Source organism: Microcaecilia unicolor, chromosome 3 (assembly GCF_901765095.1).
Source record: "Microcaecilia unicolor chromosome 3, aMicUni1.1, whole genome shotgun sequence".
Taxonomy (NCBI): Eukaryota; Metazoa; Chordata; class Amphibia; order Gymnophiona; family Siphonopidae; genus Microcaecilia; species Microcaecilia unicolor.
The window spans coordinates 85,370,857-85,947,572 of NC_044033.1; the positions used below are offsets into that span (position 1 = coordinate 85,370,857).

Here is a 576,716-nt window from a genome sequence, read left to right on the forward strand (position 1 = left end):
GTCCTCGGAGAATACCTGGTACAGGTAAGTATCTTCACTTTCTCCGAGGACAAGCAGGCTGCTTGTTCTCACATGTGGGGTATCCCTAGCAAGCAGGCTCACTCAAAACAAAGAACATTGGTTAATTGGGCCTCACAACAGGGAGGACATAACTTAGATTAACCTGAAACCATAAACAACTAACTGAGAGTGCAGCCTGGAACAGAACAAATATGGGTCTAGGAGGGTGCAGTTAGATTCTAAACCCCAAACAGATTCTGCAGCACTGACTGCCCAAACCAACTGTCGTGTCGGGTATCCTGCTGAAGGCAGTAGTGAGTTGTAAATGTGTGGACTGATGACCACGTTGCAGCCTTGCAAATCTCTTCAATGGAGGCTGACTTTAAGTGAGCCACTGACGCAGCCATGGTTCTAACATTATGAGCCATGACATGGCCCTCTAGAGTCAGCCCAGCTTGGGCATAAGTGAAGGAAATGCAATCTGCTAGCCAATTTGAGATTGTGCGTTTTCTGATGGTGACTCCCCTCCTGTTGGGATCGAAAGAAACAACAACTGGGCGGACTGTCTGAAGGACTTTGTCCGCTCCACGTAAAAGGCCAATGCTCTTTTGCAGTCCAAGGTATGCAAACTGTTTTCGCCAGGGCGGGTATGAGGATGGGGAAAGAATGTTGGCAAGACAACTGACTGGTTCAAATGGAACTCCGACACCACCTTTGGCAGGAACTTAGGGTGCGTGCGGAGGACTACTGTGTTGTGATGAAATTTGATATAAGGTGCACAAGGCCTGAAGCTCTCTGACCCTACAAGCTGAAGTAACAGCCACCAAGAAAATGACTTTCCAGGTCAAGTACTTCAGATGGCAGGTCTTCAGTGGCTCAAAAGGAGCTTTCATCAGCTGAGTGAGAATGACGTTGAGATCCCATGACACTGGTGGAGGTTTGAAAGGGGGCTTTGACAAAAGCATACTTCTCATGAAGCGAATAACTAAAGGCTGTCCAGAGATAGGCTTACCCTCTACACGGCGATGAAAAGCACTAATCGCTCTAAGGTGAACTCTTATGGAGTTGGTCTTGAGACCAGACTCTGACAAGTGTAGAAGGTATTAAAGAAGGGTCTGTGTAGGACAAGAAAGAGGATCTAGGGCCTTGCTGTCACACCAGACAGCAAACCTCCTTCATTGTAAAAAGAGTAACACCTTTTGGTGGAATCTTTTCTGGATGCAAGCAAGACTCTGGAGACACCCTCTGAAAGACCCAAGGAGGCAAATTCTATGCGGCCAGAAGGGTGCAATCAGGATCATGGTTCCGCAGTCTTGCTTGAGTTTCAACAAAGTCTTCCCCACTAGAGGTATGGGAGGATACACATACAGAAGGCCTGTCCTCCAATGTAGGAGAAAGGCATCTGATGCTAGTCTGTCGTGGGCTTGAAGCCTGGAACAGAACTGAGGGACCTTGTGATTGATCTGAGTGGCAAAAAGATCTACCAAGGGGGTGCCCCATGCTCGGAAGATCTTGCAGACTATGCCCAAGTTCAGTGACCACTCGTGAGGTTGCATTATCCTGCTCAACCTGTCGGCCAGACTGTTGTTTACGCCTGCCAAATAAGTGGCTTGGAGAAACATGCCGTGACGGCGAGCCCAAAGCCACATCTGGATGGCTTCCTGACACAGAGGGCGAGATCCGGTGCCCCCCTGCTTGTTGGTGTAAAACATGGCAACCTGATTGTCTGTCTGTCTGAATTAAGATTATTCGGTTGGACAGCCGATCTCTGAAAGCCTTTAGAGCATTCCAGATCGCTCTTAATTCCAGGAGGTTGATCAGCAGACCTTTTTCCTGAAAGGACCAGGCTCCCTGAGTGTGGAGCCCATCTACATGAGCTCCTCACCCCAGGAGAGATGCATCCGTCATCAGCAATTTTCGTGGCTGAGGAACTTGGAATGGTCGCCCCATGGTCAAAATTGGATCGAATCATCCACCACTGAAGAGAATTCCAAAAGTCAGTGAACAGTTGGATTACATCCTCTAGATCCCCCGCAGCTTGAAACCACTGGGAAGCTAGGGTCCATTGAGCTGATCTCATATGTAGACGTGCCATGGGTGTTATATGAACTGTGGAGGCCATGTGCCCCAGAAGTCTCAACATCTGCTGAGCTGTGACCTGCTGAGACGCTCGAACCATGGACACCAGGGACAGAAGGTTGTCCGCCCTTGCCGCAGCCATTTCCCGGACAAAGGAGGTAAAGGATAGACTCTCCGGTGGAGAAAGTCTCCTTTCTGGTGAAGGGGAAGGTTCAGAGGGAATCCCATAGGACTCGTCAGAAGAAAAGTACCTGGGATCTTCCTCTTCCTCCCACATATGCTCATCTTTAGTATCTGAGGGACAAGACATCCCTCAGAGCAGTCCGAAACTGAGCCTGTCTCAATGCCGAGGAGCGACGTCCTCGATGGCGGTGCCGAGAAGTCGACGCCCGCCTGGACTGCGGTGAAGTTTCCTCCACTGACGTCGAAAGAGAGTCGACCTGAGTGGCAGGCGGCACCGAGGTCGGGGACCTCACCACAGGTGAAGGGCCGGATGCCGCTGCAGCAGACGGTATGGAAGGCGCAAGCACCTCCAACACTGAAGCAGACTGGTGCAGCAATCCTTCCAGAAGTTCTGGAAGCAGGGCCCTGATGTGCTCGTCAAGAGCCGCCGTCGGACAAGGATGCGGAGTCGGTAAAGGAGTCGGTGGCAGAATCTGTCGAGGCTCAGGAGCAGGTACAGGGCTGCCAGAAGACCGACGCATCGGCATCTCCTGAATAGAGGGGGAGCGATCCTCTCGGTGCCAATGCTTCTCAGATGCCGATTCCCTCGATGCCCCAGAGCTCCCAGCACCGTGTGTCGAAGGAGAACGATGATGGTGCTTCTTCGCCTTCACTCGAGAGCCACCGTCAGACAAGGCTGCGGGGTCGGTAAAGGAGCTGGTTGCAGAATCTGTCGAGGCTCGGGAGCAGGTACCGGGCTGCCAGAAGACCGACGCATCGGCACCTCCTGAATAGAGGGGGAGCGATCCTCTCTGTGCCAATGCTTCTCGGATGCCGATTCCCTCGATGCCCCAGAGCTCCCGGCACCGTGTGTCAAAGGCGAACGATGACGGTGCTTCTTCGCCTTCGCTCGATGCCCGTCATCGAGACTCCTCGGTACTGATGAGGATGCAGAATCCTCATGCCTCCTTGGGGCTGGGTCCGATGAAGGTTGGTCCCAGGGGACCTGCATAACAGGCCTTGAGGCAGGTGGAGACCCATTCGATGCTTCACTGCTCCCAGCGTGAATTGGTCTTTCAACAGACATTACCTCCACTCCCGACATTGATGCTTCCCTCGATGTTGCCACCGCCAACCTTGGTACCAATATCGATGCCGAAGGACCAAACCGAGCCCCAAAAGAACTTTCTCGTTGGGCTTTTCGAGACGCTTGGGTCTGTTTCTTCATATGAAGACACAGACTGCAAGCGGCTGGGCTATGGTCCTGCCCAAGGCACTGGATACACCGGGCGTGGGTATCGGTACCTGAGATGGTCCAGTTGCACTGAGTACAATGTTTGAAGCTGCTGGGTGTCTTCGATGACATGGAAGGAAAAACGGCTTCAGCGAAATCAAAACACGCGATTGTGCCCGATAAAAGAAAAAAAGGGCACAAAAATAAGGGAATAACGCAGCTGCGACAAAAAATAAAGGAAACCTGAAAGGGGACAAAACTAAAAGTACACTATGGGTAACTTGTTTGTTGTTGTTTTTTTTTAATGACAATAATAATAAAATAAATAAAAAATGAGGAGAAAAAAGCGAAAACTCGAACACTCTTTCCTGGGCCTGAGAGGAGTGCAGAAAAAAAACTACCGCACCTCAACGCGGAGAAAAGAAAACAGAGGGAAAGCGCTCACATGATGGGCGGGAAATCAGTCCGCGCATGCGCGGTGCACGCGTGCCAGAAGACTCTTGCAAAACGTTTTAAATATTTTGCTTGCAAAATGCCGATTCCTGGGCTGACACAGACGTCGACCCACATGTGAGAACAAGCAGCCTGCTTGTCCTCGGAGAAAAAGAATTTACTTAGATTACTCCCGAGACTGTAATCTCTTAACTTCATCCTATGCCTTCTCATTCCAAAGTTTTCCTTCATTTGAAAAAGACTCTCTCCCTGTACACTAATACCACAGAGATATTTAAACTTATGTGTATACTTTGTGACTCCTCCCACATTCTTCCAAACCTCCTTTCCTGAACATACATACCCTCAGGTCAAGAACAAATATGCACCTTCTTGTTACCAGATAAATGCTTATATGTAGCATATTTTTTCAAGAGGCATTTTACGCATGGAGAACACCTGAGAGGCTCCAACACACTCTTGTTTACCCTGCTCCTCCCCAATCCCATTTCTTCATATCTCTCCAGCACTCATGCACATTACCCAAATGGCACCCACACCCAAGCCCCTCCTTCAGCCAGAAAACAGCACTTTGGCCACCAATAGTGGAATCGGAGCCAAATACGTCATCTTCAAAATGAAGTGTATTTGGAGGCAGCTGATGAGCACAAAGCAGCATATCCAACTTTTAGTGTGAGGGAAAGATTTATTGTCTCCTTACTCATTAAGGGGCCCTTTTATGAAAGCTGACCAAGCCTACCATGGGCTTGCTACATGGCAATTTGGCTCTAGTTCCGATCCCCACCATGTGCCATTCCCAGTGCTAGAAAATATTTTTGTATTTTCTAGTACCAGGGCTGTGCCCGTCAGTAATCGGTGCTGCCCGGTTACCACCAGGCTCCCCCAGGGAAATGGCTGCTCAGCAAGTGTTTAACTTACTACAGGGCCATTTCTTTCCTTAAAAAAAAAAAAGCCTTTTACTGGAGGTGGTGAAAGGGGGTCCCGGCGCATGGTAAACTTGTGCACCGATGCCACCACAGGGCCGCTTTTACCACCGCTTGGTATATGGAGCCCTTATTAAATCACTATGCTCATCAAGCAGTGCTTCATTCCTCACTGTAATCACGGCATTGGTATGCCTCACATGGAAACCAAAGCATGCTGAACTTCTGCCAGCAGTGAAATATGAGAGCAGATACAGGACACACAAACTTGTGCTAACTCAACTCCTTGTCGTGTACACCCACGTTAACTACAGCAATTCTTGAAATGACAGGCTCTTTTGTAGCGGGGATTAATCATATCCAGAAAGACTGTTGAACAGTAAATAAATCTTGACATCAGTGTGTAAGAAGCAGGTGTCAAGTACAAGCTCCTGGAAGGGTGATAACAGAAGGAGAAGAGATGCCCCAAAGGTTCTAATCCTAACTAGTGATCCATAATTTAGTATGGGTTTTGTGACTGCACCTGCGAAGGCACTGTGTTTGTTTTAGTGGGCAGATCCAATTAATCCAGTTCAAGTCATATGCACGTAGTCACTCTACTGTCAGGCCAAAACTATTACACTGTGCATGCTATATACAGTGGTCTTTGGCTCCAAGCAACCTCCCGTTGCTATTTCATGATACATAAATTAATTTGTAAAAATTAAACCATGTTTTTGAAAGAGTGTCTTCTAAGTCACATTTGCTCAGCTACTATAACAATGTTTTGTTTTTTTTCAAACAGCACTGACAAGTATACACAAAGTAGGACTAGCTAAATACAAATAACATCGGAAAGATTAAATGAATATTTAATACAAGTCTTGAATGTTCCTGATAGTGAGGAGTTCACGCTCTTACATTCCATTCTCAAAACACATTTGCTGCCAAGTTGAAGAGACTGAAAAGCTAACCTAGGTGCAAGCCAAGCTGTGGTTATTTTCCTTCACTGTTCACGTGATATTAGAAAGCAAGATTCTAGTTCTAGAACATTCACTGTGGGCAGCCATTGGTGACGTGATAAAGCAAAAACTCCCCAGCTAGAGGAAGCTGCTTCTCAGTGCTGTATAGTAACTAGTTACTGCAAAGTAAAAGTTTTGTCATTTTTGTCAAGAGGCATAGGAAACATTTGTTACTTTAATATTTTCACTAATTTTTGCTACTTTTACTTAGTTACATCTGATGTTTGCAGTTAAAAGTAAAAGTGGAAGCAATACCTAAACAATGATTCCTTAGTAAACCTTAGTTTAAAATGCCATGCTAGCGGCTGCTGGTGAGGTAATGCCAACACAGCCCATGGGCTATGTCGGCATTGCCACACCAGCAGCTGCTAGTGTAGCTTTGTAAACAGGGGGGCAAACGAAACAGTAAAAACTGGAATAGGATTTTGCTAATGCAAACTTCATCACCCAAACAGTGGATCATCTCTTCTTAAATTTTGCTGTTCAGGGAATATAGCCTAAGAGAACCGTGGAGCTGTCTGTGTACTGGTTTTCAGCCAAAAAGATCAGTGATGAGTTGGGTCACTTTGAAGAAAAGATGAAGCTGACATTGAAGATGGTTGCAATCATTGGTGAATAGACACAGTAGCGTACCAAGGGCAGGGCGGTGGGAGTGGTCTGCCCCAGGTGCAGGCAGAAAGGGGGTGCACGAAGCAGTCATGCAGCTGTCAGCGCTGCGTATGCTTTGTAGCGCTATAGAAATGCTAAATAGTAGTAGTAGTAGCTGTCGGCTCCGCCGGTCCCCTGCCCCCTCTGATGTTACTTCCTGTTCTGGGGCAGGGGACCAGCAGAGCTGACAGCCACACAACTGCTTCGTGCACCCCTTGCTCCCTGTACCCAGGGTGGACTACCCCTACCGTCCTGCCCTTGGTACACTACTGTGTCTGTTCACCCCCCTTACTAGGAGGAAAGTGGTGGGGGTGATGCGCGAGGAGGGGGGTGCAATGGCAACCTGTCTTGGATGGCAACTGAGCTAGGTATGCCACTGAACAGACAAATGTCTCCATCACAATAAACTGCTGGTCATCCAATGGAAAACGTTACATTGGGGTGACTGCCCACTGTATTGATAGAGTCTTTAGAGAGGATGTTGCTTTGTCTGGCCTTAAGAAGATTAAAAGATTCACGCATATTTGACATTCTTGCTTCATTTTTTAAAGACATTCATGCAGAGTTTGTCATCAGATGAAAAATTGTTACATAAGTATTGCCATATTGGGACAGACTGAAGGTCCATCAAGCCCAGCATCCTGTTTCTAACAGTGGCCAATCCAGGTCACAAGTACCTGGCAAGATCCCAATAAAGTACAATACATTTTATGCTGCTTATTTTAGAAATAAGAAGTGGATTTTCCCCAAGTCCATTTTAATAATGGTCTATGGACTTTTCCTTTAGGAAGCCATCCAACCCTTTTTAAAAACCCCGCTAAGCTAAATGCTTTTACTATATTCTCTGGCAACGAATTCCAGAGTTTAATTACACATTGAGTGAAGAAACATTTTCTCCAATTCGTTTTAAATTTACTACTTGTAGCTTCATCGTGTGCCCACTAGTCCTATTATTTTTGGAAAGAGTAAAAAAGCAATTCAAGTCTACCCACTCGACTGCACTCAGCCATCTTTTCTCCAAGCTGAAGAGCCCTAGCCACTTCAGCCTTTCTTCATAGGGAAATCTTCCCATCCCCTTTATCATTTTCGTTGCCCTTCTCTGCACCTTTTCTAATTCTACTATATCTTTTTTGAGATGCAGTGACCAGAATTGAACACAATATTCGAGGTGTGGTTGCACCATGGAGCGATACAAAGGCATTAAAATGTCCTTAATTTTTGTTTTCCATTCCTTTTCTAATAAAACCTAACATTCAATTTGCATTCTTAGCCACTGTCGCACACTGAGCAGAGGGTTTCAAAGTATCATTAATGATGATGCCGAGATCCCTTTCCTGGTCAGTGACTCCTAACATGGAACCTTGCATTACATAGCTATAATTCGGGTTCCTTTTTCCCCACATGCATCACTTTGCACTTCCTCACATTAAACATCATCTGCCATTTAGACCAGTGGCGTACCAAGGGCGGGATGATCCGCCCCAGGTGTCAGCAGGTGTGTGTGTGTGGGGGGGGGGGGGGGGGTGCTCTGCTGGCACTGCAATCCAGCTCCATCGACAGACAGATGACCCTCCTCCTCTGCCACCTGGCACACAGCCTTAAAAAAAAAAACCTGTGAAGTGCCTCCCGTCTGGTCTGCTCTGCTGTAAAGGAAGCAAATCGCCTTGTTGCATCCAGCCCTTCCCTCACTGTGTCCCGCCCTTGTGGAAATAGGAAGTTACATCAGAGGGCAGGGCATAGTGAGGGAAGGGCTGACGAGACGAGGCGATTTGCTTTCTTTGCAGCAGAGCAGATGCAAGGCGCTTCACAGATTTTTTTTTAAAGCTGGGTGGCAGGAGAAGAGGGTCATCTGTCTGTCGACAGAGCTGGTAGGCAGGTGGGGACTAGGTCGGGGAGGGTAGCTCAGATTGGAGAAGGGGATGGGGACTGGGTCTGGGGTGGGGCTCAGATGGGAGAAGGGAACTGGGACTGGGTAGGGGACTCAGATGGGAGATGGGGACTGGGTCTGGGGGGGCTCAGATGGGAGAAGGGGACTGGGACTGGGTGCGGGGGGCTCAGATGGCAGGGGACTAAGTCTGGGGGGGGGGGGCTCAGAAGGAAGAAGGGGACCGGGACTGGGTCTAGGGGGCTCAGATGGGAGAAGGGGACTGGTTCTGGGGGTCGCTCAGATGGGAGAAGTCGACTGGGATGGGGACGGGGACTGGAGGGGGGGGGGCTCAGATGGGAGGGGACTGGTTCTGGGTGGGGTGGGCTCAGATGGGAGAAGGGGACTGGGAGGGGGGTTCAGATGGGAGAAAGGGCCTGGAGCTGGAACTGGGGTCTGAGAAGGGGGCAGGAGGGAGAATGGGGCCATGCCTGGGGCAGGAGGGAGAATGGGTCTGGGGCTGAAAAAAGGAGCCCTAATGCAAGGCATTTGGATGAAGGGGACTGGAACTGGGGGCTGAAAATGAGGGTAGATGGGATAAGGGGGCTAGTACTGGAACTGGGGGCTGAAAATGGGCAGGGGCTGAAACTGTGGGGACTGGGGGCTGAACTGGGGACAGGGAGAAGTGACTGGGGGCTGAAGCTCGGGACTGGTGGGAGAAAAGGGCTGAACTGGGGACTGGTGGGAGAAAAGGGCTGATACTGGGGGCTGAAAATGAGGGGCAGGTGGGAGATGTGGGCTGGAACTAGGAGCAAGTGGAATAATGGGGCTGGAACAGGGGGCCAAAAAGGGGCAGTGAGAGGGAGGGCAGACCCTGGATGGATAGGAGAGGGAGGACAAATGTTGGATTGAAGGGGTAGAAAGGACAGACAGTGGATGGAAGGAATGGCAGACAGAAACAGCGAAGACAGATGCTGGATGGAAGGAAGATGGTGAAAAGATGAGAAAAGCAAAAACCAGAGACAACAAACTGTAAATAAAATATATATTTTTATTTTTTTGGTTTAGGATATAGTATTGTAGATGTGTTGTTAAATGTTTATAAATAGAACATGTAAATAAGGTAATATTTATATTGGACTAATTTTAATACATTTTGACTAACTTTTGGAGAACAAAACCCCCTTCCTCAGGTCAGGATAGGGATACTGTAACAGCACTATACTGTATTAACCTGAGGAAGGAGGTTTTGGCCTTTGAAAGCAAAATGCATCATTTATTCATTTTATATACCGTTTCTTATTGCTGGTGCAAAACAGAACGGTATTATTTTACTTTCTATATTTGTTAATTTGTAAAGTGGTGATTGGTATTTGTTAGTTTTTTCAAATTTACATCTGCTGTCTTTATATTTTGCAGAGTACTAGGGGACATTTTCTGTTTCTGTGGTGTTGCATTGTATGCAGTCTGGCATCTTGGGGGTTCAGTTTAATTTTTGTCTAAATAGAAAGTTTATGATTACTTATTCTATAGTGGATTAGGGTGTATCTGTGTTTGTGAAAAAGACATGGCTTTCAGTTGGCATTGACTTTGAAGGATCGACGATCTGTACTATTCTGTCTGGTTTTGTTTTACAATAGGTGAATTGATGTTCTAGTGCTCACTGTAGTGTTTAAGATGCTTTCCTTTTTTCCCTTGTGTGACTTGTAGAAATTACTGCTTATGGTATGCTAGAATTGTTCTATAAGTCCTGAGTGTTTTGTATTCTCGGTATACCTAGTACTGGATTTTGGAGGGGGTGTTAAAAAATGACCAGCCCCGGGTGTCAACTACCCTAGGTACGCCACTGATTTAGACACCCAGTCTCCCAGTCTTGTAAGGCCCTCTTGTAATTTTTCACAATCCTCTCGTAATAACAACTTTGTCATCAGCAAATTTAATTACCTCACTAGTCACTCTCATCTCTAGATCATTTATAACTATATTAAAAAGTAGCGGACCCAGCACAGACCCCTGCGGAACCGCACTATTTACCCTTCTCCATTGAGAATACTGACCACTTAACCCTACTCTCCGTTTTCTTTTAACCAGATTTTAATCTACAATAGAGCACTACCTCCTATCCCATGATTTTCCAATTTCCTCTGGAGTCTTTCATAAGGTACTTTTGTCAAACGCCTTTTGAAAACCCAGATACACAATATCAACTGGCTCACCTTTATCCACGTTTTTTCTCCCCTTCAAAGAAATGTAACAAGTGAGGCAAGATTTCCCTTCACTAAATCCATGTTGACTTTGTCTTATATGCTCTGTAATTTTGTTCTTTATAATAGTCTTTACCATTTTGCACAGCACCAACGTCAGGCTCATTGGTCTATAATTTCCCAGATCTCTTCAGGAACCTGTTTTACAAATTGGCGTTACATTGGCCACCCTCCAATCTTCCAGTACCACGCTCGATTTTAAAATTACTTATTACTAACAATAGTTCCCGGCAGTTCATTTTTCAATTCTATCAGTACTCTGGGATGAATACCATCCGGTCCATGAGATTTGCTACTCTTCAATTTGTCAAGTTGCCCCATTACATCCTCCAGGTTTATAAAGATTTCACTCAGTTTCTCCGACTCATTAGTTTTTGAATACCAATTCTGGCACCAGTATCTCTCCCAAATCTTCCTCAGTGAAGACCGAAGCAAAGAATTCATGTAATCTCTCCGCCATGGCTTTGTCTTCACTAATTGCCCCTTTTACCCCTCGGTCATCTAGCGGTCCAATTCTTTTGCTGGCTTCTTGCTGTTAATGTACCCAAAAATTTTTTTACTATGTGCTTTTGCCTCCAACGCAATCTTTTTTTTTTCAAAGTCCCTATTTGCCTTCCTTATTAGCGCTTTGCATTTGACTTGACATTCCTTATTGTTTCTTATTATTTTCAGTTGGTTCCTTCTTCCATTTTCTGAAGGATTTTCTTTTAGCTCTAATAGCTTCCTTCACCTCACTTTTTAACCACGCCGGCTATCGTTTGGTCTTCCTTCCTCCTTTTTTAAAACAACAGAAAATAATTCCAACATTTGTGAAAGCCTTCTCTGTAACTGGGAATCATGATAATGATGATGATGAAAATGCAAGTGATGAACTAATTTAGATAATGGTAATGATGATTAACCTTTCTTTGCAATAAGGAAGTCAAGTGTTTCAGGGATTCTCTTGATCAATACCTGCAAACCCAGTCAGAAGATATCAGTATTTTCCCCCAAGTTTGTTTACAACCCCCCTCCCCCAGCAGCATTTAGTAAAATTTCATTTATGTTCTTTCCCCCCCCCCCCCCTCCCCTCTTGGGTTCCAGGAAAGGAAACTCTTGTCACCATACTCTTGAATGCCTAAACTCTACATAGGGAATCCCCAATGCCCCTCCTCTAATCTCCTAGGGTCTAGACTCGCTTTTACTTTGCTTCTGGGATCCAGGTAGAATTGCTGACTCTAATCTCTTCCTGTATGCACGAGGGGAATGGTTCTCTGTCCCATTGTTCAACCTCTCTCCTAAAACCTAAGGAAAAATATCCCTAGTCATTCCCTGCTTACTGTTTTTGTTTTCAGGGAAGAAATTCCTTGGTCCCACCCTCACCATCTTTCTCCTAGGGGCATCACTAGCCCCACAACCAGTGTCACTTAATCTCTGGGAGGGGGATGCTTAGCCCTGCCATCATTGTGCTCCCCATCCAAGTAAGCCCTCAACCTTATGATTTATGTGACAGAACCTTGCATTTGGTGAGATTCTGAGCAACTTAGAAAATTGGTAAATGGAGGCACCCAAAATGGACACAGTGGTCAAAATATTTTGGGAGTGTGCATCCCCACTCCCAAATTGAAGAACAGCCTGATAAGGAACAACATTTTGTAAATGTCCAATGGTGGTTAATATTTTTTTTTCCCTTTAATTAAGGTTTTTAAGGGTTGTAGCGCAAAGGGTTTAGGGGTGAGGATATGTGATCTGGGGCTTAATTCTGGATTTTGTAATTTGAAGTATGAGGCATTGATGCAGTGTATTCTATGTTTTTATTATTGTGAATGTTTATTACAAAGCACTGAAAAGAAACTGTCTGAGTGGAGTTATATTTTTCTTTAAGAACACACTGCAAACCACACATTAGCTATTTTATAACCCCCACTGCAACAGCTGCCACCTAGAGCCCACTTGATGTTCCTGGGGGGTGGCTAGGGGGTTCTTTATGGGCCCTCTTCTTAAAATCCTATTCAAATCTTACCAAACAAGTGTGTACCTTAGCACTTCTAACCACCACCAAAAAGGAGCCAGTTTCATAGTTCAAGGCCAGCACTATGGGCTTGCACAGTTGACAGACCTGCCAGAACAGAGGATGCTGTGGAGAAAAAGTGACAAGTCCCAGCCACCATCTAACAGCAGCACCCACTAGCCAAGCTCAGGAAGCAGAAGTACTAACTTGCAGAGGGAACAGTCCATGGGCCCTGGCTAACAGTTATTGTGAAGGCTGGACGAGACTGAAGAGAAAAATGAAGGCAAAGCCCTAGGTCTTTCTGAAATACAAAGGCACAGTACACTCAGGAAAAGTCTGGTTCTGATCAGATAGGAAACCAAAAAAAGTAGACACAGCTGTAGGCTAAAATACAAAAAAGGTACCAGACAAGGCCCAAACATCCAGGCCACTGCCACCATTTTTGACATCTGCTCACCAAAAAACAAATTCTGATCCTGTTTTTATGAACCAAAGAGTGATATAGGTCAAGTTATAGAAAACCATTTAGCTGGATGAATTGTCTGAAATCAACTTACCTCTGACCACAGAAGCACCAAGTATATTTTGTCCCGGCACTGCTGGGTTTAATACTTTCATGAACATACACTTGGGGGGGGGGGGGGGGGGGGGGGGGGGGGGAGGGAGGGGAAAAAAGATTTTTGTTGATCTCAGTTGCCTGCAGCAACAGTTCCCATGGCTATAAATCATCTCATTAACCCCCCCTTTGGTCACCAGCTGAATATAAAGCACAGGATTTCTCTTTGCGTCTTCTCTCAAAAACCACATGCAGGCTACATTCACTCAGTAGCATAACTAGGCTGGCAACTACTCCCCATCTGCTGCCAGCACATGCTGATCCTAGAATTATGTTAAACAAGAAAGATTTCTATTCGGGTCAAGTAGCCCTTAAAACTACATTAAAGGAGATGCAAACATCTAAGAACAGTTTTGCTCATTTGGGTCATAACCTGTAATCATCTTATTCCCCAAGCTGGGTGTGCCCCTCTCATTAGCAATCCCTGCTAAGTGTGTGTTTTCTAGACGCTCTCGGTTCTCTGAAATCACTTTTCATCCCAGAATTACTAAAACAGGACAGAAAAAACATAAGTTAAAGATCAGAGGGTGGATTTTTGAGCTGGGACGCTCTGCTCACAGACATCACTGCTGCAATTCTCCTGAAGTGACTGAAATGCTAAATCACTGCTGAGCAGTGCTCATCTGGTCCAGTAATAGCCCATTCAGGGGCTGTCAAAGCAGTCACAATGGCCCTTTAATGTGCAGCACTCAGTTGAAGCAGTAAATATATAACTGTTCTTTTGTTGCAGCTCTGATTAAATAATTAGACTCAAATGAACTAGAACTCAGGTTGAGGTATCAGTGAGATGAGCTTAGGACTCCAGCTCAATTGTTTCAGGAAGCAGCATATGGTTCTCTCTACATTAGGCTGTATACCTCTCTCCCCAAAATACATTATGTTGGAAAAATTGTACATTTTCAGCATACTGCAGACAGGAATGTTCCACAGACCTTCTTGCATTTCAGTTTGATTGATGCTCAAAAGAAAGTTAAAACAATACTGTATTTAGCAAGTGTGGGAATAGCAAGGCTCACATTTTGACACCTGGAGAAACACTACAGTGTATGTGTGGACAAGGTTCCAGACTAAGTGAGAGGGACTAGCATAGTGACATTTTATATTGCATCTCTATTTAAGGATCTTTCTGTTTCTAATAAAATCCACCAACAGGATGCTTCAATTAACACCCATCAGGCACATATCTCCAACTCCAGTTCCCCATCTTTTGTATGTCTTCAACTAGATGTTTCCAATTCATCTACCTGAGATGGAGGTCTGAACCCCCCCCCCCCCCCCCCCCAGTATAGATAAAGTACCATCACGCCTTTCCAATATGACACACAGTACCTGATCCTTTTCCCGAGCATCCTGCCTTTGCTGTTTTGATATTTGACAAATAGCTACTCCCTTCCTTTTCTCCTACAACTAACCTTTTAAAAGAGATTATAGCCCGATACAACCATATCTCATTTAGCAGATTCTTTGAACCATATTTCTGTGACAATGTTAAAGCCTGTCCCATGATTAGGGCCTGCGCACTTGGAACTGTACTATCCAGACTATAGCCATTGAAAAATACATGGGGAATAACTAACATGAATGCCATTGCCTTGGATGCTGTTTTCTCAGCCCCACAGACCACCACTGTGGCGCTCATGTATGGTGAGGAAGATGACAAAAAAAAGTGGGAACTGGATCAGGCTCTTCAAAAACAGACTCAGGACACCAAAGTAAGATTATAGGCGTTTATTCAAGCTGACTTGGCAGTACCATGTTTTGGCACCTGCATGCCTGCCTCAGCAGTCCTGATATATATACTTGATAATCACATCTTGTGAAATAAAACATGAGCTGAATCAGCTCATGTTTATTTCACAAGACCCATCACCAAGGGCTAATGTAAGTATACATATCAAGACTCCTGAGACAGGCACGCATGTGTCAAAACATGGTACCATGTCGAGTTAGCTTGAATTTAGGCTTACTTCAGTGTCCTGAGTCTGTTTTGGAAGAGCCTGTTCCAGTTCCCACTCGGTTTTTTTTTTTTTTTTTTTAATTCTATCCACCCCATGGGATCTCTGTGTTCTTTCCACTTTTTGTGGGGTTTTTTGCACTTGGTGAGGAATATGACGACATAGGAAGCAGGTTTCCAATTCAGTGCTGAACAATTACTAGAACTCCATTAAATAAAAATGATATTGCACACCAGTGATGGTCCATGGACTAGCAGCCGAGACAAAAGGTCTAAAATCCTGTCAACATGCACCATTTCATTCTTACTTCTTAAACACTATAGGACAATCAAGAATTTAAAGGAGAATTATATTTATTCAATTTACAAAGGTGGCGGTATTTAGTTGCCAGAAGTAGCTCCATTTATAACAAATGTACTGTACACTATAATGGTAGCTGCAGGGCTCTGCTGCAGCTTTTCCTCTGTTTATACACACTTGTTGCTCTCCCTACCTGAGCAAACAGCAATTCCAACTCTGTTCTCAACAGACTTAAAAAAATGAAATATATATGTAAGTCCAAACTATTGTGTGATGTTTTAATTATTCACAAGTGTAAACACCTCCCTCCCCCCTCCCCACCAAATCTTATGGTCAAATTAGGTCTTCCACTGTTTGGCCTTATCGTATGTACAGGCTCAGTTCACTTTTAAAAGGTTATTTTTCTTTAATGATCTACTGATCATTCAAGTAGCATGTCAAAGCATAAGAAAGCAAAATATCACAATTTACTGTATACAATATATATACATACACATAAAAAAATCTTGAGTCCGAATAAAATTAACATTTCCAGGCATTCTGCCATAGCTCAAAGGATTTAGACAAACTGAATAAACAAGAGAAAATGCACAGAAAAGGATATTTTTAGTGATTTTTTTTTGTAAATATTGCAAGAATTTATATAGTTCTGTTGCTGCCCAATAGAAGAATGGGGAACTTACTACCTTCACCTTGAAACTAAATAGGAAAATAATCTGGATTTAGCACATCGATTTTTCTTTCCATTTCTCAACTTTTCTTAACCCAACCAAGCCTGATCCATGGTATATCAGTGAACAGTAGGGGTTAATTTATTCTCCAAACACATGACTTCTATCAGATGAGATGCAACTTTATGCTGAAGAAACATTTACATTTCTTCCCTCAACATTTGATATGAGTGAGGATAAGAAAGCAGTACAGAGAGGTATAAAGACTGCAGGGAACAGGTAAGGAGAGAATAAGGGAAGGGATGAAATAAAAGGCCAGTGTGGTTAATGTTTTGGATTCTGAAATGTGCAGACTTGCTCGGGTACCCTTGAAGACTGGAACGGTTCAGGCCTACTTTTTCCTGGGGTAGAATAAGTCAATAGGTTTCTTGCCAGGAAGCCCAATGGCTCATTTCTGGTGGCCCACTTCCTGAAAAAGACACATAGAAAAGGACACACCAGTGCCTGCTATTCCTCCTCTTCACTCTCATCTCCCGGGTCTGGATCAGAATCACCATTGATTTCTTTGCTAGCGTTCATTTCCTGCTCTTCTTTATCCTCCTCCTCTTCCCAGTTGTCCTGCAAAAAGAGTTCTGAATTAATTGGTACTAAGAAATATACACAATTATATATATGGTGCTGATCTTTTTTTTTTTTTAATTTGTTTGGCAAGTGAGGTTTCAGAGGTTAGCAGATAGTCTAGGTATCAACACTATGGGAAATTTGCTCAAAGTAGGACAAGCAGGGAAACTGTTTACATGTGGAGAAGCATGAACTTTCTTCTTATAAAATGTCCCTTCTGAACTACCACAAATTTATTTGCTGCATTTGTATCCCACATTTTCCCACCTCTTTGCAGGCTCAATGTGGCTTACATTATGTCGCAATGACAACTGTCATAAGCGGTATGATAAGAAGTATTAATACAATTAAGGTACATTAGATATCAAGAAAACTAGAAATAAAGAATACATATTAGATATGCAGAATGTAAGGTAGAGTACATCGTTAAATAATAATTCATGCATTATAGAAGAAAATGTTAACAATAAACATCCAAGTTCAAAAGGAGGCAAGAAAAATTATCCAGAAAGAAATGAACAGGCAAGCCATGCGCTGACTGAACTCTCATTACTTTAAGGGATGAAGGGATAAAACCGTATAGAGCCAAAAAGCTTGGGAATCACATGTGACTTCACAATCCCTTACCTCCACAATATCTTTAGTACATTATTAAAAAAAAAAAAAACCCAACCAATCAACCAGAACAGCCTCTATAGTTACATAATATAAGTAGAGGAGAATCATTCCTTGGCATGGTAAACTAGTCTGAGTGTGGACGGAATAGTTATATTTACTACAGAGGTGAAAGACTTAGGGATGGGATTAGACCTTCCTAGATTTGGTAACACATTTATAGGGCATTGTATAAGACCATCTTAGGTTACATAGTTTTAGGTTTTTTTTGAAGTGATGCAGATGCTAGTTACTTCAAAAATGGTTTACTCTAACATTATGTGGGCCTACTACAGAACAAGAGTAGACCCAGGCAGTTCTAGACAGTACTACAAGCCCTATCATTTGACAGCTGTATGTACTCCCAACAGAAACAAGGGTAAAATTCCTATTGTTGGTATTGACTATGTGCCGTAAGGGATTCCGGCTCTCTTTATCTGGGTAATAAGTCGAGACAGTATACTTTGGTTAGGTCCAGCCAGAGAACCTTATTAAAGGTAATATCTTTGTAAATGATGTGCAGGGGACTGAGCATACCTGCAGTGGTCCTTGAATTGTGAATAGTATGCCTCTGGATGTAACAGCTGAAACTAGCATACATTTCTAAGAAAACTGTGACAGCAAAGGTCTTCCCAGCAGCTTGAAAAGCTGGTGGTATTCTGGAATTCCCTGTATTTATTTATTTGTGGCATTTATATCCCACATTGAGTGTCAGGGACTCCAGAGGTGACAGATACCAGAGTGGTTGGACAAAGTGGAGGACTCCTATTTTATTGTGATGTTTTGTTGTTTTGCTTTCACCTTTGAGATTCTTAACTGAAGTTTTTCTACACCTGTTTATTGCTTAGACAGGCTTGGCGAAGTAAATGGTATATAAATGATTTAAAATGTATTGTAGACGTGTACTCTTTCCTTTTTGACTCTGGTCTATGATTGCTGTCTCCTTTGCAGCCACAGCAAGGTCGAGGAACAGACTTGGGAATCAAATCAAGCACAGAGAACTGCTAGTGAACCAGTCTATCTCTGGATCTACTGCCACCCTGCAACAGGGAAGATATGGAAGACAGTACCTGTGCTGTCAGTATATCAATACAGAAGGATTCTACTAATGGTATAGAAGTGATTTACTGTTCTTCATATATTATATTACAGGTTGGCAGTAGATGGGATGGGCTGACAAAATATTGAAAAAGCCAAGAGATTACCAAAGAGACACACAGAGTTTGGCTTACATCTGAATCTCTCTCTATCGCCTCATCTTCAGACTCCTCATCTGATGATTCTGTAAAGAAAAACAGTAGTTAAGAACAAAAGCACAGCACAAGCTCAAAGGAGCACTGCTGATGTGCTGGGATGGGTAAAGGACATATATCTTTGCTGATGACAGCTCTTGTTCCCAGCCTGTAATATCTGGGTGTATAAAAGTCCTGCAAATATGAAGACACTTGAAACAAGAAGTAAAACATAAACAACCCCCAAATATAAACATAAAAACAATTGTGGCAGCCAAATTTCATCAAACACTACTGAAAGAAACAGGAGAAGCTGCAGAAAAAATTCCATCCTATATAAAGGAGATTCCATATCATCATGCTGATCAATCCATAGACTGGTGGGTTGTATCCATCTACCAGCAGGTGGAGATAGAGAGCAAACTTTTGCCTCCCTATATGTGGTCATGTGCTGCCGGAAACTCCTCAGTATGTTCTCTATCTCAGCAGGTGGTGGTCACACACAGCAGCAGCTCTGGCTAGGCCTCCAAGCCTAATTTTTAGGTTTTGTTGAGTGCCTGGGGTTGAGGGCTCTTCTTGAGCAAGTGCAAACCTGGTGGCGCCAGGTCCCTCCTTTTCTCCCCCCTCCCGCTGGCTCTGTTAAAAAAAAAAAAAAAAAAAAAAAAATTTTTTTGAACGTCCTTAAAAGGAGTTTATTTCGACGTTTATTTAAACGTTTATTGCAGCTACTCACTGGGACACCAGGTCGTTACAGCTCGGAGCGGAAAGCAGGTAATTTTTACCTTTTTATAGCGGGCAGGGGGTTCCCCGATTGATCTCCACGTGGCCTATGGCGTCGGAGGGCGAGGGCGCAAAGAGTCGCTCCCCGGATCGCTTGGGCGCTTCTAGAGGGGATGCGGGGGTCTTAAAGTCTGATTCGCCCTTGTTGGGTGACAGTTTCGTGACCGATGAGTGTCCTGGTCCTTCCTCCGGTGTGGCGGTTTTTCCCGCCATAAACGCCCATCCCCCGCTGCTCGCCTCCGCCATCTTGGCCGGCCACGCGGCTCGGACGGCTTCTTCTTGGGCCGCCCTTGAGGTAGGAGACATTAATGCCATGAACGCCCTTAATTTGGGCGACGGCACAAAAGCGGCTAAAATTAAGCGCCGTTCTTCCCGCGCGGCTCCTTCGCGGAGTGTCGCGCCGGACGCCATCTTGGATGCACAGCATGTCTCTCCCCCGCTCTTGCGAGCGCCGGTTGAGGGTGCGTCTAGGGCTGTAGCCCAGGCTGCGGAAGTGCACAGTCTGGGGGGTTTCTCCCCCGAGTTTGTTTTGCTGCTGCATCAGGCCTTCCTTATGCAAAACGCTGCCCCTGCTCCCTCGCCTGGTAAAGAGGTTGAGGCCCCCGGAGGTAAACGCCCTCGGGTTGATTCCCAGGCCTTGGAGGACTTTGTCTCCTCCGATGTAGATGAGGGCAGCGTATCTGAGTTCTCCCAACGGTCCTTTGCGGATTCCTTGGAGGAGACGGATCCCCGCTCGGATGGAGCGGATGACCCCTCTGCAGCGCGGCTCTTTATCTCAGAGGATTTGCCCAACCTGTTAGTGCAGGCCATGGGCATTTTGAAGATTTCCTCTCCGGAGGACGTCTCTCCCTCAGCCCGTTGGCTCTGCCATTATGCTGGGGACGAAGCGCCCGCCTAGAACCTTCCACGTGCATGATGCCATGCACACCTTAATTTCGGCTCAATGGGATGTCCCGGAAGCGAGCCTTAAAGTGGCTAGGGCTATGTCCCGCCTCTATCCTTTGCCTGGAAGTGAACGTGAGGCCTATCTGTGGCCTACCGTGGATTCTTTAATCACTGCGGTGACTAAGAAAACGGCGTTGCCGGTGGAAGGTGGCACTGCACTAAAGGACGCCCAAGACAGAAGATTGGAGGCGGCCTTAAGGTCGTCCTTTGAGGCGGCTGCTTTAAGTTTGCAGGCCTCAGTTTGCGGCTCCTATGTGGCCAGGGCGTGCCTGACTATGGTGCAGCGGGCTTCCCCCTCGGATCATTCCTTGAGGGCTGATTGGCCGGCCCTGGAATCGGGCTTATCCTATTTGGCAGACTTGCTGTATGATGTCTTGAGGGCCTCAGCTAAAGGCATGGCTCAGACAATCTCTGCGCGGCGGTGGCTTTGGCTGAAGCATTGGTCTGCTGACCACGCCTCTAAATCCCGCCTGGCTAGATTGCCTTTTAAAGGCAAGCTGCTCTTTGGGGTCGAGCTGGACAAAATCGTGACCGATCTCGGCACGTCTAAGGGCAAGAAGTTACCAGAGGTCAGGGCTCGGGCTAGTACTCGCCCCGGTACCTCCAGAGGACGGTTTCAGGAAGCCCGTCGGTACCGCCCGGGCAGGTCGGGCTCCTCTGCCCCCTCTTCCTTCAAGAGGAACTTCTCCCCCAAGCAGCATTCCTTTCGCAGAGACCGCCGTCCCGGAGGTGCTCCCTCCGGTCCTCCCCCAGGGTCTCGTACCCAATGACGGGGCCTTGGTCCACGCCCCAGTGCAGATTGGAGGACGGCTGTCCTCGTTTCTGGGCGAGTGGACCACAATAACTTCAGACGCTTGGGTGCTGGAAGTCATCAGAGACGGCTACAAGCTAGAGTTCTGCCGACCCTTAAGAGACGGGTTTGTACTCTCTCCCTGCAAGTCTCCGGTCAAAGCTGCGGCAGTGCAGCAGACCTTGGACAACCTGATCCGCCTGGGTGCGGTCGTTCCGGTGCCAGAAAATCAGATTGGCAAGGGACGTTACTCCATTTACTTTGTGGTACCAAAGAAAGGAGGTTCTGTCCGGCCTATCCTCGACCTCAAAGGGGTCAATCGGGCCTTGAAAGTGCGGCACTTTCTCATGGAGACTTGCCGCTCTGTTATAGCGGCAGTGAAGGCAGGAGAGTTCTTGGCTTCCTTGGACATCAAGGAAGCGTACCTGCATATTCCCATCTGGCCTCCTCATCAACGCTTTCTGCGTTTTGCAGTCCTGGGACGACACTTCCAGTTCAGAGCCCTCCCTTTCGGGTTGGCTACTGCTCCGCGGACCTTCTCCAAAGTAATGGTGGTCATCGCGGCCTTCCTGCGAAAGGAAGGAGTACAAGTCCATCCTTATCTGGACGACTGGTTGATCCGAGCCCCCTCTTATGCAGAGTGCGGCAAAGCTGTGGCCCGGGTAGTTGCTCTTTTGAGCTCCCTGGGATGGATCATCAACTGGGAGAAGAGCCAGCTGCGCCCGACTCAGTCCCTGGAGTATCTGGGAGTTCGATTCGACACCCAAGTGGGCAGAGTGTTCCTGCCAGACAATCGGATTGTCAAACTTCAGGCTCAGGTGGACCAGTTCCTAGTAGCCTCTCCTCTTCGGGCTTGGGACTATGTGCAGCTGTTGGGCTCTATGACGGCCACGATGGAAGTAGTGCCCTGGGCCAGGGCTCATATGAGACCACTACAACACTCTCTGCTGCAGCGCTGGACTCCGATGTCGGAGGATTATGCTGTGCGCCTTCCCTTGGACCCAGCAGTGCGCAAGGCGCTGAGCTGGTGGATGCAGACAGACAAGTTGTCTGTGGGAATGCCTCTGGTGACCCCGGAGTGGATTGACGGACGCCTCTTTGTTGGGCTGGGGAGCCCACTGCTTGGGAAGGACAGCGCAGGGGCTCTGGTCTCCTGCAGAGGCAAAGTGGTCTATCAATCTCCTGGAACTCAGAGCCATTTGGTTGGTGCTTTTGGAGTTCATCCCGGTACTGGCGTTGAAGCCAGTACGGGTCCTGTCGGACAATGCCACGGCTGTGGCCTATGTCAACCGCCAGGGAGGTACCAAGAGCGCCCCTCTAGCCAAGGAGGCCATGAATCTATGCCAGTGGGCGGAAGCGAACCTGGAACAGCTGTCAGCGGCCCACATTGCCGGAATCATGAATGTCAAGGCGGACTTTCTCAGTCGCCATACCTTGGAGCCCGGAGAGTGGCAGCTATCTGCTCAGGCGTTCTTGGACATCACGAAGCGCTGGGGCCAGCCAAGCCTAGATCTGATGGCGTCATCGGCCAATTGCCAAGTGCCGCGCTTTTTCAGCAGAGGACGGGACCCTCGATCCCTGGGAGTAGATGCTCTTCTCCAACAGTGGCCGACACAAGAGCTTCTCTATGTGTTCCCGCCCTGGCCCATGTTGGGCAGGGTGCTAGACCGGGTGGCAAAGCATCCAGGCCGGATAATCCTGGTGGGTCCGGATTGGCCCAGACGTCCCTGGTATGCGGACTTGATCAGGCTCTCAGTCGACGATCCTCTGCGGCTGCCAGTGGAGCAGGGCCTGTTACATCAGGGTCCCGTGGTGATGGAGGATCCCTCCCCCTTTGGTCTTACGGCCTGGCTATTGAGCGGCAGCGTCTGAGAAAGAAGGGCTTCTCAGACAAGGTCATCGCCACTATGCTGAGAGCGAGGAAGCGCTCTACTTCTACTGCTTACGCCAGGGTTTGGCGTATCTTTCCAGCGTGGTGTGAAGCAGGCTCACTTTCTCCCTTCACTGCTCCAATTTCTTCAGTGTTGGCGTTCCTGCAAGAAGGTCTGGAGAAAGGCCTGTCGCTCAGTTCCCTTAAAGTCCAGGTAGCGGCTCTGGCTTGCTTCAGGGGCCGCCTGAAGGGTGTTTCCCTGGCTTCGCAGCCAGATGTGGTGCGCTTTCTCAAGGGAGTTAATCACCTGCGCCCTCCTCTGCACTCAGTGGTGCCTGCGTGGAATCTCAACCTGGTGCTAAGAGCATTGCAGAAGCCGCCTTTTGAACCCTTGTCGAGGGCATCTCTGAAAGACCTGACGTTGAAAGCAGTCTTTTTGGTGGCTATCACTTCAGCCAGAAGAGTTTCCGAGCTCCAGGCACTCTCATGTCGAGAGCCTTTTCTGCAGTTCACTGAGGCAGGAGTGACTATTCGCACAGTGCCTTCCTTCCTGCCCAAGATTGTTTCTCGCTTCCATGTGAATCAGCAGCTCTGTCTCCCTTCCTTTCATAGGGAGGACTACCCAGAGGAATTCTCTGCTCTCAAATATCTGGATGTGAGACGAGTTATCATCAGATACTTGGAAGTGACCAATGATTTCCGGAAATCGGATCATCTGTTTGTCCTGTTTGCAGGTCCTCGTAAGGGTCTGCAGGCTGCTAAGCCTACAGTGGCAAGATGGGTCAAGGAAGCCATTGCAGCGGCTTATGTGGCCGCGGGGAAGGTGCCGCCTATCCAGCTGAAGGCTCACTCCACGAGAGCTCAGGCGGCCTCGATGGCAGAGGCCGGGTCCGTCTCCTTGGCAGAGATATGCAAGGCGGCAACTTGGGCTTCGGCCCATACATTCTCCAAGCATTACCGCTTGACTGTGGCTGCTCGGGCGGAGGCCCGGTTTGGAGCTTCAGTGTTGCGGTCAGGGATTTCTATGTCCCGCCCTGGGTGAGTACTGCTTCGGTACATCCCACCAGTCTATGGATTGATCAGCATGATGATATGGAAGGTAAAATTATGTATCATACCTGATAATTTTCTTTCCATTAATCATAGCTGATCAATCCATAGCCCCTCCCAGATATCTGTACTGTTTATATTCTGGTTGAATTTTAGGTTCAAGTTTAGTCTTCAGTTACTTCAGGAGGACTTCGTGTTCAAGTTTTTTCACTTGGATTCTTCAAGAGTTGAGACGAGTTTGTGTTACAGTGAGCTGCTGCATTCCTCTCCCCTCCGTTTTACGGGGCTGGATTGAGACTTAAATTCTGCCGGCACTCCCTCCCGCTTCGTGCGGCTGTAGGGCAGCTTTGTACCCCTCCCGCTTCGGCGGTGTTAGGGTCAGTCAGCTCCTCCCGTGGTTGCGGTTGCAGGATAAGCCAGACCCCCCCCCGCATCGGCGGGGTGGTGTCCCTCCCCCGCTCCGCGGGGATGAGCTGGACGGATTCCCCTCCCCCACTTGTGTGGGGATGAGCTGGGTTAATTCCCCTCCCCCGTTTCGGCGGTGGTGAGCTGGGCAGAGTGTCCCTTTGTGGGTGTAATTCTCTAAGTGCTGAGTCCTGCGGATGGAGCTTTGATATCGACATACTGAGGAGTTTCCGGCAGCACATGACCACATATAGGGAGGCAAAAGTTTGCTCTCTATCTCCACCTGCTGGTAGATGGACACAACCCACCAGTCTATGGATTGATCAGCTATGATTAATGGAAAGAAAATTATCAGGTATGATACATAATTTTACCATGTACAATATCATCATAAAATTTTGAGTGAGGTAACAAGCTTTGTGCCAAAGTTCTGTAACGCATGAAAATACTTATGCGTTATGCAAATCGGTCTGCAAAAAATGTGTACAAACATAGGAGAATGTGTGCCTATTGCTATAGAAAAGAACAGATTCTGCTAACATGCAGTGATTTTTGCATATAGACTGTACAAGAATGTCAAAGAGCATGTGTCTTAGATGTACATTATCTGGAATGTATATTCTGCACGTTAAAATATGTAATATTTCTGCAGTTGAGCACAATGTCCAGCATTTAACATCCATGGTACTTTCTCTTTAATCTTAGCTCCTTGGCCTGCTTTTTTTTTTTTTTGTATTGAGACATTCCCCTCAACAAAGTAAGAAAAAAAAAAAACCTGTGGGTTATTCATGCTTGCAGAAAAGACAACAGGCATGAAACCCTAATGCTAGCTACAGAAACAGCAGCTTTTTACTCCTCATACACTAACTAAAGCCCCTGCACCAGAAAACAGTGTGCTCAACCTTCAGGTCTCTTGTGTATTTTTTTGTATCCAGATTTAAATAGCCGATACCTTAGTTTTGTTGTGACTAGCAAGATTAACCTAGAACTTTCTAGCAGCTTCCCACCGCGAAAGCCCTGGTGCCTTCCCGCCTGATGCGCAAACATGAGTTCCTCAGTCATTTTAAAAAAAAAAAAAAAAAGCTAAAGAATACAACGCCAAGGGGAGGAAGGAGGGTATGTGAGAATAACTGGCCTGCTGTCCTTGAAGAATACCAGCTACAGGTGAGTAACTCCGAGCAGGCTGTTGTATTCTCACAGCTGGGAATCCCTACCTACCAAGCTCACCAAAAACAACAATGCTAGGACAATATGAACTTGAAATATTGAGGCTTGAAAGTCAATTAACCTGAAACTATTTACATACTAGTTGTGAAAGTGCAGTCTGGAACTAAAGAAAACTGGGCCTGAGGTGGAGTTGGATTTTAGACACCAAATTCTTCATGACTGCCTGCCTGAACTGGCTGTCACATCAGGTATCCTATTCATCAAGGCAGTAATGAGATGTGAATCTGTGGACACATGAACACATTACAGCTTTGCAAATTTCATCTATGGAAGCTGACCTCAAGAGGGCTACTGACGTAGCCATGGCTCTGACATGAGCCTCGACTTGACCCTCCAGAGTCAGCCCTGCCTGGGCATAAGTAAAGGAGATGCAATTTGCTAGCCAATTAGAAATTGTGCATTTGCCCATGGCTATACCCCATCCTGTTTGGGTCAATAGAAACAAAAAACTGGGTGGACTGTCTATGGGCTTTAGGGGCTGATGCATAAAAGTCCCCGGAAAGAACCATTCGTTATTTCCACCTCAGTAAAAGTTACTAAGGTGGAAATAGCGAATGATTTCCACAAGAAATCGCATGCAAATGATCTGCTCGTAAAAACAGCAAGCAGCTCGGTTGGTGAAAGCCCAGTGCATGTGCGTAAAGCAGCCACTCGTAAGCGTGGCTGCTATGCGCACGTCCATGCCCAGAACAGCCAAACAATTTATTCTGCCTCCCCTCCTTCAAGAAACCACCTACCCCCCCAGGACCTGTCAGATTTTGCAAATCTCACAAAAATAAATGCATAAGCCAGGTCATATTTAAGCATGAATCATTTCTCTGTTCTGTGCCTTTTCAAAATGTTCCTCGACACTTCAATATAGGAGGGCTTTCTCAGAACAGTGTGTGCTACACACGACTTTTATACACGCATACAAGCTGCATGTATGAAAGCCGTGTAGAGCTTTTTTTTTTTTTTTTTGTAAAAGTGTTTTAGGATATAAGATGATCATCCTTTCACCCCTTTCCCACTACAGGATTACCCATTGGGCAAAAAGGTTACATTAGAATACCAGCTCCGCTTCCTTTGGAGGGGAGAAGTAGGTTTGCAGACAATGGTGTAAGGAAAAAGGGTAGGTATACCTTACAAGGTTTTCCCCAAGGATGTTTTACTATCCCCTCACCACGCGCCCCCCCCCCCCACCCAACAACACAAGCCTAAGCTCTAAACAAAAACAAAACCAAAAGGAAATGCAAAACGCAAGCAAGAGATTCTTTCCAGAAACACCATGCACAAACTCAAGAGAGAAAATGAATGATGTTTCTTCACATGGCTGTCAGGCAGCAGAATCCAACTGGAAGGCTGGGGCATAGAACAGACAGTCAAAAATAATGCAGGCAGCACTACGACAGATCCTGACCTCCCGTAAAAATTTCAACATAAAAGGTAGGCGTTCCTTTCTCTGCATCACTCAGAAATGGCTGTGCATTGCTCAGAATGCACATATGAATGCAAAACAGCTCATTTAAATATATTAGCATATGATAACCGTTGTCTGTTGCCACGAACGGTAAAAAGCCCAGAGCCCCTTTGTGCATTCATTGCTGGATTCCCTGCTCGCTAAACCAGTTGAACCGGTCAAAAACTCAAGTTGCTGGCCCAGTAAGTTTAATACATCCCCCCCTTAGTCCGCTCCAGATAGAAGGCTAAGGCTCACTTGCAATCCAAAGTATACAGTACACTCGTCAGGATGGACAGGTGGTTTGGGGAAAAATATTGGTAGGGCGACTGACCAATTAAGATGGAACGCTGGTCACTACTTTAGGAAAGAACTTAGGGTGTGTGCGGAGAACTATGCTACTGTGGTGAAACATGGTGTAATGTGGATAAGCTACTAGGGCCTGAAGTTTACCGCCTCTGCGAGCTGAAGTGACCCCCACCAAAAACACAACTTTCCAGGTCAAATACTTCAAATGACAGGAATCAAGTGGCTCAAAACGAGCTTTCATCAGCTGGGTGAAGACAACGCAGATTCCATAACACAGCTGGAGGTTTGACAGGAGGTTCTGTTATTAATAACAAACCTCACATGAAGCGAACAACTACAGCTGTACAGAGATGGGCTTACCTCCTACAAGGTGATAAGCACTATCACACAGATGAACCCTTCCAGAGTGGGTTTTGAAACCACACTCAGAGAGGTGCAGAAGATGTTCATACAGTTTTTGTGTAGGGCAAGTGAGGGGATCTAAGGCCCTCCCCCTCACAACACACAGCAGTGTTTCCCCACTGACATGAGTAACACCTCTTAGTGGAGTCTTTCCTGGAAGATAGCAGGATGCAGGAGATTCCCTCGGGCAAATCTAAGGATTCAGATTCTATGCTCTCAACATCCAGCCTGTGAGGACCAGGATTGGAGGTTGGGATGCAGAAGGGTTGAGGGTTGGAAAAATATTCCAATCTTCACAGATCTTCGGAAGACAACTGCAGAAGAGGAAACCAGATCTGCCTCAGCCAGTAAGGCTTGATTAAGATCATAGCTCCCTGGTTTTGCTTCAGTTTCAGGAAAGTCTTCTCTGTGAGAGGTTTGGGATGATATGCATACAGAAGCGTCTCCCCCAGTGTAGGAGAAAGGCATCCAATCCTAGTCTGCCGTGTGACCTGAGCCTGGAATAGAATTGGGGGACTTTGCTGTTGAGGCGAATGGCAAAAAGATCTACCAAGGGGGTGCCCCACACTCAGAAGATCCTGCAGGCTACACCCATGTTGAGAGACCACTTGTGCAGTTGCAAAACCCTGCTCAGTCTGTCCGCCAGGCAGTTGACCTTTCCTGGTAGGTATGTGAAACGGAGAACCATTCTGTGAAGGAGGGCCCATTGCTTCCCGACACAAGGGGGTAGGATCCTGTCCCCCCCCCCCCCCCCCCCCGCTTGTTTATATAGAACATTGCAACCTGGTTGTCCATTTGAATGAGAATAATTTCGTTCGGCAGCCAATCTCTGAAAGCCTCTAGAGAGTTCCAAATGGCCCTCAGCAAAAGGAGGTTGATATGGAGATCTGTACTTCCATGGTGTGAAGCCCATTCACATGAGCTCCATATCCCAGGCTGGATGCATCTGTTAGCACCTTCTGAAGTGGTGAAATTTGGAATGGCAGTCCCACGGTCAAATTCATTCAAGTTGTCCACCACAGAATGGCATGAATCAACTTGGGAGGAATGTGGATGAAATCTGCTACATTTCTAGCCGCCCGAGACCACTGGGAAGCTAGAGTCCACTGGGCCTCTCTCAAATGGAGACCTGCCAAGGGAGTGACATGCACTGTTGAGGCCATGTGGCCTATAAATTTCAACATTTGCTGAGCTATGAGCAGCTTGCTGTTTCAGACTTGCGAGGTGAGTATTGATGAGGTCTCTGCTCTCAGTTGTGGAAGAAAAGCCAGAGTTTGCAACGTATCGAGCAGAGCTCCTATGTACTCCAATCGCTGGACTGGGAGAAGGTGGGACTTGGGGTAGTTTATGACAAACCCTAGGAGCTTCAACACCCAGAATAGTCAGGTGCATTGAGAGAACACAATGTTGTGTCCTTCCTGCTCCGCAGAAAACGAAGACTGAGGAGCCTACACATCAGGTGTGAAGGAACAGCGCATATGTAGTGGGAGGCTGCCAGTAAAGTTCTAAGTTAATCTTGCAAGTCAGCATCTGCATAGGGCTCTGTCAGATGATATCACCCAGCTGTGAAAATACAATGGTCTGCTTGTCCTCGGAGAAACTAAACTATGTTATGTTACTATGAGCTCTGGGAGAGCTGTTCCATCCTCACAAAGCGTAATGTCACCTATTTGTGCTTGTCGAGGGAAAAGGAATTAACATAGAAAGTCTATTTAACCTTTCAGGAAGTACCAGTAGTGTCCAAATCCATGGAAACAACCGGCATTCGATTTTTTGTATTGACTGAAAAATAATCTCACTTGTTCTAAACTGGAATCTGATGTTGGAGGATGTGGTCTAGGCCAACAGTATAGCTGAGCTTGTGAAAAAAAATCAGTATGGACAAATTTCTGGATGAGAGATCCATTAACAACTATTACCTAGGCTGACCTGGGGATTGCTACCTCTTACTGCCAGCAGCTTGGGGTGACCAAACAGGAACAGATCTCTCCACTAGGCTCCCCTGGGCATGTCTTCCAAATAATCTGGAATAGCCATGGTAAGACAGAATGCTGGCTTTGATAACCCATTGGCTTGACCTAACACGGCATCTCATGCTCTAAGGTTATCAGAGCACCCCCCCCCCCCCACATCCTTTCACAAGCCTCTCCAATAATTAACACCCCCCCACCCTAAAGCACAGAAAGGGACAGTGCTAAATTAGATCAGATGCAGCTCCTGGCCAACTGCTCCAATCCTAATTCGGTGTCAGACTGAAAGCAGTCACTGACCTATTACATGATAGTGGTGGTGGCTGAGAATCAAAGAGAAGGGGTTATTTGCTAATCCTGACCACTTAAAACAGTAAAGGAAAATCCTGGACTGCCAAAGTTAACACGTACCTTCCTCATATACAAGTTTTGCAGCTTGGTTTATATCTGTTACATCTTGAACTGCTTCAGATGCTGAAATCTGCAAAGAAACAAGTGCTGTAGTTATACACACGTGGACAACTTTCTTTAATGAAGTGCAAAATTCTTGGTATAAAGGCTGCAGATGTGGCCTAGTGAAATACAGAAACTACAGATTGAATTTTGTCTTTACAACATGTGTAAGATTTTGTTCATACTTAAAAGCCATATAAAGCCTTACTAGTCACTGACTTTATTCTCTGGATATAGAACTTGACATCTGCCACAAAAATGACCACAAGAAAACATGACTGTACAATTTTGGAAGAATTCTGTTGTAGAATAATCAGTGAGGCTGCTTGATGCTTCTTCTGTTTTCAACTGGCTCCTTCCCCATCTTTTGCAGCAGACGTTCATTTATCTGCAAAGGGAAAATTAGGTTCTTACCTTGATAATTTTCTTTCCTTTGGTCAGAGCAGATGAATCCATTAACTGATGGGTTGTGTCCGCCTACCAGCAGGTGGAGATAGAGAACACTGAAAGCACATGGTGTTCCTGACGCCCAGCCCCCTCTGCCGTCAGTATATGAAATTTCCAAGGCAGAGTGAATAAGGAAGGCAAAATAACAAACTTTCCTCACAGAGAACAAACGCCCCTGAACCGGAGCAATAACCAAACAAAGGAGGGATGTTATCAACCTCCTGCAATAAAAACAGCATGTAGTAACTCTGATAGCTTGTCTTCAAGTACTCCTGATGAGGCACAATGTCTGTATGCAACATCTGTACAAAAACTAAAGTCAGACAGGGAGGGATCATGGATTCATCTGCTGTGACTAAAGGAAAGAAAATTATCAAGGTAAGAACCTAATTTTCCCTTCCTTGTCATCAACAGCAGATGAATCCATTAACTGATGGGATGTACCAAAGCACTCCCTAAGTAGGGTGGGAACAGGCAAAATGCGCATCCTGCCACGCTGCCACATCCAGCCTGTAATGCCGTACAAAAGAGAGCTGAGAAGCCCAGGTAGCCGCACGACAGATCTCTTGAAGAGAAAAGACACCCGTTTCAGCCCACAAAGAGGACATTGCCCTCGTAGAGGGCGCTTTAAACGCTTCAGGCGGCGACCGCCCTGAAAGCAGATAAGCAGAAAAAATGAGTTCCTTAAGCCAGCGGGCTATAGTGGCCTTAGACGCCGGAAACCCCCGTCGGGGACATGCCAACAGAACAAATAAATGATCAGAATTCCTAAACTCATTTGACATCTGCAGATACTGCCACAGAGCCCTGCAGACATCCAAAAGGCGCAATTGCCCAAAAAAGTCCGGAAACTCCTCCTTACAAAAGGAAGGAAGAAAAATGGGCTGGTTCAGATGAAAAGCTGAAACCACCTTAGACAGAAAGGAAGGCACCGTACGAACAGTTACCCCGGATTCCGAGAACTGTAGAAAAGGATCCCAACAGGAAAGAGCCTGAAGCTCAGGCACTCTTCTTGTCGACGTCACTGCCACTAAAAAAAACTGTCTTGAGAGTCACATCCTTCTCAGAAGCCCGTTTAAGAGGTTCAAACGGAGATCACTGGAGCGCCTTCAACACGAGCCCCAGGTTCCATGCCGGACAGGGCAACCGCAAAGGAGGACGGAGACGAAGCGCCCCTCTGAGAAATCGGACAATATCCTGCAAAAAGTCCAGCAAAAGCGAAACTGTTGCCAGAGTCGGCGAGATAGACTTTGGAGTACACTACGCCTCAAAAGTGCGCCAGATCCGAGCATAAGTCGCAGAGGTAGATCACGTGCAAGCCTGCAAGAGCATGGCAATAACCTTATTAGAATAGCCCTTGTCTCTCAACTGCGCCCTCTCAAAAGTCAGGCCGTAAGACCAAAGCGGCAAGGATCTTCCATAGTCACCGGACCCTGAACTAAAGTTCGAAACCCGAGGCAAAGGAAGAGGCGCGTCCATCAGCATCCGCTGGAGATCCGCATACCACGGACGCCTTGGCCAATCCAGGGCGATGAAAATCACCAATCCTCGGTGCAGGCAAATCCGAAGTAGCACTCATCCTATCAAGGGCCAAGGAGGGAACACATACAGGAGGCCCGAGGGCCATGGTTGAAACAAAGGCATCCAACCCCGCCGAGCGAGGATCTCTCTTTCTGCTGAAAAAGCGATGGACTTTGGCGTTTATGCTTGATGCCATGAGGTCCAAAGTCTGGAGTCCCCCATTTGGCACAAATCTGAAGAAAAACTTCCGCCAGTTCCCATTCCGCCGGGTTGATTTGATGTCTGCTGAGGAAATCGGCTTGTACGTTGCTCTGACCGGCTATGAGAGCCACGGACAGCAGTTCTAGGTGGCACTTGGCCCAGTCGCAGATCTGAGATACCTCTGCAGCCAGGGCCCTGCACTGAGTGCCACCCTGACGATTGATGTAGGCCACTGCTGTCGTGTTGTCCGACAGAACTCGGACAGGAAGACCCTTCAGCGTCCTGTGAAAGGCCAGAAGAGCCTGGAATATCGCTCTCAGTTCCAAGTAATTGATGGACCATCCCGCTTCCACGGTGGACCACAGACCTTGAGCATAGCGTCCCCGGCAATGAGCTCCCCAGCCCGAAAGGCTGGCATCCGTTATCACCAGACACCAAAACGGAAGAGCCAGTGACACCCCCTGCCACAGCATGCTGTCGGAAAGCCATCAATTCATACTGCGCTGGGCCGCAGGAAGCCACCTTAGTCTGCGTTGGTATTCCTGGGAAATCGGAGACCATTGCTGAAGCAGAGTAAGCTGCAGCGGCCCCATGTGAGCTCTCGCCCAGGGAACCACCTCTATGGGGGCCGTCATCGATTCCAGGAGCTGAACAAAGTCCCAAGCAGGCAGCCACAGAGGAACTCCGGGAGGAAGGGGAATGGGGTAAGGCAGGGACAGGGAAAACCAAGTATGCCTTTAAAGTGGGCACCACCAGCCACAACACCCCCCCTGCTATACTGGCAAAGCACAGGAGCCACCCCAGGCAGAAATCCAGGAGCTGAGAAAGCAACGTTCACACCTGCTGGGAGACAGAGATATACTGAAGGCAAAGGGGGGTGGGCATCCAGGAACACCATGTGCTTTCAGTGTTCTCTATCTCCACCTGCTGGTAGGCGGATACAACCCATCAGTTAATGGATTTATCTGCTGTTGATGACAAGGAAACAGGCATTGCCATGGAAAATGGCAAAAAAGCTTCTCCACCCTGCCCTTAATGAACCAACTCTGAGAGTAAGTCAATTTCCAACCTTTGCAGGCTTTGGCCTCTTTTCTCATACTGCCAATGGTCCCAATCTGTGGAGTGACTTGATGTCAACATACACCCACTGACAAATGGACAGAGACCGATTTCTCATAGCAAATAGTAGGACCTTTTGCTCACTACCAACCCAAGCCAGATCTGAATGGTACAAGATTATGGAGGAGAGATCTATTATAAAAATTCTAGCTTTCCAAAGCACCTCATAATCTGAACTATTAAGAGTTAATATGAAGCACCGATCCCTGTCCTTTCCTCACCTGTGTGATCAGCAGGTATAGTTTCCCATGTAGACGGGAGAGTTTCTGCAAGGACTTCACACGACTTTCCATTAACTGGTACAATGTCCCCAGTTGTGGAGCCAAGTCTGGTAGCTGCAAAGGGCAGAAACACATGTGAACTGTTAACTGGGAGCTGTGCTGTCCTCTCAATTCCTGTTTTGTTTTCTTATCTGTTTGGACCTCTGAACATTCACATTTTTCTATTGCTTTTTAGTGTAGCAGGTTCAGTTACCATGCTCTGAAAAAGGGAACCAGCACAGTCATGTCATGCAATTAGAAGTAAAATCAATGCACGATCTGAAAGGTTGTCTTTGAACATGCAAAACCACAACACAGTGCATGAAATGTAGACTAGGGGTGGGGGAGGTGGGACTTGGCTAGGTGGGATGATAAAGAGGAGTTTAAAAAAGAAAAAAACCCCCACTGAAACAGAGAAAAATAAAGGAACATAAAGACCAAAAAGCCTATCCATTCTACCCATCCATGCCATCTACTCTCCCTTAGAGATCTTATGAGCTTGTCCCAAGGTTGTTAGAATTCAGATAGTTTTTTTTGTCTCAACCACTTCCACCAGAAGGCAATTCATTACATTACAGTTAAGACTTCTAGGCCACGCATACCATAAAATAGTTCAGCATGGCTAACAACAGAAATAAGGGAGGACATACTCCCAAGCTCACATAAATACAAAACAGAACTTACAAAATCTATATTTTTAAAATTTTAAAAACAGCCAAGTTTTTAGCAGTTTACGAAAGGTCCTATAATTGAATTCACAACAAATAAATGCTGGAAGTTCCACCATTTTTCAGCCCAATATGTAAACCCTAGCCAAAATTAGTCTTCTAATGAACCCCAAAACAGAAGGAAATTGAAGTGAGAAGAAAGGTCTTTAAGCGTATAAATAATTTTTCTCCAACAGCTTAATCAGAAGTAGCATATATAGAGAGGCGCAACCATGTAAAATTAAAAAGATAAAACACAATTTTAAGACAGCTAAAGCTTCCATTGGCAGCCAGTGTAGTTTGCAGAATAATGGACTGGCGTTCTCATATTTAGAGGTTCTACATATCAGCCAGGCAGCTGTATTTTGCATGTCTGAAGATGACAACGAATGGCAGTACTGCAACCCATGTAAATGATGTTGCAGTAGTCCAAGTGTGACATTATCATTGTTTGAACTATTTGATGAATTCCCCACCCTTTCTGTGAAGCTTTTCCTCAGGTTACTGTTTTATCCTATGTCCCCTGATTCTAGAGCTTAGAGACTCACCTTTTGTGCCACGTAGGTATTTAAACGTTTCTATCATAACTCCCCTCTCCTGTCTTTCTTCTAAAGTACACTTTACTTTTCTCAGTCCCAGCTATTATTTCTCTCACCACTCCATCTTCACTCTTCAGTTTTCTCACAAACAATTTCTAAACAATTTAACTCTTGCCTCAGTAGTGCTAATTGTCCAACAATGATTTATGGCAATTAAAACAGCACTAAATTCTTCATAGGCTTCAATTCATTTTCTAAACTTCTTTAAGATACTTATCTTAAGTATGCCCCCAGTCCGTACATACTTAAGATAAGTACCTTAAAGAAGTTTAGAAAATGAATTGAAGCCTATGAAGAATTTAGTGCTGTTTTAATTGCCATAAATCATTGCTGGACAATTAGCACTACTGAGGCAAGAGTTAAATTGTTTAGAAATTGTTTGTGAGAAAACTGAAGAGTGAAGATGGAGTGATGAGAGAAATAATTGCTGGGACTGAGAAAAGTAGTGTGATTGGAGATTAAGGTTCCAGTAAAGGATTGATATGTAACACTGCCTGCATTCAGTAGAGTACAGGTTTCTTCTAAAGTATACATATTGAGATCTTTTAAGTCTGTCCACATATGCTTTATGATGAAGACCACCAACCATTTTAGTAGCCACCATCTGAACAGACTCCATTCTGTTTATATCTTTTTGAAGCTGCAGTCTGCAGAATTGTACATAAATGATCTCGGCAAAACAGCAAAAGTAGAGGCTGACAAATGCGCAAACCAATAGGGAGATAATAAATGATCTCACCAGAGATCTATACAGAGGCATTATTATTTCCTTTTTCCTTCTGGTCATTCCTCTCCCTATACACTCACGCATCCTTCTAGCTTTCGCCGTCACCTTTTTTTTTTACTTGATTGGCCACCTTAAGATCATCAAATACAACACTCCTGCTACTCTTGTGCACAACAGTACAGTTCCCTCAGGTTTTAGCAGTACAAATGCATGACCCTGCATTTTTTAAACATTAAATCTTAGCTACCAAATTCTGAACCATTCTTCAAACTTTGATAGGTTCTTCCTCGTATTATTCATCTCAGCAAGGATGTCTACTTCTAATGCAGATTTTGGAACCATCCGCAAAAAGCCCAACCTTAACCAAACAGCCCTTCAGCTATATTTATTTATTACATTTGCACCCCGCGCTTTCCCACACATGGCAGGCTCAATGCGGCTTACATAGTAACAATATAAAGAATTACAAAGTCGTAAAAAGAGTAAGCAATTAGTAGTAAACGCAATATTAATGGGGTTAACGGAAAAGTAAATTGAACATAGGAAGAGTTGGGTGCGGAAGGAAATGAGCGTTGGGAGGTAGGCATAGAAGGAGAGGAATGGATATGTGGTAGCAATAAGGATAAAGGGAAACATGGTCAAGAATGCTTACAATGTATTGCTTACAAGAATGCTAAAAAGAACCGGCTCAAGAATTGAACATGCGGAAGACCACTGGTATCATCCCTTTCCTCAGAGTGAGCTCCATTTACCATGACCCTTTGTTGCTTTTCACTCAACCAGCTCCTAACCCAGTCAGTCACTTCAGGGCCCATACTGAAGTCATCTAAGTGAAAGCGCACCAACTGCTTTGCTAAAATCTAATACACTACACATCACATCTAGCACTCTCCCCTTGATCTCTCTGGTCACCCAGTCAAAGAAATTAATCAGATTTGTCTGAAAAGACCTGCCTCTAGTGAAACCATGATGCCTCAGTTCCTGTAATCCACTCGATTCCAAAAACCTCACTTTTCCCTTTTGCTAAATTGCAACTGCATGGGCGGCACTAAAGATAAGTGTTTGTCAAATGTGATGTGATTGATGTGTTTCGTTGATTAAAGTTATGAGGAGGTATTTTTAGCCTATGAAGATTCCATCCCGGTTTAACAGACACAAGTATGTACTGAAATGGGAATACAGAGGCTTTTTTCCTCCTCACATAAGATGAATAGCAACTGTTAAATTATTGAGCCACTTTGGTTGGTAAAATTAGTTTACTCTCTCAACATTTAGGTTACCAGGGAGGAGGACCTGAAGTTAAGATGCAATACTGTTCTTCAGCCTGCATAAACAATGGAGAATTCTCCAACCTGACTCGTCTCCCTAAAGATAACTCCTGAATGAGAGAAAACGGGCCTGCCTTTTCGAATAGGAGGCTATGAGAATCAGTGTTCCCGATTCTGCTTGAATTTTAGAAGGGAGTGTGTTATGAGCAGAATTGAAGGATATGTATACAGAAGACCCTTCTCCCCAATCTGAAAGGATCTCATGGAAAGCTAGCCTATCAATAGAAGAATTTTTCTATTCTGAGAAGATAAAGAGATTTATCACAGATATGCTCCACTCATGAAAGATTGTCTTTGCTACCTACTAGTCCAGACACCACTTGTGAGGTTGAAGGACACTGCTCTATTTGTCTTCCAGGTATGTGGCTCAGAGTCACTCCATGCAAGAAGGTCCAATTTCACATCCCGACAGTCTCAGCACAGGAGATAATAATGTCCTGTTGATGTAACAGTTACCTGCTTGTCTGTGTAGACCAGGAATATTTTGTTAGCCAATCTATCTCAGAAAGCCATTAGAATGTTCCATACCACAATTAGCTCCAATAAATTTATCTGATGAAGTTTCTACTGAGCAGATTAAAAGACCCTGAGGCTATTTATTCAGGCCCTATGGAGCCCAGTGCTGACATTTGTATAATTGTATTTTCTGTTTATCTATTGTTCTTGCTGTTTCTTTTTCTTTTTTAAATGTAAACACTTTTAAATGAATTCTGTGTCTAACAATGGTATAAAAATTTGATAAACCTAACCATCTACATGGGCTCCCCAGTCCTGTATAGATTCATGGTTTAGAAGTTTTTTTTTTTAAATTTGTAAAAGCAGTTTATTGAAAATCAGAGCACCAAGAAAAATACAACACAATACAACTGAAATACACCAGACCCCTGATATCCCAAAAAAAGTGAACAGTCAGGCTTCAATGTTTTAACAATAGGCGTAGAATTAGAAAAATCCTCATCCCCCAATCAATCATAGTTTAAGTTATACAAATGCCCTTTTAAGATGTTTGATTAGATTTTTAACATTAAAATAAAAACATTAAGGAATCTTTCACATGCTCATCTTCCAATGTGGTATATATCATTGAGTGTAAAAAATGCAACGAAGGCTGCTAAGTTGGAGAAACAAGTCAGATGCTAAAGATTTAATTTACATAGACATCATATAAAAAATGCTAGTAGCAATCAGGATGTCACCTCGTGGGGCAGCATTTTACAAAACCAGAACACTAACAGTGATTTCATGGTAAGAATCCTGAAAGGGAACTTTCAAACAATACAGGAACATAAGACCTTTGAAGTCAGAATGATTAAATATTTTGAAACCCACTAGACAGGACTTAAAAGATCTGGGTTTTCTAGCCCATTATAAACCTTAAAATTGTACTGCTTTGTCACCCTATCTCCATGCATATCTCCCTGTCCCTCATCCACTCTACTCTTCCCGTCACTCACCTATCCACCCCCATCCTGTTAGACTGTCACTGAAATACTTTGATGTTTCACTTATATATACCGTCATCTATCAGCATTTGCTTATTTCCAATCTGACATAGGGCAACCTTTGAAAGCTAATCAAGAAATGTATTAAGTTATGTCCAATAAAAAAGGTATCATCTTATTTTCTTTTCCATGTTTTATTTCTATTGATTACCTTCAAGGCTTTTTTTGAGGGGTACTAAGTACCGGCACCTTTTTCCTTTGTCTGCTAAAATTAACCCATGGTCTCCAAGTTTTAATGAAAGAGCTCAGGCCCTACACACCAATTCTGCCTTGTCATAGATTCTGTGACTGGTTGCAAGGGGCCTGGCTATTGTGGGGTGGGTCCCTCAATGATCACCCCACCCCTGAAGGGTGGGCTTGCATTTGAGTACCCGCACCTTTTTCATTAGAAAAAACACACTGATTACCTTTAAAAGTGGAATAACACGGTTACCACACTTCTCTACTCAGGATGGAAGATACTGCATACAGCCACATGAAAAAGCAAATGAACAAACTTATGGAAGAAACAAAAGTGAACATCTTTACTTTCTGACAATCTGCAACAAGAATGACATCATTCCTAAAAGACTGAGGATCAAAAATCCTTTGGCAACTACTTACAATTCTGACTATGCAGAGAATCTCTGCAAACGCACTAATCAGAAACTGAGAAATGAACTTATACATCAATTCTACAAGAAGAAAATGATAAAAACCCAAAGGGATGAAATCATGAGGAACATGGAGGAACTACATCCGCACCGTATGAGCTAACTTAAGGAGGACCTGAAGAACATCCAAGGAGAAAAACAATACATCGCTATCCACAAAAAAAAAAAAAAAGAAATAAAGCTGTCTTCTCTCCTGCAGAATCACAGAGAGAAAAACAGCTTATCGTGGAGCAGAAACAGCACTGCAGAACTAACATTCCCAGACAACTTGGATACACTTTCCAATCCATCTGAGGTATGTGAAAATCAGAGCCCAAACAAAGAAATCAGGGAATTCTGCAAAGACCCTGCAGACAAACCACTGACCACACTATTGGAGAGAGATCAAATGGGGATAATAAACCTATCGAACCATCAATTATCACAGCATGAAGTCTCTGTACTCTCCAAAGGACTTTCATTTTGCCCATCCAGCAAGCTGGATGAAATTCAATTATATTTAGACCTGGAAGAATTCTTTAGAAAACTGGGCCTGAAGGCATATTTTCACAACAGACCAAAATACAGTTTTAAACAAAAGAACACTTATTTCACCCCACAGGATGGACAAAACAACAAGCTGGACAACTACACAGAAAGCTTCAGACATAGGGTAAAATCACAACTTTCCAGCAAACAAAAGAAAATTCTGTACAATCTTACTCCACCAGAAAGAGCGGCCATAACAACTCTACAAACGAACCAACGCAATATCATCAAACCCACAGACAAAGGAGACTCAGTGGTAATTATGGACACACAAAAATACATTGAAGAAGGGCACAGACAGCTCTCAGACAATACATACTACAGGAAACTGAGGATCCCACACAGGATTATACAAAGCAGCTGAAAGACCTTATCAGAACATTTCCTAAACAAGTACAGCCACATCTGAAGAAACTCATACCAAACCAGCCTTCTGTGGGCACATTCTACATGCTACCCAAAATCCACAAACCTAGAAACCCTGGCAGACCAATCATATTGGGTATTGGCACACTCATGGAGGAAATATCTGGAAGAGGGGATTCTGAAACCTCTTGTGCACAAAACAAACAGCTTCATACAAGACACCACAGACTTTCTGAATAAATTGAAAAATATCAAGCAATTACCACCAAGTACCCTTCTAGTCACGATGGATGTAGAATCACTATATGGCAACATTTCCCATGCGGATGGCATAGCTGCACGTGAGAAGCTCCTAAAAACATCCACACTGGACAATCAATACTCACCAGAAACTATTACAAAATTAATCAAATTTATTTTAACTCAACTATTTCCGCTTTAATAATGATATCTATCTACAAATAATGGGCACTGCGATGGGCACCAGGACAGCACCCCAATATGCTAACCTCTTTATGGCTGAGCTGGAAGAGACATTTCTGAATACATACCAGACCAAACCCCTAAACTACTACCGGTACATCGCTGACATTTTTATGACTGAGGGGGAAGAAACAAACAATTTTACAATTCCTTCAATACATACCATCCTACAATCAGATTCAAAATTGATTACTCCCCAGAAAAAGTCAATTTTTTGGACACCACAGTCTCAATCAGCGATGGCTATATACAAACAACCATATACAAGAGACCCACAGACAAATGCAGCTACCTCCACAACTCCAGCTTCCACTCTTCACATACAAAAAGATCCATTGTTTACAGCCAAGCCACTAGATACCACCGTATCTGCTCTGACCCAGGGGACAGAGACAGACAGACACCTTGAAATCCTGAATGCATCCTTCGAACAGAAAGGCTACAACCCCAAAATAATCTCCAAGAATACTGCCTCCTCCCTCAAAATACCCAGGGAAAATCTGCTACAGTACAAAGAAAGAAAAAGCCACAGACAGAATCCCCCTTATAGTGACATACAACCCAGAGCTGGAAAAAGTAAGAAAAATCATAAAAGATCTACAGCCTCTACTCCAGGAGGATGAACGAGATATTCCCACCCCCACCAGTGCTGGGACAGCCACCCAACTTAAAACACAAGCTAATTAGAAATAAGCTCTCAACACAGACTCAAAAAGAAGAGAATGGCACACATCCTTGAAATATACCCAGCTGCAAACTATGCCAAAACATTTCACAGGACCCCACGGTCATTCACAAAGGAAACATATTCAACATTAAGGAATCTTTTATGTGCTCATCTTCCAATGTGGCATTTATCATTGAGTGTAAAAAATGCAACGAAGGCTGCTACATTGGAGAAACAAGTCAGATGCTAAAGAAGAGATTTAATTTACATAGACACTATATGAAAAATGCTAGTAGCAATCAGGATGTCACCTCGTGGGGCAGCATTTTACAAAACCAGAACACTGTACCAGTGATTTCATGGTAAGAATCCTGAAAGGGAACTTTCAAACAATACAGGAACGTAAGACCTTTGAAGTCAGAATGATTAAATATTTTGACACCCACCAGAAAGGACTTAAATATCTGGGTTTTCTAGCCCATTATAAACCAGTCAGCTGATATTTTTCTCTTTCCACTGGCTGTATGTAATCACTTTCACCAAAAACATAGTTGTGTTGGGTTGTTGGAACCATTATACATACACAGTCAAGACAGATCACAGAACTGGATTTCAACAAAGTATCTCGTGGAACTTCTGTGGCTTCAGTGTCCTCTCTTGGGCTCATCACTCCTTTGTCTACTTAAGAGGCTCATTCTCTGTTTTTGATCATGAGAACATCTGCACCAGATCAAAAGGGGGTACCTTTTACCACTCAATTATCTATCCACTAAGAGAGAGCGTATGAGAGGTCTGCCAATCCAGACTATGTCTGCAACCTTTGGATGGCTTCAATCCCTGAGATCCATTGGGTCTGTCATTTTGAGACTTGCCAAGAGTTAAGTGTACTGTTGAGGCTATGTGGCCTAACAACCTCAAAGTGACCCATACCAGTCTGCCAATGCAATAGAATCTCCTGAACCATGGGCACCAGAATATTGGTATTTTCCTATGTGAGAAATGATTTTGCAAGAGTTGTGTCTAGCAGATCTCCTAGAATTCCAATTGAGGAGATAGGCTTGTGATATTTGGTAGTTTGTGGATGACATTGTGCACAGATCTCTGATCTCTTCTATGGAGGTTGATCTCCAGTGGGCTAATGACACAGTCATAGCTCTTACATTATGAGCTGCAACATAACTCTCCAGAGACAGCCCCACCCGAGTATAAGTGAAGGAAATGCAGTCAGCTAACCAACTGGAAAGAGTGCGTATGCTGATAGCAGACCACTGACCTTTTTGGGTCAAAAGAAACAAAAAGCTGGGCAGACTTCCTATGGGCTTCAGGCTGCTCCAGATAGAAGGCCAAGGCACTCTTGCAGTCCAAAGTATGCACTATCCTGTTATGTTTATGGGTATGTGGTTTAGAAAAAAAATGTTGAAAGGACTATTGACAAGTTAAGATGGAATTCTGACATAACATTAAGAACAAGCTTCAAATGGGTGCACAGAACCACTCTATTAAACTTTGTGTAAGGTGAACAAGCTACCAGGGCCTGGAGCTCATTAATCTTGAGCACCGATGTAACCACCACTAAAAATAAGAGCTTCCAGGTCAGGTACTTCAAGTGGTGGGCATCTAGTGGCACGAAAGGTGGGTAAAACTAAGACACCACTAAGGTCTCATATCACAGCAGGAAGCTTGATGAAAGATGAATAAAGTGAACTAAAAGTTGTACAGAGATGTTTATCTTCTACCTAGTAAGCTCCAATTGCACCATGGTGTACCCTTACACAGATGGTCCTGAGATCTGCCTCTGGTAATTGTAGAAGGTATATAAGCAGTTTCTGGGTTTGGAAAGTAAAGGGATCTACAGTCTTGCCCTTACACCAAATGACAAACTTCCTCTATTTAAAATTTTATGCCCTCTTAGTGGAACCCTTCCTGGCAGCTATCAAGACTTATGATACACTGTCAGGCAAGGACAAGGAAGATTATGTCAACCTCTCAACACCCAAGCAGTAAGGGCTAGTGACTAAGTTGGGATGCAACAGGGTGCCCTGATCTTGAGTGATCAGTGTTGGAAAACATTGCAGTCTCATAGGACTTCAGATGGAAATGTCCAGAAGTGGGAATCAAATCTGTATCAGCCAATAATGGGCTATGAGAATCATGGTTCCCCTGTCTTTATTGAGCTACAGAAAGGTCTTCGCCACGAAGGGTACAGAAGACTCTCCCCCCCCCCCCCAATTATGAAGGAAAACATCAAAGGCTAGCTTGCCATGTGTTCCATAGCCAGAAGCAAAAATAAGGAACCCTCTTGTTAGAGCGAAAGATCTATCAAGGGGGTGTACCACTCCAAAAAATCCAGTGAACACCCTCATTGTCCAGTGTCCACTTACCGGGCCAGAGGCCTCAACTCAGTGTCTGCCAGGGTACTGTTCTTGTCTGCCAATACATGCCTCTTGAATCATTCTGTGAGAAATGGCCCATTTACAAATTCTGACAGTTTCGAAACACAGGAAGTACAAGCCTGTTCCTCCATGCTTGCTAATATAAATTCATGGCCATCTAGTTGTCTGAACTAGAATGACTTGTTGGCGAACCTATCCATTTATTTTGTGAACCCCTTAGTTCTGCTCTCAGCAGTAGCAGTACAGTAAATATGAATAAAGAATGCAAGCCTTTAGAGAGTATTCTGTATTTCTCTTAGCTCTAGGAAGTTTATCTAATGACTTTCTTGAGCAGACCTGACAACCTGAGCATGAAGCCTCTAAATAAGCTCCCAGCTCATTTTGGATGTATCCATTATGGTCACTTGGACTGGAGGATTTGGAAGGGGATTCCATCATTAACCAGGACAGCGAGACCCATAGAGGACTGGTGAGAGATGGCATCTTAAAGACTCCACATGAACAGAGTCCACTGGATAGAAAGGGTTCATTGAGCTTGCCTCAAAAGAAGGCATGCCATTAGAGTTACATGACCTGTCGATGCCATGTGGCTTAACATCCTCAACAACTTGACCAGCTGATACTTGCTGACACTCCTTTCCTCCACAATGGAAATTAAGTTGGTTATTCTTTGCAGCAGAATAAAGGCAGTTGCTTCAGTCAAGTTGTGGTGAAAACAGGGAATTCTCATGCTTTGTGATTTGTAATGCTGCCCTATACAAACAAAAAAAGCAACACTGGGCCTTCAAGACTGAGATAACAGCAGTCCTTTATTGCCAGGTGACCTGACATGGGCCATGCTTCGGCGTAAAACGCCGCCTGCCTCAGGGTCAGGGTTTGGTTCTGCAGTATGCAAATTGTATAGGTCCAATGTCTCAAAGAATAAAAGGGTTCTTCATAAGTGAGCGTGTCTGTAAAAAAATTACAGCCGCGATGTGAAGATTAAGCTCCTTTAAAAGCCTTCTCGTTTACATAAGTAGCTGATAAATGCTGCCTTATGACACTTTTCTTCCCTTCAGTGTATTTCCCTTGATTGGCCAGCATGTCTGTTTTCATAGTAGCTTACCTTCCCCAAAGAAAAGAGGAAAGCCCCCGAGGAGAAAAGTAACCTGCAGTGTCGTTGGCCAAACATTCTCAGTGCTAATGCTCTGTGCCCCAATTGGCCCTGAAGTCAAAGACCTAGCCCAGAATGTGCTAGCACTCCCCAGTCTTAGTTGGGAGTGTGGAGGGAGTAGACCTCTGCATTAAGACACTGTTCAATTCGTATGAGCAGTTTCCTTCCCTGATCTCCCCAGGTAGTAAAAAGCTGTTTGTCGGTTTAAAACTTTTACCATTCACTGTTCTACTTTTTTGATAATAAACTCATTAGTTTGTTAGCTCTGTTGTCCTGGACTAAGTACTTAAGTATTGCCATACTGGGACAAACCGAAGGTCCATCAAGCCCAGCATCCTATTTCCAACAGTGGCCAATCCATAGAGACACAGAAACATGATGGCAGATAAAGGCCATATGACCCATCCAGTCTGCCCATTCTCTGTAACCCCTAATTCTTCACTAGTACCTGGCAAGATCTCAAAAAAAGTAGAATACATTTTATGCTGCTTATCCTAGAAATAAACAGAGGATTTTCCCCAAGTCCATTTTAATAATGGTCTATGAACTTTTCCTTTAGGAAGCCATCCAAACCCCTTTTAAACCCTAAGCTAACTGCTTTTACTACATTCTCTGGCAACAAATTCCAGAGTTTAATTACATGTGGCAGTTTGTGTTCTCGGTCTGTGTTTTCTTGGAACTGCGAGGCCCCAGGACTGCAGCTCCCAGTGTCCCTAGAAACCACTGGGGAATAACTTGCAGGTGGGAGACTCGCCAGAGGCAAGCGGGACCCAATGGTGGGTATGCCATAGTAGGTGCATATGCGCAGGTGCAGGCGAGCGTGGGCAGTACTGGATAAAACCCTCCAGGAGGCCACAGGGTTAACCTCAGATGGGCACTAGGAGTAGCACTCTGCCGTTATGTGACAAGCCTAGGAAGGCTCCTATGAATTCCAATTTATGAGCAGGCTCTAGATGTGTTTTGGGATAATTTATAACAAACCCTAGTAAATCTAGCATCCAAATGGTTGCACAGATCTTTCAGCTTCTTCCTGAGTTGTGCACTTGACCAGCCAATGGTCCACACAGGGAATCAGATGCACCACTGCGATGACTATCAACCATTGTGAATACTTGAGGCTCCGATATGAGACCAAACAGACCAAACAGCAGAACAGAGTACTGCTAATAGTGTTTTCCTATGATGAATCACAATTACCTCCTGTGGCTTGAACGTGTATGAGTGTGTTAAGCATCCTTTAAATGCAGAGATCATAGACAGTTCTCTTCTTGAAGAAGTTGTAACAGAAAACAAAGAGACCATCCTGAACTTTTGTTTGGCAAAATATTTGTTCAGGGCCCTGTGCACTAGGATTGAGTGGAATACTCCTGTCTTTGTGATCAAAAAATACTTGGAATAAAATCCATGTCCTCTTTCCTGTAGTAGAATGGGTTTGCCCACACTGGCCTAGCTTAATCTAGATGCTCTCTATGGACAATCTGAAAATCAATCCAATAACTGAACACAGTATTTGAGAATCCACCTGTTTGAGGTTATAGTGGCAAAAGCAAATAGCAAATAATCCACCTGTTTGAGGTTACAGTGGCAGAAACAAATAGCAGACCAAAACACAGAACATCCATCACCAAGATTTATTCACCACAACATAAATAAAATACTAAAAGCCCGGATATACATTTCCATTTTTATAGTCTAATTCATCTCTTTGGAATTTTTCATTTTAGATCCCTTTCAAATTGACCTAGGTTTTAATTCTAATCTTTGTGTAACAAATCAAAACATGGGGTGGATATGATAGAGGTCTACAAAATACTGAATAGTGTAGAACAGGTAAACGTAAATCAACTTTCTACTCTTTCAAAAAGTACAAAGTCTAGTGGACACTTAAGTTACATAGTACTACTTTTAAAACTATGACTGAAATATTTTCACTAAACAGATACAGTTGAGCTCTGGAGCTCATTGCCAGAGGATGTGGCATCAGCAGTTAGTGTACCTAGGTTTTAAAAAAAGGTTTGGACAAGTTCCTGAAGGAAAAGTCCATAGTCTATTGAGATAGACACGGGGAAAGCCACTGCTTGACCCTGGGATCAGTAGCATGAATCTTGCTAACATTTGGGATTCTGTCAGGTACTAGTGACTTGAACTAGCCACTGTTAGAAGCAGGATACTAGGCTAGATGGACATTGGTCTGACCCAGTATGGCTATTCTTATGTTTTTATCTATTAGAAAGCTAAATTTCCTGTCAAGTTATTCTTTCACCTTTTCTTCTTCCTTTTTGCAAGTTTGTATCGGTAAAAATTATCAAATCAAGAGAACATAAAGAATAGCTTCCTACTGTTTCATAAAAACATTGTTTGCAAACATTGTCCTCTAGGTATTTTATACCTACAATAATTAAGCAATGTGGATCCACATAGTTCCATTGAAATCATACGTTTACTCAGTTTAATAGCCACTGCCCTCTCTTTTAAAGAAGGTTCTTCTGGCAAAAGATTGTTGAGTCGATCATCATTAAATTATCATGAAAGCTCAGAATGTCCATCCAAGGGGAGAAGGACATCATGCTTAATAGTGAAGATCCCAAAAGGCAAAGCGGCAAGCGATCTGCAAGATCCAATATAGAAAAAACAAACAGCATACCAAGTATATAACTCGAATGGAACTACATGGATCCACACGGCTTGATAATTGCTGTTACAAAAGAATACCTACAGGATTATGTATTACAAAGCCATCCACAATGTCTACAGATGTTTTTATGAAACAGTGGGAACATATTCTTAATATTCTCTTGATTTGATGATTTTATCGATACAAATGTGCACAAAGGAAGACGGGGTGAAGGAGGAACTGGACGTGGAATTTAGCTTTCTCAAAGATAATGACGGCATTTTGATTTGTTACACGAAGGATAAGAAAATCCTAGAATAGTTTAAAAGGAATCTAAAATTGAATAAATATGAAAACTTCCAAAGAGATGAATTAGACTATATACATGGAAACATATGGGCTTTTAAAATTTAATTTATGTTGTGGTGTGATTGTTTTTGCCATCCTGAATCTTGCAGATCGCTTGCCTTCTTGTTATAGTGCGCCACCTGTTTGCAAATAAATAAAAAAAATATAAAATTAGCTTCCCTCCTACAGGTAGGACATCCAGAACGAATACGAGAACCAATGCTATATTCATGTTGAGCAGTCAAAACCCCATCCCTGGGTTTGGCTGCCAGCAGGCTGATACTTCTGAGGCCTCTGAACTGGAGGAGAGAGAACCTTGTCTCAATTTGGAGAAGCGGGTGGGTGGAGAATACCTATGCCTAAGAGTAATAAGATCTCTATTGTAGAGAATGACACGGGGACAAACTTTGTCCCCATCCCTGCCCTGTCCCCGCAGGTTCTGTCCCCATCCCCACAAGCTCTGTCCTCATCTGCAGAAACCTCAAACACTTATGATTTTATATTTAAATCTTTTTATTAAAGTATAAAAAGGAACAATATGCTGTGCAACTGTTTGTAAATTACAAATAGAAAACAATAATAACAGCGAGCAGTTATAATAACCCTTCCCCCCACCACCACCCTCTACCCTTCCAACCCCAACAAAAGCTGATTTCTACTACCCCAAGGAATCCTAATCCATCCTGTTAAAATGTCCATGGGCACAAAATACAATCCATTCTGTATACCCTAGAGGGGAAAATACGCCCTATGAAGCGCTGTTATGATTTTTCATCTGTGGATGAATAATAAGTCATCAACAATCTCAGTATTCAGTCTAACTCTCCTGTCTTCCACAGTCCTTCCTGCAATCAAAGGTAAAATTATGTATAATCATACCTGATAATTTTCTTTCCATTAATCATAGCTGATCAATCCATAGACTGGTGGGTTGTGTCCATCTACCAGCAGGTGGAGATAGAGAGCAAACTTTTGCCTCCCTATATGTGGTCATGTGCTGCCGGAAACTCCTCAGTATGTCGATATCAAAGCTCCATCCGCAGGACTCAGCACTTAGAGAATTACACCCACGAAGGGACACTCTGCCCAGCTCACCACCGCCGAAACGGGGGAGGGGAATTAACCCAGCTCATCCCCACACAAGTGGGGGAGGGGAATCCGTCCAGCTCATCCCCGCGGAGCGGGGGAGGGACACCACACCCGCCGATGCGGGGGGATCTGGCTTATCCTGCAACCGCAACCGCGGGAGGAGCTGACTGACCCTAACACCGCCGCAGCGGGAGGGGTACAAAGCTGCCCTACAGCCGCACGAAGCGGGAGGGAGTGCCGGCAGAATTTTAAGTCTCAATCCAGCCCCGTAAAACGGAGGGGAGAGGAATGCAGCAGCTCACTGTAACACAAACTCGTCTTAACTCTTGAAGAATCCAAGTGAAAAAACTTGAACACGAAGTCTTTCTGAAGTAACTGAAGACTAAACTTGAACCTGAAATGCAACCAGAATAAAAACAGTACAGATATCTGGGAGGGGCTATGGATTGATCAGCTATGATTAATGGAAAGAAAATTATCAGGTATGATTATACATAATTTTACCTTCCATATCATCAAGCTGATCAATCCATAGACTGGTGGGATGTACCGAAGCAGTACTCACCCAGGGCGGGACATTGAAATCCCTGACCTCAACACTGAAGCTCCAAACCGGGCCTCCGCCCGTGCAGCCACAGTCAAACGGTAATGCTTGGAGAATGTATGAGCCGAAGCCCAAGTTGCCGCCTTGCATATCTCTTCCAAGGAGACGGATCCGGCCTCTGCCATCGAGGCCGCCTGAGCTCTCGTGGAGTGAGCCTTCAGCTGGATAGGCGGCACCTTCCCCGCGGCCACATAAGCCGCTGCAATGGCTTCCTTGACCCATCTTGCCACTGTAGGCTTAGCAGCTTGCAGACCCTTACGAGGACCTGCAAACAGGACAAACAGATGATCCGATTTCCGGAAATCATTGGTCACTTCCAAGTATCTGATGATGACTCATCTCACATCCAGATATTTAAGAGCAGAGTACTCCTCTGGGTAGTCCTCCCTACGAAAGGAAGGGAGACAGAGCTGCTGATTCACATGGAAGCGAGAAACAATCTTGGGCAGGAAGGAAGGCACTGTGCGAATAGTCACTCCTGCCTCAGTGAACTGCAGAAAAGGCTCTCGACATGAGAGCGCCTGGAGCTCAGAAAATCTTCTGGCTGAAGTGATAGCCACCAAAAAGACTGCTTTCAACGTCAGGTCTTTCAGAGATGCCCTCGACAAGGGTTCAAAAGGCGGCTTCTGCAATGCTCTTAGCACCAGGTTGAGATTCCACGCAGGCACCACTGAGTGCAGAGGAGGGCGCAGGTGATTAACTCCCTTGAGAAAGCGCACCACATCTGGCTGCGAAGCCAGGGAAGCACCCTTCAGGCGGCCCCTGAAGCAAGCCAGAGCCGCTACCTGGACTTTAAGGGAACTGAGCGACAGGCCTTTCTCCAGACCTTCTTGCAGGAACGCCAACACTGAAGAAATTGGAGCAGTGAAGGGAGAAAGTGAGCCTGCTTCACACCACGCTGCAAAGATACGCCAAACCCTGGCGTAAGCAGTAGAAGTAGAGCGCTTCCTCGCTCTCAGCATAGTGGCGATGACCTTGTCTGAGAAGCCCTTCTTCCTCAGACGCTGCCGCTCAATAGCCAGGCCGTAAGACCAAAGGGGGAGGGATCCTCCATCACCACGGGACCCTGATGTAACAGGCCCTGCTCCACTGGCAGCCGCAGAGGATCGTCGACTGAGAGCCTGATCAAGTCCGCATACCAGGGACGCCTGGGCCAATCCGGACTCACCAGGATTACCCTGCCGGGATGCTTTGCCACCCGGTCTAGCACCCTGCCCAACATGGGCCAGGGCGGGAACACATAGAGAAGCTCTTGTGTCGGCCACTGTTGGAGAAGAGCATCTACTCCCAGGGATCGAGGGTCCCGTCCTCTGCTGAAAAAGCGCGGCACTTGGCAATTGGCCGATGACGCCATCAGATCTAGGCTCGGCTGGCCCCAGCGCTTCGTGATGTCCAAGAACGCCTGAGCAGATAGCTGCCACTCTCCGGGCTCCAAGGTATGGCGACTGAGAAAGTCCGCCTTGACATTCATGACTCCGGCAATGTGGGCCGCTGAAAGCTGCTCCAGGTTCGCTTCCGCCCACTGGCAAAGATTCATAGCCTCCTTGGCTAGAGGGGCGCTCTTGGTACCTCCCTGGCGGTTGACATAGGCCACAGCCGTGGCATTGTCCGACAGGACCCGTACAGGCTTCAACACCAGTACCGGGATGAACTCCAAAAGCGCCAACCGAATGGCTCTGAGTTCCAGGAGGTTGATAGACCACTTTGCCTCTGCAGGAGACCAGAGCCCCTGCGCTGTCCTTCCCAAGCAGTGGGCTCCCCAGCCCGACAACGAGGCGTCCGTCGTGACGACAATCCACTCTGGGGTCACCAGAGGCATTCCCGCAGACAACTTGTCTGTCTGCATCCACCAGCTCAGCGCCTTGCGCACTGCTGGGTCCAAGGGAAGGCGCACAGCATAATCCTCCGACATCGGAGTCCAGCGCTGCAGCAAAGAGTGTTGAAGTGGTCTCATATGAGCCCTGGCCCAGGGCACAACTTCCATCGTGGCCGTCATAGAGCCCAACAGCTGCACATAGTCCCAAGCCCGAAGGGGAGAGGCTACTAGGAACTGGTCCACCTGAGCCTGAAGTTTGACAATCCGATTGTCTGGCAGGAAAACTCTGCCCACTTGGGTGTCGAATCGAACTCCCAGGTACTCCAGGGACTGAGTCGGGCGCAGCTGGCTCTTCTCCCAGTTGATGATCCATCCCAGGGAGCTCAAAAGAGCAACTACCCGGTCCACAGCTTTGCCGCACTCTGCATAAGAGGGGGCTCGGATCAACCAGTCGTCCAGATAAGGATGGACTTGTACCCCTTCCTTTCGTAGGAAGGCCGCGATGACCACCATTACTTTGGAAAAGGTCCGCGGAGCAGTAGCCAACCCGAAAGGGAGGGCTCTGAACTGGAAGTGTCATCCCAGGACTGCAAAACGCAGAAAGCGTTGATGAGGAGGCCAGATGGGAATATGCAGGTACGCTTCCTTGATGTCCAAGGATGCCAGGAACTCTCCTGCCTTCACTGCCGCTATAACAGAGCGGAGAGTCTCCATGCGAAAGTGCCGCACTTTCAAGGCCCGATTGACCCCTTTGAGGTCGAGGATAGGCCGGACAGAACCTCCTTTCTTTGGTACCACAAAGTAAATGGAGTAATGTCCCTTGCCAAGCTGACTTTCTGGCACCGGAACGACCGCGCCCAGGCGGATCAGATTGTCCAAGGTCTGCTGCACTGCCACAGCTTTGACCGGAGACTTGCAGGGAGAGAGTACAAACCTGTCTTTTAAGGGTCGGCAGAACTCTAGTTTGTAGCCGTCTCTGATGACTTCCAGCACCCACGCGTCTGAAGTTATTGTGGTCCACTCGCCCAGAAACGAGGACAGCCGTCCTCCAATCTGCACTGGGGCGTGGACCAAGACCCCGTCATTGGGTACGAGACCCTGGGGGAGGACCGGAGGGAGCACCTCCGGGACGGCGGTCTCTGCGAAAGGAATGCTGCTTGGGGGAGAAATTCCTCTTGAAGGAAGAGGGGGCAGAGGAACCCGACTTGCCCGGGCGGTACCGACGGGCTTCCTGCAACCGTCCTCTGGAGGTACCGGGACGAGAACTAGCCCGAGCCCTGACCTCTGGTAATTTCTTGCCCTTAGACGTGCCGAGATCGGTCACGATTTTGTCCAACTCGACCCCAAAGAGCAGCTTGCCTTTAAAAGGCAACCTAGCCAGGCAGGATTTAGAGGCGTGGTCAGCAGACCAATGTTTCAGCCAAAGCCACCGCCGCGCAGAGATTGTCTGAGCCATGCCTTTCGCTGAGGCCCTCAAGACATCATACAGCAAGTCTGCCAAATAGGCTAAGCCCGATTCCAGGGCCGGCCAATCAGCCCTCAAGGAATGATCCGAGGGGGAAGCCCGCTGCACCATAGTCAGGCACGCCCTGGCCACATAGGAGCCGCAAACTGAGGCCTGCAAACTTAAAGCAGCCGCCTCAAAGGACGACCTTAAGGCCGCCTCCAATCTTCTGTCTTGGGCGTCCTTTAGGGCCGTGCCACCTTCCACCGGCAACGCCGTTTTCTTAGTCACCGCAGTGATTAAAGAATCCACGGTAGGCCACAGATAGGCCTCACGCTCACTCACAGCCAAAGGATAGAGGCGGGACATAGCCCTAGCCACTTTAAGGCTCGCTTCTGGGACATCCCATTGAGCCGAAATTAGGGTGTGCATGGCATCATGCACGTGGAAGGTTCTAGGCGGGCGCTTCGTCCCCAGCATAATGGCAGAGCCAACAGGGGCTGAGGGAGAGACGTCCTCCGGAGAGGAAATCTTCAAAGTGTCCATGGCCTGTAACAACAGGTTGGGCAAATCCCCTGGGCTAAAAAGCCGCGCTGCAGAGGGGTCATCCGCTCCATCCGAGCGGGGATCCGTCTCCTCCAAGGAATCCGCAAAGGACCGTTGGGAGATCTCAGACACGCTGCCCTCATCTACATCGGAGGAGACAAATTCCTCCAAGGCCTGGGAATCAACCCGAGGGCGTTTACCTCTGGGAACCTCAACCTCTTTACCAGACGAGGGAGCAGGGGCAGCGTTTTGCATGAGGAAAGCCTGATGCAGCAGCAAAACAAACTCGGGGGAGAAACCCCCCAGACTGTGCACTTCCGCAGCCTGGGCAACAGCCCTAGACGCACCCTCAACCGGCGCTCGCAAGAGCGGGGGAGAGACATGCTGCGCATCCAAAATGGTGTCCGGCGCGACACTCCGCAAAGGAGCCGCGCGGGAAGAACGGCGCTTAACTTTAGCCGCTTTTGTGCCGTCGCCCAAATTAAGGGCGTTCATTGCATTAATGTCTCCAACCTCAAGGGCGGCCCACGAAGAAGCCGTCCGAGCCGCGTGGCCGGCCAAGATGGCGGAGGCGAGGAGCGGGGGATGGGCGTTTATGGCGGGAAAAACCGCCACGCCGGAGGAAGGACCGGGACATTCATCGGTCACGAAACTGTCACCCAACAAGGGCGAATCAGGCTGTAAGACCCCCGCATCCCCTCTAGAAGCGCTCAAGCGATCCGGGAAGCGACCCTTTGCGCCCTCGCCCTCCGACGCCATATGCCACGAGGAGAAGAATCGGGGAACCCCCTGCCCGCTATAAAAAGGTAAAAATTACCTGCTGTCCGCTCCGAGCTGTAACGAACTGGTGTCCCAGTGAGTAGCTGCAATGAACTTTTAAATAAACGTCGAAATAAACGCCTTTAAGGACGTTTAAAATTTTTTTTTTTTTTTTTTTAACGGAGCCAGCGGGAGGGGGGAGAAAAGGAGGGACCTGGCACCACCAGGTTTGCACTTGCTCAAAAGAGCCCTCAACCCCAGGCACTCAACAAAACCTAAAAATTAGGCTTGGAGGCCTAGCCAGAGCTGCTGCTGTGTGTGACCACCACCTGCTGAGATAGAGAACATACTGAGGAGTTTCCGGCAGCACATGACCACATATAGGGAGGCAAAAGTTTGCTCTCTATCTCCACCTGCTGGTAGATGGACACAACCCACCAGTCTATGGATTGATCAGCTTGATGATATGGAAGATGTCTTTTTAGATGATGTGCTGGTAAGCAGGATGTACAGGATCCCTCATGCAAATTTTGCTAGTCGTGGCCAGCATGTTTGCTTGTTTTTCCAAAAAATCAAAATATCATTGTCTGCATCACTCAAACATAAATAAAAGTCCAAGTCATCAACAGGCTTCAATGCAGAAAGTGACACAGAGACAAAGTTTGTCCCCATGGGCTCTGTCCCCATCCCTGCCCCATCCCAGTGGAATCTGTCCCCACCCCATCCCCATGTTATTCTCTACTCTATTGCTCTCCACTCTGATATCACCTAGAAGAGGAGGTTGGATAAGAATTAGGCCTTGAGAGAGTTTTAAGGGTGTCATTACACCCTTGGGGCCCTTTTACTAAGGTACGGCAAAAAATGGCCTTCACTGATGTAGGCGCGTGTATTGGACGTGTGCACGTCCATTTTTCATCACACTTGAAAAAAGATCCAGTCGGCTCCTCAGAAAAGATTAGACTAAGGAAGTTCCGCATGGCAGTAGGAGGCAGAACTGGCGTGCGAACTCAGTAAGCCTACCCAAACGCTTATGGAAAAATGTTGCTGGGCTCCTGCTGGTGACATAACCCATGCATGAGAATTCGCAGTTCTGCCTGTCCTCAGAGAACCTTAAGTTTCCTCCCTACAGAAAGGTTCTACAGCACAGATACTAGAACCCTTGTTTAAGTTTGAGATGGCAGCAAAAATAGTAGTAAAAACCTTGTCTCTGGTTTTGGCCAAGATGCAGTATGGGGCTTTTGGGTGATCTATTTGGGACAAGAATAAGACTCTTGCTGAGTTATTCTAGAACAGAGTATACCTTTGCCCCCCCCCCCCCCCCCACTCACACACTTCCTAGAATAGGTGGTGGCTGTTTCAAAGGTGGTTCAACTGCCCGACATGCATGTTTCGCTCTATACCGAGCTGTATCAAGGGCTGTCCCCTATAATAAAAACCAAATACATTAGTTTACTCTCCCTACATTTAGAGAACCCTCCCTCCTAAGTTCTCAAAACCTGGGTAATTTAAAAAAAACAATTTTTAATATAAATCTCTTACCTATAGTCTCCCTCAGTGCCAGCTCTACTATATTTTAACGGGTTTCCCCTTTTCAAGATGGCGCCAGCGTTCTACTCTCATCCTTAAATGCTTTGTCTCTGACATCATAGATCCTCCCCTAGACTCTCATAGGACACTTAGAGCTGAAATTTAACCAATCAGCAATGCCCATTCTAGCTCAGCATTTAAGCTGGCCGTTGTTACTGTATTTAAAGAAAAAAAAATAAGATTGTTCTCGATAATTTAATAGTTTTTTTTACTGAACCTCCCTCCTCCCCTGGACCTACATGTTCCAGGATTCTCCAACTTATCTCATCACCAGCATGATTGTATTCCAGCCAATGGGCTACTAAAGGTGCCTGCATATTCTGAGTAATAATCCTGGATTTATGTTCTGTTAATCGAACTTTTATTGATCTAGCACTCCTCCCTATATACATCAGTCCACAAGGACAGACTATACTATAAACCACATTACTTGAATCACAAGAAACTCTCTCTCTCAATCTAATAATTCTATCTCTACCTGGAACTTGCCAGGTGGGACCCTTAATTCCTACTCTACACCACTGACAGTGGCCACAATCCACTTGTTCCCCTCCTCCTTCTATTCGATTAGAATAAAGAAATTTTTTTCTTTGACAACCATTCCCCCACTGTTTTTCCTCTAGTATATGCAATTCGAGGAGGCTCTGGGAAGCATGGAAATAGCTGTAAAATATGCCAATGAGTTTTGATAATCTGTGTCAACTTCTGACTCATTGCAGTAAATGGGATAACACAAGTTAATTTTTCATGAACATGCCTTTCTAATAGACGATGTAGGATATCCTCGGGCTTGAAATCGTTCTCCATGAATTCACTAGTTGGTTGAACACATTGGACTCTAATATTTCGTTTACTATGTCAGCTAATAGGATGTCAATTGAATTTCTGGATTTACAAAAATGGAACTGGATTATCTACATCACTATATCGCAAACCATCAAGTCGAAACACACTTTTACAGTTTAATAGCCATCACCCTTATTTAAAATACAATCTCCCTGTTAGTCAATTTTTAAGGGTAAGAAGGGTATGCTCCACTCTTCAAGAGTTTAAAGATCAATCGATGGAGCTGAAAGAACGATTTCAAGCCCGAGGATATCCTACATCGTCTATTAGAAAGGCATACCTGCGGGCTCGTTATGCCCAACGGCCCTTATTATTAAAAGAAAAGGAATCTGATGAGGATGTTCATGAAAAATTAACTTGTGTTATCCCATTTACTGCAATGAGTCAGAAGTTGACACAGATTATCAAAACTCATTGGCATATTTTACAGCTATTTCCATGCTTCCCAGAGCCTCCTCGAATTGCATATACTAGAGGAAAAACAGTGGGGGAATGGTTGTCAAAGAAAAAATTTCTTTATTCTAATCGAATAGAAGGAGGAGGGGAACAAGTGGATTGTGGCCACTGTCAGTGGTGTAGAGTAGGAATTAAGGGTCCCACCTGGCAAGTTCCAGGTAGAGATAGAATTATTAGATTGAGAGAGAGAGTTTCTTGTGATTCAAGTAATGTGGTTTATAGTATAGTCTGTCCTTGTGGACTGATGTATATAGGGAGGAGTGCTAGATCAATAAAAGTTTGATTAACAGAACATAAATCCAGGATTATTACTCAGAATATGCAGGCACCTTTAGTAGCCCATTGGCTGGAATACAATCATACTGGTGATGAGATAAGTTGGAGAATCCTGCAACATGTAGGTCCAGGGGAGGAGGGAGGCTCAGTAAAAAAAACTATTAAATTATCGAGAACAATCTTATTTTTTTTCTTTAAATACAGTAACACCGGCCAGCTTAAATGCTGAGCTAGAATGGGCATTGCTGATCGGTTAAATTTCAGCTCTAAGTGTCCTATGAGAGTCTAGGGGAGGATCTATGATGTCAGAGACAAAGCATTTAAGGATGACAGTAGAACGCTGGCGCCATCTTGAAAAGGGGAAACCCGTTAAAATATAGTAGAGCTGGTGCTGAGGGAGACTATAGGTAAGAGATTTATATTAAAAATTGTTTTTTTAAATTACCCAGGTTTTGAGAACTTAGGAGGGAGGGTTCACTAAATGTAGGGAGAGTAAACTAATGTATTTGGTTTTTATTATAGGGGACAGCCCTTGATACAGCTCGGTATAGAGCGAAACATGCATGTCGGGCAGTTGAACCCCATGGTCTGATTGAACAAATAAAAGATAAGTAATTTATTTGATAAATAAGTTAAAAAGTTTCAAGAGATTAAAAATTGTAAATTGGGTGAACCAATGAAGAAGTGGGTGCTAGTTGCATTGCCAGATCTACATCTATGGCAGTGAGCACCACTGAGGTCACTACATATATATAAAAACAATATATAAAAAAATATATATAGAAATTATATGAAAATTGCTATATATGTTAGATATATGTTCATGTATAAGAAGATTTGAAAATGGTTTTGAAATGAAGACTCTATTTGAAATGAATCATAGCTGGATCCTATCTAATTGAAACAGTTGTTAACCTATATAGGACTGGCGTTGATACTTTGAAAGATAGCCATTATCTGGTTCAAAGGTGGGTCAGAGCAGAGACTTGAGAGTTTTACAGTACTTGTATAAGAAAAACTGCTTCATAAACCTAATGTTCAAAGAGATTCTCTCCACAGCATGGCACATCAGTGCATGTCCTGCGTATTGTAATGGAGCTATGAAACCTGAAGCCATGAGTATGTGTGGGCTCTAAAACCCATATGCAGCAGCTCTGAATGCCACCTCAAAAACAAACTTTGTCCTACTCTTAGTGCTTTCCATACACCTTCCTTTTGTCCACTAGCTACCAGATTTGAGCAGACTTGCCTTTAAGAAGAGAGTCTGCAACTCCTTATCTTATGCAGACTGCTGCGTGTACACTAGCCACTAAAGAGCTGTTAAGAAGCTACGTGGAAGAGCATAACACTGAAAAGTTTTCTCCTCAAGAGGATCCAAAGTCTAACCATCTCTCCTTGAGTGAACAGAAAAGACCAAGCTGAAATTTTTGTTTCTTCAGATCAGTTTTGGTTACAGCAGAATAGCATGGGCATTACTGTTTAAATTTGGCAGCCTTTTTGGACTCTATACATGGAGTTTGCTTTCTTGTTAACAGAGTGACCAGAAAGTGTGTCTCCCATAGTCTCATCTGCATGTACTTAAGGCTTTGTGAGCAGGCACAATCAGATCTACCTTTTGAGGATCAGGTGTCAAGGAATTCAGTCTTGGATGCCCCCTCCACCTTAAATGGAACGGCACGAGTTACTTCCCTTATAAAATCAGTGAGAGATCCTTGGGGTGGGAAGGGTGGAGGAGAGAAAGACTTGTATAAAATAGAAGGATCTACGTGTAAGCCAGGGCCCTCTTCTTCAGAGAACTCTAGAAGTGTCCTGATATGCTCAGATTCATATCAAGAACAAAACTCCAATGATTAATGTCTTAGTCTGTGCCTGACTACATATCAATGCCTCAGTGAGACCACTGGATTGCTGTCATCAAGGCTGCAGTGTACACCTGTGCCTCAGGGAAGTTTCAACCCCGATGCACTGAAGATGGACAATGGTGCTGCTGACCAACTTGGAGGTAAGGGTTTCCAGAATTTTATATGCCAATGTCAAGGCATCGCATTGACCAAAGATTTGACCAAGATTCTCCTCAATTCTCTTGCTGAGCTCCTCCTTGAAGGCTGCCAATGGTGAAGAGGAACGGCTACATCCCCTTATGTAGTTGAAGAATGTTGGATGGCCTGATACCAAGTCCTTGGAGGTTGACAGAACACATCAAAAATTAAAAATGAGTACACCTTTGCCCAGGGATGCTCTAAGGATGCAGTGGCTGCCAGTATCTTGATACACATCAATGCTTTTGGGCCTCTGCTTTGGCAGTGTTGAACAGGACAAATCCTTTTCTTTGGGCAAGAACTGGTCAATGCCTTACCCAGTGGCCTCTAATCGATGTTTAGCGAGATCAATGCCCTTTTGATACTGATGCATTCCCAGCATCCAGTGCAGCTCCCAGAACTCTTGGGACCAAGGCTTATGATGCCAAAAGAATGGACTCGTTTGATGAAAATCTATTATTGCTCTTCAAAGCCATGATTCTCAATCTTCTGTGAACATAAATGGCACCGAGAGTTTTTGTGATCGGACCTATGGAAACGCAAGCACAAGATGTGGATATCCATGCCAGATAAGGTCTTGCTGCACCACCCAAACGTTTATAGGCCACTAAGGCCTTTTGTGGGATGTCACCAAGACAGCTGCTATGACATCAAATGTCTATTTTTTTTATTTATTTATTAACAGGCCTTGCTGTGTCAAGTACCAAAAAATGGGACACCAGTAGGCAAACTTACTAAAATATAACTTTAAAATACACAGTTTTCTCACTGCAATTGGTCTGCTGCACTCCTCCCCCATCACAAAACACCTAGCACCCGCCTAGGATTATCCTGCAGCCACCTGGAGGTCTGTCCAGCTTCCCCTGCACTTGGGCTCGTGATCTATACTAACACCCTCCACCCACCGACTGGGTCCCGTTTGCCTCTGGGCAGTCCTACTCTCAGGTTATTCCCCAACGATTTCTAGGACACTGGGGCCACACTCTAGGTGTCCCACAGCTCCCAGAAAGCACCCACAGCCCCAAAAACACAAACCAGGATTCTTAGTCCAGATAGAGTAAAAACTAAAAAAGGTTAACTGCCACAGAATTTGAACAGTGAGCAGAAAAAGGTGACATTTTTTATTTATTTATTTATTGCATTTGTATCCCACATTATCCCACCTCTTTGCAGGCTCAATGTGGCTTACAATATATCATGGATATTGGAAATGAGAGGAGAATTGACATTTAGTGTTACAGAAGTATTTTGGTTGCATGGTAATGGAATAAATGGTAGTGAAATGACAATGACATAAGGCATTCTTAACATTACTAAATATATGTGGGGATTTCACATGTTTTGTGACAACAACAGGTAACTGAATATGGATCTATTATAAAACTATCTAATCATTTGTTTACTACCTGGGTAGTACTGGGGTGTTCTGGAACTGTAGCTGCGCACAGGTTACAAAATATAACTGCTCACAGGACCTCACTAAAGAGATCTCTCTACACTCCCTAGCTCAGACTGGGGAAAATCCAGTACCTTCAGGCTAGATTTGAAATCTAGGGCCAATCAGAGCCCAGGGCATCAATTTTGAAAGTAGCTGCCCAATGGTACTGCAGGTTGCCTTTCCTAAAGTCTTTCTGCAACAGCTTTAAAACTCAAAACAAAACAAGCACCATCTGCTGGGCCAATTAGGAGAAATACACTTCATGAAATAATTAATATAATTTTCAGGCTTGGAAACCCACTGTTTTGTCACTCCCTCCCCCCCCCCCCCCCCCAAAAAAAAAAAAAAGCAAAGTTACCTGCAGCATGTCTTTTCTGAGGACAGCAGACCAAGTATTCTAACATGTGGGTGATGTCATCTGATGGAGCCCAGTACAGATGCTGCATAGCATGTATTAAAGAAAGTTCTAGCAGTGTCCCATAGCACATGCACAGGTGCCTTCCTGCCCAACGTGCAAATATGGGTCCATCAGACAAATGATATAGCTGGAGATGACAACTCCTAGGGGAGGTGGGAGGACATGCGAGAATACTTGGCCTCCCAAAGTCAAACTAAGCATGGGTTTGGCTCCAACATCATCCTCTCGCTGGTAGAACATGAAAACGCATACCAGTGGGCAAGCAGGGTTGCTCAAATACCACTAAACCTTCCACCCCACCACAAAGGGTAACAGAACTGGCCCATTCTTGAAATTTTAAGAAAAATCAAACTGCGGCACAAAAACCAAAAAGAGGTGATAACTCACCTTTTAAAATCAAAATGTACTCCTCATCGTAATAGTGGAGTGAGTAGCTTACTGGCACCTAGCAGTCCCCCCCCCTCCCCCAATTTGGAGGCAGTATTAAACCACTCAAGGGGGCCCCTCAAAGTTTTGGCTTTATAAGATTAAGCATTTTTGCAACCCTTTCATAAACTGTAATGCTCACATGCCCTGTCACACTAGTGCTTGAGAGACAAAGAGGGGCATAATCGAACGTCGCCGGCGATCTATATTGGCGGCGGCGCTACAGCTGGCTGGAACCATATTATCGAAAAAGATGGCCGGCCATCTTTTTCTTTTCGATAATACGGTTTAGCCTGGCCAAATGCCAGAGTTCACTGGGTTTGAGATGGCCAGTTTTGTTTTACAGCGATAATGGAAAAAAATGCTGGCGATCTCCAACCCGGTGACATCCAAGGCATTTGGTCGTGGGAGGAGCCAGCATTTGTAGTGCACTGGTTCCCCTCACATGCCAGGACACCAACCGGACACCCTAGGGAGCACTTCTAAAAATTTTTAAAATATATACAAATACCTCCCAGGTGCATAGCTCCCTTACCTTGGGTGCTGAGCCCCCCCCCAAAACCCACAACTGTACACCACTACCATAGTCCTTATGGGTGAAGGGGGGCACCTACATGTGGGTACAGTGGGTTTTGGGGGGGGGTTTGGAGGGCGTGAGTCCACCTGCCTGAAGTCCACTGCAACCAACATAAACTGTTCTAGGGACCTGCATACTGCTGTCAGGGAGCTGGGTATAACATTTGAGGCCTGCATAAAAGGTTTTTAGTTTTATTGTTTTAGTGTGGGAGGGGGTTGGTGACCACTGGGGGAGTACGGGGAGGTCATCCCCCATTCCCTCCGGTGGTCATCTGGTCAGTTCGGGCACCTTTTTGAGGCTTGGTCATGAAAATAAAAGGACCAAGTAAACCCGGCAAAATACTGATTAACGCTGCTTTTTTCTTCCATTATCCGCAAAAGCCAGCCATCTGGTAGCCACGCCCATGCCCCGCCTTCGCTTCAACGCCGACACGCCCCCTTTAACTTTCACCGGCTTGGCGACGGGAAAGCGGTGATGGTGTCAAACAAGCAGCTTTCGATTATACTGATTTCGCCGCTTTTGCGAGATCGCCGGCCATCTCCCGATTTATGTCGGAAGATCGCCGGCAATCACTTTCGAAAATAAGCCTGTGACACCGTAACACTAGCCTAGAACAGCAGAGGGTTTACTTTATACACAGAGAACTAGTATTTTGCTGCTGCTCAGTGGTGAACATTTATCTATGAAACCCAGAAATGGTGACATTCAGAATAGGTACTCACAGTGGAAAGGTAGGACGCATGCAGGATGAAAACTGCTTTTAACCACCGGACCATTAACAAAGCGCTAGGAGGAAAAATAGAAATTAATAAGATTATTACTGTAGGCAAAGCTGTCTTCAAAGTTGCAATTTTTAAAGATCACTTGAAATCGATTTTTCATATTTTATCCTTAACCCCCTTTTTGCCCCTAGTTTTAAATTTTAACATACAGCAGCACTGCACACACACAGTTCAGCCAGCAGTGAAGACAATCAATGTTCTTCCATTTGTGCTCCAATTTTACTTAAAAGTTTCTCAAAATCCCTGCTTGAGAAGTCCTTTCAAGAATGCAACCAAAACCCTATATAGATATCATACAAGCAGTATGGTAGGGATGGTGCACACCTGAAATTTGCTAACTGGTCTGATTTTCCAGATATTCACTTAGTCCAAGAGTCCTGTTAACTTGCAAGTCTCAGTTATGATAAAAAAAAACATTATCTAAATCTTGAGGGCCAAAAGCAGTGCACTTGACACACACAGTTACATATTTGTAACAAAAAATGCTCATGGAATTCTGTCCAACTCCTCTGCATGTAAATGCATGTGCACGTGTGTGTTGGGGGGGGGGGGGGATATGTGTATCACTGCATGCTGGTGTGTGTGTATATGCTTGGATGTGCATGTACATGTTTGTATGCCTGTGTACTGTGTGTCTGATCAGGAAATGAGATGAGAGATGAAGGTAGTTAGGTGCAATTTTCTAATTATGTTACACTGAATCAGTGTATGGATACCGCAGCTGTTGGAACTGCTTCTTGCATAGCATTTTATTAATTACTAATAAAAAAATGCCCGTTTCTGTAAGAAATGAAATGGGCGGTAGCAAGGTTTTGCTGTCCAGCGACCCTCCTTTCCCCCGCCCCCCCCCCCTGCAGCGACCCATGGCCAGCGACCCTGCTGTCCCGCTACCCCCCTCCAGCCACCCTGCTCTCCCCCTGCGGTCACCCATGTCCTGCAATCCTCCTTTCCCCCTGCCCCCTTGCAGGCACCTATGTGTAGCGGCGAGGCTCCTCTCCCCCTGCCCCGTTGCAGCCACCTATGTGCAGCGGCAATCCTCATCTACTACTACTACTATTTAACATTTCTAGAGCGCTACAAAGTGTACGCAGCGCTGTGCAAACACAGAAGAAAGACAGTCCCTGCTCAAAGAGCTTACAATCTAAATAGACAAAAAGTAAAGCATTTAATATTTAAGCAGTCAAGCACAAGAGAACAGTCACAGAAGGACTGAAGATGTTGAAAGGTGGTCAGTGTGATTAGGTGTAACTCTGGTTGGAGTAGTGGGAGAAGGTGATAGAAGAATAGAAATGGATGAGGTAAAAGTAATGAGTGGGTTGATAGGGAGGTTATATAAGACATGTCACTCTAGGGGTGGGTGGGTAGAGGGGTAGGGCGGGCGGGGCTAAGTCTAAAGCAGGAGAAGGTATTCTCTGCAGCCTATCTGTGAGATGGAAAATGCTCTCTGAAGCTGCTGCTGCTATAAGTTAGTTTTCTCTCCCTGAAAGAGATCCAAGCCACACCCACAAAGTTCAAACTGTCAACCCTCCTTTCCCCTGCCCCCCCCCCCCGCAGCCACCCATGCCAGCGACCCTGCTCTTGCCTTGCCCCCCCCCCCCCCCAGCAGACACCCATGCTTAGCGACCCTGCTGTCTCACCTGCCCCTCCATCCAGTGCGGTTGTTTTTTTAGGAAATGTTCGTGGCAGGCAGGAAAGATCCACGTTCTTGCCTGGCCGCGGCTGTCGCTCCGTGATGCCGGTTGCCTGTTGAAAATGGCTGCAGAGGGGCAGGGGGAGATCGCGATTCGTCGAGTGTCATTGCACCGCCCTCGACGTCATCACGTTGTGACGTGAGGGCGGGGCAGACACTCATGGGGAAACCGGATATCTAGACCGCTTCAAACTTCTGGCTGAGGCTTCATTAGAACGTTGGAGGTGCCTTTTATATTTATTATTTTTACTAGGGCACTTTGCCAGAGATAATTTTAGGGGGGGGGGGGGGGGGGTTGGGGTTGGCAGGTGGTAGTTTTTGAGTGTGGGGCGGTTTTCAGGGTACTATGGCAAATGAGACATTTTGGGCTGTGGGGTCAGTTTGGTGGGGTAGTTTGAGAGTTTAGTAGAGTAGGAATTTCCACTTTGCAAGTTAACTGGCTCTGTTTTCGAACTACTACATTTCATTCTAAGTTTTTCTACGCTGAAGCTTCAACTCCTTTTCCCAATCAAACTTACTATTTATAAGTACAATTTTAAAAAATAATTTGATTAGGTTAAGACCTGGGAGCTTTTAACATCTTTTTTTTTCCTGTGCTTACATCAAAAGAAGATGGCATGTGGGAACTTGCTCATTTTATTTTGTGGAATGAAGTGCGATAATAAATAATGAGGGAAGGGCTTCCTTCATGCGGCCAAACTTTGTCCCCGTATCATTCTTTACTTCTGTTCCTGGGATGGAAAGAATAAGTAGTGCACCAAGGCCAGCAGTTCAATCACACAACAGGGTGACATCTTGATGATGCCCAGTCAGACACCTTTAAGCACTCAGATTCTTTAATTCCACTGAGCATGCTGAGTTTGTATGTAGTCCGTCATTAAACTTATGAGCTCAACTCCAAAAGAAATGGTGTGTGTGTGAATGCAACTAGTGAATTGCTGTCCTTAGGGAAAACTGTAAATGTAGTATTAACAGCACCAGAATCATGGAATAGCTTTTTCAAGGTAAATGGCTCACAGGACACAAAATATGAACACTTGTCCTGTCAAAAAGTCTATAAACATCCCAGTAAAGTGAGTTTGGATAGAAGATGACAAGGGAAATTAAAAAAAACAAAACCAAAACAAAAAAAAAAGTCAAGAACAGTCAGGTTGTGGCCGAGAAGACTGGAGCTCATACTTTTGTTTTAAGCCCTACTAAAACCTGTGTGACCAGTACTAAAAAGTTCCTGTTTGCCCCTGTGGCAATTCAGCGCCTCTGATGAGAGTTAATCCTGCATGAGGAATAGGTCTTGAGTCAAGGCAAGCAGTGATGATCACCATGAATAATAAAATGAACCTAGTAGGGCCGCATCTCAATTAAAATTTTAATTGCGCGATTAAGGTATGTTATTTTCCCCCACTGGCAGTTTCCTTGTGATGCCAGGCAAACCACTTAAACTCTTCATTGTCCGGAGTCACAAGGAGCTATAGTGGGGAAAAAAATTTAAATACACCTTTAATCATGCAATTAATCATGATTACAAATTTTAGTCAAAATGCAGCCCTAAATAAATTAAAGAATAAAGTAATGAAAAGTAATACAAAATATAAACTGAAAAATTACAAATTAAAGAATCTAAAACAGCATGCAGGAAAGCTATAAACAGCCTTATTGTTTTCACAGGCTACTTCAGAAATGCAGCCCCAAAATCTAGTACAGTCTCTCATCTGGGCAGGTTATTTTCTTTTCTCCATCAGGAATCAGTTGATGCCAAGATGTATCTCTGCAGCAATTCTAATTTTCAGTAACCATTTATACTTCACTATTATATGGCTTTTAATTCTTTCCAACACAAAAGGAGCTGGGAAGAATTATACACAAAGGGGGTTGAGAATGTGTCTGTTAGTCTGGCTGGGAGCAAAATAACTCTGAACATTTAACAGAATGGGATGAAATTTAGCACAAAAGAAAAACAAGTAAAAAAAGTTTGAAAATGGGCCAAATCAACCATCATTTACTGATGCACGAACTGCTGGGGGATGATCCAGAACTTGACTTTATGACCCCTGAAAAGGTATGGGACTTTCTCTTAAACCTGTTTACCTGGTAAGATACCACTTGAAGTCTCACAAGAGTGGCTAAACACCTTTGGAAGACCACTGAGGATACCCCCAGGAGTTTCTGTGGCTTTGACTTGCCCAAATACTTAACCAACTTCTCCAGATCCTTACCAAACAATATGCAAACCTTAGAAGCAGCCATCCGCTGACCGGCAGCACAGCCACAACCATCTTCTTGCCATGGTGACCAGCACCACCACTACTGCTATCACTCTGATCAAGTCACAGAATGCATCATCTACAAAGGCAGCATCTGACCAAGTAAATAGTCTGGGGTTTCTGGGAGTTGCTATACCCAGTACAAGGCTTATATACTCTTACCTCCCCACACAGACTGAACACCCAGAGCAGAGATAGAAAAGGCCTGTTTCAAAAGTGCTCTATCTTTTTGGGTGTGTTGGTCCTTAAGGGCTATGCTGGCCTCTAATGGGAATAGAGTCCAACAAATCACCACCACCAGAGATCTACTCTAGGAAACCAAAATAAGCCAAGTCCTCAAGTGGAACTTGCACAGAACCTTTCCCCTCTCAAGACTGTCCAGAGTCCACCATTCTGCCAGAAACACGTACCAGATAAGCCTGAAGACTGGAGAACGGCGGAGGTGGTACCTCTTCACAAATGTGGTGATAGGGAAGAAGCTGGAAACTACAGGCCGGTAAGCCTCACTTCGGTTATTGGAAAAGTAATGGAAGCCATGCTGAAGGAAAGGATAGTGAATTTCCTAGAAGCCAACAAGCTGCAAGATCCGAGACAACATGGTTTTACCAGAGGGAAATCGTGCCAAACGAATCTCATTGAATTCTTTGATTGGGTAACTGGAGAACTGAATCATCTACGTGCTATAGACGTAATCTACTTAGATTTTAGCAAAGCTTTGGACACGGTTCCTCACAGGAGGCTCTTAAATAAACTAGATGGGCTGAAGATAGGTCCCGAAGTGGTGAACTGGATTAGGAACTGGTTGACGGACAGACGACAGAGGGTGGTGGTAAATGGAGTTCACTCGGAGGAGGGAAAGGTGAGTAGCGGAGTGCCTCAGGGATCGGTGCTGGGGCCGATTCTGTTCAATATATTTGTGAGTGACATTGCCGAAGGGTTAGAAGGTAAAGTTTGCCTATTTGTGGATGATACTAAGATTTGCAACAGAGTGGACACCCGGGAGGGAGTGGAAAGCATGAAAAGGGATCTGAGGAAGCTAGAAGAATGGTCTAAGGTTTGGCAATTAAAATTCAATGCGAAGAAATGCAAAGTGATGCATTTAGGGAGTAGAAACCCACGAGAGACGTATGTGCTAGGCGGGGAGAGTCTGATAGGTACTGAGGGGGAGAGGGATCTTGGGGTGATAGTATCCGAGGATCTGAAAGCGACGAAACAGTGTGACAAGGCGGTGGCCGTAGCGAGAAGGTTGCTAGGCTGTATAGAGAGAGGTGTGATCAGCAGAAGAAAGGAAGTGTTGATGCCCCTGTACAAGTCCTTGGTGAGGCCCCACCTGGAGTATTGTGTTCAGTTTTGGAGGCCGTACCTTGCGAAGGATGTTAAAAAAATGGAAGCGGTGCAAAGAAAAGCTACGAGAATGGTATGGTATTTGCGTTCCAAGACGTATGAGCAGAGACTTGCTGACCTGAACATGTATACCCTGGAGGAAAGGAGAAACAGGGGTGATATGATACAAACGTTCAAATACTTGAAAGGTGTTAATCCGCAGAAAAATCTTTTCCGGAGATGGGAAGGCGGTAGAACGAGAGGACATGAAATGAGATTGAAGGGGGGCAGACTCAAAAAAAGATGTCAGGAAGTATTTCTTCACGGAGAGGGTGGTGGATGCTTGGAATGCCCTCCCGCGGGAGGTGGTGGAGATGAAAACGGTAACGGAATTCAAACATGCTTGGGATGTGCATAAAGGAATCCTGTGCAGCAGGAATGGATCCTCAGAAGCTCAGCCGAAATTGGGTGGCGGAGCAGGTGGGGGAAGAGAGGCAGGTGGTTGGGAGGCGAGGATAGTGGAGGGCAGACTTATAAGGTCCGTGCCAGAGCCGGTGATGGGAGGCGGGACTGGTGGTTGGGAGGTGGGAAATACTGCTGGGCAGACTTGTACAGTCTGTGCCCTGAAAAAGGCAAGTACAAATCAAGGTAAGGTATACACATGAGTTTATCTTGTTGGGCAGACTGGATGGACCATGCAGATTTTTTTCTGCCGTCATCTACTATGTTACTATGTAGATAAGCCTGATGAATGAGGAAAACTTTTGCGGGTCTCCTAAGGCACTCCAAGAAAGGGCCCCTAACCAAATTCTCTGCCTCTGTCGGGTGGGGTGGGGGGTGGGGGGGGGGGGAGGAAATAACCTGGGCAACAGGGAAAGACAATTCTTCCCACCAGAAAAGAAGAAGAAATCACTGAACACTTTTTCCACCACAGAGGATCACATTCAATCCTCTGGTCCTGTCCAATAGGATGCTTAGCTTATTTTCCTCATCCTCAAGCCAATCCAGTGGGGAAGCTAGGAACAAGACTACTCTGGCCAATTGTGTGTCCCCCTTTGGGGAGCCTGGGCTACTTCAAAGAGCAGAAATTGCCAGCCCTTCCTCTTCCAGGCTTTAGTATGGCACGGAAGTTCTGGTGTATCAGCAAAACAAATTCCGTGGAGATCTTCACAGGATATGAAGCAGCAGCCAAGGGCTCCTTGAGGCAACTCCTAGGACCCTTCCCCTTCAAAAAAACAAAAAAGCTTAGAGATTTAATTGAAGACATTTACGGAATAGTTATGAAAAGGAAAATACTATTTGATTTCAATATGCCAGATGTAGATTGAGGCACCCTTGTTGAGGGGCTGTCTAGAACTAGGACGATCCTGAATTCTCTATGGGGAGAACTGTTCCAGCAATTGGTAATGAAACCCATGCAGGATGGGGGGCCATACTGGCCCTAGAGTTTTCAAATATGGAGAGTTTCTCACTGATGCTTTTAATAACTGACCCCTTCTGGGACCTGCCTGGGTGGCAGTACTTGGATGTGCAATACAGGGTCTCTTATTTTTTCTATAATTTATTGTAGTTCCACTCCTTTCCCCCTCCATTTTAATATATTGTAAACTGCTCTGAAAGCTCCTTGATAGAGCAATATATCAAGATTTAAAAAACAACAACAAAAAAAACCTAAAAATAAACTTTATAGTGGGTGGTCATCAGATGGTGTGGTTCAATATTATTATGAAAATCTATTTATTGAAATATTCGTACGTACAACTGTCCAGGAAAACCCCACACAGTAGAATAGTCCCTAACCCTCCCCATTAAACAAAAACCCTCATACAACAGACAGCAGTGAGGGCCTTACTCTTCACACCTTGAATGGCAAGCAAAGATGCAGTTAATCCCATACCCATCCTGTATCCCCCCCCCCCCCCCCTCAAGAGCTGGTAGGTAAGTAATACCGTAAACCTCATTGCGCAACAGTGAAATGGATTCAGCACTTGGCTACATGCCCTGGGTGATACCTGTAGATAAGCACCACAGACTTAAGAAACACTGTTGCAGTTTTGGTGACAAATGGGCTCCAAAGGATTCCCAGAGCATCAAGGTATGAAGTTTATTTCTCCAATACCAAACAGAGGGTGGAGAGTCCAACAGTGATTAAGAATGAATTTCTTCCCCAAAATGTATGGCTTAAGAACAAATAGTTTAGCCCCTCTACTCCCCAGACCCATCATCCCAATGGAGCCAAAAAGAGCCCCCACGAGGGGACCTCTTAGGGGAAAACCCAATACTAAAGATAGATATTGAAAAAGGGCTCTTCAGAACTGTGCAATTTGAGGGCACTGCCAGATACCATGTAAGAAGGAATTCCCCCCCTTGCATTTCAGACAACTGGGGGTGGCTGCACAGCCTGCTAAGTAAGCTCTGCTTTCAGAGAAATAAGCTCTATAAATAGTACGGTAATGACACTCTTGTAGCTCTGCTCTATGAACGAGTCTAGGAATCGCACCAAGAACAGCCACCATATTTACTGAGTGAAGAGGTCTACCAAGATCCCTTTCCCACATACCCAGTACCTTGCGGTAATCTCATGGCGGAAGATGTGTCACCAATTGTCCATAAAACCAATAAACCGAAGCCTGCCCCAATGCATCTCCTTCCAGAAATTCTCTGAACTGAACACCAAAGTCACGTGGACAGCCTATCCGAGGGACGTGAGTGAATATAGTGTGATAGCTGTAAAATAAGCAAAGTAATCTGCTCCAGCAGTACCGTAGCGCAATTGTAAATTGGGGAAGTGAGAAATTTTCTTGAGGAAATGCCCCAACAGTAATATACCTTTCGTGCTCTGTCTGAAAGCTGCTGTTTCCATTCCCGGTTAAAAAGCTGCATTACCAACTATGGGAAGCAAAATACTGCTGGATACCTCTTGACCCCAATGCAGGAGCAACTCTCTCCACAAGGCCCAGAGGAAGGCAGTTAAGGTGCTAGGGCTGAAGCAGGGATCTTTCCAGCAAAATATCTATAAATAAATCAGAGTCCAAAATCCAGTCTCGTAAATGCCACAGAAGACACGATTGGTTGTAATGCCTCATATATCTGAGACCCCCAATTCCGCTCCCCCCCCCCCCCCAAACAAAAACTGGTCAATTGCCGACACAGAGATCAGAGGTCCTTACATAAAAAGTGAAGCAGCAGAGATTGTAATGCACAGAGTCAGAATGGAAAGAGCACACCCGTCAACAACTCTAGCACCTCTCAGATCCTGCCTAGCCAACCTGTGTTTTCACATCTCCTCACCGCCAACACGCTCTGTTGCTCCAGCAGAGCAAGAGCTACACAGCCCTTAGCACACTTGGGAGCCACTACAGTAAAAGCAGCACACCATCTACACACCAACCATGTGGCAGCTGCCATGAAAACTGTCCATGTTGTTCCCTATACTAAACTTCAGTACCACCATGGATTTCCCCACGCTGGTCCTAGTACTAGTATGGCCCCTCTTGTCACTGCCGATCACCATTACATCACTCTTAGCTTTCTTGGCCACTGGGCACAGGCATCCACACCTTCCTCTGGGTTCCCTTGCCATCACTGCTCCCTCCTGAAGGGCCACATACCTAGGAGAAAGCAGGCCTAAGGAAAATAAAACTCTGCCCCCCCCCCCCCATTTGAAATGGACCTAGATTCCTTTAGGTATTCCCCAGGGACAAGGCAGAGGATTCAGGAACTGCTCTCGCCTGCCTGGACTCAATTGAGTGACCAGCAGTCACATCTAGCACAATCCAGAAGAATGCTGAATGGTATGCCCATCTAACATCTGTTGGAGAAAAGAAAATGCTGTTGATCATGTGGCTACATGGTGCCCTATATAGGGCAGTGCTCAAAAGCCTTTGGGCTTCTGTTTCTTTCTTGGTAAAGGTGCAAAAGCCATCCATTCTGGACTGGTTTGGTGGCTAAGGAAAGCAGGATGAGAAATATTGGCTAGATGTGGGCTGCACAGGGCTCTTACATGTCACACTGAAGCCAGTGGTTCTCTGTCTCCATCTGTTGGTAGGAGTGTGCAAACGCACCTGGATTGGTCTACAGCAGGAGTTCTCAACCCAGTGCTCGGGTCACACCAAGCCAGTCGGGTTTTCAGGATACTCACAATGAATATGCCTGAGAGACATCTGCATACAGTGGAGACAGTACATGCACATTTTTTTTCATGCATATTCATTGTGGATATCTAAAAAACAGACTGGCTTGGTGTGTCCTCAGGAATGGGTTGAGAATCCTTGGTCTAGAAGATACTAAGGAAAGTTCTTGCTGTCAGATCTTCGAATGCATGTAAATCTTTTCTGTCATTTACAAGGGTTTTTCAAGAGTTAAAGTGGAAATTTTCAGTAAGGGGACAACAGCATTAAATTAAACTACATAAGCAACACAACTTAAAAGTTTTTCTTTTTAGGTTTCAAATCTGGAACTGCCTGTCTTCTGGGGAAGCATAGGGATTAAAGGAGAGAAGGTGCACTGTTCAGCAATTGTCTGTACAGGTTTCAAATGCCACCTGTCATGAAACAGAGGTCTTCCTGAAAATTGCCAAGAGCTGGTTATTAGACAATAGTTTACTCATAGTATGTACATCATCATTCAGCATTCACACACAGGAACAGTTTACTTTTGCAGAACATAAAAGTATAAACATCAGCATAACAGCTTTCCATGCAGTATGGCATAGTTAATGACCTAGTTAATTAGGAGAAGAGCCCAAGGCAATAACAGACAGTAGATATAAAACACTTAACATACTGAAGAAGTACTAATCTTACCTGAATGGGTGTCCCTGCAACCTCATGGTAAGCTGTAAATAAAAGCATAACTTTAAAATAAAGAAATAAACACACAACATAGTAGGTAAGACAGCAGAAAATCCTGATCCCGTTACTCACCCTGTTTTCACTGTATATGCATTAAACAATTCCCTTTATACAAACCTAAGAATAATCATGTAAACTTACCTACTCTTACTGTTCCTAGTACTACAGTTTACATAGCATAGATCTTAAAAACAAATTCAACTGTTAATATGGTATCTTCCTTTTGGTTTGCCTGCTGTTATCCTAGCAGGGAAACATAAGAAGAATCGAAGAGAACAAAAACTTACAGAAAGCAATAATTCTGTAAAGCAAAGTTACTCACTGTAGTAGCTGTTCTCGGAGGACAACAGGATACATTCAAATGTATGGTAAAGTAATCTGACGAAGTCCCATAAAGGAATATCCTCAGCTTCTTTTCCAGAAGCTTTTGGGAGTTCTACCATGCATCTACACGACCAAGTCAGTCTATTAAGAAAGCTAATACAATACAACTCCTGGGGGAGGGAAAACAGGACATGTGAATGTGTGTCCTGTTGTCCTTGGAGAACACCTGCTACAAGTTGCTTCTTTTTCTCCAAAGACAAGCAGGACAGCATATTAACACGTTTGGGAATCCAGTTTGAAAATAGAAAGGGGAAAATGAATGAGGCCTGCAAAAAACCAAGGCCTATAACCAACTATATACACGTACATATATTTAACTAACTACATTTTTTAAAATTAACTAGCCTGGAACAGAAACAAAATTGGGCCTGGGGGGAGGAGTTGGATTCTAGACCCTGAATAAATTCTGTAGTTCTGATTGACCAAACTGGCTGTTGTTTTGGGAATCTTGCTCCAAACAGTAGAGAGATGTGAACATGTGGACAGATGACTATGTTGCAAATCTCCTGAATGGGGGTTCATCTCAAGTGGGCTATCGACGCAGCCATGGCTCACCTCAAGTGGGCTATCGATGCAGCCATGGCATGACCCTCTAGAGTTGCCCAATGTAGGCATAAAGTAAAAGGAAATACAGTCTACCATCTAATTGGATAGAGTGTGCATTTGCCGATGGCTGTCAGCAACCAGTTAGGGTCAAAAGCAGGGTGGACTTATGGGTTTTAGTCCACTCAAGATAGAAGGCCAAGGTTCTCTTGCAGTCCAAGGTGTGCAGTGCACTTTCGTTGGGATGGGCATGCGGTCTGGGGAAAAATGTTGTCAGGACAATTGACTGGTTAAGATGGAAGTTGGACATGATCTTGAAAAGGAACTCGGGATATGTGCACAGAACTACTCTATTATGATGAAATTTTGTGTAAGGTGGGTCAGCTACCAGAGCCTGGAGCTCACTTACTCTCTGGGCTGACGTGACCACCACCAAGAATACCTTCCAGGTCAAAAACTTCAGATGACAGGAAATCAAGTAGCTCAAATGGAGCCTTAATTAGCTGGGTGAGAATGTCATTGAGATCCCATTATGCTGTAGAAGGTTTGACAGGGGGCTTGAGTAAGAGCAAACCTCTTATGATTCAAATAACTGCAGGTTGTACAGAGATTGGCCTACCTTTCACATGGTGCTGGTAAGCGCCAATTGCTCTGAGGTGAACCCTAACCGAATGATAGAGGTTGAAAAGCAGACCGGTCTACACAGATCTTTGGAGGGAAATCTGTCTTGACCAATAGGGGGCCATGAGATCACGGGTCCCCTTGCCCTGCTCAAGTTTCAGCAAAATCTACGTTATAAGAGAGCAGAAGACTTGTTCCCCAATGAAGGAGAAAGGCATCTGAGACTAGTCTGTTGTATGATCCCAGTCTGGAACAGTACAGAGGGATCTCGAGATGAGCAGCAAAGATCTACCATGGGAGTGTCCCACTCTCAGAATATCTACCAGGCTACGTCCATGCTGAGGGACCACTCATGAGGTTGCATCACTCTGCTCAGCCTGTCTGCCAGGCTTTGGAATTTTCCAGCTAAGTATGTGGCTCTGAGCAACATCCCATTCCAGAAGGCCCAAGCCCACAAACCTAGCATATCCTGACACAGGAGGTACAAGTCTGTGCCACCCTGCTGTTAATGTAGTACACTGCAACCTGGTTGTCTATTTGAATGAGAACAATTTTGTGCATCAGCCAATCTCTGAAAGCCTTTACAGTGTTCCATACTGCTCAAAGTTCCAGGTTTATATGTAACTAACCTTGCATGTGAAGCCCATCTACATGAGCTCTCCATCCCAGGTTGAATGTTTGTGTGAAGGGGAAATTTGGAATGGAAATCTGGCAGGATCACAGGGACAGAGGGGATGCCCACTTCCTAATGAAGACTTACTTGATTACCTTGTGGAGAGGAGCCATCAGTGCCTCCTTAGGAGGGGAGGTGCAGTCCAGGATCTCTAGCATCTTGGCCCTGGGCTATTCCTCCACTTCTACGGGGAATGGAATGGCCTCAGCCATTTCCTACAAAGGAAGTAAATAAGAAGCTCTCAGGTGTAGAGAGCCTCCTCTCAGGAGAAGGGGAGGGCTCAGAAGGGACCCCATGGACTCATCTGAGGAAAAGTACCTGGACTCTTCCGATTCCCATGAGTGCTCCTCTTCGGTACCGGACAGGACTTCCTTCAAGGATGTCCGACACCGGGCCCGCCTCAACATCGAAGACCCATGTCCTCGAGAATGGTATCAAGAGCTATCTCGACTGGTGAATATTTGTCTACTGAAGTCGACAGGGTACTGGTCTGGGTGGCAGAAGACACCGGGGCCACAAGCGGGGTTGGCGTCGGAGGCCGCATCATGGGCTAAGGGCCAGATGGGGCCGCAGCGGAAAGCATGGCAGGCACAAGCACCCCTGATGCATAATGCTGCATGAGGCCTTCTAGAAGCTCAGGGAGCAAGGTCCGGATGCGCTCATTGAGAGTCGCCGTCAAGAAAGGCTGTGGAGTGGTTGGAGCTCAGGTTGCAGAATTGTTGGGGCCAGTGTGGTAGCAGGACTCGGCTGCTAGGAGATGCATGCATTGGCACCTCATGGATGGAGGGGGAGTTGTCCTCCCGGCATCAATGCTTTTCATGTGCCGAATCCCTCGGCGCCCCAGAGCTCCCAGCACTGTCGATGGAGATTGGCGATGGTGCTTCTTGGCCTTCGCCAGATACATGTCACCCATGCTCCTTGGTGCCAACAAGGACGACAATGAATCCTCACATCGCCTCAGGGACAGGTCCGATGGACGGTCCCAAGGGGCCTGCATAGTAGGAGGCCTCGAGACAGGTGGAGACCCACTTGCCTCACTGCTCCCAGTGTCACAGGGTCTCATAAGTAGCCATCTTTACCGTGATGTCCGATGCTGGTGCAGCACTCAATGTCAATGCAGACACCACCGACCTTGATGCCGAAGAACCGGATCTGGACCCAAAAATCTTTTCGCTTTGAGCCTCTCGGGAAATTTGGGTCCTTTTCTTCATACGAAGACAAAGGACACAATTGGCAGGGCTAGGGTCGGGCCCGAGGCACTGTAGACACAAAGAATGGGTGTCTTTTCCCTGAGATGGTCTGGTTGCACCAGGTACAGTGTTTAGAGCCACAGGGAGTGTTCGATGACATGGAAGGAAAAATGGCTTCAGCGAAATTAAAAAGTTGTGATGGTGCCTAAAAAGGGGAAAGAAGGCACAAAAAGGAGACCTGACCCGAGCAGGCCTAAAACCGGCCCACACTGAAAAATAACTAAAACGTGGGCAAAATTGCTAGGGACTGTAAAGGACTTTTTTAAAAAACAAATTATCAAATAAAGAAAAAAAGGAAGAAAAAGAGTATGAAAAACCATTGAAAAGGCACAAAAATAGTTCTCTCCTGGACGTGTGAGGAACAAGCAAAAAAAAAAAGCTGTCGCCCCTCATGTGGAGAAAATGAAACTGAAAGGTGTGGTTGTGCTGCAGACGGAAAGGCACTCGCGCATGCGCATTGGAACGCTGCTCGCGCTCCAGAAAGCTCTCATTAATCTTGCTGGTATTTTGCTGGCCCCGCCGACGTGGGATGCCTCTACCCATGTGTGAGAATGGTAAGCCTGCTTGTCTTCGGAGAAAAGTATCACCCCAATTGGAGCACTCATGACTAAGAGGGCCATGGAGCCAAGAAAAAATAAAGGAAACTTGTTAAGTGTCGAAAACAAATATAAGGAAAACTACAAAGGGCAGAGAACTGGTTAGTAGTAGTAGTAGTTCTGTGCAGCACTTACAAAAGAAAAGGAGACAAGTGCGAAATAAAACTGCCACAGGTGCAAGTCGCAATTGGAGTGGCTCTGAGGAGTCTTCTTAGCTCCACAGAAAAGATAGGACTGGCTGGTCCCACATGGTCACAACGGACAGGAAGACATGCTCAGTTGAACTCCCAAAAGCTTCTGGAAAAGAAGCTGGGGTTGCTCCTGAACTGAGTTCCATCAGATGACTTCACCCATACTTTGTCCTCAGAGAACATTTTTTCCCATTTCTGATATATAATTTTATCTCCCCCACCCCCCATTTAGTGCTTGGCCCAAGACTGCTACTTTTTTCTCTTACCCTATTTGACTGTGTTCAATTTACACGTACTGTGTGTTCTGTTCAGATACAGTCTTCAAAATACTCAGGACACCAGCTCCCTCCCGATAGAGGTATTTCCATACTAAAACAAGGTCATTGTCAGAGCTTATTTGGTTCCAGCTGCAGGAATTTCTGCGCTTCCACAAACTATTCTAGCTTTGATAAAAACTTTGTTTTAAATTTAAAAAACAAAACTGTGCTCTATTCTTCATATTCTTCTGTGTAAACCGACACTTTTGTATTATCTGCTGGCACGAACACTACTCCCATTTTGTTATACACTATGTATTTAAAAAAAAAAAAAAAAGGCTCGAATAAAGTAGAAAAAAATCTCAACTTTCACACACTTGTATTAATTTCAATTATACTATTTGAATAGTTGGTTTACTAAATTATGTGAAAGTGGTTTAACAGCATACATCATCCTCTTCATAAGTTTAATTTAAAAACTTGTATTCCACCTTTCCATTCAAAACAAGATGTAAAAAGCAGATCATAATATGCATAACAATAAAAAGAGCGTAAAAATCCAGAACACACCAAAAATCAGACCAAAATATAACAAAAGAACCTTAAGAAAAACCACTGCACTTGCAAAAAGCTGAGAGGTCGATGTTCAGCCCATGGCAGTAAGCGTCTTGTCAGCAGTTCACAGCCATGGGCTGTATTAACCCTGGATATTCAATGCCAGGGCATGTCTGGCCTCCGGGCAATGAATATCTTGGTTAGTGCATGTGTGGTTAAGCTTGGCAGATAGGACAGTTTTCCAGCTGTTCTAACTTTATCTGCTCACTTAATCAGTAAGACTGAAAATTACTGCTAACTGGTTAAGTGCTGGCTCTGCCCATGCTCTGCTGTCCCGTCTGCTCCTAACCTAGCTAGTTAATACTTTGTCAGTCACAGGGGATAATCAGCGGCACAATCCAGTTAACTTCTACTGAATATTTGGGAATGGCCAGCTCAGTGGGGTTTAACTGGGCTGAAGGCGCTGCTTCCTAGTAAAAAACCCTTTTGAATATTTACCCACTTAAGTTGTTACAAAATCCTCATCTTGTCTCAGTCCAGGAGAACCCCTTCTCTGTTTCTGTATATTGAAATAAACTTGCTTTTATGCAATACGTAGGATTTGTACAAAGCATCTTCTCCAAAGATACATAAAAGAGTAAATTACGTACATCTGGTTGTATAACAGCATTAATTCAGGCTTGTTAATATGCTAAAGCCATCTCATGATGCACCAGGGCATGTCTGCTGCCATGTCAGGCTACATACTCCATGCCAGCCCTGACAAACCACTTAAAAGTAATCTGGGGTGCTTCCTGGTGCTCCCTTTTCCCTTCTCTTAAAAAGTTATATACAGGTGCACACTGAAACATACTCAAGTGTGCCACAGCTCCAGATCCACTTAGCTTGCGAGTTTGGAAAACACCTTCTCTTTTCTCCTAGCATGCAGCTTCTCAGTTTCCTCAAAATTAAGATGATTTTTTTGTGCCGTTTTTAAAGAATTGTGTTGGGGGGGGGGGGGGAGGGGCTGGGTATGGGGGAATTAACAAGCAGACAGTATCCAAAGTATCTTATAAAAAAAACAATTTAGAATCTTTACATCTTCATATTCTTGATAAAAACAAAGTGACTGTTCTGTGAAATAAGGCTTTAGCACATTACCCAAATCCTCATTAGAAAGGAAATTTAATCCAAATGAAAATCAATTTATTTATTTGTTGCATTTGTATCCCACATTTTCCCACCTCTTTGCAGGCTCAATGTGGCTTACATTATGCCGCAATGACAATTGTCATAAGCGGTATGATAAGAACAAAGAATTGTTACAATTAAGGTACATTAGATATCAAGAAAACTAGAAATAAAGAAATAACATATTAGATATGCAGAATGTAAAGTAGAGTACATCGTTCAATAATAATTCATGCATTATAGAAGAAAATGCTAACAATAAACATCCAAGTTCAAAAGGAGGCAAGAAAAATTATCCAGAAAGAAATGAACAGGCAAGCCAATCTAACAGGTCTAGTTGAGACGCCTCATACCTCATGCAGCAGGGGGATGACCGCGTATACAGGCAGACAGGCCACAGTATTCTTTATTAATTTCTCCTTCCTGGTGTTAAACACTTTCTGTAACGAGAGAGAAAAAGAGTGCAAACAATCATTTGTTACACATTCCCGGGGGGGGGGGGGGGGGGGGGGGGGGGAACAAATGTGGAGTGTGACACTTTTAGGAAACAAACTTTTCCAAACATTATATATGGGACATTTGAGTGTTACTAATTGGGCTAGTCAAGCATCACATGCAAGGCAGCTTCCCTGCATACAAATCTTTACTCATATTTACTATATCACTACAGCTGAGAACAGAACTAAGCGGTTCACGACTAAATATAGATAGAAAAGAACTACATTTCACAGAGGAGTGTTTGCAGTATACCTTGCACAGATAACAAAAAATATTTCTCTCAATCCACCTCTGAGATTTTAATACATCCATTTCCACTTGTGCATACATTATTTCCTTTGAACTGTAACAAAGCAATAGAATATTAAAGAACTGCTGCTGTCTCAGTAGAGTTATTCTAATGTAAGACAAATCTCTTAGTTCATTCTGCCCCCCCCCCCCTTTTTTTTTTTTTTTTTTAATAAAAAGAAGCTCTGCATTATTCCTGCTCCTGTGGGCTACCAGTGTAATTAGAAATGACCTATTGGGCCCTACAATACAACTATCTTGTTGGGTGGGGGGGGGGAGAGAACTCTTCATTTATAACCTCTTCCTATCTCTCATTTAGCTAATCACTTCAGTGACAGTCCTCAGGAATGGGCCACAGACTACAGCTGTGCCAACACAGAATAGATGAAATCCCCAACTGTGAAACAGGTCTGGATCAATGAACCTTTAGGGCATCTGTTTTCTCCGAGTACAGAGCTAGCAGGAGATAGTCGAAAGCCATTGCTAATAGAGGGAAAAGTTACTAGTACCTGGCAAACACCATGTGTCAACCCTTGAGTAACTGAAGTGAGAAGCTTATTGGTCCAAGACAATCGTAACCACAACATAAAATTCAGCATCAAAGCAGGTGAATTTCTATATAGCTTCAATATGGACAGCAAGACTTATTAAGAGTAATTTATCCTAAGTAGCTTCACATGATGACCTTGCTGTAATCATCAGTTTCCTCAAAATTATTCCCTTCAACTTCTAAGCAGCTTGTAAATCCAAGGAAGAAAAAAAAAACACAATTTGAAGTGCTTGTATACAAATGCTAGAAGCCTAAAAAATAAGATGGGATAATTAGAGTACATAGCACTAAATGACGAGGTAGATATAATAGGCATCTCAGAGACTTGGTGGAAAGAGAACAATCAACGGGACACTGTGTTAACAGGGTGCAATTTGTATTGCAATGATAGGATCAAATTGGAGGGGGTGGGGGTTGTGTTATAAGTTAAAGAGGGAATTGAGTCAAATAAAATAAACATTCCACATGAATCAGATAAGCATGGAATAATTATGGAGAGAAATTCCATGTGTGAGGGGAAGGAGTATTCTTGTAGGGCTGGACTACCGTCTGCTGGGACAGAACGAACAGATGGATGAAGAAATGTTTACAGAGATTAGGAAAGCTTGCAAACTGGTCAACGCTATAATAATGGGTGATTTCAATTACATCAATATTGGCTGGATAATTGTTACATCAGTGAGTGCCAGGGAGATAAAACTTTATAGATGTAATAAACAACTGCTTCTTGGAGCAATTGGTCCAGGAACAGACGAGAGAGGGGAGCCATTTTGAATATGGTGCTTGGTGGCGTGCAGGGCATAGTGCGAGAGATGGCGGTTCTCCATGAAAAAATACTTCCTGACATTTTTCTTGAGTCTGCCCCCCTTCAATCTCATTTCATGTCCTCTAGTTCTACCACCTTCCCATCTATGGAAAAGGTTTGTTTGCGGATTAATACCTTTCAAATATTTGAACATCTGTATCATATCACCCGTTTCTCCTTTCCTCCAGGGTGTACACGTTCAGGTCAGCAAGTCTCTCCTCGTACGTCTTGTAACGCAAATCCCATACCATTTTTGTAGCTTTTCTTTGCACCGCTTCAATTCTTTTTACATCCTTAGCAAGATACGGCCTCCAAAACTGAACACAATACTCCAGGTGGGGCCTCAGCAACGACTTATACAGGGGCATCAACACCTCCTTTCTTCTGCTGGTCACACCTCTCTCTGTACGGCCTAGCAACCTTCTAGCTACGGCCACCGCCTTGTCACACTGTTTCGTCGCCTTTAGATCTGAATCAACACGATCTTATCTAAATCTGCACTACCCAAGCTGCAAAGGACCTAAATACAAAACAACTTACGCATATAGTTTTTCCTACATAAGCACACAGCTGTGGAACGCACTACCAAAAGCCTTGAAAACGACGTACGACCACCTAAAGTTCCAGAAATCACTAAAAACCAACCTGTTTAAAAAGGCATACCCTACTGATCCAACTTAAATGCCTAATCTCTGCAACACAACCAAACTAAAGCATGTAATGGACATTAACACAACTCTTCCGTTATCCGATTCCCTAATGTGGCTGTGCCACATGAAGTACATAAGTACCACCATTCTGGGAAAAGACCAAGGGTCCATCAAGCCCAGCATCCTGTCTCCGACAGTGGCCAATCCAGGCTTCAAGAACCCGGCAACCGCCCCCCCCTCCCCGGCCAAAAAAAAAAAAATTTAATAATGTTCAATGGACTTTTCCCTCAGGAATCTGTCCAAACCCCCTTTAAATTCCATAAGGCCAGCTGCTGTCACTAAATTCTCTGGCAACGAGTTCCAGAGTCTAACTACATGCTGAAGAAAGAAAAACTTGATCTTACCACAACATCACCCTTTATTTGTTCACACCGGAGCCTGCAAAGGCCTCTCTGGTACTATGTAAGCCACATCGAGCCTACAAATAGGTGGGAAAATGTGGGATACAAATGTAACAAATGAATAAATAAATCCCAGCCCTTCTTCCCCTGGTGGAACGGGTTCGACCGCACTGGCCTTTACAAGGGCGGAGAGTGCAAGTACCTGCTTGTGCCGGGAGCTGTAAGAATGAGCTCCCAGTGGGCAATTTGGAGGTTTGGATTTCAGATTGAGGGTGTATCCTAACCAGACTATTTGAAGAACCCACCGGTCGGAGGTTATAAGGGAAAGGGAAAAGGAAATGGGACGATATACCGCCTGAGGTTTTTGCAACTACATTCAAAGCGGTTTACATATATTCAGGTACTTATTTTGTACCAGGGGCAATGGAGGGTTAAGTAACTTGCCTAGAGTCACAAGGAGCTGCAGTGGGAATCAAACTCGGTTCCCCAGGATCAAAGTCCACTACACTAACCACTAGGCTACTCCTCCACCTTTGGTGAAAAAATATTAACCTCTCTCCAATCGGTAAGTCGTCCAGTATGGACACTTTTATTGAGGCTATGCTTAACTGGAGCCAGCCAAAAGTTTGTCCCTTGCTTTTGCTGGGGAGCAGTATGGGCCTTAGACGCACGCTGTTGACGAGAACGAGTGCACTGGGGCTGCGCCTGGGCAGGCTGCCGAGAAGCAGAAGTGTACCTACGCCTATGAAAAGAATAGGGAGCACTCCTCTTCCCCCCCAAAATACCTCCTAGATGAGGAGGCAGTAGCAGAAGGCGCCCGGTGGGAGAGAGAATCCATAGCATCATTATGCTTCTTGATCTGATCAACAAGGTCCTCTACGTTTTCACCAAAAAGATTGTTCCCCCCAGCAAGGAACATCCGCCACTCGCTGCTGGACCGAATGATCCAGGTCAGAGACACGCAGCCATGAGAGTCTGCGCATCACTATACCCTTAGCAGCAATCCTGGATGTTGCATCAAAAGTGTCAAACGTACCCCTGGCCAGGAACTTTTGACACGCCTTCTGCTGCCTGACCACTTGGCGAAAAGGCTTGGCCAGCTCCGTAGGGAGTGCATCAACTAAGCTCGACAGTTGCCGTATCGAGTCCCGCAAGTGTACGTTTGTGAAGAGCTGGTAAGACTGAATTTTGGCAGCAAGCATAGCAGCCTGATATGTCTTCCTCCCAAAAGAATCAAGAGTTCTAGCTTCTCTGACTGGGGGCGCCAAAGCAAAGTCTCTAGTACTCCTGGCTCTCTTGAGGGCGGAGTCCACCACCATGGAATTGTGGAGTAACTGGGACCTCATCAATCCAGGTTCATTGTGGATCCGATACTGGAATTCAGCTTTCTTCGGGATCACAGGGCTAGACAGAGGGGCCGACCAGTTTCGCATAAGGACTTCCTTCAGTACCTTATGCAGAGGAACTGTCACAGCCTCTTTGGGTGGAGAAGAATAATCCAGGACCTCAAGCATTTCAGCCCTGGGCTCATCCTCAACCACCACAGGGAAGGGAATAGCTGTAGCCATTTCCCAGACAAAAGAGGAAAAGGACAGACTCTCCGGTGGAGATAGTCTCCTTTCTGGCGGAGGGGAAGGATCAGAGGGAATCCCAAAGGACTCATCAGAAAAAAAGTACCTGGGATCTTCCTCAGACTCCCACGAGTGCTCCTGCTCAGTATTGGATAAAGCCTGTGTTAAGGTGCTTCGACACTGAACCTGCCTTGATGCCGAGGAACGATGTCCTCTATGGTGATGTCAAGAGGCCAACGCCCGGTCCGACTGCGGCGAAGCTCCCTCCACAGACATCGAAGGGGAGTCGACCTGGGTGGCAGCCGACGCCGCAGGCGGTACTGCAGTCAGGGACCTCACCGTAGGTGAGGGCCAGACACCTCTGTAGCAGATGGTGCAGAAGGCGCAAGCACCCCCGACACTGAAGCTGACTGGCGCAGCAATCCTTCCAGAAGTTCTGGAAACAAGGCCTGGATGCGCTCGAGAGCCACCATCGGAGAAGGCTGCGGGGTCGATGGAACAGGCGGTGTCAGAATCTGTGGAGGCTCAGGAGCAGGCACTGAGCTGCTAGGAGACAGATGCATCGGCACCTCCTGTATCGAGGGGGAGCAATCCTCTCGGCGCCAAAGTTTCTTGGGTGCCGACTCTCTCGACGACCCGGAGCTCCCGTTACCATGTGTCAAAGGAGAATGATGACGATGCTTCTTCGCCTTCGCTCGACGCCCGTCATCGAGACTCCTCGGTACCGATGAGGAAGTGGAATCCTCATGTCTCCTGGGGTCCGGGTCCAACGAAGGTCGGTCCCGGGAGGCCTGCATAACAGGAGGCCTTGAGGCAGGTGGAGACCCACTTGACGCCTCACTGCTCCCAGTGCGAGTTGGTCTCTCAGCAGCCATTACCTCTCTTCCAGACGTTGATGCCTCTTTCGATGTTGACGCTGCCAACCTCAGTACCGATGTTGAAGGACCGGACCAAGCCCCAAAAAGCTTCTCTTGTTGGGCTTCACGAGACACTTGGGTCCGTTTCTTCATACGAACACACAGACTACAAGCGGATGGGCTATGGTCGGGCTCAAGGTACTGGATACACCAGGCGTGGTATCGGTACCTGAGATGGTCCGGTTGTACCGAGTACAACATTTGAAGCCGCTGGGTGTCTTTGATGACATGGAAGGGAAAATGGCTTCGGCGAAATCAAAAGATGCGATTGTCCCTGTTAAAGAAAAGGGGCACAAAAAAAAATGAGGGAATAACCCAACCGTGTCGAAAAAACAAAGGAAACTTTTAAAAAGGTACAAAACTAAAAATACACTATGAGAGCTCTTTTTTTTTTTTTTTTTTTTTTTTAAAGATAAAGAAAAAAATAGGAGAAAATAGCGATTACTCGTGAAGACTCTTCCCTAGGCCTGAGAGGAGCACAGAAAAAAATCCTACCACACCTCAATGTGGAGAATAGAAAACCGAGGAGGCACGCTCACGCGACGGGCGGGAAGTCGTCTGCGCATGCGCGTTGTACACACGCCAGAAGACTCTGGCAAAACTTTGTTTTTATTTTGCTTGCAAAATGCTGATTCCTGGGCAGACGCGGATGTCGACCCACATGTGAGAACAAGCAGCCTGCCTACTTGTCTCCAGAGAAACATTATTACAATAAAAAAATTGTGTGTTTAAGACTCCATTTTGCATCGCTGCAAGACCAACAAAGATCATATTGATAAAGGCTACATTTGAAGGATTTATTCTGTATCCAGTGTGATCTGCGTTGGAGAGAAAATAAGGATTGAGTATAATTGAGGAAGAAAGGGAAGGTCTTGGGCAACACAACTAAAAAGGGACCATTGTTTTTCAGACAAAGATTTGCCTGTATCATTTTTCCAAGCTTTTTGGGAAGACATAATTTTTAGATTGGAAGAATTTATAAAATAAGGATGCAGGATGTTTATGGGACGGATGGGCATTTAAAAAGGATTCAACTAAGAGATCAGAGGATAAATTCTTTAGTTAAACCTAATCTTTTCAAAGCCCGATGAAAACACCACCAATTAAAAAATTGTGACTGGCAAACAAATTTCAATCTAATTTAGAGGACTTTAAATCTCAGTTTGTCGTTATTGAGATATTAACCAATAAGAAGACTTATTCCATATTGGTATACATCATGAAATGTTTCAGATTTTGAGGTATGTTTCAAGATGATTGTATCTATGATGGCAACAATTACTAAATAATAACCAAATATTTAATTAGAACTACTATGATAAACCCTATCCCAATTTGATTGATCCATGAGATAATTCCAAAACCAACTAGGGAGGGTAGTATTAGTCGTTGAATTGGGTAAAAGGTCATTGTAGGAAGAACAAAAATATTTGGAGCCTTGATTAAGAATAAAGGAGTTGTGATAATGAATAACGTTTGGAAAACTGGCTTCCCCAGCATCCTTAGGAAGTTTTACAGTTCTAGTATCTATACAAGGAATTTTTTTTTAATTCCACAGAAATTGTAGTAATAACGTCAATATTTTTATAGCAATGCTTAGGAAATCTAAGGGATAGCATACCCGTAAGCTTATTTTAGGGGCTAGGCTAATAAACAATGGGGACTAACTAGAAATTATATTTACATTTTTGTCTATAGTTTGTTACTGAACGGCCAAAATGAATACCCAAATATTTGATAAAAAGAAGTTCAAATTTTAAAGGGAAAAATTAACAAATCTTGTGGATTGACTGATTCAAGGAGAGGGAGGCATTCAGTTTTCTCCCAGTTCACTTTGTATCCAGAAATAGAAGAAAATGAATTGAGATAATGTATGTGGAATGGAGCCAATATCAGTATACAGTAGGTGGTCATCTGAGATTGACAATAGTTTAATTTCATTGTGACCAAATTTGAATCTGGAATATCTGTGAGAGTTGACATATTGCAAGGCTGAACAATAAGGGTGAAAGGGAACATCCTCATCTTCTCTCCCTGGAAACAGACAGCATCGGAAAGAATATGATTGACAGAATTTCTTGCTTTAGGGTGAAGATATAAAATTTTAACCATATTAATGAACTGCTGAGCAAAATTAAACCAATACAGCACTCTGAATAGATACTGCCATTCAACCCAATCAAATGCTTTCTCTGCATCCAGGAAAAAGAGCAAACAATGACCGTTTGCTTGTGTCAGTGAAAGAATATTGCTGAGTAACTCTAGAGTTATCTGTAGTAGCTCTATTTTGCATACAATCATTCTGGTCAGGATGAATAAGTGAAGGCAGAATTGTAAATATCAAAGCAATAATCAACATATATTTTACTGTCTAAATTAATTAGAGAGATAGGTCTATAATTAGCCACTTTAGTAGTATCCTTAGCAGGTTTCGGTAGAAGTACTATTTCAGAATCAACTAAGGTATCAAAAATACTTTGATCTTGTATATTATTATAGAAAGTTTGTAACAGGATGAGAAACTAAGGCAAAAGTCTCACAAAATTCTGCAGAAAAATCATCCATACCAGAAACTCTATTTAAAGGAAATGATTTTATGGCAGAAATAATTTGAGATTGTGTTAATTGAGGAGTCAAGAATTTTGATTTCTCTGTTAGGGTTGGATGATCCAAAGTGGATAAAAAATTGCCAATATCTGAATCAGAGGCATTTACCTCTGAAGAGTGTATAAAGATTTGTAAAAAATTTTGAAAAAGATGTGCAATATCAATCTTTAATAAAAATCTTACCATTGGAATCTTTCAAAGAGGATACTCTCTGCTTAGTATGTTTATCTTTTAAATATTAGGTTAGTAAGCTACCTGCTTTATTTTGCCCTGCATAGAATCTCACTCCTATTGTAGTTATTTGTTCTAAACTAACTAGTCACCAGTGTTATATTTTCTCTCTAGACTGCACAAGGTTGAAAAAAAGTATAATTAGAAGGCGAGGCATATTGATGTTCTAAATTTCTTTTTTATTTCTGTATCTAGAGCATCTAAAGAAGCAAATTTCCGTTTATGCCATTTAATACAGTAAACTTATGTGCCCCTAATATAGAAGCCTTGAAGGCATCCCACCAAATAGCTATGCTCCACCTCCCCCACTCATCAAAATGGTCACTGTCTTGATCTCATCTTCTCCTCCAACTGTTCACCCTCTAGTTTCCTTGCCTCCGATCTTCCCCTCTCTGATCACCATCTTATAACTTTCACACTTAAATCTCCTCCCTCCCAGTCCCGTCCTATCCTATCTAATTTATCTAGGAATCTTCACGACATTGACCCTTCATCTCTATCCTCCCATGTTTCAAACCTCCTCTCTACTGTGGCACCATCCACGTCTGTCAACGAGGCTGTTTCTTCTTACAACAATACTCTATCCTCTGGCCTTAGACACTCTTGCACCTTTGATGACCCGCCCTGTAAGGCGTACAAAACCCCAACCTTGGCTGACTTCTAATATCCGCTACCTACGTTCCTGTACCCGCTCCGCCGAACGCCTCTGGCGGAAATCTCGGGCCCTTGCTGATTTCTTACACTTTAAGTTCATGCTGACCTCCTTCCAATCTGCTCTCTTACGTGCCAAACAGGATTATTATATCCAACTGACCAACTCTCTTGGCTCTAATCCTCGACTTCTCTCACCACATTGAACTCTCTCCTCAAGGTGCCCCCTCCCCCAACTCCCCCTTCATTATCTCCTCAGACCCTTGCTGAATTCTTTCACAACAAGGTTCAAAAGATAAACCTTGCTTTCTCTACCTCACCAGCTCTCCCTCCACTAGTCCGTTCCCCTCTCTCTCCTTCCCCTCATTCCCTTTCCTCCTTTCCTGAAGTTACTATTGAGGAAACTACACTTCTCCTTTCTTCCTCAAAATGTACCACCTGTTCCTCTGATCCCATTCCCACCCACCTTCTTAATGCCATCTCTCCTACTCTTATTCCTTTTATCTGTCACATTCTCAACCTCTCACTTTCCACTGCGACTGTCCCTGCTTCCTTTAAACATGCTGTGGTCACACCTCTCCTTAAGAAGCCTTCACTTGACCCTACTTGTCCCTCTAATTACCGACCCATCTCCCTCCTTCCTTTTCTCTCCAAATTACTTGAGCGTGCTGTTCACCGCCGCTGCCTTGATTTTCTCTCCTCACATGCTATTCTTGACCCATTACAATCTGGTTTTCGCCCTCTCCACTCAACTGAAACTGCGCTTACTAAAGTCTCCAATGACCTATTACTGGCTAAATCCAGAGGTCAATATTCCATCCTCATTCTTCTTGATCTTTCCGCTGCTTTTGACACTGTCGATCACAGCATACTTCTCGATACCCTGTCCTCACTTGGATTCCAGGGCTCTGTCCTTTCCTGGTTCTCTTCCTACCTCTCCCTCCGCACCTTTAGTGTTCACTCTGGTGGATCCTCTTCTACTTCTATCCCTCTGCCTGTCGGTGTACCTCAGGGTTCTGTTCTTGGTCCCCTCCTCTTTTCTATCTACACTTCTTCCCTTGGTTCATTAATCTCATCCCATGGCTTTTCCTACCACCTCTATGCTGATGACTCCCAAATCTACCTTTCTACCCCTGATATCTCACCTTGCATCCAAACCAAAGTTTCAGCGTGCTTGTCTGACATTGCTGCCTGGATGTCTCAACGCCACCTGAAATTAAATATGACCAAAACCGAGCTTCTCATTTTCCCCCCCAAACCCACCTCCCCGCTCCCCCCGTTTTCTATTTCTGTTGATGGCTCTCTCATTCTCCCTGTCTCCTCAGCTCGAAACCTTGGGGTCATCTTTGACTCTTCTCTCTCCTTCTCTGCTCATATCCAGCAGACCGCCAAGACCTGTCGTTTCTTTCTTTACAACATCCGTAAAATCCGCCCCTTTCTTTCCGAGCACTCTACCAAAACCCTCATCCACACCCTTGTCACCTCTCGTTTAGACTACTGCAATCTGCTTCTTGCTGGCCTCCCACTTAGTCACCTCTCCCCTCTCCAGTCGGTTCAAAACTCTGCTGCCCGTCTCATCTTCCGCCAGGGTCGCTTTACTCATACTACCCCTCTCCTCAAGACCCTTCACTGGCTCCCTATCCGTTTTCGCATCCTGTTCAAACTTCTTCTACTAACCTATAAATGTATTCACTATGCTGCTCCCCAGTATCTCTCCACACTCGTCCTTCCCTACACCCCTTCCCGTGCACTCCGCTCCATGGATAAATCCTTCTTATCTGTTCCCTTCTCCACTACTGCCAACTCCAGACTTTGCGCCTTCTATCTCGCTGCACCCTACGCCTGGAATAAACTTCCTGAGCCCCTACGTCTTGCCCCATCCTTGGCCACCTTTAAATCTAGACTGAAAACCCACCTCTTTAACATTGCTTTTGACTCGTAACCACTTGTAACCACTCGCCTCCACCTACCCTCCTCTCTTCCTTCCCGTTCACATTAATTGATTTGATTTGCTTACTTTATTTATTTTTTGTCTATTAGATTGTAAGCTCTTTGAGCAGGGACTGTCTTTCTTCTATGTTTGTACAGCGCTGCGTATGCCTTGTAGCGCTATAGAAATGCTAAATAGTAGTAGTAGTAGTAGTAGAATGCAATATTCTTGGATTGCAGTTAAGTCTTCACTAATCAAAAATAAGATTAAACCTACAATGGAATTCAGATTTATGGGACGGGAAAACTATTTTCACCTGGATTGATGCATGGTCCAATATAGTAATAGAATGAATTTTAGTGTCTAATACATTGGGAGTTAAAGTACTACAAATTAGAAAAAAGTCAATACTTGAATGGGCATTGCATGGAGAAGAATAGAAGGAAAATTCAAATTCAGTCAGATGAAGTAATCTCCAGATGTGAACAAGCTGTATTTATTCAACGATAGTAGAAACAAACTTCCTGCTTTTTGAATTAGGGGCAAAACTTTTAGATTTCCTATTAATGGTTGAGTTCAGGACTAAATTGAAAATCACTATGCCATACAATAGGTATAGCAGAAAATGAAAATAGGTGGTTAGCTATATTTTGAAAAAAGAAGGATCATCTGTTCGGGGAATAAATATTTCAAAATACTAATGAGGTGTGATCAATAAATATCAATTATCCTCTCCTCCCCCACTTTTAATTTCCTCTAAAATTCCAGATTCAATTCCATCCTCTGTAACTCTGTCGACTTTAGGATAAGTACAACTTATTATATGTTTGAAATTGTCTATTACTATAATTTTCCAAGTGTTATGCTTGGTGTTTTATATTTTAAATTGCATAAAAAATAACAATTAGAAATCTTTTAAAGCCTGTTCAAATAACTATGCTTTACTATGGTTATGAAAACAGCGGAGATCTTCAAATCAACTGGCATGATATTCCACAGCCTGGGCCCACACAAGAAAAGGCCCTCTGAGTTGTCTCCATCACTCTAACACTTGAATTCGCCTGTAAAAAATGTGGTGTACACAGTTTTGATTACATAGCAATAAATATGATGGAACCACACACTTTAAAATTTTGATTATTAAAAATGTACTCAAACTAAATTATTTTAGCTACAGACAACCAATGTAATGTCTATAAAACTAGTAAGGTACTCATGACAGTGCTAGATACTAAGCAGGCTGCAATATTTTGCACCAATTGTGAACATCTCCCTAACATTACAATAATCCAAGCACAAGCTGAAAAATAGAATTTAATCAAATCCAGACAAATAAGGATGCAGATTCCTCGTTTTCCATAGGTCTTCTGATAGCGATTGTATGAGCATACTGTCTGCATAATAACTGCAGCACATAGCACGAGACTAGTGCTTTGAAATAAGTACTCTGCTACAACTAATTCCTTTGTTGACTGATAAAAATGTCCCCAATACATTTCATATAGTGTTAGAACATTCAGAAGAGCCTGCACTAATTTGTGAACACTCACGTTCAAGATGTCCTTATCACTGCTCTCCAGCCCCTGCACCAAAAGCATGGCAAAGCTGTCCGTCTGGGGTAGGCCACCTTTCCTCACTTCTTTCAAGGAGTCAATATCCATTGCCCCCAGCCGCTCCTCGATGCTGATCTGCAGGAAACTAGCAGTATTAGTCTGGTTTTTGCAAAACTGCACTATCACAAACAGTGGTATACTAAATAGAGTCTAAAGATGCACCATGAGCAATGCTAAACAGATAGGATGCTAGGAAAACTAAAAAGATAGATATTTTGTTAAGAGTGAATTCCTTTCCTCAAGCATGCTAGACCGGTACAAACCAGCAGGATATTTGCTTTATTGATACAGCTTTTCCCATATTCTATACTTGTACATATTCCAGTTTCTTATTTTTCAGGTTCTGCATTAGCTCTTTCTTCATACTGAAATCTCTCTCATACTTAGAGCATGTAAAATGTGTGTCTTTTATACATGTTTCCTGTTGTCCTTGTAGTTCTCCCTTTTGACTGAAGGTTTTTCCACAGTCTGTACATTTAGATAGTCTCTCTTCAGTGTCGGATCCCTCTTGTAATGACTCTGCTAGGAGGTCAGATATGGGTTCACTATCCTGACATTTCTGGTGGGCTACACACAGGTAGGTAGGGCAAGTACTTCTCCCAGTCTCTGTCTCCTGGAACGTTAACATTTACTTTAATGTCCCATTAAATCTCTCCACCAACCCATTAGTTTCAAGGTGATATGGGGTGGTACGTACAGATTTCACACCACAGTGTGCCCACAGATTCTGGATCAACTCAGACATAAACTGTGCCCCTTGGTCTGAGAGCATTTCTCGTGGATATCCTACCCAGGAAAATATTTCTAGCAGGGCAGTGGCAATTTTCTCTGCTTCTACTGAGCATAGGGACACCGCTTCAGGATATCTGGTAGCAAAGTCCACCACTGTCAATATATATCCTTTCCCAGTCCGACCAGGGACAGCTAGAGGCCCCACTATATCCACAGCTACTCTCTCAAAGGGCTCACTGATCATAGGTAAATGTTTCAGGGGAGCTCGGGGGAATCTTGGGTCTTGCCCACTCTTCAGCACACATCACAGGTTCAACAATAATCAGCTATGGCTCGAGATACTCCCAACCAATAGAAGTTCTTGGCCAACCTAGTGCGTGTGTGTGTCACCCCCTGATGTCCTGTTAGTAGAATGACGTGTGCAATCTGTAGAAGTTGTTCTCCATGTGCTTTAGGCACTATAAGCTGTTTGCCTGCTGTCCAGGGCCTATTAGGATCAACACGATCGGTCTCTGTAAAACAAGCCCCCTATCCATAGGATACGATCTTTACAAGTCTCACAGAATGGCTGACCAGCCCTCTGCCTCAGGGCTACCAGGTCAGGGTCAGAGCGCTGTGCTTTCTGAAAAGCATGTTTATGTACATAAGTATTGCTATACTGGGACAGACCAATGGTCCATCAAGCCCAGCATCCTGTTTCCAACAGTGGCCAATCCAGGTCACAAATACCTTACAAGATCCCAAAAAAACTACAAAACATCTTATGCTGCTTATCCCAGAAATAAGCAGTAGATTTTCCCCAAGTCCATTTTAATAATGGTCTATGGACTTTTCCTATAGGAAGCCGTCCAAACCTTTTTTAAACCCCACAAACTAACCACCTTTACCACATTCTCTGGCAATGAATTCCAGAGTTTAATTACACATTGAGTGAAGAAACATTTTCTCCGATTCATTTTAAATTTACTACTTTGTAACTTCATTGAATGCCTCCTAGTCCTAGTATTTTTGGAAAGAGTAAACATATGCTTCACGTCTACCCTTTCCACTCCACTCATTATTTTATAGACTTCTCTCATATCTCCCCTCAGCCGTCTTTTCTCCAAGTTGAAGAGCCCTAGCCGCTTTAGCCTTTCCTATCCATATATCTGGAAGGGTCTCTGCTGGTGACTGACAAATCAGGGTCAACAGTCTAATCAATAGGTGTGTGTTAAGTCAGGTTGCGGCTCCTCCTGCTGCTGGGTCAGCTGGTTCCACCTGGACTGGCTCAGAATCTGGAACTGGAGAAATGATCTCTGCTGCTTCTGTTTGTTGGGCAGCCCGGGCCTGACTATGGGTCACCATGGCGGAAATGCTGACCAGAGGATGACACAGGGACCCGCAGTAACTGTGGAGATGGGGCCAGAGCTCACAGGGACAAACTTTGTCCCTGTGTCATTTTCTACTTTGAAGCCTGTTAATGAACTGGACTGCTATTTATGTTTGAGTGATGCAGACAACGATATTTAGATTTTTTGGAAAAGCAAGCAAACACACTGGCCACAACTAGCAAAATTTACATGGGGGATCCTGTACATCCTGCTACCAGAACATCTTCTAAGAAGACATCTTCCATTGCAGGAAGGACTGTGGAAGACAGGAGAGCTAGACTGAATCCTAAGATTGCTGATAACTTCTTATAGGAGGAATTGTCCTAATGTGGATTAAAAACTGGTTGAAGGATAGGAAACAGAGTGGGGTTAAATGGGCAGTATTCACAATGGAGAAGGGTAGTTAGTGGGGTTCCTCATGGGTCTGTGCTAGGACCGCTGCTTTTAATATATTTAAATGATTTAGAGATGGGAGTAACTAGCGAGGTAATTAAATTTGCTGATGACACAAAGTTATTCAAAGTCGTTAACTCGCGACAGGATTACAGAAGGACCTTATGAGACTGGGTAGCTAAATGGCAGATGACGTTTAATGTGAGCAAGTGCAAGGTGATGCATGTGGGAAAAAAGAACCCAATTGATAGCTACATCATGCAAGGTTCCACGTTAGGAGTTACGGACCAAGAAAGGGATCTGGGTGTCATCGTCGATAATACACTGATACCTTCTGCTCAGTGTGCTGCTGTGGCTAGGAAAGCGAATAGAATGTTGGGTATTATTAGGAAAGGTATGGAAAACAGGTGTGAGGATGTTATAATGCCGTTGTATTGCTCCATGGTGCGACCGCACCTTGAGTATTGTGTTCAATTCTGGTCGCTGCATCTCAAGAAAGATATAGTTGATTTGGAAAAGGTGCAGCGAAGGGCGACTAAAAAGATAGAGGGGATGGGACGACTTCCCTATGAAGAAAGACTAAGGAGGCTAGGGCTTTTCAGCTTGGAGAACAGACGGCTGAGGGAAATAATGAGTGGAGTGGAACAGGTGGATGTGAAGCGTCTGTTCACGCTTTCCAAAAATACTAGGACTAGGGGGCATGCAATGAAACTATAGTGTAGTAAACTTAAAACAAATCGGAGAAAATCTTTCTTCACCCAACGCATAATTAAACTCTGGAATTCGTTGCCGGAGAACGTGGTGAAGGCGGTTAGCTTAGCAGAGTTTTTAAAAGGGGTTAGACGGTTTCCTAAAGGACAAGTCCATAAACAACTACTAAATGGACTTGGGAAAAATCCACAATGCCAGGAATAACATGTATAGAATGTTTGTACGTTTGGGAAGCTTGCCAGGTGCTCTTGGCCTGGATTGGCCACTGTCGTGGACAGGATGCTGGGCTCGATGGACCCTTGGTCTTTTCCCAGTGTGGCATTATGTACTTATTCATCCACAAATTAAAAAATCTTAGTGCTTCATAGGGCATATTTCTTCCCTCTAGGGCATAGAGAATGGGTTGTATTTTGTACCCCTGGACATTTGAACAGGGTGGATTAGGATTCCTTGGGGTAGCAGAAATCAGCTAGTGTTGGGCTGGAAGGGTAGAGGGTGGTAGTGAGGAGGGTTATTATAGCTGCTTGCTGTTATTGTTTTCCATTTGTAACTTATACACAATAGTTGCACAGCATATAATGTTCCTTTTTATACTTTAATAAGAAGATTTAAATATAAAATCATAATTGTTCGAGGCTTCTGCAGATGAGGACAGAACCCACGGGGATGGGGATGGGACAAACTTTGTCCCCGTGCCATTCTCTAACATTGCTGACTCCCCTATGAAGGGTAATGTTCACTGGACCCATGTCAGTCCCACACAGCATCGATACCGGTATGTTTTTCATTATTCCTACTTCTCTGTATCCAGGCTTGGTACCTCAATCCAGGATTACTCGAGCAACGGGCACAGTCTCTCTGGATCCACTGGCTAACACTAACCTCTGCAATGAGCCCTGGAAGAATAGCATCTTCTGGCACTAGCTCTGGTTGTAACAAAGTCATGCTAGAGTCAGTGTCCACAAGCCCAGCTACCTGGGTCTGATTCAGTTATTGAGGTGCTGTAGTATTGTGGAAACCCATCTGCTTCCTTGCTTGGATGAATGACCAATAACCTTTTGTGCTGTGGTAACTGTGTGGGCCTCCTTCGTGGGACTGGAGCCATGGAAAGCTTGGGATTATGTGGGCAATCTGCTTTGAAATGTCCAGTACACCTACACTGATAAGGCCGCTCATGCCTAAAGTCTTTAGGCTTTTAGGGAACACTGTAGAGTTTGCTGACAGGTCTCTGAGGTTGCAGGAATATTTGGCTTAGGACCCTGGCTGCCCTTAAATCCCAGCTGCTGCTGCTAAGGACAGCTTGTCTTTGACATCTTTATGGCTAACTGTCCCTGGTTGGCAGTCAACTCAGCTGCCTTCTCTGGAGTACAGGGCTGGTGATCTTGAACATGTTCCCTCACCTCTGGACGACAACGCTGAAGAAACTGCTCCAGGACCATCCAAAAACACCGTAAAGCCCCGAGTACTAGGTTTAACCACCAGGAAGGACAAAGCGGGAGGGGTCTTCCATGCGAACTGGACCATGAAGGAAGGGATCCGGAGTCACTGGCAGATGCAATGGCTGACCCTCAAGCAATCGACATACCACGGCCGCCAGGCCCAATCCAGAACCACCAACACAACTGGCCCTCGGTGAAGACTGATCTGATACAAGACTCTGCTTATCAAGGGCCAAGGTGGAAACACGTGAAGAACCACCAACTCCAGCCACGGCTGAAGCAGGGCGTCTAAGGCTGTGGACCTTGGCTGTCTTTTTCGGCTGAGGAACTTGGGAACCTTGGCATTCCCCCGCGTAGCCATGAGGTCGATCACTGGCATCCCCCAATGTTGACAGATTAGGAGGAACGCTTCCGAGGACAGCTCCCACTCCACCTTGTCCAGAAGATTCCAACTGAGAAAATCTGCCTGGGAGTTGCTCTGTCCCGCAATATGCGCTGTTGACGGGCAAAGAACATTGAGTCTCTGCCTAATCCTGAAGACAGAGAGCCTCCATCGCCAGAGCAACTGTGGGTGTCTGTTGATATAGACCACTGCCATGGTGTTGTCCGACAAGACTTGAACCACCTTGCCCTCCATCAGATCCTGAAAACAAAGTGTTTACCACTGCTCTAAATTCCAAATGATTGATGGGCCAAACCCCCTCAAGCGGAGTCCAACTCCCCTGTGCAACTCGATTGAGACAATGAGCTCCCCCCCACCCTGAGAGACTGGCATCTGTAACCAAGACTGCCAAAAGAGGAGTGGCCAATGACATGCCCCTCCGCAAATTGTGAGGAAGGAGCCACCACGCAAAGATGCTCCTGGCACTGAGAGAACAGGGAAGATGGCGCCAATGGCACAGATAGTCCAGAGAAGTGGGTTAACATCTGCTCAACACGGAGAGTTGTAGGGGGCGCATGTGCGCCCTTGCCCACAGAACAACCTCCAGGGAGGCCACCATGGAACCCAGAACCTGAATATAATCCCAGACACGGGGACTGGTCATCTGAAGTGCGCACCTACGACATCAACTTGATTTGCCATCTGGCAGGAACACCTTCCCCTGCCTCATGTCGAAGTGCATTCCCAGATATTCCAAGGTCTCTGAGTCGACTGAAAGTGACTCTTGGCTCTGCTGATCACCCAAGCCCAAAGATTGTAGGAGGGCAATGACACAGTCGGTGGCCACGCAACTCTCCTGTACTGACATCACCCGGATCAACCAGTTGTCGAGGTAGGGATGCACCTGAATCCTCTTGTTTTGCAGAAAGGCCGCCAACACAATGACCTTGGAGAAGGTGCGTGGAGCGGTGGCCAGGCCAACGGGGAAGCACCAAACTGGAAGTGACAACCCAGGACTGCAAACTGAAGGAATCTCTGATGAGGTTGACAAATGCTGATATGCAAGTATGCCTCCCGAAGACAACGGGTTACAGGACCTGAGGCAACATGGCTTTACCAAAGGAAAATCCTGAACGAATCTCATTGACTTCTTTGACTGGGTGACAAAAGAAATGGATGAAGGCCGTGCGCTAGATGTAATCTACCTGGATTTCAGCAAAGCCTTTGATACGGTCCCCCACAGAAGACTCATGAATAAGCTGAAAGGGCTGAACTTAGGACCGAAAGTGGTGAACTGGATAGAAAACTGGTTGACCAACAGGTGGCAGAGGGTGGTGGTAAATGGAATCCACTCAGAGGAAAGGATGGTGAGCAGTGAGGTTCCTCAGGGGTTGGTGCTGGAGCCCATTTTGTTTAATATATTTGAGATATTGCTGAAGGGTTGGAAGGAAAGGTTTGCCTTTTTGCGGATGACACGAAGATAGCCAATAGAGCGGATACCCTGGAGGGAGTAGAAACGATGAGAAGGGATCTCCGAACGTTAGAAGAATGGTCGAGGGTCTGGCAGTTAAAATTTAATATATATGTAGATCAATGTCAAGAAGTGCAGAATGATGTACTTGGGGTGTAGAGGAGGGGAGAGATTAGTAAGCTCGACTCAGGAGAAAGACCTTGGGTGTTGATGTCAGAGGATATGATGGTGAAGAAACAATGTGACAAGGCGAAAGCCGTGGCCAGAAGGATGCTAGGCTGCATAGAGAGGGGTATAACCAGCAGAAGAAAGGAGATGTAGATGCCCCTCTACAAGTCATCAGTGAGGCCCCACTTGGAGTATGGTGTTCAGTTTTGGAGGCCATATCTTGCTAAAGATGTTAAAAGACTGGAAGTAGTGCAAAGAATAGCTACAAAAATGGTATGGGATTTGCGTTGCAAACCGTATGAGGAGAGACTTGCTGACCTGAACATGTATACCTTGGAGGAAAGGCGAAACAGGGGTGACACGATACAGACGTTCAAATATTTGAAAGGTATTAATCCGCAAAATAACCTTTTTGGAGACGGGAAGGTGGTAGAACTAGAGGACATGAATTGAGGTTGAAGGGGGGCAGACTCAGGAGTAATGTCAGGAAGTATTTTTTCACGGACAGGGTGGTAGATACGTGGAATGCCCTCCCATGGGAGGTGGTGGAGATGAAAATGATAATGGAATTCAAACATACGTGGTATAAACACAAAGGAATCATGTTTAGAAGGAATGGATCTACAGAATCTTAGCGGAGATTGGGTGGCGACACTGGTATTTGGAGAATAAAACCGGTGAAGGGCGGACTTCTACGGTCTGTGCCCTGATCGTGACTGAATAGATATGGAGGGGTTGGAGTGTACATTTTAAGGGGCTTCAACATCAGCTTCAGAATTTTTAGTACAGGAACAATGCTGGGCAGACTTTTACGGTCTGTGCCCCAAGAAAGGCAGGGACAAATCAAACTCTGGTATAAAGTATTACATACCATGTAAAATGAGTTTATCTTGTTGGGCAGAGTGGGTGGACCGTTCAGGTCTTTCTCTGCCGTCATTTACTATGTTATAAAATACTGGCAACTAATACAGTATTTTCAATGCAGGAGTTATATATGCTGGCTCAGTTACACCAAGAATTTATCGTACCACTGCATTTTCAATCACATGTAGGCTTTAAGTTGCTGTAGCTCTTCTGTAACATGTGTTCAGATGTTTTTGCCACAGTACTCTAGCCCAGCCTTCACCCAGTGGCTCATTTTTTCTATAGCAGGGCTAATATATGCTATCTTATTCTGAATTTAAGAAACCTGTCTTTGGGAAACCAAGAAAACAAATTTTATTTGTTAAATGATAAAGCAGCCATCATACCTACCATTTAGTGCTAAATTTGTTTGCAACTTCATTTGCCAACTAGAAAGCAACTAAAACTTGCTGTCCAAAAATAGTTGATTTATCACAACGAGAGGTCATTTTACAAAGCTGCAGTAAACACTAATGAGTGCTTAATGCAGCAAAAAAGGCCTTACCACAGGGCAAGCTCAGGCATTGCGTGGTAATTTTGTGATCGCTGTGTCCTGGGGGCTGAATGGAGGGCAAAGAGTGGGAGTGCTCTGCACCCACTGGTTAGAACAACTACACTGCTGTGTACTAACCAACTAGCACGTGATTAGCATATGAGCCATTAATGGTCATGCGCTAATGGGAAAATTAGTACGTGGCCATTAATAATAATAAAAAAAAAAAGCAGATATTTTACCCATGTGGCAAAAATGGCCTTAGAGTGCAGGAATGACCCATGTAAGGATGTGCTAAGTCCACTTTTACTGCAGTTTGGTAAAAAGGCCTCATATTTATAAGACCTATTTTTCATTTTACCTTCTGTTCCCCACATGACCTATCCCATTTCTTGCTTTTCTTATATTGTTTTGTGGAGCAAAGACCCCACTTCTTGCAGCTTAAACCAATAAAAGCTTTCCTGTTATTTTACACACTACCTGTTAACCTACCTTTGAGAACTTAAATCTTATCTTTGGTTCTCCCCAACACTTCTCTCTGTAAACTCTAAGACAGATGCACATTCAACTGGTTTGGTTTTTAGACTATCCCTATTTTTTTTTTTACTACATTTGTACCCCGTGCTTTCCCACTCATGGCAGGCTCAATGCGGCTTACATATTATATATAGGTACTTATTTGTACCTGGGGCAATGGAGGGTTAAGTGACTTGTCCAGAGTCACAAGGAGCTGCCTTGTGCCTGCAGTGGGAATCGAACCCAGTTCCCCAGGACCAAAGTCCACCACTAGGCCACTCCTATTAAGCATTTGCTTATACTGAGGACCTGTTGTATGCAAATCTGGATCATTTTCTTGTTTATTCCTTCTCTGTGAAATTCATTTCCAAGAGAAACCTCTCTCACTAAAGATTACACTATATTTAATTCTTGGCTAATTCCATAAAACTTTTAATTGTTCCATTTTAATAAACTGCTAGTGTTATGATTTTTAATTTTCATGTTGGTTATTTTAAAGAGATTTAATGAGGCCTACTTTATAAGCTAAAATATTGTAGGTTGAGTTTTATGGTCTTATGACCAATTGAGACCCTGTTATGTTTATGTTGGCAATTGTTTACATTTACTGTACTATGCCTTGAGTGTCTTGTGGAAACCTGTGTAAGAAATTCAAGCTATTTCGCAGGATACCCTGAAAATAAGACCAGGGGAACTGTTCTAGTGTATTTGCATTCTATGAACACAGATGATACTCATTTCTGATTACTCAAATTACAGTATCTAATTCCATAAACTATAGTACCCTAAATCTTTCACTGGCCATTACCTCCTTATCTCCGGGCTTCCTCTTGCCTTCGGATGATGGTGTTCCAGATGAACCAGATTTCACAGCTGCACTGTGACCAGGAATTCCAGGTACTAACACTTTGACTTCAGAATTCACCACTGGCGTTTTAACCTAACATTAAAAAAAAAGAAAGAAAGAAAAAAAAAAAAGAAGTATATAAAGCTTTAGATTTCCCTCTCAGAATACTGCCTTTAATGAGTTCTGTAAAGCAGCCTGGTTCCATAACTTACAGCCAAACAGCATCAATGACTACTGGCTAGGCCTGAAAGAGGGGAGCATGCATATATTTTTGCATAGAGTATTTCAACTCCGCAGCCCCTGGGGTCAAAGGGCTTGATGCTTTGCCATATTAAAAAAAAAATCCTGGCTAGTATAAAGAAAAATTAATTAAACTAGTCCTCAAAGCAGGTCAGACACCAGGGCTTGGCACTTAGGGCTTGCAGACCGAGCACATAGGCAGCAGTGTCAGGGCTGTGGAAACATGTTGCCTCTTGGTTGGCACTAGCAGTGTCAATATTTGGCACCAGCCAAGAAGGGGCGTAATTGGCCTGTGACATCCAGACAGAGACAATGACCTTAGCATTCCAGTGAACCATCAACTGCTATTGTTAACTAAAAATCTTTTCAAAATGGCTCCCTATGTACTTCCACTCAATTCTACAGCACAAATGCATTCATTGTGCAGCTCCTCACTGCCTCTCCTCTCTTCCTCCACTCCTCTCTCATGGATGCTACACATATGGCATAGATGGGAGTGATCTGCCCTTTTCCACTGTGAATGCCTGGCTCTACACTTTCCATGCTGCTGCAACTTGTACTTGGAACACTTTTAGATCAGTATTAGCCAACACGGCTTTTTTTTCCCTTAATGCTGATTGTAATGGTTAAAAATAAATCTACATATTCAGCGCCAGTATCCAGGCAGCAGCTGATGCTGAATATCAAATTCTCACTATCTGAATAGCAGCAATATTCAGATACTGAATATTGACCCACTTGAGTTTGTGGAGCCCACTCCTCCTCTGGTCTTGTTCAAATCCAGTCTAAAACCCCATCTTTTAGAGGCAGCTTTTACATATTAACCACACACACAAAATCCTTGACAAGGAAGCCAGTGAGTGACTAACTTCAGCTAGGACTTCTTCCTTCTCCTCTGGGATCCAAAGGCAACTCAGGCAAAGTCCTCCCCTGTAAGCTCAGTCACTGGTACAGTGTTCTGGTTTTGTAAAGTGCTGCCCCACAGGCGTGACATCTTTATTGGTACTGTACCAGTGACTTCATGGTAAGAATCTTAAAAGGGAAGTTTAAAACAATACAGGAACGCAAGACCTCTGAAATCAGAATGATTAAATATTTTGACACCCACCAGACAGGACTTAAAGATTTGGGTTTTCTAGCCCATTATAAACCATAAAACTGTACTGCTTTGAAAATTGTACTGCTTTGTCACCCTCCTGTCTCCATGCATATCTCCCTGTCCCTTTTCCTGTCTCTCACCTATCCACCCCCATCCTGGTAGACTGTCACTGGAATGCTTTGATGTTTCACTTATATATAATGTCATCTACCAACATTTGCTTATTTCCGATCTGACGAAGGGCAACCTTCGAAAGCAAGTCAAGAAATGTATTAAGTTATGTCCAATAAAAAAAAGGTATCATCTTATTTTCTTTTCCATGTTTTATTTCTATTGATGATTACCTTTAAAAGTGGACTAACATGGCTACCACACCTCTCTACAGTTTCCCTAAAAGAGGTGCTAGCCATCCTGATGCACCAAATCCACCAGAATCTTCAGCTAAGGATCTGGCAAATGCCACTATCCACTCTAGCCACCTAAAATTTAAGTCTACAAGACGCTGGGGCAGGATCAGGCACAGCTGCCCACTCTGTGGTCTCTGATACAGCAAAGTTCAAAACTTCCACATCTCACTTTAATGTGCTCCAGGTGAAGACTAGAAGATCCTTGATTCAATAGGAAGGAAAAAAAGTATACCAGAATACAATGCTCTTGAAAATTAGTGTGAACCAACTACAGATTCTACATTGACGTTCCCTGCTTCAACAGCTCATGATGGGTCTTCTCACCTTTGCGCTGCTCTGCAAGGGGCTACATATCTCATTCAGTCCATGTACAATGCCTATGATATATCATTAAAACGGCTGCTACAGACATAAGTCCTTGCTGCTCAGCATGGCTCAGGGCCTCTATCCTCCTTGAGGACTTGCAGATGCTCCCTGCAATCACAATTTCTAATCTCTTTGGACACAGACTCACAAATCAATGACAACTGGTCAACTTTATGAGAACTGTCGGCACAACCAACCAACTAATCAAGACTAATCCCAAACTACCTTAATCCAGCTACTGAATGTCCCTATCACAAGTTCTACTCAAGATGATTTCAAACTTATTCAAGATTTATGTCACAATGACTGTCTGCTCAAGCCTCATAAGAGGAAGCAGCCAGCAACTACATCTGTAGCTACCCTCAAGTCCACCTCCACTTTCTGACACTTGGCAGGAGGGGGGAGAAACGTGTCTCCAATTCAGAAACCTGGCACGCAAATCACCACCGATAGATGGGTCCTTAAGCATCATCAGCCACTGCCCTCCCATCTGTGGACCTCAAAAATCCCCCCACCATCGTGTGCCTATCTTTGCAATCAAGATCAATGTGCTAATACCCAATAAAGCAGAGAAACAGGTGCCCCTTTTCTAGGAGGTATGCCACTCCAGATTCTTCCTAATTCCAATTCTTATCTTTGACAGCTTCGAATTTGTAACTGTTTTGTATCTTCCCAATTCAAACTCTTGACACAAGCATTAATCTTAAGACAACTAGATTCCCTCTGTATGTGGGCTGTAATTCTTTTCTATTGAGAAAATTGCAGACATTGCAGAATACAGCTGCCAGATTGGTTAACTCTGTAGGAAAATACAGGTATGTAACCCCTCTTTTGATTAAAGCTCACTGGTTGCCAGTTTTTGCCAGGATCACGTTTAAACTCTGTACAATGTTATTCAACATACTTCATGGCTTAGCACCATATTACATGTACTCTCATTAACTGTTCTATTATGGAAATACTTTTAAAATTACAAGATCCTCTTGTATTGCATTTTACTTGCTCTAAAGGAATTCACTATCTGAATTTTTTAAATCATTTTTTCGGCATTTGTCAGTTAGTTTTTGGAACTGTATCCCAAGAAATCTTAGATATCTGTCGGATTACCTGAATTTTAGGAAGCACTTGAAAACTTGGCTTTTTTCGAAACTACTTGAATTAGCTTTCTAATCTGCAGCGAGCTGCCCAAGTTTTCACAGAATATAAGCATTTATGTCATGTCAATGTCTTCCTCAAAAGGGAGTAATTCTGAATGAATTCTCATGCCATAATACTTTCCACTCCTCTTGCCACAATCAGTGCTCTTGTCCTCAATGAAGCCTATACTCATATTCCCATCTATCCAGATCTCTGGAAGTTCCTGCTGTTCACATTTCTCATTCAACACTATTATTATTAAGTGCACCCTTTTAGCCCCTCATCGGTGCTTAGGGTTTTCACAAAGTGCCTAGTGGTTAGAGGCATGCACCTAAGTATGTCACACTTCATCTTCCCCTATCTTGACGGCTGGCTGGTCTTGGCAACTGCCAAAAAGGCTAAGTTGTCATCACTCTGCAGGCTACTATAAAAACTATTACAAAGTTCAATTATGCCTCATCAACTGAGAAAGTCCTGCTCCCTATTCACAGTCCATCCTGTTCATCAGAACTCAGCTAGACACAATCAGTAAAAGGCATATCTATCATTGGACAGATGTCAAAAATTGTCTATTTTTTAAAATCTACCTCTGCTCTGGGCATCATTCATCTGCCTGTGTTCGCTATGTTCTGGGCCACATGGCAGCTGCCATCCATGACATTCCCCACACAAGATTACACATGCGCCTTTTATAGTAGTTATCTCAAGCACTTCACCAACCTCTACTAAAGAAAACTCCTTCTGCCTTCAAGCATTCCCTTCAATGGTGGTGTCTGCCAGATAATTTGACCGTGGAATACCCCTTTCAACAGCCACAACTAATCTTCATGACCAATGCTTCCCCATTCAGATGGGGGGGGGGGGGGGGGGGGGGGGGGGAAGGTGTATTTCTTACACCTGCAAACTTGGTGTGTGATCCCTTCAAGAGTGCAGCCTCCACATCAACTCCCTTGAGTTCAGGGTAATAATCTATACTTTATGAATTTTTGCACCCTAATTTTGGAAGAAAAGCCACCCAAATTCACATGGACAATCAGGTGGCCCACGTTGTACATCAACAAACAAAGAGGTTCATTGAATCTACCCCTATGCCAGGAGGCAAATTCCATCTGATACCTCACATCTTCCATCCCAGAGGTCATACAGTTGAATACAACCTGCTCAGAGGCAATTTGGATCTTCATGAGTGGCCCCTAGACTCCATCATGGTATTTGCAGTATTTCAAATGCTAGAGGCAATCAGAATTCAACCTTGTCACTACCCAACACAATGTAGTGTCCAGCCTTCTGCTCTATACATCCTGACCCCTGCAGTGTGGCTTGTAACACCTCTGCAACCACATGGAGTCAAGGTCTTCTCTATGTTCTTCCCCCCCCCCCCCCCCCCCCCCCCCCCCCCCAATTATCTCCTGGGTCCTTCCAAAGATTTGGCAGGATGGAGCACAAGTTACCCTGATTTCCCAATGTTGACATAGACAAGTCTGGTTCCCATGCCTTTGCTCCATGCACATCAACTATCTCCTAATGCAGCTACAGAGCAGTCTTCTGCACCCCCAACATTCCTGTCTACCTCTAACAGCTTGGAGGCTGAGTGGAGCTGCTGGATGGCCTCCTTTTACAAGTTGAAGTTCTTTCAGCCACGCAGCCATCCACTAGGAGACACCAGTTTAAATGGACTGTTCTCCCACTGGGCCACATCACACATTTAAAAAAAACAAACAAAAAAAAAAAAAACCCAATTTGCTTGCCTTTTACTGCAGATACTATCATTCCTACTTCAGCTATCAGACAGGGTTTAAAATGTCATCTGTTCACCTTAATCTTTTTGCAATTACAGCTTATTACAAGTGAGTCATGGGGAAAACACTCCCCTTGTCATGTCTCATCCAAGTTCGTCATCTGTCTCTATCAATCAGCCCCTCACCAGCCTGGCACCTCAATATTGTCCTCACTCGATTAATGAAAGAGTCCTTTGAACCCATGGACCTTTCTCCTCTCAAGTGCATTACTTGGAAGACCATTTTTCTGATCGTCACATCTGCAAGGCAAAGTCAGTGAACTTCAAGTCTTGGTGTAACATCCATATGCCCAGTTCTACTCCCCCCCCCCCCCCCCCAAAAAAAAAAAGTCACCCTCTGCACCCATTATTGAAGGTTGTCTTAAGTTTCACCTCAGTCTATTGTGCTCCCACCCTCCTTTCCACCCCCCCCCCACCCCCATGTATATTCAGCCAAAGAGACTACACAAGTTGGACTGTAGATATGTTACCCTCTACTATCTGTGTCACACGGTACACCTTAGGAAATCCTCTCAGCTGTCTGTCGCCTTCAATACCAACAACCCAGCCTTCATGCTAGAAAGCGTACCATTTCTACCTGGGTGTCTGAATGCATAAATCCTGCCACAAGCAGCTTACCAACTAGCTCTCAAGTACAAGCTCGTTGTCTACATTGCAGAGATTTGCAGATCAGCCACTTAGTTTTCAGTCCACATCAGGAACTCCCCTTCCTCCATGGACACCAAATTCAACCATACTCTGCAATCTTTGCTTATTGATACTCCATTCCTTAAAGGAAGGAACTGATCATCTGAGAAAAAAAAAATCCCTGACACCCTTAGCTTAGGACTCACCAGGAAGTGTGCTTGCATATCCCCCGTCTGTCTGTGGAGAAAATGGAATTGCTTACCTCTAATAGAGGATCTCTATAAGCAGGGGAATGAAGAAGCCACACTCTCCCACCTCTTACCCCCCAAAATCACACGTTACATCAGCTGGGTAGACTGAAGGGAGAGGGGTATACTGCCCATTATAAGAATACCCGCTCATGCTCAGGACAAGTCTAGAGGCTTCTCTTGGGCTTGGGGGAGAGCTCTGGCTTGCTGGATGTCTGAGAATGTCAGTAAAAGAGTGGCTGCATCCTCCTGCTGTCTATTGGGAACTTCTATTACAGATAGGCAACTCTGCTACCACCACCACTGGTTCAAAATTTCCAGAAATTCCTCAAACATGTATGACTGGTATGAATTCAAAGTCTTTGAAAGGGGAAAAACTCCGTGAACTCCTGAATTTAGTATTAACTGGTGAAAGAGCTCCTGTTTTAGGAAAATTGCTGTCCATACTTTGTGCTGCACGTGTGCTATGAAAGATTTTAATCAATGGAAACACAGATTAAAATGACTTAATTATGATTAATGAATAGCCCCTCAGTGACTGAATTCAATCCTTCAAAGGCTCTGGTTCAGTCTTACTTCAGTTCAAAAATTATTAGAGACGTGCATGGTCACAAAGTCCATATGAGAAATAGTTCTGAAGGCATAAGAACATTTTCCTATATATCTTCATTTACACATACATTTAAATTGACGTGTCAATTTTAAGAAATGGTCATTGTGCTTCTTTAGGTAGGCAGGAAAAAAACAATCACGGAGGAAAAGGAGCAATTGTAAAACAAATCAAAACTAAAATACATGTGTGCAATGGAAGGGGAGTATGTATATATTAGATTTACTTTATGAAGTAAATTATTATAGGTTGCACACAAAGGTTGTATTTACTACTAATTTCATTGTTTTGCACCTTTGTTGCATTTTTTTTCTGTTCAAACTTCAATAAGTAGCTTGCTGTACATCTCCTTCAGTACATCATGAATGAGAAATTTATAAACATACGTACAAAAATATTCAAATCATCCCAAATCTGGCTCCTAAATCTTAAGAAATTTTTTCCAGGCCTGTATTAAGCATCTATCATAGCCCCTGAAACAGGCCTTTTGGATTTTCATTTCTTTCTTCAGAATAGCTAGCTTTTCAAACCTCCTTAGGCTGACCCAAGCCACGAGAAGCAAAGGGTTTGACTCCCAGTAGAGTTCTTCCACTCCCCCCCTCCCCAGTCTCAACCTCTCCTTGAAGGAGAGGCAGAAAGAAGAACAAGTGGCTGTGCAACAGCGACACTATGCCCCAGATGCAGGACCCATGACTGCAGGTTTCTGGAAGAAGCACTGGGGGTGTTGCGTCTCCTGCTTGAGGTCTATCACTATATTAACCAAACAAATAAGTCAGGAGACAGAATCACAGGGCAAAAAACAAAACAGGATAGTTAGAAATGAAACCTTCTGCTGATAAGATTCCAGCCCTCAATTCAAATGAGCTGACTGCTGAACAAGAGAAAACTAGTCATGTCCACTACTATCTACAGAAAAGAACAACAGGGTGCTGCTATGATGATTTATCCTTATAAATATGAGTCAGAGGCACATAAGATTGAAGAGACAGAGCTCAGGAAAACAGCCTCAGAAGTATGCAAATCAAACAAAAGGAGTGGCCATAAGCCAAATCATAAAATAATTTAATATTTACAAAAGCAATAAAAGGATCAAATTGCAGCCAGAGGTCAAGAAAGAAAGCAAGATAACTGTGGTCTTTACCTTTAATACTGGTGTTTGCATTTTCAAGGTCAAATTTTTCTGAATGTCCCTTATTAAACATACATGGGGCTCAGTGGTCTTCAATGACTAATTAAAAGCATAAAAAGATAAAAGAAAAATAATTATTTGCAAGTAAGCCTTTAGCCAATGATACACATTTTAAACCCTTCAGTTCTGGCTTTTATACGGGATACTATTCTTTTAATGCATTGAAATTGGTTTTAAGAATTGACAACTCAATGGAAATTCACAATATGCTTTTCGATATTTACAGGTAGACAGACATCCTAAGCATAGAGAGAAAGCTGTGGTTGTCACTGGGCACGCTCAGACCTAGACAAGGGAAATGAACCTCTTCATCAGCTTTAGGAATGGAAATCATGTAGTGCTATCATTGCTGTTTCCTGTATCACTGCAAAATGCATATTCTGCTCCCCTTAACACTTGTTTAATGAGCAGGTGAAACATTCGATGCAAAGCCACTGTGATTATCCATGTCACCAAGCTTCCATGTATTTGCATACAGCAGCAGCAGACTAGGTAAGCCTTGGACCACAGTCAATAACAAGGTTCATCTTATGATCATCTCTTACACTGACAAAAAGAGTGAAGGGGGGAAAAAAAGGCTTCCTGAACTTTAGGCATGATTACTTGTCCAGATTCAGAATGTTCTATGTTTCATCTTTTTGGGGATGAGGGGAGGTATGAACTTCTCCTTGTCTAACTCTCTTTGACTATTTCTACTGTTACACAACTCTCGTTTTAGCACACAAATCTAATTTTATATCAGCTTACAGAAGTATACAGCAACAGGTCAGAAATGCACTACATGGAAGTTAATACTGAAGGTATTTCAACATGTTTATATTATAGGTCAGTAAAAGTGGGTCATTACACAGAGATCAATGCCACCTACCACTGGCTCAATGACAGGCTGCAGTGTGCTTCCATACACAAGCAGTAGGGTCTGCCTGTCAGAGCAAAAAGCAGCTGCCAGAATAGGGACAGGTGTAGGCACAGAACTGTCATCTTTTCCAGATGTTGCAATTTGGACAATACTCGTTGAAGTGATGGGTTTTTTACAATGCCTGCAAGAGAAGCGACAATATTAGAATGCAAAGGGGGAATTGGGGTATAATATCACACGGTATGTTCAGTAACCATTAAACAGAATGTCACAAACTTTGTAAAATAAGAGTGTAGAAGGCTCAAATTCATTCATTTAAGAAACATCCAACTCATGTTTTTCTATAACACACAAGGATTCTCTTTTCTTCTGAGCAAGGTTCACGTCAACAATTACTATGCAGAGCTCCTCTGCTGTTGCACCAACCAGGATCCTCAAAACATGCAACCATAGAAACATTACAATTCTTCATTTGCAGCATTACTCTCTCCTTTGTGCAGCCCAGCCAACATGTTCTTATTGATGTATTTCACTAATGTAAAATTATTTGAGCTATTACTGAGAAAGCTGTAAAAGTAAATAAAGTAGGTGATAAGCATTAAACAATCTTCCAGCTGAGAATAATTGCAGCTGACAACCAAGCTGGACAAGGGGCGCCACAGGGGGCGCAATCAACGGGACTAATCTTTAACCTTTCATCTAAAGATCTATCCCCAGCCCAACTAGAGGTTCTACAATACGGTTTATTGTTTGTACCATTTTCCAACTATGACAGTTTCTCCAACCATCAGCATTTGTACAGGTTCTTCAGGAAATTACGCCTTTGTGCTTATTTTGGAAATGAGACAACAATGGTGGAATCCACCAATGATTCCTTATTTTCACAGAAATACCATAGCCCACCCACATGGATGCCACCCGGCCCCCCAGATCCAGAACTAGTTCTGCAGGACATGGAGGAATTGGAACAACAGTGTCCTTACACACGCCCGAATATGTCCAGGGCACAAAGGGAAGCCTTAAGGGATTTACAAAGTGACAAGTCCATTATCATATTAAAAGCTGACAAGGGAGGAGGCACAGTTGTACAAGACACGGAAAGATATAAAATTGAAGCGTCCCATCAATTGAGGGATGCCAACTTTTACCAGTTATTGGATGCAGACCCTACGTCTCAGTTCCAAGAGGAGATCAAAACTTTTTTGAAGTTAGCGAATACTGCGGGCACTATTTCCACAAAGGATTTTCAATATTTGTATATGGTGCATCCTAAGACACCGCAGATTAGATTTGTTCCGAAAATACACAAATCATTACGTGATCCTCCTGGACGACCTATAGTAGAGAGCATCGGATCCATCAATGAGCCATTATCGCAGTTTTTAGATTTCCGTTTGCAACCTCATGCTCTTTTTATCCCCTCCTACGTCAGAGACTCGACTCATTTTATAACTATGCTCAATGATCTCCCTAATACAAATGAATCTATGACATTGGTTACGATGGACGTACGGTCACTGTATACAGTGATCCCCCAACAGCAAGCCCTGCAATTAATAAATGAACATTTATTAGCGGGTGAATTATCCGATGATAAAGTGTCTCTGTTGAATAAAATAGCACATCAGGTGGTACTAAAGAACTATTTCCAGTTTGAACAAATTTTTTTCCTTCAGATTTGTGGGGTCGCTATGGGGGCTACGGTAGCCCCCACTATAGCATGTTTGTACATGGCTGAGTTTGAGGAGAAGTTTGTGTACACGCCAACACAAATGAGGAATGTCATGATGTGGAAACGATACATAGATGACGTGTTTATGGTGTGGAAGGGCAACAATGAGGACCTGTCACAATTTCTGCAAGAAATGAATTCTAGTGATCTGAATATTTCTTTTGAAAGTAAGAGGTCTACTCATAATATAAGCTTCTTGGATATCAACATCAGCATACAACAGGGGAAAATTTATACCCAAGCATATAGGAAACCCACAGATACTAACGCCATGTTGCACTACAACAGCTTCCATCCTAGGTCTCAAAAGGATGGCATACCCGCGGGACAGTTTTTACGTCTACAGCGGATATACCAAACCAAAGATTCGTATGACACATGCAGCTGAACTATACCAAAGAATGAGAAGTAGGGATTATCCCAAAAAAGTGCTTAAAAAAGCATCAAAGCGGGTACGAAAAGGCACAGAGACTGGTTACTACATCCCCATAGAAACACAAGGGAAACTGATCGGATGGTGTGTGTGCTGCCATTTTTCCCTCTAACTAAACATATTAAGGGGATTGTAAGGAAACACTGGCCGATTTTAAAATTAAATGACATGACCACTGATGTATGCTTTGCCTATAAAAGAGCGACCAATATAGGCGAAGCATTAACACATAGATACACGGAGGATCAGGCAATTGTTGTAATGGGTCATGACAGATGTTCCAGATGTGTTTACTGTCATTACGCATGGAAGACGGCCAGTGTCAAACACCCAGTCACGGGGAAAGATTTTGTTCTCAGGCACAACACCAATTGTGAATCATCTCGCATGATATATGGGATCCAATGACCGTGTTCTAAGTGGTATATTGGCCAGACTAGGAATTGAATCAAAGATCGAATAGCTGAACATCTGTGCAATCTACGAAATCATAAGAAAGATGCCCCGTTAGTATCTCACTGGGCGGAAATGCATCATGCTGATACAGATTTGAAATTTGTTGTGCTGACCCAAATTTCTGCAAATGTGACAGGAGACATAACATCCATTTTAATCCGCAAGGAACAGCGCTTTATCTACTATTGGCAGACAGTAAAACCTCGTGGCCTGAACAAAGAAATCGATTGGGCGGTATGAACACTTGAAAGCTCATAAGGCAAACGTCAACACACAGACAGTGTGCATGCCCCGGTGTCTTTTTGACGAGTGGTGGAAGCTGAGAAGTCTCACCGCAGATCAGCTATTACATTGTAATGTTTAAAACAAATCTAGTAGAAAGACTGAATAATATGGTACATATACTTTGATCAATATCTGAATGATGATAGCTTGTGTGACTGTGTTTCACGGATTGTTTTTATCCATTGCAGATAAAATAATGTTCCCCTGAGGACGCTACTATAGCGAAACACGCCAGCGTGTTGGGAACCAATAATAAATAACACCTTGGAAGCTGGATTCTAATCCCAACTTTAGGGAGTAGCATAGGCTACCATCATAATTTTAGTCATCATTACGGATGGGGATCCCCACAGAATGCCTAATACAGCAGTGACCCCCTGCACTCCGGAATAAGCTAAGTACAACCTGAATTCAAGTTCATTTTTTTCACCTACAAAAGGAAAAGTTTTTGTATATTATGGTGAAGTGGTAGGGAGGAAGGAGTGCAGTGATGTGTTAAGGGTGTCAGCAGTAGTATACTGCATAAGAGTTCTGTGAACACGACCCCTCCTACTGAGCACTGTTAGCAATAAAAAAAGAAAAAAAAAAAACATTTGACACTTGCACTGTTTAAGTATTGTAAGAGGTTTCTTTGTATAACTTTTAAAATTTAATGCCAAGAAGTTTAGAGTGATGCACTTGGGGTACAGAAACCCAAAATAGAGATACCGAATAGGAGGGGAGAGATTAGTAAGCTCGACTCAGAAGGTGAAGAAACAATGCGACAAGGTGACGGCTGTGGCCAGAAGGATGCTAGGCTGCGTAGAGAGGGGCATAAGCAGCAGAAGAAAGGTGTTGATGCCCTTCTACAAGCTGTTGGTGAGGCCCCACTTGGAGTATTGTGTTCAGTTTTGGAGGCCGTATCTTGCTAAAGATGTAAAAAGACTGGAAGCAGTGCAAAGAAAAACTACGAAAATGGTATGGGATTTGCGTTGCAAACTGTACGAGGAGAGACTTGCTGACCTGAACATGTATACCTTGAAAGGTATTAATCTGCAAATGAACCTTTTCCGGAGACAGGAAGGCAGTAGAACTAGAGGATATAAATTGAGGTTGAAGGGGGCAGACCCACTAATGTCAGGAAGTATTTTTTCACGGAGAGGGTGGTAGATATGTGGAATGCCCTCCCGCGGGAGGTGGTGGAGATGAAAACGGTAATGGAATTCAAACATGCGTGGGATAAACACAAAGGAATCCTGTTTAAAAGGAATGGTTCCATGGAATCTTAGCGGAGATTGGGTGGTGAAGCCGGTAATTGGGAAACAAAACGGAAAATGGGCAGACTTCTACAGTCTACGCCCTGATCATGACTGACTAGATAGGGATGGACTCAAGTGTAAATTTTAAGGGGCTTCGATGTTAGCTTCAGAACTTAGTACAAGAACAGTACTGGGCAGACTTCTAACTGTCTGTGCCCTGAGAAAGGCAAGGACAAATCAAACTCTGGTATACATATAAAGTATTACATACCATGTAAAATGAGTTTATCTTGTGGGGCAGCCTGGATGGACCGTACAGGTCTTTATTACATTTGTATCTCACATTTTCCTACCTATCTGCAGGTTCAATGTGGCTTACATAATACCATAAAGGCATTCGCCAACTCCGGTAGAGAAAATTACAAAATGATGTTGTGATCGAATAAGGTTCATGTATTACAGATACATTAGAGAATCGTAGAGAGGAAGAGTTAGGTAGTGAACATTACGAGCTTTGGTTTCATTGTATTGCAGGGTTCAGGCATTTATGAAGGATCAGTAGGGTATGCCTTTTTGAACAGGTTGGTTTTTAGGAATTTCCAGAAGTTTAGGTGGTCATGTGTTTTCACGGCTTTTGGTAGCGCGTTCCACAGTTGTGTGCTTATGTAGGAGAAGATGGATGCATAAGTTGATTTGCATTTGAGTCCTTTGCAGTTTGGGTAGTGGAGATTTAGGTATGTTTGAGTTGATCAGATTGTGTTTCTGGTTGGTAGGTCTATGAGGTCGGTCATGTATCCCGGAGCTTCACCATAGATAATTTTATGAACCAGGGTGCAGATTTTAAAAATAAGTACTATGATTTTCTTTGATTAGGAGCTAGTGAAATTTTTCACGGAGGGGTTTTGTGCTTTCGAATCGCGTTTTTCCAAATATGAGTCTGGCTGCTGTGTTTTGAACGGTCTGAAGTTTCTTTATGATTTGCTCTTTGCATCCCGCATAGATTTCGTTGCAGTAGTCTACATGGCTTAGTACCATTGATTGTATCAAGTTACGAAATGTTTCCCTCGGGAAGAATGGTGTCACGCGATTAAGTTTTCACATTGAGTGGAACACTTTCTTAGTTGTCGATTTCACTTGGCTCTCAAGTGTAAGGTTTCGGTCGATTGTAACGCCAAGAATTTTCAGGCTATCTGAGATAGGGAGGGTGTAGTCCAGGGTGTTTATATGTGTGGGTGTGTACATATTGTATTGGGATGAGAGGATTAGACTGTGTTTTTTCAGTATTGAGTTTTAGTTGAAATGCATTTGCCCATGAGTCCATGATGTTCAAGCTGAGTTTGATTTCGTTGGTGATTTCTGTCAGGTCATGTTTATAAGGAATATATATTGTGACATTGTCTGATTAGACGAATGGATTAAGACCTTGGTTGGATAAGGACTTGGCTAGTGGGGTCATCATTAGGTTGAAAAGGTTCGGTGATAATGGTGATCCTTGAGGTACTCCGCAGTCTGCTTTCCACGTTGATGATATATTTGAATTTGATTTCACTTGGTATGTTCTAGTGGTTAGGAAACCCTTGATCCAACTAAGTATGTTTCCACCAATCCCGAAGTAATCTAGGCGTCTTAGTAGTATATTATGGTTTACCATGTCGAATGCACTAGACATGTCGAATTGGAGAAGTATGCTTTCACCTGTTGCTATTTCCTGCTTGAATTTAGCTAAAAGAGTAATTAGTACTGTTTCAGTGCTTTGGAGGGGGCAAAATCCTGATTGTGATTCATGTAATATTGAGAATTTGTTTATGTAATCAGTAAGTTGTTTGGTTACCATGCTTTCCATCAGTTTGACTGCCAATGGGATAGATGCTACTGGGCGGTAATTAATTAGTGAGGTCATTTGTTTTTTTTTATATCTTTTGGTATTGAGGTAAGTAGGACGTTGCCTTTTTCCTTAGGGAAGAGACCTTGTTGGAGCATGTAGTTTAGGTGTGAAGTGAGGTCTGTTATGAAGCGGTCGGGGCAGGATTTTATAAGGTAACTGGGACAGGTATCCAATTTGCAGTGAGTGTCGGAGAACTTATAAATCGCCTGGGTAACTGTTTCGGCAGAGAGGAGAGCGAAGTTAGACCAGGTTCGGTCTGCTGGGTATTCTCCAAAGGTTGGGTCCAAACCACTGATGAAGTTTTTGATATCTGTATTGTCCTGAGTTAGTGTGTTGCGTAGTTTAGTAATTTTTTCATTGAAGTATTTAGCAAGTTTGTCTGCAGATGGGGTATTTGTATTGGTTGTGGTGACTAAGGTGGTGTCAAGTAGTTTGTTTATGAGTTGGTATAGTTTCTTCATATCTTTGTAATCTGAACCTATTTTACTTTTATAGTAGGACCTTTTGGTTTATCTTATTGCGTATTTGTATTTTCTTTGTGTTTGTTTCCATGCGTTGAGTGTGTGTTCATCTTTTATTTTTTCTATGCTCGTTTGAGTTTCCTGGATTGTGTTTTTAGTTTTTTCAGTTCGTCGTTGAACCATGGTATCGAGTTAGGTCATTTACTATGTTACTATATCAATCCAGGAAGAAGCGAGGCCATCCCCCTCCCCCCCTCCAAGCCTTTAACTGAAAACAGTCACCTAAACAAAAATAATGCAGCCCAACATTATAGAATATTTTCTATACCAATTACCCCTTTAGCCCACAAGTATGAATTGCAAAATATGAATAAAAACGTTGTATCCCCATTAGAAAAAAGTAGTTTTTAAAGTGCAGACTGTCCAGCTCTTTGTATCACTAGCTCCTGACCAGTCTGCTCAAACTTTCACTTAGACGAAACATTCACTTGGCGGTTCTCTCTCTAGCCTCAAAACTTCACGGTCACTTATCGGAGTGTAGCTTAAAGAAAGAGCAGCATAGGTATGTGTGTCCAGAGTCATCGCTGTGGGACCCCCGTCACACTTGTTGCCGAAGCTTGACGTTGCAGCCGGCGGCTATTATTAGAGATCCTCTGCCACCGGGGATGGCCTGGAACCTTATGAAACGCAGATGTTTCCTTTCCATCAGCCTGATTCTGTGCCAGACCTGGCTGAATTACAGCGGCCTCTTCCTTATTATGGACCCTATGCAGCTGCCCCTCACGAGTGAAAATCAGTGCAAAAGGAAACTGCCACCGATAGGGTATTCCTACCCTCCGCAACTGCTCAGTGAGAAAGCGGAGTTCCCCACGTCACTTCAAGTTGGAGGAAGCTAAATCCTGATACAGTGATAAATGGTGTACGTATCAGATAACATTGTCTTTACCTCTAGCAGCCTTAAGAACAGCTTCCTTTACTTTAAAACTTTGGAAGCACGCCACTATATCTCTGGCTGAATTATTGCACACTTTCCCTAGTGACCGGTGAGCTCTCACTATTTCAATCTGCTCCGCCAGGACTTCTCTTCCTCCCTCCGATAGTAGAGAACTGGCCACCCGTTGCACCACCAACTCACAATTTAAGTATTCAGGAGTTTCTGGTAAACCCTGAATTCAAATACTGCATCTCCGGGACCTGTTCTCCAAGTCCTCTAATTTGTATGCCAATTCCATACTTTGTTTGTAGCTCTCCCAGTCTCTTATCCACATGTGCCAATGTCCCAGAGTGCTCCTCCAGGCGCTGATCTGTTTCTTCTATGTGCCTATCGAGTTCAGCTTTGTCTCTGCATAGGTCAGCCCCCAGAGTGGAGATCTCGGCTTGAACCACTTTGAGATCCGATTTAATTTCTTGCGCCATTCACAAATAGTTTGTTGCCCCCGGATCCACTCGCTGTAGTTCAGCAGAGTTGCTTGGGGGTTCCTTGTGGTTGTCTGCCTGTCGTGCGTCTGCCATCTTGGCCGATCCTGACCGCAGAGCCTGCACTGCCACCAAGTAAGAAAACTGGTCTAGATTTACTCCCCGCTGTTTAAGAGCCATCAAAAATGGTATTGAATACTCTGGGAGTCTGCCCCAATCACTAGCAGTAGTGGGAAGCGTCTAGTGGGCTAATTATCACCAATATAGCTTAGAGGGTGGAAAGTGTTCAGATTAAGCAGCCATCTTGGGCAGTTTGCCAGTGCATCTTTAAGGATAGGGTGCAATGGTACCGAGACCTCTTCTTTTGGAGAAAAGACATAGTCCAGGATAGTTAACATTTCTGCCCTAGGCTCTTCCTCAGTCTCTAACAAATAGGAGAGTCTAAGCCATCTCCCCAATAAAATCAGTGAAAGAGCTTTACGTCTATCGAGGTAGGGAATGATCAGAGTATATCCCATAAAACTCCTCAGAGTGGTTTGTAGCTGCATCTGCACCAGCTCCTTCCTAAGAATGGCTTAGAACTGCTCATTGAAGAAAGGCACTGGCAAAGGCTGGGAGACAGGCAGCCTGAGAAAGCATCGGTGTCAAACCAGAAACGAGGATGTGGCTGCTCGGAGACTTGCATACTGGCACCTCTTCCAAAGAGGGGGAGTGCTCCTCCCAGTGCCTACGTCCCGGTTCTCCTGGCACTATGCATCAATGAGCACTGATGCTTGTGCTTCTTGGATATCCCTAGATGCTCACCATCATGGTCCTTCGGTGCCAATGAGGATGTCATCGAACCTGTACGTCTCTGACTGGTCCTGGAGCCTGCTCTCAGAGCCCGACGTTGAGAGAGGCAGAGACCTTCTTGATGCCGGTGCACTCCCAGTGGATGTTGAAATAGAAGCCATTGAGATTGATGCTTCTGGTGCCAATAACAGATTTACCGGTCTTTGAGGAGTCAAAAGGTTTCTCCTGTTGGACCTGTTGCGCCCTGTGTCCTCAACTGCATTTTTAAAACAGAGAAAAAGAAACAATTAGGCTCATGGTCAGGCCCAAGGCACCCAATGCACCAAGAGTGTGGACCAGTCACAGAAATCACCCGAATACATTAGGTGAAGCTCTTGAAGCCACTGAGAGTCTTCTGGGACCGAGAAAAGAATCGTAGCAAAATTAAAAACTCTTCAATGGTCATCCGAAAAGAGGCAGTAGTCAAATTGAGGTTGGTGCTCCGGCCCAACCAGGTCACAAAAATAAACAAAAGAGCCAAAAAAACTAACGAAAATAAAGGAACAGAAAAAATAACTGCACAGGAAAGCATGGCAAAAAAGAGTGGAACACGCACTGAGAAAACACACAAAATGTCCTACTTGCTCCATGAAAAAAATTAGACTGAAGGACCCACACTCACTTGGGCGGAAAGGCACCAGCGTAGGAGTGGTGGCACTCTGCTAGAAAGTTCTAAGTGTTATCGCTAGTCAGCGTCCACACCAGGCTCCATCGGATGATGTCACACCTATGTGTGAGAATACAACGGTTTGCTTGTCCTGAGAACATTACAGGTGTCTTGGTGTTCTATAAACATCCCGTTAAGAATACCACCCTCCTCCTTCCCTTCCACTAATTGTCTCAACATCAGGGCTTCCAAGTAACTGTTGCCTTTTTCTGTTACCCTCCAAATACATTCTTGCCCGCTATACCACTATAAACTGAAGAAAATCAGCACTACAAGCATTTTCAATACCTGTGGGCTGGTTGTGCTCATCCCATATTCTGTGGGATTAGCACATCTGGCCTGTTAATTTTGCTTGTAGGACTGGAATTCTACAATTAGAAAGGAGAAAATGTCCATGCACCACAGGGTACATGTTTCAGTTTGGCCAATCCCTCTACTATTCTATCCTCCTATAGCATTTCCACAGGATACTGGGCTAGATGGACCATTGGTCTGACCCAGTATGGCTACTCTTACGTACTTTAATCATGCCCTTCAAACAGATCTGTAGTTTCATACTACGTTTGCTCCCAATCTTCGAGGAATGCACAGTCACCTGCTCCGAGACTACTAAACACTGCATGCTGCTGCTCAAATGACATTATCCTGTAGCTTTCAAGTATAAACTACAGACTTGTTTTAAAATTCCAACTTACCCGTTCAAAATGGATTCAAATATATGCAGCTGTCCATCTCTGCACACTACGGCTAGCTTCACAGGCTGTGAGAAAATACACAAGACATGGTCACTGGGCCTACAGAAAAACAATCCTCAGATTTAAAAAAAATAAAAATAAAAATTAAGCACCATGGCCCACATGCTTCTGAAAAAGTTGCAGTGGCCCCAAGTACGATGTACAGGTTCAGCTCTAGAAATGTTAAATAGTAGTAGTAGTAGTAGGTACATACTCTCTGTTCCTTGAGCACCTCAAGCAACTATCAACCTCTGCCTTCCCTTGAATGATTTTTTTTTTTTAATCAATGCTATTACATGCAACCTGAACAGCAATCCCACTTCTGTCTCCCTCCCAATGGTAGGGGAGAAGGACAGCAGTACCCTAGCTAATACTGCCAGCAAGGAAGGCAGGAAGAAAGACACAACCTTACCAGGTTGGTAACTCCACCTTCTTTGAACCAGCTCATCTTATTTCACCCCACCCCATTTTTTTAAGCCAAAGCAAACTAGGGGACTTGTTTACTAAGGTGTGCTAGCATTTTTAGCACACACTAAAAATTAGCACGTGCTAATGCTAGACACCCATATATGGGTATATCTAGTGTTAGCACACACTAATTTTTAGCATACACAAACGCTAGCGTGTCTACATTGCTGCTAAATAAACAGGGCCCTAGGTGTCAGCACTCCTCAGGGAAGAGACCCCAGTACCTGAACCAAGTACCTCAGACTAGACTGTACAGGTATAACCTCTACCATCTGCTGGTGACAAATACTGGGTGGATGTGGGCTGTACAGGCCGATGATTTGAAGTAAACACGAGTGCAAGAGGTTATTAACGCCATACTAATGCCTGCATTTGCTTCGACTCCATGATCAGAGCCCATGAGTGTGTGAAACAATGCACTTGAGGGCTCTGAACACAACTAGCATGCAAATGCATGCTGAACAGGACTCTTACTGCAAGTAGCATGCATTTGTATGCTAAACATATTCCTCCCCAATGTGGCAAACCCTATGCCCGCTTAGAACTGGCGTTAGGGTTTGCAGACCATTGGGGAGGAATGGTGAGCCCTGTCCAGAATGCATTTGCATGCTAGCAGGTCCCCCATTCCCCCAATAGAACCCCTCCCCCCCCACCCAAAGCCAGCGACACAGGGGGGCTGGAGGTCCAGTAGACCTCCAGTTCCCCCCCCCCCGATAGAAGTTCACAAGGGGGCTGGAAATCCCCCTCGCACCCCTCCCCCCCCCAAAAAAAATCCCTGGTGGCCCAGTGGGCCGCAAACCAAGCCCTCCCGCAACGTGGTGATCTAGTGGCCCTCTTTCCCCCTCCCTTATATGATGTGAAGCCACACCCAGCACATCCCAGGGTGCACTGGGCAGAGCTAGGCACTGCCATTTTCAAGGCAAAGCTGGAAAAGGAGGGAGTGTACAATTACCTCCTCCAACGAAGGTACGGGGGGGGGGGGGGGGGGAGCAGGGAAGAGGGTCACTAGACCAGCAGGTTGGGGGAGGGGTTGGTTTGCAGCACACTGGGCCACCAGGGCTTTTTGTGTGTGTGTGTGTGGGGGGGGGGGGGGGGTGCAAGGGGCTGAAGATCCACCATATCTCCAGCCCTCCATGAATTTATATCTGGGGGGGAGGGGGGGGAGGGGGGACTGGAGGTCCACCAGACCTCCAGCCACCGTGTCGCTGGCTTAGGGTGGGGGTTCGATGGGGGGCACTAGGCCACCAGGGCCTTGCTGTTTGGGGTCTGATGGTCCCATGGAACTCCAGCCACTGTGTTTTAACAGGTCAGGCTTTGACAGCCTGGATCTGTCAAACAAGCGCGGGAGACTTCAGGCACAAGCCTCCCGAACTTTACCCTATGATCAGAGATAATAGCATGCATAAATTTGCATGCTATTATCTCTGATCATAGGGGCGGTAAAGCCCCGTGTTGTTCAAGCACTAATTTTAGAGCGTGTTTGGAACAGCACAGGGCTTTCGATCATCTGAGCATTATTTAGGAATAATGTATTCAAGCCAGTGTTGATCTGCTGGCAGGAAAGAGTAAATCCATGCACTTTGGCTAAGCTGGAAGAACTCACATAAGAAAAAGTTAGCAGATAATATTTATTTTCTCCTTTGGTCAGTTTTGAAGGAAGCTATTGTTTCGATACATACATGTGTATATGCTTTTTAGTTTTTATTTATGTCCTTCCTGGTGATATCCTATTTATGTTCATCCCTTGCTCACAAGCATTTTTATATGCTGTGCCAATATTCATATATTTGTTTAATATATTGTTTTTGTTTCTATTTAGTTACCTACCTACATTATATTTTACTATATACTTTTTATATACAAGAAAATTTGATTAGATGTATTTGTCTCCTAATGGCTAATTATAGCACTGTTCTTGAAATATGAATGATACCCCCTCCCCCTTCCTTTTTTGTAATGTACAGAACTGCTAATGTAACACTTTGTGATATCACAGCAGCACTGTGGTGGTAAAGACTTATGTTAAAGCAAACACAGGAAAGTGCGTTTAAAAAGGCCACCGCAATATTTTGAAGATGTTAATTTATTTCTGTACACTGCTTTTTCTTGTTTGAGGTTAAGCAGTATAGCAAGTTAAAAAACTAACTTATTCACAGTGCAAGGCAGCATCAAGGAGTAAGCTACACTATGGAAAGTAAATTTATTGCAGAGACCAACTGAATAGAATCTGAAAATACAACAGTATAGGTCTGACATTTTGTGAAAAATAGTTATCAGTGGCAGTTTTAACGGATGCCATAATTGGTAGCCATCTTGTTTTGGTTTAATGATAATTTTTTAGAGACTTTTTTTAGGGGGTTTTTTTTTAAATGAACGATGAAACAGCATAATTATATACAAACAGACCTGCTGTTTCTTCGTTCATTTAAAAAAAAAAAAAACTTAACTGCAGAGCATATGCTCCTGAATGCTGTGCTCAAGACGTTAGTAATTGTAAAGATAACAATGAATTTCATTTGTAATGAAGAATATACAGTGGGGGAAATAAGTATTTGATCCCTTGCTGATTTTGTAAGTTTGCCCACTGACAAAGACATGAGCAGCCCATAATTGAAGGGTAGGTTATTGGTAACAGTGAGAGATAGCACATCACAAATTAAATCCGGAAAATCACATTGTGGAAAGTATATGAATTTATTTGCATTCTGCAGAGGGAAATAAGTATTTAATCCCTCTGGCAAACAAGACCTAATACTTGGTGGCAAAACCCTTGTTGGCAAGCACAGCGGTCAGACGTCTTCTGTAGTTGATGATGAGGTTTGCACACATGTCAGGAGGAATTTTGGTCCACTCCTCTTTGCAGATCATCTCTAAATCATTAAGAGTTCTGGGCTGTCGCTTGGCAACTCGCAGCTTCAGCTCCCTCCATAAGTTTTCAATGGGATTAAGGTCTGGTGACTGGCTAGGCCACTCCATGACCCTAATGTGCTTCTTCCTGAGCCACTCCTTTGTTGCCTTGGCTGTATGTTTTGGGTCATTGTCGTGCTGGAAGACCCAGCCACGACCCATTTTTAAGGCCCTGGCGGAAGGAAGGAGGTTGTCACTCAGAATTGTACGGTACATGGCCCCATCCATTCTCCCATTGATGCGGTGAAGTAGTCCTGTGCCCTTAGCAGAGAAACACCCCCAAAACATAACATTTCCACCTCCATGCTTGACAGTGGGGACGGTGTTCTTTGGGTCATAGGCAGCATTTCTCTTCCTCCAAACACGGCGAGTTGAGTTCATGCCAAAGAGCTCAATTTTTGTCTCATCTGACCACAGCACCTTCTCCCAATCACTCTCGGCATCATCCAGGTGTTCACTGGCAAACTTCAGACGGGCCGTCACATGTGCCTTCCGGAGCAGGGGGACCTTGCGGGCACTGCAGGATTGCAATCCGTTATGTCGTAATGTGTTACCAATGGTTTTCGTGGTGACAGTGGTCCCAGCTGCCTTGAGATCATTGACAAGTTCCCCCCTTGTAGTTGTAGGCTGATTTCTAACCTTCCTCATGATCAAGGATACCCCACGAGGTGAGATTTTGCGTGGAGCCCCAGATCTTTGTCGATTGACAGTCATTTTGTACTTCTTCCATTTTCTTACTATGGCACCAACAGTTGTCTCCTTCTCGCCCAGCGTCTTACTGATGGTTTTGTAGCCCATTCCAGCCTTGTGCAGGTGTATGATCTTGTCCCTGACATCCTTAGACAGCTCCTTGCTCTTGGCCATTTTGTAGAGGTTAGAGTCTGACTGATTCACTGAATCTGTGGACAGGTGTCTTTCATACAGGTGACCATTGCTGACAGCTGTCTGTCATGCAGGTAACGAGTTGATTTGGAGCATCTACCTGGTCTGTAGGGGCCAGATCTCTTACTGGTTGGTGGGGGATCAAATACTTATTTCCCTCTGCAGAATGCAAATAAATTCATATACTTTCCACAATGTGATTTTCCGGATTTAATTTGTGATGTGCTATCTCTCACTGTTACCAATAACCTACCCTTCAATTATGGGCTGCTCATGTCTTTGTCAGTGGGTAAACTTACAAAATCAGCAAGGGATCAAATACTTATTTCCCCCACTGTACATATATAGATAATGAACTGGCTATATGAGTTAAATTAATTACACTGCTACACTTTTCTTCTTATAACTTTTATAATGCTTTCCAGTGGTTCTGCAGCTATCTACAATTGGTGGGAAATTATGAGGTAACTTTTTAAAAACCTGTTGGCTCTCTACAAACACCCTTGCTTATTGACTATTTTATTGACAGATTGTGATTGCTGGATTACTACAGAAGGTTGTATGTATTTCTGTTATAAATAAGGTACAATTAATCTGAATATATATTTTAATATATGAGATAATGCTGTGGACTAATAATCCAAAACAAGTTAAATTTTATAGATCTCTATGACAACCTTGTATACTTTTTACCCTCCATGCAGGCACAAACCAAAACATGGTAAGGTCGAATTTCATGGATCTTAATTTTGATCAACTGTGTTTCGAAAATCTATAAAAGTTTTGCCAAATTTGTAAAAGCATTGATCCCCATTTTGGATTACTGTTTTTTCTCTCCCCTCCCCCCCCCATTACTACAGTATCTATAATCTTATTAATAAAACCCATAAAGAAGAGTGGAGTGCAGAGTTGGCCATCAATCAGAAAGTCATTGCAGTACTGCTTAACCAAATATATTTGAAGGAAAAGTGAGAGAAGGCATAGATTCAGGTCCATACCCTGGGCCTGCAGACTTCTTCCACAGGACTACTGCAAAGACATACCACAGAGAACACTAGGTCTACACCTCGTGCATCTTGATAGGATCCTCAATCTACATGCTTGCTAGCTCATGGTAGCCAAATCAAGATACACTTTTAAGCACTTTCTGCAGGTTATTTGAACTATTGAGAAAACCGTCTTCCACTGATAAAACTGAAAATAGTAAGATGATGCTCCTTTACAGTCCAATGTACACAAGACTGATTCTCCCTTGAAACACCCTGCTTTTTAGAAAGAATAAGATTTATGGAAATACTAAACTACCTTGCACAGAAACTTCAGGAGTGTTCTTACAACTCTGTTACAGAATAACTCAAGACAAAAAGCATGATATTAGTGCTTGCAAATCACTTGCACTATGAGGCTGTGGTAATCACCACAAGGAACGGATCTTTCCAGGCAAGGAACGTCAGGCATGCTGATCGGATGAGTTCAAAGGGCGATCTCATAACCTGAGAGAACCAGATTCAGATTCCAAGGAGCTAGAGTGTGCGCCAGTGTCCTTTTATGAACCTCAAGCTAGATCTCCAGCAAAAAATCCACAAAGAGCATTACATTGAACAGGTTGTCTCCTATATGAGCATCACAGCCAACCCCATTGTGAATGTCCTATATCAGGCCACACTTTCTGTTCCAGCAGCCACATTCTACAGACTGTATCAGATGTCTCATAAGATGAGCACACTAGCTGTTTCCCAGCAGTAACCACATCTCATGTACCAGGAATTTAATCAGTCTTCTGTGAGAGCAGTGCTCTACTGGGTTGGTATACTATAATTTGCACACCAAACACTGTGTTGATAGATATTCTTGCCCACTGTGTCTAAGATATTTTGGTCCTTACCAGGTTAGGTGCTGGAATAGGTCCAGGAGGTTTGACACTTCAGAGCCGATTCCACCACCAACTGGTGGGGAAGCTGAATCCTTGCAAAACAAGGGTAACACTGAATCATATACTTTCTGTCTAGATTTCTGGATGCTGGGAGAAAGGATACCGGGTTCTACCATATTCGGGTCTCCAGCTCCCAAAAGAAGTCTCTAGATGGTGACTGCCCCAGTCTCACAGGGGGTCTTCAAAGTTTAAGAGCCCAAACACAATGGTCCTTGTGACCTATCAGAAGAAAGAGGCCAACTCTGGATGAACATTTAGCAATCAATGTTTCTGGGGACGGACGTGGGTAACAACTCCCACCCATGTGCAGTGATGGATCCAATAGCTGGCCTGTAGACAACTCCACAACTGATGATTACAACTGAAGCAGAGAAGTAGTGAGTAGGCCTTACTGACAGGGAAGAAAAGCTCATGTACTGAACCATGACCTATCCAGCTTTATTTTTATTTATGGCCTGTCCACCTTGAAGACATTTCTTTGCTTGGAATATGCCTCCAGGTAGCAAAAACCATGGGCACTAGGATGACCTCTTCCCTCCTGGGCCCTGGAAGACCACACAACCTGGAAGGATAGTGCCTTGTATCAAGTTTGTTCAAGGACCAGGTGCACTGGCTCCTCTGGGTGCTCGAGGAACACATCTCAGAAAGATTGTTCATGAATTTCAATACTTGACAGTCCCAGGGAGACAAAGATGTCCAACTTCTGCACCAAGATACAGCACAATGGGATCTACATCCTTCTTTTGTACCATTATGGAATACTTAGAAGTCCATGCTGGTGATTTCAGCTCATAACAATGGGTCTGGACCTCGGAGTCCTGGACTCATGGTGAGACAATTCCAAGGGCTTCTGCATAGCTTCTCATTAATTTAGCACTCTGGACTGCCATGGTGTCTCCATATGAAAACAAGGGATGTGTAGACACCTATTGACACCTTGAGATTTTGGATTCTATATATTTGAAAAACAGGTTGGTGGCTCTGAGTAAGAGATTTTTTTTTTTAAGTTTAAGACAACTGCATGCGATTAGTCTTCATTACAGAAAGAAGACTTTAGAACTTTAGCACAGGCCACTTTCTACCCCAATTAGATTATTTTACCTCTTTATGTTCTCAGATTAGTTGTAAATTGAAAGCATGTCTAGATCTATTACAGAATATTTTTTATTTGTTACATTTATATCCCACATTTTCCCACTGTTTGTATGCTCAATGTGGCTTACATAGTATTGGAGAGGCGTTACAGACTCCGGTGTAAACAAATACAAAGCGATGTTGTGGTAAGACAAAGTTCATGTGGCCCAGCCACATTAGGGAATCGTACAACGGAAAAGTTGTGTTATGTCCATTACTTTCTTTAGTTTTGTTGCAGAAGTCAAGTATTTATGTTGGATCGGTTGGGTATGCCTTTTTAAACAGGTTAGTTTTTAGTGTTTTGCGGAAGTTTAGGTGGTCGTTCGTAGTTTTCAAGGCTTTTGGTAATGCATTCCACAGTTGTGTGCTTATGTAGGAAAAACTGGACACGTAAGTTGATTTGTATTTGAGTCCTTTGCAGCTTGGGTAGTGCGGATTTAGGTACGTTTGTGATGATTCAGATGTGTTTCTAGTTGGTAGGTCAATCAAGTGTGTCATGTATCCCGGAGCATCACCATAGATAATTTTGTGAACCAGAGTGCAGATTTTGAAAGCAATGTGTTCTTTTGATTGGGAGCCAGTGTAGTTTTTCGCGAAGGGGTTTTGCACTTTCAAATCATGTTTTTCCGAAGATAAGCCTAGCTGCCGTGTTTTGAGCAGTCTGGAGTTTCTTTAAGGTTTGTTCTTTGCATCCCGCATAAATTCCATTGCAGTAGTCTACATGGCTTAGTACCATTGACTTTATCAGGTTGCAAAATGTTCCCCTCGGGAAGAATTGTTTCACGTGTTTGAGTTTCCACATTGAGTGGAGCATTTTCTTTGTTGTGGATGTCACTTGGCTCTCTAGTGTTAAGTTGCGGTCCATTCTAACGCCGAGGATTTTCAAGCTGTCTGAGATAGGGAGGGTGTAATCTGGGGTGTTGATAATTGTGGGGTTATCCGCGCTGTGTAGGGATGAGAAGATAAGACAGTGTGCTTTTTCTTTGTTTAGTTTTAGTTGAAATGCATTTGCCCAAGAGTCCATGATGTTCAAGCTGATCTTGATTTCGTTGGTGATTTCTGTCAGTTTAGATTTGTAAGGAATGAATATTGTGACATCATCTGCATAGATGAAAAGGTTAAGGCCTTGGCTAGTGGGGTCATCATTAGGTTGAAGAGGATCAGTGATAGCGGTGATCCTTGTGGTACTCCCCAGTCTGCTTTCCACGGTGATGATATGTTTGAGTTTGATTTTACTTGATATGTTCTAGTGGTTAGGAAACCCTTGAGCCAGCTAAGTATGTTTCCACCAATCCCGAACTTATCTAGTAGTCTTGTTAATATATTACGGTTTACCATGTCGAATGCACTAGACATGTCGAATTGGAGGAGGAAGATGTTTTTGCTTATTGCTATTTCCTGCTTGAATTTGGCTAGGAGAGTGAGTAGTACTGTTTCCGTGCTGTGGAGGGGGCGAAAACCTGACTGTGATTCGTGCAATATTGAGAATTTGTTTATATAATCTGTAAGTTGTTTGGCTACCATACTTTCCATCAGTTTGACTGGAATGGATGCTACTGGACGGTAGTTAGAGATTTCATTTGTTTTTTCTTGGTGTCTTTTGGTATCGGAGTGAGTAGGATATTGCAATTTTCCTTAGGGAAGAGACCTTGCTGAAGCATGTAGTTTAGGTGGGATGTGAGGTCTGCTATGAAGCGGTCAGGGGCGGATTTCATTAGGTAGTTGGGACAGGTATCTAGTTTACAATGAGTGTTGGAGAACCTGCTGAGCGCCTGTGCAACTGCATCGACGGTAAAAGGGCAAATTTTAACCAGGTTTGGTCAGCCGGGTATTCTACAGTGGTTGGGTCCAACTCATTAAGGAAGATTTTGATGTCAGTGTTGTCCTGAGGTAGCGAGTTGCATAGGTTTGCAATTTTTTCCATTGAAATACTTAGCAAGTTTGTCTGCAGATGGGATGTCTGTATTTGATGTAGTGAAGTTGGTGTCTAGGAGTTTGTTCACAAGTTGGTATAATTTCTTCGTGTCTTTGTAATCTGTCCCTATTTTAGTTTTATAGTATGATCTTTTGGTCTGTCTTATTAATTTGTATTTCCTTTTTTGATTGTTTCCATGTGTTGAGTGTGTGTTCGTCTTTTGTTTTTCTCCACGCTCGTTCGAGTTTCCTGGATTGTGTTTTTAGCTTTTTCAGTTCATCATTGAACCATGGTATCGAGTTATGCTTACGTGAAGTTCTTGTTTGTAAGGGTGCTATTTCATCTAGTATGCATTTGCATCTTTTATCCCATTCCACGAGGTAATATATGGAATCTGTTTGTGCTGTCCATTCATTGTTGTATATCTGTTGCCAGAATGTTTGTGTCTACTTGACCTCTTGGTGCTGTAGGATGTGTGTTCTTGTATTTGGTGTAATCCCTTCTTCCACCAGTGTAGGGATAAGTTTAATTTGTAGTGATCGGACCAGGGTGTTTCTGTCCACTTAATATCTGTTATTATTAGGTTCTGGTCTGTTGAAAGTTTTTGTGAGATAAGATCAAGTGTGTGCCCTTTGACGTGGGTTGCTTGCATTTGTGGCCATTTGAGATCCCATAGGTGGAGGAATTCCTTACATTCTCGTGCATTGACTGAGTTTGGGTCTTCTGGGTGAAGGTTGATATCTCCTAATACTAGTACATTGGAGTTGGTTACACATGTGTTTGAAATGAAGTCCATGAAGTTAGTCTGGCCTTCATTCCAATTACCTGGAGGTCTGTAAAACAAGACACAATTCAAGTGATCGCGTAGGGTTTTGTTGTGGATTCTGAATGAGGCAATTTCAAGTTGAGGTGTCATGGACTCTGCAGTGGTTTCGGTAGTAAAGTGGGATCAACAGATTAGTGATACACCTCCGCCTCTCTTTTCCTTCCTGGTCAGATTGATATGGTGGCCAGATATATTTGTGGTCTGGGTTGATTCCATAGGTGCCGACTCCGTGGGTGCTCGAGCACCCCCAATATTTTAACCCGGCTTCGGAAGTTCTGGTTCCAACCCCAGCCAGCCCGACCTGCCCTCTTCTCTCTCCTCGCCTTCCTGCCGCCCAGAATTTAAAACTCATCTTACCTCGGGTCCCGGCAGCAGTGAAAGGCGAGCAGGCTCGGCTTCAGTCTTCCCGCCTTTCACTGCTGCCAGGACCGAGGTAAGAGGAGTTTTAAATTCTGGGCGGCAGGAAGGTGAGGACTGTTGTGGGAGAAGAGGTCAGGCTGGGGTTGGGACGAACTCGGAGAGAGGGGGCTGAAAGGGGGCAGGTGGTGTTTGGGGTGAGTTACTGGACATGGAGGGGAGGGGAGCGAGGAGAAATTGCTGGATATGGAAGAGGGCAGGGGAGAGATGAGACCTGTTAGACATGGATGGAGGGAGGGGAGAGAGGAGAATTCACTGGATATGGATGAGAGGGGAGGGTAGGGGAGAGAGGAGAATTGCTGGATATGAATGGGGGGGAATGCACCACATGTAAAAAAAAAAACAAAAAATTTTTCAGCACCCCCAATCATTTTGAAAAGTTGTCTCGATAGCATTTCACCTGTATTGAGGGAGTTACATTGGTTACCTATTGCACAGCATATTAGATTTAAAATATATTTGATTTTTAAAGCAATATTTGGATTGAATGCAGAAGGGTTGGTGAATTTATTGGAGTTTTCCTCTTCCATACAAAATCTCTGTTATTACCAGACATTAGCATTAGGTTATCCAATTCGAAAAGTTAGATTTAAAATCTATTCTTGAAAAATCATTTCCTTTTCAGGGGGCATGTCAATGGAACATGTTACCTATGTTCCTGAGAATACAACCTTCCTATAGACATTTAAAAGAAGATGCTCAAGACCTTTCTTTTTGAAGATTAAGACTAAGGTTGTATAGAGTTTTTTTGGGTTTTGTAACTTCTCTTTAATTATGAGAATTTTCTCTTTTGTGAACCACTGAATTCATTTCAGGAACAACGGTCAGTATACAAGAACTCGATAAAGAATGAAGATATTAGCTACTTTGCTAAAACCAGAAGGAAAATATGAAAATGTCCCTATATAATAGGACCAAAAACTAGTGGCTAATACACATACTCACTCAAAAAGTAAAAATTACAAACTGAGTGAAACCCCAAAAACTGATATGAGAAGACAACTTCAGTGGCTGCTCAGTGGCATAAATGCAAAAAAGCCAGAGAGCCTTACTTCAGACATCACCAGTCCAAAAAACTCCACTTAACTGTCCATACAAAAATAATTAAAGAAAAAACAATCTAAAAAATGATGAGATTATCTTTTGCAAAAATCAAAATCTGCAGAAGCACACTTCTCTTATACATGGAAGCTCAATTCTGTCTCTATGGAACTATTCATTTCCCAAAACCGTTTCATCAGGAGAGACTTCCACATGGCACAAGTGCAGAACCTCGGTAGCCAGTAGTGCTTGATGTGGGCTGCTGGCTACCAAGGTTCTGCACTTGTGCTATGTGGAAGTCTCTCCTGATGAAACGGTTTTGAGAAATGGATAGTTCCGTAGAGACAGAAACTGAGCTTCCATCCATAAGATAATTGTGCTTCTGCAGATTTTGAATGATTGATTTTCCAAAAGATAATCTGATAAATAATTGAAGAAAAAAAAAATCTAAAACATTTTGTATGGACAATGGTTAAAAAGAGTTTTTTGCACTGGTGATGTGTCTGATGTAAAGGCTCTATGTTTTTTTTTTTTTTTTTTTAGCCACTGAAGTCTTTTTCTCCTCATATCACTTTAAGTGGGGTGGAAGATTCTCGTTTCATTCACAGTTTGTGATTTCTATATAATATGAAACACAAATGGCTACTTCCTGTACTTTTGACTATTTATTTTTTAATAAAATAAACATTCCACGTGAAACAGATAGCAGAATGGAATCATTATGGACAGAAATTCCGTGTGTGAAGAGAAGGAGTATTCTTGTAGGGCTGTACTACCGTCTGCTGGGACAGAATGGACAGATGAAGAAATGTTTACAGAGATTAGGAAAGCTGGCAAGTTGGGCAACGCTATAATAATCGGTGATTTCAATTATCCTGAAACTGACTGAATAAATGTTACATCAGGAAGTGCCAGGGAGATAAAATTTCTAGATGTAATAAATGACTGCTTCTTGGAGCAACTGGTCCAAGAACAGAAGAGAGGGGGAGCCATTTTGGATCTGGTCCTTGGTAGCATACACATGGCATAGTGTGAGATGTGGTGGTGTTGGGTCCCCTGGGAAACAATGATCACCGCATGATCAAGTCTGCGCTATCTAGGATGAACCCACAAAGGAAATCTACTGCAGCTGCACCTAATTTTCAAAAGGGCAACTATAATAAAATGAGGAAAATGGTTAAAAAGAAACTAAAAGGATTGGCTGCTAAGGTTAGGACACTAAGAAGTGTATTTTCAAAGGACTTAGACTTACAAAGTTGCATAGTAACCTATGGAACTTTGCAAGTCTAAGTGCTTTGAAAATGAGCCCCTAATCAGGCAAGGACGTTATTCAAAAATACCATCTTGGAAGCCCAGATCAGATGCATTCCACATATTTGCAAAGGTGGAAAGAAGAGAAAACAGCTAGCATGGTTAAAAGGTGAAGTAAAAGAATATTACAGCCAAAAGAAGAATAGAAAAAGGACCCAAATGAAGAAAATAAGAAGCAACGTAAGCAATGCCAAGTAAGATGCAAAGCATTAATAAAGAAGGCTAAAATAGAATATGAAGAGACACTTGCTGCAGAAGCTAAAACTCACAACAACTTTTTTAGGTACATCAAAAGCAGAAAGCCTCCGAAGGAATCTGTTGGACCGTTAGATCACGAAGGAGCAAAGAGGGAACTCAGGGCAGACAAGGCCACTGTGCGTTTCAGAAATCAGGCTGGAGGTCCCATGCCTCGCTTCCGACGACATCTCACCCTACCTCATACACCTAATCCCTGCAGCACTCACTTCCCTCCTCACACACAATCACACACATTATCCCTTCTGAGACTGAAGACTTGCTTATCCAGCAAATATCTTTTATTCAGTAAACTTACTCACCACACACTTACACAAAATTAAATACAGAAATTCTTAGTACAGAACAAAGGAAACAGCTGCAGCAAATACAACACAGTTACAGAAACATGCAACCAGAAATACCTAGGCATATAAGCTGACATCACTCAGAGCGCATGCATTCAAAGGCTAACGGGAGGAGGGTGGAGACAGGACCTCCATGCAGGTCTCAAAGAAAACTCCCCCCCCCCCCCCACCCAAAAGTCTGTGAATACCTTTTTTTTATGCCTCTAAATCTGGCACTTGCTACAGTATCTAACACATCTGTTTTCTTGAACTTTGTTCATCTACCTGTGGGAGGCCTCGTGAGTAACTTGTTTTACAACCTACATACATCACATGTGTCACAGCAATCATTTTCCTTTGGTTCAATAAGGATCTGACAGACCTGGGCCAGCAACCTTGGGCCCAGGTGAGCTACCAACACCTGAACCCGAGACCATGAGGCACACACCATAGCAAAGAAACTGAATGAATTCTTTGCATCTGTCTTTAAGGAAGATGATGTAAGAGATCTGCCTGTACTGGAAATGGGGGTGTCGATGCGGAGGAACTGAAAGAAATCTTGGTGAACCTGGAAGATGTATTGAGCCAAATTGACGAATTAAAGAGTAGTAAATCACCTGGACCAGATGGCATACATCCAAGGGTACTCAAAGACTCAAGCATGAAATTGTTGATCTACTGTTAGTAATATGTAACCAGTCACTAAAAATTGTCCGTAGTACCTGAAGATTAGAGGGTGGCCAATATGATGCCAATTTTTAAAAAGGGTTCCAGGGGTGAGCCAGGAAATTACAGACTGGTAAGCCTGACGTTGGTGCTGGCCAAAATAGTGAAAACTATTATAAAGAATAAAATTACAGAACACCATAGACAAAACATGGTTTAATGGGACAGAGTCAGCATGGGTTCAGCCAAGGGAAGTCTTGTCTCACCAATTTGCTTTGTTTCTTTGAAGGTGTGAATAAAGGTGAGCCGGTTGATGTACTATATCCAGATTTTCAGAAAGCTCTTGATAAAGTTCCTCATGAGAGACTCCTGAGAAAATTAAAGAGTCATGGGATAGGAGGCTAGGTTCTGGGGTGGATTGGTTACTGGACAGAAAACAGAGGGTAGGGTTAAATGGTCATTTCTCTCAATGGAGGAGAATGAACAGTGGAGTGCCACATGGATCTGTACTGGGACCGGTACTATTTAACATTTATAAATGATATGGAAATCAGAACGAGTGAGGATTAAATTCGCAGATGACACAAAACTATTCAAGGTTGTTAAAACACATGTGGACTCTGAAATATCGCAGGAAGACTGGGCATACAAACGGCAGATGAAGTTTAATGTGGACAAATGCAACGTGATGTACATTGGAAAGAATAATCCAAATTATAGTCACCTGATGCTAGGGTCCACCTTGAGGATCAGTGCTCAAGAAAAAGATTTGGGTGTTGTTGTAGATAATACGCTGAAATTTTCTGTTCAGTGTGCGGTGGTGGCCACAAAAGCAAACAGGATGCTGGGAGTTATTAGGAAAGGGATAGTGAATAAGACCGAAAATACTATAATGCCTCTGTATTGCTCCATGGTGCGACCTCACCTTGAGTACTGCATTCAGTTCTGGTTGCCATATCTCAAAAAATATATATGTACAGCAGAATTAGAAGAGGTTCAAAGAAGAGCAACCAAAATGGTAAAAGGGAATGGAACTCCTCTCCTCTTGTATGACGAAAGGCTAAAGACGGTAGGGCTCTTCAGCTTGGAAAAGAAACGGATGAGGGGAGATATGACTGAGGTCTACAAAACCCTGAGTGGTGTAGAACGAATAGAAGTACATCAATTTTTTACTCATTTCAAAACTACAAAGACTAGGGGACACTCAAGGAAGTTACATGGAAGTACTACAAATAGGTGGTAATATTTTTTCACTCAACAAATAGTTAAGCTCTGGAACTCTTTGTCAGAGGATGTAGTAACAGCGGTTAGTGTATCTGGGTTGAAAAAAAAAAGTTTGAACAAGTTCCAACTGCTTGCTCTGGGATTGGTAGCATGGAATGTTGCTACAATTTAGATTTCTGCCAGAAACTTGTGACCTGGCTTGGCCACTGCTGGAAACAGGATACTGGGCTAGATGGACCATTGGTCTGAGCCAGTATGGCTACTCTTCTGTTCTTGCTGGATGCTTCTTACTGCTTGTGTTGTTTGATAGGGGTAGCAACCTTCTCATGATTCACTGGGTCCTTTCTTTTTGTAGATGGTTCATAACAGTTCACTGCTATTGTTATTTATTGCAGGATTAGAGTGCTGCTATCAAACATATAAATTGCGAGTGACCGTACTCACCCGCAAATGCGCAGTAAAGACTTCCCTCTCTGTCCCACCCCCGCGTCAATACGTGATGACGGGGGCGGGACAGAGAGGGAAACTGCACGAAGGGGAGGGAGGGAACTGCCAAGGTCGCTACCGCTCCCCCCCCCCCGAGGTTGCCGCCACCGCTCCCCCCACCCAAAGTTGCTGCCGCCGCCCCCCCTCTACCCGGGCCTCTCTTCGCTATTGAACTTACAGCGTCGAAAACGCAGCAGGCAGATCAGCTGAGCTCCCGTCGGCCTCCCTTCCCTGCCTGTGTTCCGCCCTCGCCGACGTTACGTCACACGAGGGCGGGACACAGGCAGAGAAGGAAGGCCGACGGGAGCTCAGCTGATCTGCCTGCTGCGTTTTCGACGCTGTAAGTTCAATAGCGAAGAGAGGCCCGAGTAGAGGGGGGGGCGGCGGCAGCAACTCTGGGTGGGGGGAGCGGTGGCGGCAACCTTGGAGGGGGGGAGGGCAGGAGAAATGCTGGACATGGGAGGTCAGAAGGAGGGGGCCTTCGAGCTGGCTGGAAGGGACGGAGGGGGGCCCTTGGAACTAGGAGGGAGGGCAGGGAAGGAGGGCAGGGGGCCTTGCAGTAGCGAGGGGAGGGGGCCTTAGAAAACCCCCATACCAATACTCGCCCGTTTTAACGGGCTTAACGGCTAGTATTAGCATATATTTGAAGGGAACCTGATCACTTCATGATTCTCTCACCATTGTTGTGGGCAGTGATTACTTTGGAGGGTGGGGGTAGGGGGGGCGTGTTCAAAGATGTGTGTGTTGGGGGGGGGGGGGGGGGGATTTTATGCTTTTTGATATCTGCTTGGGGATTTATTGGTCAGTGTCAAATTATCTTTCCTTTATCTAAGATCCTGTCATGACTGTCATAACAACACTCTGTAAGCCACATTGAGCCTGCAAATAGGTGGGATAATGTGGGGTACAAATGCAATAAATAATAAATAATAATAATAATCTGAATCGTTCCTGTGTTTGGGTGGTATCTTTAATGTGAGGGGGCTCAATACACCATATAAACGGAGCCTTTTGGGCAAAGATTTCTAGGTTGCATCTCAACATTGTGTTCCTTCAGGAAACCCATTTTAAAGGAAAGGGAGAGCACTCTTGCGATTTAAGAATTACACAGAGACCAAGCAAAGCTAGTTAGTGGACAGGGCTAAGAAATGTGGAGTTACAATATTACTGTATGATGAAAAGTTTGGGCTGCAAGAGGTGGTGGAACAGGGGAATGGAAGAACTCATCTTACTGGATACTATTTTGGAGCAATCAGTTACGTTGGTGAATGTGTATGCTGAGTCTCAGAATCATTACTGGCGCATATGATATCCTGCAGGAGAAAGTTCAGTGGAGGTTACTTACTGGGGGGGGAGATTTTAACTTTGTTCAATCTAGACTTTGGGATGGCTTGCCATCTTGAGGGCATTTGCATTGCCCGAAGGCACCCAAAGCCTATTCTTGTATACTGAGGGATTCTGAGTTGGTGGATTTGTGGCACTCTAGATACCCTAACGATGTGAGGCTAGACTGGCCTTTAGGTGATGCAATGTAGGTACAGGAGTTAGAGGGAAGGGGCAATGAGACACCGACATGATCCGATTATGGGCCAGTATGGTGTCTGTCTCTCATGCGTCTGGTGGGGCCAGTGATTGGTATCTCGCTGTGCTTTACACTCAGTCTGCTGAGCATTACTTGGGTGAAGGAGCCATACAGGATGTGGAGCGCAGCCAGGAAGCCCAATTCCGATCCAGTGGGTCGGGGTCCAACACAGTGAGAGCTGGGAGCTAAAGACTGGGCCATACAAGCAGCCTAGCCCATAGGTGGCCCTCAAGAAAACCAATCATGCCTGCTTTAGAGGTAAACGTCCGGGGGGGGGGGGGGGAGAGAGAAATTGGGTAAAGGCTGGGGAGGCTAAAAAAAAAAAAATGAATTAAAAAAAAAAAAAAAAGATACAAAATGAAAAAAAAAAAAAAAAACTGGAATGGGTTACAATATCCCCCCCCCCCCCCCCAAAAAAAAATCACTTTGTGCTGCATTTTTTTTTTCAGTTTAGTATTACATTTTGTTTTAAACTTTCCCCTTCTTTTATCAAGCCATGCTGCAATGCCAACACGGCCCAAAGTGAATTGACTTTGTCAGTATTACCACAACGGCAGCTGCTAGTGTGGCTTGATAAAATGGAGCCTCTATTTTTTTACTGGCAAAATGCATGACTTTTTGATTGCGCGATTAAACTTTAATGCACATTTAAAAATTCTGGCTAACTTAGCCAATAAGGTTGGCAACCTGGTTGCCTGGGATGATACATTATGACCAGGCAGGGTTTGTACTGGGGTGGCAGACCATGAATAATCTAACATATAAACGGTGAGTGACCGACTCGCTCACAAATGCGCAGTAGAGACTTCCCTCTCTGTCCCGCCCCCGCATCAATACGTGATGATGGGGGCGGGACAGAGAGGGAAACTGCCCAAAGCCGCTGAGGTCACTACCTCTCCCCCCCCCCCCCCCCCCGCGGTCGCCGCTACCGCTCCCCCCACCCGGTGTCACTGCCGCCAGTCCTCCACCCGGCCCAGGCCCTCTCTCCGCTACTGAACTTACATCCATTCGCAGGAACGCAGCACGCACATCAGCTGAGTGAGCTGCCGTCCGCCTTCCTTCCCTGCCTGTGTCCCGCCCTCGCTGACGTTACGTCACACGAGGGCGGGACACAGGCACAGAAGGAAGGCCGACGGCAGCTCAGCTGATCTGCCCTGCTGCGTTCCGGCGAATTGATGTAAGTTCAGTAGCGGAGAGGGCCTGGGCTGGGTGGAGGGCTGGCGGCGGCAACTCAGGGGGTGGGGGAACGGTAGCGGCGACCTCGCGGGGGGGGGGGGGGGGGTGGCAGTGTCGACCTCCGAAAACCCCAATACCAGCCCGTTTTAACGGGCTCAACGGCTAGTGTAAAACATATTCTACACTTAGTATGGCAGTGAAAGAGCAAAAGATACCCATTATGCTGCTTGCAATCAATGCTGAAAAAGCATTTGACCAGGTGCACTGGCCTTTCAGGTTTGCCACCCTGCGTAAATTTGGGGTTGGTGAAGGTTTTTGTCCCTGACAACTTTATACACTAACCCGTTGATCTGTATTAAAATTAATGGGGGTTATACCTCTATCTTTTCACTGGGCAGGGGTACTTGCCAGGGCATCCCTCATCGCCCTTATCTGCCTTGGTGATGGAGCCTTTGTATTAGAAATATTTCTGATACTAGGGGATAGCTACTGGGCTTGCTGCTCACAAGATATCTGTTTGCAGATGATGTTATATTGTCCTTTACTAGTCCTCTCACCACTCTGCCCGTTTTGATTCAGGAAATGAGACGGTATGGGAGGGTCTCTGGTTTTAAGGCCAATATGGACAACACAGAGGGTCTCTGGTTTCAAGGCCAATTTGGACAACACAGAGGCTTTGAATCTATCATTGGACGAGGGGTTGGTGGAGCGTCTTAAGACATCCTTCCCATTTAAATGGGTTTTGTGGAACTTGAAATATGTGGAGGTGATAGTTACATCAGATGTAGATCACTTGTTTATGGCTAATTACTTCCCCTTATTCCATAAAATAAAAGCGGACTTGTGGGAATGGAATTGAAGGCTGTACTCCTGGATGGGTAGGGTACCTACCCTTAAAATGAATGTTCTACTGAGATTACTGCACCTATTTCAATCTCTCCCTATTCCTATCAAGTCTTCAGTGCTGGGTGAGTGGGTGCAGAGATTATTAATGCAATTTGTATGGAGCATGCCCTGACCTAGGGTGACTCAAGCTAGTCTTATAAAGCATGAAGAGTTAGGTGGGTTAGGTGCCCAGATCTAAAGGCTTACTATATGGCAGCATTTATGGGACTGCAAGCCGTCTGCCCAAATTGAACAGTTTTATGTAAGTAAAATACTTTTACATGGCCTCCCTTGGGGTTCATGGCAATCTACCTGGTGTGCTAGTATCCCTAATCCTATGGTAGAACACATTCTCCAGATATGGCAGCAGCATTTGTTAGGGGTGTGGGGCAAGCACTGGAGGTCCTGGTTTCACCAATCTCCCTCATAATAGGAGGAGACGTTCCTATCCTTGATCCTTCTGTTAGGGGGTGGGAGGAGAAGGGGGATTAGATATGTAGGTCATTTATTAAAGGAGGGGTGGATAAAAGATTTTTGTTCATTACAGCAGAACTATAGGCTTACTACTATAGGCTTACTAGCAAGGACTTCTATCTACTCATGAAAATTAAGCACTGCTTATCTATGGGGTTATATAGGGAGGTGCTGGCAAGGGCCAGACATCCTTTGAAAGTACTATGGCCACGGCGCCGACATCCGGTTTGTATAAGATTGTTTGTAGATATAAAAGTTTAGTAAATGACCTTATATGTTGGGATGGGAGAGTGTTTTGTGAGTGGCAGGAGGTTGTCAGAGCCACTCAAGTCTTTTTTTGCTCTCTTAAAAGAAAATGGTCTTAAACATTTGCTCTGCTTGTATACTATACCAGTGTTTCCCAAGTCAGTCCTGGAGTACCCCCTTGGCAGTCAGGTTTTCAGGATATCCACAATGAATATGAACTTGATTCGCATACAATGCCTCCATTATATGTAAATCTCTTTCGTGCATATTCATTGTGGATATCCTGAAAACCTGATTGCCAAGGGGGTACTCCAGGACTGACTTAGGAAACACCGTACTACACCACAGTTGTTGTTTCATATGGGTTTAAAAGCAGACCAGCTATGCTGGAAACAGTGTGGTCAGGTGGAGTCTCTCTGGGTTCAGGATTTTTGGTTCTATGTCCAGCATGAATATTTCAGTATGTCAGGATTGGCTGTAGCTTTTGTTCCACAACTGTGTTTATTGAATATTTTACCTAAGGAGGTGGACAGAGATTTTGAGTTACATCTATTTTTGAAGTGCTGCATCTCTGCAGCCCATTCAGATATCTCTGCTACATGGAAGGATACTACATTGTTACCCACCACTAGATGGCACCAAAGACTGCATTATGTTTTGTTGATGGAAGGTCTGACAGGTCTTCCTGGATCGGAGATGAAAGCGGGACCCTGACTGGCTGAAAATACAATCATATTTAAGTAAAGTGTCAATTTAGCTTAAGCTGGACTGGGTGGGGGTGGGGGGTGGCTTGTAAATTTCTTTTGTATGGTATTATGTTGCTTATGGTGTTAAAACGTTTCTTCAATAAAACTTGGTAGTGACCAAAAAAAAAAAAAAAAAACTATAGAGGGGAACCTACTAATAACATTAAAATATTAACAACAGAAACCTAAACATTAGCATAGACTGGCACATAACAAGCAATCTTGGAGGACTTTAGATTATATATTCCCACTCCACTAGCAACTTATTTAAGAAATCACCAATAACAAAATGTAGGCAGCAATCCAGCATCGAGACAGAGGCTATCCAGTCTTTTGCACTGTGTCCTATGCTTATCTCTCAATTGGTGAGAAAGTCATGTGTGTGTACTCGGTGCAAAGAGCTCTTAGCACTCAGGGAACGGGTCCAATTCCTGGAGCCTAGAATAGCAAATAGCAGACTTGGAAGAGCTAAGGCAGACAGAGAGATTTATAGAGAAGTTCCCACCTCCAGTCTTGCAACCTCTGTGCTGCCATGGAGAAGAATGGTCTCCTGAAGGGACAGCATCACTATGGAGAGGCAGAAGTGATCCTGTACCCAGGATCTGCTCTCCAGGGGATAAAAAAAATCCTCTCATAGAGAGAACGTGTCTAGAGGGGCTTCTGCCCAAGGGCGAGTATGACCGTTTTAGTTGAACATTTGATCATTAAGCATGTAGATAGCCTGGTGGCTGGTAGGCATGAGGATCGCTTGGTCACTTGCCTGCCTGGTGCGAAAATGACAGACCTCACACAGCAAAAGAATCAACTGGGCCGCTAGATGACTGAGGAATAAAAGGGGCACCAAGGAAAGATAAGACCAAAGTGGAGAAATTAAATAAATTGTGAAAACCAAAGCAAAGAATCTATTTAATTTCTCCACTGTGGAAGAAATACCAGTGCCAGAAATGGTATTCAATGCTGATGAGTCAGAGAAACAAACAAATCTCTGTAAACCTGGAAAATGTAATGTGGTAATTTGATAAATTGCAGAGTAGCTAATTGCCTGGATCCGAAGGTATACATCCTAGAGTACTGATCGAATTGAAATATGAACCTGCAGAGCTATTGTTAGTAACATGTAAATTTAACAAAAAATAGTAGGCGGATCTATACTAGAAAACATGAAAAAATTATTTGTTTTTTAAGAGGAAAAGGCCTCGAGAAGCCCCCATCTATAATAATGCTGTTAGGGGCTGGACTTCATCATCATTGGCCCAAAAAACCTCTTAACATTCCTCATTTTTACACTTTTATCTCACTAACAAATTCAAGATTCAAAAAAACCGGATTGTACTTATCTTCATCCGGTATGGTATCATGCGGATTATCTCAACACAGCGGCCACAACCAACGGTCGCCCCCGTTTCGTGGACCTGCTTCAGGGTCTATGGTCCGTGTGTTACCTCCGCTTCAATACTGTATAGATCCCCCTACTATTTTTTGTTAGGTTCTATATTTTGGAAGAGGGAGACTACCTCCAGTTGAGATCTATAGTTTGTTAGTAACATGTAAATTAACTTTAAAATTAAGCATGGCACGGAAAGATTGGAGGGTAGCCAATTTAACACCTATTTTTAAAAAGGGTTCCAGAGGTGATCTGGGAAATTATAGACCGGTGAGCCTGACACTGGTACCAGGCAAAATGGTAGAGACTACTATAAAGAACAACATTACAGAGCTTATACACAAGCATAGATTAATAAGACAAAGCCAACATGAATTTAGCCAAGGGAAATTCTGCCTCATCAATCTACTACATTTCTTTGAAGAGGGTGAATAAGCATATAGATAAAGGTGAGCCGGTCCATATCCTATATCTGGATTTTCAAAAGGCATTTCACTAAAGTATCACATGAAAGACTCTTGCGGAAATTGGAAAGTTATGGGATCGGAGGTAATGTCCTACTGTGGATTAAAAAGTGGTTAAAAGATAGAAAACACGGTAGGGATAAATGGTCAGTATTCTCAATGGAGAAGGGTAGATAGTGGGGTTCACCACGGGTCTGTGCTGGGACTGCTGCTTTTTAATATATTTATAAATGATCTAGAAATGGGAATAACTAGTGAGGTAATTAAATTTGCTGATGACACAAAGTTGTTAAATTGCAATAGAACTGTGAAAAATGGCAAGAGGACCTTACGAGACTGGGCATCCAAATGGCAGAGGAACCCAAATTATAGCTATGTAATGCAAGGTTCCACATTAGGAGTCACTGACCAGGAAAGGGACCTAGGCGTTATACTTTGAAACCCTCTGCTCAGTGTGCAGCAGCATCTAAGAAAGCAAATATGTTAGGCATTATTAGGAAAGGAATGAAAAACAAAAATGAGAATGTTACAATGCTTTTGCAACGCTTCATGGTGCGACCACACCTCAAATACTCTGTGCAACTGTGGTCACCGCATCTCAAAAAAGATAGTTTACGATTTCCAAAAAATACTAGAGGACTAGGGGGTACACAATAAAGCTTCTAAGTAGAACATTTAAAACAAACCGGAAATATTTCTTCACTCAATGTGTAAATTAAACTAGAATTTGATGCCTTAAAACAGCTTAGCAGGGTTTAAAAAAAAAAAGTTTAGATAATTTCCTAAAAGTACATAAGCCATTATTAAGATGGACTCAAGTAAATCCACTGTTCATTTCTAGGATAAGTAGCATAATATCTGTTTTACTGTTCTGGGACCTTGCCAGGTATTTGTGACCTGGATTGGCCACTGTTGTAAACAGGATACTGAGCTTGATGGACCTTTGGTCTGTCCCAGTATGGCAACACTCATGTTCTTAAGAGTTCTTGTTTCCATGCACAGAGAGGCTACACTGTATGCCCTGATGCCCAGGACCCAAGAACTGTACACAGTTATGGGGGTGTCTGTGCCTGAAATAGTGCTATCGCATCAAGTACACTTCTTAAAGCCACTCGCACCCTTGTTGACATGCAAAGAAAAGGTAGAGGACATCATCCACATGTGAGAATATTATGCCTGCTTGTCTCTGGAGAAAATACTGCACCACCCTACACAGTATCTCATTGAATTCTTTGACTAGGTGACTGGAGAAATGAATCATGGACGTGCTATAGACGTAATCTACTTAGATTTCAGCAAAGCTTTTGACATGGTTCCCCACAGAAGGCTATTGAATAAACTTGACAGGCTGAAGATAGGACCCGACGTGGTGAACTGGATTAGGAACTGGTTGACGGACAGACACCAGAGGGTGGTGGTTAATGGAATTCGCTCGGATGAGGGAAAGGTGAGTAGTGGAGTGCCTCAGGGATGGGTGCTGGGGCCGATTCTGTTCAAAATAATTTGTGAGTGACATTGCCGAAGGGTTAGAAAGTAAAGTTTGCCTTTTTGCGGATGATACTAAGATTTGTAAGAGTGGACACCCAGGAGGGAGTGGAAAACATGAAAAAGGATCTGCAGAAGCAGCTAGAAGAATGGTCTAAGGTTTGGCAATTAAATTTCAATGCGAAGAAATGCAAAGTGATGCACTTAGGGAGCAGAAATCCACGGGAGACGTATGTGTTAGGCGGTGAGAGTCTGATATGTACAGACGGGGAGAGAGATTTGGGGTGATAGTATCTGAGGATCTGAAGGTGACGAAACAGTGTGACAAGGCGGTGGCCGCAGCTAGAAGGTTGCTAGGCTGTATAGAGAGAGATGTGACCAGCAGAAGAAAGGAGGTTTTAAATCCCCTGTATAAGTCATTGGTGAGGCCTCACCTGGAGTATTGTGTTCAGTTTTGGAGGTCGTATCTTGCTAAGGATGTAAAAAGAATTGAAAGCGGTGCAAAGAAAAGCTACAAGAATGGCATTGGATTTGCGTTACAAGACGTATGAGGAGAGATTTGCTGACCTGAACATGTATACCCTGGAGAAGGGGTGATATGATACAAACGTTCAAATATTTGAACGGTATTAATCTGCAAACGAACCTTTTCCGTAGATGCGAAGGCAGTAGAACTAGAGGACATGAAATGAGGTTGAAGGGGGGCAGACTCAAAAAAAATGTCAGGAAGTATTTTTTCACGGAGAGAGTGGTGGATACTTGGAATACCCTCCCGCGGGAGGTGGTGGAGATGAAAACGGTAACGGAATTCAAAAATGCGTGGGATAAACATAAAGGAATCCTGTTCAGAAGGAATAGATCCTCAGAAGCTTAGCGGAGATTGGGTGGCAGAGCCGGTGGTGGGAGGCGGGGCTAGTGCTGGGCAGACTTCTACGGTCTGTGCCCTGAAAATGGCAGATACAAATCAAGGTCAGGTATACACATAACGTAGCACACATGAGTTTATCTTGTTGGGCAGACTGGATGGACTGTGCAGGTCTTTCACTGCTGTCATCTACTATGTAGTAGTGACCAATGCCCAAAGGAATAAAAGCAGCACACAACCCATTACAAATATGCCCAAACACACTTAGCTCTAGTCAGCTGCCCTAATACTCCAACTATTGGCTTCCTCAGGGATACTAACTCGGAACTCAGATCACATGCATAAAGCATATGGTGTCTCTCTTGTTTACCGTACCAAGTTGAAATCAGGCATATCAGTTTCAACCAAGCCTGTGCTGAAAGACTAAGTTGGTATGCACAAAACTGAGATGGGTACTAGACCCATATGTGGTGAGCCTTTTGATATGAGGAGTACCATAATGAGATATTCCAATTCAGTACAGACCACATTAATCTAGCTATCCAAAGAACAGACAGAAACTGCATAGTCAAGCAGCACTGAGAAGGCAGATAGCAAGCTTAGAGATCTAATGATCAACCTCCAGTAGCATGTGTTTACTGTAATAGGGCCTATTAACTAATAACATACTAATGTGCACACAGAACCTTGTTTGAAAATAAACAAAAGGTCGTTAAACCTAAAAGACTTCTTATAGCAAATGATCAAACAGGTAGTACTGCCTGAGTGAAAATGGTATTAGTATGTAATGAGTAGGTTTGTGACCTGGGGTATCCACTATGCCCCACCACCACAATCATTTCTCATCAGGAAAATTCATGAACAGTTTGAATCTTACCTCCTCCTTGTTTTCAGACACTGCCAGGTCCACATGAACTGGTGCCTCTGTGAGCGTGAAGGTAATCACCGCACTCTTCTCTTTCCTCTCTGATCTCACCTGCCTGCAGAAATGATTGCATACCATGACACAGTAAGATAACCACCATCTCTTTCACACAAGCAGTGATCAACATAAAGCCAGCTTTCACTGCATGGTTTCTATTTTTCAAGCTGCAAAACCTATGCATGGAGCAATTAGATCTTATTTGCTAATTTTCTTTCCACGAGTCCCACCAGACCAATCCAGGGTCAACCAGCAGATACAGATAGAGAACCAAGCCCTACGAGTTCTGCCCTATAAGGGTATTATGCAGCCTGAACTCCTTAGTATTTCAAACGACTAAACAATGGACTCCATGTGTTCTTCCTTTCACTTGACTTGTATTTTTGTGTTTTTAAATATAAACGTATGGTTCCCAAAAAATACAACTTCTAAACGTGAACAGAAACTTAAACATTAGTTTCCAAAATTGAATAGCAAGAGAACAGTTATCACAGCACTATCAGAGCAGATACTGTAATAAAAGGGAATCTGGATAGGTCTGGTAGGATTCAAGGAAAATTAGCAGGCAAGACTTAAATTTCTCCTTCCTTAGCATTTTCACCAGACCAATCCAGAACCTGTGGGATGCAGCAAAGTATTCCTTAAGATGGTTGGGATTTTGCAACCCCTGCCCAAAGGGCTTTGGTCACAAATGTGGCATCAGCTCATCCCCCCCCCCCCCCCCCCCCTCAAAACACTGAGCTTATAGCACCTTGTAAAATTATTATAAGAACGATAACCATGTTGCTGCTCCAGAAATATTGACTGGCACATTGTACAACTTTGCCCAAGAGACTGTTGTGCCCAGGTGGAATATGCTCTCAAACCCTTAGGAGGCTGTTTATGCTTCAGAATATAAGTTGACAATCATCTCTTTGAGCCACTAAGCAGTAGGGACCTTTAAAGACTGCCTGTCTCTTCCTGATACTTACAAAGAAAAACTGTCCAACTTCTTCCAAATTGGTCTAGGACTGGATGAATACTCCTATAATTAAGAACTGCAAGCTCTTAAATTCTTCCCCACGTTCATCCTTCCAAAAAGGAGGAAGCACAAGGATTCACATGAAAGGAAGATAACTTTTGGAAGAAAGGACAGAATTGTACTGATTAAAACTCCAGCTTCCATGAAATGGGAAAGGGATACCTGAACGATAGTGATTGCAATTCCAAGATTCTCCATACTGAAGAAATGGCCAACAAAAATATAGTCTTGCAGGTCAGATCCTGCCACCCAATGACCTGAGTACCAAAATTCGGACTCCAATCAGGACAGGATGTACAATTGGGGGGGGGGGGGGTCATAATTGCATTACTCCGCTCAGGAAGCAGACCACGTTGGGATGGGCTGCCAACACACACTAGGATTGCTTCCTGAACCTTTAAGGAACTCAGTATAAAACTTCCTGATGGAATGCCAGGATATGTGCGATTGATGAAGCAAAGGGAGAAATTATCTTGACTTTATACCATGCCCCAAACACTCTCCAGACTCTAGCTTACACCACTGAGGGAAGCGGCTTTCTGGCTTGAAGCAGCATGGCAATTACTTCTTCAAAGTATTCCCACCAAGTCAGATTAACTGCTTAAGAACCAAGTTATAAGAAAGAAAGAAAATAAATTTTCCATGGTTACTAAATCCTGAAGCAGAAGCCTGGGGAAATAGCAGTGGCCAGTCAATCTTAAGACTAATTAGATCCAATTGCTATTAGAATCACCCAGCAACAACCCAGCTTTGGTAACAAAGGAAAACATTCAGCAGCTGCTTTTGCAGCCATGGTTGCAACAGTGTGTCCAGGCCTTCGGATCCGTGCTCCTTCTACTTATGAAGAAAGTGGTAAACTTTGGCATTGGTCCTTGTCACCATGAAGACTTGTCCGAAAATATACCAACTGACTTGTAATGCACAAGGGCATGGAAGAACTGCAGTGCTTTCTGCGCTGCCCTCAACTCCAGAAAGTTGATGAACTAGCTCTCTGGCAGTGGGTACCCCACATTATCATGGTGCCATCTGTGAAGCTTCCAGACTCAAACCTCTTAGAATAGATAAATGAAGTCACCACTTCATTCTATTTTTCACATGTGACATCCAGGGTGGATGGCACTTGTAACTCTACGACTGCGCCAACCAGTAATTGAGGAGATACCTCTACAATGGCTACATATGATCTCGAGCCCAAGGGACCAGATCTATGGTCAATTCCATTAACCCCAGCACCCGCTTATAGTCCCGAAGTTTGAGAAAGCTCCTTGGTACAGCAGAAGCTGATCTGAGACTGCAGCATCAAAACCAAGTCAGAAAGGGGTGGGGGGCACACAAAACCATTATACCCTTGTTTTGGTGTCTAATCTCACACCCAAATATTTGATGGACTGAGAAGGAATTAGTTTGGTCTTGATAACATTTACCACCCAACCCAAGGACTGAAGAAGATGCAGAACTCAGTCACTTTTTTGCTCTCCTGTAATGTAGTGGGTCAAATTAGCCAGTCATCCAAACAGGGGGTGAACCCTGATGCCCTGACAATGAAGGGAAGGCTGGCACCACAACCATCACCTTGGAGAATGTCCTTGGAGCAGTCGCCAGATCAAAGGGCATTGGCCGAGACTTTAAATGCTGCACCAGAACCACAAACAAGAATTTTTGATGCAGTGATCAAATCGTAATATAAAGATAAAGACATTCCTCCTTGAGGCCCAATGTTGTTAAGAACTCCTCCCAGCTGCTAATACTAATCTCAGAGTTTCCATTCTGGAATGTACTACATTTTACCTTGAGGTGTAGGATTGGATGACACATGCATTATTCCTTGGGCACTATGAAGTAGATAGAATATCTCCTCTCTACTCGGACCAGGCTCTGGATCTGCCACATTAGCGCCAGCTTTTGCAGTGAAACCTTCATGGCTGAAACTTTGATGGGGTGCAACATGGCAAAACTACAATGAAATCTGCATAAGGATGGGAAAATTCCAGCTCATAACTTGGTTACATCCAAAAGCCATCAGTCACATGTGATAGATCCATTCCTTGTAAAACAAAAAACATGACATACATCCACCTCAGAAATTCCCAAAGAATGGACTCTTAGAAGATCAAACACAACAATATGCATCCACCTCAGAACTTCCAAAGAATGGACTCTTAGACCATCACTGGGGAAACCCAAGAGGAGCCTGAGGCTCAGTCCTTGGTTACTGCCTTTTCTGGTCACTCTGAAAGAGAATCCAGAATGACTGGAAACCTAAACCTTGAAAGTAAATCAGAGTGCCTCTCAAACCTTCACATATAACTGTCATGAACTCCTCTCTGGAAGATAACCCTGGGTTATCACCTTCTCTCACCCAGAGATCACCTTCCTCAAAAGGTTCTCCCAAGGACACAAACCTCAACCCAAGCAACCCCCCCTCCTTTATGGTCAGAGATTATTGCTGATGCCACCTGACTCTTAATTGTCAAGCACCTCCAAGCATTTGTGCTTTGAAACCTGGTTGTCCATAATAGCTGAGGAGGTCAAGGGATGAACTTCCATACTCAGGCTCCCAAGAACACTAACAAAAATGCTTTGAGCCGAAGCAACACAATTTCCAGTGAAAAGGGAATCATTGCTCCCAGGGATGCACCAGAGCCATCAGTATACGTCCAGGCTCCCCTCAGAGCCCTCATCCTTTGCTTGAAGACTACATCTCATCCCCTGGGGCCTTGTACCTGCTGCTACCATTCCAGCACTTTGAAACAAACACAGCTAGCAGTGTAAGCTCTCTCTGGTTATCGCTTTATGTGAGTGCCCCAACTCATATGACAGACTCCCTCTGTAATTCACAGTAGATGGATGGATACCATGGTAAGAAGCACACTGCCCTGAAGCACTCTGGTGGCTGCTGCATCAGGAGCAGTTCCTGCATGCTCTGCCAGGGACCCCATCTCACTGCCTAGCCCAACTCATCCACATACGAGAAGACAAACTTTCACCACAGTCCCACTGAAAAACGCTGCTCCCAATGCTGCAATGTTTGAGCTCCTTCGAGGCTGGCCATTAGCAGAGAGATGCCCTTCTTCCACAGTCTTGGCCTTCCCACCTCACCTGTGACAGCCCAATTTTGTGGGTGAATGAGACCTGCACTGGTTTTTCTTGTTATGTCTTACCATTTCTATTGTTTTTTTAAAGTGTTTTCCTTGGATCCTAACAGTAAGGTTTAATTCCTCTATTTCTCCTCCCCCACCTTTTTTTTTTTTAGTTGTTACATAAAACTAAAATTAGAGGATTTACTTTTACATTGTGGAAAACTTGTATTACTGCAGCAATTTGTATATTGTATTTAGATATTGCATAGCCTGTCCTGACTGCTGCTTTTCTTTTGTTAAGCTTAATAGAAGTCCTCTTGTTAAATTAAAATATGTACCAACCCAGGAGAAAGGGGGGAAATGGCTGGGGGAGGGGGAATTTTACTTTTCTGAGAAATCCCCCCCATTCCCCCTACAATCCCCTCCTTTTTTTTTTATGGTCTCCTTCAGTACACCCTCTTCTTAACTGGGATCCAGTTCTCCAACTGGCCAGAACTGCCCTCACACACCATTCCATAAGCTGCGCAGTCCACCTATCAGCATGTGGAGGAGCTCAGGCTGCATGGTGCCTTTACAGGCTACAGCTCACAGGACTTTGTTCTTTGTCTCCAGGTACAACCCACAGATTCTGGTCTACTGAGAACGCTAAGGAAGACAGAACTAGTAATCAATATACATATGGATCGTATGGATGATTCAGCCCTTTGACATTCTGGGCAAAGCACCTGATGATTCTACAGGTAGTATTAGAGCTGATGCAGCCATTTCAAAAGGAAAAATTATCCAAAAAACCAACACCCCCAAACTAGGACCCTGACACTGGAAAAACAGCCAAGTATGTTAAAAACGGTTGTCTTAAGAATATTAAAGTAAGATAACATCCGAGTTGTGTGTTCAGTATGGTGAAATTTGGTCTTACCTGCTAAATTTCCAATCCTTGAGTCCTGCTAAACCAGTCTAGACCAGTGGGTTATGCTCCCCAACCACCAGATGGAGGCAGAGAATGCAGACTTTCAGTGATGTCACAGCCACCCTATAAAGACTGGTGCAGATCCGAAAGCTCCAGTATGTCCACAACAAAGCAGCAAATAAAATGTCCCAATTAGAGGCAGAAAACAAAGATATAGAACATTCAATAACATACAACTGATCAGGAATGGACCCAAAAATCACAGACCATTTTGACTCTTGGGGGGGGGGGGGGGGGGGGGGGGGGGGGGGGAGGGGAGGGACCTGCCATAGGAGCCTGGACTGGTTTAGCAGGACTTGAGGAAAGGAAATTAGCAGGCAAGATCAAATTTCACCCTCCTTATCCTCCTGCAACACAAGTCCAGAACGAACGGAATATACCAAAGCTTCAATGCAGTGTGAAGAGGCCTTCATCAAAACTGCTCTGCCAAATGTGCAGACCCCCACCCCCCAAGACTAGTTAGCCAACCAATAATTCTCACAAAAAAAGAGGCATGCAAAAAAAGAGGCCGTTGCCTCCTTACTCCACTACTGCTTCAGCCCAGGAAAAAGCCTAAGCCCTAGGGAAATGTGCTCGGAGACCAGCAGGAATCTGCTTCTTGCACAATAAAAAGCAGAGCCATTCAATCTTGCGTGGTACAGAGGCCTTTGAAGCAGCCTGTCCTCATTGCAGACAGTGGAGTAGCAGCCTAATGCTTAGTTCAGTTGGCTGAGAACCAAGGGAACTGGGTTCAATTCCCACTGCAGCTTATTGTGACCCTGGGCAAGTCGCTTAACCTTCCATTGACGCAGGTACAGAAAAGATTGTGAGCCAAGCAAGGAGAGAGAAAGTACCTATATATAATATGTAAAGGATAAAGTACATATAAATAATATGTAAACCACTTTAGTTGTACCACAGAAAGGCAGTACATAAAAACATAAGAGTAGCCATACTACGTCAGACCAATGGTCCATCTAGCCCAATATCCTGTTTTCCAAATAGTGGCAAAGGCAGGTCACAAGTACCTGGCAGAAAACCAAATCATGGCAACACTACATACCAGAAAGCTCATACTACATACTTTCCATGTATATCAAATACTGACCCTGACCCCTTGTAGAACACAGACAAATGATCCAACTTCTGAAAAGAGCTGGTCACTTTCAAGTTCTTGATCACCTTCCGAACATCCAGAGCACGGAGAACCCAATACCTCACAAATCTCTTGATTGGCATGGAATGGAGCAGTTCTCTTAGGCAAAGCTTGCTAGACCAATCCAAAACTCCAAAATACGCCTCACCATGCAAATGGCTACCAGGACGACCACCTTTAGAGAGAGATCTTTCAGAGGAGCCTTTCCTAACAGTTCAAATGGAGGCCTCGACAACGCCTAGGTCCCACTGATGAACCTACAGTCACATGAGAACATGAAGCTGTTTTAACTCCTTTCAAAAATTTACCACATTGGGATGTGGTGCCAGGGCAGACCCTCCATCAGTGCCTCAATAACATGCTAGAGCCACTACCAAGGGACTGAGCAACAGGCCATACTCAAACCTCTCCTGAAAAAAGGCCAGCACTGAAATCACCTCCGCCCGCACAGTATCACTGACTCTCACTTACACCAGCCTCAAGGGGGGTGGGAGAACCCAGACAATTCATACACCCTCAAATAAGCCAGAGATGTGGAAGCTCTGCAAGCCCACAGAAGAGAGTGGACACTACTGTTGAATAGCTCTTGCAGGTTAGATGGCATCTTTTAAGCGCATGGCTGTAAGCCAGAAGGGTTCTGGATCCTCAATCACAATGGGCCCATGCAAGAAAAGGGCCAGATCCTCTGGGAGCCACACAGGATCTCTCACTAGGAAGCTGACCAGATTTAAGGACACTGAGGCCAATCTGGAGCCATTAAGGTCACCAGAAAGGGTTGGGTCATTATTCTGCATAGAACCTGACCTATAAAGAGCCATCGGGGAACACATACAGTAGCTGGGCCCTGCACCATATCTGAAGTAGCACGACAGTATCTTGAATCCCTTGCGCTTTCCTTCCGATAAAGAATCCTGCGGCCTTGGGGTTGTGATTCAATGCCATGAGGTCGAACACCTGCCTGATTCCATTGATCCACCAGCAGCCATCTGATCTCCCTGGATCTAGGGTGCTGTGGCTCAGCGATGTGAGCTGCCTAGATGGCCAGCAAGTACTGCTGCTACTCCAGTGGGCAGAAAGGCATCTCCTCTGCCACCGCCACTTTTCTGGCTCCCTGTTGCTTGCTGTCATACACCACGGTGGGTAGCACTATCCAACAAGACTCATACTGCTGTCCCCTCCAGCATGTTCTGGAATACTACCAGAGCCAGGCGAATTGCCCTGGCTTTCAAGCAATTGATGGACCAGTTGGCTTCCCAGAAGAGACAACTAACACTGTCCCAAATGCTCCTGACAATGGGTACCTCCTCCAACCAGAGAGGGTGAAGTCGTCACCGTCACCCACACTGGGGACTCCAAGAATTGTTCATGGAGATTCTCCCAGTGGCCCCACCATTGGAGAGAAGATAACATCTGTCCCTAAAGTGGAAGGTGAGTTTAGGCATGGACTCTGATGCTCTCTTTATGAACAGAGACCAACGGAACCACCATGGCCCCTTGGAGAAGATCCTGGGTGCTGTCGCTAGCCAAAGGGTCAACAGCACACAAAACTGCTAAAACCTCTTATGCTCTAGGAACACTAAAATAAGCAAGTAAGCCTCTGTCAAGTCCAGTGACACAAGGAACTCACCCTGACAGACAGCAGCTCTCACTGACCATAACGTATCTGGAACTCAAATGCTGAATTTACGCCTTTAAGGTCGGGGATACAACAAAATGCACCTCTCTTCTTGGGCTCTTCAAAGTAAACAAAGTACTAGCCCTTGCCATACTCTTCTGGTGGTACCTTGACCATGGTCCTGAGTCGAAGTCAGATGATCCAAGGTGGTAACTATGGCCTGTGTATAATTACACCTGCCTCTTGGTCAAAGAACCACCATGAAGAAAGACAATGGTTCTGCAAATTCCAAATTCCATAACGCACCTACTCTGTACCACCTCCTGAACCCAAAATGTCTGATGTAATGCAAGTCCCACTCTGAAGCAAAACAATGGAGCCAGTCACTACCACAGCCATTTGGAATGAGCCTACTGTCCCTCATGGGACTTCCGGCATCCAAGTGACAGAGACCTCCTGAACAGCCAGAAGAAAACCTGGAGGAAGAAGAGCCCCATCTCCTTGGGCAGGAATGTCTCCAATCCTTAGTGCAGGACCTGGACTCTGTCAACCTCCAAAGCATCTTAAAACGATCTTCCAGTAACCTGAAGTTTTGGATCATCCAAGTCTTTTACCAACTTCTCCAGATCCTCTCCAAAGAGCAGACAACCCCTAAAGGGAAGCTTATTGAGCCTTAACTTGGAGGCCAAGTCCACCAACCAATTCCAGAGTCACAGCACTCATCACACCACCACTGCAGAGGCAACCGAATGGGAACCAACCTGCTCCAAATCATAAAGGGCACTGGCTAGTAAGGTCATCTCCGATTCTAACCTTGCTGACTGGGGGCCGGGCATTTCTGGATCCAGCAGTGGAAAGCCCTGGCTGCATAGCCCCACAAATAGCAACCTGCATCCCTAGCACTGCAGCAGTGAACATCTCCTTAAGGTAAATCCTCCAAGTGCATGTCCTGGACATTCTTGAGGGCCAATTCCCCCTTCTACCGAGATCATGGTCTTCCTAGTAACTGCAGTCACCAGCGAGTTCACCCTGGGAGTGACAGAACAGCTGGTCCAAGTCCTCATTTGGCAGATGGTAAAACCTACCGTAAACCTTGGAGCTTTCTCAAGATCACCTCCGGAGACTCCCATTCCTCCAACATAATCCATCACAGGGCCTTGTGGAGCACAAAGGACCTATTCAGTCACTATGATCCCTCCATAATGTGGTTTCCCTCTAACATGTCCTCAATAAGAGCCTTGGGTATCCTCAAGGAGAATGTGACCTAGGAAATGATGAAAGACCCAACGTGCGGCTCATCCTCCTCAAATAGGGAATGCTTCCTCTTCTTCTGAGGCGTCCTCTGCTAGTCTCAAGATCCCTCTTGTCGTCCTCAAGTGCCCACCAGGCCTTCTGCAGACTGGTGGCATTACACAGCCCTCCAGCCAGCCCAAGAGGCCCTCCCATCCATGCGGTAACTTTTTGCCCCATCGGAGCATGGTTCCTGAGCCTGGAGGAAGCAATGACCTTGTACAAGCAGCTGGCCAGCTCCATGACCAGTTGCTACTGCTGGCTGAGCTGGTGCTGCAGAGGTAGTCACTGGTCTGGACCCCCTCAGCACCCCCAACCTTGGAGGGGCAGACCTCTCCTAAATCTAGGATGCCTTTTGCCCCTTTACTAATTCACAGCATGCCAACAACCTCCTCACACTACAGAGACCTGCAGCCAAAATGGCTATTCTGTCATTAGGAACCTGGCACCATTACCAGGCTGTTGGAGCAGTGGGCTCCAGAGGAACTGCCATACAAGTGGTAGGGGTCTCTTCTACCTGCCTCACCAAATTGCTGTTAAAGGTGGAGCAGGAAGAGCTCTGCGCCCAACTGCAGCTTCCAATTTTTTTTTTTTTTGGTTTGCCAATCAAATTCAAGGGCCAACAACCTAACCACTAGCAACAGGGGAGAGGGACACAATCCTACAGGGTACCCCCACAACTGGATCTTATGGGCTCTGTGGAGACCCAGCCCAAGCAATTGTTGAAGGTTCACAGTCCTGAGATAACCCTGGGATTTCATGATTCCCAACCCCCCAACCACTAACACCAGCAACCGCTCAACAGAGAAGATGGCCTGCAGGCTGACCCCAGGAGCAGGGTCCTCCCAACTTCTCAGCCCACTGAGCCCAGGCCTGAGGGAGCCTTCTTAAATCCTGCAGCTGCACCAATCCAGACCTGAACCACCTGTTAGAGGCTGATAAAAACTGGACCTTGCCAAGAGGCAACTCAGCTTGTGGCTGGGTAGCTGCTAGGTGTAGGGGCATATGCACAAGAGCTGGCAGGGCCTGAGCGATACTCAGCAGGACCCCTCAAAATTTGTATGGTGTTAACACTTAGTAGGAAGTAGTGGTAGCATTTTGTGACACTCTCCTGAAGCCAGTAAACTTACTAGTTAAAACTTTAACTATTTAGTACTTACATCCATATTCTAGGACAAAATTTTGCTTATGCTCTCACTCCATGTCAGTGGTTCCCAAACTTGATCCTGGAGGCATCCCAGCCAGTCAGGGTTTCAGGATATCCACAATGAATATTAACAAGATAGATTTGCATGAGGTTGAGGCAGTGCATGCAAATCTCTCTCATGAATATTCACTGTGGATATCCTGAAAACCTGACTGTCTGGGATGCCTCAAGGACCAGGTTTGGGAACCACTGCCCTATATATTAAACACACCCAATAATACCTTTTTAAAATTCTGCTGTATAAGCCTACCCTGAGCCCAGCTGTTATTTTCTTTTTAAAATGTACAAGACAGGGGTGGGTGGAAATTTCCAAGACAAAAACACTGTGAAACGGCAGCACATGCCAAAAAAACAAACAAAAAAAAAACAAAGAAAACCCCTCTGGATAAGCAGACTGGATAGGCCATATGGTCTTTATCTGCCTTCATTTTTCTATGCTTTTCCGTTTCTTCCTTACAGATTTCAACTGCCAATTAGAAGAGAATAAAGTGTATGCATAAGGAAGTCAAGCACATTTATAGAAAACAAGGATTCAGATCTCATGGGTACATTATTTGGTTCGTATAAGAATCCCAAAACAAAGGTTGTGCAAGTATGTATAGTAAAAAACTCATTCTGGTACAGGATTTAGTGATATTTCATATTTTATGCAATATAAGGATGAGGAAGGGATGTCAACGCACCATACGCTGAGTAATCGGTCATGCAGAGCTCCAGACAGGAAGTAGAGGCCTGTGATGCCATCAAAGGGTTGGCTTTCGCTGGAAGGTCTCTCTGTGATGAACATGAGTGATGATACTGCTGTCGAATGGCCTGTGAATTGCTGTAGAAACAAATGGGCAAGTCAGTCATCTAGGGTTAAACCCTGTCCCGAGGCATAGACAAAAATCTTAGCAGGGATCAAAAGAGGCAATGAAACCTGATAAAACACAAAAATTAGAGCAGTGAAGATTTAAAAAAAAAAAAAAAAACACACACCACCACCCAGGGCCAAATATACAGCATCTATCAGAACAGAAGGATATTAGCACTAAACTTCAAACCAATTGTTTATGGTGCTTCATGTCTTTTGGATAGATGTTAAGCTTCAGCTGAAGCCACCCCTGGTCACCCTTAAGTTGGAGCCTGCATCACAGCAAATGGAGTAAGACAAATACTATGCCAAAATATGTGACTGTCAAATTTATGTCAAAGTAAACCAAAGCTGTGCAATTAAGAAGCCATTTTTGGTGACCATAGGTCTCCACAATGTACCTGTGCAAGGCCAGCAGAATAAAAAAAGGAAGGGACCAACTAGCAAACAACCAATGGAAGGGAAAAATAGAATTTAACAGTTGAAAGTATGTGGTTGAGGTACTTTTCTCATCCACATCTGAGAAACATCAAGGAAATTGGCTGGGATTAAGATATAAATGGTGAAATGTAGTCATACCTGCCATTTCCTGCTAGACCAGTCCAGATAAGTGGGTTTAGTTACCCTTACCAGCAGATGGAAGTAGAGAGAGATACTGAACTATTTTAGTGACATCACTGGTATAACGGCTGGTGCAACCTGGAATTCTCTAGTCTGCAATTGCAGAAAACAGAAAAAGGTCTACCTTGCCACACCACAAAGGGAGCGAACAGACAACATGGGAAATTCCTCACACCATGGACTTCCAAGACATGTCCTGGACTGGTCTAACAGGATTCAAGGAAAGGAAATTAACAGGTATGACTAAATTTAACCTCCCTTTTCATCTCTGCTGGACCAGTCTAGACAAGTGGGATGTACCCAAGCAATACTCCACTAGGCAGAGGAAGACAAGGCCCCCTGAATTATCCCTCTTCCAAAGACCGACTTGCCTCTAGCGAAATCAAACTTGTAGTGCTTCACAAAGGAATGACCAAGTGGCTACCCTGCAAATGTCTTCAGAGTGACTACTTTAGCCTCTGTCCAGGAAGTCACTTGCACGCAAGTGGAGTGAAACTTAAAAGGCCCTTGATACTTTCTTCCCATAAATAATATACTCCACCACAATGGCAGCCTTGACCCAACACGATATACATGTAGAAGTCACAAAACCCTGAAACAGAACAATCTATACAAAAGACAGAAAGTTGGTTATTTCTAAACAGATTTCAAGCTGAATCCGATGAGCTCTGGCTAGGAGACGCCATCAATGCCACCACTGGATTCACACAAAATGAACGGTCTGAAGCAAGACTGCCTCCTTTGAAATGACCGAGTACAGATCCCTACATGACAAAGTTTGATGTTTCGAATTATGACTCATCTTATGCTGTATATATTAGAAACCATGCCATTTTTCTTTACTGCACAACTCGACACCAGCCACTTCCAGAGTTGTTATGGACTGGACACTCCTGACTACAGAAAATAGTAATGCATTCACTCACAAGACCCATGGGATTATCAGAACCTTTCTTCCTAGAACCAATGATGTTGTGATAGCAGAATGTATTGGGATAAAGAAGATAAGTCATTTCGGATAACCTGAGTATCACCACCTGCTGAGATCACATTCCTAAATCACAGTGTAAAATACCAGCAGTTAATGCTGTCACAGGCAATGCTTCAGTATCTATGTCTTTTCTTTTTTATTAAAGGACACTGCCCATATGCCTGCGACAGACTTTATGCCCTACTGCACAACTACATTGAACTGTTTGCTGTCATACATCAAAAGCAATATAAATGCTGTTCCTGCACAAATTAACAAAAATAGCGGAGGGTCTAATGGGCAAGCTCAGACACAGCCAAGGAAATGTATGTCTTCACTGAAGTGTCAGTGAAATGAAACCACAATAAAAGGCATCATCACAGCAATAGCCCATAATAACCCATCCACTTTTATGGTTCATAGCATGTGGTTTGCAGTCAGCTATGACAGCTCTACGGCTAAGCATCCAGGAAAAGACTTACTCTGTAGACTTCTTTCGTCTCCAAGTCCCACAGTTTGATGGTCCGACCAGCAGACAGCAGCATCCTTCCATCAGGGCTGATACACAGACAACTAACAGCACCATTATCACCTTTCCATTTACTGAGTGAAGAGAAAACAAAGTTCAAAAAAGGAATGACAGTACACTGAGAATTGCTGCTTTACTATTGTAGAACAGAGCGACAGGATGCAAATAGCGAAATAAACAATAATGCTGACACCAGATTCCAATGCTGGAACAGTGCCTGGTTAGGAATCTGAGGGATACAGAAATAGGAAACTGGGGACTACTTACTTAAGCGAGAGCAAGTGGGACCCTACAATAATTCTACTGGTACCAAAAAGAAAACCAAACAGCACACATAATTGGGCAATAAATCATCATGTTACACTAAATACTGATAAGACCAAAATGTTATTATAAAGGTATTTTATCACCAACTCTCTTAAATAAATAATGATCCTGCGCTGAAGAATGTTTCTTTTCCAAATGAAACAGAGGTGAAGGTGTTAGAAATTTTAATACAGACCCCACATTGTCTTTTGAGGCTCACAATTCATCAAGAAAATTTTCTCAAAATTGAAACTCTATAGGAGCCGCAAATATTTTTGATCATTTTAGTTTAGTTGTTCATGCTCTTATAAATCAGCAAACTGATTACAGTAATCTGCTTTCAAGTCAGAAAGATAGCTGCAGATTCTGCAAAACATCTCGCTAGAATATGGGACAGAGCATCTCCTTTATTAAGGATACTAGGCTAGATTGGCCATTGGTCTGACCCAGTATGGCTACTCTTATGTAATGTTGATAGTTATTACGTGTGACTCAATTTTTTTCCAGTACATCTGGACTTTGAATATGCATTCATCCCATACTTCTATGAAAAAGTGTGTCTTCATTTTGTTATAAGGATTTATATTTATTGTTTTAGCTTTATGTAAAGACCTCTAAAACAGGCTCATTGCCCAAACATGGGCCATGCCAGGTCCTTCAATAAAACTCTTCCTTCAATTTAAGGCTCCACTTATCAGTCCCATTCTTGGCCCACTGCACTCTTGCTTCTACAGTGTTTGGTTTGTGTTGCTGATTCTCTATTTGTCTGGTACATTTTATTTATATACACCTTATGGTACAGGTGTAAGGTTTCAAAGAAACCCTTAATTACTAAACAGAGTAAAATTTACACAAAATTTCCTTCTTTCATACATGAATTGAACTTTTAACAATTAATTTGGTCTATATTTAATATGGACTGTAGCTGAATCCATGGTTGGTCTTATTTGTATGTTGCTCATGCTCTGTCACTGTTTTGAATTGTCCAATGACTAGAAAAGCAACATAAAAATGTTACAATAACCAAGTCCAACCCCTTCAATCTAAAATGCCCAATCCTTGGCACCGCCCCCCTCCCCCCCCCCCCCCCCCCCCCCCCGCCCAAGAGAATGGGATAAAAATTATATAAAACCCACATCAGGCCTTGTTCATCACAGAGCTGAAGCACAGCCCAATTTATGTTCCCCACCAAGAACTATGTGGAGTGGCCTAAAAACCATGGGAATCGAGTTCAATTCCCACATTAGCTCCTTGTGACTTTGGGCAAGCCACTTAACCCTCTATTGCCCTAAGTACAAAATAAGTACCTGTATAAAACATGTAAACTGCTTTGACTGTAACCACAGAAAGATAGTTCATTAAAACCTATCCCCTTTTCTCCCTTCCCCCTGGGGTTCTAGACATCCAACTACCCTGAATTCCACACCAGAATTCTAGAAGTCGTAATTTCCAAAACAGATGATGCAAAGGCAAAGTAGTTGATGCCCTGAACACTAACAGGCTGCAGCCATCTAGATACAAGGAAGGTGAGGATGGGAGAGAAAGGAGAGGCTAACTTAGAAGGCCAGTCTAGATAAGAAAGCTTTCTTAACAAGGACAATATCCCTTGCAAATCCCCTTTTCCAGAACTTACTAGAAATTATATTCCATATTCTATAAGGGAAAGGGAATGGGGCTTAATATATCGCCTTTCTGTGGTTTTTGTAACTACATTCAAAGCAGTTTACATAGTATATACAGGTACTTATTCGTACCTGGGGCAATGGAGGATTAAGTGACTTGCCCAGAGTCACAAGGAGCTGCAGTGGGAATCGAACCCAGTTCCCCAGGATCAGAGTCCGCTGCACTAACCACTAGGCTACTCCTCCACTAAGGATATCTTTATATATTTCTATATATCTTAGATTTGTTGAAACATAACTTTCACCAGCAAAACACATCTTAATACATTCAAATACATTTACATTAAAAATCAGCGGCGTAAAGAAAATTTGATCCAACATAAACCTAAGACTACTGGATCCAAATGTTATTTCAACCGAGGGTAGCTCAGTAGTGCAACTATCTAAATCAAGGATTGCCAATTCTGTCCTTGTGACCCCACTGTCTTGATTGGGTTTTCAGGATATCCACAATGAATATGAATGAGAGAAATTTGTGTATACCATCTCTCCCACATATTTATCTCACATATACATCAAGTGTGGATACCCTAAACAAGACAGGTTCAGGAACCATTTCAAGTGCTAAGATGATGGGGTTAATGAATTCTAGCATCATAAAATATTTCATAAACTGCTGGTGTGTAGAGTAGGGGCTATCCCAACCCAGTAAGTTGTCTCAGCACTCTCCAAAACTAACCTTTTCAGTCAGAGGTGGCCTGCTCAGACAGCCAAGAGAAAGGTGTCTTCACTACTTTTCAGAAGTAAGCGAAACCTATATGGTTATCATCATAGCAAGCCACCTACAGCCAAACAATCCCAGGTCTAAGCCACCAATATCTACACATAGCAAATGCTACTAAAACTGCAGAGGGTAGGCAGAGAACACCCAGGTAAAGCACCACCATAAGAAATTCCTCTCTACTGTGTTGTACATTATGAATCAGATTTTTTGACCCAATACAGCTCTTAGGTTTAGTTTGTGTAAAGAAGAATTGACAATTCAGATTTGAACCCCCACTGTAAGGGCTGGAAGGATTGTCTGTACCGGAATCAGTGAAGTTTGCTGATTTAGCCTTCATTTAGTAATTTCCCTGTTTCCTGACTCCATTTCGATTCCCACTTCAGGCACAGGCAGCTCCTTGTGACTCTGGGCAAGTCACTTAACCCTCCATTGCCCCATGTAAGCCGCATTGAGCCTGCCATGAGTGGGAAAGTGCGGGGTACAAAAAAAATTATAGAGAAATGTATGATTATATGAGATATTTCCTATTATGTTTTGTTCCTTAAATTTATTTTCTTTACCTATGTTGCAGATAAGTTCTTTCTGTGATTATCTCAAATGTTTATGTTTAAATCATTTTTATTGATGAAAAATATTCAAGAAATACAACTGTGACATTGAAACAACACAACATGAAATCATCAATCAATTTGTAATGTCCCCTTGCCCTCCTTCCCCCCCCCCTTTTCTTTACTAATCCCTCCCCCCCTTTTACGGGACTCATTATCTCTCAACCCAGTCTTTACTACAGTACACATGTCTTTAAAGTCATACGTTCAACAGATGGCTTCGTGCTCTTGGCGTGAGCGTCATCCAGAAGGGACTCCAGCACTGTTGAAATTTCTTCCCATCTTTCGATTCCATGTCAAACAGTCCCGCACGTTCCAGGCGCATCATTAGTAACATGCGTGTCCGCCATTGTTGCAGCGTGGGAGCCTTGTGCGAAATCCACTCTGTTAATATGATCTGCTTGGAAGTGATGGTCGCCTTAGCCACAAATTCTACAAATCCCTTGGGGCTAGGCTTTAATAGCCTGGGGTGTCCAAATAATAATCCAGCATCATAGATCCACTTTGTATTCCAAAGCTTAGACACAGAAAACAAGATGGATTTCCAAAATTTCCCCACGTCCACGCAGGTCCAAAACATGTGTCCCAGTGTTGCTCCAGCCTCTCCACATTTTGGGCATTCGCCCCATGAGGACATTCCCATGTGAAAAGCTCTTCTAGGAGCCACATGGATTCGCATTGCAAACTTATACTGTATCTCCCAATGGCTCGCTGCCGCACTGACACGTCTAATAGACAAAACATGCGCTTTTAGTTGTGCGGCTGAAATGTTAATATGAAGTTCACTGCTCCATTGTGTTGCTAATCTAATATAGTCTGGCTCCTCTATCGTGTCTCTTATATGTCTGTGATGGAACGTGAGTGGAACTTCCTGCTGGGCCATCAGGGAAAATGCTGATGACAATTCCTCTTGCACATCCTCTGCCAATGGTTCCCATCCCAAGGAGTCTGTGTAATGTTTAAGCTGCATATAATGAAATTTGTCCGTGCCTGGAAGGCCAAACTCAGTTTGTAAATCCACAAATGGTTTAATCTTACCTTCCGGGTCCAACACATGCTGCAGATATATCAGTCCCTTGCGCCTCCACTTTCGGAATGTTGGGTACAGCATCCCAGGTACAAACTGTGCATTCCCACAGATGGTCTGTAATGGTGTTATTTTTGCTGAAAACTTATGTAGGCGGCACACCCAAGACCAGGTCGCCTTTGCCGCTGGCATTATCATTGAGCATTTCAGGATGTCTGGAACGAGTCCCCCACCTGCATGTAGATAACTTGTAAAGTGCAACTCCGGCATCATCCGGAGTTCCAGTTTGGTGTTGGAGAAGTCTTCTGTCTCCCTAAACCAGTCATTGATGTGACGCATTCCACATGCCACCGTCAAATATCTCACACTTAATAGACCCAGCCCACCATATTCCACTGGGATTGTCAGAGTTGACATTGGGAGTCGCGCCTTTTTGCCCAGCCATAGGAATGATTGCAAAAGTCTACTTAACTTTTTCTCATCCTTTCTTGTCAAATATAATGGTATTGTTTGGAACACATACAACCATTTTGGCACAATGCACATGTTATATAAGGCTATCCGTCCCAAGAGTGTGACAGGTAGTGCTTTCCACATATTCAATCTTTCTGCAGTCGTTTAATATTTTCATTATACATGGTGGTTAGGTCTGCTGGGAGCCAGATTCCTAGGTATTTAATTGGTCCTTTAGTCCAGGTTAACTGTTGGGGGCCCCTGTGCTGTTTCGAGTCTGACTCTGTCACTGGAAGAACATAAGACTTGGTGTGATTTAACTTAAACCCTGAAAAACCTCCAAATCTCTCCACCCTTTCTAATACTCCTGTTAGGGAGTTGTTGGGATCTGTTATAGTCAGGAGTAGGTCGTCTGCATAAGTGAACACTTTCAAATGATGGTCTTCCACCCTCACCCCCTTCACCTCCTGCGCCCGCCTTAAATTTTCTAACAGTGGCTCCACTGCCAGCACAAATAATAGAGGTGGTAGTGGGCAGCCCTGCCTTGTGCCCCTTTGAATTGAAAATTCCTTTTCTCGCCTTCCATTTACAATTACACTGGCTGTGGGGTCTTTGTATAGTACTTCCACTGCCTTTAGGAACCATCCTGATATTCCTACCGCTGCCAGCACCTGAAATAAGTAGTCCCAATGCACTAAGTCAAACGCCTTTTCAGCATCAAGGCTTAACACCCACATATGTATGTTTTTTAGTGTACATGTCGCCATTGCAAGCATTAGCTTTCGAACATTATGGACCGCTCTCCTTTTCTTTATAAACCCAACCTGTTCTGGTCCTATTAGGTCTGGCAAGCACAGTGCCAATCGCTCAGCCAATATCTTGGATAAAAGCTTTATCTCTACATTCAGTAAAGATATTGGTCTGTATGACCCTGGTCTCTCCGGGGACTTGCCTACTTTCGGAATTAACGTTATAAGGGCTGTGTTAGCGTATAGCGGTAATTTACCTTCTTCCACTACCTCCTCGAAATAACTGAGCAGATTCACTAAAGCTCCGGGGGGTAGCAGCCTATAATATTCCCCGGAAAATCCATCAGGGCCGGGGGCTGACCGCATTTTCAGTGCTCTCACTACCTTTTGCAATTCTCCCATTGTCACTGGCGCGTTCAACTGTTCTAAGTGATTTTTGTGCAATTGTGGTAACTGTGTCTCTTGCAGATATTTAGCCAATGCCTCCCCTCTTGGCCCTCCTTGTCTTTTATATAGTGTAGCAAAATACGTGGTAAAAATTTGACCTATTTGGTGATGATCATTGGTCAATCTACCATTTTTGTCTCTGAGAGTGGGCACTGTTCTAGGCCCTCCCCAGTTCTTTATTACTCTTGCCAGCAAGCGTCCCGCCCGATTTCCGAACCTATGCAATTTATATTTATAGAATAACGCCGACCTCAGTTCTAATTCATGTAATAAAGTATTTAGAGCGATCTGCACTGCTTTCAAATTTTCTAGGTTGACCTTCGTTGGCCTGCGTGTGTACGTGCTTTGTGCTTTTTTTAGTCTCAATTCTAGCAGCAGTATCCCGGCCGCTCTACATTTATTGCGCTTACTGCAAATCGCAATAATGTCCCCTCTTAGGACTGCTTTGGAGGCCGACCAGAATAAAGCGGGTTGCTCCTGGGCATGTCTGTTATTATTTTGGCTATACTCTGCCCACTTATGGGTGAGATATTTTTGAAATTTTGAGTCTGTAAATAAATATGCTGGAAATCTCCATCCTCTTCCCTTTCCTATGTCCCCTTGCAATTCCAGGTCCATCCACACTGGCGAATGGTCTGATATTGCTTCTGGGCCTATATCAGTTGCTATCACCTGTGAAAACATTGCTCTATCAATTAATATGTAATCCAACCTGGATTGCGTTCCATGGGCCCTTGATCTGTGTGTGAATTCACGTTCTGTCGGGTGTAGGGCTCTCCAGGTGTCTATTAAATTAAGCTCTCTAACAAATAATGTCATTTCTCTGGCCCTGTTCCCTGAGTAATGGGGTGAGAGATTATTGGAACAATCCAGATCTGGGTTATGTACTAAGTTGAAATCTCCTACCACTACCAACCTTTGTTTACCCTTAACATTACATTTACCCACTAAAGATCTGAAGAACTCTGGATTGTAAATATTAGGGCCATAAAGTACTACCAAAATGATTTCTAGTCCTGGCATCCATACCTTCACTATAATATATCTTCCCTCCTTCCCCATAGCTACTTTTGTTGCTTTATAGACCAGCCCTTTTCGGAAAAGGATTGCTATCCCTCCTTTTTTCCCTTTTGCTGGAACGGAATGAATTTCTCCCACCCATAGTCTTTTTAGCTTGTCATGTTCAGTATCTGATAAATGTGTCTCCTGTAGACATGCTATGTCTGATTTGTGCCTCTTCAAGGCTGTAAGAATTTTCGCTCTTTTTATTGGGGAGTTTACCCCCCCCACGTTCCATGTTGTTATTCTGACAGGCATCTTCCTCTTGAACTTCCCGTCATCAACAACTCAACTTCCCATAACCTAGTCATCTCTTTTCCAAAAATCTTGTGGTCATCTGTCTGCTGTAAACTAGAAGTGATTGTGTGTATATTATTGTCTGCCGTTGCTCCTAATGTGTCCCGTGTCTTCAATAATTGTACCCCTTGTGTTTTAACTTCTTCAGATTCCCCCATCCCCCCTTCCTGCCCGCCAAACCCACCCGTATCTCTTCTCCCAAAACCCAATTATACCCTATCTCCATCTTTTGGTGCCCCAAAAGATCAAGTAGTGAGACCTTCGAGCACATGGGACCCCCGCCCTTGTACATGACTTGACCCTTGTAAAATGTTCGATTTTGTTTATAACTGCCCTGTCCACAGCGTTATCTTTTTCATACTTCTTCAATCAGGCCCGCTTCCAGTACTGCTGTCTTTGCGTCTGCCACTGCTTTAAACATTTGCCACTGTCCTTGTATTAAGATTCGTAAGGTGGCCGGAAATTGCAACGTAAACTTTACACCTTTCAGGGCTAATGCTGAGCAAAGTGGGTGAAATTGCTTCCTCTGCGACTGTACTTCAGCTGAGAAATCTTGAAATATTAACACTTTATGTCCTTCATGAGTTAGGGTGTCTCTGCGTGTTCTGAAACCTTGCATGATTTCCATCTTGTGGCGATAGTTGAATATCTTGGCCATTACCACTCTCGGCCGTGTCTTGCCCTCAAGTTTGCGGCCTACTCGGTGTGCTCTTTCTATTACCAGCGGGCCTGTGGCGTCTGAAATTGCCAGTTCTTTACTCAGCCAGTTTTCAAGCCACGGTGTTAAATTCCGCTCCGGAATATTTTCAGAAAGTCCTACCACCTGGATGTTGTTCCTGCGTGAGCGATTTTCGAGATCTTCTAGCTTTTCATGGTAGCCTTTTAGTTGCTGTGTTAAGGCAGCTATGTCCGGGCCATAGCCTCTCCCCTCGTCCTCTAAGGCCGACATGCGTGCCTCGAGATCTCCCACTCTTGTCCCTATGCCATCCATTCGCGTGGCCAGGCTCTCCAACTTTTGCTCCATCGTTGCCCACTTCGGCTCCCACGCTTTTGTGACCGCCATGGTAAGTTGTGTGAGCTGCATCTCTGTGAACTCTCCGGGCAATTTACCAGGTTCGTCCGCCATTTTGGATTCCGGGTCGTTCGTCTTGGTTTTCTCTTTTTTCCCGGATCGCTGTGCCATCGCTCCAGTCGATTTTCGCAAATATTTGTCCATAAACTACGGCAGTCTCGACTGTAGGGTCTGCGTCAATATTTTCATTAAATCACTGCACTTTTAGGTCAATTTCGGGCAGGAGTCTCAGAGCTTCAGCAACACGCTGCTGTTCAGCTCATGTCCTCACGTGGTCTCCTTATCTCAAATGTTTAATATAACCCAGTAGAGTAGATCAGAAGGAAATTTTTTTAAAGATTAAAAATATCCTTTAAATAAAAACCCAAAAAAGAAATCATAGCTAGCAGAATTCAAGTGATTTAATAACTACCATAAAAAGCATTTGATTAAAAAGTAGGATCTGTATGTATAAACAAACGGATCACCACCCACTCAACACATCTCGAACAAATCAAACAAACCTCAAGCTGCATATTCAAGGACAAAAATTACAGCCCCTTTTGGAATGCAAACCTCTAGGAAATGCAACAGTGCTAGACATTCTGTAGGTACTTCTGATCTATAAAACCTTGAAAGTTTACATGCATCACCTCTGATGAGTATTGCTCTTGGGGAATGCTACACAAAATATTTTTAAAATTTTACAAAATTCCACAGTTTGTAATGTTTTTGCAAAGAGTTTATCTCCATAAGACCTGACGTTCCCTTCTGCTTAAGAAGATAAGAATAGCCATACTGGATCAGATCAATGGTCCATCTAGCCCTGTATCCTGCTTCCAAAAGTGGCTAATCCAGATCATAAGTACCTGGCAGAAACTCAAGTAGCAGCAACATTCCGTGCTACCAATCCCAGAGCAAGCAGTGGCTTCCCCCATGTCTACCCCTCCTATGCTCCAGCCTCCCAATTCCAGAGCTTACTCCAACTGCAATTCTCTCTCCAGACCCTGTCCCCCAAACAGCACCCACTCTTCCCCCACAACCAGACAATACTCCCCCCTCCCCCAAAACAGAGCGACTAGGGACAGCTTCTGACCCAGTTAGGGTATTACACCATCAGGGTTTCTAAGGTAGGCCTGAGGAGGGCCTAAAGGTGGTGGGAAGGAGTTGGTGGTTTTGGCTGAGGGAGGGGGCAATTTGCAGGCCGGTTTTGGCGCCAAAGCAGACATTAAAATTTGGTTGGCATCTTATGTTACTGTTAATATGGAAAAATTAGTTCTTACCTGATTTTTTTTTTCCATTAGTACCAGATGACAAGACGGGAAAATTAGGTTCTTACCTTGGTAATTTTCTTTCCTTTAGTCACAGCAGATGAATCCATTACGAATGGGTTGTGTCCACCTACCAGCAGGGGGAGATAGAGAACACTGAAAACCATAGTGCCCCCTGGACGGCTAGCTCCATCTGCCTCTCAGTATTTTGAAGCTTCCAAAGCAGTGTTAAACCGCAAAGTAGCATAACATGAACTTTCCTCACAGCGAACGAATGCCCCAGAACAGGAGCAATAACACAAAGGAGCGACAAACTCAACCTCCTGTAGTAGAAAAGAAATCCTGAAGACTGTTTTTCAACTTCTCCCAATGAGGAAACATGTCTGCAGGAAAAACTGAACACAAAACAGAGTCAATCAGGGAGGGATCATGGATTCATCTGCTGTGACTAAAGGAAAGAAAATTACCAAGGTAAGAACCTAATTTTCCCTTCCTTGTCATCAGCAGCAGATGAATCCATTACGAATGGGATGTATCAAAGCAATCCCTAGATAGGGCGGGAACAAGCCACACCACGCGCAAGCACTTGTGCTCCAAAAAGCGCGTCCCTCCTGGCAGCCACATCCAGCCTGTAATGACAGGCAAAAGAGAGCTTAGAAACCCAAGTAGCTGCACTACATATCTCTTGAAGAGAGAATGCTCCCGTCTCAGCCCAAGAGGAGGAAATCGCTCTTGTGGAATGTGCCTTAAAGGCGTTAGGCGGAGGCCGGCCAGATAGCAGATAAGCAGAAAAAATGGCTTCCTTAAGCCAATGGCTATAGTGGCTTTAGACGCTGGAGACCCTCTGCGACGACCTGACAATACAAAAAGGTGAACAGAGGTGCTGAAAGCATTTGACATCTGCAGATACTGCAACAAAGCCCTGTGCACATACAGAAGGTGCAACTGCCCCAAAGATTCCGGAAACTCCTCCCTAGAAAAGGAGGGCAGAAAAATAGGCTGGTTTAGGTGAAACCGCCTTAGGCAGGAAGGAAGGCACAGTACGTACCGTAACTCCGGACTCCGTCTCAACAGGACAGCGCCTGGAGCTCAGACACCCGTCTTGCCGATGTAATGGCCACCAAAAAGACTGTCTTTAGAGTCACATCCTTCTCCGAAGCTCGCCTCAGCGGCTCGAAGGGCAAACACTGAAGAGCCTTTAATACTAGCCCCAGGTTCCAAGCCGGACAAGGGGCCCGCACGGGAGGCCAGAGCCGAAGTACCCCTCTAAGAAACCATGCAATGTCCTGATGCGCAGCCAGGGAGAAACCCGAGACCTTCCCCCGAAAACATGCCAACGCTGCCACTTGAACACGCAGAGAATTATAGGCCAAGCTTTTTTGTACCCCATCCTGCAAAAAGTATCGGCGAGGCAGAAGCCCGCATGGGTGTGATCGCTTTAGAAGCGCACCAAGCCTCAAACTGGCGCCAGATCCGAGCATAGGCCACGGACGTGGAACACTTGCGGGCCTGCAAAAGAGTGGAGATGACCTTGTTAGAATAGCACTTGTCTCTCAATTGCACCCTCTCAATAGCCATGCCATAAGACCAAAGCGGCATGGATCCTCCATGGTCACCGGGCCCTGCGTCAACAGGTTCGGTACCAGAGGCAAGGGAAGGGGAACCTCCACCAGCATCCGCCGGAGGTCTGCATACCACGGCCGCCTGGGCCAATCCGGGGCAATGAGGACCACCACTCCTTGAAGCAGCCGAATTTGTAGGAGTCGCCGCCCTATAAAGGGCCAAGGAGGGAACACATACAGGAGGCCAGGGTTGAGCCAAGGCATCCAACCCCACCGAGCGAGGATCTCTCCGTCTGCTGAAAAAGGACGGGACTTTGGCATTTGTGGTTGAGGCCATAAGATCCACTACGGGCGTTCCCCATTTGGCATATACAGTGGGGGAAATAAGTATTTGATCCCTTGCTGATTTTGTAAGTTTGCCCACTGACAAAGACATGAGCAGCCCATAATTGAAGGGTAGGTTATTGGTAACAGTGAGAGATAGCACATCACAAATTAAATCCGGAAAATCACATTGTGGAAAGTATATGAATTTATTTGCATTCTGCAGAGGGAAATAAGTATTTGATCCCTCTGGCAAACAAGACCTAATACTTGGTGGCAAAACCCTTGTTGGCAAGCACAGCGGTCAGACGTCTTCTGTAGTTGATGATGAGGTTTGCACACATGTCAGGAGGAATTTTGGTCCACTCCTCTTTGCAGATCATCTCTAAATCATTAATTCTGGGCTGTCGCTTGGCAACTCGCAGCTTCAGCTCCCTCCATAAGTTTTCAATGGGATTAAGGTCTGGTGACTGGCTAGGCCACTCCATGACCCTAATGTGCTTCTTCCTGAGCCACTCCTTTGTTGCCTTGGCTGTATGTTTTGGGTCATTGTCGTGCTGGAAGACCCAGCCACGACCCATTTTTAAGGCCCTGGCGGAGGGAAGGAGGTTGTCACTCAGAATTGTACGGTACATGGCCCCATCCATTCTCCCATTGATGCGGTGAAGTAGTCCTGTGCCCTTAGCAGAGAAACACCCCCAAAACATAACATTTCCACCTCCATGCTTGACAGTGGGGACGGTGTTCTTTGGGTCATAGGCAGCATTTCTCTTCCTCCAAACACTGCGAGTTGAGTTCATGCCAAAGAGCTCAATTTTTGTCTCATCTGACCACAGCACCTTCTCCCAATCACTCTCGGCATCATCCAGGTGTTCACTGGCAAACTTCAGACGGGCCGTCACATGTGCCTTCCGGAGCAGGGGGACCTTGCGGGCACTGCAGGATTGCAATCCGTTATGTCGTAATGTGTTACCAATGGTTTTCGTGGTGACAGTGATCCCAGCTGCCTTGAGATCATTGACAAGTTCCCCCCTTGTAGTTGTAGGCTGATTTCTAACCTTCCTCATGATCAAGGATACCCCACGAGGTGAGATTTTGCGTGGAGCCCCAGATCTTTGTCGATTGACAGTCATTTTGTACTTCTTCCATTTTCTTACTATGGCACCAACAGTTGTCTCCTTCTCGCCCAGCGTCTTACTGATGGTTTTGTAGCCCATTCCAGCCTTGTGCAGGTGTATGATCTTGTCCCTGACATCCTTAGACAGCTCCTTGCTCTTGGCCATTTTGTAGAGGTTAGAGTCTGACTGATTCACTGAGTCTGTGGACAGGTGTCTTTCATACAGGTGACCATTGCCGACAGCTGTCTGTCATGCAGGTAACGAGTTGATTTGGAGCATCTACCTGGTCTGTAGGGGCCAGATCTCTTACTGGTTGGTGGGGGATCAAATACTTATTTCCCTCTGCAGAATGCAAATAAATTCATATACTTTCCACAATGTGATTTTCCGGATTTAATTTGTGATGTGCTATCTCTCACTGTTACCAATAACCTACCCTTCAATTATGGGCTGCTCATGTCTTTGTCAGTGGGCAAACTTACAAAATCAGCAAGGGATCAAATACTTATTTCCCCCACTGTATCTGAAGGAACACTTCGTCTGCCAGTTCCCACTCGGCAGGGTCGATTTGATACCTGCTTAGAAAATCGGCTTGCAAGTTGCTCTGACCTGCTATGTGAGCTGCTGACAGAAGCTGCAGATGTAGCTCGGCCCAGTGGCATATCTGAGCGGCCTCGGCGGCTAGTGCTTGGCACTGAGTGCCGCCCTGACGATTTATGTAGGCCACTGCTGTCGTGTTGTCCGACAGAACTCTGACAGCCAGTCCCTCCAGAGTCTTGTGAAAGGCCAGAAAAGCCTGGAATATCGCTCTCAGTTCCAAGCGATTGATGGACCACCCAGTTTCCTCGGGTGTCCACAGACCCTGGGCATAGCTTCCCTGGCAATGTGCTCCCCAGCCCTTCAGCCTGGCATCCGTTACCACCAGGCACCAATCGGGAAGCGCTAGCGGCATTCTTCACCGCAGCATGCTGAGAGCCACCACTCCATACTGAGCCGGGTCGCAGGGAGCCACGTGAGTCTGCGTTGATAATCCTGGGACATAGGAGACCATCGTTCAAGCAGGGCAATCTGCAGAGGTCTCATGTGCGCTCTCGCCCAAGGCACCACTTGCAAGGTGGCCGTCATCGACCCTAACAGCTGGACAAAGTCCCAAGCTCGCAGGCGAGGCATCCGCGGGAGCAGACAGACCTGATTCTGAAGCTTGCACCGCCTTTGGTCGGGTAGAAAGACAAACCCCGAGGCCGTGTCGAACCAGACCCCCGAATATTCTAGAGATTGAGAGGGGGTCAGGTGACCTTTGGGTATATCGACGACCCAGCCCAGAGATTGCAGTACTGAAACCACTCTGGCTGTTACTTGACGACTCTCTTCTGCAGAGACCGCTCTGATGAGCCAGTCGTAGAGGTATGGGTGAACCTGGATACCATCTAGCCTGAGAAAGGCAGCTACTACCACCATTACCTTGGAAAAGGTTCGGGGAGCTGTGGCGAGGCCAAAAGGCAAGGCCCGAAACTGGAAATGATTTCCCAAGACCGCAAACCGGAGGTGCGGGGGCCATACAGGAATGTGCAAGTAAGCTTCTTTCAGGTCCAGAGACGTGAGGAACTCTCCTGGCTGAACCGCCGCAATGACGGAGCGCAGGGTTTCCATGTAAAAATGCTGCACTCTTAGTGACTCATCGACTTTCTTTAATTCAAGAATGGGCCGATAAGACCCGCCTTTTCGCGGCACCACAAAATAAATGGAGTAACGACCACAGCCGTGTTCGGCGGGAGGCACAGGGATCACCGCTCCAAGGTGCAACAAGACTTGTAAGGTCTCCTCTACCGCCGCCCGTTTGACGGCAGTGCTGCATCGGGACTCCACAAACACGTCTCTCACCAGGGCACCGAATTCCAATCGGTAACCTTCTCTGATCAGGTCCAGGACCCACTCATCTGAGGTAATCTTGGTCCACTCCTCGAGAAAGAGGGAAAGGTGTCCTCCTACAGCTGTAGCGGAGTAGTGGACCGGCGTCCCATCATTGTGGAGGATGGCCCTGAACTCCTGGCCTTGAGCCTGCCGCTGCGGAGTGTTTGTCCAAGCGAAAGGAGTTCCTCTGCTGAAAACGGGCACGTTGAGTAAACCCAGCAGAGCGCCCCGGGCGATAACTTCGAGCTTCATGGAAGCGAGGTCTGGAGGAGGAGGGAACCACCTGACCCTTGAAAGAAGGCTGCGGCCTATCCTCAGGTAACCTCTGGGGTTTAGCATCCCCCAGGTCCTTAACAGTCTTCTCCAACTCCTCTCCAAATAACAGAAGGCCCCGAAAGGGCAACTTCACCAGCCTTTGCTTAGAGACCATGTCAGCCGCCCAATGCCGTAGCCATAGAAGGAGGCGGGCGGACACCGCCACAGACATCTGTTTAGCTGAAGCTCTGACCATATCAGAGGGCGTCAGCTAAAAATGAGAAGGCAGACTCCATTCGCGGTGCAACCTCAGCGAGGGACTCCGCACCATCCACGGGCTGTTCCACTGCCTGTTGTAACCAAGAGAGGCAGGCTCAAGCAGCGCAAGAACTGCAAACAGATGCCCTTAGGGCTAGGCCCGAAATCTCAAAGGACCGTTTTAGCGCTGATTTCAGGCGCCGATCCTGAATGTCTTTCAGGGCGACCCCTCCCTCTACTGGGAGGGTGGTCTTTTTTGTCACCGCCGTGACTAAGGCATCCACTTTAGGCATCCCAAAACGGGCCAAGTGCTCCTCACTCAGAGGGTAAAGATGCCCCATCGCCCTGGCCACTTTCAAGGACCCCTCAGGGTCAGCCCACTGAGTAGAAATAAGCTCTTGGATGGAGTCATGCAAAGGAAAGGCTCAAGCAGGCTTCTTAGTACTCGCCATCCTCGGATTACCAGAGGAGGCCTCGCCTTTAACAGGATCATCAATACAGAGGGCCTGTAAGGCATCAGAGATAAGTGCTGGCAGCCCATCGTGGTGGAAAATCCGAACCGCAGTGGGATCATCCAGATCCAGTGGCAAACCGGCACCTTGCTCTGGCTCCTCAGACCATGAAGGCCTGCCAGATCCCTCAGAGTCCCCACAAAAGACGACCGGGGGGGGGGGGGGGGGGGGGGGGGTGGGGGGGTGCGCGCCACTCTCCGACAAGGAAATTACCCGTCTATGCGTAGCGTGCATCCAACGCTCATGGGAATCCACATCTGACATCAGCCCCGGGCCATCATCACTCGGAGAGGTACCAGGTAGTAACGCAGTGTCAGACACCTGTGGCAGAGCTCTTTCAGCATGAAGGCTTTATGTAAAATAAGCACAAACTCGGGGGAGAAAAACTCACCCTGACCTCCCGTCTCCAAATTAGGAGCCAAGGGGAATGGAGCTCCAGTGGTAGCCTCGGCCCGAGGCGCCCCTCTGCTCTCAGACTCCTCCGCAACCGCGAGGGTCGAGCCATGAGGCGCTTCCAAGATGGCACCTGTTGCCAGCTCCATCGAGCGGGAAGAATCATCGCTCGCCATGTTCGTACTGGCTCTACCATCTAAACAGCACATTTTACAGAGCCCCGCTGATCTGCGTTTGCCACAATGGGAACAGCGCTTAACTCCCTCAGCAGCCATCGCCGAAAAACAGCAGAATAAAATTCAAAATGGTGGCTTCGCGCCAAAATCACCCCGATCGGAACGCTGTCCACGGGTCCTCCTCGGAGGAGCTGAGTACCGCTCTTACCTCAAAGGACTGAGTCCACGAGCTCCAGTCATGCTGCACAGTCAGGAAAAGCCTCAGAAATAGCAGCGCTTTCAGAGCGCGATTTTTTTCCTCACAGCGTTTAGTGAGGAAATCTGGAGGCAAACAGCTACAGAGATACTCCGGAGGCAGAAGAGGGTAGGAAAGGCAGGGAAAGGGCGAACCTATATGCCTGCATCCACACAGGGGGAAGGGTAAGGGCGAACCTATGTGCCTTTAAAGTGGGCTCCACTTAGCCACAACACCCCTGCTACAACTGGCAAAAGCACAGGAGCCACCCCAGGCAGAATCTTCAAGGATCTGAACAAGCTGCGTCCAACCCTGCTGGGAGATAGAGAAATACTGAGAGGCAAATGGAGCTAGCCGTCCTAGAGGCACTATGGTTTTCAATGTTCTCTATCTCCCCCTGCTGGTAGGTGGACACAACCCATTCGTAATGGATTCATCTGCTGCTGATGACAAGGAATGAGGCAATTACAATTAAAAGCAGTGTATCATACTGATGCTAGGGAGAACTTGGGGGGGGGGGGGGGGAGGAATCCGGTCACCCAAGTGTGACAACCCCGAGGCTGACAGAGACCCACCATGGGCCTCAGCCTTTACAAACAGGCAAAGAGACCCAGGATGCACAGAATAAGGAGAAAAAACAGTTGAGTACAAAAACTCTGTCAAAGTATTAGCTATGCAATATGGAGAAAGAGAAATAGGAAGCAGAAAAGAAGGAGCGTAAAGAGCTCACCACCTTCCACCTGCTGGAGACTGAGAATACTGGATCCGTCTCTAGTTGGCAGGGACTCTTATTGGCTCTCCCTAGAGTCAGAGTTCTCAGTCGCCACCTGCTGGAAGGGATGCACAACCCATCAGTCACATTCAGGGCCGGTCCAGAGGGACCCTAAAGGAGTGACTGGTAGAGCAAAAACCAAAGCCAGGCAGTCATGATTAATATTCTCTCTCAAAGTAAAAAGGTTTTTTTTTTTTTTTTTTGGGGGGGGGGGGGGGGGGGGGAACACCTACACACAGCTTTCATAGATGGACATTATTGCTTGTATAAAAGTCATGTGTAGCTGTGAAACACTGTGGAGGCGCATCCGTAGCACATGCTCATCATGTTCTATGATTGAGTGTATTACACATGCACTGCTTAGCAGCTGACTGTACTACGCATGCACCGGCACTTTCCCTACAGAGCAGCTTTTTGAAATTGCATGCAGCTCATTTGAATGCAATTTCATTCCAGCTTCACTTGTTTTTTTAGAACTTGGTAACCTTTTCCGGGGATTGACAAGCCCACATTTAATTGTAGTCCAAACAGAATTTAAGCCTCTCCTCAAAACCCAATTTCCTAAATGGTTGATATTGCGGGGTCTGCAATTAGTAATGACAGCTTTTCTTTTCTCTTTTTTTTTTTTTTTTTTTTTTTTTTTAACTGTTTGAATGATTCTCTCTGGTGTGTTTGAACTCTGTCCTATTACATAGTAACATTCTTCCTTTTTTTTCTTTTATATGGAGTGGAGGAGTGGCCTAGTGGTTAGGGTGGTGGACTTTGGTCCTGGGGAACTGAGTTCGATTCCCACCTCAGACAGAGGCAGCTCCTTGTGACTCTGGGCAAGTCACTTAACCCTCCACTGCCCCATGTAAGCCGCACTGAGCCTGCCATGAGTGGGAAAGCGCGGGGTACAAATATAACAAAAAAAAAAACCTATGCGTTTTATTGGAAACCATACGTAAGTTCATATACCTAACAGTTCAAATCTTGGGAGTGCTGTGCAGTGGCATACCAGATATTGGGGGGGGGGGGGGGGGGGGGGGCACTCTAGCTATAGCAGTTATGATCAGATCATGGCAAAACCAAAACACACAAATAAATGCATCAGAGCAGGGAGACAAGTAATTGGTCGAGCCATGTGCTACATAATGAAAAAGACAAAAATGGAAAAAAAACCAAGGAAATGAATGCAACCTACCACATGACGAGTACAGATCTTAAAGGATGCACACTAGCAACCTTTGGTGCTCTAAAACCTTGAAATGGTTATGTAATAGTGATGAAGAGGTGGCACAAGAAAACACTGCCTCAGGCCCACACTTTTATATATTTTTGACAAACTGCCTCACGGGGTTTTAGTACATCCCATAGCCTCAATGCAAAAGAGCCATCCGTATGTTTCCAGATCACTCACCACTTCACTTTGTATGTCTGTGAGTTCCATTCTACTATGTGCTTGTCCTCTGAACAACTATATAAGCAGCTGTTGTCCCGATGCCACCGTATACAGTTCACCTTACTGTCATGGCCACCAGTCTGTAGGAGAAAGATCGTAAACAAAGAACTGGTTACCTTATAAGCCAACAGCCATCCAAAGGGCTACCACATGGCTCATGGGTACTATAGGGTATGACAGGAGGAAAGTCTGACCTTTATTTTTGTCAACCTAAAAAACTGATAAGGCTAAAATTAAGGTAGGAAGAGTTCAGAAAATACCATAAAAAATATTGGTTTATAAGCAATTTCAACCAAATAAAAGGGTTCACTGCATAAAGCGAAGGTACTTACCTTGTAGCAGGTGTTCTCCAAGGACAACAGGTGTAGGTCCGGAATTTACAAAAGTCCGAGAACTTTGTGTAGCACGAGACACACTCCACTGAGCATGCACAAATGACTTCCTGCTCGCCGCAAGAATGCGGTCTCCTCAGTTTAATACTAGCAAAAATAAAGTAAAAAAACAACAAAGAAAACTCCTCCAAGGGGAGGTGGAAGGGATTGTGAGAATATAAAAAGCCTGCTGTCCTCGGAGAACACCTGCTACACCTTTGCTTTCTCCGATGGCAAGCAGGCTTATCTATTCTAACAAGTGGGAGAATCCCTAGCATCCAGGCTGGCCAAAAACACACTGGTCAATTGGGCCTTGCAACAGCGAGGACATAACTCAGATTAAGCTGAAACTATATACAAGCTGAATGAGTGCGCAGACCGGAACAGAAGAAAACGGGCCCAGGAGGGTGGCACTGGATTCTAGACCCCAAACAGATTCTGTAACACTGTCTGCGCGAACTAACTGTAGCACTGGGTATCATGCTCAAGGCAGTAGTGAGATATGAATGTGTGGACTGAAGACCACATCACAGCTTTGCAGATTTCTTCATCAGAGGCTGACTTCAAGTGGGCTACCGACGTAACCATGGCTCTAACATTGTGAGCCGTGACATGACCTTCTAGGGCCAGCCCAGCCTGGGCATGTGAAAGAAATGCAATCTGCCAGCCAATTAGAAATGGGTGCGTTTCCTAATTGCGAACCCCCATCCTGTTGGGATCAAAAGAAACAAAAAGTTGGGTGGACTTTCTGTGGGGCCTGGTCCACTCCATGTAGTAGGCCAATTATCTCTTGCAATCCAAGGTTTGCAAGCTGCTTTCGCCAGGATGGGCATAAGGTCGGGGGAAAAATATTGGCGAGACAATCAACACCACCTTCAGCAGGAACTTAGGGCGAATGTAAAGGACTGCTCTGTTGTGATGAAACTTGGTATAAGGTGCATCCACCACTAAGGCCTGAAGCTCACTGACTCTACGAGCTGAAGTGTCCAGTATTTCAGATAGCAGGAACTCTGTGGCTAAAAAGAAGCTTTCATCAGCTGGATGAGAACAACGTTGAGATCACATGACACTGGTGGAGGTTTGACAAAAGCAAACCTCTCATGAAGCGAACTAAAGGATGTCCAGAGATGGGCTTAACTTCTACACGCCGATGAAAAGCACCAATTGCAAGTTGGTTTTGAGACCAGACTGATAGAGGTAGAAGGTATTCAAGCAGGGTCTGTGTAGGGCAAGCAAGGGGATCTAGGGCCCTGCTCTCACAGCAGACGGCAAACCACCTCCATTTGAAAAAATAGCACCTCTTAGTGGAGTCTTTCTTGGAAGCCAGCAATACCCAGCAGACACCCTGTGAAAGACCCAAGGAAGTGAATACTAGGCTCTCAACATCCAAGCTCTGAGAGCCAGAGACTGGAGGTTGAGATGTAGATGAGGCCCCTCGTTCTGAGTAATGAGGGTCAGAAAACACTCCAATCTCCATGGTTCTTTGAAGGATAACTGCAGAAGAAGAGCTGGTGGTTGGGAGGCGGGGCTAGTGCTGGGCAGACTTATACGGTCTGTGCTGGGGCTGGTGGTTGGGAGGCGGGACTAGTGCTGGGCAGACTTATACGGTCTGTGCCAGAGCTGGTGGTGGGAGGCAGGGATAGTGCTGGGCAGACTTATAGGGGCTGTGCCAGAGCCGGTGGTGGGAGGCAGGGATAGTGCTGGGCAGACTTATAGGGGCTGTGCCAGAGCCGGTGGTGGGAGGCAGGGATAGTGCTGGGCAGACTTATAGGGGCTGTGCACTGAAGAGGACAGTACAAATAAAAAAGTAGCACATATGAATTTATCTTCTTGGGCAGACTGGATGGACTGTGCAGGTCTTTTTCTGACGTCATCTACTACGTTTACTATGTAACTAGATCTGCTGCAGCCAGTATGGCACAACCAGAATCATGGTCCCATAGTCTTGATTGAGTTTCAACAAAATTTTCTCCACTAGAGGTATGGGAGGATACGCATACAGAAGACCCGTCTCTCAATTGAGGAAGGCATCTGACGCTAGTCTGTCATGGGTCTGAAGCCTGGAACAGAACTGAGGGACCTCGTGGTAGACCGGAGTGGCAAACACACGAAAGAGAGGTCCAAATCTCCCGTGAAATCAGAACAAAACACAAAAAATGGCGGAAGATAAACCAAGACAGACCAAAAAACAAGGGAGTAAGAGCGCCAGAAAAGTTTAATGGGACCCTACACGGTCCGTGTTTCAGCCAACAGGCCTTCCTCAGGGGTCCTGAATCTGACGTTTACAGGTACACCTCCAAGATATTCATGAAACAAAAACCAAAATACTTCACTGCCTCTCCTCTCGCACCTGAGTGGCAAAAAGATCCACCAAGGGGATGCCCCATGCTCGCAAGATCTTGCAGGCTACGCCCATATTGAGGGACCACTCGTGTGGCTGCATTATCCTGCTCAGTCTGTCGGCCAGGGTATTGTTTTTGCTGCCAGATAAGTGGCTCGAAGAACATGCCATGCTGGGAAGTACAATACCACATGGCCTCCTGACACAGAGGGCGTGATCCGGTGCCCCTCTGCTTGTTGATGTAATACATTGCAACCTGATTGTCTGTTTGAATGAGAATAATTTGATGAGATAGCTGATCCCTGAAAGCCTTTAGAACATTCCAGATTGCCAGGAGCTCCAAGAGATTGATCTGAAGATTTGTTTTCTGGGTGGACCAAACACCTTGGGTGTGAAGCCCATCTACACGCACATCCCACCCCAGGAGAGATGCATCCATCATCAGCACTTTTTGTGGCTGAGACATTTGGAACAGAATCCCCCCCCCCCCCCTTGCTGTTTACCAAACAGCTCAATAGGACCAAATGAATGGCAAAAAAAAACATCGGGAACCATGAAATACAAGAATGCCCTGCTAAGACCAGACGCTTTCAAAAAACAGACCGCGGACTACAGAAAAAGACCAACAAACACTAAGGGAAGAAGCACGGTACTGGCCCAAGTTAGACCCCTGCCACCGAAAAAACGGATAAAGGGACCTTCCACGAGAGAAGAGACTGAAGTTGCGAGAAGCAACAGTTGACAAACACCCTCAAAGAACACCGTGGCCAAAAAGAGAACTAGACAGGTGCTTTAGCCAACTAAGCCATGGTGATGGCCACCTATCAACAAGCTCAAACGGGGAGTGCTGAAGCACCTGAAGGACCAGAAAAAGAACTCAGTCCAGAAGGAGCAGCTAACGAAGACTCCTGCAAATAGCCCTGAAAGCAAGCCAGGACCCCCACTGGACCTACAGCACTAGCTCCATCAATTTCCCTCCTGCCAAAAAGTGGCCCAGAGAGAACACGACAGCAACCCAAAACCTCACAGCATGCCAGACTTAGAAACATAATCTGGCAGACGCCGATGAGAAAGAGCGCTTCCTGGCCCAAAGCAGGGAAGCCACCGCTGAAAGCGAATAACCTTTCTTCCTCAGCCGAGCCCTCTCCAGGGCCAGGCCGCAGAACCAAAGGAAACAGGGGAGGGAACCCCCATGGCCACTAGGCCCCGACAGAAAGACCTCGACACTGAGGGAATCACAATGGCTCCCCAACCAGGAGCCTCATGAGATCTGCATACCATGGAAGCCATGGCCAGGCTGGAGACCAGGATCCCTGCTCAAAAGGTCTGCCACTCTCCCCCACAGCCGGTCTAAAATTGGCATGGGGGAAGGCATACTGAGGTCTCTCGCTCACACAACCGTCGCAGGGCGAATAGATCCCTAGAGTCCTATGCCCGGCAGTGGCTGAAGCACCGAGGAACCTAGACATAGGACTAGGCCACCAGCTGAAAACAGCTCGAACAACCACTCCCTCTGCTGGAAACCAGAGCATACCAACTGAGCAGGTCTGTCTCCATACTGAGGGACCCCGCAAACCAGTCGAAGGCACAACCAGTCTCACTGCCCCGTCCATTAACAAGCTGGACTCCGATTTTCGGAGTCCAAGATGGCCGCCGATTAGGACGGACGCGTTTTTTCGTCTCTCCTTTTCCTGAAAAAAAATATCGTTGTTATGCCTAAGAGGAGGGGAAGGGCTGCGGCGACTGCCTCCCAGCAGCCGAGAAATGTACCTTCTCTTGGTTCTATCGAACCATTTTTGCAGAGAGCCGCAGGCATGGTCGTTCCGTCAATGGGTGGCCCGCTTGTTCGCACACTAGCTGGAGAAAGTGAAGCGAACACAGGGCTGGAAGTTTCGTTGAGCCCAGACGGCAGAGAACCGCCTCCTCAGCCAATTGGAAGCAGTTCTCCGATGAGTGCGCACTCAGACGCGAAGACCGGAGGGTCAGGTAGCGGAGAGGAACGGGAGGCTATTCTATCCTCGATGGAAGGTTTGGGAAGTTTGTTAACTCCCACCTTAACTGCTTCCATACAGAGAAGAACCACTGAGGAGACCGTAGGAACAAATGGGAATGTAAGTCCGATACACACTGAGACAGAAGATATATTTCCTTTCAAAAAACCTACTGAAGTAACTTTAGACAATCTTTGGCATCTAATTGTGGAACTTGGTAGGGCTTTATGCCCTCAGACAAAAAAAATGTCAGAAGAAATTGTTTTATTGGATGGGAAATTGAAGGAAGTAGAAATTAAACTTAATACTGTGGCCTCACAAACTGAAAATTTTGAGAAAGAATTACAATATATACAATCTGTGCAAACAACAATTGTTAAAGATTTGGTAAACCAAAGGAGGAAATCGGAGTTTCTTGAAAACAATCTTAAAAATAATAATTTACGTTTTATAAACTTTCCTGCTCAGCCTCTGATTTCCCCACGGGAAATGTTAAGAAATTACTTCAGAGAGGTCTTGGAAATTGGTGAAGATCAACTCCCTCCTATTTCCCAGGTTTTTTATATCCCGGGTAAAAAAGATGAACAACTTCCAAGTAATCAGGCAATAGATGTATCTGCATTGTTAGAAAGATCAGATAATGAAATAATTACAGCTTCAACTTTACTTGCTACTGTGGCGTTGACCTCTGACAAATCATGGATATTAAAGAAATTTTTCCTAAAGAAAGAAAAAACCTTTAGAGGGTTACAAACACGGATTTTCCCGGATTTGTCGAGAGATACGCAGAAGCGTAGGCAAAAGTTTTTGCAGTTGAAACAAGAGACTCTCCAATTAGGAGCAACGTTTTATTTAAAATATCCTTGCAAATGTTTGGTTAATTATCAGAATGTCAAATATGTGTATTTTGACCCTTCCCATTTAAGTTCCTTTTTAACATCTAAGAAAGCTCTGTAAATGAATATATACCTTGTCTGGAATGCTGATGTCTTAGTTTTGGTAACAATTTACTTGAAATGTTTAATTTCTTTTCCTTATATCTCCAGTATTTTGAATACTTGGACTCCCTATTTGTGGACTTTAAAGCATCTAAAAAGGAGATGTTTTCTCTTTTTTTTTTTTTTTCTGAAGAAAATTGTGTTATTTTCCTTTGTAAATTAGTACTCTTTGGATGCTTTTTTCCTTCTCAAGTGGTATTGGCTTGTGATTATTGAAATACTAATAAATATAAATTTAAAAAAAAAAAAAAAAAAAAACAAGCTGGACTCCCCCGCCAGCAGACTGCTAGGAGTCCCCCCCTGCAAGGTGAAGAAAGGCAACCGCCGCAGGCAAGACCGAAAGGCCCAAATGGAGGCATTCCCAACAGTGGGGCAAAGGCCTCCAGAGCTTGGCTCACTCACGCAGCTCCAGAGGATTGAGGGCCAATGGCCTCCTTGGAGACCAAGAACCCTGCACCAAGGAACCCCAGCAAAGGGCACTCTCCGAGAAGCTGGTATCCATAGACACCACCTCCCAAAACAGGCTTGAGGAGGACCTTCCCAGGGTCAACAACTGGGGAAGCAGCAACCCCCTCATGCACTGAGAGCAAAAGAGCCAGATGCCGCCGCCCTCTGAAACATAAGACCAGCGGCTGAGCAGGGCTCCCTAAAGCGGCCGCATGAGAGAAGAAGGAATCCCTTCATTGGCCGCTGCTACACATCGAAAGACCTGCTCGAAATACCAGGCCTGTGGCTGGTGACAAAGCAAGAGCGAGAAACTTGGAAGCTAACTTAAAGTGCTGTCCCTCTGATGAAACACTCAAGCTTATTAGGAATAAAAGTTGGCACGCTGGCGCCATCTTGCTCCTGTTGAAATTAAACACCCAAATCAGACAAAAACCTGGGGGGTGAACCAGCGCTGAAGGGGTCTCTACTCAGGCTAGGCAAGAAGAGCCCCGGGAGTCATCCAGGTACAGGAGAACACAAAAACCTATGTCTCCACAGAAAGACCGCCACTATGAGCATGACCTCAAAAAGAGTCCTCGGATGCGAAGGAACCAACTGGCAGGGTCCACAACAGGAATGAACTGCCAAGACAGCCGGTAGCGGGAAAGAGAAGTATGCCTCCCTGAGATCGAGAGCGGAGAGAAACTCTCTCCCAAAAGGAGGCGATCAGAGACCTCAGGGCCGCCATCCGAAAATGGACACCTGTGGATCCCTTGAGATCCAGAATGGGTCTTCCTGGGAACCCCAAAAAGAATGGAGTAACGACCCAAACAGTGCTAGGCAGGAAGGACAGGAACAATGGCCCAAAAGGATAGCAGCACCTCCACTGCTCTTCTGCTCTGAGCAGAGGCCCCCTCTGACAAGGAGACTGCAAGAAGAGAGGGGCTACCAGAGGGAAGAATGCCAAACGCCAGCACCCTGAAAGTCCAGCACCTAAGCTGAGGAGAAGGTAGTCTACACATCCCGAAATGCCCGAAAGCGGCTCCATGTCTGCCCAGATGGGCCAGCAAGCCAAGCCACCCAAGGATGGCCAGGAGACAGCAGCCACTCACCCCAAGTGCCCTGCTGGTTCCTGGTTCCCCGTCCCCCGGAAGGGAGAATGCCAGGCTTGAAACTGAGCCCTCTGGCCAAGTTTCTGAGGACCAGGCCTACCCTTAGTGCTGATACGAAACCGGGCACTTGCCGAGTCCACAGGGCGGTCCAAGAACGAGGAACGTCCCCTGGCAAACGCTGGAGCCCAACTCACCGAGCTCCTGAACCAAATCGCTGAGGGTGTACCCAAAGAGAAAGGTGCCCCAAAGTGGAAACCTGACCACGCAGGCCTTGGAGGTGGCAACCACCACCTATGGCCGCAGGCAGGACAGCTTGTGGTGAATGCTAAAGACATACCCTAGGCCGAAGCCCGAACAATGTCAGACACAGCGTCCACCAGACAGGCAAAACGTGACTCCAACCAGGCAGCCCAGGCACTGCCCCAGGAAAGACTGCTGCTGCCACTGCAAACAGGCCGCAGCCCTCGACCCAAGACAGCCCGCAGCGGGAAAGACAAAGGGCTACCAACAGAAGCCTGCAACTCCTAATGCAAACACCTCCAAGATGGGCTACAAGGTCTGATTCAGCTTCCCATCTAGCAGATTCCACGCGGCAATGCTGCCAGCAACCAGGAAGGGAAAGTTCAATGTAGGGAACAGAGCTTCTTCTCCCTGCACTAGAGAAAAGAAGTGGGCCATGGTTCTCCCAACCTGAAGGCCTGAGTCAAGTGCACTGTACATTGTGGTAAACAGGCCCCGAATGACCATTACATGGGGAACACCTTGGACAAGCCCCTGAGTTCCTACGCAAGGCTAGCCGCCCGACTCTCCTCCAGAGAACCCCAAGGGTTTCACTATGGGAAGCATTGCTAGCGCCACCGAAAACAGGGAGCTGAACTCCCCCCCGCTGAAACAGACCGAGCACCCGAGGGTCATCCCCTCCCCCAGAGGGAGCACACCCTCCACCAAGGGCTCTGACAGAAGAGACCCCATAGAGCAGCCCAACTGCAGCAAAAAAAAAAAAAAAAAAAACTCCACGTGTTATCCGCTGCGAACTCCTGAGAGCTGGCAGGGAAAACCCTGTCCCCTCGCCCCCAGGAGATGCTAGGGCCGCTGGAGAAGGGACTACTTGCACCAACCCAAAGTCTGGCAGAGCAAGAGAACAAGCACAGAAGGGTAGGCTCTGACTCAGGGCCCCCTCCCCCCCAGAAGAGATCTCCACTGCTACAGCTGTCTGCACAGACCCTCGTGCCGGCAGAGAAAATGGCTGCCATCCCCGCCTCCCTCTAAGGCTACGTGCCGAGACGCTGCACTGGGGACCAGAGCTGCAAGAAACGCATTGCTGCAACTGAAGGCGCTCTGTGTGCGTGAGCCCCGACTCAGCCCCTCCAACTCATGAACCGGCCTGCACACCGTGCAGCAGCCCAGGAAGGAACCCCGCCCGCTGGAAGACGGGCAGCTCCTCGAACTCCCAGCGGGGGCTGCCATGAATGAAGATTGTTGCAGCATGGGAAAGCATGTGGCGCACCGCGCTACACACTCGCTTGTCTTTCGTGCACTTTTTTTTTTTTTAACTGGAGTGCAGCACAAAATCAATCATAAAGCTCTTTTTTTTTTTTGAGCACAGACACAAATCGCTCCCAAGGACATCCTGAGGCCTAAAGCACAGCAGAGAACACACTACCGTGGGTCCATGTTCCCAGGGGCCACAGCTACTACTACTACTATTTAACATTTCTATAGCGCTACAAGGCATACGCAGCGCTGCACAAACATAGAAGAAAGACAGTCCCTGCTCAAAGAGCTTACAATCTAATAGACAAAAAATAAATAAAGTAAGCAAATCAAATCAATTAATGTGAACGGGAAGGAAGAGAGGAGGGTAGGTGGAGGCGAGTGGTTACAAGTGGTTACGAGTCAAAAGCAATGTTAAAGAGGTGGGCTTTCAGTCTAGATTTAAAGGTGGCCAAGGATGGGGCAAGACGTAGGGGCTCAGGAAGTTTATTCCAGGCGTAGGGTGCAGCGAGACAGAAGGCGCGAAGTCTGGAGTTGGCAGTAGTGGAGAAGGGAACAGATAAGAAGGATTATCCATGGAGCGGAGTGCACGGGAAGGGGTGTAGGGAAGGACGAGTGTGGAGAGATACTGGGGAGCAGCAGAGTGAATACATTTATAGGTTAGTAGAAGAAGTTTGAACAGGATGCGAAAACGGATAGGGAGCCAGTGAAGGGTCTTGAGGAGAGGGGTAGTATGAGTAAAGCGACCCTGGCGGAAGATGAGATGGGCAGCAGAGTTTTGAACCGACTGGAGAGGGGAGAGGTGACTAAGTGGGAGGCCAGCAAGAAGCAGATTGCAGTAGTCTAAACGAGAGGTGACAAGGGTGTGGATGAGGGTTTTGGTAGAGTGCTCGGAAAGAAAGGGGCGGATTTTACGGATGTTGTAAAGAAAGAAACGACAGGTCTTGGCGGTCTGCTGGATATGAGCAGAGAAGGAGAGAGAAGAGTCAAAGATGACCCCAAGGTTTCGAGCTGAGGAGACAGGGAGAATGAGAGAGCCATCAACAGAAATAGAAAACGGGGGGAGCGGGGAGGTGGGTTTGGGGGGGAAAATGAGAAGCTCGGTTTTGGTCATATTTAATTTCAGGTGGCGTTGAGACATCCAGGCAGCAATGTCAGACAAGCACGCTGAAACTTTGGTTTGGATGCGAGGTGAGATATCAGGGGTAGAAAGGTAGATTTGGGAGTCATCAGCAAAGAGATGGTAGGAAAAGCCATGAGATGAGATTAATGAACCAAGGGAAGAAGTGTAGATAGAAAAGAGGAGGGGACCAAGAACAGAACCCTGAGGTACACCGACAGGCAGAGGGATAGAAGTAGAAGAGGATCCACCAGAGTGAACACTAAAGGTGCGGAGGGAGAGGTAGGAAGAGAACCAGGAAAGGACAGAGCCCTGGAATCCAAGTGAGGACAGAGTATCGAGAAGTATGCTGTGATCGACAGTGTCAAAAGCAGCGGAAAGATCAAGAAGAATGAGGATGGAATATTGACCTCTGGATTTAGCCAGTAATAGGTCATTGGAGACTTTAGTAAGCACCACCGGCCTGCCAAACTCACTGCGCTGCCTGCACTGTTCATTATCTCCTGAAGCAGACTAGTTGCTGAGCAGGCTCCCATAAGAATGCAGAACACTCCAGGGGGGAAAGCACAACAGGGACCCAGCACCACCAGGTATATCTGCCCACTATGCTCAACCGGGAACCAGTTGACCAACTGGACCAGAAGCAAGGCCTCAGAACCAGAGACAGAGGAAGTATGTCCATCCACCTGCTTGGAGATAGAAGATACTGAGGAACTGAGCTGCTAGCAGGGAGCTATATAGTGGTGCTCAGTTCTGTATTCTCTATCGCCACCTGCTGGTCGATGGACATAACTACCACTTGTCCTGGAATAGTGGGAATGAAACAAATCGGAGAAAATATTTTTTCATTCAATGTGCAATTAAACTATGGAATTTGTTGCCAGAGAATCTAGTAAAACCAGTTAGCTTAGCGGGGTTTAAAAAAGGTTTGGATAGCTTCCTAAATGAAAAGTCCACAAGCCACTGCTTATTTCTAGGATAAGCAGCATAATGTATTGTTCTGGGATCTTGCAAAGTACTTGTGACCTGGCTTGGTCACTGTTGGAAACAGGATGCTGGGCTTCATGGACCTTAAGTAGTGCCATATTGGCACAGACCCAATGCAACAAACAAATAAATAAATAATACAGAAAAAAAACAGATGAGGGATAAAATAGAAGTATACTGAATACATGTTTCACAGGAAACATTAAAAGAGTTTAAAACTTCATATGCCCAAGAATATTGCCTAGCACTGCTATTTTTTAATTAAATGTGATGCCGAGAAAGAAAAAGAATGAAAAAGAAACTCATGCGCATCTCAATGACCGTGCTGTGATGTCACCGACATAGATAATCAAGATTCTACTGTATATAAGTAAAACTGTTAGAGAACACAGTGCTTACCAGTTTGCTCTGTAATTCCCCTTTTACTATGCTGTATAATAAAATGCTGCCAACTGTCGTACCGATGGCCAACAGATCACACTGGTCAATTGAATCCACAGGCTCCGATTTCCTCTTCTTTCTCTGGGGACCCTCCTAAGAGAGAATACAAACATCTGGTAAATATATAACTAACACCACTAAGCAAGACATAGTAAGATGCCTTTGTCTGTTGTGCTACTGAGGTCCTGAAGCCCTAAACAGGCCAATGTGTTGAGGAGCACACGATGTCAAGTCTCCTGGGGGAAAGAAGCAGCAGAAAAGCAAGTTGGCAGGATCTGGCTGGAATGAAAGATAAAGAAAATAGTGAGGTGAATCCAAGGAGGATAACAATGAAGTCTTTATTGGGGTTTTCCTAAAATACGACCCCAATAAAGACTTCATTGTTATCCTCCTTGGGTCATATTTTAGGAAACCCCCAATAAAAGACATCATTGTTATCCTCCTTGGGTCGTATTTTAGGAAACCCCAATAAAGACATCGTTATCCTCCTTGGGTCGTATTTTAGGAACCCCCAAAAAAAGACATCGTTATCCTCCTTGGATTCACCTCACTATTTTCTTTGTACATCTCACCGTTTCGTGAGGCTCGTTCCTCCTTTTTGTTCTTTCATTTGGAATGTAAGATAAATCAGTTACATGAAATTGTTGACTGCTACTTTGGGACAGTCCTGCAGGGGTGGTCATAGCCCCTGCCTCAAATGGTACAATTACCTGATAATTTTCTTTCAACACAGCAGATGAATCCAGGAACTAGTGGGTTAAGTCCACCTACCAGCAGGTGGAGATAGAGATAAACAAACTAAAAGCAGTGATGCCAGCCAGCCAGCTCCTTCCTCAGTTAGTATGTCATTCGTAAGCACTTGCCAAGGCCAAAAATATGAAACCAACAACAACCAGAAACCATCCTCACTATGAAAAACAGAGAACCAAATAAGAACTTCGAAATAAGATCCAGAAATCGGAATCCTTTCCACGTTCCCATATCTGTCTGAACACTGCAAAAGAGAACCCGGAAGGAAAAAATAGCCACACTGTGCGGAAAATGAAAAAACCGTCGGCTGAACTAGGGAGGGATCCTGGATTCATCTGCTGCGTTAAAGAAAATTATCAGGTAAGACATAATTTTACCTTCCTTGTCACTTGCAGCAGATGAATCCCGCAACTAGTGGGATGTACCAAAGCATTCCTTAAGTAGGGTGGGAAGCTGACGCTCCCCGCACCAACACTCCCGCCCCAAAACTCGCATCCTACCGAGCAGACATGTCTAGACTTTAAGGTAAAATTATGTATCATACCTGATAATTTTCTTTCCATTAATCATAGCTGATCAATCCATAGACTGGTGGGTTGTGTCCATCTACCAGCAGGTGGAGATAGAGAGCAATCCTTTTGCCTCCCTATATGTGGTCATGTGCTGCCGGAAACTCCTCAGTATGTCGATATCAAAGCTCCATCCGCAGGACTCAGCACTTAGAGAATACACCCACAAAGGGACACTCGGCCAAGCTCACCACCGCCGAAACAGGGGAGGGGAATTAACCCAGCTCATCCCCACACAAGTGGGGGAGGGGAATCCATCCAGCTCATCCCCGCGGAGCGGGGGAGGGACACCACACCCGCCGATGCGGGGGGATCTGGCTTATCCTGCAACCACAACAGGAGCTGACTGACCCTACCACCACCGAAGCGGGAGGGGTACAAAGCTGCCCTACAGCCGCACGAAGCGGAAGGGAGCGCCGGCAGAATTTAGGTCTCAATCCAGCCCCGTAAAACGGAGGGGAGAGGAATGCAGCAGCTCACTGTAACACAAAATCGTCTCAACTCCTGAAGAATCCAATTGAAAAAACTTGAACACGAAGTCCTCCTGAACAGGAACTGAAGACTAAACTTGAACCTGAAATGCAACCAGAATAAAAATAGTACAGATATCTGGGCGGGGCTATGGATTGATCAGCTATGATTAATGGAAAGAAAATTATCAGGTATGATACATAATTTTACCTTCCATATCATCATGCTGATCAATCCATAGACTGGTGGGATGTACTGAAGCAGTACTCACCCAGGGCGGGACATAGAAATCCCTAACCGCAACACTGAAGCTCCAAACCGGGCCTCCGCCCGAGCAGCCAGAGTCAAGCAGTAATGCCTGGAGAAGGTATGAGCCGATACCCAAGTTGCCGCCTTGCAAATCTCTTCCAAGGAAACGGACCCGGCCTCCGCCATCGAGGCCGCCTGAGCTCTAGTGGAGTGAGCCTTCAGCCGGATAGGCGGCACCTTCCCCGCGGCCACATAAGCCACTGCAATGGCTTCCTTGACCCATCTTGCCACTGTAGGTTTAGCAGCCTGCAGACCCTTACGAGGACCTGCAAACAGGACAAACAGATGATCCGACTTCCGGAAATCATTGGTCACTTCCAAGTATCTGATGATGACTCGTCTCACATCTAGATATTTGAGAGCAGAGTACTCCTCTGGGTAGTCCTCCCTACGAAAGGATGGGAGACAGAGCTGCTGATTCACATGGAAGCGAGAAACAATCTTGGGCAGGAAGGAAGGCACTGTGCGAATAGACACTCCTGCCTCAGTGAACTGCAGAAAGGGCTCTCGACATGATAGCGCCTGGAGCTCGGAAACTCTTCTGGCTGAAGTGATAGCCACCAAAAAGACTGCTTTCAACGTCAGGTCTTTCACAGATGCCCTCAACAAGGGTTCAAAAGGCGGCTTCTGCAAGGCTCTTAGCACCAGATTGAGATTCCACGCAGGTACCACTGAGTGCAGAGGAGGGCGCAGGTGATTAACTCCCTTGAGAAAGCGCACCACATCTGGCTGCGAAGCCAGGGAAGCACCCTTCAGGCGGCCCCTGAAGCAAGCCAGAGCCGCTACCTGGACTTTAAGGGAACTGAGCGACAGGTCTTTCTCCAGACCTTCTTGCAGGAACGCCAACACTGAAGAAATTGGATCAGTGAAGGGAGAAAGTGAGCCTGCTTCACACCATGATGCAAAGGTACGCCAAACCCTGGCATAAGCAGAAGTAGAGCGCTTCCTCGCTCTCAGCATAGTGGCGATGACCTTGTCTGAGAAGCCTTTCTTCCTCAGACGCTGCCGCTCAATAGCCAGGCCGTAAGACCAAAGAGGGAGGGATGCTCCATCACCCCGGGACCCTGATGCAACAGGCCCTGCTCCGCTGGCAGTCGCAGAGGTCCGTCCACTGAGAGCCTGATCAAGTCCGCATACCAGGGACGTCTGGGCCAGTCCGGACCCACCAGGATTACCCGGCCCGGATGCTTTGACACCCAGTCTAGCACCCTGTCCAACATGGGCCAGGGCGGGAACACATATAGAAGCTCCTGTGTCGGCCACTGTTGGAGAAGAGCATCTACTCCCAGAGATCGAGGGTCCCGTCCTCTGCTGAAAAAGCGCGGCACTTGGCAATTGGCCGATGACGCCATCAGATCTAGGCTCGGCTGGCCCCAGCGCTTCGTGATGTCCAAGAACGCCTGAGCCGATAGCTGCCACTCTCCGGGATCCAAGGTATGGAGACTGAGAAAGTCCGCCTGGACATTCATGACTCCAGCAATATGGGCCGCCGACAGCTGTTCCAAGTTCGCTTCCGCCCACTGGCATAGATTCATGGCCTCCTTGGCTAGAGGGGCGCTCTTGGTACCTCCCTGGCGATTGACATAGGCCACAGCCGTGGCATTGTCCGACAGGACCCGTACTGGCTTCAACACCAGTACCGGGAGAAACTCCAAAAGCGCCAACCGAATGGCTCTGAGTTCCAGGAGGTTGATAGACCACTTTGCCTCTGCAGGAGACCAAAGCCCCTGCGCTGTCCTTCCCAAGCAATGGGCTCCCCAGCCCGTCAAAGAGGCGTCCGTCGTGACGACAACCCACTCTGGGGTCAAAAGAGGCATCCCTGCAGACAACTTGTTTGTCCTCAGCCACCAGCTCAGCGCCTTGCGCACCGCTAGGTCCAAGGGAAGGCGCACAGCGTAATTGTCCCAGTGAGCAGCTGCAATAAACTTTGAAATAAACGCCCTTAAAGACGTCCAAAACGTTTTTGGGTTTTTTTTTAATGGAGCCAGCGGGAGGGGGGAGAAAAGGAGGGACCTGGCACCACCAGGTTTGCACTTGCTCAAGAAGAGCCCTCAACCCCAGGTACTCAACAAAACCTAAAAATTAGGCTTGGAGACCTAGCCAGAGCTGCTGCTGTGTGTGACCACCACCTGCTGAGATAGAGAACATACTGAGGAGTATGTGGCAGCACATGACCACATATAGGGAGGCAAAAGGATTGCTCTCTATCTCTACCTGCTGGTAGATGGACACAACCCACCAGTCTATGGATTGATCAGCATGATGATATGGAATGCCTTGCAAAAGTATGACGGGATGCCCAAGTAGCCGCCCGACAAATCTCTTCCAGAGATAAGGCCGATGCCTCCGCCCAATAAGCAGCCTCTGCCCGAGTAGAATGCGCCTTCAGGGCCACTGGAGACGCCCGCCCCTGTAGCAGATATGCCGCTCCAATGGCTTCCCTAATCCAGCAAGTAATGGAAACCTTAGAAGTCGCTTCACCTCTTTTCGATCCCGACAAGAGCACAAAGAGATGATCTGAGCATCGAAACTTGTTAGAGATCTGAAAGTACCGAAACAAGGCTCTCCGCACGTCCAGGAAACGTAGCGAGGCAAACTCCCCCGGATAATCCTCTCTTCCTAAAGACGCCTGATTGACATGGAAAGCCGAAACCACTTTAGGTAGAAACAACAGTACTGTCCGGATCGACACCCCTGCTTCAGAAAACTGCAAAAAAAGGATCTCTGGAAGACAAAGCCTGAATTTCAGACATCCTCCTAGCCGAAGCAATGGCCACCAAAACCACTGTCTTCAGTGTTAGATCCTTCTCAGAAACCTTATTCAACGGCTCAAACGGTGGGGCCTGGAGGGCTCGCAGTACCACATTCAAATGCCACACCAGGCACGGCTGCCGCAGAGGAGGCCAAAGCCGAAGAGCCCCGCGTAGGATCGGACCACATCAGAGTGAGCTGCTAAAGAGGAACCGCCCAGTTTGCCCCTAAAACAAACTAGCGCTGCCACCTGCACTCGAAGGGAATTATATGCCAATCCCTTTTGAAGACCATCCTGAAGGAACTCCAGAATAACCGGAATGTCCGCCCGAAAAGGCAATTCAGCACGCAAAGCACACCATGCTGAGAAAGCTTTCCACACTCGTGCGTACGCTGCTGAAGTAGACTGCTTCTGTGCCCGCAAAAGAGTGGCAATGACTGGCCCTGAAAATCCCTTCTTCCTCAGCTGCCACCTCTCAATAGCCAGGCCGTAAGACCAAAGCGGGAGGGATTTTCCATCTGAACTGGCCCTTCAAAATACCTTTTGGGAAGTATGAACTCCCACTAAAATCACAGGTCAGGAATCTTGGGATACTGCTAGATTCACTCACTCTGATCCTACAAATTCAAACAACTTTCAAAAATTGTCTCTATCACCTACAGCAGCCACAAAATCTCTCTCCAAATATTGAAAAGATGAGTCCAACTACCGTGGTCCATGCCATGATAATATCACAACTAGACTACTGCAATGCCCTGTACACTAGCCAAACTAAAATCAGCTCCAACTAATTCAGAATGCTGCAACGTGACATCACACCCTTCCTGCAAAAACTACACTGGCTACAATCACCTTAAAGAACTAAATTAAAAAAGCCTATGTTGATTTTCAAGATCCTCAGACAAAACGGGCCAGAGTACCTAAAGGACAGCAGCAGTCTACTGGCACAGATTGATGAATGCAAGCTCCTGTATGAATAATTTTGATCAGTGGTTTTTAAATTCAGTTCTCAGGGACCGCCTGGCGGTTTTTCAGGATATCCACAATGAATACCCTGAAAACCTAAATGGCCAGGTGGTTCCTGAGGATAGGGTTGAAAACCACTGGTTTAAATGACCAAAGAAAGCAAGAAATCCTCTCAACTTTCAACAAAATTGGGGATCATGACGCCCAGAATCTCCATTTGTGAAGAATAGAGACAAAATTAGATATCAAACGTCATCAACGTCGAAATGAAAATGGGAAACCAAGAAGCTTAAGCTGGTTGTTTAGGGTTAAGTGAACACATTTTCATTATTCATTGTTATATGTGTTTATTATTTTATGTTTAGACTCCTGATGCAGACCAGACTAGTCAAAACACGGGCTGTGATAACAGTGATCATAATGTGATCAGTTTTAATATCAACCTTGAAGTAACTATACACAGGAAGTCAAATACGTTAGCGTTTAACTTTAAAAAAGGAGACTATGATAAAATGAGAAGAATGGTGGGGGGAAAAAAAAAAAAAAAAAAACTTAGGGGGACAACTGAAAGGGTAAAAACTGTACAACAGACATGGACATTGTTCAAAAATACCATCCTGGAGGCCCAGGCCAAAGATATTCCACTAATTAGAAAAGAAAGACAGAACTCCAAAAGACAGCTGGCCTGGTTGAAAAGAGAGGTGAAGGAAGTTATTAGGGCTAAAAGAAATTTCAGAAAATGGAAGGAACTGTCTGAAAATAACAAGCAGCAGCATAAAGAGTGTCAAAGCAAATGCAAGGCGCAGATAAAGAAGGCCAAGAGAGATTACGAAAAAAAGATAGCATTACAGGCAAAAAAAAACATAGTAAAAATTCTTTTTGGTATATTAAAAGCAGGAAGCCGGCAAAAGAATCGGTTGGGCCGCTGGATGACCGAGGGGTAAAAGGGGCGATCAAGGAAGACAAAGACGTAGCGGAGAGATTGAATGAATTCTTTGCTTCGGTCTTCACTGAGGAAGATTTGGGTGGGATACCGGTATCGGAAATGATATTTCAAGCGGACGAGTCGGAGAAACTTACTGACTTCACGGTAAACCTGGAGGACGTAATGGGGCAGTTCAGCAAACTGAAGAGTAGCATATCTCCTGGACCGGATGGTATTCATCCTAGAGTGCTGATAGAACTGAAAAATGAGCTTGCGGAGCTACTACTAGTGATATGCAATTTATCCTTAAAATCGAGCGTGGTACCGGAAGATTGGAGGGTGGCCAATGTAACGGCCATTTTTAAAAAAGGTTCAAGGGGAGATCCGGGAAATTTATAGACCGGTGAGTCTGACGTCGGTGCCGGGGAAAATGGTAGAGGCTATTATTAAAAAGGTTCCAGGGGAGATCCGGGAAATTATAGACCGGTAAGTCTGACGTCGGTGCCGGGGAAAATGGTAGAGGCTATTATCAAAAACAAAATTACAGAGCACATCCGAGAACATGGATTACTGAGACCGAGTCAGCACGGCTTTTGTGTGGGGAAATCTTGCCTGACCAATTTACTTCAATTCTTTGAAGGAGTAAACAAGCATGTGGACTAAGAGGAGCCGGTTGATATTGTATATCTGGATTTTCAAAAGGTGTTTGACAAGGTACCTCATGAAAGGCTACAGAGGAAATGGAAGGGTCATGGGATAGGAGGAAAAGTCCTATTGTGGATTAAAAACTGGTTGAAGGATAGGAAAGAGTGGGGTTAAATGGGCAGTATTCACAATGGAGAAGCGTAGTTAGTGGGGTTCCTCAAGGGTCTGTGCTAGGACCGCTGCTTTTTAATATATTTATAAATGATTTAGAGATGGGAGTAACTAGCGAGGTAATTAAATTTGCTGATGACACAAAGTTATTCAAAGTCGTTAACTCGAGACAGGATTGTGAAAAATTACAGAAGGACCTTACGAGACTGGGAGACTGGGCAGCTAGATGGCAGATGACGTTTAATGTGAGCAAGTGCAAGGTGATGCATGTGGGAAAAAAGAACCCGAATTATAGCTACGTCACGCAAGGTTCCACGTTAGGAGTTACAGACCAAGAAAGGGATCTGGGTGTCGTCGTCGATAATACACTGAAACCTTCTGCTCAGTGTGCTGCTGCGGCTCGGAAAGCAAATAGAATGTTGGGTATTATTAGGAAAGGTATGGAAAGCAGGTGTGAGGATGTTATAATGCCGTTATATCGCTCCATGGTGTGACCGCACCTTGAGTATTGTGTTCAATTCTGGTCGCCGCATCTCAAGAAAGATATAGTGGAATTGGAAAAGGTGCAGCGAAGGGCGACTAAAATGATAGCGGGGATGGGACAACTTCCCTATGAAGAAAGACTAAGGAGGCTAGGGCTTTTCAGCTTGGAGAAGAGACGGCTGAGGGGAGATATGATAGAGGTATATAAAATAATGAGTGGAGTGGAACAGGTGGATGTGAAGCGCCTGTTCACGCTTTCCAGAAACACTAGGACTAGGGGGCATGCAATGAAACTACAGTGTAGTAAATTTAAAACAAATCAGAGAAATTTTTCTTCACCCAACGCGTAATTAAACTCTGGAATTCGTTGCCGGAAAACGTGGTGAAGGCGGTTAGCTCGGCAGAGTTTAAAAAGGGGTTAGACGGTTTCCTAAAGGACAAGTCCATAAACCGCTACTAAATGGACTTGGGAAAAATCAACAATTCCAGGAATAACATGTATACAATGTTTGTACATTTGGGAAGCCTGCCAGGTGCCCTTGGCCTGGATTGGCCGCTGTCGTGGACAGGATGCTGAGCTCGATGAACCCTTGGTCTTTTCCCAGTGTGGCATTACTTATGTACTTATAATAAACATAAGCTAGAACATCAATGGCAGCTGCTTATGAAATATTTCATGCTTTGAAGAAAGGAAAACAGTCATTGAGCCCCAAAACTCTCACGTATTCTGGACCTGTTCCACTAAAGGCAGCAAAGGTGAAAGACGTCCAGAGTTTAACTAAGAAATACATTCCTGAAGCTCAAAAGACTTTTACCATCAAATTGTAGCTAAAGACAGTTCAGCAGATGAAATGGGAGAGGTACTTTTTTTCCTTAGGAAAAGTATTGCATAATTAAAAATTAATATTTAGACGATAAATGTGAAGACTACTGACTATAGTAGTCATTATTTTTGTTATTTTGACAGTGGGTTGATGGCATTTAACAAAATTAATAAAAACCTGTGAATTAATGGTAAAAAAAACCCCTAAATGTAGTTCACCTTGTTGGGCAGACTGGACGGACTGTACAGGTCTTTATCTGACATCATTTATTATACTACTATGGGGCTCATTTTCAAAGCACTTAGACTTACAAAGTTCCACAGATTACTATGCAAGTCTAAGTGCTTTGAAAATACACCTCTCTGTAAAATACAAGAACTGTTATTGTGAGAAATCAGATTTCTGTGCAATGCCCTTCTGAAACACATGCAGTGCTCCAGAACTCATTTTTCCTACACCACACATTTGCTGGGAGTCATGTGATACTCTTTTATGATGAATGACACAAACGAAAACCCAATTTAAGCCTCTAAGGGGCCAATATGGGTGCTGTGGTAAAAATTACTGAGTCGATAAAAGACTAACCCCCTATATGTAGTGGTCTAAGGAAGAATAGAAAATATGATGTATAACTGATTTATGGAAAAGAATTTTTTATTTGAATATTACTATCTCTGTTTTTCTTAATACAAGATGTATATCCTTGTAAATTGTTAAATAAATAAAATAATAAAAAAACAGCAACCAATATACAGAGGGGAATCACAGGCAAATGAGATGCGCAGATGTCCCTTCATGCATCGGTTGCTGTTTGCAATTCTAAGCTGTCAAACATATGACAGCTTGGTTGCCGAGCCTCCCTACTACTAAACATTTCTAGAGCGCTGCTAGGGTTACGCAGCGCTGTACAGTTTAACAAAGAAGGACAGTCCCTGCTCAAAGGTGCTTACAATCTCCCCTTGCCCCCCCCCCCCCCAAAATACTTTTAAATATAAATCTAGTAAAAAAGGCCCGTTTCTGAAACAAATGAAACGGGCCATGAATGTGTTGTAAGTGATTTTTATTATAATTGTGTTGTGTTGGTAATGAATATTTGAAATTTTTGTTTTTTGTGCAGTTTCATTTTTTAATTTTTGTTTTTTTTTGTAGTGTTGGTTGTTTTGTTTTTCTATTTGTAGGATGTAGTATAAGGAAGTTACAAAGCAGTTTGTGTTAAATATTTTTTTCCCATTGTCCCGCATCAGTGTATGTTTTTTTTTTTTTTTGGGGTGGGGGGGGGGTGCTGTGGGTGTGATTGAGAGAGATAGATGTTGAATGTCCTTGTTAGAGTTTGTGTATTAAGGAGGGGTGGGATTGTGTGAGTGAGAGAGAGATGCTGTCTCTCCATGGCAGAGTGTGTGTATGTATTTTGTGTGTGTGTGGGGGGGGGGGGGGGGGGGGGGGTGTGGGTGTGAGTGAGAGACAGATCTAGATTCACTGTGGCAGTTTGTGTATGTTGTTGTGGGGGTGGTTGGGGGTAGTGTGTGTGTGTCTGAGTGAGAGAGAGAGAGATGTTGGTTTTCCGTTGTAGTTTGTGTATTAATGGGGGTGGTAGGGGAGTGTGTGTGTGTGTGAGTGAGAGAGAGATGCTGTTTCTCCATAGCACAGTTTCTGTATGATGCTTTGGGGAGGGGGGGGGGTGGTTGAAGGAATTTATGTCTGTGTGTGTTAGACAGAAACATGCTGTTTTTCCTTTGGAGAGTTTTTGTATGATGTGAGTGGGTGGTGGTGGTAGGGGTGGAGGTTGACAGAGTTTGTGTGTGATGTTAGGAGGGGGGGAAGAGTGTAGCAGCATCTGTGTGGCAGAGTCTGGGCACTCACCTGGATAAACTTTTCGTCTGCTGAAAGAATTCAGTTTGGTTTTCAGCACCACACCGTTCTTCCTTTTTGCTGTAAAAAGCAATGGTTGACTATCGCCTGTCAGTGTGTGAAATGACAGCTGGTGCTGTGCGCGAGCGGCGAAACACAGTGAGCGTAGTTGATGCGCAGGCGCGCTTGCTGTGGGCACGCGAGTTGTTTGGCGCGAGAGACAGGGTATGTGCTGTGCAGGCGCGCTTGTTGTGGGCACGCAAGTCGAGTTGTGCTTTTTTTTTTTTAAGCCACACACTTGTTGTGTGCACGCGAGCAGCACGATTCTTTCATGCCGATTTACCCGCCCTCGACGTCATCACGTTTTGACGCGAGGGCGGAGCATAAAGAGATGGAGCCTGAGCTTCGAATGTTACAAACCCTTCACTGAAACCACGGAGTCAGAACGTTGAGGGTGCTTTTTATTACATAGGATAAGCAGTAATAGTAAATGTTCCTTGGTAGTCCTGGGGACCCCAACTAACCCCCACATGCAGAATCACCCTGGTGGTTCAGTGGACTGGACCCAGCTTCCCATCCGCACTCCTCCCTAACTAAGATCCGCTGACCCACTGTACCTGAATAAGTTGGAGACAGGAGGGCAAGAGCAACACCTCTTCCCTTAGACCTGCCCAGAACAAAATGGAGGCACCCATCCCTGCCCATTGCATTCTGGGATGAAACTGGGCAGGGCTAAGCACCATATAAGGAGCATATCTCCTTAAATGGTGTTTAGTTCACTAGACAGGGGCTGGGTGCTGCCATTTTGTTCTAGGCAGGCTGCCCTCTTGCCTCTAACTTATTCAGGTACAGGGGGTCAAGGGATCAGAGGTTGCTAGACCACCTGGGTGATTTTACATTTGGGGGGGGGGGAAACTGCGTCCACTGGGGTAGAAAAGATTCTAGGGAAATCCCAGGTTGGAGTTTATGTAGTGTTTGGGAGGGAAGTGGCCTAGTGGTTAGGGTGGTGGACTTTGGTCCTGGGGAACTGAGTTCGATTCCCACTTCAGGCGCCTTGTGATTCTGAGCAAGTCACTTAACCCTCCATTGCCCCATGTAAGCCGCATTGAGCCTGCCATGAGTGGGAAAGCGCGGGGTACAAATGTAACCAAAAAAAAAAAAGTCGCAGACAGAGGAGAGATAGAGAGCAAAAGCAAGGTAGCCTTTGCAGCTACCTGCTCATGCTTCGCTCCTGTCAGCTCCAGAGCAGCTGCAAGAGGTAGCTGCTCTGGAATGCTCATTAGAATACATTTGCATGGGGTTCTCGGTGGCAGCTAAGAGTACTTATTAAAGCCACAGAAAACCCCTTTGTGCACAACTTCCTAAATTAATATTTGCTTAGTCTAAAGCACTAAGCTTACCATGCTGGGTACGTTTGCATCGAGCTCGCAGAGTACGCCTTAAATGACACATATCACAAAACAGTACATTTCTGGCCTAACTTGAACTTGCTTTATTGCGTCCAGAAAGCAGCTACGATATAACGCCAAGTAACGCCAAGGAGTTTCAACGATCCCACAGCATCGTAGTAAACTATTTCATTAACACAAAAAGGAACAGAAATTATTTAAAGGTTTAGCGAAGTACTTTAAAAAAACCCATAGACCATATGATACACAACGTATCTTGAGAAACAGCAGTGCCTGATCTGAAACTACAGAGATGCAAACTGTCCAGATTAGAAACATTAATTCTAGAGTCCCCTGCTCTCTGCCCGATTGTAGCGCGTCCACACAGCCCTGTTTCAGATCGGCAAATCTTTCCTGCCCTAAACTTTTCGGGGGGGGGGGGGGGGGGGGGGGAGGGTTAAAGAGAAATAACACGTGAGACCGTACAGATGTTCTATAGAAACCTAGTGCCCTGAGTTCCATCTCCTTAAGTTCCGACCATGATTAACTTTTCTGCAAACCATACAGTAGAAGAGATGAGAGGAAAGAACGAGGAGTAGAGAGAGCGAAGCATAAAGCGATAGGATATCGAATTCTCTCTCTCGTACCGAGGGCACCATGTGCGTTTCTGGCCCAGACAGGCCCAAAGCGGCCCCGCTGAACTCAGCCCTGAAGGGAGAAGAGGAGGTAGAGCGACGAAAAACTGAATGAGAAAGAAAAGAGTGCCAGCGGGAAGCCACCTTCACCAGCGCCCGCGATTAGGCCCATACAAATCCCACCACCACCTTACCTTGACTGGCCTGCCCGCCACCCAGGCAAGGCAGGTGCAGGTAGCACTGAGGTGCGCCGAGGGCACATACTCATGCCGGAGGTGACCACTCTGCGTATCCCAAGTCCGCACGTGGCCGTCTGGGGAGCAGAGCGCTAGGGAGGCTCCAGACTGCGGGGAGAAGGCGCACGGGGGAGGAAGGGGGTCGCTCTCACTGCCTCCGCCAGCCGCCATTTGCTTCTCGCGCAGCCACGTGTTTGGGGAGGGGAGCGGCGCATGCGCGCCACTGCCCGAGGCCGGCGGCAGGGCAGTAGGTTGGTTTTTTTTTTTTTTTTCTCAGCAGAGAGACGCGTTGCGGGCCTTGCGGCTAGGATAGGAACGAGCTATCCTCCTCCTCACAGGAAATAGGGTCAGGGATGTGTTTAAATTCAACCCCCTCCCCTCGGGGTACGTAACGTTTCTGCGAGGGTCTCGAAGTTGATTTTGTGCATACTTTGCTAAGCTTTTAAAATACAGAAAATTAATTTTCACGAAAGTTTATGTAAATTGCAGCTAAGAGGCCACTGTGTCTGAATAAAGGTGGAAAATAAACGAAGACTCATAGCATGGGTTTTTTTTTTAGCGGATGTGTGTATTGGGTCGTCGCAGTTGGATGACGTTTTTTTCTCGACTTCTCCAGGGGCATTCCTACTGTTTGCCTGCCTCTTCCGGAAAGAGGAGAAATGGTGTAATTTCGTTGTATTTGTGCTACAGCAGTGGGCAAATGTGTCGTTTGCGATAGATAAGACAGGTGGTTTATATCAGGGTTTGGATCTAAAATCTACATAAGGTCCTTAATCGCTACTCTGACCACTGGAAAACCAGACACCATGATACAGATCTGTACCGGGTTGCGTTTACCAACACTTTTCGGAGTTCCAAATCCTTGTATGTCAATCAGGTTATTGGGAAGGAAAAAGCGCGCTTGCCTGCAGTTAAGCCATTCTTTGACGGTGACTAGCAAAGTGTTGGTGGAATCGGCTCCCAGTGGTCCGCGAGATACTGGAAACGATGACAAATTTGGTGAAAGGTTTGAGGCAGATTCTTCTGTGGACGTGAGAGAGCAAACAGCTTGTTATGGGAGCCTGAGCAGCAGGAGAAAGCGAGTTTGGGAAAGGTCCCTGTCACCTTTGGAGAGGATGAGTCAACTAATTCCTGCTGAATTTATCTCTTCGGAGGTTACGGATTTAGGGCTTGCATACCAAGAAGATAGTACAAAAAACATTCAGAAACCAGTCCTGGCTGAAGGAAGTGAAATTGGTTCTCGTCGGTTAAAAGAGCATTTGAAGACAAAAAATAGGACAGTGTCTGAAGACACGCCACTTGCTCCATATCGGGAAGCAAACCTTCCTTTCAAAGTAGGAGAGTTGTACTTAGCCGAGTTTCGTAGAAAGTACTACTTGGAATTTAAAAAGATGAGCATCCTAACAGGTAAAGGCAAATTAAACAGCAAGTGGGGAGATGTCAGTCATAACACGATAATAGGCAAGCTTCCTGGGCAGATGTTCAGAACGTCTTTAGGATATGAACTCCTTTTGAGAAGGCCATCTCTGGAAGAGTTTGTGTTAATGATGAAAAGAGGACCTGTTATTTCATTTCCGAAGGTAAGCGAGCAGTTTGATCAAGGATACTATTCGTAAGTCACTGTTGCAACACTATGATTATCATTGGGAGACTTGCAGGATTGGTTCTTTTTAAAATGTATTTTAAATTTATTATTTTTTGTTCACACTTCTTTGTAATTAGCAGTTGAAGGAATTACATTCAAGTACAATATATAATTAGTTTTGGTTTTTTTTTGTTCCCTAAGGTCTTACAATTTGTACCCAAGTCAATGGAAAATGGTCTACCCAAGATCACAAGGAGTTAACAGCAGGATGTGGGGTGGAGGACTGGCCTAGTGGTTAGAGCACTGGTCTTGACATTCAGAGGTGGCCGGTTCAAATCCCACTGCTGCTGCTCCTTGTGATCTTAGGCAAGTCACTTAACCCTCCATTGCCACAGGTGTAAATTTAGATTGTGAGCCTTCCTGGGAGACAAAGAAATATCCAATGTAACTCACCTTGAGCTACTACTGAAAAAGGTGTGAGCAAAATCCAAATAAATAAAAGTAAAGCATTAACATACCCATAATGAACTTCTGGCTAATAAGCAGGGGTGGACGGAGGGTAGTCTGGACCCCGTCCACTGCCCAACACCACTCCCCTCTGCTGCAGCTGACGCCCCCGCTGCCCCGGTCCTACCTGACTGGTCCTGGTAGTCTGGTGGCCTCGGGGGGCATAATCTGCTGCGCTGACACTATTTTCCTACCTACCTGCTGGTGCCATCGTGTTTTCAAAATGGTGGCTGAGACTTCCACAAGGAGTCTCAGCCACCATTTTAAAAATATGGCAGTGCCAGGTGGGGGGGGAATAGCAGCGGGCCAGGCAGGAGAGAACATGTTCCCCCCCCCCCCCCCCCCCCCCCAGCTGAGGCCACTAGATCAGCAGCGCGCTGGGCATCCAGTCTTTCGGGCAGAGTCTTTGGGCCCTCAGGCACTGGCCAGGTGCCCGAATGGTCAGCCCGCCCCTGCTAATAAGATATTTTCCCCTTACTAGTACCCTGTCCTTGCTTAAAGATATTTTTCCTTACTGTCTGCTATCTTTCCTTGGAAAAGGTTGCTGCATAAAGGAATGCTTTGCTTAAGTGCAGAGGTTGTACTGAAGACCTCCCTTGTCCAGGGGTTTCTAAATATGACCAGTTTTCACTTTTTGGGATATCTACAATTAATATGCTTGAGAGAAACTTATTTTCCTCATGGTCTATGCCAGACCAACCTAGACAATTGGATTATATCACCCTGCCAGTAGATGGAGCCAGAGAAAAACAGCTCAGAGCTGATTTCGCGCATTGTAGGAGGTTGGTGCTGCTTTCAACGCCTTCAATATTTCTCTGGCTACTACTACTTGACATTTCTAAAGCGCTACTAGGGTTACGCAGCGCTGTACATCAGATAGTGCATGGCTGTGGCCTGGGGCAGCAACTATGAGTAGGCTGCGCCTATATATGGTTGCCAACGGGATCCAGATTTGCCTGACAAGGTTGATCGAGTCCTTGGTTTACCTCCATTGCATGAAGGGACTTGTCTTGCTTTTCTTAGGGAATGCAATGGAGATATCAGAACTACAAGTCCCTGCATTCAATGAGATAAATTCAGGACTGGATCTACCCTGTCGGGTGAATCTGGATCCAGTTGGCAACCTTACTCCATAAAGGCTCTAGAGGACAGTGGTTCCCAAACTTGATCCTGGAGGCACCACAGCCAGTCAGGTTTTTGGGATATCCACCCTTCACTGAAACACAGATGTGTGTGGGTGTGGAGAGGGTTATGGAAGATCATGGGGAGGGAGGTGCATTTAGCAGGATCGTGAGTCTGGCTCTTCTTTACCACTCTCTGCCCCTAGAATGGAATCTGGCCTGGCCTATGTGGCGGATGTGCTGTATGGCTTGGTGAGGGTGTCCGCTAAGTAGATGGCATTGGCGGTGACTTCCAGACGTCTGCTGTAGCTCCGCCATTGGTCAGCGGATATGGCATCCAAGCAACGCCTCTCTAAGTTGCACTTTCGCGGGAAGTTACTGTTCAGTGGGGTACTGAAGAAGATAGTGAAGGATTTGAGGGGTTCCAAATCTTTAGCGTCTGTCGGAGGATAAGCCCAAACCCACTGAAGGGCAAACTCTTTGAGGCTTCGTTTTCATGAGGCTCAGCGGTATCGGCCTGGTCGGTGTTCAACCGCTTTTCAGCATCCTGGGTTTCAAACCATTCGTCGTTGCCCTCTCTCTTTCCCTCCCTTCCAGCCACCCACCTGCAATATGGTGAAGCTGACTCCGTGGCTTAAGTGAAGGGGTTTTTTTTTCTTCATGTTCGTCGCTCTGTCACCATCTCTGTCGGCCCCGCCCTCGTGCCTCTGATAGGTCTGCCGCCCTCAACGTCAAAACGTGATGATGTCGAGGGCGACAGACCTATCAGAGGCGCGGGGGGGGGGGCGACAGAGATGGTGACAGAGCGACGAACCTAACGATCATAATGAACCCTTCACTTGAAGCCTCGGAGTCAGCTTCAGAACGTTGAAGGTGCCTTTTATTATAGTAGAGATTTTTCATGTCTTCCACACACCTTTGTTTTTATTTTTTGGCCCAATTGTTTCATTCTCTTTGAGGTTTCCATCAGAACTGGCTTCTGATGAGTTTCAAGGTCATAAAAATGCCTTCATTTACAGCATTCCTCTGTTTTATATCTTATTTTAACTCAGTTAATTGATTGCAGCTAGAGGGCAATGATGGGTCTTAAGTCTGATCACTGAGTTACTGTCATGCAGTGATTGGGACTTTTCCCACCCAGGAGCTGTGAACTTTACCTTGAGAATATCTCCAGCTTAGGCTGATCTGGGAATCAAACCCATGGTTAACACATGGTAAATCTGAGAGACTGGGAGTCTCTCCAACATACCCTGACATAAGATGAGGTTCATTCCTGTTATGATGTAGGAAAACTCACCCATTTGGAGAAGTTATCTGAGTATAGCACATAGCATTGCTACTGCTATCCCTCTTTTTATAAGCCTTGCCGTACTGGGACAGACCAAAGGTTCATCAAGCCCCGTTTCCAACAGTGGCCAATCCAGATCACAAGTAAGATCCTTAGAGTAAAACAGATTTTATGCTGTTTATCCTAGAAATAAGCACTGGATTTTTCCAAATCTTTCTTGATAATGGCTTATGGATTTGTCTTTTAGGGAATTAGCCAAACCTTTTTAAACCCTGCTAAGCTAACTACTTTTACCACATTCTCTAGCAATGAATTTCTGAATTCTTTTACACTTAGAGTGAAGAAATATTTTTCCGAGGACAAGCAGGACAGATTGTATCTTTATATCTGGGTGATGGCAACCTGATGGAGCCTGGTGCGGACACCACCCAGCACATTATTTAATATGTTTTTGGTAGAGAGGGAAACTTTAAGACACTGATTTGTGCATAAAGATTTTTATAATGATCTCTTTAATCCTTAGGATATGAAAGCAATGTTGATGATGATGGACATTAGCCCAGGAAATGTGGTACTAGAAGCTGGTTCTGGGTCTGGTGGAATGAGTTTGTTTTTATCAAGAGCAGGTAAGCTTCTATTCATACTTGAAATTTGTTAAATGTTGTACCACTCGATAGAGAAATAAGCTTGGCGCTCATTTTCACACATAGTACCATATGTAACTTTGTAAGTCTGTGCTTTGACAATGAGCCTCTTTATTTGTTTATCTATTGGCAAAGCTGCTGTACTGCATATGGTAATTTATGATACCCACCTTGCATAAATTACATGTTTCATAGTTTGATTTTACATTCTTTTAAAGGAAGTCATACATTATATACTTCAAAATATTTTAGAAGTACACAGGACAACTATTTAAATCCACCAACTTTTAGCTAAGACTTGTACTGAGATTTTGATACAATTAATGGATCAATAAAAAATAACTACCCCCCCTGTATACAAAGCCATGTGGCAATGGGCTTTGCTGGCATTAGCGCATCGGCAACAACTAGCTTGGCTTTGTAAACAGGGGAGTTAGTGTGTGAGCATTTCTGTTCTGAAAGGTGTCTTGCTCAGATGGCCCATGTACGAACATAAAAAGTGCTATGTTACAGCAGACTGATGGGAAGCCTGACTCACACAGTGCTAACTTGAGTCACTTAAAAGTGCACATTGGCAAAACTGAAGTTCATCTGGCTAAGGACCAGACTGCCAAAAAGTTGCCCAAACATTTTTTTTTTAATACAGCAACACTGGATTCAAAGGATGAATGAATAACTGTTCCACAGCACTCATGATTTTATAAGAACATAAGAATAGCCATACTGGGTCAGACCAATGGTCCATCCAGCCCAGTATCTTATTTCCAGCAGTGGCCAATCCAGGTCATGAATACCTGGCAGAAACCCAAACAGTGGCAACATTCCATGCAAACAGTGGCTTCCCCTTGTCTATTTCAATAGCATACTATGGACTTTTCCTCCAGGAACTTGTCCAAACCTTTTTTTAAACCCAGATTCGCTAACCTCTGTTAACACATCCTCTGGCAACAAGTTTCAAAGCTTAACTATTGAGTGAAAGAATGTCTCTTATTTGTTTTTAAAAGTATTTCCATGTAACTTCCTTGAGTGTCCCCTAGTCAGTGGCGTACCTAGGGTAGTTGACACCCGGGGCCGGTCATTTTTTAACACCCCCCTCCAAAATCCAGTACCAGGCATACCGAGAATACTAAACACTCAGGACCTATAGAGCAATTCTACCATACCATAAGCAGTCATTTCTACGAGTCACAGAAGGAAAAATAAAGCTTCCTTGTCATCAAGCAGATGAAGCTATTACGTATGGGTTGTGTCCATCAACCAGCAGGAGGAGATAGAGAGCACTCAACTTTTCTCAGTGCCTCATGGCCAGCTAGCTCTACTGCCTCTTCAGTATTCTCTATCTCCCCGTGCAGGGTGGCTGCAGCTTCTTCGAGCTCCATCAAAATTTGCCTGGGGGTGGCTCCTGGCTTGCCAGTTGTTAGCCGGGGTGTTAGAGGCTATAGCAGCTTCACTTTCAAGGCACATAGGTCAGCCCTTTCCTTGCCTTACCCATACCCCCGTGGATGTGGACATATTAGCTTGCTTTTCCCTGTCCTTTCCCACTGAGTGGATGCAGGCACATTGGTTCGCCTTTCCCTGCCTTTCCCACTTATCTGAGCCTCCGGAGTGTTTTTATTTACCACTTTTGCCTCTGCTTTCCTTGCAGCGTTTAAAAAATAAATAATTAATTAAAGTCACATCACGCTTTAGCGCAGCGATCTTGGAAAAGAAGTTTTTTTCTTGAGATTCTTCTGCAGGACCGGAGCTGTGATACTCGGTCCAGTGAGGTAAGAGTGTTTTCTGACTTCTCCGGGGTGGGCCCGCGATCGGGATGTTTTTGGCACGAACAGCCATTTTTGAATTTTACCGCCGTTTTCGGCGATGGCTGCGGAGACTGTAAAGCGCTGTTCTAAATGTGGCAAGCGCAAATCAGCAGCGGGGCTCTGTAATTCGTGCTGTACAGACGGTAGAGCCGGCCTGAGCATGGCGAGTGGCGATCTTTCGCGCTCTGAGCTGGCAGCAGACGCCATTTTGGATTTTCCACATGGCGCGGCCTCCGTTGCGACGGAGCGCCCTGAATGCGGGGGGGGGGGGGGGGGGGGGGGGTGGTCCTCTGAGTGAGGCTAATAATAGAGCTGATAGCCCTGGGCAGGACCCGGGCGGTCGGGGAGCGATTTTCTCCCCTGATTTTGTTTTAATGATGGATAGGGCATACATGCTTAAAAGAGCTCTTCCACAGGGATCTTTGGACCCTCTGCCTGCCCCCCCCCCCCCCCCCCCCCCCCCCCGGTGGATCCTGGCCTTTTGGAGTTGGCTTTGCCTGTTCCTTATCCTCCTGATAAATGCAGAAGGGCTAATTCCCCTTCTGAGTGTGGCGCACCTCCCCTCCCGTGGTCGGGCTATGAGGATTCTGAGGGGTCTGGCAGAACTTCTTGGGCTGAGGAGCCAGAGTCGGGTGCAGAATTGCCACAGGAGTTTGATGATCCGTCTGCGGTGAGGATTTTCCACCACGAGGAGCTGCCAGCACTTATTTCAGATGCCTTACAAGCCCTCTCGATTGAAGATCCTGGGAGTGGCACAGCCTCCTTGGTTAATCCAAGGATGGCTAGTACCAGAAAGCCTGCTCAAGCCTTTCCTTTGCATGACTCCATCCAAGAGCTTATTTCGGCTCAATGGGCTGACCCCGAGGGACCTTTGAAGGTTGCAAGGGCTATGGGGCAATTATACCCTCTGAGTGAGGAACATTTGGCTCGCTTTGCAATGCCTAAAGTGGATGCCCTGGTCACAGCTGTGACAAAGAGAACTACCCTCCCTGTTGAAGGAGGTGTTGCCCTGAAGGATATTCAAGACCGCAGGCTTGATTCAGCTCTGAAGCGGTCCTTTGATTTGGCAGGTCTCACTGTTCGGGCGTCTGCATGCAGTTGTTATGCTGCTAGAGCCTGCCTGGCTTGGTGGAACAGCCCGGTGATGGAGCGGAAACCTTATCTGAAGTGGCTCCGCGGATGGATTCGACCTTGTCCTTTTTGGCTGACGCCCTTTATGATATGGTCAGAGCTTCGGCTAAGCAAATGGCTGTAGCAGTGGCGGCTCGCCGCACTCTTTGGCTACGACATTGGGTGGCGGACATGGCCTCTAAGCAAAGGTTGGTGAAGTTGCCCTTTCAAGGCCTTCTCCTGTTTGGTGAGGAGCTGGAAAACATTGTTAAAGGCCTGGGGGATTCCAAACCTCAGCGCTTGCCTGAAGATAGGCCGAAGCCTTCCTGTAAGGGTCAGGCGGTCCGCTCCTCTTACAGACCTCGCTTCCGTGAAGCTAGAAGGTACCACCCGGGGCGTGCTGCTGGGTTCACTTCGATTGCCCGCTTTCAGCAGAGAAACTCCTTTCGCTCGGACAAATGTTCCGCAGCTGCCGGTTCAACGCCTGGAGTTCAGGGATGACCCTCTCAATGATGGTGCGCTGCCCCTCTCCTCATTTCCGGTCATCGGAGGAAGACTTTCCCTCTTTTTCGAGGAGTGGGCCAAAATCTCGGCAGATCAGTGGGTCTTGGACCTGATCAGAGACGGATACTGAATAGAATTCGATGCCCCAGTGAGAGACATGTTTGTGGAGTCTCGATGCGGTTCTGCCGCCAAACGGGCGGCGGTACAGGAGACTTTGCACAGTCTGTGCCAGATAGGGGCTATGACCCCGGTGCCTCCCGCCGAACAAGGTCTAGGCCGCTACTACATTTACTTTGTGGTGCCATGAAAAGGCGGGTCTTTTCGCCCGATCCTGGACTTAAAAGAGCTAAACAAGTCCTTAAGAGTGCGGCATTTTCACATGGAAACCCTGCGCTCCGTCATTGCGGCGGTACAGCCAGGAGAGTTTCTCACGTCTCTGGACCTGAAAGAAGCTTACTTGCACATACCAATTTGGCCCCCGCACCAGAAGTTTCTGCGGTTTGCGGTGTTGGGAAAACATTTTCAGTTTCGGGCCTTGCCTTTTGGCCTCGCCACAGCTCCCCGAACCTTCTCCAAGGTAATGGTGGTAGTAGCTGCCTTTCTCAGGCGAGAGGGTATCCGGGTTCACCCATACCTAGACGACTGGCTCATCAGAGCAGACTCAGAAAAAGAGAGTCATCTAGCTACAGCCAGAGTGGTTTCAGTCCTTCAGTCTCTGGGCTGGGTCATCAATATGGCCAAACGTTACCTGACCCCCTCGCAATCTCTAGAATATTTAGGGGCCAGGTTCGACACAGCCTCGGGCTATGTGTTTCTTCCCGAGCAAAGGTGGTGCAAGCTTCAGAATCAGGTCAGTCTGCTCCTGAGGATGCCCCGCCCGCGAGCTTGGGACATTGTCCAGCTGTTGGGATCGATGACGGCCATCTTGGAAGTGGTGCCATGGGCGAGAGCGCACCTGAGACCTCTACAGTATTCTCTACTTCAACGATGGTCTCCAGTATCTCAGGATTATCAGTGCAGACTTTCTTGGCTCCCTGCGGTCCGCCTCAGTATGGAGTGGTGGCTCTCGGACAGCATGTTGCGGCGGGGAATGCCGCTGGCGCTCCCCGATTGGTGCCTGGTGGTGACAGATGCCAGCCTGAAGGGCTGGGGCGCACATTGCCAGGGGAAGCCTGCCCAGGGTCTGTGGACGCCCGACGAGTCGGAGTGGTCTATCAACTGCCTGGAGTTGAAAGCGGTGTTTCTGGTTCTTCTGGCCTTTCAAGTGACCCTGGAAGGATTGGCTGTCCAAGTGATGTCGGACAACACAACAGCAGTGGCCTACATTAATCGACAAGGCGAAACTCAGTGCAGAGCTCTAGCCGCGCAGGCCGAACAAATTTGCCACTGGGCCGAGCTGCATCTACAGTTCCTGTCAGCAGCTCACATTGCAGGTCAGAGCAACGTGCAACCCGACTATCTAAGCAGGCATCAGATCGATCCAGCGGAGTGGGAACTAGCTGACGATGTATTCCTGCAGATATGTGCCAAATGGGGCAAGACAGTGATGGATCTTATGGCAACCAGTTCCAATGCCAAAGTCCCGTGCTTCTTCAGCAGACGGAGGGATCCACGCTCTGCCGGGTTGGATGCCTTGGCTCAACCCTGGCCCCTGGGCTTGCTGTATGTCTTCCCTCCGTGGCCCTTGATAGGGCGAGTGCTCCTGCGGATTCGGCTGCATCCAGGAGAAGTGGTGCTCATCGCCCCGGATTGGCCCAGGAGGCCTTGGTATGCGGACCTCCGACAGATGCTGTTGGAGGCTCCCTTTCCGTTACCTGTGGTTCCCCACCTGTTGTCACAGGGTCCGGTGGCCATGGAGGACGCCTGCCGCTTTGGTCTTATGGCATGGCGATTGAGACGGCGCAATTGAGAGATAAAGGCTACTCAAATAAGGTAATTTCCATTCTCCTGCAGGCCCGTAAGCGCTCCACTTCCATGGCTTATGCCAGGATTTGGCGCCAGTTTGAAGTCTGGTGTGTTTCAAGAGCGCTTTCTCCGTTGCGGGCTCCTGTCTCGCCGATTCTGGACTTTTTCCAGGATGGTGTACTCAAAGGCTTGGCCTATAATTCCCTGCGGGTGCAAGTGGCAGCATTGGCCTCCCTGCGTGGCAAGGTTGAAGGCGTGTCCTTAGCTGCTCATCCAGATGTGGCATGGTTTCTTAGAGGGGTGCTTCGGCTCCGTCCTCCCATGTGGGCACCTTGTCCAGCTTGGAACCTGGAGCTAGTATTGAAGGCCCTTCAGGGGGCTCCCTTTGAACTGCTTCAGAGAAAGATTTGACACTGAAGGCCGTCTTTTTAGTGGCCATTACCTCGGCGAGACGGGTGTCAGAGCTCCAGGCGCTGTCCTGTAGAGACCCTTTTCTGCAATTCTCAGAGTCAGGGGTCACGGTTCGGACCGTGCCTTCCTTCATGCCTAAGGTAGTTTCAGCGTTTCACCTAAACCAGCCTGTTTTTCTTCCACCTTTGTTGAGGAGGAGTTTCCAGATTCATTTGGGCAGTTGCACCTTTTGGATGTGCGCAGGACTCTGTTGCAGTATCTGCGAATTACAAATGCTTTCAGGACCTCTGATCATCTTTTTGTGCTGTTTGCAGGTTGTTCCCACCCTATTTAGGGATTGCTTTGTTACATCCCATACGTAATGGCTTCATCTGCTTGATGACAAGGAAGGGAAAATTAGGTTCTTACTATGATAATTTTCTTTCCTTTAGTCATAGCAGATGAAGCCATGAGCCCTCCCTGTATGATTGTCTGTATTACAGTGATTCTGATTTTAGGTGCTGTTCTTGTTTCCTGAAGTTATATTCCTTCCTTGGGGAGTCGGAAAACAGTCTTCAGGATTCTTGTTACAGTTATAGGAGGATGAGTTCATTCTCTCCAGTCCATGTTTTGGGAGGATGAGTTTATTCCCTCCAGGAGGATGCAAGTATTCCCTCCGTTTATACAAAGTGGAGGACGAGTTTATTCCCTCCAGGAGAATGAGTTCATTCCCTCCTTTTTTGAGTTTATGCCCTTGTTAAGGGGCCATCGTTCGCTGTGAGGAAAGTTCATGTTATTCCCATTGCGGTTTGCCATACTGCTTTGGAAGCTTCAAATACTGAAGAGGCAGTGGAGCTAGCTGGCTATGAGGCACTGTGAAAAGTTGAGTGCTCTCTATCTCCCCCTGCTGGTTGATGGACACAACCCATACGTAATGGCTTCATCTGCTATGACTAAAGGAAAGAAAATTATCATGGTAAGAACCTAATTTTCCCTTCCTTTTTACTTGATCTGGAACATTCTTTGTGAGGTTGGCAATAATTCTTACTGTATATATAAACTGTGAATTCTTGCTTGAATTATTTTCTTGTATGTATTCTCTGTGCCTGAACTGAATAAATACATTAAGAGGGTCTTTTACTAAGCTGCGGTAAGGCCAATGCGGGCTTACCACTCCCTAAGCCGGAAGTACTGCCAGGCTACCGCAGCAGCCCAGTGGTAGTTCCCACCCCCAGCGCGTACCATTTACCGCCAGGTTAGTTCGGGAGCCCTTACCACCATTAGAGAATGACAGGGGGATGGGGACAGAGCCCATGGGGACTGGGCCAACCTTTGTCCCCTTTTCATTTTCTTCTTTGAAGCTTGTTAATGAACTAGACTGTTTTTGTTTGAGTGATGCAGACAATGATATTTTGATTTTTTGGAAAAACAAACAGCTAGCAAAATTTGCTTGGGGGATCCTGTACATCCTGCTACCCGTACATCTTCTAAGAAGACATCTATTTCAGGCAACCCTCGGGGAGGAATGCTGGCTTCGGCCTAACCCCTGGTAAGCCTTTCCTTGGCTGAGAGGTGCCCAGCTGTACCACCGGCTGCCTTTCAGGAGCTGTGGAGGACTTGCAGCTCATCTGCATATCCTTTACAGCCTTCTCCGGGGTGGCTCCCAGGTCCACTCCGATCCACTCAGGGCCTCCGCACGTGGGACATTTTCTCTTTACATTTATTTTTCTCCCAGTTACTGCTTATGGCTCCAGTACATTTTTTCTTCTTGGTACTGTCCCTTCCTAATCTGTTTCTCCATCTGAAACCACTGTACACTGCAGGAACACATTGTCCACCCTCTGTATTCATCATCTCACCATCTCTTTTTTTCCTCTTCCTTTTTCTCAGCTCTCAACCTTCAACATTTCCTTCCTGCCATTCATCCATCTCCTTTCTGTCTGAGTATATCTCGCCTTTGTCGCTGTCGTCATACCTCTCCTACTCTTCTCCGCACTCTCTTGCTCCTTCTTCTGCTCTCCGCTGGGGACATTAACCCCAATCCTGGTCCTCCACATCAGCTCTCATCCTATTTGTGCAGGTCACACCGTGATATCTCCAATCTAATTTCTGTTCCTCTCCTCCCCCCCCAGACTTCCCTGCCTTTCTCTTGCGCTCTGTGGAATGCCCGCTATGTCTGTAACAAACTTTCCTACATCCATGACCTCGTTATCTCTCGTACTCTCCATCTGCTTGCCCTAACTGAAACTTGGCTTTACCCTGAAGACTCTGCTTCACTCGCAGCCCTATGCCATGGAGGTTATCTTTTCTCCCATACTCCTCGCCCGGTTGGCCGCGGAGGTGGTGTCAGGCTACTACATTCACCCTCTTGTAGATTTCAACCTCTTCTTCCACCTCAGTCTCACTATTTTTCTTCCTTCGAAGTCCACTCCATCTGTCTATTTGCTCCTCTGCCTCTCCGAGTAGCAGTCATTTATCGACCCCCTGATAAGTCCCTTTCTTCCTTTCTCACTGACTTTGATGCTTGGCTTTCCTTGTTTCTTGAACCTTCATCTCCTTCCCTCATTCTTGGGGATTTTAATATTCATGCTAATGATCCCTCTGACTCTTATGCTTCGCAGTTTCTTGCTTTAACATCCTCTTTCAATCTTCAACTGTGCTCCACTGCCCCCACTCGCCAGAATGGCCACTGTCTTGATCTTATCCTCTTCTCAAACTTCTCACTCTCCAGTTTCTGTGCCTCAACTCTTTCCCCCTCTGACCATCATCTGATAACTTTCACACTTAAACACCCTCCTCCTCAGTCCCGTCCAATCTTAACCAATATATTTAGGAATTTTCAGGCTATTGACCCTTCTACTCTGTCCTCCAGTGTTTCAAATCTCTTCTCTACCACTGTTATCCAAGTCTGTCAATGAGGCTGTCTCTTCCTATAATACTATTCTCTTCTCTGCTCTGGATACTCTCGCTCCTCCCATTCCCTGTTCTGTAAAACGTACCAAGCCCCAGCCTTGGCTAACCTCTAGAATCCGCTACCTACGTTCCTGTGCCCGCTCTGCCGAACGCCTTTGGCTGAAATCCCGTGCCCATGCTGACTTCATACATTTCAAATTCTTGCTGACCTCCTTCCAGTCTGCTCTTTTACTTGCCAAACAGGACTATTATATCCAGTTGACAAATTCTCGTGGCTCAAACCCTCGACGTCCCTTTGCCACACTGAACTCTCTCCTCAAAGTGCCTTCACATCCAACTCCCCCTTCACTTTCCCCCAGACTCTGGCTGAGTACTTTCATGATAAGGTTCACAAGATTAAACTTGAATTCTCAACCAGGTCACCTCTACCTCTCCTTCCCTTAGTCCATTCTCTCAACCCTCCAACCCATGCCTCCTTTTCTGAAATCACTGAAGAGGAAACTACACATCTTATTTCCTCCTCGAAACTAGCTACCTGTTCCTCTGATCCTATTCCCACCCATCTACTTAACACTACCTCTCCTACTGTCATCCCTTTTATCTGTCATATCCTCAATCTTTCACTTTCCACTGCGACTGTTCCTGATGCCTTCAAATATGCCGTAGTCACACCACTCCTTAAAAAAACCTTCATTAGACCCTACCTGTCCTTCCAACTATCACCCTAACTCCCTCCTCCCTTTCCTATCCAAGATACTTGAAAGTGCTGTTCACTGCCATTGCCTTGACTTTCTTTGATCTCGAGCTATTCTTGATCCACTTCAATCTGGCTTTTGCCCCCTTCATTCAACTGAAACAGCGCTTGCTAAAGTCTCCAATGATCTGTTCCTGTCCAGATCCAAAAGTCTCTATCCTCATCCTTCTCGATCTTTTTGCTGCTTTTGACACTGTTGATCACAGCCTACTCCTTGATACGCTGTCCTCACTTAGATTTCAGGGCTCTGTTTTTTCCTGGTTTTCTTCTTATCTCTCCCAGTGTACCTTTAGTGTATACTGTAGTGGATCCTATTCTACTTCTATCCCACTGTCAGTTGGTGTACCTCAGGGATCTGTCCTGGGACCTCTTCTTTTCTCCATCTATACTTCTTCCCTTGGTACTCTGATCTCATCCCATGGTTTTCAGTATCATCTTTACGCTGATGACTCCCAGATCTACCTCTTCACACCAGAAAGCCGAAATCCAGGCCAAAGTATCAGCCTGCCTGTCTGACATTGCTGCCTGGATGTCTCAGCGCCATCTGAAACTAAACATGACCAAGACTGAGCTTATCTTTCCCCCAAAACCAACCTCTCCTCCTTCCCCATTCACTATTTCTGTGGATAACACTCTCATCCTTCCTGTCTCATCAGCTCATAACCTTGGGGTCATCTTCGACTCCTCCCTCTCCTTCTCTGCACATATTCAGCAGACTGCTAAAACCTGTCGTTTCTTTCTCTATAATATCAGCAAAATTCGCCCTTTCCTTTCTGAGCACACTACCAGAACCCTCATCCACACTCTCATCACCTCTCGCTTAGACTATTGCAACTTGCTTATCACAGATCTCCCACTTATCCATCTTTCTCCTCTTCAATCTGTTCAGAATTCTGCTGCACGACTAATATTCCACCAGTGTCGTTATGCTCATATTAGCCCTCTCCTCAAGTCACTTCACTGGCTTCCTATCCATTTCTGCATACAGTTCAAACTTCTCTTATTGACCTATAAGTGCATTCACTCTGCAGCTCCTCAGTACCTCTCCACTCATCTCTCCCTACATTCCTCCCCGGGAACTCCATTTACTGGGTAAATCTCTCTTATCTGCACCCTTCTCCGCCACTGCTAACTCCAGACTCCGTTCCTTTTATCTTGCTGCACCATATGCCTGGAATAGACTTCCTGAGCCACCACGTCAAACTCCATCTCTGGCCGTCTTCAAATCTAAGCTAAAAGCCCACCTTTTTGATGCTGCTTTTAACTCCGAACCCTTATTTTATCATCCTCGCTTTAATATTCCCTTATCTCTTGTTTGTCTGTCCTAATTAGATTGTAAGCCCTGTCGAGCAGGGACTGTCTCTTCATGTTCAAGTGTACAGCGCTGCGTATGTCTAGTAGCATTATGGAAATGATAAATAGTAGTAAGTAGTAGACGTAGTAAGGACTGTGGAAGACAGGAGATCTAGACTGAATCCTGAGATTGTTGATGACTTCTTTTTTTTTTTTTTTTTTTTGTTAAACTTTTTATTAATATTCCAACAATATATTACACTCTTAACCATTATTCCTATACATAGCTCATCTGCAACATTCAATCTTTGTTAACATTCTTTTATTTTTCCCCCCTTTCCTCCCCCCTCCCCTCCCCCCATTAGCTCACCTAATCTTAACCATTCTTCCGCATTGGGTTTATATTTTCCCTTTCGCCTATCAGTCATTTTCTCCATTCCCATCAAGAAGTACAATTTATTTTCCCAATCCCGTCTCGTGGGGCTTGTTCTTTGTTTCCATTTCAGTGCTATTGTTGTTTTGGCTGCTGCTAGGCACATACGCTTTATTCGAGTTTGCCATGCCTTCCCTCCCTTATTCCCGTAGCCCAACAAACACCATTTGGGATCACAAGTGAACTGAATCCCTATTGCTTGGGTAATTAATCCTGTAATCATTTCCCAAAACTCTTGTATAATGGGGCATGTCCACCACATGTGATAGTATGTTCCTTTCCCTTCTTCACAGCGCCAGCATTTATCTGATGCATTAGGGAACATTGCTTTTAATCTGTCAGGTGTATAATACCAGCGACTCATTACTTTATAAGCGTTTTCCTTCACCAGTACACAGATAGATGCTTTTTTTTTACCTCTATACACATTTTCTTCCATTCTCCCCCAGTGAATTCTTGTTCAAGATCCTGTTCCCAAACTTTCATATAGGGTAATTTTTCAAAGGTAGTGCCCCTAATACGTTCGTATAATTTAGAGATCCCTTTTCCTCCACCATAAAGGGACCCCCATAGGTTTTCAAACTTTTCATTATCTATCCAGTTGCCCTTATTCCATTTTGCTGTCACCATATAATTTCTAACTTGAAGATATGCATAGATTTCTGTCTCAGGAAGATCATATTCCTCACTAATCTCTTCAAAGTTTTTAATTTTGCCCTCTCTTGTAAACTCACGAAACCTAATCAAACCTTTATCATACCATGAGGCAATTATCTTGTTTTCCTGCCCCCCAGGAAACCCCGGTTCTTGTGTGAGCCAAGCGTATGTGGATCTATTATGTGGTCCCCTGAGTTTCCTTTTGAGCTTACCCCATAATATTAACAAATGTGAAACGAAGGGATTCAATGTTAGTGTTTTATACGTATGTTCAGGGATAGACCCCCAGAGCAGTGCATCCAGCCTACCTTCCTGTACAAATATCTGTTCTAACTGGGTAATCGGAGAAAGGTCAACTCTGCTCCAGACCTCAATTTGTCGCAGTTGGGCTGCCCAGTAATACCAAGTAATATTAGGGATTCCTCTGCCCCTAGTTCTACTGCTCTCCACATTATTTTCCGTGATAATCTGGCTGGATGTCCTGCCCATATGAACTCCCCAATTTCCGTCTGTAGTTTCTGTAATTCCCCTTTAGGGACAGCTATTGGCAGTGTTTGAAATAAGAGGAAGGATATTCATCTTGACCACCGCTATACGACCCCACCATGACAAAAATCCTCCCTTCCACTTTTGCAGGTCTCTTCGAATAGCTGCTATGAGCGGTGTATAATTCAATAAGTATAATGTGTTTAGATCCCGGGGTACATTTATGCCCAAATAGCGAAAATTTCTGCCTGTCCAGCGAAAACCATGTCTCTTCCCAAGTTGTTCTATTTCCTGATCAGTGGCAGTTATTCCCATGAGTTCAGATTTATCAAAGTTTACACGAAAACCTGACAGTGACCCAAAAAGATTTAATTCCTTTATTAGCACCGGCAGTGTCGTATGTGGTTTGCCAATGTAGAACAGCAAATCATCCGCAAATAAAGCTATTTTATGCTCTTTTCCTCCCATTCGGACCCCCTGCGCTTCCTTCAATGTTCTTATTCGTTGGGCCAGTGGTTCAATGGATATTGCAAATAACAGTGGGGATAGGGGGCATCCCTGTCTGGTCCCCCTTTGTATGTTCACTAGATCTGACCACCCCCCATTCACTTTAATCCTTGCCTTTGGTTGGTCATATAGCTTTTTCACCCAGCCTACAAAAGTGTTGCCAAATCCCATTCCTAACATTACCTCCCATAAGTAATTCCATTCGACCCTATCAAACGCCTTTTCGGCGTCTATTGTTAATAAAGTCATAGAATCTCCCCTCTTTTGTGCCCCCCAGATTAAGTTAAGGGTCCTTCTAATGTTGTCTGCCACTTGCCTATGTTTAATGAAGCCAGATTGGTCCTCGTGTATGAGAGATGGTAATATCCCACTCAGCCGATTTGCCATTATTTTGGCCAGGATTTTAACATCTACATTCAGCAGGGATATCGGTCTAAACTACCCACATAAAGTCGGATCTCTCCCAGGTTTTAACAAAACCGATATCCCTGCCTCCTGCATGCTGGTCGGGAATCCCTTCCCCTCAAAGCTAGCATTCCCCAGCCTCACTAAGAGGGGTCCCAGTTCCTGTTGGAAGATTTTATAATATTTAGCAGTATATCCATCTAGCCCTGGTGATTTCCCACCCTTTAGGCCTCTGATAACTCCCAACACTTCCTCCAATGTTATTGCTGCTTCCATCTCATCTCTCTGTTGTACCGACATCTTTTGCAATCCAAGTCCCTGTATATAATCCCTGATGCTTTCTACCGATTCTGTTGATTCTCTTTTATATAGCTTTTTATAAAAGTCCATAAATTGTGTCCTAATTTCCTCATCTTGATGGTAAATCACATCTTTTGGGCCCTTAATTTTAGTGATCGTATTCTTAACTCTTCTATCATGCAAACCCCTAGCTAAGATTTTCCCAGCTTTATTGCTGAACTCGAAAAATTTCTGCTGCATTAATTGTCTATGGAATTCCATGGTTTTCATCTGAATCATATGCAGTTCCGCTCTCCATTTTTTAAGTTCTACTAATTGTTGGGGTTTCCCCTCTCTTTGATGTATAGCTTCCGTTCTCGCTAGTTGTCTCCGTATTTCTACCTCCCTCTCTGCTCTCTGTTTCTTCTTGTAAGCCCCCTTTTTTATTAAGACCCCCCTCGCTACTGCTTTTAAAGCATCCCACATAGTCCCATCTGTTACCTCCCCCGTATCATTTAGTTCTAAGTACTCTTTAATAGTGTTCCTAATTTCTTGGCAATCCAATTCTCCATCTAATAAAGTTTCATTGAGTCTCCAGATTTGTCCTGATCTTTGCTTATTCAACCCATCTAATGTGACCCAAACTGCTGCATGATCAGAGGCATGTATACTCTCTATCTCTGCCTCCTTTATATCTCCCCATATGTTCCGGCTACCCCAAATTGCATCTATTCTGGCGTATGTGTCCTGTACATGGGCATAGTGTGTATACTGGCGCTGTCCCAGATGCTGTAAACGCCATATGTCTATTACGTCTAATTCGCGCATCAGTCTGAGAAATTGGCGCCCATTATACCCCTCTCCCCCATCCGTCTTATCGGAGTGATCCATGATCCCCGCCGCATGGTTGAAGTCTCCCCCCAGCATTACCACTCCTTCTACAAAGGGAATCAGTTCTGCCCGAGTGGTATCAAAGTATCTCCCTTGACCCTTGTTTGGTGCATACATGTTTATTAAAGTGACATTGCGATTGTTGACCTTCCCCCTGACTGCAAGGCAGCGACCTTCTCTATCCTTATACACAGCCTCTTTAACAAACTGCAAATGTTCTTTCACATAAATCACTAAGCCTCCCGTCTTATTTCCCCTAGTATCAGCCAATGCATACCCCTCCCCCAGCCCTTTGTTCATAATAAGTGCTTCATCTTTCTTCTTAATGTGGGTTTCCTGCAACATTATTATATCACAGTTCAATCTGCGCAGTTCTCTGAAAATTATACTTCTCTTACCCGGATTGTTTAACCCATTTACATTCCATGACCCAATACGTATTCCTCTAATACTCAGTCCTCCCCCGTTCCCTCCACCTCCCCCCCCCCCCAATCTCCCCATCAACTGGCATCCACTCTTTCGTGCCAGTATTTCCCTTAAGGAAGCACGTCATCTTCTGAGCTTGACCGCCCAGTCCCTTAATCAAATATGCATTCCCTCCCTTATTTATGTTGCTTTACCTCTTCCCTTCTATTTAAAACACATATATGCATTCACCCCAACATCACATATATAACTTTTCAACTTGTTTCATCTTCACTCCCACTTACTACAGTGGAAACTCGTTCAAAGTCCCTGTTCAGTCCTTATCAGCTTCAGGTGGCATCATCTTTCTCCACTGTATCTCTTGCATTTCGTGCTGGAGGACGATTCCTCCTCCCTACAGCCATCTGCCAACCCGTCTGATCTTTTCTCCCTGGGCTGCCTTGGGATTGCTGCATGTTTTCTTCCTCTCTGGGTACATCTGTACATCCCATCTCCTTTAAGACTTTCCACGCTCCTTGTGGTGATTGAAGACGCCGAGTAGTACTCCCCAGCGATACTTGCAGCCCAAACGGAAACAGCCAACGATAGCGTAATCCAGATTTTTGTAAGTAGCTTGTAATGTCCTTAAAGTTTCTTCTGCGCTGTAGCGTTTGTCTAGCCAGATCCTGATAAATCCGGATCTTAGCCGTGTTCCATGTTATCTTCCCCAGTTCTCTCGCTTTTCTCCAAATTTTTTCTTTAACTGGAAACCTAAGAAAACAGGCTACTATATCTCTTGGCAAACCTTTCCGTGGTGCACCTAGGCTTCTGTGCGCCCTTTCCAGTTCCACAGGCGCATTCTCTCGGCCCTCTCCCGCATTGGAGTCCTGATTAAGTAGAGAAGCACAGATTTCTTGAACCACTTTCTCGGCATCTTTATACTGGTCCTCTTCCGGAATGCCTCTGAATCTCAAGTTGCACCTTCTAGTGCGATTTTCAAGATCTTCCAGCCTGTCTTCCATATCCACTCTTGTTTGCTGTTCATTTTTTATGGAGCCCCGGAGGTCCCGCACTTCCAGCGATATGGCCTCCGTTTTTTCCTCCGTTTCCGCCAGCCTGTTTCCGATTTCTTTGATTTCTTCGCGCAATTCCGCTACCGCCGTTTGAATGCTTCGTCTTGTTGTCACCATTTCAGTTTTTAATTCTGTAAACCATCTGGCAAAATCGTTCTTACTAATTTCTGCCTCGCTCTCAAACTGCTCTTCCAGGTCCTGGTCCGATTCGCTTTCCGCGTTCGCCATCTTGGCCCCTCGAGAACGAAGTCCGGTTCCTTTTGTAGCGCTCGGTGACTCGGACGTGAACTTGAATTTTGCCAGCTTTTTCTTTGCTGCCATGAGTTTAGCTTTAGTTTTTTAATATTAGGAGTGATTTTTTCGCTTTTTTGCACGAGGAATGCTTCGTTTTTGCCCTAAAGACGACGGAGCTTACAGATCAAGCAGCCATCTCTTCCGATGACGTCGCTTCCTCCCCTGTTGATGACTTCTTATTCATCCATAGATTAAAAAAATCATAACAGTGCTTCATAGGGCATATTTCTCCCCTCTAGGGCATACAGAATGGGTTATATTGTGTACCCCTGGACATTGTAACAGGGTGGATTAGGATTCCTTGGGGTAGTAGAAATCAATTATTGTTGGGGTTGGAAGGGTAGAAGGTGGTGGTGAGAAGGGTTATTATAGCTGCTCCCTGTTGTTGTTGTTTTCTATTTGTAATTTATACTCAACAGTTGCACAGCATATTCCTTTTTATACTTTAATAGAAAGATTTAAATATAAAATCATAATTGTTTGAGGCTTCTGCAGATGAGGACAGAGCCCATGGGGACAGGGCAGGGACGGAGACAGAACCTGGGGGGATGGGCTGGGGATGGAGACAGAACCCACAATCATTCTCTAACCACCACCTCAGTGGTGGTGGTAAGTGCTCTCTCCCCCCCCCCCCCCTCCCCGAAATGGCGGTGCAGCTTTTTACCCACTGTGGTAAAAGGGGGCCTCAGCACGCATCAAAAATATGCACTAACTCCAGCGCAGTCCCCCTTTTGCCACAGCTTAGTAAAAGGACCCCTAAATAAATAATATGGCTAATATGGTACATTTTGTTGTCGTAGTTGGGTGTCAAGGTCATGTTTTGAGTTTTGAAGTGAGGAACGATCATCATCTTATTGCTAAGAAAAATTATGAGCGCTGGCGCACTGCCTGGAAAGTAACACATGAGGAAGAGTGGCCAGATAATGTGAATTTCATCAATAAAGACATTGTAACAGCAGCTGAAGATACCAGATCCATAACATTTGATGCTGTAAGTCTTATTTTTTAAATTAAAATATTTTGTTTTCCTTATTCTTTGCAGTATTAACATCAAAATATAATTATCTGCCACTACAAATCAAAATTCAAGAGGTCACATATCTACTATAATAAAACGCACCTCCAACGTTCTGAAGCTGACTCCGTGGCTTCAGGGTTCGTAAGGATGTCACATCTCTCTCTGCTCCGCCCTCGCGTAAAAACGTGATGACGCGGGCAGAACAGTGAGAGTGAAGGGATGTCACATGCAAAAGCTGACCAACCAGAGGTGGGAGGGTGGACGCACAGCGGCAAATCGATCTAGCATTCAGTGGACCTGCACACTGAGCTGTGCACGGCAGCGGAGAGATTTGGCCGGTATCGTTAGGGGCAGGGGACACAGGAGCTTTGCTTAGTGGCTGGAAGGGGGGGGGGGGCAGAGGAGAGAAGAGCATTGGTGGGTGGCTGGAAGGGGGGGCAAGGGAAAATGGAGAATCACTGGGTGGCTGGAGGGGGGCCAGAGGAAACAATAAAATCACTGGGTGGCTGGAGGGGGGGCAGGGCAGAGAGGACAATCGCTAGCTGGCTGGAGGAGGGGGCAGGGGACAGAGGCCAATCGCTGGGTGGCTGGAGGGGGGGCAGGGGAGAGACGACAATCGGGTGGCTGGAGGGGGAGCAGGGGACAGAGGAGACTCGCTTGGTGGCGGGGGGGGGGCAGGGGAGAGAAGAGCATCCCTGGGTGGATTTGGGGGGGGGGGGACAAGGAAAAACAATAATCGCTGGGTGGCTGCAGGGGGAGCGGAGAGAGGAGCATCGCAGGGTGGCTGGAGGGTGGCAGGGAAGAGAGGACAATCGCTGGGTGGCTGGAAGGGGGGGCAGGGGACAGAGCAGAATCGCTGGGTGGCTGCAGGGGGGGCAGGGGAGAGAGGAGAATTGCTGGATGGCTGGAGGGGGGGGGCGGGGAGAGAGGGGAATCACTGGGTGGCTGGAGCCCCCCTCCAGCCACCCAGTGATTCCCCTCTCTCCCCGCAAGGGACAGAGGAGAGTCACTGGGTGACGGGAGGGGAGTTCCAGCCAAAATGCTGAGTCCACTCCGAGTTCCAGTTTCAGCCAAGTTGCTGAGTCCGGATCGAGTTGCAGTTCCGACCAAGATGCTGAGTACAAGCCGAGTTCCAATTCCAGCCGAGATGCTGAGTCCGGATCGCGTTGCAGTTCCGGCCGAGATGCTGAGTCCGGATCGAGTTGCAGTTACCCATGGAGACCTGAATTCCCCGTGGAGGTCGGGGGTGGGGGGGGCCTTGAGGGGGGAGGTATTGTCACGATGGTGACTGTTTCCTTGTCTGTGCTCGCCTCGCCCTCTGGTGGCCAGAATCGGTGGCTGCTATGAACTGTCACCCGTTCCAGACTTCAGCCCAGTCCGGTTCGGATCTTCCGGGCTGCCAGACTTGCTTCTCTTGTGTGCCTGAACAGCACCCGTAGCTGCCTTGTGATTCCTGCAGCTGAAGTTCAGCAGCTGATGGGCTTCATTAATCACCTGGAAACTTCTGTGTTTGGCTTTGCATCGTCTAAGGTCCCTGGTTTGTTGGTCCTCTAGATTGTAAGCTCCTTTGAGCAGGGACCGTCATTCTTTGTTTATTGTACAGCGCTGCGTAACCCTAGTAGCGCTCTATAAATGTCAAATAGTAGTAATAGTAGTAGTAGTGCTTTGTTGCACTTCTGCCTAGTCTGGTTTCTTGTTTGAGTTTCTTGTCCGGTTCTAGTTAGTCTGTGTGTAGTCTAGCTTAGGTGTATTGCTTATTTTCTAGTCTAGTTTCTGTTTGCCTGTGTCTCTTGCTTAGTGGCTGCTGTGCAGCTTTCAGTTCCTGTCCTTTAGCTTGTCCATTTCCTGCCTTGTGTAGTATTGTCTGTCTGTGAGTCCTAGCCCAGTTTCCTGCCTTGCTGCCCATATATGTTCCTTTCCCCTCTGACCCTTAGTCCCTGTTCAACCTAGTTGGTATCCAGTTCCTGCCCTGTCCGGTAAGTCCTGCCAGCCGCCTGCACCCAGGGGCTCGACTCCTGTGGAAGGGCGGTCAAGTGCAGGTGAAGTCTAGCTGTTTCTGTCAGAGTTCTGCCTTGTCTCTGGTGTGGGGTGGTTTTGCCTGCCATTCCCCGGCAGTGGTCCAAGGGCTCACGAACCTAGTTTCTGCCTTGAAAACCTAACACTTAAAACACACTGTTTCTTCACAGAGGAGAACTGTGAGAGGCTGGAAGGTTGGGAATCCCAGTGGCAGATGAAATTTAATTTGGGCAGGTACAAAGTGATGCACATTGGGAAGAATAATCCAAATTATAGCTACATGATGCTAAGTTTCATGTTAGGCGTCACCACCAAGGAAAAGGATTTAGGGGTCACTGTGGCTAATACATTGAAATCTTCTGCTTGGTGTGCAGCCAACAAAGCAAACAATGTTAGGAATTATTAGTAAAGGAATAGAGAATAAAACGGAGAAAATAATGCCTCTGTATCGCTCCATGGTGAGACTACATCTTGAGTTGTGTGCAATTCTAGTCACCACATCACAGAAATGATGATATGGAACTGGAAAAGGTACAAGAAGGGTGACCAAAATGATTAAGGGGATGGAATGACTTTCATATGTGAGGAAAGGCTAAAGAAGTTAGACCTCTTCAGCTTGGAGAAGAGATGGATGAGTGATGATATTGAGCTCTATAAAATCCTGAATTGAGTGGAACGGGTAAATGTGAATCAATTGTTCTCCGAGGACAAGCAGGCTGCTTGTCCTCATGAGTGGGTCGACGTCTGCGTCGGCCCAGGAAGTGGCAAATTATATCAAAACTTTGCCAGAGTCTTCTGGCGCGCACGATTTCCTGCCTGTCGCGAGAGTCTTTGTCATACTTTTTCTTTATTTTTCCGTTATTTTCCTTTTTTTTTTTTTTTAACTCCCGTAGTTTTTTAATTTTTGGTCACCTTTTTAAGTTTTCTTTGTTTTTTGACACGGCCGGCCTTAGGCAGCGCAGTTGGGTTCTTCCCTTTCTTTTGTGCCCTTTTTTCTTTTAGTAGGCACAATCGTGTCTTTTTTTTTGTTTTTTTTTTTTTTGTTACATTTGTACCCCGCGCTTTCCCACTCATGGCAGGCTCAATGCGGCTTACATGGGGCAATGGAGGCTTAAGTGACTTGCCCAGAGTCACAAGGAGCTTCCTGTGCCTGAAGTGGGAATCGAACTTAGTTCCCCAGGACCAAAGTCCACCACCCTAACCACTAGGCCACTCCTCTTTTGATTTTGCCGAAGCCGTTTTTCCTTGTCATCAAGGACACCCAACGGCTTCAAAAGTTGTACTCGGTGCAACCGGACCATCTCAGGTACCAATACCCACGCCTTGGCCCTGACCATAGCCCAGCTGCTTGTAGTCTGTGCCTTCGCATTTTCAGTACTGTGTGCTACCATTTGGTCTCGCCTCTGCGCCCAGGATGTTCACAAAATGCCTGGCAGTTGTGGCGGCGTCTCTACGCAGGCTGGGAGTGCATGTGTTCCCTTATCTCGACGATTAGTAAAGAACACCTCGGAGGCAGGAGCTCTACAGTCCATGCAGATAACTATTCAACTCCTGCAGCTACTAGGGTTTGTGATAAATTATCCAAAGTCCCATCTTCTTCCAGTACAAAGACTCGAATTTATAGGAGCTCTGCTAGACTCCCAGACTGCTCATGCCTACCTTCCCGAGACGAGGACAGATAATCTTCTGTCCCTTGTTTCCTGGGTACGAGCATCTCAGCAGATCACAGCTCGGCAGATGTTGAGATTGCTTGGCCACATGGCCTCCACAATTCATGTGACTCCCATGGCCCGTCTTCACATGCTATCAGCTCAATGGACCCTAGCTTCCCAGTGGCTTCAAGCTGCGGGGAATCTAGAGGACGTGATCCAACTGTCCACGAGTTTTCTCACCTCCCTACATTGGTGGACAATTCGCTCCAATTTGATCCTGGGACGTCCCTTTCAAATTCCTCAGCCGCAAAAAGTGCTGACGATGGATGCGTCTCTCCTGGGGTGGGGAGCTCATGTCTATGGGCTTCACACTCAAGGAACTTGGTCCCTCCAGGAAACAGGTTTTCAGATCAATCTCCTGGAGTTGCTAGCAGTCTGGAACGTGCTAAAGGCTTTCAGAGATTGACTGTCTCATCAAATTATTCAAATTCAGACAGACAATCAGGTTGCTATGTACTACATCAACAAGCAGGGGGGCACCGGATCTCGCCCCCTGTGTCAGGAAGCCATCAGGATGTGGCTTTGGGCTCATCAGCACAGCATGTTTCTCCAAGCTACGTATCTGGCAGGCATAAACAACAGTCTGGCCGACAGGTTGAGCAGGATAATGCAGCCTCACGAGTGGTCTCTCAACTTGAGAGTAGTACGCAAGATCTTTCAAGCGTGGGGCAGGGCCGTGCCTAGGGTCTCTGGGCCCCCCCCCCCCCCCCCCCGTGAAAATGATCGCTCACCACTTGCCACACTGACAGGAATTGTCAGCAATATTCTTAGAAACAAATTGCTATACATTGCAAAATAAGATAGCAGATGTAAATTCTCAAAGTGGACATATTCCAAACACTAAAATGAAAATAAAATGATTTTTTTTCTACCTTTGTTGTCTGGTGACTTTCTTTTTCTGATCATGCTGGCCCAGTATCTGATTCTGCTGCTATCTGTCCTCTTAACTCCGTTTCCAGGGCTTCCTTTCCATTTATTTCTTTCTTTTCCTCCTTTCTTCTTCTTTTCTGGTCCTCAGCTTCTGCCTATTTTCTTCATCCATGTGCAGTTTTTCTCCTCTCTTCCTTTTCCCTCATTTCATCTCCTTCATCTCTCTTCCCTCCCTTCTATGTCCAGCAATTTTTCCTCTCTCCCTGAGCCCTGCCCTCCCAATCCATGCCCATCCATGCTCCTCTGTCCCCTGCCCCCTCCATTCATCCCTTTCCAGCAATTCCCCTCTCTCCCTGAGCCCTGCCCTCCCAATCCATGCCCATCCATGCTTCTCTGTCCCCTGCCCCCTCCATTCATCCCTTTCCAGCAATTCACCTCTCTCCCTGAGCCCTGCCCTCCCAATCCATGCCCATCCATGCTCCTCTGTCACCTGCCCCCTCCATTCATCCCTATCCAGCAATTCCCCTCTCTCCCTGAGCCCTGCCCTGCAATCCATATCCATCCATGCCCATCTGTCCCCTCCATTCATCCCTATCCAGCAATTCCCCTCTCCCTGCCCTCCCAATCCATGCTCATCCATGCTCCTCTGTCCACTGCCCCCTCCATTCATCCCTATCCAGCAATTCCCCTCTCTCCCTGAGCCCTGCCCTGCAATCCATATCCATCCATGCCCATCTGTCCCCTCCATTCATCCCTATCCAGCAATTCCCCTCTCTCCCTGAGCCCTGCCCTCCCAATCCATGCCCATCCATGCTCCTCTGTCCCCTGCCCCCTCCATTCATCCCTTTCCAGCAATTCCCCTCTCTCCCTGAGCCCTGCCCTCCCAATCCATGCTCCTCTGTCCCCTGCCCCCTCCATTCATCCTTTTCCAGCAATTCCCCTCTCTCCCTGAGCCCTGCCCTCCCAATCCATGCCCATCCATGCTCCTCTGTCCCCTGCCCCCTCCATTCATCCCTTTCCAGCAATTCCCTGAGCCCTGCCCTCCCAATCCATGCCCATCCATGCTTCTCTGTCCCCTGCCCCCTCCATTCATCCTTTTCCAGCAATTCCCCTCTCTCCCTGAGCCCTGCCCCCTCCATTCATCCCTATCCAGCAATTCCCCTCTCTCCCTGAGCCCTGCCCTGCAATCCATATCCATCCATGCCCATCTGTCCCCTCCATTCATCCCTATCCAGCAATTCCCCTCTCCCTGCCCTCCCAATCCATGCTCATCCATGTTCCTGCCCCCTCCATTCATCCTTTAACCAGCAATTCCCCTCTCTCCCTTCCATGACCCCCCCCCCCCTCGCATCCAAGCTCCTCTCTCTCCCATGTCCCAGCCTGGCCCGCCCTCTTCTCTCCCCCCCCCCCCCCTTCGCATCCATGCCCCCCCCTTCGCATCCTTGCTGTCGTTTCTCCCCTGCCCTCCCGCTCCCATTGTTCAACTGCCCACCCTCTTCTCTTCCCCCAACATCCCTTTTCTTTTTTTTTTTTTCTTTTTAAATTTACCTCTGTGGCGGCGGTTCCGGCAGCGCAGCGTCAGGGAAAGAGGCGGCGCTCCCGACTTTGCTGAAACTCAAGCGGGATCGTGGAACCATGATTCTGATCACGCCCTTCTGGCCGCGTCAGACCTGGTTCCCTCTTCTTCTGGAGTTGTCCTCCGAAGAACCGTGGAGATTGGCGTGTTTTCCAACTCTCATCATTCAGAACGAGGGGGCGCTTCTGCATCCCAGCCTCCAGTCCCTGGCTCTCACGGCCTGGATGTTGAGAGCGTAGACTTCGCCTCCTTGGGTCTTTCTGAGGGTGTCTCCCGAGTCTTGCTTGCTTCTAGAAAAGATTCCACGAAGAGGTGTTATTCTTTCAAATGGAAGAGGTTTGCCGTCTGGTGTGACAGCAAGACCGTAGATCGTTTTTCTTGTCCTACACAAATCCTGCTTGAATACCTTCTGCACTTGTCCGAGTCTGGTCTCAAGACCAACTCTGTAAGGGTTCACCTTAGCGCAATTAGTGCTTTTCATTATCGTGTAGAGGGTAAGCCTATCTCGGGACAGCCTTTAGTTGTTCGCTTCATGAGAGGTTTGCTTTTGTCAAAGCCCCCTATCAAGCCTCCTACTGTGTCATGGGATCTCAAAGTCGTTCTCACCCAGCTGATGAAACCTCCTTTTGAGCCACTGAATTCCTGCCATCTGAAGTACTTGACTTGGAAGGTCATTTTCTTGGTGGCAGTCACTTCAGCTCGTAGAGTCAGCTTCAAGCCTTGGTAGCTCATGCTCCTTATACTAAATTTCATCATAACAGAGTAGTCCTTCGCACTCACCCTAAGTTCTTGCCAAAGGTGGTGTCGGAGTTCCATCTGGACCAGTCAATTGTCTTGCCAACATTTTTTCCCTGTCCTCATACCCGCCCTGCTGAACGTCAGTTGCACACATTGGACTGCAAGCGAGCATTGGCCTTCTATCTGAAGCGGACATGCCCATTCAGACAGTCCGCCCAAATGTTTGTTTCTTTTGATCCCAACAGAAGGGGATTGTCTTTCGGGAAACACACCATCTCCAATTGGCTAGCAGATTGCATTTCCTTCACTTACGCCCAAGCTGGGCTGACTCTTGAGGGTCATGTCACGGCTCATAGTGTTAGAACCAAGGCAGCGTCAGTGGCCCACTTGAAGTCAGCCACTATTGAAGAGATTTGCAAGGCTGCGACGTGGTCATCTGTCCACACAGTCACATCTCATTACTGCCTACAGCAGGATACCTGACGCGACAGTTGGTTCGGGCAGTCGGTGCTGCAGAATCTGTTTGGGGTTTAGAATCCAACTCCACCCCCCTAGGCCCAGTTTTATTCTGTTCCAGGCTGCACTCTCAGTTAGTTGGTTCTATTTAGGTCAATCTCAGTTATGTCCTCACCGTTGCAAGGTCCAATTAACCTCTGTTTTTTGTTTTGAGTGAGCCTGGATGCTAGGGATACCCCAATTGTGAGAACAAGCAGCCTGCTTGTCCTCGGAGAAAGCGAAGTTACTTACCTGTAACAGGTATTCTCCGAGGACAGCAGGCTGATTGTTCTTACAAACCCGCCCTCCTCCCCTTTGGAGTTGTGTCTTCCCTTGTCTTTTGCTTTCTACTGGACTGAGGATCACGCTCGCGCTACGGGCAGGAAGATGGTCGTGCATGTGCACGTGAGGGCTAGCAAATTTTGTTGCTAGGAAGATTTTCCGATCTGGGGCTGCCGTCAGACGTCACCCCAGTCGTGAGAACAATCAGCCTACTGTCCTCGGAGAATACCTGCTACAGGTAAGTAACTTCGCTTTCTCTCTCCCGCCGGGTATCTTCTGCCACACCCTCCTCATCTAGGAGGTCTATTGGAGGGAAGAGGAGTGCTCCCTATTCCTATGCTAGGTGTAGGTACACTCCTCGGCAGCCTGCACAGGCTCGACCCCAGCGCGCTCGGTCTCGTCAATAGCATGCGCCTAAGGCCCCTGTTGCTCCCCAGCAAAAGCAAGGGACGGGCTTTTTACTGGCTCCAGTTAAGCATAGCCACAGAAAAAGTGTCCATACTGGACGACTTGCCGGTTGGGGGTGGTTAATGTTTTTTCACCAAAGGTGGCCTCTCATAACCTCCGACCGGTGGGTTCTTCAATTTGTCTGGTTAGGATACACCCTCAATCTGGAATCCAAACTTCCAAATTGCCCACCGGGAGCTCAGTCCTACAGCTCCCAGCACAAACAGGTACTTGCAGAGGTACTGTCCGCCCTTCTGAAGGCCTATGCAGTCGAAATTCGTCCCACCAGGAGAAGAAGGGCTGGGATTCTATTCCAGGTACTTCCTTGTGCAAAAGAAAACAGGGGTGATGCGTCCCATCCTAGATCTAAGGGCCCTGAACAAATTTCCAGTCCAAGAAAAGATCAGGATGGTTTCCCTGGGCACCTTTCTTCCTATGATTCAGGAGCATGATTGGCTATGCTCTCTGGATTTAAAGGATGCTTACACACACACACCTCGATACTTCCAGCTTACAGGAAGTATCTTCGATTTCGGCTGGGAGCAGCATTTTCAGTACTGTGTACTGGCTTTTGCCTTGGTGTCTGCGCCCAGAGTGTTCACAAAGTGTTTCGGTAGTCGCAGCATCGCTACGCAGACTGGGAGTGCATGTGTTTCCTTATCTCGACGATTGGCTGGTGAAGAGCACCTCGAAGGAAGGTGCTCTGGAGTCCATGCGAATGACTATTCAGGTGCTGGAGCTACTGGGGTTCGTAGTAAATTATCTCAAGTCCCATCTCACCCCAGTCCAAAATTTGGAATTCATTGGAGCTCTGCTGAACACTCGGAATGCTCAAGGTTATCTCCGCGAGGCAAGGGCGGACAACCTTCTGTCCCTGGTGTCTGTAGTTCAAGCTTCTCAGCAGATCACGGCTTGGCAGATGTTGAAACTTCTGGGGTATATGGCCTCTACAGTACGTGTAACGCCTATGGAACGTCTACATATGAGTTCAGCTCAATGGACCCTAGCTTCCCAGTGGTATCAGCCTGCGGGGGATCTAGAGGATGTGATCCAACTGTCCACCAATTTTCAGAATTCTCTTCAGTGGTGGACGATTCAATTCAGTTTGACCATGGGACAACCATTCCAAATTTCTCAGCTACAAAAAGTGCTGATTACGGATGCATCCCTCCTGGGGTGGGGAGCTCATGTAGATGGGCTTCACACTCAGGGAGCCTGGTCCTTTCAGGAAAAAGGTCTACAGGAGGCATATTTTCAAAGCACTTATCCTTCCAAAGTTCCATAGGTTTCTGGAATGCTCTAAAGGCTTTCGGAGATCGGCTATCCAATCAAATCATCTTGATTCAAACAGACAATCAGGTTGCCATGTATTACACCAACAAGCAGGGGGGCACCGGATCTCGCCCTTTGTGTCAGGAAGCCGTCCAGATGTGGCTTTGGGCTCGCCGTCACAGCATGTTTCTCCAAGCCACTTATCTGGCAGGTGTAAACAACAGTCTGGCCGTCAGGCTGAGCAGGATAATGCAACCACACGAGTGGTCACTGAACATGGGCATAGCCCGCAAGATCTTCTGAGCGTGGGGCACCCCCTCGGTGGATCGTTTTGCCACTCAGGTCGATCACAAGGTCCCTCATTTCTGTTCCAGGCTTCAGGCCCACGACAGACTAGCGTCAGATGCCTTTCTCACACATTGGGGAATAGGCCTTCTGTATGTGTATCCTCCCATACCTGTAGTAGGGAAGACTTTGCTGAAACTCAAGCAAGACCGTGGACCCATGATACTGATTGTTTCCCTTTGGCCTCTCCAGATTTTGTTCCCTCGTCTTCTGGAGTTGTCCTCCGAAGAACCGTGGAAATTGGAGTGTTTTCCGACCCTCATCACTCAGAACAAGGGGTCGCTTTTGCATCCCAACCTCCAGTCTCTGGCTCTCATTGCCTGGATGTTGAGAGCATAAAATTTGCCTCTTTGGGTCTTTCAGAGGGTGTTTCCCGAGTCTTGCTTGCTTCCTGGAAAGATTCCACAAAGAGGTGTTATTCTTTCAAATGGAGGAGGTTTGCCGTCTGGTGTGACAGCAAGGCCCTAGATCCTCTTTCTTGTCCTACAGAGACCCTGCTTGAATACCTTCTACACTTGTCAGAGTCTGGTCTCAAGACCAACTCTGTAAGGGTTCACCTCAGTGCAATTAGTGCTTATCATCGGCGTGTAGAGGGTAAGCCTATCTCTGAACAGCCTTTAGTTGTTCACTTTATGTGAGGTTTCCTTTTGTCAAACCCCCTTTCAAACCTCCACCAGTGTCATGGCATCTCAACTTCGTTCTCACCCATCTGTTGAAAGCTCCTTTTGAGCCACTGAATTCCTACCATCTGAAGTACTTGACCTGGAAGGTCGTTTTCTTGGTGGCTGTTACTTCAGCTCGTAGGGTCAGTGAGCTTCAGGCCTTGGTAGTGCATGCACCTTATATCAAGTTTCATCATAACAGAGTAGTCCTCCGCACGCACCATAAGTTCCTGCCTAAGGTGGTATCGGAGTTCCATCTGAACCAGTCAATTGTCTTGCCAACATTTTGTCCCATTCCTCATACCCACCCTGACGAAAGCAGTTTGCACACCTTGGACTGCAAGAGAGCATTGGCTTTTTACGTGGAGCGGACAAAGCCCTTCAGAGAGTCTGCCCAGTTGTTTGTTTCTTTTGATCCCAACAGGAGGGGAGTCGCCATCGGAAAGCGCACAATCTCAAATTGGCTAGCAGATTGCATTTCCATCACTTATGCCCAAGCTGGAATGTTAGAGCCATGGCTGCGTCAGTGGCTCACTTAAAGTCAGCCTCCATTGAAGAGATTTGGTCCACACATTCATATCTCACTACTGCTTTCAGCAGGATACCCAACGCAACAGTCGGTTTGGGCAGTCAGTGCTGCAGAATCTGTTTGGGGTTTAGAATCCAACTCCACCCCCCCCCCCCCCCCCCCCCCAGGCCCGTTTTATTCTGTTCCAGGCTGCACTCTCAGCTAGCTGTATATAGCTTCAGGTTAACCTATGTTATGTCCTCGCTGTTGCGAGGCCCAGTTGACCTCTGTTTTTTGTTTTGAGTGAGCCTGGATGCTAGGGATACCCCAATCGTGAGAACAAGCAGCCTGCTTGTCCTTGGAGAAAGCAAAGACACTTACCTGTAGCAGGTATTCTCCGAGGACAGCAGGCTGATTGATTGTTCTCACAATCCCATCCACCTCCCCTGTGGAGTTGTTTTTTCTTGTTTGTTTATATGCTTTTTGATTTAACTGAAGGGGCACGCTCGCGCGACAGGCGGGAAGTCGTGTGCGCGCTGCACGCGCGACAGAAGACTGGGCGGACGTCAACCCACTTGAGAGAACAATCAGCCTGCTGTCCTCAGAGAATACCTGCTACAGATAAGTATCTTCGCTTTTTCTCTTTCAAAAAGTGGAATGACTAGGGCAGTGTTTCCCAAGTCCAGTCCTGGAGTACCCCTTGCCAGTCAAATTTTCAGGATATCCACAATGAATATATATGAACTTGATTTGCATACACTGCCTCGATTTATATGCTATTCTTTCATGCATATTCATTGTGGATATTCTGAAAACCTGCCTGGCAAAGGGTTCTCCAGGACCAGACTTGGGAAGCACTGGACAAGGGGACAATCCATAAAGTTATTAATAGCACATTTAAAACAGGTGAAACATTTTTTCACTTAACGTATATAGTTAAGCTCTGGAACTCATTGCCTTTAGGTTTTGAGCCTTCCTGGGACAGAGAAATATCCAGTATGCCTGACTGTGACTGGAGTGGGGGAGTGGCCTAATGGTTTGAGCACCAGTCTTGAAATCCAGAGGTGGCCAGTTCAAATCCCACTGCTGCTCCTTGTGATCTTGGGCAAGTCATTTAACCCTCCATTGCCTCAGGTACAAACTTAGATTGTGAGCCCTCCTGGGACAGAGAAATATTCCAGTGTACCTGAGTGTAACTCACCTTGAGCTACTACTGAAAAAGTTGTGAGCAAAATCCAAATAAAATAAATAAATTGCCAGAGCAAGTGGTAAGGGCAGTTAATGTAGCTGTGTTTAAAACACTTCCTGATGGGAAAATTCCATAAACAGATTCCTGATGGAAAAGCCCATAAACCATTATTACATTAGATCTGGGGAAAGCAACTGCATATCCATGAGGTTAAGTAGCATGGAATCTTGCAACTTTTTGGGACTCTGCAAGTACTTATGATCTGGACTGGCTGTTATTGGAAACAGGATACTGGACTAGGTGGACTCTTGGTCTGACACTTTATGGAAATTCTTGTATATTCTTACGCTAGCCAGATATTGCCAATATTTAGCACTGATAAGCTGGATAACTATCTGGGTAAGTTAGGACTGTATTGTGGCAACAAAAAGGAAGCCATTGCTGAAGAAAACTCACATGATATTCCACACACAGTTTGAAAAGAAACCATAGAGATCACTGCATACATTAGGGAGAATGTTTTGTGGTCTGAGACAAAAGGGATGCATTTTGGTTTTAGTGCTAAATGATTTATGAGATTTGAAATGGAGCATATCACTAACACCATTCCTACAGAAAAACATGGTTATACTGCGGGCATGTTTTGGAGTTGGGAAATGAAGGCTTAAGCAGATAACCCGAATATAACTGTTTTACCATCCTACCTTACCTGGATATTTATCTGGGTACTGGCACTGTATATCAGCTATGCAGATAACTTCCAGCTCTGTCACCAGACCAGTCCTGCACTACCAGGATAGTGCCAGCATGGACAGAGAAGATCTTCAGTGACATTACACTGGGTATGGTCCCAGTGAGCAATACCAATTGAATAATACAACAGAATATTGGTTCTCTTAAATCCCCCCTCCCCTTTTTTTTTTTTTTTTGCAAAAATCAAACAATCCAAAATGAATCATAACTAACAGGTACATTAAATTGTTACCTAACTAGTTGACTTTTATAAATGAGATCACTGATAGTGTTGCTAACAAATAGTGCACCATTGTAACTAGTTACAATAGTGCACCTAATATACAAACCCCAATTTCTCTTGATTTCCTAAACAAGAGGCCTTTTTTGTTATAGCATCTCATCTACCAAAGAGTCCGCCCCACAGAATTCCTATTACTTTTTATCCCTCCCAAATCCCTTTACCAGCCCCCCTCCCAAAATATGGTTTGTGAAATATTTTCAGAGGATGTTCCTTAAGAATAAAAAAAAAAGTAGAGCAATACACTCTCCATATAAATATTAACACTTCTAGATGCAACTGATTGAAAAATTAGCTCTGCGTTCTTGGGGCTAATCAATGACTATTAGGTTTCCCAAATTAGAAGAAAACATATTTTGTTGTTTGAGAGTAAGAATTACTCATATAGCAAGATAAGGTGTTTCGCCCTCAGAAAAGGCATTTCTTGCTGAAACATCCTAGATGTCAAAAAGACATCCTATAAAGCTGTTTGCCTGCTGAGAGACACTGGATGAATTTTTAACCAAAGCTTTTTTGACATCTTTTGAGAACTGAAATGGATGTTTTGAAGTCCAGTACAGCACAGATTCCATAATAGTGTTGTTCATACAGACTATGCACTTTGGCTGGAATTTTACCCTGACTGACCTTAAATTTGATTCTACATTCCTTAAAGCTACTTAGATAAGATTTTTTTTGTTGTTGTGGGTTTTTAAAAAATTTAAAACTATATTGTTTATACATTTTTTTAACATAAAATGGTGACTTAGTCATTTTTCACTTTTCCGTAGTAGGAAGGTAGATAATTATATTTATCTGAACTGTAATGTTTTAGTGGCTAACTTGAATGTTCTGGATTACAAGAAGCATAATATATTGATACCTTCTAAATTTTCAAATAAGCTTTTTCTGTTATAAAAATTAAAATGTGTTATTTGATATGCTGTCTTATTTTTAATTCCTAAGGGGTCCTTTTTCTAATTTGCGGTAAGCACTAGTGCATGTTTATTGCAGCTAAAACTCTTTACTGTGGGGCGCACTCAGGCATCCAGTGGTGCTTTTATGATCGGCATTTTTTGCCTCTGGGGGCAGGTCTAGGGGTAGAGAGTGGGCATGCTCTATGCTCTACACAGCAATGTAGCTGCGCAAACCAATTAGCGCTTGAGCCATATCCACCTACAAAATTAGGTGGCAGTAGTAGCTCAAGTGCTAATGGGAAAATTAGTGCATGGCCATTTTACCCCTGCAGTAAAATGACCTTAGTGCACAGAAATGGCCTGTATAAAGACGCGCTAAGGCCACTTTTTACTGCAGTTTGGTAAAACGGCCCCAAACTGAGGTTCCCTTTTTTGCGGTGTGTTTTATTGTACTAAGAATAAATTGGGCAGACTAGGTAATCATATAATATGAGATGTATAAGGGTTCTGTGTATTGGCCAAGATCATACACAAAGCAAGACCTATACATCAGTCTTTTTACTGGGCCTATCCTGCTACAGCAAAAATCTTTAGAGTGTACCTACAGTTTTCTACTTTATTTGGGTCTGTACATGTGTTTCTTTTATTTTGTGCATATAGAGTTTGAGCAGTAAATGTCTTTTCTTTAGGTAACACTGGATATGCTTCACCCACAAGTTGCATTGCCTGTTGTGTTTCCATGCCTTAAACAGGGTGGTGTTTGTACTGTCTACCTTGTAAAGTAAGTACCAATTTGTTCCTGAAATCAGAAGGCCAAATAGAGTAAAATGCAGCTAGATTTTTAATGTTCTCATTGTTTGACTTTTATAAGTGAGATCACTGATAGTGTTGCTAACAAATAGTACCTTTTTATGCAATACATATGCAGTGCCTTATAAGTTATCACAACCTTGTACATTTTCTACATCTCATTAAATAAGTTTTTGGGGTTTTTTAACCGATCTATACAGCATACTCCACACTTTCAATATGAAAGAACAAATTTTCAAAAAGTTTTAAAGAAACTCAGACGTCTTGATTACATAAGTCTTCCAAACGGTCATAGCAAATCCAGATTAGATCCAGGTACCGCGATATTCAATGCTAATAAGCTGGAGAACTATCTGCAAACCCAAATTGGATCTATTTCCAAAATTTGTTTTAACAAGGCCCATCATATGTTAAATAGAGCCCACCTGTGCCCAGTCACAGTTCTTGAGCTGATTCAAATACTCCTGGATGAAAATTCAAGCTGTTTCTGTTGTATGAGGTGACATAGTAAATGATCTATATATATAAAACTCACCCTCAACGTTCTGAAGACAGTAACGTCAGTGAAGCCAAGCCCTGACTTCCCTCAAAAAGGTTCGAAGGTTCGTGGTGGTGAAGCCACCAAAATCGCTCCGAGCCCCGCCCTCGAGAGCGGAGCAATGGCAGAACAACGAAGGGGTTGGCAGGGAGGGAGGGAGGCGGGGGGTGGGAAATCGCTACGGGCCCTGCCCTCGCGTCAAACCTCATGACGTTGAGGGCGGAGCAATGCCACAACAACAAAGGGGTTGGCAAGGGGGGAGTGTTGCCGACGAAAACCTTGCTAGCGCCCGTTTCATTTGCTCAGAAACGGGCCTCTTTTACTAGTAGCAAATAAAGACCCTCGTGGGCCATCCAGTCTGCTCAACAAGGCAGTGCATTTGAAGCAAAGATATAAACATGCCAAACTGCCAAAGATCTCTAGGATGAAGTTTATTTAAAGAATATATAGATTGCAGAACAAAGACCTAATTGGTGTACATTCAAAAAAGTTCATAAAATAAATACAAATAATAACACTTAAAATTTCTTAGACATCCCTAAAAACCAATGCAACCAAATGCCCAGTATCAAATATTAATTTAGTCAAGACTCATCATATGCTCGTGCACTCAGTTATGTTTTCAGTTACTTACAGAAAACCCAGTGCTTTTTTTGAGGGGGTACTTGGGGGTACTGAGTACCGGCACCTTTTCCATTGTCTGCTAAAATTGACCCAGGAACCCCCAAATATTAATGAAAGAGCTCAGGCTCTACACACCAATTCTGCCTTGTCATAGATTCATGACTGGTTGCAGGGGGCCTGGCTATTGTGGGGTGGGTCCCACAGCGATCACCCCACCACTGAAGGGTGACCTAGCATTTGAGTACCGGCACCTTTTTTGCTAGAAAAATGAACTGAGAAAACCACATGAATAGGCTCCATACACAATGCAGCTGGAAGTTTATTACAATGCAAGAGCCAGCCACTGAAAAGGTCCAAAAGGGGGAAGCCATAGGAAAATGTGCATGGATTTGAATATTCTTTGAGATACTTTCATGCCCACTATTATTCCCTACTGTCAGGCTCATTGTAAAGTGGAAACAATTTAGTACTACCTAGATACCTCCTTGATCAGGCTGACCCTCCCAAGCCAGTTGCCATGGGTTAAGTGACTGTGAGTCCTAAGGTACTTAAAAAAAAAAAAAAACTACGGTGGACTCTCGTTATTTCAAGATTACGCCATATTTCAAGGAAGGGGGGAGCAAAAAGGAAGCCATTGTGAAGAAAAGCCACATGATATGCCACATTCAGGGCCTCTTTATTAAGCCACACTAGTGGTTCCTGCGCAGCAATGCCGATGGAGCATTACCACACCGGGAGCTGCTAGTGCGGCTTGATAAAAAAGGTTCTCGATTTGCAAAGAAACCCACATTGGGATGGTGGTTTCGTGGTCTGATGAAACAAAAGTAGAACACTTTGTTCTTGGTGCTAAGTGATTTATGAGATATGAAATGCAGCATATCAGCCTGCTAACACCATCCCTACAGAAAAACATGATTATACTATAGGGCTGTTTTGGAGTGTGGAGATGAAGACTTATGCAGAGCCAGGGAATGATGTATGGTGCCAAGTGAAAGAAATGCAGTCTGCCAGCCAACTGGCTAAAGTGCAAATACCGATGGCTACCCCTTTCTTGTTTGGGTCAAAAGAAACACAAAACTGGGTGGGCTGTCTATGGGCTTTAGTTCACTCCAAATAGAAGGCTACGGTTTGCTTATAGTCCAAAATATGCAATGTTCTTTCACTAGAATGGGAATGAGGTTTTGATGGAACTCTGACACTACCTTAGAATGGAACTTCTAAGACTAAGAGGACTACTCTGTTATGATGAAACTTAGGGTAAGGTGGATCAGCTTCAGGGCCTGCAGTTCACCGACTCCACAAACTGACTTAACAGAAAACAAGACATTCCCGGTCAGGTACTTCAGATGGCAGAAGTAAAGAGACTCAACAGGAGCTTTCATCAGCTGGGTGAGGATGACACTGAGGTCCAATAACACTGTTGGAGGTTTTGACAGGGGATTTTGTCATCAACAAACCTCTCATGAACAACTGGAGGCTGTACAGAGATGGGCTTACTTTCTACACAGTAATCATAAGCATTAATCACACTAGGACAGTGATGGCGAACCTATGGCACGCGTGCCAGAGAGGGCACGCAGAGCCCTCTCCCTTGGCACGCGCGCCGTAGCCATCACTGGTCCGCCCACTCTCTCTCCCAGTTTGGCCTTCCTCCCGCCCTCCCTCCAACCCAACGAGTAACAGGCCGCCCGCCCGTCCTCCCTCCCAGGACCAGGAACCCCCCCTCCTCCTAAAATTTAAAGAGCGTACCTCCTCGGTGTCGGGGTTAAGGCGGCAGGAAGGCCGAAGGCGCGTCGAGCAAAGCACACGCGCTTCGCTGCCGCTACCGACGCACACCGCCTTAACTGTGACTCCGAGGAGGTACGCTTTTTAAATTTTAGGAGGAGGGGGGTTCCTGGTGCTGGGAGGGAGGGAGGGCGGCGTGTTGCTCGTTGGGTTGGAGGGAGGCCGACCTGGTGCTGTCTGTGTGCTGCTGGGTGGGAGGGAGGCCTGCTGCTGCTGCTGCGTGCTGGGAGGGAGGGAGGGAGACCTGATGGTGGGTGCTGGTTGGGAAGGACGCCTGATGGTGGGTGCTGGGTGGGAGGGAAGCCTGATGGTGAGTGCTGGGCGGGAGGGAAGCCTGATGGTGGGTGCTGGGCGGAAGGGAGGCCTGATGGTGGGTGCTGGGTGGGAGGGAGGCCTGCCTGATGGTGGGTGCTGGGTGGGAGGGAAGCCTGATGGTGGGTGCTGGGTGGGAGGGAGGCCTGGTGCTGGGTGCTGCCAGGTGCTGGGAGGGAGGGCAGGGGGGAGAGGAGGGTGGCTGGACATTTGTGGCTGGAGGGGAGAGGAGGGTTGCTGGACATGGATGGAGGGCAAGAAATGAAGAAGAAAGGAGAAAAGTAAAGAAATCAATGGAAAGGAAGCCCTGGAAACAGAGTTAAGAGAACAGATAGAGAGCAGCAGAATCAGCGACTAGAACCAATATGGATAGAAAAACAAAATCACCAGACAAAGGTAGGAAAAATCATTTTATTTTCATTTTAGTGTTTGGAATATGTCGAATTGGAGAATTTACATCTGCTGTCTTATTTTGCACTGGGTATACTGGAGCTGTAACAGCTTACAGAAATGATTTATAATGGAAGAAAATCATATTTTTTTTCTCCTATACTAGTATAATATTTTCAATGATGTCTGTTTATATGCGCCATGGCTGGTGTAAGGGGTGTGGCTATCATAGGGGTGGAGTCATATGTGGTGACCCCGCCCATAATGAGTACCGGCACTTTGCGATAAATAAATCGATTTTGGGTTGCTGTTTGGGCACTCGGTCTCTAAAAGGTTCGCCATCACTGCACTAGGAGTTGGGTTTTAGACCAGACTCTGAGATGTAGAAGGTATTCAAGCAGGTTTTGTGTAGGGCAAAAGAGGATCTATGGCCATGCCCTCACACCGGACAGCAAACCTCATCCATTTCAAGGAATAACACCTTTTAGTGGAATCTTTCCTGGAATCCAACAGAATCCTGGAGATACCCTTGAGCAATCGAAGGAAAGCAAATTCTATGCTCTCAACAGGTTGGGATTCAGAAGAGACCCCTCGGTCTGCGTGATGAGGGTTGGAAGACAATCCAATCTCCACGGTTCTTGAGAGGACAGCTCCAGAAGAAGAGGGAACCAGATCTGCCTCGCCCAATGAGAAGCAATGAGGATCATGGTTCTCCGGTACTGCTTGAGTTTTAGGAGAGTTTTTCAATCAGAGGTATGGAAAGATGCATAAGTTTTTTTTTGTTTTGTTTTGTTTTTTTGTTTCCAAGTTGATTTAGCTTTTGCTATACCACTCATCATAAAGGAAATATCTGAGCGGTTTACAATCTTAATGAAAGAGGAGTAGTGAGACAGGAAGAAGGAAAAAGAAAGGTTTAAAGGAAGAGGGCAAGCAGTAAAGGAGGGAAGGAAAATGGAACTACAATAATGAAAGGAAAGGTGGGATGGCAGAGATGGACAGATGAGGGTTAGCGACGCAACTAATGTTGCCAGTAGGCTCACATAGAGGACAGTCTCAAAGTTATATAGAAGCAGTGGTTTTAAGAAAAGGCATCTTCACAAGCAAATTTCTTAAGGTTGGATTTAAATTTACTTGGGGAGGTCTGTGACCTAAGCTTGAAGGGCAAACATTCTACAGACACAATAGAATGGTGCATAGTGTTATATCTGATTTGTTGAAAAGAGGGAATGACTAGAAGATGCTATTGGTATGTGCAAAGAATCTGCAGTGGAGAATGGGGTGTCAAATAACGTGCCAGAAAGAGGGGAGAGCCGGTACTCCATTATCTTAAATACCAAAAGGAGTGACATAAGTTGTTCTGTGTGGAATCGGCAGCTGGTGGGTAGCCCTTAGAAGTGTAACATGAAATTTTTTTTGCTCCTGTAATTAGTTTAATGGAGGTTTACTGAAGTAGTTGAATGCGGCGTATTTATTATTATTTTTTTATTTTGCTCACACCTTTTTCAGTAGTAGCTCAAGGTGAGTTACATTCAGATACACTTGGGTATTTCTCTGTCCCAGGAGGGCTCACAATCTAAGTCTGTACCTGAGGCAATGGAGGGTTAAGTGACTTGCCCAAGATCACAAGGAGCAGCAGTGGGATTTGAACTTGCCACCTCTGGATGTCAAGACTGGTGCTGTAGGAGGAAGTGACATCACTGTCCGGGATGGAAGCATAGTTGTGCGGCTCCGCAGGGCCTTTTGAAAATTAAAGCAATTCCCGAGACATTGCTAAGTCTGCCGGGGTTGGAACTGTTGGGGGAGAGGTCCCAGAGTCATGCCGCTGAAAAAGAGCTTGGAAAGATTTCGATAGTCGGCGGAACAGAGCGAGAAACAGAAGCCGGATCCAACGGGGCCAGGGTCAAATGTAAAAAAGATGGTGCTGATTCCCTCTGACTCAGAGGAGGAACATTGTAATGAAGGCACAGAGGGTGCTGAAGAGATAACTAAGTCAGGTGTGATGGGCTGGTTCCAGGATTTGAAAGCGGACCTAGCGCAGATTCACAAGGATGTACAAAATACATTGAAAGATATTAGAGCTGAAATCAGAGAATTAGGCACCCGAATAAGTGAGGTGGAGGATGGGATCGGGACTCTTAAAAATGAAATAAGAACGCTTCACAAAACTGTGACTACGGATACTATGGAAATACTATAGCTGAAAGAGCAGTTAAAAGATCTGAAAAACAGGTCTCAACGATGCAACTTGAAATTTAAAGGAATTCCGGAAGTGGATATTTTCAGTAACTGTGAGGCAGTAATCCAAGAGTTTTGCTCGTATTTGTTAAATCCAGCTGGTGAGGAACAGCAGGCAGAGCTCTAAATTCAGAGAGCGCATCGAGCAATGGGCCCCCAACAAGATTCCACCCCGAGGGACATTGTGGTATGTTTTGCAGACTATCCCACCAAGGAGCGGATCCTAGCTAAAGCAAGGCAACAGAAGGAAATTCTGTGGGAAAAATTGTAAGATTGGGGTGTACCAAGACGTGGCATTGCCTACTTTCCAAAAACGCAGATCTTTTCGAGAGGTCACGGAGTTCATGAGGTCCAAGGGGATTCGGTATAGGTGGCTATTTCCGTTTGCAGTGTGGCTTACTGTGGACGGGAAATCGCGTAAAGTGAAGACCCTGGATGAAGCACAGACAGCAGTACAGTCCCTGGGGTGTATTGGGATTCCTGAACAGACAAAGCAAATGGTGTCATCTATGGGACCCAGAACAGATTTGGCATGGCAGCAAGTGGTGAACCGAGGGAAGAAATCATACAAACATGTCTTTTGAGGAGTGTCCACTATTAAGGATTATTTGAAGGTCTTATTGAACATTGAGGACACTGTGTAGACAAGATGGTACCAGAGGGTTGCTTTTGCATGTGGGTTTGGCGTAGGTTGGGGAAGGGGTGGGGGGCTATGGGGGGAGTTTTGGAGGACAGAAAATCTTTTGATGTTATGGGGAAGAGTTGAGGGGATGTTAATCATTCTGGGACATTATTGGAAATCTATATAAGAATCTGGTAATGGGGATGGGATGTTTGGATGAATGCATGGATGGAGAGGAGGGGGGATGTGTGTGTGGAGAGGGAGTAATGGAGGGATATCTCGGGAATTGGGCTGGGGGGGGGGGTTCAAGCCTCCGGGAGAGTGAGTTTATTCCTCTGGGAATGGCTGATCTGACAGGGAACAGATCAGCAGAAGGGAAGGGGTAGGTAGGGGTGGGGTTTGGGGCAGAGGAGGGGACAAGGTCAACAAAAAGGGGCTAATAAGGGGACTACTTTTGGGAGTAATCTAGGGCGGATGTCGGGGGGGCAAGGGGAGGGAAGGGGGAATCACTGTTGGTAGGGACTTGGAATGTAAGTGGGCTTAATAATCAGGGGAAACGCAGTTTGATATTTAAGGAGCTGAACAGATTGCAGTGGGATGTGATATTCTTGCACGAAGCGCATTTGAGACCGCGGGATGCCCATATGTTACGTTGTAGACCTTTTTTGGGAAGTGGTGGTTCATCAGGGGATAGGAGTTAAACGGACTGAGGGAGTTGCTATCCTAATTAGGCAAAGTTGTGGGTTCATTATACAGCAGGATTTTCGGGATTCAAGTGGAAGATGTGTAGCCCTTTGAGGGGCATTGCAGGACAAGGAACTCACATTGATTAATTTATATGCCCCGAATGTGGGTCAAAGGAGATTTGGGGAGATTCAAGGATTCGTCAGGGGACAGGTGGTGGTGGGTGGCAATTTTAATGTCACCCCTGATGCATGACTAGATCATTCCACTGGGGGGTGGGCAGTATAGTGGTCCCAGTCACAAAGCACTATTGCATTTTTTACGGGCCTTAAGAGGTGGTAGATTGCTGGAGATTTCTACATGGAGTGCAACGTAATTATACTTTTTACTCACATGCTGCCCAAACCTATACTCGTATAGATGGGTTATGGGTCCACCGAAATGGATGGCACATGGTGGAGGAAGCTAACATTGGGAACATACAAATCTCAGATCATGCTCCAGTGTGGTTTAGACTTAGCGGAATGGGACAGATTAAGCGACGGGGTTGTTGGAGACTTAATGAATCACTGCTGGGGGAAGAGATTAAGCTTAATATACAGGAATTTTGTCAATTTAATGACAAAGGAGAAGTAACTGATGGTGTACTATGGGACGCTTTGAAAGCAGTGGTGAGGAGGACCCTGATCAAGTGGGAGGGCACGAAAGAAAAGGGAAAGAGGGCAACATTAGACTAGGAGAGGTGCAGGGGGTGATAAAAAAGGCTGTCAAATGGTAAGGCTCCTGGGTTGTATGGGTACACGGGAAGGTTTTATAAGTGCTTTGTGGGGGAGCTGGTGGGACCTGCTGGTAAGGGTGGGTAATGGAGTTCTGGCTGGTAATGGGTTACCACTGTCTATGTCTGAGGCTGGTGTGACGGTCCTGCCTAAACCTGGGAAAGATCCCACTGTGTGTGGATCATATAGACCTATTTCTGTTGTGAATGTTGACGCAAAGATTTTGGCTAAGGTCTTAGCTAACAGACTGGATAGGGTACTGCCGAAGTTGATTCATATAGACCAATCTGGGTTTATCTCAAGGCGGCAGGTAGGAGATAACATTAGGCATACTCTTCATTTGATTTGGGAAGCGCAGTGTTCCTTACCCGGAACAGCCTTGTTGGCCATTGACGCAGAAAAGGCTTTCGACCGAGTTAGTTGGACATTAGGTGATGCATCGCATGGGCCTTGGAGATAATTTTGGTACTTGACTGGCGGCACTGTATGCGGCTCCAAAAGCTTGCCTTAACATTAATGGCGGGTACACACCTTTCTTCCCAATTGGCAGAGGGACTAGGCAGGGATGCCCCCTATCACTCCTTTTATTTGCACTGTATATCGAGCCTTTAGCAGAACTGATACGTCAACATCCAGATATAAGGGGCATTACGGTTAAGGGGGTGGAACATCGCATCGTTCTTTTTGCGGATGATGTGCTGCTTTATGTTAAAGATCCCAAACAGACATTACCCATGGTGATGGAGATTCTTCGGGAATTCGAGAGGTATGCCGGCCTAAGGGTCAATATGGATAAAAGTGAATTGTTGGGGATTTCTTTATCCCAAATGGAGGAAGGTAGATTGAAAGCAGCGTTTGCTTTTAAATGGGCCTCAAATAGCATTCGCTTTTTGGGAATCCAGATCCCCAAGGATCTGGGTAGAGTTTACTGTCTAAATTACGATAAGATAGCGGCGACCCACCCCGGGTGTCAGCCGCCCTTGCTACGGCACTGCTCAGTGGTCACCTATCCCTCATACCTCTGTCCTAAGCAGGTTCATTGCACATTTCAAATTTTTTTGTCCCCACTATTCCTGGCAAGGATCATATTCTTACCCCCACCTTCTCAGAGTCCCAGACACTATTCATGTCTAGAACTCAGACTGAAATATAATAGCAGTTCCACATCCAGAAAAGCCCTATGAGCTTCTCTACCACCTGCATGCACAAAGCTCAGAAATCAGTTGTTCCACAGCCCCTAGAGCCACATTTGCATGTTGTGCTTCCTGCCCTCAGATTGAAAATCCCAACGATCACATGCTGAGCAGGAAATCAGTGAACCCAAAGGCATGCATTCATATCAACTCACTGTTGATATCCGCAAACGAACCTTTTCCGGAGATGGGAAGGCGGTAGAACAAGAGAGGACATGAAATGAGATTGAAGGGGCACAGACTCAAGAAAAATGTCAGGAAGTATTTTTTCACAGAGAGAGTAGTGGATGCTTGGAATGCCCTCCCGCGGGAGGTGGTGGAAATGAAAACGGTAACGGAATTCAAACATGCGTGGGATAAACATAAAGGAATCCTGTTCAGAAGGAATGGATCCTAAGGAGCTTAGCCGAGATTGGGTGGCACAGCCGGTGGCAGGAGGCGGGGATGGTGCTGGGCAGACTTATACGGTCTGTGCCAGAGCCGGTGGTTGGAGGCGGGACTGGTGGTGGGGAGGCGGGGATAGTGCTGAGCAGACTTATACGGTCTGTGCCAGAACCAGTGGTGGGAGGCGGGGGCTGGTGGTTGGGAGGCGGGGATAGTGCTGGGCAGACTTATATGGTCTGTGCCCTGAAAAGGACAGGTACAAATCAAGGTAAGATATACTCAAAAAGTAGCACATATGAGTTTATCTTGTTGGGCAGACTGGATGGACCGTGCAGGTCTTTTTCTGCCGTCATCTACTATGTTACTATGTCAAATTCAGGTGGAGTTATCCCGATCGAAGGCTTTCCTGGTGGGGACGTATGGCAGTAGGGAAGATGAATGTGTTACCTAGGTTTTTATTTCAATCACTGCCGGTAGCGGTTCCGCGATGGATACTTAAACAATTGCATACCCCTTATCACAGTTCATTTGGGGAGGCCTGGCTGGAAGGGTTTTGTGGGGGGCTCCTGAACTGAGTGGGAGAGCAGTGCCTAATATTGAATGGTACTATCTGGCTGTTCAAATTCGGATGATCGTGGATTGGGCGAGGGGGAAAAATAAGCCTGCTAGTCAGGTGGAGCAATTTTATCGCCCTCATCGCTCATTGAGCTCTTGTTTGTGGACTACTGAAGGAGTGGGAGTAGTATTGGCTGGGATACAGAATCCATTTGTAAGGCCATCTGATGGGGTTGTGGGTAGAAGTACGGAAGAGATGGGGGCAGGTGGACCGGATGTCCTCACTTGCGGCTGGGAGGGAGAATGCTACATATATACGGTGGGAACAATTAGGATTATCGTGTTTTCGGGATGTTATGCAAGGGGGACGGGTAAAGAACTTTGAAATTTTGTGCTCCATGTATGCTCTTCCTGAGGGAGACTTTTTCTCTTACAGTACTTACAAATTCAGCAGTATGGAAAGCTTGGAAAATTTATGGGTCCTGTTGCGGAGAGTGCCTAGGATCCCATCCCCTAATATATATAATAGATATATAAGGGGATGGGATCCTAAGCCATTTAGTTTCTAAGGGGCTTGGGAAACAGATTTAAACTGCAGATTTTCTGGCCAAGAATGGGAAACAATTTGTGGAAAGGTTCAAAAAGCTTCAGTGTGTGTATTGGTGCAGGAAAATGCTTATAAGGTCCTTACCCGATGGTATTATACACCTGATCAGCTGAAGCAGATGTACCCTAGTACATCTGACGTTTGTTGGAGGTGTAGGTCTCAAACGGGTACATTCCTACATATATGGTGGTCCTGCCCCCAGATAGTCCCGTTCTGGCAGGAAGTTATGAAAACATTAGTAATTATGTTGGGAACATCTTTAGTATGTAGTCCCTTAGTTTGCTTCTTGGGTTTGCATAATGAAAGGGACTCTTGGGAAAAGGGTAAACTGATGCGTTGGAGGCTGGCAGCAGCTAAGTGTCTTATAGTGCTGCATTGGAAGAACATGGATCCCCCCATTCTTGGAGAATGGAAGTGCACGCTGGGACAGTTGATACAGATGGAACACCTTACAGCATATCGCAGGGAAAGGCTTTTACGACACAAAAGGGAGTGGGATAGATTTCAACAATGTTTAGCTCATATTTGATAAGGAGGGGAAGTAAAGAGTTGAAACATAATCTCTGATGGGGTGAGAGGGGGATTTGTGTGGGGGGAGGGGGAGACTGTCCTGAAGAAACCACGGCACATTTTCATGATGTAGTGGAGCATGGAGTGGATGGGGGGGTGGGGGAGAGGGATAATAATAACACAAAAGTTTGTTTGGTTGTACATGAATATGTTTTGAGGAACAATGATAGCAAGATTAAGGCTGGGGAGAATGTTCAGGTGGTATGTACTTCATGGTGTTGTAACTTAAATAACATTTACCCCTGCAAGTGTAGCAGTGGGAAACTTATGTTTATTTTGTGTATGTTGGAAGTTAAAAGTACAATAAAAATTTAAAGAGAAAAAAAAAAGACTGGTGCTCTAACCACTAGGCTAATCCTCCACTCCTTCTACGTTAGAGCCTTGTTTAATGAATATGCATTTCTAGATTGCCTATCCATACTAACTGTTAATCTTTACTGTCCTTTCCAAGTTTCTGCCTCTTGCAGTGGGAGGTCATTCCATGCATCCACTACCTTTTCCCTAAAGAAGCATTTCTTTATATTACAGCTGAGTCTCTCTCCACCTTCATCCTATGCCCCCTCATTCCAGAGCTTTGTTTTGGTTGGAAGAGGCCTGCCTCCTGTGTGTTTATGCCATGGTTGTATTTAAGTAACTCTATCATAAATCCCACCTTCCTTCCAAAGTATAGAGATTTGAGCTCTTTAAGTCTGTTCCCATATGCTTTATGACGAAGACCACTGATGATTTTAGTTCAAACATTCTGCACTGACTCCACCCTGTTTATATGTTTTTTAAGCTGTAGTCTCTTGAATTGTATACAGTACTCTAAATTAGGTTTCATACAGAGGCACTATCATTTCCATTTTTCCTGCTGGCTATTCCTCTCCTGGTGCATCCAGAAATCCTTCTACTCTATTGCAGATTTTGGTATCATCCGCAAAGAGGCAAACCTTACCAGACAGTTCTTCCGCAATATCACTTACAAAAATGTTAAAAAGAACTAGATTAAGAACTGATCCCTGAGGCTTACTACTATAGCCCTCTTCCTTTGAGTGAACTCCATTTGCCACTACCCTTTGTCACTTCTACTCAGTTTATAAATTGAGTGTTGTAGGTTAGAAACTATGTGGAGACACAGAAATCTAAGTATATCACTTCTAGTGCTCTCCTTCAATTCAACTTTCTGATTACCCAGTCAAAGAAATTTAATCAGATTTGTCTGTCAAGACCTAACTCTATTAAAAACCATGCTACGTTAGATCCTGCAATCCATTGGATTCCAGAAACTGCACTATTCTCTGTTCTAAAAGTTTCCATTAATTTACTTGCCATAGAGACAAACTAACCAACCTGTAGTTCCCAACCTCTTTCACTGTTTTGGAGAGGGACCACATTCTTCCTTCTCATGTCCTCTGGAACCACAGAACTACCCTATGTTCCTTAAGTACCCTTAGATTTGTCCTTCTGGCCCCATCTGTCTACCTTTGGTTCAGCTTGCTTCTCACAAACACAATATTCTGAAAATTATTCAAAGCCTGTCTCATTTTATTCGTATTTGTTTGTTTTCTGTGTCCCATTCCTGGCCCTTTATCTATGTAAACAGAACAGAAATATTAAGCAGTGCTGCATTATTTTCATCACCTTCTACATACCGTAATTTTCTTTCAGTCTTGAGTGTCGCAGTGCCACTTTTGCACTTCCTCCTATCACTAACATATCTAACTACACACTTTACTGTATTGGCTCTTTGCTTTCCTGATTACCAGTTTCTCTTAGGTAACAATATCAAGAAAAGCTGTCTTCATCTTTCTGCAGTCTTTTGTAGTTTATGAAAGCTAAACTTTTTTTTTTCTTACCTTTTCAGCTTCTTTTGAGAACCAAAGCAGCCTCCTTTTCCTCTTACTTTTAGTTGTGTAGAAGACTAGTGAAGCAAACTTCTGCTTTAATGCATTTCAAACTATATATTTTAGCCAGCAGAATGTGAAAAATGTATGTGTGAAGACTTTTACAAGGCACTTTATATGTAATTAGATTCTCTTTTGATTATCCTTTATTTCTTTACATTTTTGAGATGCTTATGAAAAGGGCTCCATGCAGCATACAATAAGAGGCATATATCAGTAAATTCAAATATAAAAAAAGCTTTAAAAGTATGGAGTAATATTTTAAAGCAAAATCATAAGGTGAGTTAATAGTCCCCTTATCTAACTGGTTAAGACTGCAAGAATTGGGAAATCTATATTAAAACAGGAAATATAGTGGTTGAGCAGACAGTACCCTTCTTCCTGCTCCTAACCAGCATTCGTAGTAGTAGTTAGAAAATGCACACTAAAAAGGCCAATGTTCAAAGATATTTAAACAAAATAGGAAAAATGCACAAGTTTAAATGCAAAATTAAAAATGAGTATATAATCAGTTTATGTGAAAAGGCCAGTATGTTTTTCTGCAAAGGCCAATGCTTTTCTGAGCATGGGGTAACTCTCTAATGGAGCAGTATTAGCTGCAAAGCTGAAATACTCGGATACCCAATCATTTTTAAAGGAACTTTACCACACATTTTGAGAAGTGGGAATGAAATAATTTATACTTGTGTCTTCGGGAGGAAGCACTGCTGGTTTAAATTGAGGCTTAGTCTAGATTCTGGAATGCAGGATTACCATATTTACACCAAAATAGGAAATATGCATGTGCTTCAGTAGAGTCACCTGAAGTAGAAACTTGTTTGTATTTGTTCACTTGTGTTTCTTTTAAAGTATCACCCAGGTCGTTGATTTGTTGGAAGGAATACGTAGCTGCCAGGTTTCTCTGTTTTGTGAAAACATTATTGAGGTTATTCACACAGACTGGTTGGTGCTTCCATCTAAACAGAAAGATGGCAGCTTTTCCAAAAGAATGGCACCGCCTCAAAGTGAAGAGGTGTATAACCAACAACAAACCATAGAGCATGAACAAGAAGGTAAGGAACGTCCTAAGTGAATGAATTTCACATTGTCAAGAGTGATTTTCTACCCTCCCCCCCCCCCCCCCCCCCCCCAAAAGAAAGTCTCAGAGCAAGGGGTGATAGGGATAAGGAGTAGCCTAGTGGTTAGTGCAGTGGACTTTGATCCTGGGGAACTGAATTCGATTCCCACTGCAGCTCCTTGTGAATCTGGGCAAGTCACTTAACCCTCCATTGCCCCTGGTACAAAATAAGTGCCTGAATATATGTAAACCGCTTTGAATGTAGTTGCAAAAACCTCTGGTATATCAATCCCATTTCCCTTTCTCTACACCCCTCCCCTTTACTGGTGTGGACCTGTCTTCCTCCCCACCCAGTGAAATCTCTCTTGCCCATCTTTACTAGTCATTTTTTTCTTCTTCCAAACCTATCCAACCACCCTCTTTAAGAGTTGCCATATTGGGTCAGTGAAGGTCCATCAAGCCCAGCATCCTGTTTCCAACAGTGACTAATCCAGGTTACAAGTACCTGGCAAAATCCCAAAAGAGTACAATACATTTTATTCTGCTTATCCTAGAAATAAGCAGTGGATTTTTCCCCAAGTCCATCTTAATAATGCTTTATGGACTTTTCTTTTAGGAAGCTAGCCAAACCTTTTTTAATCCCCGCTAAGCTAACTGCTTTTACCACATTCTTTTGCTGCGAATTTCAGAGTTTAATTACAAGTTAAGTGAAGAAATATTTTCTCTGATTTGTTTTACATTTACTACTTTGTAACTTCATTGCATGCCCCCTAGTCCTAGTATTTTTGGAAAGAGTAAATAAGCGATTCACATCTACCCGTTCCACTCCACTCATTATTTTATAGACCTCTATCATATCTCCCCTCAGCCATCTTTTCCCCAAGCTGAAGAGCCCTATCTGTTATAGTCTTTCCTTATAGAGAACTCATCCTATCCCACTTATCATTTTTGTTTTCTGTACCTTTTCTGTACCTTTTCTATTTCCAATATATCTGAGATGCGGTGACCAGAATTTTATACAGTATTTGAAGTGCGGTCACACCATTCCCTTTCCTAATAATACCTAACATTGTTTCCTTTCTTAGCCGCTGCTGCCGCACACTAAGCAAAGAGTTTCAACAATAACGCTTAGATCCCTTTCCTGATCGGCTACTCCTAATGTGGAACCTTGCATCACTCTTTCCCACATGCATCACTTTGCACTTGCTCACATTAAACATCAAATGCCATTTCGATGCCTAGTCTCCCAGTCTCATAAGGTCCTCTTGTAGTTTTTCACAATCCTCTTGCAATTTAACAACTTTGAATAACTTTGTGTTATCAACAAATTTAATTACCTCACTAGTTACTCCCATCTGTAGATCATTTAGAAATATGTTAAAAAGCAGCAGTCCCAGCACAGACCCCTGTGGAACCTCACTTTCTACCTTGCTCCATTGAGAATGCTGACCATTTAACCCTACTCTCTGTTTTCTATCTTTTAACCAGTTTTAAATCCACAATAGAACACTACCTCCTATCCCATGACTCTCCAATTTCCTCTGGAATCTTTCATGAGGTACTTTGTCAAGTGCCTTTTGAAAGTCCAGATACACAATATCAACCAGCTCACCTTTATCCACATGTTTGTGCATACCTTCAAAGAAATGTAGTAGATTGGTGAGGCAAGATTTCCCTTCACTAAATCCATGTCGGCTTTGTCTCATTAATCCATGCTTATGAATATGCTGTGTAATTTTGTTCTTTTATAATAGTCTTCTCCATTTTGCCTGGCACTGACGTTGGGCTCACTGGTCTGTAATTTCCCGGATCATCTCTAGAACCTGTTTTAAAAATCGGCATTAACATTGGCCACCCTCCAATCTTCCGGTACCATACTTGATTTTAAAGATAAATTACATATTACTAACAATAGTTCTGCAAGTTCATTTTTCAATTCTATCAGTATTCAGGGATGAACACCATCCGGTAAAAGTGATTCTGGTCACCGCATCTGAAAAAAGATATAGTGGAATTAGAAAAAGTGCAGAGAAGGGTGACAAAAATTATAAAGGGGATGGGAAGACTTCCCCATGAGGAAAGGCTGAAGCGCCTAGGGCTCTTCAGCTTGGAGAAAAGACAGCTGAGGGGAGATATGATAGAGGTCTATAAAATAATGAGTGGAGTGGAATAGGTAAACGTGAATCGTTTGTTTACTCTTTCCAAAAATATTAGGACTAGGGAGCATGCGATGAAGCTACAAAGTAGTAAATTTAATATGAATCAGAGAAAATGTTTCTTCACTCAACGTGTAATTAAACTCTGGAATTCGTTTCCAGAGAATGTGGTAAAGGCGGTTAACTTAGTGGGGTTTAAAAAAGGTGTGGGCGGCTTCCTACAGGAAAAGTCCATAGACCATTATTAAATTGACTTGGGGAAAATCTACTGCTTATTTCTGGGATAAGCAGCATAAAGTATATTGAACTTTTTCGGGATATTGCCAGGTATTTGTGACCTGGATTGGCCACTGTTGGAAACAGGATGCTGGGCTTGATGGACCTTTGGTTTGTCTGTGTGGCAATATTTATGATTTGCTACTGTTCAATTTGTCAAATAGCGAAGTAATCTCCAAGGACAGCAGGGCTTATAGTCTCACAAGTGGGTGACACTGATCTGCGTTGTGCAGTGTGGTACGTATGATTAGCATAAGTAGAGTTTTGTGGAGCGCGAGACACGCTCCACAGCTCATATGTGAATGCCTTCCCGCCCACCGCAAGAGTGCAGTCTCCTCAGTTTTATACTACTGCAAAAAAGAAAAAAAGAAGACAACTCCAAGGGGAGGTGGAAGGGCTTGTGAGAATATAAGCCCTGCTGCCCTTGGAGATTACCTGCTACAGCTAAATAATTTCACCGTCTCCGAGGACAAGCAGGGCATTCATTCTTACAAGTGAGAAATCTCTAGCAGTGCTGGGCAGACTTATACGGTCTGTGCCAGAGCCGGTGGTGGGAGGCGGGACTGGAGGTTGGGAGGCGGGGATAGTGCTGGGCAGACTTATACGGTCTGTGCCAGAGCCGGTGGTTGGGAGGTGGGGCTGGTGGTTGGGAGGCGGGGATAGTGCTGGGCAGACTTATACGGTCTGTGCCCTGAAGAGCACAGGTACAAATCAAAGTAGGGTATACACAAAAAGTAGCACACATGAGTTGTCTTGTTGGGCAGACTGGATGAACCGTGCAGGTCTTTTTTCTGCCGTCATCTACTATGTTACTATATAGGATCACCAAAAAAAACCAGATATTGGTTAATGAGTGCAGCCTGAAACAAAATACAATGGGCCTAGGAGGGTAGAGTTGGATTCTAGACCCCAAACATATTCTGCAACACTGTGTGCCCGAACAGACTGTCACATCAGGTATCCTGCTGATGGCAGTAATGTGATATGAATGTGTGGACTGAAGACCACATTGCAGCCTTGCAATTTTTTTCAGTGGAGGCTGACCTCAAGTGGGCTACCGATGCAGCCATGGCTCAGACATTGTGAGCCGTGACATGACCCTCTAGTGCCAGCCCAGCCTAAGCATAAGTGAAGGAAATGCAGTCTGCCAGCCAATTAAAGATTATGTTTCCCAATGGTGACCCCCATCTTGTTGGGATCAAAAGAAATAAAAAGTTGGACGGACTGTCTGTGGGGCCTAGTCTGTTCCATGTAGTAGGCCAATGCTCCCTTGCAATCCAAGGTGTGTAAGGTTCTTTCTCCGAGGACAAGCAGGCTGCTTGTTCTCACGACTGGGTTGACGACCACGGCAGCCCCCACCAACCGGAAAAAAAACTTTGCGGGCGGTCCCGCACGCAGGGCACGCCCACCGCGCATGCGCGGCCGTCTTCCCGCCCATGCGCGACCGTTCCCACTCAGTTTTTTTCTGTTTCGCATTGTGTATTTTTTCTATCGAATTCAAAAAAAAAAAGAAAGCGTGTCCTCGTCATTCTTGCGGTCGTTTCTTTTTCAGTTGTGCTTTTCACCGCCACCATCGACGACTTTGACTTCGCCGACGCGATTTTTCCGTCAATGTCCTCGAAGGTCCCGAGCGGATTCAAAAAGTGTGGTCGGTGCGGCCGGCAGATCTCGCAGACCGATACTCACGCTTGGTGCCTCCAGTGCCTTGGGCCGGAGCATAATTCCAAGAGGTGCACCTTGTGTCTCGGCTTGAGGAAGCGGACACAGGTGGCGAGGCAAGTTCTTCGGGACCGTCTTTTCGGAACTTGCGCCGGCCCGTCGACTTCGACGGCATCGGTGTCGACGGCCGGGTCTTCGGTTCCGGTACCGATGTTGACGAAATCGGCGCCGACCCTGACACCGACCCAGGAGTACAGGTACCGTTGGCCCGCCGGCCTGCCGGTGACGGCGGGGGTGAGCGGCCGCACAGGCAGTCGGCCCCGGCCACTCCCTCTACCCAGGGCCATCGGGACCGAACCCTGTCGGATCTGATTCCTCGAGGCCGGGGGGTTCTACCTCTTCTTCGTCTCTTCCGCCGAGCGCCAATGACGGGCATCGAAAGAAAGCAAAGAAACACCGTCATCGGTCGCCCACGGCGCACGGGACTGCCAGCTCCGGTACCTCGAGGGATGACTCAACGCCCAGGAAGCGGCAGTGCCGAGAGGAGCGTTCCCCCTCGGTTGAAGAAGTGTCGCTGCATCAGTCCGTGGGTACTTAGGTACCGTCTCCTGGACCCGAGCGGCTTCCGGCACCGACACCCACACCGGCCCCCTTCCTTTCCCGACAGCGGGCCTCGACGAGTGCCTCCGAGCCATCCTTCCTGGGATCCTGGAAGGGCTGATGCGCCAGGCTCTGCCGGCACCGGGGGTGCTTGCGCCCCTGGCGCCGTTGATGGAGGCGCCGGTGTGCTCTGGCCTGATGCCGAGGCCTCCGATGCCGCTTGCGGCACCGGTGTCGATCGCCACGCAGGTGGAGTCCCCGTCGACGTTGATGGAGGGAGCTTTGTCCCCGCCGGTGCGGGAGTCCACCGCTCAACGCCATCATCGAGGACATGGTTCCTCGCAGTCGAGACGGGCCCGGTTGAGGTCTGAGCTGAAAGAGCTCATGTTCGACACAGAGGGGGGAGGAGGAGGACCCCAGATATTTCTCCTCAGAGGAGTCTGTGGGCCTTCCCTCCGACCCCACTCTTTCACCGGAGAGGAAACTCTCGCCCCCTGAGAGCCTCTCCTTTGCCTCCTTTGTCAGGGATATGTCTATTTGCATTCCCTTTCCCGTGGTCACTGTGGATGAGCCGAGGGCGGAGATACTCAAAGTCCTCGACTATCCATCACCACCTAGAGTCTTCCACGGTGCCGTTGCACAATGTCCTTAAGGAGACACTGCTTCGGAACTGGCTGAAGCCACTATCTAATCCCACCATCCCCAAGAAAGCGGAGTCCCAATACCGGATCCACTCAGACCCAGAGTTGATGCGGCCTCAATTGCCTCATGACTCGGCGGTCGTGGACTCTGCTCTCAAGAGAGCACGGAGTTCGAGGGATACCACCTCGGCGCCCCCTGGGCGGGAGTCTCGCACTCTGGACTCGTTTGGGAGGAAGGCCTACCAATCGTCCATGCTCGTGACCCGCATCCAGTTATACCAGCTCTACACGAGCATTCACATGCGGAACAATGTGAGGCAACTGGCGGACCTGGTCGACAAGCTCCCCCCGGAGCAGTCCAGGCTTTTCAGGAGGTGGTCAGGCAGCTGCAGAAAGTTCCTGTCCAGGGGTATCTATGACACCTGTGATGTGGCATCTCGAGCTGCGGCCCAAGGTATAGTGATGCGCAGACTCTCATGGCTGCGTGCCTCTGACATGGACAACCGCACCCAGCAGCGACTGGCGGATGTCCCTTGCCAGGGGGATAACATTTTTGGCGAGAAGGTCGAGCAGTTGGTGGACCAACTACACCAGCGGTAAACCGCTCTCGACAAGCTCTCCCACCGGGAGCCTTCAGCATCCACCTCTGCAGGTGGACGTTTTTCCCGGGCCCGGCAGGCTGCACCCTACGCCTACAGCAAGCATAGGTACACCCAGCCGGCCCGAAGGCCTCAGGCACAGGGACAGTCCCAGCGCGCTCGTTCACATCAACAGCGTGCGCCTAAGCAGCCCCCTGCGCCTCCACAGCAAAAGCAGGGGACGGGCTTTTGACTGGATCCATGGGAACATAGCCGCCATCAAAGTGTCCGTGCCGGACGACCTGCCGGTCGGTGGGAGGTTGAAAGTTTTTCACCAAAGGTGGCCTCTTATAGCCTCCGACCAGTGGGTTCTCCAAATAGTGCGGTGCGGATACACCCTGAATTTGATCTCCACTCCACCAAATTGCCCACCGGGAGCCCAATCCTTCAGCTCCCATCACAAGCAGGTACTTGCAGAGGAACTCTCCACCCTTCTCAGCGCCAATGCGGTCGAGCCCGTGCCACCCGGGCAGGAAGGGCAGGGATTCTATTCCAGGTACTTCCTTGTGGAAAAGAAAACAGGGGGGATGCGCCCCATCCTAGACCTGAGAGGCCTGAACAAATATCTGGTCAAAGAGAAGTTCAGGATGCTTTCCTTGGGCACCCTTCTGCCAATGATTCAGAAAGACGATTGGCTATGTTCCCTGGATTTAAAGGACGCTTACACTCACATCCCGATACTGCCAGCTCACAGACAGTATCTCCGATTCCGTCTGGGGACACGGCACTGTCAGTATTGTGTGCTGCCCTTTGGGCTCGCCTCTGCACCACGGGTGTTCACGAAGTGTCTCCTGGTGGTTGCGGCATATCTACGCAAGCTGGGGGTGCACGTGTTCCCGTACCTCGTCGATTGGCTGGTCAAGAGCACCTCAGAGGCAGGAGCTCTTCGGTCCATGCAGTGCACTATTCACCTTCTGGAGCTGCTGGGGTTTGTGATAAATTACCCGAAGTCCCATCTCCAGCCAGTCCAATCTCTGGAATTCATAGGAGCTCTGCTTAATTCTCAGACGGCTCAGGCCTTTCTCCCCGAAGCAGGGGCGCAGAATCTCCTGTCCCTCGCTTCCCAGACCAGAGCGTCTCAGCAGGTCACAGCTCGGCAGATGTTGAGACTCCTGGGTCATGTGGCCTCCACAGTTCATGTGACTCCCATGGCTCGCCTTCACATGAGATCTGCTCAATGGACCCTAGCTTCCCAGTGGTGCCAAGCTACCGGGAATCTAGAAGATGTCATCCGCCTGTCTGCCATTTGCCGCAATTCGCTGCACTGGTGGACCATTCGGACCAATTTGACCCTGGGACGTCCATTCCAAATTCCGCAGCCCACGAAGGTGCTGACGACGGATGCATCTCGCCTGGGGTGGGGAGCTCATGTCGATGGGCTCCACACCCAGGGACTGTGGTCCCTCCAGGAACAAGATCTTCAGATCAACCTCCTGGAGCTCCGAGCGGTCTGGAACGCACTGAAGGCTTTCAGAGATCGGCTGTCCTACCAAATCATCCAAATTCGGACAGACAATCAGGGTGCAATGTATTATATCAACAAGCATGGGGGCACCGGATCTCGCCCCCTGTGTCAGAAAGCCGTCGGGATGTGGAGTTGGGCTTGCCAGTTCGGCATGCTTCTCCAAGCCACATACCTGGCAGGCGTAAACAACAGTCTGGCCAACAGGCTGAGCAGAGTCATGCAACCGCACGAGTGGTCGCTCCATTCCAGAGTGGTACGCAAGATCTTCCGAGAGTGGGGCACCCCCTCGGTAGACCTTTTCGCCTCTCAGACCAACCACAAGCTGCCTCTGTTCTGTTCCAGACTACAGGCGCACGGCAGACTGGCGTCGGATGCCTTTCTCCTTCATTGGGGGACCGGCCTCCTGTATGCTTATCCTCCTATACCTTTGGTGGGGAAGACCTTGCTGAAGCTCAAGCAAGACCACGGCACCATGATTCTGATAGCGCCTTTTTGGCCCCGTCAGATCTGGTTCCCTCTACCTCTGGAGTTGTCCTCCGAAGAACCGTGGAGATTGGAGTGTTTTCCGACTTTCATTTCGCAGAACGACGGAGCACTTCTGCACCCCAACCTTCAGTCGCTGGCTCTCACGGCCTGGATGTTGAGGGCGTAGATTTTGCTTCGCTGGGTTTGTCTGAGGGCGTCTCCCACGTCTTGCTTGCCTCTAGAAAGGATTCCACTAAAAAGAGTTACTTTTTCAAGTGAAGAAGGTTTGTCGTTTGGTGTGAGAGCAAGGCCCTAGAACCTCGTTCTTGTCCTGCACAGAACCTGCTTGAATACCTTCTGCACTTATCAGAGTCTGGTCTCAAGACCAACAGTAAGGAATCAGCTTAGTGCGATTAGTGCTTACCATTATCGTGTAGAGGGTAAAGCCATCTCTGGAGAGCCTTTAGTCGTTCGATTCATGAGAGGCTTGCTTTTGTCAAGGCCCCCTGTCAAGCCTCCTGCAGTGTCATGGGATCTCAACGTCGTCCTCACCCAGCTGTTGAAACCTCCTTTTGAGCCACTGAATTCATGCCATCTGAAGTACTTGACCTGGAAGGTCATTTTCTTGGTGGCAGTTACTTCAGCTCGTAGAGTCAGTGAGCTGCAGGCCCTGGTAGCTCATGCTCCTTATACCAAATTTCATCACAACAGAGTTGTACTCCGCACTTTACCCTAAGTTCCTGCCAAAGGTGGTGTCGGAGTTCCATCTTAACCAGTCAATTGTCTTGCCAACATTCTTTCCCAGACCGCATACCCACCCTGCTGAACGTCAGTTGCACACATTGGACTGCTTGCTCCAGTCAATCCGCTCCAGCGTGTTCAAGCTTGTTCCAGTCCTCCTGATCCCAGTTTGTTCCAGTTCGCCTGACCCAGCTTCCCCCGCTTGTTCCAGTCCATCGGCTCCAGCGTGTTCCAGCCTGCCTGTTCCAGTTCATCGGCTCCAGCGTGTTCCAGCCCGCCTGATCCAGCCAGCGTGTTCCAGCTCGTTCCAGTTCTCCTGAGCCCAGCTTGTTCCAGCCCGCCTGATCCCTCCAGTCTATCGGCTCCAGTGTGATCCAGTCCGCCTGATTCAGCTTCTTCCGTCTTGCCCCAGTCCACCAGATCCAACTAGTTCCAGCCGCCGATCCAGCCTTCCCCCTGCTGTCCATCAACTCCAGTGTGTTCCAGCCTGCCTGACCCAGCCTCTCCTTGCTTACTCCGATTCTTCTGCTCCAGCGTGTTCCAGCTCGTTCCAGTCTTCCTGATCCCAGCTTGTCCGTCTGCTCATCCTGACTCAGTTCATCTGTTCCTGCTCGTTCCAGCCTGCCCATCTGTTCCTACCTATTCCGGCTTGTTCCTGCTTGCCTCAGCTTGTTCCGGCTTGCTCCAATCCATCTGCCTGTTAACAAATCGAGTAACCTGCCTGCCTGCTTCCGAGCCTCTCAGCCATTGACTTACCTATCTGCCTGCTTGCCTCAGCTTGTTCCGGCTTGCTCCAATCCATCTGCCTGTTAACAAATCGAGTAACCTGCCTGCCTGCTTCCGAGCCTCTCAGCCATTGACTTACCTATCTGCCTGCTTGCCTCAGCTTGTTCCGGCTTGCTCCAATCCATCTGCCTGTTAACAAATCGAGTAACCTGCCTGCCTGCTTCCGAGCCTCTCAGCCATTGACTTACCTATCTGCCTGCTAGCCTATCAGCCATTGACTTACCTAATCGCCAACCCAAAACCTAGCGTCAAGCCCTATCTATCTGCTTAACATCTCATTCATTACATAGGCACCCATTAACACCTGTTAACTGCTTAACACCTCATTCACTATACAGTCACCTGTTACACCTCAGTCACCACCTATGGCCCCTGTCCATGTTCTCTTCCTTGCCCTGTCCCTTCCTAATCTTCTTTCCCCCCACTCCCACTGTCTACCATTAGAACTACCTGCTGCCCTCCCACCCTGCCCGCCACCGCAATACCCTATTCACCTCCATCCCTCACCTCACCATCCCTCTTGTCCCCCTCCTCCTTCCTAGCTCTCAATTTTCGGCACTTCCTTCCTGCCATTAACCCATCCCCTTTCCTCCTAAGTACACCCCGTCTTCGTCGCCTCCGTCGCCCGACCTCCCCCACCCTCCTCCACACTCTCTTGCTCCTCCTCCTGCTATCCGCGGGAGACATTAACCCTAATCCAGGTCCCCCTCACCTGTCCCCGTCCTATCCCTGCGAACGATCCCAGGACGTCTCCAATCTCGTCTCTATTCCCCTCCTTCCCCCCTCCTCCCTCCCCTTCTCATGCGCTTTGTGGAATGCCCACTCAGTCTGCAACAAACTGCCTCTCACCCACGATCTCTTTATCTCTCGCTCCCTTCAACTGCTCGCCCTAACCGAAACCTGGATCTCCCCGGAAGACTCTGCCTCAGTTGCAGCCCTCTGCCATGGGGGCTATCTCTTCTCCCAAATGCCCCGCCCAGTTGGCCGCGGCGGAGGTGTTGGGCTACTACTCTCACCCTCCTGTAGTTTCCAACCCCTCCACCTTCCGCAGTCTCACTGCTTCTCATCCTTTGAAGCCCATTCCATCCGGCTATTCTACCCATTACCACTCAGAGTGGCAGTCATTTACCGCCCCCCTGATAAATCCTTCCCTTCCTTCCTTACCGACTTTGATGCTTGGCTCTCTGTCTTTCTTGACCCCTCATCTCCGTCCCTCATTCTCGGAGACTTTAACGTACATGCTGATGACCTATCCGACCCCAATGCCTCTAAGTTCCTCACCCTAACATCCTCCTTCAACCTCCAGCTGTGCTCCACCACCCCTACTCACCGTGACGGCCATTGTCTTGACCTCGTCCTCTCCTCCTCTGGCTCACCCTCCAATTTCCACGTCTCAGCTCTTCCTCTCTCCGACCATCACCTGATCACATTCACACTTCTTCACCCCCCCCCCTTCACCCCGTCCAACTTTAACCACCACCTCCAGGAACCTCCAGGCTATTGACCCCTCCACCTTATCATCTACTATCTCTAATCTCCTCCCCTCCATCACATCCTCCGCAACTGTCGACAAAGCGGTCTCCGCTTACAATACCGCTCTCTCCTCTGCGTTGGATACCCTCGCACCATCAATCTCCCGTCCCACAAAATGCACCAATCCCCAGCCCTGGCTGACTCCTTGCATCCGTTACCTTCGCTCCTGCACCCGATCCGCTGAGCGCCTCTGGAGGAAATCTCGTACCCTTTCAGACTTCCTCCACTACAAATTCATGCTATCCTCCCTCCACTCCTCCCTATTCCGTGCAAAACAGGACTATTACACCCAATTGACCAATTCTCTCAGCTCCAACCCTCGTCGTCTCTTCACCACCCTTAACTCCCTCCTAAAAGTGCCCCCCGCTCCTACTCCCCCTTCTCTCTCTCCTCAATCACTGGCCGACTATTTCCGCGACAAAGTGCAAAAGATCAACCTTGAGTTCACGACCAAGCCACCACCTCCTCTTCACCCTCTAACCCTCTCCCCCATCCAACCTACCCAGGTCTCTTTCTCCTCCTTCCCTGAGATCACTGAGGATGAAACTTCCCGCCTTCTTTCCTCCTCGAAATGCACCACCTGTTCCTCTGATCCCATCCCCACCAACCTACTCAACACCATCTCCCATACCGTCACCCCCGCCATCTGTCGCATCCTCAACCTCTCTCTCTCCACTGCAACTGTCCCCGACACCTTCAAGCACGCCGTTGTCACACCTCTCCTCAAAAAACCTTCACTTGACCCTACCTGCCCCTCCAACTACCGCCCCATTTCTCTTTTACCCTTCCTTTCCAAAATACTTGAGCAAGCCGTTCATAGCCGCTGCCTTGATTTTCTCTCCTCTCACGCCATCCTCGATCCACTTCAATCCGGTTTTCGCCCTCTGCACTCGACTGAAACGGCACTCTCTAAAGTTTGCAATGACCTGCTCCTGGCCAAATCCAGAGGTCACTACTCCATCCTCATCCTCCTCGATCTTTCCGCCGCGTTTGACACTGTCAGTCATGACTGACTTCTTGCCACACTGTCCTCTTTTGGGTTCCAAGGCCCTGTCCTCTCCTGGTTCTCCTCTTATCTCTCCCACCGCACCTTCAGGGTACACTCCCATGGATCTTCCTCCACTCCCATCCCACTATCTGTTGGAGTTCCCCAGGGTTCTGTCCTTGGACCCCTTCTCTTCTCAATCTACACCTCTTCCCTGGGCTCGCTGATCTCGTCTCATGGTTTTCAGTATCATCTTTATGCTGATGACACCCAGCTATACCTCTCCACACCTGACATCACTGCGGAGACTCAGACCAAGGTATCGGCCTGTTTATCCGACATTGCGGCATGGATGTCCAACCGCCACCTGAAGCTGAACATGTCCAAGACCGAGCTCCTTGTCTTTCCTCCTAAACCCACTTCTCCTCTTCCTCTACTCTCTATCTCTGTTGATAACACCCTCATCCTCCCCGTCCAATTTGCCCGCAACCTCGGTGTCACCTTCGACTCCTCCCTCTCCTTCTCTGCGCATATCCAACAGACTGCCAAGACCTGTCACTTCTTCCTCCTCAATATCAGCAAAATTCGCCCTTTCCTCTCTGAGCATACCACCAGAACTCTCGTCCATGCTCTCATTGCCTCTCGCCTCGATTACTGCAACTTACTCCTCACCGGCCTCCCACTCGGCCATCTATCCCCTCTTCAATCCGTTCAGAACGCTGCTGCTCGTCTTATATTCCGCCAAAACCGATATACTCATACCACCCCTCTCCTTAAATCACTTCATTGGCTTCCGATCAGATATCGCATACAATTCAAGCTCCTCCTCCTTACCTACAAATGCACTCAGTCTGCGGCTCCTCACTACCTCTCCACCCTCATCTCCCCCTATTTTCCCGCCCGCAACCTCCGCTCACAGGACAAAGCCCTTCTCTCAGTACCCTTCTCCACTACTGCCAACTCCAGGCTCCGCTCATTCTGCCTTGCCTCACCCTATGCCTGGAATAATCTTCCTTTACCCATACGCCATGCCCCCTCCCTACCCATCTTCAAATCTCTGCTTAAAACTCACCTCTTCAATGCTGCCTTCGGCGCCTAACCGCTCGAGAAATATAAAATACCCCAATCTATCCACCCTATCAGATTAACTGTTCACTCGTCCTCTAGAATGTTCACTTGTCTTTAGTTTGTTCTCTTGTCTTTTAGATTGTAAGCTCTTTGAGCAGGGACTGTCCTTCTATGTTTGAATTGTACAGCGCTGCGTAACCCTAGTAGCGCTTTAGAAATGATTGTTGTTGTTGTTGACTGCAAGCGAGCGTTGGCCTTCTATCTGGAGCGGACACAGCCCCACAGACAGTCCGCCCATTGTTTATTTCCTTCGACCCCAATAGGAAGGGGGTCGCTGTCGGGAAATGCACCATCTCCAATTGGCTAGCAGATTGCATTTCCTTCACTTACGCCCAGGCTGGGCTGGCTCTTGAGGGTCATGTCAAGGCTCATTGTGTTAGAGCCATGGCAGCGTCAGTGGCCCACTTGAAGTCAGCCACTATTGAAGAGATTTGCAAGGCTGCGACGTGGTCATCTGTCCACACATTCACATCACATTACTGCCTCCAGCAGGATACCCGCCGCGACAGTCGGTTCGGGCAGTCGGTGCTGCAGAATCTGTTTGGGGTTTGAATCCAACTCCACCCTCCAGTACCCGATTTATTCTGTTCAGGCTGCACTCTCAGTTATTTGTTCTTCGTAGGTCAATTTCTGTTATGCCCTCGCCGTTGCGAGGTTCAATTGACCTGGGTTATTGTTTTGAGTGAGCCTGAGAGCTAGGGATACCCCAGTCGTGAGAACAAGCAGCCTGCTTATCCTCGGAGAAAGCGAATGATACATACCTGTAGCAGGTGTTCTCCGAGGACAGCAGGCTGATTGTTCTCACCTACCCTCCCTCCTCCCCTTTGGAGTTGCGTTTTACTCATTCCTTTGCTTGTCATTCAACTGAGCGGGAACGTTCGCGCACGGGCGGGAAGACGGCCGCGCATGCGCGGTGGGCGTGCCCTGCGTGCGGGACCGCCCCCGAAGTTTTTTTTCCGGTTGGTGGGGGCTGCCGTGGACGTCAACCCAGTCGTGAGAACAATCAGCCTGCTGTCCTCGGAGAACACCTGCTACAGGTATGTATCATTCGCTTTCGCCAGGATGGGCATGAGGTCAGGGAAAGAATGTTGGCAAGACAATTGACTGGTTCAGATGGAACTCTGACACCATTTTCGGCAGGAACTTAGTGTGTTTGTGGAGGACTACTCTGTTGTGTTGAAACTTAGTATAAGGTGCATCCACCACGAAGGCCTGAAGCTCACTGACTGTACGAGCTGAAGTAACAGCCACCATGAAAATGACCTTCCTAGTCAAGTACTTCAGATGGCTGGAATTGTGGCTCAAAAGGAGCTTTCATCAGCTGGGTGAGAACTGCGTTGAGATCCCATGACACGGATGGAGGTTTAACAGGGGGCTTTGACAAAAGCAAACCTCTGAAGAAGCGAACAACTAGAGGCTGTCCAGAGATGGGTTTACCCTCTACACGTTGATGATAAGCACTGACTGCACTAAGGTGAACCTTACAAAGTTGGTCTTTAGATCAGACTCTGATAGGTGTAGAAGGTATTCGAGCAGGGTCTGTGTAAGGCAAGCAAGGGGATATAGGGCCTGGCTCTCGCACCAGACGGCAAACCTCCATTTGAAAGACTAGCACCTCTTAGTGGAGTCTTTCCTGGAAGCCAGCAAGACCCCGGAGACACCCTTCAAAAGCCATGAAGAAGCGAATTCTAGGCTCTCAACATCCAAGAGCCAGAGATTTGAGGTTGGGATGTAAAAAAGACTCCTCATTCTGTGTGATGAGGGTCAGAAAACACTCCAATCTCCATGGTTCTTTGGAGGATAACTCCAGACGTAGAGGGACCCATATCTTTCATGGCCTGTACGGAGCAATCAGAATCATGGTTCTGCAGTCTTGCTTGAGTTTCTACAAAGTTTTCCCCACTAGAGGTATGGGAGGATATGCATACAGAAGACCTAACCTCCAATTGAGAAGGAAGGCATCTGACGCTAGTCTATTGTAGACCTGAAGCCTGGAACAGAACTGAGGGACCTTGTGGTTGATCTGAGTGGCAAAGAGATCCACCGAGGGGGTGCCCCATGCTCATAAGATCTCATAAGATCTTGCAGGCAATGCCCATATTGAGAGACCACTCGTATGGTTGTATTATCCTGCTCAATTGTTTTTACCCGCCAGATAAGTGGCTCAAAGGACCATGCCATGTTGGCGAGCCCATGCCACATCCGGTCAACCTCCTGACACAGATCCGGTGCCCCCCTGCTTGTTGGTGTAATACTTTGCAACCTGATTGTCTGCCTGGATGAGCACAGTTTGATGAGATAACCGATCTCTGAAAACCTTTAGTGCATTCCAGATCGCCTGGAGCTCCAGGAGATTGATCTGAAGATTCCTTTTCTGGGTGGAACAAACACATTGGGTGTGAATCCAATTTACATGCGCTCTCCATCCCAGGAGAGTGCATCCATCATCGGCACCTTTTGTGGCTTTGGAATTTGGAATGGAAGTCCCAGAGTCAAATTAGAGCGTACAAGCTACAGGGACACTTGGATGACATCTTCCAGGCTCCCCGTGGCCCGACACCACTGAGAAGCCAGGGTCCATTGAGTTGGCCCAACAATCTCAACATCTGCTGAGTTGTCACCTGCTGAGAGGCTTGAAGCCTAGAAGTGAGTGCAACAAGAGTGTCCACTCTAATCTCCAGAAGGTAGGCTCAAACCGTCTGTGTATCCAGCAGGGCTCCTACGTATTCCAATCGCTGGACAGGGCGAAGATGGGACGTAGGATAGTTTAAAATGGACCCTAGTAGCTCGAGCACCCGAATAGTCATCCGCATGGACTCCTACCATCCGAAGATGTGCTTTTTACCAGCCAATTGTCAAAATTTGGGAACACGTGGACTCCCAGTCTGCGCAGCGATACTGCAACTACCGCTAGACATTTGGTGAAGACCTGGCAGCTGGCTCAAGACCAAAAAGTAACACACAGTACTGAAAGTGTTGTATTCTCTGTCGAAATTGGAGATACTTCCAGTGAGCTGGAAGTATCGAGATGTGAGTATAAGCATCCTTTAAGTTCAGAGAGCATAGCTAATCTTTTTCTGAATCATTGGGAGAAGGGTTCCCAGGGAAACCATCCTGAACTTTTCTCAGACTAGGAATTTGTTCAGGCCCCTTAGGCCTACGATGGGATGCATCCCCCCACCCCCCATGTTTGCACAAGGAAGTACCTGGAATAGAATCCCCCACCCTTCCTCCCTCGATGGAACGGGCTTGACTGCGTGGGCCTTCAGAAGGGCTGAGAGTTCCTCTGCAAGTACCTGTCTGTGCTGAGAGCTGAATGAATGAATGGACTCTTGGTGGGCAATTTGGAGGTTTAGATTCCAACTGAGTGTGTATCTGAGATGGACTATTTGAAGAACCCACCAGTCGGACATTATAAGGGGCCATCTTTCTTGAAAAATGTCAGTCTCCACCTGACAGGAAAGTCATCCAGTACGGAGACTTGTACTGTGTGTCTATGCTCTGCTGGAGCCAGTCAAAAGCTCGTCACTTGCTTTGCCTGGGGAGCAGCAGGGGGTTTTGGCGCATGCTGTTGGTGTAAATTAGCATCCTGGGGTTGAGTCTGAGTAGGCTGGCAAGTCGAAGGGTTATACTTACGCCTCTGATGGTAATAGGGGATTCCTCCTTGTCTTGCCAAAAGTCCTCCTAGCTGAGGAGGCAGATGCAGCTCCTGGAGGGAGAACATAAGAGTAGCCATACTGGGTCAGACCAGTGTCCATCTAGCCTAGTATACTGTTTTCCAAACAGTGGCCATGCAAGGTCACAAGTACCTGGCACAAACCCAAATCGTGGTAACACTCCATACTACAAATCCCAGAGCAGTTGCTTCCCATGACTACCTCAATTTCAGACTATGGACTTTTCTTCCAGGAATAAGTATTGCCATGCAACTTCCTTGAGTGTCCCCTAGTCGTTGTACTTTTGGAACAAGTAAAAAAATTGATTTACTTCTACTACACCACTCAGGATTTTGTAGACCTCAATCATATCTCCCCTTATCTGTCTCTTTTCCAAGCTGAAGAGCCCTAACCTCTTTAGCCTTTCCTCATATGAGAGGAGTTCCATCCCCTTTGTCATTTTGGTCGCTCTTCTTTGAACCTTTTCTAATACCGCCATATCTTTTTTGAGATACAGCAACCAAAACTGAACACAATACTCAAAGGTGCGGACTCACCATGGAGCAATATAAGGGCATTCACTATCCTTTTCCTAATAATTCCTAGCATCCTATTTGCTTTTTTGGCCACTACCACACACTGAGCAGACAATTTCAGCGTATTATCTACAATGACACCTAGATCTTTTTCTTGAGCACAGACCCCCAAGTTGGACCGTAGCCTCAGGTAACTGTGATTCAGATTATTCTTTCCAATGTGCATCACCTTGCATTTGTCAGCATTAAATTTCATCTGCCATTTGGATGCCCAGTTTTCCAATTTCCTAAGGTCTTCCTGCAATATTTCACAGTCCACATGTGTTTTAACAACCTTGAATAGTTTTGTATCATCTTCAAATTTGATCACCTCACTTGTTCTGATTTTCATATCATTTATAAATATGTCAAATAGTACTGGTCCCAGTACAGATCCCTGCGACACTCCACTGTTCACCCTCCTCCATTGAGAGAAATGACCATTTAACCCTACCCTCTGTTTTCTGTCAATAGCTAATTCCTAATCCACCCCAGAACCTTGCCTCCTATTCCATGACTCTTTAATTTTCTCATGAGTCTCTCATGAGGAACTTTATCAAAAGCTTACTGAAAATTTAGATAAACTACATCAACTGGCTCACCTTTATCCACATGTTTATTCACGCCTTCAAAGAAATGAAGCAAATTGGTGAGGCAAGACTTCCCATGGCTGAACCCATGCTGACTCTGTCCCATTACACCATGTTTGTCTATGTGTTCTGTAATTTTATTCTTTATAGTAATTTCCACTACTTAGCCCGGCATCGACGTCAGGCTTACTGGTTTATAATTTCCCAGATCACCCCTAGAACCCTTTTTAAAAATCAGCGTTACGTTGGCCACCCTCTATTCTTTTGGTACTACTGACAATTTTAACGACAGAAGAAATGGTATCAGCATGTTTTTTGATTGGGTCTACGACCTCTTCAACCTTCTCTCCAAAAAGGTTATCCTCCCCAGCATGGGGCTTCCGCCAACTTCAGCTGAATGGAATGTTCCTAGTCAGAAACATGCAGCCATGAGAGTCTGCGCGTTGCTACACTCTGGGTAGAGATCCTGGGATGCCACATCAAAAGTGTCATGAGTGCCCCTGACCAAGAACTTTTGACACGCCTTCTGCTGCTTGACCAACTTGCAAAGTGACTCAGCTGTTTTGTTTATATGGCGATGGCGATCTAATCTTTTAATTACCCCAGATTAAGGTTCTGTGGAACTGAAACGCCAGGTTTTTGTAGCAGTGGGCGTCAGGAGGTTCAACTATTTTCAGCGCTGTGACTTTCTACGTCAGTTAAGTGCTGGGGTCGCTGTTGGTAGAAGTTGTTTTTAAGAAAGTATAATACAAGCTCTTTTGTATAAAATAATAGTTTAGCATCAGGCCGGTGATTAAGAAACTTTAAAAGTGTTGCAGATCTGGAATGGCTGTGCGTCATAACAGATCTCATACCCAGTGTAACAATTTTTTGATGCTTCTGTCCTAGTCCTAGTGGTCTATGTATAAATATTAAAAACACAAGACAATAAAAATAATTTCTTTGTGGGGTGCAAATGTAGCAATCAGTGAAGGAATATGTGTGATATTTAGTTTTGGCTGCCCAGTTGCATCCTTGTTCTGTTTATAAACCTAATTAGTAGCAACATTCCATGCTATCAATCCCAGGGCAAGCAGTGGCTCCCCCCCCCCTCCCCCCCCGTGTCCATCCATTGTACTACCTCAACACAAAAAAATAAAAATAATTTCTTTTTGTGGTGCAAATGTAGCAGTCAAAAAATGTGTGATATTTAGTCTTGGCTGCCCAGTTGCAATACTTCCTTGTTCTGTTTAGAAACCTAATTAGTAGCAACATTCCATGCTACCAATTCCAGGGCAAGCAGTGGCTTCCCCCATGTCCATCCATTGTACTACCCCACTTCCCAATTCATGATCACTGATCTTGTGGGCGTCAAGTCCCTTGGTCTGTCCTATTTTCTATAAAGCTTTGTGGGTAAGTTCTTAAAAAAAAATGAAGATGCATACCTGTAGCAGGTATTCTCCGAGGACAGCAGGCTCATTCTGGAGAGTTCTTTTTGTTTTCAAAGTTCCAGTCTCCTGGGCCGTCGCGGACGACGACCCATACGTGAGAATGTTGAGCCTGCTTGTCCTTGGAGAATATTTATTACCTTGATACACCTCTTGACACAAAACAAGGAAATTTTATTAATAAGGTCACTCCTACAGAGAGGTCACCCACCTGCTTTTTAGCTAATAAAAATAAAAAAAATAACCAGCATCTCAACAGTCATTTTATATACATTGGGAAAAATAAAGATATTCTGATAAGTCCCCAATTTATCTGGCTCGGAGGGTTAGGTCTATACAACAGACTTGGAATATAAGTGTTAGATCTCAAATAAGAAAGGCTAGCTGCTCCTTTGGAATAAGAGGACAGCTGAGAAAAAAATGAAAGGATTTTGGTAGATCTTTTTCTCTTTTTGTTCTTCCAACAAGTACAAAAGGTCAAACAACTAAAATATGACTTAGAAACATTTGGTTATCAAAGATGTTGACCCTGTTATAGCTTCTGTCTCCATCCAGATAGCATGATTAAAGGCAAAGGACTGGTTCTATATGCAAGATGCCTTCAGGTTCAATCCATTGAAACAAGTGGAGGAACTGAGAAGCATCTGTAACAGTGAGAAATGCATTAATGAAATAGTTCCTGAGGTGTCAAGAATCTCCACCAAAAGGAAAGATACAACTGTACTGAAATGGGACACATCACCTGACTCTATAAAATCAGCGTTCCAACTCTGCCTTCCCTTGAACTAAAGGACCAATATGCAGCCTTTGAAGTGGATCAAGTGAAAACATTTAGGAGCAGGAGAAACAGGAGCTCAAACCCCCCCAAAATTGTTGGGTCAGTGACTACTAGGAAGCAAAGGGTAATAGTGACTGATGACTGCCTTTTGAGAGGTCCATCTGCCAACCTGACATGATGCTCCAGGGATGTGCCATCTGCCTGGTGCCAAGATCTGAGATGTTACAGATAATATCCAGTGACGACATGGCTCTGGAGAGGGTGAAGCAGATAGTTGTGCAGATGGTGTTTTCGTTGATCCTCCTTGTTGAGTGCAAAGGCCAAGGAAGAGAGAGGCACACATCTCAGGTGAATGCATGGCTATTCAAATGGTATTGTCAAGTGTTTTTTTGACTGGACCATGGGATGATTTTCCAAGGATTACTGAGAAGAGATAGTGACCTATTAAAGAAGGGGTGCAATATCTTCCATAACAAGAAGAAGAAGAAAAAAAAGGGCTTTAAATTAGGGTCATGGATAGGTGAATAAAGCCCCCAGGTAAGTGAAACCATTAAATGCCTCTATAGAAATGGGGGGAAAAGAACAACTTCTGGAAAGCTGTGTATACTAATGCCCACAGTATGGAAATAAGTTTCTGAATCTAAAGGCTGTGATGAAAGATGCTGACTTGAATATAGTGGCAGCCATGGAGATATGGTTCACAGTGAACCATGACTGGGATATAATTACACTGAGCTGAAATCTATTCAGGAAGGAGTGCTGTATATGAAAGCAATAAAATTGCAGGGATTATGAGGTGGTAATGTAGAAAAAGGGAATGATTATTTGCTGTTCTCCTTGGACTTGTCTGCCACATTTGATTTGGTGGATCATTGCATCCTATTAAACAAGTTACAAGAAATAGGAATAACTGCCATGGCATGGCAATAGTTCAGATCTTATCTTTCAGATAGGACCTATAGGGTATTCTGGCACAACACTACTTCCAACTTTTTTTTTCAGTTTTTGTGGTGTACCAAAAGGTTCCCTACTGACACCTACCTATTCATGGCTCTAATAGCTACATTAATACAAACCTTAGAGCTAACTCCTTTTATTTAACATAGATGATAAAACAGATTTTAGCAACTCTCCATTCATGTAACTCATAAGAACTGTTAGCTCTTAATTTAAAACTGTGCACAGTTTCTCAATGGTTAAAGGAAAAACATGCAGTTGAAGTTGACCAAAACTAAAGTGCTACTGTTTTCTAAGAGCAGCAAACAGATTTTATGTAGATAATACAAAAATCCCTATTAGTGAGACCACAAAAATAATGGGGGTTCTTATTGATTCTGATCTAAATTTTTGTCCACATATCCCATCAGGGATTAATTTATTTTTTCAAATTTTGCCAAATCAACTCTGTGCACAATTTGTTGGACACCAAGGCACTTCAAATTCTTCTTCATTCTTTAGTCATTACACACTTCGATTTATTGTAGTGCCATTGTTCAAGGGTCTACATTCAATAGAAATTAGACACAGTTAATGCAAAATGTTGCTATAAAACTTATTCAAGGCCCAAAGAAGTTTTATCATGTAACACTACAGAAGCAGAACATTGGCTGCCCATTGAACCATGTATGATTTACAAAATACTACTACTTGTACATGAAATCTATCATTCGGCCTGGCCATATTGTTTTTATTTGCTACCTAATCCCACATTCCCCTTCACGTAGTCTTCGGTTGTTCCATCATTTTGTCATGCATTCTTGGCTACCTTCTGAAATTCAGGGCCCCTTTTACAAAGTGGCGGTAAGCCCAATATGGGCTTACCACTTGCTAAAAAGGAAGTACCGCAGCAGCCCAGCAGTACTTCCCACCCCCAACGCTGTCATATCTGGCGCTACAAAAATATATTACCCGGCTGTAATCGGGCAATGCCACGCACTGTCCTGTTACAGCTGGAGCCCTTACTGCAGTCTCAGTGGGTGGTGGTAAGGCCCCCCCCCCCCCTCCCCGAAATGGCCGTGCAGCAAGTGCTTCATTTGCAGCACGTCCATTTCTTTAAATAAAAAAAAAAAAAGATGACCTACCTTTTACCAGCTGCAGTAAAAGGGGACCTTGTTAAAAAAAACATACCAATGTCAGTGCAGGCCCCCTTTTGTCGCAGTTTGGTAAAAGGGGCCCTCAGTGTTTAGTGTCACTGATCCAACTTTGTGTAATAGTCTTGCACAGTACTTACATCAAGAACAGTCTTTCAGAAATTTAAGTTCATCTAAAGACTTGCCTCTTCCAGAGGGTATTTGAATGAACATATCCTTCTCTGTTTCGTTGCCAACGCTATGGTAGAGTGTGGCAGTGAGCTAAGAACATAGCAAGGTTATAATCTTTCTTCTCTGCTTTTTTATTTTGTTCTTATTTTCTTTTTATATAGTCTTATTGTACACCACCTTGATGATTTGTCTTATAAGGTGGTCCATCAAATAAACTGAAACTTGATATAGAGATCTCGTTCACAGGCAGAAGAATTTTTTTCTGTTCCAGGGTCTTTACTTCAGTAAGTCTCAGGCACTGCTGTGAGTGCAACTTTTGCACCCTTGATAGCAAATCTTTTTTATGAATGATTTTGAATCAATGTGGTTATCTTCTTCACCTTTTTATATTGTAAGCTCCTTTGAGCAGGGACCGTCCTTCCTTGTTAATTTGTACAGCGCTGCGTAACCCTAGTAGCACTCTAGAAATGTTAAGTAGTAGTTTTTGCCCTATATTTACAATGGCATCAGTATATAGACCAGTGGCGTAGCCAGAAGGCAATTTTTGGGTGGGCCAACAGGTTGGATGGATGGGTACTAGAGAAACACCTGCCACCTGATATGCCCTGCCCACGCCCCTCTCCTACCCCACTCCCAATAACTTCAATGGGAGTAGCAGTGCTGGCCTCAGTGGCTGCAGGCCACATTGAGAGCTAGGGGAAATATAAGAGGGTGCGCTCTTCATCCAACACTAAGCCAAGGTCCACCAACACATATGCTTCCCCCAAATATGCCCTAAATATTACAGTGGGGCCCTAAAATATCAATACATCAAGAAAACTGAACAAGCCAAAGTACTATAGAATACTACATAGAAAATTGATGCTAACAGAATACTTTAGTCACACACACACACAACACAAACGCCAAATACAGAATCAGTGACCACAAACCATAAACAAATTAAATCAAAATCCAAGAGGCCAAACCTTGCATTTAGCACAGCACAGAGAAATAGAATGCATTTTCTCCTATACTGTGCAAAATATGATAGCACATGCAAGGTACAGTGTTAGGGGAGGTACAACTAGGGCAACTGCGTTTGGCCCCCTAGCCAGAGAGAACCCCAGGCCAGTTGGAAGCTGAAGAAGGTGCAGCCTGTTAGTAAGCTTTGGGGTCCCCTCCTAAATATCTACCTTCGGCCCCAGCCATATCTAACACCAGCTGTGGCAGGATGTACATTTCAAATCTGACATTCTAGTCACAAAATAGAAAAATAAAATTATTTTTTTCTACCTTTTGTTGTCTGCTCATTTTATTTTTCCAAGTCATGTTGGTCCCAGGCTCTGGTTTCTATATCCTTCTGTCTTCTCTTAGACATGAGACTTTGGTGAGTGAGTTATTTGATATTTCTACTCTCTCTCTCTCCATGTCCACTATCCATCTTCTTCCATCTCTGTACTTCTGTCTTCCTCCATGTTCAGTATCTCCCTTTCTCTTTGTCCCTATATTTCTCTGTCCAGCTTCTCCCCTCTCTTTGTCCCCAGTGCCATTATATCTCTACCCTCTCTGACCGTACTAATACTACTACTATTTAGCATTTCTATAGCGCTACAAGGCGTACGCAGCGCTGCACAAACATAGAAGAAAGACAGTCCCTGCTCAAAGAGCTTACAATCTAATAGACAAAAAATAAATAAAGTAATCAAATCAATTAATGTGAACGGGAAGGAAAAGAGGAGAGTAGGTGGAGGCGAGTGGTTACAAGTGGTTACGAGTCAAAAGCAATGTTAAAGAGGTGGCCTTTCAGTCTAGATTTAAAGGTGGCCAAGGATGGGGCAAGACGTAGGGGCTCAGGAAGTTTATTCCAGGTGTAGGTGCAGCGAGACAGAAGGCGCGAAGTCTGGAGTTGGCAGTAGTGGAGAAGGGAACAGATAAGAAGGATTTATCCATGGAGCGGAGTGCACGGGAAGGGGTGTAGGGAAGGACGAGTGTGGAGAGATACTGGGGAGCAGCAGAGTGAGTACATTTATAGGTTAGTAGAAGAAGTTTGAACAGGATGCGAAAACGGATAGGGAGCCAGTGAAGGGTCTTGAGGAGAGGGGTAGTATGAGTAAAGCGACCCTGGCGGAAGATGAGACAGGCAGCAGAGTTTTGAACCGACTGGAGATGGGAGAGGTGACTAAGTGGGAGGCCAGCAAGAAGCAGATTGCAGTAGTCTAAATGAGAGGTGACAAGGGTGTGGATGAGGGTTTTGGTAGAGTGCTCGGAAAGAAAGGGGCGGATTTTACGGATGTTGTAAAGAAAGAAACGACAGGTCTTGGCAATCTGCTGGATATGAGCAGAGAAGGAGAGAGAAGAGTCAAAGATGACCCCAAGGTTTCGAGCTGAGGAGACAGGGAGAATGAGAGAGCCATCAACTGAAATAGAAAACGGGGGGAGCGGGGAGGTGGGTTTGGGGGGTGGGGGGGGAAATGAGAAGCTCGGTTTTGGTCATATTTAATTTCAGGTGGCGTTGAGACATCCAGACAGCAATGTCAGACAAGCACGCTGAAACTTTGGTTTGTATGCAAGGTGAGATATCAGGGGAAGAAAGGTAGATTTGGGAATCATCAGCATAGAGATGGTAGGAAAAGCCATGGGATGAGATTAATGAACCAAGGGAAGAAGTGTAGATAGAAAAGAGGAGGGGATCAAGAACAGAACCCTGAGGTACGCAGACAGGCAGAGGGATAGAAGTAGAAGAGGATCCACCAGAGTGAACACTAAAGGTGCGGAGGGAGAGGTAGGAAGAGAACCAGGAAAGGACAGAGCCCTGGAATCCAAGTGAGGACAGGGTATCGAGAAGTATGCTGTGATCGACAGTGTCAAAAGCAGCGGAAAGATCAAGAAGAATGAGGATGGAATATTGACCTCTGGATTTAGCCAGTAATAGGTCATTGGAGACTTTAGTAAGCGCACTTTCGGTTGAGTGGAGAGGACCGTACCCCATCCAGCTTCCCTTCCCTCTCCAGTATCTGGTTTGGTTGCTTGATTGCCTGGCCGCCCACCCACCCCACCCTCCCTCATGCAGTAGGTTTAGTATTTGTTCCCTTTTCCTTCATCTCCTTGGTCTGGTATCTGTTTCCCTTCCCTCCCTCCTTGTGCTGTACCAGCAGTTCTCCTCCCCCCTCTTCCTCCTATGTCCAGCAGCTCTCTCCCTTCCATCCAGATCCCCTCCTACTCTTCCTCCCACATTCAGCAGTATTCTCTCCAGCCCCTTCCTCTTCCTCACACATCCAGCAGCTCTCTCCCTTCCACCCAGATCCCCTCCTCCAGCAGCTCTCTCCCTTCCATTCAGTCCCCTCCTCTTCCTCCCATGTCCAGCAGCTTTTCTCCCATTCCTCCAGTCCCTTCTTCCTCTTCCTCCCTTGTCCAGCAGCTCTCCAGCCCCTTCTTCTTCTCCCTCCCATGTCCAGTAGCTCTCTCCCTTCCATCCAGATCCCCTCCTCCTTTTCCTCCCACCTCCAGCAACTCTCTCCCTTCCATTCAGATCCCCTCCCTCCTCTTCCACATCAAGTAGCTCTCTCCCTTCCCTCCAATCCCCTTCCTCCCACAAGTCCGACTCAGGCAAAACTATCCCTTCCCTCCATCCCCCCCCCCCCCCCCAAAGGTCCAGCACTTACTTTAGTTCTGCCCTCCCGCCCATCCAACATCCTTCGCTCGCTGTCGCTGCCTTTTCTCCCACGGCTCCAGGTACGGCTGTCCGGAAGGCAGTGTTCAGCACTGCCTGCGTGCATGCCTGCCCTGAAATAATTCTTCTCCCCAGGCGCCGCTGCATCGGTCCCTGCATTCTCTTTTTTTGCCTGTCACGCAGAGCTGCCATTCATACAGGCAGCTCCGCTCCCCTTTGCCGTGTCCATCCGACCCTCTCTGATGCACTTCCTGTTTATGTAGGGCCAGATGGAGGTGGCAAGGGGGAGTGGAGCTGCCTGTGTGAATAGCAGTGCTGCGCGACGGTTGAAAAAGAGAATGCAGGGACTGATGCAACGGAGCCTGGGAAGAAGAATTATTTCAGGGCAGGCAGGCAAGACAGCGGCCGAAAGATGTTGGATGGGTGGGCCTGTAGGGAAAGTGGCTGGGCCTGGGCCTGTCCAGACCTGCCCGTGGCTACGTCCCTGATGTAGACAACATATTTCTTTCGTTGTCAGGCTCGGTGCCAAAATGGCAAGCACTCTTGCAGTGGTTAAATTCATGTAATTCTCGCATCCAGTTTGACATGCATTTTGATTTTTATCATATTACCATTCTGGGTGTTGGTATCATCATTTGTAATCAGGTTTTTGTTATCTCTGTTTTTTCAAAACCTATTGATTGCAATACTCTTCACTACACGAGTTCTCATCTGTGGCATTTAAAGAATGGTTTACCCTTAAAATCTGTCTGCTCTTTATTTAAAGACAGGCTTCTTCCCACAGTGGTACACTGATCCTTGGTAGTCTAGTGCCATCCTGTATTCCCTTCCTCCCGGCCCTGACGTGGGGCATACATGGCTATAAAATAGACTCCCCCCACACACACCCTTCTAAGGGAACTTAAAGCCATAGTGGGTCCATTGGACCCTACCTGTCCTTCCAATTATCGCCCCATCTCCCACCTCCCTTTCCTATCCAAGATACTTGAATGTGCTGTTCATTGCCGTTGCCTTGACTTTCTTTCATCTGAAGCTATTCTTGATCCACTTCAATCTGGCTTTCGCCTCCTTCATTCAACTGAAACAGCACTTGCTAAAGTCTCCAATGATCTGTTCTTGGCCAGATCCAAAGGTCTCTATTCTATCCTCATCCTTCTCAATCTATCTGCTGCTTTTGACGCTGTTGATCACAGCCTACTCCTTGATACGCTGTCCTCACTTGGATTTCAGGGCTCTGTTCTTTCCTGGTTTTCTTCTTATCTTTCCCAGCGTACCTTTAGTGTATACTCCTCTACTTCTGTCCCACTGTCAGTTGGTGTACCTCAGGGATCTGTCCTGGGATCTCTTCTTTTCTCTATCTATACTTCTTCCCTTGGTACTCTGATCTCATCCCATGGTTTTCAGTATCATCTTTACGCTGATGACTCCCAGATCTACCTCTCCACACCAGAAATCTCAGCTGAAATCCAGGCCAAAGTATCAGCCTGCCTGTCTGACATTGCTGCCTGGATGTCTCAGCGCCATCTGAAACTAAACATGACCAAGACTGAGCTTCTTATCTTTCCCCCTCAACCAACCTCTCCTCCTCCCCCATTCTCTATTTCTGTGGATAACACTCTCATCCTTCCTGTCTCATCAGCTCGTAACCTTAGGGTCATCTTTGACTCCTCCCTCTCCTTCTCTGCACATATTCAGCAGACTGCTAAAACCTGTTGTTTCTTTCTCTGTAATATCACCAAAATTCGCCCTTTCCTTTCTGAGCACACTATCAGAACCCTCATCCACACTCTTATCACCTCTCGCTTAGACTATTGCAACTTGCTTCTCACAGGTCTCCCACTTAGCCATCTCTCTCCTCTTCAATCTGTTCAAAATTCTGCTGCATGACTAATATTCCGTTAGTGTTGTTATGCTCATATTAGCCCTCTCCTCAAGTCACTTCACTGGCTTCCTATCCGTTTCCGCATACAGTTCAAACTCCTCTTATTGACTTATAAGTGCATTCGCTCTACAGCTCCTCAGTACCTCTCCACTCTCCCTACATTCCTCCCCGGGAACTCCGTTCACTGGACAAATCTCTCTTATCTGCACCCTTCTCCTCCACTGCTAACTCCAGACTCTGTTCCTTTTATTTTGCTGCACCATATGCCTGGAATAGACTTCCTGAGCCGGTACGTCAAGCTCCATCTCTGGCCGTCTTCAAATCTAAGCTAAAAGCCCACCTTTTTTATGCTACTTTTAACTCCTAACCCTTATTCACTTGTTCAGAACCCTTATTTTATCATCCTCACTTCAATATTCCCTTTTCTCTTGTTTGTCTGTCCTAATTAGATTGTAAGCGCTGTCGAGCAGGGACTGTCTCTTCATGTTCAAGTGTACAACGCTGCGTACGTCTAGTAGCGCTTTAGAAATGATAAGTAGTAGTAGTAGTCCAGCAAATCTTGAGCTGTAGGAGAGTTCTGTCCCTGCAACATCAGATGATGCTTTTGTGCCTGATGCGATACAGCTTGTTGTTCAAATGGTTAAGTGGCATTGGTTTGCAAATGGAATTTGTGGCTGTTTTGTATATTAGACTCTCTACCCCTATGTAAATGAGGTTACAGAAGTAATGATTATGTACAGGCTTGTGTAACAGAAAAAAAAATTACCTCCACTTGTGTTAAAAGTATGAACCTGAACAATAATTATGAAAATTTAATGAAATCCATAATATATGCATATATATTTTTGCTTTTATTTCAGATCAAACACACCTGGATAAAATAAAAGCATTCGGTTCAGTGCCATACGTTGCCAGACCATACTCAAACCAAAATGGTCACACAGGTGCGGAAAGTAGCAAAACCAAATCAACAATTCTGTTACCAGTATGCATGTTACCTGTGTCATACCATTATATGCAGACACCGTTAACTTTGATACATAGCGTTTTTTTTATTGAACTGTTTATTACAATAATTTTGCTAAACTGAGTACAGTGTTCTTTTTTTTTTTTTTTTTTTAATTTGCTCTCATTCTCCTTTTTGTTTCCAACAGCTTTTCTTGTCAAGCTGAGAAAGTTCAAACCAGCAAACATCCATCCTGAGCCAGAAGCCAGTGATTTCTCACAAGGCAATGACATAGCATAATAGATTTGATTTTCTAATGCAGATTTGTATAATTTTTTTTTCCATCTGTATTGTATTTCTATGATTTCTTATTTTAAGAAATTTTCATAGTATGTACAGTTTGTCCAAGAAGTAGAAAGTCTTTTTTGTAACAAAATAAACTGAACAGCTTCTGCACAGCTAAATACCCTGCATGTTTTTTTTTGTTGTTGTTGGAGACAGTCTTTTGAATTCTATTTCTTTCTGTCACTTTCAAGCATGTAGCAACATTTTAATAATACAGAATTGGTCCTTTGGAGTATGTTTCATTCTTCATTGCCTGTAAACCATTCCATGGATTTGTCTTGAGATATGTAGCAGCTTTTCCTTCCGCTGCATGATGGACTATAAGAATCTTATAAAATGTAAAAAAAAAAGAAGAAAACTTTAGTAGCACTATAGAAATGATTAGTAGTAGCTGTAATTTGTGTTCTTTATGTGAAACAGGAGCAGGCTCCATAAATTAACAAGTAGCAAAGCTAGGACTCTCCATTAATGAATAAACACTATGTATAAACCCTCTAGTCAATATTCAGCCAGCATTGTTTTTAAACGTTGTCTGTCGCCAGCTAGATTAGCCCCAAATATACAGTACCGGGCAGTGTGCAGGCCCTGGCAGATCTGGGGCTAATTTTCCTGATGCTGGCTGCCAGGGCTTATGCGAGTCCTGGCTTATTCAGCCAGGACCCGTATATCTTTTTTTTTTTTCCCCCTTAAAAAAAAACAAACCCTCCTTCTCTCCCTCCAGCCAGTCTAAGTAGGCACCCCCCCCCCCCCACCAGGTTAGAAAAAATGAACAATTGTGTGGTCAGTTGCAACAACAGACTTGGCCGTTTTAGACCTGATATTCAGATGGTCCAGCCAATGTCTAAAGTTAAGCACCAGCACTTAACTTTTTTCATATGATCACGTGACACCATGGCGGAGAGCAGACGCATCTGAAGAGCTCTCCGACCTCGATCCTCCCTCCCAGAATCAACGGGCAAATAACAGATTTAAAAACCCAACAAAACGTACCGGTACACAGGCGAGACCTTCACAAGCGGCTACTGGACGGCTGGAGCAGGGAATGGCAGCGAAAACCGCCCAAAAAGAAAAGCTGCGGCAAAAACAAGCGGAAACCAAAATGGCGTCTTCACCCGGCGTGTCAGGCACCACTCTCTCTCCAACGTGGGTGGTGGAGATAACGGCAGAGATGTCTGCTGTTATGGAGGAGCTCCTAGAAAGACGATTCACACCCATCGATGTGAATTTGGAGAATCTGCATGCACGCATGGACGATTTGACGAGAGTGTGTGTGCCTGGCAGACCCGAACGGGGGTGGTGGAAGACAAGCTGCAGGAGATAGAGGCCGAGCAAAAAAAACAAATTGAGGCCCTCGAACAAAAGCTGGAAGAGTTGGAATCGCTCCAGACGCAATAATTTGCGTCTGGTGGGGCTTCCGGAGGCCATGGGAGGCAAGGATTTAATTGAGGAGCTGGAACATTGGCTCACAGCCAAAGTGGACTTCCCTGCGCGCCTAGGACCCCTGAGAGTGGAGAGAGCCCACCGGCTTGGTCCTCGCACAGAGAACAGAAATAAACCCCGGGTGCTCATCATGAAAATCTTAAATTTTAACCACAAGCAATGTATTTTACAAGCCTCCAGGAAGGACAATGTATTGCTTTATGAGCAAAAAAGAATCTTGTGTTTCCAGGATTACTCGGCTGGGGTAGCGGGGAGAAGACGGGCTTTCTCCCCGATATGTACCGCATTGTTCAATCGGAAGATTAGATTCAATTTGCTATATCCAGCCCAATTGAAGATCACACACAAGGGAACAGCATATATGTTTGACGGAGTTGAGGAGGCAAAAAACTTTGTGGACAAGATCGAGGCAGATGGAATGGGAAGCACCGGGAACGGTAGCCTGAATTGAGTTGAAGGAGAGACTGAGACAACGCTGGCTTGCTGGATCAGAGGGAGTTTTCTTTTTCTTTCTCATGGCCGTACGGATTACAGTTGTTAAAGTTGTGCCTGGCCTGGCTGGGGCGTTTGCGCAGTTAACAGCTGAGGCGTATCATAAGCCCTTAGCGGGTTCGGGATGTTAGAGGCTACGATAGTTTGTTTAGAGTAGCCAAGGAGGATTTAATAATCTGAGATACCTGCAGGCTATAAACAGCATGGACTAGCCCAGGCAAGGTTGGACAACCCTGAAATCTAGATGCGGCAAGCCGGATGGAGGAACACCCATGCCTGGAGACCGGGACTGAATAGAGCAAAGCAGCAGGAAGCTTCTCCAAACCAGAGACAGGTTAATTGTATATAAGTTTTACTGTGTAACCTTTTGAGGGAAGGAACATGGATAGCTGGGTAGAGTGGATGTGTTAGAGGGGTACACAATGTTTGGTGGAGATTGTTGGGAGGGATGGGTGAATGGAAAGAAGGACACTAGGGGTTGGAAGCCACTGGCTGCAGTAACACAGTAGGCACGGGAGGCGGGAAAAGTGATCCGTTCCCATGCGGGGGAACACCAAACAGGGGAGTGGGGGCGGGAGGGGAGGGGCAGAGCATGGGAAGGGAGGGAGGACGTGGGGAAAGGAGGGTGAAGGGAAGGGACAAAGTGGATCATGATCAATCAGCGAGCTGGGGAGGGGAAAGCCATCTGGGACAGAGTCAGGAGGGATATTTAAGATGGTCTTGGGGGGGGGGGGGGCGCAGGCTGGGGTGCCACCCTGAGAAAAGAACACGATTTAAGAGAAACACAACAGCAAATAGGTTTGCCTGTAGATTATGGTTAGACTCGTCACTTGGAATGTGGGTGGGATCCATTCACCAATAAAAAGAACAAAAATCTTACAAAACCTTCACAGAAACAAAGTAGATATTGCCCTATTGCAAGAAAAGCATCTTAGTCAGGAGGAACATGCAAAACTTAAAACCTGGTGGGTGGAGGAATGCGTCTCTGTGGGAGCACAAGGGAAAAAAGGAGGGGTGGCAGTGTTAATCCGTACGGGACTGCCTGCAGTGGCACACCCCCTTGAGGCAAACACCAAAGGTCGATATGTACTAGTGGAACTGGAAATTATGGGCCGGAAAATATTAATATGCAATGTGTACGCCCCCAACCATTATGACAAGCAATTCTACAACCACCTGTTACAGCGACTGCTTTCTTATCAGGGGGAGCAGGTGCTGGTGAGGGGAGATTTTAACACGGTGTGGGATGCTTCGGTGGACAGTACACAGGGCAAGAGAAGTGACTCGGTAGCATCCAATAAAGGTCTGAAAAGACTAGGACAACTGTTAGAACTCATAGATGCGTGGAGGGTGTTACATCCTACTGACAGAGATTATACCCATCATGCACGAGCACATGCCTCCCAAGCCCGGATAGATTACATACTCATACCAGAAAATATGCTTGAAAAGGTAACGGACACACGTATAGGGCCTTATACGATTTCGGACCATGCCTGGGTGTGTCTCGAATGGGGAGAACGGAAACCCCAGGGGAACTCTTGGCAGTTCCCGTTAGAGCTAGTGGGAGATGAGAAATTCAAAGCCAAATTAAAAGAACAATGGGAGGATTACACAACATTGAATCAAACACATGCAGAGAACCCCCTTTTATTTTGGGAAGCGGCGAAGGCAGTACTGCGTGGTGAAATAATTAGTTACTATCATCATTTCAGGGCAGCCCGTAACAGGGAAATAATAAGGTTAAGTAAATTAATATGTAAGGCCCACCAGACTTATGGTAGGACACACGCTGAAAACCACCGCAATAATCTTCTAGAACTTCAGACTACATTAAACATGTTACACCAACGGGCTATGAAATCTCAAACCTATTATGAATTTCAACTACACAGATTTGGGAACAAGGCGGGACGCTTGTTAGGATGACTAGCTGCCCCGAGAGGGAACAAGAGACAGGTCTTGCAGGTGAGGGGAGAACAAGGGAGAATGGAGCATAAAACGGAGAAGATATGTGAGGCCTTTGCCAAATATTATAGTACCCTATATGCAAAACCAAAGGAACGGGGACTGCAGGACTCTATATTTAGATAATCTAGAATTACCAGCCCTTAACCAACGGGACAAAGATAAACTAAACTTACCAATTACGGTAGAGGAGGTAACACTGGGTATTAAACAAGGGAAGTCACTAAAGGCACCCGGCCCAGATGGGTTACGTATAGAATTTTACAAGTTAATAGGTGACCACATTGCCCCGACGTTAACTAACTATTTTAACAAAATAATAGACGTGGAACAACCTCCGGAGGGTCTGTCCCTTGCACGAATATTGGTGCTACCAAAACCAGGCAGGGACCCACAAAATGTGGAATCCTACCGTCCAATCTCCCTGTTGAATGTGGAAATTAAGCTACTCGTGAAAATAATGGCCAACCGCATGAAAAAGGTCCTACCAAAATTAATACATGAAGCCCAAACCAGATTTGTAGAAGGTAGGGTAATAGCCAAGAACTTACGGAAAATCATAGGGGCCTTAGGAGGAAATATAAGGGCACACCAGCCCTTCTGATTAGTTTTGACGCCGAAAAGGCGTTCGATAAAGTGCATTGGCCATTTCTATTCTCCACGTTGGAAAGGTACGGATTTGGTGGTCGATTTATATCGGCTGTGCGGGCTCTTTACTACGAGCCTAAAGCGAGGATAAGAGTCAATGGGATGGAGTCAGTGGAATTCCCAATATATAGGGGAACACGACAGGGTTGCCCCTTGTCGCCATTATTGTTCGTCTTGTCACTCGACCCACTGATCCGGGATATCATAGCCAGCCAGACGATACAGGGCATACACATGGGTAAGGCCGAATTTAAAATAGCAGCTTTCGCCGACGATCTTTTGGTATTGATCACGGACCCCCAGAAATCGTTTTCGGTGTTAATGGAGACCCTAAAAGAATATGGGGACTACGCAGGGTTAAGCCTGAATCTACTAAGTCGGTGGCCTTAGCCTCCTCAGAGGAAGTGAGAAATTCATGGGACCAGGATTTCCCTTTGAGTTGGGCAGAGGGATCATTTAAGTATTTGGGAATCCACTGGACTATGGACCTAGAGAAGCTGCATGACTTAAATATTAATGTCTTAGAGGGAACAAGACGTCGGATAAATAGCTAGAAGGGCCTGCCATTATCTCTGAACAGTGGGATAAATTTAATCCGTATGGTGATATTCCCGAAGTGGTTATATCTACTGCAGATGCTGCCCCTGCGCCTAAATAATAGATTTAACACACAAACAGAATTCTCAGCAGGTTTTGCTGGGCAAAAAAGAAACCTCAAATACAGGCCAAAATAATGAAGGGAGGATGGAATACAGGGGGGCCTGGGAATGCCGGATTTAGCCATATATAATCAAGCATGTCTACTTAGACATATAGGAGATTGGGTAAGCCAATCCAACGCATTTACGCTATGAGAACTGGAACGGGAATATTTTACCCCATATGACATCATCACACTGTTACATTTAGATAAAGGACAAATCCCGGCACCATTCAAACACTGTCACTGGTTGCAGCCTATGCGCAAGGCATGGGAGTTACTAATTAGGACTCCGGGGGGCACGCCAGGAACATCAGAACTCCTAAAGATTAGAGGGAACCTGAGTTTTGAACCTGGACAAACAAACCAGGCCTTTTATAGGTGGGAGACTCAGGGAATCACAAAGGTGGAACATTTGCTCAGTAGAGAGGGGGACATTATCAAATTCAAGGATTTACAAAATAAGATAGGGAACGCATGGGGGACTATTTTCCATATGTGCAAGTCAAACATTACATTTTGAGTCTTAACCAAACGACACTACGATCGAAAATTGGTGCTCAGATACAAACCTTTTTTCAGGACCTGGAGGTGGTAGGAATGACAGTGTCCACTATAAAACGTGCACTAGAGAAAAGAGGCCCCACCAAAGACAGGATACATTAAACACAAGTGGGAACAAGACTCGAAGGGGCATGTGGGGAACTGGGATGTCGGGGGCAACGTTGAGACGCATTCCGAAGCTCACCACAGACGGAGAGGCTCAGAGAGAGCGGATATAGAGTGACAATGCGAGCCTATATCTCAGGGCAACAATGGGGACATATGAATCCTACTAGGGATGCGAAATGTGCTAAATGTGACAATGTAGCTCCCACATTATTTCATGCCTTTTGGGCTTGCCCGAGCATTCGTGCCTTCTGGAGGCAAATTCAACACTTCCTGATTAAAACGGTACAGGGATTGGCAGGGGGGACGTGGGACCATTATGTGCTGGACACACAATCTGCGTTTAACTCAGGCGAAAGAACCTAGGCTATGGTGCCGTAAGGTCTGCCTGATAGCTCGTAAGACCATATTACAAAAATGGATATCTCAGGATCCACCTGCATATTGGCATTGGCGGAACCAAATACATGAAATGGCAACCTGGGAAGCTAGAGAGGCGAGAGGCAACCCAAAACGGAAAAAAAATCTTCATGCAAATATGGGGTCAATATATACAAGGGCTGAGCCCACGAGGAAAAGGTTTATTGCTCAACCATTTGTGATTCGTTTTCAGATAACCTGATTTATAAGTGAGTTCTGTTCCAGATGGGGCTTGGGGGGAGAAAATATGGAAAACCTGTTGATGTTAGACTTTACATAGCTTACACCAATGTACGTTGGAAGAATTGATGTAATGTATTGGAAGTTTAATGGTTGTATATCTTTGGTTGTATATCTTTGGTTGATCCATCAATAAAAAATGTTGAAACATAACTTTTTTCATATAGTCAGTGGGACTATTTCAATATATATCATCCTGCACTACAATCTCAGAACTCTTACAATACAGAATCCTGTTAACCCTTCTGTGTATATAATACCAGTATTGGTTTAGGGGCCCTTTTACTAAGTCGCGTAAGCGCCTACGTGCTCCCAACGCGCAGCAATTCCAAGTTACTGCCTGGCTACTGCATGGCCTGTGCGGTAATTTCATTTTTTATGCGCACCGGAAAATATTTTTATTTTCTGGCATGCGGGTGGTAATAGGCATTTTATGCGCATAGACCATTACTGCCTACTTCCCAATTAGCGCGTGAGACCTTACCACTAGGTCAGTGGCTGGTGGTAATAAGGTCTCAGACCCAAAATGGATGCGTGGCAATTTTCATTTTGCCGCACATCAATTTTCCGCAAAAGTTTTTAAAAAAAGGCATTTTTTACAGGGCCCTGAAAAATGGTTGTGTGCGCCCAAAACATGCATCTACACTACCGCAGGCCATTTTTCAGCATGCCTTAGTAAAAGGGCCCCTTAGTAATCTATATACATTTTGAGATGTATATATAGGGGCCCTTTTACTAAGTCACGTAGTGCCCACGCACACCCAATGTGCGTCAATTTGCGATTAATTCCCTGCTACCACGTGGTCCGGGCAGTAATTTCACTTTTGACGTATGTCTCCTATGTGCGCCAGAAAATACTTTTTATTTTCTGGCACATGGTGCTAATGGGCGGTGAAAGGCATTCTACGCATGTAGACCTTTGCTGCTCAGTTAACACATGAGACCTTACCACTAAGTCAATGGGTGACAGTAAGGTCTCAGACCCAAAATAGACATGCGCCAATTTTCATTTTGACACACATCCATTTTCGGTCAAAATTAAAAAAAAAACATTTTTACAGGTGCGCTGAAAAATGATTCTGCGCGCTTTCAAAACACATGCCTACGCTACCGCAGGCCATTTATCAGCGCACCCCAAAATTTGTTCTAAATTTTTTATTTGAGGGAAAAGACCTCAGCTCTCACGGCTCCCAAATATGGAACGTGTGGCAGAACCTCACATCAATGCCACCATCATTGGTCTAAAAACCCTCCTTTCACTTATTAATTATACACTACCAATTTAAAGTTATAATGTAAATATATAAATTTTCAAAATTCTAAAATGGTCTATATTTGAATTTTATCAATAGCACATGATTATTCATAGTAGCATTTCACTTAGGCAAAAAATTTATCTTGAAGCTGGTTTAAACTCTTGGGCTCAATGGAGCCGTCCATTTCACCGATCTCGGCTTCGTCAGGAGCCTACGTCTCAGTGCCTTGTTACGGAGACAAAAAAAGCTGACTCGTAAAATAATGTGGTATGGTTAATTCGCTAATTGCCTAAAAATAAAACACAGAGTTACAATTTAATACAGTTCCTGGAAAACAACTCTCTAGCCTTTACCGAAAAATGAGAAATAATACAGAAATTGGTAATTACTAAATTCACATAGAATATTAATGTGTGTCAAATTAATTGACTACGGTAAGAAAAAGAAATACATCTTCGTCCAAAATAACAGGTAATTAGGATCCAAAAATCAGGGGGAAAAATGTTTAAGATTAGTGCAACCCATAAGTCTCTCACCAGCCTATCACTACAGTGTGCAAATGGGACTTATACAGTGACTAGCCGTTGAGCCCGTTAAAACGGGCTAGTATGGGGTTTTGGTAAGGCCCCCTCCCCCCCCCCCCCCCCCCCCCCCCCCCCCCGGAGTCGCCACCACCACCCCTGCACCCGGCCCGGGCCTCTCTTCGGTATTGAACTTACATCGGCGAAACGTAGGCAGCACGCAGATCAGCTGAGCTCCCGTCGGCCTTCCTTCTCTGCCTGTGTCCCGCCCTCGTGTGACGTAATGTTGGAGAGGGCGGGACACAGGCAGGGAAGAAAGGGCAACGGGAGCTCAGCTGTTCTGCGTTCTACGTTTCGCCAATGTAAGTTCAATACCGAAGAGAGTGCTCGGGTGGGGGGGGGGGCAGCGGTGGCGGCGACCTCGCGGGGAAGCAGTAGCGATGTTGGCAGCTTCGTGCACTTTCCCTCTCTGTCCCGCCCCCGTCATCACGTATTGATGCGGGGGCGGGACAGAGAGGGAAGTCTCTACTGCGCATTTGCGAGTGAGTACAGTCACTCGCCATTTATATGTTTGATATTTATCTCTTCTTTAGCCACAAGAAGTTCCTCTAGTTGCTTAGGATCAAAAAATTGAAACTGTTTACCTTGAAATAATACAAAACAAACATGGGAACTTAAGTACAAAATTAGCGCCCAAGGCCAAAATCCTTGGTCAAAAGGCCAAAAAGGCCTTACGCCTTTTCTGTGTTTCTCTAGAAAGATCAGGAAATATTCTAACTTTATATCCCAGAAACTGTGTGTCCAAATGTCTTAATGTGGAGTGGCCTAGTGGTTAGGGTGGTGGACTCTGGTCCTGGGGAACTGAGTTTGATTCCCACTTCAGGCACAGGCAAATCACTTAACCCTCCATTGCCCCCTGTAAGCCGCATTGAGCCTGCCATGGGTGGGAAAGCGCAGGGCACAAATGTAATAAAAATAAAATAAATGAAAGTCTCATTACAGCATTGCGATCCATCTCCAAAGAAAAGATACCACCATAGTAGTTCTCTGCATAATCACTTCCAGTGAAGACTCCAAAAAGGATGTTAGGTTCATACCATTCTCCAACTTGATTTTGAGAATTCTCACCAACAGATTTTTTTGGCATCAGTAAATACTGAGCTCGAGTTATTGGAGGCAGTGAGTCACCTGACATCCCCAAAATTTCAATTAAATATTTCTTAACCATATCTATAGGCGTAATTAAAGGTGACCTACGAAAATTGGTTAGTCTCAAATTAAGCCTCCTAACTTGATTTTCCAAATATTCCAATGAACGATGAGTAAAATTCTTATCCTTGAGACTATTCCCAATGATTCCAAAGTCTGAATTTTTGATTCTATAAGTTTTACTTTAGTGGACTATTGAGCAGTCTCCTGTGCTTGAAGAAGGGCAGCTTCGGAGAAAACCTTTATATCGTTAGTATTTTTAAAAGTCAAGGATTGTAAAGAAGAATGCATATCAAATGTTAGGGCCCAAAGTAACTACAATGTCACAACGGCAGGTTTATTAAAAGCCCCTGAAAGTATACCAGGAGAAGGCATATTGAAAATCTGGTGTAGAGTACTCACTGTTTGATGAGGTAAAATTTGTGCTGCATTTTGAAATTCTTCTTAATCAGATACCAAATTCTCCATTGCTATGGGTAAGTTTCCTCCCTGCTCACCCGGTACCTCATTCTGAAAAGATCCGAGGGCAGGACTTCCCATGGTTGTGGGGGAGCCGCTCACACAACAAGGCTCAAAGAAGCCCTGTCAACACTGCTGGCTGATGCCGATCCGGTAGTGCTGATAGGAGGACCCCTTCATGGGTCCAGCTGTCAATCCAAATCTTTCCAGGGTCGTCTGTATCAGAGCCTGGGTCCCGGTGGGGGTCGAGGGAAACTCCCGCACCTTCCCTCTCCTTTTCCCCATGATCAAGGGAACAAAGAGCTGCTACGGAGAACGATACAAGGTAGGATTTGGGAGCAGCTGTTGCAATGTTTCTTTACGGCGCCATCTTGGATCCCTCTTTTTCTTTTGGATAAGTTTTATCTGCAGATGCATGACACAGTGATGGGGGCAGCAGTGACACCAGATATAGCCAATTTATATGTTGCTCATTTTGAGGCTACTCTTTTTACAAGATCACTCCTACAAGTCTAATGTCATCTTTTACAAACATTATATGAATGACATTTTTCTACTGTCCCGTCCTATCCTATCTAATTTATCTAGGAATCTTCACGACATTGACCCTTCATCTCTATCCTCCCATGTTTCAAACCTCCTCTCTACTGTGGCACCATCCACGTCTGTCAACGAGGCTGTTTCTTCTTACAACAATACTCTATCCTCTGCCTTAGACACTCTTGCACCTTTGATGACCCGCCCTGTAAGGCGTACAAAACCCCAACCTTGGCTGACTTCTAATATCCGCTACCTACGTTCCTGTACCCGCTCCGCCGAACGCCTCTGGCGGAAATCTCGGGCCCTTGCTGATTTCTTACACTTTAAGTTCATGCTGACCTCCTTCCAATCTGCTCTTTTACGTGCCAAACAGGATTATTATATCCAACTGACCAACTCTCTTGGCTCTAATCCTCGACTTCTCTTCACCACATTGAACTCTCTCCTCAAGGTGCCCCCTCCCCCAACTCCCCCTTCATTATCTCCTCAGACCCTTGCTGAATTCTTTCACAACAAGGTTCAAAAGATAAACCTTGCTTTCTCTACCTCACCAGCTCTCCCTCCACTAGTCCGTTCCCCTCTCTCTCCTTCCCCTCATTCCCTTTCCTCCTTTCCTGAAGTTACTATTGAGGAAACTACACTTCTCCTTTCTTCCTCAAAATGTACCACCTGTTCCTCTGATCCCATTCCCACCCACCTTCTTAATGCCATCTCTCCTACTCTTATTCCTTTTATCTGTCACATTCTCAACCTCTCACTTTCCACTGCGACTGTCCCTGCTTCCTTTAAACATGCTGTGGTCACACCTCTCCTTAAGAAGCCTTCACTTGACCCTACTTGTCCCTCTAATTACCGACCCATCTCCCTCCTTCCTTTTCTCTCCAAATTACTTGAGCGTGCTGTTCACCGCCGCTGCCTTGATTTTCTCTCCTCACATGCTATTCTTGACCCATTACAATCTGGTTTTCGCCCTCTCCACTCAACTGAAACTGCGCTTACTAAAGTCTCCAATGACCTATTACTGGCTAAATCCAGAGGTCAATATTCCATCCTCATTCTTCTTGATCTTTCCGCTGCTTTTGACACTGTCGATCACAGCATACTTCTCGATACCCTGTCCTCACTTGGATTCCAGGGCTCTGTCCTTTCCTGGTTCTCTTCCTACCTCTCCCTCCGCACCTTTAGTGTTCACTCTGGTGGATCCTCTTCTACTTCTATCCCTCTGCCTGTCGGTGTACCTCAGGGTTCTGTTCTTGGTCCCCTCCTCTTTTCTATCTACACTTCTTCCCTTGGTTCATTAATCTCATCCCATGGCTTTTCCTACCACCTCTATGCTGATGACTCCCAAATCTACCCCTGATATCTCACCTTGCATCCAAACCAAAGTTTCAGCGTGCTTGTCTGACATTGCTGCCTGGATGTCTCAACGCCACCTGAAATTAAATATGACCAAAACCGAGCTTCTCATTTCCCCCCCCACCCCCCAAACCCACCTCCCCGCTCCCCCCGTTTTCTATTTCTGTTGATGGCTCTCTCATTCTCCCTGTCTCCTCAGCTCGAAACCTTGGGGTCATCTTTGACTCTTCTCTCTCCTTCTCTGCTCATATCCAGCAGACCGCCAAGACCTGTCGTTTCTTTCTTTACAACATCCGTAAAATCCGCCCCTTTCTTTCCGAGCACTCTACCAAAACCCTCATCCACACCCTTGTCACCTCTCGTTTAGACTACTGCAATCTGCTTCTTGCTGGCCTCCCACTTAGTCACCTCTCCCCTCTCCAGTCGGTTCAAAACTCTGCTACCCGTCTCATCTTCCGCCAGGGTCGCTTTACTCATACTACCCCTCTCCTCAAGACCCTTCACTGGCTCCCTGTCCATTTTCTCATCCTGTTCAAACTTCTTCTACTAACCTATAAATGTATTCACTCTGCTGCTCCCCAGTATCTCTCCACACTCGTCCTTCCCTACACCCCTTCCCGTGCACTCCGCTCCATGGATAAATCCTTCTTATCTGTTCCCTTCTCCACTACTGCCAACTCCAGACTTCGCGCCTTCTATCTCGCTGCACCCTACGCCTGGAATAAACTTCCTGAGCCCCTACGTCTTGCCCCATCCTTGGCCACCTTTAAATCTAGACTGAAAACCCACCTCTTTAACATTGCTTTTGACTCGTAACCACTTGTAACCACTCGCCTCCACCTACCCTCCTCTCTTCCTTCCCGTTCACATTAATTGATTTGATTTGCTTACTTTATTTATTTTTTGTCTATTAGATTGTAAGCTCTTTGAGCAGGGACTGTCTTTCTTCTATGTTTGTACAGCGCTGCGTATGCCTTGTAGCGCTATAGAAATGCTAAATAGTAGTAGTAGTAGTACTAGAAGAATTTTTTTCTTAGCTGAAACAGAGAGATCCAAACCAGACAATCAAGATGTAGTATGACATACATAAAATCAATTTTGTGGATTTACTTATTCAGAAGGGCGAGTGTAGTTTCAGTACTTCCTTGTCCTGCAAGCCTACAGAGACAAATGCTTTCCTGTATTATTCCAGTTTCCACAACCCATCTCTAAAGCATCATTTACTGTTTTGTCAGTTTCTATGGTTGAAGATGATCTGCTTGGATTTTGAAAACCAATCAGCAATTATAAAGAAGAGATTCTCTCAGAAAGGGATATCCACCAGGCTGCATCAGAGAAGGGTATGAAAAAGCAAGCACTAAATTAAAGAGTGACCTTCTCACCAGAGTAAGAAGCCCCCAAATGTTGTATACACAATACACACTCAGGTACTCATATATAGCAGGGCAGATACTGTGATGTTTGTGAGCCCTTGGCCCAGAGGTGGATCACAAGAACACAAGAGAGGGGAAAGAACAAAAGCAGCCTAGCTGCACATCCTAACACTAGCTAAAGCAAAGTAAAAACATACAGCGTTCAATAATGGCATATAGGAGGACAGTCTAGCTGAACTGGAAAAGCAAACACAAGGAGCTAAGTAAAGGCCCACCCAAGCGGGACAATGGAAAGCAAAGGGCACTTAGTTGGAAGCAGTAAGACCTCTGGCAGTCATTCTGTCAGGACTCTCATGTAAGCTGCGGGACCTCCATGGCAAGTTCTCTTGGAAGCAGGAGAGGAACAGCAGCCAAGCAAAAGAAATAATAGTCTCTAGTAGACCCGCACTGCGAGTAGGGAACTTGAGCGGACCCCTCCGCTCACTGGAAGCAAAGAATGGCACAAAACCAAACAGACACTGAGGCGCCTGAGCTGAATGCTCCCAGGGCAAGCAAGGTTTAAGCAAGCAATGCCTGAGCCAATGCTCCCAGGGCAAAAGGACACACACAGGCACAGCGCAGCAAACAGGAACCAAGAACAGCCCATGCAGATCCCTCCACGCTCCGAGCACAGCCACCTCGTCCAGAGATACTTTGAGATGTAGCCATGGCCCCAGCACCTCCAGCACTCCACATCGTCCCAGCACACACAGTCCAAAACTCAGCACAGAACCAACTCACTGCAACCAGCGACCAAGGACTCACTACGGACATTTGGAATCTCAGCTGAAGTACAAGAAGCTCTCAAGCTGCAGCAAAGCTTCAGGCCACGGCCCCACAGGGAGATGACAGTTGGAACTAGCAGAGCTCAGGCAGGCCTGAGCTCAATCAGGAATTATTGCCAACACTGAGTGCACGCAGAGGCCCGTTTAAGAAGGGCTCAGCATTGATGGCATCACCGGCTTGAACTCTACAACTCTACAGTGACCCCACAGGTCACTGACTAGAACTGCAGGTAAATTTAAAGGGTCTAGATGAAGCAGGGCACTGATGAGCAAGGCACGGACGACGACCGTGACAGAGGGCCATGATTTTTAAGGACAAAAATTTAGTAATAGCATACTCCAGAGGCAGAAACTTGAAAGAAAGGATTGTCCCATCAGCCCTACCATATCTAGTCTCTGACCCTTTTCCAGACATATACTTAGGTCACGGACGGTGTGGAAAATGTAGCGTCTGTCCACATGCACTTGAGATTACAACTTTTACTCATCTGCAATTAGATAAAGTCTACACCTTGAAACATTCCTACGTCAGACAGCACAAGTTATTTATATTATCATGTGTTCATGTAAACTTCTGTACAGAGGTGTGATACCCCAAACAAGGGTTGCGGGTCGGCCGGTGAAATAACACAGCCGGACAAAGGGGATAAAAACAAAACAAGTGTTTATTTAACAGAATCCTAAGGCCCGTTACGTCACAGGCCCAGGAACATAAGGTGAAAGAACCTCTGTGGTTCAGTAACAATCTTCAGCGGGCTCTGGCTGGCAGGCCCAAAACAACAGTCTGTAGCTGCTGGGTATGACATGCCCCAAATACAGCCTCTTAAGTTCTCAGTTCTTTTTCTGAGTCCTCAAAGCAAGGCTTGAAAGTCTCAATCAAGAAGCAAAAGTGGCTTACCTCAACCAGGTCACAATAATTAAACACCTGTTGCAGTGGCATATACTGGGGATTCAATTCTTCCTTCCTTGGGCCTCTCTAACCTCAGCCTGGCCCTGTCCTTTATACTTCCTGGTTCAGACTCCATCCTTCCCAGCTCACTTCCTCCTGGGGCAGGACTAGTGTTCTTAAGGTGGATCAGGCTATCTGAGGAACTATTCTTAAGGGTGAGGGGTAGTGTTCTATAAACCCCCTCACAGTAGGCAAAACAAAAAGGGCCATCAAAACCTATATAACTGAACATAGGAGCTGCATCAGTAGCCATTTGTGCGGCAGTTGGCGGGCTTGGTGGACAAGCTGCCTCCTGAGCAAGCCAAGCCATTTCAGGAGGTGGTCAGGTAGCTGAAGGCGTGCAGAAAATTCCTGGCCAGAGGGGTATATGATACCTTTGATGTTGCGTCCAGGACCGCTGCTCAAGGTGTGGTGATGCGCAGACTCTCATGGCTGCGTGCCTCCGACCTGGAGAATAGAATCCAGCAGCGGATTGCGGACTCCCCTTGCCGAGCGGACAACATTTTTGGAGAGAAAGTCGAACAGGTGGTAGAACAGCTCCACCAGCGGGATACCGCTTTCGACAAGTTCTCCCGCCGGCAGCCTTCAGCATCTACCTCCTCAGGTAGACGTTTTTATGGGGGAAGGAAGACTGTTCCCTACTCTTCTGGCAAGCGTAGGTACAATCCTCCTTCTCGACAGCCTGCGGCCCAGGCTAAGCCCCAGCGCGCTCGCTCTCGTCAGCAGCGTGCACCTCAGCAAAAGCAGGGGGCGAGCTTTTGACTGGCTCCAGCAGAGCATAGCCGACATCAATGTGTCAGTGCCGGGCGATTTGCCGGTCGGGGGGAGGTTGAAAGTTTTTCACCAAAGGTGGCCTCTTGTAACCTCCGATCAGTGGGTTCTTCAAATAGTCCGGCAAGGATACACCCTCAATTTGGCCTCAAAACCTCCAAATTGCCCACCGGGAGCTCAATCCTACAGCTTCCAGCACAAGCAGGTACTTGCAGAGGAACTCTCCGCCCTTCTCAGCGCCAATGCGGTCGAGCCCGTGCCATCCGGGCAAGAAGGGCTGGGATTCTATTCCAGGTACTTCCTTGTGGAAAAGAAAACAGGGGGGATGCGTCCCATCCTAGACCTAAGGGCCCTGAACAAATATCTGGTCAAGGAAAAGTTCAGGATGCTTTCCCTGGGCACCCTTCTTCCCATGATTCAGGAAAACGATTGGCTATGCTCTCTGGACTTGAAGGACGCCTACACGCACATCCCGATACTGCCAGCTCACAGGCAGTATCTGCGATTTCAGCTGGGCACACGTCACTTCCAGTACTGTGTGCTACCCTTTGGGCTCGCCTCTGCGCCCAGAGTGTTCACGAAGTGCCTGGCTGTAGTAGCAGCGGCGCTTCGCAGGCTGGGAGTGCACGTGTTCCCCTATCTCGACGATTGGCTGGTGAAGAACACATCCGAGGCAGGAGCTCTACAGTCCATGCAGATGACTATTCGCCTCCTGGAGCTACTGGGGTTTGTGATAAATTATCCAAAGTCCCACCTTCTCCCAGTGCAAAGACTCGAATTCATAGGAGCTCTGCTGGATTCTCGGACGGCTCGTGCCTATCTCCCAGAGACGAGAGCCAACAACTTGTTGTCCCTCGTCTCTCGGGTGCGAGCGTCCCAGCAGATCACAGCTCGGCAGATGTTGAGATTGCTGGGCCACATGGCCTCCACAGTTCATGTGACTCCCATGGCCCGCCTTCACATGCGATCTGCTCAATGGACCCTAGCTTCCCAGTGGTTTCAAGCTGCTGGGGATCTAGAAGACGTGATCCACCTGTCCACGAGTTTTCTCAAATCCCTGTGTTGGTGGATGATTTGGTTCCAATTTGACTCTGGGACGCCCTTTCCAAATTCGTCAGCCGCAAAAAGTGCTGACTACGGATGCGTCTCTCCTAGGGTGGGGAGCTCATGTCGATGGGCTTCACACCCAGGGAAGCTGGTCACTCCAGGAACGCGATCTGCAGATCAATCTCCTGGAGTTACGAGCGGTCTGGAACGCTCTGAAGGCTTTCAGAGATCGGCTGTCCCACCAAATTATCCAAATTCAGACAGACAACCAGGTTGCCATGTATTACATCAACAAGCAGGGGGGCACCGGATCTCGCCCTCTGTGTCAGGAAGCCGTCAGCATGTGGCTCTGGGCTCGCCGTTACGGCATGTGGCTCCAAGCCACATATCTGGCAGGCGTAAACAACAGTCTGGCCGACAGGTTGAGCAGGATTATGCAACCTCACGAGTGGTCGCTCAACTCCAGAGTAGTACGCCAGATCTTCCAGGTGTGGGGCACCCCCTTGGTAGATCTCTTTGCATCTCGAGCCAACCACAAGATCCCTCAGTTCTGTTCCAGACTTCAGGCCCACGGCAGACTGGCATCGGATGCCTTCCTACTAGATTGTGGGGAAGGCCTGCTGTATGCTTATCCTCCCATACCTCTGGTGGGGAAGACTTTGTTGAAACTCAAGCAAGACCGAGGCACCATGATTCTGATTGCTCCGTTTTGGCCGCGTCAGATCTGGTTCCCTCTTCTTCTGGAGTTGTCCTCCGAAGAACCGTGGAGATTGGAGTGTTTTCCGATCCTCATCACACAGGACGAAGGGGCGCTTCTGCATCCCAACCTCCGGTCTCTGGCGCTCACGGCCTGGATGTTGAGAGCGTAGACTGCCTCTTTGGGTCTATCAGAGGGTGTCTCCCGTATCTTGCTTGCTTCCAGGAAAGATTCCACTAAGAGGAGTTACTTCTTTTTATGGAGGAGGTTTGCCATCTGGTGTGACAGCAAGGCTAGATCCTCGCTCTTGTCCTACACAGACCCTGCTTGACTACCTTCTGCAGTTGTCTGAGTCTGGTCTCAAGACCAACTCTGTAAGGGTTCACCTTAGCGCAATCAGTGCATACCATTACCGTGTGGAAGGTAAGCCGATCTCAGGACAGCCTTTAGTTGTTCACTTCATGAGAGGTTTGCTTTTGTCAAAGCCCCCTGTCAAACCTCCTACAGTGTCATGGGATCTCAATGTCGTTCTCACCCAGCTGATGAAACCTCCTTTTGAGCCACTGAACTCCTGCCATCTGAAGTACTTGACCTGGAAGGTCATTTTCTTGGTGGCAGTTACTTCAGCTCGTAGAGTCAGTGAGCTTCAGGCCCTGGTAGCCCAGGCCCCTTACACCAAATTTCATCATAACAGAGTAGTCCTCCACACTCACCCTAAGTTCTTGCAGAAGGTAGTGTCGGAGTTCCATCTGAACCAGTCAATTGTCTTGCCAACATTTTTTCCCCGTCCTCATTCCTGCCCTGCTGAACGTCAGCTGCACACATTGGACTGTAAAAGAGCATTGGCCTTCTATCTGGAACGGACACAGCCCAACAGACAGTCCGCCCAATTGTTTGTTTCTTTTGATCCCAACAGGAGGGGAGTAGCTGTGGGGAAACGCACCATATCCAATTGGCTAGCAGATTGCATTTCCTTCACTTACGCCCAGGCTGGGCTGGCTCTTGAGGGTCATGTCACGGCTCACAATGTCAGAGCCATGGCTGCGTCAGTGGCCCACTTGAAGTCAGCCACTATTGAAGAGATCTGCAAAGCTGCGACGTGGTCATCTGTCCACACATTCACATCTCATTACTGCCTGCAGCAGGATACCCGACGCGACAGTCGGTTCGGGCAGTCAGTGCTTCAGAATCTGTTCGGGGTTTAGAATCCAACTCCACCCCCCTAGGCCCATGTTTTATTCTGTTCCAGGCTACACTCTCTGTTAGTTGGATAAGTTTTTAGGTCAATCTCAGTTATGTCCTCGCCGTTGCAAGGCCCAATTGACCATGTTTGTTGTTTTGAGTGAGCCTGGGGGCTAGGGATACCCCATCAGTGAGAACAGGCAGCCTGCTTGTCCTCGGAGAAAGCGAATGCTACATACCTGTAGAAGGTATTCTCCGAGGACAGCAGGCTGATTGTTCTCACAAACCCGCCCGCCTCCCCTTTGGAGTTGTGTCTTCCCCTGTCTTTGTCTTGCTACATATGGGACTGACGAACACGAGCCGCGCATGGGCGAGCGAGGACTAGCAAAGGCCTTTGCTAGTGAAGTTTCCGATTGGAGGGGCTGCCTTGGACGCCACCCATCAGTGAGAACAATCAGCCTGCTGTCCTCGGAGAATACCTTCTACAGGTATGTAGCATTCGCTTTATGTGCCGAAGGCGACATTGAAAAGGTGAGCTTTGAGTAAGGATTTGAAGATGGTGCTATGCAATAGAGATCTTTTTAACATTCATTCCCAGGATGGAAGTCAGTTTGTCATTCCCCACACCTGTGTTGCTTCCCTTTGGACTTTCGTAGATATTTTGTCCTGTTTGGTTTTCTTAGTTTATAGGGTGCCAACAGCCTTGTTGTTTTTCTTATATGTTATGCTGTTTCACACATTGAATTTTGGTTTCTGTGCTAATTTTCCTTTCATCATATAGTCAGCAATCAACACCTCCACTGATGAAACAAATGTTTTTTTGTGTGATGTCCTATGGCTTAGAGTAGAGGAATTGCCTAATGGTTAGAGCACTAGGCAGAGAACCAAGGAAGTCAGGACTAAAATCCATTTATGCTTCTTGAAATATCAGGCCAGTCACTTAACCTTCTATTGCCTCACATACAGGGGCATAATCGAGCGGGGCGCCCAAGTTTTCCTGAGGACGTCCTCACAGGACGTCCCGGGGAAGGGGTGGGGAAACCCGTATTATTGAAACAAGATAGGTGTCCATCTTTTGTTTTGATAATACAGTCGGGGACGCCCAAATCTCAACATTTAGGTCGACCTTAGAGATGGTCATCCTTAGAGATGGTTGTCCCCAGTTTTCGGCGATAATGGAAACCGAGGACACTGATCTCAGAAACTACCAAATGCAAGCCCTTTGGTCATGGGAGGAGCCAGCATTCGTAGTGCACTGGTCCCCCTCACATGCCAGGACACCAGCCGGGCACCCTGGGGGCACTGCAGTGGACTTCAGAAATTGCTCCTAGGTGCATAGCTCCCTTACCTTGGGTGCAGAGCCCCCCCCAACCCAAAAAAAAACTGTACAACACTACCATAGCCCTAAGGGGTGAAGGGGGGCACCTACATGTGGGTACAATGGGTTTCTGGTGGGTTGTGAAGGGCTCACATTTACCACCACAAGTGTAACAGGTGGGGGGGGGGGGGGGGGGATGGGCCTGGGTCCGCCTGCCTGAAGTGCACTGCATCCACTAAAACTGCTCCAGGGACCTGCATACTGCTGTCAGGGAGCTGGGTATGACATTTGAGGCTGGCATAGAGGCAGGCAAAAAATATTTTTAAAGTTTTTTTAGGGTGGGAGGGGGTTAGTGACCACTGTGGAGGAGTAAGGGGAGGTCATCCCCGATTCCCTGCGGTGGTCATTTGGTCAGTTCGGGCACCTTTTTGAGGCTTGGTCGCAAGAAAAAATGGACCAAGTAAAGTCGGCCAGGTGCTCATCAGGGACGCCCTTCTTTTTTTCATTATCAGCCGAGGACGCCCATGTGTTAAGCACACCCCAGTCCCGCCTTCGCTATGCTTCCAACACACCCCTGGGAACTTTGGTCATCCCCGTGACGGAAAGCAGTTGGGGACGCCCAAAATCGGCTTTTGATTATGCCGATTTGGACGACCCTGGGAGAAGTACGCCCATCTCCCGATTTGTGTCGAAAGATGGGCGCCCTTCTCTTTCGAAAATAAGCCTGATAGAGACTTACGATTGTAAGTCTTCTGGGGACAGGAAAATACCTACTGCACCTGAAGGTAAACCCACCTTGAGCTACTGCTGAAAAAGGAATGAGATAAATTTGAAATCCCTTCCGTCTTTCCCTTTGCTGCACCTGCAACTCACAAACTAGAACTGTCTGCTTATAACCCTAGTAGCGCTCTAGAAATGTTAAGTAGTATATGCTCAGTGCCAAGGAAGGAAGAAAGAAAATTGCTGCTATTGTGACAACCTTTGCTGTCCAAAGGAGCAATGCAGAGTGTAAATCTCAAAGGGGCTTCATTCTACACCTTGGCTATCATCATACAGTCTGGGATGCAGGCTATATAAGATGCAAAACAGAAGATAGTCACATTTTTTTATATCTGGGAAAACATGACTTTATTCATGTTTTCCCCAGAGATGGTCAAATGTCTTTTACTAAAACCATACCTGGTGAATAGCAGTAAAATTGAGGAGGATCAACCAGCATCTTTTCACCAGTTGAAGATTTGAACGATTCCGGAAAAGCATGCTGCTCTTTTATCTTCAGAGTGGTGCTGGATGAAGAGGAGGAAGATGGGGACAGACCCAGCCCTACAAACCTCCCTTTTTTGCCACACAGCACACAGTCTGCAGGTGTGGCAGCTGGCCCACGAGGAAGCTGCACTTCTTCTCTACTGTAATTTCTTACAGCCCCGCTGTGATGCGTGGAACGTTCTCGCTGCCAGACATAATGAGTTGGAGCTATGGCCATTACCTATACCAACAAATAATATTTGATGAAATCAGGTCAAAATCGAAAACGAGAAATACAAATCTTGCAAACATAGGTTTCCTTAGCGTCTGCAACAGTCACAGGACTAGTGGGTTATGCCCATCTACCAGCAGGTTGAGATGTAAGACTCAGAGTCAGAATTGAGATATGCCATAAGACAGTGAGGGGCCCTTTTACTAAGGTGCGTATAAATGTGTGTCAAATTAGAACTACCGCCCGGTCCCAAGCGGTAATTCTAATTTTGACGCACGGCAGAAAATAATTTCTATTTTCTACCGTGTGGCGCTAACCAGGCGGTAATCGGCAGTGTACGTGCACTGACGATTACCGCCTGGTTAATGCATGAGACCTTACTGCTAAGTCACTGGGTGGCAGTAAGGTCTCAGGCCGAAAATTGATGCGCGCTAGTTTTTATTTTGCCACACGTCCATTTTCAGTCACCAAAAAAGGCCTTTTTTGCAGGTGTGCTGAAAAATGGACCTGCTCGTGTCCAATACACACGCCTAAACCAGCTGCCAATGCGCCAATACATGGAGCACCTTAGTAAGTGGGCCCCTGAGTATCTCTCCTTATTCATAAGAACATTGAAATGTAAGCATTGCCATACTGGGACATCCTGCTTCCAACAGTTGCCAATTCAGGTCACAAGTACCTGGCACGATCCCAAGAGAGTAAAATCTGATTTTATGCTGCTTATCCCAGCCTTGTAGAGCTATAGAAATGCTAAATAGTAGTAGTAGTAGTAGTAGAATAAGCAGTGGATTTCCAAGTCCATCTTAATAATTGCTTATGGACTTTTCTTTTAGAAACTTGTGCAAACTATTTTTAAACCCTGCTAAGTTAACTGCTTTTACCACATTCTCTGGTAATGAATTCCAGAGTTTAATTACACGTCGAGTGAAGAAATATTTTCTACGATTTATTACCTGGTAGCTTCATTGTGTGCCACCTAGTACTTGCACTTTTGGAAAGAGTAAATAAGTGATTCACATCTGCCCCATTCCACGCCACTGTTGCACCCTCCTACCTGGAAGTGCATGGTGAGCGTTGTGGGGGGGATGTCCGGCGGCGGATGGAGGCGCAGACTCTGTGTCCCTGTGGGTGTCGTGGCGTCTTCGTGGCACTGGAGGAAGGCTCCGTCCCTGCGCGTCTTGGCATGTCGGTTTGTTTGTGACGGCAGCGTGCTTCCTTTTCTTTCGGCTCCGCGGCTTCCTTGGAGCTTCGGCAACTGCATGTCTGCCTTGCTAATTTCTGACCACGCTGCCTGCCTGGCCAACTTCTGACCATGCTGCCTACCTAGCTGTCTTTGGTCCTCGTGACCTGCTTGTATCACCCTCAGCTGACCTTTGTCTACGTTTTTGTGGCCTGCCCCTGTCTAGTACCACCTGCCCCCAGACACCGACTTTTCCTGGCTGTGGACTAGTCCCGCTGGCTGCCCAAACCTGGGGGTTCAACCTCCGGGGAATGGTTGTGATGAAGAACCCAGGAGTTTGTTGGCTGTCTTTAGTTCTTTGGACTAGGACCTTGAGCTCACCTTCAGCTCTCTGGGCAGACCAGTACAGCCACTCAGTATTTTCAGACCTCTATCATATCTCCCCTTAACCTTCTCTTCTCCAAGCTGAAGAGCCCTAGCCTCTTTAACCTTTCCCATCCCCTTTATCATTTTCATTGCCCTTCTCTGTACCTTTTCTAATTTCGCTATATCTTTTTTGAGATGCAGTGACCAAAATTGCCTACAGTATTTGAGATGCGGTCACACCAAGGAGTAATACAAAGGCATTATAATATTATCAGTTTTCATCTACATTTCTTTCTTAATTCCTAACATTCTATTTGCTTTCTTAGCCACTGTTGCATACTGAGCAGAGGGTTTCAAAGTATCAGCAACAATGACACCTAAATCCTTTTCCTGGGCACTGACTCCTAATGTGAAACCTTGAATCACCTAGCTATAGTTTGGGATACTCTTCACTACATGCATCACTTTGCACTTGCTCACATTAAATGTCATCTGCCATTTGGATACCCAGTCTCATAAGGTCCTCTTGCAATTTACACAGTCCTCTTGCAATATAACAACTTTGAATAACTTTGTGTCATTGGCACATTTAAATCACCTAATTTGTTATTCCCATTTCCAGATCATTTATAAATATGTTAAAAAGCAGCAGGCCTAGCACAGACCCCTGGGGACCCCCACAATTTACCCTTCTCCACTGAGAGAATATTGACCATTTAACCCTGCTGCCTCTGTTCCCATGACTTTCTAGTTTCCTCGGGAGTAGTTCATGAGATACTTTATCAAATGCCTGCTGACGTATAGAAAGTCAACCAGCTCGCCTTTATCCACGTTATTCATCCCTTCAAAGAAATGTAGCAGATTGGTGAGGCAAAACTTCCCTTGGCTAAATCCATATTAGCTTTGTCCCATTAATCCAAGCCTATGTATTTGCTCAGTAATTTTGTTGTTTGTTTGTTTATTTATTTTGCTGCATTTGTATCCCACATTTTCCCACCTATTTGCAGGCTCAATGTGGCTTACATTATTAATAGTCTCTACCATTTTGCCTGGCACCGACATCAGGCTCACCAGTCTATAGTTTCCCAAGTCATTTCTGGAACCCTATTTAAAAATTGGCATTATACTGACCACCCTCCAATGTTCCAGTACCATGCTTGATTTTAAAGATAAAATATATAGTAATAATAGCTCTGCAAGTTCATTTTTAGTTCTATCAGTACTCTGGGATGTATACCATCTGGTCCAGGTGATTGGCTACTCTTTGGTTTGTCAAATTGCCCTATTACATCTTCCAGATTCACAGAAATTTGTTTGTTTCCTCTGACTCATCATCATTAAATACCATTTCTGGCATGGGTATTTGCTCACATCTTTTTCAGTGAAGACTGAAGCAAAGAATTCATTTAGTTTCTCCACTATGGCCTTCTCCCCCTCTGAGTACCCCTTTTACCCCTTCATCATCTAGTGGTCCTACTGATTTTTTTTTTTTTTTACCAGCTTCTTAGTATCATGGCTGTGGCCGTGCCCAGTGTCCAGACTCACCTTCCTTGTCATCTATACCAGACCAGTCCAGTCCAGACTAATGGGTTATGTCCATCTACCAGCGGAAGGAGACAGAGAAAATAGTTCCACGTAAACCGCCCATTAAGGGTATCGTGCAGCCTGGAATGTTCAGTATTTTTTCTGTCTCCTAGCGGATGGTGGACGGATCATGCAGCTGCTCTGGATTGCTGGCTGGTAGCTCCTGTTCCAGATTCTTCTGGTGACAGTGGAGCCAGGGGTGTGCTGGTAGCCGTGTTGGGGCTAGTTTTAGATGATACTCAGTGGTCCTGAGTTCCTCATCTGCCAGCTAGGGTGATATCCAGTGACCCTGGTTCTCTCCCCTCCCCTTCCTCCCCTGGCTGTCTTTCTAGCAGGGTGATGGTGATGGTTAATTGTGGCATGGCGTAACTTGTCTCCCCTGTGGGGTTCTTCTCTTCTGTGGTGGTAGGTATATCTGAATTTCTGCCTCTGAGGTAAGCCTTTATTTATTCCTGTCACTAGTGAAGAAGGTTGTTTATAAAAGAAAAAAAAGAAACTTTGTTTTTTCCCTCCTTTTCTGCCTCTGAGGTAAACCTTTTTTAATTCCTGTCTCTAGTGAAGAAGGTTGTTTAAAAAAAAAAAAAAAAAAAAGAAGAAGAAACTTTGTTCCTTCTTTCTCTTGCCTGTTACCGGATTTATTTTCCCACCTTTGGCAATGTACTCTAGGGGGCCGCTTGTGAAGTTTCTTTGAATTTCACTGGCCGGCGTCTGATTCTGATCTTGGACTCTGAGCTGGTACCAGTTGCTTTGATTTTTGTTTGTGGGACACGGCTCGTGCCTGGATACGAAACTCAGTTGTTTTTCTCCTCTTCACGGTCCTAGACGGCAGCTGGAACTTGTACCTTTGCGGTTCGGAGGTCTTAGTCTGCTATTTCCAAAGTGGGGGAAGTCTCTCGCTGGCTCTGTTTGGCTGCAGGCTCGGTCTTTTAAGTCCAGGGCTATTTTTTCATTCCTGTCAGCCTTACACGGCTGTTGGTCCGGTCTCTGCTGCTTCTGGCATCTTGCTTGAGACACCCCTGCTATTTGATTCTTGTTTTGGCAGCAGTTTTTCCTCCCTTCCTTAGGGAGGTTCTGGTTCTTTCGTCCCCGTGGATCCCTCCTGTCTGCTCTGGTTTGTCTGCAGGGTACTTTCTTTCTGGTGGAGGTCCAAGTTGCCCTTGGTGTGCAACTATTAGATCAAATCCCTCTTCTGAGTACCCTCGGGAGCGCCATTCTTGCCAGTCTTTTGCTTGGACTCAGTTCATTGTCTCTTTACGGGAATGTGCCTTTTTAGGACTAGCTTGCCACAGCTCTTCTTTGCTTCCCTTGCTTTTGGGCGGGAGGTTTAGCCTGGCACAGGCGGATTTTGCCTTTTCTAGTTTCAGGCGCCTCTCTCCTGGCACATTTGGCACTCCTTCCTTTTTCTGTAAGGGACGCAGTTCTTTCCTACTGAGTTGATCTATTGCTGTGCATCTGGATTATAACCTCTTAGCTCTGCGTTTTTCTCTACTTTTCTGCAGGGAAGTGGCTCTGTTCTAGGTCTGGAGTTTGACTCTCCCTTAACTGGTTTTTCCTCAGTTTGGTGTTAGTGGCCAGTTTCTTTCTGTCCCTTGAACACAGTTCAGTCTTTGACTGTGGAGTATATTTTCATCTTTGCCTGTTGGGCACTGTTTCACCCTGTTGGTCAACTCCAGCTTTTTTCTGTGGGTTGGATACAGTAACTTTTCAGCAGTTGTGGCATACCGCAGTTTAGACTGCTAGACAAGGCTGTCTTGTCTCCTGTTAGCCACCATTCCTGTGGCACCTTTTCTTGCCGTAGCCTCTTGGTGGCTGGCGAGAAGCTTCTCCATTGCTGGAGTTTGAATTAGTCTCTGCTCCTTTTGTGGCTACTTGGCACCTTGGGGGTCTTTTCTCCACAGTGTGGCTCTTGACTCTTTCTTTTTGTCTCCTTTTGTTCTCTTGGCTCTGTTCTTTCATCCGTAAGTCCAGAGCGAGCTGGTTGAGGAGTACTCTTTCTACGGTTGTACCCTGGTATGCTGCTGCCCTTTTCTTCATGGTTCTCCTGGAGAGACTAGCGCGCCAGTTAATTGGTTCTCGCGACTCTGGAGTCTCTTCTTGTTCTGTGGAGTTTGATTCTCTCACTAGGCGAGGGTCTGGGTGGTTCCTGGACCTTGCTTCCTTTCTTCTATGAGGTGTGGCGCACTGTTTGGTGTTGCGTACTCCTAGTACTTGTTAGGGTCGCTTCATCCGACCATACTGGACTCAAGACAGGGGTACATAATTTTTCTTTTGCTCAGGACGTTTGTTTTACGTCCTATGGCTTCAGTTCCTTTTCTAGTGTCTAACTCTGTTCCATTTTGGTAGCCTGGTGATTTGGATATTCAAATCCTTTTCTGCTGATCAGTTTTTTGCTGTGTGTATAGCTTTGTTGATTTTTCAACCTTCTGCATTCTTCTTTTCTCCCCCCCCCCCCCCCCCCCCCACCCCGCCCTCTTTGGGAAACTGCTTTGCTACATCCCATTAGTCTGGACTGGTCTGGTATAGATGACAAGGAAAGAAAAATTATGTTATCTGATAATTTTCTTTCCTTTAATCATACCAGACCAGTCCAGATGCCCTCCCTGACTAAAGTCTGTCAAAGTGTTATTTCCTTTAGGTATCCCTGGTTGTTCCACAACACTTCAATACGCTGAGATGTCCTACAGCACTGCCTACTTCATCTTCTCTATTCAATTTCCTGCCACTTGTTGTTGTGCCAGCTCTTATGACTCCTGTTACTTGGCATCACGGAGTTCTTTCCCTGGATTCAGGGGTAGATTTCTATGTGCTTGAGCAAGCGCAGTATGGACCATTCCCTCCTGCTTACTTTACTGTGAGGGGACGTTGCAGTTGCCTTTGGCCAAGCAGGAACAGTGAGGTTCTGCATATTGGTTCCAAGAGTTTGCCTGTTTGGTATTAACTGTGTGTTCTTCTAGACTTCAGAGCACCATTGCTTGGCTATTCAAAATACTGAACGTTCCAGGCTGCACGATACCCTTAAGGAGCGGTTTACTTGGAACTATTTTCTCTGTCTCCTTACGCTGGTAGATGGACATAACCCATTAGTCTGGACTGGTCTGGTATGATTAAAGGAAAGAAAATTATCAGGTAAGAACATAATTTTTCTTTTTTTCCAGTAATCTGGCTCTGTGGGTTCTCCGGACTGTCTTTTTCCTGCATGGCTGCTTCTGCTGCCTGTTTCCCTGTCATCCAAACCTCATTCCTAGTCGTGACATCATCATCAAAGACCTTTATAATGCACCTTGGAACTTTCATGCTTTGCCTTTACAAGAAGTCTCTTAACCTTGTCTTTGTGTTCCATGTTTGGATCCAATTCCTGCTTGGCTTTATTCCTGACTAGCTTTGTTCCTGTGAACATAGTCCCTGAATGTTTGTTTCTGTGTGTCTTGTTTCTGAAACCATGTACTTGAAAACTTTGCTTCTGTACACCTTGTTCCTGAAGCTTTACTCCTGTGTAGTCTTGTTCCTGCCTACCTGTTTTTCTATGAGTCTTGTACCTGAAAGTCTGGGTTCTGTAAACCTTGTTCTTGAAGCTTTACTCCTGTTCTTGCCTAACTGTGTTTCTAAGAGTCTTGTACCTGAAAGCCTTGTTTCTGAACCCTGTTCCAGTAAGCCTTGCTCTTGCATGGAAGCCTTATTCCTATAAGCCTTGATTCCTGCCTGGCTTTGTTCCTATGAGTCTTGTCCCTGAATCCTTGTTCCTGTAAGCCTGGCTCTTGCTATAGCCAAACCCTGCTTCTGTTACAGTTTGACTCTGCTTCTGGCTCCTGCTTTAGTCTAGCCCTGCTCTTGACTCTTGCTACAGTTCAACCCTGTTCCTGCTTTCTGCTTTTGCCAAACCCTTTCCCTGCTTTCTGCTACAGTCAAGCTCCATTCCTGGTTTCTGCTACGGCCAAGTCTGTTCCTGATTCCTGTTCCTGCCAAGCCACATCTGTTCCTGATTCCTGATCCTGCCAAGCCACGTCTGTTCCTGATTCCTGATCCTGCCAAGACAAGCCCTGTTCTTGGTTCCTGTCTTTGCCAAGCCAAGTCTGGCTTCTGCCTTGTCTATAGTCTTACTTCTGTTTGTTCCTGTTGCCTAGCTCCTGTCCTGCTTTGTTTGCCAAGTTTTGTGAATTGTCATGTTTTGCTCTTTTTTGTATCTGGATCCAGTTCTTACCCTGCCTTGCCACGTCTGAACCCAGTTCTGGCCTTGTTCCTTTGTCTTGCCATGTTCCTGTCTAGGTTCAGTTCTAGCCCTTTGCCTTGCCTTCTTGCCTTGTCTGGATCCAGCTTCTGTCTTGCTTGTCTGCTTTGTCCAGTTGTGCCTAGCCTTGCCTTACATACATATAGTAACATAGTAGATGACGGCAGAAAAAGACCTGCACGGTCCATCCAGTCTGCCCAACAAGATAAACTCATATGTGCTACTTTATGTGTATACCCTACTTTGATTTGTACCTGTCCTCTTCAGGGCACAGACCGTATAAGTCTTGTCTCATCTCATCCAGTCCAAGTCCAGTCCAATCCTTCTCTTGCTTTTTCTGGACACCATCAGGTGTGGATGTTGTTCAAATATACCATCCTACAAGTTTTTTTAAATTATTCAATTAAACTCATTGAAGACGAATATTACAAGTGGTTGTATTTATTGAAGTGGATGTAATGATTGAACACAAGAGCCTCCTGATGCAGGCCATATAGGCTGAAACACAGCTGTGTCGAGTCTTGTTCATCATTCAATAAACAATTATTTTTATCTGGAGAGTCGTCCACTTTTTGAGTCATCTTCGCTGTTTTGTCTTACAAGACTCTCCTGGACAGCAGATTCAAGGTCGGAAACTCTAAGCCAGGATAACTGGGGCATTGCTACTGCTAAAGCAGAGGTACTTGAGGAGACATCAAAGAACTGCCTCGCAAGATATTTATAACAGTCTAGAACTTTTCTGTGAAGTTTTGGAATTCCTCTTGTTTGTCAGAGGGAAGGAATTCTGAAAAGGATAGAGAATTTTGTATTAGAGGTTTTAAGTCAATGGTGGAATAAAGTTGATATTCCAAAATGCAATTGGGTTAGCATTGATGCTTGAAAAGATTTTTCTGCCAAAAGAGTCTAATATTCTCGCTTCTCTGCCTGGAGGAACAGAAGCATGAAATCTGGCACTGTGAGTGTGTTTTAAAGTGGACTCTACCAGTAAAGAATGATGTGGTAGTTGTGTTTTCTCAAACCCTGCATATTTCTGTATTCTATACATTGTGTCAATTTTCTTTGGGGCAATCTGAACTGTCAAAGGGGATTCCCAATTTTTTAGTAAGTACTTTTAATAACGGAATGGAGGGGAACTATAATACCCTCTCTTGGTGCAGAGTCATAATCTAGAACTTCATAAAGTTCTGAACGAGATTCTTCCTCTGTTTCTAGTTTAAAAGGTAGGTTTACCTTGAGCCATCTCACAGACAAAACCTGGAAAAGATACACTTTCTGGGGGAGACTTACACCTCTAAGGTGGTGGAGAAGGATCAAATGGAAATACCACAGAACTCCTCATCTGAGAGGTCATGATCTGCCTCCCAGGAGAGGTGAGTCTGACTCTTCAAAATACTGCTCATGAGAAATATGGGGAAGAGATTGTTGACCACAAAAGCTTTTCATCGAGTTGTGTCAAGGCATATGAGTTTCTGAAGTTGGAGAAAGCTCTTCCGCTGATGACAACCCATACGTCAGTCATCAGCAGGCTGCCTCCAAAAGTCAACATGGAGCTGGTGTGTGGGACCCCTCCTGAGACTACCTCTCCAATGTATCCATGGGCTGGGTTGAGACTGGCACAAGCACCTTGTAAGCCTGTATAGACTGTGATTGCAGTAGCCTTGAAAGCTCTTCTTTGAGCATAGCCCAGATTTCCTCATGAAGGGTAGGTGTTGGTACCAGCTCAGAAAGCAGTGTGGACACAGCCTGAGAGATAGCCTGTGCAGGTGTAAGAGATATGGAAGACATTGAAGACTCTCAATGTAATAAGAGCTGGAGAGGAGGAAGGCAGCCACAACAGCATGGATGCTTCCCGTGCATTGAGGACATCGATGTAGAGGTGGTATGGGCCGAGTATCTGGAGGGAGTCCCTTGATGCACACAGCATCAATGACAAGGACGTAGAGTCCTGAAGTGATCGTGGCATCGAGTCCAATGTAGCGCTCTCTCGATGTTGCATGGGTGCATCCAATGTTGATTCAGGTTCTGCTTTGAGTACCAAGTCTCCTGCCATGCTTGATGCAGATGTCGATGGAGAACCAGAACGTTTTTCACACAGGAGTCTTCAGGCTTTAAGGGACCTCGTCTGCATATACTGGTAGAGGTTACAGTGAATGTCTCGGTTGTCTGTATCTAGGCACTGAACACACCAATTATGGGATTTTGCCTGAAATAAATAGTCCTATTGCATTGAGTACACTTCTTAAAGACACTCAGCACCCTCGATAACATGGAGGGAAAAATGGCCAACACAAGGTCAAAAGGCTCTATGGCCCAGGGAGCTCGAATAATTCCATTCCTGAAAAAGGTTGATGCTTCCTGCGTAGGAACAAGGGCTCAAGAATCCCCTCAGGCCAAAAACTGAAAATATTTTTTAAAATGCATAAAAAATGAGTAAACTAGATAAATTATGACAGGAAAAAAAGAGAATATGAAGAAAATATATCCCGAAAAGGAAAGGCACCGAGATCAAAAGCACAACGTTTCTGCTCTGTGGAAAGGAACCCGCACGTGTGCGGTGGGGGCACTGTCTCAAAGATTTAAAGTGGCACTGAACTTGGCCGTGTCGACACCAGGGTCCACGGATCACGTCACCCATATGTCAGAATATGATGCCTGCTTGTCCTCAGAGAATGTTTTTTTCTTTTTGGTATGTGTAGCTTACTTGGTTCTCTGTTACCTTGGAATAGCGGAAGATGTATTCTTTTTCAAGTATCTTTCTTCTTTGTCATGGATTTGATATACAACCTTTCTGTAGTTACAACCAAAACAGTTTACATATACTATATGCAAGAATTTTTTCTGTCCCTAGTGGGCTCACAATCTAAGTTTGTACCTGGGGCAAAAGTGACTTGCTCAGGGTCACAAGGAGATGCATTAGGCTACTCCTCAACTCCTCTCTAAGATCCCTTCTGACCTTAAGCTTGAAATAGGAAACTACTCTGCTTACAAATGGGCTTATCAATATGTAATCTCCTGGTAAATTGGGTTTGGAAATTTCCTCAGGAGATTATTAGACTGCTGTATAACTCTCCAAATTCACTGGGGGGAAGGAGAACAGCACAGTGTGTGGGATTGGAGCCAAGCCCAGAGGGAGGTTTAAGAAAAGAAGAGTGACAATGGGTGTCACAGTTGGAAGGGAGGTTCTGGAAGCCAAGTTTAGGCTCCTAGGTAGAAAGCTGAACTCCAGATCCTCCAGAGTAGCATTTTCAGAAATGCTCCCCATTCCATGCACAGGACCCAAGAGAGAGGCAGAGTTCTTAAAACATTCTGGGGAAGGGGGGAGCCTAATCCAAAAGGATGGGATCCACCTTAACCGAGATGGAACAAGGCTGATTGTGCTAACATTTAAAAAGGAAATAGAGCAGCTTTTAAACTAAAATGAGGGGGGGGGGGGGGGGGGAGAGAAGCCGACAGTCACCCAAGGAGTGCATGGTTCGGTGTGGAGTATCCTTGAAGAATACTATTGAAACAGTATCTATAGGGAATCCCAAGAGAGAGGTTTCAATAATGGTGAAAAAAAGTCAGGAGTATTCAATGGGGGAACAGAATAAAGGATGCAAATTATCCCCTTCAACTTCAAAGCAGCTTGTAGATGCAAGGAAAAAATAAATTGAAGTGTCTATATACAAATGCTAGAAGCCTTAAAAATAAGATAGGAGAATTGGAGTGTATAGCACTAAATGAAGAGGTATATATAATATGCATTTAAGAAACCCAGTAGAAGGAGGACAATCAATGGGACACTGTGGTAGCAGGGTACAAATTATATCGCAATGATAGAGTGGATCAAATTGGAAGGGGGATTGCGCTATATGTTAAAGAGAGAATTGAGTGAAACAAAATAAACATTCTACATGAATCACATAGCAGTATAGAATCCTTATGGATAGAAAATCCAAGTGTGAAGGGAAGGAGTATACTGGTAGGGCTGTACTACCATCTGCCAGGACAGAATGAACAGGCAGATGAAAATAAGTTTACAGAAATAAGGAAAGCTGGCAAACTGGGCATTATTATAATGAGTGATTTCAATTATCCTAATATTGACTGGATAAATGTTACATCAGGCAGTGCTAGAGAGGTAAAATTTATAGATGTAATAAATGACTGCTTCTTGGAGCAATTGGTTTAGGAACCAATGAAAGGGGGAGCTATTTTGGATCTAATTGTTAGAGGAATGCGGGGCATAGTACGAGAGGTAACGGTGTTGGATCCACTGGGAAACAGTGATCATAGCATGATCAACTTTGAATTGATATCTGGAGTGAAGTCACTAAACAAATCTACCGTAGCAGCTTTTAATTTTCGAAAGGGTGACCATGACAAAACGAGGAAAATGGTTAAAAAGAAGCTGAAAGGGTAGGCCACAAAGGTTAGGGATGGGCATTGTTTAAAAATACCACCAGATGTATTCCATGTATTAACAAAGGGGGAAAAATAAAGACAGTCAGCATGATTAAAAGGTGATATGAAAGAGGCTATTAGAGCCATGTGTTTTTTTAAGGTCAATTTATCCCTCCCAATATGGTGGTCCACCCACCAATACTTAGGAAGAGATAAATCACCCAAGGCTGCATCTCTCTAGGAATTTGATTACATACCTTATCTCTTACCAAGTATTTGTACAATTAGCAGATCAGTGATATCTCACTGGGAGTACAGAACATTGCTATACAAAAGTACTGCTATATCTGAGACTCCAAAGAATATATAAGGAATCAAATACTTTTATTTATTATTCTTCAGACATATGTACAATCAATTACTTATGGGAGCACAGTACCACAGCTACACATAGGTGTTCTCTGGGTCTGAGTCTCTAATGTTTTATTTAGGGTCTTTTTCACCCTCACCCCAAATTACCAGCTAAAGCCAATTTGCAGATATAAAAGACTCAAGACTACATATGAGAAAGCAATAGGATTACTTGCCAATGCAGATACAATTGATTGGTTTCTCATGGGAGAGCAGCCCTGCTTGCACAAAGGTACTGGCTGTGACTGTCTCTCCATTGAAGAAGGAAGTATGTCCATTCAAGATACAGATAATATGACAGTAAGCACACCTTATTGGATCTATGTTAATGTCATAGTTAACACTGACTGGCTATGGTAATGAGTTGATTAGTATTTACTGGAAAAGCTAATAATAGACTAGTTGTTCCTGGAAGACTAAGTCATCTTCCTGAGGAGTTATCTTGTTCTGTTTTTCACTAACACATCTGTGACCACCATGTTGCTAAACGATGTTACTCTGTTTTTCCACTTACGCCCGTTCCTCATTCTGCTGCATGAGTTCTGCAGTCACACTGAAGTTCAGATTAGAGTCATGGGCCTGTAAGATTTTCTCTCATTTTAGATCCTGAACCAAAGTCTCAGGCTCTTGGCTATGATGATAATATTCAGCCAAAAGAACATCCTTCAAAAAATGGAAAAAGGATCCAAATGAAGAAAATAAGAAGCAACATAAGCACTGTGAAGCCAGATGCAAAGCATTGATAAAGAAGGCTAAAAGAGAATACAAAGAGAAGCTTGCTGTGGAGACGAAAACTCACAGTACCACCTTTTTCAGATATATCAGAAGCAGGTAGCCTGTGAGGGAATCTGTGGGACCATTAGATCAGGAAGGAGAAAAAGGGCACTCAGGGAGGACATAAGTATTGCCATACTTGGAAAGACCAAAGGTCCAGCAAGCCTAGCATCCTGTTTCCAACAGTGGCCAATCCAGGTCACAAATACCTGGCAAGGTCCCAAAAAAAGTACAAAACATTTTGTACTGCTTATCCCAGAAATAGTGGATTTTCCCCAAGTCAATTTAATAATGGTCTATGGACTTTTCCTTTAGGAAGCCGTCCAAACCTTTTTTAAACTCCACTAAGCTCACCGCCTTTACCACATTCTCTGGCAACGAATTCCAGAGTTTAATTACATGTTGAGTGAAGAAACATTTTCTCCAATTCGTTTTAAATTTACTACATTGTAGCTTCATCGCATGCCCCCTAGTCCTAGTATTTTTGGAAAGCGTAAACAGACGCTTCACATCTACCTGTTCAACTCCACTCATTATTTTATAGACCTCTATCATATCTCCTCTCAGGCAGGCGCCTTTTCTCCAAGCTGAAGAGCCCTAGCCGCTTTAGCCTTTCCTCATAGGGAAGTCGTCCCATACCCTTTATCATTTTCATCGCCCTTCTCTGTCCCTTCTCTAATTCCGCTATCCAGCTTATTTTTGAAGGAGATCGCCGGACATCTTCCGACACAAATTGGGACATGGCCAGCGATCTCCTAAAGCCGGCCAAATCGGTATAATCGAAAGCCGATTTTGGCCGGCGCCAACTGCTTTCTGTCACAGAGCCGGCCAAACTTAAAGGGGGTGTTTCGGTAGGGTAGCGAAGGCGGGACAGGGGCGTGCTTTGAGATGGCCAGCTTCGCCCGATAATGGAAAAAAGAAATCCGGCCTTGACGAGCATTTCGCCGGCTTCACTTGGTCCCTTTTTTTTTCAGGACCAAGCTTCAAAAAGGTGCTCCAAATCACCAAATGACCACCAAAGGGAATTGGGGATGACCTCTTCTTACTCCCCCAGTGGTCACCAACCCCCTCCCACCCAAAAAAAAATTTTTTAATGTTTTTTTTGCCAGCCTCTATGCCAGCCTGAGATGTCATACCCAGCTCCCTGACAGCAGTATGCAGGTCCCTGGAGCAGTATTTAGTGGGTGCAGTGCACTTCAGGCAGGTGGACCCAGGCCCACCCCCCCCCCCCCCCGTTACACTCGTGGTGGTAAATGTTAAGCCCTCCAAAACACCCCAAAACCCACTGTACCCACATGTAGGTGCCCCCCTTCACCCCTAAGGGCTATGGTAATGGTGTACAATTGTGGGGAGTGGGTTTTCGGGGGATTTGGGGGGCTCAGCACCCAAGGTAAGGGATGTATGCATCTGGGAGCAATTTGTGAAGTCCAATGCAGTGCCCCGGCATGTGAGGGGGACCAGTGCACTACAAATGCTGGCCCCTCCCATGACCAAACACCTTGGATTTGGCCGGGTTTGAGATCGCCAGCCTCGGTTTCCATTATCGGCAAAAACCAATGCCAGCTATCTCTGACATTTGGTTGGCCCCAACCGTATTACCGAAACGAAAGATGGCCTGCCATCTTTTCGATTATAAAGTTCGGGACTGCTCTTTGTGGCGCCAGCCAAATAGATGGTCGGCCATCTATTTGGCCGGTGCTGTTCGATTATGCTCCTCCACATCTTTTTTTGAGATGCAGCGAACAGAATTGAACACAATATTCGAGCTGCGGTCGCACCATGGAGCGATACAAAGACATTATAACATCCTCATTTTGTTTTCCATTCCTTTCATAATAATACCTAACATTCTATTTGCTTTCTTAGCTGCAGCAGCAGCACACTGAGCAGAAGGTTTCAATGTATTATCAACGATGACACCTAGATAACTTTCTTGGTCTGTGACTCCTAACGTGGAACCTTGCATGACGTAGCTATAATTCGGGTTCCTCTTTCCCACATGCCTCACTTTGCACTTGCTCACATTAAACGTCATCTGCCATTTAGACTCCCAGTCTCATAAGGTCCTCTTGTAATTTTTCACAATCCTCCCGCGATTTAACGACTTTGAATAACTTTGTGTCATCAGCAAATTTAATTACGTCACTAGTTACTCCCATCTCTAGGTCATTTATGTTAAAAAGCAGGAGTCCCAGCAAAGACCCCCGGGCAACCCATCTAACTACCCTTCTCCATTGAGAATACTGACCATTTAACCCTACTCGCTGTTGTCTTTTAACCAGTTTTTAATCCACAATACAACACTACCTCCTATCCCATGACTCTCCAATTTCTCTAGAGTCTTTCATGAGGTACTTTGTCAAACGCCTTCTGAAAATCCAGATACACAATATCAACCTGCTCACCTTTATCCACATGTTTGTTCACCCCTTCAAAGATCTGTAGTAGATTGGTAGTAGAAGACAAGATTTCCCTTCACTAAATCCATGTTGACAAGCAGGGGCATAATCAAAAGGGGCGCCCAAGTTTTCCTGAGGACGTCCTCGCAGGACATTCCGGCGAAGGGGCAGGGAAACCCTTATTATCAAAACAAGATGGGCATTCATCTTTTGTTTTGATAATATAGTCGGGGACGCCCAAATCGCAAAATTTAGGTCAACCTTAGAGATGGTCATGCTCTATTTTCACCGATAATGGAAACCGAGGATGCCCATCTCAGAAGTGACCAAATCCAAGCCATTTGGTCGTGGGAGGAGCCAGCATTCGTAGTGCACTGGTCCCCCTGACATGCCAGGACACCAACCGGGCACCCTAGGGGGCACTGCAGTGGACTTCAGAAATTGTTCCCAGGTGCATAGTTCCCTTACCATGGGTGTTGAGCCCCCCAAAACCCACTCCCCACAACTGTACAACACTACCATAGCCCTAAGGGGTGAAGGGGGGCACCTACATGTGGGTACAGTGGGTTTCTGGTGGGTTTTGAAGGGTTCACATTTACCACCACAAGTGTAACAGCTGGGAGGGGGGGGGGGATGGGCCTAGGTCTGCCTGCCTGAAGTGCACGGCACCCACTAAAACTGCTCCAGGGACCGACCTACTGCTGTCAGGGAGCTGGGTATGACATTTGAGGCTGGCAAAAAATATTTTCAAAGTTTTAAGGTGGGAGGGGGTTAGTGACCACCGGGGGAGTAAGTGGAGGTCATCCCCGATTCCCTCCGGTGGTCATCTGGTCAGTTCGGGCACCTTTTTGAGGCTTGGTCGTAAGAAAAAATGGACCAAGTAAAGTCGGCAAAGTGCTCGTCAGGGACGCCCTTCTTTTTTCCATTAACGGTCAAGGACAAATGTGTTAGGCACGCCCCAGTCCCACCTTCGCTACGCTTCCGACACGCCCCCCCCCCCCCCCCCCCCGTGAACTTTGGTCATCCCCGTGACTGAAAGCAGTTGAAGGCGCCCAAAATCGGCTTTCGATTATGCCGATTTGGGCGACCCTGGGAGAAGGACACCCATCTTTCGATTTGTGTCAAAAGATGGGCGCCCTTCTTTCGAAAATAAGCCTGTTTGTCTCATTAATCCATGCTTTTGAATATGCTCTGTAATTTTGTTATTTACAATAGTCTCTACCATTTGCCCGGCACCAATGTCAAACTCACTGGTCTATAATTTCCCAGATCTCCTCTGGAACATTTAAAAAAAATCGGCGTTACATTGGCCACCCTCCAATCTTCCGGTATCACGCTCGATTTTAAGGATAAATTACATATTACTAACAATAGCTCTGCAAGTTCATTTTTCAATTCTATCAGTACTCTGGGATGAATACCATCTGGTCCAGGAGATCTGCTACTCTTCAGTATGTAGAACTGCCCCATTACATCCTCCAGGTTTACAGAGAATTCATTAAGTTTCTCTGACTCGTTAGCTTCGAATACCGTTTCTGGCACCGGTATCCCACCCAAATCTTCTTCAGTGAAGACCAAAGCAAAGAATTCATTTAATCTCTCTGCTATGGCTTTGTCTTCCCTGATCGCCCCTTTTACTCCTCGGTCATCTAGCGGTCCAACCGATTCTTTGCCTCCAACGCAATCTTTTTTTCAAAGTCCCTGTTAGCCTTCCTTATCAACGCTTTGCATTTGAGTTGACATTCTTTATGGTGTTTCTTATTATTTTCAGTCAGTTCCTTTTTCCATTTCCTGAAGGATTTTCTTTTAGCTCTAATAGCTTCCTTCACCTCACTTTTTAACCATGCTGGCTATCGTTTGGTCATCCGTCCTCCTTTTTTAATACGCAGAATATATTTGGCATGGGCTTCCAGGATGGTGTTTTTGAACAGCATCCATGCCTGTTGTAAAATTTTGACCCTCGCAGCCGCTCCTCTAAGTTTTTTTTTTCCACTGTTCTTCTCATTTTATCATAGTCTCCTTTTTTAAAGTTAAACGCTAACGTATTTGATTTCCTATGTATACTTAAAAGCTAATATCAAATCCGATCATATTATGATCACTGTTATCAAGCGGCCCCATCACCATTACCTCCCGCACCAGACCATGCGTTCCACTAAGGACTACGTCTAGAATTTTTCCTTCTCTCGTCGGCTCCTGTACCAGCTGCTTCATAAAGCAGAACTTGATGTCATCAAGGAATTTTACCTCCTTAACGTGCCTCGATGTTACATTTACCCAGTCAATATTGGGGTAATTGAAATCACTAAAATATCTAATTAATTCTACTCTGCTACACACGAGTATTAGAAGTGTGCAATTGCTAGCATATATGAAAATGTGGAGAAAAAAAGACTTCAGAAATCCTAACGAGTGCTTTTAATGTGGAAAACCACCTTTTAATTTTCTAGCACTCTAGTTCTTCAATCACCAGTCTTCACAAAAAAAACTCCACTCTTCTTCTTCATATAATACATGCCTAAACACCTTTTCACAATACTCGATGTTGAAGGCTCTCAATCATAGTAAACAAACGGTGAATCAAATGTAACTTAACTGAAATGTTCTTCAAGCTGTCAATGCTGCGTTCGCATATAATGTTCCCAAAGCCCAACAGGAGACCCTGTTTCGCCAATCCTAGGCTGTTTCAAGGGCCAGAACTTTCATAAAGACAGATATTTCTTATCTTCCAATTTCACCGCATTCAACTGCCTCCCGTCGGCGTCCTGAAAACAAGTCCTACTTCCTTCCTCTATATATACGTCATTTCTTACAACCCATTAAATCAACCTCAACAACTTTATTGACAGGGGTCTGTTTCACAAAAAAGCTTTCCATTCAATCGATATATTCAATCCCTTAGGTATGACTGTCTGCAGTGTGTATATCCATCGCTGTTCCCGTTGTCTTAACTTTTTCTTAATATCACCTCTGCGTTCCGAGACTTGCATTTGCTCTAGAACTACACATTGCAACTCATCAAAATCATGTTGTTTCAAAAGGCTATGAGAAACCAAAGGTTCATATGTCTTTTTGGCTTGTATACAATGTCTGTGTTCAATTAGTCGCGTTTTTAACATTCTAGAAGTTTGGCCAACGTAATACAAATTACAGGGGCATTTCAATAGATAGATCACGTTCTTCGACTGACAATCGGTTACAAACTTTAAATGATATAGCTTGCCTGTATGTGTATCAATAAATTTATCCACTTCCTGCATAATATGGCACACCGAACATTGTCCGCATGCCTTATGTTGTCCTGTTCTAGTAGTCATATTGTTATGACGGTTCCAAGTATCAGCAACACATAATAAATCATTCAAATTGCTCTGTCTTTGATAAGCAAACAAAATTCTTAAATCACGGAACCAAGGATAAATTTGTAACATAGGCAAGTGTTTTTTAATGATCTTCATCATTCTGTTTGTGTGTATATTATATTTGGTTACAAAAGTCACAACTTCCTGTTGTTCTACTGTATTTCTAGTAGGATTAAGCAACCATTCTCTATGATTATGATAAGCGCGTTTTTTTGATCTGGATATCAAAGTTGCAGGGTAACCTCTGTCTTGAAACTTCTGTTGTAAATGAGACGTCTGTTGCATAAAGTTTTCATTAGTGGAACAAATTTTACGATAACGTAAAAATTGTGCAAAGGGAATATTAGTTTTGCAATGAGAAGGGTGCATACTATGAAAATGTAATGTGGTATTCCGATCAGTGGGTTTAACAAACACAGACGTTTCCAATTTCCTTTGTACCAAGTTCACCTGTACATCCAAAAATGCTATAGAATCTTCACTGTGGGTGTATTCAAATTTGATCGTCTCATGGCACCCATTCAAAAAAGTAACAAAATCTTTTAATTCCCTGGACGTGCCACTCCACAGAACAAAAATGTCGTCTATGTACCTCCACCAACTTTTCAACAGATGGTTCCATCTAGATTTGTACACCCATCGACATTCAAAATATTCCATGAATAAATTCGCTATGGTAGGTGAGCACGCTGCTCCCATTGATACACCAGTTTTTTGAATATAATATTTTTTATTGCACGTAAAGTAATTTTCTGTTAATGTAATCCTGATCAAATTCAATATAAAGTTGGTCGGAACAAGATGTGGCCGTTCTCTTTTATTCAAATAATGTTCCAAAACCTCGAATGCTTCATTTTGAGGAATCGAGGTATAAAGAGAGCAAACATCCAGCGTGACCAGCAGTGTATTGTCATAAATTTCAGCTCTCCTTGTCTCCAAAAGTTGTAAAAAATGGGAACTATCTTTCACATATGAAACGATTGTAGATACAAAGGGTTGCAAAATTTTATCTATATACTGTGCTGGGCGTTCTAACAATGAACCCCTAGCTGAAACAATAGGACGCCCTGGTGGTTTAAAAGAATTTTTATGAATTTTAGGCAAAGTGTAAAATACTGGAATTTGAAAATCCCTAAAGTCCAAAAACTTAAATTCTTTCTTGGTAAGAAATCCTAGGCTCCTACCTTCCAACAACAAAACTTGAAGAATGGCTTGTATCCGATTAGAAGGATCCACCATTACTTCCTCATAAGTTGTCGTATCAGACAATTGATGATGTATCTCAGCCATATAATCAATAGTATCCTGTACCACCACCGCTCCACCTTTGTCAGCTTTACGGATGACAATGGTGGTATCTTTTTTCAAATCCTGTAAGGCAATTCGTTCTCTACTAGTTAAATTTAGTCCCCTTTTAGGTAACACAGCCTCCTCTCTCTCTAAATCTAACAAAATACATTTCTTAAAGGTAGCTAAACCCGCGTCTAAAGCCCCCGAAGGGGTCCACTTAGAAGTTTCACTAACAATTGATCTGTCTATTGTCTGTTCTTGATCTGACAAAGAAAAAAACAATTTTAAATTCAACTTACGAATGAACTTTTCCAAGTCCATGCGTATTTGAAAAGCATCATGAAAATTAGTCGGGACGAATGTGAGTCCTCTACTCAAAACACTCATCTCATCCCTATTTAATACTTTGGTAGACAAATTTACCACTGCTGGCCATGCCGTTGTGATCTCGTTTGCGGCCGCTGACTCTGGCCTCTGTGTCCTCTTCCTCGAGCCCGCCAACCTTCGGGGGCTTTAGATGCGGGTTTAGCTACCTTTAAGAAATGTATTTTGTTAGATTTAGAGAGAGAGGAGGCTGTGTTACCTAAAAGGGGACTAAATTTAACTAGTAGAGAACGAATTGCCTTACAGGATTTGAAAAAAGATACCACCATTGTCATCCGTAAAGCTGACAAAGGTGGAGCGGTGGTGGTACAGAATACTATTGATTATATGGCTGAGATACATCATCAATTGTCTGATACGACAACTTATGAGGAAGTAATGGTGGATCCTTCTAATCGGATACAAGCCATTCTTCAAGATTTGTTGTTGGAAGGTAGGAGCCTAGGATTTCTTACCAAGAAAGAATTTAAGTTTTTGGACTTTAGGGATTTTCAAATTCCAGTATTTTACACTTTGCCTAAAATTCATAAAAATTCTTTTAAACCACCAGGGCGTCCTATTGTTTCAGCTAGGGGTTCATTGTTAGAACGCCCAGCACAGTATATAGATAAAATTTTGCAACCCTTTGTATCTACAATCGTTTCATATGTGAAAGATAGTTCCCATTTTTTACAACTTTTGGAGACAAGGAGAGCTGAAATTTATGACAATACACTGCTGGTCACGCTGGATGTTTGCTCTCTTTATACCTCGATTCCTCAAAATGAAGCATTCGAGGTTTTGGAACATTATTTGAATAAAAGAGAACGGCCACATCTTGTTCCGACCAACTTTATATTGAATTTGATCAGGATTACATTAACAGAAAATTACTTTACGTGCAATAAAAAATATTATATTCAAAAATCTGGTGTATCAATGGGAGCAGCGTGCTCACCTACCATAGCGAATTTATTCATGGAATATTTTGAATGTCGATGGGTGTACAAATCTAGATGGAACCATCTGTTGAAAAGTTGGTGGAGGTACATAGACGACATTTTTGTTCTGTGGAGTGGCACGTCCAGGGAATTAAAAGATTTTGTTACTTTTTTGAATGGGTGCCATGAGACGATCAAATTTGAATACACCCACAGTGAAGATTCTATAGCATTTTTGGATGTACAGGTGAACTTGGTACAAAGGAAATTGGAAACGTCTGTGTTTGTTAAACCCACTGATCGGAATACCACATTACATTTTCATAGTATGCACCCTTCTCATTGCAAAACTAATATTCCCTTTGCACAATTTTTACGTTATCGTAAAATTTGTTCCACTAATGAAAAATTTATGCAACAGACGTCTCATTTACAACAGAAGTTTCAAGACAGAGGTTACCCTGCAACTTTGATATCCAGATCAAAAAAACGCGCTTATCATAATCATAGAGAATGGTTGCTTAATCCTACTAGAAATACAGTAGAACAACAGGAAGTTGTGACTTTTGTAACCAAATATAATATACACACAAACAGAATGATGAAGATCATTAAAAAAACACTTGCCTATGTTACAAATTTATCCTTGGTTCCGTGATTTAAGAATTTTGTTTGCTTATCAAAGACAGAGCAATTTGAATGATTTATTATGTGTTGCTGATACTTGGAACCGTCATAACAATATGACTACTAGAACAGGACAACATAAGGCATGCGGACAATGTTCGGTGTGCCATATTATGCAGGAAGTGGATAAATTTATTGATACACATACAGGCAAGCTATATCATTTAAAGTTTGTAACCGATTGTCAGTCGAAGAACGTGATCTATCTATTGAAATGCCCCTGTAATTTGTATTACGTTGGCCAAACTTCTAGAATGTTAAAAACGCGACTAATTGAACACAGACATTGTATACAAGCCAAAAAGACATATGAACCTTTGGTTTCTCATAGCCTTTTGAAACAACATGATTTTGATGAGTTGCAATGTGTAGTTCTAGAGCAAATGCAAGTCTCGGAACGCAGAGGTGATATTAAGAAAAAGTTAAGACAACGGGAACAGCGATGGATATACACACTGCAGACAGTCATACCTAAGGGATTGAATATATCGATTGAATGGAAAGCTTTTTTGTGAAACAGACCCCTGTCAATAAAGTTGTTGAGGTTGATTTAATGGGTTGTAAGAAATGACGTATATATAGAGGAAGGAAGTAGGACTTGTTTTCAGGACGCCGACGGGAGGCAGTTGAATGCGGTGAAATTGGAAGATAAGAAATATCTGTCTTTATGAAAGTTCTGGCCCTTGAAACAGCCTAGGATTGGCGAAACAGGGTCTCCTGTTGGGCTTTGGGAACATTATATGCGAACGCAGCATTGACAGCTTGAAGAACATTTCAGTTAAGTTACATTTGATTCACCGTTTGTTTACTATGATTGAGAGCCTTCAACATCGAGTATTGTGAAAAGGTGTTTAGGCATGTATTATATGAAGAAGAAGAGTGGAGTTTTTTTTGTGAAGACTGGTGATTGAAGAACTAGAGTGCTAGAAAATTAAAAGGTGGTTTTCCACATTAAAAGCACTCGTTAGGATTTCTGAAGTCTTTTTTTCTCCACATTTTCATATATGCTAGCAATTGCACACTTCCAATACTCGTGTGTAGCAGAGTAGAATTAATTAGATATTTTAGTGATTATTATTCTACTATCCCTTTGGAAATTATCAGTGGTAATTGAAATCACCCATTATTATTGTGGTGCCCAGTTTGTTTGCGTCCCTAATTTCCTTTAACATTTTTGCATCCGTCTGTTCTTCCTGGCCAGGCAGATGGTAGTACACTCCTATCAATATCCTTTTCCCCTTTACACATGGAATTTCAATCCACAGTGATTCCAAGAAGTGTTTTGTTTCCTGCAGAATTTTCAATCTATTTGATTCAAGGCTCTTGTTAATATACAATGCTACCCCTCCACCAATTCAATCCACCCTATCACTACGATATAATTTGTACCCCGGTATGACAGTGTCCCACTGGTTATCTTCCTTCCACCAGGTCTCAGAGATGCCTTTTATAGCTAATTTTTCATTTAGTTCAATATATTCTAACTCTCCTATCATATTTCTTAGGCTCCTGGCATTCGCATATAGACATTTCAAACTAGGTTTGTTGTTCCTATTTATACCATGCTCAGTACTTGACAGTATTAATTTGCAATCTTTTGTCTGATTTTTATTTTTATTTAAGGACACTTGATCTACTATGGTCTCTTTTGCAACCTCACTATCAGGATACCCTGTCTTCCCTGTTTTGGAGATATCTTTGAAAACAGGGAAGATAGGGTATCCTGATACAAGGCCATAGTGGAGAGATTGAATTAATTAATTATTTGCTTTGGTCTTTACAGAAGAAGATGTAAGAGATCTACCTATACTGGAAATATTTTTCAGGTGTGACGATGCGAAGGAACGGAAAGAAATCTCAGTGAACTTGGAAGCTGCGTTGAGCCAAATTCACAAGTTAAAGAGTGATAATTCACCTGGACTGGATGATATACAACCCAGGGTATTGAAAGATCTTAAGCATGAGATTGCTGATCCGCTGATAGTGATCTGTAACTTGTCATTAAAATCATCCAGCACCTGAAGACTGAAGGGTGGCCAACATGACAACGATTTTTAAAAAGGGTTCCAGGGGTGACCCAGGAAATTACAGACCGTTAAACATGACTTCAGGGCCGGGCAAAATAGTGGAAACTATTATAAAGAATAAAATTACAGAACACATAGACAAACATGGTTTAATGGGAAAGAGTCAGCATGGATTCAGGAAAGGGAGGGCGTGACTCACCAATTTCCTTCATTTCTTTGAAGGCATAAATAAACATGTGGAGAAAGGTGAGCCGGTTGATGATGTGTATCTAGATTTTCAAAAAGCTTTAGACAAAGTATCTCATGAGAAACTCCTGAGAAAATTTTTAAAAGTCATGGGATAGGAGGCAATGTACTTCTATGGATTAGGAATTGGTTATTGGTCTGAAAGCAGAGGGTAGGGTTAAATGGCCATTTTTCTCAATGGAAGAGGGTGAATAGTGGGGTGCCACTGGGATCTGTGTTATTTAACATATTTATAAATGATCTGGAAATCAGAACGAGTGAGGTGATTAAATTTGCAGATGACAAAAAACTATTCAAAGTTGTCAAAACGCATGCGGATTGTGAAAAATTACAGGAAGACCTTAGGAAACTGGAAGACTGGGCATCCAAATGACAGATGAAATTTAATGTAGACAAATTCAAAGTGAAGCATAAATCACAGTTATTTGATGCTAGGGTCCAGCACCCAAGAAAAATATATAGGTGTCATTGTAGACAATATGCTGAAATTTTCTGCCCAGTGTGTGGTGGCGGTGGCCAAAAAAGCAAACAGGATGCTAGGAAGTATTAGGAGAGGCATTCAAAATATGACCATAAATATTATAATGCCTCTGTATTGCTCAATAGTGCAACTTCATATTGAGTACTGCATTCAATTCTGGTTGCCATACCTCAAAAAAGATATAACGGAATTAGAAAAGGTTCAAAGAAGAACGACCAAAATGATAGCGGGGATTGAACTGCTCTCATATGAGGAAAGGTGAAAGAGCTTAGGGCTCTTCAGCTTGGAAAATAGAAGGCTGAGGGGGGATAAGATTGAGGTCTACAAAATCCTAAGTAGTGTGGAGTGGGTAAAGGTAAATCAATTTTCCACTCATTCAAAAAGTACAAAATCCAAGGGACACTCAATGAAATGGCATGGAAATAGTTTTAAAACAAATAGGAGGAACTCTTTTTTCAGTCAAAGAATAGTTAAGTTCTGAAACTCATTACCGGAGGATGTGGTAATGGTTAGCATATCTGGGTTTAAAAAAGGTTTGGACAAATTCCTGCTATTGAGATGGACATGGGGGAAGCCACTGCTTGCCCTGAGATTGGTAACATGTAATGGTGCTACTAACTGGGTTTCTGCCAAGTACTTGTGACCTGGATTGGCCACTTCTGGAAGCAGGATACTGGGCTAGATGGACCATTGGTCTGACCCAGTATGTCTATTTTTATATTCTTATGATAGAATTAGTGAGCACGTGGTCTTTGGTTGCCTTCACCTCCGCCTGGATTCGTGAGGAGAAGAGGTGTCCTGGACAAGTCCAATAACCTAAGGTTGAATATAGAGGAAATTTTGCCAACAAAAGCATTAAGTATGAGGAGTTCTCCGGGTGGGTAGAAAGGGTTAACCCAGCCCGGGAGCACAACAGGAAACAGCCCGTTTAGTACCATAGGTAGCAGCTTATGGAAATAAAATTCTGCTCTCTCCCATTTTGAAAGTTATAGAACCACTTCAGTGCCACATCACTATCCCCAGCTCCTCCAAATGGGCAGACAACAACAGGAGTCAAGATTTACAAATAAAGCACTGCTCAAGTGCACCTGCAGGAGATCAGAATTATTAAAAACTATTCACCAACCTGTGCTGCAAGTGCTGCAGTAAAGAAGAAGCCAAGCTGCTGAGTCCGCACTTACTCCCATGAGGCCTGGTCTGCTAATACCCAAACTTCCTTCTGCCATGGCACACCCATGAAGAAGAAGGAAGTTATGTCAGAAGGTGGGCAGGGCGGGCCACGGAAGAGAGAAGTTCCAGCGTTAGCAGATCAGGCTTGCTCAGGTCTGTAAATGTGTTCTGCAGACTCAATTTCTCCTTGACTCCTTATAGAATTGCACCACTGTTAGGGGGTGGGGTGGGGGATGTCCCGTTCCCGGAAAGCATGGAGGGGAGAGAGGGATACCGGCACGTTACTTGGGAGTACTGGGCCCCCCCACTGTCATGGGCCTTTGGGCACTGCCAAGTTGCCTGAATGGTCAGCCACCCCGCTGATATTTTTGTTTTGATTCCTATAAATTTTAACTTTGTAGAATCTACAGCTACTATAAATAGATGTGTCAGGAAAATAAATTGGTCTTCATCTCATTTTCTTAAACTTAATAGTGATAAAATGAAAATTCTGTAGTTTAATTCAAATTTGAAGGATATCGTTAACTGTATTTTAAATGAGGAGGGAACACCGCTGAGATAGAAAATACCACAAGGGTTTTAGGAGTGTTATTTGATTCATTGAGTATGGAACCAAAAATCTGTTTTTGGACTTAGCAAAATGTCCTTTCGAAAAATAGGAACAAATCTATCATACAATCACTGATTCTCGCTCAGCTTCACTATTCCAATGATTTGTATGTCGATATTTCAGCAAAATTGGTACACAGAATCCAGATGATTCAGAAAACTGCTGCTGCTTGACTAATTTTTAAGAAAATTGGATCATATGACTCCATTATTAATACATCTTCATTGGTAGATAATGCTTGTGTGCTGTTTAAGATATATTTATAAAGTTTTGGAAGGTTACCCATCTGAGGAAACTTATGCTTCAATCAAAATTTTAGGATCTACTAATTCTCATTTTAATGTAAAGGTTCTCTTCTGTTTTTCCTTTCAGTTAAAAGTTTGAGACTGAAATTACAACCATGAATGTCTGGTTTATTATCAAGCTGTGTACTGCCACCAAGTATTAAGTCTATGGTTTTCTATCTCTCTTTCCAGAAGGATTGTAAGGAAGGAGCTGAGGGGTTTTTTTTTCGTTCTTATATGATTAACTTTTCTTTCATTGGTCTTTGAGCTCTATTTCTGTACAAGTTTGATGATTGATTTGTAAATTTAAAATTGCATAAATTAAAAATAAAAATACCAGGAAAAAACAATTCTGCAGAAGGACAGGACTTAAATGCAATTGGAATATCAAAGATTTGGTGAATTGAGGGAGAGCACCAGAATAGTGCATTTGTTATACTCAATGAAAAAAATGGCAACTGGCTAGGTCCCGCATGACAACATCATGACAGCACATTCATAGTAAAACACTCTACAAATCTTTGCGTACAAAAGCTGGAGAGCGGTTTCTGCAAAAAGGGCTCCATAGGATAACATCACCCACACGTGAAATGATGAAAACCTGCTTCTCCTCAGAAGAGAGTAATTACTGTAAGGACCTTCTGTTGAGCTGTTGGTATTTATTGATTATATTATAATCAATGTTGGAAATATTGCATAAAAAGAAAATTAAACAAAATTTTGTTTTAACACTTCGAACTGCCACTTGATATTTTAAAAAAAAAGACAAATGATAGAGTGCTGCAAATAAATGTGAATGAACATATTGCCTTTAATGCCCACAAACTATTTCTTTTTATACTGCTTATTTGAATATATTAACCTGTAATACCTCACACAATTTATACCACAAAGATCAACCAATGTGAATATACATAACTCCTCCACACATAGTTAGAACTGTCTTATAATATCTGCTTGTTATACAACTATCATGTCTTATCATTATCATGTTGCCAAAGATTCTTCTGTAACACTAAATGCCTAATTTCTATTATATTTCGACTATTCATTGTGTATTGTAAGCCACATTGAGCCTGCAAAGAGGTGGGAAAATGTGGGATACAAATGCAATAAATAATAATTATATATATATATATATACACACACACACACACACATACATATAAATAGATATACATATATGTGAAACAGTAGAAACATCCTTACCTCTTCACAGCAGCGTCTACTGACAACAGCCCTATAGTCAATTCTGGACCACAGTTGGTCCCTCATCTTTAGAAAACTGGGAAATAGTTTTCTCCAGGTTTTCCCTAAAGCCCAGGGAAAAATTTCATACTTGGACTCTTCTTCATCTTCTTCTACTGTATTTGCCAGGTATCTGCAGCAGTAGTATAAAAGCATGGGGGATAAGTTCTATTAGTATAAATGTTATTATCAGTCAGACTTAAACTAAAGAAGTACAAAATATTTTATCTTTAGCCCTCTCCCAAATGGTTTATCACAACATATCACCAAATTTAGAGGCCCTTTTACAAACTGCAGTAAAAAGTGGACTTAGTGAGCCCATACACAGGTCTTTCCCACACGCTAAGGCCATTTTTACTGCAGCAGTAAAATGACTGCATTTCCTATTTTTTGTATTAATAGCCAAGAGCTAATTTTATCAAAGAAGGTGTGGAAACACAAGTAACCACAAATTTTAAAAAATGTCCCATTTCAAACAAAAGAGAATATATCTGAAAACAGTAAAACAGCTGTTTAGGGTCCAAGGGGTCCTTTTATTAAGCTGCGGGAAAAAGGGCCCTGCGGTAGCGGCGGGGGCCATTTTTACCGCAGTGGGTAAAAATCCCCCCCCCCTAAAAAAATGGCCATATAGCAACATAACTCTTAACACGTGGCCATGAGGAGGGGAACACTTACTGCCACCTACTGAGGTGACAGAAAGGGCTCCTGTGGTAATCCAGTGGTAACCAAGCAGCATGAAGTCGGGTTAGCGCTGCGCTATAAAGCGAATGCTACATACCTGTAGAAGGTATTCTCCGAGGACAGCAGGCTGATTGTTCTCACTGATGGGTGACGTCCACGGCAGCCCCTCCAATCGGAAACTTCACTAGCAAAGGCCTTTGCTAGTCCTCGCGCGCCCATGCGCACCGCGCATGCGTGGCCGTCTTCCCACCCGAACCGGCTCGTGTTCGTCAGTCCCATATGTAGCAAAACAAAGCAAGGGAAGACACAACTCGAAAGGGGAGGCGGGCGGGTTTGTGAGAACAATCAGCCTGCTGTCCTCGGAGAATACCTTCTACAGGTATGTAGCATTCGCTTTCTCCGAGGACAAGCAGGCTGCTTGTTCTCACTGATGGGGTATCCCTAGCCCCCAGGCTCACTCAAAACAACAACCATGGTCAATTGGGCCTCGCAACGGCGAGGACATAACTGAGATTGACCAAAAAAATTTACCAACTAACTGAGAGTGCAGCCTGGAACAGAACAAACATGGGCCTAGGGGGGTGGAGTTGGATTCTAAACCCCGAACACATTCTGAAGCACTGACTGCCCGAACCGACTGTCGCGTCGGGTATCCTGCTGCAGGCAGTAATGAGATGTGAATGTGTGGACAGATGACCACGTCGCAGCTTTGCAAATCTCTTCAATAGTGGCTGACTTCAAGTGGGCTACCGACACTGCCATGGCTCTAACATTATGAGCCGTGACATGACCCTCAAGAGCCAGCCCAGCCTGGGCGTAAGTGAAGGAAATGCAATCTGCTAGCCAATTGGATATGGTGCATTTTCCTACAGCCACTCCCCTCCTGTTGGGATCAAAAGAAACAAACAATTGGGCGGACTGTCTGTTGGGCTGTGTCCGCTCCAGATAGAAGGCCAATGCTCTCTTGCAGTCCAATGTGTGCAGCTGACGTTCAGCAGGGCAGGAATGAGGACGGGGAAAGAATGTTGGCAATACAATTGACTGGTTCAGATGGAACTCCGACACAACCTTTGGCAAGAACTTAGGGTGAGTGCGGAGGACTACTCTGTTATGATGAAATTTGGTGTAAGGAGCCTGGGCTACCAGGGCCTGAAGCTCACTGACTCTACGAGCTGAAGTAACTGCCACCAAGAAAATGACCTTCCAGGTTAAGTACTTCAGATGGCAGGAATTCAGTGGCTCAAAAGGAGGTTTCATCAGCTGGGTGAGAACGACATTGAGATCCCATGACACTGTAGGAGGCTTGACTGGGGGCTTTGACAAAAGCAAACCTCTCATGAAGCGAACAACTAAAGGCTGTCCTGAGATCGGCTTACCTTCCACACGGTAATGGTATGCACTGATTGCACTAAGGTGAACCCTTACAGAGTTGGTCTTGAGACCAGACTCAGACAGGTGCAGAAGGTATTCAAGCAGGGTCTGTGTAGGACAAGAGCGAGGATCTAGGGCCTTGCTGTCACACCAGACGGCAAACCTCCTCCATAGAAAGAAGTAACTCCTCTTAGTGGAATCTTTCCTGGAAGTAAGCAAGATGCGGGAGACACCCTCTGACAGACCCAAAGAGGCAAAGTCTACGCTCTCAACATCCAGGCCGTGAGAGCCAGGGACCGGAGGTTGGGATGCAGAAGCGCCCATTCGTCCTGTGTGATGAGGGTCGGAAAACACTCTAATCTCCACGGTTCTTCGGAGGACAACTCCAGAAGAAGAGGGAACCAGATCTGACGCGGCCAAAAAGGAGCAATCAGAATCATGGTGCCTCGGTCTTGCTTGAGTTTCAACAAAGTCTTCCCCACCAGAGGTATGGGAGGATAAGCATACAGCAGACCCTCCCCCCAGTCCAGGAGGAAGGCATCCGATGCCAGTCTGCCGTGGGCCTGAAGCCTGGAACAGAACTGAGGGACTTTGTGGTTGGCTCGAGATGCGAAGAGATCCACCAAGGGGGTGCCCCACACCTGGAAGATCTGTCACACTACACGGGAATTGAGCGACCACTGTCGGCCAGACTGTTGTTTACGCCTGCCAGATATGTGGCTTGGAGCACCATGCCGTGACGGCGAGCCCAGAGCCACATGCTGACGGCTTCCTGACACAGGGGGCGAGATCCGGTGCCCCCCTGCTTGTTGACATAGTACATGGCAACCTGGTTGTCTGTCTGAATTTGGATAATTTGGTGGGACAGCCGATCTCTGAAAGCCTTCAGAGCGTTCCAGATCGCTCGTAACTCCAGAAGATTAATCTGCAGATCGCGTTCCTGGAGGGACCAGCTTCCTTGGGTGTGAAGCCCATCAACATGAGCTCCCCATCCCAGGAGAGACGCATCCGTGGTCAGCACTTTTTGTGGCTGAGGAATTTGGAAAGGACGTCCCAGAGTCAAATTGGACCAAAGCATCCACCAATACAGGGATTTGAGAAAACTCGTGGACAGGTGGATCACGTCTTCTAGATCCCCAGCAGCCTGAAACCACTGGGAAGCTAGGGTCCATTGAGCAGATCTCATGTGAAGGCGGGCCATGGGAGTCAAATGAACTGTGGAGGCCATGTGGCCCAGCAATCTCAACATCTGCCGAGCTGTGATCTGCTGTGACGCTCGCACCCGCGAGACGAGGGACAACAAGTTGTTGGCTCTCGCCTCTGGGAGATAGGCGCGAGCCGTCCGAGAATCCAGCAGAGCTCCTATGAATTCGAGTTTCTGCACTGGGAGAAAATGGGACTTTGGGTAATTTATCACAAACCCCAGTAGCTCCAGGAGGCGAATAGTCATCTGCATGGACTGCAGGGCTCCTTCCTCGGATGTGTTCTTCACCAGCCAATTGTCGAGATATGGGAACACGTGCACCCCCAGCCTGCGAAGTGCCGCTGCTACTACAGCCAAGCACCATGTGAACACCCTGGGCGCAGAGGCGAGCCCAAAGGGTAGCACACAGTACTGGAAGTGACTTGTGCCCAGCTGAAATCGCAGATACTCTCTGTGAGTTGGCAGTATCGGGATATGTGTTTAGGCATCCTTCAAGTCCAGAGAGCATAGCCAATCGTTTTCCTGAATCATGGGAAGAAGGGTGCCCAGGGAAAGCATCCTGAACTTTTCTTTGACCAGATATTTGTTCAGGGCCCTTAGGTCTAGGATGGGACGCATCCCCCCTGTTTTCTTTTCCACAAGGAAGTACCTGGAATAGAATCCCAGCCCTTCCTGCCCGGATGGCACGGGCTCGACCGCATTGGCGCTGAGAAGGGCGGAGAGTTCCTCTGCAAGTACCTGCTTGTGCTGGAAGCTGTAAGACTGAGCTCCCGGTGGACAATTTGGAGGTTTTGAGGCCAAATTGAGGGCGTATCCTTGCCGGACAATTTGAAGAACCCACTGGTCGGAGGTTATGAGAGGCCACCTTTGGTGAAAAGCTTTCAACCTCCCTCCGACTGGCAGGTCGCCCGGCACTGACACTTGGATGTCGGCTATGCTCTGCTGGAGCCAGTCAAAAGCTCGTCCCTTGCTTTTGCTGGGGAGCCGAGGGGCCTTGCTGAGGCGCACGCTGCTGACGAGAGCGAGCGCGCTGGGGCTTAGCCTGGGCCGCAGGCTGTCGAGAAGGAGGATTGTACCTACTCTTACCAGAAGAGTAGGGAACAGTCTTCCTTCCCCAAAAAAATCTTCTACCTGTAGAGGTAGAGGCTGAAGGCTGCCGGCGGGAGAACTTGTCGAATGCGGTGTCCCGCTGGTGGAGCTGCTCTACCACCTGTTCAACTTTCTCTCCAAAAATATTATCCGCACGGCAAGGCGAGTCCGCAATCCGCTGCTGGATTCTATTCTCCAGGTCGGAGGCACGCAGCCATGAGAGTCTGCGCATCACCACACCTTGAGCAGCGGCCCTGGACGCAACATCAAAGGTGTCATACACCCCTCTGGCCAGGAATTTTCTGCACGCCATCAGCTGCCTGACCACCTCCTGAAAAGGCTTGGCTTGCTCAGGGGGGAGCGCATCCACCAAGCCCGCCAACTGCCGCACATTGTTCCGCATGTGTATGCTCGTGTAGAGCTGGTAGGACTGAATTTTGGCCACGAGCATAGAAGAATGGTAGGCCTTCCTCCCAAAGGAGTCCAAGGTTCTAGAGTCCTTGCCCGGGGGCGCCAAAGCATGCTCCCTAGAACTCTTGGCCTTCTTTAGGGCCAAATCCACAACTCCAGAGTCGTGAGGCAACTGAGTGCGCATCAGCTCTGGATCCCCATGGATCCGGTACTGGGACTCAATCTTCTTGGGAATGTGGGGGTTAGTTAATGGCTTGGTCCAGTTCGCCAGCAATGTCTTTTTTAGGACATGATGCATGGGTACTGTGGACGCTTCCTTAGGTGGAGAAGGATAGTCCAGGAGCTCAAACATTTCAGCCCTGGGCTCGTCCTCCACAACCACCGGGAAGGGGATGGCCGTAGACATCTCCCGGGAGGAGAAAGCTGTCTTTCAGGAGAGGGAGTGGGATCAGAAGGAAGACCCTCAGACTCCTCGTCAGAGAAATATCTGATGTCTTCCTCTTCTTCCCACGAGGCCTCACCCTCGGTGTCAGACACAAGTTCACGGACCTGTGTCTGCAACCGTGCCCGGCTCGACTCCGTGGAACCCCGGCCACGGTGGGAGCGTCGAGAGGTAGACTCCCTCGCCCGCACCGGCAAAGCTCCCTCCGCCGACGTAGTCGGGGAGCCTTCCCGGGAGGTGACCGCAGTCGGTACCACACGCGGCACCGACGCCGGAGACCTCACCCCGGGCGATGGGCCAGCCGGCGCCACGCTCGACGGTACCAGTGGCGCAAGCACCCCCGGTACCGAAGGGGTAGGGCGCAACAGCTCTCCCAGAATCTCTGGGAGAACGGCCCGGAGGCTCTCGTTCAGAGCGGCTGCAGAAAAAGGCATGGAGGTCGATGCAGGCGTCGATGTCAGAGTCTGTTCCGGGCGTGGAGGCTGTTCCGGGCTGTCCAGAGTGGAGCGCATCGACACCTCTTGGACAGAGGGTGAGCGGTCCTCTCGGTGCCGATGCCTGCTGGGTGCCGACTCCCTCGGCGACCCAGAGCTCTCGGTGCCGACACGGAAAGGGGACCGGTGTCGATGCTTCTTTGACTTTTTGGAGCGAAGCACGTCACCGGCGCTTCCCGGCACCGACGAGGAGGACGTAGAATCCAACCGTCTCTTCCTCGGGGCCGAGACCGAAGAGGGTCGGTCTCGGGGGGGCTGTACCGCAGGAGCCCTCAGGGTAGGGGGAGACCCACCCGAAGGCTCACCGCCACCAGCAGGGGAATGGACAGCCCTCACCTGCACTCCAGACGAAGCACCACCATCCGACGACATCAGCAGACGAGGTCCCGGTACCACCGACGTCGGTACAGTCGTCCGATGTCTCAGCGCCGATGCAGAGGGTCGATGCCTCGATACACTCGATGCACTGGCGGCCGAGGATGAAGATTTGGACGCTGAAGATGTCGATGCACTCGATACCCCCGGTGCCGATGCCGACGAAGAGCCCGAGAACAAAATGTTCCACTGGGCTAACCTCGCTACCTGAGTCCGCTTTTGTAAAAGGGAACACAGACTACAGGCCTGAGGGCGGTGCCCAGCCCCCAGACACTGAAGACACGACGCGTGCCTATCAGTGAGCGAGATTACCCGGGCGCACTGGGTGCACTTCTTGAAGCCACTGGAAGGCTTCGATGTCATGGGCGGAAAAATCACGCCGGCGAGATCAAAACTCGAAATGACGAAAATTGGCACCACAAAAATAGGGAGAAGGAAATTTCGAGCGAGGCCTAAGTAAGGCCTACCCCGACGACGAAAGAAAACTTACTGGGGCGAAAAGCTCGAAATACGGGAAGGGAAAAACCAAAAAGGGTCTTCCCGAAACACTTTCTCAACTTTTTCAGAAGAAACGAGTCGAAAACGACACGCGAGGTCAACTTTCCGGGGCATGAACGGCGAAACACGACCGTACCGAGCGCGGACAAAAGAAGACTGACGAACACGAGCCGGTTTGGGCGGGAAGACGGCCGCGCATGCGCGGTGCGCATGGGCGTGCGAGGACTAGCAAAGGCCTTTGCTAGTGAAGTTTCCGATTGGAGGGGTTGCCGTGGACGTCACCCATCAGTGAGAACAAGCAGCCTGCTTGTCCTCGGAGAAAAAAGATTTTCCTGGTGTATGCTCAAGCCAGAACTACCCCCGGCAGCTGCGTTGGGCCAGCGGTAGTTCTGATTTATTGTGCGGTAATCCCAACGCTTTGTAAAAGGGCCCCCAAATGAGCACAAAGGAAAAGCCTCAAACAGCTCCAAGTCTAATCGACTTCTAGAGCTATGTTGATCAAAATGATCTGCTCTTCGTCATTGGCAAAAAGCTTCCATTTAATGTAATGTCCAAACGAATAATACCCAAAAAGTGTGCAACAATTTTAACATATGTTCAAATCAAGCGCACTTATCTTACAGGATTTCTTGCAAGTTAGCTTCTCAACTCCCTCAGGACCAATGGTGGCCAACATTTTGCATAGCTGCTTCAGGGTCCACACAATACTGGGGTTCTCTTAACAGCACTAGAACATCAAGATGCTCTTGCATGGTCATGCTCATTTGGACCCTAAACAACTGTTTTCAGATATATTTTTGTAGGCGTTAAGGGTTCATGTGCTAATGTAGCTGCGCTAACTGATTAATGCAGACACGCCCCCTCTGGAGCAAAATAACAATACATTTTTTTGCATGCAGTTTATGTGCACATATACCAAAATTACCATGGGATACCTCGGCACGCCCCACAGTAAGCTCTTTGATGATGCAATAAGTATGCATTAGTGCTTACCACTACTTTATTTATTTTATTTATTTATTTATCTACACCATTTCTATCCCACATTTTCCAATTAGCGTTGTTTCAATGTAGCTTACGTGGAACTAAGAAATACAATAAGACAGGGGATCTGAATTACATAGAATCGAAGTGGCTTGAAGAGGGATGGGGGAGAAGTGAGGCAGGAGGAAATATGAAGGACAGGGGAAGGGCGGCAGGGTGGGGAGGTGGATCTATTAGTGGAAGCTAATGCATGGTTGTGATCATGCAAGGGATGAAGGGGACGTTGCTGAGTAACAGTGATGACTATTCATAGTTTTTGGAGAAGTGGGTCTTGTCATTTACGAAAGATCAGGTAAGTATCTAGGCTCCTCAATGCTTTAGGAAGTGCATTCCAGCTCTTAGTGTAGGTAGGTGAAACCTGATGAGTAAACTGTCTTGTATCATAAACCCTGGCAGTTGGGAAAGTGGAGTGTGAGATAGTTTCGTATTTCCGTGTGTATTAGGTTCGACATGTATTCTGGAGCCGGACCGAAAATTATTCTATATGCTAGTGTACAGAACTTGAAAGTTGTCTTTGACTGCACAGGTGTCAGACTTGTGAGTTCTTGTACCACGTAGAGCGCTGCTGAGCCCGGTACTCGGACCAGGTTCTGCTTGGCGGCTGGACAACCCCGGGTTTCACCTGCACTGACCGCCGTTCCCCAGAAGTTGAGCCCCTAGGTGCGGGCGGCCTGCAGGACTTATGAGACAGAGCTGGAAGCGGGGTGGTGGATGTATTGGCCAGGCAGGCAGCAGGTCAAGAGAGTAATCCAGGTACAGGCGGAAGTCAGTAGGAAGGCGGCAGGCAAGAGAGTAATCCAGGCACAGGCAAAGTCAGTAGGCAGGCAGAAGAGAAATCCAGGTACAGGCGAAAGTCAGTAGGCAGGCAAAAGAGTAATCCAGGCACAGGCAAAGTGAGTAGGCAGGTGCCAGGCAGAAGAGTAATCCAGGTACAGGCGAAAGTCAGTAGGCAAGCAGCAGGCAAGACAGTAATTCAGGTACAGGCAGAGTCAGTAACGAGGGACAAGTAGATAAGAAGCAGACTACAGAGTTAGTAACACCTACCAAAGTAGAAGCCGAAGCATGGAGTCCAGGGAGAGCTCAGCTGAGAAAGTGCTGGCGTCTGACATCAGAAGGGAGGAGCACAGCCATAGGACAAGAGCAGGGGAAGGAGGAACCAGAAGACCAATAGGAGAGAAGCAAGGGAAGCCAGGCAGAGGAAGAGCAGACCCAGGTGGGTGGAAGCAAAGCAATCAAGGAGCCTGCAACCACCGCTCTCTGAACAAACCCAGAGAGGACTACACACACATGGCTCAGCCAGTGCCAGTCAAGTGTGTGTGTCGACGGGACCCGGCACAGCCTGAGGACACCGCTTGCGTTGAGGTGGGGCACATGACAACAGGGAGCCTGTGCAAGGCTTGCAGCAGTGGGCTGGCTCTTTCAAAGCAAGATTTTCAATGATCAGTTGGGCGGCAGTGTTTTGTGCTATTTGAAGTTTTTTTTTTTTTTTAAATAATTGAATCTTTACAGTCAGCATAGATGCCATTACAGTAGTCAATGTGTGCAACGGTTTGGGTTTGTACAAGCATTCAGAAGACATCTCTTGGAAAGTAACTTCTGACGCGCCTCAGTTTCCACAGCGTATGGAATATTTTGGTCATGTTATTTTTTTGTTTGTGCATCGAAGAACAGGTTTTGGTCTAGTATGATTCGTAGGATTTCAGGTTGTCTGCTATTGGGTAGGTGGTCCTGTCAAGAGTAATGCTGCAGAAAGCTTTCTTGCAGTAACTTGATGTGAGCACTAAGAATTGAGTCTTGCCTCTGTTGAATTTGAATGCTGTGGTCCAGGATTCCAAGATATTCAGTCCTTGAGTTATTAAGGTGTTTATTTCTGACATGTCTCTTCCCCGTGGAATATGGCAACATCCTACTCACCCCAATGCCAAAAGACACCAAGAAAAGCACAAAAGATCTTACCAACTACCGTCCAGTTGCATATATCCCACTGGTAGTAAAAATGATGTAGAGTTTTGTGACTAAACAGCTTACGGAATACCTGAACAAGTTCTCAATATTACATAACTCACAATCAGGATTCCGCTCCCACCATAGTATCGAAACTGTCCTAGTCACCCTTCTGGCCAAATTCAAGCAGGAAATAGCCACAGGTAAAAGTATACTTCTCCTCCAGTTCGACATGTTGAGTGCATTCAACATGGTATAGTGAGCCCTTGGGCCTCTGTCGATATCCGGCAGCAGCAGCAGGCGAACCACCCTCAAGCAGGGAGCAAGACTGAACACCGACAGACTGGTATAAGCAGGACTGGAGTAGCCGGATTGGAACTGAAGCGGTAGGTGAACAAGCTGGAATACCCGGACTTCACCTGCGCTTGACCGCCGTTCCCTAGGGGTTGAGCCCCTAGGTGCGGGCAGCTGGCAGGACTTATAGGATAGAGCAGGAACACAAGTAATCCTGGAACAGACAGACTAGAACATCAGGATTCACACACAGGATACAAGCAAGCTTGACTGAGACAGGGTAGGACTCAGGATTCTCACACAGGACACAAGCAAGCTGAATGAGATAGGGTTAGGACTGAGGATTCTCACACAGGAGACAAGCAAGCTTGACTGAGACAGGGTAGGACTGAGAATTTACACACAGGATACAGGATTCTAAACAAGCTGACTGAAACAGGGTAAAGACTCAGGATACACACACAGGATACAGGGTTCTAAATAAACTAGACTGTACAGACAAATAACAGAGCACGACAGAAGGCTGCACACAAGGCAGCCACAAGCAGAGACACTGGAACAAGCCAAGGAAAGGAGAAGCTAAGGATAGGCAGCCACAAACAAGGCAGAAGGCTGCACTCAAATCAGCCACAAGCAGAGACACTGGAATAAGCAACAAACACACTCAGACAAAAACTCATCAGAAGACCTCGTTGCAAAGGCCAAGCTAAAGGGCTTCCAGGTGCCTAATAAAGGCAATCACTGATGAAGTCGCAGGTCAGGGTGCTGCTTAGTTACAAACCACTTAAGCAAGTCTGGCAGACTGGAAGATCCGGACCGGACTAGAATGACTTCTGGAACAGAAGGAAGGCAGTCCATAGCAGCCACCGGACCTGGCCACCGGGGGGGCTAGGTGAGCATAGGCATGGACATAGTCACAATCGTGACAGTACCTCCCCCTCAAGGCTCCCCCAGTCTCCCCAGGAGATCTGGGCTTCCATGGATAACTGTGGTGAAACTTACTGATGGGCTTCAAAACATGAACATGGATTGCTGGACTAGAACTTGAACAGGAATCAGGAACTGAACCAGGACTAGGACCCGGACTGGAGTCAGGACTGGCACTCGGACTGGAACCAGGACTGACATCAGGACTGGAACCAGGACTGGCATCAGGACTTGAACTCAGACTGGAATCAGGGGACGAACCGGTGAACAAGTTGGAATACACAGGACTGGAATGACCAGACTTCACCTGCGCTTGACCGCTGTTCCCTAGGGGTTGAGCCCCTAGGTGCGGGCAGCCGGCAGGACTTATAGGATACAGCAGGAACACAAGTAATCCTGGAACAGACAGACTAGAACAACAGGATTCAGGATTCATACACAGGATACAAGCAAGCTAGACAGAGACAGGGTTAGGACTCAGGATTCTCACACAGGAGACAAGCAAGCTTGACTGAGACAGGGTTAGGACTCAGGATTCTCACACAGGATACAGGATTCTAAACAAGCTGACTGAAACAGGGTAAAGACTCAGGCTACACACACAGGATACAGGGTTCTAAATAAGCCAGACTGTACAAACAAATAACAGAACAAGACAGAAGGCTGCACACAAGGCAGCCACAAGCAGAGACACTGGAAGAAGCCAAGGAAAGGGGACGCTAAGGATAGGCAGCCACAAACAAGGCAGAAGGCTGCACTCAAATCAGCCACAAACAGAGACACTGGAATAAGCAACAAACACACACAGACAAAAACTCATCTGAAGACCTCGTTGCAAAGGCCAAGCTAAAGGGCTTCCTGGTGCCTAATAAAGGCAATCACTGATGAAGTCACAGGTAAGGGTGCTGTTTAGTTACAAACGACCCAAGCAAGTCTGGCAGACTGGAAGATCCGGACCGGACTAGAATGACTTCTGGAACAGAAGGAAGGCAGTCCATAGCAGCCACCGGGCCTGGCCACTGGGGGTCGAGGTGAGCACAGGCATGGACATAGTCACAATCGTGACAATTATATATCTGTTTTCTTCTAATTTATTTTATATTTTCTGTACTTTAATTGCAATAATATTCTGTACTTCTCATTCCGGAAATGGCGATCGCCATTATGGTATATTGTAAGCCACATTGAGCCTGCAAAGAAGTGGGAAAATGTGGGATACAAATGCAGAAAATAAATAAAATAAATAAATAACAACTTACGCATCTGGTTTCTCCTACATAAGCGCACAACTATGGAATGGACTCCCAAAAGTTGTGAAAACAATCTATAACAACCTGAACTTCAGAAAATCACTAAAAACCAACCTATTCAAAAAGGCCTACCCCAACGATCTTACATAAACTCCTTCACCCAGCAACACAGCATGACCAATGATCGTACAGTGAAACCTCGGTTTTCGTTGACTTCGGTTATTGTCGGTTTCGGTTTTCGTAGATTTTTTTCAGTGAAAAATTTGTCTCGGATTTCATTGGTTGCCTTGGTTTTCGCTGATAATTTTGCAAAAACAAAGGGCGACCCACGCGTTCTCCTGCTCATTGTGACGTTGTTTCTCGTTGTGTGAGCATCACCCCGCGCGTCTAACGCAACGCACGCAAGATAAAATCACATTACTACTACTACTACTATTTAGCATTTCTATAGCGCTACAAGGCGTACGCAGCGCTGCACAAACATAGAAGAAAGACAGTCCCTGCTCAAAGAGCTTACAATCTAATAGACAAAAAATAAATAAAGTAAGCAAATCAAATCAATTAATGTGAACGGGAAGGAAGAGAGGAGGGTAGGTGGAGGCGAGTGGTTACAAGTGGTTACGAGTCAAAAGCAATGTTAAAGAAGTGGGCTTTCAGTCTAGATTTAAAGGTGGCCAAGGATGGGGCAAGACGTAGGGGCTCAGGAAGTTTATTCCAGGCGTAGGGTGCAGCGAGACAGAAGGCGCAAAGTCTGGAGTTGGCAGTAGTGGAGAAGGGAACAGATAAGAAGGATTTATCCATGGAGCGGAGTGCACGGGAAGGGGTGTAGGGAAGGACGAGTGTGGAGAGATACTGGGGAGCAGCAGAGTGAGTACATTTATAGGTTAGTAGAAGAAGTTTGAACAGGATGCGAAAACGGATAGGGAGCCAGTGAAGGGTCTTGAGGAGAGGGGTAGTATGAGTAAAGCGACCCTGGCGGAAGACGAGACGGGCAGCAGAGTTTTGAACCGACTGGAGAGGGGAGAGGTGACTAAGTGGGAGGCCAGCAAGAAGCAGATTGCAGTAGTCTAAACGAGAGGTGACAAGGGTGTGGATAAGGGTTTTGGTAGAGTGCTCGGAAAGAAAGGGGCAGATTTTACGGAAGTTGAAAAGAAAGAAACGACAGGTCTTGGCAATCTGCTGGATATGAGCAGAGAAGGAGAGAGAAGAGTCAAAGATGACCCCAAGGTTTCGAGCTGAGGAGACAGGGAGAATGAGAGAGCCATCAACAGAAATAGAAAACGGGGGGAGCAGGGAGGTGGGTTTGGGGGGGGAAATGAGAAGCTCGGTTTTGGTCATATTTAATTTCAGGTGGCATTGAGACATCCAGACAGCAATGTCAGACAAGCACGCTAAAACATTGGTTTGGATGCAAGGTGAGATATCAGGGGTAGAAAGGTAGATTTGGGAGTCATCAGCATAGAGATGGTAGGAAAAGCCATGGGATGAGATTAATGAACCAAGGGAAGAAGTGTAGATAGAAAAGAGGAGGGGACCAAGAACAGAACCCTGAGGTACGCCGACAGGCAGAGGGATAGAAGTAGAAGAGGATCCACCAGAGTGAACACTAAAGCTGCGGAGGGAGAGGTAGGAAGAGAACCAGGAAAGGACAGAGCCCTGGAATCCAAGTGAGGACAGGGTATCGAGAAGTATGCTGTGATCGACAGTGTCAAAAGCAGCAGAAAGATCAAGAATGAGGATGGAATATTGACCTCTGGATTTAGCCAGTAATAGGTCATTGGAGACGTTAGTAAGCGCAGTTTAAGTTGAGTGGAGACGGCGAAAACCAGATTGTAGTGGGTCAAGAATAGCATGTGAGGAGAGAAAATCAAGGCAGCGGCGGTGAACAGCACGCTCAAGTAATTTGGAGAGAAAAGGAAGGAGGGAGATGGGTCGGTAATTAGAGGGACAAGTAGGGTCGAGTGAAGGCTTCTTAAGGAGAGGTGTGACCACAGCATGTTTAAAGGCAGCAGGGACAGTCGCAGTGGAAAGTGAGAGGTTGAGAATGTGACAGATAAAAGGAATAAGAGCAGGAGAGATGGCATTAAGAAGGTGGGTGGGAATGGGATCAGAGGAACAGATGGTACATTTTGAGGAAGAAAGGAGAAGTGTAGTTTCCTCAATAGTAACTTCAGGAAAGGAGGAAAGGGAATGAGGGGAAGGAGAGAGAGGGGAACGGACTAGTGGAGGGAGAGGTGGTGAGGTAGAGAAAGCAAGGTTTATCTTTTGAACCTTGTTGTGAAAGAATTCAGCAAGGGTCTGAGGAGATAATGAAGGGGGAGTTGGGGGAGGGGGCACCTTGAGGAGAGAGTTCAATGTGGTGAAGAGAAGTCGAGGATTAGAGCCAAGAGAGTTGGTCAGTTGGATATAATAATCCTGTTTGGCACGTAAAAGAGCAGATTGGAAGGAGGTCAGCATGAGCTTAAAGTGTAAGAAATCAGCAAGGGCCCGAGATTTCCGCCAGAGGCGTTCAGCGGAGCGGGTGCAGGAACGTAGGTAGCGGATATTAGAAGTTAGCCAAGGTCGGGGTTTTGTACGCCTTACAGGGCGGGTCATCAAAAGGGCAAGAGTGTCTAAGGCAGAGGATAGAGTATTGTTGTAAGAATTAACAGCCTCGTTGACAGACGTGGATGGTGCCACAGTAGAGAGGAGGTTTGAAACATGGGAGGATAGAGATGAAGGGTCAATATCGTGAAGATTCCTAGATAAATTAGATAAGATAGGACGGGACTGGGAGGGAGGAGATTTAAGTGTGAAAGTTATAAGATGGTGATCAGAGGAGGGAAGATCAGAGGCAAGGAAACTAGAGGGTGAACAGTTGGAGGAGAAGATGAGATGAGATCAAGTGCTCAAATCTCATTTTCCCTGTTAAGTGTTTCCCTTGCTAATAAGTTAACCCTTTCCTTTTAGCTCCATCATGGGACTATATTTATTCTCTATAAAATGTGTTTTTGGTATGTATTTTGGAGTGTCTAGAACGAGTTAATTGGATTTACATTGATTCTTATGGAAATAATTGCCTCGGTTTTCGTCTCTTTCGGTTTTCATTGATTGTTTTCGGACGGATTATCAACGAAAACCGAGGTATCACTGTACTGGACAACATACAATCTTCATCCCTCCTGACCCTTCACAACAACCTCATTCGATCACTATACAACCTTGTATTTGTTCTCAACCGACTTCGCGAATGCCTTGACGGTACTGTGTAAGCCACATTGAGCCTGCAAATAGGTGGGAAAATGTGGGGTACAAATATAACAAATAAAATAAATTGGATGTATATGGATACAACACCTACAGAAGGTGACCTCTCCATGAGAGAAACAAAAGCCAAGCAAACAAACAAACAGTGGATCCAAAAAACTCCTCTCTCAGATGGTGTTCTTGGACAAGGTCTTTTATTCAAATCAATTAAACCGACCCGACACGAGTTGTGTTTCGGCCTTAACGGCCTGCGTCAGGGGTCTATAAGTAAATACAACGAAGTAAGCAAAAAAAAACATGTGTATATAAGAAATGCATATATAGTGCTAATAGGGCAGAGTGTTCAACCTTTGTGAGATTGTGAAAAGCTTTATGTTTACTATTTTCAAGACGTTCAATGTCTGCAAGGACACATTTGTAGAATGTAAATACAACCGGGTCGGGAGGACCAGGAGGAATCCATTTGGATTTATCTTTCACTACTGAGACATCACTGTTTTTAGCTGTTTCGCCTGAGAAGAACTTCTTAATCAATAATCTACTATAATAAAATGCACCTCCAACGTTCTGAAGCTGACTCCGTGGCTTCAGTGAAGGGTTCGTTACATCGTAACATTCAGTGAAGGGTTCATAATATTGTAACATTCGTAAGTCTGGACTAAAGTCCAAACAAAAAAAACAGCACCACGGGCCTTTAAAAATGGAACACAGTTCTTTAAAGTGAAAGTGCCTTGGTGCTTTGTAGCTTTTACTACATGAGACGTGGGGTAAGGAATAATATATTGTAGAGGAATATATTCGAGTTATTCCCCAAGTTTTCCACGTCATCACTGTGACCCCTGACGCAGGTGCTAGTCACCGAAACACGGCCCGTTGGTTGGTTTTTAGTGATTTCCGGAAGTTTAAGTGGTCGTACGTCGTTTTCAAGGCTTTTGGTAATGCGTTCCACAGTTGTGTGCTTATGTATGAAAAACTAGATGCGCAAGTTGTTTTGTATTTAAGTCCTTTGCAGCTTGGGTAGTGCAGATTTAGATAAGATCGTGTTGATTCAGATGTATTTCTAACCGGTAAGTCGATCAAGTCTGTCATATAACTCGGGGCTTCTCCTTAGATGATTTTGTGAACCAGGTTGCAGATTTTGAAGGCGATGCGTTCTTTGGGAGCCAGTGTAGTTTTTCGCGGAGGGGTTTTGTGCTTTCAAATCGCGTTTTACCAAATATAAGCCTAGCTGCCGTGTTTTGAGCGGTCTGAAGTTTCTTTAAGGTTTACATCCCGCATAAATTCCTCTGATCCCATTCCCACCCACCTTCTTTTTTTTTTTTTTTTTTTTTTTTTTCTTTTTTATTTATAAATTTCAAATTTTACAAGCATCAAACTTGATATAAGAAAAATGATTTTAGAGGTTACAAATTTTCCAAGCAAAATTATTTTCAATATAATTATCCTCTACTCAAATCAAGATAAGTCCACACTTATGGGAGTTCAAAATGAAAGAAAAAAGTTGAAGCAATAAGAGAAAAAAAAAAAAATTAAAAAAATAAAGAAGAGAGTGGAAAAACAACTCTAACCGTTATTACAATACTATTGAACAATAATACTAGTGGGAGCATTAGTTCCAACTATCCTTCTAGATGTTATAAAGTTCTCAAGTTGAATAGGATCAAAAAACGTAAATTTTTCGTTTTGGTAGGTGACTAAACATTTGCAAGGGAATTTAAGGAAAAACGATGCCCCCAAAGTAAGCACTTCTCCTTTCTTCTGTAGAAATTTCTTCCGACGTAATTGTGTTTCTCTTGAAACATCTGGAAAGATGCTGATCTTTAAACCTTTGAAAAGTTTTGCTGAATTCTTATAAAATAATCTTAGTATCCAAGCTTTATCCGGAGATAAAACTACCGTTATTATCAATGTAGCAGGCAATACTTGTTCAGTGTCAGAAAGTTCTAGTAAGGCGGATACGTCCAAAGGTTGATTTTCTATTTGTTGTAAATTTCTAGATGGAATATAATAAACCTGTGCCAAAGGAGGAATATCTTCTTCTTTTATTTGGAGGATTTCTTTAAAATATAATTTTAACATCTCTTTAGGAGCCATAGTATTTAAGAAAGGAAAATTTAAAAAACGAAGATTATTACTTCTAGAAAAATTTTCCATTATTTCTGCCTTTCTTCTTAGATTACTTAAGTCCTTAATGACTACATTTTGCACTTCCTGTAGAGATTGAATATCTTTGGCTTGTTGTCCCACTTGTAAATTTAAGGATTGAACTTTCTCTTCCAGTTTTTCAACATCCTGTTTAACCGTTTGTATTTGAGGCACTAAAGCTTTACCTAAGTCCATGATAAGTTTCCAAAGGGATTCAAGAGTCACTTCAGGGGGTTTAACTTGTGTTGAATCAAATGTAAAGACTCCTACCTCCATCTGTACGTTTTCCACTCGACTTGAGAAAATACCCTCCTCCATCGATGTTCCGTTCGGCCCAGCTTTCTCCTGATCTTTAATCGTCCCCAGCGCTCTTGCTTCTACATCTCCTTCCGGAGTTCGAGTCGATAGCGCCGCCAAAAAAGGAGATTGCTCGCGAAGCATAGGAGGAGGAGGAGGTGTTCGTGCGTCCGGGCTCAGTGAGACTTCCAGCTCATGTATTCCCGTCTCGCCTCCAACTGCTGCGGGGGATATCAGCGAGCCGCCCGTCGGCGTGCTAGCGGTTTGAGCCCGCAGTAGGAACGAGTCTATTGTATTGCTTCGAGTCGGGGTCCCAAGTCGCTGGGGGGCGATAGCCGCGGCTTTCCCCCTTCTTTTCGGCATAGTGAGGAAATATTTAAGGAGAAACCGAAGTTTTTCCAGAATTCAAAAGGTAAGTTCCTCAGGAGCTACAAGAGTATGTCTTTCCCTCTCGGCAGCCATTTTGAACTCGCCCACCCACCTTCTTAATGCCATCTCTCCTGCTCTTATTCCTTTTATCTGTCACATTCTCAACCTCTCACTTTCCACTGCGACTGTCCCTGCTGCCTTTAAACATGCTGTGGTCACACCTCTCCTTAAGAAGCCTTCACTCGACCCTACTTGTCCCTCTAATTACCAACCCATCTCCCTCCTTCCTTTTCTCTCCAAATTACTTGAGCGTGCTGTTCACCGCCGCTGCCTTGATTTTCTCTCCTCACATGCTATTCTTGACCCACTACAATCTGGTTTTCGCCCTCTCCACTCAACTGAAACTGCGCTTACTAAAGTCTCCAATGACCTATTACTGGCTAAATCCAGAGGTCAATATTCCATCCTCATTCTTGATCTTTCTGCTGCTTTTGACACTGTCGATCACAGCATACTTCTCGATACCCTGTCCTCACTTGGATTCCAGGGCTCTGTCCTTTCCTGGTTCTCTTCCTACCTCTCCCTCCGCACCTTTAGTGTTCACTCTGGTGGATCCTCTTCTACTTCTATCCCTCTGCCTGTCGGCGTACCTCAGGGTTCTGTTCTTGGTCCCCTCCTCTTTTCTATCTACACTTCTTCCCTTGGTTCATTAATCTCATCCCATGGCTTTTCCTACCATCTCTATGCTGATGACTCCCAAATCTACCTTTCTACCCCTGATATCTCACCTTGCATCCAAACCAAAGTTTCAGCGTGCTTGTCTGACATTGCTGTCTGGATGTCTCAACGCCACCTGAAATTAAATATGACCAAAACCGAGCTTCTCATTTTCCCCCCCAAACCCACCTCCCCTCTCCCCCCGTTTTCTATTTCTGTTGATGGCTCTCTCATTCTCCCTGTCTCCTCAGCTCGAAACCTTGGGGTCATCTTTGACTCTTCTCTCTCCTTCTCTGCTCATATCCAGCAGATTGCCAAGACCTGTCGTTTCTTTCTTTTCAACATCTGTAAAATCCGCCCCTTTCTTTCCGAGCACTCTACCAAAACCCTTATCCACACCCTTGTCACCTCTCGTTTAGACTACTGCAATCTGCTTCTTGCTGGCCTCCCACTTAGTCACCTCTCCCCTCTCCAGTCGGTTCAAAACTCTGCTGCCTGTCTCATCTTCCGCCAGGGTCGCTTTACTCATACTACCCCTCTCCTCAAGACCCTTCACTGGCTCCCTATCCGTTTTCGCATCCTGTTCAAACTTCTTCTACTAACCTATAAATGTACTCACTCTGCTGCTCCCCAGTATCTCTCCACACTCGTCCTTCCCTACACCCCTTCCCGTGCACTCCGCTCCATGGATAAATCCTTCTTATCTGTTCCCTTCTCCACTACTGCCAACTCCAGACTTTGCGCCTTCTGTCTCGCTGCACCCTACGCCTGGAATAAACTTCCTGAGCCCCTACGTCTTGCCCCATCCTTGGCCACCTTTAAATCTAGACTGAAAGCCCACCTCTTTAACATTGCTTTTGACTCATAACCACTCGCCTCCACCTACCCTCCTCTCTTCCTTCCCGTTCACATTAATTGATTTGATTTGCTTACTTTATTTATTTTTTGTCTATTAGATTGTAAGCTCTTTGAGCAGGGACTGTCTTTCTTCTATGTTTGTGCAGCGCTGCGTACGCCTTGTAGCGCTATAGAAATGCTAAATAGTAGTAATAAATTCCATTGCAGTAATCTAAGTAGCTTAGTACCATTGATTGTATCAGGTTGCGAAATGTTTCCCTTGGGAAGAATTGCTTCACGCGTTTGGAGTTTCCACAATGAGTGGAACATTTTCTTTGTTGTGGATGTCACTTGGCTCTCTAGTGTTAAGTTACGGTCCATTGTAACGCCGAGGATTTTCAAGCTGTCTGAGATAGGAAGGGTGTGATCTGGGGTGTTGATACTTCTGGGATGTCCGCGCTGTGTTGGGATGAGAGGATGAGACAATGAGTGTTTTCTTTATTGAGTTTTAGTTGGAATGCATTTGCCCATGAATCCATGATGTTCAGGCCGAGCTTGATTTCATTGGTGATTTCTTTCAGTTTGGTTTTGTAAGGAATGTATATTGTGACATCGTCTGCATATATGAAAGGGTTAAGGCCATGGTTGGATAAGGACTTCGCAAGTGGGGTCATCATTAAGTTGAATAGGATCGGTGATAGCGGTGATCCTTGCGGTACTCCACAGTCTGCTTTCCACGGTGATCCAGTTAAGTATGTTTCCACCAATCCCGAACTTATCTAATAATCTTATTTATATATTATGGTTTACCATGTCGAATGCACTAGACATGTCGAATTGGAGGAGAAGGATGTTTTTGCCTGTTGCTATTTCCTGCTTGAATTTGGCTAGAAGAGTGAGTAATACTGTTTCCGTGCTGTGGAGGGGGCGAAAGCCTGACTGTGATTCATGTAATATTGAGAATTTGTTTATGTAATCTGTAAGTTGTTTGGTTACCATGCTTTCCATCAGTTTGACCACCAATGGGATAGATGCTACTGGACGGTAGTTCGTTTGTTTTTTTCTTGGTATGTTTTGGTATTGGGGTGAGTAGGATACTGCCATTTTCCTTAGGGAAGAGGCCTTGCTGAAGCATGTAATTTAGGTGGGATGTGAGGTCTGCTATGAAGCGGTCGGGGCGGATTTCATTAGGTAGCTGAGACAGGTATCTAGTTTACAGTGAGTGTTGGAAAACCTACTTATCGCCTGGGTAACTGTTTCGACGGTAAGGAGGGCAAAGTTTAACCAGGTCTGATCTGCTGGGTATTCTCCAATGGTTGGGTCCAATTCATTAAGGAAGTTTTCAATGTTGGTGTTGTTCTGAGGTAGCGTGTTGTGTAGGTTTACAATTTTTTCATTGAAGTACTTCGCAAGTTTGTCTGCAGATGGGATGTCTGTATTCGTGGTAGTGACCAAGTTGGTGTCTAGGAGTTTGTTCACAAGTTGGTATAATTTCTTCATGTCTTTGTAATCTGTCCCTATTTTGTTTTTATAGTATGATCTTTTGGCCTGTCTTACTGCGCATTTCTATTTTCTTTGTATTTGTTTCCATATGTTGAGTGTATGTTCATCTTTTGTTTTATTCCATGCTCGTTCAAGTTTCCTGGTTTGTGTTTTAAACTTTTTCAGTTCATCGTTGAACCATGGTGTCGAGTTATGCTTGCTTGGGGTTCTTGTTCGTAAGGGCGCAATTTCATCTAGTATGCTTTTGCATCTTTTGTCTCATTCTATGAGGTAGTATATGGAGTCTGTTTGTGTTGCCCATTCGTTATTGTATATTAGTTGCCAGAATGTTTTCGTGTCTACTTGACCTCTTGTGCTGTACGATGTGTGTTCTAGTATTCGTTGTATACCCTTCTTCCGCCAATGTAGGGATAAGTTTAGTTTGTAGTGGTCGGTCCAGGGTGTCTCTCTCCATTTCGTATTTGTTATGGTAAAATTATGTCTTACCTGATAATTTTCTTTCCTTTAACGCAGCAGATGAATCCAGGAACTGGTGGGTTAAGTCCACCTACCAGCAGGTGGAGATAGAGATAAACAAACTAAAGGCAGTGATGTCAGACGGCCAGCCCCTTCCTCAGTTAGTATGTCATTCGTAAGCATTTACCAAGGCCAAAAATATGAAACCAATAACAATAAGAAACCATCCTCACTATCAAAAACAGAGAACCAAATAAGAACTTTGAAATAACTGCAACTTGACCCCAAAATCTGAATCCTTTCCGTGTTCCCATATTTGTCTGAACTCTGCCCTCAACGTCTCCATGCAGAAGTGACGAACCCACAAAAACTGGTTTACCTTTCTGAGATCGAGAATAGGTCAAAAAGCTCCTCCTTTCTTTGGAGCCACAAAGAAGATGGAGTACCGACCTGTACGCCTCTCGAGAGGAGGAACAGGCACGATAGCCCCTATCCTTAGCAGGTCTCGCAAACACTGCAGAACCGCTGTCCTTTTGTTCCGCGATAAACAGCGGGATTGCAGAAAAATGTCTGTGATGGGCGAGAAGAATTCTAGCTTGTAGCCTTCTCGCACTACATCAAGGACCCACTGGTCCGAAGTAATTCTGGCCCACTCTGGAAGAAATAGAGAAAGCCGACCACTGATCTGCTCTCTTCCCGAGTGGGTCTGCGCCCCATCATTGGGAGGATCGAGTTGGAGCTCCCTGACAAGAGGGGGGTACAGCCTGACGCTTCTCGTTGTGAAAGGAAGAATGCTGCCCAAAACGAGAATGCTGGAAGGCTGCATTGGACCATCCTGGGCGATACCGTTGCGACTCCCTGAATCATGCCCTTGAAGGTCCCTGCCTGGGCGAAGACTTGGATCTATCCTCCGGGAGACATTGAGATTTGGAATCCCCCAAATCTTCAACAATTTTTTCTAGGTCTTCCCCAAAAAGCAATTTCCCTCAGAAAGGCAACTTAATAAGCCGCTGCTTAGAGGCCATATCAGCGGCCCAATGATGGAGCCACAGCAGACAGAGGAAATGGCCAAAGCCATGAGCTTGGCCGAAGCTCGGACCAAATCATACAAGGCATCCGCCAAGTACGCAAGCCCAATATCCATTAGAGACAATTGAGGAGTGTCCGACATATCAGACTCCGAAACCGAATCCATGACAGCTTGTAGCCAACTGAGACAAGCTCTAGCCGCATAAGAACTACAAACCAAAGCTTGAAGTGTCAAAGCGGCCACCTCAAAAGCACGTTTTAAAGAGGCCTCTAGTTGTCTGTCTTGCATATCCTTGAGTGCCACACCACCTTCCACTGGAAGAGTAGTCTTCCTAGTGACCGCCGTCTCCAGGGCATCCACCCTAAGTAGCACAAACTTCTCTAAACGGTCTGCTGAAACCGGATACATCCAGGCAATAGCCCTGGCCACTTTCAGCCCCCCATCCGGATCCGCCCACTGGGCCAAAATCAACTCTTCAATAGCTTCATGCACCGGAAAGGCCTTAGAAGGTCGTCTGGTACTAGCCATCTTGGGGTTGACCGCCTGAGAAGCCGCCACCTCAGGATCTTCTATATTCAGGGCTTCCAGCACCTGAGAGATAAAGGAGGATAATTCCTCCTTATGGAAAATCCTCACGGCGGAAGAGTCCTCTGGTTGGTCAGTGAGGACAACATCCTCCACATCCTCTATCACCGTCTGCTCCGAAAACGTCACCATGGAGGGGGCTGCAGGCGACTATACACAGGACCCCTCCTCAGACCCCAAAGAAAGCCTAGGCTTTTTAAGGCAGGATAAATCCTCTGGGGAAAAACCCAGAATCTCTTGGCTACCCCCAGACCCCCTGAGAGGATCAATGGCCAAAGCTGCTGCAGCAGCGTGAGGGGGGGGGGGGGAGAGTAAGGCCCTCTTCAACAAAAAGGCCTGATGGAGGAGTAAAATTAACTCTGGCAAAAACCCCTCCCCCGCACCGGAGGAGGCTGCAGCCAAGCCCCCTGCACCACAGGCCACTGTGCCTAACGACCCCCCCCCCCCCCCCCGACTCCCCTACCAGCGGAGAAGAAGCTTTTCCCAAAACCGCCACCGGAGCCAGCTCTGCGATCGATCGCAAACTGGCGCGAGAATTGCTAGGCTCCGGGCGGGAAATCACGCTCTCGGGGGGGGGGGGGGCAGTGCTTCGTCGAGTCCCACAAAATCAGCGCACCCCGCGCTGCAAAGTCCCGCCGCAGAACGCCGTTTCCCACATCAGGAACAGCGTTTTACCGCCTCAGCAGTCATCACCCGCCCAAGAAACAGGAGCCCTGCAGGACTTACCCCGGACCGGGAAAGCGCAGGAACTGACAGCTGAGCCGAAGAAGAAAACTCTCCGACTCCACTTCGAGGCAGGCTCAGACAAGCAGGCAACAGAAAACAGGACTCAGACAGCAGTAACCCAACCTGCTGTCAGCAAAAGTACACTTCCTTGCTCTGTTTCTCTCTCTCTCTCTCTTTTTTTTTTTTAAATAAATTCTATGGTTCTGTTTTGTTTTGTTTTTTTGTACGTGAGGAGGCAGAAAACCAAACAGGGAAGGAAAGGAACAGCAACAGCCTGTTCAGAGGGAATTTGAGGTGCAGCAGGGACCCAGCAGCTAAGTATGCTGCCAAAGGGGACACCACCAGTCCGCCACCCCCGGCTCAAACTGGCCACTGGCCCAGGAGCACCCTCAGAAGCCTTGGATCCAGGAGCTGGAGAAAAAGCCATCCACCACCTGCTGGAGATAGAGACATACTAACTGAGGAAGGGGCTGGCCGTCTGGCATCACTGCCTTTTGTTTATTTCTATCGCCACCTGCTGGCAGGCGGACTTAACCCACCAGTTCCTGGATTCATCTGCTGCAAGTGACAAGGAATGTTAGGTTCTGGTCTGTTGAGAATCTGTGTGAGATGAGATCAAGTGTGTGCCCTTTGACGTGGGTTGCTTGCATTTGTGGCCATTTGATTTAGCATAAATGGAGAAATTCCTTACATTCTTGTGCGTTTTTAGAGTTTGGGTCTTCTAAGTGAAGGTTGATGTCTCCTAGTACTAGTGTATTGGAGTTGGTTACACATGTGTTTGAAATGAAGTCCATGAAGTTGGTCCGGCCTTCGTTCCAATTACCTGGAGGTCTGTAAAACAAGACACAATTCAAATGATTGCGTAGGGTTTTGTTGTGGATTATTTGTGACATTTATATATACTTGTAGCAAGTATTCTCTGAGGACAGCAGGCTTTATATTCTCAAAAGTGGGTGATGCCAACCCGCTTTGTGACACGCTCCACCTCGCATGAGCAAGTGCCTTCCCATTCGACAAGAGAATGCGGTCTCCTCAGTTTTATACTACAGCAAAAAAGTAAAAATAATAAAGGAGACAACTCCAAGGGGAGGTGTGAGAGATCATGAAAATATAAATTTCCGAGGACAAGTAGGCTTATGTATTCTCACAAGTGGGGAATCCCTAGCATCCAGGCTCACCAAAAAACAACAAACATTAGTCAACTGGACCTCACAACTGCGAGGAAATAACACAGATTAACCTGAAACTATATGCAATCTAAATGAGTGCAGGAACAGAATAAAATGAGTCTAGGAGGGTACAGTTGGATTCTAGATCCCAAAACAGATTCTGCAACACTATCTGCCCGAACCGACTGATGCATCGGGTATCCTGCTCAAGGCAGTAGTGTGAGGTGAATGTGTGGACTGAAGATCACATCGCAGCCTTGTAAATTTCTTCAATAGAGGCTGACCTCAAGTGGGCCACCGATGCAGTCATGGCTCTGACATTGTGAGCCGTGACATGACCCTCTGGGGCTAGCCCAGCCTGGGCATACAGTGGGGGAAATAAGTATTTGATCCCTTGCTGATTTTGTAAGTTTGCCCACTGACAAAGACATGAGCAGCCCATAATTGAAGGGTAGGTTATTGGTAACAGTGAGAGATAGCACATAACAAATTAAATCCGGAAAATCACATTGTGGAAAGTATATGAATTTATTTGCATTCTGCAGAGGGAAATAAGTATTTAATCCCTCTGGCAAACAAGACCTAATACTTGGTGGCAAAACCCTTGTTGGCAAGCACAGCGGTCAGACGTCTTCTGTAGTTGATGATGAGGTTTGCACACATGTCAGGAGGAATTTTGGTCCACTCCTCTTTGCAGATCATCTCTAAATCATTAAGAGTTCTGGGCTGTCGCTTGGCAACTCGCAGCTTCAGCTCCCTCCATAAGTTTTCAATGGGATTAAGGTCTGGTGACTGGCTAGGCCACTCCATGACCCTAATGTGCTTCTTCCTGAGCCACTCCTTTGTTGCCTTGGCTGTATGTTTTGGGTCATTGTCGTGCTGGAAGACCCAGCCACGACCCATTTTTAAGGCCCTGGCGGAGGGAAGGAGGTTGTCACTCAGAATTGTACGGTACATGGCCCCATCCATTCTCCCATTGATGCGGTGAAGTAGTCCTGTGCCCTTAGCAGAGAAACACCCCCAAAACATAACATTTCCACCTCCATGCTTGACAGTGGGGACGGTGTTCTTTGGGTCATAGGCAGCATTTCTCTTCCTCCAAACACGGCGAGTTGAGTTCATGCCAAAGAGCTCAATTTTTGTCTCATCTGACCACAGCACCTTCTCCCAATCACTCTCGGCATCATCCAGGTGTTCACTGGCAAACTTCAGACGGGCCGTCACATGTGCCTTCCGGAGCAGGGGGACCTTGCGGGCACTGCAGGATTGCAATCCGTTATGTCGTAATGTGTTACCAATGGTTTTCGTGGTGACAGTGGTCCCAGCTGCCTTGAGATCATTGACACGTTCCCCCCTTGTAGTTGTAGGCTGATTTCTAACCTTCCTCATGATCAAGGATACCCCACGAGGTGAGATTTTGCGTGGAGCCCCAGATCTTTGTCGATTGACAGTCATTTTGTACTTCTTCCATTTTCTTACTATGGCACCAACAGTTGTCTCCTTCTCGCCCAGCGTCTTACTGATGGTTTTGTAGCCCATTCCAGCCTTGTGCAGGTGTATGATCTTGTCCCTGACATCCTTAGACAGCTCCTTGCTCTTGGCCATTTTGTAGAGGTTAGAGTCTGACTGATTCACTGAGTCTGTGGACAGGTGTCTTTCATACAGGTGACCATTGCCGACAGCTGTCTGTCATGCAGGTAACGAGTTGATTTGGAGCATCTACCTGGTCTGTAGGGGCCAGATCTCTTACTGGTTGGTGGGGGATCAAATACTTATTTCCCTCTGCAGAATGCAAATAAATTCATATACTTTCCACAATGTGATTTTCCGGATTTAATTTGTGATGTGCTATCTCTCACTGTTACCAATAACCTACCCTTCAATTATGGGCTGCTCATGTCTTTGTCAATGGGCAAACTTACAAAATCAGCAAGGGATCAAATACTTATTTCCCCCACTGTAAGTGAAAGAAATGCAACCTGCCAGCAAATTAGAAATGGTACATTTCCTGATGCAACCCACATCCTGTTGGGATTAAAAGAAATAAAAAGTTGGGCAGACAATATGTAGGGCCTGGTCCACTCCATGTAGTAGGCAAGATACTTTACCCAGGGTGGACATGAGGTCAGGGAAAGAATGTTGGAAAGATAATCAACTGGTTCAGATTTATTTATTTATTTATTTGTGGCATGTATATCCCACATTATCCCAAACAAGTTTGAGTTCAATGTGGCTTACAATAAACAATATAGGATATGTAACAAAGAATAATGCAGAAGAAAGTAACTTGTTGTAAGAATCCAATTTTACAATACAATATCATAAACATACTGGGATAGCTATGGGTGTTTAACATTTAGAAAATCTATTATGAATAAAAAATTGTACATGAAGCAAAGAGAAAGTTAATGGTAAATAGAGTAATAACCAATTCAGGTAATAATTAATTGTTTGAGATATGGTTGTTCTTTGTGAAGGTTTGAATAGGAACGACTTGAGGATTTTGCGGAATCTAGTATACTCCTGTATATTTCTTATTTTGGGAGGTAAGGAGTTCCACCATTTGGTTCCTAGGTAAGTGAAGTCTGCAGAGTGGACAGTTTTGTAGACTACTTTTTTGCAATTTGGGAGGTGTAGTCTGAGACCATTTCTTGCCTCATATTTAGTGTTTCTTTGAGATAAGTTTATTAATGGTACCATATATTCTCGAGCTGTGCCATTTAGTATTTGAAAGATAAAGGTACATAACTGAAGGTAATTCTCACTTTGATGGGAAGCCAGTGTAATTTGATTAATAAAGGGGAGACACTTTCAAAACGAGAAATTTTATATATGAACCTGGCTGCAGTGTTTTGATCTGTTTGCATTTTTTCAAAAGGTACTCCTTACAGCCAGCATATTTGGCACTACAATAATCAAATTGGGATAATGTTAATGATTGTACCAATAGTCTGAATGTTTCTGATGAGAAATAGGGTCTGATCCTTTTAAATTTCCAAAGAGACCTAAAAGAATTTATGATTACTGAGGAAACTTGAGTATCAAATGTTAAATGTTTGTCTATAATTATATCTAGAATTTTCAGATTATTGTCAATGGGGAATGAAGTGTTGTCAATTGTGAAACTATTGTAGTCGTTTTGGTCAAATAGGTTGGTAATGACCATGAATTTAGTTTTTTCTTTATTTAGCTTTAGTTTGGATTCTGAGGCCCAAATTTCCATCAGATTTAAGCCAAGTTTTGCCTTTTGTAAGATGTCTTTAATGTTCTTTTTGAAGGTTATGTATATGGTAACACTGTCAGCATATATGAATGTTTTGAATCCTGCTGTTTCTAGTCTGTTGCCTAGTGGTGACATCATTACATTAAACAGAATGGGCGATAATGGAGAACCCTGAGGGACGCCACAGTCTGGTGACCAAGGAGAGGATAAAGGTTCCTTTCATTTTCACTTTGTAAGATCTTGATTTCAGGAATCTTTGAAACCATTTGTGGATTGTGCTACATATACCAAAGTTGTCTAGTATGTTTAATAGGATATTATGATCTACTACATCGAATACGCTAGACATATCGAACTGCTTTATTAAGATCTTAGACCCTATGCTAATTTCTTTTCTGAGATTTCATACTAGGGTAGTAAGGACAGTCTTGGTGCTATAGCATGGTCTGAAACCTGATTGCGATTTGTGTAGTAGGGAGAAATGTGAAAGATAGTCCATAGTTTGTGCTGCTACTATTCCTTCCATCACCTTTATCATCAAAGTAATGGAGGCTACTGGTCTGTAGTTTGTTACATCAGTTATGTTGATTGAATTGTTTTTTGGTATTGGTGTTAGGATAAAGCGAAGATACTAACTTGTAGCAGGTATTCTCCGAGGACAGCAGGCTGATTGTTCTCACAAGTGGGTCGACGTCCGCGTTGGCCCAGGAAGCAGCAAACGTTTTCCAGCAAAAATATAAAACTTTGCCAGAGTCTTCTGGCGCGCAAGCACCGCGCATACGCAGACGACTTCCCGCCCATCGTGAGCATGTCTCCTCAGTTAAATCAAAAAGCAAATAAATAAATAAGAAAACAACTCCAAAGGTGAGGTGGGCGGGATTGTGAGAACAAACAGCCTGCTGTCCTCAGAGAATACCTGCTACAGGTTAGTATCTTCGCTTTCTCCGAGGACAAGCAGGCTGCTTGTTCTCACAAGTGGGGTATCCCTAGCATCCAGGCTCACTCAAAACAATAAACACTGGTCAATTGGGCCTCGCAACAGCGAGGACATAACATAGGTTAACCTGAAACTATATACAGCTAGCTGAGAGTGCAGCCTGGAACAGAATAAAACGGGCCTAGGGGGGTGGAGTTGGATTTTAAACTCCAAACAGATTCTGCAGCACTGACTGCCCAAACCAACTGTCGCGTTGGGTATCCTGCTGAAGGCAGAAGAGAAGTGAATGTGTGGACTGATGACCACGTTGCAGCCTTGCAAATCTCTTCAATGGAGGCTGACTTTAAGTGAACCACTGACTCAGCCATGGCTCTAACACTATGAGCCGTGACATGACCCTCAAGAGTCAGCCCAGCTTGGGCATAAGTGAAGGAAATGCAGTCTGCTAGCCAATTGGAGATTGTGCGTTTTCCGATGGCAACTTCCCTCCTGTTGGGATCGAAAGAAACAAACAACTGGGCGACTGTCTGAAGGGCTTTGTCTGACCACGTAAAAGGCCAATGCTCTCTTACAGTCCAAGGTGTGCAAACTGCCTTCGCCAGGGTGGGTATGAGGACAGGGGAAAATGTGGGCAAGAAAATTGACTGGTTCAGATGGAACTCCAACACCACTTTAGGAAGGAACTTAGGGTGCGTGCAGAGCATTACTCTGTTATGATGAAACTTAGTATAAGGTGCATGCACCACTAAGGCCTGAAGCTCGCTGACCCTATGAGCTGAAGTAACAGCCACCAAGAAAATGACCTTCCAGGTCAAGTACTTCAGATGGCAGGAATTCAGTGGCTCAAAAGGAGCTTTCATCAGATGGGTGAGAACGACGTTCAGATCCCATGACACTGGTAGAGGTTTGACAGGGGGCTTTGACAAAAGCAAACCTCTCATAAAGCGAACTAAAGGCTGTCCAGAAATAGGCTTACCCTCTACACGCTGATAAGCACTAATTGCACTGAGGTGAACCCTTACAGAATCGGTCTTAAGACCAGACTCTAACATGTGTAGAAGGTATTCAAGCAGGGTCTGTGTAGGACAAGAAAGAGGATAGGGCCTTGCTGTCACACCAGACAGCAAACCTCCTCCATTTGAAAGAGTAACACCTCTTTGTGGAATCTTTCCTGGAAGCAAGCAAGACTCGGGAGACGCCCTCTGAAAGACCCAAGGAGGCGAATTCTATGCTCTCAACATTCAGGCCGTGTGAGCCAGAGACTGGAGGTTGGGATGCAGAAGCGACCCCTTGTTGTGAGTGATGAGGGTCAGAGAACACTCCAATCTCCACGGTTCTTCAGAGGACAACTCCAGAAGAAGAGGGAACCAAATCTGACAAGGCCAAAAGGGAGCAATCAGAATCATGGTTGTACGATCTTGCTTGAGTTTCAGCAAAGTCTTCCCTACTAGAGGTATGGGAGGATACGCATACAGAAGACTGTTCCCCAATGGAAGATGGCCGACAGGTAAGGAGCTCTGCTAACGAGCTCCAGAGGTCTTGAACAAATCGACCTACCTGGGCCATCCTCGAACGGAATGAAACAGTCCGGAACGGAGACAAACTGAAACAGATTGAAGCTGATCCGAATAAGCCCCAGAGATCCAAACACAACAGGGAGGCATCGGAAAGCAAGTCTGCAACCCACATGGACCAGCTTTCTCTGGCTGGGGTACTCCAGCTTGGCTTGGGACTTTGCACTTTCTCCAGGATTTGCAGCAGCGGCTGCTTCTCTCTGATGTTCGTCTCCTGTGCAGGCTATAATTGGAGCCATCAGAGGTGATCTGCGACGGCGTCGTTGGTCTCCGGCGCGGGTGGACGGTCCGGGTCGACTGTGGCTGCCTGTCGCCTGCCTGCCGCGTGGCTGCGGCCTGCCCCCACTGTCGCCCGGCTGCTCAGGGCTCCCGCGGTCTCTCTGCCTCGGCCCGTGCAGTCTGGGGGAGCCCGGAGTGCTTGGGCTCCCTGCGCGGAGGGGTCGGGCGGGCCGTAGTTTGCTGCACTGGTCGACCGTGGTCCTGTGCACTGCCGCCGCACTTCCCGGCCGGAACGGCCTGGGTGCGAATTGCAGTTGTGGACCACGGGACCGAGATGCCTACAGTGGCTTCGCAGCGCTGACAGGACAGTCCACCAGCCCCGGCCCATTCCAGCATCTGCAGTAGCTTCGGGGCACCGACAGGGAGAGTCCACCAGCACCAGCCCGTTCCAGCCCGCCGATCCAGCGTCCTGTGCGTCGGGCCAACCGGGGCTGGGACAGAGACCGTGGGAGACAGAGTCCATCGGCCCCACCCTGTCCCAGTCTGCAGGCCCAGCTCTTCCCTGCCTGCCTGCTCTGATCCATCTGCTCCATCTGCCTGGTCCAGCTCGCTCCACTCTGCTGACCCAGCTTTTCCCTGCCTGCTCTGATCCATCTACCTGTTCCAGCCCATCTGCTGGATCCGGTCCATCTGCTCAGCTTGCTCCAGGACACCTGACCCAGTTTCTCCCTACTGTTCCATCCAGTCCGCATGATCCAGCTTCTTCCTGCTTGTTCGTCTGCCTGCTCCAGCCTCCCTGCTTATTACAGCCATCTGCTCCAGCTTGGTCCAGCCCGCCTGATCCAGCTCGTCCAGCTTGTTCCACTCCATCTGATCCAGCTTCTCCCTGCTCATTCCAGTCCATCTGCACCAGCCTGTTCCAGTCCGTCGGATCCAGTTTCTTCCTGCTTGTTCCAGCCACCTGCTCCAGCTGTTCCAGCCCGCCTAATCCAGCTTGCTCCAGTCCGCCTGATCCAACTTCTCCCTGCTCGTTCCAGCTTCTCCAGCTGTTCCAGCCCGCCTAATCCAGCTTGCTCCAGCCCGCCTGATCCAGCTTCTCCCTGCTCATTCAAGTCCATCTGCTCCAGCCTCCGTCTGATCCAGCTTCTTCCTGCTTGTTCCAGCCATCTGCTCCTGCTGTTCCAGCCCGCCTAATCCTGCTTGCTCCAGTCAGCCTGATCCAGCTTCTCCAGCTTCCCCTTGCTCGTTCCAGTCCATTTGCACCAGCTTGCTCCAGCCCACCTGATCCAGCTTCTCCTGCTCGTTCCAGTCCATCTGCACCAGCTTGTTCCAGCCCACCTGATCAGCTTCTCCCTGCCTGCTCCAGCTGTTCCAGCCCGTTTGATCCAACTTGTCCCAGCCCGCCTGATCCAGCTAGTTCCAGCTTGTCCAACTTGCCTGCTCACTCACTCCCTACCTCTCTCACTACCTATGGCCCCCATTCACATTCTATTCCTCGCCCTATCCCTCCCCAATCTCTTCCCCCTCCCTCCGCTGTCTACCACACGAACTCACTACCCATCCCCCCGTCCTGCTCACTACTGCAATACCCTACCTACCCCTATCCCCCACCACCTCACCATCCCTACTGTCCTCCTCCTCCTTCCTAGCTCTCAACCTCCAACACCTCCTTCCTGCCATGAACCCTTCCCCATTCCTCCTCAGCGCATCCCGCCTTCGTCGCCTTCGTTGCCCTACTTCCCCCACCCTTCTCCGCTCTCTCCTGCTCCTTCTCCTGCTATCCGCGGGAGACATCAATCCCAACCCAGGTCCACCACACATGTCCTCGTCCTCGTCTCATCTGTGCAAACATTCCCGCGATATCTCCAATCTCATCTCCATTCCCCTCCTCCCCCTTCCTCCCTCCCCTTCTCGTGTGCCCTGTGGAATGCCCACTCAATCTGCAACAAACTTACCTTCACCCATGATCTCTTCATCTCCCATTTCCTCCATCTGCTCGCCCTAACCAAAACCTGGCTCACCCCCGACGACTCTGCCTCAGTCACAGCCCTTTGCCACAGACGCTACCTTTTCTCCCATTCGCCCCGCCCAGCTAGCCGCGGTGGCGGCGTTGGCCTACTACTTTCACCTTCTTGCAGTTTTCAACCCCTCCTCCTACCACAGTCTCACTGCTTCTCATCCTTTGAAGTCCATTCCATCCGTCTATTCTATCCGCTGCCACTCCAAGTTGCAGTCATCTACCGCCCCCCTAATAAGTCCCTCCCTTCCTTCCTTACTGACTTCGATGCCTGGCTCTCCGTTTTTCTTGAGCCCGCATCCCCATCCCTCATTCTTGGTGACTTCAACATACACACTGATAACCCATCCGACTCATACGCTTCTCAATTCCTCACCCTAACCTCCTCCTTCAACCTCCAACTGAGCTCCACCTCCCCTACTCACAAATCTGGTCACTGTCTTGATCTCGTCCTCTCTTCTACCTGCTCGCCCTCCAATCTCTGCGTCTCTGCTCTTCCCATTTCTGACCATCACCTGATCACATTCACACTTCATCATCCTCCCCCTCAGTCCTGCCCAACACTAACCACTACCTCCAGGAATCTCCAGGCTGTTGACCCCCCCCCCCCCACCTTATCCGCTAGTATCTCTGATCTCCTCCCGTCCATCACGTCCTCCGAGTCTGTCGACAAGGCTGTTTCCAATTACAATGCCACTCTCTCCTCCGCCCTAGACACCCTTGCACCGTCCGTTTCCCATCCCACAAGGCACACTAATCCCCAGCCCTGGCTTAACCCTTGCACCCGTTACCTTCGCTCCTGCTCCCGATCGGCTGAACGCCTATGGAGGAAATCTCGCACCCATACTGACTTCATTCACTACAAATTTATGCTATCCTCCTTCCAGTCCTCCCTATTCCTTGCCAAACAGGACTACTACACCCCATTGACTAATTCCCTCAGCTCTAACCCTCGTCGTCTCTTCGCCACCCTCAACTCCCTCCTCAAAGTGCCCTCCACTCCCACCCCCCCTCACTCTCTCCTCAATCACTGGCTGACTACTTCCGCGACAAGGTCCAGAAGATCAACCTCGAATTCACCACTAAACCCTCTCCTCCTCTTCATCCTATCACCCACTCCCTCAACCAACCAACCCAGGCCTCCTTCTCCTCTTTTCCTGATATCACCAAACAGGAAACCGCCCATCTTCTCTCCTCCTCGAAATGCACCACCTGTTCCTCAGACCCCATCCCCACCAACTTACTTATCACCATCTCTCCTACTATCACCCCCCCCCCCATATGTCATATCCTCAACCTCTCTCTCTCCACCGCAACTGTCCCTGACACCTTCAAGCATGCTGTAGTCACACCTCTCCTCAAAAAACTTTCACTTGACCCTACCTGTCCCTCCAACTACCGCCCCATCTCCCTCCTACCCTTCCTCTCCAAAATACTTGAACAGCCGTTGCATTGATTTTCTTGCCTCTCATGCCATCCTCGATCCGCTTCAATCTGGCTTTCGCCCACTACACTCGACAGAAATGGCATTATCCAAAGTCTGTAGTGACCTGTTCCTCGCCAAATCCAAAGGTCATTACTCCATCCTCATTCTCATAAGTACATAAGTAATGCCATACTGGGAAAAGACCAAGGGTCCATCGAGCCCAGCATCTTGTCCACAACAGCGGCCAATCCAGGCCAAGGGCACCTGGCAAGCTTCCCAAACGTACAAACATTCTATACATGTTATTCCTGGGATTTTGGATTTTTCCAAGTCCGTTTAGTAGCGGTTTATGGACTTGTCCTTTAGGAAACCGCCCAACCCCTTTTTAAACTCTGCTAAGCTAACTGCCTTCACCACATTTTCCGGCAATGAATTCCAGAGTTTAATTACACGCTGGGTGAGGAAAGATTTTCTCCGATTTGTTTTAAATTTACTACACTGTAGTTTAATCGCATGCCCCCTAGTCCTAGTATTTTTGGAAAGCGTGAACAGACGCTTCACATCCACCTGTTCCACTCCACTCATTATTTTATATACCTCTATCATGTCTCCCCTCAGCCGTCTCTTCTCCAAGCTGATTAGCCCTAGCCTCCTTAGTCTTTCTTCATAGGGAAGTCGTCCCATCCCCGCTATCATTTTAGTCACCCTTTGCTGCACCTTTTCCAATTCTACTATATCTTTCTTGAGATGCGGCGACCAGAATTGAACACAATACTCAAGGTGCGGTCGCACCATGGAGCGATACAACGGCATTATAACATCCTCACACTTGTTTTCCATACCTTTCCTAATAATACCCAACATTCTATTCGCTTTCCTAGCCGCAGCAGCACACTGAGCAGAAGGTTTCAGCGTGTTATCGACGACGACACCCAGATCCCTTTCTTGGTCCGTAACTCCTAACGTGGAACCTTGCATGACGTAGCTATAATTCGGGTTCTTTTTTCCCACATGCATCACCTTGCAATTGCTCCTCGACCTATCCGCCGCTTTTGACACTGTCAATCACAACTTACTTCTTGACACACTGTCCTCTTTTGGGTTCCAGGGCTCTGTCCTCTCCTGGTTCTCCTCTTATCTCTCCCATCGTACCTTCAGAGTACACTCTCATGGTTCTTCCTCCACCCCTATCCCGCTCTCTGTTGGAGTCCCTCAGGGTTCTGTCCTTGGACCCCTTCTTTTCTCTATCTACACCTCTTCCCTGGGCTCCCTGATCTCGTCTCATGGCTTCCACTATCATCTTTATGCTGACGACACCCAGCTTTATCTCTCCACACCTGACATCACTGCGGAAACCCAGGCCAAAGTATCGGCCTGCTTATCCGACATTGCTGCCTGGATGTCCAACCGCCACCTGAAACTGAACATGGCCAAGACCGAACTTCTTGTCTTCCCACCCAAACCCACTTCTCCTCTACCTCCACTCTATATCTCGGTTGATAACACCCTCATCGTCCCCGTCTCATCTGCCCGCAACCTCGGTGTCGTCTTCGACTCCACCCTCTCCTTCTCTGCTCATATCCAGCAGATAGCCAAGACCTGTCGCTTCTTCCTCTATAACATTAGCAAAATCCGCCCTTTCCTCTCTGAGCACACCACCCAAACTCTCATCCACTCTCTCGTTACCTCTCGCCTTGACTACTGCAACCTACTCCTCACTGGTCTCCCACTTAGCCACCTAACCCCCTTCAGTCCATTCAGAACTCTGCTGCACGTCTTATCTTCCGCCTGAACCAATACACTCATATCACCCCTCTCCTCAAGTCACTTCATTGGCTTCCGATCAGGTACCGCATTCAATTCAAGCTTCTGCTACTAACCTACAAATGTACTCGATCTGCAGCCCCTCCTTACCTCTCAACCCTCATCTCCCCTTACGTTCCTACCCGTAACCTCCGCTCTCAAGACAAATCCCTCCTTTCAGTACCCTTCTCCACCACCGCCAACTCTAGGTTCCGCCCTTTCTGCCTCGCCTCACCCTACGCGTGGAACAAACTCCCCGAGCCCATACGCCAGGCCCCCTCCCTGCCCATCTTCAAATCACTGCTTAAAGCCCACCTCTTCAATGTCGCCTTCGGCACCTAACCACTACACCTCTACCCAGGAAATCTAGACTGCCCCAACTTGACAATTCGTTCTTTAGATTGTAAGCTCCTTTGAGCACGGACCGTCCTTCTTTGTTTAATTTGTACAGCACTGCATAACCCTAGTAGCGCTCTAGAAATGTTAAGTAGTAGTAATGTAGGAGAAAGGCATCTGACGCTAGTCTGTCATGGGCCTGAAGCCTGGAACAAAACTGAGGGACCTTGTGATTGATCCGAGTGGCAAAACGATCCACCAAAGTGGGGGGCCCACACTCAGAAGATCTTGCAGACTATGCCCATGTTCAGAGACCACTCGTGAGGTTGCATTATGCTGCTCAGCCTGTCGGCCAGACCGTTGTTTACACCTGCCAGATAAGTGGCTTGGAGAAACATGCTGTGACGGCGAGCTCAAAGCCACATCTGGACGACTTCCTGACACAGAGGGTGAGATCCGGTGCCCCCCTGCTTGTTGGTGTAATACATGGCAACATGATTGTCTGTCTGAATTAAGATTACTCAGTTGGACAGCCAATCTTTGAAAGCCTTTAGAGCATTCCAGATCACTCTTAATTCCAGGAGGTTGATCTGCAGACTTTTTTCCTGAAAGGACCAGGCTCCCTGAGTGAGGATCCCATCTACATGAGCTCCCCACCCCAGGAGAAATGCATCAGTCGTCAGCACTTTTCGTGGCTGAGGAGTTTGGAATGGTCGCCCCATGGTCAAATTGGATCGAATCGTCCACCACTGAAGAGAATTCCAAAAGTCTGTGGACAGTTGGATTACATCCTCTAGATCCCCCGCAGCTTGAAACCACTGGGAAGCTAAGGTCCACTGAGCTGATCTCATATATCTACGTGCCATGGGCGTTACATGAACTGTGGAGGCCATGTGCCCCAGAAGTCTCAACATTTGCCGAGCCGTGACCTGCTGAGACGCTCGAATCATGGACACCAGGGATAGAAGGTTGTCTGCCCTTGCCTCAGGGAGATAAGCTCGAGCTGTCTGAGTGTTCAGCAGAGCTCCAATGAATTCCAATTTTTGGACTGGGGTGAGATGGGACTTGGGATAATTTATGATGAAACCCAGTATCTCCAACACCTGAACAGTCATTCACATGGACTCCAGAGCACCTTCCTTCGAGGTGCTCTTCACCAGCCAATCGTCGAGATAAGGAAACACATGCACTTCCAGTCTGCGTAGCAACACTGCAACTACAGCTAGGCATTCTGTGAACACTCTGGGCGCAGACGCCAGGCCAAAGGGCAGTACACGGTACTGAAAGTGCTGTGTTCCCAGCCGAAATCGAAGATACTTCTGTGAGCTGGAAGTATCGAGATGTGTGTGTAAGCATCCTTTACGTCCAGAGAGCATAGCCAATCATTCTCCTGAATCATGGGAAGAAGGGTGCCTAGGGAAACCATCCTGAACTTTTCTCGGATAAGAAATTTGATCTGGGCCCTTAGGTCTAGGATGGGATGCATCCCCACTGTTTTCTTTTGCACAAGGAAGTACCTGGAATAGAATCCCAGCCCTTCTTCCCCTGGTGAAACGGGTTTGACCGCTTGGGCTTTTAGAAGGGCGGAGAGTTCATCTGCAAGTACCTGCTTGTGCTGGGAGCTGTAGGACTGAGCTCCCGGAGGGCAATTTGGCGGCTTGGATTCCAGATTGAGGGTGTATCCTAACTGGACTATTTGAAGAACCCACCGGTCGGAGGTTATAAGAGGCCACCTTAGGTCAAAAAGCATTAACCTCCCCCCAACCAGCAAGTCGTCCGGTACGGACACGTTTACTGAGGCTATGCTGAACTGGAGCCAGTCAAAAGCCCATCCCTTGCTTTTGCTGGGGAGCAACAGGGGCCTTAGACGAACACTGTTGACGAGAACGAGCACGCTGGGACTGAGCCTGGGCAGGCTGCCGAGAAGCAGGAGTGTACCTACGCCTAGCATAGGAATAGGGAGCACTCCTCTTCCCTCCAAAAATCCTCCTAGATGAGGAGGTAGTAGCAGAAGACGCCCGGTGGGAGAGAGAATCCATAGCATCATTGTGCTTCTTGATCTGGTCAACTAGATCCTCTACTTTCTCACCAAAGAGGTTATCCCCCCAGCAAAGAACATCTGCCATCCGCTGCTGGACCAAATGATCCAGGTCAGAGACACGCAGCCCTGAGAGTCTGCGCATCACTATACCTTGGGCAGCTATCCTGGTGCTACATCAAAAGTGTCGAGCGTACCCCTAGCCAGGAATTTTCGACATGCCTTCTGCTACCTGACCACCTGGCGAAAAGGCTTGGCCTGTTCCGGAGGGAGTGCATCAACCAAGCTGGACAGTTGCCTCACCGAGTTCCGCAAGTGGATGCTCGTGAAGAGCTGATAAGATTGAATTTTGGCGGCGAGCATAGCAGCCTGATACGTTTTCCTCCCAAAAGAATCAAGAGTCCTAGCTTCTCTGCCTGGGGGCACCGAGGCATAGTCTCTAGTACTCTTGGCTCTCTTGATGGCAGAATCCACCACCATGGAATTGTGGGGTAACTGAGACCTCATCAATTCAGGTTCACCGTGGATCCGATACTGGGATTCAGTTTTCTTTGGGATCACGGGGCCAGAGAGAGGGAACGACCAGTTCCACATAAGGACTTCCTGCAGTACCTTATGTAAAGGAGCTGTCACAGCTTCTCTAGGTGGAGAAGAATAATCCAGGACCTCGAGCATCTCAGCGCTGGGCTCATCCTCAACCTCCATAGGGAAAGGAATAGCCGTAGCCATTTCCCGGACAAAAGATGTAATGGACAGACTCTCTGGTGGAGATAGTCTCCTTTCTGGTGGAGGGGAAGGTTCAGAGGGAATCCCAAAGGACTCGTCAGAAGAAAAGTACCTGGGGTCTTCCTCCGACTCCCATGAACGCTCCTCTTCAGTATCGGATAAGACGTCCCTCAGGGTACTCCAAGACTGAGCCTGCCTCGACGCCAAGGAACGACGTCCTTGATGGCGATGTCGAGAAGTCGACGCCCGTATAGACTGCAGTGAAGCTTCCTCCACCGACGTCGAAGGGGAGTCAACCTGGGTTGCAGATGACGTTGATGCCGCAGGCGGCACTGAGGCCGGGGACCTCACCGCAGGAGAAGGGCCAGACGCCGCTGCAGCCGGCAGCATGGAAGGCACAAGCACCCCCAACACCGAAGCAGACTGGCGCAGCAATCCCTCCAGAAGCTCTGGAAGCAGGGCCCGGATGCATTCGTTGAGAGCCGCCATCTGAGAAGGCTGCGGGTTGGTGGAGTAGCCGGCAGAATCTGTCGAGGCTTGGAAGGAGGTATCGGGCTGCCAAGAGATTCACACATCGGCACCTCCTGTAAAGAGGGTGAGCGGTCCTCTCAACGCCGACGCTTCTCGGGTGCCGACTCTCTCGAGGCCCCAGAGTTCCTGGCACCGTGTGTAGAAGGAGAACGATGACAGTGCTTCTTAGCCTGCGTTCGATGCCCGTCATCGAGACCCCTCGGTACTGATGAGGAGGACGTGGAATCCTCACGTCTCCTTGGGGCTGGGGCCGACGAAGGTCGATCCCGGGGGGCCTGCATAACAGGAGGCCTCGAGGCAGGTGGAGACCCAGTCGACGCCTCACTGCTTCCAGCATGAGTTGGTCTCGGGGCAGCCATTACCTCTCCTTCTGACGTTGATGCTCCTTTCGATGCCACCACCTCCGACCTCGGTACTGAGCTCCAAAAAGCTTTTCTCACTGGGCTTCTCGAGATGCTTGAGTCCGTTTCTTCATACAAAGACACAAACTATAAGCGGCTGAGCTATGGTCGGGCCTAAGGCATTGGATATACCAAGCATGGGTATTGGTATCTGAGATGGTCCAGTTGCACCCAGTACAACGTTTGAAGCCGCTGGGTGTCCTCGATGACATGGAAGGAAAAACAGCTTTGGCGAAATCTAACGATGCAATTGTGTCAAAAAAGTGAAGGGCACAAAAAGGGGGAAAAACGACCGCGCGGCGTCAAAAAGAAAGTAAACTTATAAATAGGCCAAAAAACACTAAAGGAAACTACGGGAGTAAAAAAAAAATTTTTAAAGAAAGGGAAAAAAGTAGTCAGACTCTTGTTCCTGTGCCAAAAAAACGAGAGCAGAAAAAAATGCTGTCACCTCGTCCGGACAAAAAAGAACTGAGGAGACACGCTCGCGATGGGCGGGAAGTCGTCCGCTCGTGCGCCAGAAGACTCTGGCAAAGTTTTATTTTTTTGCTGGAAAAATTTTGCCACTTCCTGGGCCAAAGCGGACGTCGACCCACTTGTGAGAACAAGCAGCCTGCTTGTCCTCGGAGAATAGAACCTTTATTATCAGGGAAAGTGCCGTAGAATAGTAGGAAGGAGATATGCTGCTGAAGCAGATTGATGAATATATTAGGAGCTTCCTTCATAAGGTAACTAGGACAAGGATATAGTATGCATTGAGTCTGAATATTTTAGGAGGTAATTTTTTACTGTGTCATGTGTTGGTTGTTGGAAGGAAGACCAGAGTCTGTTGGTGGCTATTCCTGTATGTGTGTCTGTTTTTCATAAATATCTGATGGAACTCCAACACCACTTTCAGAAGGAACTAAGGGTGCATGCGGAGGACTACTCTGTTATGATGAAACTTAGTATAAGATGCATCCACCTCTAAGGCCTGAAGCTCACTGACTCTATGAGCTGAAGTAACAGCCACCAAGAAAATGACCTTCCAGGTTAAGTACTTCAGATGGCAGTAATTCAGTGGCTCAAAAGGAGTTTTCATCAGCTGGGTGAGGAGGACATTGAAATGCTATGACACTGGTGGAAGTTTGACAGGGGGTTTTGACAAAAGCAAACCTCTCATGAATCGAGCAGCTAGAAGCTGTCCAGAGATAGGCTTACCTTCTACACGTTGATGATAAACACTGAATGCACTAAGGTGAACCCTTGTGGAGTTGGTCTTGAGACCAGACTTGGATAGGTGTAAAAGGTATTCAAAGCAGGGTCTGTATAGGGCAAGCAAGGAGATCTAGGGATTGCTCTCACACCAGACAGCAAACCTCCTTGATTTGAAAGAACAGCACCTCTTAGTGGAATCTTTCCTGGAAGCCAGCAAGACCCCAGACACACCCTCCGAAGGACCCAAGGAAGCAAATTCCAGGCTCTCCAAGCTGTGAGAACCAGAGACTGGAGGTTGAGATGTAGAAGAGACCCCTCGTACTGCGTGAAGAGGGTCAGAAAACACTCCAATCGCCACAGTTCATCTGATAACTCCAGAAGTAGAGGAAAACATATCTGCCTCAGCCAGTACAGAGCGATCAGAATCATGGTTCCTCAGTCTTGCTTGAGTTTCAACAAAGTTTCCTTTGTTGGGAGGATACGCATATAGAAAACCTGTCCTCCAATTGAGGAGGAAGGCATCTGACATTAGTCTGTCATGGGTCTGAAGCCTGGAACAGAACTGAGGGACCTTGTGGTTGATCTGAGTAGCAAAAAGATCCACTGAAGGAGTGCCCCATGCTCGGAAGATCTTGTGGACAATGCCCATATTGAGAGACCACTCATGTGGTTGCATTATCCTGCTCAGTCTGTTGGTCAGGGTATTGCTTTTGCCCGCCGGATAAGTGGCTTAAAGGAACATGCCATGGTGGTGAGCCCAATGCTACATCCGGACGGCCTCCTGAGGGTTTGATCTGGTGCCCCCCTGCTTGTTGGTGTACTACATTGCAAACTGATTGTCTGTTTAGATGAGCACTATTTGATGAATAACCAATCTCTGAAAGCCTTTAGAGCATTCCAGATCACCCAGAACTCCAGGAGATTGATCTGAAGATTTGTTTACTAAGTGGAACAAACACCTTGGGTGTGAAGCCCATCTACATGAGCTTCCCCCCCCCCCCCCCCATCCCAGGAGAGATGCATCTGTCGTCAGCACCTTTTGTGGCTGAGGAATTTGGAACGGAAATCCCAGAGTCAAATTGGATCAAATGGTTCCCAGTGGACCATTGGGGGTCCACTAGGGAAACTTGGAAGACATTTTGCAGACTCCCTGTGCCTTGATACCAATGAGAAGCCAGGGCCCATTGAGCTGATCTCATGTGAAGACATGTCATGGGTGTAACATACACTGTGGAACCCATGTGGCCCAACAACCTCAACATCTGCCGAGCTGTGACCTGCTGTGAGGCTTGAACCCTAGAAGCAAGTGCGACAACAGTGTCCGCTCTTGTCTCTGGAAGATAGGCTCGAACCTTCTGTGTATTGAGCAGGGCTCCTATGAACTCTTTGGACAGGGTGAAGATGGGACTTAGGGTAGTTTAAAACGAAGCCTAGTAGCTTGAGCACCCAAATAGTCATCCACAGGGACTCCTGAGCACCGTCCGAAGATGTGCTCTTTACCAGCTAATCGTTGAGATATGAGAACACACGGACTCCTAGCCTGTGTAGCAAAGCTGAAATTACCGCTAGACATTTGGTGAAGACCCTGGGAGCTGTGACGTGAGGCCAAAAGGTAACACGCAGTACTGAAAGTGATGTGTTCCCAGCCGAAATCGAAGACACTTCTGGTGGCCTGGAAGTATCAGGATGTGAGTGTATGTATCCTTTAAGTCCAGACATAATAGCCAACCGTTTTCCTGAATCATGGGGACAAGGGTTCCCAGGGGGAACCATTCTGAACTTTTCTCAGACTAGGAATTTGTTCAGAGCCTGAGGTGTAGGATGGGACTCATTCCCCATGTTTTCTTTTGCACAAGGAAGTATCTGGAAAAGAATCCCTGCCCTTCCTCCCCTGGTGGAATGGGCTTGACCGCAGGGGCCTTCAGAAGGGCTGAGAGTTCCTCTGCAAGTACCTGCCTGTGCTGAGAGATGAACGAATGAGCTCTTGGTGGGCAATTTGGAGGTTTTAGATACCAATTGAGTGCGTATCCGAGACAAACTATTTGAAGAATTTACCAGTCGGAGGTTATAAGGGGCCACCTTTTGTGGAAAAACTTCAGCTTCCGCCCGATCAGCAAGTGGTCCGAGATGGACACTTTTACTGCAGCTCTGCTCTGCTGGAGCCAGTCAAAACTCGTCCCTTGCTTTGCCTGGGGAGCAGCAGGGGTCTTTGAAGTACACTGTTGACATGAATGAGCACGCTGGGGTTGATCCTGAGCAGGCTGGCAATCCGTAAGGTTGTACCTACGCCTCTGATAGTAACAGGTACTCCCCCCCTTAGTTTGCCAAAAATCCTCCTAGCTGAGAAGGTAGATGCAGAAGGTGCCCAGCAGGAGAGAGAAGAGATTGTATCAGTATGTTTTTTTATTTGGTCTGCGACCTCTTCAAACTTCTCTCCAAAAAGGTTATCCCCCCCTGCATGAGGCATCCGCCAACCTCTGCTCAACAGAATGTTCCAAGACAGAAACACAAAGCCATGAGAGTCTGCTCATTGCTATACTCTGAGCAGAGATCCTGGATGCCACATCAAAAGTGTTGTAAGTGCCCCAGCCAAGAACTTTTGACATGCCTTCTGCTGCTTGACCAACTGGCAAAGTGTCTTGGACTGCTCCAGAGGGAGCGTCTCAGCCAGGTCTGACAACTTGCGCACTGAGTTTTGCAAGTAGACGCTCATGAAGAGCTGGTAGGATTGTATTAAGGAGATGAGAACTGAAGCCTGGAACATCTTTCTCCCAAAAGAATGCAGGGTTCTAGCTTCTTTACCTGGGAGCGCTGAGGCATAGTCCCTGGAACTCCTGGCTCTTTTGAGAGCGGATTCCACCACCATGGAATTGTGAGGAAACTGAGGCTTATCAACACCAGGCGGTACTGTGGATCCTGGAGTACCTCATGGAGGGGGAATGTCACAGCCTCCCTAGGAGATGTGTAGTCCAGAACCTCAAGATCTTGGTACTGAGCTCATCCTTCACTTTCCAAAGGGAATGGAATGGCATCAGCCATTTCCTTGAAAAAAGAAAGGATTGAGAGGCTCTCCAGAGGAGATTTTCTCCTTTCAGGTGGAGAGGAGGGTTCAGAGGGAATTCCATAGGACTCATCCAAGGAATAGTACCTTGGATCCTCTTCTGAATCCCATGAGTGCTCCTCTTCGGTGTCAGACAGTACCTCCTGGTAGGAGTGTCTAGAAAAAACCTGCCTCAACTTGGAGGCGCCCTGTCCTCAAGAATGGCGTTGAGAATTTGGTTCCTGCCTCGACTCCAGCGAAGCTTCCTCCACTGGTGTTGAGGGAATGCCGGTTTGCGTGGCAGTTGACTGTTGGAGGCCACACTTCAGGCTGAGGGCCAAGCAGGGCCACAATGTGAGGCAGGGTAGGCGCAAGCACCCCCAATGCCAATGCACATCATTGCAGAAGCTATTCAGCAGCTCTGGAAGCAAGGCCTGGATGCGCTCATTGAGGGCAGACACCAGGAAAGGCTGGGGTGCTGGCTCAAGAGCAGGCTGCAGAACCGCTAAAGTTAATGCAGGAGCTGGGTCTTGGCTGCTGGGAGATTGACACATCAGCTAGGAGAAGTGGTCCTCCTAGCACCAACGCTTCTCGGATGCCAAACTTCGATGCCCCAGGAGCTCCCAGCACCATGCATCAAGGACAATCAATGGAAATGCTTCTTGGCCTTCCCCTGAAACTTGTCATCGAGTCTCCTCGGTGCCGAGGACAACGTTGAATCCACATGTTACCTCGGGGTCAGGTCTAACAATGGACAGTCCCATTGGCCCTTCACAGCAGGAGACCTTGAGGCAGATGGAGACCCACTTGATGCTTCACTGCTCCCAGTGTCTAAAGATCTAGCAGCAGCCATGCTTATCAATGCTCCCAATGCCAGTGTGATGCTTGACGTCAATGCCAACGTCGAGGAACTGGACTTGGATCCAAAAATCCTCTCTTGTTGAGCATCTCTGGAAAACTGGGTCCTCTCCTTCATACAAAGGCATTGAACACAGTTAATTGGGCTATGGTTGGGCCCAAGACAGTGAAGACACCAGGAATGGATGTCTTTTCCAGAGACTGTCCGATTGCATCAGGTACAGCGCTTAAAGCCACTGGGAACCTTCGTGGACATGGAAGGAAAAACTTCCTCAGCTAAATTAAATGAAGTGATGGTGCCTGAAAAAGGGACAAGGTATGGCAAAAATGAAAGGAAAAATCCTGACCGAAGTCAAGGCCTAAAAGTGGCTGAATGATGACAAAAAAGAAAGGAAACATAAAACCAGACAAAAACTAGAAACTAAAGGAAAATATTTAAAAAGTGGGTCCCACAACCGGCAACACAATAAAGGATGAAATATCTCGCCAAAAGGCACAAAAAGCTCTTTTCAACCGAGCGAACATGAGGAAGCGGTAAAAAAAACACACCCTCTCACAGCGGTAGAAAAAAAAACTGTGGCAGGTGGGAAGGCACTCGCACATGCACGTTGGAACATGTTTCATGCTTCACAAACCTCTGCTTATGCTTTTCATGAGTCCTGGACTGGGCAACGTGGGTCGGCGTCACCCACTTGTGAGAATACATAAGCCTGCTTGTCCTTGGAGAAAAGTCAGCTTTCCTCCTACTGGTAGGTCATCTGGTACGGCTACTTCTACTGCTGCTATGCTCTCCTGGAACCAAAAGCTAGTCCCTTGCTTCAACTGGAATGCTGACAGACCTCTGAGCTCCTGGCGCCTCGGATGGGAACGAGAGTGCTCGGCCGACTGGGAAGGATGAGGAGGAGGAAGGCCCCTATGCCTTTGAGAGTAGTAGGATCTCCTCTGTCTAGCTCCCAAATACCTCTTGGAAGAGGAGGTTGCTGCAGGAGCAGGCTTAAAAAGTGACTTGATGGTATCAGTTCTCTTTTTGATGAAGTCAGTGACCTCCTCCAACTTGTCACCAAAAAGGTTATTGCCTCAACAAGGACATCCACCAGGCTCTCCTGAACCGCCCATTCCAGGTCAGAAGCACACAGTAGAGAATTGCACAGGGACAGAAATCTAACCCGTCCCTGACCATCCCTGTGGGGAATCTAACCCGTCCGTGCAGCAAGTAATCTCCTTCAGCCCAGTCTCGGCCTGCCCAGCCTTGCCGCAGTCACTTTGACCTCCCCAAGAAAGCCAGATTCTACAAGCAGTAAAAATTCTAGTAAAAGTAACATAACAGAGTACATAAGAAAATGAATTAAGACAGCAGATGTACAGATTAGCAGGACCCAAAGCAGTCCAAAACAAGTAAAGTCAGAACCAACACAGTTTATACTTAATTGTTCAACCACCCTTAGGAATCACCTTTGAGTTTAAAAAGCAAAACCATGTGCATGTAAGGACTGGAAAGTACATTAAAGCAAAGTTTAAAGCAAGGTAAAATTATGTATCATACCTGATAATTTTCTTTCCATTAATCATAGCTGATCAATCCATAGACTGGTGGGTTGTGTCCATCTACCAGCAGGTGGAGATAGAGAGCAATCCTTTTGCCTCCCTATATGTGGTCATGTGCTGCCGGAATCTCCTCAGTATGTCGATATCCAAGCTCCATCCGCAGGACTCAGCACTTAGAGAATTACACCCACAAAGGGACACTCTGCCCAGCTCACCACCGCCGAAAAGGGGGAGGGGAATTAACCCAGCTCATCCCCACACAAGTGGGGGAGGGGAATCCGTCCAGCTCATCCCCGCGGAGCGGGGGAGGGACACCACCCCGCCGATGCGGGGGGATCTGGCTTATCCTGCAACCGCAACCGCGGGAGGAGCTGACTGACCCTAACACCGCCGAAGCGGGAGGGGTACAAAGCTGCCCTACAGCCGCACGAAGCGGGAGGGAGCGCCAGCAGAATTTATGTCTCAATCCAGCTCCGTAAAACGGAGGGGAGAGGAATGCAGCAGCTCACTGTAACACAAATTCGTCTCAACTCTTGAAGAATCCATTGAAAAACTTGAACACGAAGTCCTCCTGAACAGGAACTGAAGACTAAACTTGAACCTGAAATGCAACCAGAATATAAACAATACAGATATCTGGGAGGGACTATGGATTGATCAGCTATGATTAATGGAAAGAAAATTATCAGGTATGATACATAATTTTACCTTCCATATCATCATGCTGATCAATCCATAGACTGGTGGGATGTACCGAAGCAGTACTCACCCAGGGCGGGACATTGAAATCCCTGACCGCAACACTGAAGCTCCAAACCGGGCCTCCGCCCGAGCAGCCACAGACAAGCGGTAATGCCTGGAGAAGGTATGGGCCGATGCCCAAGTTGCCGCCTTGCAAATCTCTTCCAAGGAGACGGACCCGGCCTCTGCCAATGAGGCCGCCTGAGCTCTAGTGGAGTGAGCCTTCAGCTGGATAGGCGGCACCTTCCCCGCGGCCACATAAGCCGCTGCAATGGCTTCCTTGACCCATCTTGCCACTGTAGGCTTAGAAGCCTGCAGACCCTTACGAGGACCTGCAAACAGGACAAACAGATGATCCAATTTCCGGAAATCATTGGTCACTTCCAAGTATCTGATGATGACTCGTCTCACATCCAGATATTTGAGAGCAGAGTATTCCTCTGGGTAGTCCTCCCTACGAAAGGAAGGGAGACAGAGCTGCTGATTCACATGGAAGCGAGAAACAATCTTGGGCAGGAAGGAAGGCACTGTGCGAATAGTCACTCCTGCCTCAGTGAACTGCAGAAAAGGCTCTCGACATGAGAGTGCCTGGAGCTCGGAAACTCTTCTGGCTGAAGTGATAGCCACCAAAAAGACTGCTTTCAACGTCAGGTCTTTCAGAGATGCCCTAGACAAGGGTTCAAAAGGCGGCTTCTGCAAGGCTCTTAGCACCAGGTTGAGATTCCACGCAGGCACCACTGAGTGCAGAGGAGGGCGCAGGTGATTAACTCCCTTGAGAAAGCGCACCACATCTGGCTGCGAAGCCAGGGAAGCACCCTTCAGGCGGCCCCTGAAGCAAGCCAGAGCCGCTACCTGGACTTTAAGGGAACTGAGCGACAGGCCTTTCTCCAGACCTTCTTGCAGGAATGCCAACACTGAAGAAATTGGAGCAGTGAAGGGAGAAAGTGAGCCTGCTTCACACCACGCTGCAAAGGTACGCCAAACCCTGGCGTAAGCAGTAGAAGTAGAGCGCTTCCTCGTTCTCAGCATAGTGGCGATGACCTTGTCTGAGAAGCCCTTCTTTCTCAGACGCTGCCGCTCAATAGCCAGGCCGTAAGACCAAAGGGGGAGGGATCCTCCATCACCACGGGACCCTGATGTAACAGGCCCTGTTCCACTGGCAGCCGCAGAGGATCGTCGACTGAGAGCCTGATCAAGTCCGCATACCAGGGACGTCTGGGCCAGTCCGGACCCACCAGGATTATCCGGCCTGGATGCTTTGCCACCCGGTCTAGCACCCTGCCCAACATGGGCCAGGGCGGGAACACATAGAGAAGCTCCTGTGTCGGCCACTGTTGGAGAAGAGCATCTACTCCCAGGGATCGAGGGTCCCGTCCTCTGCTGAAAAAGCGCGGCACTTGGCAATTGGCCGATGACGCCATCAGATCTAGGCTCGGCTGGCCCCAGCACTTCGTGATGTCCAAGAACGCCTGAGCAGATAGCTGCCACTCTCCGGGCTCCAAAGTATGGCGACTGAGAAAGTCCGCCTTGACATTCATGACTCCGGCAATGTGGGCCGCTGACAGCTGTTCCAGGTTCGCTTCCGCCCACTGGCATAGATTCATGGCCTCCTTGGCTAGAGGGGCGCTCTTGGTACCTCCCTGGCGGTTGACATAGGCCACAGCCGTGGCATTGTCCGACAGGACCCGTACTGGCTTCAACGCCAGTACCGGGATGAACTCCAAAAGCGCCAACCGAATGGCTCTGAGTTCCAGGAGGTTGATAGACCACTTTGCCTCTGCAGGAGACCAGAGCCCCTGCGCTGTCCTTCCCAAGCAGTGGGCTCCCCAGCCCGACAAAGAGGCGTCCGTCGTGACGACAATCCACTCCGGGGTCACCAGAGGCATTCCTGCAGACAACTTGTCTGTCTGCATCCACCAGCTCAGCGCCTTGCGCACTGCCGGGACCAAGGGAAGGCGCACAGCATAATCCTCCGACATCGGAGTCCAGCGCTGCAGCAGAGAGAGTTGTAGTGGTCTCATATGTGCCCTGGCCCAGGGCACTACTTCCATCGTGGCCGTCATAGAGCCCAACAGCTGCACATAGTCCCAAGCCCGAAGAGGAGAGGCTACTAGGAACTGGTCCACCTGAGCCTGAAGTTTGACAATCCGATTGTCTGGCAGGAACACTCTGCCCACTTGGGTGTCGAATCGAACTCCCAGATACTCCAGGGACTGAGTCGGGCGAAGCTGGCTCTTCTCCCAGTTGATGATCCACCCCAGGGAGCTCAAAAGAGCAATCACCCGGTCCACAGCTTTGCCGCACTCTGCATAAGAGGGGGCTCGGATCAACCAGTCGTCCAGATAAGGATGGACTTGTACTCCTTCCTTTCGCAGGAAGGCCGCGATGACCACCATTACTTTGGAGAAGGTCCGCGGAGCAGTAGCCAACCCGAAAGGGAGGGCTCTGAACTGGAAGTGTCGGCCCAGGACTGCAAAACGCAGAAAGCTTTGATGAGGAGGCCAGATGGGAATATGGAAGTACGCTTCCTTGATGTCCAAGGAAGCCAAGAACTCTCCTGCCTTCACTGCCGCTATAACAGAGCGGAGAGTCTCCATGCGAAAGTGCCGCACTTTCAAGGCCCGATTGACCCCTTTGAGGTAGAGGATAGGCCGGACAGAACCTCCTTTCTTTGGTACCACAAAGTAAATGGAGTAACGTCCCTTGCCAATCTGATTTTCTGGCACCGGAACGACCGCACCCAGGCATATCAGGTTGTCCAAGGTCTGCTGCACTGCCACAGCTTTGACCGGAGACTTGCAGGGAGAGAGTACAAACCCGTCTCTTAAGGGTCGGCAGAACTCTAACTTGTAGCCGTCTCTGATGACTTCCAGCACCCAAGCGTCTGAAGTTACTCTGGTCCACTCGCCCAGAAACGAGGACAGGCGTCCTCCAATCTGCACTGGGCCATGGACCAGGACCCCGTCATTGGGTACGAGACCCTGGGGGAGGACCGGAGGGCGTACCTCTGGGACGGCGGTCTCTGCGAAAGGAATGCTGCTTGGGGGAGAAGTTCCTTTTGAAGGAAGAGGGGGCAGAGGAGCCTGACTTGCCCGGGCGGTACCAACGGGCTTCCTGAAACCGTCCTCTGGAGATACCGGGGCGAGCACTGGCCCAAGCCCTGACCTCTGGTAACCTCTTGCCCTTAGACGTGCCGAGATCGGTCACGATTTTGTCCAGCTCGACCCCAAAGAGCAGCTTGCCTTTAAAAGGCAACTTAGCCAGGCGGGACTTAGAGGCGTGGTCCGCAGACCAATGTTTCAGCCAAAGCCAGCGCCGCACAGAGACTGTCTGAGCCATGCCTTTAACCGAGGCTCTCAAGACATCATACAGTAAGTCTGCCAAATAAGCCAAGCCCGATTCCAGGGCCGGCCAGTCAGCCCTCAAGGAAGGATCCGAGGGGGAAGCCCGCTGCACCATCGTCAGGCACGCCCTGGCCACATAGGAGCCGCAAACTGAGGCCTGCAAACTTAAGGCAGCCGCCTCGAAGGACGACCTTAAAGCCGCTTCCAATCTTCTGTCTTGGGCGTCCTTTAGTGCCGTGCCACCTTCCACCGGCAACGCCATTTTCTTAGTCACCGCAGTGATTAAAGAATCCACGGTAGGCCAAATAAAGGCCTCACGCTCACTTTCAGGCAAAGGATAGAGGCGGGACATAGCCCTAGCCACTTTGAGGCTCGCTTCCAGGACATCCCATTGAGCCGAAATTAAGGTGTGCATGGCATCATGCACGTGGAAGGTTCTAGGCGGGCGCTTCGTCCCCAGCATAATGGCAGAGCCAACAGGGGCTGAGGGAGAGACGTCCTCTGGCGAGGAAATCTTCAAAATGCTCATGGCCTGCAGTAACAGGTTGGGCAAATCCTCTGAGCGAAAGATCCGTGCTGCAGAGGGGTCATCCGCTCCATCCGAGCGGGAATCCGTCTCCTCCAAGGAATCCCCAAAGGACCGTTGGGAGAACTCAGATACGCTGCCCTCATCTACATCAGAGGAAACAGCGTCCTCTAAGGCCTGGGAATCCACCCGAGGGCGTTTACTTCCGGGGGCCTCAACCCCGTTATCGGACAAGGGAGAAGGGGCAGCGTTTTGCATAAGGAAGGCCTGATGCAGCAGCAAAATAAACTCGGGGGAGAAACCCCCCAGACTGTGAATTTCAGCAGCCTGGGCCACAGCCCTAGACGCACTCTCAACCGGCGCTCGCAAGAGCGGGGGAGCAACATGCTGCGCATCCAAGATGGCGTCCGGTGCGACACTCCGTGAAGGAGCCGCGCAGGAAGAACGGCGCTTAACTTTAGCCGCTTTTTTGCCGTCGCCCAAATCAAGGGCGGCCATGGCATGAACGTCTCCCAGCTCAAGGGCGGCCCAAGAAGAAGCCGTCCGAGCAGAGTGGCCGGCCAAGATGGCGGAGGCGAGCAGCGGGGGATGGGCGTTTATGGCGGGAAAAACCGCCGCGCCGGAGGAAGACCTGGGACACTGACCGGCCTCCAAACTGACACCCAACAAGGGTGAATCAGACTTTAAAACCCCCGCATCCCCGCTAGAAGCACACACGCGGTCCGGGGAGCGATTCTTCGCGCCCTCGCCCTCCGACGCCATAGGCCACGTGAAGATCAATCGGGGAACCCCCTGCCCGCTATAAAAAGGTAAAAATTACCTGCTTCTCGCTCCGAGCTGTAACGACCTGGTGTCCCAGTGAGTAGCTGCAATAAACGTTTAAATAAACGTCGAAATAAACGCCCTTAAGGACGTCCAAAATTTTTTTTTTTTTTTTTTTTTTTTTAACGGAGCCAGTGGGAGGGGGGAGAAAAGGAGGGACCTGGCGCCACCAGGTTTGCACTTGCTCAAGAAGAGCCCTCAACCCCAGGCACTCAACAAAACCTAAAAATTAGGCTTGGAGGCCTAGCCAGAGCTGCTGCTGTGTGTGACCACCACCTGCTGAGATAGAGAACATACTGAGGAGTTTCCGGTAGCACATGACCACATATAGGGAGGCAAAAGGATTGCTCTCTATCTCCACCTGCTGGTAGATGGACACAACCCACCAGTCTATGGATTGATCAGCATGATGATATGGAAATGCCCTTAATATGCAGTACTTGGTAGCAATAATGAAAGTGATAGAATATTCACATAGCAAGCTGCCTGAGGCAACAGATTTATTTTCCACTAAGCATAATTAACTTTGTATAAACTTGGCGGCTAATACTGTGCTGAACTGAACAATGTTGGCACATTTAGACTGACATTGGCAGAACTTCTGCACAAAGGAAACCCTTCCCTCATTATTCAATACCTCTCTGTGAAATAGTAGTAATAAAAAAGGCAAGTGCATTTTGATAATATACCACTGCAATCCACAAAACAAAAGGAGCAAATTCCCACATGCTATCTTTTTCTTTTAAAATAGGCACAGGAAAAAAAAAAGATTTTAAATGCTCCCAGGTTTCAACCTACTTCATGTTTAATGTGGGATATAAACATAATAAATAAGTACATAAATAGACAGATAGAAAGTCTGAATGTTGAGAACCTGATTCTCATAACATGATATCTGTTTTAATGGCCCATTACCAGGACAGAAAAAAAATCTCTGGACAAATGTAACAGTGCCAGAGTGTCCTTTAAACAGCTCCTCCAAATGACACACTGATTATAATTTATAAACAAAATACTACTCTACCTATGAAAAATTATTCCGTTATTATACTTCCTCTGTGTACATCCGTATGCTACACAAGTCAGTATGTTTGAAAATATAAGTGAAATTAAGTAAAAATGCTACCAACAATAAAGAACAACGTGAATGCAGAAGCTCATAGGTTTTTGCTTTGTTTTGAGTGTATGGCGATGACGGCTGCACAAGGAATGGGAAACAGAGACTACCCTGTCCAATGCCCTCTCTCCCATCCACCTCTCTTCCAGCCCTGGATGTCCTCCCCCTGCATACCTCACATCACCCTGGTGATCCCCACGCTTTCCTGCCCGCTGCCGCTGATCCTCTTGCCACGGCCGCTTGTTTAAAATGGCTGCCAAGAGTTCAAGTGGCAAAAGGATCAGTGGTGGTGGGCAGGAAAGCGTGGGGACTTTTCCTGTCCTGAACCATGCCACTAGACCACCAGGGTGATGCAAGGTATGTGTGGGGAGGTCATCCAGGGCTGGAAGAGAGATGAATGGGAGGGTGGGAGTTGAAAACAGAGTTGTATGTTTCCCCTTCATTCCTCCGCTCCGCGAGAACCCCATAGGACCTGGGTCCATCCCCATGGGATCCCCTTGGACCTTGGTCCATCCTCATGGGATCCCCACAGTCCTGTAGGGGATCCCTGTGGGATTCCCGCTATCCCCGTTCCCGTGCAGCTCACTAGCATACAGCCAGGTGAGTCGGCACATTCTGTTTCCCATAATGGAGTCCTGAATGACATGTCAAAAACATCATAGGCTGCCTATGCCAAGTGCTTTTGATACTCCCCCTGCTTTGCTACTAGCTGGCAAAGTTGTGCAGCTTTCTCAGATAGTAGTGTCTGCAAACTCCACCACACTGTTCACCATGGATTTCAAAAGTGGGTGCTCATATAGAACTGGTAAGAATGTATGCAGGACATGATCATAGCATTCTGGAAAAACTTCTCTCCTATAAGATTTTAAAGTCCTTGCATTCCTGCCTGGGAGCACAGATTATCAGAAGAGTGAGTTTTTGGCCCTTTTGGGGCCCTTTTTAACAAGCTGCAGGAAAAGGTCCCTGCGCTGGCGGGGGGGGGGGGGGGGCGTTTTTCCCACACGCCAGGGCCCTTTTTACCGCAGCGGGTAAAAAAGCCCCCAGCACACATGGACAGGCAGTAAAAGAACTCTTACCGCATTGCCATATGATGAGGAGCCCTTACCACCACCCACTGAGGTGGCGATAAGGGCTTCCGCACTAACCTGGCAATAAACAGGCAGCGCACGGCGATGCCTGATAACAGCCGGGTTACTGCTATACAAGCCATTTCCGGGGGTATTCTTTTTTCCCCTGGAAATGGTGCGCGCTCAGGGCAGGACAATCGCCAGAGGCCACGTTGGGCCAACGGTAATCCAGAAAGAGCAAACAGTAAGCCCATGTTGGGCTTACCGCCGCTATGTAAAAAGGGCCGCTTTGAAAGCTCCTTCCCTGGGTTGTCAGCAGCAAATGCTAAGTGCTGTTTATTGAGTTAAGATGTGTACTTAAACTACATCAATGATATCAACCTAAGGAGTTGTTGGATTGGTATGAAATGAGGAATTACACATTCAGCCACAGAGGTTTTCCATGTTATTGATAACTTCACATAAAAGAAAAAAGAATAAAAAAAATAAGAAGATTATATTGATTAAGAGTGGATTATAGGAGGCTTTTGACCAATGATATGATCGGAGTCCAATATGAGCTGGCATTAAGTATTCATGCTTGCCGCCTAGCGAGGACATTTGAGTTCTTTTCCTCCTTCCCATTAGAAGGGTAAAAAGGATACTGTTTGGTCATTAAGGGCAGAGGCACAATCATGAAGTTGATTTTCAGCTTATTATTGTGTCATCGACATTAGGGTTTACTAAAAAGAGTCTGCATATTGATATTGAAGTCATATCTGAAGATCCATATTATCAAAATGATATGTGAGTTATGTACAATGCTGGGAATAATTTTGGGCATAAAATAGATTGAGACATCCTAAAGGAATATCACACACTGTTAAGCTTTCTAGGTTCTACTGTAGACCTAACTGCAACACGTTTAGCATTATGTAGTATTCTCCAAGTATGCTTGAACATTGAGGCTAATACATTTTCCCACAATTACAAATGTGCTCTATATGCAGCAAAAGTAAAACATGAAAACGCATGCTTAGATGGGGACAGCTTAAGACCACTGAGAACACTGCCTTCCTCTAGCCTTCAAAACATTTCAGAAACAGTTTTTGAAGAGAGGAAATTAATTTTTTTTCAGTATGATTTGTCCTCCATAACAGTACAGAAAATTAAAAAAAAATTGCTGCTTTTACAATAACATTTTTTTTCAGTTTTACACATTATGCAAATTTGCAACATGTCAGACAAAACTGCCAATTATATATACATGAGATTTTTCCAACAACAGCATAAAAGCTTAATTAAAGTATACTTACAGTGCAACAAAGAAATTAATTCTGGTGTGCTCACTTACACTGAATCCCGCTCTCTTGAAGTAAACAAATGTCATTGCCAAAAGATACTGTTAAAAAAAAGGAGGTAATGTAAATAATTTACTGTGATATTAGAACAGACATCGTATATTCTATGAAGCTGATTTCCAGTAAGACTGAGGCATCTATGTTTCAACAGTTTTTATTGATGTCAAGTCAAGAAGTACAAAACTATCTCGGCATAGCAATATAAGTACAATGATGCAACATCCATAATAACAGTACCACAAATATACCTTACTGCTTACAATCATCAAACTTTTAACGTTTTATCCTCTCATCGCTTCTCGTACTATATTTTATATTTAGTTTCAGTAACTTTTCTTTGCTGAGTCCACAGTTACAATAGTACCTTAAAGATTCGAGATTTGGAGTCCTTTAATGGGCTAGCATGTGTCTACAGCATTGAACTGCTGTCTCCAATCGTTTATTTTTGAGTTCTTTAATGCATTTTTCTTACATGTACTGCCGTGTTCCAGATGCAATGACCACCCTGTTTATTGTTTTCTTTGTGTCATTACTATATTTTAAAAAAAAAAATAGGTAAAGATTATCTATAGCATTGACATTCATAGATCAAGGGTCACATTTAAGGCCGATGAAGGGCTCAGATTGTTCCCTACTTATACTTTCATTTTAGTACTCCTTTTGGCATCCCATCGGACTCTCTCCCCCCCCCCCCCCCCCCCCCCCCCCATTCCCCTCAAGTATTACCTCCCTTCCCCTCCCTTCCATTCATTCTACATTCATCCCAACTCATTCAGTACCTGGCTTCTAACTTTTGGAGCTATAACATTCAAATATGCGTTCCATATTTTAATAAAGTGTTGCCTCCGCTTTGGCGTATATCTAGCACCTTTTGCCTCCCAGAGCATGAGCGCGTGTAGTTTGTTCCTCCAATACCAGTATGAGGGCGGTACGTCCATCAGCCAATGATTCAATATACATTTTTTCCCCAAAATGCAGGATTTACTTAAAAATATCTTTTCTTCCCTCGTCCCTGATGCCCACACCAATGATGAACTAAACATTATCTGTTCAAATGTGAATTGCACCCTAAATCCCAATGTCCCCGAAACAAACCGAGCGAGAGCCATCCAGAACCTCCAAACAGGTCGACATTGCCACATCCCATGTGCCAAGGAGGGCGTGTCCTTTCCGCATTTTAGGCATCTATCTGCTCCCGCCACTCCTGCATGCCATGCTTGCTTGCCCGAGAAGTATGCCCTGTGTATTGATCGAAAGTGGCACTCCTGCAACTCCGCACTATGTACTACCCCTGTTAACCCTTTAAGCGCAGCCTCCACCTTCCCTTCTGCTATTGTGCTCCCCACCTCCTGCTCCCATCTCCTCACTACTTCACCTATATTCCTTTTGGGTTTGAATTGTCCCAACGCTTTATGAAACCAAGATATGGAGGTTTGTCCTACTGCATCCCCTCTCAGGAAGTCCCGAATTTTCCCCCCAAACTCCATTGTGAGTGCAGATCGAGGCATTCCCCTATGATAATGTGCTAACTGTAAATATGCCAGCCTGGTCATCGGACCTCCGGCACACCTTCTTTCAAAGTCTTCATAAGATAGCAATGAACCATCTGCTTGGAGAAAATTCTCCAACAGTGTTACCCCCTGTCTCTCCAGGTCTCTAAAAACTCGGTTTTCTCTTCCCGCTGGGAACTCTACATTGCCAGTAATGGTCAGTAGCACACTAGTCTCCGGATCCTGTCCCCAATTGCCCAGCAGTGCCCTCCAGACTTGTCTCAGAGGTCTCAGTAACACACTATTTTTCACCAGTGTCGGCAGCCCCTTTCTCCCCATATGTAATAAACAGTTCAGGGACCATGGCTTAAAATATGCGCGTTCCCACTGCATGTCGGTATATGTAGACGTGCCCAGGATCCAGTCTTTCACATGCCTTATCAAACACGCCTGATTATAATCCTTCATGTCAGGCATGCCCAATCCGCCTCCAACTTGTGTCCCATATACATGTTGCCACCTCATTTTTGATTTTTTCCCCCCCCAGCAAAATCGTACCACGTGTCTCTGCAAAGTCTTCAGATCTTTAACCAACAGTTTAATTGGCAGAATCTGTAGTACATATAGCCATTTGGGGAAAATAATCATCCTATACAAGTGTATCCTGCCCATCAATGACAGCGGTAACGACATCCATTTTTCCAATTGTGTCTTGGTTTCTCTAATCAAACTTGGGACATTGGTTTTATATAATTGTGTTGGCTCCATTGGCATGTTGATACCTAAATACTTGAATGTCGTGTTCGCTTGTCGTATCTTTGTTTGATTCCATACCTCTTGTCCTAGTCCCTCATGTGCTAGGGCCTCTGATTTTCCTAGATTCAATTTGAACCCCGAGAAGTCTCCATATTCCTGAAGGCTCTCCATCAATCTTTCCAGTGACCTCCGGGGCTCAGTAATCAACACCAGTAAGTCATCTGCAAAGGCTGCAGTTTTGAATTCCTGATCTTGTATTCTTATTCCCTTGATTTCTACATTGTTTCCTATTTCTCGCAGTAGTGGATCCAGAGTCAACACGAATAGAAGTGGCGACAGTGGGCAGCCCTGCCTTGTTCCCCTACTTATATTGAACCATTCTGAGCACAGCCCATTCACATTGACTCTCGCACTGGGATCCTTATATAGCATCTCTATTGCCTGCACAAAGAACCCCTTTATGCCATAAGCCTTTAATGTCGCAAACATGAAGCCCCAGTCCACTCTGTCAAAGGCCTTTTCGGCATCAAAGCTGATTAACATGGCCTGCTTGTCCTCTTTCTTTACTCTCTCCAATGCCCCAATTATCCTTCTCAGGTTTTTAACTACTTTCCTGCCTTTCACAAAGCCCACTTGTGACTCCTCCAGCAAGTCCGGCAAAAACCGAGCCAGTCGATTGGCCAATATCTTTGCTATGAATTTTGTCTCTGCGTTCAGTAGGGATATAGGTCTGTATGACTCTGGAAGATGTGCCTGCTTGCCCGGTTTTAAAATGACTGTTATATGAGCTCGATTTAAGTGGTTGGGCATTTGTCTACGTGCAATCACCAAGTTAAAAACCTCTGAAATTATCTGCCCAATTTCCGGTCTTAGTATTTTATAAAACTCATTACAGAGCCCATCAGGGCCTGGCGCTTTACCAAGTGGGCTTTGCTTTAATACCCAATCTACTTCATCCTCTGTTATTGCGGCGTTCAAAACCTTTAGGTCATCAGCTTGCACCTTTGGCACATCCACACTCCCAAGATATATTGCACTAGGTTTCACTATTTCAGCTTGTGGCTTATATAACTCTTCGTAAAAGTGCTTAAAGATCTCTGCTATTTCATTGTCTTTATGTTTCAGTTCTTTTTGCCTGTTTACCAATGAGATCACTTTCCTGGAGCCCACCTGTTTATTTATTAAGTTCGCCAAGAATTTCCCTCCCTTATTAGCAAATTTATATAGTTGATATTTATAATACACTGCCGATTTCTGGACCTGTTGTTGCAGTAACTCATTAAGGGCTTGCTGTGCCTCTAATAACCGAGCCCGCAATTCTATCGTCTGACTATGGCCATATTGTCTTCGCAATGATACTACCTTCCGTTCCCATCCTAGCACCTCCCGTTTCCGTACCTTCTTCTGGAAACTGTTATAGGCTATTGTTTCCCCTCGGAGAACCGCTTTGGCGGCCTCCCAGAAGAGGACTGGGTCTTCCCTATGTACTTCATTCTCCTTCTGATATTGTGCCCACCTATGCAATAGTTGGGATTGAAATTTATTATCTCTATACAGGTAAGTAGGAAATCGCCATGAGAAGGTTCCCCGTGACTCCCGCTCCAGTCTCAAGCCTACTGAGACCCAAGCATGGTCGGAAACCACTATTGGTCCAATCCTCGCCCCCCTAACTTGTGTTAACAGTTCCCGCGCGATCATTATATAGTCAATGCGTGATAGCGTGGAATGGGCCCTGGACAAGTGTGTGTAATCTCGTTCTAACGGGTTTAAGGTTCTCCAGACATCCACCAACTCCAGGGCTTCCTCCAGCATCCCCAGACCCCTCTGATTCCTAGATAGCTCTCGCCTGGTCGGATTAGATCTGTCCAATTGCGGATCTCGTACCTCATTGAAATCTCCCCCCATTATGATAGGTCCCTCACCCATATCCTGCATTCTACGCATAAGTTGTTTATAGAATGGTTTTTCAAAGTTATTAGGTGCATATATGTTACATAGCAATAAAGGTTGTCTCTCTATTTCTAAGGCCACCAGGACATACCGCCCTCTCTCGTCCTTAATTAGTTTCTTAACTTTCACATGCAATCCCTTGCGTATCAAGATTATCACCCCACCCTTCCCATCTACTGCTGGGGCCTCCATGATTTCACCCACCCACCATCGCTTCAGCTTTTCATGTTCTTCTCGTGTTAAGTGTGTTTCCTGTAAGAAGGCTATTGTTGTTTTCTGGTCGTTTAAAACTTTTAGGATTTTTTGTCTTTTTATTGGGGAGTGTATGCCCCCAACATTCCACGTTATAACTTTTATTTCTGACACCTCTCAGGAGTATTTTGACCTTCCAACTTCTGTTTCCAACTTTTAATCACCCGAGAGATGTCCCAGCCTCCACCTCCCGAGTTTCCCTTCCAACATTCCTTCTCTCTCTCTCCATATCTGCCGTTCTTCACTTGTTCCCAACATTCATACATCTCATTCATCCACATTCGTCCCAGCCTTCTGTCCCCCTCTTGTCCATTTTCCTTATAGCTTTCCGACCCTCCCTCCCCCTCTCCCCCACCCCCCCCCCCTCCTTTCCAACCCTTTTAACATACTTTACCCCAAACATGCCCTGAGGCATCGCGACTTCCGTGTCCCCAGGCATAGGACACTCTCTTGTTGTGCTAAGGGCTCCAGCCCCTTGAGTGCCTTATCGCATATTCAGATTTTTCATTAACTGGTAACTTACATAATTTTCAACTTCAAACCAGCACCAACATGTGCATTATCCATCTTGCAACCTTCTTTAGTCTTCTATTAGAGTAAGCTCAAACTAGTCCCGTTTGGCTCTGCTGGATCTAATTCTTTCAGCCATTATTTCCTCCTTGTTCTCCGTTCTCTACTCTTAGCAACTTGTCAACATATTCTTCAGCCTCCCGCACTTTATCAAAGTATATCACTTGTCCATTGTTTATCACCTTCAACCGTGCTGGGTAAAGGAGGCTAAACCGATATTTATGTCCAAACAACTTAGTACAGATGGGCCCAAATTCTCTGCGCGCTGTAGAGACCTTCATTGAATAGTCCTGAAAACATAACACTTTCTTGCCTTGATACTGCAACTGTTTCCCAGCTCTTAGGCTTTGCAGGATCTCTGCTTTATGTGCATAATTCAAAATCTTTAGGATTGCTATCCGTGGTCTATCAGCATTTTCTCTCCGAGCACCCAATCTGTGCGCTCTCTCAATTTTAAAATTACCCACGAGGTCTTGTTTCTCCAGCGCTTCTGGTATCCATTTTTCAAGGAACGTGCTGAGATTTCGTTCGGGCACACTTTCCGGAAGTCCAACCAATCTCAAGTTGTTTCGCCTCGAGCGATTTTCCAAATCCTCCAGCCGCGCTTCTACTTCTTCCAGTCTGCTAATTATTTTCGGCCGCTCCTCCACCACCTTCCGGATCTCATCCTCCGCTTGTCCTAGCCGCTGTTGCGCCTCGTGGAGCTCCGTGACCAACGTGGCCTGCCTCTCTTCCATCCCGTCCAATTTGTCCAGGATCTGTTGCAGCTTCTGCCCTACCGTTTGCTCCACTGCCGCCTTCACTTCTTCCGTGATTTCGGCGGCCCACAGTGAGCTGGGCGAGGGTGAGTCAGGGGCTCCTGTCTCCGCCATTTTGTTATCTCCTGGGCGCGCTCGTTCTTTGGGCTCTTTCCGTCCCGTTTTCGCCGCCATTGCCGCTGTTATCGGGCAGACTTCTGTGCTGGGTGTTTTTATTTCTATATTTACTCGCCTTGTTGCGATTAAGGAAGCTGTTTGCGAGTGCAAGATAATTGGTGTCCCGGAGCAGCTTCACCTTCCGCCTCGCTACTCCATTCCCCAACCGGAAGTCAAGACTGAGGCATCTAATAGGAAGTTATGCAGTCATATCCCATGGGAGAAAATTCACCCACTTTGTTGTATGTAAAAAATATATTATTGTACAAAAGATTGGCAACCTCAAAGGCATTCCTGAGATCCAGGGGAAGATTTAGCTACCTAGTACTGACTTTCAGCATTAGCCAGCTAAATTTAGCCACCTACCACCAAGTGGTAGCATCACATCTAAGTTTAGACACCTAACTATATACACACTAGAGAATTATGTGCTGAAAATTTGTAAAATATGATTGTATGTCTGTGTATGTGATGAAATGTGCAGGAAGTTATTGGTTCCTCCCGTAAAAACGCTCTCACACAGAGTCACATTAAACCCTGCAGTACAGAACAGAAAGGGCATGACTCAGTCAAGGCAGAATAGAGAGGGTGTGAGCCAGATAAAAACTGTGAGCATAGGCAGACCAAGAGCAGTCCTCCAGCACTTGACTTCACCTCAGATGTGCAAGCAGCAAAATCTTAATCCAGGAAGTTCAAGTTTTATCTTGGGACCTTGTGAAATCCTAATCATGGAGGCCAGGCAAAGGAGTAGGGCACACTGTGTGGCCCTGTCAGGGCAGGGGTTCAAGAAGATTATAATTACATTCCAAAATACGTATTCCTAAGTTTATCATGCATGTGAAGGAAACAGGATTTAATAATCTTTTGAATACAAATGAAGTTTTGTTTTACTTTTGCCTCTCTTTAGTAGCTGTCTCTGTTAAGACTCTGCACCCACTACACCATATGTAGCAGCAGCAAGTTCTGCACTTCCCAGTTTCCAGAACGCAAAATCCATTAACCTCAAAGGCTTGGGGCCTCACTACAGCATAGATAGTTGGGCTAAAGGGAGTAGCCTTACCCAAGAGAGGAAACAGAAGATGTGTAGTCAGAGAGGAACAGGCAGGGCATTTTGGTGTTGTTGTTGGCTTCAGTGCACTAGTGAGGAGAGTTCTACTGCCTAATCATGGAGAAGCTGTTCCAGGTCATAGTAGAGGTCCAGCAACAGCAGTTCATGCAAGGCACATTATGAGCAGCATTGGCAGCAGCAGATACAAGCTTTGCAGAAATTGTTTGAGCTGCAACAGAGCTTTCTAGCCCATATATCCCAGATGCTGCACAAACCAGCGTCCCATGTGAACCTACCCATTCCTGTATTGCTTAAAATTATCCCTGAAGATGACTCAGATTATTTCTTTGTAAACTTTGAGATAACTGCTTGCATGGCCAGCTGGATAGAGGCAATGTAGACTACCTATTTAGGAAACCTGTTAACCAGCAGCAGCCAAGCCACATTCCAAGATGCCAACCCTGATGACCAAGCCACATATGCGAAAGTTAAGGCTTCTATCTTGCAGTGCGCCCAGGAAGCAACAGTTCAAAAGGGGCCATCTGTGCAAAATAGAATCCCCAAATATTTCTACCAAATTAAAGAAATTGCCTTGATATGGTTGCAGTCAGAAGGGAAGACAGGAGTAGAGATAGCCAAGGTCATTCTCCTCAAACAGTTCATGGAGGGTTTGACCCTGTCCATGAGGTAAATGATATGCCAATATCCCAAACTGACAACAAGAGAATACTTTGGAGATTACAGAAGTTGTCCACCAAGCTCAACCTCCTGAAACCTACTGGGAAATCAGGTGGCCAAGATTGTGCATGAAAACTTAAAGAGAAGTAACTAACCTTTGAGTCCAGGGAGACAGGAGGGGGAAACAGAGGACTTAGGGCAACCTCACTAGGGATCCAGCAGCCAATATTGGTCCAGGGCAAGGAACTGGATCTAATCTCTTATTTAAAGTGTGGGGGGGAAAAAAGAGATGTTTTGCCAGAGACTTCTCCTGAGGGGGCGAGGATGCAATGGATTGAATCTAGTAAGTCCATATTCCTGTAATTTCATGGAGGCTTCCCTTCCAGGGGTATGGAACTTTGTGCTTCAAGTTGAGGTGGATGGGCTTCTAGACATTGGTGGATTCTGGAAGCGTGAAAACTCTTATTCAGAAGGGCATAATAACCAGGCTTCAACTGAATTATGAGAAAATAGTGACTATCTTGTATGCATGGAGACAAGAGGCAATATCTGACTACGCATATCTCGATCAAAACCCCGGTGCAGCAACCTCAGTTGGAATTTTACCTCAACTTCCCTATCTGGTTGTCCTGGGTCACGATTATCCAGGAATCAAAGCCATCTGGACACACCTAACTGTTGCACCAGAAAAGTTGAAGGAGACCTTCTCCTGGATGACCCAGACCTATACATAGAGGACTCCAAAATGCTACATCCCGACAGCAACATTGGTGAGAGAAGTTACATTATACCCAGGATCAAGCAGTAGATGGAGATTCTGATGCAGAGGTGACCACTCTGGATACCCTACATTTTACTCAGTTTACCTGAGTGGAGTTTCAAAACAGCCTGAATGGAAGCTGAGTCCCTTAGAGAAGCCCAAGTAGTATTTTGGCAACAGCTATGAGAATATACATTCCAGGAACCAGATGCCTCACGCCACATACTGAATGAGTGAGTGACTACACGTGTAGAGTAACTACATGAAGTGTGTTGAGTGGAGAAGAGGGTGTGGTGTATTTGTAAGTGTGAGACTGCACACGTAGTGGATGATAGCAATGTATCACAATGAGTAACTGCTAGGTGCAATGAATGGGTGGTGTGGATTTCATCAGTTTGAATGGATTGGGAAAGGGTTACCATATAGGACCATGTGCATAAGTAAATGGCTTTTGGAAATTTCCCTCATTATATAACAACTGTGACCTCACTCTCAAAAGTTTTAGACTTGCCCTACTTTACCCAATTCAAGTACTTCAGGCAACCTTAAACTAAAACTGGGATTAAGATACACAATTTTAAAACTAACCCCGTCACTCTATTTAAAAAAAAACAGAGGAGGAAATTACTCTTTTTTTAAAACTATCTCAGAGATGTAAATGAGATGAACAATAAAAATTAACATTTATTATTTCACCAAAATGGGTTGTTGCAGAAATAACAGAAAAATTCAGAAATTTTCAATTTGAAAGCATTAAATCAGATAAGTATACTTATATATCAAATAAAAGTAATCTAATACATTTCTATTAAATTAATTTTATAGCATGAATTTGATACTATGAGGGGCATTTTCGACTGGGGACGCCCATCTCTAAGGGTGCCCATCTCCGAGGACGGCGCCGCGAAGGGGTGGGGCCAACCGTATTTTCGAACGAGATGGCTGGCCATCTTTCGTTTCGATAATACGGATGGGGCTGGCCAAATGTCAGAGATGGCCAGGTTTGAGATGGCCGGCCTCGGTTTTCGTCGATAATGGAAACCGAGGCCGGCCATCTCAAACCCGGCCAAACCCAAGGCATTTGGTCGTGGGAGGAGCCAGAATTTGTAGTGCACTGGTCCCCCTGACATGCCAGGACACCAACCGGGCACCCTAAGGGGCACTTTCTAAAAATTAAAATAGCTCCCAGGTGCATAGCTCCCTTACCTTGGGTGCTGAACCCCCCCAAATCCCACTCCCCACAACTCTACACCATTACCATAGCCCTTATAGGTGAAGGGGGGCACCTACATGTGGGTACAGTGGGTTTTGGAGGGCTCCCATTTACCACAAGTGTAACAGGTAGGGGGGATGGGCCTGGGTCCACCTGCCTGAAGTGCACTGCACCCACTAAAAACTGCTCTAGGGACCTGCATGCTGCTGTCATGGAGCTGGGTATGACATTTGAGGCTGGCATAGAGGCTGGCAAAAAAAGTTTGTTTTTTTGGGTGGGAGGGGTTTGGTGACCACTGGGGGAGTAAGGGGAGGTCATCCCTGATTCCCTCCGGTGATCATCTGGTCAGTTGGGGCACCTTTTCGAGGCTTGGTCGTGAAAAAAAAGGGACCAAGTAAAGTCGGCCAAATGCTCGTCAGGGCCGGCTTTCTTTTTTCCATTATCGTCCGAAGCCGGCCATCTCTTAAGCACGCCCCTGTCCCGCTTTTTGTACCCTGCCGACACGCCCCCTTGAAGTTTGGCCGGCTCCGCAACGGACTGCAGTTGAGGCCAGCCAAAATCGGCTTTCGATTATGCCGATTTCGCTGGCCTTGAGAGATGGCCGGCCATATCCCGATTTGTGTCGGAAGATGACCGGCCTTCTCTTTCGAAAATAAGCTGGTTTGTGTCATTTTTATTTCAGGTAATCAATGTTATCCTTCAGTCAAAACAGTTAAGTATATATTTTCTTCCCCAATTCCCTTTTTTTCTTCCGGTTTATTACTTCACAAGTTTTTGTTATTTTTCTTCTTCTTATATTATTTTAAAGTTTGTATGATATAGAACTTAGCAGAAGCCTTCCTGCTTTCTTGGTTTCATCTTCCTTCTTGGTCTTTCTTTTCGTTGGGTACCTGTTTCTTAGTCTGACAGTCACGAGCTGCGATTCAGCTCCAGAAACCTAGTACTCTATCTAAAAGAGCTCAAATGAGAACAACTTATTCCCTATTACTCAGGCAAAGAATTAATTTTAATCTTTTACCATTTCTTATACTAGCTACCCCACCCCCCCCCCCCCCCCAAAAAAAAAAAAAAATCTATAATTCAGAATCTCTAAACTAGCCCACCCTCATTTAATGTCCCAGGGAAAACTTTCAGTCTCAAAATTAGCACTCTTGTTAAACAAATTTACTGAACCAGTTTTTAAAATATAAATTTGCCAGATATATTTTTAATTAAACTTCTGGCATTAGATCAGAAGTTTTCAACACTCTCTGAGAATTAGACAGTACAAAATTGTTATATGCTCAAATTTAATTACTTCCAAAAGTAATTATATTTCCTTTTAGGAGAATTATTCTTTATTTCTCACAGTAAACTCCTGTGTTATTAACTGTGTTTACTGTCAATATAAAAGCTCCTCCGTCAACTTGTTTCTCCTTGAGGTGTGTCATCAAATTTTACTACCACACCAGTTTGAGATATATTTTTTCTTTATATACTAAAGTTTACTATAACCGAGTTACTTCAATTCAATAAACTTTTCAAACTCAGTTTAGTTCTTCAATACAATTTCACAACCACTCAGCCCAGATTCAAAAATAAACCGCGAGGCGCTTAGAGTTAACTATTTCAGCTCAAAGCACATACACACCTCTCTTTGTTTCTAAATACAATTCTCTTTATTTTAAACAAATTTTTTAAACTTTTTAGTCGGACACCTTCAACACAGGTCCTTCCAGCAGCTACTCACCACCCCAACTGTCAACTATCAACAGTTTAGAATCTTACCATGTCACTCCCGGTCTCGAGCTCAAACCCACGAGCCCCTGCACCAACATATCTCCAAACAACCCAAAAATGCACCTTTATACCACACAGGCAAAAACGCCCATTTTGGAACAAATGAAACGGGCCCTAGGAAGGCTGTCATCTAAGCGGGTTTTTTGTCTATCTCCCCTGCCCTCCCCTCCATGTCGAGCGATTCTCCCCTCCCCTCCCCTCCCTGTCCAGCGATTCTCCCCTCCCCTCCTCTGCCCTCCCATCCCATCTCATCCACGTCCAGCGATCCTCCCCTCCCCTCTACTCCATACCTGAGGTCGCAGCTGCAGCAGGCTCGGCTTGCGTCGCCTCCAGCCTTCCCTCTCAGTGTCCCGCCCTCCTCTGATGTCAATTTATCTTTCCGCGAGGGCGGGACATTGAGAGGGAAGGGAACGCTAGAGGTGAGCTGACGTAAGCTCATTAGCATACGGTTACAAACCCAGCCAGCCATTCAGGGATGCAGATTGACCAATTATTATATAGAGAGATTAGTCATTTTTCAAACATACATTTTTTAAAACAGCATTAAATAATATTTTTCATACCTTCTTTTTCATCTGTATCAACTATTTTCCTTTTTTTTCCTTCAGCACACGCCCGCTGCACAGCTCTGCCAAGAGCCAGCATCTGGCTTGTGCTCTCTTCTCTCCCCTCGGCTCTCCTTCAGGCACATGTGAAGCGCTGACAGGATGTCAGGACAGCTCACCGGAACACTTCTTCACCTTGCTCCAGCCACAAGCCATCTCTCCTTAGTTAATTGAGCTAGCTCCTTTCAGGCCAGGAATCCCTGCCTCCATGCGCATGCGCGGCCATCTGACGTCATCAAGTGATGTCAGATGCCCACGCAGCCTGCACAGGGCATTCCCGGGCTTTCCCCACTGCTTCTGATTTCGCAACGCCACTCCACTAAAAAAAAACCTGATCCACAGCATCTTCACACAAGCGCCGGCTGCAAGCACTGGACCCCACCAACGGGCTCCCAAAACATCCCACGCCGATGCCGCTGAACGCTGACACAGCCAGCACCAAACTCCCCAAGGCTTTCCCACCACTACTGCAGTCCGCTCTGCTACCTTATCACCACCGATGCCACTGTCTCAGCCTGGCCTCCCCCCCCCCCCCCCCCTGGCTCAACCAGCACTCCACCGCCGCTACCGGGTAAGCTTTTAATTTTAATTTGAACCCCTTAGGGTTACATAAGAATAGCCATATTGGGTCAGATCAATGGTCCATCTAGCACAGTATCTGTTTCCAACAGTGGCCAAGCCAGGACACAATACGTGGCAGAAACCCAAATAATAGCAACATTCCATGCTACCAATCCCAGGGCAAGCAGTGGCTTCCCCATGTCTGTCTCAATAGCAGACTACGATCTTTTCCTCCAGGAATTTGTCCAAACCTTTTTTTAAACCCAGATAAGCTAACCGCTGTTACCACTTCATTCGGCAACGAGTTCCAGAGCTTTCCTCCTATTTGTTTAAAAGTATTCCCATGTAACTTCATCGAGTGTCCCCTAGTATTTGTACTTTTTGAAGGAGAGAAAAATCAATTCACTTCTACTCATTGTACACCATTCAGGATTTTGTAGATCTCAATCATATCTCCCCTCAACTGTCTCTTTTCCAAGCTGAAGAGCCCAAAACTCTTTAGCCTTTCCTCATATGAGAGTTGTTCCATCCCCTCCAGAGTGGAGGAGTAGCCTAGTGGTTAGTGCAGTGGACTTTGATCCTGGGAACTGGGTTCAATTCCCAGTGCAGCTCCTTGTGAATCTGGGACAGTCACTTAACCCACCGTTGCCCCAGGTACATATAAGTACCTGTATATACTATGTAAACCACTTTGAATGTAGTTGCAAAAACCACAGAAAGGCAGTATATCACGTCCATTTCCCTTTATCATTTTGGTAGCTCTTCTTTGAACCTTTTCTAATTCTGCTATATCATTTTTGAGATATGGTGGCCAGAACGGAATGCAATACTCAAGGTGAGGTCACACCATGGAGCTATACAGAAGCATTAATTATTCTCAGTCTTTTTTACCATCCCTTTCCTAATAATTCCTAGCATCCTGTTTGCTTTTTTTGGCCACTGCCACTCACTGGGCAGAAGATTTCAGCGTACTGGATACAATGACACCTAGATCTTTTCCTTGGGTGCTTATTTCTAAGGTGTACCCTATGATTCAGATTATTTGTCCCAATATGCATACTTTTGCATTTGTCCACATTAAGTTTCATCTGTCATCTGGATGCCCAGTCTTAGTACATAAGTATTTGCCATACTGGGACAGACCGAAAGTCCATCAAGCCCAGCATCCTGTTTACAACAGTGGCCAATCCAGGTCACAAGTAACTGGCAAGATCCCAAAACAGTACAATACATTTTATGCTGCTTAATAAGCAGTGGATTTTCCCCATTTTAATAATGGCTTATGGACTTCTCTTTTAGGAAGCTATCCAAACCTTTTTTTTTTATAATCAAATTCCAGCTTGTAACTTTCTCGGACAATGTCTAAGACCCACTGGACGGACATGATTTTGGTCCACTCTTCGTTGAAGCGAGTCAGCCGACTGCCTATGCTGGGCACCAAAGAGCAGACCAGTGCCCCATCATTGGTTCATGCGCCCGCCTATTCCCTGTCTAGGCATAGGCCCAGCGGGCCACTTGTCACCTCGAAAGGAAGAGCGCTGTTAAAAGCATGGATGCTGGAAGGAACCAGCCGCCCTACAAGGCCTGTATTGGCGAGCTTCCCAAAGGCAAGGTCTAACAGGTATGCCTCTCGACAAAGACTTAGGCTGATCTTCGGGAAGCCTCTGAGTCTTACAGTCACCCAAGTCTTTAACAATTTTCTCTAGGTCTTCCCCAAAGAGAAGCTTACCACAAAAAGGCAGATGCGTAAGACACTGCTTGGAAGCCATGTCTGCAGCCCAATGATGAAGCCACAATGCCATCTGTTTGGCTGAGGCCCGCACCAAGTCACAGAGGGAGACCGCCAAATAAGCAAGCCCTGTCTTCATCTGGGAAAAAGAGCCCCCAAAACCAGATCCTGAATCCAGGCTCTGCTCGAGGGCCTGCTGAAACCAGTTAAGACAAGCCCTGGCAGCATAAGAGCTGCAGATAGAGGCCTGGAGGGCTAGTGCCGAAACTTCAAAAGTGCACTTGACAGACGCCTCCAGGTGCCGATCCTGCATATCCTTGAGAGCCACCCCTTCCTCCACAGGGAGAGTGGCCTTTTTAGTCACTGCAGTGACCAAGGCATCCACCTTAGGAAGAAGGAATTTGTCCCCATACTCTGTAGTCACAGGATACAGGGAACACATCGCTTTGGCCACTTTCAAGCCTCCATTGGGGTCGTCCCACTGGGCTGAAATGAACTCCTGAATGGCCTCATGCACAGGAAAAGACTTATAGGGTGCTGGCCATCTTGGGGTTGACAGCAGCAGCCACTTGTGCCTCCGGGTCAGCAATGTTTAAGGCCTCCAGAGAGCTGGAGATGAGTGAAGGAAGATGTGTACCGCAGAAGGGTCGTCAGACTCCTTCTGCACCAGCTCTCCCTCAGCCTGCTGTCCACGCAGGAAGGGCACAAGGACTTCCCCAAAAACGTGGGTAGCTATTGCGCTACCAAGGTGGGCCCGAATGGCCCCACCTTAGAAACGGCACCCACATGTCTTAGTTTCAAAACCGGATCCTCCATAGGCCCCTGGGCCAACAAGGCCAAATGTGGCAATGAAGCCCCCTGGAGGAAGAGGAATATCCAAGAAGAGTTGCTGGGGCAAGGCCCTCTTAAGAAGGTATGCTTGATGCAAAATCTGGAGAGAAAAACTCCCGAGCTAGCTGATTGGGAAGAGGAACATAGATGCTTCCAGTCAAAGCATCTGAGTACACCGCAATACAGATTCCTACTGCCATCGCCGAGCACACCTCCAAGCCCAAAAGAAAATAGGAGGGGACTCACCGGACAGCTGGTGCTTCCAAACAGCTGCGGCTCTTTCAGATGCAACAGCCTGCAGCCTACCGGCCATCAGGCTGAAAGGCACAGCACAACAAGCATAGGGAATCCCTGCACCGTCCAGCAATCTAGAAATGGGGGGAAGGCCGACAGTCGCTCAAAAGAGCATGGTTCGGGATAAGGTATCTTTCAAAGATATCACCATAACAGGGAAGATAGAGTATCCTGATAGTGAGGTTGCAAAAGAGATTGTAGTAGATCGGGTATCTTTAAATAACAATAAAAATCAGACAAAAGATTGCCAATTAATACTGTCAAGTACTAAGCATGATGTACTAGGAACAACAAACATAGTTTGAAATGTCTATATGCGAATGCCAGGAGCCTAAGAAATAAGATGGGGGAGTTAGAATATATTGCACTAAGTGAAAAATTAGATATAATAGGCATCTCTGAGACCTGGTGGAAGGAGGATAACCAGTGGGACACTGTCATACCGGGGTACAAATTATATCGTAGTGATAGGGTGAATCGGATTGGTGGAGGGGTAGCATTGTATATTAACGAGAGCCTTGAATCAAATAGATTGAAAATTCTGCAGGAAGCAAAACACTCCTTGGAATCACTGTGGATTGAAATTCCATGTGCAAAGGGGAAAAGGATAGTGATAGGAGTGTACTACCGTCCGCCTGGCCAGGACGAACAGACGGATGCGGAAATGTTAAAGGAAATCAGGGACGCAAACAAACTGGGCAACACAATAATAATGGGGGATTTCAATTACCCGCATATAGACTGGGGTAATGTAACATCTGTACACGCAAGGGACATAAGATTTCTTGATGAAATCAAGGACAGCTTCATGGAACAGCTAGTTCAGGAGCCGACAAGAGAAGGAAAAATACTAGACTTAGTCCTTAGTGGTGCTCATGATCTAGTACAGGGGGTAACGATACGAGGGCCGCTTGATAACAGTGATCATAATATGATCGGTTTTGATATTGGCATTGAAGGAAGTGAAACTAGGAAATCAAGTACGCTAGCGTTTAACTATAGAAAAGGTGATTACGACAAAATGAGAAAAATGGTGAAAAAAAGACTGAAAGGAGCAGCTCGCAGAGTAAAAAACTTGCATCAGGCGTGGATGCTGTTTAAAAACACCATCCTGGAGGTTCAGGACAAATATATTCCACGTATTAGAAAAAAGGGAAAAAAGACTAAACGTCAGCCGGCGTGGCTAAACAGTAAGATAAAGGAAATCATTAGAGCCAAAAAACAATCCTTCAGAAAGTGGAGAAGAGAACCAACTGAAAGTAACAGGATAGATCATAAGGAATGCCAAGCCAAATGCAAAGCGGAGATAAGGAGGGCAAAAAAGGACTTTGAGAAGAAATTAGCGTTGGAAGCAAAAATACATAGTAAAAACTTTTTTAGATACATTAAAAGCAGGAAACCGGCCAAAGAGTCGGTTGGGCCGCTGGACGAAAATGGTGTTAAAGGGGCGATCAAGGAGGACAAAGCCGTAGCGGAGAAATTAAATGAATTCTTTGCTTCGGTCTTCACCGAGGAGGATTTGGGGGGGACACCGGTGCCGGAAAGAATATTTGAAGCGGGGGAGTCGGAGAAACTAAACAAATTCTCTGTAACCTTGGAGGATGTAATGGGTCAGTTCAGCAAGCTGAAGAGTAGTAAATCACCGGGACCTGATGGTATTCATCCCAGAGTATTAATAGAACTAAAAAATGAACTTGCGGAGCTACTGTTAGAAATATGCAATCTGTCCCTAAAATCGAGTGTAATACCGGAAGACTGGAGGGTAGCCAATGTTACTCCGATTTTTAAGAAAGGTTCCAGAGGAGATCCGGGAAATTATAGACCGGTGAGTCTGACGTCGGTGCCGGGCAAGATGGTGGAGGCTATTATTAAGAATAAAATTGCAGAGCATATACAAAAACATGGACTGATGAGACAAAGTCAGCACGGATTTAGTGAAGGGAAGTCTTGCCTCACCAATCTAATGCATTTTTTTTGAGGGGGTAAGCAAACATGTGGACAATGGGGAGCCGGTTGATATTGTATATCTGGATTTTCAGAAGGCGTTTGACAAAGTGCCGCACGAAAGACTCCTGAAGAAATTGCAGAGTCATGGAATCGGAGGTAGGGTATTATTATGGATTAAGAACTGGTTGAAAGATAGGAAGCAGAGAGTAGGATTGCGTGGCCAGTATTCTCAGTGGAGGAGGGTAGTTAGTGGGGTCCCGCAGGGGTCTGTGCTGGGTCCGTTGCTTTTTAATGTATTTATAAATGACCTAGAGATGGGAATAACTAGTGAGGTAATTAAATTCGCCGATGACACAAAATTATTCAGGGTCGTCAAGTCGCAGGAGGAATGTGAACGATTACAGGAGGACCTTGCGAGACTGGGAGAATGGGCGTGCAAGTGGCAGATGAAGTTCAATGTTGACAAGTGCAAAGTGATGCATGTGGGTAAGAGGAACCCGAATTATAGCTACGTCTTGCAAGGTTCCGCGTTAGGAGTTACGGATCAAGAAAGGGATCTGGGTGTCGTCGTCGATGATACGCTGAAACCTTCTGCTCAGTGTGCTGCTGCAGCTAGGAAAGCGAATAGAATGTTGGGTGTTATTAAGAAGGGTATGGAGTCCAGGTGTGCGGATGTTATAATGCCGTTGTATCGCTCCATGGTGCGACCGCACCTGGAGTATTGTGTTCAGTACTGGTCTCCGTATCTCAAAAAAGATATAGTAGAATTGGAAAAGGTACAGCGAAGGGCGACGAAAATGATAGTGGGGATGGGACGACTTTCCTATGAAGAGAGGCTGAGAAGGCTAGGGCTTTTCAGCTTGGAGAAGAGACGGCTGAGGGGAGATATGATAGAAGTGTATAAAATAATGAGTGGAATGGATCGGGTGGATGTGAAGCGACTGTTCACGCTATCCAAAAATACTAGGACTAGAGGGCATGAGTTGAAGCTACAGTGTGGTAAATTTAAAACGAATCGGAGAAAATTTTTCTTCACCCAACGTGTAATTAGACTCTGGAATTCATTGCCGGAGAACGTGGTACGGGCGGTTAGCTTGACGGAGTTTAAAAAGGGGTTAGATAGATTCCTAAAGGACAAGTCCATAGACCGCTATTAAATGGACTGGAAAAATTCCTCATTTTTAGGTATAACTTGTCTGGAATGTTTTTACGTTTGGGGAGCGTGCCAGGTGCCCTTGACCTGGATTGGCCACTGTCGGTGACAGGATGCTGGGCTAGATGGACCTTTGGTCTTTCCCAGTATGGCACTACTTATGTACTTATGTACTTATAATCTCTCGCTTTGATTTTTTTTTTTAAATAGACAGAGAAGGCAAAAGAGCTCTAAAAACTGTACTCTCATTTTTTTTTTTTTTTGTAATGATGAGGAAGGCTAGAGCTCAAGACGACTGGAAGGCAAGGGGACAAGGTGAAGCAGGGACCCAGAAGACTGAGTATGCCCCTAAAGTTGGCACCACCAGCCAGACACCCCCACACTCAAATGGCCCACCAGGCCCAGGAGAAGCCCCAACAGAAGAATCCAGGAGCTCCTGAAGAGTCATCTACCACCTGCAGGAGATAGAGATATACTGAATGAAAAGGAGTTGGCCGTCTGGTATCACTGCCTTCAATTCGTTATCTCTATCTTCACCTGCTGGTAGATGGACAGAACCCACCAGCTGCAGAGGCTAAGAAAGGTTTTTTTTTTTTTTTTTTAAATGTCACTTTTACTGTGAGTGTCTGAGCCAAAGGAGACACTTAGTATTGAGCTGCGGATTACTGCCACAATTTTAATTCATGCTTGCTAATTTTGTAGTAGAGACATGCACTGTGCTGTCTCTACTGCAATGCTTTCTGCTTCAGACCTTGAGTGAGATCATCAGCAGCAGGCAACAGTGTAAGACCATAAATGTGTGTGTGTGTGTGTGTGTATGTGTCTATATATATGAAGAGCACAGTGTATGTATGTATATATCTATGTCTTTCTCAGGTGGGATAGATGTTATGTAAATTGAGTATCCCTTTAAATGTTTGGGTTGGTACAAGTGTACTTGTATGAACATTGAGGATAATTTTATAAAGGATTTTCTGTGTGTAAAGCCTGGGGTGTTACTGCTAGGGGACTTCTGTATAACTGCACAACAAGGAATTTGCATGGAATTCCCCACCTGTGCAGAATTCAGCACAAGTGTAGAGAAAATATTCTATTAATATAGGGTTAATCATTCTTACAATTTCTAAGTAAATGTAGATTCTAAAAAGAGGTACATTCAGCTCTGACCTTGTGCATTACAAGTAAAACTGAATGTTCTTAGATATGCTTTTGGCCGGCTACCTTACTAACAGTCTAGAACTGTAACATGTTAAAATGTATTTGTGATGACAGACACACAGACACTGTGGAACTGCACGTAGGCATTTTAGGAGAAAGGTTTATAAGAGCAGAGGGGGGATTTTTGAGTCAGACAACTTCCTGACTGATGTTGGATTTTTGTCTCCTTGCAAGAGAAATAAAGCTGTTTAAGTTTAAGCCTGTTTGATCTCTTGGGATTCATGAGTATATTAATTAAATTTTCTTGACAGCTTGGTCCTTTGAGCCGGAAACCAATAACTTTTTCCAAGTGTCAGGATCGGAGCTGTTGTGCACACGGATTTTGATTAAATCCCTACTTAAAGTCCCCCGGGGGCAATCCCGTAAAAAGGGGCTGGTTCTTCTGACACTTGGAAGGGTGACGGTTTTCTTTTCTGTGCATCACGAATCTCATGGGACCAACTTAGGTAATGTGTCTTGTTTCTACATAAGTACATAAGCACTGCCACGCTGGGAAAAGACCAAAGGTCCATCAAGCCCAGCACTCTGTCTCCGACAGCGGCCAATCCAGGCCCCAAGAACCTGGCAAAAACCCAGAATTTATTTATTTATTTTATTTATTGCATTTGTATCCCACATTATCCCACCTCTTTGCAGGCTCAATTTAATAACGATCAATGGACTTTTCCTTCAGGAATCTGTCCAGACCCCCTTTAAACTCAGCAAGGCCAGCTGCCGTCACTACCTTCTCCGGCAATGAGTTCCAGAGTCTAACCACACGCTGAGTAAAGAAAAATTTTCTCCAATTTGTTTTAAACCTACCACATTCTAATTTCATCTTGTGTCCCCTAGTTCTATTATTGTTAGAAAGCGTAAACGCTTCACATCTGTCCGCTCTACCCCACTCATTATTTTGTAGACCTCTATCATATCACCCCTCAGCCACCTTTTCTCCAGGCTAAAGAGTCCTAGCCATCTTAACCTCTTCTCATAAGGTAGTCGTCCCATCCCTTTTATCATTTTCGTCGCCCTTCTCTGCACCTTCTCCAATTCCTTTATATCTTTTTTGAGATGAGGCGACCAGAACTGAACACAATACTCCAGGTGTGGTCGCACCATGGAGCGATATAACGGCATTATAACATCCTCATGCTTGTTTTCCATCCCTTTTCTAATAATACTCAACATTCTGTTCACTTTCTTAGCCGCCGCAGCACATTGAGCGGAAGATTTCAACGTTCTATCCACGATGACTCCCAGATCCCTTTCTCGGTCCGTAACTCCTAAAGCGGAACCTTGCATGACATAGCCGTAATTCAGGTTCCTCCTTCCCACGTGCATCACTTTGCACTTGTCAACGTTGAACTTCATCTGCCATTTGGACGCCCAATCCCCCAGTCTCACGAGGTCCTCTTGTAATCTTTCACACTCCTCCCGCGACGAGACGACCCTGGATAACTTTGTGTCATCTGCGAATTTAATTACCTCATTAGTTACTCCCATCTCAAGGTCATTTATAAATATGTTAAAAAGCAGCGGTCCCAGCACAGACCCCTGAGGGACCCCACTAACTACCCTTCTCCATCGAGAATACTGACCATTCAACCCTACTCTCTGCTTCCTGTCTTTTAACCAGCTCTTAATCCATAATAATACACTGCCTCTGATCCCATGACTCTCCAGTTTCCTTTGGAGTCTTTCATGAGGCACTATGTCAAACGCCTTCTGAAAATCTAGATATACAATATCCACCGGCTCCCCTTTGTCCACATGCTTGTTCACCCCCTCGAAAAAATGCAGTAGATTTGTGAGGCAAGACTTCCCTTCACTAAATCCGTGCTGACTTTGTCTCAGCAGCCCATGCTTTTGTACGTGCTCCGTAATTTTATTCTTAATAATAGCCTCCACCATTTTTCCCATCACCGACGTCAGACTCACCGGTCTATAATTTCCCGGATCTCCTCTGGAACCCTTTTTAAAAATCGGCGTTACATTGGCCACCCTCCAATCTTCCGGTACCACACCTGATTTTAGGGATAAATTGCATATTACTAACAGCAGCTCCACAAGTTCATTTTTCAGCTCTATTAATACTCTGGGATGAATACCATCCGGACCCGGCGATTTACTACTTTTTAGTTTGCAGAATTGCCCCATTACATCCTCCAAGTTTACAGAGAAATCATTTAGTCTTTCCAACTCGTCCGCTTCAAATACCTTTTCCGGCACCGGTATCCCTCCTAAATCCTCCTCGGTGAAGACCGAAGCAAAGAATTCATTTAAGGGATAGCGCTGGGCAGACTTATACGGTCTGTGCCAGAGCCGGTGGTGGGAGGCGGGGATAGTGCTGGGCAGACTTATACGGTCTATGCCAGAGCCGGTGGTTGGGAGGCGGGGCTAGTGCTGGGCAGACTTATACGGTCTGTGCCCTGAAGAGCACAGGTACAAATCAAAGTAGGGTATACACAAAAGTAGCACACATGAGTTGTCTTGTTGGGCAGACTGGATGGACCATGCAGGTCTTTTTCTGCCGTCATCTACTATGTTACTATGCTACAGCTTTGTCTTCCCTGATCGCCCCTTTAACACCACCGTCGTCCAGTGGCCCTACCGATTCTTTAGCCGGCTTTCTGCTTTTAATATACCTAAAAAAATTTTTGCTATGTGTTTTCACTTCTATCGCTAACTTTTTTCAGAGTCCTCCTTAGCCCTCCTTATCTCCTTTTTGCATTTGGCTTGACATTCCTTATGCTTTATCTTATTGTCTTTTAAATTAGTGTGTCATTTAAATTAGTAACTGAGATTTGGAGCGAAGACTCTTTTTTTTCAATCTGGGATTGATTTCTATAGTATATATATAAAAAAAGAAGTCCAAGGTTTGGAACCCACTCTCAGAGGAGTGTGGACTCTTTTTTTTTTGGTCTGGGACAGCTATAGTTAAAGAAGTCTGTGATCTGGGATCCGCTCAGAGACCATAGCCTGTGTGAGAAGGCTACTGAAATAACGAACTCCATGCGCACGTTAAAAGAGTGATATAACCATGGGAAATTTATGTTGTAAGATAGGTTGCTGTTCATGTCTGTATTGCTGCTTTGCGAGGTCCCCAAAGCAAGGGATCCTTTGTGAAGACCCTAAGTTTATAAATAAACGTAATCCAGATACTGTGTTGTATTTAAATAAATGGAAAAAGAAGTTTGGATTTGATGGTAAATGTTGCATCATGTTAGAAGTTACTCTAACATATAGGAAACTATGAGATCAGTAACCCTAAGAAGCCCAATAATAGCAAACAATGCATTGTACTTGAGAGTTTTTGATCATTTTAAATTTTGTTTTTTACTGGGAATACTAGAGGATTCTCTTCTAATGAATATTTTTATGGAGAGTAAGCAGAACTGAATTATTACTAAGCTTAAATACTTCACATTCCACAATTAGAGTTTCTTTTTCTTTAGGAAAAAACTTTCCTAAAAGATATTTCTTGCCTGATCTAATCTTTGTAAATTGCCTTGTTTTAAGTTATGTGACAGAAACTTTATTTTGTTTAAGAGCACTAACTTTTACGAGATTCCTGAACTTTATTGTACAAAGATATTTTTTCCTCCCTTTGAACTAAAGTCTGGTTCAAAGCTTACCATTAATTCTTTTGAATTCTCTGTGGTATGTTTCTTCACTAGATAAATTCCTGACAGGCTCATGCCAGCATTATTTTTCTTACTTTTCAAGGCTACAGACCAATGTTCCCAAAGTCTGCCTTTAAAAAAAAATAATAATCTTTACAGTTTATGCAAGTTGTGAACTTTCCTGTGTAATACTGTGGCTGGATGCACAGTTGTAAAATTTGATGATGCAAAAATTAATTCCTTTATCCTCTGAAACTATCATAGTAAAGAATGCAGGTGGTGGCATAATAAAGGACCCATTGTCTACATTAATAGAAGTTTTTGAGCCTGAATTGCCATACAATCAACCGAAAGGGGTTAAAGGCTTACAGAATTGAGGAAGGCCCATATGTGACACAGGATCTGGACTCTAATTTAACCCTATAGTGGGTGCCTGGTCGAAGTTGATATCATGGACCACAGTGGCGCTGCCCACAGTACACCTGAAAGAGTTTACATATTGCAAACGTTTACACTCTTGTATTTCTGATGGCATGCTAATTTTTGTAATGCTGTTTTCTTATTTCCAGCTGGTTGCATTCCTCCTTAATAAACAAAAAGGGACCATATTATCTACTGTAGCTTGACTGTGAGGGTTCTAACAAAACAGGATTTCACAGTCCTGCTGGACTGTTGCCCTATGCAACTGATGTTACCTTTAAATTTAGTTACAAGAAATGTATATATATATATGTGTGTTCTGTACCCCAGGTAACTGAGATTTCGGAGAGATATCTCCCAGGAACAGTGTATCTAGATGAGCTTTTAGATTGTGCCTTGCCTGAAATTGTTGTGTGCAGCTCTAGAAAAAAGGAAAGTGCCTTTTTAGGAAACTGCCCTAATCTTCTTTGTTAATTAGTTTTCTTAGGACAAGTACTTAGGACTTTAATATGTTTTTGTATATCTGAAATGTGCCTATCTCATGATTTTAAGCAGATGCTCACACCTGGTTATTCAAAAAAGGTGAAATCTACCATGATAAAGATTTACATTTATGTTTTGCATTGTAGGGAGTCTAATTGTGAAGCAGATGGATGACAATTCCCATTCATTTTGGGTAATTCTATGTCAAAGGTTACAGAGATGCTTACTATGTGAAAGCTAACAGAGATGATTACATTGTAAAAGTTGTTAGCTGTTAATGTGCCAGTTGGATGCACTGTTTAACAGTACATATTGTGAAAAGTCACATGGCACAATATCTAGAAAGTACACTGTACATTGATTAGAGGGTCTGAATACGTGAATATATATGTGGACGTATGTGGAAGTGTTTGAACAGGGAAATGTATATGCATTATGATATACTCTTTTGCGAAAGGCTAGAACAACAATTGATTTTAACTTTAACCAGAATTGCATAAAGTATAAACCTGAGAACAGCATTGAGCTGATGCCATTTTGTTCAAGAACAGGCCAGACATTAAATAGATTGTTTCACTTGTTGGAAACTGACCTTTATGACCTCAGGCTTATAATCAACTATGAAGTCCTCATTGCTCTGCTATGCTTACTTGATTTATTGTTTTCACTCTAAGTTGGCACCTTTCAGAAGCATGATGTTACCTCCTATATGACACCCTAATTACAAATTTACAGGTATCAGCCTGACCAGCTGGTGTAAAGGAAGAATTTCACCCAATCTATGCGGGACCGTGTGGTGTCCTGGCAGTGATATCTACAGCTGTATCACTGAAAGGAGACTTTCATTGGACTTATTTGTGTAATTTCCATTTACTGGATGAACTGTTAAATTCTACTCCAGCATTTAAATTGTTGGTCTGGTTGCAGGAGTGTTGCTTTTTTGTATAATCTTATCTTAAATTATGTTGCATTTTGAATGATAATGATATCTTTCTGCTTGTTAGGGGTAATATGTTAATTCCTTTAGTCAGTTCATCAACCTTACTAAAGCAACTGATTGTTTCCTGTTTCATAATGTTTCTGTTCACATAATAAGGTATGTACTGTTTTATTTTAACTATTAATGGTCTGTTTATAGAAAAAAATTATATTACCACATAATTTAAAAAATGCTGTTACCAGAAAATGCTTTTGTTTCTAATCTTATCCTTCCATTATTGGACGCTGTAAAATATTATGTTGCAATAGTGAGCCATGGGCTAAGCCATGTCTCAACAGGAGGGATGGTAACAGAATATTCACAGCATACGGGTTTTCACAATACTCTAGCATACGGGTTTTCACAATACACTAGCATACGGGTTTTCAAAATACTCTAAAATTTTCTGTTCACAATGTATGCTTTGTGCTAAGCACAATTTTCAGAGAAGACTCAGACCTCGGGTGGGCACCTTCCCTCATCCAAAGTACCCATTTCAGTACTTATGTATGGATTTTATTGAATTGAATAAATGTGAAAACAAGAAATATTGTTTAACTAGTAAAAAAAAGACCCGTTTCTGACACAAATGAAACGGGCGCTAGCAAGGTTTTCCTCGGAGTGTGTATGTTTGAGAGAGAGTGTGTGTGAGAGTGACTGTGTGAGAGAGAGAGAGTGAATGTGCGAGTGTGTGTGTGTGACAGAGAGTGAGACTGAGTGCGAGTGTGTGTGAGAGAATGAGAGTGTGTGCCATGGGCCCTCCCCTCCCTCCCTCCGAGTTCCAGGGTCGTCCGTCCCCTCCCTCCCTCCCTCCGAGCTCCAGGGTCATCCCCTCCCTCCCTCTCTCCAAGTTACAGGTTCATTCCCTCCCTCCCTCTGAGTTCCAGGGTTGTCCCCCCTCCCTCCGAGATCCACGGTCATCCCCCCTCCCTCCGAGTTCCAGGGGACCGAGTTTCAGGTTTCCCCCTCACTCCCTCCCTCCGAGTTTCAGGGTCCCCCTCCCTCCGAGTTTCAGGGTCCCCCCTCCCTCCAAGTTTCAGGGTCCCCCTCCCTCCCTCCCTCCCAGTTCCAGGATCCCCCTTCTCTCCCAGTTCCAGGGTCGTCATCCCTCCCTCCCTCCCTCCCTTCCAGTTCCAGCACTCCTCTCCTTCCAAATTTTAGAAGTCATCTTCACTTACCCAGTCAGGATTAAAAGGCATGCAGGCTCGACCCTTCTCTCTCTCAGCTCTGGTCCCGCCCTCATTTCCTGTTTCCGCAAGGGCGGGACCAGAGCTGAGAGAGAGAGAAGGGTCGAGCCTGCATGCCTTTTACCGCTGCTGCCGGCCGCCATAAACCCGACTTCGTAAGTGAAGATGACTTTTAAAATTTGGAGATAGGGTGCCTGGAACTGGAAGGGAGGGAGGGAGGACAACGACACCCTCATGCGTGTGACGTCGCATTCCATTGCCTGGCAACTCTGCAGCGTTCCCTTCCAGTGATTGGTCTTTGCTGTTTGTGATGAACACGGAAGTACGTGATGTCAATTCAGGAGATGGATACAGCAGGAGCACGAATGCTTCAAGGCTTCACTTTCACGGAGTCAGCTTCAGAACATTGGAGGTGCTTTTTATTATATAGGATTACTCCAACATTTGTGAAAGAACTGCTATAACATTTTAAACCTCTCATGTCTGTTTTGAGTTGGGATCCTGGTCCTGATGATAACACTGCCTGGAGTCCTTAGATCCGAGACAACATGGTTTTACCAAAGGGAAATCGTGCCAAACGAATCTCATTGAGTTCTTTGATTGGGTAACAGGAGAACTGAATCAGGGACGAGCTATGGACGTAATCTACTTAGATTTCAGCAAAGCTTTTGACACGGTTCCCCACAGGAGGCTCTTAAATAAACTGGATGGGCTGAAGATAGGACCCGAAGTGGTGAACTGGATTAGGAACTGGTTGACGGACAGAAGCCAGAGGGTGGTGGCGAATGGAATTCGCTCGGAGGAGGGAAAGGTGAGTAGTGGTGTGCCTCAAGGATCGGTGCTGGGACCGATTCTGTTCAATATATTTGTGAGTGACATTGCCGAAGGGTTAGAAGATAAAGTTTGCCTATTTGCGGATGATACTAAGATCTGTAAAAGAGTGGACACCCGGGAGGGAGTGGAAAACATGAAAAAGGATCTGAGGAAGCTAGAAGAATGGTCTGTTTGGCAATTAAAATTCAATGCAAAGAAATGCAAAGTGATGCACTTAGGGAATAGAAATCCTCGGGAGACGTATGTGTTAGGCGGGGAGAATCTGATAGATACTATCACCTCAAGATCCCTCTCCCCGTTCGTACCTGAGGATCTGAAGGCGACGAAACAGTGTGACAATGTCAGGAAGTATTTTTTCATGGAGAGAGTAGTGGATGCTTGGAATGCCCTCCCGCAGGAGGTGGTGGAAATGAAAACGGTAACAGAATTCATACACGCGTGGGATAAACATAAAGGAATCCTGTTCAGAAGGAATGGATCCTAAGGAGCGTAGCTGAGATTGGGTGGCAGAGCCGGTGGAGGGAGGCGGGGATAGTGCTGAGCAGACTTATATGGTCTGTGCCAGAGCCGGTGGTGGGAGGCGGGGCTGGTGGTTGGGAGGCAGGGATAGTGCTGGGGCAGACTTACACAGTCTGTGCCCTGAAAAGGACAGGTACAAATCAAGGTAAGGTATACACAAAAAGTAGCACATATGAGTTTATCTTGTTGGGCAGACTGGATGGACCATGCAGGTCTTTTTCTGCCGTCATTTACTATGTTACTATCAGGTTTCGTATATTGTGTGAACCTTTACTTGACAGTTGGACCACAGGCCCCGGGACTCTTACTTTAGAAACAATCGACCTCTATGGGATTGGTCTACTTAAACTCGAACAGGGAAGCATACCATTACCTAGACCTAACACTGGAGAATTGGTACACTTTTGGCTGATCTCATATAAGATACTAGATAGAGATTAGCACCCTTGATTCTTCTATAGGCAAAGAGAAGATAGTTTTGAGCTGTTTGAAATTGTTCACACACAAACCCACTGGGGGGCCATCCCTTTACCGCTTCCATTCTGACTGTTTTTCATTCAGAGACACCAAAGAAGGCTACATATCTATGTCTGCTGTTTCCTCCATTTGTGAGACCGTTTTGACACTTAAATAGTTCTAGCTTTGCATCTTGGATACATCATTTGTAATCTCAGTATTTGGTCTTCAATTTCACTCTTTGAGGCAACCTACCCTTGGAATATCTGGTTTATACCAGAGGCAATGGAATGTAAAAATGACTTGCCCAAGTTCCTTAGTTCTCAACCACTGATCTAACTAGTAGGCCACTCCACTTGAGACATATGCTTGCACAGTCCCAATGCCCACTCTCAGCCTGTTACTACTGCCACACTCAGAACTGGGCCCTAAAATGTTTCCCTATGCTACTTCTAGAGAGGTGACATGTAGGGGAAAAACAATGAATGAATCCTGAAGGGGGTTGGGGGAGGGATGCAGGGAAAAAGTGAAGAGTGAATGAGACTCTAGAACAGGGTTTCTCAAATGGTGTGCCACAAGACAGCCAGAAGTGTACCACTAAAGTTTTTAATTTTAACAAACGGCTGAAATGAGAAATATTAGGCCAAGCAAAATTCATCCTGCCACATTGCTTGAGCGTGCCATCCAGCCGGCCAGCACCTGTTCTACTAAGAGAGTCAAGACTCACAGAACAACCCTCGACATGTGCGAGTCATTTGGGTTTCAGCCCGGTCATATGATCCTGTTACACGTACGCCAGGTTCCCTCAATTGTGTGGCACAATGGAGCCAGGCATGCTCAGCTGCAGGCCAAGATTAAGCACCAAAAGATTATAAACCTCTAGATCAGGAGGTCTGGGGTCGGTCCTACACTAGTACAGCTGCACTGTTAAGTTTAGCTATTCCATCTTCAGTAATTTGACTTGAATTTTTATTAATATTATTACCATTCGCTCTTTCACAATGGATACATATCTGGTTACCAAAGAAATGTTTTCATCCTCCGATACAAGTGTGAAAGAACCCAATACAAAGAAGGTTAAGATAATCAACAGACAGCATAGCGATAATTATCAGCATTTCAGATTCTTGTGGACAGGCGATCTTTCATGCACAGTGCCGTTATACCTTGTACATGGTGAGACATTTTCAAATGGGTCCATTGTACCAAGTAAATTAAAAAGACATCTCAATAGTAAACATTCATCATTGTCACACAAAGATGTCCAGTTTTTCGTATATTTGCAAGACCAGAACATAACAAGTGCAGCTTATGGCTGGTGTAAAAAATGTTTCTGAGAATGCACTAGAAGCCAGCTGCCTCGTCGCTGAGCTTGTTGCAAAGGCGAAGCAACCCCACACAATAGCCAAAAATCTGATAATGCCGGGCTGTCAAGAAATAGTCAGACGTGTGCTAGAAGAAGCTGCTGCTAAAAAAAATTGTGAAATTGTCTGTCTGACAGTACGATCGGTCATTGAATTCAAGATGTCAGGTCCAACTTTGGGTAAAATTGTTAGCATGTGCAGGTTTTGCATTACAACTCAATGAATCTACAGGTATAAGAGGGAAGGCTCCACCTTTGATATATGTCAGATATGTCAACGAACAATTGCATTGATGAACATTTTCTGTTTTGCAGGGAAATTACTGGTCATACACCAGGGGAAGAGGTTTTTAAAATGACTACAAAATGTTTTGAGGAAGAAAGTCTGCAATGGAAAACCTGCTATTTGCACTGATGGAGCAGCTGCCATGACTGGTAAAGCGAAGGAATTTCTGGCCAAAGTGAAACAGCAAAATCCTGATGTAAAAGCTACTCATTGTTTTCTGCATCAGGAGGCCCTAGTTGCTAAAACTTTACCACTGGAAGTCAAATCAGTGCTTGATTTGGTGTAAAAATGGTCAACTTTAATAAGTCCCATTCACTGACATCACGACTGTTTGAAGCAGTGTGTGAAGAAATGGAAGCTGCTCATATAAATCTGTTGCTGCATACAGAAGTATGTTGGTTGAGTCTTGGCAAAGTTTTACATGTGTATGAACTTAGAAAACAGGTAAACTTATTTTTGGCTTCTGAGGGCTGTGATTTTGAAAATTTTATCAGCAATGATATGTGGTGGGCAAAACTTGAATATCTGGCAGATATTTTCCAACATCTTAAATGATTTAAATACAAAGATGCAGGGCAAAAATGAATCTCTGCTGTTTAATACAGACAAGCTTCGTGGCTTCCAGATGAAGTTAGCACTGTGGTGAGAAAAGGTTGCACAGGGAATGTTAGAAATGTTCCCCCTTGCAGCGACTGATCAGGCAGTCAGGAATTGATCATGAACACTGGTCAACATCTGGAGGATCTTGATGGAAGGTTTGCTGCTTACTTTCCTGACATTGATATTGCACAATATGATTAGATGAGGAACCCATTCAACCAGTCTGCTGTAGCAGTTTCCACTGAACTGGACCTAACTGCCCAAGAACAGTTGACTGAGCTAAGTATGGATCGCACATTATTGCTCAAATGCAACGAACTAGACTTTGACAAATTTTGGCTTACCGTTAACCAGTGGTGTTCCTAGGGGGGAGCGGTGGGTGCCGCTGGGGGGCTGCCATGTGCCTGTCGGCTCCGCTCGTTCCGTGCTCCCTCTGCCCCGGAACAGGTTACTTCCTGTTCCGGGGCAGAGGGAGCATGGAACGAGCGAAGCCGACAGGCGCGCGGCATCCCCCCCCCCCCAGCAGGTAAAAATGCACCTGGGGGGTCCTTTCGCCGGGGGGAGTGACCTTTCACCGGGGGGGGGGGCGCATCGGCGATCCACCCCGAGTGTCAGCCACCCTAGGAATGCCACTGCCGTTAACAAAGAATATCCAGACATTGCTAGACATGCTGTTTCAATTCTGTTGCCATTTGCTACCATTTACTTATACAAGGCAGGCTTTTCTAGCCTCACTCAAATTAAGACCAAATTCAGATCTGAACTTCAGTCAGTGGAACACAATTTAATTATTATTTGTTACATTTGTATCCCACATTTTCCCACCTTTTTGTAGGCTCAATGTGGCTTACATATAACCATTAGCGGTGTTAGCCGATTCCGGTCTGAACAAATACATAGTATGAATGAATACAAACTGATATTGTGGTAGAATGAGGTACATGTATGGAAAGGGGGAAGAAGAGTCCGGTAATGACTGTTACGGTCTTTGGTTGCATTTTGTTGCAAGTGTCCAGGTATTCTTATGTTGGGTCGGTGGGGTATGCTCTTCTGAACAGGTCTGTCTTTAGTGCTCTCTGAAAATTTAGGTGGTCGGGCATAGTTTTTTCTGCTTTTGGTAATGCGTTCCATAATTGTGCACTTAGGTAGGAAAAGCTAGATGCATAGGTGAATTTGTATTTGAGTCCTTTGCTGCTTGGGTAGTGGAGGTTTAGGTATGAGCGTGCAGATTTTGTGGTGTTTCTGGTTGGCTGGTCGATAAGGTGTGTCATGTATCCTGGTGCCTCACCATAGATATAATTTTATGGACAGTTGTGTAGATTTTGAAAGTGATACGTTCTTTGATTGATAGCGAATGCAGTTTTTCTCGGAGTGGTTTGGCGTTGTCAAAACGTGTTTTTCCAAATACAAGCTTGGCTGCTGTGTTTTGGGCAGTCTGAAGTTTCTTTATGATTGATCCTTGCATCTCGCATAGATTCCATTACAGTAATCTGCGTGGCTTAGTACCATTGACTGTACCATATGTTTGTCCAATATTCCCCCAGAAATAAAGAAGATCTGTGCCTCCAAGTAGGGTCACATTTCACATTGAAAACAATACACTCTGAAATAACATTTAGAACTTCTCTAAAATATTTTCATTTTTGCCTTGTCTTACTATAAAAATATAATTATATTGTAATAGAATTTGACTATAGTCAATCTACATAATGTAAACTCTAAAATGCTTTAATTATTTACAGTTAATTATATGAGTGAAGCATTAATAACACAGGTGTGCTGTGACAGAAATGTGCATTTCCAAGTGCGCCGCAGTCTTAAAATGTTTGAGAATCACTGTTCTAGAATGTAATTTGTTTACAAAAGACAGAATAGCAAATATGCATCAAATATAATAATCAAATCAGATAAATAGAGATCTATGGCAAGGGCCCACAAATGTATATTTGCCTAGGGCCCAGTACAGTATTAATCCAGCATGGGACTTTGCCCAGGTTGCTTTAATTGGCAGTTTGTACTCCTACAACTATTGTAACATCCTTTATTTGGAATTGCTAAAGAAGTTATGCCTCTTTTACAATTAATCCAAAATCTAGCTGCATGCAATTTGAGGCAGGTGGAGACTTGGGCATATGTCTCTCCAGTGCTGGTGGATTTGTAATGGCTTCCCATGCACATGAGAATTTGTTTCAAGGTGTTAACATTGGCATTTAAGGTTTTGCATAGATAGGCCTGAAACATTTTCTCAACAAATTAGGTTGGTATTTTCCAGCTAGGAATTTCTGATCCATTAGCGAGAGGATCTTGATGGTTCTCAATTCTGAAGTGGCCCAGTCAGTGAAGGCCCGGGTATTTTTTTTCTATTGTGGAAAAGGCTTCTGTTGGGATTGCACAAATGTTCACATTTGTTTAGTTTTACAACACAATCAAACATCAATTTGTTTAGTGGGAGATATCAAAATAGGGGTTGTACAGTTGAGATGGACTGTGGGATGAGTTTTGGATTTCTATGGTTTTTGTACTTTTAAGTAGTAGTAGTAGTAGTAATAGAAGTAGTAGTAGTAGTTTGGGGTTTTGGTTGAAGATGGGGTTAAGTTATTGTTTTGTTTGTCTTATGGCTGTTAACTTGTAACTCATATATGAACACAACAAAAACCCAAATAAATAAAATCTAGTCTTTGAAATCTGTTGACATTGACATCTAATGGTTTCATATATTATCACACTTTGTTTCCCTTTATTATTCTTTCTAAACAAGCAGCATGTTTTGGTATCACACCATTTAAACCACACCCTTCTCTCTCCACCAAGTCAGACACAGAGACAACACAGCTACACACACACGTGTGCATACAGAGGGTTGGAAAACTCCATGAGCCATGCTCCACATGCTTTCCCTGCTTATTTATTCTTTCCAACGTTCTGTTCAGTTGGAGAGAATAGAAAAGAGGAATTTTGACCAGTGGTGAAAATGTTGCCTATATAAACCTCAAGGAACACACCAACAGAAAACTTGAACCCTGCAGATAAATTTCACTTTATATACTGTTATTGCCCTTACCAGGGATGAGTTTGAAGTATCAACTTTAGTTGGACAGTTCCTTCATTATTAATTTTTGCTTTTGTTCACAATACTACAGTGAAGTTACCTTATCTGCAATTTTACAACAGCAATCCATCCACAAGAAATCTTGAATTAAGTCATCATCTGCAACAAGAGACAGCTATGACATCTCCATAAAACACTGCTGTTTATTTTTAGAGCTTCTACTCAGTTAAGGTTTTTCCCTATTTCCATATATTTTAAGTACTGTCACTGAATATAATTGTTAGCGTTGTATAGTGCATAGATGCTTCTTTGACAAGACAGTTAAAGTAAACTTTTAAGACCTCTTACTAAAGATTAGGAAATCAAACTGACTAATCAATCTTGATTAGTATACCGAGTCTAATTAAATACACTTTTTAATTTTTTTTCACTTTATTAAGGGCCTCTTACCAAACTGTGCTAGCGATTCCTGGCATGGCAATGCCAAAAAAGCCCATTCACTAGCTAGCGCAGTTTAGTAAAAGGGGCCAAGTGTGGCATCAACATTTTAAAAAATTAACAAAACATTTACCCCCTAATTCAATAATATTAGTGGCTAAATGTAAGCATCATTTGTGTGCTAAGATTATAGATTAAGTGAAGTTACTCACCTTTAGTAGATGTTCTCCAAGGACAGCAGGACATATATTCTTACATCTGGAGGGCATTATCCGATGGAGCCCCAGTAGGGACTCTACTCAGTGTTCTGTGACTTTAAGAAGCTTTTGGCAGCATCCCACCATATATGTGTGCATGCCTTCCTGCCCAGTGTGAGCGCACAGGACCATCAGTATGGTAAAATAGTTTAGAGAATTCAACTCCCAAGAGAACATAAGAATACATGTCCTGCTGTCCTCAGAGAACACCTGCAACAGGTGAGTAACTTTGCTTTCTCTGAGGACAAATAGGACATTGGTTCTTATAGGTAGGAATCCCTAGATACCAGGCTCACTGAAAACAACCACAAAGGACAACAGTGACCTGCAACAGCAAGTACAACTAGAACCAATCAACTTGAACTATATAAAACCTGTTGTGAAGGTGCAGCCTGGAACAGAATAAAATGGGCCTAGGAGGGTGGAGTTGGATTCTAGACATTGAAGAAAGACTTCCTACAGCAATGGACTGACATTCCAAGGAACATCTGTGTTTTCTCTCTCTGGTGTGAAATCTACAGAGTGTGATTTACATTGACAATGGCATGTGGTAATCTTGACTGACCATCTTGTAAGGCACCAGCAATACCAACTCTGATAAGGAGGACCATCACCATGGCCAGGGGCCTTATATCACCTGCACCAGCATTCCTGTGCCTAGCTAATGACATCACCATCTGGTAAGCTCAGTGTTCTTAGTGCACCAAAGATTCACCATCCACTGTCCATAAGCACATTTAGTGCTAGCAGCCTTTGTCTGCCCAGCTCATCCAATCAGCCCTCAGTGCTTATAAAGGAACTGAACTACGAATATGTGCCGTATTGAGTAAGAAACAGTTCTGGGAAGCATCTTAGCTTCAGCTAAGATAGTTCCAGAGAACAGCTGTATGCATTCCAGCTTCATTGTTGATAGCCTTCCACAACGAACACAGACTGAAGACACAGTGGAGCAGGCAGCCTATCTACATGGCCTTGCCCAGGGGCACAATGGGAAATTTCTGCTTGGAGTCTGAGAGGGAAAGGAGAGACCTGCCACACAGAAGGAGCCAAAGGACTTTTCCAGGCAGCCTACAAGGTGAAGTCAGTTATCCTTCCTATTGTCGGGGTGAGATATAAAGCATTGCCATGGTCCAAGTGAGTCAGAACATTTTGCCATGTGATCTTTGGTTAGCACTGGTAGTTATGTGTCAGGAATAATTATTAGTTGTGCTGATATTCTTACCTTACTGTGTTACCTTAGCTTTACAGCTAAGTTTTCCTTATTGTTTTTTGCCATACTAATATATCTATCCTTCTATATTATATATATATTTTTATGTTACCAATAAATTGTAATATATTTCCAAAGTGTGGCATTCTTCTCTCATATCCCCTGCAAAACCTTTGTAAGAACACTTTTCTTTGTTTTGGGACCACTTTATGACAAAATCATACTCCAAACTGAGAAAACAAGTCAAAAGCTCTAACCAGAATAATTAGCTAGCTTATTCACCCTACAAAACCTCTCACATGAAGCGCATAACAAGAGGCTGTAGAGAGGCGGGCTTACCTCCTGTACTGTGATGGTAAGCATTGACTGCAATGAAGGAATCACTTCTAATCAGCTTGCAAGAGCATTGTGGAGCGCGAGTCACGCTCAACTGTGCATGTGTGAGTGCCTTTCCTCCCGCCTCGAGAGTGTGGTTCCCACTATAGCATATGAAGACAAAAACAGGAGACAACTCCAAGAGGAGGTGGGAGGGCTGTGAGAATATAAGGCCTGCTGTCCTCAGAGAATACCTGCTAAAGGTATCTTTGTTTTCTCCGAGAACAAGCAGGCCCATTATTCTCACATGTGGGGAATCACTAGCAACTAGGCTCACCAAAAACAATAACCACAGAGCAATTGGGCCTCATAATGGCAAGAACAAAACAAAGATCAACCTGAAACTATAAACAAACTGAGTATGAGTGCAGCCTGGAACAAAACAAAATGGGTCTAGGAGGATGGAGTTGGATTCTAGACCCCAAACAGATTCTGCAGTACTTTCTGTACAAACCGACTATCGTGTCGGGTAATCTGCTCAAGGCAGTAGTGAGATGCAAATGTGTGGACTGAAGACCATGTTGCAGCCTTGCCAATTTCTTCAATGGAGGCTGACCACAAGTGGGCTACCAACACAGCCATAGTGCTGATATTGTGAGCCTTGACATGACCCTCCAGGGTCAGCCCAGCCAGGGCATAAGTGAAAGAAATGCAATCTGCCAGCTAATTAGAGATTGTGGGTTTCCCAATGGCGACCTTCATCGGGTTGGGATCAAAAGAAACAAAAAGTTGGGTGGACTGTCTGTGGGGCGCCAATGCTCACTTGCAGCCCAAGGTGTGCAAGGCGTTCTCACCAGGATGGGCATGAGGTCAGGGAAAGAATGTCGGCAAGACAATCGACTGGTTCAGATGGAATTCCGACACACTTTAGGAAGGAACTTAGGGCGAGTGCAGAGGATTACTCTATTGTGATGAACCTAGTATAAGGTGCATCCACTACTAAGGCCTGAAGCTCACTGACCATACGAGCTGAAGTAACAACCACCAAGAAAATGACCTTCCAGGTCAAGTACTTCAGATGACAGGAATCCAGTGGCTTGAAAGGAGCTCTCATCAGCTGGGTGAGAATGATGTTGAGGTCCAATGACACAGGTGGAGGTTTGAAAGGAGGCTTTGATAAAAGAGAGGCTGTCCAAAGATGGGCTTACCCTCTACACAGTGATAAGCCCTTACGGAGTTGTCTTAAGGCCAGACTCGGAAAAATGTAGAAGTATTCAAGCAGGGTTTATGTAGGGCAGGAAATGGGATCTAGGGCCCTGTCCTCACACCAGATAACAAACCTCTTCAATTTAAAAGAATAACACCTCTTAGTGAAATCTTTCCTGGAAGCCAGCAAGACCCAGGAGACATCCTCTGGAAAAGAAAAGGAAGCAAATTCTAGGCTCTCAACATCCAGGCCATGAAGGCCAGAGACTGGAGGTTGGGATACAAAGATATCCCTCATTCTGCATGATGAGAGTCGGAAAACACTCCAATCTCCACGGTTCTTCGGAGGATAACTCCAGAAGAAGAGGGAACCAGATCTGCCAGGACCAGAAAGGAGCAGTCAGAATCATGGTCCCGGGATCTTGCATGAGTTCCAGCAAAGTCTTCCCCATGAGAGGTATGGGAGGGTACACATATAGAAGACCTATCCCCCAATGCAAGAGGATGGCATCTGATGCTAGTCTATCATGGGCTTGTAGTCTGGAACAGAACTGAGGGACTTTGTAATTGATCCAAGTGGCAAAGAGATCCACCGAGGGGTACCCCATGCTCAGAATATTTCTCGGTCAACGCCCATGTTGAGAGACCACTCGTGTGTTGCATGACCCTGCTCAGTCTGTCGCCCAGGCTGTTGGCTTTGCTCGCCAGATAGGTGGTGCAAAGGAGCATACCATGCTTGAAAGCCCAACACCACATCCGAATGGCCTCCAGACATAGAGGGCAAAATCCAGTGCCCCCCTGCTTGTTGGTGTAATACATCGCAACCTGACTGAGTACAATTTGGTGAGACAGTTGATCTCTGAAAGCCATTCCAAAAAGCCCGAAGCTCCAGGAGATTGATCCAGAGATCTGTTTCCTGGGCGGACCAAGCACCCAGGTGAGACACATCCGTCATCAGCACTTACTACAGCTAAACAATTTGGAATGGAAGTCCCAGAATAAAATTGAATCGAATGGTCCACCACAACATGGAAAAAGCAAGTTCTGGGACATTCTGATGACATCCTCCAGATCTCTCATGGCTTGGTACCACTGAGAAGCTAAGGTCCATTGGGCAGTTCTCATGTGAAGATATATTATGGGTGTCATTTAAACTGGATGCCATGTAGCCCAATAATTTCAACATCTGCTGAGCCTTGACCTGCTGAGAGGTACAAACCGGAGAAGCCAGTGTGACTAGAGCGTCTGCTCTCGGCCCCAGGAGGAAGTCTCAAACCTTCTGCGCATCGAGCAGAGCTCCAGTGAATTCCAATTGCAGGACAAGGTGCAGATGGGACTTGGGGTAGTTTAAAATGAACCCTAGTAGCTTGAACACCCAAATAGTCCTCTGCATGGACTCCCAAGCACCATCTTTCAACGTGTTCTTCACCAACCAATTGTACAAATAAGGGAACACATGGACTCCCAGTCTGCATAGTGATGCTGCGACTACCGCTAGACATTTGGTAAAAATTCTGGAAGCTGACGTGAGACCAAAAGGCAACACAGTACTGGAAGTGCTGTGTTCCCAGCAGAAATCGCAGATATTTCCTGTGAGCTGGAAGTATCGAGATGTGGGTGTAAGCATTCTTCAAGTCCAGGGAGCATAGTCAATCGATCTAAATCATGGGGAGAAGGGTGCCCAGGGAAACCATGCTGAACTATTCTTTGACCAGGAATTTGTTCATAGACCTAAGGTCTAGGATGGGATGCATCCCCCCGTCTTTTGCACAAGGAAGTACCTGGAACAGAATCCCTGCCTTTCCTCCCCTGGTGGAACGGGCTCTACCACATGGGTTTTCAGAAGGGCTGAGAGTTCCTCTACAAGTACTTGCTCATGCTGAGCACTGAAGTGATGAGCTCTCGATGGGCAATTTGATGGTCTTTGTCATCAATACAGGGCATAACCGAGATGGCCTATTTGAAGAACCCCCCCCCCCCCCCCAAGTCAGAGGTTACAAGGGGGCTACCTTTCATGGAAAAACTTCAGCCTCCCCCCGACCAGCAATTCGTCTGGTACAGTCACCATTACTTCGGCCATGCTCTGCTAGAGCCAGTCAAAAGTTTGCCCCTTGCTTCAACTGGGGAGCTACTTGGGCCTTAGGCGCACACTGTTGACATAAATGAGCGCACTGGGATTGAGCCTGTTGAGGTGGTTGAGAAGAGGCAGTGTACCTACATCTCTGCGAGTACTTGGCACCACTCCTGGACTTGCCAAAAGACCTCCTATAGGAGGAGGCAGATGCAGAAGACACCCGACAGAAGATAGAATGGATGGTATCAGTATGTTTCTTGATTTGTTCTTCCTCCTCCACCTTCTCTCCAAAAAGGTAATCCCCCAATCACATGGCATCCACCAACCTCTGCTGAACCACTGGTTTCAAGTCAGAGACATGCAGTCATGAGAGTCTGTGAATCGTTATACTCTTGGCAGAGATCCTGGAAGACACATCAAAAGTGTCATAGGCACCCCTGGCCAAGAACTTACAACATGCCTTCTGCTGCTTGGTCAACTGGCAAAATGATTTGGTCTGCTCCAGAGAGAGAATGTCTGCCAAATATAGCTGGTAAGATTGAATACAGAAGATGAGCATAGAGGCCTGAAACATCTTACACCCAAAAGAGTCCAAGGTTCTAGTTTCCCTGCCCAGGGGTGCCGAAGCATAGTCTCTAGAACTCTTAGCCCTTTTGAGAGCAGATTCAACCATCGTGGAATGATGAGGCAGCTGAGGTTTATCAAACCCATGGGTACTCTGAATCCAGTACTAGGACAGACAGAGGGGACTCCAAATTCCACCCAGATGCGCTAATCAATGGTCAACAACATCCAGTACTAGGACAGACAGAGGGGACTCCAAATTCCACCCAGATGCGCTAATCAATGGTCAACAACATAGCAGGCTGGGGCGTCAGCTCAGTCTGCAGAACTGCTGAAGTTGAGATAGCAGGCTGGTCCTGGCTGCATGGAGACCCATTGAACAGTACCTCTTGTATTGAGAGGGGAGTGGTCCTCCTGGCGCCGACACTTCTTGAGTGCCGACTCCCTCAGCACCTCGGAGCTCCTGGTGTGTCGAGGCGGATTGATGCCGATGCTTCTTGGCCACCACCCGATGCTGGTCATCCAGGCTCCTCAGTGCCGACGAGCATGACGCTGAATCCTCCTAGTGCCTTGGGGTTGGATCCGATGCAGGTCGGTCCTGGGGGCTCTACACAACAGTCAGCGCCAAGGCAGGTGGAGTCCCACTCAATGCACAACTGCTCCCAGTGTCTACATGTCTAGCAGCCAGGGGCGTAGACAGACACCCAATTTTGGGTGGGCCTGGGCCCAAGATGGGTGGGCAGAAGAACTCCGCCTTGTCCCACAGGTGATTTGGTCTCTCCCTCTCTCACCTGCATACCATATGGTCTCTCAAGCATTCCCCCCACCCCCGCATACCTTTTAAATAGCAGATTTTCACCAGCAGCGAGCAGCAACTAATACAAACTACTCATGTTGGCCCCACAGCATGTATCAGTTGCTGCTCGCTGCAGGTGAAGATCTGCTATTTACAAGGTATGCAGCAAAGAGAGTTGTTGGCAGTTTTCAGCTGGTGGGGCTTGAGAATCCCTGCCAGCCTCATCATAGGTGTGCTGCTACTGGGTGGGCCTGAGCACAAAGTGGGTGCGCCTGGGCCCCTCCAAGCCCACCCTTGGCTACGCCACTGCTAGCAGCCATACAGACTGATGCCCCCGATGCCGAGGATTCAGACCGGGTTCCACAAATCCTCTTGCATTGAGCCTCTCTGGCCAACATAGTCCTTTTCTTCATGCAGAGACACAGTACACAGTTGTCAGGGCTATGATCAGGCCTCAAACACTGAAGACATCAAGAATGGGTGTCTTTACCAGAGATGGTCCCACTGCACAGGGAACAGTGCTTAAAGCTACTGGTAACCTTCGTGGACATGTAATCAAACAACTAGAGAGTGCTGAAGAAGGGAAAAAGCACCAGAGGAAACAAAGGGAGAACCCAATTGAAGTCGAGGCCTAAATGCAGCCTAAAGATGAGGAAAAAGAAAGGAAACTCAAAAACGGGAAAAATATCTAAAAAAAAAATAAGGTAAGGGAAAAGAAAGAAACCGAACATGGAAACCAGAAAAAAACACAGTGGAAAAGAGACGCTGAAAAGCACTCAAAAGCTTTTTCCAAACCAGGCCTGTGAGAAGCAGAGAAAAATGGCGTCCACTCCCCAGCAGGGTAAAAAAGAACTACTTGAACCATGCACTCGTAGTAGGCGGGAAAGCACTTGTGTGGGCACAGTGGAGGATGGCTCACACTCCACAAAGCTCTTACAAGCTGATTAGAAGTTCTAGACTGGCCAATACAGCTTGCGTTACCCACATGTGGGAATAATGGGCCTGCTTGTCCTCAGAGAAAAAGAGGTCCATGGATAAAAGCATAAATAATACATCAACCCATACCAATTACTACAACAAGATGGAATTTAATAGGAATGCATCTGTGAAGAAACAGTGTGTTTTAAGCCTGTAAAATGTATTGGATTTTTTCCTGCATTATTTTCTGAAGTGTATTTCTATTTGGCTAGCAGATTGTGCATGTTTACACTTAAAGCTGTTACAGAGGGCAGACTTCTCTTTCTTTTAGTTGGCACACATATAATAGGAAGTGCCTGTAGTGATGTAACCAGTTTTTATTTTAAACTTGACTGTTCTGGGCTCTGATTAGCCTCGAGTTTGAAATTACTCAACAGCTGTTGCTGGTTGTTGTTTCAGTTTCAGCCTGAGAGAGAGAGAGAGAGAGAGAGAGAGAGATCTTTGCTGAAGCCCTGTAAAAAAAAACAGTTATATTTGATAACTGATGAACAGCCATATATGTCTTGATCTCCCCAGGTACTTTCTAGGAAGTATGCAAATGTTTAGTTAGTTTTCTAATTGATCCATTTTTTCAGTTACTTGTTACTTTTTTAAAGATTCAATTATTAATAAAGTATCCTGTTCTTTTTATCACCATATCTACTCTGTCTTCATTCCTTGTGATTGCTGTAATACTTAAGTGAGAATGCCATCAATACCTGGTGCTTTGTTCTTTGATAAAGTTTTTGGTGCTTCTTTGACTTCTTTCATCACCAGTGGTTCATGGAAATACTTTTAAAACAAATAGGAGGAAATATTTTTTCACTCAACAAATAGTTAAGCTCTGGAACTCATTGCTGGAGGATGTGGTAACAGCAGTTAGCGTATCTGGGTTTAAAAACATTTAGACAAGTTCCTGGAGGAAAAGTCCATAGTCTGCTATTGAGACAGACAAGGGGAAGCAACTGCTTGCCCTGGGAATTGTAGCATGAAATGTTGCCATTATTTTGGTTTCTGCCAGGTACTTGTGGCCTGGCTTGGCCACTGTTGGAAACAGGATACTGGGCTAGATGGACCACTGGTCTGACCCAGTACGGCTACTTATGTTCAGTGGAAGACTGATGCAATCTTCCAACAAAGGGCAGAGCAGATACTGCACTTTCAGCAGCATAAGTTGCACCACTGGGGGGGTGGGGGGAGAAACTGAGAAACTATTGGCACTTTATATACGTAGGACCACCAGATAGTGGAGCAGTTTGTCCTATTTATAAGAATCTTTATAGCAAACGTGATCTAGACATGGGGCGGTGGCTCAATTTTTCAGAGGACTTAACCCGTCGCAACTTTGATAGTCAGCTTTTTGATCTCAACAGCCCATTGACTAAAGATGAGACTTCTTTTAGTATCAAGCAGTTGCAGCTAAGTGTCTGGTCCTTATTTATTTATTTGTTTTTTGTGTTACATTTGTACCCCGCGCTTTCCCACTCATGGCAGGCTCAATGCGGCTTACATGGGGCAATGGAGGGTTAAGTGACTTGCCCAGAGTCACAAGAAACTGCCTGTGCCTGAAGTGGGAATTGAACTCAGTTCCTCAGTTCCCCAGGACCAAAGTCCACCACCCTAACCACTAGGCCACTCCTCCACTCCACTTATGGTTTTGGGCCCAAATACCACTGCATCCTCCAAGACCTTGAGGCAACCTCTTTGGGCGATATGTATAATACGTTAGCAGTTGATCCGTTTCAAGTTCATGATAATGTAGTCCATGTGGTCTTGCTCCCAAAACCAAAGGAAGGATTTGGAACAGGTGGGCTCATACAGACCCATCTCTCTTTTGAACCAGAATATTAAAATTCTGGCAGTCACGTTGGCGAGGCACCTCAATGCGTATCTGTCTCTTCTCATTCACCCCGATCAAATGGGTTTTGTGACTGGGCACTATGCGCCTATGAGGCTCCTGAAAGTATTGACTGCGATTCATGATCACAGAAGCTGGGGTGGTACCTCAGCAAATCTAGGGTTAGGCTTTTGACAGTATATCCTGGGAATACGTTTTTTGCGCTTTAGAGCAAAATGGTTGACTGGGATGTTTTGGGGGTGGGCTCACGCCTTGTACATGCGACGTCTGGTGAACGGGAGTCTCTCAGCTCCGTTCTCCTTAAGAGAGATACCCGACAGGGATGTCCCCTTTCTCCCCTTTTGTTTTTATTAGCCATTGAACCCCTAACTATTAGGCTCCGGTCTGATGATTCTATCTGGAGTATCCAGGTGGGGGGGTGGAGTGCAGAGTCAGCCTCTTCGCTGATGACATTCTGTTGTACCTTGAACAAGCACCGAAGTACCTTGAGCCCGCCCTCCACATTGTTTGGGACTTTGATCGAAAATCTGGGTTACACATCAATTGCAACGTCAGAGATGCTGGCACTGGCTGGGGGCCTAAGTGTACCATGGTATCAGGACCTCACCATACCTCCTACCCTCTCAGCCCATGTGGTATCTGGGTATATTTAAGCACCAGCCCGGCAACTCTATATTATGCTAATGTGCAGCATAACTTGGATGTCATCCTTATGTACAAAATGGCAAGACCTCCCCCTTCCTCTAATCGGTCGGGTGACTTTGGTAAAAATGGTCATGGTGGTGAAGCTTCTATACCCTTTACAGACCATGCCAATTTGGTTGAAATGTAAAGATGAAGTGAAATTTCACTTAACTATCTCAAAATTTATCTGGAGGGCGAAGGCATCATGGATTGGCATGGTTAAACTAATTTTGGACAGGTCCCAGGGAGGGGTCCACATGCCAGACATCAAATTGTACACTGTAGCTGCTTTGATGCGATGGCTGAATGAATTCTCATGGGTATGGCCAAATACTTTTCTCAGGGTTGGGTGATGGGGTGGAGCTCTTCTTTTGTATTTCTCAATCTAGTCCATCGGTGGGGGGGGGGGGGCTTACATCCTCTAGCACAGCATAAACACCGCTTCTTGACCCTTTTGCACATGGTGTAGAGGTGTTGGCAGAGGAGACAGGGTAGAAGTGCGGGGGGCCTTCCCATTCCTGTTACTAGCTGGCAATCCAGGTTTCCTAGCAGGTAGGGGGAACACTATCTTTTCAGAATGGACATCCAGGGATTGTGCCTCTTTGGCAGACCTCCTGGAACGGGTTTGGGGAACCTTTCCCTCATTCTCTTAACTGCAATTCAAATTGGATCTGCCCCATAAATATTTTTTCTCTTACCTTCAAGTGGGGCATTACTGGGATACATTGTCCAAATCATACAAAGGAGAGCTGGACTTTGGGAAGTTGGACAAACTTTTTTACAAAACGCCTACCTCATTCAAAAGGTTATCCCTCTGGTATAGAGCCTTGAAGAACACCCTCTGTCTTGATAGCATTACAGTCCTTAGAAATATTTGGTGTCAGGAGTTGGGATATAGGTACACGGAGCAGCATTTTGGGGATCTTTTTGTTACTCTGTCCAATTTTACCAAATTGGTGAACTTGCAGGAGGTACAATATACGATCTTACACACAGCCTACATATCTAGGGCGTACGGGGCAAACTATGGTATGTGGGAGGATGGGATGTGCATTAAGTGTAAACATTTCGCTGGGTCCTTAGTACACTCCATTTTGGAATGCAATTCTTTAGGTATCTGGCAAACAGTGTTACTGTAGTTAGCCCAGATAGTTTAGACCTCTCCTGAGAGGGACAATGGCACTCTCCTTCTATGCTCTCAGGACAGCCTGACCTCACAGGATTTATCGTCCCACACAGATGATTTCTATACAATACCCTCATACTTCTCAAAAATTTGTCATATTGGGTCTCTGAAGATCCATCGCCCTGGCAACAATGGTTGGCCAGTATAAGGGGCCTAGCCTTTTTTGAAATTCAACCGTACTAGCACCTGTTTCACATTGACAAGCGCTGCTGCGTTGCCTTGTGGCATAACTTTCTGGAACTGTTTCTCACAGGTGGGCCATAGGAGAGGGGATAGGGAAGGGTGGGGTAGGAATGTATAGGATTTAGTGTGAACAGATTCTTCGTGGGTGCAGTATGTGTGTTGGGGTGTGTATTGTGGTTGTTTGTATGATTGCTTGCAGGGTCAAAAAGGACAAAAGCCTCAATAGCCAAGTGTGGGATGCAATGTTTTCTTTGATTCATAGTCATTTCTTTAGCTTTGTTGGGAAGGAAAAAGTTTACTGTGACTGCTGTTTTCTATGAACTTACTGTGGAAATTTGAATAATTGATGTTATTGTTGTTCATACTGACCACTGCATTAAAATAAAGTTTTTTTAAAAACCTTCATATAATCCCAGGCCTGTGGTGCCCTCCTTGTCACAAAAGAATAAATCTAGCCCTGAAGCTTGACCATTCTTTTTTTGAGCAGGCAATCCTTTCCTTTTAGGTAACAAAACATACTCCTACATATTTTATGAACTGAGTGGGTTCCAGCTTGCTTTTCAGTGCAGTGCTGCCCTGGACCAGCACTATAGATTTCTTTGTGGCTACTGTGACCAAAGAGTCCACTGCGGAAAGTTTAAGCTTCTCCAGCTCCTCCGAAAGGAGAGGAGAGAATCTAGCCATAGCTCTAGCTACTTTAAGGCTGGAATCTGGAGTGTTCCATTGCACAGATATTAACTCATACATAGCATCATGTATGTAAAACATTTTGGGAGACTTCTTGGTACCTGACATAATAGGATCGGAGACAGAAGAGGAGGCTTGAGCCACCGAACAGAAAATATGGAGAATGTCCAAGGCCTTAGTGATTAAGGTGATAAGCTCTTTCTTATGGAGGAGACAAGCCACAGAGTGATCATCCCCCTCCTTAGAAGGAAGCTCACCCTCCTCTAAACCATGTTCCTCACCAAGGGGACCCAAAGGCAGAAAATACATGTAAGTGCTTGTTTTCAGCAATTTAAGATGATGTTAAAAAACACAGCTCTTTGTCCAAGCCTTTCTCAGCACTTTGATGCTTATGTATGTTGATGGAAGGTAAATAGTTTATGTTATTTTAATATGCATGTTTTTATGGAAACCACTTAGAGGTGTTTAAAATAAATCAAACAGGAGGAAAACCAGAATGGCATCCTATTCAGAAGGGGGTACCTTCCAGGTTCTCAGGGAACTGACAAGGAGCAATAGAAACTGGGTCTCAGGAAGTCTGAGCCCTGTCCAATAAATAGGCCCTGTGCAGCAATGAAAAATTCTGAGGAAAAAAGGGAGAGGCAACCGACTGCATCCTCCCTGATGGTGAGGGGCCCTCCCCAAAGGGTCATCCCACAGCAAATCGGCCCTTAGAAAAGGCTGAGAAGCCTTAGGCAATCACACTGGAATTGGCGGGTCAGACAGACGCTGCTCAGTAACGATCGCCATTCCCAGGTTTTCAACCAAGCGCTGACTATAGTAGCTCCATGGCAATTCCCTCAACATGGTCTGAAACCAGCAACGAAAAGTTCTGCCTGCAATGGAGGGGGGGGGGGGGGGGGGGGGGAGAAGTGGAAGGGAGCAAGTCACACATTACCTAGATGCTGTCTCTCGCTGCACAGTATAAGCAGCATTTTACAACGTTGCTGGTGCAGCAATTGAGAAACACAGCAGTACTCACTGACAGCTGATAAGTGCCTGCAAAGGCTTTTCTATATGCCAACAAGATAGACCAGAGATTATACCCCAAAGAGCCCATCCAGGGATGGAGCTTGACGTAATGGCTCAGGAAATCTATTCCAGGCATAAGGTGTGGCGAGATAAAAGGAACGGAGTCTGGAGTTAGCGATGGAGGAGAAGGGTGCAATTAGAAGATATTTGCCTAGTGAAAGGAGTTCCTGGGAAGGAGTGTAGGGAGAGATGAGGGTGGAGAGATAGTGAGGGGCTGCAGAGTGAATGCACTTATAGGTCAATAAGAGGAGCTTGAATTGTATATGGAAACGGATAGGGAGCCAGTGAAGTGACTTCAGAAGAGGGCCGATATGGGCATAGCGACTTTGGCAAAATATTAATCGTGCAACAGAATTTTGAACAGATTGAAGAGGAGAGAGATGGCTGAATGGAAGACCGGTGAGAAGCAAGTTGCAGTAGTCCAAGCGAGAGGTGATGAGAGTGTGGATGAGGATTCTGGTAGTGTGCTCAGAAAGGAAAGGGCGAATTTTGGCGATATTATAGAGGAAGAAATGACAGGTTTTAGCAATCTGTTCAATATGTGCAGAGAAGGAGAGGGAGGAGTCGAAGATGACCCCAAGGTTACGAGCAGATGAGACAGGAAGAATGAGCGTATTGTCGACAGAAATAGAGAGTGGGGAAAGGTAGAGGTTGGTTTAGGTGGGAAGATAAGGAGCTCAGTTTTGGACATATTGAGCTTCAGGTGGCAGTCAGACATTCAGGCAGCAATGTCAGAGAGGCAGGCAGATATCTTGGCCTGGATTTCAGGCGAGATTTCTGGTGCTGAGAGGTAGATCTGGGAGTCATCAGCGTAAAGGTGATATTGAAAACCGTGGGAAGAGATTAGAGCACCAAGGGAGGAAGTATAGATGGAGAAAAGGAGAGGTCCTAGGACGGATCCTTGAGGTACACCCACTGAGAGCCGGATAGAGGAAGAGGAGGATCCACTAGAGTATACACTAAAAGTACACTGAGAGAGATAAGAAGAAAACCAGGAAAGAACAGAGTTCTGAAATCCAAGTGAGGAAAGCGTGCCAAGGAGTAGGCTGTGATCAACAGTGTCAAAAGCAGCAGAAAGATCGAGAAGGATGAGGATAGAATAGAGCCCTTTGGATTTAGCCAGGAATAGATCATTGGAGACTTTAGCAAGTGCTGTTTCAGTTGAATGAAGGGGGCGAAAGCCAGATTGGAGTGGATCAAGAATAGCTTGAGAAGAAAGAAAGTCGAGGCAGCGACGGTAGACAGCACGTTCTAGTATCTTGGATAAGAAAGGAAGGAGGGAGATGGGGCGATAGTTGGAAGGAGAGGTGGAATCTAGAGAAGGTTTTTTTTGAGGAGTGGGGTGACTACGGCATGTTTGAAGGCATCAGGGACAGTCGCAGTGGAAAGTGACAGATTGAGGATATGACAGATGAAAGGGGTGACAGCAGGAGAGATAGTGTTTAGTAGATGAGTGGGGATGGGGTTGGTGGAGCAGGTGGTTAGTTTTGAGGATGAAAGAAGAAGTAAAGTTTCTTCTTCAGTGATTTCGGAAAAGAAAGAAAAGGAGGCAGGGGTAAGAGGGTTGAGAGAGTGGACTAAGGGAAGAAGGGGTGGAGGAGAGCTGGTTGTGAATTCAAGTTTAATCTTGTGAACCTTATCGTGAAAGTAATCAGCCAACGTTTGGGGAGAAAGTGAAGGGGGAGATGGAGGAGAAGGCACTTTGAGGAGAGAGTTTAGGGTGGCAAAGAGACGTCGAGGGTTTGAGCCAATAGAGTTAGTCAATTGGATATAATAATCCTGTTTGGCAAGTTGGAGAACAGATTGAAAGGAGGTCAGCAAGAATTTGAAGTGTATGAAGTCAGCATGGGCACGAGATTTAAGCTAGAGGCATTCAGCAGATCGGGCACAAGAGCATAGATAGAGGATAGCAGGGGTCAACCAAGGCTGGGGTTTGGTACGTTTTACAGGACGAGACACGGGAGGAGCGAGAGTGTCCAGAGCAGATGACAGAATAGTATTATAGGAAGAGACAGCCTCATTGACGGACTTGGTTGATATAGCAATAGAGAAAAGATTTGAGATACTGGAGGACAGGGTAGAAGGGTTAATAGCCTGTAGATTCCTAAATGTGTTGGTTAGAATAGGACAGGACTGAGGAGGAGGGTGTTTAAGTGTGAAAGTTAAAAGATGATGGTCAGATAGGGGAAGAGTTGAGGCAAGGAAATTGGAGGGTGAGCAGCTGGAGAAGAGTACAAGATCAAGGCAGTGGCCATTCTGGTGAGTAGGGGTGGTGGAGCACAGTTGAAGATTGAAGGAGGATGTTAAGGCAAGAAATTGAGAAGCATAAGAGTTAGAGGGGTCATTAACATGAAAGTTAAAATCCCCAAGAATGAGGGAAGGAGATAAAGGTTCAAGAAAGAAGGAGAGCCAGGCATCAAAGTCAGTGAGAAAGGAAGAGGGGATTTAGCAGTGGGTCAATAGATGACTGCTACCCGGAGAGGTAGAGGAGCGAATAGACGGATCGAGTGGACTTCGAAGGAAGAAAAGCAGTGAGACTGAGGTGGAAGAATGGGTTGAAATATACAGGAGGGTGAGAGTAGTAGCCCAACACCGCGGCCAACTGAGCGAGGAGTATGGGAGAAGAAATAACCTCCATGACATAGGGCCGCAACAGAAGCAGAGTCTTCAGCGTAAATCCAGGTTTCAGTTAGGGCAAGCAGATGAAGGGTACGAGAGATAAAGAGGTCATGGATGTAGGAGAGTTTGTTGCAGACAGAGCAGGCGTTCCGTAGAGCACAAGAGAAGGGCAAAGAAGAAGGGGTGGAGAGGAATAGAAATAAGATTGGAGGTATCACGGTAAGGCCTGCACAAATAGGATGAGGGCTGATGTGGGGGACCAGGATTGGGATTAATGTCACCAGCAGAGAGCAGGAGAAGGAGTAAAGGGAGTACGGAGGAGAGTAGGAGAAGTATGACGACAGCGACGAAGGCGAGATGTATTCAGGTAAAAAGGCGAGGGGTGAATGGAAGGAAGGAAGTGTTGAAGGTTGAGAGCTGTGAAGAAGGGTGTGGAAAAAAGAGATGGTGAAGAGAGGGATAAAGAGATGATGAATACAGAGGGAAGACAATGTGTTCCTGTGGTGGGAAGTGGTTTCATAAGGAGAAATAGATTGGGAAGGGATAGTGCCAAGAAGAGCAGATGTACAGGAGCAATAAGAATAACAGATTTTGGTACAGAAATGCTCAGAATAAGCTGAAGGGGGAGGAGGTTCAGAAAGGCTCAGAGCAATTAAGAGGGGGATGGTATAGGCATTAGAGGTAATAGCCAATAATACAAGATAATACAATTCAGGGTAATGCATATGCAGTAGTAGAATAGCCAGTAATAGTAGTCAGTTAGACAGCTAGACAGCTAACAGTCACAACACACAGTTGAGGCAGCTAAGGCTGAAGGCTGGAACAAAGGAGTAGAGATTGCAGGATTGGAGTTAAAGCTGCAGGCTGGAGCAGAGGACGCAGGCTGGGGCAGAGGATGCAGGCTAGAGTAGATGATGCAGGCTGGGGCAGAGGATGCAGGCAGGAACAGATGACGCAGGCTAGAGCAGATGACGTAGGCAGGAGCAGAGGATGCAGGCAGGACAGATGACGCAGGCAGGAACAGATGACGCAGGTTAGAGCAGATGACACAGACTAGGGCAGAGGGTGCAGGCAGGAACAAATGATGCAGGCCGGAGCAGAGGATGCAGGCCGGAGCAGACGATGCAGAGGTTGGAGCAGATGACGCAGGCAGGAACAGATTACCCCGTCATCGGCCCTGGAAAGAACTGTGGAGTCGCAGAACTACCGAACTATTGATACAAAGAACCACCAAATATGGCCTAGGAGATCAAACCAAAAACACAAGGAAATCCAGAAACTGTGCCATATCATCCCTCAAGAAAAACCTAGAGGAATCTGTCTCACAAGAAGACTCATAGCTCATCGAGACTGCCGATCTCGCCACTCTGACAGAGGAGAACAGACACACAGGAGCCTCCCTGACTGACCAGTGCCGAGTTCCCGAAGATGAGGCGCCACTCAATGTCGCAAGTGAATCACAACCGCCATCCCAGCCTAGCCAAGGTAAGAGACTGGCAGCAGAGAGAAAAATTAGCTCCAGAAGATTCCCACTGTCAATCGAGAAGCCGAGCAATCAAGATGGGAAGCATAACAGAGTAAGGAAGACTATGTGAGGGCTAGACAGAACTCCTTCCATCTCGACAACCGCTCAGTAGCAATAGAGCTGTTGGAGGGAAAACAGCAGAGATCCCAGGAGCAAAGACATCAGACTCCCACCTCCTGGAAAATAACTGATACAGGAAGCCAACCGGCCTCCACAGAAAAGGAAAAAAAAAAACAGCTGACTACTCTGCAAATCCAACAAGAGGAAATATGCAGAAATACCTTAACATCTTATGTTGGGGAGTTCCCAACTCATTAGGAAGCCACCAGGAAACTTGTAAGAGTGAAAAAAAAACAAAGACAAATGATCAAGAAAGAATAGCTGCCAAAAACGTGTCTGACTGAGGGGATAAGAAGAGTAGGAAGTTAGTCCCGGTGCACCATTCCCACGCTGTAGGTTCTCAGCTAGACAGGGTTAAACAGAGCAGAGGAAGAATGTAAAAGAAATGCTGAATATAGCAACCCCTGGTGAGGCTAAGTCACGTGAGATACTATAACCACCATAGGAGATAGTAAGGGTTGCAGGCAGCATGCAGAGAAAGGCGCTGTCAAGTCTTTGAATAATTTAGAGTTCCAGGATCTCAGAGAGGAAGAACAACTAGAAGGCAACTAGCTGCTTCAAATGGTGAAAGCAATAAGGTCACCAAGGAGAAATTAGATCACCCAGGCTGATTGTTCTCACGACTGGGTGACGTCCGCGGCAGCCTCCACCAACTGGAAGAAGCTTCGCGGGCAGTCCGCACGCAGGGCACGCCCACCGCGCATGCACAGCCGTCTTCCCGCCCGTGCGCGACCGTTCCCGCCAGTTGAATGACAAGCAAAAATGATGAAAACGCAACTCCAAAGGGGAGGAGGGAGGGTAGGTGAGAACAATCAGCCTGCTGTCCTCGGAGAACACCTGCTACAGGTATGTATCATTCACTTTCTCCGAGGACAAGCAGGCTGCTTGTTCTCACGACTGGGGTATCCCTAGCTCTCAGGCTCACTCAAAACAAGAACCCAGGTCAATTGAACCTCGCAACGGCGAGGATACAACAGAAAATTGACCTACGAAGAACAACTAACTGAGTGCGCAGCCTGACCAGAATAAATGCGGGTCCTGGAGGGTGGAGTTGGATTTACACCCCAAACAGATTCTGCAGCACCGACTGCCCGAACCGACTGTCGCGTCAGGTATCCTGCTGGAGGCAGTAATGTGATGTGAATGTGTGGACCGATGACCACGTCGCAGCCTTGCAAATCTCTTCAATAGTGGCTGACTTCAAGTGGGCCACTGACGCTGCCATGGCTCTAACACTATGAGCCGTGACATGACCCTCAAGAGCCAGTCCAGCCTGGGCGTAAGTGAAGGAAATGCAATCTGCTAGCCAATTGGAGATGGTGCGTTTCCCGACAGCGACCCCTAGCCTGTTAGGGTCGAAAGAAACAAACAATTGGGCGGACTGTCTGTGGGGCTGTGTCCGCTCCAAGTAGAAGGCCAATGCTCTCTTGCAGTCCAATGTGTGCAACTGACGTTCAGCAGGGCGGGTATGCGGCCTGGGGAAGAATGTTGGCAAGACAATTGACTGGTTAAGATGGAACTCTGATACCACCTTCGGCAGGAACTTTGGGTGGGTGCGGAGCACTACTCTGTTGTGTTGAAATTTGGTATATGGGGCATGAGCTACCAGGGCTTGAAGCTCACTGACCCTACGAGCTGAAGTAACTGCCACCAAGAAAATGACCTTCCAGGTCAAGTACTTCAGATGGCAGGTATTCAGTGGCTCAAAAGGAGGTTTCATCAGCTGGGTGAGGACGACGTTGAGATCCCATGACACTGCAGGAGGCTTGATAGGGGGCTTTGACAGAAGCAAGCCTCTCATGAATCGAACGACTACAGGCTCTCCAGAGATGGCTTTACCTTCCACACGATAATGGTAAGCACTAATCGCACTAAGGTGATTCCTTACTGAGTTGGTCTTGAGGCCAGACTCTGATAAGTGCAGAAGGTATTCAAGCAGGTTCTGTGCAGGGCAAGAACGAGGTTCTAGGGCCTTGCTCTCACACCAAACGACAAACCTCCTCCACTTGAAAAGGTAACTCTTTTTAGTGGAATCCTTCCTAGAGGCAAGCAAGACACGGGAGACACCCTCCGACAGACCCAACGCAGCGAAGTCTACGCCCTCAACATCCAGGCCGTGAGAGCCAGAGACTGAAGGTTGGGGTGCAGAAGCGCTCCGTCGTTCTGCGAAATGAGAGTCGGAAAACACTCCAATCTCCACGGTTCTTCGGAGGACAACTCCAGAAGAAGAGGGAACCAGATCTGACGGGGCCAAAAGGGCGCTATCAGAATCATGGTGCCCCGGTCTTGCTTGAGCTTCAATAAGGTCTTCCCCACCAAAGGTATGGGAGGATAAGCATACAGGAGGCAGGTCCCCCAATGGAGGAGAAAGGCATCCGACGCTAGCCTGCCGTGTGCCTGAAGTCTGGAACAGAACAGAGGCAGCTTGTGGTTGGTCTGAGAGGCGAAAAGGTCCACCGAGGGGGTGCCCCACTCTCGGAAGATCTTGCGTACCACTCTGGAATGAAGCGACCACTCGTACGGTTGCATGACTCTGCTCAGTCTGTCGGCCAGACTGTTGTTTACACCTGCCAGGTATGTGGCTTGGAGGAGCATGCCGGACTGACAAGCCCAACGCCACATCCCGACGGCTTCCTGACACAAGGGGCGAGATCCGGTGCCCCCCTGCTTGTTGGTGTAATACATTGCAACCTGATTGTCTGTCCGAATTTGGATAATCTGGCAGGACAGCCAATCTCTGAAAGCCTTCAGTGTGTTCCAGATCGCTCGGAGCTCCAGGAGGTTGATCTGCAGATCCTTTTCCTGGAGGGACCACAGACCCTGGGTGTGAAGCCCATCGACATGAGCTCCCCACCCCAGGCGAGATGCATCCGTCGTCAGCACTTTTGTGGGCTGTGGAATTTGGAATGGACGTCCCAGGGTCAAATTGGTCCGAATGGTCCACCAGAGCAGTGAAGTGCGGCAACTGGTGGAGAGGCGGATGACATCTTCTAGATTCCCGGTGGCTTGGAACCACTGGGAAGCTAGGGTCCATTGAGCAGATCTCATGTGAAGACGAGCCATGGGAGTCACATGGACTGTGGAGGCCATATGACCCAGAAGTCTCAACATCTGCCGAGCTGTGACCTGCTGAGACGCTCTGGTCTGCGAAGCCAGGGACAGGAGGTTGTTGGCCCTCGCTTCGGGAAGGAAGGCCTGAGCCGTCTGGGTATTCAGCAGAGCTCCTATGAATTCCAGAGGCTGGGTTGGCTGGAGATGGGACTTTGGGTAATTTATCACAAACCCCAGTAGCTCCAGGAGTTGGATAGTGCACTGCATGGACCGGAGGGCTCCTGCCTCCGAAGTGTTCTTGACCAGCCAATCGTCGAGATATGGGAACACGTGCACTCCCAGCTTGCGTAGATACGCCGCTACCACCACGAGGCACTTTGTAAACACTCGTGGGGCAGAGGCGAGCCCAAAGGGCAGCACACAATACTGAAAGTGCCGTGCGCCCAGGCGGAATCTGAGATACTGTCTGTGGGCTGGCAGTATCGGGATGTGAGTGTATGCGTCCTTTAAATCCAGGGAACATAGCCAATCGTTTTTCTGAATCATTGGCAAAAGGGTGCCCAAGGAAAGCATCCTGAACTTCTCTTTGACCAGGAATTTGTTCAGGCCTCTCAGGTCTAGGATGGGACGCATCGCCCCTGTTTTCTTTTCCACAAGGAAGTACCTGGAATAGAATCCCTGCCCTTCCTGCCCGGGTGGTACGGGCTCGACCGCATTGGCGCTGAGAAGGGCGGAGAGTTCCTCTGCAAGTACCTGCTTGTGATGGGAGCTGAAGGATTGAGCTCCCGGAGGACAATTTGGTGGCAGGGAGGCCAAATTCAGGGCATATCCGCACCGCACTATTTGGAGAACCCACTGGTCGGAGGTTATGAGAGGCCACCTTTGGTGAAAAAATTTTGACCTCCCTCCGACCGGCAGATCGTCCGGTACGGACACTTTGAGGGCGGCTATGTTCCCGTGGATCCAGTCAAAAGCCCGTCCCCGGCTTTTGCTGTAGAGGCGCAGGGGGCTGCTTAGGCGCACGCTGTTGACGAGAACGAGCGCGCTGGGGCTGTCCCTGTGCCTGACGAGGCCTTCGGGCCGGCTGGGTTTACCTACGCTTGGCAAAAGAATAGGGCACAGCCTGCCGGGCCCGGGAAAAACGTCCACCTGCTGAGGTGGATGCTGAAGGCGCCCGGTGGGAGAGCTTGTCGAGGGCGGTTTCCCGCTGATGCAGTTGGTCCACCAGCTACTCGACCTTCTCACCAAAGATATTATCCCCCCGGCAAGGGACGTCGGCCAGTCTCTGCTGGGTGCGGTTGTCCAGGTCAGAGGCACGCAGCCATGAGAGCCTGCGCATCACTATACCTTGGGCCGCAGCACGAGATGCCACGTCACAGGTGTCATAGATACTCCTGGACAGGAACTTTCTACACGCCTTCAGCTGCCTGACCACCTCCTGAAAAGGCCTGAACTGCTCCGGCGGGAGCTTATCAACCAGGTCCGCCAGTTGCTTCACATTGTTCCGCATGTGGATGCTCGTGTAGAGCTGGAAAGATTGGATGCGGGTCACGAGCATGGAAGATTGGTAGGCCTTCCTCCCAAACGAGTCCAGAGTGCGAGACTCCCGCCCCGGGGGCGCCGAGGCGGTATCCCTCGAACTCCGTGCCCTCTTGAGAGCAGAATCCACGACCGCCGAGTCATGAGGCAATTGGGGCCGCATTAACTCTGGGTCCGAGTGAATTCTGTACTGGGACTCTGCTTTCTTGGGGATGGTGGGATTAGATAACGGTCGCATCCAGTTCCGAAGCAGTGTCTCCTTAAGGACATTATGCAACGGCACCGTGGAGGACTCTCTAGGTGGTGATGGATAGTCGAGGACCTCGAGCATCTCAGCCCTCGGCTCATCCACAGAGACCACGGGGAAGGGAATGCAAATAGACATGTCCCTGACAAAGGAGGCAAAGGAGAGGCTCTCAGGAGGTGAGAGCTTCCTCTCCGGTGAAGGCGTAGGGTCAGAGGGGAGGCCCACAGACTCCTCTGAGGAGAAATATCTGGGGTCCTCCTCTTCCCCCCACGAAGCCTCTTCCTCGGTATCGGACATAAGCTCATGTAGCTGAGTCCTTAACCGGGCCCGGCTCGACGTCGAGGCACCGAGGCCTCGGTGTCGTCGAGCGGTGGACTCCCGCGCCGGCGGGGACGAAGCTCCCTCCATCGACGTCGACGGGGACTCCAGCTGTGTGGCGGTCGAGACCGGCGCCGCAAGCGGCGGCGGTGTCGAAGGCCTCGGCACCGGGCTAGAGCTCGCCGGCGCCACAGTCAACGACGCCAAGGGCGCAAGCACCCCCGGCGCCGGCACAGCCTGGCGCATCAGCCCTTCCAGGATCCCCAGAAGGATGGCTCGGAGGCACTCGTCCAGGCCCGCTGTCGGGAAAGACGGGGGGGCCGGTAGAGGCGTCGGTGCCGGAAGCTGCTCGGGTCCAGGAGACTGCACCGAAGTGCTGGGACCCTGACGTGTCGGTACCTCCACTACCGAGGGGGACCTTTCCTCTCGACGTGGACGCTTCGGCGTCGACTCCTCTCCGGCACCGAGGGCCGGGCGCACCGATGGGGACCGATGACGGTGCTTCTTCTGTTTTTTGCGGTGCCCGTCATCGGTGCCAGGTGGAACGGAGGAGGAGGAGGTCGATCCCCCTCGGTCTCGAGGGGCCGGGTCGGACAGGGTTCGGTCCCGAGGGCCATGAGCAGAGGGAGTGACCGGGGCCGATTGCCCACGTGGCCTCTCACCCCTACCGTCACCGGAGGACCGGCGGGCCGACGGGACCTGTACTCCTGGGGTCGATGCCATCGGTGCCGATTTCGCGGACATTGATACCGGTACCGAAGAACCGGCCGTCGATACCGATGCCGTCGAGGTCGACGTCGAGGGGCCTGGCGCAAGTTCCAAAAAGACGGTCCCGAAGAACTTGCCTCGCAACCTGAGTCCGTTTCCGGAGACCAAGACACAAAGAACACGACTTGATATTGTGCTCCGGCCCGAGGCACTGGAGGCACCAAGCGTGGGTGTTGATCTGCGAGATAGGCCGGCCGCACCGACCACACTTCTTAAATCCACTCGGGACCTTCGAGGACATCGACGGAAAAATCGCGTCGGCGAAGTTAAAGTCGTCGATGGTGGCGGTAAATCACACCTCGAAAAATAAATCGCCCCCGCGACGCCCCCGCTAGAAAACGAGGGAAAATTCAGCGCGTTCTCTTTTTTTTTTTTTTTTTTTAAAGAAAAAGAAAAAAGGTTTGAAGCGCACGGCAACAAGAAACATAAAATTAGCGAATTCGCGGACAACGCGACGGTTTTCCGGGGCTGACTAAGAGAGAGCGGCAACGCACGACTCTCTCCAGTGCGGAAAAGAAAAGACTGGCGGGAACGGTCACGCACGGGCGGGAAGACGGCCGCGCATGCGCGGTGGGCGTGCCCTGCATGCGGACCGCCCGCGAAGCTTCTTCCGGTTGGTGGGGGCTGCCGCGGACGTCACCCAGTCGTGAGAACAAGCAGCCTGCTTGTCCTCGGAGAAAAGATAATAAACAAGTGAAATAAACTGAATCAAAATCCACTAATGGCAATATACACAAGCTGTGATAGCTAGCAAACTTGTGCCAACACCTCTAAAAGGATACTGATACACAAAGTATGGAGAGAAACAAAGTGGAAACCATAAGCCCACAAAAAAATGCTTTGGCTCAAAATGACAGTTATAAATTCCCTGCAAACGGCTGAGGAAAGACCACTGATACACGAGTATGTAGAGAAACAAACTGTAAACTATGATCTCAGTAGGATCATTTGGATAGAAATCTGTCAATGCAAAATATACATAACATCAAGTAACAAACATTACAGAAATTCTTCAATGTCTGGAATACTGAAGGAGAAAAAAAACATGGTTCCCCAAGGCTAAATGAACGTCCCCCTACAATAGACCCACAGAAACAGAAAAATATGAGAAACTGATATGCTGTCACAGTCTCCGGTGGACATACATTGTACCTTTTCATTTTCTATAGTACTACTACTACTACTACTTAACATTTCTAGAGCGCTACTAGGGTTACGCAGCGCTGTACAATTTAACAAAGAAAGACAGTCCCTGCTCAAAGAGCTTACAATCTAATAGACAAGTGAACGGTCGGTCCGATAGGGGCAGTCTGGATTCACTGAACGGTAAGGGTTAGGTGCCGAACGCAGCATTGAAGAGGTGGGCTTTAAGCAAAGACTTGAAGACGGGCAGGGAGGGGGCTTGGCGTAAGGGTTCAGGAAGGTTGTTCCAAGCATAAGGTGAGGCGAGGCAGAATGAGCGGAGCCTGGAGTTGGCGGTGGTGGAGAAGGGTACTGAGAGGAGGGATTTATCCTGTGAACGGAGGTTACGGGTGGGAACGTAAGGGGAGATGAGGGTAGAAAGATAGTGAGGGGCAGCAGACTGAGTGCATTTGTAGGTAAGAAGGAGAAGCTTGAATTGAATGCGGTATCTGATCGGAAGCCAGTGAAGTGACCTGAGGAGAGGGGTGATATGAGTATATCGGTTCTGGCGGAATATGAGACGTGCAGCAGAGTTCTGAACAGACTGAAGGGGGGTAGATGGCTAAGTGGGAGGCCGGTGAGGAGTAAGTTGCAGTAGTCCAGGCGAGAGGTAATGAGAGCGTGGACGAGAGTTCGGGTGGTGTGTTCAGAGAGGAAAGGGCGAATTTTGCTGATGTTAAAGAGGAAGAAGCGACAGGTCTTGGCTATCTGCTGGATATTCGCAGAGAAGGAGAGAGAGGAGTCAAAGATGACTCCGAGGTTGCGGGCAGATGAGATGGGGAGGATGAGGGTGTTATCAACTGAGATAGAAAGTGGAGGAAGAGGAGAAGTGGGTTTTGGTGGAAAGACGATAAGCTCGGTCTTGGACATGTTCAGTTTCAGGTGGCGGTTGATGAGATGAGATCAGGGAGCCCAGGGAAGAGGTGTAGATTGAGAAGAGAAGGGGTCAAGGACCGATCCCTGGGGAACACCAACAGATAAGGGGATGGGGGTGGAGGAAGATCCATGAGAGTGAACTTTGAAGATGCGGTGGGAGAGATAGGAGGAGAACCAGGAGAGGACAGAGCCCTGGAACCCAAATGAGGACAGTGTGGCAAGAAGTAAGTTGTGATTGACAGTGTCAAAAGCGGCGGATAGATCCAGGAGGATGAGGATGGAGTAGTGGCCTCTGGATTTGGCAAGGAACAGGTCATTACAGACTTTAGAGAGTGCTGTTTCTGTCGAGTGAAGAGGGCGAAAACCGGATTGAAGCGGATCGAGGACGTAAAACTCTTTTTTTTTTTTTTTAAAGAATGTGACAGAATACGAGAATCATCCCCAAACCATCCATGGGCAACAGGGAACATAACAGTTCAACAGATAGTGCTTCGCTATCTAACTCAGAGAGGAGAGGAGATGAGCTCCTAATGTAGCAGACCAGAAAAAGTAAGGAGATCTTCCAACAGTAAGGCTTTTCCAAGAGAGAACACCATAATATATAATAGTGGGAGCTGAACCCACAAAGACAGGTGTCCAAACAGTTGCTCTAACTAAAAGAGCACAACTCACTAGTCATATCAAACCAGTCAGACAGCCTTCCGGGACCCTCCCTCCCTTCCCCCCCCCCCCCCCCCCCCCCCCCGCATGAGCAAGGCTAGAAGCATGTGCTGAACCACCAGGCAGTACCAGTGCAGCTACTGACCACAAACCTGAAAGGCATGAGCAAATAGCAGAACAGATGGCTGAAAGGTAACACAGTCCCAGAGATTATCAGGGCTGGCACACGTCTACAACCCTAGAATACCAGAGAACACAACACAGCAGATAAAATGATAAAACAGACTGTAAAAACAGACCCTCAATAAATAAATAAGGGTGTAAATTCCAGGAGAATACAAGAGGGAAAGAAAACTGAACATGTAGAGAAACATTATATAGAGACCAGAGACATACTATATAACTTGTGTCTGCATTAGTCAGCTTTCGGCAGGAAAACGAGACATCATCAATAAGTAAATTGTACTAGTAAAAAAACAATACGTTATATCCTTGCAGCTTTCCAATTATAGAAAAAAAATATTAGATATTGTCTGTGCACCATAAACTATAGAGAAGTACAGTTTCCGTGCCCCATTTAGATGCCAGAGAAAATAGTATATTGTGTCCTTACAACCCCCAGAATCTAGAGAAATTAATTATTTTATCCTGCATTATACAGAATCTGGTCATCAGAAAAGAATCCTTACCAGAGATAGTTTTATTTGCACTCACAGTATCAGACTTTGCCAGCTTCGATGCAAAGAAAGGGAAACCACAGGACAGAGTACCAGAGCCTCCCACACCAAACACAAAACATGGCAGTCTGCACTCTAGATTGCTTCACTATAAAGCAGCTGAAAGAAAGAAATTTAGAGAGAGAGTCTGCCCCCCACACACTCAAACCTCTCATTCTGCAAAGGCTGTTCGTCCTTCAAATTAACAGTGGGAAAGGCAGAGAAAATCTTTCCGCCTACTACTACTACTACTATTTAGCATTTCTATAGCGCTACAAGGCGTACGCAGCGCTGCACAAACATAGAAGAACGACAGTCCCTGCTCAAAGAGCTCGTAGCAATACCGAAGAGGCTGCCGGAACAAAAGCAGACCGCTGTCAGAAAGGTCTGCACCACTCCTCCACAACTACAAACAAAATGGTGGAGTTTCCTGCCGAAAACCCGTGCAGTGTAGAAAGTCGCTGACACCATACTGAAAACTGGCACCGCTTCGCTAAACCAAGAAGTTCTCATACCTCCACTTTTTTGTTTTTTTTAAATGGAACTCCGCGGTTCCTTTTTTTTTTTTTTTTAACTGAACATCTGTCCAGAGCAACCAACTGGAGCTTGAACCCAACCCTGAACAGAGGAAGAGGAACTATAACACACTCCCAAGCCAAAGACCCTGCAGGGAGACAGCCATGACAGCAGGCTAAAGCTATTGCACCTGCCTGCTTTTTGTTTTACATCAAAGTGGCTTTTTTCCGCGGCTCTGCAAACTCCCTTCCCGCGAAGGGGTTTAGGCCAGCAACGGACCACAGTCCACCCTGAGCCCTCAGGCATACAGGGAAAACTCAGGGATAGGAGGGGGGAGGGACCAGGCCACCAGAGTGTAGCACCCCTGAGGCATTAGAGAACCCCTGCAGGCCTCAGCCTCTGCCAGCAGATAACCAAAACAGCGCACAGATGTGTATGAGAAAAGAAAACTTCAAACTTATTAGACTGAGAAAGAAATAGGTACATTTACCTGAGCTAAAGGAAATTAGAAAACATACCACTTTATTTCTCATTCCGGAAATGAACTCTCTATACTTGACTGCTTAATTTACTCTGTCACTTATGAACTTTAATGCAATACCACTTTGCATTTCTCATTCTGGAAATGGCGATCGCCATTACGGCATAATGTAAGCTACATTGAGCCCGCAAATAGGTGGGAAAATGTGGGATACAAACGCAACAAATAAATAATAGACATTTTGAGACCAAGGGGCTCACCACATCTACCACTTGCTGGAGACTGAGAATACTGAGGTTTACAAGGGGCTGAGCACGGCTCTTATTGGCTGCCTCAAAATCAGTCTTCTCAGTCTCCACCTGCTGGTAGGCGTCCACAACCCATCAGTCATTCTGGGCCGGGCCGGAGGGACGCTAAGGAAACATGGTTTAATGGGACAGAGTCAGAATGGGTTCGGCCAAGGGAAGTCTTGACTCACCAATTTGCTTCATTTCTTTGAAGGCATGAATAAGCATGTGGATAAAGGTGAGCTGGGTGTAGTGTATCAATCTAAATTTTCAGAAAGCTTTATACAAAGTTCCTCATGAGAGACTCCTGAGAAGATTAGAGTCATGTAGATGCCCATAATATTCCTATGGGTGTCTACACGGTTAGCACACGCTAATTTTTAGCATGCTCTAAAAAGCGAAGATACTTACCTGTAGCAGGTATTCTCCAAGAACAGCAGGCTAATCATTCTCACAAGTAGGCTGAATCAGTCTCACAAGTGGGTCGACTATCCACGTCGGACCGGGAATCGGCATAATAGCCAGCAAAAAATTTCTCCAGACTTCTGGTGCGCGTGGCGCGACCCACCACATATGCGGGGGAGTCCCTTCCCACCCGCCTCGCAACCGTGCTCCTTAGTTTAATCCAACAGCATAAGAAAAAAGAAAGAGAAAAACAACTCCAAGGGGATGTGGGCGGGATTGTGAGAATGATCAGCCTGTTGTCCTCGGAAAATACCTGCTACAGGTAAGTATCTTCGTTTTCTCCGAGGACAAGCAGGCTGAATCGTTCTCACAAGTGGAGTATCCCTAGCATCCAGGCTCACCCAAAACAACAAATATTGGTCAATTGGGCCTCGCAATGGCGAGGACATAACATAGATTAACATGAAACTATATACAAACTAGCTAAGACTGCAGCCTGGAACAGAACAAAAAAGGGCCTAGGAGGGTGGAGTTGGATTCTAGACCCCAAACATATTCTGCAACACTGACTGCCTAAACTGACTGATGCATCAGGTATCCTGCTCAAGGCAGTAGTGAGATGTGAATGTGTTGACTGAAGACCACGTCACAGCTTTGCAAATCTCTTCAATGGAGGCTGACTAAGTGGGCAACTGACGCAGCCATGGCTCTGACATTGTGAGCAGTGACATGACTTTCTAAAGTCAGCCCAGCTTAGGCATAAGTGAAGGAAATGCAATCTGCTAGCCAATTGGAAATGGTGTGTTTTTACCGAATGCAACTCCCCTCCTGTTGGGACTGTCCGAAGGGCTTTGTCCGCTCAAATGCTCTCTTCCAGTCCAAGGTGTGCAAGCAGCTTTCGCCAGAGTGGGCATGAGGACAGGGAAAAAAAAGTTGGCAAGACAATCAACTGGTTCAGATGGAATTCCAACACCACCTTCGTCAGGAACATAGGGTGCGTGCGGAGGACTACATGGTGTGTGCATCCATTACTAGAGCCTGAAGCTCACTGACTGTGCGAGCTGAAGTAACAGCCACCAAGAAAATGACCTTCCAGGTCAAATAGTTCAGATGGCAGGAATTCAGTGGCTCAAAAGGAACTTTCATCAGCTGGGTGAGAACGACACTGAGATCCCATGAAACCTCTCATGAAGTGAACAACTAAAGGCTGTCGAGAGACGGGCTTACCTTCTACATTTGATGGTAAGCACTAATTGCACTAAGGTGAACTGTTACGGAGTTGGTCTTTAGACCAGACTCTGATAAGGTATTCAAGCAGGGTCTGTGTAAGACAAGAAAGGGGATCTATGGCCTTGCTGTCGCACCAGATGGCAAACCTCCTCCATTTAAAAAAGTAACACCTCTTAGTGGAATCTTTCCTGTAAGCCAGCAAGACTCGGGCGACACCCTCCGAAAGACCCAAGGAAGCCAATTCTAGGCTCTCAACATTCAGGCTGTGACAGTCAGAGACTGGAGGCTGGGATGTAGAAGTGACCCTTTGTTCTGAGTGATGAAGGCTGGAAAATACTCCAATCTGCATTGTTCTTTGGAGGACAATTCCAGAAGAGGGAACCAAATCTGCCGTGGCCAGTAGGCTGTGATCAGAATCATGGTTCCGCAGTCTTTCCTGCTAGAGGTATCGGAGTATACGCATACAGAAGGCCTGTTCCCCAATGAAGGAGAAAGGCATCTGATGCTAGTCTTTCGTGGGCCTGAAGCCTGGAACAGAACTGAGGCACCATGTGATTGAGTGGCAAAAAGATTCACCGAGGGGATGCCCCATACTCGGAAGATCTTGCAGGCTACACCCATATTCAGAGACCACTCATGTGGTTGCATTTTCCTGCTCAGTCTGTCAGCCAGGCCGTTGTTTACACCTACCAGATAAGTGACTTGTAAAAACATGTCCTGACAGCATGCCCAGAGCCACACCTGGATGGCTTCCTGACACAGAGGACGAGATCTGGTGCCCCCCTGCTTGTTGATGTAATACATCGCAACCTGATTGTCTGTTTGAATTAGGATAATTTGGTTTGACAGTCGATATCTGAAAGCCTTTAGAGCGTTCCAGATCGCACGGAGCTCCAGGCGATTGACCTGAAGACCCGTTTCCCGGAGGGACCAGGCTCCTTCAGTGTGAAGCCCATCCACATGAGCCCCCCACCCCAGGATTGATACATCCGTCGTCACCACTTTTTGTGACTGAGGTATTTGGAATGGTAGTCCCAAGGTCAGATTGGACTGAATTGTCCACCACTGAAGAGAGTGTACAAGCTCAGGGGACACTCGGATGACATCCTGCAGACCTCCTATGGCTTGATACTACTGTGAAGCCAAGGTGTAACATACACTGTGGAAGCCATGTGGCCCAACAATCTGAACATCTGCTGAGATGAGACCTGCTGTGACGTTCAAAACTTGGACACGAGGAACAGAAGATTGTCTGCAAGCATCTCCAGAAGATAGGCTCGAACAGTCTTGTGTGTCAAGCAGGGCTCCTATGAACTCTAATTGTTGAACAGTTTGGAGATGGGACCTGAGGTAGTTTATTACGAACCCTAGCAGCTCCAGCACCTAAATAGTCTTCCACATGAACTCCCGAGCACCTACCTCCGAGGTGCTCTTTACCAGCCAATCGTCAAGATAAGGGAACACAGTCTACGTAGCAATGCTGCAACTACCACTAGACATTTGGTAAACACCCTGGGAGCTGAGGCAAGGCCAAAAGGCAACAAGCAGTACTGAAAGCGATGTGCTTGCAGCCGAAACTGAAGATACTTCCTATGAGCTGGAAGTATCGGGACGTGTGTATACGCATCCTTCAAGTCCAGAGAGCTTAGCCAATCGTTCTCCTGAACCATGGGAAAAAAGGTGCCCAGGGAAACCATCCTGAACTTTTCTTCAACTAGAAATCTGTTCAGGGCCCTTAGGTCTAGGATGGGACACATCCCCCCCTGTCTTTTTCTGCACAAGGACATACCTGGAATAGAATTCCTGCCCCTCTTCCCCTGGTGGAACAGGTTCGACCGCATGGGCCTTTAGAACGGCAGAGAGTTCCTCTACAAGTACCTGCTTGGGCTGAGAGCTGAATGAATGAGCTCTCGGTGGGCAATTTGGAGGTTTGGATATCAAATTGAGGGTAATCAATAGAAATAAAACAAAATAAAACATGGAAAAGAAAATAAGATGATACCTTTTTTATTGGACATAACTTAAAACATTTCTTGTATTAAGTTATGTCCAATAAAAAAGGTATCATCTTATTTTCTTTTCCATGTTTTATTTTGTTTTATTTCTATTGATTACCTTTAAAAGTGGACTAACACGGCTACCACACCTCTCTACTCAAATTGAGGGTGTATCCTAACCAGACTATTTGAAGAGGTCGGAGGTTATGAGAGGCCACCTTTGGTGAAAAAATGTTAACCTCCCCCCAACCAGTAAGTAGTCCGGCACAGACACTTTTATAGTGGCTATGCTCTGCTGGAGCCAGTCAAAAGCCCATCCCTTGCTTTTGCTAGGGAGCAGCAGGGGCCTTGGGCTCACGCTGTTGATGAGAACAAGCATGCTGGGGTGGAGCCTGAGCAGGCTGACGAGCCGCAGGACCGTACCTACGCCTAGCATAGGAATAAGAAGCACTCCGTGACCCACCAAAATATCTCCTAGATGAGGAGGTGGTTGCAGAAGGCGCCTGGCAGAAGAGAGAAGACATAGCATCAGTGTGCTTTTTGATCTGATCTACAAGCTCCTCAACCTTCTCTCCGAAAAGATTATCCCCCCCAGCAAGGGGCATCCACCATCCTCTGTTGGACCAAATGGTCCAGGTCAGAAACATGAAGACATGAGAGTCTGCGCATCGCTATACCTTGGGCAGAGATTCTGGATGCCACGTGAAAAGTTTCATAAGTGCCCCTGATCAAAAATTTGCAACACGCCTTCTGCCGTTTGATCAACTGGCGAAAAGGCTCAGCCTGCTCTGGAGGGAGTGCATCAACCAAGTCAGACAGCTTCCTCACCAAGTTCTGCAAGTAGACACTCATGAAGAGCTGGTATGACTGAATACAGGCTATTAGAATAGCGGCCTGATACATCTTCCTCCCAAAAGAGTCCAAGATCCTAGCTTCTTTGCCTGGGGGAGCCGAGGCATAGTCTCTAGTACTCTTGGCTCTCTTGATAGCGGTATCCACCACCATGGAGTTGTGGGGTAACTGAGATGTCACCAAACTAGGTTCCCCGTGGATCCGATATTGGGTATCTATCTTCTTGGAGACCACAGGGACAAACAGAGAGAACGCCCAGTTCCGCACAAGGACTGCCTTGAGTACCTCGTGCAGAGGAGCTGTCACTGCCTCCTTAGGTGGAGAGGTGTAGTCCAGAACCTCAAGCATCTTAGCCCTGGGTTCATCCTCCACTTCTACGGGGAATGGGATGGCCTCAGCCATCTCCCGTACAAAACAGGTTGTTTAATATAGAGCTGTCTGGTTTTTACAGAGATCACTCACTACTAAGCTGAAAAATAACTTTTAATTGTATCTCTGCCTCTCTTCACCAACTAGTGTACTAATAGCTATTATTTACTGGAAAGGAGGAAAATACCTCAAAAGTCCTTGCTCAGCGGCAAGCATTATAACTTAATGCCGGCTCATTATGGACTGGGATCATATCATTGGTCAAAATACTTCCTTTATTCCTAACCATATACTTTTTCTTAATTTTTAAAATTTTTTGTTTGTTATTAGTTACTCTGACTTTGCTTTGATATCAATGTCTTCAATTTCTATAACATAGTAACATAGTAGATGATGGCAGAAAAAGACCTGCACGATTCATCCAGTCTGCCCAACAAGATAAACTCATATGTGCCACTTACTTTGATTTGTACCTGTCTTTTTCAGGGCACAGACTGTATAAGTCTGCCCAGCACTATCCCCGCCTCCCAACCACCAGCCCTGCCTCCCACCACCGGCTCTGGCACAAACCGTATAAGTCTGCCCAGCACTTTACCCGCCTCCCACCACCGGCTTTGCCACCCAATCTCGGCTAAGCTCCTGAGGATCCATTCCTTCTGAACAGGATTCCTTTATGTTTATCCCACGCATGTTTGAATTCCGTTACCATTTTCATCTCCACCACATCCTGCGGGAGGGCATTCAAAGCATCCACCACTCTCTCCGTGAAAAAATATTTCCTGACATTTTTCTTGAGTCTGCCCCCCTTCAATCTCATTTCATGTCCTCTCGTTCTACCACCTTCGCCTCTCTGGAAAAGGTTCGTTTGCGGATTAATACCTTTCAAATATTTGAACGTCTGCATCATATCACCCCTGTTTCTCCTTTCCTCCAGGGTATACATGTTCAGGTCAGCAAGTCTCTCCTCATACGTCTTGTACTGCAAATCCCATACCATTCTCGTAGCTTTTCTTTGCACTGCTTCAATTCTTTTTACATCCTTAGCAAGATACGGCCTCCAAAACTGAACACAATACTCCAGGTGGGGCCTCACCAACGACTTATACAGGGGCATCAACACCCCCTTTCGTCTGCTGGTCACACCTCTCTCTATACTGCCTAACAACCTTCTAGCTACGGCCACCACCTTGTCACACTGTTTCATCGCCTTCAAATCCTCAGATACCATCACCCCAAGATCTCTCTCCCCATCCTTACCTATCAGACTCTCACCGCCTAACACATATGTCTCCCGTGGATTTCTATTCCGTAAGTGCATCACTTTGCATTTCTTCGCATTGAATTTTAATTGCCAAACCTTAGACCATTCTTCTAGCTTCCTCAGATCCTTTTTCATGTTTTCCACTCCTTCCCGGGTGTCCACTCTGTTGCAAATCTTAGTATCATCCGCAAATAGGCAAACTTTACCTTCTAACCCTTCGGCGATGTCAATCACAAATATATTGAACAGAATCGGCCCCAGCACCGATCCCTGAGGCACTCCACTACTCACCTTTCCCTCCTCCAAGCGAATTCCATTAACCACCACCTTCTGGCGTCTGTCCGTCAACCAGTTCCTAATCCAGTTCACCACTTCGGGTCCTATCTTCAGCCCATCCAGTTTATTTAAAAGCCTCCTGTGGGGAACCGTGTCAAAAGCTTTGCTGAAATCTAAGTAGATTACGTCTATAGCTCGTCCCCGATTCAATTCTCCTGTCACCCAATCAAAGAATTCAATGAGATTCGTTTGGCACAATTTCCCTTTGGTAAAACCATGTTGTCTCGGATCTTGCAACTTATTGGCTTCCAGGAAATTCACTATCCTTTCCTTCAGCATCGCTTCCATTACTTTTCCAATAACCGAAGTGAGGCTTACCGGCCCTGTAGTTTCCAGCTTCTTCCCTATCACCACTTTTGTGAAGAGGGACCACATCCACTATTCTCCAATCTGTCGGAACCTCGCCCGTCTGCAAGGATTTATTAAACAAATCTTTAAGAGGACCCGCCAGAACCTCTCTGAGCTCCCTCAATATCCTGGGGTGGATCCTGTCCGGTCCCATGGCTTTGTCCACCTTTAGCTTTTCAAGTTGTTCATACACATTCTCTTCCGTGAACGGTGCTCTATCCACTCCATTCTCATTTGTACTTTTTCCAGTCCATCATGGTCCTTCTCCAGGATTTTCTTCTGTGAAAACAGAACAAAAGTATCTATTTAGCAAATTTGCTTATAAATATAAAATTTGCTATAAATTTGCTATAAATATATATATCTTAACTTGACTTCTTTAAATACACATCTTAGCATAAATCAATAACCAGCACTTAGCTTGAAGTTCATGCACCTAACAGGGCTCTCTGTTTCACTCTCTCATGGAGCTTCTTCAGGGGACCAAGCGCTCAATGCAGCCTGTAAGAGACGTGTCATCAAGTCAATGAAATTGATGTCACCGAGCAAAGGCACAAGTAAAACACCGGCAGAGTATGAACTCACTAAGCTCATGAATACGCCACTCTTCCAAAATGGCATTTACCGGCTGTGTGACGCTGACCTTACCTCCGGAACTGGAACTGGGTCCTTTTAAATATATGCAGTTTATTACATTTGCATAAACGTTCTTTATAATCTGTTTTCTACTCCTATCTAAATAAACTTAGATATCTTAGAAAAAAGCCATCCATTCGATGTGGGAATTTAAACCCATGGTTCTAGGGATTTCAACACATGGATCCATCGCTGTTCACTTCTCACTAATATCTTAATGTGGTCTCCTCTCCTCTTGTTACACCAGACGTGATCAATTGCGAAACATTTAAAGGATTCGAAGCCATGGTTGTATTCAACACAATGAGCCACCAGAGGTGCCCCTTTTCTCTGTTTTTTAACACAGTAGCGATGTTCTATCATTCTCTGATGTAAATTTCTCGAGGTTTTCCCAACATATATTTTTGGATATGTACATTATAAGTTAAAGCATAACACTGACTGTCAAACAGTGTTTATAGTATACATCTTGAAAAGTTTACCGTTGATCAGATTGATGAATTCTTCTGTTTCTTCTGTCATAGTACACGTTCTGCAGTGTCCATACTTTTTATGACCCATGGGAACTTTCAAACCTTCTTGTGATGTTGCCGATGGTAAATCTGCGGGGCTAAGTATCTCTTTTAAATTGCGTGTTACTTGATCAAAAAATACCTCATGTGACTGCATTATAGCCCAATTTTTCTAGATAATTTTCATTAAAAGATCACTTCCACTAGAAAATTGAGCTATGTGTTCATCTTTTCTTGATCTTCTGTATTTCAGTTGGTGCCTTTTGATAATAACAATTCCCTCCTGTATGACTGACTATACTCCTTGGATAGCCTCTTTGTTCTAGATTCTTTGAGAAGCGTTTGGCGTTTCTCTTAAAATCTGCTTCCTTATTACATATTCGTCTAAACCGTAGAAATTGAGAGAATGGTAAACTATTCTTTAGTTTGACCAGGTGGCAACTTCGATATTGGAGAAAGGTATTTCTGTCAGTATTTTTCTTGTATATTGTAGTGGTAAATCTATTTTCCTCCAACTGTATTTTAATATCCAAAAAATGTGTAACTGTCTCTGAGAAAGAGTTCATGAATTTTATGTTTGGGTGGAATAAGTTGAGCCATTCAACAAACCCCTGAAGGTCATCTATACATCCTGTCCATATCATGAAGACATCGTCGATAAATCGTTTCCATTGGGCAATCTTCGTTTTAAAAGGGGAATTGTCCACACATATTTTCTCAAACCTTATCATGAAAAAGTTAGCGATGGAGGGGGCGAATGTAGCCCCCATTGCTATCCCTGAAATCTGTAAGAATAGGTCTTCTTGGAATAAAGCAATTTTAATAAGTTCCAACATAAAATCTGAAGGAATTCTATGGGGATGCTAACATAATTGAACTGTCTCCGATACTACTTCGAGAGCTTCCTTTTATGGAATAGATGTGTATAAAGCCACAATGTCTAACGTTACCAAAATTGGTTTCTAACAAGCTAAATGATTATGCTTTTCCAAGATGTTAAAAAAATATGTGCTGTCCCTTATATAAGAGGGACTAACATCCACAAACGGTCTCAGAATAACGTCAACAAAGGAAGATAAAGCCTCTAATGCCGAACCTCTTGAAGAAATGATTGACTGACCTGGAAGGGAATCCAGTCGTTTGTGTATTTTGGGCAAAGCATAAAAGATTGGAATTGTAGGGTGTTCCACATTTAGATATTTAAATTCTCTCTTAGTCAGGAAGCCATTTTCCAATCCGGTTTTGTTTTTTAATATTTTTGATTTCAACATGGCTGGAGAGTCTCCCGATAGCTTCCTATAAGTGGATCTATCATCTAGCTGTCTTGTTATCTCATTGATATAAGCTACTCGATTTTGCACCACTACCGCCCCCCCCCCCCCCCCACTTTGTCGGCTTTTTTAATAACTAAACCCTTTCTTCTTCATAGATCGAATAATGCCTTTCTCTCTTCTTTTGATAAGTTGTCATGAAACCGCCAACGTTCTGGGTGGAATTGCTCTTCAACATCACGTAGCACCAGTGTTCTGAATGCTTGTAATATAGGAAACAATGGGGTGGGGGGTGTCCAGGTGGATTTTGGTCCAATGATAGAGGAGTCCTTATTATCTTTCACATTTGAGAAAAAAACTCTCAAATGAAGTGATCTTAAAAATATTTCTCAATCTATTCTGAATTGAAACAAATCAAAATTGGTAGCTGGGACAAATGATAAGCCCCTTGATAGTAATTTGATTTCTGACGACGATAAGTCGTGGGATGATAAATTAATCACCATTGTTGTTATCTCCTCTGTTGCCTGGTTTGTGGACATAGGGGATTCTCCTTCCCAGTTCCCCCTCTGATGTTCCTTTCTTTATGTCTCCCTTGGTTGGATCTAGAGAGTTGCACGAGGACAGAAATCTTACACGTCCCCGCCCATCCCCACTGGAACCTTACCCATCCCCATCCATCCCCACTTAAAATCTTACCCATCCCCACAAGAATTTACCCCGTCCCCACCTGTCCCCATAAGAATTTAACCTGTCCCCACATGAATTTAATGGTATATTTAAAAAAATTCCGGTCAGCTCTCTCAGTCTCTCTCTGGGTTCGAGCCTCAGCACTGCTGGCAAGGAAGGAACAGAAGTTAGAATCTTACATGTATGCAACACTCTGGTGCATACATGTAAGATTTGTCTCTTATTCACTGGCACTGTGTGCTCAGAGGTCACCATATGCACACACCAGCAGGTCAGGTGACATCTGATGCTTGTGCCTGTGTCAGAGCTGAGGTCTGCGCATCAGCCCGGGAGCAGAGAGAATTAATAGTAGCATAGTAAGTGACAGCAGATAAAAACCTGAAGGGTCCAGTCTGCCCAATAGTCACACTCCTTATCAACTCATAATTAAATCAACAATAAACGTGATATTATATACTTGATTATGGTCTTTCTTTGGCGTTTCTGGGACATAGACCATAGAAGTCCACCTGGCCCTATCCTTATGTTCCAACTGCTAGAGTTGTCGTCGAAGACCACTCCAGCCTATTTGTCTTCTCATTTGCGGGAAACAGGTCGTAAAAGTCTGTCCAGCACTGTGCTCATGTTCCAGCCACTAAAGCTACTGTCTAAGCCCTTTCCAGACCATCCTAAACCAGATTGCCATATATGAGACACAGACCAAACAAGTCTGCCTTGTATCGGCCCTAGTTCATCACAGCCAAAGTCACCATCTAAGCATCACTCGACACATCCACACACATGCAGTAATTTAAGTTTAGGTTTTTTTTATAACTTTCATTTTCTAATTAGACATCCTCTGTGTTCATCCTATGCCTTTTTGAATTCCGTTAGCATTTGTGTCTCTACCACCTCCTTAATGGAGACTTTCCGCATCTGTGCTGTTGAAGCAAGGAGGAGGAGGAGACGGCACTCAAAGAACTTTGTACTCGGTAAGTGAGAGGCTGATGCAAGTGCAGCATACACTTCCACGGGAAGCCCGCAGGAATTGTTTCCATCCCCATGGGAACCCTGCAGGAACGGCTTTCCATCCCCACGGGAACCCGGCAGAACTGCTTCCATCCCTGCAGGAACCCTGTGGGTTCCGCAGGATTCCCGCGAACCCCATTCCCATGCAAGTCTCTAGTTGGATCCTAAAAAACGATCTGATGATTTGCCGCTGCTACTAGAACTTGAAGTGGAATCCTTAAAACCCATTTGTTTTTCCAGCTTTGTTGATTTTTCTTCAGTGTCTCTCCACATCCAGGGGTAAACTCTATTGTCCAAATAATCCTTATTGTCCCTGGAGATTTTCTTAATCTTCACCCTCTTAATTGTTTCTTTAAATTTTTCCATTGTCTCCTTAAATTTAGTATGTTCAAATTCTAGAGAGGCAATCTTCTCCTTAATGTTTTTTAAATCCTCATCTAGATCAGAGCCGACATTCAAGATGGTTGCCTAGAGCGAACGGATGAAAGAAGCGTTCTCAGCGAGTTAGTCCTAGCCCTTCGCAATGCCTAAGCGAAGGGGCAAATCGGCCGGCACGGTGTCTTCTGGCCGACAAGCAGTCCCGGTGACCGGACCTATGGACCTATTCGTTCAGAACCAGCAAGGAAATGGGTCTGTGAGTGGCACGCTGGCATTGGTTAGAGCAGTTGGAGGCCTAGAACCAGCGCCGGTGCTTGAGACAACATTAAGTCCAGACCAGAGGACGCCACCCCCGCAGCCGCAGCGTGCGAGCACCCCTCTGATGGCATCTACCACGGAAAAGTTGGTTAGACTCGAGGCATGGGAACAGCTTGGGGTGAGCTCGGAGAGACCCACAATGGTGGAAGTTGGAGCCACTGCGAAACAAACAACTATACTGACGGGGCAACTCTTGGCTACGGGAAGTGAGATAAGTACTTCTTTAAAAACTAGTTTACATATGCAAATGTTTGCTTCATTAGAAACACCATCTGAAGTAACTCTCGAATCACTGTGGGCCTTGATTGCCTCTTTCAGGAAGGCTTTATGCCCCCAAATAAATCAACTAGAGTTAAAAGTTCAAACTTTAACTGAAGATACGACAAAATTGAAGAATGACGTAAAGTTATTAGATGAGAAAATGCAGAACTTTGATCAAAAAGAAAAACAAGTACAAGATATTCAAGAAACAACGGTTAAAGATTTGACGAACCTGCGCAGGAAAATTGAAGTGATAGAAAATAATCAGAGAAGTAACAATTTAAGATTCATTAATTTTCCAAGAACTAAAACAATGTCTCCTAAAGAAATGCTATTAAAATATATGAAAGATATACTTCAAGTTCCTGATGATGCAGTTCCTCCGTTTCTACAAGTATATTACTTGCCAGTGAAAGCACCAGGCGAGCATGAATCTTCAGATTCCCCTTTAGCTATGACAGCACTACTAGAGTCTTCAGATTCTGAAAAAGTTTTTTCTTCTACTTTGATTGCCACGGTGGTGCTGGCACCTGATAAAGGATGGATAATGCGACTTTTCTTTAAAAATAGAAACAAAGACTTTTACGGATTAAAAATAAGAATATTTCCGGACGTGACAAAAGAAAAAGAGACCCAAAAAAGAAGACGTCAATTTCTTTTAAGTAGACCTGGAGTACAACAGTTGGGTGCTTCTTTCTTTTTGCATTACCCATGCAAATGCATAGTTAGACTACAATCCACTAAGTATGTTTTCTTCGAACCTAAGCACCTCACTGAATTTTTACTATCTAAGAGAATTGAAAGAGAGACTCAAGCGGCCTGAAAAGGAATATTTCTTGCAGCTTCACATTTTTTCGCTTTGTTTTTCCTTTAATTATGACGTTAATTGTGCTTTAAACCTCCAAATTTGTAAATCTTGAATGGAACTTGTGGACTTTAGTGGTTTAAATATAAATAGGGGATTAAATCTGTTTGTTTTGTATTCACCCCCCTGTTGTGCTATTACATTTTCTTTAAATGGATCTGTATTTAACTACTTTCTGTACAAGCGTGTTTGCTTGGATTGTAACTTTAAAAATCATAAATAAATAACTAAAAAAAATCCTCATCTAGCGCTAATTTGTCTTGTTCAAGTTTCTCAGTGCTTCTTTCAATAATTAATAGCATTAGGTCCAAAGAGCATTTATTTAGTATCATATTCCATTTAGTGATGAAATCCGAATCATTCTGAAAGATCTGAGATTTATAAATTCTCATCCCACGTGGTATACAACTTATTCCCTTATCTATGATCTAGCAGGGCAAACAGTTAGCCTGTGTCTTCTTGGCCTTTTCAGGGCCAAGTTAAGAGGCAGGCTATAAAATTTAACATGTGTCTGTTTTCAAACAAGCTCTGGACATAATGTAAGGAAACTCTATCAGTGAAGGACAAATATGAGTAGTAAATATTCAGGGTGATTTGAGGTTACAAAGGGCAAATGATGAATAATGGAAAAATACCAAAGAAGCAGAGGTATGTTAAGGTGACCTTAGAGGTCAGGGTTGAAGAATACCAGATAAGAGAAAAAATACTAAAGACATTAAGAGAATAGACATAGAGAAGCTTCAGTAATCTGACAAGCTTGTTTAGTAGCAGATCAGATCTGAAAGCTTCCAGGGAAACACACAAAGAAGAGTTATTTTATTTTGCTTATGCTGAAATTTAGATTTATATAAATAAGAATTCAATTTTCTATAACACTGGGATAAAAGAATTTTATTGTAATCATTTATTTACTCTAATAAATTTTAACATTACTATAAAAGAAGAAAAGATATACTCTGGAGTGTTTTTCCTTTGCCGGAAGGGCTTTCTGACCCCTCCGAAGTGTTCAGTTCCCCTCAGAGGTAAGGGGGTGCTTTACAAGATGAATGAGAGGCTCTCAGGTGGAGACAGCCATCTCTCAGGTGGAGGGGAAGGTTCAGAAGGGATCCCATAGGACTCATGGGAGGAAAAATACCTGGGATTCTCTCCTCTGACTCCCACAAGCATTCCTCTACGGTATCAGACAGCACTTCCCTCAGGGATGTCAGAGAAGGGGCCCACCTCGACATCATGGACCCATGGCCTTAAGAACGGCGTTGAGGAGTTGGCTCCTGCCTTGACTCCGGCGAAGCTTCCTCCACTGATGTCGAAGGAGAACAGACCTGGGTAGCAATCGACATCAGAGCCACTAGCAACGCTGGTGCCGGAGGGCGCACTGCAGGCTGAAGGCTATACGGGGCTTCAGCAGAAGGCATGGCAGGCGCAAGCACTCCCAATGTTGATCAATGCAGTAAGCCCTCCAAAAGCTCTGGGAGCAAGGCCCGGATACAATCATCAAGAACCGCCATCGGTAAAGGCTGTGGGGCCAGCTGGAGATCAGGTTGCAGGAAGCACCTGAGGTGCGAGAGCAGGATCTCGGCTGTGGGAGACGCACGCATCGGCACCTCTTTAATGGAGGAGGAGTGATCCTCCCGGTGTCGATGCTTCTCGGGGGACGGATCCCTCGGCGCCCCGCAGCTCCCGGCACTGTGCATCGAAGGAGATCGGTGTCGGTGCTTCTTGGCCTTCGCCCGATGCACCTCACCCAAGCTCCTCGGTGCTGACGAGGACGATGTTGAATCCTCCCATCACCTTGGGGTCGGGTCCGAGCCTGCACAGCAGGCGGCCTCGAGATAGGTGGAGACCCACTCGACACCTCACTGCTCCCAGGGTCTCTGGACCTTGCAGCAGCCATCCCTACCTCGATTCCCAATATCGCCGACCTCAATGCCGATGTTAACTTCAAAGGACTGGACCAAGCTCAAAAAAGGTTCTCTCTCTGAGCCTCTCGGGAAATTTGTGTCCTTTTCTTCATACGAAGACAGAGGACACAATTTGCTGGGCTATGCTCGGGCCCAAGGCACTGAAAACACCAAGAATGTGTATCAGTATCTGAGATGGTCCGCCTGTACCGAGTACAACATTTGAAGCCACTGGAAGTCTTCAATGACAAGGAAGGGAAGGGAAGATGGCTTTGGCTAAATTAAAAGACTTGATTATGTCTAAGAAAAACATAAAAGCACAAAAATGGGAAACCCCGACCGAGCAAGCCTAAATGCGGCCCATAGCGAAAAGAAAAGAAAACTTAGACACGGGGCCAAATGAAACTAAAAGGAATAAAAGGGGGGGAGGGGTTGTTTTGTTTTTTAAATAATGAAACAATAACTGAAAAAGAAAACCGAAGGCACAAAATAAGGCTCTTTTCCGGGGCTCTTTTCATGTGGAGAAAAAATAACTGAAGAGCGCGATCGCGCAGCGGGCAGGAAGGCACTAGAGAAATTTTTGTCATCATGCTGATTCCCGGGCTGACGCATATCATCGACCCGCTTGTGAGAACGATTCAGCCTGCTTGGCCTCTGAGAAAAAAAGATATGTTTTTCTGTTTTGAAAATAGCTATATTTCCCACTTGAATTTTGGATGTTTTTAGCAAAACGTCCAAAGTTGGACTTAGATGTCATATTGAAAATGCCCCTCCACGTCACTGTTAAGGTTCACATTGCCTCAGATTCTTTATTACAACAGCAACTTTTGTATGTACATTGTTTTTTTTTGTCTTTTAGTACCAATAGTCATTAACAGTAATTATTCAAGCTCCTTTAAGTTCATGTATTTATTTGTATATAATTTGAACTTTTAAAATTTTGATCTGTATTTGTTTATATATGTGTTGTTCTCTTTTTAATTTGATTTGAATTTTGGATTATGTTTGACAGTCATATGCCCCCAATGCAGCCTATCCTTAGGCGAAATGTGGCCATGTTGAGCACTATTTTATTTCATCTGTTCTGAATTCTGCTTGGGGTTTTTGCTCTGTACTGTGTCAGCACTTTCAGATCAATGCCTCTCATGTTTCTGTAACTTGGGAAAGTTTCCATTTTTCTTCTAAGAAAATCTATGCTGGTGCAATCAGGAAGGCATCATCCACTTGTATGGCTGATTCATCCTGTTTATCAACTAAGAAATATTAACACAACACAAGCAATGGAAGATAAGAAAATATGAGACTTTCACAATCATGCAAAAATAAATTTTCAGTACATTGAGCAAATAGAACATGAATAACCAATATAATGAACAGTTATTAACATACCAAATAATTTAAAGAAAGCAGTCATTTCTTGACGTTGAATAATGAGGCACGGGCCTCTAGCACGTTTTGACTTGTTATTGTTAGCATTTCTTTCAGAAGTTTGTTGATTCTCTTTAAAAATAGTCCGCTTCAGCTGAATTGCTTTCTTTGGCTGATGTGATCTAGATGCACTTGACTTTACATGAATAGTAACCGTGGGAGGTGTCTGACAGCAGATCTGATTGTGTCTCATATTTTGAGAAATGAAAATTCCTCCTGTTAAAAAAAAAAGATTTAAAACATATGCAGTAAATCTTAAAATCAGTTATATGCAAAAGCTTAGGCACCCCTGTGTTTCAATGAATCCTTAACTAACAAAAAGCTGACAGCCTCTACATCTTTCTGCAATTTTTAATGCATAGTTACAATTTATTGCTTAACAGATTTTTAATGTAATAGTGAATCATCTAGAAGTATGTACAAACTTATATCTGATGTATTCACTATTTTCATTATTTACAAAGCTGCTAATAAAGCCCCCCAAATTTAAAGGGCAATTCTATAAATGAGCATCTACGGTTATGTACACCTTCCATGCGTAAGTGCCAACTGCCACTTGCATGCATTAGTGCAATACATGCTGTTCTATGTTACCACATTAAGAGGCATATTTTCAACATGCTTAGACTTACAAAGTTACATAGAGAGGAATTTTCGATATGACGTCTAAGTCTGACTTTGAATGTTTTGCACAAAACGTCCAAAATCCAAATAGGAAAAAAAGTCTTTTTTTTTCTTTTTCCGAAAATACTGTTTTAAACAAGGTTTTGTACTTTGGACGTTTCTTTTTGGCCCACTTTCAAAAAAATAAATAAATAAACCCAGAATAAGTGTAAAACATAGAGATTGGTGCTAAGGCTCCTTGATAACAGTTATCATAATATGCATAATTTGCTTGGGGGTGGTGGTTCCCGTCCCAATGGCAGAGCATGGTCTAGGTCGTCGTTCCATCTATTTCGTGGTACCAAAGAAAGGCAGTTCCTTTTGTCCCGTTCTCGATCTCAAGGGAGTAAACAAAGCTCTGCGAGTGCGTCATTTTTGCATGGAAACTCTTCGTGCAGTCATAGCCATGATTCAGCCTGGGGAGTTTCACGGAGAGAGTGTTGGATGCTTGGAATGCTCTCCCGCGGGGGGAGGTGGAGAGGAAAATGGTAACGGAATTCAAACATGCGTGGGATAAACATAAAGGAATCCTGTTCCGAGGGAATGGATCCTCAGAAGCTTAGCTGAGATTAGGTGGCAGAGCCGGTGGTGGGAGGCGGGGCTGGTGGTTGGGAGGCGAGGATATTGCTGGGCAGACTTGTACAGTCTGTGCCCTGAAAATGACAGATACAAATCAAGGTAAGGTATACACAAAAAGTAGCATATATGAGTTTATCTTGTTGGGCAGACTGGATGGACCGTGCAGGTCTTTTTCTGCCGTCATCTACTATGTTACTATGTTACTATGATCAAATTTGATATTGGCTTTGGAGTAAGTACACACAGGAAATCCAATACGTTAACATTTAACTTTCAAAAAGAAGACTATGATAAAATGAGAAGAACAGTGAAAAAAATAAAACTTAGAGAAGCAGCTGCAAAGGTCAAAAATTTATACCAGGCATGGATGCTATTCAAAAATATCATCCTGGAAACCCAGGCCAAATATATTCCATGTATTAAAAAAAGGAAGAAGGAAGACCAAACGACAGCTGGCCTGGTTAAAAAATTAAGTGAAGGCAGCTATTACAGCTAAAAGAAAATCCTTCAGAAAATGGAAGAAGGATCCAACTGAAAATAATGAGTAACAGCATAAGGAATGGCAAGTCAAATGCAAAGCGGAGATAAGGAAGGCAAAGAGGGACTTTGAAAAAAAGATTGCATCAGAGGCAAAAACTCATAGTAAAAATTTTTTTTTACATATATTAAAAGAAAGAAGCTAGCAAAAGAATCAGTTGGACTGATAGATGACCGAGGGGTAAAGGGGGTACTAAGGGAAGACAAAGCCATAGCGTTGTCAGAATTGTGAGTTCTTGTATCAAGTAGAGCGCTGCTGAGCCCAGTACTCGGGCCAGGTTCTGCTTGGCGGCTGGACAACCCCGGGTTTCACCTGCACTGACCGCCGTTCCCCAGAGGTTGAGCCCCTAGGTACAGGCGACCTGCAGGACTTATGGGACGGAGCTAGAAGCGGGGTGATGAATGTATCGGCCAGGAAGGCAGCAGGTCAAGAGAGTAATCCAGGTACAAGTGGCAATCAGGCAGGCGGCAGGCAAGAGAGTAATCCAGGTAAAGGCAAGTCAGTAGGCAGGCGGCAGGCAAGAGAGTAATCCAGGTACAGGCGGCAGGCACAGAGGTAATCCAGGTACAGGCAGTAGATAAGCAGCAGACTACAGAGTTGGAAACACCTACCAAAGTAGAAGCTGAAGCATGGAGTCCAGGGAGAGCTCAGCTGATAAAGTGCTGGTGTCTGACATCAGCAGGGAGAAGGGGCACAGCCATAGGACAAGAGCAGGGGAACGAGGAACCGGAAGACCAATATGAGAGAGGCAAGGGAAGCCAGGCAGAGGAAGAGCAGACCCAGGTGGGTGGAAGCAAAGTAATTAAGGATCCTGTAACCATCGCTCTCTGAACAAACCCAGAGAGAACTACACACACATGGTTCAGGTAGTGCCAGTCAAGTGTGCGTGTCGACGGGACCCCGCGCAGCCATGAGTTTGCCAGACAAACCCAACCTGTCTGAGTTGGCACAGATTCTTCAGCAGCAACAGGCCCAGCTAAACCGTCTGTCCGGAGTTCTACAGGAGGTGTGTTCCAAGATGTCAACCCTTCAATCCCAACAGCAGCCTCCTGCTGAGTCATCCGAATCCGTTTTACCTACTCCAGGGTTGCAGCTTCCTGAGCCTCCCCGGTTCAACGGCACCCCTTCTGCTTGCCGAGGGTTCCTCAACCAATGTCTTATTTTGTTTGAAATGCAACCAGCAGCCTTTTCTATGGATAGACTCAATATAACCTATATCATCTCTCTACTCTTTGGATCCGCCTTGGCTTGGGCCTCTCCTCTCTGGTAGCAATGGGACCCTTTACTCACTGATCTTGGAGAATTTCTTCGCCGCTTCCAGTTAGTTTTCGACGTGCTGGGACGGCCCTCCTCTGCAGCCGCAGAACTTCTACAAGTTCAACAAGGCAATTGTTCTGTTGGTGCTTATGCCGTTTGCTTTCGAACCCTAGCTTCAGAGGTAAGATGGAACCAAGAGGCCCTTACAGCCATTTTCTGGCAAGGACTCAATGACCGGATCAAAGATGAACTGGCCAGCTGGGAACTTCCGAATGGTTTGGATGCTCTGATCACCCTCTGCGTTCGTATCGACGTACGGTTTCAAGAAAGGTCACTGGAACGCTCTGCTCAGCGCCACTCTCAGAGACCATTTTACCCAGATGCCGCGCCCTTCTACCAAAGGTGCGGCAGGCTCTACTTCTGGAGTCCCTGAAGAGCCAATGGTTATCGGACGGCATCGTCTCTCTGAGAAGGAGAGGGCTCTCCATCGGGACAATCTACTTTGCCTCTACTGTGGGCAGGTCGGCCACTTCCTAAGACATTGTCCGAATAAACCTGGAAATGCCATGACCCAGGGTCACTGAAAGGGGTGGTCCTTGGTCGTTTTTCACCTCTTCCTGATAATCTTGTCTCCATCCCAATTTCCCTGCGCTGGAAGGAACTCAGTATTAACACTGTGGCTTTGATTGATTCAGGAGCAGGAGGAAATTTTATTGACGCCAGTCTCCTGAACCAACTAGGAGCTCCTCCAATTCTTTGCAAACCTACGCTACAAGTGACCTCCATTCAAGGTTTAACTCTTCCCTACTTCATCACTCACGTTGCCCAGCCCTTGCAGATGCAAGTTGGAATTTTGCATAAGGAGGAAATTCAATTTCTGGTGCTTCCCCGGGCCATTCATCCCATTATCCCTAAACTTCAGGAAATTACTGAAGATCACCCTGTTTAAGAAGACCTACCTTCATGATTCAACTTAATTTACCTCTTCCTGTTACAGCAAATTCCATAGACCCTTACCTTTATTATTCACTCTTATTATCACTGTTGTTCTTTGATACCTATACATTTACTATTTTTAATTATTTATTTATTTTACAGTGCTTATATCCCACAATTTCCCACCACTGGCAGGCTCAATGTGGCTTACAACATTTGAATAACAAATAGACAGGGTACAATAAATGGAAAGGGGTAAGCAGGGCAGAGAGGTAAGGATAAAGAAATGGGTCAGTCCATAATGGCAGCGTCCTGAGGTTAGTGAGGCTGGACAGGATCTTTGGGGTATGCTTGCTCAAATAAGCAGGTCTTTAGCGACTTCCTAAAAGTCAGATGATCCTGAACCATTTTCACTGATTTTGGTAGGGCATTCCACAAGTGAGTACTGACATAGGCAAAGGTGGAAGCATACATGGTCTTATACTTCAACCTAGAACACGCAGGGTAATGGAGGGAGGGTTAAGTAAGAACGGGCAGTCCTGAGTGAGTTCCTTGGTGGTAGGTAGACAAGGGTGTCCATGTACGCAGGGGCTGCTCCATAGAGAATCTTGTGGACTAGGGCACAGATTTTAAAAGTTATACACTCTTGCACAGGAAGCCAATGTAATTTCTCACAAAGTGGACTGGAACTGGTGAACTTTGACACTCCATAGATGAGTCGGGCTGCTATGTTTTGGACGGTTTGCAGGTTCTTTAAGAGTACGCCAGTGCACCCTGCATAGATGCCATTGCAGTAATCTAGTCAGCTCAAGACTATGGATCTGACTAGATTGCAAAAAACTCTCCTTGGGAAATATGGTTTCACTCACTTTAGCTTCCAGAGAGAGGAGAATGCTTTCTTGGTGGTAGAGATGGTATGATCCAGCAGCGTTAAGTTCCGATCTACTATAACACCTAGTATGCGAAGGCTGTCAGAGATGGGCAAGGTAAAGCCTGGCACGGATAAGTTGGTGGGCCTGAACTTATTAAAGGGAGAGGCAAGAATAAGGCAATGAGTTTTTTCGGTGTTAAGTTTTAACTTGAAGGCGTTGGCCCATGCAAGCATGGTATTTATTCCAAGGCTAATGTCATCAGCAATCTCTGCGAAGCTCGTACAAAATGGGATGTAAATGGTGACATCGTCTGCATACATAAATGGGTGAAGGCCAAGTTTTGAAAGGGCTGCAGCCAGGGGAATCAGCATTACATTGAAAAGAGTAGGAGAGAGTGGCGAGCCTTGGGGTACTCCACAAATCTAGTGCCACGGAGAGGATAACTGCGAGCCAGACTTCACCTGGTAGGTCCTGGTGGTTAAGAAGCTGGCTAGCCAGGCTAGGACACTCCCACCGACACCAAAGTAATCGAGGAGTCTCAGCAGGATTGCGTGGTCTACCATGTCAAAAGCACTTGATAAGTCAAATTGCAGTAATAGAATGCTTCTCCCTAGTGCTATTTCTTGCTTGAAGCTTGTTAGGAGCGTAACAAGCACTGTTTCTGTGCTGTGAAGGGTACGAAAGCCAGATTGCGATTCATGGAATATGGAGAACCCGTCCAGATACTCAGTGAGCTGTTTGTTCACCATGCTCTCCATAAGTTTTACAAACAGTAGTATTGATGCAATGGGGCGATAGTTAGCTAGATCCGCACTATCTTTTTTGGCATCTTTTGGGACTGGGGTGAGTAGTATATTTCCATGGGTGTCAAGGAAGAATCCGTTACCTAGCATGAAGTTCAGGTGCTGTGTTAGATCGGCTATGAAGCAGGTGGGAGCACTTTTAAGTAGATAGTTTGGGCAGGCATCCAGGTAGCAGAACTTACTGGAAAATCTGCGGATCTCCTTTGCGACGGAATTGACAGTAAGTGTGGAAAAGTGTAAAAATGTTCTATCTATTGGGCATCCTTCTGGATCCGAAGTTAGGTTATCTATGAACTGTTCTATTCCTGAACAGCGTTGTGTTAGTGATCTCCAGAGATAAAGTATTTTATCTGTAAAGAATGTGGCAAGCTGATCTGCAGATGGGATGGTGGTTGATGGGGAGGTGAGTGCTGTGGAATCTAGTAGTTTGTTGACGAAGTAAAGTGCTCTGATGTCCTTGTAGTCAGGCCCTGTTGTTTTAGCTTTTCTGATTGCATATTTATATTCGCGCTGAGATTTCCTCCAGGCAAAAAGGCTAAGGTCATCTTTCCGCTTTCTCCAAGCTCTTTCACGCCTCCTTGAAATGACTTTGAGCTCTTTGAGGTCCTCGGAAAACCATGGCAGTACTCTTTGCCACCTAGACGTGCGCGTTTGAATTGGTGCCATAACGTCCAATACACCCCTACAGGTTTCATCCCAACGTGCGCGTTTGAATTGGTGCCATAACGTCCAATACACCCCTACAGGTTTCATCCCAGCGTTGGAAGAACTCTTTCGAATCAGTGTGCTCAGACCAATCTGTATTGTAAATTAATGGCCAAAATTCCTCGGGGTTTATCTTTCCCCTTGTTTGGTAGGTCTGCGGAGCCCGGATCGGCATTGTGCCTTTCACAAGCCAGGAAAGGTGGCAGTTTAACCTGAAATGATCAGACCAAGGAACAGCTGACCAATTAATTCCAGTCAACTGCATGTTGAGGGGATCACCTGACTTATGTGAGAATAGGTCTAGTGTATGTCCCTTTATGTGGGTTACTTGTTGAGTCCAACATGTAAAGTCCCAGGAGTGGAGGAAGTCCAGCCAGTCACGGGTGTCTTGGGATAAGTAGTCGTCTAGGTGCAGATTGACGTCACCTAAAATAAGGATGTTAGGACTGGACAGGCACATGCTGGAGATGAAGTCCGTGAAGGTGTGCTGAACTTCTTTCCAGCTGCCTGGTGGTCTATAGAACAGGATGCAGGTGAGTTGACCATACAATGCTTTATCCAGAATTCGGAAAGAAGCCATCTCCAGATTTGGTGAGTTGGACTTAGCGATTTGTTCTACAATTAAATTAGCACGGTAGATGAGAACAATTCCTCCACCTCGTTTTCCTTTCCGCACCCAGTGGGAGATGTTGTATCCTGGGGGGCATACATCCAGCAGAATCGGATCTATTACATCATGAAACCAGGTCTCTGGTAAGGAAAAGAATATCAAGGTCATCAGATGTGATCCAGTCTGCGATTAGTTCAGTTTTATTAACAACTGATCTTGCATTCGCATAGCCAATATGGATATTCTGATAGGAGGCACCAAGGCTGCAAGACAGTGGAATTTTTCTCAGCTGGCGCCCCTGAGGTTGACGTGCAGTAGATGGGCGGCAAGTATTGTAGTTGTTGAGTCAAGAAGAGGGATGTCGAGGTAGCCTTTTACTAGCATGTATGATAGGGATAAAAGAGGAATCTACTGATGAAGCTAGAGGTGTGAAAGAGATGAGAGAGAGAAGAAAGGACATTAAGTAGAAATTGGATAGGTACATGATGAGAGCGACGTGGGACCTAAGATATGAGCAGGTAGAAAGGAGCAGTTATGGTTAGTGAACCCGATGCAGTGCAGAAGTCTGCTGCGCTGGGAAGCTGCTGATTTCAGAGGTGTGGACTAAAAATATCTAATATAATAATTTGCTCCGTGAACGTTCGAAAGTGTCTACCTGGGATCGTAACCACCTCCTGACGTCAGTGGCCCACAGTAGAACCCAGTTTCAAACGTTCACGGAGCAAATCACAAGACCGGCAAAATAGAAGAGCGGGAAGAGATGTTCATCAGCAGAGACGCTGCTCACTAGGAGCACATTCGCTGAACACAACACTGACAGCTGAAACAAGAAGAGCGGGAGCCGCGATAAGAAGACACTGACAGCTGAAGGCAAGCGTTAACAATGAAGAATGGCAGCCACTGAAAACGAAACTGACAGCTGAATGGTAGGGCAGCGGTAAAAACAAAGACCCACAGCCGCTTGCCACTGAGAGCAGAACGGTAGTGGCAAAAAAAGGTAACCCAGCAAAAAAAAACAAAAACACACACACACACACACACACACTGAGGATGAGGAACCGGACGGGAAAAGGGGGAATTGACATGGAAGGGAGTGCCCACACACTCTCTATGGATGCTGGGATGGGGACAGAGGAAGAGAAAAATGGAAAACAAGATTGGGAATTGGGGGAACAGCAGTTATTGATTGGGAGGATGGAGATGGGGACTTGGACATTGGGTGAAGAGGCTGAGCAGGTACTGGATGATCCACTAAGGATTGAGGGACCTTAAAGTGGGAAAGGGGAAACAATGTCTCACACACATACACACACACACTGTCTCTCAGACACACTCTCTCTTTCTCTCTCTGACACAGGTTATCAATAGAAATCAAACAAAATAAAACATGGAAAAGAAAATAAGATGATACCTTTTTTATTGGACATAACTTAATACATTTCTTGATTAGCTTTCGAAGGTTGCCCTTCTTCGTCAGATCGGAAATAAGCAACACAAACACTCTTTTTCTGTCTCACCCACACCCACACACACACTCTGTCAGACACTCTCTCTCTCTCTGACACAGAAACACTCTCTTTCTCTCTCTGACACACAAACACTCTCTTTTTCTGTCTCACCCACACACACACACACACTTAGGGTAATGGCTCTGTAAAAACCACAATTGCAAGTATATCATCATTATTCTAGTGCCCGTTTCATTCCTGTAAGAAACAGGCCTTTTAGTAATAAATAAATTGAAGCAGGGTGATAACTCTGAGCTGAACTTTGCTGTTGCTAAAGAGTGCCTGAGCTGCAGCGCTGTCAGACGAAAGGGATTTGCTGAAGTTGCAGTGAAGGGTATAGCTAGTCAAATCAGCTGCCGGAGGAGGAGCCTGCCTGCAGATGGCAGAGTGCAGCAGTAGAATCAGTTATGGAGCGCCCTTGCAGCTTGGCTGATTGCAGTATTTCCACTTTAAGAGGCGAGGCTCCAGGGAGGACGTCCCAATGAGGGTGGGAGTGTCCAGACAGTTGATCTTGCCCAAGAAACAGCTCCTCCACCACGCTATGTTATTTTACTGAACTATATTACATTGTTATGTTATTTAACTGAACTGTAGTTTGCCCTATGGTCTTGTAAGCCACATTGAGCCTACTATTGGTGTGAAAATGTGGAGTATAAATGTGTTAAATAATTATTTTGGGCCTGGTTACGACTACACGCACCAAGTATCAACTGGACTACGGGTGATATTGGCAGTTGGGGTTCTCAATGTTTCGCCACATGTCTCACGCCGGTGGTGCCTTCCCCGAGGACTATTGCGGCCTCCCCAGGGGTCTTGAGCCCGGGTGATGCTTCTCTCCCCAAGGAATCTCGTGATTTCCAAGACATCTTTAATTCTCAGGAGGCAGACTCTCTTCCTCCTTATCGCCCTTTTGACTGCCCCATTGAGCTACTCCCAGGCAAAATGCCTCCTCAGGGCCGGCTCTACACCGTTTCTTGGGAGGAATCTAATACCATGCGGGAATATATTCAAGAAAACCTCCGTAAGGGCTTCATCAGACCCTCTTCATCCCCGGCGGGGGCAGGGTTCTTTTTTGTTTCCAAGAAGGATGGCTCATTGCAACCCTGCATTGACTACCGAGGTCTGAACGAAATAACCATCAAGAATCGGTACCTGCTTCCCCTCATTCCAGAACTTTGACTGTCTGCAAGGGGCATCTATCTTCACCAAGTTAGATCTCCGAGGGGCATACAAACTAGTCCGAATTCGCCATGGGGATAAATGGAAGACGCTTTTAATACCTATGAGAGACATTTTGAGTATTTAGTTATGCCGTTTGGCCTTTGCAACGCACTTGCGGTGTTTCAGGAATTCATCAATTTTATTTTCCAAGATCTTCAGTACTCCTCGGTCATAGTTTACTTGGTTGACATCCTGGTTTTCTCTACTTCTGTTAAGGACCATGTCCATCATGTGTGTACGGTCCTGCAGCGCCTCCGGAGCCAACGCCTATTCGCCAAGCTGGAGAAGTGCTCGTTTCATCAACGGTCTATCCCATTCTTGGGATATATCGTCTCCTCGAATGGCCTCCAAATGGACCCCACTAAACTTCGAGCCATCCGAGATTGGCCCTTGCCCCAGGGTCTCCGGGCCTTGCAATGATTTTTGGGCTTTGCTAACTACTACCGGCAGTTCATCCATCGATATTCCATCATCACTGCCCCTCTCACCGTGTTGACCAGGAAGGGGGCAGATGTGAACAACTGGACACCGGAAGCCCTAGATGCCTTCACCACCCTTAAATAAGCTTTTCTGTCCGCCCCAGTACTCCAAAGTCCTGATGTTAAAAGTCCGTTCGTTATGGAGGTTGATGCCTCTTCCCTCAGGGCAGGGGCTCTTCTTTCTCAAACCTCAGAGTCTGGCAAATGTCACCCCTGTTTTTTCTTCTCTAAAAAATTTTCTCTGGCCGAACAAAATTGGGAACTGTTGGCCCTTAAATTGGCTTTTCAAGAATGGCGCTACCTCCTGGAAGGTGCTTTGCACCCCATCACGGTAATCACAGATCACAAGAATCTCCTATACCTTCAGGAAGCCAAAAGGTTGAACCCACAGCAGGCATGCTGGTCATTATTCTTTGCCCGTTTTAACTTCCGCCTGGTGTTCTGACCGGCCGAGAAAAATACGCAAGCTGATACCCTATCCAGGGCCTTCAACCCTTCTGAAGAACCCGAAGAATGTTACCCCATGCTCAATCCTGCCTGCATTGCCTCCACAACCTTGGTCTCGCCCAAATCTACAAGAACCTCCGTGCCACCTCAATCCAGAAAGAAAGTCCTCAAATGGGGACACTCCTCCACTTTTGCGGGTCACCCTGGTTTCCGTAAGACTTATCATTTAATATCTCAGTATTATTGGTGGCCTCGCATGGCTCAAGATATCTTACATTTTGTTTCTATTTGTCCCACTTGCGCCCGGAACAAGTTCCCTGCTGGCAAGCCGTGGGGACTCCTGCAGCCTTTAACAGTTCTGCAACTCCCATGGCAGGAAATATCTATGAAATTTGTTACTGAACTCCCTGAATCCCAAGGGCACACAGTCATTTGTGTAGTGGTGGACCAATTTTCCCGGATGGCCCATTTTATCCCCATGAAGGCCCTTCCTTCTGCTGCCACCCTTGCCATGGCCTTTATCCAACACATTTTCCGCTTACATGGTCTCCCTCTGCGGATCATTAGTGATTGGGGCTCTCAATTCACTTCAAGGTTCTGGAGAGCCCTGTGCTCTACCTTCAAGATTACCACTCACTTTTAGTCTGCCTACCACCAACAGACCAATGGCCTTGTGGAACGGGTCAATCAAACTCTTAAGGCCTTCCTACGAATGTACACTAACAGTCAACAGGATGACTGGTCCGCATTGCTCCCCAGGCAAAATTCGCCTATAACAACAGTTTTCATACTGCCTCTCATACCTCACCATTTTTTTTACAGTGTATGGATGACATTCTCATCTGCCGCTTCCAATCCCTCAGACACAAGCCTCGCCTCTGCTCCACCGGACTCTCACTGATATTCAGGATATCTGGGCCAAGGTCCAGCAACATCTTCAGCGAGCCTTGGCTAAGTACAAGCTCTTCGCGGATCAAAAAAGACGAACTGCGCCAGTTTTTCAACCTGGACAGAAGGTCTGGCTCAGTACCAAATACTTGAGGCTTTGCCTACCCTCCTTCAAGTTTGCTCCCCGATTCATAGGGCCATTTCCAGTACAAGCTCGGATGGGGACGGTCACTTACCATCTCCAGTTACCAGCTAATCTCAAGGTTCACAAAGCCTTCCATGTAGCCCTGCTTAAACCATTTTTAACTTCCAGATGGCATCTGGAACCCAAGAAGATCATCATTCCTGGTTCCGAGCCTGACCCTGAATTTGAGGTAGAGAAAATTCTAGACTCCAAGAGTCAGAGAGAACGACTATTTTATCTGCTATCTTGGAAACATTTTGACCTGGAGGACAATTCCTGGGAGCCCGCTGCTAACATCCACACTCCTGACCTGATTCGCGATTTCCATGACCGCCACCCACTGAAACCCGGACCTAGGCAGAGGGGGGTACTGTCATGACCCCTACCTCAATGCAAGCGGCATCCTCGGGCTGCGCGGGGTCCCATTGACACGCACACTTGACTGGCATTGCCTGAGCCATATGTATGTGTAGTCCTCTCTGGGTTTGTTCAGAGAGAGCGGTGGTTGCAGGCTCCTTAATTGCTTTGCTTCCATGCACCTGTTTCTGCTCTCTCTCTGCCTGGCTTCCAGGCTCTTTGATTGCTTTGCTTCCACCCACCTGGGTCTGCTCTTCCTTTGCCTGGCTTCCCTTGCCTCTCTCCTATTGGTCTTCCGGTTCCTCCTTCCCCTGCTCTTGTCCTATGGCTGTGCCCCTTCTCGCTGCTGATGTCAGACGCCAGCACTTTTTCAGCTGAGCTCTCCCTGGACTCCATGCTTCAGCTTCTACTTTGGTAGGTGTTTCCAACTCTGTAGTCTGCTTCTTATCTACTGGTCCCTCGTTGCTGACTTTGCCTGTACCTGGATTACCCTTCTGCCTGCCACCTGCCTACTGACTTTCGCCTGCATCTGGATTACTCTCTTGCCGGCCGCCTGCCTACTGATTTTCGCCTGCATCTGGATTACTCTCTTCACCTGCTGCTTGCCTGGCCGATACATTCATCACCCCACTTCCAGCTCCGTCCCATAAGTCCTGCAGGCCACTCGTACCTACGGGCTCAACCTCTGGGGAACAGTGGTCAGCACAGGTGAAACCTGGAGTTGTCCAGCTACCAAGCAGAACCTGGCCCGAGTACCGAGCTCAGCAGCGCTCTACTTGGTACAAGAACTCACAAGTCTGACAAATGGTCAGTTTTTTCAATAGAGAAGGGTAGATAGTGGGGTTCCCCCAGGGGTCTGTGCTGGGACCGCTGCTTTTTAACATATTTATAAATGATCTAGAGATGGGAATAACTAGTGAGGTAATTAAATTTGCTGATGATACAAAGTTATTCAAAGTTGTTACATCACAAAAGGACTGTGAAAAATTACAAGAGGAACTTACAAGACTGGGAGACTGGGCATCCAAATGGCAGATGACGTTTAATGTAAGCAAGTGCAAAGTGGTGCATGTGGGAAAGAGGAACCCGAACTATAGCTACGTAAAGCATGGTTCCACATTAGGAGTCACCAAACAGGAAAGGGATCTAGTTGTCATCGTTAATGATACGCTGAAACCCTCTATTCAGTGTGTAGGGTGGCTAAGAAAGCAACTAGAATGTTAGGTATTATTAGGAAAGGAATGGAAAACAAAAATGAGGATGTTATAAGGCCTTTGTACCACTCTATGGTGTGACCGCACCTCAAATATTGTGTGCAATTCTGGTCACCGCATCTCAAAAAAGATATAGTGGAATTAGAAAATTAGAAAATGTACAGAGAAGAGCAATGAAAATGATAAAGGGGATGGGACGACTTCCCTATGAGGAAGGCTAAAGCGGATAAGGCTCTTCATTTTGGAGAAAAGATGCCTAAAGGGAGATATGATAGAGGTCTATAAAATAATGAGTGAAGTGAAATGGATAGATGTGAATCGTTGTTTACTCTTTCCAAAAATACTAGGACTAGGGGGCATGCAATGAAGCTAAAAATGAATCGGAGAAAACATTTCTTCACTCAACGTGTAATTAAACTCTGGAATTTGTTGCCAGAGAATGTAGTAAAAGCAATTAGCTAAGTCCATAAGCCATTATTAAAATGGACTTGGGAAAAATCCACTGCTTATTTCTAGGATAAGCAGCATAAAATGTATTGTACTGTTTTGGGATCTTGCCAGGTGCTTGTGACCTGGATTGGCCACTGTTGGAAACGGGATACTAGGCTTGATGCTGTCCCAGTATGGCAATTTTTATGTTCTTATGTGCAGGAAGGGAGAGAAAAAAAAAAAAACAAGCGGAAGAAATCCAGAAAGACCAGACTGAAACCACAGATGGTAAGAGCACCAAAAATGTTTTATTGGGACCCTACACGGTCCGTGTTTCGGCCAAAAAGGCCTTCTTCAGGGGTCTTCAAATTGACATATACGGATATTCTTCCAAAAGTTCTCATGAGATGAGACGATCTTACCGCTGGTGCTGTCCGAACAGAGCATAGACATTACAGTCTGTGAAAGGAAGGGAGAGGCCAGCATGGCGGCAATGGGTGGAAAGTGCTGCTGGCTGTAGCAGGTAGGAAAAATCATTTGTTTTGGACACCAAAGGACATCTTCAGCTGGTGGGGCTTGAGATCCCCTGCCACCTCAGGTATTTATTTTATTCTTTGGGGGTTGGTGATGCGGGGCAGGGGTAGAAAGACTTTACCTCATCTGTCCTATACAGGAGGAAAAAAAGGGGGGGGGGGGGAACAGCTTCCTTTCATTTGCAGAGCCGCATGCTCCTATAATTTGCTATATTTCTGTCCTCCTGCTGTAACACTGTTCTTTTGCCTTGTGTTTTTTGTGCTGAAATCAACTGTTTAATAAGGAAGAGTTATGTCTTGCCTGATAACTTTCTTCCCTTTAGTCCTATCAGACCAGTCCAGACAAATGAGTAGTGTCCCTCCACTAGTGGACAGAGACAGAGGAAGAAAGCGAAGTTTCTTACCTGAAGCAGGTGGTCTCCGAGGACAGCAGGCTATATATTCTCACATGTGGGTGACGTCACGTCGGCCTGGAGGATTTTCTAGCAAAATCTTAAGTCTCTTCAAGAGCGTCCCGTCGTGCGAGCGATCCCATCGCGCATGCGCGCGCACGTCTTCCCGCTCACCGCACGGACACGCTCCTCAGTTGAATCCAAAAAATGAAAGAAAGCAACTCCAAAGAGGAGGTGGGAGGGTTTGTGAGAATATACAGCCTGCTGTCCTTGGAGAACACCTGCTTCAAGTAAGAAACTTCGCTTTCTCCGAGGACAAGCAGGCTGATATACTCACATGTGGGGTATCCCTAGCCCCCAGGCTCACTCAACACAACAAACAATGGTTAATTGGACCTTGCAACGGCGAGGGCATAACAAGGATTGACCTAAAACAAGAAATTTCTGAGAGTGCAGCCTGGAACAGAATAAAAATGGGCCTAGGAGGGTTGGAGTTGGATTCTAAACCCCAAACAGATTCTGCAGCACCGACTACCCAAACCGACTGTCGCATCGGCTATCCTGCTGAAGGCAGTAGTGAGATGTGAATGTGTGGACTGATGACCCCGTCGCAGCCTTGCAGATCTCTTCAATAGTGGCTGACCTTAGATGAGCCACTGACGCAGCCATGGCTCTAACATTATGAGCCGTGACATGACACTCTAAAGTCAGCCCAGCTTGGGCATAAGTGAAGGAAATGCAATCTGCTAGCCAATTAGAAATGGTGCGTTTCCCGACAGCAACTCCCCTCTTGTTGGGATTAAAAGAAATAAACAACTGAGCGGACTGTCTGTGGAGGCTTGTCTGCTCCACGTAAAAGGCCAATGCTCTTTTGCAGTCCAAAGTGTGCAGCTTGCTTTCGCCAGGACTTGTATGAGGACGAAGAAAAAATGTTGGCAAGACAATTGACTGGTTCAGATGGAACTCAGACACCACCTTTGGCAAGAACTTAGGGTGCGTGCGGAGGACTACTCTGTTCTGATGAAATTTAAGGTAAGGAGCATGAACTACTAGGGCCTGAAGCTCACTGACTTTACGAGCTGAAGTAACAGCCACCAAGAAAATGACTTTCCAGGTCAAGTACTTTAGATGGCAGGAATTCAGTGGCTCGAAAGGGGGTTTCATCAGCTGGGTGAGAACGACATTGAGATCCCATGACACTGTAGGAGGTTTGATAGGGGGCTTTGACAAAAGCAAACCTCTCATGAAGCGAACAACTAAAGGCTGTCCAGAGATAGTGCTTACCATCAACGTGTAGAAGGTCAGCCTAATTGCACTAAGATGAACTCTTATGGAGTTGGTCTTGAGACCTGACTGATAAATGTAGAAGGTACTCTACTACTACTACTATTTAGCATTTCTATAGCGCTACAAGGCATACGCAGTGCTGCACAAACATAGAAGAAAGACAGTCCCTGCTCAAAGAGCTTACAATCTAATAGACAAAAAATAAATAAAGTAAGCAAATCAAATCAATTAATGTGAACGGGAAGGAAGAGAGGAGGGTAGGTGGAGGCGAGTGGTTACGAGTCAAAAGCAATGCTAAAGAGGTGGGCTTTCAGTCTAGATTTAAAGGTGGCCAAGGATGGGGCAAGACATAGGGGCTCAGGAAGTTTATTCCAGGCGTAGGGTGCAGCGAGACAGAAGGCGCGAAGTCTGGAGTTGGCAGTAGTGGAGAAGGGAACAGATAAGAAGGATTTATCCATGGAGCGGAGTGCACGGGAAGGGGTGTAGGGAAGGACGAGTGTGGAGAGATACTGGGGAGCAGCAGAGTGAATACATTTATAGGTTAGTAGAAGAAGTTTGAACAGGATGCGAAAACAGATAGGGAGCCAGTGAAGGGTCTTGAGGAGAGGGGTAGTATGAGTAAAGCGACCCTGGCGGAAGATGAGACGGGCAGCAGAGTTTTGAACCGATTGGAGAGGGGAGAGGTGACTAAGTGGGAGGCCAGCAAGAAGCAGATTGCAGTAGTCTAAACGAGAGGTGACAAGGGTGTGGATGAGGGTTTTGGTAGAGTGCTCGGAAAGAAAGGGGCGGATTTTACAGATGTTGTAAAGAAAGAAACAACAGGTCTTGGCGGTCTGCTGGATAAGAGCAGAGAAGGAGAGAGAAGAGTCAAAGATGACCCCAAGGTTTCGAGCTGAGGAGACAGGGAGAATGAGAGAGCCATCAACAGAAATAGAAAACGGGGGGAGCGGGGAGGTGGGTTTGGGGGGGGAAATGAGAAGCTCGGTTTTGGTCATATTTAATTTCAGGTGGCGTTGAGACATCCAGGCAGCAATGTCAGACAAGCACGCTGAAACTTTGGTTTGGATGCAAGGTGAGATATCAGGGGTAGAAAGGTAGATTTGGGAGTCATCAGCATAGAGATGGTAGGAAAAGCCATGGGATGAGATTAATGAACCAAGGGAAGAAGTGTAGATAGAAAAGAGGAGGGGACCAAGAACAGAACCCTGAGGTACGCCGACAGGCAGAGGGATAGAAGTAGAAGAGGATCCACCAGAGTGAACACTAAAGTTGCGGAGGGAGAGGTAGGAAGAGAACCAGGAAAGGACAGAGCCCTGGAATCCAAGTGAGGACAGGGTATCGAGAAGTATGCTGTGATCGACAGTGTCAAAAGCAGCGGAAAGATCAAGAAGAATGAGGATGGAATATTGACCTCTGGATTTAGCCAGTAATAGGTCATTGGAGACTCAAGCAAGGTCTGTGTAGGACATGAAAAGGGATCTAGGGCCCTGCTGTCACACCAGACGGCAAACCTCCTCCATTTAAATGAGTAACACCTTTTAGTGGAATCTTTCCTGGAAGCAAGCAAGACTCGGGAGACACCCTCAGAAAGACCCAAGGAGGCAAATTCTAAGCTCTCAACATCCAGGCCGTGAGAGCCAGAGACTGGAGGTTGGGATGTAGAAGCGCCCCCTCGTTCTGAGTGATGAGGGTTGAAAAACACTCCAATCTGCACGGTTCTTTGGAGGACAACTCCAGAAGAGGGAACCAGATCTGACGCGGCCAGAAGGGCGCAGTCAGAATCATGGTTCCGCAGTCTTGCTTGAGTTTCAGCAAAGTCTTCCCCACCAGAGGTATGGAAGGATACGCGTACAGAAGGCCTATCCCCCAATGAAGGAGAAAGGCATCCAACGCTAGCCTGCCGTGGGCCTGAAGTCTGGAACAGAACTGAGTAACCTTGTGATTGAATTGAGTGGCAAAAACATCCACCGAGGGGGTGCCCCACGCTCGGAAGATCTTCCTGGTGACAGCCATGTTCAGTGACCACTCGTGAGGTTGCATTATCCTGCTCAATCTGTCGGCCAGACTGTTGTTTACGCCGGCCAGATAAACGGCTTGGAGACACATGCCGTGTTGACGAGCACAAAGCCACATCTGCACGGCCTCCTAACACAAAGGGCGAGATCCAGTGCCCCCTTGCTTGTTTGTGCAGTACATTGCAACCTGATTGTCTGTTTGAATCAAAATAATTTGGTTGGATAACCGATCTCTGAAAGCTTTGAGCGTTCCAGATCGCTCGCAACTCCAGGAGTTTGATCTGAAGATGCTTTTCCTGAAGGGACCAAGTTCCTTGAGTGTGAAGCCCATCTACATGATCTCCCCACCCGAGGAGGGATGCATCCGTCATCAGCACTTTTTGTGGCTGAGGAATTTGGAATGGGTTCCCCAAAACCAGACTGGATCGAATTGTCCACCACTGAAGTGAATTCTGAAAGTTGATGGACAGCTGGATTACATCTTCTAGATTCCCTGCAGCTTGAAACCACTGGGAAGCTAGGGTCCACTGAGCCGATCTCATGTGAAGACGTGCCATGGGAGTTACATGAACTGTGGAAGCCATGTGCCCCAGAAGTCTCAACATCTTCCGAGCCGTGATCTGCTGAGACACTTGAACCTTGGAGGCTAGAGACAGAAGGTTGTCCGCTCTTGGCTCGGGAAGGTAAGCACAAGCTGTCTTTGTACACAACAGAGCCCCAATGAATTCCAATTTTTGAACTGGGTTGAGATGGGACTTTGGGTAATTGATGGCAAACCCTAGAAGCTCCAACACTTGAATAGTCATCCGCATGGACTGTAAAGCTCCTGCCTGGGAGGTGCTCTTCACCAGCCAATCGTCCAGATAAGGGAACACATGCACTCCCAGTCTGCGTAGCGACGCTGCAACGACTGCCAGGCATTTGGTAAATACCCTGGGCGCAGACAGCAAGCCAAAGGGCAGCACACAGTACTGAAAGTGCTGCGTTCCCAGCCGAAACCATAGATACTTTCTGTGAGCTGGAAGTATCGAAATGTGGGTATAAGCATCCTTTAAGTCCAGAGAGCATAGCCAATCATTTTCCTGAATCATGGGAAGAAGGGTGCCCAGGGAAAGCATCCTGAACTTTTCTCGAACCAGATATTTGTTCAGGCCCCTTAGGTCTAGGATGGGACGCATCCCCCCTGTCTTCTTTTCCACAAGGAAGTACCTGGAATAGAATCCCAGCCCTTCTTGCCCTGGTGGAATGGGCTCGACCGCATTGGCGCTGAGAAGGGCGGAGAGTTCCTCTGCAAGTACCTGCTTGTGTTGGGAGCTGAAGGACTGAGCTCCCGGTGGGCAATTTGGAGGTTTGGTTCCCAGATTGAGGGTGTATCCTAACCAGACTATTTGAAGAACCCACCGGTCGGAGGTTATCAGAGACCACCTCTGGTGAAAAAATTTTAACCTCCCTCCTACAGGCAAGTCGTCCAGCACGGACACATTTATGGTGGCTATGCTCAACTGGAGCAAGTCAAAAACCCGTCCCTGGTTTTTGCTGGGGAGTTGCAGTGGCCTGCTTGGGCGCACGCTGTTGACGAAAACGAGCATGCTGTGGCAGAGCCTGAACCAGCTGTCGAGAAGTAGGAGTGTACTTACGGCCCCTAGAGGCGTAAGGCGCACTTCTCTTCTCTTTAAAAAAACTTCCTGGAAGAGGAAGCAGATGCAGAAGGCGCCCGGTGGGAGAGAGAGTCCATAGCGTTATCACGCTGATAGAGATGATCAATCAACTCTTCGACCTTCTCACCAAAAAGATGATCCCCCCGTCAAGGGATAGCTGCAATTTTCTGCTGAGTTCTCTCCTCCAGGTTAGAGGCATGCAGCCATGAGAGTCTGCGCATCACTATACCCATAGCAGAAAATCTAGATGTCACATCACAAGTGTCGTAAATGCCCCTGGACAGGAACTTGCGACACGCCTTCTGCTGCCTGACCACTTGGCGAAAAGGCTCGGCCTGCTCCGGTGGGAGTGCATCAACCAAACTCTCAAGCTGCCGCACTGAGTTCCACAAATGAATGCTCGTAAAGAGCTGGTAGGATTGAATTTTGGAAGCGAGCATGCCAGCCTGATACGCCTTCCTCCCAAAAGAATCTAAGGTTCTATGCTCTCGCCCCGGGGGCGCCGAGGCAAAGTTCCTATAACTCTTAGCTCTTCTGAGAGCGGAATCCACCACCACAGAGTCATGAGGCAACTGAGGCCAGACAAAACTGGGTTCCCCGTGGATCCGATACTGGGATTCAGTCTTTTTGGGAATAGTTGGACAAGAAAGAGGCTTCTCCCAGTTCCTCATCAGCTCTTCCCTGAGTGTATCATGAAAAGGAGCTGTGGTAGAAGACTTAGGTGGAGATGGATAATCCAGGACCTCGAGCATCTTGGCCCTGGGCTCATCCACAGTCTCCACAGGGAAGGGAATGGCCTCAGACATTTCCCGCACAAAAGATGAAAAAGACAAGCTCTCCGGAGGGGAGAGTTGTCACTGAGGTGAGGGGGTCGAATCAGATGGAAGACCTAGAGAATCCTCGGCAGAGAAAACTCCATGACCTTCATCTTCATCAGATGAGCCATCATCGGATGGGGCTAATAACTCAAAAAGAGCAGCCCGGATCCGAGCCTGTCTCGACATGGAGGTGCGGTGACCTCGATGACGGTGTCGAGAAGTCAACTCCCCAGGAGACTCCGGTGAAACTTCCTCCACCGAAGGCGACAGAAAGTCGACCCGGGAGGCAGCCGGCTCCGATACCGGAAGTGGTACCGGAGAAGGCGACCTCACCACCAGCAAGAGGCATGGTGCCGCAGGAGCATCTGGCACCGTTGGTACCGGTACCTCCGGTGCCCGGGGCAAATGTTGCAGCACCGCTTCCATGAAATCTGGAAAAATAGCCTTGATGCGCTCATCTACAGAAGCTGTCGGGGAAGGCTGCGGTGCCAGTGTGGACGTCGTTGGCAGAATCTGCAGAGGTTGGGGAGCCCGTACCGGGCTGCCAGACGACCTGTGCGTCAATACCTCCATAACAGAGGGAGGAGCAATCCTCTCGGCACTGACACTTCTCGGGTACCGAATGCCTCGATGACCCGGAGCTCGCGGTACCGTGTCGAGAAGGAGAACGATGACGGTGCTTCTTGGCCTTCACCCGACACCCGTCATCGAGACTCCTCGGTACCGGTGAGGAAGACGTGGAATCCACATGTTTCCTCGGGGCCGGGTCCGATAGAAGTCAGTCTCGGGGGGGCCTGCAAAGCAGGAGGCGCCGAGGCGGGTGGAGACCCGCTCGATGCATCACTGCTCCCAGCGTGCATCGGTCTCTTAGCAGCCTGTACTCGGTCTCCCGATGCCAACGCTGCCCTCGACATCGACGCCGACGTCGAGGTACCAGACCCGAAAAGCTTTTCTCTTTGGGCCTCTCCAGAAAGTTGAGTACGCTTTTTCATTTTCAGGCACAACTTACAACTTTCCTGAAGGTGGTCAGGCCCAAGGCACTGAAGGCAACAGGAGTGCGGCTCAGTGCCGGAGATGGTCCGGTTGCAGCGGACGCATGGCTTGAAGCCGCTGGGCGTCTTTGATGACATCGCGGGAAAAATCGCCTCCGCAAATCAAAGGATGCGATTGAGTCAGAAAAAAGAGACGCACAAAAAAATGGAAAAAAAAATACCCGACCGAGCGACCTAAGAACGGTCGCATGAAAAAAGAAAGGAAACTTAAAAAAGACACTACAAAGTAAAGATCTTTTTTTTTTTTTAAACAATACCCGAAAGGGTAAAACGAACTCGAAGAGAACTTTATACTCCGAAGGTCTGGCGAAAACGCGAAGCGCTTAACCGAACTCCGTGTCTCCTCAGACGCAGATAAAGAAGAACTGAGGAGCGTGTCCGTGCGGCGAGCGGGAAGACGTGTGCGCGCATGCGCGATGGGATCGCTCGCACGACAGAACGCTCTTGAAGAGACTTAAGATTTTGCTAGAAAATCCTCCGGGCTGACGTGACGTCACCCACATGTGAGTATATCAGCCTGCTTGTCCTCGGAGAAAACAGGGTACTATGCAGCACAGAATGCTTACTATTTTGAATAGCCAAGCAATGATGCTCATAATCTGACAATATTGAAACTTCAAGACCAAGTGACTCAATCAGGTCACAACCTTACGAGCTAATGAGGCATATACTCTACTGCAGATATGTTACTGAGTCAGGATACGTGTGACATACGTCAGGTTAGGATTAAAAAGTAGAATCAGTGATATCTGTAAGCAAAATAAAATCAATCAACCAGGGAGGGATTCTAGACTGGTCTGATAGGACTAAAAGGAAAGAGTTATCAGGTAAGACATAACTTTTCCTTCCATAGCATCCTGTCAGACCAGTCCAGACAAATGGGATATAGCACAGCAGTTTCCCCAACACGGGGTCAGACTAAAAGAGAGGAAGAATTTTACAAATAAACGCATCATTAATCTTCCCAGTCTAGTAAACTGACAGAGAGTTAGATAAACTGGAATATCCTTACAGGTCCTTTCCAGCAGTACATAGTAGAGAAAACCAAGAGCAATCAGAAGGGCTTTGGAAGGACAAAAGGTATGGAAGAAAAAAACTGAGTCCCAAGAAAGAATAATAGAAAATAGCATCAATAAACCATGGAAGAGATGTGCAGACCAAAAACAAACCCACCTGAAGTTTTCCTTGAAACAGTCTGAAGGCAACAACCTAAGACTAAGGCACATCTATGAAGGGAATATTGCAACTACAACAGAAGTCCTGGAGGAACTGAATATACAGAGAAGGAAATATAGTAAGAAAGCTATCAGGGGTTGAAAAACCACTGTGCTTTCCTATCTACACCTATGACAACCAAGGAAAATTAAGAAGAACCCTTTGATAAAAATAAAGGAAGACCGATGAGAATAGTTATTGACTGATGTTCTGCCCCCATTTGCATGGAGGCAGGGAATTGGGTCATGCAAGGATCCTGTAGTTCCCTGTGATATGCTTTTTCATACCACATGTCCAGTTCCTTGTGACTTATGGAACTCTTTCTATTGGCTTGCCTTGTTCTCTGTGCCTGCTGGGCAAGTTGCCCCCCTTTCTCTCCCCATTGGGCCTATAAGAGTTAGTCTGCAGCATATGTATTTATATCTCCTCTGGGAACTGAAACTGTCTATGCTGTATTTAGCTGTATGACCCCCTTCAAGCTACTGTGATACTATCAAGATTTTTACCAGTTTAAAAGTATAAAAAGCATCATTACTCACCACGTTGTTGAATTCCTCCCAGCTTCTCTCTTGCATGACTCCTAGTTTGCAAGGAAAAACTCTTGTCCAGCACATCTGAACTGTAAGTTATTTTTCCTTGTTTGATTATTTTGGTTCAAGAGTTTCGAGTCTTCTCATACTCTGATTTAGACTGCATGCCAATCCCACTCAGTGGGAGGGAAGAACAACTGACCTGGTATCAATGAGTGCTCTATTCAGACATGAAAACCCAAATGTCTTTGTAAGAGCAAGAAGAAGGCACAAGGGCCCTGAGACATGAGACACTACAACTCAAGAATAAAACTACAATATTAGAGTAGATGAGGCACCTGGTCAGCAGCCAAAACCAGCTAAGGCAGTCTACTAAAACAGCCATGCATCATAAGCAAATGCATCAAGAGATGTTATATATGTAGCCGCAGTAGCTAGAGCTGGAGATATCTAGGCCACCATTAGAGTAGGAGCTAGAGGCGGTGGCCGGCACCAAACAGGCAGCAGAGTGATAGAAGCTGCGGTAACTGGTGACACACCGGTGGCCACTGCCTTTGAAGCCATATGGTTGCATGCTGCAGCTGAAGCCATATCTGCACAAGCTGTACACAATATAACATGCACTTATCATAACCGACATATGCGTGGATTCTGACTCTAAATGCTCCACTTATAGTTATCATGCAAATGACATGCAGTCAGCTGCTGTCTGGGATCTCATATAAATGTTCATCCAATGTACCACAAACAGCTGGAACATCTGATGCCACATAGGCAGGTTTGAATCTGTGCCATACAGGCAGCTGGTATCATACCTGTTGCTGCAGCAGTTGCACATTCAGGGTGACAGAGTAGCCATGCTAGGGAACCAGCCACCCAAAGAAGCAGGGGAGAGCAAGGCAGAAAAAAAACAAAGGGCGTTTTGTGCTGGTCAGCTGTTTTTTTTTTTTAAACCAATGCTGTGCTCTGAAAATAACGTTTTTTGTTTTTTTTTTTTTACTGACTGTGGCTGTCCCCTGTGGTCCTACAGCACCCTTGCCTTGAAGTGGTGTAAACCAGCCTTTAAACTGAATTACAAATTGTGCCAGAGCAAGACACTTAAAAGGCTTGGGGAGACTAGTGTGCTATTGTCAATTACTGGCAATATAGAGTTACTAGCTAGAAGGGAGAATCGAGTTTTTAGGGACCTGGAGAGACAGCGGGTGACACTCTTGGAGAATTTCCTTCAAGCGGACGGGTCATTGTTGTCCTATGAGGAATTTGAAAGGAGATGTGCAGGAGGACCGCTGACAAGGCTGGCCTATTTACAGTTGGCTCACTACCATAGGGGACTGCTCCAGTCTGCGCTCACATTGGAGTTTGGGGGGAAGGTCAGAGATTTCCTAAGGGGAGATGCAGCGGGGCAAACATCTATATCTTGGTTTCATAAGGCACTGGTAGAATTCAAACCTAAGAGGGATATTGGCGAAATAGTGAAGAGATGGGAGCAAGAGGTGGGGGGACAATAGCAGAAAGGAAGGTGATGGCTGCGCTTACAGGGCTAACAGGGGTAGTGCATAGTGTGGAACTGCAGGAATGTCATTTTAGATCAATACATAGGGTGTATTTTTCGGGTAAACAAGCATGGAATGCAGGGGTGGAAGGGGCAGATAGATGCCGAAAGTGTGGAGTGGGCATTCCCTCATTAGCACATGGGATGTGGCAGTGTCGGCCCATTTGGAGGTTCTGGACAGCTCTCGCCCGGTTTGTTTCGGGGATATTGGGTTATAGGATACAGTTCACGTTTGAACGGATGTTTAATTCATCACTGGTGTGGGCAGTAGGGACGAGGGAAGAGAAGTTGTTCCTAAATAAATCTTGCATTCTGGGGAAAAAATGCATATTGAATCATTGGCTTGTGGACATACCGCCCTCATACTGGTACTGGAGGAATAAACTGCATGTGCTTATGCTTTGGGAGGCCAAAGGTGCTCGATATACACCAAAAAGGAGACAACAATTTATTAAAACGTGGAATGCATATTTAAATGTTATAGCTCTCCCAAAGCTAGAAGCCAGGTGATGAATGAATTGGGATGACTGTGGAATGAATGGAGGGAGGGGGGGGGGGAGAAGTGTTAAAGGGGTACAGGAGGGGGGAGGAGACTGCGGTGGAGTATCACTAGGTATATTATAAGTAGTGATAGTAAGGAGCTCAAGTTACAGTCTCCCAACTATTTATATGAGGTAACGAGAGGAGTGAGGACAGGGGGAGGCATAGAGCAAGCTGATAGTAATGCCTCGTATGAGCAGGTGTTAGTGAGCTGCTCTCTTTCTCCTATTGGCCATTTCTCTTTCTTATCAAATAATGTATTGCTGCTTAGGCAAAGGGATGGAATGGAAGGGAGGGTAGGGATAGGATAAGAGGATAATATTGTTAAAAGTTACAGGGTTGTAATCACCATTCAGCATATGCTATGTCCATATAGGTATACCTACTGTTAAAGCGTGCACTGTTGGAGATGTTTGTTTTGATTGCCTGTGCATCACTTGGCTGAGAAATAATAGAGTCCAGGCCCCTGGGGGAACGTGGCAACAAGACAGGTTCGATGTTAGTGGGGGATATAATAGGGGAAGCATAGTGGGGGGTAGGGATAAATGGCATATACATATGAAAAGTATTGATGATGACTGTCTGCAGAGGAATGTACTAAGTTGCAACTGATATGATTTTCAGTGTGTATGTGATATTTGATTGTCATCAATAAAAAAATTGTTGAAACTAAAAGGCTTGGGGTGAGTACAGGGAGGAGGGACCCGGCCACCCAAGTTGCACTCCTGAGGCAAAGAACCCCCCCCCCCCCCCCCCTCGGGCCTCAGCCTCATCAGCAATTATTCCCCAGCAAAGCACAGAGAGAAATACAGAGAAAGGAAGATTAAAATATATAAGACATAATGCAAAGGATTGAGACTGAAGGGCTCACTGTCTTTCACCTGTTGGAGATCGAGAATGCTGAGACTTGATAGGGCTGAGCTGGGCTCTTTCTGGCTCTCTCAAGAATCTTTGTTCTCAGTCTCCACCTACTGGAAGGCGTGCACAACCCATCAGTTCAGTTCAGCTGGGTCGGTTCGGAGGGATGCTAAGGAAATGCTGGTTTTCAGATGTCCAAAATATGACTAGCGCTTCTAAAATAAGTAACATACTGTCACTAACTCTGGAATCTGCATTATCCTGCGCATATTCCTGCCATGCCTTCACCAGATACTCTCTAAAAGTTATATCCAGATATAGCATTAGATTCATTTTCTTTAATTATCTGCCTGGCCTAATACACTATTCTATTTTGACCCAAACAGCAAAGTGATCTGAAAAGTATTTCTTTTATCTTGGTGTCCTGAACCCTGCCAAACATTTTCTCCAACAACATGACAGTCAATCCTAGAAGAATGATGGACATTAGAATAAAGTCCTGCTCCGCAGGGTGGAGGACCTGCCAGAAGTCCATTAAGTTAAGTTCAGCCATCAAACAGTTTACTCCCCTTGTCATATCTTGTTTCTTTCTTAGTCTCAGGGGTTTGCATTCTAAAGCAGGGTCACTGGTGATATTAAAATCACCTGCCACTACTAGTGGCTAATCATCTAGCCTCATGAACTTGGTCAACTACTACTTAACATTTCTAAAGTGCTACTAGGGTTACGCAGCACTGTACAATTTAACATAGAGGGATGGTCCCTGCTCAAAGAGCTTACAATCTAAGAGACAAGTGAACGGTCAGTCCGATAGGGGCAGTCAAATTGGGGCAGTCTGGATTTACTGAACGGTAAGAGTTAGGTGCCGAATGCAGCATTGAAGAGGTGGGTTTTAAGCAAAGACTTGAAGATGGGCAGGGAGGGGGCTTGGTGTAAGGGCTCAGGAAGGTTGTTCCAAGCATAGGGTGAGGCGAGGCAGAATGAGCAGAGCCTGGAGTTGGCGGAGGTGGAGAAGGGTACAGAGAGGAGGGATTTGTCCCGTGAATGGAGGTTACGGGCAGGAACGTAAGGGGAGATGAGGGTAGAAAGGTAGTGAGGGGCCGCAGACTGAGTGCATTTGTAGGTAAGAAGGAGAAGCTTGAATTGAATGCGGTATCTGATTGGAAGCCAGTGAAGTGACCTGAGAAGAGGGGTGATATGAGTATATCGGTTCTGGCGGAATATGAGACGTGCAGCAGAGTTCTGAACAGATTGAAGGGGGGATAGATGGCTAAGTGGGAGGCCGGTGAGGAGTAAGTTGCAGTAGTCAAGGTGAGAGGTAATGAGAGCGTGGACGAGAGTTCGGGTGGTGTATTCAGAGAGGAAAGGGCGAATTTTGCTGATGTTAAAGAGGAAGAAGCGGCAGGTCTTGGCTATCTGCTGGATATGCGCAGAGAAGGAGAGGGAGGAGTCAAAGATGACTCTGAGGTTGCGGGCAGATGAGACAGGGAGGATGAGGGTGTTATCAACTGAGATAGAAAGTGGAGGAAGAGGAGATGTGGGTTTTGGTGGAAAGACGATGAGCTCGGTCTTGGACATGTTCAGTTTCAGGTGGCGGTTGGACATCCAGGCAGCAATGTCGGATAAGCAGGCTGATACCTTTGCCTGGGTCTCTGCGGTGATGTCTGGTGTGGAGAGATACAGCTGGGTGTCATCAGCATAGAGATGATACTGGAAACCATGAGATGAGATCAGGGAGCCCAGGGAAGAGGTGTAGATTGAGAAGAGAAGGGATCCAAGGACAGATCCCTGGGGAACACCAACAGATAGGGGGATGGGGGTGGAGGAAGATCGATGAGAGTGAACTCTGAAGGTGCAGTGGGAGAGATAGGAGGAGAACCAGGAGAGGACAGAGCCCTGGAACCCAAATGAGGACAGTGTGGCAAGAAGTAAGTCATGATTGACAGTGTCAAAAGCGGCGGATAGATCAAGGAGGATGAGGATGGAGTAGTGGCCTCTGGATTTGGCAAGGAACAGGTCATTACAGACTTTAGAGAGTGCTGTTTCTGTCGAGTGAAGAGGGCGAAAACCGGATTGAAGTGGATCGAAGATGGCATGAGAGGAGAAAAAATCAAGGCAGTGGCTGTGAACGGCACGCTCAAGTATTTTGGAGAGGAAGGGTAGGAGGGAGATGGGGTGGTAGTTGGAGGGACAAGTAGGGTCAAGTGATGTTTTTTTTAGAAGAGGTGTGACTACGGCGTGCTTGAATGTGTCAGGGACAGTTGCAGTGGAGAGAGAGAGGTTGAGGATATGACAGATTGAGGGGGTGACAGTATGAGAGATGATGTTAAGTAAGTTGGTGGGGATGAGATCAGAAGAGCAGGTGGTGCATTTCGAGGAGGAAAGAAGGCGAGTGGTTTCCTCCTCGGTGATGACAGGAAAGGAGGAGAAAAAGGCCTGGGTAGGTTGGTTGAGGGAGAGGGTTGAAGGGTGAAGAAGAGATGGCTTGGTAGTGAACTCAAGGTTGATCTTTTGCACCTTGTCGTGGAAGTAATCAGCCAGTGATTGAGGAGAGAGCGAGGGGGGGTGGGAGCGGAGGGCACTTTGAGGAGGGAGTTAAGGGTGGAGAAGAGACGACGGGGGTTGGAGCTGAGAGAATTGGTCAATTGGGTGTAATAGTCCTGATAACAGAGGGGAAAAAAACATGCTGGAAACTGTTAGGGGTATAAACATTACACAATATCACCTTCCCCCCCTGCAGCAATCCCAGGAAGATGACATATTGACTACTAGGGTCATATATGATTGTATGTGTATCTAGAGCAATTTTCTTATGAATCATATAGGCTGCTCCTCTTTGCCTTCCATAGCAGGATGAGTAGGCCACTTCCCCTACCCAATCTTTTGCTGTTTATATTCTCCAGCTGTTAGGCAAGTTTCCTGCAGAAATACTACCTCTTCGCCTTCCTTTTCCAAGAAAGTGAGCAATTTAGTGCATTTAATAGGGGAGTTAATTCCTGCTGCATTTACTAATAAGAATTTTAACTCAGCCAATCCCCTCTCCATTTCAGCATTAACTCCCTTCTAGACTCTGACGCAAATCCCTCCTGAAGGGTCTCCCAGCTGAACCCCCTAGGATGTCCAATGTGGAGGAGCAAACTAAAACACACTCTCCCCCCCCAACTCCTCTTCCCCCATACCTTCCCCCTGGCAAGGCCCACCTACATCAAATACCCATCTTTTATCCTCATAACCCCACATACACAACCACTCTTTACAGCAAGCAAACATACCTTTCATTATCAGCCCTACCATGAGTAAGAATTTGTCCCCTCCCCCCACCCAAAAAAATACTGAACTACCAAACTACTGCATGCATGCTATTTAAGCCCTCCCTTCACCCCCAAACACCCAATGAACCAAGTGCACACTGGAAAAAAAAAACTTTTCCACAAGCATCCGAGATCTTATGCCCCAAACACAGCCAAAGATGAACACAAAGAAAAGACATAACTATAAACATAAAAAGGAGCTGAGCATTTGTCATACGTTATCTAGCATGTCCTTTAGAGAGGTCCTCCCCTCCTGACAACAAGTGAGTTTATTCAAAGCATCTCAATTCCACCTCTTGTCCCTAGTCATTTGCACAGATCAAAAAATATTTTGGCCCCATCTAGTTCCACACAAGAACCGAAACAGAGAAACCGCCACTGTCGTAGCCAAACACTAATCTGCAAATTTCAAATAAGGGCAATCCCACTTAACACCCAACTGTCATTCAACAGATCAAAAAGACGTCTTAATAGACATGCCCTGTGTAACCCTCACTTTTGTCATTGGAAACATGGCAAGTATAACCCCCACAGCGGAGGCCCTTTATTTTCACTAAAAAAAAATTGACACCTTATTACAACCTTTGTCGCCTCTGTCCACTCCATTGTCTTCTGTTCACTCTACTCATGTGTTGGTGCCTACCCCCCTCTGCACCCCAGATTGAGTCTGAAAAGAAGCCCAGACTGTAGTACCAAACTCTTTTCTCCCTGAAAACAATTATGTCCACAGTGAAACCTACCTATTGCCAATGTGGTCCTGTTCCATCTTAGTGGCTAAAAGTTCCCAAACTGTGTCTCCTCCTATGTATGATCAATCTTAGTCTATCTACTGGCCAGTTCCTTGACTTATGGAAGCTGCCTGTGGTCTGTCCCATTCTAAAGAAACCCAATCTTGATCCTAGTCAATACCATGTCTCTAAAGTTCTTGAAAAAAGTTGTTTAACCAGCTCTCTTCTTTCTCCAAAAAAGTATTAACCTTACACCCTCGCCAATTATGTTTCAGGGCTCATTTCAATATAGAGACAGTAATAACAGCTTTACTCAGTGAATTTCATTCCTATCTTGATCACCACAAATTCATCTTGGCAGTTTCCCTAGATCTCTCTGCTGCCTTTGACCTTGTCAACCACTCTCTACTTCTTTCTCACTTACCATCCCTTAGCATTACTGGTGAAGTTCTCTCTTGGTTCACATCATTCTTATCTCATTGTTCTTTTCAGGTCATCACTCATCTCTACCTCAGAGAAGAGGGAACTTCACTGCGGTGTCTCTCAAGCTTCAATCCTCTCCCCATTGTTTAACTTGTTCTTCAGCCCTCTTGCAGATCTTGTTCAGACCTCAGGAATCTCAGCCTACTTTTATGCAGATGACATTCTCATTTATCTGACCAATCCTCTCTCCTTCAATTGCTCCTCTCCAGGCTTGCCTGGACTCAGTTCCAAACTGGTTGGCTAAACACTGGCTAGTGTTCAATACAGATAAAACTGTTGCCTGCTGGCTTTCTGATACCATAGTCCCTCCTTGGAACTTTAGTCGCCCCAGTTACGATTTTCCATTATCTAGGAATTATTTGGGATTCCTATTGGTCTAAAGTTACTTTCCTCATATTCCATCAACTATGAGCCATACGCCACCTCTTTGACCACAATCATTTTCACGCACTTATCCTTTAATTTTCCACATCCCGCCTTGATTATTGTAACATCGTCTATGCATGTCTACCTATTCAACACTAAAAAAATTGCAAACCCTCCAAAATACAGCCATAACATTACTCTGTCACACCCCCATTACTGAACCATCATCACCGGTTACCTGTTGAATACCAATTAACCCTTACAAAGTAGAGATACTGATCTTTAAGGCCCTCAGGGTAGACCTCCATGATTACTTGTCTCACCATCACCTACTCACCTGCTAGGACCCTCTGTTCATTTAACGATCACAGTCTTCTCCTTCCCAGCCCCAAGTCTGCTCACTATGAGTCAACCAGATGTAGTGCTTTCTTTATTCCAGACAGACAATCTCCCTCTCTCACTCTGCAGTGACTTTTCCTTTAAGAATTTTAAAGCTAACTTCAGGCAGGCTCTTTTTTTTGGGGGGGGGGGGGGCAGGGGGTCAAACTGATTGGATCAACAGCTAGATGTCATATCTAATTCCCCCGTCCCTCTTCTTACCTATCTCCCCTCTCTGCTTTCTCTGAGTGATTGTAAGACTTTACTATTTTTAACAGAGTTTCTTCCTTTTTCCAATTGTTACTGTAATTTGTACATCACTCTGTTCTGTAAGTCAAAAACTATAAAGCGAAGATAATTACCTGTAGCAGGTATTCTCAGAGGACAGCAAGCCTTATATTCTCACAACTGGGTAACGCGGCATAGCGTTGCCCAGTCTGGAACTTATAACAAGCTCAAAGGAGTTTTGTGGAGCGCGAGACATGCTCCACTGCACATGCACGGCTGCCTTCCCATCTGCTGCAAGGGCATGGTTACCGCAGTTGTTTTTATACCGCAGTGAGGAGTTCATGCTTTCTCTTCACTCCTTGTCTGGAAGAGCTTCATTTCTTGGTGTCTTTTTGGCTTTTTCATTATTTTTTCGTTGTACCTGTTCTGGGCTTTGGTCTCCTTCTCTTCCCATATAGTTTTAGGGTTTTTTTTTCCTTTTTTAAGTTTCCTTTATTTTTCGTGACTTAGGCCATGTTAAGTCTAGTCTTCGGTCTGATCTTTCCTTTGACTTTTTTTTGGTGCCTTGAACTTTTTGATTTGGCTGTGGAAGTTTTTCCTTCCATGTCCACTAAAGTATCCAGTGGCTTTAAGCACTGTACCTGGTGCATCGGACAAACTCTGGCAAAGACACCCATTCTTGGTGTCTTCAGTGCTTAAGGCCTGACCATAGCCCTGCCAACTGTGTCTTTTGTCTTCGGATGAAGAAGAGGACTCAGGTGCCCAGAGAAGCTCAACGCGAGAAGAATTTTGGAGCCAGGTCCAAGTCCTCGACATTGGCATCTGTATCGAGGTTGACGGCATCAATGTCAAAGACTGCTATGGCATCGAGAGCAATGGTCCATATGGCTGCTTCGAGACCCATGGACACTAGAAGCAATAATGTGTCGAGTGGGTCTTGATGCCAAGTGCTAGACAGGGCCCCCAGGACCAGTTAGTGTCAGACCTGACCCCGAGGTGACATGAGGATTCAACGTCATCCTCATTGGCACCAAGAAGTCACAATGCCAAGCTTCGGTGAAGGCCATGAAGCATTGGCATCGGTCATCCTCGACACATGGTGCCAGGAGCTCCGGGGCATCAAGGGATTTGGCACCCAAAAAGCATCAGCGCCAGGAGGATCACTCCTCCTCTGTTCAGGAGGTACCAATAAGTCTGTCCCCAAGCACCCAGGACCTGACTCCTGTCTCGGCCCCATCAGATCTGCAGCCTGTCTCGGAGCTGGCACCCCAAACTTTCCCAGGGTTGGCCCTTGATAAGCATATCCAGGCCTTGCTCCCCGAGATGCTGGATGGCCTTTTGCAACGATGTGTATTCTGTATAGAGGGTGCTTGCACCTACCATGCCACATGTTGTGGCCCCGCTTGGCCCTCAGCCTGCAGTGCGGCCTCCAACGCTGCTCCGACATGCAGCCCAGGTGTCGTCTGCCACCCAAGCCAGTACTCCCTCGATGTCGGTGAAGGAAGCTTCGCCAAGTCGAAACGGGAGCCAACGCCTTCACACCCCTCACAGGGACATGGCTCCTCAAACTTAAAGGCAGGCTCGTTCTCAGCCCTCCCACAAGGAGTTTCCATCTGACACCGATAAGGAACGCTCATGGAAGTCAGATGAGGATCCAAGGTACCCTTCGGAGGATAAAACCCAAGGCATCCCCTCTGAACCCTCCCCTCTGCTTGAAAGAAGAAAGTCTCCTCTGAATAGCCTTTCGTTCCCCTCTTTTGTGAAGGAAATGTTATTCCATTTCATTTGGAAGTGGAGGATGAGCCCAGGGCTATGATCCTCAAGGTCCTGGACTACAAGTCTCTTCCTAGGGAGGCTGTGACTGGCCCTCTCCACGAAGTAATCAAGGAAGTTCTTGATAGGAACTGGGAGTCCGCTCTGCCAATCCCAGTCCTAAGATCGACACCGTGCATCGGATCCACAGCACACCTGGTTTTAATAGGCCTCGGTGGTCTCACAATTCCATGGTGGTACAATCCATTCTCAAAATGGCCATGAGTTCTAGAGACTATGTCTTGGCACCCCCAGGCAGAGAAGCTAGGACCTTGAACTCTTTTGGGTGGAAGATGTTCCAGGCCTCAATGCTCGTGACCCATATACTGCCTTAACAGTTCTTTACGAGTGTGTACTAGTGGGTCTCAGTGTGCAAGCTGTTAGACTTGGAAGACTCTCTCCCACCGGAGCAGGCCAAGTCGGTACACCAGTTGGTCAAGCAGAAGGCGTGTCATAGGTTCTTGGCCAGGAGCAACTAAAACACCTTTGACGTGGCATCCAGGATCTCTGACCAGAGTATAGCAATGCACAGACTCTCATGGCTGTGTGTTTCTGACTTGGAACAGTCGGTTCAGCAGAGGTTGGTGGATGCCTCATGCCGGAGGGATAACTTTTTTTGGAGAGAAGGTTAAGGAGGTCGCTGACCAAATCAAGAACTACACTGAAACCATCTCCCGCAGGGCGCCTTCTGCATCAGCCCCTCATCTAGGAGGTCTTTTGGCAAGTTGAGAAGGGGTGCCTACTACTTCCAGAGATGTAGGTACGCCACCTCCTCTTGCCAGTCTGCACAGGCTCAACCCCAGCGCGCTCGTTGTCATCAACAGCATGCATCTAAGGATCCAGCTGCTCCCCTGTCAAAGCAAAGCACGAGCTTTTGACTGGCTCCAGCAGAGAATAGCTGCTGTCAAAATGTCCGTACCAGACAACCTGCCGGTCAGAGGGAGGTTGAAGTTTTTCTATGAAAGGTGACCCCTTATAACCTTCGACCAGTGGGTTCTCCAAATAGTCTCGGATACGCCCTCAATTGGCTTCGAAAACCTCCAAATTGCCCAAAGAGCACTCATTACTTCAGCTCTCAGCACGAGCAGGTGCTTGCATAGGAACTCTCTGCCCTTCAAAAGGTCCATGCAGTCAAACCTGTTGCACCAGGGAAAGAAGGGCAGGAATTCTATTCCAGGTACTTCCTAGTGCAAAAGAAAACAGGAGGATGTGTCCCATCCTATACCTAAGGGCCCTGAACAAATTCCTGGTCAAAGAAAAGTTCCAGATGGTTTCCCTGGGCACCCTTCTTCCCATGATTTAGTAGCATGATTGGCTATACTTTTTGGATTTAAAGAACACATATACACACATCCCGATACTTCCTGCTCACCGGATGTATCTTCAATTTCAGCTGGGAACACACCACTTCCAGTACCAAGTGTTGCCTTTTGGCCTCACGTCAGCACCCACGGTCTTTACCAAATGCCTAGCAGTAGTTGCAGCGTTGCTACACAGGCTTGGGGTGCATGTGTTCCCTTACCTCAACAACTGGCTGGTGAAGAGAACATCAGAGAACGGTGTTTGGGAGTCCATGCAGAAGACTATTTGGGTGCTAGAGATACTAGGATTCATTACCCCAAGTCCCACCTTAACCCTGCCCAGCAATTGGAATTCATTGGCCCTGCTCGATATGAAGATTCAAGCCTTTCTCCCAGGACCGAGAGCAGACACTCTAGTCACTCTGGCTTCTAAGGTTCCAGTTTCTCAGCAACTCACAGCTCGGCAGATGGCTACATGGCTTCTACAGTTTATGTGACTCCCATGACTTGTCTTCACATGAGATCAGCCCAAAGGTCTCTAGCCTCCCAGGGTTGTCAAGCTAGGGGAGAGCTAGAAGATGTCATCCAAGTGTCCCCAGAGCTTGATCGCTCTCTGCTGTGGTGGACAATTCGATCCAATTTGACTTTGGGACTACCATTACAAATTCAGATGCATCTCTCCTGGGTAGGGGAGCTCATGTAGATGGGCTTCTCACTCAAGGAGCCTGGTCTGTCCAGGAAACAGGTCTTCAGATCAACCATTTGGAGCTCCAGATGATCTGGAACATTCTAAAGGCTTTCAGATATCAGCTATCTCACCAAATTGTGCTCATTCAAATGGACAACCAGGTTGCAATCTATTACACCAGCAAGCAGGGGGGCACTGGATCACGCCCTGTGTGTCAGGAGGCTGTCCGTATGTGGTGCTGGGCTTACCAGCATGGAGTTATCCCCCGAAGAACCGTGGAGATTGGAGTGTTTTTCCGACTCTCATCATGCAGAACGAGGAATCTCTTCTGCATCCCAATCTTCAGTCTCTGGCTCTCACAGCCTGGATATTGAGAGTCTAGAATTTGCTTCCTTGGGTCTGTCAGAGAGTGTCTCCTGGGGTTTGCTGGTTTCCAGGAAAGATTCCACTAAGAGGTGTTATTCTTTCAAATGGAGGAGGTTTGCTGTCTGGTGCAAGGACAAGGCCCTAGATTCTGTGTCCTGCCCTACACAAACCCTGCTTGAATACCTTCTACACCTCTCCAAGTCTGGTCTAAAGACCAACTCCGTAAGGGTTCACCTCAGTGCAATTAGTGCTTATCATCATCGTGTAGAGGGTAAGCCCATCTCTGGACAGCCACTAGTTGTTCGATTCATGAGAGGTTTCCTTTTGTCCAAGCCCCCTGTCAAACTTTCACCTGCAACATGGGACCTTAATATCGTTCAAAGCTTCTTTCAAGCCTGCTATCTGAAGTACTTGACCTGGAAGGTCATTTTCTTGGTGGCTGTTACTTCAGCTCACACAGTCAGTGAGTTTCAGACTAGTATTAATACACCTTATACTAAGTTTCAGTTTCATCATAACAGAGTAGTCCTTCGCACACACCCTAAGTTCTTACCTAAGGTCGTGTCAGAATTCCATCTGAACCAGTTGTCTTGCCAACATTCTTTCTCCGACCTCATGCCCATCCTGGCAAGAGCACCCTGCACACCTTGGACTGCAAGCGAGCATTGGCCTACCACATGGAGCGGACTAGGTCCCACAGACTGTCTACCCAACTTTTTGTTTCTTTTGATCCCAACAGGATTAGGAGTTGCCATCAGGAAACAAACAATCTCTAATTGCCTGGCAGATTGCGCGATGGAGTCTCATCAGAGTCACCAACGAACGTTTCTGTCAGTTGGAGAACTGAATCTTTTCATAATGAGAAGAAAATGTGCATGAAGACAGCAGGAAAAGACCTGTCAAAACACTGTACAATAGATGCGCAAGATAACTCCAGAACTAAGCACTCTACCTCTATCATGCAGAGGCAGTTACTAAGAAGACTGCCCTGCCAACCTTCTCGAGGAATGAAGTGCCTGCAAAACTCCAGACAGGTCCTAGAAAAATAAGGAGCATAGACAGGAAATACTAAAGCATGACCAGACTTTCTGAAGAAAAAAACTGGTACTCAATGTTCTCAAGGGCCCAAACCACAGAACGAAAGAGAGCTCTGAGGGAGAGGGCGAGAGACCCCCATCTATGTCCCCTAACTCGTCCATGAAGTGGCTCTGAAGATACGAGGGGAGAGAAAAGAACACAAAGGAAGAAGAAGCAGAGCGAGAATAAACTACAAGTGAAATCACAAAGAGTAAAGAAAGTCACTTGGGAGACAAAAGAGGCAAACACTGTGCAAAAAGACCACACAGTCTCAAAGATTAGCAGTCACTCAAAGAGTAAACCAAAAGAAGCCAGTGTGACCACCTGACTGAAAGGGAAAATAAGGTTATTCCCTCTAGCCCAAAATACTCACGAATATGTGGGCACCGCTGATCGGCAGTGGACCAGTCCATGGGTATAAGAGAGACATCCGAGGGATCCCAAAAAGACAAACGCCAAAGAAGTAGAGTTTTGACAAGAGCAAGTGGAGCAGTGGCCTTGTGGTTAGTGCAGCGGACTTTGATCCTGGGGAACTGGGTTCAATTCCCACTGCAGCTCCTTGTGACCTTGGGCAAGTCGCTTAACCCCTCCACTGCCCCAGGTACACAAAAAAACTCTAAGATTATGAGCCCTTTAGGGACAGAGAAAGTACCTGCATATAATGTGTACAGCGCTGCGTACATCTAGTAGCACTATAGAAATGATTAGTAGTAGTAGATTAGTAGAGCAAACAGCTGAGCTAAGCCAGCAGAAGATCCCCAGTGTCTGAACAATGGGTCCATCAGCAACATGGCAGAAAGCATCAAAAGGTTGTACATGACCCAGTCGTCGATCCTGGAAAGAACTGTGGAGTTGCAGAACTACCGAATTGATATGAAGAACCACCGAATACGGCCTAGGAGATCAAACCAAAAACACAAGAAAATCCAGGAACTGTGCCCTATCATCCCTCAAGAAAAACCTAGAGGAATCTCTCCGTCTCACAAGACGACTCACAGCTCATTGAGACCACTGTTCTCACCATTCTGACAGAGGAGAACAGACACACAGGGGCCTCCCTGACAGACTAGTGCCGAGTTCCCGAAGACGAGGCGCCACTCATAATGTCGCAAGCAAATCACTTCAACCCTGGAACCACAACCGCCATCCCAGCCTAGCCAAGGTAAGAGACTGGCAGCAGAGAGAAAAATTAGCTCCAGAAAATTCCCACTGTCATGTCCCGTCTGTGGCTGTGACAACCCTCAGACTTACCCTGTTTCTGGGAGTCAGTGTCTGTGCTGGCTTCTGCTTGTCTCTGTGTCTGTGTCTGTGTCTGTCTTAGGTTCTCTCTGGCTCTGTGTGCTGATTGCCCTACTGAACCTCACCTGTGTGGGCTATGCCTCTTCCAAGATGGCTGCCGCCTCCTCCTCTTTGCCAGTATCCAAGATGGCTCCCGCTGTTCCTTCCTATGGGCTGACTGCTTTGTGTGTCAAGCCTCTGTTTGGTTGCAAGGTGATTGCTGCAGCTGTAGCTCTGGTGTTGATGGGCTTTATTAGTCACTTGGAGACTACAGTCCTGGCCTTTGCATCTCATCTAAAGGTCCTGGTGTATAGTGTATATATTAAAACTGACAAAATGGAGTCACAAATATAAAATGGACTCCAGAAGTGCAGCTGGAATAGCTGACACTGAAAATCTGACATTATAATAACCTTTATTAAGAATAAAAGAATGTACTGAGAACCCTGAGTAAAAAGGGAGTAGAGGAACAGGATGTCTACAGCATGACCATGAGTTGAAAGTAAGAACAGAGGTTGGCAAGACATGTGAAACTTGTGTTTGATAGTACTGCATGAGGGAAAAAAAGGGGAGAGAAAGTTAGACGCCAGAAGGTTTGAGATAGACTAGTAATGAGCCAAATAATATACAAAGGATGTGTAATGATGCCAGAATTATGTGTATATAAGAAAGGAGACACTTGTATTAGTAAGCAACTTCATCTCTGTATTTGATGACCTTGTTCTTGTATGCTTGCTTCCTATGCAAATGTTCTTGCATAGCTCTGTCATGGCATTGACAGTTGAATAAAAAGAAAAATTTATATTATATTCTTTTCCTTTCATTTTTTATTCTTTTTTGGTGAAAATACTCAGTGAAAAGTTTAAACAAGGGGGTTTAAACAATTGGCGACCGCGGCAGGACTCAAACCTGCAATCTTCTGATACGAAGTCAGAAAAAAGTTTAAACAAGGGGGTTTAAACAATTGGCGACCTGCGCGGCAGGACCGTGCACGCACAGCCATTATTTTTTTGGTTCGATTTTTGCTTTAAGGTGTCCCGGTCTTACGATACTGATCAGCTCGTGAGAGGTCCACTGCAATCTTCCGATACCAACGGACGGTGAGTATAAAATATTGACGTCATTCTTTATTCATTTCTTCACGTTTTAACGCTGCTTTCTTTTTTCCCGCTTTTTTGTTTATATTTTCTTTTATTGTTTATTATTGGATATTATTTACAATATTATTGTACCTGTTGTAAAATGGCTAATATTAACATTGATATAGAAGTGCCTCCACCAGATCCTGCATCCAAATATACTTTATTTGTAGATAGTTCTAGCACATTTACTCCTTTGCAACATGTTATTGCCGCTTTTCCTTTTGATGAAAAGCGCATTAAAGATATACATAAAAAATGGTTAACATATAGCAAGAAAAATCCATTTCTAGGTTGGCCAGAGCATGGCTCCTTTGAAAAACCTCAGTTATTGCAGTTGCTTACATATATTAGGGACAATAAAACCAAAGATTCTTTGAAAAAACATTTACATGTTTGGAACTTGTTTACCCTTACTGGAGATATGTGGCGTTATGATAGGCAACAGTGTCAAGATAAAGCGTTCGTGAAAGAACGTGAAGACTGTAGACAGGGTTTTCCACACACTGAGACAGTCACGCCAACGGCGCCGCCTCCGTATGAAGGCGCAAGTATTGCACCTACACCAGGAATATACCCAAATTTAAAAAGTTTATCACAATTGCAAGATGAAGCTAAGGTAGCTGACAATACAGCGGTAGGTTACGAACCATGGGGAAACAAACCCCCATCGGGGTTACCTATACTAAAACCTAGATCTAAAAAACAAAGGGAGATAATCGTTGAGTCCGGTGACTCCGGTTCCGACACAGATTCCAATCATGATACTGACAGTGACACAGAAGGGAAACCACTTAGCTCTGGTATAAAAGAGAAGGGAAAGAAACAGAAGGTTAAGAAGGGAGCGGATGTTGCGATAAAAGGAACATTCGCAATGAAAGGTAATGTTCAGCTATTGAAGGATTATGAAGAAGGAGAAGAACAGATAGACCCCCGCTACTAGACCAAAAGGTAGTAAACACGATAAAGAAAAAAGTAAAAATAAAGACGAAGACTCTGTGGAACCATGGTCTTCGGATAAGGATTGTTTCTTTAAAGGGTTGATAGCACTAATACCTACAGAATCAAAGGCTCAGTTTGGGTATGAATTTTGGGATACAGTGGTTACAACCTTTTCTGAAAATAAAACACGATTACCCACTAATGTAAAGGGACCAGCAAGTTTGGCCGAGGTTGAAAACCTCCTAGAGAAAGTATTTAAGAAAGGAAGTGACTGGTCAAACCAGATATTTCTATTAGAAGGACTTAAGTTGTGGAAGGAATCTTTGCAGGCTGTCAAATATAAGAAAGGAGATGAGGGATCACTAAGGGAACAGTCTGCAGCTAGGAGCACTTACCCTATATTTATTAGAACTGATCCATTAGGTAATAGATTGCAAGTTTATAAACCATATAACCCAGTCGATATCAGTACTATGATCAATAAGTTGCCCAACATTCAGAAAGGAGCCCGAATTTGGCTAGAACAAATGGATACGCTGACAGCAGGAACACAATTAGCAGTTGGTGATTTTAAAGCATTTTGTTCTGCTGCAGGTGTTAGTCTGGCACAACTTGCCGTACAAGCACAGAATCCTGCAATATTGAACCACACCCGAGATGGTGCAGCATTAGTAGGAAACGCTAGGCGAGAGTTGACAGCTGCATTACAAATTATGTACCCCACTGAGATAGACTTTTCTGCTATTACTACTTCCAAATGGAACGGAAAGGAAGATTTTACTACTCACTTGATGAAATGCATGCAGATTTATAAAGCTCAGACCGGAGACGACCCTGACGTTGCTCCGGCCTCTGCTATTTTTCTGCATTTATTTCTAGTGACACTACCCATGAGTATGAGAAAGAACTTAGACAATGTGGTGGCTTTAGCAACCAAGCCATGGCCTGAGATTCGAGCTACATTGTTACATTTCAGTGCTATACATATAAAAATGTTAGAAACACCAGCAAAGGAACAACAAAAATTATCAGATAAGTTGGTGGCCATGCAGATAAAAGAGATAGAGGATAAGAAAACACAACAACCCACTAAGGTACAGCAACCTATTTATTATATAACACCTCCTGGCCAAAATCAAAGTCAAGCTTATCCTCCGGCACCATACCAACAGGGATATCAACAACCTTATAATCAATTTAATCAGGGTAGAGGTATGAGCAGAGGTCGAGGAGGAAGAGGAAGGGGTTTTAGTCAGCCCTCTCCCAACAGACGAGCAAATGTTCAATGCTGGGTATGTCAAAATTGGGGACATTATGCGAATGAATGTCCAGCCAGACAGCCAGCATTCCCATTAGTGCCTAATTCTGATAGTCAGGTTCAGCAATCACCACAGATGCCCCAGAACTTAGGACAAATGATGGGGTCTAACAATCCATTTGTGCAGACACAGAGTATGATACCAGAGCCTCAGAATCAACAAAACATACCACTCCAAGAATTTGGGAACAGGAGAAAGATGAGGAAGATGCTTACTGACTAACCGAAGAGGGGAATAACGATTTTACTTTTTCTTTGTCCAACCAAGAACCCTTTATTACATTGTTTGTAGGACCTGAAAAGATTCCTATGTCCTTTTTAGTAGATACTGGAGCTACTAGATCAGTTTTAAGTACTAAAGTAAGAGGGGTGCCATTAAGTAAAAGAATAGATACCTTAGTGGGATTTGAAGGAAAAAAGCAGGATAAGCGTGTTACTGTGCCCACTGAAGTAACTTTAAAAGTATTTGGGCCTAATAAGGCAGAAATGAGCAGGAGAGGAGTCATTGATTTTGTGATGGCAGAAAATTGTCCTGTAAATTTGTGTGGACGAGACTTACTTACTCAATTAGGGCTAACACTTAAATTTCCACAAGACAAACACAGTTTATTGATTTCGGTTTTACAAGATTTTTTCTGTACTAAGGAAGAAGATGAGGGAGATGAGTTATTAAAAAATTTGCCCTCTGATATCTGGAGTACACCAGATGATCCATATGGAAAGGCAAGAATGAAACCTCATGTAATTAGACTAAAACATGAGAATGACGGTCCTGAATGGCCACCTTATCCTATTAGACAGCAATTGTTAGCAAAAACAATGTCTCACATTGAAAAACTTCTAAAACATAAAATAATAGAACCTTCCAGTTCACCTTTTAATACTCCTTTGTTTCCGGTGCCCAAGCCTAATGGAGATGTTAGAATAGTGCATGATTTAAGAGGCTTAAATGATTTAGTGAAAGCACAATTTCCAGTGTGCCCTAATCCTTTAACTCTTCTGCAAACACAGCCCATACATACATACAATTCAGTGATCGACCTGTCAAATGCTTTTTTCGCCATTCCCCTTGCAGAAGAATCGCGAGACTTAACTTCCTTTGTGCTTGACAATAAGGCCTATAGATGGACGCGTATGCCGCAAGGGTACACCGAAAGTCCGTCAGTTTTCTTTAAACAGATCATGGAAGACTTGAAGGGATTTAAAGATTCTTTACCCAATGATATTTCTTTGTTTGTATATGTAGATGATATTTTGTTATCAGCTCCCACTAAAGAGAAATGTCTCTCTTGGACATTAGCCTTGTTTGAACAGCTGTTATTAAAGGGATATAAATGCAATCGTGACAAATGTTTTGTATGCAAACAACAAGTTACCTTTTTGGGACAGACAATATCAAGTGCCTCCAAAATTATAACAAAGGAAGCACTAATAGAATTATTGCAGTCTCCTTTGCCTCAGACTCTTACGCAGTTACGAGGATTACTCGGATCATTTAATTATTGCAGACAATGGATCCCCAATTATTCACAGATCACAGCACCATTATATAGACATTTGCGTGTCCCGGCTGGAACACCTTTAAAAACACCTATAAAATTGACTACAGATGATGTTGCATTAATTAAATTAGTAGCACAACAATTGATGTCATATAATCCTTTAGCTTCTGTGGATACCGATAGAGAAATACACTTATGGATAAAAGATATGAATAGTACTTGGGCAGCCATGGTGAATCAATGTGATAAATTTATACAGCCTGTTTCATTTTTGTCAGGCACCTTTACGGCTGTAGAAAGAGGAATGGAGGAAATTCCTAGATTTTTAGTGGCAGTGATAGCCGCTGTGGAAAAATGGAGAGCGGTAATGCCGTTCATACCAATTGTAGTACATACCAACCACACGGTTCATCATTTACTATCAAATAGTCAACTTGCCCTTACCAGTACGAGATTTGGAAAATATCAGGCTATATTGGTAGGTCAAGGGATAAAAACTCAACCCCTAACAAAAGACAATATCAAGCTTATGGATGCATTATTTAAAATAGAACAAGAGACTGAAGATTATTTACAAGGTTTACAGGAGATACTTACCTTTAAATTGTTGTCTTTTCAACCCTTGCCCAAGGGAGGAGAGGTTTGGTTTACGGATGCAGCTCAGACAGGGGATAAAACATCCTTTGCTGCCTTAAAGGTTCAAAACATAGGCGATTCAATTTCAATCTGTAAGAAGGTTCAAAAGCAATTACCCAAAGGGGTAACTGCCCAGGAAGCTGAGCTCACTGCAGTATGTGAGGCTGTAAAAGAAATGGGCCTGATAGTGGAAGGAACTATTTATACAGATAGCTCTTATGTTGTCAGTTCTTTACAGTATCATTTGTTAAAATGGAAAAGAAGGGGATTTCTTACTGCAGATGGTAAGCCTCTGCAACATGCCAAATTATGGGAACACTTGTTACATCTTTTGAGTGAAAGAGAAGGTAGAGGAATCACAACAGCCATAGTTTGGACACCTGCCCATACGGGCCAAAATTCATTTGAAGCAAGAGGAAATGATTTGGCAGATAGAGCAGCTAAAGAGGTATTACAAGTAATGATTAATACACGAGCACAAAGTCAACAGTGTAGTGACATACCCTATCCACCAGATGTCACTCAGACAAGGGAAAAACCTACTGAATCTGAAGAAATAAAATGGAAAAATTTGGAATGTAAAATGGATGCAGGAAGAACTAAATGGATACACCCAAGTGGAAAGATATGTATTTCTACTTCTGAATTGATAAATAATTTTTATAATTGGCATGTGACATTACATTTACCAGCCTCTGACATGAGTAAAGCTATGGAAGTCTCGTTTTGGCATCCTAATATGCTTTCTTATGCCATGAGAATTGTACTAAACTGTTTAGCTTGCTCCAAAAATATAGTACATCGAGGACCAGTCATTTCTCCTGGATCCATTCCAATTCCAACGGGACCCGGAGTAGAGTGGCATTTGGATTTTACAGACATGGTAATACCAGTAAAAGGTAAAAGGTATCTTTTAGTGTGGGTTGACGCATTTACAAAATGGGTGGAAGCATTTCCATGTTCAAAGGAAACTGCTCAGGTGGTAATAGACACCTTTTTGAAATATATACTACCAGCCCATGGATGTCCACAAAAATTGGTAACGGACAATGGAAGTCATTTTGTAAACTCATTGGTCAAGGATATGACTGATTTATGTGGAATACTGCATAGACGGGTGGCAGTCTATCGCCCTACTTCTAATGGCCTAGTGGAACGCTATAATGGCCTATTAAAAACAAGACTTAGAGTCTTATTAGCCTCATTAAATCAAGGCTCAGAGAAGAGATATACCTGGTTGGACTTATTGCCCATGGCTGTACTACAGTTAAGGTGTCATCCAAGTACAAAATTGCAGATTTCACCTTTTCAATTGCATACAGGACGAGACCCTAGAGGGGTACCTGTAAAAGAAATTGATACCAGTTTTGATGGTATAACTAATTATTGGAAACAAATAAATCCAATAATAAATTTGACCAGAGATATGGCAATTTGTAAATCAAAGGAATCTCCTAACCTGACTTTTTCCTCATCTTTTTCAGTAGGTCAAAAGGTCCTTTGAAAGAACTTCACACATAAGACCTGGAAGGACCCAATTTACGTGGGACCATTTGAAATAAAAGAGCTAACTCATACAGCAGCAAGATTGTCCGACCACATCACTTGGATACACCTATCTGATTTACGCAAGGCTCCTGATCCAGGACCACCTGAGTAAATAGAAATCACCATTGTACTCCCAGAAGGCATTCATTAATAACATCATCAGTGCAAAAGAATTATGCAGGTTTTCGTAATCTGTTTGTTGATAGGACTTACTTATGGACTCAATACATATGTTGAGAGAATTCAACATGCCTCAAAGACTCTTAATCTGACTAACTGTATTGTTTGCACTCCACTTGTCACTTCCGTACTTACCATTCCAGCACATATTCACCCTTACTCTATGATTAAGTTACAAGGTATTCATAACTGTTTCAGTAATGGTACCTGCTATTTGGGTCGGGGTCATGAACACAGACAATATTGGACCAATGTTACTGCTCAACGTCTGCCTTCTTTGTTTGCTCATACTATTCCTGCACTAAACTATTGGTGTCTGATAAACTCTAGTTCACTTAAGGGTAAGATGCCTAATGTTTTATGTAATTATACTTATGACATACAATCCCGAAATTGGACTGTGTTACAGGGATCCTATGTCATAAATCAGACTGCAACATCTATAGCTTGTGCTAACAAAATGTTCTGTAACCGTACACTGACAACCTCTACTAACCTTACTCTTACAAATTTGACTTTCTTCTTTTCATTATGTCAATTTAATGCCTCTTCTATACAAGCCATTACTGCTATGCCTACTGCGTGTTCTTCACTCAAGGCACTAAATAATCCTATTTTTCCTTTTTCTCAAACCTATGCTTTATATCATAACCTAACTTCTCTACAGTCTTTACGGTTGGGAGATTATCTGTTATGTGATAATATCCTGTACACCTATCTTCCATCATGTTATAAGTTCTGCACTCTTGTCCAACTAAATCTATTTGATTTGATCATTCCATTAGATGGCACATCACATAGTTCTAATAGTCAGAGACGACGTAAAAGACATGTTTCCAGTACCTCCTTCAGTGCTTTAACAGGAGATGATCAAGCTTTACAATTAGCATTAGATTATATTAACAGTACCTATCCTATGACTAAGACACGTTTAGATGCCTTGTCAGCCACTGGATGGCTTCCATTTGCAGGATCTGCCATTGCGGCTGAAATGGGAATGTCAATCAGACGCTTACAATCACTATTACATGTTGTAACACATGAATTAGATATAGCTATAACAGCACTTCAAGAGGAAATTGATGATACAGCGAGATATGCAATGCATACACGCATGGCGGTTGATTTTATGTTAGCCCAATCTGGAGGAGTATGCGGCATAGTGAATGATACATCGTGTTGTTCAATTATTAGAAATCAATCAATAATTGTGAAAAATGCAATGCAGCGCATCCTTTCACTGGCAAAAATTGAAGTGAGTGAGTATAAGGGAATTTTAGACACATCTTGGTGGGATTCAATAACTGGATGGTTTGGATCCCTGAGCCCCTGGTTAAAGGGTCTTGTTTCAGTTGCAATAGTCTTCATAGTTGTAATATTGTTATTGCTTTGTCTTATCCCATGCTGTATGAAACTATGTGGGAACATGATGACAAGGATAGCAAATACCACAATGATAACACATGGGGAAAATGTTAACATATATCCAGTACATGGACAGACAAAGGAAAGAATGGCATGTAATAAAATCTATTCAAAGATTAACAGTGAATAACACTTGACAGAAACTGTATGCTAGCTATGACGGCCTCTAGAAAGGGAGTAATGGAAAATACTACATCCCTATAGAGCTCAAACATGCTAGACATACTATAGTGTTTGCCTAAATGTGTGAACACTGTACACAGTGTTCAAGGGAGGATTGTATATATTAAAACTGACAAAATGGAGTCACAAATATAAAATGGACTCCAGAAGTGCAGCTGGAATAGCTGACACTGAAAATCTGACATTATAATAACCTTTATTAAGAATAAAAGAATGTACTGAGAACCCTGAGTAAAAAGGGAGTAGAGGAACAGGATGTCTACAGCATGACCATGAGTTGAAAGTAAGAACAGAGGTTGGCAAGACATGTGAAACTTGTGTTTGATAGTACTGCATGAGGGAAAAAAAAGGGGAGAGAAAGTTAGACGCCAGAAGGTTTGAGATAGACTAGTAATGAGCCAAATAATATACAAAGGATGTGTAATGATGCCAGAATTATGTGTATATAAGAAAGGAGACACTTGTATTAGTAAGCAACTTCATCTCTGTATTTGATGACCTTGTTCTTGTATGCTTGCTTCCTATGCAAATGTTCTTGCATAGCTCTGTCATGGCATTGACAGTTGAATAAAAAGAAAAATTTATATTATATTCTTTTCCTTTCATTTTTTATTCTTTTTTGGTGAAAATACTCAGTGAAAAGTTTAAACAAGGGGGTTTAAACAATAGAGTGCTCTGTACACAGTTTCAGTGTTTGCTCTGTGTGAGTTTCTATGTTTGTTAGACTAGCTAGCTTAGGCACCGTCTGGCTTGTAGCCTGTGTATAGCTTTGCTAGTGTTCTATGTTTGTTTAGAGTAGCTAGCTTAGGCACCGTGTGGCTTGTAGCCTGTGCATAGCTCTGCTAGTTCTCTGTGTTTGTTTCCAGTGCATGACTAGCTAGCTTAGGCACCGTGTGGCTTGTAGCCTGTGCATAGCTCTGCTAGTTCTCTGTGTTTGTTTCCAGTGCATGACTAGCCAGCTTAGGCACCGTCTGGCTTGTAGCCTGTGCATAGCTCTGCTAGTTCTCTGCGTTTGTTCCTAGTGTTAGACTAGCCGCCCTTGCTAGCCACTATCCCAAGACTGTGTTTGTTCCTAGTGTTAGACTAGCCGCCCTTGCTAGCCACTATCCCAAGACTGTGTTTGTTCCTAGTGTTAGACTAGCCGCCCTTGCTAGCCACTATCCCAAGACTGTGTTTGTTCCTAGTGTTAGACTAGCCGCCCTTGCTAGCCACTATCCCAAGACTGTGATTGTTCCTAGTGTAGACTAGCCAGCTTAGGCACCGTCTGGCTTGTAGCCTGTGCATAGCTCTGCTAGTTCTCTGTGTTTGTTCCTCGTGTTAGACTAGCCGCCCTTGCTAGCCACTATCCAAGACTGTGATTGTTCCTAGTGTAGACTAGCCAGCTTAGGCACCGTCTGGCTTGTAGCCTGTGCATAGCTCTGCTAGTTCTCTGTGTTTGTTCCTAGTGCAGACTAGCCAGCTTAGGCACCGTCTGGCTTGTAGCCTGTGCATAGCTCTGCTAGTTCTCTGTGTTGGTTCCTAGTGACAGACTAGCCAGCTTAGGCACTGTCTGGCTTGTAGCCTGTGTAAAGCTTTGCTAGTGTTCTGCGTTTGTTTCCAGTGCATGACTTGTTAGCTTGGGCACAGCTTAGTGGTTAGCTGGTGTATAGCCTTCCAAGTCTCCTGAGTTTGCTCTGTGTATGACTGGTTTGCCTGGGTATAGCGTTCCTATTAGCCTGGGTACAGTTTACTACTCATTGTGTTGAATCCTGCCGACTGCCAGAACCCGGACAGTCCCTGCTTGTCTGCCTTGCCCTCGCCTAGGTGCCAGGGGGCACTCCTGGATCTTCATTCCTGCTGTTCCTGTAAGTCCTACCGGCTGCCAGAACCTTAGGGCTCAACCCTCGGGGAAAGGCAGTCAAGTGTAGGTGAAGCCTAGGTCCAGGGTGTTCCAGTTCCGCGGGTTCCGCTCCAGTGTGTTCCAGTCCAGCGGGTTTCACTCCTGTATGTTCCAGTCCAGTGGGGCCACTCCAGTGTGTCCAGTCCAGCGGGCCCCACTCCAGTGCGCACCCGTCCGGTGCGTTCCAGTTCCGAGTGTTCCGGTGTAGCACTCCAGTCCGGAGTTCCGGTCCAGTCTTGTTTCCTCTCTACCTGGAAGGTGATTTTGCCTGCCACTGCCGCTCCACGGTAGTGGCCTATGGACTCACAAACCCCGCGCTCCCGGGGAAGAAGCCTGAAGTTATGCCAAGGTCCTCGAGAGCGCGGCAAGCGCGAGAGACGCGACAGGATGCAAAGGCCATGAGTTCGGCGAGATCATCGGTCCAGGTGGGCTTCATGCCCATACGTTCGTGCCCTACGGACAATCCGAGGGGAACTTCTGATTTTTTTTTTTATTCCAAGGACAGCCTAGTTTCTTTTTTGGATCCCTATTTAAGGCTGTGGGAGTACCGAGAGGAACTTCTCTCGAATCCAGCCTTTAAGGCTACTCCTGAAGCAGCAGCGGAAAGAAAGCGTGTCTACTGGAGTCTGGTCCACTATAACCCAGTTTCTGACATGGATTCGGCTATCACGCTCTGCGAGTACCGCCTCAGACTTCTGGAAAACCCAGCTCTGCGTGATACTCCGGAGGCTGAGATCGAAAGAAGATGCCGAGGACTTCCTCCGCTCGAGCCACCTCAGCCGAGCAGTCGGTCGTCCTATGGTGGGTTGGCTCTTCTTTACGACCCCAGTCCACCTGTGTCGAGTCCAGTTCGAGGAGGGAGTCCAGTGGAACCTCCAGCTAAGCCGCTGAGGTCGGGCCGAGGGACGGTCCTGACCATGTCTGTGAAGACGGGCCGAGTGAGGCGTCGGACCAAGCCCCTGACCCCAGTTCAAGTAGCGCTGCCTCCTAAGCCACTGAGTCCAGTCCAGGGGATGCTTCATACTGAACCTCCTATTCCAGTCCAAGTAACGAGGAAGCTTAAGTCTCCAAGGCCAGTCCGAGGGAGGCGTGTTGATGGAGCCTCGGATTCCTATGCAAGTGGCGCTCCAGGTCGAGCCTCCAGTCCTCGTTCAAGTGGCACGCCCCTTGAAGTCTCCGAGTCCAGTCCGAGGGAAGCTTTCGATGGAGCCTCAGATTCCTGTGCAAGTGGCGCTTCGGGTCGAGCCTCCAGTCCTCCTTCAAATGGCACGCCCTTTGAAGTCTCCGAGTCCAGTCCGAGGGAAGCCTTCGATGGATCCTCAGATTCCTGTGCAAGTGGCGCTTCGGGTCAAGTCTCCGGTTCTTGTTCAAGTGACCCGTCCAGTCAAGCCACTGAGTCCAGTTCGAGGGGGGCTTCTAACCAAGCCTCCGGTGCCAGTCCACAGGGTGGTTCAGGTGGCACCTCCGCTTCTAGTCTGGAGGGTACCTCCAATCAGGCTCCGAAGGCCAGTTCGAGTGGCGCTTCCGCTCGAGCCTCCGATCCCTGTCCAAAGGGTGTGTTCTGCCAAGCCTCAGTTAAAGTTCCGTCCCTGCCAGGAGGCAGAGGGCGTCCCGAGTTGCGATTCCAGTCAAGATGCTGAGTCTGGATCGAGTTGCAAGTCCAGTCAAGATGCTGAGTCTGGATCGAGTTGCAGTTCCAGTCAAGATGCTGAGTCTGGATCGAGTTGCAAGTCCAGTCCAGATGCTGAGTCTGGATCGAGTTGTAGTTCCAGTCAAGATGCTGAGTCTGGATCGAGTTGCAAGTCCAGTCAAGATGCTGAGTCTGGATCGAGTTGCAAGTCCAGTCAAGATGCTGAGTCTGGACCGAGTTGCAGTTCCAGTCAATATGCTGAGTCTGGATCAAGTTGCAAGTCCAGTCAAGATGCTGAGTCTGCACAGAGTGCAGAGGCCAGCCAAGATATTGAGTCTGCTTTTGAGGATGAGATGACATTCCAAGGGCACCGTGATAAACTTTGTTCTGATCCTGCCCTGTGGAATATTCCTGAAGATAAGGCTAGAGAGACGTCCCAGTCCGGTCAGAGGGGTGCATCCAGCCTTGCAGCTGAATCTCTTCCCGGTTCCAGGTCCGACCAAGATGTTGAGGTCGTCCTAAGTTCCAGTGTTCGTCAGGAGGCTGACTTTCTGCTGAGTGCCCGTGCCAGTCAGGCTCCTGAATCCAGTTCCAGTCAAGGGGTTGAGGCCAGTCCGGGTCCCTATCCCGGCTCCGTGTTGGATGCCAACCCGGGGGCTAGTTCCAGATCCATTTCTGTTCAGACTTCTAGCTCCTGTCAAGATGGGAATGCCACTTCGAGCCTCAGCCCAGCTTCTGATGTCAGCTGGGGTAGTGACTCCAGCCCTGTTCCTGTCATTTCATGGATTTGCCAAGAGGTTCAGGACATTGTGGGTTCCCTCAGGGGAGGGTTACTTTTGAATTGTGTTCCTCTTGATGCATCCATGTTCCTGAGGTTGCCCCGTGGTGACTCGAAGGAGTTTCCTGGTCACAAGTTCTACTTTTGTCTGCTAGTTTTGAACTTCATTGTGACTTCCAGCCCAGTGATCTATGTCTGGCTTTTGAGACCTATCAGGAAATTTCACCATAGTTACCCCTGGATACCTGACCGTCTCCGGGAGACCGAGAGGGGGGTCTTGAGGAGGGGATACTGTCCCGTCTGTGGCCGTGACAACCCTCAGACTTACCCTGTTTCTGGGAGTCAGTGTCTGTGCTGGCTTCTGCTTGTCTCTGTGTCTGTGTCTGTCTTAGGTTCTCTCTGGCTCTGTGTGCTGATTGCCCTACTGAACCTCACCTGTGTGGGCTATGCCTCTTCCAAGATGGCTGCCGCCTCCTCCTCTTTGCCAGTATCCAAGATGGCTCCCGCTGTTCCTTCCTATGGGCTGACTGCTTTGTGTGTCAAGCCTCTGTTTGGTTGCAAGGTGATTGCTGCAGCTGTAGCTCTGGTGTTGATGGGCTTTATTAGTCACTTGGAGACTACAGTCCTGGCCTTTGCATCTCATCTAAAGGTCCTGGTGTATAGAGTGCTCTGTACACAGTTTCAGTGTTTGCTCTGTGTGAGTTTCTATGTTTGTTAGACTAGCTAGCTTAGGCACCGTCTGGCTTGTAGCCTGTGTATAGCTTTGCTAGTGTTCTATGTTTGTTTAGACTAGCTAGCTTAGGCACCGTGTGGCTTGTAGCCTGTGCATAGCTCTGCTAGTTCTCTGTGTTTGTTTCCAGTGCATGACTAGCTAGCTTAGGCACCGTGTGGCTTGTAGCCTGTGCATAGCTCTGCTAGTTCTCTGTGTTTGTTTCCAGTGCATGACTAGTTAGCTTAGGCACCGTGTGGCTTGTAGCCTGTGCATAGCTCTGCTAGTTCTCTGTGTTTGTTTCCAGTGCATGACTAGCCAGCTTAGGCACCGTCTGGCTTGTAGCCTGTGCATAGCTCTGCTAGTTCTCTGTGTTTGTTCCTCGTGTTAGACTAGCCGCCCTTGCTAGCCACTATCCCAAGACTGTGATTGTTCCTAGTGTAGACTAGCCAGCTTAGGCACCGTCTGGCTTGTAGCCTGTGCATAGCTCTGCTAGTTCTCTGTGTTTGCTCCTAGTGCAGACTAGCCAGCTTAGGCACCGTCTGGCTTGTAGCCTGTGCATAGCTCTGCTAGTTCTCTGTGTTTGTTCCTGGTGCAGACTAGCCAGCTTAGGCACCGTCTGGCTTGTAGCCTGTGCATAGCTCTGCTAGTTCTCTGTGTTGGTTCCTAGTGACAGACTAGCCAGCTTAGGCACCGTCTGGCTTGTAGCCTGTGTAAAGCTTTGCTAGTGTTCTGCGTTTGTTTCCAGTGCATGACTTGTTAGCTTGGGCACAGCTTAGTGGTTAGCTGGTGTATAGCCTTCCAAGTCTCCTGAGTTTGCTCTGTGTATGTTCCTGTGTATGACTGGTTTGCCTGGGTATAGCGTTCCTATTAGCCTGGGTACAGTTTACTAGTCATTGTGTTGAATCCTGCCGACTGCCAGAACCCGGACAGTCCCTGCTTGTCTGCCTTGCCTTCGCCTAGGTGCCAGGGGGCACTCCTGGATCTTCATTCCTGCTGTTCCTGTAAGTCCTACCGGCTGCCAGAACCTTAGGGCTCAACCCTCGGGGAAAGGCAGTCAAGTGTAGGTGAAGCCTAGGTCCAGGGTGTTCCAGTTCCGCGGGTTCCGCTCCAGTGTGTTCCAGTCCAGCGGGTTTCACTCCTGTATGTTCCAGTCCAGTGGGGCCACTCCAGTGTGTCCAGTCCAGCGGGCCCCACTCCAGTGCGCACCCGTCCGGTGCGTTCCAGTTCCGAGTGTTCCGGTGTAGCACTCCAGTCCGGAGTTCCGGTCCAGTCTTGTTTCCTCTCTACCTGGAAGGTGATTTTGCCTGCCACTGCCGCTCCACAGTAGTGGCCTATGGACTCACAAACCCCGCGCTCCCGGGGAAGAAGCCTGAAGGTATGCCAAGGTCCTCGAGAGCGCGGCAAGCGCGAGAGACGCGACATGTCAACCAAGAAGCTGAGCAGCCAAGATGGGAAGCATAACCGAGTAAGGAAGACTGTGTGAGGGCTAGGTGGAACTCCCTCCATCTCGACAACCGCTCAGTAGCGATAGAGCTGTTGGAGGGAAAACAGCCAAGATCTCAGGAGCAAAGCCATCAGACTCCCAACTCCTGGAAAATAAGATACAGGAAGCCAACCGGACTCCACAGTAAAGGAAAAAAACAGCTGACTACTCTGCAAATTCAACAGGAAGAAATCTGCAGAAATGTCTAACATCTTATGTTAGGGAGTTCCCAACTCATTAGGAAGCCACCAGGAAACTTGTAGGAGTTAGAAAAAAAGACAAATGATCAACAATAGCCTCCAAAAACATGTCTGACTGAGGGAATGAGAGATGGAACGGTAAGTCCTGGTGCACCATTCCTGCGCTGTAGGATCTCAACTAGACAGGGTTAAACAAAGCAGAGGAAGAATGTAAGAGAAATGCTGAAGATAGCCAACCCCTGGCGGGGCAATTCCATGCAAGAGGTAATAAACACATGGAGAAAGTAAGGGTTACAGGCAGCATGCTGAGAAAGGCACCTTCAAGACTTTGAATAATTTAGAGTTTGAGGATCTCATACAGGAACAACAAGAAGGCAGCTAGCTGCTTCAAATGGTGAAAGAAATTAGGTCACCAAGGAGAAAAGATAATAAACAAGCGAGATAAAGTAAATCAAAATCCACTAATGGCAATATACGCAAGCTGTGATAGCTAACACACTTGTGCCAGCACCTGGGAAAAGGATACTAATATACAAAGTATGGAGAGAAACAAAATGGAAACCATGAGCCCACAAAAAAAATGCTTTGGCTCGAAATTACAGTTATAAATTCCCTGCAAACGGCTGAGGAAAGACCACTGATACACGAGGTATGTAGAAAAACAAACTGTAAACTATGATCTCAGTAGGATGGTTTGGATAGAAAACTGTCAATGTAAAATACACATAACAGCAAGTAACAAATACAGAAATTCCCTGACGTCTGGAATACTGAAGGAGAAAAGACCATATGGTTTGGTTAAAAGAAGGTCCTCCTGAGACTAGACCCACCACTGGGCTACGGGGAACATACAGTAACAGTTCAACACTACCTTCACTACCTAACTACCTAACTCAGGGATGAGAGGAGATGAGCACCTAATGTAGCAGACCAGAAAAAGTAAGGAGATCTTCCAACAGTAAGGCTTTTCCAAGAGAGAACACCATAATATATAATAGTGGGAGCTGAACCCACAAAGACAGGTGTCCAAACAGTTGCTCTAGCTAAAAGAGCACAGCTCACTAGTCATATCAAACCAGTCAAGACAGCCTTCTGGGAACCCCCCCCCCCCCCCGCCCCGCCCCGCATGAGCAAGGCTAGAAGCATGTGCTGAACCACCAGGCAATACCAGTGCAGCTACTGGCTGCAAACCTGAAAGGCATGAGCAAATAGCAGATCAGCTGGGCGAAAGGTAACACAGTCCCAGAGATTAACAGGGCTGGCAAACGTCTAGAACCCCAGAGAGAACACAGAACATAAGATAAATTGATAAAACAGACTGTAAAAACAGACCTTCACTAAATAAATAAATAAATAAATAAGAGTGTAAATTCCAGTATCAGATTCTGGCAGCTTCGATGCAAGGAAAGGAAAACAAGACAGAGTGCCGTAGCCTCCCGCTCTAGACAAACACAAAACATGGCAGTCTGCACTCTAGATCACTTCACCATAAAGCAGCTGAAAGAAAAAAAATAGAGAGAGTCTGCCCCCACACACTCAAACCTCTCATTCTGCAATGGCTGTTCGTCCTTCAAATTAACAGCGCGAAAGGCAGAGAAAATCTTCCCCCCTCCAGAGGAGACCTCGTAGCGCTACTGAAGAGGACGCCGGAACGATAGCAGACCGCTGTCAGAAAGGTCTACGCCGCTCCTCCACAGATAGAAACAAAATGACGGAGTTTTCCGCCAAAAACCCAAGCGATGTAGAAATCCGCTGTCACCGTACTGAAAACCAGCACTGCGTCGCTAAACTGAAAAGTCCTCATACCTCCACTATGTTTTTTTTTGTTTGGTTTTTTAAAACAGATCCCCGTGGGTTTTTTGTTTTATTTTGTTTTTTTAACTGAACACCTATCCAGAACAGCCACCTGGCGCTTGAACCTAAGCCAGAACAGAGGAACAGGAATTATATAACACGTTCCCGAGCCCAAGACCCTGCAGGGAGAAGCCATGACAGCAGGCTAAACCATTGCACCTGCCTGCTTTTTGTTTTGTTGTTGTTGGTTTTTATTTTTTTAAATATCATAATGGCTGTTCCCCGTGGCTCTGCAAACTCCCTTCCCTCAAAGGGGTTGAGGCCAGCAATGGACCTCAGTCCACCCTGAGCCCTCAGGCATAAAGGGAATGCTCGGAGATAGGATGGACCCGGCCACCCAAGTGTAGCACCCCCAAGGCATTAGAGAACAGCCATGGCCCTCAGCATCTGCCAGCAGATAACCAAAACGGCGCACAGACGTACAAGAGAAAACTTCACACTTATTAGACTGAGAAAGAATTAAGTACATTTACCTGAGCTAACAGAAATTAGAAATCAGAATAGATGTTTTGAGACCAAGGGGGCTCACCATATCTACCACCTGCTGAAGACTGAGAATACTGAGGTTTCCAAGGGGCTGAGCATGGCTCTTATTGGTAGCCTCGAAATCAGTCTTCTCAGTCTCCACCTACTGGTAGGCGTGCACAACCCATCAGTCATTCTGCGCCGGTCTGGAGGGACACTAAGAAAACCATAGTGACAGAAGCAGCACAGTACAGTACAATTGCAGGACAGGAGAAAAGCAACAAGTTCCCACCTCTGTGAAGGGGTAAGCCAGCTTGTGGCACCCTTTAGCTTGGACGCCCTGAGCCAGTGCCTTGCTGGCCCCGAAAACAGGCTTTAAATTAGGTGCCTTTCTTCAAACACTGCTATATGTTATCTCCCTACACCCACAACCTCATGTACATTATTTTTTGTTGGTTTAGCCCTGTTCTATCCAAACTCTGGTCCAGGAATCACCTACTCACAGTACACACCATCTTAGTACACACGCTTATTGCACAATTTTATAAAAGCTGTTTCCTACATAGAAACATGAAGGCAGATAAGGGCCGTGTGGCCTATCCAGTCTGCATATCCTCAGTAACAACTAACTCCTCCTTTTCCTAAGAGATCCCATGTTTCTGTCCCACACCTTCTTAAACTGACACAGTCTTTATCTACATGACCTCCACTGGGAAGCTATTCCACACAGCCACTACTCTTCTTGTGAAAGAGTATTTCCTCATTCGTCCTAAGCCTTTTTCCTCTTAACTTCATCTTATGCCCGCACATTCCAGAGATTTCCTTCATTTGAAAAAGGCTCACCTCCTGTACATTAATGCCACTGAGGTATTTAAATGTCTCCATCATATCTCCTCTGTCCCGCCTCTTTTCCAGCATATCCAGGCCCTGGCTCCGACTGAGCTGGAAACATAGGAGCCATGTCTGTAGGTGCCAGAGAGTGCTAAGCACCACCAGTACTAAGAAAGCTCCTTCATTGTGACCAGGGAGGGGTAATTTGTATTGGGTTTGGCATCCTCAATCATTTTGAAATGTTGGCACCTGTGGCTGTAAGTACAAAGAAGCAGGATAAAAATGGAGGGTCACGCCCTCCTTCCCTGCCCCACCCCCCAAAAAATCCAGCAATAAGTTACAAATCTGGCATCTTAGCAAGTACTGTTATGTGACTATACCGTATATAGTAAGTATCAAAAGCTTTAAATCATGTTTCCTTATTATTGCAGGAAGGCACAATTATCAATGTACTGTGTCAGAAAAGAAGAGCATTATCTTACTTAATCTAGTCTAAGTGCAGAGTTTTCTTTGCATTAGAGCATTGTACCTCCATTAGAGCAAGGCCTCCATTTACTGGTCAATTCTCAGCTGGAATCCAAATCCAATATACTTTACACAAATGTTTTTATAACATAGTAAATGGCAGCAGATAAAGACCAGCAAGGCCCATCCAGTCTGCCCGGAAAGGTGGCTAAGGTTGTACTGCCACTCTCTGCAGATAACCTTCCCTATTTTTTTTTAGAGTTGTCAAATTGCTGCTCTTTGCAGGTACACCCTTCTGTGCCTTTTCTAAAGTGTTAAAGTAATTTAAGTTTTGCATTGAGTGGAAATAATCTATACTTTTATTCCATCCCAACCATTTTTAATTCTATTTAGGGTTACCATATGGCTCCAGAAAAAGGAGGACACATTGCTCCAGTCCAGCCTTTAACTATTTTTGTCCCCGCTACCTCCCATAAAAAGGTATTTTCCAGGCAAAACTCGTGGGTGCACTCTGCCCTAAGAACATGGGTTGAGTCTTCCTAACTCTTCTCACTTCATCTTCTGGTCTGGAAGAGTGCCCTGTATTGTTGCCCGTATATATCTGGCTCAGTTGACAGCTAACAATGGGTCAACTTTGGTGGGGATCTTGGACATTAACACTTTTATCTTACCAAAATAGACTAATATCTTAGAACCTCCGAAAACAACTGCTAAAGCAAAATACCTAACAAAGAAGATGATATTTCTTTTGGTATCAGAGATTCTAGCAACAGCAGCAACGCCGAAAAATTATAGCACTATACGGAACGCGGACCACGCCCCTCTGCCCTAAACCTTTCCTTTACCCCTCGCGCTTCTCCAATCAGAGGCGAGTCGGTTAAAACAGCTGACGGACGTATTGGCGGGGGAAGAGCAGGTCCTGCTGCTAATGATGAGCACGAGACTTTCATCTGGCACTTTCGCGCGGGAACAATTAGCTCGATTACTTTTTTTTTTTTTGCCAGCGCTCTCTCCCTGGTACTTAATTTAAGAGAGCGGTGTTATCGTATTAGCAAACTAATTTAACATTTTAGCTCTTTTTAGAAACGCACCCCTACAGCCACACATTTTAGTAGATAAAGAAATTAAGATATCCCGTTCATTAACCATCTCCTATCGATGAGTTTCTATACCAGCACGATCATTGAGCACCACATTTGCCCTTACCAGAAGGCTCGCATACAAAAAAAAAAAAAAACACAATGAGGTAGGGTGGGGGGACCTTCACTCTGTGGAAAGGAAGCATTATATAACATGGCAGGTACTAGAGCAAGTTGGAATCAGGACCTTGACAGTCTTGTACACCATTGATTACACGGGCCATTCTTATAACAACTGATAACAAACGATTGATGCTTCGAAAGCACGTATCACTATCACTCATGATTAAATGCACTCAATCTGCTGCCCCCCATTACCTCTCTACCCTCCTCTCCCCGTATGTTCCCACCCGTAACCTCCGCTCTCAGGACAAATCACTCCTATCTGTACCCTTCTCCACCACCGCTAACTCCAGACTCCGCCCCTTCTGCCTCGCAGCACCTTATGCCTGGAACAGACTTCCTGAGCCCATACGCCATGCGCCCTCCCTGCCCATCTTCAAGTCCTTACTCAAGGCCCATCTCTTCTCCCTTGCTTTTGGCGCCTAACCACCTTCCCCATTCCTGTTACCTACACTGACTGCGTAGTCTATTACCGTTAGATTGTAAGCTCTCTCGAGCAGGGACTGTCCCTCCCCGTGTTTAAACTTGTACAGCGCTGCGTAACCCTGGCAGCGCTATAGAAATGCTAAGTAGTAGTAGTGAAGGAGTGGAACGCCGGTACTACCTGAATACTACTGAGCAACAGGACAACCTCATGTTTTGTGCCTACTGATGGACTTTTACTTATGCACTCTACCTCTGCTTTTGGCTATTTGGCCACACCTTATCACTGCACTGGACATTTGTGCCTTATCCAGTTTTATTGTTTACTAACAAGACAAGTTTGCTGCTTACTAATGTACAGACAGAATGCAGGGCTATTAGATATATAGCTTGTAACAGTAGTTTGCAAGGCCTATACCAGACCAGCTTGCACGTAGCAACGCCATCTGAATAGGCGACCTTGGAGGGTGCTGACACCCCCCTGCATTCCTGAGCCGCACCTTATCTCCTGTGCTAGAAAGGAGCATTGTGTGTATACAGAATAAGCTGCTGAGTTTCGTTTTTCTTGCCAGTATCATTTCAGTGTTATGACGTGTGTACGTACTGGGACTACAATTTTGTACTGTAAGAACTACAAATGTTTACTGCGCATGATTGTTGTGACGTGTAAGGGGCCAAATGCGCAGGCCCAGTAGGGAAGTATAAATGTAAGTGTCAGATGATTTATGACACACAGTGTCCCGAGGCTACTCGGTGCTGTTCACTTGCTAGCAATAAAGTTGCCTTGTTTGGAACCAAAGTTTGCCTTTCGTCTCCTGATTTCCCACCTGTTTCATTGGCGACCCAGATGGGACAGAAGTAGAAAGGGGAATCGGATTATATTCTTCCCCTCCCCCACTACAGTCGGATCGGGTCATCGATTCCCACCTGAGGAGGTGGTGAGTGGCCACCGCTGATTTCAGCGTCCATCTCCCGGAGGAGGGCCGATCCACTCCGCCTGACTGTGGAGGGGGCTGTGTGGTTCCGACAAGGCACCTTTTTCCATTTCAGGGAGAAGCGCACGACGGCGCGGCCTGCGACCCCGGCGGACAGGCGAGTATACTCTACGTAGTGACCGGCCCAGTAAGGACCGAAGAAGAGGCGTGATCACCCTCTTTTAGCCAGTGACTAATACGGACTATTGGTATCCGACTAGGTCCCGAAACTCACTAGGCTCCGGCGACGAAACCGAGCGGCGAACGAACGGGGGGGTTTCTTGTGGCGTATGAAAGTGTGTGAGTGGGCTTGCAGTTCCAGGCCGGGCGACCGCGTCCTGGTCAGGCCGAGTGTTGACCCTTCTGTGTCTGGTGGAACGAGACCCCTTACTCCTCCACCTCCCCTTTCCCCCTTTGTCCGTCACCTGTCCTTTGGCACTCAGGTTAGGATGGGCGGGGGTGGGTCTTCACCGTTAGATTTAATGACGGAACACTTTGGCGAAGTGTTCGACCTCGATAAATGTAGCAGGGCCGGGATGATACAGAGATGTCAATTTATGTGGCCAGGGCTAGGAATTGCTGGATGGCCCCCGGAAGGGTCATTCGAGTATGAAAAAGTGGCGGCGGTCATGAATATTGTTATAATTGAGGGAAACCCAGGCTGTCCCGAGGACATTCCATACATAGAAGCGTGGTTGGACGTAGTCCGGGATCCGCCGGCCTGGGCCCAACGGAAGGTAGAAAAGGCCGCCCTTATGTTGGTAAAGCAGAGAAAAGGCCGGAAAACCAAACTTAGAACCCTGCCGACCCATGCCTTCGCTCTCCAAAGCTCGGCAACCGCTGCCGTCCCGAAGGCCGCAGGGACCGCCCCCATACGGCCTACTGCCCCTAGCACTGAAGCCACTGAGACCACGCCCCCTGCTACCAGAGTCAAGGCAGGAACTACGCCCAGTACTACCAACACACTTTCTAGGAAAAAACCCCAAAGAAAACCGCAGGGAAAGTTCAGGGTTCGGCCGAGAAGAAGCCTCCAAAAGCCCCGATACTTGCTACGGCGGAAGCATACGAAGACGACATTGCACCGCCGCCCTATGCTCCTATGTACCCTGACCTTACGGGCCTAGCAGAAGGCCCCGCTGACGCCGAGACTTCCGGGTCAGAGTCGGACACCGGGGAGACGTCCCGTCCAGCCTCACCTGAGTCACCTGGCCTCGCAACCACACGGAAGAGTAAACGGGTTGTGAAGAACATTACTCGGTTCCCCCAATCGAGTCCGCAACAGGCCCTTCCGTCCAGCCGAAAAGAGGGAACCTCCCACTTATTCCCAGTTCGACAGTCCACCACCTATACCCCTAACCCGGCGGAAGGGGGGGGCCAGCCCATCGAATCAACAGTTTATAGCCACGTTCCCTTCTCAAGTGCCGATTTGTATAACTGGAAATTCCATGGGCCGTCCTACGACCAGAAACCCGAGCAGCTGATAGAGCTGGTGGAAGGTATTATATACAGTTATAATCCAACCTGGGCAGACCTTAGGCAGTTGAGCGCCCACATCCTGACCTCTGAAGAACGCCGCCTTTTACAACAAAATATGGAGCAAGCCATCCGGGATGCGAATCCGGCCCATGCCAATTTACAGAACCTAATAGAAACGGAGGCGCCCATCGCTGCCCCTACGTGGGACTACCGAACCGCCGAAGGCCAAACCTTTATCCGCCGATACCAGCAGGCGTACCTGGCCGCCTTAAAGAAGGGGAAGCAGAAGGTTACCAACATGGGAAAAATCCACAGTGTAGTCCAACAAAAGGACGAGAGTCCAGGGGACTTCCTTGAACGACTTATGGAAGCATTCAGAAGGCACAGCCCGATAAATCCCGAAGACCCTAAGAACCTCCCAACCGTGGTTATGAGTTTTGTTAGCCAGTCAGCACCGGATATACGAAGAAAGCTACAGAGAACGGAGGGGTTCGAAGGGATGAGCCTAAGCCAACTGAAAGCTATAGCTGATCGCGTATTCGGATATCGCGACCAGGAGGAGAAGGTGGAGGCCCGGAAGGAATCGACCAGACGGATGCGGGAGAAGGCAGATGTGTTGGCCACGGTGCTGGAAGAACGAATGAGGTCTAGACCAAAGGGGAGGGGCAGGAGAACAAGAGGAACGCGGTCCCCCATAGGGCGTAACCAGTGTGCAAATTGCCGACAAGAAGGACACTGGTGGGCTGATTGTCCAGAGGAGATACGGGACAACCCGAGAGAAGAGGAATCATGGGACCGGCAGAGAGAGGAGGAGACCGGCGACCGCACGGGGGCCCCTAGGCGAGGCCGTGGAGGGGCCGAAGAGAGAGAGGACGGGATGACCGGAGGGAATGGCAGATGGCTGTGGACGCTACCCGAGACGGCACAGCATGAAGAAACCGGGAGGGCAGAGTCCCCACTGACCCTCTGGTGGAAATTCGGGTGGGGACAGAATCTATGAAGGCCTTACTAGACACAGGGGCCCAGCGATCTGTTATCACCACTGCCATAGCCCCAGCCACGAAAGAAACTATACCAATTGTGGGAGCCTCCGGGAAATCCCTTGCGGCCCCCCTCCTCAAAGAGCGCCAAGTCCAGATCGGAGGGACGATGGTGTCCCATCAGTTCATACACATCCCTGGATGCCCGGTCCCCTTGATTGGTCGAGACCTACTCTGTAAGCTCCAGGCCACCTTGAAGTTCAAGACTACGGGTGAAGTGGAAGCTCGCTTTGAAGATCGGCCAGTGACACTTATCTGTCCAGTAAGAGAAGAATGGAGACTACACGTTCCCCCAACTGTAGGACCCGGCGACTGCCGTTACGACCAGAACACCCCTTTCGCCCAGCAGAGGCGAGCCATAATGGATGAAGTGCCTGATGTATGGGCAGAATTGAACCCCGGCGGACTGGCCGTTAACGCTATCCCCATCTGGATTGAGCTCAAACCAAATGCTCAAGTTGTCAACCAAGGACAATACCACATCCCCTATGCAGCCCGGCATAGTATGCATACACATCTACAGAAACTCCTTCAACAGGGAGTCCTTAAACCAATCAGATCCGCATGGAATACCCCATTGTTGCCCGTTAAGAAACCAGGAACATCCGAGTACAGACCCGTCCAGGACCTGAGGAAAGTCAACAACCAGGTAGCCGACATAGTTGCCCTCGTACCAAATCCATACTCCATCCTAGCCCAAGTGCCATCTCAGACCAAGTGGTACAGTGTCATTGATTTGAAGGACGCCTTCTTTTCCATCCCTCTTGCTGTCGACAGCCAAAAGTTGTTTGCCTTCACGTGGGAAGACTTGCAGACGGGAACCAAGCAGCAATACACCTGGACCCGTCTTCCCCAGGGGTTCAAGAACTCGCCTACCCTCTTCGGCGACCAACTCGCCCAGGACCTGAAGACGTATCAGGACGAGTATGGGCCGGTCGTCCAATACGTGGATGACCTGTTGGTGGCCCGTGAAACGTACACCGAATGTGCTGAAGCTACACTTTACCTCTTGAAGACCCTGGAAGCCCAGGGGTACCGGGCCAGTCGCAAGAAGGCACAGATATGCGAGATCGAAGTCGAGTATCTGGGGTTTCGCCTCCGAGAAGGAACCCGAAGGCTCGGTATCCCCCGAACCCAAGCCATCCGCAACCAACCCACTCCTGCAAATAAGAAGGAACTACGGGCACTCCTCGGAGCCGCTGGATATTGCCGCATTTGGATCATTAATTTTGCTGTCCTGACCCAAGACTTGTACGCCAAACTGAAAGGACCTGAACTCGAGGGCCAAGATCTCCGGTGGGAGAAAAGCGAACTGAAAGCCCTTCAGGACCTCAAGGAGGCCCTTGTGGCCCCACCAGCGCTCGGACTGCCAGATGTGACTAAGCCGTTCTACTTGTTCATCGACGAAAAGAAGGGATTGGCACTTGGAGTCCTGACCCAACTGGTCGGTACCTGGCAACGCCCTGTAGCATACCTCTCCAAGAGCATGGACAACGTGGCACGAGGATGGCCGGGCTGCCTACGAAGCATTGCGGCTGCTTGTCTCCTGATACACGAGGCCAATAAACTCACATTCGGCCAAACACTTTTTGTGACCACACCCCACACCATCCGCGGCCTACTCGAGAGCCACGGACCCAGATGGATGACCAACTCCCGATTGGTCAAATACCAAGCCCTCCTGTGCGAAAATCCGGAGGTGCGGATCCTGGACACGACCAACCTCAATCCTGCCACCCTCCTTCCGGCCCCTGAACCACCACTCCACGACTGTGAAGAGGTAATGGCCACTGTGCACTCGAGCAGACCTGACCTGAAGGATCAACCCTGGCAAGGGGGCATCACCCTTTTTACCGATGGAAGCAGCCAGGTGATAGAGGGAATTCGAAGAGCTGGCTATGCGGTGGTATCTGAGGACCATGTGATCGAGGCTATGGCTCTGACACCCGGAACATCAGCCCAGAAAGCGGAGCTAATCGCCCTCACCAGAGCCCTCCTGTGGGCTGAAGGGAAAGTTGTCAACATTTACACCGACTCCAAATACGCTTTCCTCACCCTCCAGGTGCACGGTGCTTTGTACAAGGAGAGGGGATTTTTGACAGCAGAAGGGAAAGGACTTGCAAATGCCGCTGAGATCTGCCAATTACTCGAGTCGGTATGGAAGCCGAAGAAGGTGGCTGTGATGCACTGCAGGGCCCATACTGGAAGAACGGACCCTATCGCTCGGGGAAATCAGCGGGCAGACGACGCTGCAAAAAGGGCAAGTCAGCTCCCCTACTCCTCTCACCCTTCTGACCCCGTATTCGTCGTCCAGTTCCCTACGGAGACCCCTATCTACACCCCCCAAGAAACGGAATGGGCCCAACAAGAGGGTCTACAGTCACGCAATGGCTGGTGGATACTACAGGATGGGCGCATATGGATACCCGAAGCCTTGGCCTGGACGGTGGCCAAGGAGGCTCACGACCGCACACACCTGGGAAGGGACGCTCTGGGGCGCTTACTTGAGAAGACCTACTACATCAACAAACTATCCCTGTGGACCAAAAACGCTTCCAGCCGCTGCGCGACTTGTGCCCGGAACAACCCTCGAACGGGGCCCGGCCCTATGCCAGGACATGTTCTCCGAGGAACCAGCCCTTTCCACGTGTGCCAGATTGACTTCACACACATGCCCCCGGCGCGCGGCTACAAAGCTATCCTCGTCGCCGTGTGTACCTACACCGGATGGATTGAAGCCCAGCCTACTAGAACGGAAATGGCTAAAGAAGTTACCTCCCTACTGCTTCATCAAATCCTACCCAGATACGGCCTCCCCAAGCAAATAAACTCTGACAACGGTCCCGCCTTCGCTAGCGAAGTAATACAACAGCTCAGTACCAGACTGGGCCTCGATTGGAAGTTGCATTGTGCCTGGAGACCCCAAAGCAGTGGAGTAGTGGAGAGAGCTAACCGATCCCTGAAGAACCAGCTAGCCAAGCTATGCCAAGAAGCAAAAGCCAAATGGCCCGACCTGCTTCCACTGGCCTTGCTGCATCTTAGGTGTACCCCCAAGGCTACCGGCCTTACTCCTTACGAGATGATGTACGCTAGGCCACCACCACTACCCTCCTTTCCCGACTCCTTGCAGATACAGGGTGAGAGTTCCTTAGTGAAACAGATGAGAGCCTTACACCAGGTAGTGCAAGACATCCAGCAGTACACTGAAAGAGTAGCTCCCTTGGTCCTCACCAATCCTACGCACAGGTTCAGGGTGGGAGACGAGGTCTGGGTAAAAGAGTGGGATGAATCTGACTGCCTAAAGCCAAAATGGAAGGGGCCCTCCCTTGTTCTCCTAACGACCTCCACCGCTGTTAAAATTGCAGGAAGCCCAGTGTGGATACATTGGACCCGATTGAAGCCTGCTGCTCCCACTAGCAGCACCCTGAAGCGTTGGACTGCGCACCAACATCCTGACGCTCCATTACGGCTGACTCTAAGAAAGACGTGAACCACCAGATTCATGCCTGCCCAGCGACAGGAACTCAGTTTCTGGACCCACTGCGTTTTTGGCTCTCTCTTTATCGCAGCCATAATCGTAGGCCTTATCATCTTCTTGCTGCAAAGGCTCGGATACCTTCCACCGCATATATGATGCTTAGCCTACTACTCCTCCTTTGCTCAGTCCCGAGCTCTTACCCCTTGAGCCAGAACTGTACTGAATGTTTGCGCCTCGTGCGCCACCGTATGGAGGGAGGATATCACCTAGTCACTACCCTCATTCACCAGACGCAGCCCCCGGAAGGCGGTTGCCAGTTTCTCCCGACCTGCGCCCTCATCACTCCGAATGGCCTCCAACAGTTCCACAGATGCCTCCAAGGAAATCTCACTATCTGCCACAGCCCTACCAAACCAAGATACTACAATGTCACCCTCAGCGTAGGACTCCCTGCGTATGTGGCCGGACCTCCGGGAGTCGAGGGAGATGGCATCCTATATTACATTAATTCCACTCGTATCCTTGTCGGTGGCATCCAAACTGTAGCAACCCTCACCTTCGACGTCTGTGCCGCCATGGACAAGCACCCTTGGTCTCGCAAGTGTGGTAGCCAGAGTTGGCGAGAGGCATACGTTAAGGACCACAAGTATGTCTGCCCCTTCAGTCCAGACATGAGATGCTGCTCCCCGTGGGTGTGGCTCCCATGCGCCGGCGACACTCGAGCCTCGGGCTGGGACCGAGTATGTGCTTATACGGGAGGAGGATATGCCGGATGCGCCGGCCTGGGCGAATTTCGTCGAGGTTCTGGTAACTATGTGTCCCTAGACTGGCCCATCCGAGGACACGACATGCCCTGGAGAGGAACGTGGGGCCTCGGCATTGACGGCGGAGGAATGGATCCGTTGACATATATTACCATATATCAAAGTCTCGAAACGAAGCCTCCTACGCACTACCAGACTACTGTTGTCGGCTACCAAGACGTATTTGATGAAATTGCTCGTGCTGAGCAGACCGAGACTAAATTCCCCATCTCCCCAGAAGCCCGAAATATGTTCCTCAATTTGGCTGAAAACATCGCCCTCTCCCTCGGAATTGCCAACTGTTTCGTCTGTGGAGGTACCGACATGGGTGAACAATGGCCCTGGGAAGCGAGAGAGATCCGACAACACACATGGGATGCACTCAACACCACTAACATTACCTTTCCCCAACGGCCGAAGCCGTACGAATGGGCCCTGAGAACAAATATCATAGGTACCCTCTGCGCTAGTCGAGCGCCATCGAAGCGTTACTCTGTACCAGTGGGAGACTCTGCTTGTACGGGGTTCTTCACTATAATGGCAGCCGGACGACCTGGTGGCAAACGGACAACCTGCCCGCCCCGGAGCCTATCTGGACAGAACCCACCTTGAACATGACATGGACCTACGGAGGGAACGCTTCCCTCAAGTGGGTAGCCCCGGCGGGCTATTACTATATCTGCGGCCGCAGGGCCTACGAACAGCTCCCGGCCCGCTGGTATGGTACCTGTCTCTTGGGCACTGTCCGCCCTAGTTTTTTCCTTCTGCCCATACAAGTCGGCGAAACTTTGGGTATCCCCCTTTATGTGGAAAAGGGGCCTGATAATCCTACCCGACGACGACGGTCTTTCCCACCCGTCAAGCCCAAGGTCCAAATCGGAGACTGGAAAGACAATGAGTGGCCGCCTGAACGCATCATTCATTACTATGGACCGGCCACGTGGGCTGAGGATGGTACATGGGGGTACCGTACCCCTATCTATATGCTAAATCGCATTATTCGCCTACAGGCCGTACTCGAAATCCTCACTAACGATTCGGCCCTGGCCCTCAATATCCTAGCTCGACAGAACACTAAGCTCATTACCGCCGTCTACCAAAATCGCTTGGCACTTGACTACCTCTTAGCCCAGGAGGGCGGGGTGTGTGGCAAGTTTAACCTCAGTAATTGCTGCTTACAGATTGATGACCAGAGCCATGTCATCAGGGAGATAACTGACCGGATGGTTAAACTAGCCCACGTCCCCGTCCAGACCTGGAACAGTGCGTGGGATTGGACTTCCTCCCTCACCAGCTGGCTCCCAACTTCCGGAAGCCTGCAAGGCCTCCTCGTCATGGGTGGCCTGTTCTTGCTGTCTTGCCTAGTAATACCTTTGTCTCTCCCCTTAGTTTTCAGGTGCCTCCGCTCCACCATGGAAAGCATCGCTGACCGCCGTGCTGCTGCCCAACTTATGGCTCTCCAGATGTACTCCCCCATTCCCCAGTCTGATGAAGCTGATGATGAAGCTCCTTGTGGCTGATGTGCACTTTGAACCCCTTGAGTCACTCAATGGGCCATCACCCTTGTGCCAGCAAAAGACCGGCTACAAAGGGGGGGGGATTCCACTAGGGGCCCTCCGTCTCAACCCCGGCGAAGCAACCAACGGCTGCGCAAGGGCTTAGGGCTCGCTTGTTGCCTCCCTCGCTAACTATCCTTGTCCTTTCTTTCCTTTTTAGGGTTCGTGGAGGTGATACTCTCCACCAGAATGGATGTTCAAGTATCAAAAGGGGGGAATGAAGGAGTGGAACGCCGGTACTACCTGAATACTACTGAGCAACAGGACAACCTCATGTTTTGTGCCTACTGATGGACTTTTACTTATGCACTCTACCTCTGCTTTTGGCTATTTGGCCACACCTTATCACTGCACTGGACATTTGTGCCTTATCCAGTTTTATTGTTTACTAACAAGACAAGTTTGCTGCTTACTAATGTACAGACAGAATGCAGGGCTATTAGATATATAGCTTGTAACAGTAGTTTGCAAGGCCTATACCAGACCAGCTTGCACGTAGCAACGCCATCTGAATAGGCGACCTTGGAGGGTGCTGACACCCCCCTGCATTCCTGAGCCGCACCTTATCTCCTGTGCTAGAAAGGAGCATTGTGTGTATACAGAATAAGCTGCTGAGTTTCGTTTTTCTTGCCAGTATCATTTCAGTGTTATGACGTGTGTACGTACTGGGACTACAATTTTGTACTGTAAGAACTACAAATGTTTACTGCGCATGATTGTTGTGACGTGTAAGGGGCCAAATGCGCAGGCCCAGTAGGGAAGTATAAATGTAAGTGTCAGATGATTTATGACACACAGTGTCCCGAGGCTACTCGGTGCTGTTCACTTGCTAGCAATAAAGTTGCCTTGTTTGGAACCAAAGTTTGCCTTTCGTCTCCTGATTTCCCACCTGTTTCAGTAGTAGTAGTAGTAAATGTACTAGGTCTAGCTCTGGCAGGTAATTCTAAAGTGTAGGTCAGATGTCCGTGCTTTTTCGATGCTGGTTCAAGTTCCATTTAAGTACTGATTTTCCTGTTGCCAGAACTGTAGCTCAGATAATGATGGAAGATAAAGTTACTTGACAAGGAGCTACAGTGGGATTTGAGTGCTGGGCCCTTTTGTTCACAGATGTAAGCAATAAATACTCCTTTTTGCAACTTGTAGAAAAGGATGGGAAGCTGAAATATGGCACAAATATCATTGCATTGGATACCCTGGCCTAGCCTAGGGTATCCAACCCCTGCATCTTCCCTCCGCAGGCCAAAAGCCACTTGTTGTTAATGCTGCCACTGCCAGTAACCAAGGTAAAGTGTACAGGAGTCAGGACCACAGTGAAAGAGGGGGGGAGAGAGAGAGGAAGGGCCAGGATGAGGGGGTGAGGAGAGAAAGGGAGAGATGCAAGACTCATGATGCTGGGGGTTTTGACGCCTTTTATTACCCAGTGCCCTGAGCTGGTGCCTCACCTGGTCCATGGAAATACTTTTAAAACAAATAGGAGAAAATATTTTTTGATTCTACGAATAGTTAAGCTCTGGATTAGCATATGTAGGTTTAAAAAAGGTTTGGACAAGTCTGCTATTAATATAGACATGGGAAAGTCACTGCTTGTTCTGGGATTGGTATCATGGAATGTTGCTACTAATTGGGTTTCTGCCAGGTTTTGTGACCTGGATTGGCCACTATTGTAAGGATACTGGGCTAGATGGACCATTGGTCTGACCCAGTATGGCTATTCTTATGTTCTTATATTAAGCTGGCCCTGGGAGAAATTGCCTCTATTAAAATGGAAGAAAATCAGACATATCAGTAAAGGAGAAAAACATGAGATTCCTTTTTGTCCCACAGATCAGTTTAGAACTTGTGGGTTATATCCCTCGACTAGTGGATGTAGATTGCTCTGTGGTGACTGCTCCTAACTCAGTTTCCCAAGTGTCTTTCAGTTGAGCTTGGGAGTTCCTCTGGAGGTTTATGCTCCAATTGTCCTGATTTATGCTTGTGCTGATCTTTGCACTGGAGCTTGGATGGCATCAGGTGGTGCTGGGTCCCTCCTCCCCACCCCTTCCTTATTTTGCCATCTTCTCTCTACTACTGCTGCAGCCCACCCCTGAGGAAACAGGATGGCAGAGAGGGCAGGCCGCAGCAGTAGAGAGAAGATGCTGGGGCCAGCGGCAGGGCGGCATATGTAAATCACTGCCACCAGCGGCAAGTTTTGCAACACAAATTAAGGTAGACTCAGGTGAAGGAAGGAGAGTTGCCAGCCCAGGAGGGAGGGGGGATGGAAGGAGAGATGCCGACAGAGGGGTGCAGTGGCTGGAGTTCCAGAGAAAGGGTGAGATAGATTCAGAGAAGTGAAAGCTGAAGGGGGGGAAAGGTGTTGAGGAAGGAAGGGGGAAGATGCCAGACCACAGCCTGGTAGGGTGGGGGGGGGGGGAGGCAGTGGGGAGAGAGTGTGAGTGAATGATGCTGGACAACAGAAAGCAGAAGGGAGAAATGTACTGGGGGAAGGGTAGAAAGTAGGGAAAGAGATATGGCAGACTCGGGGAGGGGTGAAAGGGAGAGATGTTGGACTCAGAGGAAGGGGTGACAGAAGGGAGGGAGGGAGGGAGGTGAACTCTTTGAGCAGGGACTGTCTTTCTTCTATGTTTGTGCAGCGCTGCGTATGCCTTGTAGCGCTATAGAAATGCTAAATAGTAGTAGTAGTAGTAGAGATAGAGACTCAGGGGTGGGAGAGAGAGATGTCAGACTAAGGGATGAGGTAATGGAAGGAAAAGGGGAGCGGGAGAGATGGACTGGGAGAGGGAGATATTAATTAGGAGGAGGGTAGAGAAGGTGGAAGGGTGGAGGGAGAGGGAGACTCACGGAAGGCTTAGGGGGAGCAGAAGGAGAGAGAATCAGCGGAGGGTGGAGTGGAGGAAGAAGGAGAGGTGGTCTCACAGGATGATGAAGGTTGAGATGGACTCACAGGAGGACAGGAGGAGCAGAAGAAGGAGAGAAAGAGATGGACTCAGGAGAGGTGGAGGGGGATGAAGAGAGAGAGAGAGAAACTGACTTGAAGGTCTGAGGAGACAAAATGGGGAGAGGGAGAGATGGACTCGGGAGGGCGGTGGGGGTGAAAGGGGGACAGGGAAAGATGGGGAGGGCAGAGGGAGAGGTGAACTCACAGGAAGGCAGAGGGGATTCGGGAGGGCGGTGGGGGTGGAAGGGGGACAGGGAAAGATGGGGAGGGCAGAGGGAGAGGTGAACTCACAGGAGGGCAGAGGGGAAGCAGAAGAGGGAGAGAGATGGGCTCAGGGAGGGCGGAGGGGCAAAATGGGGAGAGGGAGAGATGGACAGGGAGGGCAGAGGGGTAAAATGGGGAGAGGGAGAGATGGACTTGAGGGCAGAAGGGGAGGGAGAGATGTCAGACTTAGGCGAGGGGGCAGATGGGGAAGATTCTGGGTTACAAGGGTGGAGCAAGGGGTAAGGAGGGAAGATGGTAGGAATGGTGAATCCATATGGGAGGCCATGGGAGGGATGTTAAGGAGATGAGTGAGAGGAGGATAGTGAGTACAGAGGGCAGAAATGTGGTAATGCGGAGCAGATGAAAGATAAAAGGGAATAGAAGGCTGGGAAATAAATGAGTTGGAAAAATGTCAGAGCTGGGGGGGTGAGAGGAGTAAAAAAAGAATAGAACAAAAGGGTAAAATTTGAGTGGACAGAGAGGCAGAAAAGATAAAAACAACAGAGGAAAGAGCTTTAAGAGAAAGATTGATATGTTGAGATAGGTGTAGTGAGGGAAACCCTCCATTGCCTCAGGTACAAAAACCAAGATTGTGAGCCCTCTAGGGACAGAGAAAGACCTGCTTATAATATGTGATTGTCCTCCGCCTTGAACTTGATGGTTAAGCGGTTTATAAATGCCAAAATTAAATTAAATGGAACAAGACAGGAAGAGAGAGGAGAAATAACAAAGGGGCAGCGGCCACTGGAAACAGAATTAACAGAAGGCAAGAAAGCAGAAAAGAGAAACTGAGACCAACGTAATGGAAAGATAAAATGTCCAGACACACAAAGGTAGAAAAAGTGTTTTATTTTTAATGTATTAATTGGAATCAGTGGCGTACCAAGGGGGGGCGGTGGGGGCAGTCCGCCCCGGGTGCCCGCCGCTGGGGGGATGCCATGGCACTCGCCTGTCGCCCTGTCTCCGAGTTCGCATGTGTTCACTGCTCCCTCTGCCCCGGAACAGGTTACTTCCCGGCCCGGGTGTCAGCCAGCGTCGGAACGCCACTTATTGGAATATGTTAACTTTGGGAAATGTGTGTTGCAGATATCTATGTATTGTGTTCAATAGAGAAAGAAATGCATTTGTTTTTGTTTTGCCAGTGTTGCAGTATATGCTGAGCTTAACTTCTTGGGGTTCCCAGTTAAATTTTTGTATTCATATTTCTATCTTTAATTTGGGATCCCTTGTTCTGTAGTTGGTGAGGGTCTGTCTGTATTTTGTATGTGACTGAGGTGTGATATTTGTTTGCATATAGTTTCTGTGTTGAAATCTGTAGCAGCCCCACTTGTTCTGTTTTACTTGTAGTAGGCATTTTGTTGTTTTAGGGTCCTGTTTACTAAGCCGCGTTATAGGTGCGTTAATGTCTTTAACGCGCATTACCCATGTACGAATGTTAACCATGTACGCGCCTACAATATCCCTATAGGCGCCTACACGGTTAGTGCGTGCGCTGATTGTAGGCACGTTAAAAACACTAACACACCTTAGCAAACAGGGCCCTTGGAGGGGCATAATCGAACGCGAACGCCCATCTCCATGGGCATCTATGTCCGAGAACGGGTACATGATGGGGTGGGACAGACCATATTTTTGAAAAAAATGGGCGTCCATCTTTCGTTTCGAAAATACGGTTTGTACGGACCAAAATGCCATGGATTTAGTCGTTTGTGAGCTGAGCGTTTGTTTGTTTTTTTAGCAATAATGGAAAATAAAAACGCCCAGCTCAGAAACATCCTAATCCAAGCCATTTGGTCGTGGGAGGGGCCAGGATTCGTAGTACACTCGCCCCCCTGACATGCCAGGACACCAACTGGACACCCTAGAGGTCAGTGTGGTGGATTTCAGAAAACGCTCCCACATGCATAGCTCCCTTACCAGGGGTGCTAAGCCCCCAACCCCCCTCCCCCAAAACCCACTACCCACAAATGTACAACACTACCATAGCTCTTAGGGGTGAATAGGGGCACCTACATGTGGGTACAGTGGGTTTTGGGGGCCTCCCATTTACCAGCACAAGTGTTCCAGGTAGGGGGGATGGGCCTGGGTCCGCCTGCCTGACGTGCACTGCGGTACCCACTAAAAGTGCTCCAGGGACCTGCATACACCCAGGCCTTTAGGACTTGTTGCTGCTGTATAACCTTGGCACACCAGTTGACACCTGAAGACTAATCTCTTTGAAAAAGTCCTTTATTTGAATAAGCACGTTTACTCACAGTTAACTGCAGATCAGAGGTTGTGCCCCACTGGCAAAGAGTCTTCCTGGTACTGAGATTAGCAGTAGGTCAGAGCTGGCAGAATGCTGTACAATGCCCTCTTTCAGCAACATTCAAGGGAAGAACTAAGTGCTGTAATGTGGCTAACACATGAAAGGGATCTAAAACTGTGTTACAAAAATGGCCACTACCTCATGGACTACCAGAAACAAAACAGGGCACACTGACCCAGTAAGCAGGGGGAAAAGCACCATGGGAGTAGAGCCTACCAACTACCAACATCGTGAGCAGTTAACACAAGCTACTGGAATCACGGAGCCCAATACCCTACACCCACCACAATGCATTGCTGATGTGACTCTGCAGTGTGCATAACAGAAAAGGTGTCACACTCACCCAAGAGCCACATCAGAACCAGGGAAAGACTGTCACAGGATAGAACACACTCTGGTGTCATGGAGGTGGGTACGGCATTTGAGGCTGGCATACAGGGTGGAAAACAAAGTTTTTAAAGTGGGTTTTTTTTTTGTGGGAGGGGGTTAGTGACCACTGGGGGAGTCAGGGGAGGTGATCCCCGATTCCCTCCGGTGGTCATCTGGTCAGTTGGGGCACTTTTTTGGGACTTGGACCTGAAAAAAAAGGGTCCAAATAAATCAGACCAAATTCTCGTCAAAAACGCACTTCTTGTTTCGATTATCAGCTAAAGACGCCCATCTCTCCTCGGCCGATAACCACGCCCCAGTCCCACCTTCGCCACACCTCCGACACGCCCCCATCAACTTTGTTCGTTCCTGCGACGGAATGCAGTTGAAGACGTCCAAAATCGGCTTTCGATTATACCGATTTGGTCGCACACGGGAGAAAGACGCCCATCTCCCGATTTGGGTCGAAATATGGGCGTCTTTCTCTTTCGAAAATAAGCTGGTTAGTGTCTAATGCAGGGGTTCTCAACCCAGTCCTCAGGACACACCAAGCCAGTCTGGTTTTCAGGATATCCACAATGAATATTCATGTATCAGTTACAACAACCATTACTCATTATTTAACTCTTTATTAAATACAAATATTTATCAAATACTCAAATATAGCATCTTATTAAACACTGTTATTAGAAATCCCAAACACATTCACTCAATCATTCATACCATTTCAATCCATTCCATTAAAATTACAAAAATTATCTATTCATATCTAGCTCTGGCGCCCTGTTGGCATTATACTGATTTTACACAATACAACAAATTTCATTAAATGAATGACGTCATTAGCAGTATTTCTGTAATTCACAATATACCATCATATTCATATGTCCACATTTGTAAATTCTTTGCTGTTTCTCAGTTCTGTTTTATCCGGAACTTCGTCCGTAATTTAGTAGCTATTGTATTCTACAACAGTCTCAAAACAGAACTTGCTTGTCACTACCGTCAAACATCACAGCAGCTCCTAGATCTCAGTACCAATTTTATTCCTCTGTGGCTCTTGCATCAGTACTCATCGACTTAGCACATAATTATGTCTTGAGATATCCACATATAGACCCTACACGATCGTGTTTCGCTTCTAAGGTGTCTTCAGGGGTCTTAAAATCTACAAGAAATAACAATGCATCTTCACACACTAATATAATTTTCTATCTCACCTCAGAAACCCAATAATAAACACTCTTACCGGCTCTACCAGGTGGCCGAACTCACAGTCATCAGTTTGCCAGTGGGAGCGTCTCAAAGCACGCTCACACATGCGCATACCGAGGCTGACACAAACAAGGTTTATATACCCTCCTACATGAATATTCATACAATAGAGGCAATGCATGCACATTTATCTCATACATATTCATTATAGATATCTTGAAAACTTGAATGACTGGATATGTCCTGAGGACTGGGTTGAGAACCCCTGGTTTAATGTAACATTCGTATTGCTACCTATTCAAAGGTTACTCCTGGGAGAATTCTGCTCTACTGCGCCATGCAGAATTTAGCACTTGCCTTGCAGAATTCTGCACAGGTAACAGAAGGCAGAAAAATTGTCAGGTTTCTGATCCCCCTCACCTTGCGGCACACACCCACAAACTGCTTGTACAAATCCTCCCTACAACTTGCTTACCCTGACTTACAGTACAGCAGCAGACAATAATCTATTTTCAAAAACTTCCAGATTTTAGTTTGACTGAATCTGAGCTCGTATACTTATGAGAAGAGCAGACATCTCTCAACAACTCTGACTGACTTCTGAGCTACGTGTGAGAGTCTTTGCATGATGTTTGTTTAAAATCAGGGTTGCCAGGTGGAAAAATTTTTTCCCACCCAATCGAGCCCAAATCCAGCCCAAAACCCGCCCAAAGTCAAACCCCGCCCCTGACACCCCCACCCCCGCGTCATCATCCCCGCCCCCGCCGTCATCAACCCCGCCCACGCCATCACCGGCCCCGCCTCCCCCGTCACCGGCCCCGCCCAAAATGCCATGAACCCCGCCCAAAACGTCACTAACCCCGCCCCCCGCGGCCAAAAAAAAACGCTTTTAAAACCGCCCAAACGACCCAAAAGGAGCCCAAAAAACCGCAACCCGCCGGCAAAAATTTCCTGCGGCGGGTCGCGGAAAACCGCCCAATTGGGCGGTAAAACCGCCCACCTGGCAACACTGTTTAAAATTGAGCTGCATGAACAAAATTCCTTTCACAGACTCAACCTTCAGGGAAACAGAGAGGAGATCATCGATGCTTTTCTCTCTCTTTAGCACCCTCATGTGTCCAGACTGACTAATATGCCAGAGCTGATTTCTCTCATTATGTGGGTAGGTGTGTTGGTCATAGGCATATAAAAGGAAAAAGAGGATATTTTCATAAAATTTAAAAAGCTGGAGCACAAATCTGAAGAAGTCCAAAAGGAGGACATGCCCTCTTAAAAGAGGAGATATGGTAACCCTCCCTGAAGAGGGCCAGGTTGACCTTCCAGCAGGTAACAATATTCAGAGAGAAAAGGTTGTAAGTACTGTTCCCTCTAAACTGAGCAGGAGTCCTCCAACTGCATTGCATCCAGTGGGGGCTGGTGTTTCAATGTTGAATTTTTAATCACTAAGGACATGCAGGTTCCCTGGAGTCCTGCAGAGTTTGAATGCCCTCATTACTGAACAGAACTCCCCTCCACACTGGCAGTACTGTAGGCAGGGACGGTTTTAGGCAGGGGTGACAAGGTCGGTTGCACAGGGTCTCGTGCTCCCAGGGGGCCCCGCAGCGCCCCTCACGCTCCCTGCTACTGCTGTCTCCTTTATGCATGGGCCGTGATCTGACTGCTTTGCCTATCCTACCCCGAGCCGCAGGGTTCCCTCCCGGCACATACCTGAAGCCACCCTGGTGGTCTAGTAGATTCTTCGGGGCTGACCCTTTTACTGCCACTTCGCTTTTAAAAAATGGCTGCTGAGACTTCCAGCAGCGGACTCACAAGACTTCCGCTGAAGTCTTCGGAGGCCGCTGTTGGAAGTCTCGGCAGCCATTTTAAAGAAGATGCGGCAGCAAGAGGGTCAGCACCAGCAGTGGGCAGAAAAGACTGGGGATCTTTCCTGCCCCTAAGAATCCACTAGACCACTAGGGTGGCTTCAGGTATGTGCCGGGAGGGCACCCTGCAGCTCAGAGGAGTGGGGAGGAGGTCTGGAATAGGTGGGTGGGAGGGAGGGAGGGAAGGGGAAAGGAGGGTACTGTAAATAAAGAAAACAAGGTAATATTTGTCCCCTTCCTCGAGCAGTCGGATCCCTGTGCACTCAAGCTGCTGCATCCACATTGTCTTTCTTTATTTTTGGTGGAATTTTTATTTAATCTCACTTAGATTTTCAAACATGCCGGCTTGTGCATACGAATTGTACACAGATGACGTATAATAAGTAGAGTAGTAATCCTATATAATAATTCTCACCTCCAACGTTCTAATCTTGCTGCCTGTGTCCATGGCTCCTTCGGAGTTGCTGAGCTAGGCTCCGTAGTCAGGTTGACGTCACCATTGAAATTATGCTGTGAACTTCAGAACCCGTGAAAAAAGAAAAAAAACATTCCATGCCTCACAGCTGATCCATGTCCAGCGACCCTCCTCTCTCCCCTGCCCCCCCTGCAGCCACCCATGTCAAACGACCCTGCTCTCTCACCTGCCTCCCCTCCAGCCACCCAAGTTGTGTAGCGAATTCTTTGGGGCAGGCAGGAAAGATCCCAGGTTCTGCCTGCCCACTGCTGGCGCTGACCCTCCCCCGCTGCCGGATCGCTGTTCAAAATGGCCACCAACACTTACAAGGGTGGCCTCCAAGACTACAGCAGAAGTCTCGCGAGTCCGCCATTGAAAGTCTCGGCGGCTATTTTGAACAGCGATCCGGCAGTGGTGGAGGGTCAGCGCCAGCAGCAGGCAGGCAAGACCGGGGATCTTTCCTGCCTGCTCAGAAGAATTCGCTACACAACCTGGGTGGCTGGAGGGGAGGCAGGTGAGAGAGCAGGGTCGTTGGACATGGGTGGCTGGAGGGAGGGCAGGGGGAGAGGAGGGTCGTTGGACATGGGTGGCTGCAGGGGGGGCAGGGGGAGAGGAGGGTCACTGGACATGGGTGGCTGCAAGGGGGCAGGGGAGAGGGAGGGGGGTCCTGAGACCAGAGAGGTGGGGGTGGAAGGGAGTCCTGAGAGAGAGGGGGTGGGGGCACACACTCACTCTCTGTCTCTCACATACACTCTCTCTGACACACTCTCTGTCTATCACATTCTATCTCTGTCACACACACACAGTCTCACACACACAGACACTCTGTCTCTCACACACTCTCTCTCTCACACACACACTCTGTCTCTCTCTCTCTCTCTCTCTCTGACACACACACTCCATCTCTCACACACACTCTTTCTCAAACATACACTCCGAGGAAAACCTTGCTAGCGCCCGTTTCATTTCTGACAGAAACGGGCCTTTTTTACTAGTTTGTTATAAATCATAGTTGGTGTGTCATTTGGAGGGGCTGGTTAAAGGGGCACCCTAGTACTATTATAAAACTCCCTGAGCCCATACGCCAGGCCCCCTCCCTGCCCATCTTCAAAGCCTTGCTAAAAGCCCACCTAACCACCTTCGGCACCTAACCACCATACCTCTATTCAGGAAATCTGGACTGCCCCTACTTGACATTTCACCCATTAGATTGTAAACTCCTTGGAGCAGGGACTGTCCTTTTTCTTAATCTGTACAGCGCTGCGTAACCCTAGTAGCGCTCTAGAAGTGTTAAGTAGTAGTAGTAGAAGATTTTATTTTTTCTCCTAGAAAAGGGCCACTAAACAGACATCATGTTATGAGAATCAGGTGCTCAACATTCAGAGTTTCTATCTATCTATTTACTTATTTATGGCATTTTATCCCACATTAAATATGAATTAGATTGAAACCTGGGAGCATTTAACATTTTTTTCCTGTGCCTACATCCAGGGCCGGTCTTAGCAAGTGCGGGGCCCTGTGCAGACCAATTGGATGGGGCCCCATCCTAGCCCCACCCACCCTAGCTCCACCCCATTGACAATTAATACATTTAATTAAATTTAGATATTAGATATGTATCATATGTCAAAGAATAAAGTGGTTGCTCAAAGCATATACTAACCACAATCGCTCAACTGCAAAACACTATGCATACATTTGTGCAAAAACACACGCAGAACCTTACTGTACCATAAATATTACACTGGGCAGACCCTAATATACAATATGCCGGCCATAAGGAAAATGCAGACCATCAACAATATGAAACAAGGGATCATGTCAAAATTCTCATGTAGAGCCACAAAACACCTTTTTAGGGTGGATAGTGTTCACAATGAGCTCCTTTTATTAACGACCATATATAGATCCTTCAAGAGGTAGTGTGTCATGATTTAGGCTCTACACCCTTTCTGATGTTTTGGTGCCACCTCAGTAAGGCCAACACACAATCTCTCCACTGCAAAACACTATACACAAACTTGTGCAAAAACACACTCATAACCTTACCAAACCATAACAGCACTAATTCCAAGGGCAGGACGAGCTACAACCTTATGCGTGGAAAGGCAGCACTATAATTACACCGGGCTCTAAAACACCAGTACACAACCTAGTGAAACAAAAAAAAACAAAACAAAAAAGGCTGCAAATACTACACGCTAGCAGAATACTGCACCTTGATCACACATGAAAAACACATGACACAACAGATATGAAGGCAAATTTCTGAACATAGTAACATAGTAGATGACAGCAGAAAAAGACCTGCACGGTCCATCCAGTCTGCCAACAAGACAACTCATGTGTGCTACTTTTTGTGTATACTTTGATTTGTACGTATGCTCTTCAGGGCACAGACCGTATCAGTCTGCCCAGCACTATCCCCGCCTCCCACCACCGGTCAAGAAGTCAGACTCAGAATGCAGCAGTACCCCACATGCACTCCATTCACACAAGTCCTCTGCATGCACTCTACTCCCCACCCTCCAATGTACCCTTCTGACGTCAGTCCTCTGTATGCACCCCATTTCCACCCTCATGCACCCCACTGACATCAATCCTCTGCATGCAGCCTCCATGCACCTCATTCATTCACTGATGTGAGTGGGGTGCAAGCAGATGACTGATATTAATGAATCAGTCATCTGCTTGCACCCCACTCACATCAGTCCTCTGCGTGAACCCCACTTCCAACCCCTGTGCACCCCACTTCCCATCAGTCCTCTGCGTGCACCCAACTCCCATCCGTCCTCTAGGAGATGAATCGCATTCCTCATCTCCACTCGCATCGCTTCTCCATGTGCATCTCTCCCCCTGCAGCCCCCTCCCCATGTACCAGATCTGCCCAGAACACCTGCGATGCGCCTGGCGGAAACTCATGCGATCCTGAAGAAGGGTCTCTCTGTTCTCGCCATAAATCTCGGGATCCAGAGGGGTCTCCCCGCAAACCTGTGGCACGGCAGGAGCAGGAGCCCGCAACACAGGCAACAGCAGCAGCAGGCAGCCACCAAGAACACAACAAACGGCATGGGAGCTCCGGCCGCAGTGCCCTGCCCTGCCCTGCCCTCTCATTCCGCAGCCGGAACCAGGATCGCACGCTCATTCTGTATGCAGAGCGGGCCCGCCCCCTGCTAACCTGATCGAGGGAGCTGCGCCACCAAGCTCGCCAGCTTCAAGTTCTCCCTTTCCTGTCTTCACACAGTGTCCGTCCCGCCTTCGCGGAAACAGGAAATACGTCATCGTAAAGGCGGGACGGACACTGTGCGAAGACAGGAAAGGGAGAACTTGAAGCAGTGTCTTCACGTCGCTCACTGCTACTGAAAGAAAAAGGGTTCAGCACTCTTGCGGGGGGGGGGGGGACGGAACGGAGGAGGAGGGAGGAACGAAACGGAGGAGGGCTGCCGGTCGGGCTGAGGGCGAGAAGGAGGCGTGCCACGCGGGGCTCCCTTGACCGCGGGGCCCTATGCGGTTGCCTCGGTCGCCTCGCCTTAAGACCGGCCCTGCCTACATCAAAAGGAAAAAAAGATGGCATGTGGGAACTTGCTCCTTTTGCTTTGTGGAATGCAGTGGTATATTATAAAAATGCACTTACCTTGTTTTATCACTACTACTAGCCATTAAGCCCGTTAAAACAGGCAAGATTTCCAGCTACCCTCCTCGCCGCCGCTCCCTCCCCCCTCTGTGCCGGGCCCCCTGCACTGACCTGACAGCGCCTCTCACCTCCGTGTGAAAGCACTGCAGGCAGCAGCAGATCGCTCTGCTGCTGCCTGCAGTGCTTCCACACGGAGGTGAGAGGCGCTGTCAGGTCAGTGCAGGGGGCCCGATACGGAGGGGAGCGGGAGCGGGGATGGGGGGAGGGTGGAGGTAGGTGCGTGCGATGTTCATTTCCAGGCTCCAGTGGTAGCGTCCGACAGTCCGACTCCGTTTCCCTCTCTGTTCCACCCTCTGACGTCATCACGTCTTGACGCGAGGACGGGACAGAGAGGGAAGTCTCTACTGCGCATTTGCAGGTGAGTCGGTCACTTGCCATTTATATGTTTGATTTCACAGAGAAGGTATTGATTAATGAAGGAAGAGTTTCCTTCATGCAGAACTGTCCAGAGTCAGTCTAAATGTGCCAACATTGTCCAGTTCAGCACACTGTTAGCAGCCAAGTTCATACAAAGTTAATTATGTTCAGTGGAAAATAAATCTGTTGGCTCAGGCTGTTTGCTATATGAATATTCAATCACTATTTCATTATTGCTACCAAGTATTACATATTAAGGGGATTTGCTTTAATTCATTTATCCAGTCCTTACATGCACATGGTTTTGCTTTTTAAACCCACAGGTTTCCTATGATATCATTGTGTGTATTTTAATTAGTTTTTCTGTACAAGTTTTGCTTGAGTTGTCGTTATTTGAAATAAAAAACTTTTAAAACACATCTTGTCAACAAGGGATGGAGCTAGGTGGGGGCAGGGGGCCCCACCGACCTGGTCTGCACAGGGCCCCGCAATTGCTAAGACCGGCCCTGACTGTAGGTGGATTATTCCCACTCAGTTTAGAGGGCACAGTGGTTGTAAGGGATATATCCCCTGTCAAAATTCACAGAACTTAATCTGTCCAAACTTGTACTGCAGGCCTGTGATGTGCCAAAGACTGTTACCTTGCCTTACTTCAGATTATGACCCTGCTGGATTGAGCAATGAACAGTATGTTCTGTGACTCAGTTAAAATCCAGCCTTGAAGAATAAGGAGACTTTGGGGAAGGACTATTGTTTATGCAATAGCAGACCAAGTGGAGTCTTACACAATAATTTGGGGATATCTGGAGATGACAGGCTAGGAATCATTGAAAATTGCTCTTAGCGAGTTGCCATCTACTACATGATTTGAAGAACCTGACTGATAACAAACAGTATGTACGGCTGTGCAGGGTCTCAGCCAGTCAGTACCACCTCAAAGTATCAGCTCTTGTGACCAGGCCTGCTGCTCCAGTTACTTGCTCTCATCCCATCACTATTGAAGGAGGAAAGACTGCATTGTTATCTGCAGGTTGTATGATTTTTAAGGTCTGTGATTACATTTACTTTTGGGTTCAGTTAGTTGGTAATTAACTGAAGTGTATGTTGTACCAAGTTACACGGTACTTATATGTGCTTGTTCTCTAGCATTAGCATTAGGGATTCTTAGAAACTGTCATAGGAATATTTACTGCAGTTTGCTATTTATCTCTATTGTTCTGCAGTTTTGGGGTGGTCTCGTCCTAGATCCTCTCTGTCATGGGAGGGAGGGGTGATGATATTGCTGATTTATGTATTGGACCATTATGTGATGTTCTATGCTAATTTTAAATCTTTAGAAGCATACAGATTTGGGCTGTTTTCCTAGGGGTATGACGCCTCCTACTTGCACTGGGAAGTGAATACATCTCTTACTGATGTCTTTGTTGTGCTATTACAGAACCTCTGTGTTTGGTGGAGGAGTTGAGGCGTGCTGATTTTATAACCTTAGCTGCGTGCAATGTAGCTGTTCTGTATTCAGCTGAAAACAGATTACAGCAAGAGATCTGTGTCAGACAGAGGTTGAGGAGGTACACTCCGAATTGGAACCAGAGGCGTAGCCAGACATGATATTTTGGGTGGGCATGGGCCCAAAGTGGGTGGGCACACAATTTCCCCTCTCCCTGCACTTTCGGCCCCCACCCCTGCCTCTGCACCAGTGACCCACAACAAATAAAATACCTGAGCTGGCAAGGATCCCCAAGCCCCACCAGCTGGAAGAGTTCCTCTAGTGGCCAGAACATGTCAGTTTCCTAGTTGCAGTCGGTGACACTATCCACGTGCTGCTGCTGCTGCACTGGCCTCTTCCCTCCTGCACATGGTCAGTTTTCACACATACACAAAAACCGAACCGAGCATGAGCAGGTGGGGGCAGGTGGTGTGGCTGCAATGCATGGACAGTGCCACCAGCTGCAGCAAGTAGGGGAATGACCTGTTCTTGCCTCTGAAGGACCCAGCTGGCAGGGCTTGGGGATCCCTGCCAGCCATAACAAAGATGCCAGAATTTTGGGTGGGCCCATGCCCACCTGGGCCCACCTGGGCCCACCCATGGCTACGCCACTGATTGGAACAGATCCAGTGACAAGATTTATGGGCAAGATTATACAGGGTAGATTGATGTGACAGTTCAAAGTAACCGGAGAACGTTTAACTTTGGTACTTGAGTATTACAGGTTCCTGGCTGCATAATTTACAAGTGTGCTTTCTGAGGAGAAGAAGCAGGCAGCCCTTTCCTGTGTCGATGATAAGGGTTTTTGGTAAATAAATCCTAATAAATAAAATGAATAGGACAGGGATTCATGAGGTCAAGGCAACAACAAAATGTTCCTCTTCCCCACAGGATAAATCCTTTTCTCACCAATCTGTGGAAGGAGAGAAGGAGATTCACCCACTTATAAGGAAGATATGCTTTTTGAAGTGATAGAAACAGCGCCACAGGGGTTTAGGGGACCATCTTACAGAGCAGTAAGCAGAATTATGTACATTTTCTTTATTAAATCATCCATGAAACAATCAAACTGAATAGGTACAACATAGAATTCACAACAGTGAAATAACATGCAATGTCGAACATATATGCTGTCCTTAATTTAATTTCTCTGTCCTCCCCCCATCCCTTCCCTGTCCTCTAAGTGCATGTAAAGTAAAATCCACAATTTCTCCTTAAGATCTGAGAGAACCTCCCTATCCAATAAGCATGTGGGGTTTTTTTTATAATTCCACATGTGATCTTAGATTTTTCTTTAGTCCACCAGACATCTTAACTCAAGTTCCTCAAACCCCCTCCCCCCATTGTTCATCAACTAGGTGATCCAAAACAGAAAATTCAGAAATGACCCAAGTTACTACTCAGTTTATTAACACCATACTATGCATTAGCAGGGTTAAAGATTATTTGTACCTATGCCATATGGAAAGAAATTTTTTCCTGTTTTTCTGAGTAGCCTCTGTTCCTTGAAGCTCCATGAGAAGCAAAGGATGGAGTTTATTACGCTAGTGCCAACAGGAAGGCAGCATGATCTTTACTTTTTTCCCCCACAATACAGGCTTTGTTTAGAAGGAATGTGAGACCAGTCCCTCAGATGCTATAGGCCTCTTTCTTCCCTATTAGATGACGGTTGTTCTATATTATCCTCCTTATATTGTACAACCAACCTCCTGAAATGTTTAATGTGAGTGCACTGCCAAAAAAGTTGCCCTACATTTAATACACTAAGGAGTATCTACTAAGGCTGCTTTTGGGCTCATTTTTGAAAGAGGACGCCCATAAATCGGAAGATGGACGTCCTCACAGAAAAGTCCAAATCGGTATAATCAAAAGCCGATTTTGGACGTCCCCAACTGCACTCCGTCTCAGGGACGGCCAAAGTTCAAGGCGGCGTGTTGGAGGCGTAGCGAAAGCGGGACTTGAGCATGCCTAACATTTGGACATTGACCCATAATCGAAAAAAAGAAAGACGTCCCTGACGAGCACTTGGACGTTTTCACCCGGACCTGTTTTTCTTATGACTAAGGCACAAAAAGGTGCCTGAAATGACCAGATGACCACTGGAGAGAATCAAGGATGACCTCCCGTTACTCCCCCAGTGGTCACTAACCCCCTCCCACCCTCAAAAAACAACTGTAAAAATATGTTGTGCCAGCCTCAGATGTCAAACTCAGGTCCATGACAGCAGTATGCAGGTCCCTGGAGCAATTTTAGTGGGTGAGTGCACTTCAGACAGACGGACCCAGCACCATCCCCCCTACCTGTTACGTTTGTGGAGGAAACAGCAAGCCCTCCAAAACCCACCACAAACCCACTGTACCCACATGTAGGTGCTTCCCTTCACCTGTAAGGGCTATGGTAGTGGTGTACAGTGTGGGGTAGTGGGTTTTGGGGGCTCAGCACACAAGATAAGGGAGCTATGTTCCTGGGAGCATTTTATGACGTCCACTGCAGTGCCCCTTAGGGTTCCCGGTTGGTGTCCTGGCATGTCAGGGGGACCAGTGCACTACAAATGCTGGCTGCTCCCTCAACCAAATGGCTTGCATTTGGTCGTTTCTGAGATGGACGTCCTTGGTTTCGAAAATCGCTGAAAATCGGAAACGACCATGTCTTGGGACGTCCAAGTCTAGGGACAGCGAAATTTAAGGATTTTGACGTCCCTGATTGTATTTTTGAAACGAAAGATAGACGTCCATCTTGTTTCGAAAATACGGGTTTCCGTGCCCCTGGATTGGGACGTTTTGCAAGGATATCCAAATCAAAACTTGGACGTCCCTTTTGAAAATGCCCCTCCACGTGTTCCTGTACTTGAGAAAAATGTTCTGTGGAGAACTCTGAACTGGCATTCCTGTAACTCCGTACTATGCACAACTGAAGGAGCTTCCTTATAGTAGAGAGAAGGCTAACATTTAAAGAGTATATGGGAAGGCTAAGATCCACTTTCTATTTCTCCAAAAGATGAATAAAGTCCTGGAGGGGCAAGCATGCACAACTCCTTATGAAACCAAGAAATTGATGGTGTCTCTTCAGCATTTAGCTCCAAGAGAATCTGGAATTTGGCCCAAAATTGGGACTTTAGCCCCGCTCATTCTATGGAGTTAAGATAGTGTATGAATTGAGCATATGTAAATTGATTTCCCCAACTTGTTGAGATTCGTTGTTACAGATCTACATATGACATGTGTGCCAACCTCCCTAAGCATATTCTTTAGCAGATCGACTCCACTTTGTGCCTAACAAGCAAACACAGCATTTTCCAATCCCAGCAAAAAATCTGCATTCCTCACTATGGGCAAAAAGCCACTGCTGTGAGGATTTTGTTTCCATATTCGAGCTTAAGTTTCCCAAACCTTACATAATGGTTCAACCAATATATGATGGGTTTGGAGCTTGTCTCCCTATGGGCCTGAAGTAAGTAGTTAAAATGCCAGGAAGAGAAGTATTGTTCCTCAAAAGAACGAGGAGTATATACCTCGTTCTGCAAAATCTAATCTCAAGGTACAACTGCTTAGAGATAATGGCAAGTTATTCCAGCACACCAGTCTCTCTTTGGTACATTCAAATGGTATAATTTCTGAGAGTCAGTAATCAACTGTACTCCCAGATAGTGAAAGGAGTCTGTTGCCCATTTCAAGGGAACGGTCCTCCCCCATCCTGTCCGTACGGTTTCCTTTGTGGGCAATGCTTCTGATTTTGTTAAATTTAAAGCAAAGACCCAAAAGTCTCCATATTCCAAAAGCTCTCAATTAGGACACTGAGAGACCTCTTACACTCTGTAATATGGACAAGTATATTATCAGCAAAAGCTGTGATCTTAAATTCTTGAGTCCCCACTCAAATTCCTGTAATATCCAGGTTCTATTCAATGTCTGTATTAAGAGGGGCTAGAGTAAGAACAAACAAGAGAGGGGACAAAGAGCAATACTGCCATGTACTTCATAATCTAGTGAACTGATCTGACATACCAAAACATAACCTTAACCCTAACCATAACATTAACAGTAACCCCAAACCTAAACCTAATACAAAAATTAACCCTAACCTTAAACAAAAACGTAACCTAACCCAAACTTAACCCTAACTCTAACCCAACCCTAACACAAAACTTAACCCTAATCCATCACATAAATCTAATGCTAACCTAACCTTAAACTAAACCTTATCCTAACCAAAACTTAACCCTAACCCAAAATATAACCCTAACCCTAACTCAACCATAACCTAAACCCTAATCCTAACCCAACTATAAACCTAACCCTAATGCAACCCTAATCCTAATCTTAACCCTAACAATAGCCTTAATACTAACAACGCAACCCTAGTCCTAACCCAAAACTTAGCCCTAACTCTAACCCATCCCTAACAGTAACCCTAAAACTTAACCCTATCCCAAACCCCAAGCTTAACCCTAACCTAACCCTAAGCCCAAATTTAACCCTAACACTATCCAAACCCTAACCCTAACCATATGCCTAAGCCTAACCTTAGCTATAACCCTAACCCAAACACTTCCTACCTTAAACCAAACCCAACCGTAACCTAAACCCAAACCCTGACTCAACACTAACCATAATCGAAAACTTAATCTAACCCTAAACAACCCTAACCCAACCCTAACTCAAAATTCAGACCTAGCCCTAAACCTAACTTTAACCCTAACCTTAACCATAAACCTAATCCAAAATTTAACCCTTATCCTAACCCTAACCTAAAAATTAACCCTTACCCTAATTCTAATTCTAATGCTAACCCTAACTACTACTACTACTACTACTATTTAGCATTTCTATAGCGCTACAAGGCATACGCAGCGCTGCACAAACATAGAAGAAAGACAGTCCCTGCTCAAAGAGCTTACAATCTAATAGACAAAAAATAAATAAAGTAAGCAAATCAAATCAATTAATGTGAACGGGAAGGAAGAGAGGAGGGTAGGTGGAGGCGAGTGGTTACAAGTGGTTACGAGTCAAAAGCAATGTTAAAGAGGTGGGCTTTCAGTCTAGATTTAAAGGTGGCCAAGGATGGGGCAAGACGTAGGGGCTCAGGAAGTTTATTCCAGGCGTAGGGTGCAGCGAGACAGAAGACGCGAAGTCTGGAGTTGGCAGTAGTGGAGAAGGGAAGAGATAAGAAGGATTTATCCATGGAGCGGAGTGCACGGGAAGGGGTGTAGGGAAGGACGAGTGTGGAGAGATACTGGGGAGCAGCAGAGTGAATACATTTATAGGTTAGTAGAAGAAGTTTGAACAGGATGCGAAAACGGATAGGGAGCCAGTGAAGGGTCTTGAGGAGAGGGGTAGTATGAGTAAAGCGACCCTGGCGGAAGATGAGACAGGCAGCAGAGTTTTGAACCGACTGGAGAGGGGAGAGGTGACTAAGTGGGAGGCCAGCAAGAAGCAGATTGCAGTAGTCTAAACGAGAGGTGACAAGGGTGTGGACGAGGGTTTTGGTACAGTGCTCGGAAAGAAAGGGGCGGATTTTACGGATGTTGTAAAGAAAGAAACGACAGGTCTTGGCGGTCTGCTGGATATGAGCAGAGAAGGAGAGAGAAGAGTCAAAGATGACCCCAAGGTTTCGAGCTGAGGAGACAGGGAGAATGAGAGAGCCATCAACAGAAATAGAAAACGGGGGGAGCGGGGAGGTGGGTTTGGGGGGGAAAATGAGAAGCTCGGTTTTGGTCATATTTAATTTCAGGTGGCGTTGAGACATCCAGGCAGCAATGTCAGACAAGCACGCTGAAACTTTGGTTTGGATGCAAGGTGAGATATCAGGGGTAGAAAGGTAGATTTGGGAGTCATCAGCATAGAGATGGTAGGAAAAGCCATGGGATGAGATTAATGAACCAAGGGAAGAAGTGTAGATAGAAAAGAGGAGGGGACCAAGAACAGAACCCTGAGGTACCCCGACAGGCAGAGGGATAGAAGTAGAAGAGGATCCACCAGAGTGAACACTAAAGGTGTGGAGGGAGAGGTAGGAAGAGAACCAGGAAAGGACAGAGCCCTGGAATCCAAGTGAGGACAGGGTATCGAGAAGTATGCTGTGATCGACAGTGTCAAAAGCAGCGGAAAGATCAAGAAGAATGAGGATGGAATATTGACCTCTGGATTTAGCCAGTAATAGGTCATTGGAGACTTTAGTGAGCGCAGTTTCGGTTGAGTGGAGAGGGCGAAAACCAGATTGTAATGGGTCAAGAATAGCATGTGAGGAGAGAAAATCAAGGCAGCGGCGGTGAACAGCACGCTCAAGTAATTTGGAGAGAAAAGGAAGGAGGGAGATGGGTCAGTAATTAGAGGGACAAGTAGGGTCAAGTGAAGGCTTCTTAAGGAGAGGTGTGACCACAGCATGTTTAAAGGCAGCAGGGACAGTCGCAGTGGAAAGTGAGAGGTTGAGAATGTGACAGATAAAAGGAATAAGAGTAGGAGAGATGGCATTAAGAAGGTGGGTGGGAATGGGATCAGAGGAACAGGTGGTACATTTTGAGGAAGAAAGGAGAAGTGTAGTTTCCTCAATAGTAACTTCAGGAAAGGAGGAAAGGGAATGAGGGGAAGGAGAGAGAGGGGAACAGACTAGTGGAGGGAGAGCTGGTGAGGTAGAGAAAGCAAGGTTTATCTTTTGAACCTTGTTGTGAAAGAATTCAGCAAGGGTCTGAGGAGATAATGAAGGGGGAGTTGGGGGAGGGGGCACCTTGAGGAGAGAGTTCAATGTGGTGAAGAGAAGTCGAGGATTAGAGCCAAGAGAGTTGGTCAGTTGGATATAATAATCCTGTTTGGCACGTAAAAGAGCAGATTGGAAGGAGGTCAGCATGAACTTAAAGTGTAAGAAATCAGCAAGGGCCTGAGATTTCTGCCAGAGGCGTTCGGCGGAGCGGGTACAGGAACGTAGGTAGCGGATATTAGAAGTCAGCCAAGGTTGGGGTTTTGTACGCCTTACCGGGCGGGTCATCAAAGGTGCAAGAGTGTCTAAGGCAGAGGATAGAGTATTGTTGTAAGAAGAAACAGCCTCGTTGACAGACGTGGATGGTGCCACAGTAGAGAGGAGGTTTGAAACATGGGAGGATAGAGATGAAGGGTCAATATCGTGAAGATTCCTAGATAAATTAGATAGGATAGGACGGGACTGGGAGGGAGGAGATTTAAGTGTGAAAGTTATAAGATGGTGATCAGAGGAGGGATGATCAGAGGCAAGGAAACTAGAAGGTGAACAGTTGGAGGAGAAGATGAGATCAAGACAGTGACCATTTTGATGAGTGGGGGAGGTGGAGCATAGTTGGAGATTAAAGGACGACGTTAAAGCAAGTAACTTGGAAATATAAGAGTTGGAAGGATCATTAGCAGGAATATTAAAGTCACCAAGGATGAGAGAGGGGGAGGATGGATCATGGAAGAAGGCAAGCCAGGCGTCAAAGTCACTGAGAAAGGATGAAAGGGACTTATCAGGGGGACGATAAATGACCGCTATTCGAAGAGGCAGAGGAGAGAAAAGGCGGATAGAGTGGACTTCAAAGGAGGAAAAACAGTGAGATTGAGGTGGAAGAAGGGGTTGAAATCTGGAGGAGGGAGAGAGGAGTAATCCAACACCGCCGCCACGGCCAGCAGGGCGAGGAGTATGTGAAAATAGATAACCGCCATGGCACAGGGCTGCGACTGAAGCAGAGTCATCAGGGCAGAGCCAGGTTTCTGTTATGGCGAGCAGATGGAGGTGACGCGAGATAAAGAGGTCCTGGATATAGGGGAGTTTACCCAACAGTAAACCTAATCCTAACCCTAAACTTAACCCAAACCCAACTATAACCCAAACCCTGGCTCAATCCTAACTCTATCTGAAATCTTAGCCCTAATCCTAACCCTAACCATAAACCTAACTCAAAACATAACCCTAATCCTAAATTTATCCCTAACCCAAACCCTATCCCTAACCATTGTTCCCTCTAAGCTGAGAGGGAATCCTCCAGCTACATTGCTGCCAGGGGAAGGCTCTTCAATTTTTTCCCTTGAGTTGTGCTCCTCTTGCCCTCTGGTGGCCAGAACCGGTGGCTGCCATAGACTTTCCAGACTCTTTATTCTGATTCAGATATTTTAGCCTTCCAGTCTTGTGTGGAAGTTTGGCAGCTAGCCTCACCCATAGCTGCCTTGTGATTGTTTCAGCTGAGCTCAGCTGTGATGAGCTTATTAGCCACCTGGGAACTTGCTGCTTTTGCCTTTGCAACATTTTGCTTTAGGTCCAGGTTAGTGTTGGTGCAGTGTGCACTTTTGACTTATGTGTTTAGCTTCCCTGCTTTTTCCTTGTGGCTCTCCTGCTTTCCCTTTTGGTGCTGTTAGAAGCACTTCTGTTAGTGGAGTGCTTAGGAGCACTCCTGATTAGTTTAGTGCTTAGGAGCACTCCTGTTAGTGGAGTGCTTAGGAGCACTCCTGATTAGTTTAGTGCCTAGGAGCACTCCTGTTAGTGGAGTGCTTAGGAGCATCTTTGATTAGTTTAGTGCTTAGGAGCACTGCGGTAGCTTAGTGCTTAGGAGCACCTTTGTTAGTTTTGTGTTTAGCTTCGCTACTTTCTCCTTGTGGCTCACCTGCTTCCCCTTGGTTAGTTTAGTGCTGTGGAGCACTGCTGTAGCTTGGTGCTTAGGAGCACCTTTGTTAGTTTTGTGTTTAGCTTTGCTACTTTCTCCTTGTGGCTCACCTGCTTCCCTTTGGTTAGTTTAGTGCTGTAGAGCACTGCTGTAGCTTGGTGCTTATGAGCACCCCTGTTAGTTTAGTGCTTAGGCATTCTTCTGTTAGTATAGTGCTTAGGAGCACTTCTGTTAGTGTAGTGCTTAGGAGCACTTCTGTGGGTTTAGTGCTTAGGAGCCCTTCTGTTAGTGTAGTGCTTAGGAGCACTTCTGTGGGTTTAGTGCTTAGGAGCCCTTCTATTAGTGTAGTGCTTAGGAGCACTTCTGTGGGTTTAGTGCTTAGGAGCACTTCTGTTAGTGTAGTGCTTAGGAGCACTTCAGTCTGGTTCGCTATAGGAACACTTCTGAGTTGCTGGGTTTCCCTGCTTTCCCGTGGGGGCTTCCCTGCCTTTCCTTTTGGTGTTTGGGAGCACTTCCGTCTTGTCTTGGCCCTGTGTTCCTGGTTTGTGCAAGCTTGCGTAGTATTCCAGGGTCTGAGGTGGTCCCTCAGCCCTAGTCCCATTCCTGGTCCTGGTACTGTCAAGCTTGTTCTAGTATCCCAGCCCCTGTGTTATCCTGTATCTGGTAAGTCCTGCCGGCCGCTTGAACCCAGGGGCTCAACTCCTGGGGGACAGTGGCTAAGTGCAGGTGACGCAGTGCAGACCAGTCCGGTGTACTCCAGTCCAGTGTGTTCCAGTCCGTTGTGTTGCAGTCCAGTGCGGACCAGTCCGGTGTCCTCCAGTCCAGGGGGTTCCAATCCATGTATTCCGGCTCGCTGGGCGGCGCCTGCAGTCCTTGCCTGTGCCGGTGTGCTAGCCCAGTGTTGGTTGGGGGGTTTTGCCTGCTGCTGTCGCTCCTCGTCGGCAGCCCAAGGGCTCATGTTTGCTCCAGAGCCCATCCCCGCAGGCTCTGAACCTGGGAACCTAACATCAATATTGTCTTTTTAAATTGCTAGGAAGGTTCTGTGGAGTCCTTTGGAGCTTGCAGTACTGCAGGTGGTGGACTCTGGTTTATCTTAGAGGAAACAGTGATCCTAACCTAACCCTAACCAAAAATCTTACCCTATCTCTAATCTAAAACTTAACCCTAACCCAAACAAAAATTAACCATGCCACTAAACCTAACCCTAATCCAAACATTAATCCTAATGCTAACCCAACCCTACTCCTAACCAAAACCTAATCCTAATTCAGAACTTCACCCTAAACCTAACCTAACCCAAAACAAAACCCAACCCTACACCTAACCTTTACCCTAACCCAAAATTTAACCCTAACTTTAATTCTAATGCTAACCCTAACCCCATCCAACCCCTAATTATTATTATTATTATTAACATTTGTACAGCACTACTAGACGCACACAGTGCTGAACACCTGGCCTAAACCTAACCTAACCCAACCCTAACCATAACCCTAACCCTGATCCTAACCCAACCCTAACACTAACTCTAACTTAACCCTACTCCTAACCCTTACCAAACCCAAAATTTAACACTAGCCCTAACCCAAAACATAACCCTAACCGAATCTTAATCCCAATACTAACCCTAACCTTGAATACCAAACCTAATCCTAATGCTAACCCAAAACAACCCTAACCTTAACCCAGCCCTAACCCAAAACTTAACCCTAACCATAAATCCATCCCCAGCTGTAACTCATCCCTAAACCTAACTCTAACCCTAACCCAAAACTTAACCATAACTGTGACCCCAAATTTAACCATAATACTACCCTTAACCCAACCCTAATATTAACGCTAAACCTAATCATAACCCAAAATGTAACCATAACGTAACCCTTACCCTAACCCTAATGATATCTATAACTCAGTCTTAACCCTGATCCTAACCCAATCATAACACTATCCCAACACTAACCCTAACCCAAACATAACTCTATCCCAACCCTGACCCTAACTCTAACCCAACCCTACCCCAACCCTAACCTTAACCCTTACCCAATAGTAACCTTAACCCAAAACTTATCCCTAACCCTAACCTTACCCCTAGGCCTAACCCAAAACTTAACTCTACTAACCAGAGAGCTGCATAGGAACGGGGTTAGCATGAATCTCACAGTTCCCATGGGATCCCTTCCAGGTCCAAAGGACCCTTGCGGGGATGGACATAGGTCCTGCGGGATCCCATGGGGATGGACACAAGTCCTGCGGGGTTTCCACGGAAGCAGTGGCGTAGCTAGGGTAGTTGACACCCGGGGCCGGTCATTTTTTAACACCCCCCCCCCCCCCACGAAATCCAATACTAGGCATACCAAGAATACAAAACACTCAGGACCTATAGAGCAATTCTACCATACCATAAGCAGTAATTTGTACGAGTCACACAAGGAAAAGGAATGCATCTTAAACACTACAGTGAGCACTAGAACATCAATTCACCTATTGTAAAACGAAAACAGACAGATTAGTACAGATCGTCGGTCCTGCACAGTCAATGCCAACCGAAAGCCATGTCTTTTTCACAAATAGATACACCCTAATCCACTATAGAATAAGTAATCACAAACTTTCTATTTAGACAAAAATTAAACTGAACCCCCAATGCCAGACTCTGCATACAATGCAACACCACAGAAACAGAAAATGTCCTCTAGTACTGTGCAAAATATAAAGACAGCAGATGTAAATTTGAAAAAACTAACAAATACCAATCACCACTTTACAAATTAACAAATAGAAATAAAACAAATAATATCATTTTATTGGACTAATACATTTAGCTTTCAGAGGCCAAAACCTCCTTCCTCAGGTCAATTCAGTATAGTACTGTTAGTGTCCTATCCTGACCTGAGGAAGGGGGTTTTGTTCTCTGAAAGTAAAATGTATTAAAATTAGTCCAATAAAAAGATTACCTTATTTACATGTTCTATTATAAACATTTATTAACACAGCTACAATACTACTTTATCCTAAAGCAAAAAAATAAAAATATATATTTACAGTTCGTTGTCTCTGGTTTCTGCTTTCCTCATCTTTTCACTGTCTTCCTTCTATCCAGCATCTGTCTTCGCTCTCTCTCTCTCTGCCATCCAGTGTCTGCCCTCTCTCTCTGCCCCTTCCATCCACTTCTGCCCCTCCCATGCACCATCTGCCCCAGTCTGCCATCTCTCTCTCCCCCTTCCATCAACATCTGCCCTCTATCTCTGCCCCTTCCATCCTCCATTTGCCCCAGTCTGCCCTCTTTCTCTCTCCCCTTCCACCCACCATCTGCCCTTTCTCTCTGCCCCTTCAATCCGTCTGCCCTCCCTCTCCCATCCGTCCAGGGTCTGCCCTCCCTCACATGCCCCCCTTCCATCCAGGATCTGTCCCCTCTCTCTCTGCCCCCTCTTTTCAGCCCCCAGTTCCAGTCCCCTTCATCCACCACATGCCTTGCATCCCCCCCTTTCAGCCCCAGACCCATTCTCCCACCTGCCCCAGGCATGGGCCCATTTTCCCTCCTGCCCCCTTGTCAGACCCCAGTTCCAGCTTCAGACCCCTTCTCCCATCTGAGCACTCCCCTCCCCCCCAATCCCCTTCTCCCCTTTTTGAGCACCCATCTGAGCTCCCCCACCCTCCCTAATCCCCTTTAAGCACCCCTCTGAGCTCCCCCACCCCTCCCCAATCCCCTTCTCCCCTCTCTGAGCTCCCCCACCCTTCCCCAATCCCCTTCTCCCCTCCCTAACCCCCTTTAAGCACCCCTCTGAGGTCCCCCTCCCCAATCCCCTTCTCCCCTCTCTGAGCTCCCCACCCTCCCTAATCCCCTTTAAGCACCCCTCTGAGCTCCCCCACCCTTCCCCAATCCCCTTCTCCCCTCTCTGAGCTCCCCCACCCTCCCTAACCCCCTTTAAGAACCCCTCTGAGTTCCCCCACCCTTCCCCAATCCCCTTCTCCCCTCTCTGAGCTCCCCCACCCTCCCTAATCCCCTTTAAGCACCCCTCTAAGTGCCCCACCCCTCCCCAATCCCCTTCTCTCCTCCTTGATGCTCTCCCACCCTCCCTAATCCCCTTTAAGCACCCCTCTAAGCGCCCCCACCCCTCCCCAATCCCCTTCTCCCCTCTGAATCCCCCCTCCCGACCCGAGATCCGTTCTCCTACCCTGTCCTGCTTTAAAAACAATTTTTTCGAAGCGCCGGAAAGTCGCAGGCAGCGCGCCTCGCGTCTGCCCTGCTAGTAAAGAAGATCTCGCTGACGTCGTCGCCCTTCCCACATTGAGTCCCGCCCACCTCTGAGGCAACTTCCTATTACCGCGAGGGCGGGCGGGACTCAGTGTGGGAAGGATGACGACGTCAGTGAGATCTTCTTTACTAGCAGGGCAGACGCGAGGCGCGCTGCCTGCCACTCTCCGGCGCTTCGAAAAAAAAAAAATTTTAAGGCGGAGCAGCGGGAGCGGAGCACCCCCTCACCCGATGACACCCGGGGCGGACCGCCCCCACCGCCCCGCCCTTGCTACGCCACTGCACGGAAGTATAGTGTTAGGCCAGCTTACCTATCCTTTCTTGTGCCATGGCAATTATAATAGCACTAAAAAATTAATGGATATGGTTGATAGCATTGAAATCCCCATAAACACAGAGAGGAGAAGTTATCAACATGAGCTACTGTTAAGCTGAGTTATTTTACCAGAAGTCCGGTTATTTTAGCATAGGGGATGGGTGGAGGAGATTCTAGTGGGAACAGGTGAGGATGGGTTAGATTACCCTAACCCTAACCCAAATGTAACCCTATCCCTAACCCAAAACTAAACCCTAAACCCTAATCCTAACCTTAACCCTATCCTTGACCCAAAACTTAATTGTAACCCTAACCCTAAACCTGTCTAACTCTAACCCATTCTTAACGCTAACCCTAAACTTAAGCTTAACTCTAACCTCATTCTAACCCTAACCCAAACACAACCCTAATCCTATCTGTAACCTTAACCCTATTCCTAACCTTAAAACTAACCCAAAACATAACCTGAACCCTAACCCTAGCTGAAAAATTAGCAGTAACACAGATTTGGCTAAAGTTGCTCAGAGAATATGTCAACATTTTTTATTATTGTGGCCCAAGGTGTAGCAGATAGGGACACATTTTTTGTTGAAATATCCTTGTAGATGTGTAATATATTATGAAAATATTAAATTTGCCTTTTTGAGTCATCTCCTGGAGATAGAGCAGAGAAGGTCCTAGAAAGTGATAAGCCCGCTTAAAACCTGGAAGCCTTATTAAATAGTTAGCTCATTAGTTGCACTAGCCTCAAAGCCTTTTTCCTAATAGATCTTTATGTAGAATTTTTTTTGTATTCCTGCTGTTTTCTCTGTCTCCTATGTTTGAATTTTAATTTCAGAATGTTTATGTTTTTTTCCTGATTTAAGATTAACCTTGTAGAATTTTATGTTCTGCATTGTTCTGAATTACCTTAAAAAGTTGTATGCTTGTTATATATTTCAAAAACATTAAAAATAAAGTTTAAAAAAATTAATACTTTCCCTTTCCCTAATGCTACTCCTAACTATAACCCTAACCATAACGCCTCCCTAACCCTAACCCTAACCCTAACCCAACCCTAAACCTAACCCTAACCTGTAGCAGGACAGCAGGCCAAGTATTCTTGTGTACCCTCGCACCTCCTCTTAGAGTTGAATTCTTTAACTTTTTACAATGACTGTTGTCACCTGCGCTCTTGTGTCAGGCGGGAAGGCACCAAGGCATGCATGGTGGGACGCTGATAGAAAGTTCTTGATCTCGCTAATCAGCGTCTGCACCAGGCTCCATTAGATGATGTCACCAAGGTGTGAGAATACTTGGCCTGCTGTCTTTGAAGAGCACCTGCTACAGGTGAGTAACTTTGCTACATCCTCCTGTCATCACCTAGGCACTGAGTAGTAGTGGTATAGCCAAGTGTGGGCCTGGGTGGGCAGGGTCCACCCAGTTTTGCTTCGGGCCCACCCTGTGGCAGCGTACATCATTTGTTTACGGGGATCCCCAGGCTCCGCCAGGTGACGTCCTCTGTAGAGTTTTCTCCCCTGTCAGTCTCATCCCCAGAGCAGTCAGCAGCACATTTTCAGCTGCTGACACTGGCACTCCCCCCACTCCATGCATGCTCAGTTGAATTGGTGCCCCCGCAAATGTGTGCATGGGGCATGCTGGTTGAACTGAGTATGCGTGGGAGCCTGGAGTGGGGCAGTGCTGGTGTCTGCAAATGGGCTGCTCGGTATTCTTCAGCTGGTGGGGCCCGGGATCCCCACCAGCCAAGGTATTTATTTTTAATGCTGTGGGGGTGGGGGCAGGCGAAGGGGAGTAGCAGGCAGAGAGGAAATGTGGGTCATGTCCACCAGGTTCACTCCCTGGCTCACCCAATAACTGAAGTCTGGCTGCGCTACTGCTGAGTAGTGATGTGACTGGAAACTTCATACATAAGTACATAAGTACATAAGTAGTGCCATACTGGGAAAGACCAAAGGTCCATCTAGCCCAGCATCCTGTCACCGACAGTGGCCAATCCAGGTCAAGGGCACCTGGCACGCTCCCCAAACGTAAAAACATTCCAGACAAGTTATACCTAAAAATGCGGAATTTTTCCAAGTCCATTTAATAGCGGTCTATGGACTTGTCCTTTAGGAATCTATCTAACCCCTTTTTAAACTCCGTCAAGCTAACCGCCCGTACCACGTTCTCCGGCAACGAATTCCAGAGTCTAATTACACGTTGGGTGAAGAAAAATTTTCTCCGATTCGTTTTAAATTTACCACACTGTAGCTTCAACTCATGCCCTCTAGTCCTATTATTTTTGGATAGCGTGAACAGTCGCTTCACATCCACCCGATCCATTCCACTCATTATTTTATACACTTCTATCATATCTCCCCTCAGCCGTCTCTTCTCCAAGCTGAAAAGCCCTAGCCTTCTCAGCCTCTCTTCATAGGAAAGTCGTCCCATCCCCACTATCATTTTCGTCGCCCTTCGCTGTACCTTTTCCAATTCTACTATATCTTTTTTGAGATTCGGAGACCAGTACTGAACACAATACTCCAGGTGCGGTCGCACCATGGAGCGATACAACGGCATTATAACATCCGCACACCTGGACTCCATACCCTTCCTAATAACACCCAACATTCTATTTGCTTTCCTAGCCGCAGCAGCACACTGAGCAGAAGGTTTCAGCGTATCATCGACGACGACACCCAGATCCCTTTCTTGATCCGTAACTCCTAACGCGGAACCTTGCAAGACGTAGCTATAATTCGGGTTCCTCTTACCCACATGCATCACTTTGCACTTGTCAACATTGAACTTCATCTGCCACTTGCACGCCCATTCTCCCAGTCTCGCAAGGTCCTCCTGTAATCGTTCACATTCCTCCTGCGACTTGACGACCCTGAATAATTTTGTGTCATCGGCGAATTTAATTACCTCACTAGTTATTCCCATCTCTAGGTCATTTATAAATACATTAAAAAGCAACGGACCCAGCACAGACCCCTGCGGGACCCCACTAACTACCCTCCTCCACTGAGAATACTGGCCACGCAATCCTACTCTCTGCTTCCTATCTTTCAACCAGTTCTTAATCCATAATAATACCCTACCTCCGATTCCATGACTCTGCAATTTCTTCAGGAGTCTTTCGTGCGGCACTTTGTCAAACGCCTTCTGAAAATCCAGATATACAATATCAACCGGCTCCCCATTGTCCACATGTTTGCTTACCCCCTCAAAAAAATGCATTAGATTGGTGAGGCAAGACTTCCCTTCACTAAATCCGTGCTGACTTTGTCTCATCAGTCCATGTTTTTGTATATGCTCTGCAATTTTATTCTTAATAATAGCCTCCACCATCTTGCCCGGCACCGACGTCAGACTCACCGGTCTATAATTTCCAGGATCTCCTCTGGAACCCTTCTTAAAAATCGGAGTAACATTGGCTACCCTCCAGTCTTCCGGTACTACACTCGATTTTAGGGACAGATTGCATATTTCTAACAGTAGCTCCGCAAGTTCATTTTTTAGTTCTATTAATACTCTGGGATGAATACCATCAGGTCCCGGTGATTTACTACTCTTCAGCTTGCTGAACTGACCCATTACATCCTCCAAGGTTACAGAGAATTTGTTTAGTTTCTCCGACTCCCCCGCTTCAAATATTCTTTCCGGCACCGGTGTCCCCCCCAAATCCTCCTCGGTGAAGACCGAAGCAAAGAATTCATTTAATTTCTCCGCTACGGCTTTGTCCTCCTTGATCGCCCCTTTAACACCATTTTCGTCCAGCGGCCCAACCGACTCTTTGGCCGGTTTCCTGCTTTTAATGTATCTAAAAAAATTTTTAATATGTATTTTTGCTTCCAACGCTAATTTCTTCTCAAAGTCCTTTTTTGCCCTCCTTATCTCCGCTTTGCATTTGGCTTGGCATTCCTTATGATCTATCCTGTTACTTTCAGTTGGTTCTCTTCTCCACTTTCTGAAGGATTGTTTTTTGGCTCTAATGATTTCCTTTATCTTACTGTTTAGCCACGCCGGCTGACGTTTAGTCTTTTTTCCCTTTTTTCTAATACGTGGAATATATTTGTCCTGAACCTCCAGGATGGTGTTTTTAAACAGCATCCACGCCTGATGCAAGTTTTTTACTCTGCGAGCTGCTCCTTTCAGTCTTTTTTTCACCATTTTTCTCATTTTGTCGTAATCACCTTTTCTATAGTTAAACGCTAGAGTCTTCAAATGAAATATGAATGTGTTTACTACAGGCACACACAGCATTTTGTAACAGAGCTTGGAGAGACTGAACTGTGCTGCTGATATCTTAAAAAATAAAAACAATCTGCATAAACTTCATAAGGCACTGAAAACTGGGCTTACCCTAACACCTTAACACTAGGAAACCCCAGGAAATTGCCTAGGGTGCCATAATTTGAAGGGCAGCAAAACAGAAAGTAGAGCCAGTTGGGGATTCCCATGGCCCCACCTGCTAGAGAGAATTGAGTTAGTTGGGGAAGGCAGCAGAAACTTGTGTATCGGCTCCTCACCTCTCTTCATCCTCCCCTACCTCAAGGCTGGTGCTGCAAGTATATTCAAAACATACAGTCATGGGACCAGCCCTTCCTGATACTGATCTTGTGCATTGTGTTTTGAGTATGCCTGTAGTGCAGACCTGAAGGAGTAAGAGCAGAAAGTAAGTCAAGATCAATGGGGCAGCACAATACTGATTTACCTAGGACACACAGTGCCACTTCACTGGCCCTGACTGTAGAATGAAGCACACAATGCAGGGCTTTGCCTCCTATATTGTACATAATTACATATTCTACACACTGCATGCAAACAGCATCAAACATCCTTGATTCACCATAGTGTGTGTCGCATCCTATAAGTGTCCCAAGTCTTGCCATATCCGAGCTGCACTGAGATCTATGTGCACTGTCCCTCATTCCTCATTCCACTGTAACCCGCTCCTCTCTCACCCAGAAGCAGGTTTTCATGCTCAGGAGGTGGACTCCGTGAGCGAAGCTTGGGGTTCGGGAGACTGGGTTATTCACTACTTAAACCAGTGTCCCTCCAGATCACACGCAGGAACAACACAGTAGCAGGAGAGTCAAAGAAAACAGAACTTGAACAAGAAGAACTGTTATGATTCTGTTAGAATTCTGCTAGTCAGACAGGGGAATGCTTGAAGTAGCTCCTGATTGATCCGTAAGGGGCTGAGCTGATATCAGTCTGATCTACTTAAGCTTACCTTTCCCTACAACCCTTGCTTTGGCATTATTCCTATTCTTCTGAAGCCTTACCTGCGCTCTGTCTGAGCTATTAGCTCTGTGCTTTCGTGGGGTTTGATTACTCCTTACCTTGCTTGCAGTTTCTGTTCCTCTGTCTCTGTTTGCCGGCTGCTTCTAGCGTGTGTCTAATTATCTTTCTACTGCACCTGGGATTCTCTCTGTTTGGCTGTGGTGCTGTGTGGTGAGTTCCTACCTTGTTCCGTTCCAGTTTGTTTGTTTTGGTTCTCCTTCCTTCAGAGTTACCCTTTGTTGCTACGTTTGTATTCTGATTTGTATGTGCTGCCCTTGTAGCAGGCTCGGGACCCTTTGTTTCTCCCCGTGGGGATTGTTTGTTTGCTCTTTCCCTGTACTCTGATTAACCCGTTGTCTGCAGTGTTCCCTGCCTCTGGCAGCTGTGTGTTTGAGCTTGGTTTAACTCTTTGTCTGCAGAGTTTCCCTGCCTCTGGCAGCTGTGTGTTTGAGCTTGGTTTAACTCTTTGTCTGCAGAGTTTCCCTGCTTCTGGCAGTTATCTGCTTGGTGCAGTTTTCCCTTGTGACTATCAGTCCTTTCTTTGCTGTAATTATCTTCTGTATTGCTGAGCACTGTTCCTTTCTGTGCTGGGGGTGTGTTAGGCACCGCACTCCGTTTTGCTGACTTTTCCTTCTCCTGTCCACTGAGGGTCTCTGTTTTCAGCAGGGGCATAGCCAGACTTCGAGGGGAGGGGGGTCCAGACCCCGAGGTGAGGGGGCACATTTTAGCTCCCCCCATGCCGCCACCCCCCCGCCTGCCAACTTTCACCCCCCCCCCCCGCTGCCGCAACCCTCTCGACCCCCCCCTTCCCGCCGCCAAACCTCTCCCACCGTGTACCTTTGCTGGCGGGGGACCCAAACCCCCGCCAGCTGAGGTCCTCTTCTTGGCCGTGCGGTGTTGCTGACCGCTGCCGCAACCCTCTTGACCCCCCCTTCCCGCCGCCAACCCTCTCCCGCCGCGTACCTTTGCTGGCGGGGGACCCCAACCCCCACCAGCCGAAGTCCTCTTCTCGGCCGCAAGGCATTGCCGAATGATCTGATCAAGTTTGAATCTGTTTCTGTGCGTGCGTCTGACGTCCTGCATGTACAACGTGCAGGACGTCAGACGCACACACAGAAACTTGATCAGATCATTTAGCAAGCAATGCTGAGCGGCCGAGGAGAGAACTTCGGCTGGCGGGGGTTGGGGCCCCCCACCAGCAAAGGTATGCGAAGGTGGGGGGAGAGGGTTGGCGGCGGGAAGGGGGGGTTTAGAGGGTCACGGCAGGAGGGTCCAGGGCCAAATCTGTGGGGGCCCAGGCCCTCATGGCCCCACAGTAGCTACGCCCCTGGCTTACAGTATCTTTATTTTGCAGTCCCTCATTTCCTTTGTGTGCCGTGGGGTACTGCTTGTTGTGTTTCTGTGTGTGCTTCCTTTTCTCCTTGATTGCCTAGGGCACTGCCTTGTGTTTCTTGTAGATACATTTGTCAGTTCCTTTTCCTATGTGTCCTTAGCCAGCACCGTAGGTGTGCTGGTGCTCTAGTTCCCGTGGAGACCTCGTTTTTTCCTCTTTTTCCCCTTCCTACATACGAGTCGGTTCCGATTAGGCAGTGAGGCCTGCATGCTTGAATTCTGAGTAAATGGGTTCCCGATCGGCCGTGAGGCCAGCCTGAATGCTCTATCTTCCCTTTTCTGGAGGTGCAAGTTGGTTGCTGCGTGTGTGTGCAGAACTTGGTAGCTGGGGTAGTGTGTAGCACTTGCTTAGTCCACCCCAGCCTTGGCCTAACACCTATTCTAGGCCTCGGCCTGGGCTCAAGGGCTCACAACCAGACTAACAAGAACTCTGTAACAAAAGTCATGGGAATCCACAGCATATGACTCTGATGGTACTCATCTCTGATCTTATAAAGTCATAAGAGCACTTATAGTCTTTCCTTATTGGGCTATGCATTCATATACAACCCCTTTCACCTGATCTGCAACCAGTTGGTATTCCACAATCACTCTCCCCAAGGTATAAGTCACCATCAATGGAGAACTGGATCCAGCATTACTGTCCAAGCCTTTCAGGGCTTCACCCTGGAAGGAATCACCAGCTGCGGGCAGACAGCATCCTACCCTTAAGCCCGCAGGTTGGTTTCTCAATACAGCTCAACTGATTAACAGCAAAGTTTTAATCCTGCTCCTCTCTCAAGGTTCATAGCAGGTACCCCTCTTCAGCTCCAATGGGCCTCTTGGTGGGGGGTATGAACTTCTTAGATACAGACAACCAAGGGCAAGTTTACACAGCACTGCCCTCCCTTAAATAGCAATTCTTCAGTTCTACCCAGTGGTGTGCTGGAGCCGGCTCACAAGAGCCGGTTGTTAAATTTTGTAAGATCTGGCAAGCCGGTTCCGGTAAACGAGGTAAGCATGGCAGGAGGGCGCCACAAGCCATGCTTACCCCGCTTACCTCACCTCCCACAGCCCTCATTTGCCTGTGCCTGCCCAGCACCACCGTGGGGGGTTTAAATCTTTTTTATTATCTCCATCGAAGCGTCCGCATCATTGAAAGCCCTGCCCATCTCTAGCCTTCCCTTCGTGAGTTCGTTCCCTCAGAGTTCCACTTTCTGACGTCATTTCCTTTTTCTGCGAGGGGGGGACTGAGGGAACGAACTCATGAAGGGAAGGCTAGAGACGGGCAGGGCTTTCAAGGACGCGGCCGCCTCGATGGAGGTAATAAAAAAGATTTAAACCACGCAGGGTGGCACTGTGACAGGAGGAGGGGAGAGAAGAGAATTGCTGGGTATGGATGGATGGAGGGGGGCAGGGGAGAGAAGAGAATTGCTGGATATGGATGGATGGATGGAGGGCAGGGGAGAGGAGATTTGCTGGACATGGGTGGATGGAGGGGAGGGCAGGGAAGAGAGGAGGGTTGCTGGACATGGGTGGATGGAGGGGAGGGCAGAGGAGAGAATTGTTGGACACGGATGGAGGGGAGGGAAGACAGGAAGGAGATGCACATGGATGGAGGGGAGAGAGAAGAAATTCTGGACATGGATGGAGGGGAGGGAAGACAGAGGAAGGAGATGCACATGGATGGAGGGGAAGGGAGAGAGAAGAAATGCTGGACATGGAAGGAGGGGAAGGAAGAGAGAGAGAGGAAGTGAGATGAACATGAATGGAGGGGAGAGAGGAGAAATGCTGGACATGGATGGAGGGGGAGAGGAGAAATGCTGGACATGGATGGAGGGGGAGAGAGGGAAAATGCTGGACATGGATGGAGGAAAGGGAAGGGAGAGAGAAGAAATGCTGGACATGGATGGAGGGGAGGGAAGAGAGAGGAAGGAGATGAGATGAGGGAAAAACTGCACATGGATGGAGAAAATAGGCAGAAGCTGGATCCACTGGAAAGTCAAGTCTGCGGAGGACCCAGATTTTACTTACGGATGTAGGGCAAGAAATGAAGAAGAAAGGCGGAAAGTAAAGAAATAAATGGAAAGGAAGCCCTGGAAACGGAGTTAAGAGGACAGATAGCAGCAGAATCAGATACTGGGCCAGCATGATCAGAAAAACAAAGTCACCAGATAACAAAGGCAGAAAAAAATCATTTTATTTTCATTTTAATGTTTGGAATATGTCCACTTTGAGAATCAGGTGCTCAACGTTAAAAGTTTATATTTATTTACTTATTTATGGCATTTTATCCCACATTAAACATTAATTAGATTGGAACTTGGGATCATTTAATTTTTTTTCCTGGAGAGAGTAATGCATTGCCCCCCCCCCCAGGCTCTCTCCCTGGCTATAGCCATCTCTGCAATTTTGGGGGGGGGGGGGGTGCAGAGGTGGACCGGGGAGAGAGCCTGTTGTTAAACATTTACCAGCACACCACTGGTTCTACCCCACACTGCGACTCCACAAATCAGGACACTCTCTAGTGTGTGATGGACTCATGATGCTCTCTATGCTGGGTTCCTTCCACACAGGGCCTAAATATAACAGTGATTTACATCTGCAGGAACTCTGCTTTCCTTATCTAAGAAGGAAGTCTGTGGCTTCTCTGCCTTACTAGAAATAATGAAAAGCAAAGTGGGTGTGGACCTGAAATTCCAGGGAAGGGCTGAGCTGTATGCATGAATCATCTTGGTGTCAAAGATCTGAGAATGGTACTTGTTGTCAGCAGCATAGCCACTAGAGGGTGATGTTGCTTTGTCATATGTTTTACTTAGCCATAAACGGGCATCTGGAACTAGCACCTGGGCGTTTTTTTTTTTTTTACTGTGGGTCTTTTAAAATTCAGATGATGATGGGCGCTGACAGTGCTCTTTCTCAGTTTTTTAAAAATTCAGATGATGATGGGCGCTTGCTGATAGTGCTCTTTCTCAGTTTTGTTTCTATTGTTTTCTCTCACTTTGAGACAGTTGAAATGTTAAGGTATGATTCACATATGCATGAGGAATCAATTTTACTAAACAAGCCATGGCTGGCTCAGTGGAAAGACTTAGAAATATGTTTTTACTGTGAGAGTAGATTGAGAAATCCATAATTGTTGACAGGGCTAAGTGAGCAGTGTGGCCATGCAGGGCACAAATAAGGAAGGGGGCACAAAAATTGCTCTCAACCTACTGTCTGTGCTCATTGGTGATAGTGAGGTGGGTGGGACAAGGGACACCAGTGGATGAGTCACACAGGGGAGGACTCAGTACAGTTCTATTTGACAGTAGCAGGATGTATCACTGTAAGCAGGGCTGAATAGGACAATAGGACAGATCACTGGAGGTAATATTTACAGGATCAGGGTCTTCAGCGCAGCTGGGCACAGTGAGCTCCTGCAGTTTAGGTTAAAAAGTATGTTTTCTATTTATTTATGCTTCTAATTATCACCTGTTTTCAGTTTGTGTTAAAGTCCCAGTCCTTAGTTTTATTTCACTTGTTTGCTGAAAGACGGCAGTCTCTGCCTTCCCTGGATGATTTAAACTGGATTTGCATCTAATACCTCCTCCTGGACAACAAATGACAAAATTCTCCAGTAACCTGCCTTAGTTGGACAATCCAAGGACATCAGAACCAGAGACTGAAAGCATTTGTTGTCAGTGGTGTAGCCAGACCTAACATTTTGGGTGGGCCCAGAGCTAATATTTTTTTTGGGGGGGCACTATGTATATGAGTAGTGTTTCCTGGGATACTACAAAATAATGCCTTCCCTTGTCTACCTTACCCCCCACCCCCATCTATCCCCGTAGCCTGGTATCAGCCCTTCCCTTCCCCACTATCCATCCCATAGCTAGGCATTAGCCCTGTCCTTCCCTCTACCCATCCCAATTAAATATAAGACTTTTTTTTTTACTGTCCTGAGCACTGCAGAGCCCACCTCCACCCAGAAAACTGCCTACACTTAAAAAAAATTTTTTAACCTGGTCACTGCAGAGACCAACCCCACCCAAAAACCCACCAACATAAGAAATAGATAACCTTTTAAAAATGTTAACCTGGGCAGTATTAAAATGTATTGTTGGTAGGTTTCTGGGTGGGGGTGGGCTCTTCGCTGCCTAGGGCAAAAAAAGGCATCTCTGAAATTTTTTATGTTCCAAAGAGGACAAATGTGTTTCCTGGAGGAAAGCTATATCCACCCTCTGTCTCAGAAGGGATTGTAATATTTTTTGATGTTTGATAGGGGATGTCACTCCCCCCCCCCCCCACACACATTCCAAGTAGCCATTTTAAGTGACATCTCCCATACCCAAAAATTGAAATTGAAAGCTAAGAATTATTGCTGTTAGGAACAAGATCATCCCAGCCTGCGAGCTCCATTCCAGTCCCCAATTATCTATGGGAAGCAATTCAGTGCCCCATAAGACCCGATCAACCTCTTTTAAAACAAATAGAAGAGTTATAAAAAAAATTCAGTCAGGTTCAAAAATCCTTTAACCTCCAAGTATAAGTTAAATATGTGTCTGGTCTCTAAGGAGTAAACAGTCTCCACAGAACCAAAGAAAAGAAAAAATATATAAACTAAAATTTTAAAAAAACACAGTCCTACAAGTGAAAAACTTAACAGTCCAAAATCACATATTGTCGAGTGGCCTCTCTTCCCCATCCCTCTCCCAACCAATTCCCTCCACCCACATTCACCCAGTGCTCAACTATAATGAGCTTGTCAGGTCTTGAAGTCCTCTCCCACCTCAAAGTCCTCTCATAGCAAAGTTCTTGGAAACCTATGGCCTGTGTTCCCCTTAATTATATATTAAATCACCATATTTAACTCTGATCCCTTACATACCTAATAATAAATGAAATTACACATAGGCACAATAAACATATTGTCGAATAAAACTCAACATGATAATTGAGTCTGGCCACTCATTACCCGAGATCTGTAGTGCCTGGATCATAATTGAGCATCTAGCCACCCGGGCCTCACGTCAGTCAGAAAGCTATGCCAGTCATCAGGGAACATGTACCTCCACTGCTCAGCTCGGTGTTTAGCTGCCCTTCATGCCACAAGAAGTGTGTCTCCTGTTAATCTACTGGGTATTGCTTCATATTTATCCATCTGGCCAAACATATCCTTAAATTCTTTACAGTATCCGCAAGCAGCCAATTCTCCTCTTGCTCTGCCTGCGTTCTTGATACATGTTGGACTTGTCCTTTGTGTGAATCAGTCAATATTCTTTGATGTTCCTCACTCCCAATGCATCTTGTATTGTGCTAGCGAAGGCTGCAGTATCTTCTGGCATCTCAAAAAAATGGCTGTGACCTTGGTGGATTATTCACAGCCTGGCCGGGTAAAGAAGCGCAAATCGTATCTCAGCTTTGAATATTTTGGTGCAAACTGGTGAGAAAGCATTCCTCTTAGCGTCCACTCCTGCCAACTAATCTTGGAAACATAATAATTGGTTATTTTGATAGTGCAGTTCTTTCCTGCCTCAGATGGCCTGGAGAATATCTACCTTGTGTGCATAGTTCAATATTTTCAAAATGACCACTCAAGGCCACATAGATTCTGGCTTCCGCAGGCCCAATCTATGCAATCACTCCACTTGGAGTGGGCCCAGGTGTGCAGAAAGGCTCAGCTCTTTATTAAAAAGCACCTCCAAAAATCCCATGAGCTCAGCTTCTGTGATTGTTTCTCAGATGCCCAATATTCGGACATTGCTCCTTCTGCAGCGATTTTCAAGGTCTTCAATTTTGTCTTGACATACTGTTAGTGCTTGCCAGAGCTGGGTATTAATGCTGCTGGTACTGGGCCATATCCTTACCAACCTCTGTCACTGCCATATGCATCTGGTTAATTTTCTCCTCCAGTGGTGCTAATCTTTTGTCTAATAATGTTTCCATCAAAATGGACACTTCTGTAGCCACGTCAGAGACCCAAATTGAGCTCGCTGCAGCTTCCGCTGGACTCGGCATTGCCACCATCTTTTCTTCCTGCATGCGGGACCACTCCTGCCCTTTTCTCCCCGGTTTCACCAACATAACCGCTCCCACCCAAGATGATGTTCCAAAGAGGTTATGACTTGTCGTTCCCAAAGGGCAAATACATTGTTGTCCACCCCAGGTTGAAAATCTAGATTACCCCGAATGGGAAGTTACTTAAGTACATAAGTACATAAATATTTCCATACTGGGACAGACCAAAGGTCCATCAAGCCCAGCATCCTGTTTCCAACAGTGGCCAATCTAGGTCACAAATACCTGGCAAGATCCCAAAAAAGTATAATACATTTTATGCTGCTTATTCCAGAAATAAGTAGTGGATTTTCCCCAAGTCCATTTTAATAATGATCTATGAACCTTTCCTTTAGGAAGCTGTCCAAACCTTTTTTAAACCCCACTAAGCTAACCACCTTTACCACAAGTTGATCCGTGACAGAAGGGTCTCCGCCCTAGGTTTGCGACAAGCACACTCCACATCTCCCACAGCAGATGAAGCAAGAGACAGAGATGAAAATGTCACAGAAGGCCAAATTGCTGACAATGCAATAAAGAGTAAAAATTATATGGAGCTTAGTATGTCTGTTCCATCTCCAAAGGGGTATAATATTGATGGTGTAACATCCAGTCACCAATGTGGCGTAACAAACAAGCTTGGTTGTACAATGAGAACCAACAGCTCCACTAATTCACTCTCCCAACCCAAACAGTTAGGAAAATCCACCTCTACTATCACCCACCCAATCACTTCCTCTTTCTTCCCTACTTAATCTCTTCACACTACTAACTGTATCTGATATTCTGGAATGACAATGTCATAACAAAACTATGTAAGCCACATTGAGCCTGCAAATAGGTGAGATAATGTGGGATACAAATGCAATAAATAATAATAATAATAACTTCATACTAGGCAGGGGCGGACTGACCATTTGGGCAACCGGGCAGTGCCTGAGGGCCCAGGACAGTGGGGGGCCCAGTGATAACCTCCCACATGATGCGTCTCACTCACGCCCATACACTGCAGCAACACCAACACTGCTGTCTCTACTGACTGCAATGCTTCAGCAGCCCGGTGCTCACTCTCCATCATCACCGAACCCCCCTCCCCTCCTCTCCCTGCAGGAAGGGCAGCACCA

At 46.0% G+C, this 576,716-nt stretch overlaps 3 protein-coding genes and 2 non-coding genes across 5 annotated transcripts; 1 reads left to right on the top strand and 4 right to left on the bottom strand.

The window, feature by feature from the left end:
• Positions 1–15,536: 15,536 nt before the first annotated feature.
• On the bottom strand, positions 15,537–202,671 carry WDR43 (WD repeat domain 43). Its single transcript, XM_030196135.1, has 18 exons — positions 202,401–202,671; positions 189,429–189,563; positions 178,148–178,269; positions 159,512–159,632; positions 157,269–157,408; positions 146,223–146,325; positions 120,209–120,273; positions 110,119–110,290; positions 109,203–109,289; positions 101,491–101,622; positions 92,042–92,179; positions 79,746–79,832; positions 73,105–73,136; positions 62,966–63,029; positions 33,816–33,929; positions 30,265–30,334; positions 18,668–18,717; positions 15,537–16,778 (listed from the first exon to the last, which is right to left on the bottom strand). Exons 1-18 carry the CDS (start codon positions 202,611–202,613, stop codon positions 16,668–16,670), a joined length of 1,956 nt encoding a protein of 651 aa, XP_030051995.1. The 5' UTR covers positions 202,614–202,671; the 3' UTR covers positions 15,537–16,667.
• On the bottom strand, positions 159,332–159,415 carry LOC115467443. The gene has a single exon (XR_003941735.1). It is a non-coding gene; the product is annotated as a small nucleolar RNA SNORD53/SNORD92 (small nucleolar RNA).
• On the bottom strand, positions 162,245–162,323 carry LOC115467442. The gene has a single exon (XR_003941734.1). It is a non-coding gene; the product is annotated as a small nucleolar RNA SNORD53/SNORD92 (small nucleolar RNA).
• Positions 202,672–202,845: 174 nt separating the features above from the next.
• Positions 202,846–283,074, top strand: TRMT61B (tRNA methyltransferase 61B). Its single transcript, XM_030196136.1, has 7 exons — positions 202,846–204,022; positions 207,467–207,569; positions 224,489–224,679; positions 239,437–239,528; positions 253,568–253,770; positions 282,530–282,613; positions 282,824–283,074. The coding sequence occupies exons 1-7, from the start codon at positions 203,249–203,251 to the stop codon at positions 282,913–282,915; spliced, it is 1,539 nt and encodes a 512-aa protein (XP_030051996.1). The 5' UTR covers positions 202,846–203,248; the 3' UTR covers positions 282,916–283,074.
• A 110-nt stretch (positions 283,075–283,184) lies between these two features.
• Positions 283,185–466,652, bottom strand: SPDYA (speedy/RINGO cell cycle regulator family member A). The gene is made up of 6 exons (XM_030196137.1): positions 466,421–466,652; positions 422,103–422,161; positions 388,432–388,517; positions 332,509–332,680; positions 304,219–304,525; positions 283,185–283,288 (listed from the first exon to the last, which is right to left on the bottom strand). The coding sequence occupies exons 1-6, from the start codon at positions 466,650–466,652 to the stop codon at positions 283,200–283,202; spliced, it is 945 nt and encodes a 314-aa protein (XP_030051997.1). The 3' UTR covers positions 283,185–283,199.
• Between the last annotated feature and the right edge of the window lie 110,064 nt (positions 466,653–576,716).

Excerpts from the sequence above, each read along its gene's own strand:
- WDR43 (XM_030196135.1), bottom strand. The coding sequence starts at position 202,613 with ATGGCGGCTGGCGGAGGCAGTGAGAGCGACCCCCTTCCTCCCCCGTGC. Across the intron at positions 159,633-178,147 it reads CAGACATACAAAGTGAAGTG|TAAATGGAAAGGTGATAATG; the intron begins GTGAGTGATCTG and ends CTCTTCACTCAG. Across the intron at positions 157,409-159,511 it reads AGACGAAAGAAGTCTACAGA|CAATTCACAGGCCATTCGAC; the intron begins GTAAGTCTTTTC and ends TTGTTTCTACAG.
- TRMT61B (XM_030196136.1), top strand. The coding sequence starts at position 203,249 with ATGATACAGATCTGTACCGGGTTGCGTTTACCAACACTTTTCGGAGTT. Across the intron at positions 224,680-239,436 it reads GATCCATAACATTTGATGCT|GTAACACTGGATATGCTTCA; the intron begins GTAAGTCTTATT and ends TCTTTTCTTTAG. Across the intron at positions 282,614-282,823 it reads AAACCAAAATGGTCACACAG|CTTTTCTTGTCAAGCTGAGA; the intron begins GTGCGGAAAGTA and ends TGTTTCCAACAG.
- SPDYA (XM_030196137.1), bottom strand. The coding sequence starts at position 466,652 with ATGAGACACAATCAGATCTGCTGTCAGACACCTCCCACGGTTACTATT. Across the intron at positions 422,162-466,420 it reads TGCTTTCTTTAAATTATTTG|ATGATGACTTAATTCAAGAT; the intron begins GTATGTTAATAA and ends CTCTTGTTGCAG. Across the intron at positions 304,526-332,508 it reads GTAGACGCTGCTGTGAAGAG|GTAATGGCCATAGCTCCAAC; the intron begins GTAAGGATGTTT and ends TTGTTGGTATAG.